Raw genomic sequence first — 568,250 nt, 5'->3', positions numbered from 1 at the left:
CTCCAGCCTGAACAGCCCCAACCGTCCTGGGCTGTCTCTAGAGCAGAGGTGCTCCAGCCCTCTGAACTTTTTCATGGCCCTCCTCTAGACCCACCTCAAGAATTCCATGTCTGTCTTGTACCTGGATTGATAACAGGCATTGCCCTGACCCAGGTGCAGCACCAGCACTTGGCTTTGTTGAACCTCATGAGATGCCATGGCCAACTTCCCAAGCTTTTCCAGGTCCCTCTGGATGGCACCGTGTCCCTCAGGCACATCCTTCAGGGTGGAGAGCACAGCTCAGCCCATTTTTGTGCCAGTGATTCTCTGTCCTCCATCCTTCCAAGCACAGGGAGGGGCCCCTCAGTGCCACAATCCCAAGGGCAGGGACTGCTTTTCCCCTACAAATCTGGAGGGAACAAAATCTCCTTGAGGGCTCTTCTACTCAGCATCATTTGGGTTGAAACTGCCTGGATTACTCACATAAATCTTGCTTCTTTAGGAAAACAAGGAAAAAAAGCTGGGCTGTGGTGTCAAAGTACTTTGCTGTGCCAAGAGCATCCCTGCTGGGTTTGCAAAGCCTTCCCTGGGGTCTTGCAAGCCCTCTCTGTCACTGGCACTTTGGGGAGACCATCAACCATCACTGGCCTGCCATGGTTTTGGGGACTGCCAGCCCCAGGGGTGATGGAGAACAATGTCCTCACTGCAGACCTACACAAACTGCTCTGAGCCCAGCCCTGCTGCTGTGCAGGGTGGACAAGCTGTGGATTGTTCCCCTTCTGAGGGAAAAAAGGGCTCATGACCATTTCTCAGCTCTGACCCCTGAAAAGAAAGGGGGCACCTCATTGTGGAGTCTCTGCACAGCCTTGTACAGTTGGGCTTTGGTTTATGGTGCATTTTCCATCACACCTTTATGGTGCATTTTCCTTCACACCAGACTTGTCTGCAATAAAAAGTGAGAGATGATGTAGGAAGATGAAAGCCTCAGATTTGGGGTTAAGTCAGGGTGGGATACATGCCAGATTGGGAAGGAGGAGCTGCAGGATGGGGCTTCATGATGATGCTCAGTTCCATTTGGGAGCACCTATTTCCTTCTGGAGGCATCTCAGACCCTGCCACCAGCCTGGGGAGGAAAACACCGCTGTGGGTTGGAGGATGAGGCAGCAGATGAGGGCATGGATGCAGAGGTGCAGCCTCAAACAGGCACTGATCTGCTGGTAGATCAATTCTCCTCCTTTGGAGCAGCCTGACCCATTTTTGGAGCACAGTTTCACTTGTCGGTGGCGGGCAGTGAACAGTGGGGTTGGCTGGCACATGTGGCTGGGGTGGGAGAGCTGCAGGCCCAGCTGCTCTCAGCCCAGCCCAGTGCTGGCCCAGCCATGTGTGAGGTATCAATGGCCTCTCCAGAGCCCTGCAGCACCAGGGAAGGGTCCTAAGGCAAACTCCGTGGTCTTAGAGGAGAGAAGGGGACAGAAGGGATGTAATTCATGACAAGGCCAACTCACTTCTCCTTCTTTCCTCCCCACTAAGCTCCCTGGAGAAAACAGCAGGGGGAAATAAAAGGCTAAATAGAATAAAACAGACTAAATAGAACAAAAGAGAACACCTGGGAGCAGGTCTTTGTAACTCCAGCTGGAGTGGACTGCTCCCAGAGCCAAGCCTAAAACACTTGAACAAGGCCAAGCTTGCCATCCCCCAGGCAGGCCATGTGAATGACAAACCCATCAGCCATGCTGGCAGCTCTCTTTCATGAGTTTCTTTATAAAGAAATATTATATAATTAACTGCAGGCCAATTAAACGCATCAAACAATCATTGTTGATAACCTCCACCACCCTGTGCTGTCAGGAAATGTGAGAGTGGTTAAACAGGTCTGGGAATAACAACTCTGGTGGCTTGAGGGTGTCAGGGATGGGCCGTGGCTGGTCACCTGGACACTGGAATGTCACAAGGCTCCTCCACATGTCCTGCCTTCCTGGCTCAGGTGGATGCCCCCAGTGTGGCTAACCAAACCTCCTGGCACCACAGCTCTGGGGCACAAGAGAAGGAAGACAAATCTGAAAATGAAACCAAGAGCCCTCCACAGGCTCCCGTTGGGATGGCCAAGGCCTTTTCCAGCCCCTGACACTCCAGAGCTCTCAGCTTTCTGCTGTAGCACCCACAGCAGGTTTGCAGTGAGTTTTCTTCAGTGTTTCTGCCCTGCTGCTCCAGGTTCTGGGAAAACTGCAGCCACTCACAGCAAACTGGTGATGGAAAACCAAGCAGCGTCATAAAAACAGCCCCAGGATTGTTCCAGCCAGTGCCATGCACGAGGGTAGAAAGCTTCTGTGGGCTCTGCTCTGCAGAAGGGTCTTCTGCAGCCTGAGGGGAGCAGAAGCTTCCCTGGGGCTGGTGGGCAGAGCCTGTGCACAGCAAGGGATGTTTCTGTCACAATCCTTACGGGAGATTGTTCATGAAATAACTTCACTGCTTGGAGCAGCTGGACCCAACCCTTCTTGAATGAACTCTCTCAGGTCCAGCCCAAGAAATTGCTCCTGGATCTTGGCTTTTCAGGAGCCCAGCAGTCTCCAGAGCAGTGGTGCTAGCAGGGTGCACCAGGGAGAGTGCTCTTCCACAGGTTTTCCAAAAGGAGAACCCCAGCATCTTGAGAATCCTTTTACTAAACAACAGACCTCACCTTGGACATTCAGTGTTCCCAGCTAAACGTTCCTCAGGAGTGCAGGAGGTAGGAGCTGTCTCCTGGTGGGCATTTCTCAGTAGTTATGTACAGAAAGAGACTTCCCCAGCCTGGGATCAGACAGCATAGGCTGGGTGCACCCCAAATTCAGCAAAATATCTAAGCACCCTTTCAGCTGATCTCTTCAGTCTAGATCTTCATGGTGCCTAGATCAAACTGGGTAAGGGGAGCTGAAAGCCCTGAGATCCCTGGTGAGTGTTGGCTCAGGTTTTTTGCTCCTTTAGGTCATTTGTACTCATTACTATTGTGTCATTATTTGGGGAGCTGACACTGTAAAAATGGTCCCATCACACGGTGAGGCAGATAGATGTGAGAAAAGGCCTTTGATTTTTTGGGGGGCTTTATCTTAATTACACAGTTTAAATGCTTTGGAGATAATTTTTTTTTTTTTTTGCTTTTTTTCCAGTGCAAATGGAATGGGCAATAATACCTTGTGCTTACAGGTAACTATATGATGTGCTTGTTTATTGGGCTAATAATTACTGGGAAAAGATTAATGAAGGGCAGATATTTGAATAGTTAAGTACTATTTTTTTTCTGGTTTTGTTAAATGAGAGAAAGGGTCGAGCGCCTTGACTGCTACACCAGCCACTCGCTGGAGCTGTAAGATTTGTGTTCCCTGTGCTCTTGGGCTAAGTTAACAAATATTTACAGGCTGGGGCTGTGGTTCAGCAGAGCACCCTCAGCTGTGTGCTCAAATCTCCTTGGCCTCAGTGGCATTTAAATGCAACCTTGTGCAACGTGCTAGATGTGAGGACCTTGGATTTTTTGGATAACAAAGACAACATTTGTCATTGCCAAACCAAGGGTCACCGAGTCACATTGCTGGCTAGCACAAAGCCCTTCATCCCCTTTGTTCTCTCTGAAATGGTGAAATAGTAGCTGACTAGGTGATTTTCACAAGTTTCTGCTTTTTTCTCTGTGTGTTTGTGTGTGAATGTTGTTGATTTCTAAATTACTTGGATGAAAATCATTTAACCGGGATCATAAGTTCACACTTACTTGATTTGCTTTTTTCTGCTGCTGCTGTAATCAGGAGATTTTCTCATATCCACAAGGAGAAGAAAGATTACTGAGAATGTCTGATGTCCTTTTATTGTGTGAAAATGCAGAAGGACTCACTCAGCAGGTGGCCAGAAGGGTCTCCTCCCCAGAGAGCTCATTCATCCCTGGCCAGGCTCATGGAGCACTCAGATCACACATTCAGTGTGCTCATTTCCCTTTTCCTTGCTCTTGCACTCCCTCTGCTGATCCCGGGGATCTGTTAGAAGAAAAATGCTTGTGCCAGAGATAAACAAAGGAGAGGAGGAAAACAGCTCTATAGCAAAAAGTGAACCAACTCATCGCAGATGGAGAATACCCAAAGTTCAGAGAGCAGAAAAGAGAAAAAACAGAGTGATAAATGAAGATGTAGCAAATATAGTTCCTCCTATCAGCTGATTCCTTCCTTCTGGTAACCAGTGACACGACCTGAGGGAATGGCTGGACCTGTGTCAGGGGAGGTTTAGATTGGATATTAGGAAAAGGAACAGATGGAATTTACCCTCCTACCCCCTTTCCAAACCATGACCATGGTCGCCTGTCTGGCCCTCACTCACCCTCCTCTGTAGATTCCTCTTCATCCTTTGGGCTGAACTTGAGCTCTACTTGCATGTTGAGTGCCTACCCTACCTTTAGAAAAACCAAACCCAAAATTAGAAGACTCCTTGCTCAGAAAAGCTGGGGCTGTCCCATCCCTGGAAGTGTTCAAGGCCCGGCTGGATGTAGCTTGGAGCAATCTGGAATAGTGGAAGGTGTCCCTGCCCATGGCAGGAAACCAGATGGTCTCTAAGATCCCTTCCAACCCAAACCTTTCTGTGATTCTGTGATTTTTATGATTCTGCTTTGAGGGCCTGAAGAAACACAACCCACAGGGGCTCACTTAACCTTTCCCCAGGCCTTGTCTTTCATAAACCAAAGAGATAAAAACTGATGGGACTGCTGGGAAGCAGGGAAGAAGCACAGGATTGCTCTGTGTGTCCTTTGGAAGGTCCCAAAAGGAAAAGGTCCTTGACAAGGAGTTTATTTTCATTAAAAATTACAGGCCCAGTTCAACCAGTCAAATAAACAAAGAAAGTCTGTAAAACAGCAAGTGCAAAAGGTCCTGGGTTATTTATAAAGGGCTTTTAAGTATATTAGGCCTAACACCAAGATAAATCAACCCTGCTAGGATTCCAGAGGCATATCACATGTGGCCCTAGCTGTTGTCAGCTTTGTGCTGGAATATATTTAGTGGCCTGTTTCACTACAAACCTTCACAGCTTTTTCCCTAGTGATTCCCCCTTGAAAATTAATACTTTGGGACCAGACACAGGTTTTTGTCTTCAGTCACGTATTGATTTGATCAAATCCTTCATGGAATCATGGAATATTTTGGCTTGGGAAACGTGAAAGATCATCTTGTTGCAACCCCAGCCATGGGCAGGGACACCTCCCACTAGACCAAGTTGCTCCAAGCCTCATCCAGCCTGGCCTTGAACATTTCCAGGGATGGGGAATCCATAGTTTCTCTGGACAACCAATTCCAGGGCCTCACCACCCTCACATGGGAGAATTTCTCCATCATACCTTGTCTAAATCTACCCTCCTTCTGCCTAAAGCCACTCCCCCTGTACTCTCTCGATGTGCTCTTGTCAAAAATCCCTCTTCACAACCATTCAAATCCATGCCACTGCATTCAACAGACATTTTGCCACCCAGTGTGTCACAGAATGGTGAAGGACCCTGTTCAAGACCAGGTTATTGGATCCAACAGGACTGGGAATTTTTTTCCCTGAAACAGGACGTTCAGTACAGAGAGTCACCAACATCTGCCACTGTGAACTTCAGTTCAAATAAATCTCAGTGTGTGTGATTGCTTCTCAGCTGATCAGAAGGAAGATGAGGATGTTTGGGATCTTGTAGGATTTGTTCACATGGTCCTTTGAAGACCCTGGGCAAAGTCATGTGCTGGGAAGCAGCCATGTGCTTCTCTGCTGCTCCAGCTCAAACTTCTTGCATTTCAGATCACTCCTTACAGTGATCTGGCACAAACCCAGAATTTCTTTTTGGATGTTTTCTTCTCCAGTCCCACCAGAACAACTCTGTACCTTCCCCAGGGTCAGACCAAGGCCAGCACAACATGAGGTGTCCAGGAGTGCACAGAGCTGAGGAGGGTTTGACTGGGAATTCATGGTGTGATTGTTGGGACTGTCCTGGGAAGGGCCAGGAGCTGGATGTGAGGATCCTTGTGGGTCCCTTCCAACTCAGGATATCCTAGGACTGCCTATGGAATTGTCTACAAGGGGTTTATTTCATGCTAAGGGTGCAGTTTAGTGTCCTAACACAGGTGTTCCAGACCAAATGGGTGCTCCCATCAACCTCCAGCTGCCACAAGAGGATATGGGTGTCTGAAGGATTCAGTGGCCTTCCATAAATATCTGTAGGGTATTTTGAACAGTACCAGATGTTTAGGCAACTTCTTAATTCTTTGTAAACCCCCAGAAACTTGGACAGAAACTTTTGTCATTTAGTGCCTTGCACTGTAAAGTTAGGGATAGCCCCATTTCCAAGCCTCATTTTTGCTTTTTATTGCTGTTTGGAAAGAATGCCACATGAGGGAAGGGAACGCTTTAGAGGGAAAATATTCTTAGAGCAATGCCCAGATGGGTGCCCATCACTGGGATCCCAGTCTGCTCCCCAAATAATCTGGCTGGCTTTGCACCCTGCAGGAGCAATCTGAACAGCTGATCCACCCTTCCAGAGAGGATTCAGGACAGGCTTTTCTGCCCCATTCTGTGATGAATTCAGACACCTCTGGGATCCCCTGCCTAGGAAGATGATGATTTTCTTTCACTGCCACAAGGCCAAGGGCAACATCACAGGTAAGTTTCCTGAAAGGGAATGCAGAGAGGGAAGAACCTGGTTTGGGAAATCCTTTGGATTTGCTTATTTGATGCCAAATTCCTCAGCTGTTTCCAATTTGTTGAAATGAACTCCAGTTTAGTAACACCCAATAATTGCCTAATTGGTTTGAACTAATTGACTACATACAGCTCAGAAGATGCCAGCTGGTGATCCCCTGCCTTTCTGAGAGGGCTGTAGGAATTGTCTGCAGGAACAATTGCTCAGCAGGAAAGGCAAGTTATGCAAAATCAAGTTTTGCTGTGAGAAAAGCTGTGGTTTTGCTCAAATAATTCAAATTTTTTTTGTTTGTTTTTCTTCCCGGAAAACTCAAATTTAAAAAAAAAATCTTCATTTGAACAAGGTTAGTGCCAAACATTTGCTTTTAACTTTGTGCCATGACACACACAGAGCCCCAGATCCTTATTTCAGCTGAGCTGTGTTGGTGGTGCCTGTGAACACAGTTTTGCTTTCTCCTTAGACAGAAAAGAAGCAGATTAAAACATTGAGACTGAGAAAAATAAAAATTTGGCTATTTGGCTGATGAGTTATATTATATAGCAACTTCTGTAGTTATTTGCTCCCATGACTAGAAAATAAAACTTTTTTTTTTCCCTGGTGTGATCTCAGCTCTCCATCTTAAATAGAAAAGATTAATTATCTTAAAAATAAGTTAGAAAACTTTTAGCAACCCCAGAGACTCAGATGCTCCCTATGAAAAACAGAGGTCCAGCCTCCACTGCCCATTACTTTTCTTTCTTTCTTTCTTTCCTCTATCCCAGCACTCATCACCTTGCTCCCCGAATATTTCTGAGGGGAGAATCAGGCTGAAGATGCTGAGGATGAAGGTCATCTCTCCTTGAGCCGCTCAGTGCAGCAGAGCTGGTGCGGGACCAGCCACACCCCCCTTGTTCTGGTCAGGTTTTCACTCCCAGGCAGGTATTTCCCTGCTGGAGCTGCTCGGTTAATTCTGGGAACTTGCACCAGAGGGCGATGCCAGCCCATTTCCAGCTTCATCCCTGAAAAGGCAAACTCTGGATTGCATTCCTGGATTGTTTGGGGTTTTTTTGTGTGTTGGTGGCTGATGCCTGCTGATATCCCTGAGCCAGGCAGGTGTCCCACTGCAGTGTTTCCTGCTAAGCTGTGCTCCCATAGGAATTCACCGCTGTACTTTGCCATTATCCTGTGGGGAGCAGACAGGTAGGAGAGAAAACAGCCTTCACTGGGTCCAGAACAAGGAAACATTCACAGGGATCACAGCATGGCTGGAAATAAGGGCTCAGAGCAGAGGGGGATGGAAGCTGCCAAGAGCAAGGTCAGGGCTGAGCAGCCAAAGAGGAAACTGCCCTGTCCACTGGCCCAGCAGAATCAGAATCATGGAATATCCTGAGTTGGAAGTGACACACAAGGATCATCAAGTCCAGCTCCTGGCCCTGCATGGGACAGTCCCAAGAATCCCACCATGAGCCTGAGAGCACTGAAATGCTCCTTGAGTTCTTGTCAGGCCATGACCACCCTGACCTGAAATAGACAGGTAGGTATTCCCACCTCAGAAGGTTAAAAGAAGCTTGCACAGAGCCCTGATAAATCTCTGATCACTGATCCCCCACATGCTGCAGAACTGACTTTGCAGTGATGTTAAGCAGATTTTGTAGTCTCTGAGTTTTTTGGGGCTCCCCTCCAGCATCTCCCAAGGGCCCACTGTCAGAGGCAGATTGCAGCCATCCCAGTCTGCCTGGCCACCAGCATTTTCACCACCCTGATGTATGCTCCCAGAATCTGTCAGGGAGCTGCTCAGTAAAGAGAAATTTGGTTTATAAAGCTTGCTCTTGGATGGGAAGTGCTGGCAGGGTGACAGGACAGACCCTGCAGGTGCCATCTGATCTCTGTCCAGGTGGGATCCCAGCCCTGCAGCCCAGAGGGTGGGAGGCAGAGCTCATGCCACGAGCTCTGTGCCTCATCTCCTGCCAATCCCTTGCCTTGGTTTGGGGTGCAGCACGAGCAGGGCTGTGGGCTGCACACAGAAACACCTGCATGGACAAAAACCAGCATGATGAGCAGAGCTGGACACAAAACAGACCTGTCAAGACATTCCCTGGGAAAACTGAGCTGTTTCTGCACAGATCTCTGATGTGCTGGTCTGAAAAGCAGCAGCCAGTGAGAAGGGACTGGCTCCATTATCACACTGAGGATGCAGAGGGTGAAAGTTGGTTGAAAGATGCAACTTCCCAGCCTGGCCCATCTCTGTCCAGCATTTTTTAGGAATTATTTCCACCTGAACAAGACTGTGAATGTGATTTACCTGTTCGGATGTGTTGGAACTCAGCACATCCCTCCAGGTGTCCAGAGTTGCCGAGGACCCCGCCAGGGGGCTTGGAGACCCTGGCATGCTGCCCTGAACACCTGGGGATTTGATTTTGACCCTTGCAGCAAGTTGCCAACTTTGTATGAGGATGTGAAAGTCACACAGGTTTGAATAGTGTAATAACAAAATGATCACAGGGTGAAAATGTAGATTTTAGGATTTTTGGAATGGAGGTTATGGGGACAAGATGGAGGAATCTGGGCGTGTCTAGCCTTTCTTTCTTCTTCTTGTTCTCCATTTGCTGCAGTGATGTTGGCACTTTGGGATTGGTTTAGAGTAGAAGTGCACTGTCTAACATTGGGAATTAAGTGTAAATATGTTATATGTAGTTTGTAGTAGAAAAGGACGACACCGCCTCGGGGGCGGTCAGAGTGCCTGTGGCTGCCCTGCAGAGCGGATCTCCACTGGGCAGAAAGAAAATTTTATAGATAAGAATGAATAAACAACCTCAAGACCAAAAAGTGAAGAGTCCAGACTCGTTCTTCAGTTGTGCAGGCCGAAGCAGAGACATCCTGCACATCTCAGGGCAGCAAAAATCAACAGCAACCCGAGACAGATGGGAGCCTGGGCACCCTCCTGTGCAGAGGCGAAGGAAGGCTCTGGCGGGAAGCAGGGAGAAGGTGGCAGGGCTGAGGAAACAGTCTGGCCTCACTGGGACATGACATCTGCCATTGCTACTGCAATTTTAACTACCTGCTCTACGCTACCATGGTTTAAAAGCCCAGGTCGCAGCCAGTGAAAATTCCCATCCGCCACTTGCTCCTGCAAACACAGCCTGATCCCAGGGGAATTCTGCATCAGAACCAAAATATGTCCTAACATTAACATGTGCAAAGGTTTAGACCAGAGCTGTCAAACAAACCCTGATCAGTCATTGTTTAGCAGCTATGGATCCAAGCTACATAAATTGGTGACAGAGCTCACTGGGAATTCATCCACCTTTCTCTTCTGGAAGTTCTCAAGGAATTCAGCCATGACCCAGCTGATCTCTCCAGTCAGGCAGATGTGTTTGCAGGTGGTGTCAATCCCCTACATGACAGGATAAACAACATCTGAACACAGGAAGATGTTGCTTATCACATCTCTCAGGGAAGAGAGATGAAGGGAACAGAGAGCAGGATGAAGGCAGCTGGGAGGTAAATACTGCACAGAGTTGTCTCTCCCCTCTATTCCATGGAATGGGTAATACCATGATTTCCATATTCTCAGAGCTGAGAAAAAAAATTAAACCATCATTTTTATCCCCAGAAAATCAGAGGGAATGGGACAGATGTGGTTATTTTGTCTCACCCAGCCCACAGACTGGTCACGTACCAGAGTTCACATCTCTGTTCCACCCTCATCCAACCCAGATACCCAACTTCCAAAGACTGCCACAAGTGAAACCATATTTACCCCTGTTATTCCAGAATCCCACAGTCTGGAAGGCTACCAACCTTTCCCAAACTGGACTCAGAGTCAAGATAACAGAGCCCAGTACATGGTTAATCATCACTGCCAAGAATCTCTACTGCCATCCACTTTCTAACAGCTGATATTCACAGCAGCAGGGATTTCAATCACTGTGATCCCTGTGCTGTGGGATTTTCACATCCTCCAGGCTCAGATAAAATGGCACAAACACTCCCTGCCCCTCTGGTTTTGGCCTCAAATTCAGATGGGGACCTGAGAAATTTTTCTCAACTGATGTTTCATTGAAATGGGTATGTTCCCATGGAAAGTTTCAGTTTCAATTATATCAGCACTTTTTATGGGGAAAAAAAAATTAATCAGAAAACATTCCAGTCAGATCTAGACAAATTTGCTAATATTTACCCAAAAAAGACACTCATGGCAGACTTGTGTCTCATTATCAAGATATTTGGGCTTTCAGGTTATACCCAGAAATCTTTCTGATGTAGAAACAAGGCCTGAAAGGCTTTGGATTGATGACTTTAATATGTCTGTCTTTCCTTGATTGGAAGTGTTAGTGTTGGCCTGCCTTTGTTCTGCTGAAAAGCCTTTTCTGGATTCAAAGGCATATTTATTGCAATCTCCAAATTCTTCATCTGAACAGGGAAAGGAGGCTGAATCCCTAATAAAGACTTCCTTCCTCCCAGTGTTATTTATTCATTGGATAAAGATAGGCTAAAATAAACACAAATTACTCGTAGACTTAAAAACTTCAGTGATTAAAACATCATTCTCCTGGGCACACTCCACATAAATTTCTTGATTTCTAGGACACCATTTCTCAGTTTTCCCATTCAGCCTAAATTATCTCAGATGGCAAACAAAGCCAGTCTTTATCATGAATGAAGGTTACAGATTTTTGGAAATAAAGCCCTTTGTGCTTTCTGAGGTGGAATTCCTTAAATGGGAACCAGTTAGGGCCAAATAGGGCCAAAAATAAAATGTTTTCTGACAGCTGATCATGCAAGAACTCAACCAGTATCCAGAGTCAGGCAGGCAAAGGGTTTGATAGCAGCAAATGGAAAGGGCTTTCCTTCTACACAATGCACGTAATTAATTTGTGGGACTCATTACCAAAGGAGGCCATGAAAGCCAACATTATGCATGAGATTACAAAGGATTTATAAAAAATTGTGGAGGATTTCATTGTGATAACTTAAGACAGTGGTCTGACTGTGACTTCTACATCAGGAAATCCCTAAAATACTGAAAAACAAAGGCAGAGTCTGCCTTGGTTTGGGCATCTATGTTTCAGACCCACTCAAGGGGCAGCAGACAGAGGTGCCCTGGCAGAGTTTAGCAGTTATTTATTGACCAGGGTGACAAGGAAAGATTGGGGATTAAGGACATCATTCTATATTTAATAGGATGTGAAGAACAGCTTTTCAACTGCTGTAAATCAGTTTGTGTTCCTGGTTTTCCATGAGCCTCTGGAGATTTTCCTTTCCCAGGGATGAAGTTCTTTTTGTCCTTTCCTGCCTGTGAGGACATCCATTTCCATCAAGCCCAGGGCATTGCTAAGGGTCCTGGCAAAGCTCTTGAGGCTTGCTGGAGTTTTCCTTGTGTCCCTTCAACCTCTGGATGTTCACAGGACCCTGAATCAGTGCTGTGCCCACACAGCCCATGCAGGTGTCTGATGGAGCTCAGGCACTTCAGCACCTTCCAAATGCAGGGGAGGAGCCTTTCTCCAATGCCAAGCCCTGCATCTTCCTCTCTTCTCCCTTGATCTTAAGCCTTTTTCTCTCCCTTCAGAACTGCCTTCAGCAGGGAGGGGAGAATTTCTTAGAAGTGCCCCAAGAGCAGCTAAGAGCTGGTTTGGGAGGGTTTTGATAGTGTGAGCTTCACTTAGCAATGAGAAACATGAACCTCTTGGGATCCACCAACCACCTGGACTTTGAGAGGCTGGAGAAAGGTATAAATCAATCCTCCAAACTAACCATGATAAGAAAAGCCAGTCCTCAGAAATAAAGGCAGAAACCCTCTCTTGACAGCAGAAGGATACTGTGCATACTAAGCACAGAGTGGGCACCTGCTTGGCAGCCCCCAACCCTTCCCAGAGGACAGATTTATCTCTTCCTACAGCATTTGCCACCATCTTAAAACATCTTGAGGTTTCTTTCCCTGTCATTCCCTAAATAAACTTTTCTAATATCCATAATATGAACTGGTCCCAGGTTCTCCAGGGACAGATGGCTCTATCACAGATCAGGATCAGATACTGATGTAGCACTCCAGAACTTTGCCTTCCTCACTTCCCACCCCTTGTGATACCCCATTTCACTAAAACAATTCCCAGCCCAGCAGCCCAGCAGCTGAAAATGCTGCATGGAGAGGAGCTCTGTTCCTGCTCTGAAGGATTTATGCCAGCTGACTCAGTTTCTGGAGGCAGCTGGGGAGAAAGGTTGCCTCCAAACAAGAACAATTTATCTGGCAAGTTCTGTGGTTCCTCCTGATTGACACAGACTTGGCCTGGGATGGTGGTAGCCCATGGAAAACAGGACATTTCAGACCTTTCTCTGCTGGTTTGATTAGCATAGATCCCCCACAGAACTGACATCATATTCCAAACTATTTGGGATGAGAGGCAACATCTCCCTCTGAGCCAGTGGCTTTCCCTGTGTGAGTCAGGGGGTTCAGGGCAGGGACCAGCCTCACCCAGAGAGCAGAGCTGTGGCCCAGGGGCAGGCTCAGAGGTGCTCCTGGTGCATGCCCAGAACCCATCACACTTGTTTTTCCCAGGAGTTTGATGTCTAGGAGGTCTTCTGGGTGTCTTGCCTGGCCCATCCACACCACAGAGCAATGGCTGCAGGAGGGTGCCCTAAAGCACCACAGCTACACGAGGCAAAGTGGGAAGCATCAGCCTCAGAGGCATGATCCTTCCTGTGCTGCATTCCAGCTTTCCTTCCGCCTCCAGACCAGTGAATCCCACCCCCCTGGCCACTTGCACCAGCCTGCAAGGCCCAAATTCTGACAGAAATGCCACAGGCGGCTCCTGTCCCCTGTATGATCCCATCACCCAGCCAAGGCTACTCCATGTGAGTGTAACAGAGACATATTTCAGAGTTAAACATCCTGCAGTTCAGTAGGGGCTGCCAAAGGGAAAAAAAAATTAGTTTCCTTCCTTTCTTTACATTTTTCTGGCTGGATACACCTCAGGGTCTTCTCTGGTGTTCATTAGTCTTCTCTCCCCTGTCCTCAGTGGATGGATGCATCTCCAATCCAGCACAGGCCAGGAGCACAAGTCTAAACACTGAAAATCCCCTGCTTGATACCAGGAATCACTCTCATTTTGCCCAGTGCCAGCTCTAATGTCCAATGCTGTGTGATAATGGAAGCTCTCACTCCCATTTTGACATCTCAAGACAGCACCACTGTGCCCTCTGAGACCACCTCCTTTCCTAGGCATGCTTTGGAGCCCCCTCCCATCTCTGAAATAGAAAAGTAGGGTACTGGGTCAAGCCTGGAGAGAGATTTGAGGTGTCCTCACACTCAGTTTTGTTTTCAGTATCAATTTCCAAGGAATTGTACCAAAAGAAACCTCACCAGGAGGTTGTTGTCTAATGCCACCCAGTTTGGTGTATGTGAAAAACCACTTCACCTCCCTTTGGGCTGGTTTCTGCTCCTTCTGCTGCCAGCTCTTGATCCCTTCCTTTTCCCCAAGCAGAACTGGAGAGAGCAGCAGCTTCTCCTGAGCCTTGCACCCTGCAAAGGGCTCAGAGTAACCCCAAAAAGCTGAGCCAGTTTAACAACACACTTGTTTTACCCCTTTAACTAACTCAGCTTTTTCTTCCTGATTTGCTTTTGCTGACCCTGCAGCACAGTTTTCTGCCCTGCTCTGCAGCCCAGACCTTCCCAATCCCAAATCCCTGCAGCAATCCTGCTTATCATCAGAGGAAGGAGCCTTTGCAGCAGACAGACAGCAGCAGAGGGGTTTGCTGACTCTGCCTATGCCCCTGGGAGGCTCCAAGCCCATTTTTTCACCCCATGGCATCCTGTCATCCCTGTGGGTTCAACCACTGTCCCATGGTGGACACTGGCATGGATGAGCTCCCTTGAGGAAAAGGAGAAAAAGCTGCCAATGGATATTATAGCCCAGACAGCTGGATTTACACTCTGCTCCTCTGGCTTCACAACTTGTTGCTCTGCTTTGTGTCCAGCCCTGCTTGAATCTCCCCCCTCCCTCCTCTCCCTTTATGTATAGATATTTTATTGCAAACACTCTGCCTTTTACGACCGGATTTTTCACGCTCCGGACCACTTCCCCCATCAATTTTTTTGTCACTTTTACTGTCAGCAGCTCCTGGATAAAAATAACAAGAAGAGCCAGGTTTTGTGAGCTGGACTGTTCTCTGGGGAGAACCTACCAGAATAACCTGCCAGGAGAAGCAGTTGCTAATAATAATATGCCCTGTAAAGAGTGAAGAGCCCAGTGCATTGTAAGTCACTGTTTAATTGAAATTATGACCTCCTTTGAGACCTTCATCTGACCAGAGTGTTCATAAATCAGCCTCTCACAGCTGATCCCAGCCAGAAGCACACAGATGCTGCTGGAACTCCCCAATGAGACCCTGTTGCCATCAGAGCTGAGCTTTGTCCTGCTCCCACCCACCCATGGGAACCACCAGCCCCTCTCCCAGGCAATCCTTAGTGACTGATTTAAAAAGAACCATGCATGAAGTTAATTCCAGAGGAAAACTCATCCATTTCCAGACCCCTGCACCTTGCCTCATACCAGCAGTGTCACATTAGGAATGGGAAAAGCCCCAGAGCCAGGGAAGGCTGCTGGCTCTCCTTGCTTGCACCCTGTGAGTTTTGCAGCTAAGAAAGCAGAATAATCCCTATTTGCACACCTGATGTAACTAATGCTGGTTTTCTACCACCTTTGAGTAACTAGAAAGGGACTCTGTTAGAGAGGGATCTTCATAAAACCCACAAGAGCTCAGCCAAGCAGAGTTGATCCTGCTTCTGTTCTTAACCCAAGCCAAACAGTCCCTATTTCTGTGTCAGCAGGAAAACACTCCTGGGATCACACTGGAATGTCATTTTTCATACTGTCAAACCACTGGCACAGCCAGCACTCTCCTACATGATTCCCTAACACAAAACTCAGGAGTTAAAGCCAGGCTTTCCCACCAGACAATTTGCACACAGCCACCTCGTCCTGGATGTAAGGAGTGTTCAGCTGTGCCCTGGTCACTCCCACAGAGCTCAGGGGAGTGGGAAATTCCCTGACTCAGGACAATTTACTGTCACAGGCATCAGTGGCCTGTGCAGAGGAGCTGGCCTTGGATCTGCTGCCCTTCTTGCCCGAGCATGGCTCAGCCTGTAGAGCTTTGTAGGACTGTTCCTGACGGGACCAGGAGTCAGTGTGGCAGCCAGGGACTTTGCTCCATGGTTGCCTACAAAACCAACAACTGGAACCCATCCTTCACAGCAGTTCCCAGCGGCTGTGACCAGCAGACCTATTCTCTGTGATCAGAGAAGTTCCATCTCTCTGCTTGTCCTCCTCCACAGCCTTCAACACCCAGCCCTGGTTTTAGAAACTCCAAGACACCTCTCAGCCTGAGCCTTTCTTACCACCACCTTTTGCTCCTTGTGCTGTTTGTATTCCCCAAATTATCTTCCTTTTAATCTTTGCAAAACAGACCTTCCTTGGCTGCTTCTGAGGCAGGAAAGAGAGGACACAGTCAGGCATTTTTCTTCTCCACAGCAGAAATCTGTGGGCTGCAGTTTTACCTCTTTCCCTTCCCTTCCCAAGATAGTGTTGACTGTGCTTCTCGTGGCAGCTCAAAAGAGCTTCCCAAATTTTCATAGAATGCTTAAATGGATTTTAAATGCTTAAAATGCAGCCAGTTTTGAACCTCCTGCCATGATAGGGGCACCTTCCACTATCCCAGGTTGCTTCAAGCCCTGTCCAACCTGGCCTTGAACACTTCCAGGGATGGGGCAGCCACAGCTTCTCTGGGCAGTCCGTGCCAGGCCATCAAAGTAAAAAATGTTTTGCTAATATCTAATCTAAACCTGCTCTCCTTCAGTTTACCCCTTCTTCCATCTCCCCATGCCCTTCTCTTTCAGTAGGTTGCCATTTTCTGGTAGAATAAAAGCCAAGTCTGAAAAGCCAAGTCTGAAAAGCCAACTCTGAAAAACAAAGCAGGCACTTTGTTTTTCAGAGTTTCAAAAAGAGAGAGCAAAATTAATTTCACTTTACAACAGGCCTCCAACAGTTAAGCATTAAAGATGAGTCCATCATTTAAATTTTTCTCTTATTAGCATCTGAACAGACCATCCCATGTGTATTGTAGCTGAGTCTTTTCAGATGTTAATTATTTCTGATAAAAATACCTTCCTTAAAGATGGAAGTTTCTCCTTTAAGTGTTTGCATATCTGCCATACAACAAGGGTTACAGTAAACAAGGGCTGGCTTTGGCATAGAATTCAATTCCTTGCAGGGAAAGAAAAACTTGACTTAGATTCTAATAATTTTCTTTGAAATGATGCTGAAAAAATAATTTCTCTGGGTTTTTTCACAAGCATGGAAGGGAATGTGGTACAGCAGCTCATAAACACCTGGAAAATTAAGCAGCTCATCTCCAGAGATATGAATTTCATTTGTATTACAAACTAAACAGAGATACTAAAGTCGCACAGGTTTTTTCATTTGCATTCGTGAGACTGAGGGTTTCACAGACAAAATGACACAATTGTGACTGTAATTGGCAGGAGAGTGCAGTTCCCAAGTTGACAGGAAAAAAATTTCCTGTCCAAATTGGATTCGTATCAGTAAATGCCTCATTTTTAGTTCCTACAAACTGGAAAAACTCCAACTAAGGTGCACGCCCACCAGAGTTGGCATTTTATCAGTTCCATATCAGAAATTGATACCAACTGTGCTGCAGTGCCACAGGCAGCACCCATGTTCCCCTGCTCTTGGGTTTAATCCCTCTGAGAATTCACCCAGGGCTCCAAATCTGGCAGGTTCCAGAGTTCCTGGCCCATAATCCTGGCCAGCTTCCAATGATGTCTAACCTTGGACTGAGTAAAATCACTTTTAACCCAGGTTTTTTTTTTTCCAAATGAAGAATTTTGTGCTTGCTGAATTGATTTTTTCCCATGACTCTTTAGCACAAAAAAAAAAAAAAAAAAGAAAAGAAGAATTTATATTTCCAGTTGCTACACAGGTCTTTTATGTGCCTGTCCTTGATTTTACACGGATATCTGTGCAACCTCTCCTACCCAACCAAGGGCCAAGCATGTATAACATAACCACATAGCTAATAAAAGTGGTTATTTCAGACAGCCTGGAAACAGGAGATAAAACCACAGATTAAAAATAACTTCAACCCAGATGAAGTCAAGGTTGAAAACTTATCAACAGCTTTCAGGTAAGCAAGTTTTGGAGTGCAAGTGCCAAAAAAAAAGAAAAATAAAGTATTGCAAACACTGGGAAGTTACTTTAAGCTTAAAGAAATCTAATCACTTTGATGTAAAGAAATACAAAGGATAGGCAAAAAATTAATTCTAACTGTATGAAGTCCACATTTTACTGTGATGTAATTCTGTTTTAAGTCATCACATAGATTGAGGTGCCCAAGGTCACGTTCGATACTCTCACTTTTCTCTTTTGTGATGAGATTTGGACAAAATTAACAAAAAAGACGTCAAGAACCTTAAAAAAGTGGTTTCGCAGAAGGCCATGTGGGCAGTGGAATTTTCTTGCAATAACAGTCTTCCTGCTGGAGCAGTTTAAATCTGGATGAGGCGCTTGAGAACGAAGAGAAGAGAGAATCTCGTCCTGCTCCTGCCAGGGCATGTGGACAGGGTGACCTAACAAGTCTTTCCCATCTGCCATCCCTGTGGTTCTCTGAGAAATGAAATCCCACAGGACCCAGGGCCTGATCCTGAGAGGTGAACCCAGAGGACCAGACTTCACCCTGCTTAAGCTTTGCTATAAATAAATTTGTCTCGGGGCCAATTACTGGCATTTGCCTCTTTCTCAATCCTTTCAGTCAGAACCTCTTGGCATTTAATGATGTGATTTTTTCCAGCAATATGTGAATTGCTTTCACTTCTGTGTTTTTCCCAGCTGTCTGACTCAGAAATGTGGGCTGGCTTGGTTAAATCAAGGGTGCCAATGCTAGAGAGATGGGCAAAGATGTAAAAAAAAAAAAACCAACAACAAAACAAAACAAAACAAACATACCCCACACCCTTATTTTGCAAATATTTGTGCAAAGGAAGAAGTGAATGTGCCTCTCGTATGTCTCACCTTTGCTGAGATCATAGTGATCTCAGCAAAGCCAGTGGATGGCTTTTCTGGCAGGAAAATTGGTGTATAAAGCACACATTAAGTGAGCATTCAAAAGCAGTTCAAGAGGGTTAATTTTCACAGTGCAGCCTCATCCTAAGTGTCATTAATCTCAACAAAGATCAAATATTTTGCTGATTAACCTGTGTACCCTGCAAAAAGTTAACCAGACATGAAGCTGTCACTAACTGAGAAATGTTTACCACCACAAGATGAAAAATATTGTCTTATAATATGTACAATCAAGAAAACCTTCATCCCCTAGAGGGCAAATTAAAAACAGAAAAGGAGGGTAAATTTCTGGTCTGTGTTATTTAACTGAATGATGTTCTCAGCCTTCATTTCAATTTTTTCATATGTGCCTTCCAGTCTGGGGAAGGCATTTGACAACATTTTAGAACTGTTGAATTTTTCTTTTTGTTTTTGTGAGAAATCACTTATGTGCATTAAATCCACTATTTTCTGTCCAACTGGTAATTTACACAAGAAGTTTCTAATTTTTCTGCAATAATTTTGGCCTTCAAAAATGCCCTGGGACAGACATCTCAGTCCATCTAATGGATGTTATCAATTTAGTCACAGAATCACAGAATGGCTGAGTTTGGAAGGAACTGGTGGGGTTATGTGGTTCAACCTTCTCCCTCCAGACTAAGTTGCCAAGAACCTGAAAATTATTTTCACTCAGCTTTCAAATATGGAAAAACTGGAACTTTAAACATGCTAAAAATCATATGAAAGTACAGAAAATGTCCTTTTTTTCACAAGCCCATCTGGGGGCAGAAGGTGGCCTTCTGGCACATCCCAAGTTCTTCCCCACCTGCTGGCCCCACTAGAAGATCAGCAGCACTGTTGATGCCAACCTGCTGTGTCCTGTGCCTGGCAGCTCCAAGAATTTGTCATCACCAGGGTTGCCCCTCAGTTCTTCATGGAGACTTTCTTCCCCTTCATGTCCCACTGGGCCAGAGGCCCAGGAATCAATGGTGGAAAAATGCTGATGAAAAAAAAATAGCATCTGATAAAGATAAAAGCTTCCAAGTTATGTTAAGTAGCGCGCACACATATTATAATTTCTGCAGCAAGAGTGGCCAGAGAGTTTTTCCAGGCCTTTTCTCACCCACAGAGGGTCCTGAATCCTGGACAGAACATCTGTTCCATAATAGTTCTCCATGATTCAATAATGAAACCTCCATCCAGCCCAACTTCAGACCAGAAAACTGTTCCTTGACATCCCAGAATGAGATATAAAGGAGTCTTTTGGGGTACAAATAGGGGATTTTCTCCTTCTGATTCATCCCCTGGTTTTCATTTGCTATTTCCTGTCCACCCTTCACAGAATTACTGTCCACGGTGAAGGTGAGGGGTGGATCCAGTGTGAGGCTGCCTCAAGAGGCCACTGAGCAACAAGATCAGAGGTGAAAAAATCCAAGTTGAATGAAGAAAATGTCTTGGTAGACATTGGTACCTTGAGATGTGGTAAGATGGACAGATCTGGGGATGGGCAGAGGGATTTTTAAGGTCCCTTCCACCCCTTCCAGTCCCATTCTGTGACTCTGGGGCACTCCTGGCTCTCTGTACCTTTTTCAGCACAGATTGGTCTGTGTCCATCTTGGACAGAACCACATCATGCACCTGAAAAAAAGGCAACAAAGAGAATGTCCTCCATGCCCTGCTGTGTTTATATTCATTGTCCCCATCCTTCCACCCAAGGCCTGTGTCTGGAAGGTGCTGGGTCCTTCCTGGTGGAAAAACCAAAAAAAGGCATTTTCTTCCCATATCCACACAGTCTCAGCACTGGACAGCTGGACTGTGTCCTGAGCTTCCACCCAGCCTGAGTGTGTGGAAACCCAGGGCACTGGGAATATTTCTCTGTCTGCTCTGGGATGCCCTGACCCCCAGGGGAGCACTGACTTTGACCCTCATTCATGGAGAAAGTTTCCTAGATTTCAAGATAGACTAGAATCCACAAAAGTGTGAAATAAATTATAGAGAGTAGTGTAGGTGTATCACTTGGTGAGAAATTTAGGTTTTGGGATTTTCAGTATGTTGTGGATGGAAACAAGATGGAGGGCACAGGGCGTCATCCTGGGTTCCTTCTTCATGCTGCTTCTTCCTTCTTCTTCTTGGGTTTGGGTGGCATTTTGTAATTGGGCAGAAAAGTCCACATTGTGGGCTCTTTGGGATCAGGTATTGGGTTAAAAGGGAAAATAATCTAGGTGTCAGCTCTTAATTGGATAGTTTCGTTTTAAAAGACCATGTAACAAGAGATTGTTAGCCATTTTGTGCCTTGCTAATGAAAGCCTGCAGAACTCACAGTAATGAGACTGTTTTACTGATAAGAAATAATAAACACTTGAGTCCAAACATGAAATACCGTTTCAGATGTCTTCAATCCAGACCCAGAGAAACCAACAACTGGGACCCCCACAAGAGAGGGCTTTGGAAGTTGACAACCCTTCAGCAACACAGTTATTCTGTAATAATCAGATCAGTTATCAGTCATAATGTGAAATGCATTTTTGGGGAAGGCTGGGGCCACACTGAAGAATGACTCCACCTAAGGAAAAGACAACTGCATGCTCCTTCTCCCAGGATTTTCCCTACACTGAGCTAAAAACAGGCTGACCAGCAGGTTACCAGGCAGGCAGTGAGCTCAGGGAGGTGGAGATGACCATGCTGTACCTCTCCAAAGGACCTGGCTGGCTGTAGGATGCTCCCACCAGCATAGATTTCTCAACACAGTCCCAGGAAAGCAATCCCAGCAGTGCACAGTGCTGCCTGGTCTGCCCAAGCCAAAAGGCAAAAACCTTCCGTCCACAGCAGTCAAGTCTTCAGTTCAGTCTATGCAATGCCTTGCCCTCACCAAAAGGACTGGTTCCAAGGGGCAGAAATGGAGACCTGTTAATCTGAGCCCTGAGGAAAACAGAGGCAGCAAAGGTAGCAGGAATTAGGGCTGCTCTGTGCCTGGTAGGTTTGTGCTTTTGTACCTCTAGCCAGGAATGAAAGCTACTCCTCTTCAAAGGAAGATCATGTTCCTATCTCAGCTGACAACAAAACATCCAGTGCTTTCAGTGGCAGCAGGAAACAGCCTTGGGGGAAAAAAGGGCAAAGAAAGGCAGCAAATTCACTGTTGCCATAAATGTAGCTGCACATCAGCTTTCTATCTGCAGAGGCTTCGTGTGAGCCAAGCTCCCACCATCACCACGAGCCCTCAGCTGGTCAGGGCAGGTTTATGGCAGGGTGGACGTACACCAAGGAGCTGCTGAGCATCAGAACCCTGCTCTGCCCAGAGTGAACTCCCCACAGGCTGACATGGCCCATATTAGGAGGTGATCAGGAGAAAAGTGGCTTTTTCTAACCCATCATGCCAGGCCAAGGAGGCAGAGGAGGGAAATCAGGTGTGGGGCTGGGAGCATCCCAGCATTGCCACAAGGCACCATCATCCAGTGGCTGCTCATTCCCTGCTGATTTCAGAGGCTGTCCTCATCTCCCCATGCTGCTGACACTCTGCAGATGAAGGTGATAGAACTGGGAGGGGTCTTTGGGGTGCTGTTTCAAAATACAGATTTCTTCAGGATTCTTTTTTTTTCCCCAGGAAACAGAACAGAGGCCAGGTTCCAAGGCAGATTGGCAGGCAAGCATCCTGGAATCTCCAGCTCTGGGCATTTCACCTGAAGGTCCACAGAAAGCCCAGGCTGCCCAGGAGCCCCCACATTAAGCAGCAGATAAACATGGCAGTAACCAGGCAGATGTGCACTACAGTCCATTTTGCTTGGAGCTTTACCAGCCCAACTGGATTTGCTGGCACGTCAGTGCCATGCAATGCTCCAAGGCATGGGAGGGTCTGGACTATACTCCCACCCTAAGGATAATTATTCTTTATTTTTCAAGTGCATCACCTGGGCAGTTTGTCTGGTGGGACAGAAATTACTTCTCATTTTATCTATTCACAACACCTCCTTCCTGAAAGTCCTGCAGAGAAAATTAGAACATGATAGACTCGGAGATGCAGCTTTTCTCTTGGAGACACCATTTTCTTGGCAATATACCAATTTCTGTTTCTTTTCTCTTCCTTTTTTTTTTTTTAAGGGAGGGAAGTGTTGACAACCTTTATGGAGGAAGGATGAATAAATATTTTATAAGATGAAAGAAGGAGGCAGGTGTGACATTAGCTCTCATCTTACAGAACTGTGGCTGGAAGGAGAAGGATGAGGGCATGGGTTTTTCAGGCATTCGTCTCCAGCTCTTGTATAAACAAAACTCTTATCCATCAAGTGAAGACTTTATGTCCCAGGGAATGTAACATTTTTTTCCTGAGAGCTCTTCAAAGGAAAAAAGGAAATGTAGTTCCAGAGCTGCACAACTTTCTGTAAGCCATTGTCATGGTTGATGTCACCATAAATAAACAAAGGAATGCTGGGGCCAACCATGACAAAAATGTCAAATTCTTCCTAGAACAGTCACCTTGCCTGCTCTGAGAGCAAAGCAAGCTCTTGTCCTGCTGGACAGAGAGGTCTTTGGAAAATGGAACAGAGCCTGGAAAGGCCACAGAGATCTAATTGCTGACCCACATTGTCACAAGTACCACCATTTTTGTCAGTGGACAGAAAAGCCCCAAGAAAACTGTGCTCCAGGCCAGTCCTTCCTCATCATCCCTCATTTGTGTGGCCAGGGGTTTACATGTGGAGGATGGGGGCATTATCCTGCAACAAAACAAATGTTTGTTCTCTCCTCCCAAGTTTGCCTGAGAGGAATGAAAACAGGATGAAATGGTTTGCATGAATGGCACCTAGGAGGCAGAGCAGAGCAGAGCAGAGCAAATTTGAGACTCCCAAATTTGGTGTCTGAATTTCCACTATAGGCACTGAAGTTACAGTCAGCAACCCTAGGACTCAATCCAGCCCAAACTCAGCTTGGGGTGGATTTACTTGCCTGAAAGGAGAAATCCACAGAGGTGTTCAAGGGTATCCAAGTCATCCACATGAGGCTCTTTCGAAAAGACACAGGATCTACTTTAAATAAAGAGTGTTTCAGCAACTGAATCCTATCCAGAACTGCTCCATGGGGGTCAATGACATTGACAAATCAGGTACAGATCTGTCCCCCTGGGAAACACAAATGCAGTGTTTGCCTTGTGTTCACCTAAATGATTCCACAAAGTTTGGAGATAGTGTTAGGCAACTGTGCCATCTTTCCTGTGAGGTCTGAGGAAAACAAAGCTTTCAGCTCCCAAGGGTGCCAGAGCAGCATTTCCCCTGAAAGCTCTGAGGAGACACCTCAAAATAATCACCATTCTCCAGCTCAATGTCATGCTGTTTTAATGCAACTTCTTGATTTTCAGAAACATTCATTATATTTTGGGCTTCCTACTATTTATGCACCATTTCCCACCTAGTCTTTGCAGTGGCTTCACCAGTGATGATGGAACCTCTGTACAAATTATGATCACCCTGTTTGAAGGGTTTGAAGAGTTTCTTCATCCTACAGAGCTACATTTGAATGTCAGTCATGTCAGCCTGTTTCCACTAGCTCAAAAATAAGGATTCAGAAGAAAACCCTGAGCCACCAGGCTGTGTCTGAACCCAAGGTCTGTATCCTCTGGGCTATTTCAATGTCTCCATTTGGTGTAAATGTCTCCACACTGTCAGTTCCTTCAGCATGGAGGCTGAGACAGCAACAGGACGTAACTGCATCCATTTTCCCACTAAAATAAGGATTTCTTTGACCCCATCCTAGACGTTTTCATTCTCTGGCTCTGGTGCACCAAGCTGTACATACATCACTTCTCCTGGACCCTTCAGCCATCCCCTGGGACCAGCAGGAGAACAACTTGTGTGAGTCAGCATCCTGCCTCCAACAGTGGACGCCCAAGAAAGAACATAGGCTTAGAACAAATGTGTAACAATATTTCCTTGAAACACTTCCCAGCATTCAGCAGCTTGTGGGTTGGGAATTTCCCAGGTAAGAAAAGGGATCTTTGCATTTTGTAGTCATCAGTGAACGTTTCTGCCAAACTTTTCCAGTCTCTTTTGGAGTGTACACAAACTTTGCATATCCACAGCCTCAGGTTTTATAACACAGAGTGTGAACAACCACCTCTTTTTTTCTCAGACATGGCTCTCAGTAATTTCTCTTGGTGTCCTCTAGTTCTTGAATTGGCAGGGACTCTGGAGAGTCATCCCTGAGTCCCCACCTTTGCGCTGCAGGAGTCATATTGCCCAATGTCCTTTCAATCCTCAATTTTCCTGAAACCCCAAAATTTGGCTGCACTGCTTCTCCTCACTGCAGGTCAGCAGAGGGAGCTGATGGTCTGAGCCCTTCCAGCAGCTGCTGTTGCTTTTTCTGTTCCAGGTTTTAACATTCAGTCTGAATACAAAACAATGCCCGTTGTTTCTCCCGGCTGCACAGCTGAAAGCTTCAGAGGAATGAAATCAAATAGCCAAGAAAGGCAATGCACTCAAAAGGAAGAATACTGGTAAATAAGATAATGTTTTATTGCAAACTAAGACAAATTTCAGGGCTTGTGCTAAGACAGCAGCCAAGAGAAAAAGAGAAGTAAGAAAAAACAATCCTGATTCAGACTCCTCAGCAAGGTTGACAACTCCACTTTGGTTTGTTTTTAACTAGTTTCTCTCTTATGCATTATCAGAATATGAAAGATCTTGCCTTGAATGCCCCATACAGTGGGGTCTGCAGGAGGAAAGCTTGACTTTTGTAGGAAACCCACTTTAATTCTCAGAGATGTCATCTGAAGTGTCTGTGCCTCAGTTTCTCCACTCCTCTATGCTTTATCTATTTTATTATAGCTGCATCAGGACAAGGAGCATGCCCTAGAGTCACAGAGGATGGAATTATGTGGGTTGGAAAGCAACCTAAAGATCAACCAGTTCCAACCCCCTGCCATGGGCACAGACACCTTTCACTAGACCAGGCTGGTGAGAGTCCCACCCAGGCCAGTCTTGAAACTTCCAGGGATGGGGGAGCCACAGATTCACTGGGAAACCTGAGCCAGGGCCTCACCACTCCCATCACCCTTGTCACATGTTCAGCTTGGAGGAACTGATTATCTGCAATTGTCTGAAAAAGCTCTATTTCCAGAGTCTTTCCCCAAATTCTTGAGCATGTTTCCCCTAAATACTTTCTGCACTGTAAAAGGACTTTGCCTGAGCTTAGGGGAAACCAGGAGCTGGGGGGATGTTGCCCAAGAGGAGGTGAGGTCTGCCATGAGATTTAGGGTGTGGGAAGCCCTGTCTGCAAACCCTGATCTCCCCACATGTCCCTAGCCCAAGGCCTGGACCCACCACCTGAAATGTGCTCCCTGGGGAGCCAGCTGCATCAGGACAACCAGGAGCCTGATTCCTTCCAGTCTTCCAGAAGCTTCAAGGGGAAACAAATCTGGTTTTGGTCTGATTTGGACACAAACGAGCTCATTAAAAAAAAAATTACAACCCAACACTTGATGAGATTTCCTGCCAAGAGGAAAGCCAGTGAGCTCGCACTCCCTCCATCACCCCTGGTTTTGGCATCCTCCAGGGCCCACCTGCTTTGGCCAAGTTTTGTTTGATCCACAGTGCAAAAGAGCCCTGTGTCTCCTCTTCTGGCAGCTGGATTGCACCACTGGGTAATTCTGTGGCTAAACTGTTTAAATAACAGTTAATGTCTTTACAAATTCACTTTCAAAACAGCCTGAAGTGTTAAGCCAGTGGAGCTGAAGCAGCTTGCTGGGGCTTAGGCATGTTTAGATAAGAGTGGGTGCAGAGTAAGCTTTCCACATGAGCTACAGGAACCAGAGATTGCTGCCTCTCAGCCACCTCTCCTGCACTGCAGAGGGGTAGATGTTTGCTGCAGCAGGTCAAGGATGGAAAGCCAGCACAGCTAGAGGCTTTGGGAGCAGTATTTTTGTTCTTCTTGGCAGCCAACTCCCTCTGTGGCAGGTGCTGTTGGAGAAAACCACAGCAAAGCCATGGGCAGTCTCAGGTTTTCAAAACAGCAATTAAAAAAAATAAATAAAAATTAAAATTAAAAAAAAAAGGTTAGCTGACAGTGCTGAATGCACAATGAAAAATCAAGATTTGACGCAGGGCAAATCTGGCTCACACCCACCTACTTGAGGCAAAATTGCAATTCTCTGGCAGGTGTCCTGCTCTCTAGCTTTTATTCACGATGCTCCCTGGCTCCTCAGTTGATAAAGAGGAGCTTGAGGAATGCAACACAGCTTTCTGGAGGGCAAAACTGAGCTACATGAACCTGGGGAGAGTGCAAGGTACAAGGACACAAGTCCAAAAGCAGAGGCACAAACGTGGCAATGGGGACAGTGACTCTATTTCTCCATCCAGACCTTTTCTGTGCTCAGCACAGAAAGCTGGGAATACCAGAGCTGCCTGTGCTTGTGTGTATTTGCACACTGGCCCTGCCTGGTACCTGCACTGGCTTTGTGCCCACCACAGGTCATGCTGTGATGGTGAGAGAGTCATAACAGCATCATGCAGGATTATCTGAGCCTCTCAGCAGCCCAGATTTCACACAGGTCACCCATTGCACTCCTGTAATCACAGTTGTACTCCATAATCTCTCTTGGCCAAATAAAAATAGGTTGGGGCAATGTTTGTGCTTTGATTTACATCAGGATAAATCAGCTGTTCTGCCCCAGTGGTCAGCTGTCTACAGGCAAAGGAAGAGTGAGGTGAGGTCAGCACAGACCTCTGGAGTGTCTGCAGAAGAGATTTAGTGTCTGACAGCATGGCTCAAACTTGTGTTTAGGAAACCAAACAAGTTCAAAAGAAAAATTAAGCACATGCTTAAACAATACAGATAATAAAACGCTAAAACAAGTCAGTAATGGGAAGGGATGGATTTGCCAGTTCTTTTTCCTTCAAATCAAAACCAAAAACTTTTCCAGTGAAACATAATTTATGGCAAGTGAGATGCTCTCTGAAACACCCTTTGCCACAAACTCTGAAAGACTTGGGGGTTTTACCAAACAGGAAATATGGGTTTGCAGCCAGTGCAGAACCATCCTCACACTGGTCCTGTCACCAGCTAAGAGGAAAACCTGATATGACCAAGTAAAACCCAAACACCCCCAAAGCTGCATTCATCCTGTGTCCAACACAAACCAGCATCTGCTCCTTCCCTCTGGATCCACCCCCTTGTTTGTGCAGTGCCCCTGCCAAGAGCATCCACACTTTTTCCAAGTGCAAACCCAAAATCTCAGGAGAAGAGGAGGCTCAGGGGGGACCTCATCACTCTGTGCAACTCTCTGAAAAGAGACCAGAGCCAGGTGACAAGTGACAGAATGAAAGGAAATGGCCTCAAGTTGTGCCAGGGCAGGTTTAGATTGGATATAGGAAAAATTTCTTCACTGAAAGGTTGCTCAGGCACTGGAAGAAGCTGCCCTGAGAAGTGGTAGAATCACCATTCCTGGAAGTGCTAAAAAACCATGGATGTGGCATTTAAGAACACAGTTCAGTGGTGGACTTGGCAGTGCTGGGTTAATGGACTTGATGATCTTAGAGATCTTCCCCACCCTTAATGATTCTATGATTTATTAAACCACTGGCTCCAAACATGCTCTGCACAGAGCTGTTGGTGGCACAGAGCTTGTGCAGTCCCAGGGCTGGGTCTGGTGGCACAGTCTCATGCTCAGAGTTGGGTTTAGGTACTGTGTGGGACATAGTCCATGCTGCCATCCCATTCCCATGTCCCACAGGGCTGGCACACCTTCCATTGCACTGGATGGGGACTGCCAAGAGCTCCTGCTCTCTCATGAGCTTCTGCCCTGGAAGTGGTGAGAGGGATTTTTCCAGTCAGGAATAGAAAAAAAAATGCTAATACACATCATTTCATCAAGCTGCCCCATCTCCTCCCCTCCAACTGCAATCCCACAGGTTCTGCTACAAAGGAGCAGAAAGATGGGAACAAATCATTTAAAATGGGAAGTCTGGGGGAAATTATTTCACTTTGTCAGGTCAGTAGATGCTCCCCAAATATATTTTTCAATCTGTGCACATCTGGAGTTAATAGAGATGGTGAATAAGAGAATTCAGAGACTCATATGTGATGGCTGGCCACTGGTCATCTACAGGATCCTTTTTCTTAATACTTCCTCCCAAAATTGTTCTGGGCAAATTACCCAGCAATGACGCAAAATCCTGAGGCTGCTGAAGTCAGGAGGAGATCTGCCAGTGACTCTGAAGATTTGCAGTCTGGTTTTAGCCCTGATAGGAAGAGAGAGATCAAACCATGGAATCATTGAATATCCTGAGTTGGAAGCAACCCACAAGGGTCATCAAGTTCAGCCCCTGGCCCTGCACAGGACAATCACAAGAATCCCACCAAGTTCCTGAGATCATTGTTCAAACTCTTCTTGAACTCTGTCAGGCTTGGTGCTGTGGCCACTTTCCTGGAGTTCCTGTTCCAAATGTCCTTGTACCTGTTCATCCCTCACCTGGGCTGGGGTCAGGTCCCCTGCAGGCTCAGGTGTGTCAGAGTAACCCTGCTCAAAGCACCCACAAAGAAAACAGCACAGGAGGAGGCACAATTCCATGTTTGCTGAGGCTGGACACAGCCCAGGAGCCTTCCTTCATCCCTCCCCAGGAGAAGAACAGTCTGTGGTCCCACCCAAGGGACTCAAGGGACTTTTCTCTTCCCGCACCCTCAGTCCCCATGTCCTCAGGGCTCTCCCAGGTTGCATGAGGACAAAGGCATCTCATGCTGCTCCAGGTTTGCTGTGGATCCTCCCAGCTCAACCTCTCCAGCACGTGTGTCCTGCAGTCCTTCCCCAGCTCATGCCCTGCCATGATTCATGGCTCCTCCTCTTCCTTATAAGGGGACTTGGAACTCCACATTTCCTGCACCAGGAAAGCCAATGCCAAAAATTGCTTTTTTCTCTGCTCTGCCACCAGCCCTGTCTGCTCCCCTGGTCCCCTGCCCATGCTGGGCAGAGACCCAGCCTGCTCCACAGTGCTCCCCACAAGGGTTCCTTGGGGTGCCCCTGTCCCACACCATCCCCTACCCCAGAGATGCCATCCACAGGCACGGGTCCCTTCTCCATATGGCAACCCCTGGTCATTCCCATGTCCCCAAATTATGGAGCATGTGCAGAAGGGCAGACTGTCCAGGGAACACATCCCTGCTGACCCAGACATGGGAAGTGGCTGTGGTGCAGCAACCTCTCTCTGTTTTATCCCGACTAAGATGTTCATTTTCATCTAATTGCAGCCAAATCAGAATTTTTGCTTTTATGCTTCGAGGTGAGATTTTTTTCTATTTGGAAATAAATTAAAAAAAAAAAGGGGTGAGGATTCTTTTAGAGAGCAAAAATGTAATAAAATTAAAGTAAGTAATAAAATAAAGTAATAAAATAAGTATATTATAATAAAGTGAAATAAAGCAAAGTAAAATAAAATAAAATAAAATAAAATAAAATAAAATAAAATAAAATAAAATAAAATAAAATAAAATAAAATAAAATAAAATAAGATAAGCACAGGAGTGCAGTAACTAACTCTTAGAGCCATTAAACTACATGTTTTTAACTGCCGAAGTCCTCAGTGGGAATATTTTGATCTGTAAATACAATCTGCCTTCTCAGCAGAACTTTCTTGTCCAGCAATTTCCTGACAAGGGTTTGTCAATCCTGACTGTGGCAAGCAGTTTGAAAATTCTGTTTTTGCAGCCAGGGAATACAGCAGATATGGCAAAAAGGGATTGGGCGATTCAGGAAGGCAAGTCACGAAAATTCAGGAAAACAGTTCAGGAAAACTCTCTTTTTGCAGCCAGGGAATACAGCAGATATGGAAAAAAGGGATTGGCAGATTCAGGAAAGCGATTCCCAGAAAAAGAATCTGGCTGGTGAGAAAAGGATGGAAAAGAAGAGGATGGAAAGGAAAACTCTCCTGAGACAGAAAATCCTTTGGAGGTGAGATGAGATGAGATGATGCAGCACTTCAGACCCACCAGCTCTCTCTCCAAACATCTACTTCTCCAGAATATGAAAATAAAAGAAGGGTACACAAAGGGACAAGTGTGGAGTGGGAATGAGTTGGTCAGGAATTCTGGAAAAGGAAAAACTGTTTTTTTCCAAACATGTTGGATGGGAGAAGAGCATCCAGCAGGTGGGTACCCAAGCCCAGCAGGATGGAGGATCATTGAACATTGATCATTGCTTCTCATTGAACATTTGCTTCTCATCCATTCCCTCCCACCTCGTGACAAGCACAGCACCCACAGTGACAACCCCTCCAGAACCATCTCAAAGAGAAGTCTGAGGAACAGGAAAAATTGATCCTGCTGGGTCTTATCCAAAGGGTAGAATGAGTTTTCTGCAATTTCCTCCTCCAATGTTTTCCGCTGCTGTGTCTCAGGGTAGTTTAGATCTGTGATCATTCCAGCTGCTTTCCAGTAGGATAAGCCTTCTTCCCTTTCCAGGCAAAGCCAGCTTGTCCAGTTCTCCAAAGGACTTCAGAGGGATGGAAGACACTGCAGAAATCCCCAGGGCCCTGGCTGCAGTTGTGGTGTTCCTGGAAGGAGTGGGGATGTGTGGCCAGGGTGATTCCTGTTTGCAGCTCTCACACACTCAGTTGGAGTTTGCAGTCACAGAGATTTGGCTCCAAAGCCCAGGGTGTGATTTCAAATCCCACAGTCTGTGCCACCTCCCTGAATTGCAGCTGCTTTTCCATGTCCCTGGCAGGTGAACAAGGAGGAGGTGACACGTATTCTCACAGGCCTTGGGCAAATTTTGCTTTTGCTGCTCACATTTAACAGCCACATGTTGCCATTGACATTTATCTCTGCCGCCTTCTGTCTCTCCATGAAATGATCACAGCTCTCTGGATGGAAAATTTAGCTGCTCTGAGAATCAAGCTGTGCTGCTAGTTCCATGTGGGAAGGATGGGAAGTGGATTAAGAGGGGTTTCAAAACACAGATTGAAATGATGGGCTGGAACAGGATCTTGGTTTGGAAGCACCATGAAAACATCATCTCGGATTTTGGCATGCTGAAAGTCAGGAGTGAAGTGCACGCCAGGATTTTTCAGGCTGGGAAAAAAAAAAGAGAGAGCAATAGGAAGGATGCAGAGATTTACAAAACCATGAAAGGAACAGAAAGGGTAGTGATTTTTTCACTGTCTCTTTTAATGCAAAATCTAGGGGAATCTGATGAAACTAAAATAAGGAATCTTCAAGGCAAAATGCAAGTCAGTTGTTCATGTGAGATGTGGTCACACTGTGAAAATCCTCATCACGAGACTTTGTAGTGCTAAAAGAAGTTAGGCTGACAGGTCAGTCATTCCCAGAGTCCTCCTAGTCACTCTTTTTATTCTCATTAAAAATAAGTTCAATGGGTTCCTTTTCTCAGTCCCTGGGGACTTCACCAGCTGCCATGACTATTTAAATACCTTAGAGAGTGGCTTGGCAACTGCCTCAACCAATTCCCCCAGGACTTTGGGATGCTTCTTGTCAGGTCTCACAGACTTATGTGTGCTCAGAATCCTCAGGTCATCACAAACCTGATCTCCTACAGTGGGAGGGACTTTGCTCAGCCAGTCCCTGCCTTGTAGCCCATCCAGTTTAGCTGTACAGATGATGTTTATGCCCCTGGGATGCTCCTGAGTGATCTGCTGCTGTAGACACAGCCTGTGCATCCCCTCAGCTCCAGGTATGATGGGACACATGAAGACAAAACAGCACAAAGTCTGAGCTGCAGTGACATTGAGGTGTTGGACGAGGTGAGTTCAGCTGTGACTTATATTCCCAATGTTCTTCATGGCTTGCAGCTGTCTGGGCATCTGTGGAGAACACTGTTCACCTGATCCAAAACTGGTGCTGATGCTCCCAAGAATCCACAATCACTCAGCATTGATTAAACACTCAGTCTCCCCCCAAGCTTGTCTCTCTCCTGCTCTCTGCTCTCAAGTTCAGTCTTCCCTCAGGGGAATTGCTGCACAACTTGGCTTTAACCAAAATAAACTGTCCTGGCACGAGTTCCTGTTTTTCAAGATATAGCTTTAAAATAACAAGGAGCAGATTTTCCCCTTCCTTGCTCTTACAGGCTCCATTGTGAAAGCTTCAAAGATAGTCACCTACAACACCATGGTGACCCCAGAGCACCCATATATTTATTCTCTCACGAGAGGCATTTCTGTAGCTGATGGAGATTTATAGGTTGAAAGCAGACAAGATTTTCCATTACTTGTAAAATTATGGACAAATCAGAGGGACAAAGATAGCTTGGGGCTTCCAAGTCATAAAACAACACTCAGCCCATCTGATTTTAAGTGTTTTAGACTTTATGTCAATATTGTTCTTCCATGGGGGGGTATGAAGAGGGACTCAGTGGGAAGAGGGACTCATCTACCCCAACAGCAGGAGAAATCTTTTGGAAACAACAACAAAACCACAGGCCTGGTAATCCCTGTTAACAAAACAAAGCTGCAGTTTGGATTGTGTGTACAAACTCAAATCAGGCAGATTTATTCCTGTGGTGCTATGGGACCAAAGAGATATCAAAATGGTCACACAAGTATTTTTGGAAACTTACCAAGTGCATCCTTTTGTCATCTTCTCTTTTCTACTTCAATTGGAAGGAATCGAGCCCCAAGCACTCTAATCCAGCTTGGATCTCCCACTCTGTTCCTCCTGTTATTTTAACTTTAGGCACAGCAGTCCTTTGAAAAAGTGCCCTGTTCCCACTGCCTGGGAGCTATGGGAAAAAGCTATCTTGGTCCTATCAGGAATGTGCCTCGCCTCTGCCCTGCGGTTGTGTTGCCTTCAGAGGAACTGGTGTCACGAAGCACTGCAGAAGGACAGGCCAGAGCGTTCCCTTGGAAAAGCTGGGGAAAGGAGGGGGACAAGTGGCTCAGGCTGTGCTGTTCCTTTGCTTCTGAGAAGCTGGAGGAAAGTTGGAGATACCTGGGTTGTTTTTCCTGGCTCCTTGGGGTTGTTTAGAGGGTGGAAAGTTCAGGACAAGAAGAAGGATTTGAAAAACCCAATCGCTGTGAGCAGCTGGAGGCTGAGCTGGATTTGATAATCTTAAAAGGTCTTTTCCAACCTTAATGATTCTTCCATTCCAGGATGCTAAGGGAGATCCTGGGAAACATCTCACACAATGTTAGGAACCCACACATTTGCAAGTGAATCAAGACTTTTTTGTCTGATGTCTCTCCACAAGGTATAATGGGAGTTCAGAGCTTGTATACATGGATACACAGACATGGAGACTCCCACACATCTGGGTCTCCAGCCAGAGCTGAATCCCACCCTGGAGACAGTGAGATGAATTTCCAACCACCTAGCCAAAGGGTTTTATGGGTGTGGGTACCATAAGAATTACACAGCAAGTGTTGAGCGGGGAAGAACACGTTTTGTAGCTTGGGTTTGCTGCATGTCCTACCTGACACAGCTCCTGGAAATTCATCTTTCAACCCAAAGGTTCAGCACCTTTGAAGGTGGAAGAGCTTAAGAGAGAAAAATGATTCCAGTGAGTACATACAGACCCTCCATGTGAGCACCTGTACTTGCCTTCCAGCCAGGAGGGGTGTGAAGCTGGAATACATCACATGCTGAAGAGATACATCTGCTATTTCCCAAATAGAAGCATTATCCGTGTAAAGTTAGACTATCCTGCCCAAAATTCCTTAACAGAGCTACAAGGAGTAACCAGAAGTGGCAAGCTGAGAAATTGGGACATCCAGGCTCAGAAGGATGAGGGCCACTGTTCTCCATCTCACAGCCTGAGAGCTCCAAAAGTGTCTCATGCCAGTGTCTGAAAGTCCACCTGGGGATGGAAGATTTGTCCTCTCAGGAACTACAGGAGATCCATGACCTTCTGAACCAACTGATCAGACAGTATTTCTAAGGGTATCTCAAATACCACTAAAAGCACCTATTGAGGTAACTGGAGCCTGACCATTCCTGACCATCTGACTCCAACAGTTTGATTTCAAGGAGCATTTGGACAACACTCCCAGGACCATGGTGTGGTCTTTGGGGTGACCTGTGCAGGGCCTTCCAAATTAGCATATTCTGTGATCTTCTTATACACCCAAACCCAGCATCTCTACCAGATTTGGAGGTTTAGCTTGTGACTCTTGGTTGCTCAAAGTCCTAAAATGGGCAGGTATTTCTTCCCTTTATGTCCATAGCAAAATTCTCACTGAACTCAGGGAGAAGAACCAGAAATCACAGCCCTCAGTGGCGGGAAATGCATCACAGACAAGTGATGAGGAGGAAAATCACAGAAAACAGCTCAGCTAAAGCTCCTCCAGACCACTGTCATTGCCCCCTTCACCTCAGCCTACTCCTCAAGCACATGGACCCCATCTGTGTCCCCAGGTACCAGGAACATTGTACTTGGTACCTGATGTGCCTTCCCCAAAAACCCTCAGCTGTGCAGAGCATGGAGAGCTCCAGTCTGGAAACACAAGCCACTCTGAGAAGAGCTCTTCCCCCACTTGCTGGGATGGGACAGAACAGGTTAATCCTTTTTCAAGGGTGCTAGGCCAGCTGCCAAGCCTGCCTGTGGGGAATCCATCCAAACTTGACTCATCCTCAAGTGACTCAGATTGTTCCCTTTGGTCCTTTGAAAAAGGTTATCAGTCTTCTTGCATCAGGCCAGAGCAGGGTTGATGGATGAGGGAGAAGGCAACATGCACCACACTTGGCCTCCTTCAGAGTGATTTGACACTGGCTATTCACTCGTCCTCCACAGAAATCCACTTTCCATATGTGAAATGAAGGGGTTTGCACTTCTCTGTAGCTCTGAGTACCTCAAGAGATGACCTTGGGCTAGCCAAGCATCCTGGCTTTACTGGACTGGGAGCCCATAAAAAGCAAAGCAGGGGCTGAGTCAAGCCCTAGGTATGCTGCCCTTGCAGCAGCACTCTGCAATAAATGCACTGGCCAGAGCACAAAGGCCAGTCAAAGAAACAGCATGTCCAGTGCCAGCACTTCCTAGAACTGGGAACATCTCACTCTCCACAGACATCCCCAAGACCACACTGTTTTCCAGGCTCTGGAGAAACCTGGGAGAAAATGCCTTACCTTTGCTGAGCCACCAAAGCCAGGAGAGGAGATGATCAGCATCAAGCCACAGGTGGTCACTGCTTCTTTCTTCCTCCCTTGGAGCAAACAAGCTCCTCATCCTCACTCTCACAGATGGGTAGGATCTCCCTCACTGGGCATGTCAGAGAGTTTTCTGGTAAATAACTATTATGAACCTGTAGGAGAAGGACAGGAAGAGCAGGTGGGAAATGGGAAGAGCAGTAAGGATACCTGGAAAGGATTAGGGTGAGCTGGTTCTGCACAACACACTCAGCACCACCAGGTTCTACACTTGGTCTTGGAAACTGTCTCCTCTTCTCCTGAGCCCACATCTGCCCTTGCAGGCACACCAGGGAACTTTTAAGACCCAGGATAACTTAGGAGGAGATTTAGGAATCCTTTTGACTCTATAATGCTGAAAGTGAAACAGAACTGAAACTAAGAACAAAGATCAAAATGTCACTTACAAATAGACTCTTTACAAATAATGGGTTATCACAATAGCCCTAATTAGATCAAAGACACAAAAGACAGGTCATAACAAATATCATCTAGATGGGAGGTCATGCTTATGTCATTGTGTCCCACCCAAAGCAGTCAGAAGTGACCTTGGAAGACCTCAGAACCAGAGGCTGATTCTGGTAACAGCACAGACCAGCTGCACAGCCCCCATTTATTTCTCAGTGCTTGATATGGGTTTGCCTCAGAGCTGTGCTGGCAGACAAAGATAAATAACATCAGTTTCCCATTAATCTATGCCACGTGGTCATTGGGTGCATGGAATCAAAACAATATTGCTGAGATTGACTTCCTTCCCCTGTTTTATACTCGTGGTCTTTTGCCAAAAGCTCCCAAAACCATCAATACAAACAAATCAATAACAGGACTGAAATCATTTCCAGGAATGAAATGTGTACTTTTTTCTAGTAAACACCTAAAGGAAAGAGTTTCGATTCCTTGCTCAAGCCCACAAAAAGGCTGTGTATAGTGCAAATTAAAAAAATATAAAATATACCAATGGACTAGCTATTCCTTAAATATTTTACTGCTGCTTTTTATGTCAATGCATCTTCTTGACAGGCTTTTGGCTGATGGCAGGTTGGTGGCTACCACCAGTTGTGTAAGTAGATGGAGGGAGCTCAATGCTTCAGTTTGCACAGCACATCCCCTCCAACAGGCTGGTACAGCAGCACAGGGGGTGATGTCAGAGGCCAAGTGCACATCAGAAAAGAAGCATTTTCTGAGCTCAGAAGGGTAATGACCCACGGCACTGTGTCCTTACCACATCTGCCCAAGTGTGGCCTCGCAGTCATCTCCAAACTGCTGCAGCAAAGGCCAGTCCTGCTTCACCCACCATGACCTCCCAAGCACACATGAGCTCCCACGCTCCTATTCTGCAGAAAGGCTGGTTGAGGAACTGCTCCAGCGTGGGATTAAGCAATTTTTCATTTTTCCAAGACCCTTTCACTTCCAATTCTCTTCAGTCAGTTCCTAGGAATCAACTCTAGCATTTTCCCAGTGCAATTGGGGCAGGAGAAACATTCAGTTGGATGGGAGGGGAGGGTGAAAAGACTGCAGAGCTCTGACTGAAGCAGAGGAAACAAACAGAACCCCAGGCATGACTCAGGCATGACTCCTGTCCACCCACAGACAGAGACACAACTTCAGAATGTGGCCTTCAGCTCTAGAGAACAGTTCCCTGAGATCAGTAACTTTGTCACTACCACCAGACCCTTTTCACCTTCTCTGTTACTATCTTTTACTTCCTCCATGCCAGAGCAGACATCAAAAAAAAAAAAAAAAGTACTACATTTTCATCCTTTTAGGGCTCCTTTGCATCATCAGAGGAAATTTTTCATGTTTCAGACTCAGGCTCACAAGTGAATTTGTCTATGGAACATATTCCTGCACATACCACAGAGCATGTTGATGGTTTGCCATGTTCATGCAAGCAGTTGACCACCTTAAATTGTAGTTCAGGGACAGCCCAGAGAGCTTCCTCTCCAAGGCAGGTTGCTGTCACCCCCTGCTCTGGGTGTAGACAAGGCTACTCAGTAGATACACACAGGAAGAGGAGCACTCAGCCATAAGCAACCTGGAATTTAAACAAAAGAGGAATTAAAATAATTTCAGGTTTCATTTGGTTGGTTTTTAACAAATTGTTTTGGGAAACTCTTTTATCCAAAATGACCATTCTGGAGAAGACCAGGAACAGCTAATGCATCTCAAGTAAAGACACATAAAGTCCTATGACAGCTCTTGCATGCCTATCCCAGTGCATGACACATGCTTATCATAATTTGTGTGGAAGATCCTGCCTAGAAGCCAAAGGACAGAAAAGAAAATTCCCATTGATTTCATAGAATCATAGAATCATGGAATGGTCTGGGTTGGAGGGCACCTTAAAGATCATCTCGTTCCAACCCCTGCCATGGACAGGGACACCTCCCATTAGACCAGGTCACTCAGAGCCCCTTTCAGCCTGGCCTTGAACACTTCCAGGGATGGGACAGCCACAGCTTCTCTGGGCAACCTGTGCCAAGGTCTCACCACCCTCACAGGAAAGAATTTCATCCTAATATCCAGTCTGTCAGTTTAAAGCCATTCCCTCTTGGTCTATCACTACATGCCCTTGTCAAAAGTCCCTCTCCACCTTTTTCTACAGGAGATTTAGCTGCAAAACATTAACCCACAGGACTGCATCAGTAATGTTCAGATTCTTGACACTTACTCATCAACATGACAGGATTGCCAAGAAGTCCACCTAATTCCAGTCAGCTGATTTTGACCCAATAAAGTCCTGGCAATTCCTCCATTGGGTGTGCTGATCTACATAAAATAAATGTGTTGTTTCTTTTCCAAACATCTCACCTCATCCCAGCCACAGACCTTTGAGTTTGGTACACTTACAGCAAACTGGCTGAGAGAGAGCAAGGACACACTTAACACGAGTAGGGCAGGAAGAACATGAGTCCATGAAGCTGGAAATTAAAGGGAATAGATTTTTCCCTCCCTTTTTCTGCTCTAGGATAGATAAATCCCTCTAACGTCCAAGCTTATGTATTATCAGAGATGGTCACTGATTACATACCCACATATGAAATGAAACCACAGAATTACAGAATAATTGAAATAGGAAAAGACCACCAAGATCATTGAGTGCAACCTTTGACCAAACACCACCATGTCAAGTAAAAGACAGCACTAAGTGCCACCTCCAGCTGTTTCTTGAATTTCCAGGGGTAGTGACTCCACCACTTCCATGGGCAGCCCATTCCAACACTTAATATTCCTTGCAGTGAAGAATTGCATGTTACCTGTCAAAAGTCACTTTAAACAGCCAAGGTGCAAGTGCAAAAAGGGGCATTTCTGCCCTGAACTGGCATTTTTCTGATACACAGCTTGTGGTAGCCCTTGTCAAGGTTGGGAACCAGCCCAGCTGGCGTTGGCATTGCTGCTATGCTGCTGGGCACCCATCCCATTGCACAGCAGGGATGGGAGCAGGTGGTTCCACCCAACCTCCTCCATCAAAAGTTAAACTATGGAAAATTCCCAAGTGCCAGATGATCTGCCATTAACCAATCAGTCATGTGTGCCCTTCTCTGACCAGTTGAACTAGGACCCACATGAGTTGTGCTGTTGACTAATGGAAAGTTAAGCCTTAAGGGCTCTGAAGGTTGGGCTGATGACCCTCAAAATCTCTCTGCTTTGCCAGTTTGTTTGAGATATTTTGGCCTGTACAGAACATTGCTGTTGGGCTTTTATTTTTATTTTTAATCTTAATTTTAGCCAGAATGGCAGAGCAAGAGGATGGAAGAAATGTAGTAAGTGTATTTGAAATGGGCATGGAATTTTACACAGGGCACAGCTCCCAAAAATAGCTACAAAACAGACTGCTTTAAAAATTTTGAAATGACAGATTTTATTGGTGTTAGAAGAATGATTTCTCAGGGCTGTATTTACTGTGGCAAGCCTAGAAGGATGGGAACATGTGTTCCTACACAACAGAAATGAGGAGATGTGCCATCACACAGCCACACAGCTCATGGCACCAGGCTGCTCCACCATGCTTATCACAGTGGCACTGCAGTACTGCATGTTCAAATGCCTTTGTAGATATTGACTAAAGACTCTTGAAAATTTGCCCACATCACAGGAGAGGAAGAGGAAAAGTGAAGACACAGATTGGTCACAAACTGCTTCTTCAGTCGGTCACTGTGGGAAAAAATATCCCCATGTTCATGTGTTGAGGAAAATCCTCGGATACAGTTTTGTGTATGAGTCTGGCCTCATACCTAAGTTTCTGTAATATGGGAAAGGAATAAGAGGAAAAGTTCGTAGCAAAATGAGCTCAGCCAAGTTCCCAGTATCATCACAGTAAAGCTCCTTTCACAGAGGTGCAAAGCAAGGAAACTGCAGGCTCTGAATGCAACCTCCAGCTCAGGCAAAAGCTCACTGGGAGAAACAATAACCCCTGGCAGGTCTCCAAACAAATCATTACATCTTTATGAGCCATTGTTTCCCATTGATGGACCTGCTCTCATTCACAAAAAGCTGCTTTTGTGAGGGAAGAGGAAAAAACACATTTGGAAACACATAAGTGAATCCCTGAGTGGTCAAGGTAGCATAGGAGCACTGTGAGAATCCAGCTGTTATTTACCCCAGACAGCTGTGTGGACAGTGTGGAAATGTCTTCATGGACAAATCCTCTTGCTGTATTCTTCTGTCCTTTATTCCTGCAAACTTTGCTGTGGAGTTTTCCCTTTGGAGCTAAAGTTTGGCTATAGCACCTCTAGCAGTTCCTCTTGCTTTCCATCCCACCAACACAGCCCACGTTGATCACAGGGCTCAAGCACTACTCAAGGGTTTAAATGAGGACAAAAGAGGCTGAAATCTGCTCTGTTTCATCCCTCCATTGATTAGTTGGCCAAGTGACAAGACCACTGCTCACCCAGCTTGGGAGAGGGTGCTGGGGCTCAATTTGGTTGTGCACCTGGTGGCACCTTGAGCCATTGGAGCTGTCCCTTGGCACTCAGTCATGGCATGTGGAAGCCCATGCAAATAAAGAAGAGCAAACAGAAGTGATCACTTCTGAAATGGCATCTACATGTGGGCAACAGACTGGAGATGCTCCTGGCTTGTGCATGAGTCTCTGTGTAGGCTACTCAGCTGTGTTGACAGGATGTCCAGTGGCTGGAGCAGGAATCTGGACACCCAGTGAACAGGAAAACACCAACACTTAGGATTCTTCACACCAGACTGAATCTGTGCTCTGATGTCTAGTGATGCCTGAGATGTTTTACTAAAACCTGCACTCCTCACAGGGCTGGGAGATGAGGGACAAGTCCTGCTGAAGACTTGTGAGCTCAGTGGCTTTTCAGCATCTCAGGTGGGACCAGGCACACCCATACAGACAGACAGACAGACAGAGTCGAGCCCCAAGCTTGTCTTCTCTGCTTTCTCCTCCCAGCCCAGCCATGCTGGGCCATGCCATGAAATGCACTGACATGCAGAGCTCAGGATGCCAGGCTGGGCTGGGGACCAGCCATGGGGACATGGCCACACGGTTCTGTGTGCCACTGCCAGCTGTGATGCCTCTCACAGCCCAGCCTGGCTCTGAAGAAGGACACAGCAGGATGGCTGGGAAAGGGATGCAAATGCTACTAAAGCAAAGAGCTCCCACTGTGCTCACAGGGATTCCAAGAGCGGTGTGCCCCCCTCTGCTGGGTGAGAGGCATTTCTTTGGCAGCATGAAGGGCTGAACTCTTGTTTGACTCTACCTCTGCATGTTCACTTTTGGAGAGGCCTCTGCTCTTTCTGGAATGATGCAGACTTCCCTGCCCGCAGAAGTTTGGAAGCAGCTGTTGGAGCAGAGAGAGCCCATTCTGCTCTCCCTCCCCAGGATACCTTGGATGTTCATGTCTTCAAAGTACAGAGCCAAGCTCCTGCAGACTCCAAGAGCCACCTTTGCTCCCAGCACTAGGAACTGTAGGAAATATTTTCTCGCATCCTCAAAAACTCCTCAGATATGTGCCAGGCTAAATCTACACTCTCCCAGCTGCTCTATGTTCCTCTACACAGCATGGGATTGGAAAGCTCATCAGCTCATCTAAGTACCTAAAATATTTGGATGTTTGAAGCCTTAGGAGTCTGACACTGCCTGGGGCCCCTGTCCTGGAGGAAGAGGGAAGATGGGGAAAGGAGCATCTTGCTTGGAGCCATGAGCAGCTGAATATGTACCAGGGCATCCTAAAGGCAAGGAGCAGCCAAATCCTCCCTGCAGGGCCTGGAGAGCTGCTGTTCAGCTTTGAAGAAAAAACATCCCACAGACTGCAGCCCCCCAGAAGAGGATCTGTGGGACATCATCCTCCTGAAAGATTTGGGAGCCTACAGCCTCCCTAGCTCCCAGCTCAGGCTCAAAAACTGTGGTCCTAAACCTCTCTTTCACCAGCTGCTCTGAAACCTGAAGTCTCCAGTGTACCTAGGGGAGGCTTGACAATATTTTTCACTGTGAAGCTGAAGACACCTTCTTGAGCCTAGAGGTACCTGTATTTTCAGATCTGGTCTGCTTATCAGACCCACCTCAACACTGAGTCTTGCTGAGATCAGTGGCAGCTCAGACCAGGAGGCACCTCAGCACAAGCAGCCCTGCAGAAGAGCACCAAAAGATGAAGAACCTGCTTATTCAAATATTTTTTTATTCAATAGCTTGGAAACTCACTCAAAATAGGGAGAGAACTCTTTTTCTCACTGCAAAGTCCCTCCTGTACACATCAGGATTCAAATCCACATGACCTGACCCTCAGTTACCAAGATAAAATATCCAGGGATGAGAGCCTCATACTCACTGCTGTAGAAAATTCCTGTTTTCCACTAGGACTCCCTGCACAGACAGGGCACATTATTGTGCAGCTCCATAGCCAAGGTCATGGAAGAGTCTCCACTCTAATGAACATTAAGATATTTTAAAAAAAGCAGACCCTGAATATATTCCTCCAGAGTTAACAGAGCAAGGACTGCAGGTCTCCAGCAAAGTTTTCTTATCTCTGAGGCATGACAGAGAAAAGCCCCCAAATCTCTGCCATCCTTGAGTGTTATCAAGGACTATGTAATGAGAAGTGTCCACTTTTTATTCAAGTTGAGAGTTCTGAATCATGGCTTTCAAGTTCCTGCAGCCAGGTGCAATCTGTGTAGTGGCAGTAGATCTCATTTCCTGGATGTCCCTGAGAGCTCTAGCCAGGATATGGCACTTTGCTTTCAAACTAACACCTACATGACCATAAGATCTCCCTGAACAATCCTTCACACTTGTTAAAAGCTGTGAAATATTCTAAAAATGCCTGTCAGGTAAAGGAAGAGTTAATATTCCTGGGAGGTTATCACTAAAATGGGATTCCTGCCCAGGAGTGATGGCTTTATGGGCACAGCTCCACCGTGATGCTTTCTTCAGATCTAGCTGATCTGCCTTCCTCTGTTCAGGAGGTCCATTTGTAGTAAAAATCTATAAATAGTCTGATAGGTTGGGAGAAGAGATGAAAAAGGGCCAGTGCTCAGTCATTTAATGTATAGACAAAGACATGTTCACTTCATCTGTCATGTAAACCTCAACTACTCAAGTTTATCATTCACTGCCAAAAATGCTATTACAGCAGCTTGAGATTAGAAAGACAGTTTTATTCCTGTTCCTGACTGACCTTTGGATGGATTTTTCAACTCGGAAAAAGAAAAAAACACTTTATATGATCTGAACTGAAGCTTAGAAAAGTCTAACACATTTCTAAGTATAGATGTGGTGATTTACAAGGAACTCTTTTTCTGGTTTTTATAAGACTCTGTCTTTCTTCAGCCATGAACAGTGTATTGCTTCTGACAAGGACACCGGGAACCTTTGAGATAGAATTATTTATGACTGGGAGCGTGTGATCCAATGGATAAGAAACTGGACTTATTACTTGGCTCTGCCACAGATGTGCTGAACAACAAGAGCTTTCCCTTTCTGTGTCTCTTCTTCTCTGCAGTGATGGTACATCAGAGTGAAAAATCTATTTTCTCACTTCTGTTTTCCAAACAAACCAGTACAGCCCAATCATCCTGGCAGCACCAGATGATGCCTCCTTGTCTCTAACCCTGCTCCCGGCAGGGTTTTTTTGGCACAGTCAAGTGTCCTCCAAACCAAATACATCAATGTCATCAGGTCATTGGTGCTCTTTATGAGTCTGTACCTGGATTCACACAGAGCAATCTCAGTGTCTGCTCTTGAAAGTTCACAATAAATTATTTGTATCAAGGTAGAGATTGTCTAATAATGGATGATACACCAGTTGTGTTAAGAGCTGGAAAAGTGATCCATGATCCAAAACCAGCACAGGTTTAATTGTTTAGATTACAGTTGGTGCAGCAGCACTGGGGCAAATTTTGTATTTGCCTTACCTGAGGCTCTGAGATCCAAGTGCTAAATGGTTTGCAGCACACTACTCAACAAAAACCTAAAAAAACCCCATCAGCTTTTAGGGCATGAAAGCCTGAGTCTGGAATTCCTGGAAGTTATGTGGTCATGCAAAGGCATCTGGCTTTGCTCGTGGCCAAAAGAAACCTTAAACATAGGTGTGATTGATATGCTGTGCACAATTTGGCATTAGTGATCTCACTTTCAGGCTCTGTTTCCTGATGGTGCTCTCCAAATCCCTTACAAATATCAGCCCTTTCCACACCCCCTAAAAATGTCCATGCACACTTTAGCTGCACAGTAAGTGTACAGGGCTGGGGGAGGGAAATTCTCTATGTAGAAGGTAGTGAGGTACTGGGACAGGCTTCCCAGAGAGGCTGTGGATGTCCCATCCCTGGAAGTGTTCAAGACCAGGTTGGATGGGACTCTGAGCCACCTGGTCTTGTGGAAGGTGTCCCTGCCCATGGTAGGGGATTAAAACTAGATGGTCTTTAAGGTTCCTTCCGACCCAAACCACTCTAAGATTTCTATAATTTCTGTGTGAGGGTCAGGTCTCCAGTGTACCCATCTTCAGGCGATGAGCTACACCCAGGATTACCTGGTCTTCTTTCAGCATGAGCCCCTAAAACCTCCCATCGCTGCCTGCACACATCACAAAACTTCAGCTCATCCTCACTGCTCTCCCTTCCCGACCCCTCCCCTCTCCCTTGAAGACATCCTTTTTACCAAAACGAGCCGTGGAGGCTCCAAAAGACACTGACGTCAACGTAAAAGTAAACCAAGGAGGTCTGGTTCCTGTATCATCCATCCCGCGCCGAGCGCCGGGAGCGAGCCCACGGCCACTCGCTCCGGGAATCCGCAGCGGGCTCCGGGCTCGGCAGCTGAGCTTTCTCATCTCGGCGGGGTGAGTCCTGCCTGAGGCGTGATCCGGGCTGGGAGAGAGCGGGGAGAGGGAGGGACATTCACCGGCTGCAGCTTGGGAAGGCAGCGTGCTCTGATCCGGGCTGGGCTGAGAGTTTGGAGAGATCCAGATGGGGATGGGAGTCCTGGCAAGCTGGGTCGGGAGCGGAGCACGTGGGTTTGGATGCGAGATGGCTCCACGTGGGTGGGAATAGCGCTGGAGAGGAAGGAGAGTGTTCCTCACCAGGTGCTGGAGGGCTGGGGAGGTCAGAGCTGGTGCAAAGGAAAAGAGCATCTCATCGAGGGAAATGTTGGGTTTTCTATAAACTGAATTATGTGTTTGGATGGTAAAGAGCCCTGCGAGGGATTCTGCATAAAAACTTGAGTATTTCTGGTAAACTTCTATATACAGATTACTTGTGTCAAGTCCAGCTGCACACACACCTGTGCATCCCACAAGTGTCCCTATATAAAGATGCAGAATTAGACACAGGATTTTTAGATTCAGGCCATGAAAAAATGATCTGAGAAGGCCCAAAATGAACTTTATAGTTTAAGTTCAGGAAACAAAAAACTTTCCCTAGGGAAATGATATGGAAATGTCCTTACTCTGATTGCTGTGGGGGGGGGGGGGGAAGTGGCTTGGCCAGAGCTGGGATGGCTGAAAGGGATGAATGGCCTCACTAGGTCTGTTGGCAAGTCTCTGCCAACTGGGACATGTCTGGCCACAGTACAGCACAGAGAGAGCATCTCCCAGTGTTTACACAACCCACACTCAGTGGCAGTGTGATGAATTGGCAACGTGGCTCTTCGGAATCATTTCAGCTGTGTTTTGGTGACAGGAGGCGCCTTTTTCTCTAACATTTCTCACATGCCAGGGCCAATTGCTCTTCTTCAGCAAAAAGCCAGCCCTTTTCCTGAAATGACAGCTCCTTCTGCTAAGCTAGAACTCCCCCATTCAGAAATAAAACAGTGGACATACAAGTTTAATCCCCATTACTTGCGCGTGACGGTCCCAGTTGAAAACCACCAGGGCGAAAACCTCTGTCGCCCACGATTAGATGCAATGCTGCATCTCAGCTCATTCTATAAATCTCTCCCTGAGCAGGAGAAAGCTGGGCAGCCGTGGAAAAAGGAGGCAGAAATGCCCACCATCCTCCTATGTAGCATCTGCCAGCAAAAGTGAGGGCAGAAGCCTCCCTTTGGCAGAAAGCTCTTTACTACGACATTTTCCATCTCCTTTGTGCACAGATATCTCTGCCAACCCACAGTTAGAAGGAAAATCCCTATCGTCTTTCTTACAAGAACACATGGCAACTTAGCTATGCAATTGAGCAGCTATTTTATTCATCTATTTCAGAGCATTTTCCCTCACCCTGCTCAAGCCTCCTACCCCATGTCCCCAGTGCACTGAGATAAAACACAGACATGGAGCCATTTCTCCCCTCTCCACAGAGCCTAAAGGTGCCAAAAGCACCCTAAAAGTCTTTCTTCCCCGGTTTTGAAGCAGAAGGCAAAGGCCAAGGAAGGATTTGCGCATGAAACATCTCTCACAGCACGTTCTCTCCGAGGCAGAGCAAGCAGAACGGAGGAGGCTGCTGAACACAGCAATAAATCCCACCAGGCGCACGTACAGCACCACCACAGCTCTGCTCCCCCTCAAGTGCATCATGCCCTTGGGATGACGTGGTTCTCACAGGGATGCAGGCTGTCCTAGCCCTATATCCCCCCTCAGAGGGAGAAGACCAAATCCTGCACTCCAAATTGTCAGAAGGGCTGCAGGATTTTGGCAGTCCATGTTTTAAGGGGCTGGAGACAAGTAAAGGGGGATGTTTAGCAGGCAAGTGCTCATCACCTCAGGGTTCAAAGAAACCTCACCCATTAAGAACATGTGAATCTTGATGCCTAAAATCAGAAATCCAAATTCCTGAGCCCTTTTTAAAATGGGAGACAAAAATTCCCCATGGGAGTAACTTTCTAAGTTCAGATTTTTTGGACTTCAAGTCCAGGTTGGATGGAGCTTTGTCTAGTGGAAGATATCCCTGCCATGGCAGGGGGCTTGGAACTAGATGATCTCTAAGTTTTCTTGCAACCCAAGCCATGCTGTGGTTCAATGATTCTGTGATTTCTCTTTCCACCTGGGCTGTTATAGCAGGTTTGTATAAATGTCCAGTCACCATGTTTAGGAGGAGATGAAACTACTTATTACCTAAAGGTACATGTTAGTGAACATCCCATGACACCTGGTAAAATCTACAGCCCCTTCTGAGGAATGTCTGCTACTTCTTAGCCAACTCATCTGTAAATACTCAAAGGACCCTTCCTGCTCTCTCTTTTGCCTCTCATCCATTTTTCATCCTTGCATTTTAATGTGTTGCTTTTAGCTGTACATTTTTGCATTTGTTGCTTTTAGCTGTACATTTTTGCAGATCACAAATAGCTGAGCAAATCCTACTGATGGCTTAGCAGGGAAACACTTCCCATCCAGTAAATCCCAGAGAGGCACAGCAGAGTCCAGCCAAGCATGACAAAGTCCAGAGACAGAAGTAGTTGTGCTGAGGTGAAGGATCAATCAGGGGATTAGAAAAGTGAAGCCCAGAGCCAGAGTGAAGTATCAGTAAAGCTGTGAGGGTCAGATGGGATTAGGCTGAGCTGGCTGTGACAACTAAAGAAATGATGTCACCCATCAGGATGACACTAAGCAGGGATGCTGCTGTTCAGTCTCAGCATGATATTTACTGGGATCGATACACCATTAGTGTATAGACACAGAAGAACTGAATTCTTCATTACCTCTTACACATAATCTATAAAAGATGTACATCTCATCTATCACAGCCTGAAAAGCACCACTACAGTCATTACCACACAACAGAAAGGATGGCTTCTTCCACATTGATGCAAAAAAGATTTACTGTCAAATGTCCCTTCCTCTTCATGGCTCCAGCCTCCTTCTCTACAAATATCTGCCAAAAAGATGAGGCTCTGGGAAATGTCCCTAAGGCTGAAAATGTAGTGAATGGCTTCCAGTGTGCTGGTCCAGCAGACAGCTTCCCATCCTTGAATGTACTGAATTTGTCACCCTGTCTATGGGACACCTAGAGAGATGAATTTGGGCCACTCTGGGGAGCTGCCCCATATTGAAGCTATCACAAGTAGTCTTTAGCCTTATAGATGAGGGCAGGGATGCCTGTGGAGGTTTGCCAAAATTTTGTTTCATTCAGAGCTACCAACAAATGCAAAGACCTACACATCAGTGTAGGTTGATTGCTGCAGGTAGGCATTAGCAAGGAGAAACAGCACTGAGCTCTGAGCACACTGACCCACACAGAGACCAGCACTGGCATTTGTAACCCACCAGGGTCCTCTCAAAATGGTGAACTCAGAAGGATGCAGCAAAGTGGGTGCCTGGGCACAGCAGGAGAGGGCACTGAGACAGCCTCAGCAGGAAAACAAACTTCTTGCATGACATGAAGGAGGTTTCTAGCACTCAAGTGCAGAGGGCATGAGATTGCTGGAGGTCACACACCTCCATCAAACAGAGCCACTAGTGTGCAACCAGCTTCTCCTCTCAGTGGGATCTATGGTCACCCTCTTGCTGGTCTGGCCATGTTCCAGCAGCTGATCCTGAGCAGAGCAAAGTGAACAGGCAGAGCGCACCTATTCCTGCACCCACCACAGTCTAACTGGTCATTATCCATCTCAACAGAGAGCTAGTGCATTATTAGGCATATCAGAATCAGAAACACAGAATAGTCTGGGTTGAAAAGGACCTTAAAGGTTGGACCTTACTTCCAACTCTGCTGCCATGGCAGGGACACCTCCCACCATCCCAGGTTGCTCCAAGCCCCATCCAGCCTGGCCTTGAACACTTCCAGGGATGGGGCAGCCACAGCTTCTCTGGGCAACCCAGTCCAGATCCTCCTCACCTTCACAGTGAAGAATTTTTTGCTCATATCTAATCTAAATCTATCCTAGTTTAAAATCATTCCCCCTCGTCCTATCAGTAACTCCTTGTTCAAAAAGTATAGAATTGTAGAGCAGCTTAGGCTGGAAGAGACCTTAAGCAAGACATTCAGCCAGGTGCAATTTCACCTTTATTCCCAAAGTCTTTTTCTGGCAGAACAGAGAGAGAAAGCTGAGTCGTCATGCTTGGTTTCACCTGCTTGGCACTCACAGAGCTGCAGTTCCCCGGCAGCCAGGCTGGCTCCTTTTGCCTGAGTAGAATATGCCAAGCAATACATCTCTGAGAAAAATCCAGGCTGCCAAGCTGTGTTACGCTGTCTCCAGCTACCAATTATGTGGATAAATTGATTCTCGTAAGAGTGATGAAGTAGCACAACAAATACACTTTCAGGAACCAGGCATTTTTCACACACCAACTTTGAGGCTTCCCACTGCTTTGATCAAACACACAGAAAATTGTCTGCAGGCTGAAGTGGTGTCAGAGACACAGACTTGTGGAGGCTGAGGAAAACCACCAAGAGGCTTAAAATACACCAACTGGTCCACATTTGTGCACTATTTTGCAAGGCAGGTTGATCAGATGCTTTTTGAAGAGGCCACCATAAAGCTCACTCTGACCAGCAGCCGCCTCAGAGGATACCCAGGACTGAAATAGCAAGGGGCAGACGTCAGGAATCAGAGTCACTGGCAGGAGAGGGAAAGGAAGAGGAGTCGTGCTGCCTCTGTCCCCTGCCTAGATTAGATCTGTCTCATACCAGGGCTGCTCTTCTCCCACTCACAACAGTATCAAGTTCACCCAGAGAATCAGAGCTCCTAAGATGCTGACATTAATAATTCCCAAGTGTATTTTTCTTTGTGAGCGGCTTACCTAAGGAAGTGTAAGATTATTTTAAACACTCGGATTTATTAATACACCCAGGATGGCTCAAGCCACTGGTTCTTGCCCAAGGGAGTTCAGCAGTGGAGCCCAGCATCTTGACTCACAGTATTGGGACTGATATATGACTAGCTATGATCAGATGGCATATCTAAAAATACTGAGCCTGCAGTTTATTTTTCTTGGAAAATGGAAAGACACCCAAAGAAGCAGAGCCTAGTTTAGCAATCACAGCAGGCTGGATTTTTGCTTTAAAGAAGCCAGCAGAAGTTGCCCAAAAGGTCCCATCTTAGGTTGTGTTACAGCCATGGGATTAACCTGTGGCTCCAGCACCGTGGGGGAACCTCTGGCTGCTGCTGTGGCTCTAACTCTGAATTAGAGAGGACAGGGATGCTGATTGCACATCCCTGCCCTAGGAGACACAAGCAATAGGATTCCTCTTACCCAAAGGAAGCCTCTACACTGAGACCATCACAAACTGGGCTGGTCATCTGGTCCAGACTAGTGTTAATGAACTAAACTAAACATGATGAACCCACCTTGCACCATTCCCAGGGAAGCTGCCTGGACATCTCCACAGCTGTTATCAGGTTTGCCTTCTGTTGTCTTTTCTGTAGATTAAACAAGCCCAATTCTGCTGGTTTGCCCTCATGGGTCACGTTTGCCGGCCCTCAGGTCATTCCAGCTGGTTTGGTTTGGATGTTTTCCAAGGCAGAAACACATCCTCTTTCATTAGTCAATTTAACACTATTTATTACATGTAATAGTGCTTTTGTAGAGAATAATCCCTCCAGGTGACATGAAAGGCAAATCAAACAGCACCTTGCAGCACTCCAAACATAAAAAAGACTGAAGCTGTCAGTACCAAGATGAAGGTATGGAAAGGAATGATTCAGCAGTGACAGGTGGAGCTTTTGCTCCTGATAAAAAATTTGCTTTGAGATCTTAAGCACAAACTAGAGTAGGGGCTTGGTCTTCCCTCCATCATGCCATCCACTGACCACCCCTCAGTGAGTTCAAGACCTCACCAGCAGGGACAACCTGGTGCTGTCTATAATCACATCCCAGACAGAGAAAATATCCCCTTGGATTTCTGAACCATCATGTTTCCACCTGACTCAGGTCTCAGCAGGTTTTCTCTGCTCCAGGTGGGAGACAAAAGAGTCCATGACCCCATACCAAAACACACCACCACCACCACCACCAAAAATAGTACCAGCTGGGTTCTGCTGCCCAGCACCCTGTTCCAATTTTTTTTAGGAGAAAATTTATTATTTTGGCATTGCAGTTTCCAGTAAATCACATATGTGATTCTCTCCTTTCCTTCCTGAATATTTCCCAGAGCACTTCTGCACATTGTGCTTAGAGGAATAGTTTCAACCATAAGGAAACTGAAGCACCTCCCTAGAAAATGGGGTTTTTTTGTCCCCAGTGAGGCCCCTCACACAGAACTTGCTTCAAGGACATGATCTGTAATTCTAAGCAGCTGAGAACACAAAGGAACACATCCCCTCCAAAATAAAAGGAAAAAAAAGATCAGCAAATGTACCAGCTTCTTCCAGAGGCAGCAATTTTAGGAATCACTTGTAAGCAAGCAGCAGGGTGGTGGTTGGGATTTTTTTTCTCCCAAATGGGGCCCTTTCTTTTCTTCCCATTCCTACAGGGCTTTTCATCACTGTGGCATTTCCTATGATAATCCCCCAGATTTATGCTGCCCTGTTCCAGATCAGAGCATTGCTGAGCTCTGTGCACGTCTAACAAAAGACAGCCCTGCCCTGACCCCTTCCAAATCTCTCCAAACCAGGCAAACAAAGGGAATGGGAGAGGAGGATTAACATGTTTGCAGAGAGTGAACAGGGAGAGGATGTCTTTCTCTAAAGCCTTTTTTGAGGTTTGTGGGTCCAAGTACCAGATTTTCCAAGTTGCAGGTGTCCTTCCTCCTGGGCTAGGTTACTAATACAGCAAAAAAACCCAAAAGTTGAACAGATGGCCCTGGGAGCCTCCTGCTGCCCCTTTCCAAATCTGTGGTCACTGCTAAATCAGAGCAGGTGGAGATACCAGACTGGGTCCTTAAATTCCCCACAACTTCCTTTCCATGGGTTTTCAAATGTTCCTCTGGACTCTACATCCTTGCAGGACACAGCACATCTTGAGTTCAAGGTTTTCTAGCTCAGCCCTGCCACGCTGCACTTCCCACTGCCACAAACACAGGAGCAGAGCACAGAGAGCTCTCTGGGGGCTCTTCAACCATCCAGGACCAACAATCCTGCCAATTCCTGCTCTGCAGCCTTCAAACCACAGCTGGGCAAGAGCCACTCCACCCAGCATTGACCTCCCAGGGCATGGTGCCCAAGTAATGCCAAAGCCCAAAGCTTGTGTAGCTTTCCCCTTCAAGCATTAGTGTCCCTGTGCGCCCAGTGACAAACAAAACCAACAGGAAATACTTTGCTGGGAATGGGGAGAGTTCTGCAGTGAGGTTATGACACTGGACATTGAGTTCTTGGCAATTAGCTTCTGAATCTTTGAAAATAACAAAAAAAGAAAGAGTACAAGAGGTGACTGGCCAGACCTGGATTGGGGGGCCAGAAAGGTCACAGTGGGACCCTGCAAAGGATCCCCAAGAGGTTTGGATCAGTAGGGGCAGGTGAGACATGATATGCTTTGTTGGGTGGCCAAAGAGTCCTGGTGGCTCACTTTGCTGGTGCCTTGAACTGAGGAACCTTGTCAGAACCCTCACAGCTGTGAGACCTGTGGTAAACTGGGCAGACTGGGATGGAGAGAGGGATCCTGGCTCACCCTCACAGGGCGCATTTATAACAGGTAAGGGACTTCACACCCCTTGTCATGAAAGAACTGGAGACAGGCAGGACCAATGTGCTCCAAACCACTCAGGAAAGACCTCAGGGCTGCCCAGAGGAGCAGCTCTTTGTGCACTGCAGACATCTTCATTTTTCTTTCAGCTCAACAGGTCCATCAGCAAAAATGCCACAGCCTGGGGAGAAAACGGAGGGGGAACCAGTGGTCAGCAAAGCCAATTCCCAAATATGCAGCAGGCAGGCAGGAAACTGGCTCCTACACTCCTCCTCCCCCGTGCCTGACTCACCCAACAGGAGCCATGGCCATCATTTTAGGGCACCGCTTGTCTTTCCCTGTCCCTCATCAAGCAGATGAATCACAGCTGGATCCCAGCAGAGGCCTCATATGGTGAGAGTCTGATCTCCCTCCTTGCACAAACACACAGATGGGGATCCTGTTCAGAGGCAAGGATACAAAATTATGGCGGTTTCCAGCCCTTGCAGTCCTCTGAGGACAGCAAGTGACAGTCCAGCAAGTGCCTGTGATCCTGAGCAGTTGGCAGAGGACACAGACTGTGTCCTGCAGAGCTGCTGACGTCAGGAAGGTACAGCTGCCTCTGGACCCTGCTGAGATGCCATCAAGAGAGCCAGCTCTTGATGAGGACCATATTTTGTAGCTCTCCACAGCCTCTGTTGCCCATGCTGACAGTCAGGTAAAAAGCCCTGGGGTACTGAATATCACTGGGGGAGCAATCTAAGCCCTCCTTCTCCAGGGATAAGTCGTTCGCATTTCTTTGTCTATTTGGTGTTTCTATCCCAGCATTGCAGGAAAGAGACAAAAGTCATCCCTTGAAACAGATTCTGTCTAAGAATTAAGAGAGGGAGCTCTGATCTTTTCCTCCAGTCCTTCCAGCTGCACCTTAGGCATAACCAGCATGAATGTCTCAGGGCTCAGATCCCAAAGCAGTCCCAGGATCTCCCAGATGTCCCAGCATGACACACCTGGATCACCAAAAGAACAGAGAAGAATGACCTCTCAACAGCCCAGCAGGTGAAGCCACATGTTGCTCTCTTTGGCTCCAAACAAGCAAGGGCCACAAGCTAAAAGCCAGGCTGGAGACAGATGCCAGCCTCAATCTTCAAGGTTCTTTCAACTGGACTTCCCTTGGATTCTACCAAAAGCACCAGAAAAACCCTGGATCTGCTTTCAGGGTCTGCCCATTTGCCATGATATTACTTCCATAAAGTACCAGCTCAGGAGCCACCAAAGAGGAGTGTTCCCACACACTTCTTTATGATAAGGAAGTGTGGTGGGGTTGAAGAACACCTGGCCTAAGTGGAAAATTCCTATATATTTGGGAAGAGCACTGTTGCCCACATATTCCCCCTCAATCAAAGGTGACTCCTGGAGGGAGGTCCAGTGCAAAAATTTCTCCACACCTGGTCCACCTGTGACAGCCTACATGCTTCTCTGGGTCAGTTCTGATTCACAGCATCCCATAATAGCCTTGGAGACCGTGGACAATCAAGATTTTAGGGCTCCTGGGCAGTGCATATCATAGAGACATACATGAATGTTTTCCAGCACTTTTTAAGGCCTGGGGATATTCTAGGGTAGATTTACCAGAAGAAGGAGTAGTTGGAAAGGGTAAAATTAATGTAAACTCTCCTCAGTGCCATTCACTTTATCTGCCATGGCAAAAGGTTACTCCCTGGCAAACTCACATTGTGGCCTCTCCATCAAGCCTGCTGCTAAAAAGAGGTTTTCCAGATAGGACAATGAAGATCCCACCCTTCAGTGTCTTCCATGCAGTGAGGATCCCACTCTTTGGTGACCTGCACACAGTCATGGTCATGGGTAAAGGCTCCTCAGTTTTCTGAACTGTTATTTCTATGTCCAACACTTTCTTGAGTAAGAGTTCTCCTTCACTGCTGAAGAAAATAATTCATTTGTGAGGATCTGTTCAGTATAACAGAACCAAAATCAGCTTTCTAAAAAAACACAGGCATGTTTGGACACTGGACTTGGGTCCTTGCAGAGCTGGTCAACAGAGACACTTTGAAAGCTGATCTGGCCATGTGCCTTGAGCCCATCTCAGCTCTGTTAAAGTTCATTATGCAGTGCCCAATCTCAATCTCTTCTCCCACAGCAGGGGATCAAAGGATGCTCAGTTCCCCTTTTTGAATAGGACTGGAAGAGTACACCCTTCTCCTGACAAAAACAGGACACATCTCCCCAGAGGGATGTGTGGTATCAACTTTCTCTCCACCTCCCTCCAGAGCTGTCTGGCCTCCTGCTTTTCTGCACTGTGTCACAGAAGATTTTAACCAGAGCCCTGTTCTATATGGCAAGGTTAAGGGATTGCTAGGAATTACCATGGGCTAGTACCATCCTTCCCTGATGTCATTATTAGTCCTTCTACGTGCTGATTTTGACTGAGCCAATACCTTCTTCCACCTACAATCTCACTCCAATATTTAATACTGTTGTATATTCAATGAACAAGCTTGAAAATTTTCCACTTACTAAAGCTTTACTTTTTTTTTCTGCCTTTCTCGCTCCCTCTGGGAGGGTGATAAATGACTGAAAATCAAGAGATGATAGAAGCTCTTCATTTATCAGCTATGGTTGCAACTCCTCCTGAGGTTGAGTGTGGGAACCGGGTCTGGGACAAAGCGTGGCCCTGAGCCCGGATGTGCCTTCTCCACCTTAACAACAGCATCTGCTTCCCAATATGGCATGTTCTACACTATCTCAGGCACAACTTGAAACTTTGCAGCTGTTGCCACTCAGAGCCTAGCTCTAAATCCAGCAAGGAGGGAGAGGCTGGGATAGTGGGGGAGTGCAGGGCACTGATTATCCCATGCACAGGGATGGGAACGCAGCTCTCATGCATTACGTGGAAGCAAAAAACCAAACCAGTCCTTACAAAGGAAGAACCAGACATTCCCAGAGAAGGTGGACAGAGTGCAGGTACCAATAGCTCATCCTGGAGAAAAGTCATCTCTTTCTTACAGTCTCGCATTTGTAACTTCAGAGAGTCATTCCCTAAACATAAAAATTTTGTTGACAGGCTGGGGGAAACTTAAGCATTTGCCACCATAGGCATTGAGAATGATAGAATCATAGAATTCTGGAAAGGTCTGGGTTGCAAAAGACATTAAAGACCATCTAGTTCCAACCCCCTGCCATGGCAGAGACACTTTCCACTACACCAGGTTGCTCCAAGTCCCATCCAGCCTGGCCTTGAAGACTTCCAGGGATGGGGCAGGCACAGCTTCTCTGGGAAACCTGTCCTGGTGCCTCTATAGGGTCCAAGTTCACCCACCCTTGCCCAAATTAGACCATGAGTTGGTTTCTTCTCTTTGTTTTTACCCCTGTTGAACTTCCACGATGGAGGGAACTGAAGGTAAGATGATCAGCCAGACAGGGCTCATCAAGACTTTCCAATCACACTTGCTTCCCAAGCCTAAGGAAGTGAGAAACAAATGAAAGTTCAGGCATATGCCTGAGCTAGAGGTCTGTGGTGGAATGCCTGGATCAGGTCTCCTGGATCAGGGGCTCATAAAGCTAAGGAGGATGTTCCTGAAACTGGGGGAACAGTCTGCTCCTCAATGTGCAGAAACTCAAAATAGAAAATCAATAAAATAACCAGACAAAAAGGATCAGCTCAGTCTTGCTGGGAAAGATCCAAGGGTGAAAAAGTAATTCCAGAAAATGAGGTCAACCTTCTCTAATAACCATAGCTACTGTTTGTGCTCCAGTGAGACATGCATGTGTGGAGTTTACCTCTCCTCTATTTATGGATTTGGCCTCTTGACCTGGAATTCAATGCCTCTCAGTTGATCCTGTCGTGTTGTGACAGGCCATATCCTGCATGTTTATTGCATTGGCACCAGTGTTGTCTTTATCTAAAGTGTGATGCAGGCCAGGGCTGATACTAAAATCCAGCATCCATCCTCTCTGTATTTCTAAACAACCAATCTCGATGTAAGCTCTTGCTTTTTTTCTGCCTTTTCTCCCAGAGGAAATCTCTAATGCTACTGAAAAGCCCCTGGGGAGAGCATCTGTGCAAACCCCCCAAAAATATTGGGTTTTGGTACCAGTTTAGAGCAAGAAGTGGAACTTGAGATGGAACTTGGGGGATTTTGAGTCCTTAGTGCATCAACTATCAGAGATATCTTAAAAGCTGTTCTAGGGTGTGATTTGAACCCATCTCAAAAATGGGTTTTTTCATTAAGCTTTGCACAATGTCAGTCTCTTCTCATATAGCCAAGGGTGTAGAGATACTTAAATTCCCACTCTGAGAGACACCCGACACCCACAATGACTCTACCACAAGTAGGGAAGGATTGTATGAGGATGGAGGAACATGTTGGAGGGCTCCTTGGTGGAGCCTCAGACTCTCTATTGCCACCCATGCTCAGCCATTTCAGGCCTGGATAGATCTCATTATCTCCTCTCCCAAATGACTGCAGCAGCCCTACCAAAGTGTGCAGGGTCACCCTTTGGTTCCCTCTGCCAGGGGTTTTCTCAGGGTCTGGACAGCTGGGTTGGTTCAAAGCACATCACAGGTTTTGCTGAATTTGGTTCAGCACCTTCCTGCAGCTGCCAGGGATGCTTCTCTCTAATAACAGTTCACATCAGGAAGAGGAAAAGAGGGATATTTTCCTCATGTCACGCATGGTGGTGGGATTGAAGTGTCCTTGAGCTGGCAAGTTCCCAGCAAAGAGATTTTGTTCCCACAGAGACACAAGAAAATTGACCTGGGGGCAGTTTTAGTTTACTAGAGATGTTCAGGCATTAGCACCGTGAGTACGGCTGGAGCCCTCTTCAGCATTTACAGCACTTCATAAATTTCAGAGAGATTTAGGGCAAGGAGCCAGATGTTTGGGGAGAAATTCTGAACACTACAGACAAGTGGAAATATTTTTTTTTTGGTAGTGTATATTTTTTCCCATTAGTTGCAAGGCTATATTTAGAAGGGGGGTGGGGAGGGGGAAGAGAGGGAGAGAACGCAAGAGACAGATTAGGCATTTCTTCATATTCTGTAGTCACTCCAGTTGTTCTGCTTGTAGGAACAGATGTCTCTTTCCTGGGCTGATAGCATTCAGGTCCACAAGGAAATTTTCTTACCAGCAGCTCCTCTAACATAGAAGGGAGATCGGGCCAGAGGTAAGTCAGTCCTTCATGCAGGAATACATTGCAGGGACCATTGCAGGGAATGCTTTGGGATATTGGTCAGAGACAAAGAGGGGGGCCTGGGATGGGAGACAGTGGGGGGCCAGGAAGGATTTGCTGGATATTGGACTCCAAGTCCTGGCTATTGCAACAGGAAACCCTGGAAGGGGTGGGAGCAGAAAGGGTCCTGCACTGAACACGTGGATGAGCAGCTCAGGAAGTCTCTGGCTCTGTCCATGCAGCAGGTGTGGAAATCCCTTGGGAAGTGCCTGACCCAAAAAGCCAGGCTGTGCCAGCAGCTGGCAGGGGCTACAAGGAGCTTCTCCCTTGTGACTTTCTTTGCTCTTGGGATTTGGGCGGTGTAAGGATATTTGGTTGTTCTTCAAGGAGATGGAGGGTAATGGAAGCGTGCAAAGTTTCAGGCTTTCCCTCCTTGAAAAGTACTGTGACAGCTCTTGTGAGGAGGGGGGTGATGTCGTTTGTATATGTGTAATTCCAGGTGTAATTAAATTCTGGTGAAATGCATTCAGGAAGGTTTTGGAAGCCATGAGAAGAGATGGTGCACTGCCTGGAATGGGGTCAGCTTCAAGTGGGGATGTTTTACCTGTTTGGCTATGCAGCAGGGTGCAAGCTCAGCTCTAGGAGAGGTGCTGTCTTCCCTCTCTGAGCCCAGTTACGGGGTTAGTAGAAGGAGAAAGCAGATCCTTTCCAAGGTCCTTAGCAGACCCCTGCAGAAATGCTCCCTGCTTTCACAGCAGCACACTCACCAACAACGTGGAGAGTGTTAACAAATGCCTGAGTGTTTCCAGGTTAACCTGGTGAATCCAAAATTTGCAGAACTCTGAAGGCACTGTGGGGTCTGCACAGCACTGTCATATGTGCCTCGCTAAGGAAACCACAGAAACCAGCCTCCCAAAGGGTTAAGACATGGTTGTTCATCCTGGGATGCCTCAAAAACTCTCTGCTCCCTAACTGGGTCTCCCACGCTGCATTCCCCAGGCCAAGACCACACATGGCTCTGTGCCTCAGTTTCTCCATGCAGCCAAGAGATCAGCACAGCTTGGAGTGAGTGCTGCGAGGCAGAGCTGGTACACCTGACCCCTCTGCATCACCCCTGCATCCCTACCTGCACTGGTGCCCCGTGCTCCCTGGGCTGTGAGCATTGTTTCACCAGTCCTGCGTTCCCTGGCTATGCAGGAGCCCAGGTATTTCCCCAATAATTAGAACTCTGCTGTTGTTCTTCTCTTACTGCCCTTCTCAGTTTCCAATCAAAGGACAGAGCAAGCAGGCAGCTGAAGGCAGAAAAAGGAGAAAGTGCTCAAAGAGTGCTAAATTTGCAATTTAAAATTTCCTTCTTAAAAGCAAGCAGCAGCACACAGGTCAGTTATTGTTTTTGCACTTGCCTGTGAAGTTCCTGCATGTGCCTAAATGGTAATTTTCACTGCACAGCTCTCCTTGCACACAGCCACAATAGCTGTTATTCCAAACTGACATTTCCAGCACTTTGTCTCAGGCACCCTGGAAACGCTCGATGGATTATTGTAATCCCTATAAAATCAAATGCATTTCTCTTTTATTGTTACAACCTCCCAAGAAGACAGGCTCAAATCCATCCTACTGGCTGAACCCATAAGAGTCCAAATCTATATGTTTTAAAATGTAACTTTAAAAAAAAAATGTTAATCATCTTGGAAAAAAATTCTCTCAAAAATATTTGTTTTCCCCTCACATATAATGGTCCACAAGGGACAGAGAGGGATACACTCAGGAAGTCATGCTCTGATTTCTCTGAAAGTAACAGAGCTGGAAACACACAGCACCTACTGCAGAGATGTCACTCCATGCTCCCTTGTGACAGATGGCACTTGGTACGAGCCCTGACAGGGTATGAGATATTGGTCTTTTAAATGCTAGCAGCATGATTGATGGAGCATTCATCAAGACACTTGGCATTTCTGTCACTGCAAGGCCAAGATCTGATAACACAGAAAAGAGGGACATGAAAAATACAGTGGAATAGATAAGACATCGTAGACATCCAAGTATTTCAGGATGGATTTTTCTACATAGTGTGGTATAAACAAGCAAAAAGAGGCAAACCCCCTTTATCATTACCTTTCTTATAGGTGACCAGTACTAGCAAGTCTCATCAGAGATGTGCTGGGGGACCTCTAGGTGCCCACCACTGCTGGGTGGATATTTGTAGGTCTGGAGGGGCAAAGTATGTACAATCCCACTTCTCTTTTTGCTTGCACATGCACATCTAGGCTCTTTCTTTCAAAGACTGAGGCATTGCTGCTGCAAATGGCCATAGAGGAGGTATAAACTCATAAGAAATCTGCCAGTATGTGAATTTCTTCCTCTGTGTATCTCTGGGAGCTTCATTTCAGTGTTTTCATGCATGCTCAGGACAAGGGCTGAGGGAGAACCATGCAGACCTTTCCAAGTTTTAAATAGATTGTCTCTGGGGTGTCCAGGACTGTGATCTGTCACCTGGTTTTAAGCAGCAGGTTCAAGCCTGGATGCAGAGAGTTGGCATTTGGTCCAAGCCAAGTGGCATCAGTCCCATCTGGGTCACTTTGCCCCGTGGAGAAGAGGAATGCACTTTGGAGAGCTGTGCTCTCCTTCATCTAACTGGCAGTGATCCCTCATGGCCTAGGGTGACCTGCTGGACTAAATCATTGCTTGGACACCCACAGGCTATTTCTTGTCACAAAATGAGCTAGGGATGAGGGTGCCTCACCTTCAAAGGATGTGATTTTGGCCTTGGGCCCATGGAGAGCACAGGATCCACCCGTGTGTACACACAGCGTTAAACTGGGTGTGGTGGGTGGAGCTCAGATCACAGCACGGAGCAATATCCATTGCCCATCCACAGCAGGGCCTTGGAGATGGAGGAGCACACAGAGGCAAACTGGGCATCTCAGGCAGGAGGCAAACAGCTCAACAGCACATCAACAACACCAACTCAACAACCAGCACTGCATCAGCCTCCACACATCCTCAATCTGTGATTGCTTACAGGTTTTGAAGGATTACCCCTTTGCCTGAGACTGGACATACAAGTTTTCCCCCTTGCCAGATGGGAAATCTGATTTTCATGGCCAACATTAGAGATTCAAAAGTGAGTTTGGGGGGAGTTAATCTCTCTTGGCCTTGAGAGGAAGCTGTATGTATGAGCTGATTTGGTCTATTCAGCCTAGAGGAGACTGAGGGGAGACCTCATTGAAGTTAAATCTTCTTTGTGAAAGGAGGGGCAGGCACTGATCTCTGTAGTGAGCAGTGACAGGACCTGAGGTAATGGCCTGAACTGGTGTCCAGGTAAGCTTAGATTGGATATTGGGAAAAAGTTCTTCACCCAGAGGGTGGTTGGGCACTGCAACAGGCTCCCCAAGGAACTGGTCACACCACCAAGCCTGACAGAGCTCAAGAGCTTTTGGACAACTCTCTTGGGCTCATGGTGTGACCATGACCATCTTGGTGATGGTCCTGTGCAGGGGCAGGAGTTGGACTCTGCGATCTTTGTGGGTCCCCTCCAACTGAGGATATTCTGTGTTTCTGTGATTCCAGACAAAAGCTGTAATTCAGCACACGACCATTCAAACCACCAGACAAAGTAGGACTTGCTGGCCATCATATGGGCACATGGGCAAGCAGACCATGGCTGAATAGTGCCAACACCCAGCAATTAGCCATCATCTGTCCCAGTCAGGCTGGTTCTCCCATGTTTTGGCATAAATCTGAAATTATTTCTCTTCAGGAAAACAATGAGAAGCGGGCAATATTCTCTTTGTTTCACAGAAACCATCCAGCCCTGTTTGCTGTGTTTCAATGCCAAAGCAATTGTGAATTTGCAGGGAATAAGACCTAAAAGAAAGGATGTGTGTAGCAGAGAATGTTAACAAATGACTTGCAGGTTCACATTAGAGGAAACAAGGATCACTCTTAGTGCCTGTTTGTGTGGTTGTCAGCTCCTATTTCCTCCGTCCTCCTAATGTTTTTCAATCTGCTGCCTAATTTCAACTAGAATTTGGCAGAAGGGAAAGATCACCTCAATTTTCAGGAAATTAGGCAGCAAAGAAGGGAGAAAGTCAAACAAGTGTTGGAGCCAAGGGAAGAGCTGGAATGTGAGTGCTCATTAAGGCAGCCAAGTGTCCACATGGGAAAAAGTTATAATAAGTATCTCAAGCAGGGCAAAGCATTCCCCCAGCCCTGCGAGCCACTGTGAGACATGAGACTGCAAGAAATCAGGTGTCATTTAATCTGACACTCAGAAAACTATGTGTTTTGTGTCTCCAAAGTCCCTTTTATGTCCATGGCATTGGAGGGGAAGGAATAATCCAGCTCTGCTCTGGATTTGGCAATTTCTAACTGTAACTCCCCAAAAGGTGGGTGTTTCACCCACTTGTTCCAGCCACCCTCAGACCTGGAGGTTTAAAGGAGACATCAGTGCCCAGGAATCAAGTGAGAGCAGAGATCTGATGCCTACAAAAATGGGATCTTACCTGCCCTGAGAATAGCCCCATTTCTGCTTCAGAGTAGAATCTGCCTCCCCCAGAATTATCTCTCTTCTCACAGCCCAAGGGTCAGATGGGCACCAGCTTTTTCCTTTCAGCAGCTGGATTCATTCCCTTTCTCTCCCTTTTTTTCTCTGTTCCCCCTGTCAGCAAACCCACCCTCCCCAGACTGAGCACAAGACACATAGAGCAAGCTCTACCACATATAGAGCAAGGTCGACATGCACAAAAACACCATATTTGGCCAGTTTGATCCAGAGTTGAGTGAGAGCTTGCCAGAAAGAGAATCATACAATTTAAATTGAAAGAGAGTGAGTTTAACCCTTCATTTATAAATATGATGATAAATCACCCAGGGAACTTTAAACACAGGAAGGCTGAAAAGCTAAACACACACTGCTGCCACCCCAGGCAGCAGAATAACACCAGCAGGCAGGACAGGGTGAGGGGAACAGGGAGGATGATAGAGGAGCCAGGTTGCCATATCAGATGTTCCAGTTCAGGACAGGGAGAGGAGAAAAGCTGAAGCTGTTTATACTAAATTACACTCGTGCTTGTTAACGTCCTTTTCAGCTTTCTGATCCCAGTGTGTGGCTCTGGTGTTCTCCGGGTCTGCACATAGAGATCCTTTCTGCACACCAATAAATAATCCTTTTGGCATGCAGTTAGGACAAAACTCAGTTGTCTGACCTGCCTTTTCTTTTGTAACCTATTATTTGAATTGCTGAGCCAGATCCAAAAGTCCCCTGGGCTAAGGAAGTGAACCCCATTAATTTCAGCAAGGTCAGGGTGAGCCTTAAGGCTGTCACCAGGCACAAGGCTGGGTGAAGTGGATATGGGATGGTCAAGGATCTCCTCCTGGAGCAGACATAGCACTGAGCTGCCCATGCTAAGTTAACAAGTGTGATGCCAAGCAGTGAGTGAGTGGGGGAAGAGGCTGCAGGACCTGTTTTCAGCACAGTGACCATCTGTTTCCTATTTGGCCCAAGAATGATGGAACTGGTTGTGTCACACAACAATGAGAAAGTATTTCAGAGCAAGTCCCCCTCTCCCAGTGCTGAGCAGGGACCTTTATCAGAACGAGGGAAAGCAGGTCAACCTACATTCTCTGTCCCTCCCTTTATCCCATTTCTACCCAGATTCCTGCTGTACTTTTAAGGAAATGCTACCCACAGTTTCCCAGACAGACAGAATCCAGCCTGAGAGGTATAATATAACAGCCTCAGCCAACTGGCACGGTCAGACAGCACTCAAAAGGATGCATGTTTACCTATCTTGGGCTTTGCAGACTGCCAGCTCCAAGAAACAGGGATTGCATGGAAATCTGGGGGGCTGAGAGCTCAGGAAGGTATGAAGCAGACTAAGCTCCAAGCTCTTTGAGGATTTTAGTAAGGGGGTTAACCCAAAATCTATTTGCTCTGTAAGTAAAGGTGGTTTTTGCAGCTCTGCATGAGCTCATGCCATAGTCACGAGTAATAAATAGTGCAAAACACAGCAAAATAAAGGTTTGCAGAGGCTGAAAAGCTTCTCATTAATTTAACCATGCCCCTCACTGACTTTCATATGCCACCACATCATAGTGATGAGTAGCTGAAATTACTCACTTTAACACCTGCATGTGTATGTCTGATGGTAGAGAAAGAGACCTGGTTGAGATAATATTTGAACTCAGTGAGAGGAAGAATTCAAAATCTTTGGAAATGTTTAGCTTTGCTCAGGCACAAGGTCAAAATGCCTTTCTGTGTTGCAAAAAGGGGCAAAGTACCTTTCTCACAGGCTTGGAGTCCCACAATGGAAAAATCCTTAGCAGCTGTAAACTGGGGGTTTGGTCCAGCTCCATCTCATTAAAACACTCAGAGGAATTCTGTTGCTTTGCTAGTCCAGTTCTCCATCCTTTCTGCTTGTGAGCCATGAGATGAGAGCAGTCCCACAAAGAAAGGAAGAGGCCATTCACCCAAACATCCATCAGTAACAATTTGATTAGATGAAGATTTTTCCCACCACAGCCCAAGAGGCAGCTTTTCCACAGACTGTCAGGGAGGAAATCTTCAGGATTAATTAAATTTACTGGGACTTCTTTCATGTAGTTGTTTGGATTTTGAGTTCAGATAGGGCAGCAATGGACTGGGAAAGCTCTAATGAAGCACTTCTTTGCATATTTAATTTGGCAAACACAATGTTACCTGCTGTTTTTCAGCAGTTTACAATATCTGGAGTTTATTTCCTTGCACATGGGGCTCAGTAGAAAAGGTGGCTATGTAAGCCAAGAAATTGTGTATGCTGATTATTTTAATTTTCTATTTGTCTGTAACACATCCTACATCCCTCAAAGGTATTGTGAGGATGAGGAATATTTGAATGTATTTGGAATTGCTGATTTCATTGAGACAAGAAAGGCAAAATAAGATGAATATCAGGTATTTGTGATAAGGGATCTCAGACTGAACAAAAATCTCCCAGAGGAGGCAAGCTACTAACAAGAGGCAAAATCAGAGCAACCAGCCAGTGCCACGGAATTACAATGAGAAGACAAATGCATGTGCAATTCAATAGAGTTTACTGCAAGTTCAGGGATGGTTGATTTTGTCTTCTCCCCTTGCTCAGGTATGTGTCAACACAGATATACACTCTCACACTGCAGTCCAGGGGCATCAAAGTCTTTATTCCTTGGCTTCCACAGTGCTCCTCCTGATAGCATCTGCAAGGAGAAAGCTGGGAGCAGATCCAGGCATCTGCTCACTTCAGTTTGTTTTCATAATTAAAGAGTGAAACAAACAAACAGAGAAGATGGTGAGAATTTTAGGAAATCAGTAGAAAACAGGCCAGGATTCTGCATCATCCCCATGAATCTTTCTCAGGTGCCAGACTTTGCAGTTCTACCACCTTCAGCCTATTTTGGGGGCAGTTTTTCCTGTTTTTCTCTGACAGTGTGCTTGGCACAAAATGTGAAGAGACAAGACTCTCCCTCAGGAGTCTGCAGGCTCAGTCAGAGCCAGACAAAATGCCATGAACATGTGTGCCACTTTGGCTGCCACCAGAGCTCAGTGCAGGGTGAAGTAATCTGGTCATTCCCAAAACACATGATGTTCCAGTGTCTGGTTTCTGCTGGGGATGGCCTAGAGAGAAAAGGGGACAGAAACTAGCATTGTTCCTCTTTGCCCAGTAGTTCTTTGGGGCATTACAGGTGGTCTGACCCCAGGTTTCAGGATTTCAGTCCTGCAGTGTATTCTGGCACTAAGTTGGATCTCAGGAGGGCTTTATGTTTGAGCATCAGCCATTCCAATGGACAATTCAACTCCTTGGGCTTCAGTGTCTATCTAAATTTAAAAAATTGACATTTGGTTAGAAATATCCTTCTGAGCTCAAGGACATTAAAAACCAACTTTTTCCTTCAAACCAGTTCCACAGACTGAGAGGCAAGAAGAAACTAGAGCAATCCCCAGATTCCAGGCCAACAAACCCATGATCCATCATGATGACAAAGTCACTTCTCCAAGAATTTTCACACCTGGTCTTCTAAATTCTCAGTCCTAATCTCTGCTTTCTCTCAACAAATGTTCTGCTTCACTCTCACCCAGCTTGAATGAACCAAGCAGAGTAATCACAACAAGGCTGTAGCATCCCATGAGGACTATTGATTTTGAACGTTGACTATTGGCCAAACACTGGTGAGACACATTAGGAGTGTTGTATGCAGGAAATGCAGAGAGACATGGTGACCAGGCAGAAGAAGGCTTTGGCACTCAAACAGAGCTGCTGTGGTGTTCTCTGGACTCAGTACTGTCCCTGCAGAACATTTTCTTTTGGCCAGCAGGGACTCTCCTCAGGACCTATTTTTCACTTTTGTTCTAAGTAGCTTCCTCCACCACTTTGTACACAGCCACCAACAGCTTGAAGTACCTCACAGGTGATACAGCACCTTTGGTCCATCCTCCTGATCCCCATAAGCAGCAAAAAAGATTGGAGGAGGGGAAAAAAATCTGCCAGAGGATGGGGTATGCTTGGGGGAACTGGACATTCAGACTCCCTCAGCAATTCCAGACTTCCACACTGAGACACCCGCCCAGGCACACTGCAGTTCTGTGAGCACTGGGAGATGTGTTTGCAGCTCCTTGTCTCCCAGTCCTTCAGCATTTGGCTCATTAGCAGGGATTTCAAACCCTCATAAATCAACTCTTTCAGCATCATTCTCTGCTGATCCAAGCTGATTTTTTTAACCTCAAAGCCCTGCCCAGCCACTTTGAGATATTCCAGACATTTTTCAACCATTTATTTTTATTGAAACCAGCCAAGTCTCTGTATATATTTGGTCTTTTTTTTTTTTGTCTTTTAATATACAAATCAGTTTAAAATAGTGTATAAGTCAGGAATGATTTGCAAATTAAACTGTCAAACCCTGGCAGGACCAGTGGCTTACACCCTTAGCTTGAAATCTTCTGGCTGCTGTTGCTGTGAACACAGATCTGTAGAAGATGCCACACAACCTGCTTCTGCTTTCTCAGACAATTCAGCCTTTCTCTGATTTCAGAGAAATCGTACAGCTCCTGAAAACACTGCTGCATGTAACTCTCTAATGGGATCACCTGCCCAAGGCAAGGGATATGATATTTTAGGAATCAAATGCTAGGGTTATGGTTATGCAAAGGTCTTCCAGCCTTAAAATCATTTTTGTACAAGGAAGAGGAAGAGAAACTTGAAGTGGAGTGTGTGTCTTTTCCCTAAAACATGCATCTGGAACCACTGCAAGGCACTAATTATAAGCTCAGGTATTTCCTTGCAATTATTGGTAATCCCATATTGGTAGATGGGGATCTACTACTCAGGATGTGTAAATATGTTGGTTATAATGTTTTTAAGTGACAAGATTTTTGAGCCTAAGCAATGCTGACATATTTATCACTATACCTCTATTTATTTTCTTCCAGATTGCTGGAAGTCAGTGACCATGCCGACCTCCTCCACCCAAATGCCACCCCTTGACTCTATCAACTCCACCGAGGAACCTAACTCCAACATCAACTTGTTCTCCAAGTTCATCAACTCAGACAAACAACTGTTCACAGATTTTTATAACGTGTGGATTGTCCTGATGGTAGTCAATGCCATCATTTTCCTGGTGGGTGTTGTGCTGAACAGCTTGGCGCTGTATGTCTTCTGCTTCCGTACCAAGACAAAAACCACCTCTGTTATTTACACCATCAACTTGATTGTAACTGATCTCCTGGTGGGCTTTTCCCTGCCTGTCCGGATCATCATGTTCTACAGTGCAGGGGATTGCAAGAATTGTTCCTTGGTTCACATCTTTGGCTACTTTGTCAACATGTACTGCAGCATCCTCTTCTTGACGTGCATCTGCGTTGACCGCTACCTGGCAATAGTGCAGGTGGAAGCCTCACGTAAATGGAGGAACCCCACCTGTGCCAAGGGGATCTGCATCTTCATTTGGATCTTTGCCACCGTGGTGACTTTCTCCATCCTGACCATGGCAATACGGTTTGCCAAGTGCTGCCTCTCCAAGATCCTGGTCCTGATGGTCTGTGAGTACTTCTTCCCCCTCATCATAATCATCTTCTTCACCACCAGGATTATGTGTGCCCTGTCCAAGCCCAGCCTCATGCACCAGAGTCGAGAGAGGAGAATGAGGGCTGTGCAGCTCCTTATCACCGTCCTCATCATCTTCATGATCTGCTTCACTCCTTTCCACGTGCTACAGGTCGCAATCTCCATCAACCCAGACATGCCCCACAACGTCAGCCTCCTCGTCTACCATGTGACAGTGACTCTGAGTAGCCTCAATAGCTGCATGGACCCCATTGTCTATTGCTTTGTCACCAATAACTTCCAGTCAACCATGAAAAACATCTTCAGGAAAACCGAGCCAGAGCAAACTAATGCAGACATCCTGGGTATGAACAAGAACTCCAAGGGCTCCAACGCAAACATCGCCTTCTCAAACACAATAGGAAGCCCTCTGAGCTTGCCATCACCAAGTAGTGTTCAGATATAACCCACATGTGATGGGACACGTTGCAGTAAACCAGTGCCATGATGCTGGAATATTGATAGGATGCACAATACAATAGTTTTTGAACTCTTTGTGTTTTAGGCTGAGGTTCAGACCAACAGTGGTGGAATTTATTCCTCAAGAACATTGTAGTCTGTTTGGAAATGGAACCTACAATGCTGTTAGTACCATACAAAAGAGAGTCCATTAATTACTGTTCCCAGCAGGGAAGTTTTCTTTGTATTTTAATACAGACGTTTTGCTAGCAACAATCTCTTTATTGTGGTTTTCTTTGCATGTTTGTCATCATAATGCAACACTTCTAGGATGACTTAGAAAGCAGGATAGCTCTGGTTTGTAATGAAAGATTTTGTGCTTATATACTTAAGAATAAAGGTCAAGAAGGATGTTTCCAGAGCTATCCACTACAAAGGTTTTAGATGCCAATGAAATGGGAAAGAAAGTATTCTAGCCCACATGTCACTAGTGACTACTCATTCCTTCCTGAAAAAGTCTGAACCTTCTCAGGGAAGAGATTAAGTCAAGCAGTGAAATCTCTTGGCTATAAGAAAAAATACATCTCAATGTATTTTTTCCCCAACACACATTGTCTGTGTTGAGGAGAGGTTAAGGATATGTTCCACCTGTATTTGGATCACTAAATCCCCTGAACTGCAGATGAGTATACAAAAATCTGTGAAAATGAACATGAATCCCAGCAAGCTCTGCTGTTCTGCTCTGTCTCCCTGAGGAATAGCCAAGATGAAAACCAGAACCAGACTATGAAGCTATACTATTCTGGTTTGGTTTTTCTTCCTGGCATGTTGTAACATCAGGGCTTGATGTCCTAATTCCCCCAGCAGCCCATCCACTCAGTCACTCAAAAGCCAATACTTCCAAGCACAGAAAAAGAATGTATCTCAGGCACCTATGTTGAAATCATTCACCCCAGGACAAACTCAGTAGGATGTTTTAAAGAGCCATATTTAAAGTCTCTTAAATGCCTAAAGAGGCTAAGGATGCTGCAAAATTCTAGCCCCAACAGTGGGGGAATGTTTTGGATGAGATTATATCAATGAAACCATGCAAATGCAAAAAAAAAAAAAAATTATCCTAGGAAAACTGCAAAATCTGTGGCATGAACAGCAATAACTGCTGTTGTTTCTCCACATTTCCTCACTCTATGACCACTCCATCTGGAAGGCTACTATGATTTCATCAAGTCTAGTGATCAGCTTTTCCTAGTACTCACTGGTGTTACCTGTCAGAAGAGCAGGCATTGGTCCAAGTTAAAGCATCCTGGAGTAGTACTCTGCTTCCCTGAGATCTGACTGTGGTACAGCCATCTCCATTCCACAGGAACACAACATAAACAATGCCTCAAACTGCCTCTTGCAACAGGGTTTGCAAGAGTTTGCTTCTTGCAACACATATATGTTTAACCTAACCTATTTCCCTGACCAACCCAATGGGTATAAAATTTGAACCATCAATATCACTGCAATACAGAGAACTGGGTGTTCCAGTACCTGTTCCAGTGGAGTCAGTAATTGGTAGAACCTGCAATGTGAGCTCTTTCCCAAGCAATGCAGCTGAGTCAGTGCCCTTCTGCTGGGACCTCTATTCCGTTGAAGAGGATTTTCCCTCCAGGGGTGGTGATGAGAGCCACCAACATTATGGCACTATCCCATGGGAAGTAAGACTGTAGTTCTGCTCATGGTTTCACTTCCCAGGGCCCAATTGTACCATGGCTTCCTTCTGCCTCATATATTTCCATATTCCTGTAAACCACTGATACAGGCACCTCACAGCCATCATCTTTCAAATGATGCATCAGCACACATGGATCAGGCTGTGACTTCTCAGCCAGGCTGACCATTTCACATTTCTGACACCATTTTCCACCAGTCCCTCTCTTGGAGAAAGCAATTTTTTGCCTCAGAGGTCTGCACTTCCCTTCAAACTCCCAAAAACTCAAGCCTACCAACCCACCACACATCCTCAGATCTTTCCATGCCTCCCAAGCTGCTTGTAATGAAAATGTGTGTCACATATACAGAGTTGTTAACAGCACTGTTTTGCCAAGGCTACTCAGAAAAACAGTAGAAAATGTGCAGGCCCTGTGCATAGCTTGTTTTAGCTTCTTTGTTCCAACAACCCACAGATTCACACCTCCCATTCTCTTGCTATCAACAGTATTTTTGCCATATACAGAAATGTCTTAACATCTTTCTCAGTTCAGTTGTTCATTTGAGGTCAGTATAAAATCTCTAAGATGATTTGCTTAGATTTTTTTAAAGTTCCTAAACAATGTCTCAGTCAAAGCTCTGTCTGTCTGCTGTAAACTTCACTTGTGGTAGTCTGAATTCTCCTTACTGTCAGTGTATTATTCACTCCCCATAAAAGCCTTCTGAGACTGGATAATTCTCTTGATCTTTAATGCCTATTGCCTTATCCAGAGCTTTCAGCAGTTCTTCATTTTATAGCAGCTCCAAAACAGGGTCTGGTTCCTTATCAAAGACACAGTCTCTGAAAATTGGAAAGAGATCAATTTTTTCACAAACTAACCTATTTTCTGGTGACCTTTTGAGCTTTCTATTTAATCTATACTGCTTAACATTGTGCTTTTCCTCAGGATGCTGTACTTGCTAAACTTCTTCCCTGTTTAAAATCACCCATTTGTGCTCGGGGCACAAAGTTGAAAACCAGAACCAAAACCACAGCTATCATTTTATTTCTATTATATTTCCTAGATATTCCTCCAAATGGCACAGTTTTGGGGGGCACCTTCCACCTGCCAGTTCCTATTGCTGCTGAAGCATCCATCTGTGTTTCTGGAGACTGGGGCAAGGTCTCTCACCCCCTGTTCTGCACCATCCCTCTACTCAGGAGATCTCCTTGGGTTGCCTCTTATTAATCACCAACAGGGATTAGAATTGTCCTGTTCCTACTCCAACCTGCCTTTTCTCTAATGAAAACAGCCAGACACGACAAAATAGGGACACCTTCAAGGACAATGTGAGTGATTCCATGCATCACTGAATACATGCAGAGACTGCCAAGGTAAAGCACACACACACAAGTCAGCGTTTGCAGGGCAGTCCTTTATGCAGAGTATTTAAAGATTTAGATGCCAAATTCTCGATGATTTCAAATTCAATCCAGTACTTAGCAGTCTTTGAGGATCTGGACCATTCCCTAGAGGCTGAAATAGTAATCAGGATGGATGGGCATTGCATGTCAAACTACCACCACCCGAGTCTGTGGTAGACAGAATGCGTTCCCTAAAGAGCTTAACAGCAATAAAGAGCTCTGTAAAAAGCCCCGAACTTTCAGGGAATTACAGCATTCATTCCTCTTTGATGTGCTGTGCTTCTCTTGTGCATCTAAAATCCTATAAAGTGAATTAGAAATATCCTCTTCTACCAGCTGCCCAGAGGCCAGCAAAGAAAGATGGTGAAAAATCTCTCACGTATTTCTTGGGAAACCTCGATCATTCCTGGGACACAAAATCTCTGACCATGAGCCTGAGTCACAGCACACAGATATCTGCAGTCTGTTGACATGCTAGGGGAAGGGAATCCAGAAATGGTTGAGTATCTTTCTCTCCCTGTTGTATGTCTCACCTGCATTGTATCCAGCACAGTCCATGATTCAAAGCACTTCTGTCTTTGCAAGGTTTTTCCTGTTCAAAAACCTGTAGCAAGGCAAAGCTGTACAACAGCCAACCCTCAGTCATACTGCAAATATATCAGGGCCCAGCAAAGCTGAAGATCTCCAATTCTGCACCAGAAAATGGGCCCCTGACCCCACATGTGGGGTTATCTGCCAGCCTAGCTTCCTCCTGGGCTCTGAGCAAGCTGTGCCCTCCCTCCACAACCTCTTGGTAACTGCCAAGAGGAAACAACACAGCCACGTGCAAGGGCAATTTCTTCCTTCTTTGTCCCTCTGGGGTTCGGCATCTCTGAGATGTGTGCACAAGAGTCTCATTAGTCAGGCTAATCAATATTACTAAGCACTGCTAGCAGGTGTGGGCTCTGTGGGCAGAAAGGCTGAGGAAAATGGAATTGCCATGTTAGGAATATGAGCACAGGTCACTGCTCTTCTGTACCTGTCTTCCAGGTGTAAGGGCAGGAGTTGCTCTAGGCCAGGATTTGGGAGAAGACAGGTCTGATCTCCACAGCTATTCTGGGACAGAGGAGAATGAGGAAGACACTGCAGAGGAACCCAAGCCACAAAGTAATAAAGGAGGAAGGAAAGGAGAAGGACCCAACAAGTTAAACAACAAGCTGAGTTCCATGAAGGGCAGGGCTAGTAAGAACAAGGATGAGGAAAGTAGGACAAGGGAAAACAGGGAATGCAGGGACATGATACCCTGCAAAGGATGACATAGGAAAACAAATGTGGGTTGGCTTGCTTTTCCCCTTCTGGACACAATTAGTCCCAAAACAGGAGCTCTGGGGAGGGTGCCAGTGCTTGGATCAGAGCTGAAAGACTCCCATTTTAGGAAGAAAAAGCTTTTAAAGCAGGGCACTTTATCGCCTTCCCATGGTGAGGCCCCGGAAAGGGACAAGTGTGATCTCCCCCCATTTGTCTGAGCTTTTGTGGTCATGCAGTAGAAAACAGGAAGGCCTCCAGTGTGCTGAGAAAGAGGAAGAGGGTGTCTATTCCTACACCCTTGGGAAGAGGGTGCTAGGGATGCAGGAGGGGATCTGGTGTGGTGTGGGTGCTCATGGACTCGTATCAGCATCCATTGTAAATGCTGGCTACATGATGAGCGGGACTGTCATGGGAAGTTCTGAGTGAGGCTTATGATAGGTGGTGCCACCTGTAATGTCACATCACAGCACATGTCCCCTGCTCTGCAAGGCACCCTAGGCAGGGCAGACTGGGATTGCAGCATGTGCCCTAACACAAGAAATAATCAATCACTTCACTGTAGTATTTCAGTGCTTTGTGGTGGGCCCTGTTCGGCTATTGGAGCTTAATGGGGATGCCAGGGAAAATATCCACTGCAACCATAGAACTGTAGGATCATTTGATTGGAAATGATATATAATGATAAGATCATCAAGTCCAAACCTTCCCCAGCTATATCAAGGCCACCACTATGTCTCTAAGTGTCACATCTACATACCTTTCAAATATGTCATGGGATGATGACTCACAAACTTCCCGTCTTTCTGATTCCTTCTTCTTCAAATGCATCAAAAAGCACCAAAACTTCCATGGCAGAGATGTTTCTCTAAGTGTTCTTCTAAGCAGCCAGTGCTGGCAGGATATCAAGGTCTTAGTTCCTGAAACTGTCCTTCTTCATGATTCTTGTCAGTAGTGTCAGAGATCAGATTAATTTAGGTACAGAGATATGGATCTGAGTTCTAACACAAGGGATTTTGCTTTTCCTTCATAGCTTATGCAGAGCTAACAGCCCAGCTCAGGACTGAGGTTCTTCTTTCCAGCTGCTATGCAACAAGAAAGAGCCTGTCAGATGAAATAAAGCCGAGTTTACATGCAGGAGAAAGTCCTTGTTCACCTCACAGCAATCTCAGGGAAAGCTCACAGAGAGGAGCTTCTGCCATCCCAATGAGAAGGTAATGGAATCATAAAATACCCTGATTTGGAAGTGACCCACAAGGATCATTGAACACAACTCCTGGCCCGGCACAGGACCATCCCCAAGAGTCACACACCATGTGCTGTGAACTCTGATCCAAACCTATCTCCTCCAAGCTCATCACCTGTGATCTTTTCAGTAGGAAAAGCCAAAGAGCAAGGACTAGTCTGAACTCCAGTCCCAAAAGAAGCATTCTTGAGGATGTCTTGAAGGCCTTTGTGGGAGACCCCTTGGCTTCTCTTTGATCCCTCTGTAGACCTTAATATGACCTCACTAACATGACTTTAAAGCAACCAAATTTCCCTCTAGGGGGTTCAAGTACCCAGGACCAAAATAGTGGAGAAGGTTTTGTTTAGAGCAGTTTTACTTCCGTCTCCTCCAAAAGAGGATTCTAAAAAAGGTCTAGAAGTGCTTGTTTGTCTCTACAGATGGAGAAAAATGGAAATTGCTGCAGATCAGTTAAACAGATTCCCCCAAGAGACTTGGCTAGGGGAAGTCCACATGGGAGTAGGGCATGGCATGAAAGCCTTGGGCCAGAGCCAGCTGTTGGCTCATCCGTCCTTTGAACCCACAGTCAGCATCTCTCCAGAGAAGGATCCTTATAAATTCATTCCTGAAGGAGCTTAGCTTTCATTAGACAGGAGCTTAGACCAAAGCCCAGTATGCAACCCCTTGATGTTTTGGATAGCTTGGAGACTGCCCAAATCCTGTCTTCCCAGGGAAGGCCTCTCTTGATTGATAGTATTTAGAGCTGGAAATGCCACCCTGCCCACATTGCTTGGAAAACACGGTGTGCTCAAGACGCCGGTTCAGACGGACTCCCCTGCACAGCTGTCCATTTGCACAGCATGTGGTGGGAATCTGTTGATAGGTTCTTGACAGAAGTTATGGCTTGTTTATCTGGAAGCTTTACTTTGTGCCTCCTACCCAACCTAGAAACCCTTCCTCTTCTAACCTCTTGGCCTGCTATTATACACAGAATTGTCTACATTATAATTTTGGTAACCATGATTCATCTTACGACAAACACTGCGTAAAGCAAGCAGATTTGTATTGTAATAATTAAAGCAAATGATTGCATGGTTTATCCATACAATCGTAACAGTTCTGCCACTGCTAGTACTGTACCTGACCTGCAGAGGTTTCAGTAAGTCACTGCAGGGTGTATTAACCCATGGAATATTAAAACAGGCTCGACCCTCCTGTTTCTCAAGGCTGGAAGGACTTGGAAGCCAGCAGAACTTCTTTCTAAGGTTATTGATTGCCTAATGGAGGTGAGAAAGTCTCTCCCAGTCATCCCAGGATCTACCCATTTAAACTAGAGCCCCTTTTTCAGAAAGCCTCCAGTTCTGCTCTAATTTTTCTGAGGTTTAGAGAAGATACATCTCCTTCTTTGTCTTTGCAGTGTTACATTCCAAAGCCACAGATATTTGCTCTTTGTCTAAGAGATAACTACACCCTGAGATGCCAGACCTTTTTTCCCCAGCAAAGGTATTTGTAAACAACCCTCTATTCCTGCATTCCAAAAAAATTAAATTACTCTGTCTCTTCCTATGAGGCATGTTTCCAGGGTCAGTCTTTCTGGTGGTTATTTGCTGAGCTTCTTCAGATGTTTCAGCTGCCTTTTCCAGGTTGAGGCATGAGAGAACGATGGGAATGGGGAACAGAGGGGAGTTAATCCACCAGTTGATTTAAAATAGGTTAAACCCCTTCTTTACACTGTGGCAGAAGCAGGCTGATACAATTGGTTTAAGGAACACACTTGATGTTCTGGGACACAGGAGCACGGTGCTTCCATACCCACCACCCAGAACTCCAGATCTGCCAGCCTCAAAGAGCATCCTTAACATTTTTTGCTTCCTTTCAGCCACCACGCTATCTGTCTAGACCTGCCCAGCAAAGCTCACATACTCTGCACTTGGCAGCCACATGTGAAGCCCTCCCAAGCCCAGATGGATTGGAGGAGTGGATGGGAGGGTGTTCTCTGTATGTTTTCTCTACAGCTGCCATGTCTAATACCAACAGCAGCAGCTGCCAGTGCAAGGGATGTGGATGTGCCATTTGTAACTTAACTTTCATGAACAATAGCGCAGCTGTTTGTGCTGCAAGATGCTGGGAGGCAAGAAAAATCAATTGGTTCTGCCATGAGCCTCCTGGAGGGTTATTTGTCAGCAATGCTGAGCAAGACAGCAGCAGAATCCCAAGGAAGGGATGCACCGAGGAGGGTAGGACACCTGCACAGAACACAGCTGTGCAGGTAAGGGTGGCAAATATGGAGTGCGTGTTTGCAGTAGTACCTGTGTGATAGACAAACAGGGCAAGGAGATGGCAGAGGCAGCTGCAGGCAGGGAAGCTCTCTCCTCTGTGGCAGGCAACAGGAGCCTGCAGGTTGTTTAATATACCCTCAAATTCTTGCTATGTGATGCAGATAAGACATCACCCAGATCCCAACCCAGCACTCACGAGCAGCCATGGAGGATTTCAGAGGAGTGTCTGGTGTCTGTTCTGGCCTATTCCTGGAAGCCCTTCTCCCCTGCAGTTCCAGTGGCATTGTGCAGTTGGGGACTTTGCAATATCTCCTGCCCAAGGACCCCAGCATGTGGCTGAACACCTGCAAATCAGGTGAAACACCTAAAAATCAGGGGAAAAAATGCATCATAAATCCAAATGGAAAAGTTTGTGCAACAATGTGCTTGTGTGTACATGTGATGAGAGAAAGAAATGCTTCAATGTGACTGGGGAGAGGATTCACAGATATGAATGAATTCACCATGAAAGCACAAAGAGACCAGAGAGATGAGAGGCAGGACACAGGTACAGTGAGGAGGTGTGGGGTGAAAGCAAGAAGGAAATTAAGGCACAGTGTCTGCATTCAGGTTCTAGTGAAACATGTCAGGAGTTTATCTACACCACATCAAAGTGTGTCCCTAAGGGGTCTGGGGAGTTTCCTCCTTGCCAGGAGTGTTTGTGGTGGGAGAGCAGACAGCAGCATGGGCACCAGCAGATGACATGAGCAGATCAAAACCACAAGATAACTTTTGTGGGGGAGGAAGCTTTTTAATGCAGCTTCAGTGGGGAAGGAGAGCCCTTCATTCTCCCTCCAGTTCCCCTCAAGGACAAAATTTCTTTCCGTACATGGCAAGGTACAATTTTTTTCCCTGCCATCAGCAAAAATCTTTCACAGATTAAATATGTTCAAACAGCTCTCCAGGGGATCCTCTTTGTCCAGCTGTCAGTGCATAAAATCACAAGAAACAGCCTGCCTTAGGGCTTTGCTCAGCAACTGGAGAAAAGATAAAGCTGCTGGGACACAGGTGTAAATATCCCATCAGTTCTTTTTAGACTTGGGCTTCATGCTGTGAGGTCTCATCCCTTTTGCCTGCAGCAGGACCAGAGGACACTCAGCACCAGGCAGAATTGGTGTTACAACTGTCCTGGGTATTGTAGATGCTCCATTTGGCCCAGGTCCTTTTATCTTTCAGTGTTTTCACAGCCCTTCCTATATGGAACCTATAGAATATATTGATTTTGATTAACATGTACTGTTAATTTTTCCTGAACAAGATTTTTACTTAGGTTTCAGTTTTAAAAGCCCCATACACCTGCGTGGGGAGGAGCACAGACCTATGGCAGGCACACAGAGGGATAAAAGGCTCCAGGTGGGCAGGCAAATCACGACCAAGTGCTTGATTTATTTTTGAACTTCACTTCCAGTGCTTCCAGTCTCCAATTCCTCACAAGCTCTGTTCTGCACTTATATCCCTGTTACAGTCGTTCTCCCTCTCTTCTCACCCATCCTCACTCACACCAGTACATCCAGGAACCCAGCTCTTCCTGCACAGAGGTGGGATCCTAAAACTGGGCTACTCCAGCAACCCCAAGGCTGCTCTGCACCACTAAGTTCAATGTCATGTCAGCTGCCACCAGCCCTGGACACAGCAACTGGCCAGGAATCCCCAGCCTTGGCTGCCCTCCCACAGCAGCATCTGCCATGCCAGCATCCACAGGGAGACCATCACAGGACTTGTTCTCCAGCATCCCCTTCCCCAGCTTTCTGGAGCAGCTCAGAACACCTCCACACCAATTTTGCTGTGTTTAAGTAGCTTTCCCAGGACCACTTAGGACACATCGCTTGGTCCAGGTGTCTGGTATCCCTGTGCTGAAGGAGTCTTTCCTTTTTTTTTCACATCTCTTCCCTTCCCACGGGAACAGGATGCCCTAATGACAAGACACTGTATTGTATCCTTCACTCATATGAGCATTACTGGTTACAATTACTGTCTAGGGAAATTTTATAAACACATACAACAGGTTTAAGCTTTCTTTTTATTTATTTTCATTAAGTACTTGTGGATAACAAAATGCCAAACTTTTAAAAAAAGCAGCAGTAAATCTGAAGATCTAAACAAGGTCAAGGAATCATCATCTTTTTCCTTGGAAAGTCTATATTTGTAAACTCATACAGGATGGGAAGAGGGAAGTTTGCTGAATTTCCCCCAGAGACTTCAGTGACCCACCATTACCTCTGCATTACACTGATGCAAGGCAGTGAGGATTTGCTTGCACCATCCTTTTCTACAGCTTTTTGGGATATTCTGCAGCAGAATGATTTCAGCAAATAGCATGGGAGTGTTTTAAGAGGCCTGACCTGCCAGCCAAGCAATGACCAAACCAACCACTGCCCTCTGCTGAACACAGCCCAGAATCCCCACAGAGCTCCCAGTGGTCCAGAAAATTATGGTCAAAATACTATTTTGCTGTCAGGATGGAAAAACTCAAACTATTCCCATAGATCATGAATCTTCCCTTCAGGTCAGCTGCCAAAATCCTATATGTCATGGCTTCCATGTTGTATTCCTGCTGCAATGGTGCACACAGCTCATTTAAGTACCTCCTTCAACCTCAGAATATTAATCACTCTGTTAACTAATGCAGTTTGGGTTCAGTTTCCCTCAATACAAGAGCTCAAGGAGCCTTGGATGTTTTCTCATGCACACCTTGGTGTGCTGGACCCTGCAGAAATCCCTGGTAGGGTCCCCAGCTCACTGCTGACAATAGACAGCATTGTTTATTCATGGGCCTGGACAGTAAGCACTGGGGAGAGTGTACCCCAAATTCTGTGCTCAGTTTTGTGCCCCTTATGACATGAAAGACATTGAGATGCTGGAGCAAGTCCAAAGAAGGACAATGGAGCTGAGGAAGGGGCTGGAGCACAAGTCCTGTGAGGAGCGGCTGTGGGAGCTGTGGGGCTCAGCCTGGAGAAAAGGAGATTCAGAGGGGACCTTATCTCTCTCTACAACTCCCTAACAGAAGGTTGTAGCCAGGTAGGGGTCAACATCTTCTCCCAAGTAACAAGAAACTGAACAAGAAGTTGTGCCAGCATAGGTTTAGGTTGGCTATTTGGAAAAATGTTTTCACAAAAAGCATTGTCAAACATTGGAACAAACTGCCCAGGGAGGTGAAGGATTCACAAACTTGGAGGCATTTAAAAGACATGCAAATGTAGCACTTAGCTACATGGTTTAATGGGGGACTTGGCAGTGCTGGGTTAATGGTTGAACTTAATGATCTTAAAGGTCCACCTAAATGATTCTATGATTCTGTGGTTTCTTGTCCCACTCAGAGCTTGTCCCCAAATACCCAAGGGTCATCACTACTACTCCAGGGCAGTCCCTGCTTCAGGACCTCTGGCATGGCTGGAAATGGTCACCAGAGCTGCATTTAGGCAAAGACAGAGGGTGGGGAGGCCCTGGCACAGATTGCCCAGAGAATCTGTGGCTGCCCCATCCATGGAAGTGTTCCAGGCCAGGCTGGACTGGGCTTGGGGCAGCCTGGTGTTGGACAAAGCGTCCTCCGGGCACAGCAGTGGGAGGAGGTTGAGGCTCAGCCTTGTCATGGAGGGGCAGCTACAGGTCACATCCCCCCTGGGGCCCCTCAGGAGATCCCCTGCAGGGGCTGGGCCGTGCCTGCCCCTCGCTCTCCTCCGCCCCAGCCCCAGCCGGAGCTCGACGCTGGCTCCTGGGGCCTGGCAGGGCTGAGGGGAGCGGAGCGGGACCGGGCCCCTCATCAGGTTCCCCACAGGGACAGGGCCGTGCCTGCTCCTCGTTCCCCTCAGACTCAGCCGGAGCTCGGCGCTGATTCCTGGGGCCTGGCCGGGCTGAGGGGAGCGGAGCGGGACCGGCACCTCAGCAGGTCCCCCACAACGGCTGGGCCATGCCCGCTGCTCGCTCCCCTCAGCCCCAGCCCCAGCCGGAGCCCGGCCCTGGTTGCCGGGGCCTGGCCGGGCCGAGGGGAGCGGAGCGGGACGGGCAGCGCGGCCGCCGCGAGATGGCGCTGAGGGAGAGGCCGAGGCGGGAGTGCAGCGGCCCCTCAGGGAGGGGACCGTGGCCCCTCCAGGGCGGGCTCAGACCTTGTCCTCCACAGACAGCATCTCCTCTATCCTGTCCCCTCTCCAGCAGGACCGTCGGTCCCTTGATGTGGGGCACAGCGTCCCCTCAGTGACCGGATCTTCATTCCCTCAGTGGTCGGGCTCAGACCTCGTCCCCTCAATGATTGGACGCCCATCCCCTCAATGCAGGACTCCCTTTCCCTGCAGTAGGGGCTCTCACTACTCTGAGTTCTGCCTCCTCTAAGGCAGAACCCTCACTCTGTCCCTTGGATGGAAGGGGACTCAGATCATGTCCCCTCAGAGACAGGATAGCCCTGCCCTGCTGTGGGGCTCAAGACACACATGAGGCAGGACCTCTATGGTGGGGATCAGACCTTGACCCCTCAAAGCCAGAACCTGCAGACCCTCCATGGAGTGCTCAGACTGTGTCCCCTAGAGGCAGGAGCACCCTGCCCTGTGGTGGAGTTCAGATCACGTCTCCTCAGGGGCAGGACTTCTGCTCCATCCCTCAGTGGGGTGCTCAGACCTCTTCCCCCAGGAGGCAGGGCCCCAACTCTGTCCCCTCTATGACCAGACCCTGTGTTTTGGAGCTCTCTGGACACTCCTCCAGCTGCCTGTGGTCAGAAGCAGGATCCAGACCAGATGTTGACAGATGTGGCCAAGGCAAAACCACTGTGATCATGGCCACAGTAAGAAGCAAGGGTTCAGCAATAGAGGGAATCCACAGATGTGCTGGGCAGCCCTACTTCCCTCAGCCTGTGACACAGGAAAGAGGACACTCTTTGCCCACCTCCACACATAACATAGCTGTGCTGTGGCTCCATCGCTCAGCTGCTCTGGGCATTGAACAGTCTACGTGCTCCCAAAACCAGCAGCAGTCAGGCATGGGACATGGTCAGGGCTGGGAATTGTCTTTGGGCATGGTCACAGCTGGGAGTTGGCTTTGGGTGATGCTGTGTAGGGGTAACTCCTCTAGCCAAGCACTGGAAGGGATGTCAGCCTGCTACAGGCCCTTCTCCTGTATGGCGACTGTACAAGAAGGGTTGCTCTGTTCTTACCTTCACACATGCTCATGTAAATGCCATGGGATAGCCCTGGGATAACCTCTCCCACTACAAATCCTTCCTCTGTATTTGATGAAGGCCTGGTTTGGTCTAAATGACCCCTTCCATCCTGTAGTCACACGAGGAGGTCACTATCTATGTCTTGACTTGTTTGCTGAGCCATGTTCAGTGTCCCAGAAACACCTGGCTTGAGCTGCTGTCATGGTCTGGAACACATCCACTCCAGGACAACTGGTCCCAGCCCAGGCCTCCATGAGAACTGTGGTTATCCAGCATGGGTGCACTGACTGAGAAATGCTCTGGGTCAGTCCAGTCACTGGAGCAGGTATGGGAATATTTTTTCATCTCCAATACAAACCTGCACAGTTACACACCACACTAGACCCTGACAGTTTCCTGTCTGAAACTGTTTCATTTGTCATCTTCTTGAGTTGCCAGCAAATCAGAGGGGGAAAAAATGCTATGACTTATCCCTTCCACCCTGACACACAAAGCGCTCCTGGTTAGATAATGCCTGCATCAGGAATTTCCCTTGCGTTACCAAGTCACTACAGAAGGAAAAGGTTCTCATAAGTCACCACACACCAGTCCTGGGAACCACTTACCTTGGAGCACAGAACTCCAAAACAGATCACCATGCTTTATGCATTGTCCCCAGGCAGTAACTGCATGTCTGAAAAAGCTTCCCAAAAGCTCTGTTTAGGGTCTTGCTCAACTACTGCCCTTCATGGGTATCCCCAGCAGTTCACAGTAAAGACTTGAAATGTAAAGAACTTAAAAGCCTCCAAGTACGATGTGCCATTTCAGAAAGGCAAGAGACAGCAAGTATGTTGCCAAGGTTATGGATCCATGTCAAATGATGTCACCCACCCTCTGCATTACAGAGAAGGAAGGACCCAGCCCAGTTCCTCTCTGACGTTAGGTCTGACTCTGGGACAATTTTTGGGTGTGAGAATGAGCTCGGCACTTGAAACATTTCTTTCTTCTTCTAAAAGCACAAGTGGAGTGCTCAACCTTGCCTCAAGCTAACTTTGATGTGGGTCCATCGAATGCTAACTGATAATGGAGAGAAAAAAATCCCAGGAACAAACTGAACCTGAAGCAAAGTTCTGCATTCCTCCTGGCAGAAACCCTGAAACATGGGAATAATTAAACCCAGCCAAAATGGCACGTAACAAACTGAGAACGGCAATGATCATCTCCTTCCAGTGCCTTCCTCAGAATATTGATGAATTCCACACCCTCACTCCCTGTGCAGTTCTTTCCTCAACTTTACCTCTTGCACACTGAAAGAGGCTTGATGCCTTTCTTTGGAAAGGTTTCCTAAAAAGTCTCAGAGGCTTAGAAACACTATTCTCCTTCTCAAGCTGAAGATGTCCATGTCCAATTTACTCCCACTTGATCCTCCACTGGTTCTACCTTTTAACAGAAATACTTCTTTTGCCACAATATATTTAATATAAATACTTCTTTTCACCCAGACTTCTTTTGCTTTGCTTACAAAGCATCTTTCAGCTTTGGCTGATTAAGTGATATGGATGTTTGTAGCAAAAAATATATCTTGCTTTCTCTCATCCAAGGATAGTCTGAATTTCCTGAGACTGTGCTGCACTCTGTGGACATGCTTGTAACCCTCAGTGATTAATTCCTCCTTGTTTTTCCTTAGGAGCAGAAATTTCTATGGTTCAAAATGCATCAAGAGAGACAATATTTTCCTTATCCCACTTCTGTCCCTCATTGCACAAAGCTGTGCCAGTGACACAGCCTTGCTGCAAAGCCATGAGGCATCCATATCCTGAGAATATTTTTTGACGTTCCTTTCCTAATCCATTTGAACCCCTTACAATTTGACAGGTCAGGCAGACCTAACAGGTTTTTCTCCCAGCTGGCAGAGCAGAACAGAAGAGTTCATCCCGCTTAAAGCAGGACCCAAACGACCACAGGTGGCCACAACAGCCTCCAGCCCTGTAAAATTCGTGATTCGGTGAGGTGCTCAGGGAGACAATCACCAGTAATCCCGGAGCCTTTCCCTCTAATTCACACTCACGAGGACAGGGCATGTAACCTGCCTGTGACTCATCTCGTTCTCAGGCAAAGTGCCACAAAGGAAGAACACTCAAAATGGTTCAGGACAACGCTGGGCTGCTTCGCTCCAAGTTAAACAGGAGAAGGAGAGGCAGCTGCAGAGTTGTTTCCAAACAGATCCACCGTGAAATGGTGACACAGCAATTCATACAAGACCAAAACAGAGGACAGATCTGACATAAGCAACCTCTTTTACAACCCAGCCTAAGGAGGGGGGCAGCTTACCTGGCTGGGGATTTGATCTATTTCTGAGTGACAAGTCAATGCAGAAAAACCTGTGTGCATCAGTTAGAAAGAGTTGTGTGCAGCAGCCAGACAACTCCAAAACCTGCCCCTTCCCCTCTTCTCTGCAGAGTTTTGTCCCATGGGTGAACATAGGCTGTTATTTCAGAGGCAGAGGTGTCCCCATCCTTGCAGATGAAATGTAGACTCCATGGAGGAAGTGCAGTGAGTGGATACATCTGGCTAAATATCCATGTGGAGAAATGGCATCATTACCACCTCAGCACTGATGTCCATCAGAGCTCTGGGATCTCCTATACCCTCTACCCTAAAACATTAACCTACCCTGGTAGATATTATGGTTTTCTCAGTATACTGACACCTTGCTTAGACCACATTAAGTTTCTATTTCTGCACTGTGAAAACTAAAGTAACTTTATTTCTAAGCAGTTTCATTCACTTTGTCCTGATTTAATGCACGCTCTTTCAATTCACCCCTTGGGTAGTCAATTTAAAATGCAAAGGTATCTCTGCAGAGATGAGCTCCCACCTAACTTCTCTGTGCTACTGCCTTGGCACACACAAGTTTATTTCTCTGTGCTTTATTTTAGCCTGGTTCTGGAAGTGGAAGCTCTGGAAACTCCAGCAGGAAGGACTAACCTGGCTAGTATTTGTAGGATGCTATCTACATCCTAGCTGAGACAATTTCAACATAAATGTTGACTGTACTTATTCTCCCCTGCATTTGCTCACACAAGACCCACCTAATCCTCTTCCCACTCGCATCCATCTGGTGAGCTGAGCCCAACCCTTCAGATCTGAGTTGATACCAAAGCTGTAGTGTGAGAAGGCAGAGAGTCCCAGGGAGAAGGGCAAATACAGCTACAGCCATTCAGGGAGAGGAGCTGGTATAGGCCAGCAGGAGCAGAAATGAATGGGGCAGGGGTGCTGGGTACAGCAGGTGTCCCTCTTAGACTATGGGGTTGCTGTCAAGTCTGGGGCCATGGTGGTTGAAGGGAAGAGGAGAGAGCTAACAGCTCAGAGAGCAATAGATAGAGTGCTCTGGTCTGACTCACTCAAAACTCTGAGTCCATCCTTTGCATGTAGGGAAATGTGGTGGGAGAGCTCCTCCTTCTGTCCCTGAGGAGACAACACACAAGTCAACCTCATCAGTAGAGGGTGGTCCCAGCCAAAGACAAGGAAGAAGAAAAAGCGTTAGTGACTTTCCTGAAGGGGCCCTGCTGCATCCCAAATAATCTTCCTTGCTGAGTACAGGAGCCAGCAAAGCTTAGAATCACAGAATCATAGAATATCCTGAGTTGGCTTTGTGTAATTCCCTTAGGTCCTGTAACTGGTCACCAGAAGAAAGACACTGATGCTGTCCCTCTGCTTCCCCTCTTGAGAAAGCTGTAGTTTGTCATAAGGACTATCCTCAATTTCCTCTTCTCCAAGCTGAATAAGCCAAGTGACTTCAACTAGTCCTAGCAGGATTTCTCCTACAGATGCTTCACCATCCTTTGGATGCTAACAGCTTAATATCTTTCTTGAATTGTGGTGCCCAAAAAAAGTGCACACAATATTCAAGGTGGGACGACCCCAGTGCAGAGCAGAGTAGAACAATCCCCTCCCTTGCCCAGCTGGTGATGCTGTACCTGATGGCCCCAGGACAGGGTTGACCCTCTTGGCTGCCAGGGCACTGCTGACCCACATTCAGCTTTCCACCGACCAGGACCCACAGGTCCCTTTCTGGAGCACTGATCCCAGGCTGTCCATATATCCAAGGTTCTCCCATCCCATGTGCAGAGCCCATCAGTTGCCATTGTTGAACTCCATATGGTTGGTGTTTGTCCAGGCCTCTATTTCATCAAAATCTCTCTGTCTTTGAGGGACTCAACAGCTCCTCCCAGTTTAGTTACCAGGGTAAATCCTCTTGCTTTTCTTAAAAACTGGGACAACATTTGCCAGGTTCCAGCCTGTGTTGCATGTAGATCCTACCAAGACAGAGAACATGATGAATGTCTTCAGGAGTGCTATTAAGCATGCAGAGGGAAGCTCACAGTGAGATGAAATGAGGTACTGTATATTTAAAAGTGTAAATAATGCCTCTGCTTGTACATCATATTTCCCACAGACTGGAAACTGCATTCTCAGGAATGTCCAAGCTGATCTGTATCTCTGTAAAAGCTTAGTCTTCATTAATCCAAGGAAATGCATCATTTGAAGGAAGCCTTTGTGCACTCCAGACACAAGCTTCTCCAAAATCACCCCCAGCTGAGGCAAACTGCTCCAAGACTTTACCATTCTGCTGCAGTACAGGCAGCCACAGTGTTTCAGCTGACATTCTGGTTCTGGGAGAAGGTTCAAGTCTGCCCAGGGTTATAACCAATAAGTGAAATTAGCAGTGGCTTCATCTCAGTTAACCTCAAATTGCCTCTGTCTACACAGACGTGCCTTGAAGCAATTGAACTCAAGCTTTCCCTTGGCACTGGATCAAGCACCATGGATTTGCATTTGAGTTTTAGCTCATACTTCACATAACATTTATGCAGACAACAGGCATATATGAGCACTTACCATCAGCTTCTCTTCCTTCTTCCTATTTCCACAGCAAATTGGCAAGGAGTGTTTCTGACAGGCTTCTAAAGCCCAAATGGTCAAAATAAATAGGTATGGTATTTATAGTCTGAGGCTATAGGAATAAAAATAAGAGCCTGCTACTGAGCTGTAAAGCTCAGATTCAGCCTACATTAAAGCATGACCTTCAGAGGTCCCTTCTGACCCACACTATTCTGATTTTCTGCAAGCCCCTCCACACACAGCACAAGATTTTACTGTGCACAGCGATTGTATTTACATGTGACACATGGTTACTATAGGTGAAGAATTAGAATGCTTGCAAATTGTTCCCTTCAACCCCATAATTCCCAGCATTCTATGGCACAGAGGTCACAGGGACTGCCTTCAAAGATGCAGTTTCACCCACTGAGTGCCATTGCCTTCCCCACTGAGAGACACAGGCAGTTGGAAAAGTCAGTGGTGCTCTGGAGAGCCTGGGAATTTGGTTCATTGCAACCAGGTTCAGGAGCTGGTGATGCAGTTTGTTTATAGCAATGCCAACAACTCTTCATTCCTGCAAAATAAAGCTATGTGTGTATCATGACCACATCTCTATGGCTGCCCTAAAGCTGGCAGCAATACCTTACTCAGATGTGCAGATGTAAGAAAATTACTTGATGCAGACAAGGACAGAGTTGTGCCCTGTGCTTTCCCAGATCTCCAGGATGTTGTTCAGCACAACACTCTGAGTTTCACCACACCAAGCTCTGCAGAAGAACATCCTTGCTGTCACCAGTGATGTGCTACAAAACTTTAGCAAGTGACAAGGCTCTTTGGGATCTGGCTAAAGAAATTCAGACACAGGCCAAAAGTGGAAGGTGGCCTACATGGAAAACAAGTTCTGCTGAGACACACCAGCCTTCATTCTCCTCTTTTGGGGATAACACCCACTCGGAAAATTTAAGCAGTCCATAAAAGTGAAGCAAACTGAATGATGGCTGGAAGAGGTGGCAGAAATCTGTCTCAGAGGTGAGCACAGTCTGAGCTACAGCAGATGTCTGCTTAGACACCAGTTAGACAAAATTCTCTTTTGCCTCTTTCCTTACAAAACCACAGTCAGATAAACATCAAAATCTTTTGATGTTCCTGAAATATTGTGGGGTCTTGGCAAAAGACACAGTGAGATGTCTGGGACTTGTTTACCTGGTACATGCATGTGATAGTTCAACAGCATTTCTCAGATCAAAAGGAGAGGCTAGGCCTTTTTTATTCCAAGTGCACAAGGTCTGAAACCCCCAGATCCCTTCATTTCTGTTTATTTAGCACTTCCTTTGTGCTGATGTTTCATTTCCATCTGAAAACCTTCACTTTTGGATTCAGGTGCTGTGATGTGAATCAGATGCTGTCAAGGAATAACAATCTGTCCTCTTAAAATGACAATGTATCCCTTGCTTTTAAAACAAGAATCGCTGGCATTGATATACTTCACAGTTACAATATTACTGCCTGCTGATCCCATTCCCCTTCAAACTGTCCCCCTTCCCACTGTCCTTCTGGACAAATGAACACTTGCAGATTATAACTCTGTTTTCCTATCTTTTGATTAATCCTCCCAGAGTCAGCCAGGTAGCCACATGTATCATTGCAAGGAATGTTTTCTACCTCTTCTTTCCTTTCAAACCATTATGCCCTGGAAAAATATCTCCATCCATCACTGCTGATAAATTTCAGACCATCTTTCTCAGTTCTCTCTAGAGACTGCAGGTTCCCACCAGCCCTTAGCCTGTCCTATGGCTCCACAGCCATAAGAGTGGCAGCTCCTGTTGTTTCAAAGAGGCTTTTACAGCAGAGGCAAAACAGGAGGAAGGAGGATGCTCACAGAAACTTCCAGAGACTCCTTTCCCTAACAGCTTCCAAGCCCTTAGGATCAAGCAGAGGCATCTGGAAGACACCTGTGCCTCCAAGCCCTTCAGAAACCCTGTGGAACATCTCTGGCTGAGCATTCTCACCCCACCATGGGCACTGAGGGGCTGAATGGACGTACTGCTTCTCTAGCAGACATAAAGCACACGTTGCACAGCTCCAGATCTTTTTGCCTTGGCCTGTTTATAAGAAAGGATGTCAGTGTCAGGCACTGCTCACTCAGCTGTGCTGTTCAGCACAGGGAAGGTGCTGGATCAGAGGCTGCTTGGTTTTCCCCTCTTAAACCCCTGGTACTACCCCTCATGGAAAATTCAGCCCAGACTCTGAGCTGTTACAAATGGCTATAGCAATATCAAAGGTGTTTAAGCTGCTGTAAATCAGGAAGGATCTGGATCCTTTACCTCTGGTCCATCCCTGCATGTGTCATGACTTTATAAGCAATAACTAAGAATAACATTTAGCCTCCCAGCCTGAATGCTGTGCAGAATATCAAAGTAATTCACCAGGAGTGCAACAACACGACTTTCTTCTGTCCTTCACGATCATAAAAATGTCCTCACCTCCCACATCCAGGGAAACAGTGAAATCATTTATCCCCTAAATTATACAGAAATCAACAGAAGCAGCAGAGTCCTTGTTTTACCTGATGTTCCACTTGAGAAGGAGCAGCGTGAGAGGCTCTGTCATGGCAACTGCTCGTCCCTTGCAGACGAGCTGTCTCCAGGCCTCTCCGATTACATCTTTGCCGTTATAATTCACATCCTGCACTTATTAGTGATAAGGTCAATGGGAGCAATTACAATGGGAGCCGCTGAAAACTCTGTTGTTGCACATGCTCCCAACAACACTCACTGTGCTACAGAAACCAAAAATAACTTCCTGGTCTCCCAGAGTGGCATGGAAAATATTTCCCTGTATTTTCTAGGTTATGGATAGCTTCCCTTCTTTAGGTTTGCAGTGGCTATTTCTCCAGGAGAGCCAAATACAAATCTCCCTTGGGGCATGTACCATTTTCCTCTGCCTTCACCCTGGAGATCTCCATGTCCTCCTTATGAGGGCAAGAAGTCACTCTCTCTCACTTCTCTGACTCCTATTTACATGTACACAGCTTTAGCTCAGTATTTTTCCCTTTCTTTTTTCCAGCATCCTCAGAGTTATCTCAGAGTTATCCTCTTACTTTAAGGCTTTTAATGCTTGTATGAAGGTGTGAGCTCTCAGTGCACACCCATGGCAGAGAGCAGTGACATCGCTTGTGTCCTCTGTTGTTCCTCTAAATAAAACACATGAAACCCCTGCAAGTCCCAGAGGCTCTTTTTGACTTCCCTTGTAAAGAGAAGGAAGTGTTCCAGGAGCTGCATTTCTTCCCTAAGAGAAAACACATCTGCACTGCCTAGACAGCGTGACAGCAATGGACCAGAAAAATTACTTCTGCTCAAGAGATCTAAAATTTCTGCTTCTTTCTACCACTTTCCCATTTCTTCCAATGCTGTCTGTCACTGCCTTCACCTGGGTCTGGCTGTAAGTGGCAAATGAAGAGACTGCCTCTCTGCACTGGCTTAAAAGCTCATGAATTATTTCTGATGGTCTATAAATGTTATTTGTTTTTGAGAAACAGTTGTAAATTACAGAACCACAGTGAATATTAGAGGAGACAGGAATGGAATATGAGAATCCAGCTGTGTTGAGAGTGAGAAAGAGGTGTATCCAGGGACCTTTGTGAAGGTCAGGTCCTGCAGATAAGTCACTGTGCCATAAAAGCCATTAGCACAAATTGTTTTCTAGGAAGAATCCAAGTCCCTTTTCCCCATGTGTTTGAAAATACAACTCACACACACATGGGGTGACCCTAGAACTGCCATTGCAGTGATACCTGAAAACCTTAGAGGCTATCAAGGCCCTGCTGTACTGTCCTATGGAGATGAGGTGAATCCCTGATCAAAGTAGGATAAACTGACAGGGCAGAGAGGGCAGAGCAGGCACAGGCAGTGCTGGGCAGGGGAAGAAGGGATTCAAAGCCCCTTCACTCTAAATTTATTCTTGCACTAGTCACAGAGAAAGATCTTGCTGGGACTGATCTGTCTGGCTGATTCCAGTCTCCCAAAAAAGCACATGAAGTTCTGCAGTTTGAAGTATGCTAAAAGCTGTGACTTTCCCTGATCCAGATGCAAAAACCAGCTTTCTTGACAGCTACAGCTGTGGTAATGACTTGTTGTCAGAGCAAACATCTGTGTCTCATCTAACACACGGGGCAGCACAAAAAGGGACCAAGTTATTCTATAAAGAAACCTGATGGTCAGGCCAAGACAGGGAAGGCTTTAAGCTGGTCTGCACTGGTCTGCAGTCTCTAGAACACTATTAAATGTATGAGGATGTGCAAGGCCTGGAACAGGGTCCCATGCCCTTTCCTGACCTCACATGCTGCATCCAGTTAAGATACTGAGCATCACCCTGTGTAAGCAGGCAGCTGCTCAGGAAGACAGCCTGGATTATGTAAGAAGGGTCAAATCCTGTAGGAGTAGGGTCTCCTCTGAATGGTAAAATTCCTAACAACCATTCAGATCCCCTCCAAGCCTATGGCTCTCACCTTCTTCTTCTTGATCACCTGAAACCAAGATCAAAAAACTTGGACTCTACTCTCCAGCTCCTTGACCCTGTTCTCCCTGATTCCTGGTCCTTTTCAAGAGCAGACTTCCCTCCATCCATCCCACAAACCTCACCAGTCTTCTTTTTCTTTCATGCCTTCTACATCTTCCATGGCCCAAACCTTGGGTGTTTTAGAGCCAGCCCATGCCAACATAGGGAACAATTTGGTTTACTCCTGTGTCTTATGGGATCAGATGTGACAGCAGTGAACACAACAGAAAAGCTCTTCACTGGAGGAAATACAGGGAGACTGGAGTTCAGATCTGATGACTGGGAACCATTTCAAGTGTTAATCATTCTTTGTTGTTCTTTATCCAAGTTGAAGCTAAATCTTAATCTCCTTAATCCCACTATTTCCATGTGAAAGGTCTGCAGGCAATGTGGGAGATAAACTCATTTATTTCTCTTAGAAATTATGTCAAGGATGGGAAGATCCGCATAGGCAGGAATTTTTAGGTACAGTCCCCCAGGGTGTGAGAGCAGTGTTCTTTTTTCAAACCTGATTAATTCTGCATCAGCTGGGCACATTACAGACACCATTTTCCTGAAGTCTTCAGTGTATTCCCTGGGCCACAGCTGCTGCTTCTGCCACTACTTGCTATTTGTGGAGTGATTGCATCTGACAAATAGCAATGGGGAGACATTCAGCAATGACTCAGAGGCAAAGGCAATTTCACATCCAATTTTATATCCAAGGACAGCTCTTCACTGGTTACAGAAATATGAATGGATGAGGCTTACTCCCACTGCAGCACACTCTTGGGATCTTGTCACATCCTAAGCCATGAGTATCCATCACCCTTCAGCATTTCTCTGCTCCAGGCACTGGGGGCAATGACTATCAAGCCCTCAGCACATTTCTTGGGTTTCTCTTAGGTTGGTGACAGTGTGCTGAGTTTGGATGTACCTATTTATCCCTGAAGGAGCTGCCAGTGATTGATCTCTCCAACCTGAACTACCTTTGCAAGTTATCAGGATTCACTAACTGACTTTTCTTTCCCAGTCTGGGTGTCCTGAGACATTGCAGATAGCTGTGCTGGGATCTTGCTGATTTTCTCATCTAGTGGCCATCTACACCTGCCATTTTTGCAGCCCTCTGCTGTTTGTCCCTTCTGGTGCTCCTACACCAATCTTCATCCAATTTCCATTCTTGCCAGTCCAAGCATTTCTATTATAATTCCCCAACACACACAAAATCCCTTCTCCTGCTAACAGCATAACAGTACCTTCAAGATGGGACAAGATGCTGCCACACAGGAATCTGCCCACACAGACCTCATCATCTGAGGCATTTCAAACACAGCTCCAAGTTCCTGTGGGAAATACTGCACGATCAACAAATTCAGGCTACTGCTCTTCAAATCCCTTTGCTAGAAACAACTGTAAACTTTTAGCCACTCTGGTGTAATCAGTCAAGAAATACCCTGAGCCAAGGGTTGCATGCTCACACTGAGTTGTCCCTAGGGGAACATTTATCTTTGGTGGCAGAGATTGGTGTGACTTTATCCCAGAGAGGGGTAAAACAACAGTAACCCTGCCTTCCTCCCTTTCAGCACCATTCCACAGAGCAGAAGCTCTCTCTGCTCCATCCTGGGGAGGCCTGTAACATGCTCCATGTCCACCAGTTTCACAGCACATGGCTGGGCAATTTGTGGAGTGGGAGCATGGTTAAGGGCAGCCTTATGCTGTAGTGATGAATTATCCATAGGGAACAACCAGCCTGACAGTACTGAGTGCTCAAGCTCCATCAGGGCAATGTCAATTGAGGCTATTTCCCTTCACATCCAGTCCTTTCTGCAGCACTGTCAAAAGCCCATTCAGGAAACCAAGCAGCAAGTGGCAGATGTCAGCAGTGCAGCTTGCAAGCTGCAACATTGTTGAGCTTCAGATACAATCCCAGAGCTGGCATAATCCCCCAACAATTAAAAATTGATCTGCAGTGCTCAGTTTCCAAAGCACCCATGATGGTGACAGAACATCAGTCAGGATGGGATATGGCCACAGTGGTGGCTGTCCTGCACCTGCAGGACCCACCCGAGAGAAACCTTGTCCCCCCTGTGGGTAAAGCTACCCCTGTTACCACATCCCTGCTACCCTGCACAGAGAATCATCGAATCACAGAATCATTTAGGTTGAATATTACATCTAAGATCATTTACAGGCATTAACCCAGCACTGCCAAGCCCATCACTAAACCATGCCCCTAAGTACCACATCTACACATCTTTTAAATACTTCCAGGTATGATGACTCCATGACTTCCATGGGCAGCCTGTTTTGATGTCTGACCACCCTTGTCAGACCACACTGTTCAAAACCCCATCCAGCCTGGCCTTGAACACTTCCAGGAATGGGACAGCCACAGCTTCTCTGGGCAACCTGTGCCAGGGCCTCACCACCCTCACAGTAAAGAATTTCTACCTAAGATATAATCTTTCATCTTAAAGCCATTCCCTCTTGTCCTATCACTGCCTTTGTCAAAAGTCCCTCTCCAGCTCTCTTGTAGCCCCTTCAGGTACAGGCAGGCTGCTGTAAGGTCACCCTGGAGCCTTCTCCAGGCTGAAAAACCCCAATTATCTCAGCCTGTCTTCATATGAGAGGTACTCCAGTCCTCTGAGCATCTTCATGGCCTCCTCTGGACTCACCACAACAGGTCCATATATTTCTAACATTGGGGACACCAGGGCATCACTCCAGGTGGAATCTCACCAGAGCAGAGCACAGGACAGAATCCCCTCCCTCACCTGCTGCCCTCGCTGCTTTTGTAGCTGCCTAGGACACAGTTGGATTTCTGGGCTGCCAGTGTACACTGATAGCTCATATCCAGCCTCTCATCCCCCAGCACCATCACTGAGGCTGCTCTCAATCCATCCTATGCCCAGCTTGTTTGGGAATGCCCCAATGGAAGTGCAGAACTGTATACTTGGCCTTGTTGAACTTCATGGATTCTGACAGTAATGGTAATTTACAGTCGATATTAACACCTAATTTTACTCCCATTGTTATTAATATTAATTATAGCAATTTTTGTTATTCCTCTGTCAATTAGAAGAATAATAGACTTATTGCAGGTATTATGTGCTGTTGTCATTGACCTCTAACCCTGAAGCACATCAGAGTGCTCATCATGGATGAGGACACCCTGTTCCAGGCTTTCTCTGAGCCAGCCATGGTGGCCTGAGCCTCAAAGCACAAGAGGCTGCTTGGGGAGATGCTGGAGGGAGGTGAAGAAGTGGGGACATGAGACATGTCAGCACCCTGGCATGGTGAAAGTGTGCGAGTCGAGGAGTTGAGAGATCCAGAAGCATTCCCCATCTCCATCACAACCTTCCTGCCTGACCTCCAAGGAGGTATTTGAAAAGCCACTGGAGACAGGAGGCAGATGCAGCTTACAATGCTTAATTGCAGGTGTCTCCCTGTGTGTTAATGCCTGGTCTCACATTACAGCCACCAAGGAGCTCATCAGCACTCTCAGTGCAGACTAATTAGCAATTTAACTGAGTGAATGTACAGCTAACCCATTTGCCTAAACATAAGCACCACACATTATTTGAGATGCTGGAATGGATCCCTGACTAAACCTGCTGAATCTCTTCGTGGTGCAACTCCCCACCAGTTACATGGAGATATTACAGCTCACTCCTCTTCAGCTGAGTGTTCTGACATCCTACTCCCCATGATAAGAGGAGCACAGAGCTCTGTTCTCAACTGAGAGACATCAGTTATATTAGTAACAACACAAGAGTTTTGCTTTGTGGCAATGCCACAATGCTCAGCACCTGATTAACTCAGTTTTGGGCTTCTATATGAATCTCACATCTGCATGGAAATCTCAAGCCAAACACTACATCTATATTTTGAATATATTTACATATTTCAACCCATCCTGGAAGCTTATAACATCTGTGAATGAGAAGACAAGCCCAGCTACATAAGCTGACCACATCATTAACAGTGATTCACTGTTCCAGTCAGGAACATTGCAGAAACCAGCATTGGTCCTGCTAGCCACCCTCTTCTCCTCAGGAGTGACACATGACAAACAAGATTCCTTGTCCTTCCCCCAGGTGTACCACAGGTTGTACCAGAGACCTTCCCATGTCCACTCCAACCTGAATTATCCTGCAATCACAGACTCCTGCAACAAAGCATGGATGCATGATGTGAATGTTGTGCCCACCAGTGTGGTCTCATGTCAGGAAGGGTTCTTTAAGGGGCAGGTTTTTATTGATTTTGGAATAACATCAGTTGCGCCATTTGTCCTTCTCTCATATCTCCTCTGTGCCAGGAGGCCTGGGGGGCTCTGCCTTGACAGCAGACCTCAGGTTACCCTGGACAGACCTGGCTGTGGAAAGCCTGCCAAGGCAGCATGGCTGGGGCACACCTCTGCCTCCATCCATCTCTGAGCAACAGCACAGCAGGGCCAGAGCGTTGGTTTTGGCCCCCCTCCAGCAGGTCATTGACCTTCCTGCTTCTGAGCAGGGGTTTTGGCAACAAGACCCATGATCAGTATTTATTTGTGAGTCAGACAGATAAATAGCAGTTAAGCCATGTCCAGAAAAGGGCAACAGAACCGGGGAAGGGTGTGGAGCATAAGTCTGGTGAGGAAAAGCTGAGGGAGCTGGGGGGCTCAGTCTGGAGAAAAGGAGCTTCAGGGACGATCTTCTAGGTCTCTACAACTCACTGAAAGGAGGATGTAGCCAGGTGGGAGTGGGCCTCTTGTCCCACATAACATGTGACAGGACTATAGGAAATGGCCTCAAGGTGCACCAGGGCAGATTTCAGTTGGATATTATGCAAAATTTCTTCATGGAAGCAGTAGTCAGGCATTGGAACAGGCCACTCAGGGAAGTGGTGGAGTCACCATCCCTGAAGGGATTCAAAGGAGGTGTAGATGTGGCACTTGGGGAGGTGGTTTAATGGTGGAGTTGGCAGTGCTGGGTTAATGGTTGGACTCAGTGATTTTAGAGGTATTTTCCAACCTATATGACTCTATGGATTCTATTTCAGCTGCCTCTCCCTATGTGCTCCTTAGGATTGTGACTTGGAGCCTTGGGCTATGGCTAGACAGCCAGCCTGGATCCCCATCCCAGGAATTACCATTGGTGATGGTTGTTGGATGGAGCTTGTGATTTCTTCCTCCTGTCCCAGGGCCATGGGAAGGACTCTCTGTTACTCAGCACCCTGTTTAATCATTTACAGCAGGGCAAAGGTGGGGCAGGCACGGTGTTCCTGTGCTCTCAGTGCCTTGGGAGGAGTCACACTGGAGAGCCTCCCAGCCTGCCCATCCTGCTCCTGCAACCCCACACCAGGGTGACCCAGGGACTCCTCCCCTGCTGTGGCACAGCTCTCTGGGAAGGCTGAGCTATTTCAAAGGGGTTTCAAAACACTGTTTACTCCACATCCAGCCACAGATCTCCCAGGTAATGCCTTTCTTTTGCTTCACACTATGTACCTACTTGACCCACACCCAGTTCTTTGCCCTCCCCACCCAAGAAGAAATTAACTCCTTCCCACCCGTGGCAAGATTCCCTTTCACACCCAGGAAGCCCTGGCCATTTCTGGTGACACAATCTCTGTCCACAATGCTGACACTCTCTCTGAGCCTCAAAATGTTCCAATGGGCATCCCAGTACCTCCCTTGGGGTCAGGAGCACCTCTGCAGTTCCCCTCCCCACTGCCTTGCATTGGGGGTACTCACATTCCTGGATGAGTGCCTTGCTCAAGGATCTGTGTGTGTGTCAATTCCAGAATCCTCCACTCATGGCCCCAGAGCCCCAGGTCCTGAAAACACTGTGGGAACAAGAACATTGGTAAGACATAAACAAGCAGACTGTAAGAACCTGTGTGTCACTGACGGGAGGGCCTTGTTTCCAGAGAAACTGGGTGGATCTTCAAACCACTGAGAGCGGGATTGGGAAGGACATGAGGAGGTGACCTTGTCCTTCCCTCTGCCCCAAGGCAAGATCAAGCGTGCCTGAACCAGTCCTGAGAGCTCTCACTTTAACCTGCCTTTGGAACATCCAGGCCCACAACATTTGTTGCCTCCAGCTCTGACAAGTTCCTGCCTCAGTTTCCCTACCTGTAAAAGGAGGAATGGTCAGAACTAGTGGATCAATTGCTAGAGAGGAAAGAAGTGGGGAGGGAAACTTTTGGCTGGTGACTGATGATTCACAAACATCTGGTGAAAAGCAGTAAATAAGCCTGGACTTGTGTACTTATGGGCAGGATCTGTGACCCGATTTCCAGAGGATAACAGGTATCTCCTTTTAACTTGTAGCAAGCCTTGTTTTTTTGTTTTTTGGGTTTTTTTTTGGCGTGGAGAAGTGTGGGAATCACAGAGCTGGACTTCCTAAGAAAGGTCAACATTTGCTAGATTAGGCCAGCATTCAACTGCAGTCAGCAGAGTGGCAAGAGGATCATTATTTGTGTCCTGTCCACTGCATGTATCTGACACTTGTGTCAGCACATGATTCCAAGTACACCCAAAAGGGTGTTTTTAAAAGGGTAGCATTTTTATGGCACTTACAACCTCAAGATTTGAACTTTACTGCCTTGAAAGACGTCTTGAGCCTCCAAAACTTATTGGTTATTGTGGGTCCATGTGTCTGGTCAAGAAGAGTCTGAAGACAGGAGATGACAAAGGCTCCAACATGGGCTGTTGGGTATCAAAGTAATTTGGGGCTCATGAAGAGGCACAAACCTATTTCAGCTGTCTGAAACCATGGATAGGCTGCACCTCTGCTGGAAAACATGAAGAGCCATGAAGAAAAGGAGGCTGAAAACCAGGCTTTTAACTGCAGATTTCTTTCCTGCACTATAAGCCCATACAATGCATTATAACAGCATTACAACATACATCCCAGAAACCTCCAATATGACAAAGGAGCAGGAAGAAAAAAATAAAACCAAAAAGGATTTTTTTTCTCAAATTTGAACAATAGTTTTGGCACATGCCAGAGCAAACTTAGCTGAAGTTGATTTGGTGTCCTATATCTTATTATGTTCCTAATTTAGCTCTGAAGTCACTGCTTCAGCCAGTGACTTGATACCCTAAACCTGTGTCATTAAATCATCTCACAGCTCTCTGGGGAGCAGATAAGATTCAGGATGGCCTCTCAGCATTACCGTGCAATTTAGGTCTCTATAATTCCCTTTAGCCAAGAAATATGATGAAAATGTATCTAGGAGACCAGTAATCAGCCATACAGCTTCTATTCTTGACAGATGCACAAGCCCAGCTTTCCACTGATAGTAATTGCTGAAAACCAGGACCTCATGATTTATCCAAGGCTCCTAAGAGCTTGATATCTGCTGTTCTACCAGCAAGGAAATGCAAAGTTTAAATATAAAACCTGCCTTGAAAAGTTCTGTGCAATCCAATCAGCCAGTATATTTCTTGCAGATGATAGCACACTGATCCTGGCGTAATCCAATGTTTCATAAATGTCTTAGAAGATTAAGGCATCATTTTCTGCCCAAATGACAGAGGAGATTCACATGTCTGCAGAGTAAACACTGGCAACACTCTTGCATAAGAGCCAGCAATATTGTTAAAATTCTCCTTTGTGCTTCCTTACAAGGGCAATTACATAACCAGAAGCCTTCCATCTATCAAAATAAATCCTTTTCATTAAACAAGATGCTGTAGTGTAAGTGCACAAACACACATCCATGGGAAGGAAGGCAAGGTGGCTGGATTGAATTGCATGACTGACCTGGAAAGAGGATTTTAACCCTGCAGTGACTCACCCCTGCTGGCTATTCTCTTTGGTTGATTTCTAGCTCTGACTCATGAATCATAGACCCCAACACTGTGCTTACAATCACACATGTCCCATTCTTTTTAACAGACAAGGCTTGTGCCTGCAAAGGAGAATGAGTCTGGCTGAAAGACCTGCAGGTGCAGAACTGCCAAAGAAACCTCACCAGCTGCTTGCCTAAATGGATCCTGCTCAGCCAGGCTCCCTTAGGGACTAGGAGTTCTGCTGCTCCCTCTGCCAGAGGCTCTCTTAGTTCCCAGTTTATCCTAAACTGCAACAAGATCTGCAAGTTACAACAATTCCTGTCTGAATCCTAAGGTGACAACAGACAGGAGCAGGTGTCTGCATGTGGCCTTTCATCCAGATTCCATAGCATTCATGAAGAGAGACATTCCCTAGGATGAGATGTCCTAGTCAAGCCTGTTTCCCTCTGACTGTGGAGGGTGAATCTGTCACAATCTGCAGCACCGCTGCATCAGTTCTACAAACAGATACAGCAATGGGCAGCTTTGTCACCACCTCCTCTGGTAGTACACATAGCAGCTGGCCCAGGAAAAATCACATCAAGAGCCACATACATGTCATAAAGAACCATGTCCAGTTATAGAACCAGCAAATGCGCCAACTAACCTGGAATAAAAGATCCTGCTGTCTGATTCCCAACAAGAGACCCTGGGAGATCCTGGGCTTGCTCCCTCACAGGAAAGCTGTGGGATCTCTTGCCCTCACTGGGGCTTTCTCTTGAGTTGGCAGCTCAGATTAGGATGGATATATTCTCCTCAAGGGAGAAAAGGCCAAGTTGTGCAGGGACTCTGAGGATGCCCCTCAGGAACTGAGATGAGCCTCATGTCTCTGTTCTTCTTATTGCCATCCATGGTGCAGCTACAAGGGGAAAATTAGGGACACAAAGGACTGGATTTAATACACATTATCTCCTCTGAGTCAGCTGAGGAGGGATGTAATTCACTGAAGTGCCTTCCCTCAGCGGGAGAAACTTTCCTGACTGCTGATAATGAAATAGCAGGAAACTGTATTTTCCTGCTCAGACCTGGCAAGCACACAGCACAGAGGGAGGATTTTTGAAAGAGGTCCTGTCAGAGAGCAGATAGTAACATGATAATTGGATGAAGGCAAATGGGAAGCAAGGAGAAGGAGGCCATGATGACAAGGTCAGAGTCTGCAAGACAGGAGTCTTCCTTCCCTGGAAAGGGAAGGAAAACAAGCACAAGGAAAAAGAGATGGACCAAGAAATAACTGGGATAGAGAGCTAGGGGCAGGACATGGGTGTCCCCAGAGAGTCCCCACCAGGAGCAGACATACAACATACAGCACAGCTGTGACCTGCTGGTGTGTATGAGCCTCCTAAAGGCTTTTCCCTACAGAGCAAAAACAGGAAACCAGATGAGTTTATTGCTAAGATCCCACATCATATTTAGGCTCATCCACTTGTGATCTAAAAGTCACACATTATCTTTCACTGCCATTTCTCTGGCTTCAATTCTGGCCTCTTGGGTTTCAAGTCAAAAACAATGAAGTGTCATAAACTACAGAATGGTTCAGTTGAAAAGGAAAATGAATCCCTGCTTCTGAGGCTGTAGGTGGATCACATGAGTGGCAAAAGGAGTTGATTTAATGAGCACAGAGATCAAGACTGGAGGATTCTGCTGTGGTCCTCCTTCCCATCACCAGCATGACCCAGGCTACAAAGCCATCCTCCTGCAGTGGCAGTTTTTGTAGTCTCTCAGATCAAGTCCAGGTCCCAGACTGGGAAACTACAAGGGCAACAAGGTAAGGGAGATGACCTAACAAACCCCTGCAAATCATTCACTGCAATGAACAAGCTGTCCTTGGAGAAGTGGATCAATGAAACCTGCTTTAAAAAGATTGGAAGGGTTTTTACAGAGACATTTTGGGGATTTTTAGAAACTTCTCTGGGGTAATATGTAAAGTCCTCATAGCATTGTATTTCCATTAGTGGAGGCACTGAAAGAGACTTTTCCTTTGTCCAGCAATTAATATATGCAAAAGTGATAGGAATTTTGATATCTACCATCATTGGCACTTCACCAGACTTGGCTGAAATGGGAAAGGATTCAAAGGTATGGAAGATGAAGCAGGAAAGGCACATCAAGAGAAAGCAAGGCAGTATTAGTTTCCTATCTCCAGTATATCAGAAATCAACATCCTTAGCTACTTATTGCAGGAACTGGACCCTGAAAGGTATGAAAAGATGGCTCAGTAATTTCAGAGGTTCAGGATGATTTTGCCACTTCCCATTAGCATTTTCAGGAAAAGCTGGGCACCCAGTGGGAGGAGGAGAGCAAACACAAGGCGATTGTCTGAGTAACTTTCACATACGTGCACACAGGCGGCTGTGCACTGAATGCTCCCATTGAAAGTGTTTCAAAGCCAGGCACGAGATTGGTCATAGAAAAAAAAGTTTTTGTTGGAAAGTATTAGCACTGGAACTAAATACCTGTTGTGCTCTGCCCCTGGCAAGGTTGTAGCTTATCTCTGCAGCAGCAAGAAAGCAACACAAGCCCTCCAGCAAAACAGCAAACAGCAGCAGGATTAATTAATAACACCCAAAAATGAGACAGTGCAGGAACAAGCTACTACTACTGTACTCAGAGGCCAGACCTGCTCTAGGGAGCCACTTTCAAGCATTTGAGGATGAGACAACAAAAGGCTTATAAGATGAATTACTCTTTGCAAAAGACCCCCTGTGATGCAGTTTCCATGGGTCCAGACAAGGTAACACACAGGTTGTGGTGAGAACCAGGGCCACCATTCGTCCTCTGAGTCCTAGCAAGGTAAACACAATGCTTGGGACAGTAGAAATGTCAGAGCCTGCACCAGACAGAAGAAAAAAATACAAGGAAAACTGCTGATACTGCAGCTAGGGGGATTGAAAAGCTGAACTGACTTAGAGCAGGTCACTTCCACAGTGCTTGGAACTGCCTTCGAATTATCCGGTCAAATGAGCGTTAGATAAGCAGAGTCCTTCTGGGCCTGCAGGGGAATTCAGACAAGAGGGTTATTCAGCAGCTGGGTGATGACTAAAACTTTCTGAGGCAGGTGGGGGATAAATCCCTTCTGTGACCAGAGACTCAGCTGGTGCTGGAGGGCAGGCTGGGAGGGTGCCCAAGGTAACCGGGGTGACTGAGCTGGGCCAAGGTCAGGGTCCTTGTCTGTGTCTGTCCTGCCCAGTTACCACATCCCTGAGCTCTTTGAGGAACCTTATTTCAAGAAGGGATTTTTTTTCTCTGATTTGTATTTCTGTCAGGTTTCCTAAGTTGCCAGGAAATCCCCTTATGCAATTGCTGTGCATGACTGTAACTTTGCTCCTGACCAACAGTTGTTTACCTCACCAGTGCAGGGCTCTCAGAAGCCCAAAGAAAGGTTTTTTCAACACGTGATGTGCAAATGGTGAATGAGGAGAGCAAGGTGTTTGGGATCAAAGGGTTTAAGCAAAGCATGTGATCTCTGTTCCCTCCATAACATCAGAGGCGAGGACAAATCCCTGTAGAAAAGCCAGAGGATGCCCACCCTCAGACACACCTCCAGTTGTAGAGATGGACAGGAGATGGAGAGCATTCCCATCTGGTGGGGATCATCTCTGCCTGCCTGCAGCCAGGGCTGGGCCTGCTCTGGGACCCTGGTGAGCACTCTGAGGCTTTGTGCAGAGGAGGGACCTGGAGAAAACCATATCTGCAGTCTGGCACAGGGCTATCCTTGGAGATAGCCTGGCTGGAGATGGAGAGGGCTGAGAGATTGGAGTCTGGCTGCTGCCAGTGCGTCACTGCAGAGCTGGGCAAGCTGCCTGTTCCCTAATGCCTCCACTCCTGGCAGAGCCTGGGATACAGCTCTGTCCCCACACTGGACTCTGAAATCAGCTGAAGGAGGCAGGGATTGTTCATTAGCCATCCCAGGCCTGTCCCTGTGAGCCTTGTGAAGGGAAAAGGCACAGTTTCTCCTGCAGCCAGCAGGGTCACATACACAGCTGATGATTCAAAGTGTATCAGTAAGGTCAATGAAGGACACTGAAGTTATTGCTCCTCCTTCTCTTTCCTCTCCTCTTGTCTAAACAAAGATCTTCTCTTTTGTATGCTATCAGAGGAGAATGGAATAATTTTGGTCAGAAAGGTCCTCTGGGTGTCTCCAGTCCAATCTCCTGCTCTGAGAAGGGTCATCTTCAAACTTTGGTCAGGATCTTACCCAGGTGACTTCTGGTAATTTCCAGGTGTGGAGATAGCACAGTGTCCTGTGTACCTGACCCCTCTCCAAGTGAAAAAGATTTCCTTTGCCATGCAGGGCTCCATAACAGAAATGTTCAGACTGGAGGGAATGTGGATGTTCAGTGTGGATGCACCAGAAGGAACAAATGGCAGGGAAGGGCTGCACAAGCAGCACATTCTGGTGGCACCTGGCAGAACAAGCCAGCAACATCCCAGCACATCTCCATACACCATCTCAGGACATTCAGGATCGGACACAAAGGCCAGTGAGTAGATCCTGGTGACTTTCAGACATGGGACAGGATGGAGAGGCTCAGCTGCTGATATCCCTTGTCCTCCATGGCTTTGCAGGGAACCCTGGACAGATGACTTGGCCTCAAGTGTTTTGGTGCCAGACTGGTGGGTACACACAGCTGCTGTGGGCATGAAAGTCTGGATGCAGTAAGTGACAACTTTTGTTTTAATTTGGGTTTAAAATGTAATCAACTCCCAAGAAATTCCTCCTGTTATTTGTCAAATATCTGCATGAGCAGCAAGAACAAGCTCCTGCACCTTTGGCAGCAAGTCTTTAAGTATTTGCTGATAACTAACTTTCTCCACTCCATTTCATGTGTCTCCTCTGCTCTGCCTGATAAATTGGCACCCACATTTCCATCTCTGCTGAGCAAAAACTGATTAGGAGCAAACATAAGAGAAACAAACAATAGAAGGTTCCTGTCAGTTTGGAGATGAAAGGGTGCTTTTAAATCATTAAGAAAATAATTGAGGGGAGTTTTCTTCCTCCAAAGCAGGAGCCTAGATCAGCTTTTAATTATTTCTTCACCACTACAGCCCCCTTGGGAAGTTATTTCTCTGGCTGGTTGAGCTCATTGAGGCCCAGAAGCAAGAGCAGGAGCTGCAAGACAGGCTGTCTGGGCTCCCCCCTGGTTCTGTCCCTGTCCCTGTCCCCTGCTGTGGGGAAACACAGCTCAGCCCTGCTCCTGATGGGCTGAGCCTGCCTGAGGGGTGGGTTTATGCAGCATATGTCACTGCAGCTGTGCTTTCACTGACTGACCACTATGGTGCTCTAGTGCTTCCTTGTCTTCTGCAAGTGTCAGGAAGATTAGGTGGTGTTTGCTCAGCACTGGACAGATGCAAGGGGAGGGGGAAGGTTCTCTGCCAGCTCTTCCTTCTCACTGAGCACATGCAATTCTCTCTCATGTTTTAAAGGCCTGCCAGGATCCTTGTTCTTGCCTTTGCCTCCTCCTCTCCTGTGGCCCTTGCAGACCACGGTCCCAGAGCAGAGCATCTCCACCCAGCATGACAGGAGCCTTCTATGGGAATAAATCAAGGCTCTTAAAAAGTCCTTCTCTTTCCCATCTGGTTTTTGTGTCATCATAGAATCATAGAATGGTTTGGGTTGGAAGAGACCTTCAAGATCATCTTGCTCTAAACCCCCTGCTATAGGCAGTGGTACCTTCCACTAGACCAGGTTGCTCAGGGCTCCATCCCTTGAACACCTCCAGGGATGGGGAAGTCACAGCTTCTCTGGGCAACCTCTGCTAGTGCCTCACCACCCTCACAGTAAAGAATTTTTCTCCTAACATCTAATCTAAATCTGCCCTCTGTCAGTTTGAAGCCATTGCCCCTTGTCCTATCACTTGAGGGCCCTTGTCAGAACTCCCTCTCCAGCTCTGCTGTAGCTCTTTTAGGTCCTGGCACGGGTCTGGGGAAACCTTAGAGCCCCAGTTTATCTTCTCCAGGTGGAACAACCCCAGAGGTTCTCCATCCCTCAGAGCATGGCCCAAGTTCCACTCTGGACAAGCTGAGAAATATCTACAAGGCTGACTTGGCCATTAGCTCTGGGGTATAAAAAGTTCCCCTGCCAGCTCTCTGTGCCTTCCTCAGCTCTCTATGCTAATGCACAATTCCCTCTGTCTGAGACACTGTCAGGAGGAACTGAAAGTGGTGACACAGCACCACAGGTGACACACACCCCAGTGCCACCACACCAGGGTGCAGAGCAGCCTGGCTGCCTTGCTCTGAGCACACTCTGCAATGCAGGTGCCTTTCTCCCAAGAGTGACCAGCCAAGAGCTGCACCAGCTCAACAGCACAAAGCCAAGGCACAACCTGCCTCTGGCAGGGACATCCCATTTGTCTCATCTATGGTCCTGCTGGCTTGTCATTCCCCATGCTGAGCACTGCCTGCAGTCATTGGGCATCTCCTGATGCCTCCAGGTCTGGTCTGAGCTGGCAGAGTCTGCAGCAGGGCTGCTGTGTCCCACAGATCCCTTCTGCTGTGTGGGCACAGGTCAGGGTGTAGGAAGCACAGACAGAGCATGTGTAGCCAGGCTGGTCAATCCCACAGCCCCTGGGGTATGTCAGGAGCTCTGGTTTCATGGCCATGGCCCATTCTTGGCAGACCTTCCCCTCCCAGCACCTCCTGATCCCCCCAGCTGATGCCCTTCCATGTTTCCTTTTCTCCACCCTTTCTCCAGCTCCAGAACTGAAGTGAGCACATGTGCTCTGCTCCACTCTGCAGAGAGCTGTGGCCATTTCTCCAAGCCAGCAGTGCCATGGGGACAAACCCTCTGCTTTTAATGAGCCCCATGGGGAATAACCACGGAGAGTGCAGAAAAACAGCAGCCAAACAGCACTGCAGCTCTGCACACTGAACTACTCTTTGAGGAATGAAGAAATCCCATTTTCTGTGACCCTGCATTTGCCCTGCTCCACTCCCTCTTTGCTGCCTGAAGCTTAGACACTGCCATGATTCATCCCCAGGAATAAGAGGCAGGTTAGCTCTGAGTTACTTCCAATCCCTCACACAGCCTGGTGCCTGCAAAATTCCACATTGCCACCAGCTGAACCAGCTGCTGCCGAGTGCTGAGCCAGACTCTGAGGCTCCTCTGTGTTGCAGATCAGAAGGGCTGTGGGGCAGGGATACAAAACCAGCAGCATTGCTTCAGGAGAGCAACACATATCTGGCTGCAGTGGGGAAAAGGGGAAGAATAACTGGACTTGCTTCCAGCTAAAGGCTGACTTCACTGAAGAGCATTTGACTCCATGCCAACCCCAGAGCTAGTGGATCTTGATGGGAAAAAAAGCAATCCAACAACAAAAGTTCAAAGTGATGCATTCCTGTACTTGGAGGGAGGTTTCATGAGGCCTTGACTTAAAGGATTTTTTTAAACCTTATCCTTAGCATAACCAAAAGGAGGGCAGGAATCTCAGCAGTTGAGGGGAGCTTCATCTGGCCAAACAGTTCTGAAAGCTTTCTGTCAAGGAGGATTCTCAGGTGACCGAGCTGTGAGCAATCTCTTCCCATGCTGGAGCCTCTGCTGGGGCAAGGCTCCTGCTGCTGCCAAACTTCCCAGCTTCAACAGAGGACAGCAGTTTGAGGCATCAAGGAGAATTTATGCATCCATCTCCTTGCCCTCCACCTTCTGGTCATGCTTCTGCTTAAGCATTGTCTCCTTCAAGCCCAGGTTTCCCTCACCAAGCACCTCTCTGGTGCTCCACTCTGCTCTTCATGTGCACATCCCAGTGCCATGGGAGCAGCTTGGGAGGGGGGCCAGCAAACACAGGGGTGGGCAGGACCCCTGCATGCTTTTCTTGCAGGGAAACAGGTGTGTTGCAGGCAGAGACATTGCACATCCACATGTCTCACTCATTTCAGGCACCTCTTTCACTCAGCTGTGTGAGGTCAGTGCAAAGACAAGGCATGAGGATGGCTCCCTCAAAGTCAAAGTCTCCCCAAATTTGTGTGCACACGCAGCAGAGATTTTGTAAGCAATTCTGCAGAGCACCTCCTGGCCATGTAACACGCTCACAAAGCTTCTCATGACTCTGGCTAAGAGGGACCAGTGACCAGCATCTGGTTCAGAGTCACAGGGTTTAAGGCACATGGAATGAACAGTACTCAGCAATCTGCCCTCTTGCAAAACCCAGCACTGACCACTTCTGCCAAGCCCGCAATTTCCTTTTGAGCAATAATTTTGCTGTGTTGATTTGGAGATTTCCAGCAATGGAGAACCTACTGTGCACCAGCTACCACAGGTGGCTGTTCACAGTGGTCTGCAGCCTCCACCAGTAAAAGCCAGGAGGGGATCAGACTGACTGGACACATCTGGCCTCTGCTCCACATCACTGGATGTGGTTTGGTTTTCCCAGTGGGGCTGAAGTGTTGTTCACCCCTTGTAAAGTCTTTGCATCCACCTCATCCAGGTCAGCTCCTTCTTTTTTGAACTTCATTGCTGCTTGGGGCACAGCTGTGTCTCATTATCCACAGTGGCCAAGAGCAGCTGTGCTCTGTTCCCTGCTCTGATGCCCCTGATTCCCCTCAAGGCCATGTTACACAAGATCTTCTCAGATGTTCAAAAACCAAGAGCCACATCAGGGCAAGGAAAGGCTGAATCAACATCTGCTGGACAAGTTTCTCTCAAAGAAATCACAGAGAGGGTGCAGGACAGACACACAGGACCTGTGGATGTTATTATCTGGTTGTACTTTTATTAAGACTCCACATCATGTGCTCTTATAGTCTCCACTGACCCCCAGCACATTTTTGGTGACCCTGGTAGTGCCAGCAGCCTGGGATCTCAGTTCCAGTCATCCTGCCTTCTTGCAGGCCTATGGGTAGAGGCAGGTAATCTGTCCCCAGATCAGCTCATCCTTTCACCCAGGGACTGCTGCTTTAAGCCTGGGGACAGCCACTTTCATGGCATTTGTGTCCAGTGTGCAACTTGTTCTCCCCAGGAGCATCAGATCCCTGGAGACACTCTGGGCAACAGAGGTGCCCCATGGTGGAGATGTGGGGGATGTGGAAAGCCAGGATATGCCTTGTCCTCAAGTCCAACCCCAGACAAGCAGGTGTTGAATCCCTGTGAAAACTCACCACAAGCACTGATAAACACAACCCCTTTGTATAATTTCAGTGACCAACAAACTGCTGATTTCACCCCCATTCCCATCTCGGACATCCCTGTGGCCACTCCATCTCTGCTCTGGTTATCTCCCCAGGCTTTTCTGACTGAAGTCAAACCTCCTCCCCAGCATTCTGTGCCAGCAGAGAAGCCACTGTGCCTTTCAGCTGCCGATTTCACACGAATCTTTGATTTGCCAGCACCTGCCAGGTGGGACACGGCAGGATCCCGGAGCAGCACGAGAGCCGCAGGGATGATCGGCGCAATGCCTGAGCTGCAGCCGGATCTGGAGGGAGAGCACTCGCCTGTGAGATCTGACACGCTCATAACAATCCCAGCTGGCTGGCACACACACCGAGCCCAAAACACCCCAGGCCACCCCCCTCCCATCCTTCTGATACCATCACACCCCTCAGCAGTTAATTAAAAAAGGATTAAAGCAAGGCTGTAAGGACGTGGGCGATGCTGAGGTCAAGGGGTGCCTTGCAAAGCTACGCCAAGCCCCGCAGCTGGTGCTGGGACAGGGGGCTGCCTGCTGGTGACTTCAGCTTCTCCAAGAATAAGGCAGGTCTAATCCAAGACCCAGGCAACCTATCTGGGCTGCTTGCCTGTGGCAGTGCTGCTCTGTACAGAGAGCTGCAGGGCAAGGATTGGGATCAGGGATGTGGTAGCCTGCAGGGTAAGACAGCAAGCAGTTATGGCTTGTTTGCCAATGCTTCCATGCTGCCCTGCTGGCCCTTCCAGAGCTCATACCTTTATCCCACATGAGCCACATGCACCCATCCCAACCCTGGCAGTGAGGTTCATCTCGTGCAAGCAGCTCTGTTACAACAGTACAGGCTGTTCCTACCCGCTCCCTGTTTCCGAAAATATTAATGTTTCACCAGGGCAGCGCTCAGAGGCTTTTTCCAGCCAGAGTGATGCCAGGTACATAGGTCCTTCCCACATCCAGCCTCATTGAAAGCCCTGGGAATATGTGTGTGGATGAGGCACAGTGCCAAAGAGTCCCTCATCTTACCTGGCTGAGATGCCATAGTCATGGATGGCTGGAAGTCACCTGTGCACAGGGATTAACCCAGGGATTAAAGCTTCAGTATCAGTGAGTTACACCTTCAAGGGGGGACCTTTTTTCACAAGGAGGTGGAAAACACCCTGCCTGAGTCTGAGGATGCTCCTACCCTGTTCAAAGGTCTTTGGGAGCAGACTCCATGACATACCTGGGAAGCTCCCACATGGAGAGAAGCAGAGGGCAAAGCTCAGCAAATAGAGAGACTGTGGAAGATGCAATTTGCTGGCACAGAAACAAGACAACAGGTCCAGGTCTGAAACTCACCCCTGAGTGACAGGACATGTTGTATTGTGGCAGCAGAAGAGATGTCTCAGGCTGGTGATGGACTGCACCAACATTCCTGATGGGAACCCTCACAGCTTGTAATCCCTGCATGGAGAACTGTCCCTGCAGGACACAAATTGGGCCCTCAGCAGCAGATCCATGTCCCACCCAAGCCTATAACATGGGGCCAGTCCCTGCAGGGAAGTCAGGTGAGTCCATGGCATATTTAGTGCTCCCCACTTCACCCAAACCACTCTCACATCCCCCAATGCATTTTGGTTCAGCCCCAAACCCACCTCTTTCAGAGTAACTTGGCCAAAACAAGCCTGAAGAGCTCCACAAAGTTCTTCATGGTCTTTTTACCTCTTTCTTCTATGAAACCATTGCCTTTCCTTCCATCACCTAAGGGACTCCTGCTCCTTAGACCCAGATGCTCCATGCAGAACCTGACCTTTTTTTACATCCTAAGCATTCCCAGTCACAGAATCACAGAATGGTTTGGGTTGGAAGGGACCATCAAGATCATCTCATTCCAACCCCCTGCCATGTGCAGGGGCACCTTCCACCACAGCAGTTGCTCATGGCTCCATCCAGTCAGGCCTGGAACACTTCCAGGGATGGGGCAGCCACAGCTTCTCTGGACAACCTGTGTGAGTCCCAGTGACCTCAGTAATTGCTGCTGTCCCCTAACCAACCCATCCTACTGTCACCCAGGCTTGAAAATTTCCTCCCTCATTACCTTGCACTTGCCAGAGAAGGCTGATTCATCCACTCTCTGCCTCAGGCATCCCACTCAGCCACTGATGATTGAGTTACTCAACAATTAAGCAGAGCCTTAAATCTTTGCAGCACTTAACATGTATTGACTAATTAATCCAAGCCTTATCTGAGGTAGGTTAGTTCAGTCTTGTGTGTAGCTTCCAAACATGCCCACGGCCGCCTCACTGGTCAAAGGCAGAAGCTGCTCTGCAGAGAGGATGGGAGGTCCATCATCCCCACTGCCCACCCTGCAAAGAGGGGCCCATGTAGCACTGCCCTTCTGTGCTGTGACTTCAGAGACCACTGGGCCCAGGGGAGCACGTTCCCAGCCCAGGACTCTTGCCAAGCTTGCCCTCAAATGACCTTTTCTCCTGCATCTTCTCTGGCCCTCCATGATTGCTTCATTGCCTGCTGTCCCACCCAGTGGGGCTCTGGGCACATCCACCAGCTGAAGCCAACTTGCTTGGACAAGCACCAAGTTGCCTGAGGCTCTGCCAGACCTGGAGTGCAGGTGGGATAAACCTTCCCCTGGGGTCTGGCTGGCAGCCATCCATGAGTTCTGCTGATGCAGGAGACCAAACCTGGCCTTGCGAGGTTACAGGTGAGCACAGCACACTGCCCTGCTGCATCCTGCTGAAGTGACCCCAGGGGAGCCAGGCTTCCCCCTCAGCCTATTCACAGGGACTGTCTCAGCCACATCAAACCCCACATTCCAGTCCTGCTGGCAGCAGGGAACAAGGCCAGGTGTGGGAGACAGGGAACCCATTCCCTGCATGGATGAGCTGCACAGGAACTTTGTGCAGATGAGTGGGATGGGAGGTGCAGGGACACACCCAGGGTTATGCAGAGAGTCCGTGGCAGAGGTCAGTGCCTCAGTGGCTCCTGGCCCTGGGCTTTGGGAGAGAGAAAGGGAGGGGGTTGGCAGTAGCTAAAGCCAGGGAGTTGGGGACATGAGTGGGTTCCCAGCACACAAGCCTTGGGGCCTGATCCTGAGTAAATCATCTCATTTTCCTCAAGTGCAGTCACTCGAGTTCCAAGACTAAAGGAAAATGCCATGTTCCTTGTGCCCACAGATTCCCAACCATTAGCTAAGACCAAGGCAGACATCAAAACTCTTGCCATGCCATGAGCCTCTTGCACTGGAGCACGGGATCCCCCCAGCACAACAATAGAGACCCAGAGATACAAGATTCTCATTGATATAACACTGACACCAAAATGTTTCAGCCCACCTGAGTCCTTTGAGCACCTCTTGCCCTTTTTCTGCCTCTCTGTCAACCCCAGGGTTTCAGCTCAGTGATATCCCCAGCCTGACAGGCAGGTGATGAGCCTTGAGAGATGCATGATGTGAAGGACATGGCAGAAGAAAGGGACTTTGTCAACCTGGGGAGTCATGGAGCAGCCAGGTGGAAGAGATTTTAATCCAAACAACCTCACTCAGGAAAGCCAGGACCAGTGGAGTCTGGATCTGCACAGCTCATCTGGAGCTGTAACAGCAAGGTGCTGGTTTGAGTCAAAAGGCATTAGCCTGCAGGTTATAAAGGAATCTCTAGTGCTTGTACGGGTGTCTTTCACATGTCCTCTACCTCATGTGGCTAAGAATGGGTTCCTGCCTACCCCATGGATATCACCACCATTTGCTTGCTTTTTAATACATCTAACACCAAATGCAGAGTGTGCAGAATTCCCTATGAAATTCACCCCAGAAAATCCTGAGTAGTAAAGCAGAGCAACTTGTGGACCGACACTTTTCCTCTGGGTCTCAAACCATCACATATATTTATTTTTTTTTCCTTGACTGAATATGTGCTGATCTCATTCATCCTGGGAAAAGCACGGGGTGTTCTCATCCCGGCTATACCTGGCAAGCTGCACACACTGTGACAGAGGGAGAGAACTTCTGATCAGGCTCTGCAGTGGCTGCTGCCCAGCTTCTTGTGGCTCTTTCCTGGAGCGAGAGGCCGGCTTCTTCACCTGGCATTCCTGGGAGAGATGAAGGGTAAGTCAGCAAATCAGCTTCATGCACTGCACACATCCTCTGCTTTCAGCCATAGCAGAATTAGCTCAGGTCGGGATTTGCTGGTAGCTGGGCAGAAAAACATCAACAGGGCTTTTTTTACCCCCTCTCCACCTTCTTTGGAGGGAAAAAGCAAGAAAATGTTTTTAACGTGCTGCGTGCAGGCAGGCTGCGGGAGCCGTGGTCCCCGGCATAGCTCAGCAAGCACTGCCAGGGAAATCAACAGGGAACGTTCCTGATGCTATTTTAGACACCGGCAGAAAACGCCAGATAGCAACACCGAGTTCGACGGGGCTGCGCGAACCCGGAGCGGCGGCGGCGGCACGGAGCGCAGGGACCCGCTCCCGCCGCCGTGTGGGTTGTCAGTCGATTTGTCGATGAGCTCGCTAACCACGACGTTGCTTTGACATGTCAGCTGGCGAGCCGGCGTCTGGATGCCTCGGTGTCATGCAGGCAGCTCCGTCTGAGCCCTGCGGAGAGCAGCTTAGATCCGCTGGCCGGGGTTAGAAATGAGCCGCAGTTAAGCTGCTGAAAGGGATCCGCGCTGCCGCCAACGTGAGTGCTCCGCGCCTGCCCGAGCAGGTGGAAGATGCATGCCGGTCTCCAAGGGGGGATGCAGCTCTGGCCGGGTGACTGCCGGCTCCATCGGGAGCCTCCTGGCTTGCTTGCCTGGGAGAGGATGGAAAGAGGGCATCTTAAGGGATTGCTGCAGCCAGAGGTGCCGCTGAAGGCAGAGTGTGCGATTAAAGGCAGTATCCGAGCATAAAGATACCGCAACCTGATTTAGGAATAACGAATATAGCAAGGCTGGCTGCTGCAGGGAATGTCCCCTTTGTAAGTCGGGCTGTTTGGAGCAAAAAAAGAGCAATTATGCGGATTCTGCTGCAGCTCATTGTGGTTGGGTTAATTTGGGAAAAGGATGCTTGCTGGCAGCTGAAGGAGGCAGCCTGGCAGAGGGGTTAAAATGCACAATTACCAGACCAGGCTGCTGTTTTGAAATGGTACAATAATGCCAAGGCAGGGGAACATTGTTTGGTATGATTTATCTTCTGAGATAGTCAGGAGCAGGAAGACCTTAGCTTAGAGGGCTACTCTTAATAAAATTTTAAAAAAGAAAGATTTTCAAAGACAGACCCTATTTTGCAAAGCCCTGACACCACAATGACAGGCACTGCTGATACCAGCTGTCCTGCCTGCCATCTGAATGCCAGGCCTTCCCAGAAATGCTGCTTGTGAAAGATCCATCACAGGGAAGTTTTTACCACCCCCGTTTTGTGTGGGGGTGCGAAAGCACATCAGTGTTTGGGGAGAAGAGACATGAACTGCTCCTTGTACCCCAAACCTGGCTGTGCAGCCAAGGAATTTCTGTAGCTCTGATGATGAGTGTTAGGCAGGGCTGTGCTTTTAAAGGACAGCCTGGCTGGGTTTAACATGGCGATCCCTCCTGGAGCTTTCAGCACTCATGGTCTTGGGCATCTCATGGATAAAACTGGTGCCTGTTCTTCAAAAGCTGGTGTCAAATGCCTGGTGCTCCCATAGGACCTCCTGCATGGACACAGCAAGGACACAAGGTCCAAGCTGATTCACAGCTCCAGCTGGGGTGGCATAGTGAAAATGCCATGGAGGGCGACTTGGCAGGGTTGATTTGGACAGGATGGGGATTGGAAAGGCAGGCAAATAGCAGTGAATCTTCCTGGAGAGGTGACCAGGGATCAAAAGGGAGAGATGGCATTGGTGTGTGCTGGGACAGGTCTGGGATGTGAAGGGGACAAGGGTTTGTGATGGCAGGGAGTGCTCCCAGTGCTAACCCATCACTGTCTGTACTTGTCAGCAATACACAAAGCCACAATTGAGAGATATTGTGTGTTTGCAAGAAAAGGGGAATTTGGTCCTTCCTCATTTCTCTATTAAACTTTGCACTGCAAACTGTGCCTCAGCTCTCCTTCCAGAGGGAAAAGAGCAGTTGCTGTGAAGGCTTATTTTTTAAAAGCAGTAGCACAAGGAACCTAAAGCACAACCTTCCTCTGACATAACCTTACTCTGGTCTCATTCCCAGTGGCTGCTTCAGGACTGACCAGAACCAAACCATTCAGCAGTGTAAGAGCACATTCTTTGCAGAAGCAGCAGCCTATCCTCGAGGGCTAGTTCATTTTCATTCATTAAATTTACTATTTGTATTATTTTGTTTAATGCTGTTGAGGGAAAAGGGCCCTCTCTACTGAGCATTCCTATTAAAACATGCCTGTTAAACCTCACTCCATGAAATCACAGGGGCTGGCTGGTGCTAGTGGCAGTCCTGCTGATGGTTCCAGTCCTGAAGGGTACGGAACCAAGCACATACCAATGTTGCTGTTGTCAAAGGCCAGGGGTCTGCTGGTATGAGAGCAAGAACAATGAGGGAGGGAGGTTTTACAGCTCTCTAGCTGGCAGGAGATCTTCAGGATTTTTTTTTCCTTCCCCCTTCATCTAATGTGAAAAAGGAGATACAGTGAAGGCTGTCCCTTCATGCCTTGTTGACAGCTTGTCAGGAGAGGATGGGAGGAACCAGTTAACACCTGGGCATTCCTGTAATTTAGTTCTTCTAGCAACTAATGCTGGTTCATGATCTGTGTTTTCAGAAACCTCTCCATCCACTTCTGAAGCACAGTCACTGTTTTGCTCAGCAGGGATCAGAATCCTGGCTATCACTTGCCATTGACATGGGCATAGCATTTTATCCTTCACACCTTCCCACCATGAAAAGATGAAGCCCCACCAGCAAACTGATCCAGACTGCTCTATGGGGTGACATCACAGGGTGCCTTTCTCTGCCATGGAGCCCTGTGCCAGTGCAAGCTGCTCTGAGAACATGGACCCAGACCCAAAACTGGGTGAGGGCAAGGGCCTCCAACACCCCAGAGCAAGGGGAATTGTATCACATGCACAGCAAACACTCTGCCAGCGGCTGCACCATACACTGAAGCAACCACACAGCCTGCAGCCCTGATACAAAACCACTGACCTGAACAGCAGCCAGATCATTTTTCTTATGAGGATGCACCATTCTTGAGCAATTTTTCCAGCACATCCCACGCAAACAGGTTTTCTGTGAACACTGCATGGCAGCATTTACCATCTCATGCCAGCTCTTGTTTTTCCCTAATGGCAGGGGCTGGGAGGGCTCTCACGTAGCACTGGTGTGTCTGTGCCGGTGGGCACGGAGTCTGAGGGGTATCCTCATGGAAAACCAAGCACTAAATCATTTCATGTCACCAGTTCTGCTGAGGACAGAATTATAGGATGGTTTCGGTTGGAAGGGATCTTAAAGATCATCTATTTCCAAACTTAAGTTAGACAAGGTCACACCTTTCTGCAGAAATCTGAGATCCTGAACCTTGCATATACACACTAGTCTAAGAACACATCCTTCATCTTCTTATCACTGCAACAGCTTTCCCAGGAAGGGCACATTGACTCTTCCCAGCTGGCATGCAGGGGGTTGCAGAAGCAGTGTTGATACTTCAACACTGACACTAACTCCTGTTGTTTGGGATGTTATGCTAAATTAGTTGAATTCTTGGTGGTAAAAAGGAAATGTAGAGGGAAATGGATAGTGTCTGTAGAGTCTCACTTATGGCCCAGTGTATTTTGAGCCCACTCTGACCTGGAGTTTAAGCTACTGTGGAAGCAAGGAGATTTTAAGGCATTTTTTTGGCCCAATTTATCGACTTCCATTGCACAACAGCACCTCAGGGCAGCCAGGGTGTATCACCAGATACATTAACTGGGCTTCTTAGTGGTGAGTGATGGCCATGTGCTATTTGTTCATAACTAAGAGAAAGAAATGGCCAAAATCCCTCTCTTCCCACATGGCAGAGATGGAGGGTTGTTTCTACAGGAGCAGCCCTGCTCCTTGGCAGTGACTAGTTTTTGATCCAAGCTTGCAATCTTCTCATGTCCCTCATTTCTGTATGCAGGAGGAAGGAGGAAGCAAAAGCAGCTGTGCTTCTGCTTGTCTGGCCCTGGTACTCCATACACTGATCTGATGGGAAGAGCAGGGAAAAAAAGTATTTATTCAAGATGATCTAATTAACTTTTCCCATGTTGTCTCATTTGGTAAGAGACTGATACCCTATTTCTCCCTTGATCACCCTGAAAGGTCCATTAATTTTAACCTGCCAAAAAAGGATTGGTGGATATAAAATTTGACCCTCAAGCAAACAAAAAAAGAGCAGAAATTAAGTATTTTCCTTTATTTGTAATGCAATGCACTAAATAATGTTCAGAAGTGGTGAATGCCCAGGGAAAAGCATTTCATCAAATAATTTTACAAGGGAGAGAAGAAGCAAACCCAAAAGTTATGGATTCAGTGGATAAAGTGGATTGAGCCCTGTCCCTGTGCAGTACTGCAGTCAGTCTGATCAACCTCCCATGTCTTTTGCACTTGTCCTGTCAGACCTATCTGAGGGTATTTGAGGTAATTCTTACCTCAGGGACAGAAGCAACTTCTGTCGGGATCACAACTATGCTGTGAGTTGGGAACTTCTGGATTTGATTCCTGTGTTCACAAACTTCAAGCAATTCTCTCCCTCTCCTGTTGGGAGAGGAAGAGAATGAGCTGGGTGGTAAGCCAGGTTCTTCTTGCCATTGTCAGAGGATTCAGTGTGCTTTGGAAGAGAGGCAAGAGACTTTAGGAAAACAATTCTCATATACACAAGTCTACAGAGAAAGCAATGATCAGCACATAAAGAAGAACACAGCTTAACTTTAGCAACCTACAAAATTCACAGCAGGGGTGCTGCACAGGGGGGGCTTGGCATGATATGTGAAAAATTTAAGTGTCCCCAAGAGTGAAAATACAGCTGCCAGTGTATTATGCAGTTCTCATCTGAGCATCTGAATTCCCCCTCAGTGAGCTGCGCTAGGCTGCAGAGCAGTCTGTAATTGGGAAGTTTGGCAGTGATGACAGAGATGTTCCTGGCATCCATTTTGACCAGTCTGTTGTGCAGCCAGGTCTGCAGAGCCTCTCTGGGTACCAAAGAGAACAGAGGCCTCTCCTGCAACTGGACAAGAGCTGTGGCTCTCCACACATTGGACAGGATCCACTTCAGCCTCCGGCACAAAGCCCCGGGAGCAACGGAGCCGGGGCCACGTTGCCTCTTTGTACCGAGTCTGGGCAGACACATCCAGGTCACTCACTCCAGACAGCATTCATGACCTGTGTCTTTGCTGTTTTTCAGTTGCCCAGAGGGGAGCTCAGAGCCTTGGCAGCAGCCCTGTCACAGTCCCCAGAGTCCCTGGGCTGTCCTGCCTGCTGAAGCACGGCTGGAGCGTGTGGCAGCTCAGGAACTTGGGAAGAGGCCACCACGTCCAGCTTGGATGTGATGTGCCTCACCCCACGGTGCCTTTTGGGTTCATTTAGGCACTCAGTTCATTCTTCAATAGCTGAAGGGAGATCCAAGAACAGGATTTAGCTGTGGCTCACCCTCCCTTTCTACTCCTCAATCCTCTAGAAAGAATAAATGCTAAAGAGAATGAAGGTCATCCACGGTCAAGGCAAGTCCACGCTAATCCCTCTCTGGAGTCTTGGCCGAGTCCAGCTTTTAAGTCCTGGGAAGTATTAGGAAATGGATAATAGAACAGGAAATGCCAGATTTTGGTAGCTGTGAAAAGGAGAGACACACATTGCCCATGCCATAGAGACAAAGGAGAGGATTTCCCTCTCCTCCCAGGCTATGGATGATAGAACTGAATGGACACGGTGTCCAAAGTGGGTGAAAAAAGACTGTGCCACTCTTCTTGTGGGGCTTACAGGGAGGGCCCACACTGGGAAAAAGCCAATGGCTTGAGGATGACTTTCATACTTGGTGCCTAACCCCTTCTGTGCTTGCCCATATGGAATTTTCAGTAGGCACCCTTGCATGCATTTCAGAGGGAAAGAAAACCTGTCTGACAGCCCATTGCTCTAGCAGATCTTTCCTTTCATTTCTGAGCCCAGCTCAAAAAGGACTTTTCTCTGCCATCCTGGAGAAAGAACTGAAAGTGCATGATCAGCTGAAAAAGCAAGCTCAAGCAGCTGCAAGCAAACCTGACACCTTCTGCAACATCCAAGAGATCAGAAACTTTATTTGCTTTGTTTCTACACAAGTGATCAATTGAAACCAATCGATGAAACACTGGGGGCTGGCACATTCCTGCCTCCACCCCGTGGGCTCTGCCTGATCCCAACAGCAGCCCAGAGCTGGCTCCCATGCTAATGCATGCTCAAGCACAGATCCTCCAGTGACATCTGATCCTCCAGGATATCCCATGGGTATCTAATTATTATCTAAAGCCCAGCCTGGGTAAAACAGAGTTTTTGATATCCCTTTTCTCCCACACCTTCTCCCTACATCTTCTCAAAACACAGTGGGCAGCATGATGTTTATCTGATGGTTTGTCTGTCATGCAGGCAACTGATTCTGATGCCACTTCATACCTCTCCTTCAAAGCCCATGAATTTAGGCTGCAGTTAAACCTTGCAGAATTTTTCAAGCCCAGCTTCTCCAGCCCTGCAGGTAAATCTCTTGCATATCTTTTCCTTCATCTGTTACTGAAGGACTTCTTGTGGGCCCTGATCACATTTCACTCTTACCCATTCACGATACCACCACTGAGATTTTTCTCCTAACCCTTCTCTTTTGTTCTGTTTCTCAGGCTGCATCCCTTCACTGGTTCATCCCTTCCCATAACACCAAACTCAGGTCTTTGCTCTCAGTGCCTTCTGACTTCTCTGTCCATAGCTCTTCCAACCAACAACCGGCCCACAATGGTGGCCAACCTCCTTTCTATCATGTCTTTGGAAGTGCTCCTCAAAAAACCTCCAAAAATCACTCTATGGTAGAAACCCATCTTTGCTCCCAGTATCTGCATACTGGTCGTGTTGCCACACAACACATTGGCAAATATCACTTTCCTTCTCCATGTTCCCATTTTCTGAGCCACCCATTTTCCTATGTCTTAATCTTGGAATAGCAGTCATGAGGATTTGTTGCGTAGCACAGCTCAGCCCAGCTGCAGCTTCTTGTCCTATGGCAACAGGAACCAGGAATAATAACAGCAAGGTGATGACTCATTAAAACCAATAACCTCAATAATTAGACTTACTTAACTTTTCCAATTGTATAAACAGCTGAGAAAAAAAATAGAATCTTATGCTTTTCCAATATTTTTCCTTCTTCCAGTTTCTCACACAGAAATTGTCAGTATTGGGCACTTGTCATAGTCAAATTTCCTCTCTCTCCACACAACAGTAAATTCATGGAGTGAACTGAAATGTTTGCTTTGTCCATATTCTGTGAGTGCTGAAGACTCTCCAGCATCTCTTTGCTCCGAGCAGGAGGAGAACAGCTGCAGCTCTGCCTTGGTGCCAACATTGTTCCAGCTGCTGTTGCTATAGGAAAAAGGCAGAACTGTCCAAGTTTCGAGTTCCTGAAAAAATCTGTTTAAGTCAGCAGGGATAGAATCTGGATGCAAATTTCTCTCCAGATCTGATGATCAGTGGGTGCCATCTACCACTTCATTCAGCTGCTGCTGGTTGAAGCTGCATCCTGGTACAGCCTCTTTGCTCCCCCTGTGACCTGCCCCTCTTAACACTTCCCTGCCCATTGCCTCTTGTCAGAGGCAGAGAAAGAGGCTTGGACCAAGGAAAAAGCTGCCCATGAGATTAACTATGAGACAAGGAGCCATCACAAGTAGGACAGAACTCAGAGAGCACTGGAGGGAAAGGTAGCCTGGGGGCAAAATACTGGGACAAGCTAGCTGGTGAGATAAGGAGCAATCAGGCTGGCAGGGAGTGGGAGAGAGGAGGCAAGGAACCAGGGAAGAAGACCTGAGAGGACTGAGATGAAAAGGCAATGAAGTGACCAAACTGCTAAGAGAGGTGTGTATCATCCCTGAGCAGAGCCTCACACTCCACTCTTCTTTCTCAGTCCTTGTCCTTGCATTTTGGGCCCACCAGGACCTTGTGTTTAACTTTGTCCTTCTTTAATTTCAAAGGATCTCAGTCCCCTGTAGCTGAAATGGCTGCTCTGGCCCCAGCAGGGCAACTGCCCTGCTGCCAGCATTGAGGGAACCTTAGTATGGATCAGACCTAAGGAACCTGGCTGCCAAACCTGCCCTACAGACCTCACCCCCGTCCCAAAAGAAGCACACCAGTGAGTACAATAATACGGAGTTAAAAATGGAAAGTGCTTTTGGAGAGAGATCAGCTGCTTTGTGAGGCAGCTGTATGTTCTGGAGCTCCTTTTGATGTAAATGTGTGAAATTACACATTTATTGCAGGATTCAAATGTAGCCATGGCAACATGATTATCAAACAGTTTCATATGGAAGTGTAAATCCATACAGGTTTCTGGCTGGCGAGATTAAACTGCCCAGAGACAGAGCTCAATGTATTCCAAGCCCAGACCCTCCATGCCCAAAAGGATTCATCTCCGGCTTCTGTGCCTGGGAAAAATTCCATTTCTTTGCAAGCAAATTGGCTCCACTCAAGTGGGCCAACCACCAAACAGATGGAGAAGAGCACTAAACAGGCCAGTACCCTCAGCAGAGAGAATTCACTGCTGCACAGGGTGACCCTTTCCTGAAGGCTGGTTTGGACAAACTCCTCTGCTCAGCTTGCAAGGGGCAGGGACAGTTCAGGCAGGAGCTGTGTCTGCAGAGCAGGTTTCAGTTACACCTCGAGCATCATCAGGCTAAATTCATAGAGTCCCTGGGCATGAAAACAGGCTGGGCAGCCAAAGTCACCCCCTCACCCACAGTGTCCTCATGTGACAGCAATCTGGTGACATGGTGACATCTGAAGAGGGGACAGCAAAGCTGGCATGTGTACTGGCTGCAAGTAGGAAAGGGCTGTGCCCTTATAGCCTGGAAACCATGACCTTGACGGTCATTCCTTGGAAACAGGGCCCATCCATTAATTTTCCACAGCTGTCAGTTCCAGGCTGAGCCACAGTGTCACAGCCAAGGAAAGTCAGGCACAGTCTCCTCCCCTGGATATGCAGCAGGCTCTGACACTTCATGTAACAGTGTCTGCACATAGACTGGGCTCAGCCCAGGGACCTTGTGTGTCTGGAGTGATAAGTGATGTGTATCATCAGGTGGACTGTGAAACAACAAGGGAAAAAAAAGAGGAAAGAGAAAAAGAAAAAGAAAAAGAAAAAGAAAAAGAAAAAGAAAAAGAAAAAGAAAAAGAAAAAGAAAAAGAAAAAGAAAAAGAAAAAGAAAAAGAAAAAGAAAAAGAAAAAGAGAAAAAAGGAACCTGCACCCCAGTACGGAAACAGACTGGTGGGAAGGAAATAGAGGTTTTAAATAGGCACTAAAAGATTGGCAGAATTTGGCTGTAAATGAAAACAGAGTAGTGGAAGGGCAGAACTTTGTCCTTGTTTTGCTTTTTTTTTTTTTTCCTGAGCCTTGATGAGGCTCTTTCACTGAGAAACACAAAAGTAGGGCACAGTCCTGCAGCAGGCACCCGGGGTATCCACAGTCCTGAGGTTTGGGGATCTGCAGCATCCATCTGGAACCAGGGGAAAAGCAGGTTTTCTCCACAACAACGTGGTGAGCAGCTTCCTGGGACACCTGAAGCATTTGATGGCAATGCCCCGGAGCCATCACCTAGGAATTCACAGGATGGCTTCTCAGTAGGATGTTCCTATAGTTAATTAACCTCTGGTCCTGATTTTCAGCGGGAACATCTCTTGTTTTCATCTCCAGCAAATGGCTCTAATAGATTTGACAGCCTGCTTTTAACTGGCACCCTCTTCTGCTGCAGGTATTTCTGGGCAAAATCCCTTCTCACCTTCCCTGCTGCAGTGTAAACATCCTGGAGCTCCACCTCACTCCTGTTTCCAAAGCTGTGAAGTCCCAGATGGTCCATCAACCATCTTCCTCAGTTTCTTTCACTGCATCGTGAGATTTTCTAGCAGAACCTCTTTACCTTTTCTCGGGGACTTTTTTAATAGTGCTGTTTCACAGAAGATTTTTGGGTTGGGGAAAAATATAGGCTCTTGGCACTAAACATAGATCCTTCTCAGTAAACATGAGGGCCCTTGATTTTAAAAGTGACAAACCTTGCTTCTTAATTTAAAAAAGATTAATTTTCCCAAGCGTATTTAGAAAATAAAGAGAAACTGTTGCTGTGCTAATTGCTATTACCAAAAGATTTTCACATCATCTCCCACCTGTGGCCACACAAATACAGGTCAGAAAAATGGACTTGGAATTCCAGGCTGTAGCAGATCAAGTATCCGGTTTCTGGCTAACCATGAATTATCACTAAAATTTAAAGGCACCCAGCCCTGTCATTAATGCTGCCTGAATACCATGACTTGGGAGTGCTGCTGTGCTGTGCTGCCATGGCATCTGCTCCCCAAATTTGGCCTCTGCTCCTTGAGAGAATGAACCAAACCTCCCTAACAGGGGAGGTGAAGCTGTTACCCACATCTCCTAATTCCCCTCGCTGCAGTCCTTTCATCTCTATGCTATATTAGCATTCTGGAGAGCACTAATGGGTGTGAAGTGGCTTAAAGCCATTTTCTTTATTGCTGGATTAGTGCTGGAAGGGTATGAAACTGCCGGCGCTCGGCTCGAGCACGTCGAGAGCTTTCTGCTCCAAGCAGACACGAGAGCTCAGAGCCCCAGCCCGCTCGCACAGCCCAGCTCACTGCTTTTATGAATGGAGTTAAAAACAACACACGCCGTGAAGCTGCTGCTTAGAAGCTTTTTTTTTTTTTTCCTGATGTCCTGACTGCTCCGGCCAATACAAGCCCCAGTGCTCCGGAGCAGTGCACAGCCATGAAAACAAGGAAGTGGGCAGAAAAAGCAAAGCACAGGTTCCCTATCTGTTCCCTGCCTGCCTTTAGTTGAGCAATTATACAACTCCAGATCTGTGATTATTCCTGGCAAGGTTTGTTCATCTCATGGGAGACTTTTGGAACAACGCAGTGCTTTTGTAGGGAGTGTCAACCACCAGGCGAACGTGTCTTCCAGATCAGATTTTTTTTTTTTTTAAATATGTAAGTAATTGTTTCTTTACAGATTGGTCTTTGCCTTTTAATGACTCACATTTCTACCTTGTCAGCTTTCAGCACGGGCCCTGCCCTCCCTCCCAGTGCTACAATCCTCCCAGATCTCACCCACAGTGCCAGGTCACACCAGGTGAAATCCTGAAGGAGGAGAATCCATTTTGTTGGCGCCCTGTCCAGATGTTCTGCTTACAGGGGCTGCTTTTTGGGGGGCTGCAGAAACTACAGGCACAGCGATCAGAAGGCATAAAACCGAGGTACAAACCTGCCTCTAAACCACTGAAATAGGGGTTTGTCTGTGGTTTATTTCTTGGACAAACCCAGATACATTTTCATGGCAATGGTGACAGATTCTCATTCTCAGCACTGCTGCTGTGCCAGGAGTCTCACTCCCACTCTGGCCTCCTGAGGTGCAAACATGCTCTTGAAAATAAGGAGGGAGAATGCTTAAACACCCATAAAACTAATAATTAGGTTTAAGCTCAGTGCAATATAACTGCATCTTTTAAGAGGGTTGGTTTTTGGTTTGGGTTTTTTTTTTTTTTTTAAGCTTTTCCCCCTTCATTGCTCTCTGAAAATCTATTCAACATGAGGCAGGGAGCAATTATGGAAAATTTCAGGCTGGATGGTTAAAGCATGGCCAGCTTGTAAAGTAATTGGAAAGGCAGAAAGAAAATGTTTGGCAACAGGGGATAAAAGGTGGTGTGTAAGTGGAGGATTTTTTCTTACTGCAAACTGTCCTCTCTGATATGTCAATTGTGTTTGGCCTGATCCCTTGACAGTCCATTAATTTTTTGTCCAATTGCAGGCTGCTGAGGGCAGATAAATTTCAGGCTATTATGGGAACACCCTAGAAGTTTGTATAGAAAGGAAACTCTCTGTTTCCTGTATCATCCTTCTGGGGATCTTGAAAGAGTTCACAAAAGCCACTTAAGCAAACTTTCTTTGCTGGATAACGGAAGGAAAGGAAGCTGTGAACAAGCAAACAACACTCAATTCCATGAGACAAGAGATACTCATAGGTCATTTGAGAGAAAGTAAAGTCTGTGAATGAAATACACACACACACACACACACACGCAGAAGATATTTTGTACTCTGAAAATAATGGGTATTTTTTGCACCTCTGCTCTCTTTCTGATTAAAAACAATGTAAATCCTGCAAACCACCAGTGAGATAGGTGGTGGAACATCCATCCCTGCAAGGCATGAAATGTGTGGAGGGTTTTTGTGGTTCAAATAATACATCTCAGGATGAGCTGGAGATGGTCATGGATCAGCTGAACAGCTCTTTTCTTTTCCTTTCCTTTTCCTTTCCTTTCCTTCCTTCCTTCCTTCCTTCCTTCCTTCCTTCCTTCCTTCCTTCCTTCCTTCCTTCCTTCCTTCCTTCCTTCCTTCCTTCCTTCCTTCCTTCCTTCCTTCCTTCCTTCCTTCCTTCCTTCCTTCCTTCCTTCCTTCCTTCCTTCCTTCCTTCCTTCCTTCCTTCCTTCCCTCCTTCCTTTAACAGTGCAGCTGCCACAGTTCTGCTACAAGCAGCTCTGTGTTTTTTGTCACCCAGACAAAAAGCAAAGGTGTGAAGAGCTCTAAGTTTCCCCAGGGCTGGCTTCAAGCGCAAAATTCAGACAGAGCTCAGGGAGCTGGGGCAAAACTCAGGATTCAAGTGTTCAAAACTCAGCCTTCGAGCCCTGGAAATATTGGGGGGTTCCTCTTTATAGATTTGTCCCTGTCTCTGAATTTTACTCCAGTAATCTAAGGAGGTGACATTGGTCAAACAGTGCATCCCTTTTCCTGAGAAGTTTTAAATATCTTGGTTTCAGCTGCATTTCAGAGGGAGAACAAAACCACAGAGAGGATGAAATGCTGTAAGTTTGTTAAAATAAGCTCTTAGAGGAGAAGATTTGTAGCTCATCTGAAATATGGGGGTTGTGGTTTTTGATGTGAGTAAATCCAAGTGGTAGAGAGACCTTGTATCTATTCAAACCACAAGAAAACAGGTTCAAGTTTGCAGTCAACAACAATGCATGGTCATTTTAGAAGAAGAAATGGTTTGGGAGAATACTTGGTTAGCAGGAAACTACCTGGGCACTGACTGAAAAAATTTTTAAGGCATTTAGGAAATCAGTTCATCAATTGTGAAAACATTTTTTTCTAGCAGATTCTGCAACATATGCCTATGGTCTGACCAAAACCACTAATGCTGGGGGGGGGGGGGGGGAGGGGAGAGAGAAAGAGCAAGGAAAAGATATTGAATATTGAATATATTAAATATTTGCCAGCTGGAATAAAGAAAAAGGTTTTGTTGAAATTTTGGGCAATCCACTCAGGCCAGTTCTTGTTTCATTGGGACTGGGGAAGGCCTTTTCTGACAGAAATATAGCTGATTACTTGACAGGAAAAATCTAAATTCCTCAAAAACATTTCTCCTGGTCTCTTCTCAAAGTTATCCACAGGAACAGTGCTTCCCTGGGGAGCTCGTTAAACCTCCCAAATAACCTCATTGCTAGGAACTTTCTCTCAGTTTTACAAACTTCCTTACCTTCAGCTGTAAGCTCTTGAGTCTGCTCTCCAGGTTGCAAATGATCTCCATTCAAATCATCTGTTGTCCTTCTGTGCTCTGGCCCAGGTGAGGGCCAACACATCCCTGTGGAGAGCGTCCATCTGCCCAGCGTAACTGCATCACCAGTCCAAAGAAATGGGCTGGAAACCTGTTCAAGGAGAAAAGTTCTTTATTCCTATTCTGACAGTAATACAAAACTTTTGGTCCCACCAAAGCAGCCTTGAGTCTTTGAGGTGCTTAAGTCTGGAGCTTAGTTGCCAGGCTCCTGATATAAATAAGGAAAGAAGCTGCTGAACTGATAGGATTGTCTAAGGAAGAAGAGCAGCAGGAAAGCACAATTCCATCCTAATCTTCCTGGTCTTTGCTGTTGGCACAGTGTTCATGTACACAGGACACCTTCAGGTCCCCCCTTCAGCAGGTTGTGTTCTAGCCCTTGGAAGGTCTGGGAAGTGTTTGAGGGAAAATTATGAAATTGCTTGAGGAGAAACTGGAAAATGAAGCTGTTTTTATAGGGGTCAAAAGTGAGAACTGGAGGCTGATTTGTTCTGTGAAAGGGCCTGACCATGACCTGCCAGCCTTGGCAGGCTCACACAAGGTGTAGGACCGTGGCATGAGTCAATGTGTGCGGTTTCTTCAACAGAAAATTACACTTCTTTTTTTTTAGGGTTTCCTACCAAATCAACTAGATGAATTGATTCATCCCAAGACTAAACTCTTACAATTCCATAGGCCGAGTTCTGGGGTTCCACAGTGTACTGCCATGTATTTATTCCCACAAAAATGTCTGCAAATTGCATTACCTATCCCACATTCCAAAAGGCTTCTGTCCAGTGCAGACACTTGAGGAGAGCACTGTATTTGTGGGGGTCTTTGTAAGGGCCCCTACAGGGTTCAAGCAGTGCCTGGATAATGTCATAAGGTTTAGTTTTAGGTTCTGCAAGGAGCATTGAGCTGGAGTAAAACACCCTTATGGGTGCCTTTCCAAATTGAAGTATCCTATGATTCTATAGAGTACAAGGAGATAAAAAGGAAAGGAAAAGTTACTCCTTTTGGGAGTAAGTGGTTTTAAAATCATTTAGGTTGAAAAGCGAAACTAGAGCCCAAGAAAGGTGGTGTGAAGTATCCACATTGTACTTCAGGTAGAGGGACTTTCACAAGTCCAACACTCCATGAAAATCAATGACTGGGGTGACATTCAGGTCTAGGAAAAGGGGAAAATTGCTGAACACATAAGTAACTCAAAACAATTGTTTTGAAATAATTCAAAAAACTGTGAATGTTTCAGTTTACACTCAGTTTTTAGGAGCAGCAGGTTGGGGGGGAATGATTAAAAGAATCCTGAAAAAATCCCAGTATTTTGTAGGGGATTTCCACTCCAATCAACTTTGGCATTTCATTTTTTTCCTCAAAGTTTAAAATTACTTTCATAACAAACACTTTAGGGTCTGCAGCTGCTTGGTTCTCTAGTTGTGTTTGGAAATTCAAGCAATTAGAATAAAAAGTATTCACCCAATTTGGTTTCTCAGTCACAAGTAAAACAGCCTGCTTGGGGTTATTCTTGAAACTTGGGTTGCTTAAGTAATTTAAATAGATTTCTATTTCAGAAACAACACAAGAGCCAACAATTTCACAACTAAAAGCTCGAGGGCTACAAAACTTGGCTTCACCTAAGACTCTTAACATTGTTTTTCATTATCTTAATCACTAGGTTCTTTACATACTAATTTTCCATCCCGTTGCCAACCAGTGCCAATCCAACTCGCTTTTCCATCACCCAGGTGAGTGTTACTCATGTTTTCATGGAAATGTGAAAACACTCTGAATACAGTCAGCACAACAGTGTCCATTTCTGTGACTGCTCATTGGCTTCTGCCAACACTGAGTCATATCTGCAGAAGTCACTAACACAGGTGTAGCTTCTGAGTTCTTTCCTAGGATTTTCCAAAAATATGGATAAGGCTGATGGTTGTCCAGATGCAGTTTTGATGACACAGGGCTAAACAATTTGTTTATGCTGGGACCCAAAATATTGCAAACACCAATTAGGTATGTGACTGATTAAGCAAGGGGAGAGATGAGATAAATCACAGCACGTGGTTCTAACAGGCCTTAGCAGAGCAGAGAATAAAGTGAATCCTCCAAGAAGGCTACAGAGGATTCAGGTCCCACCTGGTGATCAAAACAGTGGGCCCAGTAACACCTGCACAGTTTGAATCCAGCTGGAGCCACAAGGCTGCAAAACAAGCAGGCAGTGTGAACAGGGATAAATGCTCAGTTAACTAAAGGTCATCACTCAGTGTCTAGAGCTACAAACTAAGCATTTGTGTGGTGTTCAGGTAAGAAATAGTATTTTCTTCTCTCTGGGTTAGTTCAACTGCCTAGCATCTATTAATTAATCCATGAAAAATTGTGTTATTATGAGAAAGCATTAAGTAACCAAGAACTATAGAATGGTTTGTGTTGAAAGGGACCTTGAAGCCCATCTCATTCCAATCCCCCTGCCACAGGCAGGGACACTTTCCACAATCCCAGGTTGTTCCAATCCCCATCCAACCCGGTCTTGAACATTTCCAGGGATGGGGCATCCACAGCTTCTCTGGGTAACTCATGCCAGTGCTTCACTACCCTCTGAGTAAAGACTTTCTTCTTAATATCTAATCTTTACTCTCCCCTCTTTTAGCTTAAAACTGTTCCCCTTTGTTTTATCACTTTCTGGCTGTGTAAAAAGTCCCTCTCCATCTTTTTTTACAAGCTTCCATTAAGTGCTGAAAGGCCACAAGATCTCTGAGGTGAAACTTCAGAAAATTTGGCTTTATGGGAGGCAGCAGGAGTCTGTGCAAGCAGAAGACTAACTGATCTTTTTTTAGACATTCACCAGTGTAAGCTGAAAATATTACCAGTCAGCTTTCACCAAGGTAAAGCTAAAGTGAATTAAGTCACTTGAAAATCATCTCAGACTTAAACAGTCTCCTGTACTTGAGGCTTTGGTTCAGAATTTTGGTTCTCTGCACACACAATATGATGAAAATATATCCATTTTTCAATAAAAATAGAGCACCCAAAATACAAATATCCCTGTGCAGCAATGGAAACCTCATAAACATCACAGTCATGGTTTCATAAGAGGCAGCTCAGAAGGAAAAGTGACTAATCTCAGCTCATTGCCCAAGTGCAGAGAAACAGAAAAGTTTCAGAAAAGTAAACAGAATTAAAGAAAAATTAAAAAGAGAGGTTCTGATGTCTCCAAGACAAGGGAAGCAGTGACTGAACTGAACAAGCCCTGCAGTTCTTAAGTGCTGTCTGGCAGCATCTTAACTGTTCTTGGCACTTGAGGACTGAAAGCCACAGTTCTTGAAGGACTGTCACATCACCCCTTGACACCTATAAACTATTCTGAAACTTAATTCCTCACAGTTTTATTGTGAAGATAATTATAGACCACATAAACTCAAGAGGCAGGATAATTTCTGCAGCCATTAATATCAGGTTTCAGCTGTGCAAACCAGGAAAATAATGACAGAGAACTCTCATTCTTCAAGGCATGAACTCATGATGAGACCTCACAAGTGGCAGAAGCAGCAAACCCAACCTTACAGCCTGTATGAGCACCTTGTAACAGAGCTGCTATCATGAGCTGTTATTTTCCATATGAGGTTGATGTGAGAGAAGTTATAGCTACTGCTTTTAGAGTCATACAATCATTTCAGTTGGAAAAGACCTTTAGGAACATAAAATCCAACCATTAACCCAGCACTGCCAAGTCCACCACTGAACTATCTCCCCAAGAGTGACAGAGATCACCTCGATCATCTCTCTTGTAGACAGTGATAAGGTCACCTCTCAGCCTCCTTTCCTCCAGGCTGAACACCCCCTGTACCCTCAGCCACTCATCATCCAGACTCTTCCCTAGCTCCTTCTTTGGACACACTCCAGGACCTCAATGTCCTTGTTGTTATGGGTCTAAAACTGAACAAAGGATTTGAGGTGTGACCTCACCAATGCCCAGCACAGGGGGATTCCAGGTTTCAGTGTAGGACGAGGGCAAAGGGAACCTACACCTTCACCACCACCCTGTTTGCTCAGGACTGTTGACATTGCTCTGGGGTGGCATGAACCAACTGGCTCCACATGGGTGGACTTTGGGCTGGTGACAGGGCAAAGGGCTGAGTCACACTCTACACCTTGAGTTCTGTTGGAAGCCCTTTGGCTCTCAGAATTAGAAGTCAATTTTGGCTAACATGGGCAACCTGAATGGACCTGAAAATCTGCCTGTCTGGGTGCCAGTCACAAATTCATACAATCTCCTGCTCTTCTTCATAAAACCTTCTTGAATCTTGTCTGTGTCCAGATAAAATATCTTTGGTTGACTAGCCACAAGTTCATATCTGAAAAAAAACAGAAGCATCCCAATGCTTTTAGGGAAAAAAAAATAGGCATCAAGGGACATGGGCCATTTTTTGTACAGCCATTAAAGTTCCATTGTAATGACAGCATGTGTTGGGGGAGGGTGGGAAGGATAAACAGCAGTTTCAAGTCCAGAGTCTGGGTCTCCCATCAGATATATCACCCTGGGGCTGAGTTACAGGCCGAATGTGTAGAAGTTGAGACTCATTTTTTATGTCCTGTTTATAAATCTCCTGGCTGGGAGACCTCACCTGGGTTTCTGGGTGCTCAGATTTGCTCCAAGCACAGCCTCAGGCTTCCCAAACCCACGGCCACTCCCAATCAGGAGACACCTCAGAGAGCTGGCTGTGTCAAATATCATTAAGTCTGAAAGCAAGTCAAAACAATCCCAAGGGCTTCTGTCCATCCAGAGGGAGAATTACCTTTTTTTTTTTTTTATATCACAGCTTTGAAAGGATTTAGGAGCAGCAGCGTTCTTGGGAGGTTTGTATAATCTAGGAATCCCCTTGTTTCATATAAGGCAATTCACACTAGATCTGAACACTGGCAAACAGTCAGCTAAATCCATTATCACATGATAATGCTCAAACATTTCATTAATTCCTAACCAGCTGTCCTCTGCTCCCTTACCCCTTTCATCATGCAAACATTTCTTTAACTGTCTAAGGGAGGGGAGAAGGGAGGATCAGCCGCAGCCTCATAAAATTCCTTCACCCGCTTGGCCTGCGGCAAGTTATTTCTTTTGACACGCGTGTAAAATAATATTGGGGGTGGTGTTTGTTTGGCTTGGCTGGATGGTGAGTTTTCATAACAATTTGGTAAGCCAAGTACCTGTGAAATGGAGTACAGAGAACTCATGGCAGCTTGTTGATGAGCCTGCCGTCTGGTTGATTAACATCTCATTAAATAGGGAAGACCCCTTGCTCCAGCATCTATGCCAAGACACAAGGCAAGGTGTTTGGAGCAGGATGCTGGTCTCCAGTGGTTTGAGGTCCTGTAGGTTATTTCTCTTTTAAAGTCCTCGGGTACTCCACGCCAAACAAACCAGGGGAAGTGAGGGTAAGCAAGGGATCAGTACCTTGGAGGGTTCTCCAGCTACGTGACTCACTGAAGTGGATACGTGCATGCCAAGAGCCAGAGAGAGATTTTAAGGGTATTTCTGAACGCTTTTTTAAAAAAAAGCTTTCCCTGAAGTGCCTCAAATCCCTCCATGTCGCTTAGGGACTCTCCAAAGACCAGGATTCGCCACTCTGCTGAGGGGAGGGCTCAGGGGGTGTCTCCAATCCTGCTCTCAGCCTCAGTCCAGGGGCTTTTCTCCCAGCCCCTCTCCCAGGCAAACGTAGCACACGTCTGGACAGCACATCAGGCTCCTGACTGACACTCGTTCCTCCCCTGCCAAGACATGAGAGTGCGTTTATTTATTATGGGTTAAATATTTGGAGTTGAGTAAGAACCTCAGAGGGAAAAGGTGGGTCTGTTTCCTTGGATTTTTTCCTACCCCCTCACTCAGTATGAAAAATCACATTCTTTTAAACTAAAATGTTAGGTTTATGGAAAAATTCCCCTTTCTGACTTTAGGCTCAGCTAAAAGCTGAGAATTAACAACTACTGAGTGAAAATAACATGAGGAAATACAGTGGAGTAATATCTGGACACGTCTGGACATGTCTGGACATTGCCAGAACGGGTCTAAAATGTCAGGCTGAGGTAAGGATCACACTTCACCACAACAGCAGGCAACAAAAGGACTGAAAAAGAAGTACTTTTAATTTTTTTTCAGTTATTTAAAAATGAGGTGTCAAAACATGAGGTAGCTGGGGCTGCCACAAACTCGTGGGTAACAGCAAGCACATCTTAGAAGCTGTAATGATATCTTGAGATCCTTTCTTGGTGTTTTTAGGTGTGTTAGGGTCTCAGAATTTCTAATAAAGTCATTCAAGACTTTTTTTCTTACCACAGAACCATTAGACATTTCTATAAGTATAGGTATATGTTGTTTCTTCTGTGGAAGAACCTTTAATGTTTTATTAATGTGTATTGCAGTTTTGATACAATGGATGTTGTTTTAGCTGTCAAGAGAAGGTGTTACACTGGTCTGTTATGGGTGTGTATCCTTTATCTTCACCATTTGACTACTTAAGATAATTATTTGGCCACTTTTTGTGTTTATAAACATCTGTAGTATGTCTTAAAAACCATCACTCTTTGAATGGACTTTGGACATCCTCACCAGAGGATGTTTAATTTAGTGAGTTGTGCATGACTGGTCATGCATGCTTTTCAGCCCTCAGTCTGAATTAGCCTAAAACCAAAAACATATTGATAACAGCATCATAGAACAAAATATTGCTCACTTTTTTTTTCTTTAGGACTTGTAATAGAGTCTCTCTGTTAGACTCAAGATTCATCTTGCTTTTTAATAGATGTGTACAGTTCTTCCATTTTGCCTTCTGTGGTTTTCCTTTTCTGAAGTCTGGTATGCTTTGCGGTTTATTTATTCATGAGCTGTAGAAAAAGAAGTTCACCATTAAAAAAACTTGTTTTGGAATATCTACTTAATGGTGTGTCAAGAAACAGAAAACAATTACACTTACGCAACGTAACGTGCATTTTTACATGCCACTTGCAGGCTGCTTTACGTATCCCCAGTTTATGTAAGTAATGAAAATTAAATATCATGCTAGCCTGCACAATGCAGTCAGCACAATTAAAGCTAGGAGACCTTAATTGGGAATAAAAAAAACACACACCAGTGCTAAAAAAACAGTCTTTTATGGCAAGTTTGCAGAGAGTTCTTCCAATTTGGCAGGGCTATGGCTGTCATGGGGAATGAAGTGTTTTCATGTCCTGAGAGTCACTGGGCACTGTGTGTTGAGGGTTGTGTTCTGCAGATGTGACAAATCCATAATAAATGCCACATGTCACCCTCTCCATGGTGGCCTGGCACATACCCTGTCATAGGGCTGGACATGAGGAGAGGCAGCTCATAGCCTGTGGCAGGCAGAGCAGCAGGGGAAAGTGGGAGGCAGGATGGGACCTTGACTGCAGCCAAACATGAGGAAAAGGTATTATCCTCCTTCATGGTGAAGGCCAGTTTCAGCAACTTGGGGCCAGCATGTTTGCAGTGTCTCAGGTAGAGAACAGCACCCACTCCTGCACTTCCAAGTTGCTGGCTTGCAGCTGTACTTGGCACAACTTTGCCCTGAGTGGGGCAAGGGCTCTGTTTCTGTGCAAATACCCACTACCTTGGCAGAGGCAGTGCAGGTAGAGCCTCCATCAGCCCTCAGGTTGCCACTCGTGCTCCCTTTCCAACCAAGAGCCCCCCTTCAACCAGGAGCGGTGTCAACACACTCGTCCTTCAACCCTGGGCAGAGGGAAAAACTCCTGCTACACAAACTGGGGAACAAGATGCTGGAAAGAAGCATTTCAGAAAGGGATCTGAGGGGTCCTGGTTGCTGGCAAGATGAATGCAAGTCAGCAGTGCCCTGGCACCCAGGACGACCAACCCTGTCCTGGTGCCATCAAGCACAACATCACCAGCTGGGCAAAGGAGGGGATTGTTCTGCTCTGCTCTGCTCTGCTCTGCACTGGGGTGGCCTCACCTTGAATATTGTGTGGGGTTTGGGTACCACAATATAAAATAGAAAGCTGTCAGAGAGCAACCAAAGGAGGGTAATGAAGATGCTGAAGGGCTTTGAGGAGACAAGGAATAGGAGGAACGGCTGAGGACACTTGGTCTGTTCACCCTGGAGGAGATTGAGGGGAGACTTCATTGCAGTCACAATTTCCTTGTAAGGGGAAGAGGGGCAGACACTGATCTCTTCTCTGTGGTGACCAGTGACAAGGGAATGCCCTGATGTAGTGTCCGGGAGATTTGAGTTGGATATTACAAAAAGGATCTTCACCCAGAGGGTAGTTGGGCACTGCAACAGTTTCCCAGGCAAGTGGTCACAGCACCAAGCATAGCAGAGCTCAGGGTGTGTTTGGACAGCTCTCGCAGGCACGAGAGTTTGTTTGGATTGTTGGGGATTGTCGGGGCTGTCCTGTGCAGGGCCAGGAGTTGGACTGGACTCCTGAATACTCTGTGTCACTCTGTGACGCTGCCATCCTCCCACACCGGCCCCACCATCGCCCGCCTCGGCTCCCCTCACGTGGTCACCCCTGCGGCGGACGCCTGAGCGCCCCCGTAGCCCGCCCGCCGCCACCCAGCAACGCCCCCCGCCCGTCCCCACCCTGCCCGAGGCCACGCCCTCGTTACATATTCATGAAACACGCCCACAGCCCGAGGGACGCCGCGCCTCTTGATACATATTCATAACCCACACCTCACGTACCCCCGGGAGGCCACGCCTCTCTCGCTGCATATTCATGACCCCGGGGGCGGGAGGGGGCGGAAGCGGAAGCGGAAGCGGGTGCCGGTTCCCGAGGACCCGGTATAAAGCGGCCGCCGCTGCCCGGTGCTGCCGCGTTCGCGCCGTCGTCAGTGACCTCGTCCCTTCCCTCCTTCCCTCCCTCATCCCCCCCGCCCTCCCCGGCGCCGCCGCCTCCCCCCTCCGCCGCACGGAGCAGGTCCCGGGTGCTGGGGGAGACCCGGGGGCAGGTAAGGGGGGCGGCGGGAGCTTGGGCTGTGAGGGGTGTCTGGAGTGAGGACGGCGTGTGGAGGCGAGGGGCGGCTGAGGAGCTGTGGGGTGACGGGGGTGAGGGGCTGGTGAAGGTGAGGAAGAGTCTGGGGTGAGGGGCTGGTGAAGGTGAGGAAGGGTTTGGGGTGAGGGGCTGGTGAAGGTGAGGAAGAGTCTGGGGTGAGGGGCTGGTGAAGGTGAGGAAGGCTTTGGGGTGAGGGGCTGGTGAAGGTGAGGAAGGCTTTGGGGTGAGGAAGATGAGGGGCTGGTGAAGGTGAGGAAGGGTTTGGGGTGAGGAAGATGAGGGGCTGGTGAAGGTGAGGAAGGGTTTGGGGTGAGGAAGATGAGGGGCTGGTGAGGATGAGGAAGGGTTTGGGGTGAGGAAGATGAGGGGCTGGTGAAGGTGAGGAAGGGTTTGGGGTGAGGAAGATGAGGGGCTGGTGAAGGTGAGGAAGGGTTTGGGGTGAGGAAGATGAGGGGCTGGTGAAGGTGAGGAAGGGTTTGGGATGAAGGAGGTGAGAGGCTAGTGAAGGTGAGGAATGTGAGGGGTTGGTGAAGTTGAGGAAGGGTTTAGGGTGAGGGAGGTGAGGGGCTAATCAGGATGAGAGATTTGGGGTTAGGAGCTGATAAGCTTTTTAGGTGAAGGAGTTATGGGACTGGAAAGGTGAGAGGGTTGGGGAGCTTTGGGATGTGGGTATGTAAAATCGTGGAGAAGACAATGAGGATCTTGGGAGTGAGGGACATGTTAGGCTGCAGAGGTGGAAATTGGAAATGCTGTGTGCTGTGGCGAGAAATCAGGTCAAAGGAACCTACAGAGGTTGGGAAGGGATGAAGAATGAGTAAGGTGATGTTGGAGAGACTTGTTTGGAGTGTCTGAGATAGCCACCCCTTTCTCGTCAGAATTTGTTAAGCGCCCCTTTAGGGTTGTGTTGGGTGGAGACTGCGCTGGAAGCTGACTTGACAAAGGGACCAAAGATGGAAATTAGCGTGCCTTTTCAGACTGTTAAACTTCAGTAGTCTGCCATTTGAATAATTCCACACTTAATCTGTCACCTGATCTCAAAGCTTTATCACAAAACAATTGAGTCTCTCCTTGCCTGATATGATGGTGGGAGGGTACTGGGGAAAGAAATTACTTCCAACTTTGCTCTTAAAACTCCATGAATGCAGCAGTTTTCCTTAAGATCATGTTATCAGTGATCTGCAACTCTTGAGGTGCCTCAATTTAGCAGCTTTAGCAGGTGCAGAAACTCTGCTTGACCTTGAAAAATATTCTCTCCATGGGGCAGTTTTCTGTTGGAGTGCTTTGCCTTCAGTATTTTCTAGGTATAGAGAGGAAAAAGGAGGGGAGGCAAAGATTTTGCCGAGGCTCTGACTTGGCACTGGGTGCGGTGAGTTGAATCAATGTTTCTGGAGCCTGGCTAATTCAGGGACTTACAAATGGAAAAGCATAGGAAAGATATTGCAGGATATTGAATGTTAGACAGAGGAGATGTTTTCTCCTTCAGGAAAAGAGATGATACAAGAATTGGATCTACAAGGAGAGGCAGCACTAGGTACAGACACAGCCAAATAACTGCATCATTATGAGGATCCGTGGGAAGGAATTGCACTGTTACAGCATGTATCCTCTGTGCTCTGCAAAAACTGCTCCAGTGTGAGCTGCATCATGTTCCACTGCTGTGATCAGACAGTGCTACTAAAATATTTAATGAAATATGGCTTGAGCAGGTGCTTGAGCTCAAAGAGTGAGCTTGTGAATACTTTCTGCTTCCCTCCCCAAGTCAGGCTTTTTTGAAAATATCTGGCAGAGGGGGGGTTGCTGATGTGATTGCACTGCTTGTGTGGCTTGTGTGACTTCTTCCCTCCTACCAGTACTGTGAAAGATAAGGTCTTCCTTGCTTGGTTTGTTTAGTGATTATACTGGATTGATGAAATGTTCAACATGCCTAGTTTTCCCCTTCCTAAATAAGGGAAGAGGTTTCAGACAAGAGATTAAACTATTTACTTGACACTTTGGCTATAAATGCTTACAGAAGTGTTTTTTACTGTAAGTTTGAAAAGCTGACACTACCTTAAACTCCTAAAGATGCATCCAAAAAACATCTGTGAGTTCCTGTTTATGTCAAAGGTAGTGGCAGCTGCTGTCTTGGAAGTGAGAGCTTCATTCCTCTATTAATGAGATTAAATTGGATACTTAAGGGAGTTTTCATGACAAAATAACAATTTCCATGATCTAATGGGTGGGATCAGTGGAACAACTTCTATTTTAGTTTGCTATTTGGAGTGTCAGAGGCTGGTTTACATGGGTTGGCTTGTGCCTCTGCAAGCAAGTAAATGATAGCAGTTCTTGTGTTCAATTATGTATGACTGAGGCATCTTCAGCAAAAGGAAAATGTGTGGTTCTACAGATAAACCCTCCTGTGTAGCTGTGGGTTAACTCCTGCAGGATCCTGCTGTTCTCTGCGAGTCTGTTGCTAAGAAAGGAATGAGCAGTATCTGCTGACGTGATCTTGCTTGGATGCTGTGGGGACTGCCTGCAATCGAGGGCAATCCTCTCCTTCCAAGATGAAATGTGCCTTGAAAATTCAGTCTGTTTTAAGTACAGTTGTATTGTGCTGCCTTGGGAGGTTGTTTTCTGCTGGAGATGTCCTTATTAGTCATGAGAAGGTGGCAGGAACACTGACTAACAGCTGATGAACCTGCTGCTCCTTCTGTGTTGTGTTACAGCAAAACTCAAGAAGTGCAACTTTGTTCATTTGCCTTTTCAGTGGGGTGGCACAAGTGGAATATTTTTGTGGCTTCCAGTGAAGCGTGGTGTAACTCTGACTGAAACAATGCACATGCTTGTATATCTAAGTGCATGTGACCTTAAGTTTTCCCACTGAAGCAAGTGTTCAGCCTGTTTGAGGAGCTCTCTGAGGTAACTGCCTTGATTCTCCAGGTGGAAATCCAGGCTCTGAGAGAGCAGACTGAAGTTGGACCTGTCTCACAGGGCTGTGACCTCCAAGGTTAATTACCTTTAAACTCACTCCAGTCCTGGATTCTCTGGCAGCTAGAAAGTTAAGACTTGGTAATATAATGTTGCTCTGCTTGTATGCTGAGGCAGGAATGCATGGACTCTGCCTCTATCCCTGTATAAACTTAAATGGATCATTTATAAAAGCAAGGAGAATATTAACATTGGATGGTACCTGCAGAGTAATTCACTAGGGAACCTGCATCTAACATTTGAAAAACTTTTCATGCAGTCAAAATATGTTGCCAGCTTCAAAAAGATGTTGAAGCTTTAGGGGTCATGAATTCCTGGGTAGGAAGGTGATGGCTGGCATGACCTGCCAGGTGATGCCTGCAGTTGTGAACACAGCTGCATGTAACACTTCAGCAGACACTGATTTAAGCTATAAACAGTTCCTTTACACAAGAGCATTTGATCTTGTCTAGCCTGTAAACTCTGCTTGTGATGCACCATTTATTTGAGCACCTTATGACTTCCAGCAGCAATTCCTAGAGTAGAAAGCCAGTTCCACTGGTAGAATGTGGGCACTGCTACTTGCATATTGGGCAAAAGTAGTGAAATCCCTCACATTGCTCGTCACAAGAAGTTGGAGCTGGCAGCTGCTTTTGAGCTTAACTTGTGGTCTGTAACTCCTCTGCCCCTCTAAGAACATAAGCCATCCTAAAATAATTTCATCAAATGATCAAGCAGTATCTGTTGAGCAACAGTGTATGTATGCTGGTGTCATGTTTGACATAAAAACAAGCTTCACTTGCCCTTCAAGCTGACTGCAATGCTATAGGCTACTTTTAATAGTGTAAAAGCATGCTGAACAGAGGCAAAGCTATTGGAGTTGAAATGGAGCTTTCCAGCTGATCTGCCAGGCGAGCCCTGTGGAAGTGACAAGGCTGTCGTGACGGAGGAGGAAGCTTTAGCAGCTTGCAGAGGAATGAGTAATATGAAGAACTGTTTGTGCTGTGTTTTAGTTTTGCAAGGGTCACTCCCATGACCTTTATATCTGTAATACTTGTAAGATCCCAGGCTGTGACCTATTCCAACTCTAGGCATAAGATTCACCAAAACTGCCAACAGAACAGCCTTGTGTGCAGTTGTTTCCTTTAGGATGGATTAACTGATCTGATACCTGTTCTGTTGGAGCTCGTGGTCCTTCGGCTTAGTGTCAGCCTTACTGAACACTTTGATTCAGCAGTAGTCCCTTGACTTGGGGATTACAGAGTGCAGAGAGCATTGCTTAGCTTAATATACCAGCATTAAACATGACATGAGTGAAACAATACTTTTCCTAAGCAGAGCATTACACCTGCCCATAATGGCTGTATCAAGTCCAATAAACTTTCTAGCTGTTGTGTGTTTAATGCTCCATGCAAAACCAGAAAACAATCCAGTTGTCAAAGTTGGAGCAGAATGCTGTCAGGATGAGTGACACCATGTGTGTAGCTTGACAGCTGATGTTTTAACCTGAGAGTCACCTTTCAGACAGGAGATCTGGGTAGCCCAGAAACCAAGCATGGCAGCAGACACATTAAGCTGTGGGGTGTTGTGAACCAGGGACTGCGTGCTTTCAGCGAGCTGCTGCTGTCAGGTGACTTCTACGATCAGCAGCTTATCAGTTACCCACACATCTTGCAGTTGGGTCACAGCCCTGCCCAGAGAAACTACCCAAAGCTTCCACTGGTAAACAGATATAATATCCTGCTTCTGGGACTGTGAGGGGCTCTTGTATCCAAGCACTGAGTAATTACTGCTCTTCTAAATAAAATGATTACTCTTTAGTGTGGTAAAGAAGCATAATATTCCTCCAAGTGAAACAAGGTACCCTGCATGAAAAAGAGCTGATTTCCTGCTATTAAATCTAGACCTCCAATAGAGTTGCCCAAGACTGAATTTGCCTTAAGTTAAAAGCTGGGCTTTGGACACTCAGTGATGGGTTCAGAGCACTCAGTGTCTGAGCCATGGAGTGGTTTGTGCTGTGACCTAACTGGCACACGGTGGCTATTAACTAAAGCCCCTTCTTGCTGGTACTTCCAACAAGTGCTGTGCAGTCATTTGGACTGCAGCTGGCATACGGCTTTGTAACAACTCGGGACAAGCAGCCAGGTTTCCTCATCAAACTTGCTCTTGGCAAGTGACTCTGGCAAGCATCAGGACACAAGGCTTTTGTTGGGTAATGATTGGGTTTGGCTTAAGAGCTGCTCCTGACCTTGGTTTGGCTCTTGCTGGCATGGATTCTGCTCAAAACATGAATCTCAGTCTATAGATGGTGGGAAGTTGGTCTCTACAATGTGGACAACTACCAAAACTTAAGACCCAGTTAAAGATGGAGAAGACTTGATTTCCAGGACTCCCATTTATGGAGGATAAAGACTATTAAACTTTAGCTTTAGGAGGCCTGGCTGGCCTGACACTTCAGGCTTGACTCAATCTCTTTTGCAGTGTTACATGAAGACTGACTAATCTGGTGGCCTGAGGTGTTCTGGGAGGGGACTGAGACATACTTTCCTTGCACGACTGAAATTGTCAGTCAATAGCTGCTGCTCATGCAGCAAGGCACAAAAGGGTAGGAGATAAGATTTAGTCTTAAGAGTAAGCCAAAGATACTTTAAAGAAAATTCTAGTGTGTTAATGGCAGCAGAAAGGTGTTACCCTGAATTGTTTTGCTAAACTCTGTTTGAAGTGGATTTTGTCAGTATTCTGGGGAGAGAAGGTTGGTTCTCTCAGCAGAGTGGGGAGAGGACCTAGTTTCCTCATCTTGTTTTAAATGAGAGCTCTAATGTTTTTGTAACTGAAATTGAAACCAGTGTTATGCTGACCCTGCATATTTTCTATCCTCTGCTGGCTGGCCTGGACTACTTCTGCATGCAGTGTAGTTCATTTATTTTGGAGACTTGAAAACAAGCCATTATCACCCTTCAGTGCCAGATAAATAAATGATCTAACTGGGGGCCGAACCCAGTGTTCTTTTACAAAAGCACAACGGCATGTCACTCTTATCTTCTGCATTCTGCCCTTGAATATGTGATCAATCTTTCTGGACCACATCCAGAAACCAGTGGCTTAACCCAGCAAGCGATGACTGCAGAGCAGTCAGATTTCTGTGCCACTTCATTTCCTATCATCACTTACACACAGCAAACAGTCTTCCAGCACTGTTTAACCTACAACTTTCTTATCAATCACATGGAGATACAAATAACAGAAACAGGAGTCAACTCTTAAATAGTCTTGATGCTGGATCTGTGCCTCCAGGTAACTTGAGGGGGTGTTGATTTTTTTGTTTGGTCTTTTTTTTGGGGGGGGGGAGTGGGGGGCAGGGTAAAAAATCCTCCGATTTCGTGAGGGGAATATCTGAGCGAGTGCACTGGCCTGAGCAGTCTGGCTCTGGGTACTCCCAGAGGAGTGATCTGACAGTCTGAACTATTGCTCCTTAGAGTAGTGTGGCTGGCCAGCTAACTCCCAAGAGTTCAAAAAATAACCCAAAACAAATGCACAGCTTGCTTTAACACCAGCCCTTCCAGTGCATGTCCCATTTGCTGTCTGATTCGTAGCTGGAGGAATCAGCCTGTGATGTAGGCTTGTTCTTTTCCTTGGCTCTTGTTCTGCTTCTAACTTTGGTGTAGAGGGAAAAGGCTCCCACCTCTCAGTGCACAGGTACCCTAATTGTTTCCAACATCATAGCACTTCCACTTCCCTAAAAGTCAAATTCCTTTCAATGAACTGAAAAAAGAGAGTGAATGGGCAGTTACCTGTTCCCTTCACGTTCCTACAGTCATTTCTGACCTTACAGTTGGAGCTTTTTCTGCTGCTTTGTTTTCAAATCACCTTTCCAATTTGTCATCTTCCAGGTACAGTCTGTTCAAAGCTCTCATTATGCAGCTGCATAGCAGATCTTTCAGTCTACTGAAGAAATGGAATTGAATCAGATAAGGTGTGTCCCCTTCCAGACAATTGCTCTGGGATAGTTTGCGTGACAGCTCAGGGTGCCAGTTGAAAACAAGCCTTTTGACCCTATAGCACTAGTGGGATCTCTAATCTTCTTTGTATGCAAATGACACATGGACACTACCATGGCTGTTCAATTGTGTAGTAGCCCCCAATTAAGCTGTATATAAAAGGGTTTGGGTTCCCATACAGTGAATTTTGTGCTAACATCAGATGCCTGTGTGTCTAGTGAGTTTGGTATTACATTGTTAGTAAGTCTTTTACTGGTTAGGAGCAGCAGGATATATTTGTGGACAAGTTATAGCCTTGGTGTGATGACTTAAGATAAAGCCTCACTACTCTGTCCCAGGGTATTCTTAGCCTGGTCATGGCTAGATGTCTGTAACATCACTTTGTCAATGTAAAACCTAATGAGTTCTCAGGGATGTACAGTATAAACTTGACTCTGCTCTTTGAACAATTTCACTGCATCACCCCTACCTCTTTGTGGTAAAGATACACATAAAAAAACCCCAGTGCTCAATTACTGCAAACTATGAAACATGTACATTCATCAGACTACAAACTTCCAGCTCATTCCAGCAGCCCAACACTGCATGGCATTTCCCTCAACTGCACTTAGTAGTTTTCTCTTCCTCATTAACTATGCTCCTAAATTAACACATTCTAAGAGATCAGTTCCAGTTCTTTGTTAGGGCTGGTTACTGAATAACTGGCTGTAATTAATGCCTGAATTTATCACTGCTACAATACTGGCTACACTGTTCCCTGTGCTTCAGCCTCTTTAAGAAGCTCTTTGTCAACAGACTCCCTGTCTGGGTGGCTCTGTGAGGAGTCTGTGTATTGCTGAGTATCTCACTTGCAGGATCCTTCAATGAACCTGGTGAGTTGCCCTGATTGTGGATCACAGCCTCATTCTGTCTGTTGGGAACTTAGTAACTGATGTGTCCCTGATGGCCTTTTTGAAGTTTTAGGGGCTACCTAGTGACAAAGCCATGCTGCTAAGTGGCCCATGGTGACACATCAGTGACAGAGAAAGCTTTAAATCCCTATGTGAAATTATTGTATTGACTGGATATATATACACACACACACACACACACCATAGCTTACAAAAGACAAATTCTTTAAGTAGGGAATAAGGTTTCAGCTTTACATGCAGAAATTGCTGCTGTCCAAATGATTTGGAGATCTTGGCCTAGAAGATGGGATAAGAAAGTTGCTGCAGTTCTGTGCTTCAGGCATTCACAGTAAAATTGCTTTCTCTGTGAAAAAAAAGTTTGAAATAAAGAGGTGTTGGTAGTGGTTCTCCAAGCTTTAATGCTAAAGGTATATTTTCTAATAAGGGCATGTGTTTGAATACTTCAGCTCTGTATTTATAACACCTTCACTGTGCACCATCCTCTCCTTCTTGCATGTAAATGAATGTGGTCAGGGTGAAAGTACTGTGCAAATGAAAGCAACACTTGGTTTATCTCCAGTAGCAGCATTCAGTTCATTAATATTGCATTTCCCTGTAACTTAGTGGAAGCCTGCCTGTGTCAAAATATTAAATAAAAATGGGTTCTGTATTTTTGCATTAATGACTGTCCAGCATAATTTTAATTCTTACCCAATGTAGTTATGCTTATACCATTATAATACTTCATTTTCTTACTCACTGTTGATGTAGGGTTTAAATAACTTCCTTTCTCATTGTCTGGATAATAGTCATATCTTTTCAAAGAATGAGAAAAACAAGAACACTGGCCAATTCTTGGCTTTCACCAGAGAAATTTTTAAAATATTGGACTGGACTGAGAGGAAAGCAGGAAGCCAAGGCTGGAAATTTCTCTACTCCATCCTATCTGAAAAAGCAAGCAAGAGCCCAGAATTTTCCTTCATTAATTTGTTGGCCTCATAGGACAATCTGGAGCTCTAAGTTGCTTGATGTGAGCAGCTAAGACTAAAGCTACACAAGTCTGTCTTTTTGCATCTGAAAGGGCTTAGGCTTGTAATAATGCTGTGACCCTTCCAGCCTTGCAGGGAATAATGAAAATACAGCAGGCTTACATGAGCAATGAATACATCCTGCATTGTTTATATCTGGGCCCCATAATTTCATGTTAGATCTTCACTCCCTTCTGAGACTAAGTAGTTTAGGTGCAGAATTAAACTGTAGATTGTGCAGCAAAAGCCTGAAAGTCTGGGAAGCTTTTTTTCATCAGGTAGGTGGGGGGTTTCACTCCCAGCCTGTGTGGGGAGGATGTATCCAAAGTGACAGACAGGTGTCACTGCTCACAGACTGGTGGGATTCAGCTGTGGCTGCAACATTGAACTGCCAGTGCTTCTGAAATAGTTTAATCTCAGCAAATGGTTGTCCAGCCTGCCCCTCATGGTAGGGAGTGTTTAACAAAAAGCATATGAGAAGGCACATACTTGAGTGCAGTTTATTTGCTGTTCAGCAAAGAAATCTGGGATCAAGCCTCTGAAGATCCTACCCAGATGGCTGATTTAGCCCATGTGTCCTAAAGTAAACTGGAGTCTGTTTTGATTACTCTGTTCTTCAGAAGGAATTCACGTTTCATACCTGGGAAATTTGTCTATGTAAATTTCAGTTCCACGTTTTGAAGGCTGAGTTTTGCTCTGCTTGCCAGTGAAGGTTTAAAACGCCTGGTTGATGCTCATTCTAACATGACAAGTATTCTTTCATTGGGTAGAATACAGAATACAGTTGCACATTTTATATTCATTGTGTTTTTCCAGACTTCATGTGTGAGTGGTGAGCAAGGGCACACAAAGTCCTCAGAGGAAGATGAAAAAGCTTTCATAGCAAAAACTTGTTTGAGTTATGCACACTGCTGTTCACATTACTAGAGATAAATAGGAAGAATTTTACAGGCACCATGTGAACTCTTTTCCTGCAGGTTTTATTTTTTCCTGATAAACTAAGACATTTTTATCCCCTAACTCTCTACCCCAATTAAGTTAACATAAACTGACTGCAGCTTGATTGAAAACCAGAATACAAGTTAAGGAGAGTAATGTGTCACATTATGGCTGTTTTAATGTAGAATTGAAACTTAAATTTAAATGTCTTTTGGCTTAAAAGGAAAGGTTTAAAACAAAATGGAAGTGACCTTTTGAATTATGCCTGTTCTACTATATGATCATATGTACTTCTCCAAAGAAGTCTATGGGTCAAAAGTCTCCCCATGTGTTTTGCAAAAGTCTTTATATAGAGGCAATACATTGAACTTTGAAATTTGTTACTGGAAGAATAAAAGCTTAACAGGATGATAAATGGTTTTCACTTAAATGAGATAACAAGGATGTGGTGTCCCTGTTTCATCTGTTAAATCTTGACTGCTGTACAAAGCAACATTAAATTATTTTAAATCTATTTAGGCTCTTAAAACCTAAAACAGTTAAGGGTATATTATGGTTAACTGCTGATTGCTTTAATCAAATCTTATTCCTCTTGAAAATCTGTCAGGTGATTACTCAAATGATAAAAGCATTAGTTTATTGCATGTGCTGGTCCTATGCTGTTCATAATTGAAAAAGTAAAATGACTAAGCACAATGCTCTCAGTAAAGCTGCCAAAATAAAATACACCCCAGAAGGGCAAGCCATGCATTTCATTAAAATAAGGTTCAGTAAGCATGAAATTTATCACCCTAAGGGCTTCCTCACTCTGACAAGTGACTAAAGTGTAAAATGTCAAATACCTCTGAACTGACCAGTAACTTGCATTAAGATTTTGTTAGGTGTACTTTCCTGTTCACAAGCTACAAGAAATGAATAGTTTTCTTCCTCAGCTTCCTGTGTTACTGCTGAAGACTCACACCTACACACGCAGCACATGCAAATGTCTGTGCCTTTGTGGGCTCAGGGACATGGGAAACTCTGTGTGCTCACAAGGAGGATGAAAGAATGGCAGGGAGCAACCTCAGCTTGTAGAACCATGAGAAGTTGATCCATGAGTGGGGCAAGGAAGGAGTGAACCTGCTGGTTGTCCTCCCCCTGATGGATAATAGCACTTCTGTTACCCATTGCATCTAGAAAATATTCTCTAATTCTCTAATTTGGCCTAATCATTACCTTCCTCATGGAGAGATCACATTATGTTGTTCTTTCAACAGCTTCTACATTTGAAGCCCTCTGTTAAGACTTTGTTTAAAAATAATCTCATGCCTTTCAGACTTTGTAGTCATGTCTTCTGGTTCCTGTCCTTTTGATTATTTCCTCTCTCAGTTTTTTCTGCTTGGCTCAATTTGATGTACAGCATGCTTTGCTCACTGAAGTGTTTGGCTTGAATGTTGTTGTGCTTGATGAGGAATCATTTGTCATATAAGGTGATCCTCCCCTCTAAAAGAACAATAGGACAAAAGTGAGAATATCTCCTTTCAACAGGATGTACTGACTTGGGTCATGTTTCTCTGCTGGAATCCACAGGTCTTCCTAAAAAACGTGCAACCCCTTCTCTAAACCACTATCAGGAAGCATTGTTTGAATAAATATTTGTTAGGTTTTTGGTTTTATTTCACACTATGGTTTTGAATCCTTGCAGAGAGATCCCTGATCAGTAAACCTGCTTGCAGTGCATGGGCTGATATTTCTGGACCAACACCAGAAATCTTCTGAAACCCTTCTTGGGAATACTGTTTTGGAATACTCCAGCTACTTGGGAGTACTCCAGCTACTCTTCATAGCAAAATTTGTGGGAGCTGTTGTAATGTCCTTTAAGTCTGAGTGTCCCACCCACTTCAGTGATGGTTTCATCAAGTTTGACAGAGCCTGAATATATTCAGGAATGTATGGCACATCCTACTGCTTATTAAGACTTGTGAAATCCTATGTGATTGCTAATTTATTAAAACCTTCAAGTGTTTCAGAGTAGGATTTCCTTGGAAGATTTCTTGAGTGACCCAATTCAGGCAATTCTACTTGTCTAGAATCAATTCTAAAATCTCTTCCTTGAATCAGAGGCCTATAACAAGCTATCCATTATGCCAAAGTGCTTACACAAGGCTTTTAGAAATTCTAGGCAAAGTTAATGTCACCAGGATAACTGCCAGTTGCTCAAAGCCTCATGCACTTCATATTTTTGGTTTGCCTGCTCTTAACAGCTGTACACTTCAAGCAGGTGTAGCACTTGAATACTTAGGACTATATGTATCACCATATGAAGGTAACAACTTTTTGTCTGCTTTTCAAGGACTTGGGGTGGTAAAGTTGAATGACAAGTCAGTTAATTTCAACAAACTCTTATTTATAAATGCCTTGCAGACAATGAGACAGCAAAATAATTCAGGAATGAATGTTGTATCCCTTATCAATTCCACGTGTGATAAATGGATGTAGCTGGTTGTAATGTTAGAGAAAGGAATCTGTAAGTGTTAACTATCTTCATGGGAATTGGGGTGGAAGCCAAGCCACTATCTTGTACCAGAATAAACTGATAAGAGAAAGTGTTCAGTTAAAAGTAGAGCATTTGTTTAAAGAAATAGTCTGAAGATGTAAAACTCTTTGAAAATTTGAGATTAGGTAATATGTGCAGTATTCATTCAAGTACCTGACTTTAGTTAGTTTTGTAACTTTAACTCACCCCCTGGGAGATATGACAGCTGTCCTCCTGGTCTCCCCCATTTCTTTCCATAGATGCAAGCCTTTCATTTCTTCTGCAGCACAGAAAGAGAACATCCATTTGAAATTTATCTAGTCAGAAACACCAAACAGCTTCAGCCAGGTGTATGTGTGCTCCCATCATCCTTTGTCTGACTTCTGCCATTTGTGATACTCCTTGCTTGGGATGCTGCTGTGGGCAATCTCCTGGAAGACAAACAAGACAGTTTTGAAATTTGAGAAATTTAATATCTTATTGCAAGTAGAATCTTGCAATAATAAGTTGCAAGTTGATTAGGAGCTGACAGATCAGGCAGCTGCAAATGTAACATCTGGAATACTGTGAGGTCAGGCTCAGCTTTCCAGAGGAGCAGTGAGAAGACTCTGCATCCATTATACTTTTAGGATCAGAGAACAGAAAGCTCTGAGAGCTTAGAGAGCTGAGTCCCTGTCTTGTGCTGTGCCTGTTCCCAACAGCTGCTGCCAAACCATAAAGGTGATTAAACCACAGAAAAGAGTAGAAACTAAAACTCTTGTTCTGGTATTTCTTCTGCCATCTGAGCAGAGCAGCAGAGATAAATCCAGACTGAATGTGAGTGGAGCAAGATGAGGAAAAGTCAGTGATGGAACCACAAGTTTTAAGCACTATAATAAAAGGTGTGTGGGATGACAGACAGTGAATGAGAGCTATTTAACTGAACTCTCTTCATAAAGCCCATGCTCTTGCTAGATGCTATTACTCAAGTTTAGAGAATGCTCCTGTCAGTCTGGTGAGATGCATGAGCAGGTAGCCTCAGAGCACTGAAGGCAGCATTCACTGATCAGCTCACAGTTTGGTGAGTTCTTCCTCTGTTCTGTGAATAGCCCTACAGTTCCTGAGCTGAGGTCCTTTAATGCTAGGTGCCTGTTAGACTAATTCCAAAAATTTATCTGAGCAAGATGTTGCTGTTCCTGTTTATCCTTCAAATCAGCACCCACTCTCCAAGCTCTAGTTGGTGTGCCTTTTAGAATTATTAGGAGACACTCAGTCCTGAATTGAAGCTGTAGCTGTTATTTACACTCATTCTGTGGAGTCCCTTTTATATTCCTCCCTCTGAAGATAGCTTACACTAACTGCACGTGTATTTTGGTGTCTCTTTAAACAATAAAGGCACAAAGCCAAATTTATCTTGTTGGCAGTTCAGGTTTCTACTTCTTTCTCTGGATTTCCCCCTTGGCTTGAGATTTCAGGATCTATCCAGGGTAATAGAATAAGGAAAAGAGATTGCTTGTTTTCTGAGTGCGCTTTGCAGAGAGGATCCCATCCCTTTCTGAGGATATTAGATGTCTAGTAGGATAACCTGCCAGCTCAGCTGTTACACTTCAGTATCAAACTACTTTGTGCACTTCAGTTCTGGTGTTTCCTTCATTGTTTTGCTCTTCACATATGCTGCTTTCAGTGCCTGCACACATTAAAGCAGCTCTGCCTACTTAGAGAAATACCTGTGATATTATCTGACCACAAATTCATTCTGCCTCTGAGAATGATCTGGAAAGGCACTACAGCTGGTATGCAATTAGCCTTGCATAAAGAAACAACCACTAGATTAGCTTTGTTTTCTAAACAATCAATCGTGCTCTCACTGCCCTGTTCTCTATGTCAGCAGCCCTGTATCTGCAGAATGACTCAAGTGCAATCACTTTGAATCTTACAGCTAAATTAACATTGGCTATGACTTGTTGATTTTAAATAACAATGCAGAGAAATCTCCTCTTCCTAGAAGAAGCCTGCCTAGTCCAGTAGACACTATTGCAACAATGTTTTTGTTCTTATGGATATTCAAGAAAAGCAGTTTTAGCATGTGAAAGGTTAATTCACTGAGGATGTTTTAGGTAATCCATCTGTGTTATCTGATAGTAACCTCCAACAAAATGCTTTCAGGAGGCGAGATGCCTTTCAAACAGCATTTGCTTGTTGTTTTGGGTGGGTTGGTTTTGGTTTTGTTTGGCAGAAGGTGGGAATAATAGCTCACAAGGGGAACCAATGTTCAAGGTATTTAAATGTACATTAGCATCTCTACTGCCTTTACAACCTGCTTGTGGTAGTCCCAGCTGCCTTGTAACAAATAGTTATAGAGCAGCTGCTGAAACCATTGATTCCTCTTAACCACTCTGCCTTGGAAACTTGCCTCTGTGGGGACTTGGAGAGATGCAAGACCCGTGATCTGGATGAAATGAGGATGCTTAGAGTCCCATGGATGAGATCTGCCACCATCTCACAGTGCAGCTTTGTCCCTTGGGTTATATGTTGAGTTTCCCTTGGAGGATGGCAGCTGTCTGTTTTGCTGGAAGCATGCAGGAAAAGTTGTTGGGACTGACAGAGCATGACTGAATTGTCTGACTGTGACAGGGCTAAACCTAGACTGGGAGTTGGGTTTGCTTTCAAATATTTTCACCTGCAAGAATTTCTATAGTGATTGCACTGATGTGACAGCAGGGTACAAACACTTCTGTGGTGCAGGAGTGCTGCAGGTCTCATCCCAGAGTGTCCAAATGTCTGCTTGTTGAAGTGGCATTGGAGGCTGGAGCTTGTGCATCCTCTAAGAGGAGAACAGCTGACAGTCATTCCCAAATTAGGTAAAAATGCCAAATTCTGGCAAGCCTTTGCCAAGTATTTCATAGTTCTCCAGAGTCACAAATGCAAGAGGTTTGTGTCCTCTAAATATTGCCCTGCTAGCTGGTCTTCATGTATCAAGTCCAGCTGCCAAGCACTTGTAACCTCTTATTATTTTAGTGTACATGTCAGTAAATATCTTATCCTGACAGTTCTAACAGGGTTAGAGCTTGGCAAAACACATTCTAAAATAGCATTTGTTCATCGTCCAAAATCAAAATGTCCTGATCAAGCTGCTCTTAAATGTGACCATCAGCTTTCTATGGGGCTGCTTATAAACCAGCTATCTAAAGCATTTTATTTGCACTAAAATGAATGGTTTGTACCTTGGCCTAAATACAGTCTGTTTATTATCTGTATTTGTCTCCTATAAGGCATAACTCTTATGTGGTGTGGGTTCCCTACTTTGTTAAAAGTACTGGTTGTGGAAGTTCTTACTGTATTGATCCTAAATGCTGTAAATAAGGTCTGAAATCAGTGCTGATTTATCCATATTATTGACCAAACAGTAATTCTCTGATTTTAAGGTTTAGTAATTACTGGGGTTAAGAGGGAATTCTTAATTTTGTTTGTCTTGTTTTGTAATCTTACACCTTACTTAAAATACCCAGGCTGTGCATCACTGCTAGGTCAGTTCAAATGTTTATTTAAATAATTGAGAAACTAAATCAAATAGCTCCACTTCATGGCAGTGTACATAAACACGTCTGTCACGCTGGTATTTGGGACAGCCTCAAAAACTGGAGCAGGGATCTGCTCAAGTGCTCCAGCAATACTTTTTATGGAGTGTGCTTTCTCAACGTTTGTTTGTAATTATTTGTGCGGCTAAAGGGAGGCGCTGCAGATGTTTACCGAAGGTGCTGCACCCTAAACCTGCAGTTTCCTCTGTTAGCACCACCTCGTTCATCGCAGGTGTGGGGCCAGAGGGGTGGAAAGCAGCTCTTTTACCACACCCTTTGTAGCAGATTTAGGAGGAGGTGGTATTCTTTCGGTGCCAGGAAGTAAGAAAGAAATAAATGTTATCTCTAAACACCTTTTATTCCTTTCTTTCAGTACTGAAGTGATGAGTTCTATTTAATACTTCATCAGGGGATGTTTGAGTATTTTCCTTGGCTCAGATGGAGGGAAGCTCGGCAAAGCTTGTGTGGGGAAGGGAAGGAATCTCTCTCCCTTGTGCTGACAGGAGACAATTTCCAGCAATCCTGATGAGTCGGTGTTCAAGCTGCAGGTTAGGCTGTAAATGTTGGTTTCTTTACCAAGCAATCACGGTGATGAGGTTCCCCTTTGATCTGTGAGTCCACTCAAACAAGGCAAAATGAGAGCACTTAGTGCAAGATGATATAACCAGTTATATATACTTGTTTACAAACCCTTTGGAGAATCTGAAATGTGAGAAACCCTCTTCTGAGATGTTTTGGTTTTTCTCTGAGGGAGTAATTATTTCCTCAGAGTTAGTAAAATCTGGTCAAAACCTGACTTCTCCCTCTTTGTTGGAGGGTGAACAGAATTCTAGGGATGTTTTCAAAAGCTTCCTTTAACAGAGTTTTCTGAGATTGAATGATGGTAATGCGTTTAGGGACTGGTAATTGAAGATAATTCCAATGAATTAGACTTTGCAGACATTAATGATATGCTAGAGGAAGTCGGCTTATGAAGATCTATGCTGTGCTCTTTTTTTGTCTTGATCTATTGAATAGCTTCTGTAATTGTCTAATACATATTCTGTCAGTATTTGGGTTTCTTAAGTATTTGCAGCCTAAAGAAACCAGCCTGTGAATTTTCAGGCAGTGAATATGATTAGTTTAAATGCCAGTATGTGAAAATAATGTGCTTTTCACAGTAGTATCTGAAAGGGATGTCTAACTTTGCAGATACAGTCTAAGTAATCAGTCCTGGCTTGACTTTTTTTATGGATGAATATTCATGCAAAAACTCTAGTCTCAACCTATTATAGATAGTATTTCTTATTCTGGAAAACCATCAAAGGTTGCTCTGGTGTATTCCATTTTCCCCACTGCAGTTGGGAGGACAGCCTTGGTGTGAAAGAACTTGCTAAACAAATGCTACTGGCAACAATGTCCCAGTAGGATTATTCTTACACCACCAGCCCAGCTGGGTTAGACATTGCCCTTCCTTCTGCAGGAAGGTGGGATTGGTGCAGTTAATCCACTTGGTTATGTATTAAGAAGTTTGCTGATGATAGCCTTAATTTTGTTTTCCTCTGTTGTTCTACTTCACAGAGACAGAGGGAACAAATCTGTTTAATTCTGATGGGAGATAACATTTGGGGTCAACATGGTTTAAAAACTTGAGGATCTTTTAATAGGACATTCCAAGCTGGACCATAGCTTTAGCTCAGGCAGAGTGAAGTTTGTGCCTATCTGACCAAATCAGTGAGTTTTCTTAGTGGCTTGCAGCAGTGTCAGCCCATAACACCATGTTTGCACACCGGCCTGAGTGATCTCTGTCCCCATGAGGTTTTGAGTTCTGTGCCTTTGTGGTGACTTGGTTGTTGGGTTTTGGTTTTGAAAGCTGTTAGTGCTTGCTGTCTTGCCCTTTACCTAATTTTGGGTGTAGAACCTGCTAACTGGACGTGCAGTTATCACAAATCAAGCATGCCTATGTGTTTGCTGTGCTGTGACACTGCTTCTTAGTGCTTGTTTTCTTCCCAGCATCCCTGGTCTCAGCTGTTACGTTTTCCATTAGCTCTGAAGGCTTCTCTACTGCTATTTATGCATGTACTCCCTTAGCTGTTTACTTGTTTAATGTATCTGTATTAATAAACATGAAGGTAATGTGAGTATATATGACTTTTTTATATCAGTAAATCAAAATATAAGTTAAATCAGATAATGCCACCTCTCCAGTTTAACAAAATGAAGTATTTCCTACTAAAAACAGCAGCAGCTGTGATTTAACAATGTAATCTGATCTAATATTAGTAACAGGCTGTGCCTTTAGGGAGCAGTATAATATCCAATCCACTGAATAAAGTCTCACATTAAATTCTGGATCCCTCTTAAAAAGATGGCTTCCCAGAATTGTTTCAGTAATTGCATAAAGACCCATGATTTCCTACTTATTTTTCCCAGTAATGAATGGAGAAATTATGTTGGCCCCCAAAATACAAATAATGATGAAATAGTGCTGTCTTACAAAGCTGTTCTCCCTGGTGCCACAAGTATCTTCACCTCTCCACCTTACCTCTTGAGCTTTCTATTCTTCCTCATGTGTCCAGGCAGGAAAATTCCAACTGGGGAGTTTGTCATGCCCAGATTGCCATCTGTGACTGCATCACCACCTCTTCCAGCAGGAGCCAAAATCTTACTCTTGGTTATTTTCTGAGTAAGCTGTGAGGGGGTGGAAAGAGGGTCCCAAGAAAGCCAAGGGGGTTCTAGTCAAGGCCATGCTTTATGGAAAGAAGGAAGCAGGAAAACCTATGGAAGATTTAACTTAGGCAGGGCTGGAGTTTGTAAGCCTGTCAGGGTTTAATAATTTCTGGAATTTTGTATACATACCAAGGAGAGGGTGCAACAAGTCTTCATTAACCCTTCCAAAATCAAGCTGTTCACACCCTCCCTTTTATGTTTTGGATTGTGGTTTGGATATTTATTTGTTGGGGGAGTAGAGGATGTCAGATGTTCAGCGTTAAGAGTAGAAAAGCTGCCAGCATCATCTGCTTCTCTTAGATGAATTTGTATTAGAAACATCGTGTTTTGGCTTAAACAGCAAGGTTGTAAAAGACATCAACTGACTTAGAGTGTGTGAGGAGTCCTGAAGTCAGGCAAAAGTTTGTGTTGGAAGAAGTGGGAAAAATGCTGTTTCTCCATGTGAGGTGGATTGCTTCATATTGTTTTAATTCACAACGTGCTGCAGAATGACTTACCCCTGTCCAGACCTTGCTTCTGTGGCCTAAATTGTGTGGTAGCTTCAAAAGTAGGTCATGATGCAAAAGCACTGTGCTGTTTCCAGTGGCTCTTTTCTCTCTTTTTTTTTTTTTTTTTTTTTTTTTTTCAAATCTCAGGTTTCAAGATAAACTTGCTAAGAATCTGACCTGCAGTCGGTATTTGTCATAGGGTTGTTTGGGCAAGATGTCCTTGTAGAAGAAGCTGGTTTATGCTGTTGTGTTTCAATGCCTTTGATTACCTAAATGATGAATTAGATGTTAGGACATGTCAAATGTGGTTCTTTATTGCACCCAGTTAGCCTTAACCTTTTTCCATTGGCAGGGTTTTAGTGATTCACAACAGGCCAGTCCAGGGTAATGTAAGACTGTTTTAAAGTGAGAGATTGACTTTCAGGAGCTGGAGGTAACATAGCTCATATATGGAAATATTGTTAAGTCATACATGATATAATTGATTTTTTTAAAAAGTATTTCTGAACAAGTGTAGTCTTCCCCCTCTGATAGGGTTAATACAGTTCTTTTTTAGAAAGTAGTAGCTACAAAGCTTTTAATGTTTGCATTTAGCTGTCAGAAGTCTTAAAGAGAGTTGAAACAACTGCCTGCCTGTAATTGCTGCCCTTTTGAACCAAAGGCCTTATGACTCACCTATATAGCAAGTCACAGAGTTTGTCTACACTTTTATGATGGAACAACTTCATTAGATCACAGAAGGATACAGCCCTTCCTCTGAACTTCGAGTAGGGCAGTTGAGCACATTTATCCAGCTGGGCCAAGACTTCCAGGTATGTGTTCTAGATGCTTTTCTTCCTAGTGCAGTGACTGAACACTTCAGTATTGACATGGGCCAAAAAAACATCCCTTGTCACCAGTTCTGTTACTATAAACAGCAGCTAATTATTAGCAACAGAGCCACAAAACTGCCAGGGAGAAAATAGCTGCCTGTTGGCCAAGCAAGTGGTGTTCTGCCTTGCATCTGGCCAGTACAAGGAGAATACAGGAGAACTCTCCCAGCATGCCTGAGGATCCTTCTGCACAGCAGGTGTCTGGAGCTGAGCATATGAGTTTGCTTTTTGACCTTGTAGCTTCAGGGACCCACCAACAGCGCCTTTGTGAGCTGCAATTTCACCCTGGCTTTAGGTATTGCTGCCCAAAGGGACACTTCCCCCCCGTTACTGTGGTATTGATCCCTGCAGCCAACAGGATTTTAGAAAGGATTTCTTTAGCTGCTTGGACCTGGTTTTGTCAGCTTCGTTTTCAGCCTGGATCAGTTACAGTGTCTGGTTCACTGCTGTGCTGCTCGTGTGGCTGCGCAGGAAGCAGTGGGAGTAAGGAACAAGGGGCAAAGAAAAGGAAGAACAGAATGGTGCTCTTAGAGGAAGTACTGGTTTATACCAGCTTCAAGTGAATGAGAAACCTAGAGTGTAAGCCGTGGAATAAGCTGGTAATGTATTTTATGTGATATTTCTTTACAAAATCAGTTGCCTGATCTTACAGAGTAGTTTTTAATGTATTTTGAGAATGGACAAGGCTTTGTAAGCTGGTGCAGCCATGCTTGCAGAAGGGATTGAAGGTCAGTCTTGCCTTTAAGAACTTCTCTTTTACAGCAGCATTCTCTTTGTCTGTTGGTGTGGTGGAGCACAGAGCATTTGAACTCAAAACACCAATTTTGTCCAATTATGCTTGGACAAAATCCATTTTACTCTTGAAAAGGCACAAGCCCAAACGATGTGTCCTTTCAGAAGCCAGTCAGATGCCAAAGCAGAACCCATTGTCCACTTTGCATTGAATTGTGGAAGGAATAATAAGTAATGTTTGTCTGAAACATGGTGGTGGAAGTGCTCAGCCAAACATTTATTCAGCCTGAAGAAAAGACAGATAAACTCAGAATACCTTTCTTTCTAATGCTAATATTAAAGTTAAACTTAAATCAATCTAGATAACTCTTCAAGATATGGCCAGATTACTTGAAAACCTGAACATAAACCAACTTGGCAGAAAAGTCTTTGACAAATAAATGGAATGACTGGGCACTTACAGGCTTGTCAATCTGACATGATTCACAGGTGAAATATTGTGGTTGCTAGCATGGATGTCTGTGGGATGCACTCATTGAAGCATTGGAGGAGGGTGAGTTGTAAGGCTCTGCAGAGGAATGAAAATCCTCTCCTATTAGACTGGCAGCTTCTGCAGTCTTACACTTTTTTCCCAAGTAAATATTTGAAACTTTCATGAGGAAGTTCACCTACTTGGGTTTTTTGTGGTTTGGGGCTTTTTGATGTGTTGAGGAGAATGGATCACTGACAGGTCCTAATGTGACGATGACAACTGTGACTAGACTTATTAAAGCCTATTTAAATTCTGTAATAACTGATTAATTGATCCTTAGCTATTTTCCCTTGTCAACCTTCACAGTAATAAACAATGAAAAGTCATTGTATGCAATGATAGCTCAAGGTGTCTCTTCATCCTTCCTCTCCATCAAGGTACCATCCTTTTACCATCAAGAAGGTAAAATTCATTTAAACTCTAGAATCATAGAGTATTTCCAACATCATTAGAAAATAATTCCTATGAGTAAAACTGAGTGCAGCTCTTCATTATTTAAGACAGCTTTGGTCACTCTGTACCCTTGCATGTAAAAGAGAGTCATGATAACGGAAGGGGCAGATCTTGAAGGCAGGAGATAACTACATGAATGACTGGAAGTTAATGCAATAAACTTCAAAGAAGAGGATGAGATAAGGGGTAGTTTATCTCTGTTCAATCCTCTCCTTTTTTCCTTAGATATTCAGTAGTGCTTGGGCAGAAGTATTTCCATTGTTTTCAGTTTGCTCATTCCAGTTTTTCATAGGCTGTGCTTATTTTTGTCGTTGTCTTGAGTTTTTATAATTAGTGCATACCACCTCTTCTGAGATTGTTTCCTACACCAGTAAATGCCTGAAGGAAGTGCTCAATGGCTTTATAGGAAGAAAACCATCTGAAAGATTTGAAATCTTCTCATGGTATGCAGTTGGGCCTATTTAACTGTTTTCTACTTGCTGGCTTTTTTACAGCTCAGAAAAATACATTTGTGATTACCTGAAACGTGCTGTGTACTCCACAGCTTACAGTCATATGCTTTGGCACTGGTTCAGAAATTCTAGTTACTTGTCAAACAGTGCATTCCAATTCCTTGTTAGCAAGAGAGATCTGGAAACAGGCATCAAAAATAGTTCAGTCTTAAACAATTTGGGCAGGATCACTGTTAACCTCATTTTATTTTGGTATTGATGGATGTACTACCAGTCTGCTGGCCTCCAGATGGTGGCATCACAAGTGCAGGAACACTGTTTGTCAAACCCCCAAGTCCTGAACTTAAAAACACACTGTGATGTGTGATAGAAGTCATTTGCCCGAGGCATCGTGTTGGATAATTATGCAGCATGAGCTCTTTGTGCATCCTAAGCATCATAGTGCTCCCTAGGGAAAAGAAAACCATGAAATTTTGTGGGCTACAGATATGACCTATATAACACTTGCTCTTCTTTGGCAAACCCTGAGGAAAGGCAGTGATTTTCCTTTGGTTCTTTGATGGTTCACAGACTCTGTCTGTGAAGAGTACCTATTTGAGGATTACTGATTTGTCAAGCCTGTAACATGTTTTGTGTTTGACACAGTCATATTATGCCTCAGTGGAAGGTAGGTAGTAAAAGTATAACAAAGATAAGATTGCAAGCAATTTGAGAAGCTTTATAAAATTTTGCTTACAGAGTAGGTTTTGGACTATATTACTCACCTGTTTTGTTGGAATATTAACTATTGCTTTATATGTTTTTGTCATTGCTAAAACATGGCCAAAGGTCAGAGTAAAATATGTGCAATTAAGCTGACAAAGAGCCAGTGTCATCAGTCCCCTCCTCCCATAAACCCTCGGCAAGATCAGAAATATTTCTGTATCTGAAGTTCTCTTCCCACCCAACCTGTGTACAATGCCCAACAGGAATCTTTTCCCATGGATGAAATTCTTCATTTTTCTGCTTTATTTGTTGTTAGTTATGAAAATACCCTTGAAAACCAGCCATGAAAAACAATTAGTGCTGGATGCAGACATCAGAGAATTCTGCATTGGTATTTTAATCCAGCTTCTCTACAGGTGCCATTTACTTTGGAGTTCTTTGCTGCATAAAAGCCTCTGTTATATTTACTTCCATCAAGTAAATTAATTTCTCTCCCTCTTTGAGAAGAAAGAACGCCAGTATTCAATCTTGCCAAATTCAAAATGAACTTGGAAAAAAAGAAGCAGAATATATATCAGTCTAAAATGAACATCAACACAACTGGGCAGGGCTTAGGAAAGAACTGAAGACCTTTCTGAGAGGCTCTTGTTATTCTCTGGCTCTTGTATTAGACCTGCACTTGGAGTCAGATGAAAGTGCTGCAGGAAGTCTAGCGTTATGCTTACCACAAAATTGACATAATGGAACAGTAATTCTCTGTTCTTTTAGATAAAACCTGTCCATTGTGCCTCCTCCTATTGCACTTGAACACTGTAACTGCTTTTTCTGGCATGTTTAAAATGTGCTGTTCTTATCTGTGTCAATTACAGCTTCAAAGTCTACCTCCATCTACCACCCATTATTCCTGGCTCTTAAATTATCTGATCACTCCCCATCATCTTCCACTTCAGAAATAACTTTTTCAGTCATCCCTTAAGAGCCTTGCTCAAATGGGCTAAATCTCAGATATCTGCTTTTGTCCTGCCTCTTTATCCTTTCCCAGAACAAATGCTCCTGGCTTGGTGTCATCCTCCTTGCCATGTGCAGGCTGCCCCAGTGCATCACAGAATATTCTGGAGTGGTGAACTGCCTTCCTCAGTGCCTCACCCTGGAACTGCATATGGAAGGAGGTGTTTAGGCAAAGGCAATTAAATCCTTCACAGGAGGGGAAATCAGGCATGAAAAAACAGTAGAAACTTTAAACCAGACTGTGCAGGAGAGTAATCCATGACCCTTAGTCTGTAATGCAACATAGATGTTCTGCTGAGGTTTGGATAATAAGGGCTCACATGTATACTTTCAAATTCTACTGAATGTCATGATGCCTGAGTCTGCCAGCAGTTAAACATTTTATGACTAGTCTGTAATTAAAATAATTGCTCCTACTCCAGAACATGTATTTTGTAGGCTTTACTCTCTCAGAACTCGTGTTATGTAAGGTGGATGTGTTTTTTTTAATGCACAGAGTACTTTACATTTATTATAAACTACTTACATCTTAATTTCTGTTAATTCTGAGTGGGTAGAGAAATGCTTTCCAAGTCCTTTTTGTTCTGAGCTATTTAATGCTTATAGATAAAACCTTGAACTTAAAACTTGGTTTATACTCTAGTTCAGTGAGTTATTTTAACTTTGTCATGTAATTTAAAGGTTTGTCCAGCTCAAAATAAAGTTTTAGCATTAGTTTGTTGTTGAGGTGGTCAAATGTGAGAGTTCCAGTAATCTTGGGGAGCATGGAAGAAGAAGACATGTACCAAAAAAGATGCTTTTGAATGGAAGAATAAAATATGTGCAATAAACAACTCTTAGGAGGGTGTCAGCAGGAGGGAGTGCTCAAGGTGGTGTTCTCATGATGCACTTTTAGTAGAACAGTGTCTCAGTCCCACTGAAACAGAGCTGCTCTTGTGACTGAACACCAACCATGGCATCTGTTTCCTAAGGCTCAGTTTTAGGCTCACCACTTAATGATCTGGTGTGTGCTCAGGCCCACAAAGAGTTTTTGTGGCCACAACTGAAGAGATGGGGAATTGCAGCATGGGGACTTCTACTGAGGCCAGCTTTGCTGCCAGAGCCAGCATTTCATGGAACCGTATCCCTGAGGGGTTTGGTCCTGGGGTCACAGCTCAGTCACCCTGTGTGCAGAGATGTAAACATGCATCCTTCTAATACAAACTTGATGTAATCTGACTTTCTTATAAGAAGCTTTGTTTTCTTCTCCTAAGTGCTTAAACACATTTTGATTGGCATGGTGCAGTATTTGTACATCTGCTTAGATTTTGTCTATGGCACAAAGGAGGGGAAGGTACAGAAGAAGCTTGTCTTACCTGTTTAGAATATATTTTAATAATTTTAATGTGGAAGATACTGTACCATTCTGCTTTCACAAATTTCAGCAGCCTCACAGGAAGTGGGAGTAAGATGGTCTGGTCTTGTGTGCAGAAAGAAGATGAATTCATATGCTGTGTATATCTTCATTAAAGTTTAAATATTTAAATATCAATCCTTAGTTATATTCATCATGGCTTATTTTGCTCATGCTTCCTTGAGAAATATCTTCAGCATAAAATGGTGTGATAGTTACTGCAAAGTAACTTGCAAGTTCCAAAAATCTAAATGGAGATATGTGTGTGTGACCATGGTAATTGATGAATCATCTTCCTGGCATAGAACTGGAATATCCTATGCTGTTTCTGAAATGCAACGTGCTTTAAATTTCCCAGAATTTTAGTCTTGTGCTCGGTGTTCTGAGGATCTTGGACAAGTACCCTGACATTCTTCTGTGGCTTTGTGTAGGACCACAAACCAGAGGAACTGGAGTACAGTAAAGCATCATTTAAATACAAGGCACAACTGCTTTTCAATGGAAAGTGCAGAGGTAGGAGGGAACGTGGAATAAAGGACCCTACTCTAGGCAAGGACAATGGAAAGCATGAAGCAGGAAATAGGTTATATGGTTAAGGGGGGGACACAATATCCTGAAAAAGCCTATTGAAATTTTTAAATGCTTGCTCTTTGTTGCAGATTAATCAGCCACTCGATGGGGATTAACAGTGGAGCACCTCTTTGTGTCGCCTTTCCACCTCTGTGTAGCACAAATAACAACTTCAGCACTTCTTCAATAATAATTATGAAACTGGTATTAACTGAATGGCAATTATGGATTTTTAACTCTAACTCACAGTAAACCAGCAAGCCATATGTTGAAATTCTTACCAAATAGCTTTTCATTCTTAATGTCTCGTATCTCTACAAGAAGTTGCAAGATACCTGTTTGTACAAGAGGAATATAAGCATTACTTGCCTGAGGAACAGAAGCTGAAAGAGAAGACACCCTAACTTGTTCGTGGAGTTATGGTAGTATTATTTATATAGATATAACAAATACATATATTTTTTATGGTAATGAAAATGGCTCCTCAGAATGCTGACTCGGAATCTATGCAAGTTCAAGATCTACCTGTGGCACAGCTTCAGAAACCAGAAACCAAGGAGAATGAAAGTAGGGAGGAGACCATTAGTGAAGGATCCATAGACCGGATACCAATACGCCTGTGGGTGATGCATGGTGCAGTAATGTTTGGCAGGGAATTTTGTTATGCCATGGAGACAGCTTTGGTAACACCTGTATTGTTACAAATTGGTAAGTAATTCTCATTTCTGTGAGTCAAAGCTTTCTATATATTTTTGCATTGATTGAAGCCAGGCAAAGAGGGAAGATGTGTCTGCCAGCTAAAGGTACACAAGGTAAAAAGAATTTTAGTTTTTTTCCTTAGTGCCTGTAGCACAGACTCAACTGTGTGATCATGTTTAAGTGGGAAGGATTCCTACATGCATTCATCTTCTGTCTAATATTGCTTCCCTCTGTAAAAAATGTAGCCTGATTTAATTCTAAAATTCTCTACTACAAGGTAAGTGTCCTAGAAACTAGAAACAATCTTAGGCTATAAAGGCTTGCAGTGAAGCATTTTTTTAACTTATGGCAAAATGCTTCAGGTTACAGTACTTTACAATATCTAAACAGTTAGATAAATTGTTTTTTCCAGTTAACTACTGCATTTATTTCTAACCCCTAGAGAGTCTTGTTTTGTGTGATTAATCTGCAGTTTACAGCATGTGAATGCACATGAATAAACTATGAATACCAATAGCCTTAGATGATAATGAGGGGAGTGGTGTGGTTAAAATAGGGATAGTCAGTGTTGAATTTCATGGTGAGTATTGTCATTAGGTTTCAAATAAACTGTTTACATTATTAAGAGTATCTGATATTGCCTTTATCAAATACAGAAACTGGTCAATCATATATCAGAAAATATGACACGACACAGAATGGAAATGCCAGATTGAGTGGGGAGTAAACCAACCATGTGTGTGCACTGTATAATTGTCTATATATTTGTATATTATATGTTTGCTTTGGCTTACCTGTGCAGGTGTACCTTACAGCTTGCTCAGCTGTGGCCAACCAGAAACACTCCACCAACTAAATAATAATGTTCAATGAATACTATTTACAACATTGATTAAAAATTTCCAGATTAGCATATTGAATTAATCACATGGGGGGTTTTTGTTTGTTTGACATGAGAAAATGGCATTTTAGATTCAACTTGTGAGCATGTGATGTACAAGTCCTTTCATGCAGTCTTGCTGCAGTTAAAAATGTGTTTCATATTAAATTGCAAGTTGATTTATTTTGGGTGAATGGAGTGAATAATCATTGCAGTTAGTGCCATGGGAGATGCTGAGGAGTTAAGCCTCTATGTTTTCCTGAAAATGTTAATTTTCAGAGCTCATCAGATGATCTTCATGGATCTGTTGTTTGCATAGTTAAAACAGATTCTAAAAAGCTCCAAAAAAAAGAGCTTTTCTGATCAGCCTACTTGCTAAATAAAACACATGCAGCTTCATCTAGGAATGTTTGTAATGTTCATAAATTGTTCTGTGAGGTTTTACCTTTTGGATAAGTTGAGATTTAGAGACTTCAGTCCCTTTTACTGGCAGCATTGATTCAATAACTGTCTACCATAAACTCAAAAACTTTCATCCTCCTTTGCATGGAGAAGATCCCTGGTTTTGTAAGTGACCTGTACGTTTTTGTTTGCTTTGTTTGTGCTGGCATTTGGATGATTAAAATGTATGGCTGGCTAAGCTGACTTTACTTTACCATAGGGTAAGGTCAGACAGTGTAAATAAACCATCCTCCTAATTACTGATCCATCTCCCAGTTTACATTTCTTTTGTGAGCTTTTCTAGCTGTTTCCTCCAGATAATTGAAAAATATCTCTTCCCTTCCTTCCCTAACTCCAGTGATCAAAATAACATTGGGATTTGGGGGAAGGGAAGAAGAGGGCTCCCAGTTCTAGAAAAGCTGCAAATTGACAAAGAGATGTCAAAGTCTGTGGGGATGCAGCAATGATGTTCCAAGCCACAGAGATCAGAAATGGAGGTAGCAGTTACATATGTCAGTGCTTTGGGAGCTAATTGAAATCTTTCTGCTTGGCTTCTGTGCCATCAGCGTGGCTAAAAACAATGTTGGATTCACTGAAGGGTTAAGTTATTCACGGGTGACTTATCTGGCCTCTTTGTTAATTACCTCTTACATGGTTCTGTTTACCTTTATCAACCTCAACATCTGTCTGCCTCAGCATGAACTATATTTATTCCTCACTGGAGGGGGTTGCAATATAGCTGTCGAACTGATGTAATATTCCCTTTGCTTCTTGTTTTGGTAAAAGCAAAGATCAGTTTCTGTGAGATTAAATTGGTTTGAGAAACTATATTTGAGAATTGGCACCTGGGGAAGTGGGGTGACTCAACCAATTTTGCTTATAATACACTGAAGAACAAGAAGCCTTTTGGGTATCTGAAAAAAGATGACTCTTTACAGGCTGTGTTGAATATTAACAATTAAACCTTACAATGTGTGCTTGTGCTTTTCTGCACCTGGGAAAACTTTGATCACTGAAATAATCTGAGATTCTTATCAGATATTACCATGAAAACCTTAGCCACATTAGTATGGTGTTACACTTTCTGCTTGCAGTATTTGACTTTCTTTGCAGTTTGAGTACCCTGGATCAGAGGTATAGTTATGATTTGGCAGATGACCAACCTGTCCTACTTGGTCTGTAGCCCATAAGATTTTATCAGCTGAAGGAGATGGTCACTCAGATGGTCCCTTTCCAGTTTAGTGGTGGTTGAACTCATTGTGTTTAAGTTTCCTGAAGTTCTGAAATTTTAACAAGATAACTTGAAAGCATCAGTGAAAACTGCTTGACTCAATGCATACTGTGAATTGGAAAGGTGCTGAAGCACCCAAGTTACTGCACCCCTCTGAAAGAAACTCTAATTTCTGACTTTAATCATTGTCTTTATTGCTATAATTGATGTTACATTGCTGTGTCAGAAATGCAACTACAAATCTATAACAGCCTTGTAGTCATAACTGGGCTTTAGTAGCCTGGCAACAAGTGCAAACCAAATATATATTACATGGTTTTTTTAATTACAGCTTGCTCTCTGGTTTCTTAGTATTTGCAGCTTAAGAATTCAAAATGAAGCGGTGAACTTGTTGAGAATTCAAACAATGTAAAAAAATGCCAAATATGAGAATTCTAGTCAGAGTCCAGATGAAATTATATTAGTTGACACTTGCAGAAATTATAACCTCTAAAAATCTCCATTAAACTTTTTGGGACCTGTTCAGTAAGCACTTTCTACCACCCAATGTTAAATTTTACTAGAAAATAAGCTTTCAGCACCTTCAGAACTTAAGTTTTACTTGTTCATGAGTCCAAGGATTGTGAGAAACTGAGTGATTCATGTTTTGCTTGACTATTAACACTGCTGTTTGCTTCCCCTGCACAGAAACTACAAATTCCATAGGAGCAGGATGAGGCCTTTGTCTTCTGAAACATCTGGTATTTAATGCTGCTTATCTGTGAGAGGGAATTAAAATCCCTGCTATTGTTTATAAATGACAGTGTATTTTCTTCCATCATTAAACTTGGCTTCTAAGGATTAAGTCTCTAAAATCATCCCAGTTCATAAGTTCATGGAAGATTTGGATACATGATGAATTTATTTTGCACAGGATTTTGCATGAATAAAAGTAAAAGGAGGAGAAACCAAAGACTGGTGTGATGTAAACTTGGAGAAACTGCTTTTTGAAGAGACTTGTTCAGTGAAATCACAATACATTATTCTGTTAAAAACACTCTAAACCATTAATAAATACATAACTTGGTAATTTCAGATTATTTCTACTTTATTTCAAACAAAATTTTTGTTTTAATACAAGATGTAAATCCATTTTAGTTCTTCTGAAAAGTGGGATGCCTGTACCTTTTTCATTAGGACTATGGAAGGAAAAAAAAAATCTGTATTTTGTGACTTGGAGTGGCTGCTGCTTTCAGCATGAAAAACTCACTGTCTGAGTAATGAGTAGTGGTAGCTGTAAACATGAATTTCACATTTTATATTTAATATGATAAAAGCTTTGTCAAGCCTTCACTGTTGCTTCAAAGGCTCTTTCAATGCTATTGAGATTTTTATGAATAGTTAATAGACCCAGAAGTGACTGTCAGCACCAGAGCTGTTCCTCTTTCCCCTGCATCAATTAAATATATTACACTGGTGCTCTTTAAAAGTATCTATGTACATTTACATAGTTTCATAAGGAAACATAAGGAAAATAAGTTTACATGTGCTGCTTACCTTTATAATGTCACTTAAATTTAGGGATGTTTGTCTGGTATGCTGCAGGAATAGCTGAGTTTTTTATGCATTTCATAACTGAGTGCCTCTCTGTGATAGCATCACTTTGTTTTACTGTGAGAGTTAATGGGTTCTTCTAGTAAACATTGGCTAGTCTACCATTAATTATTGAAGTTGGTCATTTTTAGCTTACCCCTGATCATCAGTGTTGTTTTTAGGCCACAACACTGAAAAACAGAATTTCTGGAAATTGTATATGTCACTGCTAATTATTAGATTTTATTAAAAAGAAAGGCTGAGCTACAGAGAGCAGAATATCATAGATTACTTTTGTTTGGAAATTATTTCTCTCATTAGATTCTTTCAAATCAGCAAAATGCTGTAGTTGCTCTAGTTTCATATACATAGAAAGCTGTTCAGGGGTTTGGGCTGTTATTTTACAGCTAAAGCAGTTATATATAATATCTCATTAAAAAAGAAATTGTCTAACATTCAAAATTCATCCAGCCTAAAGCTTAGCAGACTGTGCATAAAGGGTCTTGAAATCTAGTTCATGTGAAATTGCCAGGATGGAAAAAGTGTGTTAAGCAATAATCCAAACTGCTGATTTTGAGAAATCTCTGTGGTAGCTGAGAACTCATTATGCAGAAGAGATTCAATAGTCCAGAGTGAATTCTTTTAGTTTGCTGTAGTGACTCTCTCCATTGAAATGTAGTGTTGATACCTGCCTGAGAAGAATGCTTGTAGGTAAAGGGAGATTATGGAGATGTATTTAGAAACCAAGCATGAGATGTTACAGCTGAATTGGCTTCTAGGTCTGTTTCTTCAAAGGAATTAAGGTATCAATTGCTGACTCAATTCCTGTGGAAGCGGATAGCCTTCCTAAGGCTAAGCCTGAGATCAAAGGACATCTAAAAACCTGAAACATTTCTTGGGGAAGAAGGGAGCAAAGGGTTGCATGGGCTGTTAGAGGCTGCCTGTAATTTAAATGAAAAAGAGCTGAGTGGCTGGAAAGCCTCTTGCAGATGGAGGAAGCTCTTCAACACAAAGCAACACCAAGTCTATTTCAGCTCAGCTCCAGTAGTTGAGTTTATTCCTCATCTCTGCCAGAGGTTACATTAAGGTTATGTATTTTTAACTGCCTTTCTGCAAAGCTTCATCTTCCATTTCAGCTGTGTCCTACCTTACCTTGTTTTACCAGGAAGAAACTGATTTGCTATAACCTGGCCTTTTACTCCCAAAGTTAAATTCCTGTTCAATCCAGCTGCATCCGTGCTCCCAGACCTGGCTACATTTGATGCTGAGAGTGAATTGCAGGATCTCAATTTCTCTTTGGAAGAATTAATGGCTTGAGAGCTGACCTGTCCCAAGAGAGGGCTGTAACACAGCTAACCTGAGGGCAAGAATTGAATATACAGTGGATCCAGAAAACCAGGAATAATAAACAATTAAATCCTTTTTTCAGCCTTGTAAGCTTTAGTTAGTCTGTAAGATCCTGTAAAGTTTGTATTCACATCTCATGTGGTGGATTGTATAAGACTACAAATACTGTGCCTGAGGCACATGTTAATTGCTCTATAAAACCTCCCCACCCATCTTTTTTTACTTATTGACTAATTTTATGTTCACTAAGGGTTTGTGTAAGACTAATTTTACTGTACTTCTTTTTAAACTAACAAGCAAGCAGGCTTTCATATCATGTATCACTCTTACATAAAATATCTTTTGACCTCAAAGCAATAGCAGCACAGATTTTGAACACAGATAGCCTTAGTGGAAGGTTGGGTTGAAGATATTTTTAAAGCCCTTTTAAAAGCAAGATGCTATGGAACTGTTAAGATTTTTAATCCTGGGGCAGTTAGGAGCATGTGCTTTATTTCCATATGAAGGCAAATGCCATGCAGTTTGGCAGTTGTGCAAGAGCTGTTCTTTACAGCATTTTTTATATCAATGTTCTGTTTTTCTTTAAGTAACACTGAATCTGGCATTCAGAGGCACCACTGATAACACATGGCAGATTTTCAGCTGGGTAATGTGAGGATTCCTGCTGGCTCTAGGGTCCTACAGACTGTGAGTTTGGATGAAAAGCCTTTCTAGGAGCGAGAAGTTAAGTGCAAATGGCTTCATAGGCTTCTCCCATAGCATGGAATATGGTTCCTATTGCTACTTACCAGTAGATAACTTTTTGTTCCCTTTTTTTTGGCTGAATAAGGCTCACTGGAGAAGCTACTTCTAAAATAAGGTTCATATTTATTATGGTGCTGCTTTTTCCCATTCTAAATCTTTAACAGAATTCCTTGAGCTTTTAATTGTGTGCTGTGGGAATGTTAATGTGGTTTGGGTTTTCTCCCCCCTAGCACAAAGAGTGTTCACAGTACAAACTGTTGTGTGAACACTCTTTGAATCCTCAGAAGTTTTCATTTTTAGAGTTTGTGTGGTCTGAGGATAGAGCAAGTGACCAGTATATGACACAAGAAATATGAGCAGGTCTGAAAACTGTGGGCTGATAGAAGCAGCACAGTGCAGGGTAAAGCAAACTGTGTGAAAATACAGGCTGTCAACAAAGGATAGAGGTTTAAAAGCAGTTTTTTATTTCATTGTCACCTCTGTTCTTCAAATCCTTTTTTTTCCTGCAGTCTATGATTTGTCAGAAGAGCTTGAAGCGTCCAAAAATAATCACTCTCTAAGAAGGAAATGTACGTCTCTATCGTTATGTAGCTGCTTCTTCCTACCTGTAGATATTTCCAGCATGCTTCCTACCTTTTATTTGGAGTAGCCAAGGGTTAAGAGAGGCTAAACTCTTTGTTATGACTTATGTGTACTTTGAGATCTCTGTTCCCTTTCTTTTCCAAGTTCCTTTTCTCCTGCTCAAAGATCTAGTAAAGCACAGAAATAAGAACAATTCACTTACTAACTAACTGGAAGTTTAGGGGTGAACTAGATAGGGGACCTTATTAAATTAAAGAATTTTTTTATAAAATTTTCATATCAGCTAATAGCATTAAATTCTTTTTTCAGTGTATTGTAAACAGGGTTTTATATATCTCTTATCACTGGGTCACCAAGTTGACTTGAAATTCTTTCCTCTCACACATACCAGACTCACCTTGTTGTGAGGCTCAAGGCAAGCCTTTCTGCTGCTTTCAAGGGCAGTTCTAGAGTAGAAATGGGCACAGATGGGAATAAAGGAACTTCAGGATCCCTGGATTTTTACTAAGATTTCCTGTGAGTAGTGGGGAAAAGATGAGAGAAGAAGGGACAGACTTTGGCCTCCTGGAAATGCACTAAAATTTGAGTGGTTTTAAACACACATTTATGCAATGCCTTTCTTAGCCTAAACCCTTCCTCTTAATCTGCTTTCCACTACATGCCCAACATCTCTTTGTACTTCTGTCTAAACACCCTCCTCTGGGAGAAGATGTCAGGAGAAGCCTTGACTGTACATACGTGAGTTTTTCTGCTCAGGATTTGAGTTTGACCCTCAGCTCTGACCCAGAGGTAACTTTGCCATAGCAATAACAGGTGAAACATGATAGTGCTTCCATGCTCCTTTATTACAAAGTAATTGCCACCAGGGCAATTTTCCAGCAGGCAATTGCCTGTTCTTTACTGTAAGAAGAAACCTTTTAGCTCTTGGATGGGGTTCTGGTGGCAGAGACTTGCAGATGCAGAACTGAGATTTGGATGCCCAGCATTGGAACTGGCAATCCCAGCTTACTTCAGTGGGTTTCTGTTCAATGTGGACTGAGACAGGTTATAAAAAGAGAATGACTGGGAACTTTTTAGTGAACAGGAGTCTTACTTTTCAAGGAAATAGGATTAAAGCCACTTTGGAAATGAAAATACTGTTAGCAGGCCAACTCTTGTAATGTTTTAATATAGGATTGTCAGAGCTGCAGCCCCTTGAGCTCTGTTCCCCTCAGTCTCCTGTGTGCTTGTTGCAAGAGTCTTTCTGTTGTGATGCCCCTCTGGGACCCCATTTAATCATCCTCTTTTCACCAAACAACAGCTGAAGAGGTTTCAAATACACTTCCTGCAGGCTGTTTTGCAAGAAATTATTGGAAATGTTTTGTGCTACTGATTCAGTTTGATAATATTTAATACAAGTCCATTTAACTAAATAGGGAAAATCCATGTTATAGATTATGTCTGCATTGGTTTGGATAAATCTCCTATAGCTCATGTAACTCCATAAACATCTTCCTTTCCCTGAAGTCTTGAATAGCTGGGTACAGATGGAGATTTTTCCAAAAACAGATGAACCCAACTCTGTTAACATTTGGTGATCTTCAGTTGGAGCCTCCAGGTGAATTTTTTCCAGGGTAGTAGATACAGAGCATGTAAACTGAAGAATTTGAATCTGAGCTTCTATTTTTAGGGAATGGTGACTTCTGGGCTACAGTTTTCTACATCAAAGTTAGGTGCCATCTTTCCAGGCTTTTGGTACTGCTTCATGTGAGGAGAGAGCTTCCACACTTGGCTCAAAAATGTCTTAAAACACTTCCAGAGCAAGAATGCTTTTCCCCGTGGAGGTGCTGATATGGGGAAGGGTATCAGAACAGAAAGGCTCAGTCCCTACAGTGGCCTGGTTCTGTCCTTGGTATAAGCTTTGTCTCTGGCAAGTTTCCCATCATGAGGTAGTGCAATTGCTTTTATTATGCCCATAAATTTTGTATAACTTCTGCTTAGATTATCTTCACCTTGAATGTCTATCCTCCCCTGAATCCCAGTGTCTGTTCTTTCTGGCTCAAGTGATAAACAAAGCTTGATAATTTTCTATGTGTTCTCTGTATTGGCTGATTGGCTGTAGAAAAACATGAATTTCCTGCTTTTATCAGTTGTGCTGCTCTGTAAACAATAGTCTTTCAATAATTCAGTCTATCAGAATTGAGCTTACCCGCCCCCCCCCTCCCCCCCCCCCCCCCCACCCCCCAGGATAATCTGCAAATTCCAAAAATATCCTGCTTTAAATGAGCTCTTGATCTGGAAGTGTTTTAATACCTCTTACAAATGTTATATCTGGACACTTCTGGAAAGTAAAGTATTTCTTTGGAGAGTAGAGATCAAGTTCATGCCCTTAAGAGTTCATATAGGTGGCAGGAAAATAAATATTAAATTACATATTCTAAAATTAGTATTAAACTTGGGCACTCTGGGAAGAATCTCCATGAATTTAAACTAAAGTGTCTCAGGTATTCAGATAAATGATTGTTTACTGGGGTTAATTAGTTGTAGTGGAGACAGTTGTGGTATTCATTATGTTTTCTTTGCCTGATTTGGAAAGTCAGAGTCAGTGTCCTACCAAGCCAGACATTTTCTGGCAAGGAAGAGTCATTACAGGCATACCTGCTGTCTTACATGGACTGCATCAGGTGACTTCAAAATGATTGTTTATCATACTCAGCTGCAATTTAAACAATTTGTGCAGCGATTGGATGTCACTGAAGTATCTGATCTGCTGTTTTCTTCCAAGCTGCAGCAGAAAAGAAGAGCAGATGCAGTGTGCTTTGCTCTTTTTTCCCCCTTTAAGTCATTATTCTGCAAAACTTTAAAGGAATAAATTTCTGGTTGCTAGACTTTGGTGTCAGTTTATCACCTCTGTAGTGGTTCTGCACTACATGTGGTGTTTTAGAAAAAAGGGTTTGGGTATTCCTGATATTAATCCCTTTGTAAAATAGAATCATAGAATGGCTTGGGCTGCAAGGAACCTTCAAGACCATCCAGTTCCATCCCCCTGCCATGGGCAGGGAACTTTCCACTAGACCAGGGTGCTCAGAGCTCTGTCCAAGCTGCCCTTGGACATTTCCAGGGATGGGGCAGCCACAGCTTCTCTGGGCAGCCTGTGCCGGGGCCTCACAGGGTAGAATTTTTTCCTACTATCCAATCTAAACCTATCCTCCAACACAAAGCAACAAAGCTTACTTAATACTGACCTTAAATAAGAGCAGAAGGAAACTGTCATCTGTATGAAATTAAAAGAGAACTTAAATTATTTCCTTTCCTTTCTGTTACAAGCAACAGAGTTATGCCAGAAACAGAGTTTTCAAGCCCAAACTGGCTGACATCTCAGAGCTCATGGCTGGGTCTGTGGTGAGCAGCAGTGTTGACACCCCTTCCTCAATGACTTCCTGGATCCCCCCAGTACAGTCTCACTGCATACTTTTGAGAAGCTCAGGAAATGCATGGGGGAGCCTTCACAATACTTGAGGTTGGCATGAGAAAATAAAATTTTGTAATCAGTTAAAAGGCTGAGGGTGGTTCTTTCTCTGTAATTTAATTAAGCAATAGTGCACCAAGTGCTCCCCCTTCTCTGAGGTAGTCAAAGTCATGCGTCATAAATTTTGTGCCAGGGACTCCATTGGTCTGGAGAGAGTCAGTGTGTGCCAGAGGTTATTTTTCTGCACTGTGTATTCCTACCCTATTGATGTGGCAAATATGTTTAAAATAAGTTTTCAAATGTTTTTAAGCTGTAACATTCAGGAGAAGAGTTTGGTACAATTTTGTCAGATATGACAGGATTGCCAAATCTTTCAAATTATTTAGGTTTGAATCTTAAAAATTATTCAGGGTCTTTGTTGGATGGCTGAATGATGCTGTGTTGCTACATCTGTAACTTATGTATAACTTGTATATATGTATAAAGAACATATATTTATATAACATATAATATATACATGTATATATAATATATCAATAACTTGTTCCATTCTTTTGTAAGATTAAATAGCAAGAAAAAAATCACACACAGAGTGATAGAAAAGAAAACTGGTTTTCATAATATATAAAGACACTTGTCTAATTGTTGGAATAGAGTTCTGTTTTGCTTCCTCCCCAGTAGGGTCTCTCATAATTTGCACATTTGGAAAGGAAAAGTTTGCTGTCATTTGTGCTAGTGTGCTCTGCTTGTTTAACTTCAGGTTTTATTGGTAAATTTATCTTTCCACATGTAGCTTCACTGATTGGGCAACATAATACATGTGAGTAAAGATCACATTTAAGGGTCTGCAGTAAGAAGTAATATTCATCTTGTATTATTACATTTTATTCCAGACTATCAATTCCTGTTATTTGGTGCAAAGGGACTCCATGGATCTCATTATCCTTCACGTACAAATGCAGTTGTATAATTTTTAAACAGCTGAGTGAGGGTGGGGAGCCACTTCTCTGGGCCACAGTGAGTGAGTTATTTGGAGTGATGCCTGAGACTCTGCTCTAGTTACTAAAATTTCCTATAAGAGCAACCCTGTAGTATGACCCTGCAAGCTCAAAATACTAAGATCAAGGGGTTTATTAACTAGAATTTAGAAAACTTCAATGTGAAAGCAGCTCTGCTCTTAAATTTCCCCTGTACATGTATAGAACGTGTTTCACGTAAGTTAATGTTCAAGCCAAAACATGCAAGTTAGGAAAGTTTGAAAGTTTGAGGCAGGTTCCATAAACACCAGCAGTGTCTTTAATCAGCCCCAGAATTACATCTGAGAGGATGGTTTTCTATAATGCTTTACCACAAGGCAGGTGGTTGGTGGCATGAATAGCTACAGAGAAAACCCACATTTTTTGGCAGGGAAAATCCTCAGTTGATTAAAACTCTCTGTCTGATAGTCCTCATGCTTATATCTAGAGATTGTTCAGCCTGTGGTGAACTGCACTGTTTTTCCTGGAGCAGTGTACATGGAAAACTGTGCCTGCAAACTCCAACATGCTGTTCATTTGTTGCAGCAAATGGGGAAAGCACTAATAGGATTTCTGTTCTGCTTGATGTAGCCACATGAGGAATTAACCTCAATAAAGGCAACTGCATAGAGGAATGCAGTTTCTCTTTAGGGGCTTAGGATAGGTTGTTTGCAAAATTCGCCTGTTTGGGTTTGTTTTTTTAAAGCAAACAATGAATAATGAGCTAGGAGAATCAGCATGTTTCTTTATATATTCATTCATATAATTCAGCAACACTTTTGAAACAGCAAATAATTTAAAAGCAGATGCTGTGTTACCACTCTGCTGACTTTCTGGTAGAGCTTCCCAGTAGCACAGTTTTGACCAAAATGATCCCAGACAGAGTGTTTATTCCTGTCATAAACAAACCTGTGGTCCAAAAGCTTTTAGAAAGTCCAGAAGGTTGATTTTTCAGCATGGTAACAATTAACAATGCACTTTTTGTAAGCTTGTCATAAGAATGGTGCTTTTTTGTGAGGCTTTGAGTATTGAAAAGGGAAGTAAAGCACTTTGAGAGACTGCATTATGTCAATGGGCTAAGGAGTGTGGGTAGGATCAATTCAGCTTTTTTCTTTTCTGGCAGTTTGGGGTGAAAATGGCTTTTGGATATGAAGTGTATATTGGGTAGCTATAACATTTATTAGGTATTATATTTTTTTCTGTTGGGTCAACCAGGGTAATTGTAGAAGGAGCTGCCTGCACCACCTTCTGACCCTTAAAAGGACTATGAAAATGTGATCCCAGCTGAAATGTAAAGATCAACTGTCTGGTCACTAATCCCCAGGAAGAAAAAGGTTCTCAGATGGTGTTTGCAGGGCTACACAGGCCAAAAAACACCTCCTTAAGTCAATGTTTTCATGTGACTTCCAAGCATGTAGTCAAGTATTAAAACTGGGGAAGGAAAGAATGATTTTTATCAATGTGCAGAGACAAGCTCCTTGCATTTTACTCTTGAGGCTGGAAATGAACTGTTTTCTTTGCTGCTTGCAATTCAAGGGCACAAATATTGCACTGACTGGACTCTGTCTGGCTGCCCACTCAACAAAAAAAAAATACTTTTTTGGCTACCCTCAAGTCTGCTTGCCTTCCTTTTTCAAGTTCTGTTCCTGGATACACTGAGCAGATGCCATGCTGGACTATGTATATGCCAGTCATTTGTTTGGCAGGGTGAACCAGATCCTTTATGATTCCCTAGGGCTTGGGACTTGGTGGAGTGGAACAGACACATTGGGGGAAACTTCTGCTGCAGTGGATAGGAATTAATATCTTGGTGATGCCTTCCAGCCCTGTGTTTGCTACAATGGTGGTTTAAAAGTCTTGGCCATGAGCAAATCCCAGAACATTTGAGATCTCCTAGCCCTGCTGTTCATCTTGTCCTTGCTTAGTTATGTCAATCAGGCTTTCACCTACCCTTGAGGTCTGGGTAGAGCAGTGTGGAATGGTACTCAAAGCTTCCTTTGGGCACAAACTCTTTGCCCTGTGGAGCAGAACAGCACCAGAGCAAGGAGGGCACAGGCTGCACCTACTGCTGCCTCATGGTGCTGCTGGGCAGCCCCAGATTGAATAGGTCTCTCTTAAGCCAGTGTGATTTAATTAAAAACTTGTTCTTAAGGTGAAAAGTTGTTTGTTGACCAGACTTTTTAGGAGGTTGTTTCAGTCTGGGTCAAATACCCAGAGTTAACAGTTGAGGTTTGACTCCACTTGGAGTTACAGCTAGGGGTTAACACGAGTTTTTGGTTGGGATTTGATTCAGCCATGTAAGTACATGGTCATATTCTAGGGTATTAATGTGTTAATCACTGCAACAAAAGCTCCACTGTTGATTATAGAACAGGTTGCTGAAGGATTTTCTGTGTGTGTCTAGGAACCTTTTGAGTTTGGGAATTTTTGAGGAATTCAAGCCAAAGTGTCCTGTGTTTATACATTTGTCGATATTCTAGAAACAGTGACGAAAAACCCTATTGAGCTTTGGATAAACTGGGATGCTGCATCTCTTCAGGCCACACATGTCACAGTAATTGATGTGTAATCTTGCAGCGGGAAGTGCTGCAGCGTTACGTAATGCCCCAGCCCAAGTGGGTCAGCACGGACGCTGCTGCCTTTCAATTACATCCCATAAGGGCGAGGGAAGGATCAGTGTGCTGAAACAGCTTATTGACTGCTGCAGTCATACATGGGCCTGCATACATTTAGACACTTAGTAGTGAAGGGAAATGGATGCTGATGTTGTGTGTGTGACCTTCGAGTCCTGTGTCTGCAGCTTGCTTAACCAGGCTGGGGATAAATACCCTGACATTGTGAAGTCAGCCTTGGATGATTCTATGATACAGAACACCACCTGTGTTTTTCTGGAACACTGAAGAAAGTTTTCAGTTTTTTACTTGATGTAAACACCTCTGCTATACCCTTAAAACTGCTCAACAGTGGTGGTTAAAAGAAATTTTTTTATTAGTGCTGGTTCAGCACACTGGAAGTTGCATTAGATTTAATCTATATTCCATTTCAGCTTGTTAAACTCTGTGATGCAAATTTCTTATTACTGTCAAAGTGATATATTTCTAAATATTGGTTAATAAGTGAGAGAGCAAGAAAACTTAAAAACAAGTTTCCCAAGAGCCAAAAAGGACAGCACAGATAATCTGGCAGACTTGAGTGAATCAGCTTCAGCAGTAGGTGGGAGCCCTTGGCAATGTAGTCTTTCCTTGCTCTCTCTGCAGCTTATTTTCCTGCTGCAGCATGGGGAGAGCTTGTTTGGCGTTCTCAGTATTTGAGCATAAAAGGTTCAGCTTCTGTCTTAAGTAAAGCTGTCACTTTACACTGTACCCTGGCAAAAATAAATACTGTGGGTTTGATAAGGATATAATTCAGTGGAACCTGTAGGAATTGCTCATTAGCTACAGTAAAAAAAAAAATCTACAACAGCAGTTGATTCTGTGGCCTTTCCTTGAGCAGGGCAGGTTATATGCATTGCTTTTGATTCCTCCTCCTCTGCAGCAGCAGGAGTACCAAGTAAATCAAGTAATAGACATATGTGTCAATATTGGATAAGGAAGTAAGAAACTGGCTTGTTATAAAGGCAGTAAGCTAGAAACAGCCTTCTACCTGAATTACCATAGGTTACCCCTGTGGAAGTAGGTTAGTAGGAGGATTAGAAACTTTAAAATAAACAATGGAAGCTTTAAAACCTATGCTTGACAGCATTTGTGATTATGCTAAAAAGAAAATCACATTTGCCTGCCTGCAGATCAGCCCATGTGTTCTCTCTCTGATTCCTCAAACCTCAGCTGTTCCCAGGCTTTTGCTTCCCCTCTCCCCCTTCCACACATACCTTTGGCTCACTTCTCTTAACATACGCTTCTCTTTCCTGACACAGCACCATAAAACTGGGTTATAAACCAGAAATTGTCAGGAAAGCCACATAAACCTTTCTACAACTTTGGCAGAGCAGCCGTGCAGCAGCAGAGCTTAATGAAACACTGACGACTCCCACAGCTGCCAAATATGAGAAGGGGAGGACAGTTGTAGGAGGGTGAGAAGCAATAATTGAGCAGAGACAGAAAATGGGAGAGCTGGATGATGAAATCCTTTAAGAGGCCTGTCACTTATTTCCTTAATTCCATTTTCCAGAAGTGTTATTTAACCCACCGAGGTTGCTGCTGGCATGCTATTGCATAGGGAGTTTCAAAAGGCAGAACAGCTTTGCCAGAAGGAGATATGACTCTTCTGCAGCTTAAAAACACCTCCAGAGCATTCTGTGTGAAACACCACACTAATATTTCTGTACTGAAGCTGTTGAAGGGCAAGGGCTTTGTTTTATTACCAGTTTAGCTGGTCTTTCAAAATGGATGGCTCTAGTCTAGGTGCAGACATGGCATGAAATAGTTTCCAGATTTTTGGGAGTTAATTCTGCTGTAACAGTGTTGACTTGTTTGCATCCAACTCCTAAGGAAATCAGAAATTTGAAATACAAGTTTTAAGAAAATGTCAGACAGTTTTCCTACATCTCTAACCTAATATCATCATTTTAATTTTCCTATTCATTATTTGTTCCTGTGTCTGTAACGTAGATGAAGATTTTGTCTTGAATCCTGTCCTTATGATAGGGAGTGACTAAAGCAGAAATGTGGGTGCATTTTAAAAGTCTGAATGTGTTGTAGAAGGTGTGAATATCACACCAATGTAGGCAGCAGGTTCCTGTCCTAGAAGACAGGCAGTGCCCCAGCCCTCTCCCCTACAGTGTCTCTTTCGTCCTCCGGGTTTTTCCTGACTATTCCAGACTTCTGCTGGTAGTTTTGGAAAGAATTTTCTGCTTTTTGCCCTTGGATGTCAGGTTTTTGCAGTGCCATGTTTTTATGTCTCTGTAATATTCCTATTAATTATTTGTTCTCTTGATTATCACTCTCCTCAGTGCCCATAACCCAATCCAATGGAGAAATTGTGCTTTATCCCTCTGGTCTTGTGCCCCATAAAAATTCCTTGTTTGCACAGAGGAGGCAGCCCTGTACATCCTCCAGGGCAGTAACAGAGCAGCTGAGTGAGCTGAGAGCTCAGCATCCCAGCCCTTGTGCAGCCATCCCTGCTGACAAGACCTTACAGGAGGGGGATGAGGGACAGGAGGGACTTCTTGCAAGTGGCTGATGTTTGTGTTCCCGCAGTGCAGGGCACGCGTGCTCCTGCCTGTGAGATGGGATAATGTGCTGACAGCTCCTGAATGTTGCAGGCTAAGCACAAGAGCTCTGATTCCACAGGCACAAGAGGAATTTCAGGATGTAAATTTTACCAGTGGGAAGACTGAAGGCACAGTTTTGAGATGCTGTTTATGCAGTAGGTTGTTCCTGAGACACTGAGCGAATCAAGATGCCTGACAGCGTGCTGGGCAATCATTTTAATGTAGGAAGCAAAGCAACAGTGAAAAACCTCACAGTTTTGTTCTGAGTTCTTCCACCTGCTCTCTTGCAACTGAACTGAGCCCCATGATCACAAGTATTGGTCAGTTTTTCACCAGTGTTGTGCTGTTTGCTGCTTCTTCCAAGCAGATTCTGAACAAGCACTTGGCTTGAGCAAGTGCCTTATGCAGGCTGGGCAGGAGTCATTGAATGAAAAGCAAATTTTTAGTCTAAAAATCAAATCCTGTATAAGCTTCATTTCTTCTCACTCCAGCAGCTGTAAGATACTGTCACATTAGGGCAAATTAGAGTCTGTCTCATCTCATGTGCTGCCAGACTCTGATTTCAAGAAGTACTTTAAATTATTTCCTTCTTAAAAGCTTGTACTCTCGCTGCTCAGATCATAGTAATGGGCACCAGGACCAATTACTGTGCTTTCTGTGCTTTTTTTTTTAGCCCTTCTCTGTTGGTCAGAGTTCCTGTTTCAATCCAGAAGTTAGAATGTGGTTTCTCATGGGTGCAAAAAACTCTATGTACAAGTGCTGACTGTACCTCAGTAGTGCTGAGACCACCAGTCAGGCCTATTGCAGTGCATTGGTTCAACATATGTTGTCTCAGGTATGGTTTCTCTGGCAGCTCAGTGTCCCACTCTTAAGCCATTAAACTCCTAAAATCTGAAGGGAGATAGCAAGAAGCAAAGAATATATGGTCAGTTTCATGTTGTCAGAACAGGCATTGCAGCTTGTTTGCAGTTTCTCTGGGAGACACAAATGTGTGATAAGTCTATATTTTCATTTTAAATATAAGGGAATGCATATTTAGCTGAATTTATGAAATTGTTCTGAAACCCCTACTCCTCATATAGATCCCCCGAAGCTAAACTGCTTCAGTTTGCAGTGGTTCCTATAATTTTGATGTATAAGATGAAAAACAGATAGCAGAGTTTGAACTTTTCCACAGTTTTTTGACAAGGATTGGTTCTGCTTGGTGCACTCCTTAAAATAGTCTAAACAAAGCAGATTGTATAAGCAATGTAGTTTTAAACAGATCAATGTGAAATATTTTTAGCAGCATGCAGTATTTTATACAAGGATGAAATTGTGGAATAGAAAGCATTTGCAGGGCACGACAGCTTCTTGTGTTCATTCAGAAATTTGTATGGTGTTTATTTAAAGTGTATAAACAAGTCTCTAGGTGATGATTTCTAACAAATGAAAATAGGACCATAGCATCCTATTCCCATATCAGATCTTATTGTTAAGCTTATAAAGAACTATTTTTCCCCCAATAGAACTTATCAAAAAGAGATTTTGAATAGAAACTGCTGCATGGGACTTAATCTTTCTTCCATGTAACTCGTGACCTCACGCAGCCCTTAGACTGATGGTGACACAGTGAGCATTTCCTGTGAACCGTGAGCAGTGCTGGTCCCACTATTGTTGGGCACTTTTTTTGTCTGGGAAAAAACAAACCCTTATTTACTAGAAGCCAGTGTCCTGTTTGTTTGTAGCTGGCTGGGAAATGCCATATTACAAGGGTCTCAGTGGCAGTCATCACTCCTAACAGAAGCTGTTGTTGTGTTTTGCTCTTTTTCTCACTGATTTGTATGAGACTTCTGAGTCTGCCTTGTGACCTGCTCCACATTCAGTTCACATTCAGCCACAAATACTAACCTTGTTTATCCAATATGTTTTTTCCCTCCTCGGTGTTTCCTCAGATTAGCTGTCAGTAAAAGGCTAAATAATAATCCTCCAGTTATTATTCCTCCCCCGTGAGGCCACCAGGCTGCTTTTCCAAGTTGGTGGATGGCAGTTTGCTCTAAGAGCTGCTACCTGGCAAGGCAAGTGTGGAGGTGGAAAGTTACAGACAAAATAAAGGAACAGCATTAAATTGGTAATGGGATGCAGCTGCTTTGGCCTTTGAGTCTGCATGTCTGTCTGAGCAGCCTTTGGTAAAGGCATGTGCTGCATGAAACCACTCTTGGCCTTACAAAATCAGTCCCAGCTGAGCTGTGGCCTGTTCTGTGGGGACACAGCAGCTCTCAGCAGTTGGGACATTTCACTTCTGGCTGCATGAGGTTGTGGACAGGCTGTCAAATGGATGACAATCTCATGGCTGTGCTGCCTTGAAATCCAGTCCAAGCCAGCATCTGTGCATCTGTTGTGCACATCAGAGACTGGATGCTGTAGGGCTGCTGGCCCAGCACGTAACCAAAGCCAAGTTTATTTAAAATACACCCCCCAGCTGAGTCCTTGCCACTGAATGGGGGCGTCAGAAGGAACTTCTTGGTGTCAAAACATTCCCTCTGTCTCTACATTTCTGCTTATTGTTTTCTTTCCTGCCTCAGCTGCCTTCTGAACTGTCTTCCCATTTTAAAATATTGCATAAAATGGTGACATTCTGTACGTTTAGCAGCATGCATATACAGAAAAAGGAACCATTAGGATATGCAATTACCTTCCTCAACTTTCTAACGCCCTTGCAGACAGAACTTCTATAAAGTTTCATATTTGGAGCTCATTCTTGTGAGGCAGAAAACTTCTGGAAGACTTAGGGTGGTTTCTGTTGTTTTAACACAGACACACACAAACACATACATATACACACACAATTTCTTGAAGTATTTCAATTTTCAGACTTTTTTTTTCTTCTCCTGCCAAATCACACAAGCCAACCTAAATATGCATATCATGTATGCAGACATTCAAGATACTAAAACCAGAACAGCCTCTTTTAAGGGAAGAATAGTATTTTGGGGTTGGAGTTCTCCTTGTCTGTCTGGAATGTCCTCATTTATATAAAAATGTCTAGCACTAAAGCAAGCTACTGTTGAAATGATGAAGGTCCTGCAGACTCTGCCAGCATGAAGGGTGAATTTTAGGAAAAGCATCTGCGAGGTCCCTTTTGAAGTCTCACTTCATGGGACAGTGGAGGTCGTGCTCAGTGCCTCAGAAGGCTCTTTCCTGGAAAACTCCTGGTAGAACATGGCTGTGAGCTTTACAAAAGTCTGATTTCCCAGCAACAATGCTGAGCACAGACATCAGAGGTGACACCTAAATCTGTACAGAGAAAGAAGACACTTCTGGGCGCTAGAGCTCTTCAGAGTTTTGGTTCACTGGGCAGACTGAGTTTATCAATTACACATCTCAACTTTCACATCTAGAAAGCAAACACAAAGGGAAACTCTGGATAATTCACTTTCCTGCCCACTGATACAATGATTGCTCTGTCTGCCTGTGCATTGCTCAGCTGAGGAGTCTCTCAGGTTGCGAAGGGAATTCTCCCAACAGCAGATTAATTTTTTCCTGTACTGCTTTTAGTTTTCATGTGTGCCTGCTTCCCACCAGGAGTCTTGTCTTACCCCACTCAGTTGTTTTCCACTTGAGTAACCAACTACATTCTGATATGACAAACTCACAGTTTACATACTTACAGTAAAGCCATACACATCACTTAATAAATGGTAACAGTTTGGAATTCTGCATAACTGTATGTAAAACATACATGATGACTTTATAAACTGCTGGCTTACTCTTGGAATGCAATTTATCAGGGCCCTGCCATTTAGCTTATGGAAGCAGTCCCATGGCATGGCTTCTCCAGCAAGAGAGAAAGCAGGTTGTGCTCATGTCAGTGATTCCTGCCATTACCCAATCTATGGGAATGGCTCGTGTTTCACTTGAAAGTTATCCCTTTCCTGTTTACTTGGGGGAGCACTCAAAGCTTTTTAGAAATTCTTCCATTTTTCTTGGCATGGGGCTGTTAATTCTTGTATAGATTTTTATCGTGGCCTTTTTTTCTAAAGATAGATATTTTGGCCGCTAATGAGTAGTTCAATAAAAAAAAAAAAATCAAAGTGGTTTTTCTAAAAAAGAATCTTGAAACATAATGTTCTTGGGGTTTCAAGTGTCCTTTTTACCCTTCCATAAAAGCTACATCCATGGCTCTGTTCTGAAATCATTGAGATTCATGTCTTCTGCAAAGTAAGCCATTTTCACTGTAAATATTTAGATTTAGGCTTTTATTTATAATACTTAGATGTTAGGAAGATCACCCTTTGCAATAAGTAAAAATAAATTCTTCCCAAGAAAGCATTTCAGTCTCTCTCCTCTGACTCACACATGGAAAGATAAAACTCATTAGTTTTAGTCATGCATCAAAGGTTAGGTAAAAAACCTTTTTTCTTCCTTTTTACTGACCTGTAAAATCAAACCAGACCTTAATCTGATTTTGAGCTATTACATGCAAAGTTGATCTTGAAAGTACTTGAAGTCAAGTACTGAATGTTTTTAAAATAATTTTAGGACATTTTTATGACAGTTAGCTGTGGCTCTAAAGCATAAAAAATACCTATCCGTCCAGTTCAGAAATGTGCAGGTTTTACACTTGAAGGAGAAATATTTGTAAACAGTTTTTAGTTCTTTGCCAAAGTAATTTCAAATCATCATTTCAAATGGTTTGTGAGTTTCCAGAACTGTTTTTTTTGTTAACACACCACAGAGAAGTGTCATTGCAGACTGCAGACAAGGTGGTGGCCTCAAGGACAGAGGGACAGTGAGCTGTGCCAACCCCTGGTGTCCCTGATTTGCACTTCTTTTGCTTGTCTCTGATCTACCAGTGTTTCCTTGTTGTTTCTGCTCACAGTCTCCATTAAAACAAATTGTTTGTCTCAATGGATTATTAAAGAGAATCCTTGTGTCCATTTTACTTAAATATGTCTATTTGATTGTTTATTCACATAAGATGTGATGAGGCTTGTTAGGCTGATGACAGAGCTCTTGCCAGCTTCACCCCTGTGTTTATTTAAAGTCTCTGTGTGATTTACTGCAAACCATCCCAGCGTCTCACAAGTGTTTACTGATGGATGAGCTCGATTGAGACGTCCCAGCTCATAACTCACAAGTCACAACATAATTCAGAAAAGAAATGTCTGCTTTCAACACACAGCCCTTGTGCAGTGAAACACCATCAGGTTATTCCAGATGTTGGTGATCACTGCAATAAAGATCCATGACATTGGTTAAGCTGCAGCTTCTCACTGTGTTTGAAACAGGCTCTGCAGGGACTTGGCCTCACACAGTAGCAACCTTGGGTGCTGAACCACTGCTCCCAGGATGGCTCTGTGCAGGCTAAATGGGATGAGTGTTTACATGTTGCCATTTCTTCTGTGTCCTGCAGAAAAATCATTCACCCTAAATGAATCATGCCCAGCCTTTAGTTTTACTTGCCTTGAACTAAATGTTTCCTCTTCCCCATCGTTAAACCAGTTCAGGCACTGGTGTCAACATCTTGGAGCAGGTGAGGTGCTAGTTAAACATGAGGTGCCTGAACCTGCTTGTGTGCTTGGGAAGCTGTTGAACCTGGTGAAGTTAAAGGGATGGAAGGGGGGGGATGGAAGTTTTCCTTGCACTTCTGCTTGAATTGCTGGCTTCCTGACTTGCATCTTTGATGAAGATAGTGTTCACGAAGAGAAGCTGGATGGTGCAAATAAATACTGCAGTCTGCAGGCACTGTGGCTTCTTGAACAAGAGCTTTAGGTCTAATATGCAAACACACACAGAGTTATGTCTCAGCTAATACTTCCATGTCAGCCAAGACATCACCAAACAGCAGGAAAAGCTAAGCAGGAGATAGTGATTTGAATCATGATGTGAACACGGTGCCACCTGTACAAACACAGCCCTTTCCTAAAGATCTAAATCCTGTGCAAAAGGAATCAACAGTTCCATGGTAAGTACTGATAGGGAATATTGGCCTCAGTGCAGGCCTGCAGCTGCCTGTAACAAGGAAAGGTGGCTGAACCACGATGCCCCTCCCTGGGGCACAAGGTTCATGGCAAACACAGGTTGGGAACTTCCAGCAGGAGCAGGTCCCTTCCAATAACTCTGGACTCATAGGGCAGCTGTCACTGTTAGCTTGTTCATTAGCCAAAGTTGAGTCAAATCACACAGACCTTGGCCTCAGACCTGGATTTTGAATCCTGATGATGAAATTGATTATTTATGCCAAGAAATATCTTGTTTTCCATGATATAATCTCTGTATCACCACAGAGTGTACAACACTCTTGGGAAAATCTGATCTGTCTCGTGGAAGAAGTCAGTGTTGCTAGTCAAGATTTGGTGCTACTTTTAAACAGCAGCAGATTAGACTTCCAAATTTGCATCAGAGGTTATTTTGGGCAGGGATTGGTATAATCCTGCTTGGTAATGGATGCCTCAATGTGCTGAACAGGGAGCACAAGGTACAGGTTGATCTCGCCAGCAAAGGTCAAATGCTGCTTGCACTCACCAAATATGGGTTTGGATAATAAATGGTTTTCCTTCCTGGGATAAAGACACTGAGTTTTTCTGTCTTGGCATCAGTTGGACTGCAAGAAATAGATTGTTTTGTTTTTAACGTTATTCTAAGAACCGTGCTGGAGTGTTACCTGCCCTGTGCTGATAAACGAGCGGGAGGAAGGTCCCAGAGGAGCCAGCATGGCTGCTGCTGTGGCCAGTCTGCCATCTGCAGGCCACTGCTCCGTGCTGGGGATGTGCAGAGCAGGGCTTGGGAACTCTTTCTTCTCCAGAAATTATTAATTCTAGCAAGTTGTTGCTTTCTAGTAAGTGCTATGTAGTAGATTTTAACTTTTTTCCATCTGATCCTATGAATAGTCACCTCTGTTCTTAAAGAAAGCAAAGACAGTGGGGACAAGGAAACCTTGGATTTATCTAAGTTGCTGAATAATTGCTAATTGTTGTTTTTATTGTCTATCTTTCATTTTTGTAAGTAAACATTTTTGTGCTTAGAAATGGGACGTTTCATAAGACATTCAAATTCTGTCCTTCATTCTCAGTCCATAAATCTTTAATAACCCTTTTGTGGGGCTGGTCTTAGATGAAAGCAGCACCACTAATAATGTTCATTTTTGAATCTTAAAGGCTTTGTTGAGCAGGGGATCTGTGTATATGGCAGCCAGGCAGCTTCCCCAAAATCTTTGGTTTTATTTTCCAATAAACAATATACAAATCAATAGAGGACTCAGTAGCAGAAATACTCCAATTGTTACTTTCTTATTGCCCAGGTATTTGAAAGGCAAACAATCTGTGCTTTCCTTAGCTGTTTTTTAACCATCACTGAAGGATCTTAAATGACTTTTTAAGTTGGGAGAGAATTCACTGTAAATCAATTTACCCTTTTCAATGCTGTAACAAAACTCAGTGTATAGAGTGAGATGTTTGGTGTGTACCACATGACCTTTCCATCATTTTTGTTTTGTTTTAGGTCTTCCTGAACAATACTACAGCCTCACTTGGTTCCTCAGCCCAATCCTGGGCTTGATCTTCACTCCACTCATAGGTTCGGCCAGTGACCGCTGCACGCTGAGCTGGGGCCGCCGGCGGCCTTTCATCCTTGCTCTCTGCATTGGTGTCCTCTTTGGAGTTGCACTTTTCCTTAATGGCTCTGTGATAGGTAAATAACAAGGAAATGCCCTACGTGCATCCCCTGCTAATGTACCTGCTTTGAGATTGTAGTGCAGGAAGTAATGATAATGTTCTGCAGTTGGTTTACCTCATATTTAACCTTAAAATCATTAGAAATCTCCACAACCCTGCACTTGAGCTCTGTCCATCTTGCCTGTTATTATTTGAACTCAGAGTTACAGCACTGTGCTGAGCATTGTGCAATCCTAGCTGTAACTGGTATTAATAACAATGTTATTAATACAATGGTTGCCAGAATAATGTTTGCAGTCGCTGAGACGAATTTGGTCGATCCTTGACATGGGAAAATTGTAGCAACCTGTTCACAGGGAAATGTTTCCTGTTGTGATCCATTTTCCCTTTAATGCATATCTGGCAACACATCCTGTTTCCAGCATTATTTCAAAAATTATCTTTTCACTTTTTCTTGTGCTTTTCTTAGACCCAGTATTGAAAAAGTCCAGAACACAGTTAATATTTGTTTATCAAAAACTATGTGGGAAAATAATTTTTCCTGAGCCCCCATCAAAGCTGGTAAAAATAGTTTCCCTTGAACATAGTTTACTACGAATTTAATCTACAATCTCTTTGTAAATTTATTGTAGGAGAGGTGACAGCAAGTACTTTTCGGAAAATGTTTACAAAATGATTGGACTGATGCAAACAAAAGGAACTTAGCACCTAATAACATCCTCTTGGCTCTCTTTTTTTGGGGTTAGATGCAGCTCTATTGTGAAACAGGTCTACTAATTGAGGGAAATGAGTGGAATGTTACCTTGGCTTAGCCTGTTAAAGCCAGACTGGAATGCCATATGATTGGCTTCAATTCTTTGCAAACTGCAGTGGACAAATTATTCAAATAGATGACATTCAGTTTATGCTTTTTTAATTTATCCCAACAATAAATATTATTTATTTGAATTGTTACCATATGGCATGGTCCTGGGTTGACTGTACGGTTTGATATCAATTGTATTTAGTTGTCATCAATTATATTTAGTTGTTGTGTCTCCAAGATTTATTCCTCTTCCTTCAGATGTTTGCAGGATGTTAGGCTGCAAGCCCCTTACAAGATTTTAAGTGATAAGAGCTCTCAGTTCCACACAGTAGTTTAGATCAGGAGCCATTGTTACTGTCAGGTAAACCTCAGGCTCTGTTTATAGGCTTATTTTGAAGCCTTTTAATAAATCAGCACAAAATATTGACAACTTTTCTGCTTTGCTTGCCTATCCTCAGTCTCCAGTTACTTGCAATCCTAATTGCAATTTGGGACAACAGGAGATGCTGCAAAGACTGTATCAGACCCTCTTTCATAATGTGGCCTCTGGCAGTAGAAGTCATAGGGAGAGGAACCAAAAGCACAGAGGTTGGCTAATCCCAATCATGATACAGCCATGTCCCAGGAGAACACCTTACCCAACTCCTCTTCTCTCCTGCCCTGTTCAGATTTCCAGCATATCTACAGCAGTGTTGGTGTTTTCTGCTGTAGGGTTCAGCTGAATGTGGAACATTTATAAATTTCTTTAGCCTTCAAAGAGCTTGGTATAAATGAGGATTCAATATGCAGGAATCAGCGCTTGAGATTTAGATGATTTTTGGTGGCTTAGCCAGTTCATCTCCTTCCACAGACATTTTAATCAGTTACACTAATGGTTTTATCAGCCTCACATGTGTAACTTCTAAATCTCTGTGATTCAAGTAATTCGTGCTTTTGTCACTGGTTCATCTCATGACAAATTATCCAGCTCTGCACTAATGCTGCCTTTCTACTCTGTAGACAAAAAGCATTTCATCTTATGCTGTCAACAGAAGCTGACTGATGCTTTTTGCAATGCAAAATACATCCGTGTTGCTTCATCCTTAAAAGTTTTGCTTATAAAAAGCAATCTAGAAAATAGGAGTGTTTAAGAAAAGCAAAGAGAGCAATGAAGGGGTTAAATTTCACTTTACCCTGGTGTGACATTAAGCATTGTGTGAGGAATGCTGCCAGCAGTGCAGTTACCTGTGCATGTGTCTGACAGGTGAAATATGTCATTTTGGATGCTCCCCTCTCCCACCATGGCTGTCTTTTATAAAAATAGCCTTCAGCACCCAAAGGAAAATACATGGGATGAATATGAAATAATATTCAGTGCTCCCAGATGTTTAAGAGATGCTTTATAAAATAACATTTTGATAAATGTCAGTCTTAAGAACATAAAACCCGTCTGTGTCCCAGGCCTTCCATGATTCTGTGCCAAAGAGCTGAAATTGCCATTTTGCTCCATAAAGAAGTTTTTGCAGTGAACATGTTGGCCACCTCTCTCTTAAGGTGTTAAGCTTGTTCTTAGGAGTTTGCCCTTTTTAAGTGAGATGCTCAGACAGCTCTCCCATTTCTCCCTAGGTCTGGCTATTGGTGATGTCCCGGACAAGCAGCCCATTGGAATCGTTCTCACTGTGCTTGGGGTGGTGGTGTTGGACTTCTGCGCCGATGCAACCGAAGGGCCAATTCGGGCCTACTTGTTGGATGTGGTGGACAGTGAAGAACAAGACATGGCCCTGAACATCCATGCATTTTCAGCTGGTATGGAGTTAGCTGAGATGTTTTTGGCAGCTGTTCAGTCTTCCTGAAGACCAGGTCATGGCTGAATTGATCATTCCTGAACTCACTTCTCACTTTTTTCTGTTCTACAGGTCTTGGAGGAGCAATTGGTTATATGTTAGGAGGGCTGGACTGGACACAGACCTTCTTGGGTAGCATTTTTAAATCTCAAGAGCAAGTCCTTTTTTTCTTTGCAGCCATTATTTTCTCTGTCTCCGTTGCTCTCCACCTTTTCAGCATTGAAGAAGAGCAATATAACCCTCAGCAGGACAGGATTGATGATGAAGGAGACACACTTTCCAGTGCCAAATTCAGTGGCAGTCTCCCCCCACTGAATCGGCTGAATGTAATTAGTGAGGAAGAGCCCTATGGAGCTTCCATGTTCCATGATGAGGTTCAGTCAGAGCACGACCTCAATATGGAGTTCCTTGAGGTGAACATTGTGAGAAGCAAGAGTGACTCAGTTCTGCACATGCCTGATGCCACATTGGAAATTGAATCGGAGCTGCTTTTCCTGCATGACATTGAACCCTCCATTTTTCAGGATGCTTCATATCCAAACACTCCCCACAACACGAGCCAGGAGATCATGAAGTCCAAGCTCAACCACCTGTCTGCTTTCCTCAGGGAGAACGAGAAGGAGGAGGAAATGTTGCTTGATAATCGTTTAAATGAAGATAAAGTCCCAAACATCAACGGCTCCCTACCAAAGGAGTTCCTCAACGGCCACGCCAGAATAGGCATGAAGCAATCCAGCACTTCCAACTCCATGCGGCGGCGCCGGCACATGTTCTACCGGCAGCCGTCCTACACCTTCTCGTACTACGGCAAGATCGGCTCCCACCGGTACCGCTTCCGCCGCGCCAACGCCATCGTGCTCATCAAATCCTCGCGCAGCATGAACGACATCTATGACATGCAGAAACGGCAGCGGCAGCGCTGCCGGCACCGCAACCAGAGCGGCACCACCAACTCCAGCGGGGACACGGAGAGCGAAGAGGGCGAGACCGAAACCACCGTCAGGCTCTTGTGGCTCTCCATGCTGAAGATGCCCAAGGAGCTGCTGAGGCTGTGCGTCTGCCACCTCCTGACCTGGTTTTCCATCATTGCTGAAGCTGTGTTCTATACGGATTTCATGGGACAGGTCATCTTCCAGGGCGATCCAAAGGTAGGAGAGCCGTTCCCATGGGCAGACCTGCTCAGAGTCCCTCGTTTCTGAGATGTGCTCAGTACAATAAAGTGGTGTTTGGTGTCTGTGTCTGTTGCAGGCCCCTTCAAACTCGACTGAGCTGCATGCCTACAATGCTGGGGTTCAGATGGGATGCTGGGGGCTGGTGATTTACGCTGCTACTGCTGCTGTTTGTTCAGGTAAGAGACTGTGCAGTCACACAGTGGAATACACCTCATGCATGTATTTCTAAGGTAAAAGTGAATCATGGAATATCCTGAGTTAAAAGGGACCCACAAAGATCATCCAACTCCTTGCCCTCCTGAAATGGTGTTGCTTCAGTTGGTATCCACCTCCTTGTTTAAGGTAAAGGATATTTTGGAAAAGCATTTCTTGTGGCCATGAGGGGAAGGGCTTCTTTAAGAATCAATATTAAAAAGTTCCTCCCAATGTAGAGGTGGAAATATGAACAGATGGTTAAGTGGCATAAAGCACAAAATGAAATCAAAGATATTCAGTGGCATTTAACAAGCCTTCAGGAAACTAAACTCATGCTTGGTAGATATAAGCATATGCAAGAGGGTTCTTGCAAAGACTGTTTTTAAATCAAAATTATAAATATGTATTTCTGAAAGTCATTCTGCAGATAATTTGCACTTGCAATAGACTCTGAAATTCAGAGTTTTTGCCAAAGTTAAATTCTGCCTTTTGCAGCACACAGCAGGCATGTCTGCTCAGCTCAGTACTGTGGGGACGGGCTCTTTCTGAAGCAGGAACACATCCTGTTCCCAGCGAGGCCTGGGCTGTGCTGGTCAAACAGCCCAAATATGAGCATCCACCTCCTAAACAGGGTATAGGGCTGCCATGACCACATCAATCCCCTAAAATTTTAGTGAGTAAACTGATATTTAAGGGGAAATGGCTTCAAACAAAAAAAAAAAAAAAGTAGGTTTAGAGTGGATACTGGGAAAAAATTCTTCCCTGTGAGGGTAGTGAGGTTCTGGCACAGGTTGCCCAGAGAAGCTGTGGTTGCCCCATCCCTGAAAGTGTTCTGGGCCAGGTTGGATGGGGCTTGGAGCAACCTGAGATAGTAGTAGGTGTCCCTGCCCATGGCAAGGTTGGTTGCAACTGGATGGTCTTAAAGGCCCCTTCCAACTCAAACCATTCTATGATTCCTGTTTTATTCTTTATCTCTGCAGCCTTGTTGCAGAAATACTTGGACAACTACGACCTTAGCATAAAAGTGATCTACATCCTGGGCACGCTGGGCTTTTCCCTTGGCACTGCAGTGATGGCCATGTTCCCCAACGTGTACGTCACCATGATAATGATCAGCACGATGGGAATTGTCTCCATGAGCATCTCCTACTGCCCCTACGCGCTTTTGGGACAATACCATGAGATAAAACAGGTATGTGGAATATTTGGAGTATGTATGTGAATCAAGGCAGAACATCCATGTTTCTCTTAAGATCACAGTGGCAAAATAGGTTTGTTAAATGCCATTATTGAAGATACCTGCTTGGTTGGGATGTGTGCCAAAGCTTGAATGGATAGTAAATAGCAGGAGCTGGTGCTGAAATCAGATAGTCTTCACACTGAGTTGGCTCAGAGGGGGTCACAATTGCTTTTTCCTATGCTGAGGTAAAATAATCTGGGGGCATATGGCAGATGAAGAGAAATTAAATCATTATTGGAGTGAATATTTACTATCTATCTAGTTGTTACTCCTGCCTTGATGTGGTATGGTAGTGTTACTCATGTTTTTCACAGTCTTAGATTTTGAAGTGAGTCTGGAAATGCAGCTGTAATTTTGGGGATGCATAAAGCAAAACAATTCTGCTGGAAACAAGGGCAATTTTACTTCCCAACAGTGTCATTCCACTGTTCCATTTGGATCACAAACTACAGGAGGAACTTTTGTTACAAGTTCCTGAATTGCGACTGGGAGGGGGATTCCTTGTTATCATAGGATTAATGTTTTCATGTAGTACCAAATGTTTCATGTAAAGCTGTTTTTACAAAACCTAATCTTGGAGCTGATGTGGGCTGGAAGTGACCCTGTCAATACCTGCCTTGCACTGCAGGGTCCTGAGGAGGCTGTTGAGGAGCAGATAAAGAGGCTCTGGAGTTGTGTCATGGTGCTGCACAAAGATGATGTGAAGTTGACCATGGGGCTGAGAAATTTGAGGGAAGTTCTGATGTTTAAGTATTGCTTTCATCCATTGTTTTACCTCCTACCGCCTTTCTTATCTTCTTGCAGTACATTCACCACAGCCCTGGGAACTCGAAGCGAGGGTTTGGCATCGACTGCGCCATCCTGTCGTGTCAGGTTTACATCTCTCAGATCCTGGTGGCCTCCGCGCTCGGCGGCGTGGTGGACATGGTGGGCACGGTCAGAGTCATCCCCATGGTGGCTTCTGTGGGATCCTTCCTGGGCTTTTTGACAGCGACTTTCTTGGTGATTTACCCCGAAGTCAACGAAGAGCCAAAGGAAGAGCCCAAGGGCCTGGGTTCTCCAGAGACAGCCGAAGGCAGCGGCGCAGGCACGGAGAAGCCGACGGTGCTGAAGCTGACGCGCAAAGGAGCCGCGGCGGCGGAGCCGGAGGGCGAGTCAGCCGTGTGAGGCCACTGACTCTTGTTCACCCACATTCCAAGGAGTGCAGGTGCAGGATCAAGAACTTTTGTTGTGGTTTTTTTTTTTCCAGGAAAGCGAATTAGGACCTTCACTACTTGTGGCTAAAATTTGCAGAAGAAAAGGCAGTTTCATGCAAAATTGTAAATGAAATTCTGTAGTCCTTCCTCTAGGTTTGAGCAGGTCGCTCTGATGCTAATTGCTTTCTCTACAACTTAGAAATGTCATTTCTGAACACTTTTTTATTAAGAATACATTTAGATTTCAAATAAGTTTTATTAATCTGCATGAGACTCACAGTGTATACAATTAGCAGTTAGAAAAATTAAGTTTTCAGCTGTTTTTAAACTAACAGAAAATGGAAGCTATCTCGACCTATAGTCTCTTGCCATTTTTTTGTCTGAACATTTCAGATTTCACTATGCTTAGACATCAATCGATTTTTTTCACGAGCATGATATTACTGGTCTGACAGCTACGTTAATTTTAGACTTCATGTTTTTGTTAGTGCAATTACTGCAGACTCCTTTTATTTGCAATTATTTTCAAGGAAAAAAAAAAAGCAATTACTGCAGTTTCTAAGAAATTGCCGTGAATTCTTTTAGTCATACTATTCACAACCACTCCCAAATCTGCTGCTTCTCAGGAGAGGGTGACACTTGGTGCTGGATGTCAGCTGTAGATGGAAGGAGCAGCAGCTGGGAGAGGTGACCAGCACTCACAGGTTTCTTTATCACAAGTGCTGCATTTTATGAATGTTGTTGGAATACGCTGTGACAATTTTTAGCTGAGAGTTTCACGTGCTGGTGAACTCGGGGGTTTTCTCAGCATTTAAACCTGATCATCTCTGGATGAAGCTGCCGTGGAGAAAGGGCATCTCTGGGGTCAGCTTTGTGGAAGGGTGCATGTGGATTCTCTTCCGTAGGGAAAGGAAGTCATTGATTAATTGCACTTTTTACGATCCTTTAACCTCCTGGCTGGGAATGCAGCAGCCGAGGTAAAGGCACGGGGTCAGTACAACAAGGAGAACCCAAGGCCTACCTCTGTCACTTTATGGCATAGTCTGGGTGTATAAAAATCTGTGTCAGAAACAGTTTTTAGGCCTTAAAATTCAAATGTTGCTGTTCCAGTCCCTGTGTTGGAGGAATTGTGGGCCAGAGCTCTTCTGAGCTGCCATACCAATGTTGTCAGCACATCCTCCATGTCCCCTTCTGTGATTCAGGACACAGCTGCAGTGCAAAGATACTTTTCTGGAAAGAAGTTCAAAGAGTTGTGCTACTTGATTTAAAATAGGTTTGGATCATTATCCAGCAGCCATTTAAAGCAACTTTTGAAACTTGTACTTCACAAACTTCCGATTGTCATTTGTAAGATATGTTTGTGATGCTGTTGACTCATTTTGGCTTGGGCCCCCCAGGCTGCCTCAATCCGTGTGCTGGACAGGCAAACACAGCACGGTGTGAGATTCCTGCTGCCTCAAACTCCTCCTCCTCCAAGACTTGCAAATGCCTGTGTCAATCATGCTGCAATCCAGGCATTCAGACAAAGAAGCTATATTTCAATATGAAAAGCAGTTTTTAATGAATTACTTGAATTGTCAATGTTTTTGAGAAATGGATGTTTGGGTGTGTTTGTAGGTGGCATCTGTGGGTTTCTCTGAAGGCTTCCAGTCAATGCCTATGGCCTTTGCTATCAAGGGTGATGATGTTTTTAGGCTGGTGACATCACAGAGCACTGAAGTACATGTAATCACACAGGACTTGAGGTTGTATTTGTTTTTCCAAGTGTCTCGAGGAAGTCTTTCTTTTTCTATGGTGAATATTTTTTCTGTAGAACATGTACTGTGAACTGTGTTCAGCCAGGGGAGCAATACTACTGAAGAGTGTGAGACCTTACTGAAGAAAGCAGTTGTGAGAAATTCTGCCGTGAATTTTATCATCTCAGTTACATTTAATATATTCTGGTGATGTTCATGTGTGAGAGACAAGTGTTGTGTTTCACCCTAGAACTGGCATTTATGTAAGTTACATGCTGAGTTACACATTTTAAAGTGGCTTTAATATTTTAGTTTTGAAGCTCCTTGAAGATTCTGCTTTTGGTTAAATAACCGCTGTCAAGTACTCCTTATTTTAATCTCTACTGCTGGAAAGGTTCTTCAACAGTTTAAAAACCTGCATCTTCTGAGTGGTGCCAGCCTTACCTTTTTCCCAAGGGTTCCATGGACCAGCATGGATCAAATCTCCATTACTCCACACTGCACTTTCTAAGCCAAGATCTCTTTCACTGCACCGTCACACTGACCAAGTAGCTGCAGAGAGGGTGGAGAGGCTGCAGCTCCCTCTGACTTCAGATCCCACAGAGGGAACATGAAACCATTTTAGGAGTGAGCTCACCCATGTTTATGGAGCTCTCTCAGCCAGGGAAGGGCAAGGACAGAGGAAAGACCTTTCATTTGAAACCCAGAGGCTTCAAGCAAAGGCAGGGCAGGGCCAGTTTTGTCACAGACTGCATTTGGCATGGCTTCATTTCTAAGAACTGGATGTTAAAATCTGTGTTTGGAGTTGTTTATGGGGCTCATAACGCAGGAATACGCACACTGCCACAGCAGGAAGCTGATTTCACTCCCTGGTAAAGGCAAAGGAAATAATTATTCATTGTAAATGTGCTGAAGTTTTTGTAGTGTTGCCAGAAAAGAATTAACTTGGGGAGTCCCAGCCATCTCCTCCTGTCCTTGGGCCAGCCTGGGAAACCCCCACACTGGCTTCACCTGCTGAGGTGTCCCAAGGGCTTTTCCTTGGATGTGAAAGTCATCTTTTAGCCCCAGCACTGCTCAGTGTAGAGTGGGCCATGATTTATTTCTTCATCTGTCCCTTACTTTATCTTTTCATACAGAAATGATATTTTTTGGCCATAATTAAAGTAGTACAGTTTTATGTGTTTGTTGCAGATCTTGTGGAAAGAAAAGTTTTAGGTGGCTTTTCTCATTATTCCTGGTGACAATTAACATCTTTTGTTTTGTTTGTATTCCTGTCCAGTTGAAGTCATCCCATTGGACCATCAGTGTAGTAGGATAAGGTTTAGGGGTTCAGTTCTGTGTTGTTCAGTACTATAAACAATTTGAACATGTTCTGCTGCAGTGATGTGTGACACAAGGCACTGCTGGGGTCGATCAGCTGCACATCTCGAGATGTTTCATGTGACAGCAGAGGAGCTTTAACTTTCACCCCTCAGAAAGGTGCAGTGTGGCTTTGGCCCTGTTGGGTTACTCCAGTCCAGTGAGATCTGTGCTGTTTGTCGACAGCAATTTCAGACTCCAGAAGCAATAATTTCTTAGTTTCTCTTCTTGCTCGTTTGATGACTTTCATAGAGATTTATTGCCTAAATAGCCTTTTAATAACACAAATATGGTGTTTTGCTGGTGCTGGCTGTGAGTAGTTGTGGAAAGATAGGGATTGTTCATCATCAGGAGGGAGGAGGCCAGTAAATCCAGTGGAGGTTTGTGCTCTTGAAACACACAGTGTCCTTTTCCCCTTTCATTTGGAGCCTTTTTCTAGGCTCTGAAATATTCCCAGCACATCAATGCCAATGCTGGCACTCAGACCCCAGGATGGAACAGGCTGCGTGAGGTTTTCCTCATAGGCAAGGACTGAGTCCTTCTCATCCCTCTCCCACCTCATCTGAACCCCCCAGCACTTGGAATGACAGCAGCAACCACGGTGCTTTTTGCCAGGTACCTCATTAAAACCTCGTTTGCATCATTAAGAACATGTCCCCTGCCCTTGGTCTGGGATGAGCGTGGCTTCCTCCAGCATCCACCATGAAAAGCAGGATTTTCCTGGCTGCCAGATCTCACAGCCATGCAGGTTGGGGTCACATCTATGAGTAAAGGCAGAGAGGGTCACACTGTTCCTGGGAGAGCTGGGACATCTGGGCAGAGGGAAGCACAGGAGGCAGGTGCTGAGATCTGGGGGTTTTTAGGGATGTGTGTGTGTCTGTACCTCTGTGTTTGTACATTTCCAGACACACTGCTTGGGCCAAAATACCTTTGGGGGTTGTGTGTTGCTGTCACTGTACTCCACAATGTTTTCAACTGAGTTCTTCCAGGTTTCCCTCATCCTAGTCCAATGCAAGACAAGCTCAGCTATAAATATGTATCCTGTTAAAATGAACAAATGAACTCCTGCATGATATTCCAAGCACATGTAGCAGCTTCAGCATCTGAAGTGTCTGTGGTGAAAGAGAAGTTGGTTTTCTTTGCAGCTGTTTTGTCCTCGTTTCCTTTGAATAGGCCAAATAAATGTAATGGACACCAAATATTGCACAGAAATGTTATGGATGACTGTGTGAAAGAAATACCAAATTTTATTTTTCTTTGCAGAAACTTTATGGTTCCAGAGAGTCTTTTAGCTGTTTTCCTTCCTTAAATGACAAAGCTGAACGTTTGTAAAGCACGTCACAAAATGGTCATTTGGAAAAAGTGGAGCTACCCAAAGTTTTCTCTTTGTCATGTTGCATCCAAAGGAGCTGCAGCAGCTCAAACACCAACTGGGGTTTGAATTTGAGGCTCAGCATTTCAGAAACTACCTTAGAAAACAAAAAAAGGCTCAATTCCTTCTCCTGGCATGGCACTCGCACCCAGTGATCTGCTCATTAAGGTGTTCCAGGCTTTCCTGTTGTTTAAATTAAAATTACCTCCTGGAAAACCGATTTGGTTTGGTTCCTCAACCCAAGCAGCTTCACCTGAATTTTCACCTCAGCTTCCCTCACCCTTGGGAGTACCAGGGCTGCCCAGGAGGGACAAATACATCCCCCACCAAAAGAGAGCATCTGCTGTAATTAAAGGGCTTTTGATGCCCTTGCAACCTGCTAAAATTTTAAGGAAAATGCAGAGCATGGTTCAATTTGACCTGCTCTGGCACATTTATTCTTAAATTTGGAAGTCTGGGGTGAAGCTCTGGGAGCATTTAATCAAACTTAATGATGTCACCTTATTTACTGTGCACCTACTCAGTCCTTAACAACAGCCAAATTGTAATAAATTACCCAAAAATCCAGACTTTTCTCTCAACAAATTGGCAGTTCCCAATGTGAATTTGTTTTGCCTGATGTAACATGAACACTAAGCCCTTTAAGTAGCCAAATGACCAGCTTATTTTAAATGCCTCGTATTACTAGAAAGCTGCATATAGGCATCTCATAGTGGGGAAAAAATTAAAAAAAAAAAAAAAAAGAAAAAAAGAGAATATTTAGTTCCTTTGTGAACTGGCCATATGACAACTACTTTTTTATCAACTTATTAAGTTGGGGCACTATAATAGCTCTTGCTGAGTTTAGCAATGTTTATAAGCATGTGTTAAACACATAATGTTGTTTTATGAGGAAAAAGGGATAAAGAAAAGTGATGTCACAGATGAATGTTTGAGTGCGTAGATGGCATAATGTATGTATGATTTTTATTTCTACACTGTTGAGCTTATTTTCTGTTTAAAGGTTAAAAAAAATGTTGCATGAGAACTGTTTTATTGTGTTCTGCACTTTCTGTTCTTTTTTGTATAATCTTGATTTTTTTTTCATTTATGCATAGAAAAGAAAAAAATCAGTTTAGAAATATTCTACTCCACGAGACATTGTGTTCCAATCTGTTGTTCCGAAGTTCGATCTTAATAAACATTTCAGTAAGAGTTGGTGGCTCGTGTCCCTGTGCTGTTTGTAGGGAAGGTGAGCAGAGGGACACCTGGTCCCTGAGCTGTGCAAGACAAGTAACACTCACCTGCACCCCAGAGCTTTGTGAGTATTTCCAAAAATGCTACTGCCAAACAGTGCCTGGCAAGAATGCAGGTGTTGCAATTCAGAGATGGTTCTAAGCTCACCTGACACTTGCAGGGTTCAGGTGTAACCCAGGAGACAGCACAGGTGGAGCAAAATGGGGATACCTGGGGCAGGTGTGTGTCCCCAGCTCCAGGCTCTGCTCTGACAAAGGGTGGTGGCTGTCACACAGAATCTGTCACCACTCATGCCATTGCTAGGGCTGAAGAGCTGAGGGTCTCCCCAGTCACCTCTGAGTCTATGATTTAATAGACACAAGCAGCTCCCAAAGAAATCATTTCACATCCAAACTCATCAACCTCTGGGACCATTGACAACAAGAGGGGAAAGCTGGAGCCAGATCACAAACACCAGCTGATGGGTAAACTTGCAGTGAAGAGCTCACTTGTCCCATTTGGTTTCTAATTTCCTTGACAGATTTCATCTGTGATTCTCCCTAAAGGAAATTCCTCAGAACAAGTATCAGCAGCTCTTGATTCATTTTTCATAGAATCATCCAGAATTAATTACACTGGAAAATACCTCCAAGACTGACTCCAGCATATGACCAATCACCACCTTTGTTAAGTAGACCAGAGCACTGAGTGTCACATCCAGTCTTTCCTTAAACAACTTGAGGAAAGGTGACTCCACCATCTCCCTGGGCAGCCCCTCTCAGTGCTTGGCAACCCTTTCCATGGAGAAATTCTTCCTAATACTCAAACTAAACTTCCCCTGGTGCTAATTGAGGCTATTTCAGCTTGTCCTGTTCATAGGATGGACTTGATTAATCCCAAGGTCTTTTCCAACCCTAGCTGATTCTGTGATTCAATGCTTGTGACTTAGAAGGAGGCTGATGCCCACCTGGCTACAGCCTCCTCTCAGGGAGTTGTAGAGAGTGACAGAGTCTTGCCTGAGCCTCTTTCCTCCAGACTGAGAGCCCACAGATCCCTCAGCTACTCCTCACCAGGCTCATGCTCCAGAGCTTTCCAGGTGCCGCAGTCTATCCTGGACACGCCTCCGCAGTTCAAACAATAGAAACACCATCAAGGTGTGGCCTCCCCACTGCCCAGCACGGAGGGACAGTCACCCCCTGATCCTGCTGGCCACACTGGTGCTGACACAGAAGCTCAGGATGCCACCCTCCCCCTTGCCCACTTAGGCACACACCAGCTCAGATTGGACACTGTCAAGCAGCAGCCCAGGGCCCTTTCCGGCTGGGAACATTTCCAGCCAATCTGCCCCAGGCTGGGTCACTGCAGGAGCTCCTAGGGACACAAGGGCAGGACCCAGGCCTTGCTCTTCTTGAACCTCACCCCACTGGCCTCACAGCACCCAGCCAGCCTCTAGAGCCTTGTCACCCTCCAGCACATTGACTCTCCCACCCAACTTGGTCTCATCACAATTTTACTGCTGAGGGTACCCTCTATGGCCTTGTCCACATCCACAGGACAGACACTGAACAGAACTGGGCCCAGGGGACACTGCTAGTGACCAGGCAACACTGGATGTGACAGCATTCCCCATCACTCTCTGGACACGGCCATCCTGACAGTTCTTAACCCAGCAAACAGTGCCCCTGCACAAGGCCTGGGCTTTTCCAGGACTCTGCTGTGGGAGATGGAGTCAAAGGTTTTGCTCAAGTCCAGGGAGACTCCATGCCCCGCTTTTCCCTCAGGCCTGAGGTGGCTCATCCAGGGCCCAAGGGATATCAGGTTGCTCAGGCAGGACCTGCCTTTCCTAAACCCAAACTCCCTGGGCCTGAACCCTCAGCTGCGCTCTCTGGGCCCTGTGATGCCCCTCACCATGATCTATCTGCTCCAGAACCTTGCTGGGCCCCGAGGTCAGGCTGACAGGCCTGCAGTTCCCCACAGCCTCCCTGTGGCCCTTCTGGGCCTGGATGTCACACTGCCACCTCCAGGCATCTGGGACCTCCCCAGCTGGCAGGGAATGATGACAATGAAGGATGGCAGAGTGGCTTAGGGAGCTCTTCCATGGGCTCCCTCAGCATCCCTGGAGGACTCTGGGCCAGGCTCACACACTTGCCAGTGTCCAAGTGGCTGCACAGGTCACTGACGACTTCCTCTGGGATTGCAGGGGGGCTGCTCTGCTCCCTGCCCCTGTGTGCCAGCTCAGGGGACTGCTTGTCCTCAGGATAACCCATCTGACTCTTGAAGGCTGAGGCAAAGAAGGCATTCCATGCCTGAGCCTTTCCTCGTCCCTTGTGACCATATTCCCCTCATCCCCACATCAATTAAGGAAGGGTGATGTTCCTTGATGCTTCTGTTTTCCTAATCTTTTTTAACAAAGACCTTTTGTTATCTTTGAAGGTAATGGCCAGATGAAATTCAGACAGGTTTTTGCCATTCTGATGACCTTTCTACCTGGGATCAGGGCAGGGACACGTGGGGGGCTGGGTGGGAATCACACTTTGGCACAGCACAGGGCTTCCTTGGGCATGTTTGGGGAAGAACACACAAGGTGGGACAGGAGAGAGCTGCAGGTCTATGAGAGAAGAACAAGTGTAGGCAAATTGAGGGACAAAGGCCTAAACAAGGCCTCTGTGACCAGGGACCTGTTCTGTCCTCCATTTTTCTGCATGGAAACCACCAGGCCCTGGGACCATGGGCGGCCATGCCCACCAGGCCTTTGTGACCCGCGCTGACATCGTGCCCAGAGACCATTGTGATGCAGGTCCATGTCATGGCCCTCGGGGCTATAAATACCCTGCAGTGGCCACTCCCAGGAGAGCAGCTCTCTGAGGAGGCAGCAGCTTCTCTGGAGGCAGCAGCTTCTCAGGACACAGCAGCTCACCTTGGTGATTCTGGCCAGAGTCTGGCACAGCAGCCTGAAGATGTGGAAGCAGCAGGAGGCGAATGCCCATGGCCAGCCCTGGCAGGGGCAGCCACTGCTGTACAAAGGCCTTGGGCCAGCTTGGAAGCACCTGGGGCACTCTGAGACAGATGTGTTCATCAAGGTGCAGGCAGGGCATGGGGACAACACCTGTAGGGAACTGTTCACGGGCCTGGGCCCGTATATGTGGGGGAAGAGGTCCACCCTGAGAGCCTCCAGGTGGGTAAATGCCCACCAGGAGGCACAGGGAATTTGGTGGCCAGCCAAGCAAAGAGCGTGGCACAAGCGGCTGTGCCCAAAGGATGAGGCGACTTTGGTGGATCGTTTGCATAAAAAGAGGGAGGAGCTGGGCAGGTTGGAAGACAAAGTCCATGCAGAGATGTTTAGAGCCACCTTCTCCTCCCTGTACAACAAAGAAAGTCCCATGACGTCCAGGAGCATTCTCAGGGATCCACCAAGCCCCATCCTGGAGCCACCTGCAGGCCATTGCGAGAGGCACAGCACATCCTGTGTGACAAAAGATGCCACAGGAGAGACACCGAAGTACTCAGAGCTTGTGTCTCTTGACCAGTTGTTGGCAGAGCTGTGCCCTGTCTCTGATGACTCTCTGTCCTGTGATGCTCCTGTCAAGGAGCTCCCCAAAAACTGGGAGCAAGAAGAGCTCCTGGACACAGAAGCAGAAGGACAGAGGGACAGAGAGCCAGAGAGTGCCTTGTTTCTCCCACCACTGCAAGACAAAGATGGATGTGTCCTCAGGGACACATCAAGTGTCAGCCCGGGACTTGCTGCAGGCTCCCAGGGGCTGTGCAGCACTTCGGGAGTGACCAAAGACTCAGCAGGAGAGACAGAAAACAACACAGAGACGGCACCTCCTGACCGCTTGGTGCACCTGCACTCTGCCTCTGACACTGAGCCATCCTGTGATGCTCTTCTAAACGAGCTCCTGGAAAAGCAGCAGAGAGGAAAGCTCCTTGGCAGAGCTGGGCCAGGAGAGTGGGACAGCGAGGCAGAGAGCTCGTTGTCTCTCACACCGGGAGATGACGAAGAGCCAGAACATTCTACATTGGACAGCGATCCCGACAGCAAGGGGCACAGCGAGCCTCTCCCCAGGGCACCGCCCGAAGAGCCAAAGGGGTTTGCGGGCTGCCCCTCGCCTGCCAATGGTGCTGACAGGGCCGAGGCAGCAGGCATGGAGGCTGGCTGTGCCCAGGCCGCCCCTCCCCAGGAAAAGCCCTGCAGGGATGAGCCGCCGGCAGGAGCTTGCCCGGTGCCTGGCCAGCCCCTGGCACACAGCGTTCCTGCTTGCCCCGCTGGCAGCGCAGCCGTCCCGCAGCCCCCGGCCCCACGGCCATGGCGCTCCATGGCCAAGAGGGCCCGGCGGGCTCTGCGCCGCCTTTTCTCCTTCAGCTGCCTCAGGGGGCAGCCAGAGGAGTGAGCCCGGGGCAGCAGCAGGACGATGGCCAAAGATGCCGGGGCTCCCCCTGGGGACACCCAGCTCCCAGGGGCAGCGGCAGGTCCCAGAGGGAACAGCTCCAGGGAGATGAAGACTCGGGATGCATGGATGGATGGGTGGATGGTGGCCAAGGCAAGCACTTGCCAAAGGCAGGTCCTGCTGCTGGCCACAGCGCCTTCACCCCAAGCCACCAGCAAGGCAGCCTGGTCAGGGAGATCCAGCTGAGGAAGGATGACAGCACTGCCTTGTAGAATCCCTGAGGAGCTGAATTTAGGCCTGGGCTGCATTTTCAGGGGGCATCCCAACCCTGCCCCAAGCTAGGCTTAGGAGTTGAGAAATGCTCCTTGGGCCTCAGCATTGCAGATAAATAAGGCAAACCTGTTCTCTCTTCACATGAGAAATAGCACAGTGCCTCCCTGGATACCAACAACAACAACTGGAGAAAGGTGTTAACTCCGGTTGAACGATTCGGGCATCCTCACCTCTAGAGGAACCACTGTGAATCCAGTGCAGAGAAACACAGGGTGAGGGAAGACCAACAAGTTGCTACTGGAGCCCAGCCCCTTGCACTGCTGCTTGTTTAATCTCTTCCTCACCTCACCCCAGCCCGGCTCTTCCCCATGCCTCAACACTCCAACTCTTCCCCACCCCCCTCCCAGAACTTCCCAAGCACAACCCCTCCTTTCTCCCACCCCAACCACCCTGCATTCCCCCTCTTACCTTCTCACCCTCCTCATTCCCATCCCCACATTTACAGTGAACTAAATCTCTGTTGTTGATTTTGATAGATGGTCCTGTTGGCAACTTAGTTCAGGCAGAGGCATCTCTCACTAATCTCATCTCAACAGGGCCACACATCTGCTCACAACACCCAAGGTGTGGCCTCCCCAGTGCCCAGCACAGAGGGACAGTCACTGCCCTGGTCCTGCTGGCCACACCAGTGCTGACACAGAAGGCCAGGAGACCATGGGCCTCCCTACCCAGCTGGGCACACACTGGCTCAGGTTTGGCTTCTGTCAGCCAGCACCCCAAGTCCTTTTCTACTGGGCAGATTTCCAGCCACTCTGCCCCCAGCCTGGGCCACTGCAGGGGCTTCTTGGGACACAAGGGCAGGACCCAGGCCTTGCTCTTCTTGAACCTCACCCTGCTGACCTTGCACCATCCACTGAGCCTGTCCACATCCCAACTACCCTCCAGCACAGTGGCACCCTAACCCAAGCTGGTGTTTTCACCCTTGGCCTTAAAAACACTGGGGAATGAAGTCACCCATGCTACTACCTCTCACATGCTAAGTGAGCACTCTGGCAACTGCACTAATTCCCCTTTTGGCCAAACAAAGCTCATCCATACACTTTTCCCTGGCCATGAGTTTAAGGAAGATGTGAAAACTTTAAACAAAATAGACTGTACATCAGGCCCAGCCTATGCAGTTGCTTTTTCAGCAGTACAGAGAGGAGAATGGGGACCTTCCTCACTGGTGCAGGAGCCTCTCCAGATACCTGCAGGACACCCAGAGAGGGGCTGTGCTGGGTTTGGGTGGGATAGAGCTGAGTTACTTCCTAGTAGCTACTTCCCTCCCCTCCTGGTCCTACTTTGCCTCACCTTGAGGGACACCTGTACCTGGAGAGCCCAAAGTGAGGGAGGGATTAAGTGCAAGGGAATTTCCTGCATCCCTGTCTTCTGGCACACTGACAAGTGAAGGGGCCCTGTGCCATGTGTAGGAGGAGGGGAAACCTTCTTGATCCCTTCCAGCACCATGGCAGGATGAGGCCTGGAAAGAGGGACAAGAAGCAGAAACTCTTGCAATCTGTTGTTCCTTTAGGGTGATCCCCCTGCTCTGCTCAGGGGATGTGACTCATCCCTGGCCCTGGGACTCTGTGATCCTTGTCCAAGAGAAGGAGGTCCCTGCTTAGGCTGGAGCAGAGTGCTGGGTCTGGGCTGGCTGGACTGTGCTGTGGTGGGGGTGAGGACAGTGGATCTGGGTCAGCCCCTGAGCTGTTGCTCATTACAGAATAACCCACAGTGGCCTTGCAGTGGTTCAGAACAGCCTGGAGAGGAGCTGCTCCAGCACTGCCTCAACTTCCCAGTCTGGACCAAGACCAACCAAAAACCAGTATTGTACCTCCCCCAGCCCAGTCTGCCCCAGTGGGACCAGTCCCTGCATTCTCCAGGCTCTGCAGCAGCTGGGGTATCTCCCATCCTGGGGGGCAGGGGTGGCACATGGTCCCCATGTCCATCCCCAGGTGAAACCTCGTGCATTTGCAGACCCTGCAGCAGTGGCAGCCTGGCTGTGGAACACTCCCTGCACACAGAGCTCACTGGGGACACGGGCTGAGCCTGTGGGATGTTACCATCTCACAGGTGACATCCTACACCCCCCACACTGGGGTCCCATGTGCTGGGCAACCCTTCATATCTCAAAAAGGGGCTTGGGGCAGCCACCCTGCAGGGCCAGAGATGAGTTTCAGCAGAACAATGGCCCAAATCCTGGGGACAAGGGTGGCTGGTGGTAGCATTCTGTGCATTTGTGCAGCAGTGTCCCTGTCCTGAGAGCTGGGGTGGCACCCACTGCCTCTGAGAGCAGGGGACCTGTGCCAAGACACCAGAGAACTCACCATGGAGAGGGAAGCAAGATGCCAGGAGGAATCCTGCAGGTTACAGTGGCAGATGAAATGGATGCAGACAGGTAAGGAATGCACATCAGGGGGTGAAGATGGGGCTTAGTTCCATTTGCCCCCAAAAGGACTCAGCTGGCACTGAAGGAGAATGGGGCCTGGTCCCTTTAAACCCCCCAGCAGCCTGTAAGCACAGGCTGGGAGGCAGAGGAAGGGGCTGTTTCCTCCCTCCCTGCATGGCCCTTTTAGGGAGATCACAGCCAGCACACAACAGCCTGGATTTCCAAGCAGCTCCCATCTCCACAGCTGGGTTATTTCTGGAAGCAGACACTGCCATCCCTTGGTTTAACCAAAGAATCACAGAACAGCTCAGTTTGGAAGTGACTTATATGGATCATTGAATCCAACTCCCTGCTCTACACAGTGCCTCCAAAAACTGGACCATAGGACCAAGAGCACTGTGGGCTCCTGGCAGGTCTCTCTGCTCCTCTCAGGTTTCTCAGGTTGGGAGACCAGGCAAAAAAAAAAGCAAAAAGGAACTGAACAAACATTAACCTTGAGGTTTCCAAGAAACAGGCAGCATTTCCCTGAGAGAGATGGGAAGGGGATGGGGGCACCAGCTGGACTCAGAGTCTCAGATAGAGGCTGACCAAGCCCAACAGCAGCACAGCCTTAGAGCCAGGGAGGGATGGGGGAGTGCTGAGCCCAGTCACTCACAGCCTCCCTTCTCCTGCCAGGGGCAGCTCCTGCTCCCTTTGTCCCTTCTCTGGGAGACAGTGACTCACAGAGACAACCACACCTGGCCAAGCTCTCACTGGCAGAGGGGAAAAATGCAGCTCTGAGGAGCTCAGAGCATCCTTCACCTGTGCCTTCCCACCACCAAGGACCCACGGGAAGTACCTGAAACTACTGAAAACAGAACAGAACCCCACAGTGCTGTGACCGCAGGTCCATTCCCACAGCTGAAATCCTGGAGCAAAGTTGAGATGGTCAGTGAGCACCTAAAAAACAGCTAAGAAGACAAAAGCAGGTCTAAAGAGTATGCCAGGAATGAAAATCAATAAAGAGAGCTACAGGTGGGCAGCAGGTTGGTACAGCTGGTTCATTTCTGCAGCCAGGGAAAGTTCATTAACAGCCCTTGTGTGTTCAGTAAATTCCATATTTAATTCCTGTAATTACCCCAAGCAGCCTGACCATGCCAGGGAAGGAAAGAAGGAACCTGGAAATCACACATATGGGGCTCAAAAGGGGACATGTTACAGCAGAAGCTGTTTCAGAAAGGAGAACAAGCAGAGAAAAAACCCCAGGTAATTATTTGTTACAGCACACAGAGAGGAGCAAGTCAGTGCTAAAATCATCATTCTCGAGTATCAACAGGAAAACAAACAAAGTACAGAGGCCAGAGTATCAATATAGTGTTTAATATTCTTAAATTGATATAAAAGCTAAAAAAAGTAAAATTTCTGTTGCCATGATATGATAAAAACTTTTATCAGCAAAAATATTATACAGAGTCATAAAATTTCTAGTCATAATATTTTCCAGTTGTTTATATCCTTCTATTTAGCCCTACACTGGTTTATATTTATTAAGAAAAGTAGCAGCCCATTTTGTCCTTTTATTTACAGTCTTTTAGACACTGTTTTCCACTCTGCACTGATGCAGATAAAGTTATTCTGCACAGATTTATCTGCAGATAAATGTCACCAGTGAAAAAACCACTGTGCATCAGGCACCAAGCAGGGAATGCTCCTCTGGAGACTCTTCCAGGCTGCAGCTCCTGGTGCTTGCTCCAGGGTTTGAGGAGAGGTTTTAGGACTGTGCAGGACTTAAAAATAAAGCAGGTTCTACCCAAAATAACAGCAGTTCCTCTGATTGCAGGAACAAGAACTGAAGGGAGGAGGGGCAGAGGTTGGTCTGCACAGAGACTGAGAGGTACTTCCAAAAGCAAATATAATATATACAGGAATTAAATAAATTAATGCTTCAGTTAAAAAAAATCAGTTTCACAAACTGTTCCAAATGCCAAGTGCTGTGCATTGCTTTCAAAGAAAAAATACATTAAAAAATATTCATTGGAAATACATTGTTTCAGCTGGAGGAGCTTTCAGTGCTGTGGGGAGAGCCTGCCTGTGCCTGCATTTTAAACACAACAGCCCCAGAAATCCCCCCAGGGGTAAGGGACACTGCCCACCTACAGCTCTGAGCTCAGGAAGATGATCACAGTGACAACCCTGCATGTCCAAGTGCACTTGGTTTTTTCCTTTCAGTGCCCTTTTCCACCTATAACAGGCTGTAAAGACATCATGAAATCCTTTTTTTAATCAACCTTGCACTGCTGAGAGAGAGCTCCCATGGAATTACTGAGCTGGCTCTGGTGTTCCCAATGTAACCTGCCCCAGCAGGTAACCCCAACCCTCCACACCACCTCATGTCCAGTTGGAGGACAGTGTCCTGTCTTCTCCCATTTCTGTTCCTTTACCAAATGTGCAGGAGCAGGACAAGGTGTGAGGGAAGATTTGCTTCCATTTCCATTTTCTACAACGCAGGGATGGAAACCCAATAAATACAAGACAATAACACTGGCAGGTGGTTGAAGTAGATGCAAAATGCTGAAGTAAACACAGTCCCAGGTCCTTGCCTCTCCCCAGAGGAGGCAGACACATCTGGAATAGTGTGGCTATCCAGCCTTCCAGATGGCAATCTTCCCTTCTTCCTTCCCCGAGCCGCTGAGGACGTACCTGTCCTCGGCCGAGCACAGCGCCTTCACCGCGTCACCGTGGCCGAGCAGCTCCTTCTCCACACTCTTCCTCTCAGCACTGACCACGTAGATCCTCCCTTTGTTCTTGCCCTGCAGCTTCCCACTGCTGCCAACCCACAGCTGGGGGAACAAAACAAACCCACATTTTTACTCTTTCACATTTCAGTCCAGGACACAGTCAAGGAGGTTTATGTGGCACATTGGTACAGTGAAGGTTCCCTCATGCTTGGCTGGAAAAGGGGAACACTGAAAATTTCCTTCTCAGTATAAATAAGGGCTTGGCCACTATTGCTTCTGGCCACCTCCAAGTCTCCTCAACTGTTGTGGCATGAGTTGAGGGCTCCTGGAGGTTGTCTCTGTTCCCCTCAGTTCAGGAAATCCCCTGTGCCCCACACTGGAATGTTCAGCTGCTGATTGTGCCTGCACTGGGGCTGCTCTCCCTCACCCCTGTCTAAGGCACAGTGTGCCCAAACTACAAGAGCAGAGGAAATCCAGGGAAGAGCAACTAAAACTGCCAAGAGAAAGGAGTAGCTGTGTCCTGGGGTCATATGAGCAAAGATCAGAAAGTAGCTTGGGTTGAAGGGGACTTTAAAGATCTCATTTCAATCCCCTGCCACAGTCAGGAACAGCTTCCATGAGACCAGGATGCTCAGGGCTCCATCCATGAATGGGATGGGGGCAGCCACAGCTTCTCTGGGCAATCTGTGCCAGGGCCTCACCACCCTCACAGGGAAGATGGAAAAGCCAAGACTCCTTAGGTTGGAGAGAAGGCAGCTAAGAAGCCTTTACAAAAGGTTTTTGAACTAACAGAAGAGCAGATAAGCTGAATGTAGAACCACTGTTCCACCTGAAATTAAGGAAGTCAGGGACATGTGGGAACTAGAAATTGTTCTGTTTCACTGAGAAGAAAGTACTTCCCTGTACAGGGCTGGCAGTGAAATTCATGAACCTGCTGCTCTCCAGGGAACTGTGGCACCAGCAAGTTCAAAATGAAAACACAGCCACAGAGATTGGGTCAAATAATAGGTAATAAAAGACATAGGCCAAGGTGCCAGACAGAACACATCCTATTTCAGACAGACACAGCATGCAGCTGGGTTTCTCTCCAGTTTCTTACAGAAAACAATGGCTTGTTTTTAATTAAAGCCTGTGACTGACAGCCCCACCAATGTTGTTGTGAGCCTTTACCAGGCTGCAAGTTCCCTCTCCATAACTCATTGCTGTGTAGAGGGAACAGGAGTGTGAGTGGTGGCACAGGGTCTGCTTGGAGCCTGTCACTAGAGGTGTCCCCCAAGGGTCAGTACTGGGCCCAGTACTGTTTAACTTATTCATAAATTACTTAAAGAAGAAAAGAAAAAGGAACAAAGTTCTTCAGTAGAACAAAAGAGAGCTTAATGCCTTGGGGGGTTCCAAACAATCCTTTCACTCCCTTGAAACAGAGGTTAAATATATCAATCTCTGCTTTGGGAAAGAATATCCTAAAATGATTTTCCATTTTAGTACAAAAGTTCAACCAGAGGCTGAATACAGAGAAAATCTCCCTATTCCATTTAAAAAAAATAATTTTTGAGGAAGGAAGGAGGGAAAATCTGAGGATTCCAAAAGTTGTTTTCCCAGTAGATATACATTAGCTATTTATTTGCAAAGTAACCTTGAATGGGCCCCTGTGGTAGCACAACTACAATCATTTGCACAGCTCTTGATCCCACATAAAGCAGGTACACAGAGGCCAATAGTGACATGGACACAAGATGCCAAGGCAGGAATCCACTGGCTCCTTTGGTCTGTCCTGAGTTAGAAATGTGGTAACTAATCAAGGAAAAGGTCATCTACAAAAACAGGCCAATTAATTGGCATTTGTTGTTTGTCTGGTAACCTTTTTTCAAGGCTTAGTCTGAGGAGCCCTGAGATAAAATATCAAAGGACCTAAACTTTCCATTTCTACAGTTTCCTGGAAATGTCAATGGCTAATAAATGTCATCAGACATTTAACTTCTGATGAGGGCTTTTGCTTGCCATGCATTTTGGGGTACACCTGCAACAGCCATTTGTGTTAGGCAGTCTTTAGCTTCTCTGATTTCAAAGAGGAATCAACATTCCAAACCTCATGTACATATGCACCCACCCAGTGAGGAAGCAATGACAACCCATGACAGCTGCAAACAAACAAAACTTCAGTACAGAAATCCACAAGAGGCAAAAAACAGCCCAGATGTCTCTCACCTGATTTTTAACTCTTATCATACAAGTAATCTCAGAGCAATCCTGAAGATGAATCTTTTGAGGTGTACTTGAAAGGTCTTTAGTGTTCCAAATGTACAGGTCACTACTCCCCGAGTAAGAGGCCCACACTTCATCTCTCTAAAGTAAAGAAAGATACATTTAAGCACTGCTGACAGAAAATGTATCCAAATTACCAGGGTTTGTAATGCCACATGGCCCTGCCTCCATTAAACTGCATCACCAGAGTAAGTGCAATACCTCTGGAAAGAGCTGGAAGCCAAGGAAAGAGGAACAGACATCCTTCAGGTGGTGCTCGATTTTCATCTGCGCTCGAAACTCCTGAGTTGACACTACAAGAATGCAACTTCTGGTACCTTCAATATTAAACATACAAAGTTAGTAACATGTGCCCACTTCTTCCCTCTCTACAAAACATGGGTGAAAAAACAGCAAAATAAAATGGAATATCCAACAACTGTCTTGTTTCTTTAGGTGAAGATGATTTTTGTAATTATTACAGTTTGAGGAAGGCACTTACAGCACCACAGTTGGTCATTATGAAGCTTCATAGAGGTGAGATTTTGGCAGGGCAGCTGACAGACACGGTTCACTTTGAGAGTGCTGATGTTCCAAGCAATCACCATTCCATCTAAACTGCTGGAATATGCTTCACTGCTGGCACAGATTAAAAACATTAAGAAGTATAGTGTGCATTCATGTTCAGAAAAGAGTGCACACACAAAAGAGACTTACTTGCAAAATAACCAATTTTACAGTAATCCAAATTAATGTTCATTTTTAAGTTATCTTCAGTATTATCCTTTACAAACTCTGTATCAACTAGAAACACTGCAGGCTAACTCAGAGCTCACAGAATGAGAGCACATTACATTATGCATGAGGAGTAGAGCACCACAAAACATTCCTATAATTCCTCTGAACAATGTCGCCTGATGGATTTTCTCTTGAGTTAGAACAAAAATATCTCAAACTGTTCTTATTTGCTACTGCACCTGAGAAAACAAATTATACTATCTCTTTTCTTTTTACCTTTAACATTTGTTGTTTTAGAATGAGCAAACCTTTTTCAGAAGGTTCCAACAAGACTTAAATTCTTCCTGAAACCCAGTCACATCTGCTGCACCACTGGCAGACCTATTGACCCTGGAGCTGCTTTTCCCATGGGAAAACAGCAGCTTAAGACCTTCAGCCAACACTCTTTTCAGTGCTACCAAAAGATCAAAAGCATTTTGCCTGAACAGAACAATAATTGTATTATTTTTTTTATAAACAGGCAGGAAAAATCCAGAAGCTTGCTGTAAACATGTAGTCAATGATGTGCTCAAAGCAAAAGTGAAGTGGTCTTTAAACTGCATCTGTATCAGCTCTTCACTGGAAGCTGCCAGTTCCTGGCTGTTCTCATCTTCATCCAGAAGAGCATTCACTCCTTTATCCTCTTTGTTCCAAACTACACAGTGTTCTTTATTTAAAAAGGAAATTCTTAGTTGACATACACAATCTGGGAACTACAAAAATGAGCTAAATGAAGACTTTATCAGCAGGATAAACCCCCCCATTTAAAGCAAGAAATTCTTTCAACATCTAGGAAAATCAAATTAGATCTACCTGGGTGTTCCATTCTTCTCCACAATGATGTCTGTAACGTCAGAGCGATGATCATTCAGTTGTTTATTACAAGACATACTGTGGGTGTTGATGATGTAAATAATGGAGTCCTGAGAACCAATCCACACTTGACTCTGTTCCACCATGACCATGCAAGTCTGGGGAGAAAAAGCTCAGGGTTAAATAAAGCCTAGGAGAGAAATGTAACATGGAAAAGGCTGTATTCAGATGATCACTCTAGGAGATGCAGACTTGGCTCTCCAGTGTTTTATCCTTTGCTCTACTCTATAAATAGTGAGAGGACAGATCTCTTTGCAAAGTTTATCCTTCAGTAAATAGGATTTATAATTTATCTTAGGGACTGGCTAAAGGTGTGCTTCCTGCCCAAACAAAGTAGAAGTTACAGAGGGCATCAGGGGAACTAGGGAGGTTTGTGTGCTCCTTTCCTCTGGATTGGAAGCCAATCAAACTGTCCAATGTAGCCACACTTCCTAGTTCATCCAAAAGTAGTGTTCAAGAAAATACTGTCTCCTCTGCTGTCTCTTGAATGTCCTTCCCCTCCATCACACATCTTCATTTACCTCCCTCCAGCCATCACTTGCAACTTTTTTTATCTTCTTTTAGGTATCTTACTCTTCTGGAATTCCATCTTTCCTCCACCCAGCTCTTCACCATCAGCTTTACCCCTCCCTTTCTGACTCTCTCTCACACTCATCCACAGCAATCTCTTTTATCTTTCACAAAAGTGACATGTCCAATTCCTTTTCCCAGGTTGCATGCCTAGTTCAGATTCCCTTTTCACAGAATTACTCTTTCAGGTTGTCTTTCACAAACCACTCCCTTTCACCTGCTAGTTCAGACACTTTCTTTCAGAGCTCTCTCTCTTTCAATAGCCTCTACCTGGTTTCCTTACACTTCTTCCCAATCTCCAGTTCTTCAGTATGGGTGAATTTTTATCTGTTCCTAGGATTCCCCTTCTCTTTTGGTTAATTGTCTTTTATTCTTTCTCTTCAACCATTTCAACCCTGCTTTCCTGCCCCAGGAACCCATCAGGCCCCTCCTAAATCCAATCCATCACTTCTCACCACATTGACTTGTTTTACTATTCATCCATTTAGCCTCCTTCCTGCTTTTCTCAAAAATGTTCACTTTTCCAGGTTAACTGAAGCCCGAACAACCCAACAACTTTTAAGGAATGATGTTATTTGGGGTTACAGCAACAAAAGCACACCCAGCTGCAGCAGGAGCTGTGATCCTGTGCCAGTCTCACCAGTTTAGAGCGGCCCATTTTGAAGCAGTGTTGCTGGATAGACCAGGTAGAGGCATCAAAGACCACAACCTTCCCCTCATTTAAAGCACACCAGAGTTTTGGATGAGCATTGTCCAGTCTTTCTGAAGGGTCAAGATGCCCTAGAAATAAAGCAGAGAAGATGAGAGAAGTCAAAGAAAACATAATATTTTTGGAGACCAGTGGGAAAGGCATTATTAGGCAGAGCAGGTTTGTAATGAAATGTATCTTCTGGAATTTGCATCATCAGTTATTGACTGACACAGTTCTCACAATGCATTGTGCTTGTTATCATCTGTTTGCTGAGTTCACCCAATGATTTAATCTTACACTCCAAAGATACTCAGAGCAGAGATAACCTCTTTCATTGATGACTAAGAGCTGAGCTCACTGAGACTGCAGTAAGGCTTTTAAGCCCTATAAATACAACTAATAAATTCACTCACTCTTGTCTACTCCACCAAAGCCTCTCATAGTATGAAGAAAGAAAGAAAAGCATCACTGAAACCAACACCCTCTACAATGTTCTTTGCACTGTGGTTCAAACTAACTCACCCCCAGGCCTCTACTGAAAAATAAAAACCTAACAATGAATATTGATCAATGGGGGAGCATCATCCATCCATCCACCTGGCTCAGTAAGTGAGCCAGAAATCCTAATGAGAAATCAGCCCATTAACACAGAATTGAAGTCTGTGATAAGGCACATGTGCAGAGAAAGGCAAATTAAGACAGTGAAAACTATGCCTTGGAGTATCTTAATGTGCAACATTACTGTTCTTTTTAAATTATTTTTTCTGGTTTAGTATTCAACACACAACCAATCCATGTCAGAATGTGAACACATCAGGCAGGCATAATACCAGGTGTTCTAAGATAATGTGCTTTATAGGCTAATTAAAGCTGGGCCAATCTAGAGAGAGCAACACATCACCTTACCTGGAGTATAAAGCAAGACATCTATTGCCTGTGGAAATGTCTCACCAGCTGAGGGGTTGATCTTGTGCTTTAGTGTCTCTGAAGTTGTTTTGGGGACCATCATAGGCACTAAAATATATTTTTAGAAGGTAATGAAGCACACATTTAAGCCTGAACTCCAATTCTTATGAGATATCAATTCTACACCATTCATTCACATTTCTCACTTTTCTTTCCCTCTAGCTTTAGCTGAGAGCCCAAACACCATTTGTATGAATTCTGGTAGCAGAGACATCCACCACCCAAGGAGGCTAAAAAACCAAGACAAAACCACAGCTTCCAAGATGGAGACAGAAGCAAAACCCAAAACCTAACCAAACAAAAAGAAAAAAAAAAGTGGGGGAGAATAAAAAGAAAAAAAAAATCCCTAAAACCCCTAAACTTTCTACTTACTATTAAATAAATTGCATTTGTCAAAGTGCAATCAGGCTAATGTCTTTTTCTATTTCTAAACATAACCAGTTTGAAAACATACACACTGAAGAGCAGAAGGAGATGATGCAACACCAACAGGCTTTGCAGCATTGCGGTGACTGACCTTCATTTTTCATCCTGTCAAAATAAGACAGTTTAGAGGCTGCATAGATGCTTTTGGAGGACTGCAGGGCACCAACCACAGCATCCATCAGGAGAACATTTGTCAGTGCTTGCTGGATATACTGAGGATCCTAAAAACAGAAGTCTTGTTGTAGTTTATCTATTGCTCATTATTCTTACAAGACACCATGCTCAAAATCACAACACTTGTCATGCTTAGCCAAGCACCAGGCAGGATTGCAGCACAATTCCTGCCACTTGCTGGCAGACCCCACTCCCACATCCCATGTTCCAAGCCAGGTCCTGTAGCCGGGAGTCAGAAGCCAGTGTTATTACAGGAATACTTCAGATCTGACACAACCTTGATACAGGATGTGCAAACAAAAACAAAAAGCAGACATAGGATGAATACCCATTTCCAAGCTGGATTTTTCTTCATGGGAGAGAAGCACCATAAAATTCTAAGACTAGTGCATGAATTATTTAGAATAGAGACAGACAGCATATTCTTCGTATTACTTGGTTATAAATTCCCATATTTATACCTTGTGATCATATGCCATTTTCTTTCCAGCCCACATTTCTTTCACTATCAGGTACCAGAGATCACACTCAGTTTTAAGGTTGGCTTCAAAGACTTCTTTTTTAGATAATGTTTTAATCCTCAGAGTAGGTATTCTCAAAAGAAGGAAAGCTACAGTTGTGCTCTTAACTTCCTGGAAAGTTACAGGAAAGAGAAAACAAAGAGAATGTACCCAAATAACAGATGATTCAGCACTCAGCCCACAGGGCAGCTTTGTCTAATTACAGCTAATTATTTCAGTTGTCCATACACCCAGTTAAGCAGAGCTGGATTTATGAAAATAAGTTTAATCATCATACAGCCTTAGCTCCACAGTGGCTATAAGGTGACCCACTGATACCTCAGCCACATGGGCACATTTAATGCTCATGTTATTAAACTTATCTACTCCTTAGCCATTTCTCTGAAGGTATAACCTCTTGATTTTCAGTCATGAAATTTTTGGTCCAAACCCCCAGGATTTTACCTAATCACTCTCATAGTGACTTCAGCACTGTTTCCTACTCTCCTTACTGAATCCTTATGTTGAGAGCCAGCTCACTCTGCAGAATGGGACATAACCTATATCCCAGGCATGCCAGAGGAGAGGAAGTTGATGCTCACCTCTATATCCCTGAAAGCAGCAATTGGGACATAGCCAGGACGGCCTCCCTCAGTCAGCAGGAACAGGCGCTTCTGGGTCAGAGCTATTTTCCCCACACCATAGTTGGTTTTAACTGAGCAGGATAACTTGTACACACATTCATTTTTATCTAGATGCTCAATTACTGCTGGTGGCAGATTCACCTCTTGAGCTTCTGCTTCAGTTTCTTTCCAGTAGTTGTAGAAATCTCGGAATGTTTCAGGATCAATTTGTTTCTGCTGTCCTAAAAGAATTTTAAAACCCCTTTAGTGTGAGAAACTATTACACAGATTTGTACAGGAAGATGGGTTTAGAAAGACAGTAACTGTCAAATTGTGTCTCTTTATTGTGCATATAAGTATAGACATTCTAGGCACATGTCCCTATCCCAAGGTTATCTCAGGCACTATCCTGATATATCCCCCACCAAGGTACAACCATCCCTCACTGAGTAAAATGTGTGACTAAAGTCACTCCAGCTCCGCCTAAACATAAAGGAATAGTATAAAAGTGAGTTAAGAATGGGGAGAAGTTAGAGAAGACTCCATATAAATTCTGGGATCAGTCAACAGGGCTGAACCTGTCTTCTCCCTATAGGATCACCTACTGGGTAACAATCATACTCTAGGCACACTGAATCATTATTTCCACCTGGCTCTTACTGGAGATTAGAGCTTGTCCATATAAAGCTTTGAATTAATATATTGCTTTAAATGCATTTTTGCAGTCAAATATTACAACCAGCAATTCTCAGACTTTAACCTCTGATAATTTTACTAATAGACAATGTTCTTTTTTAAGCTGTTAATGTGAGTCCTGCAAGGATGCTGGCAGTGGGTAAAGGACACCCAGGAGGGGTCTCTCTGTTTGGCAGGGGACCCTCCTCCCTGCAGCAGCTGCTCAGTGAAGGGTTTCCACAATGGAACACTGACAGACTGGTCAGGCACAAGGGGCTCAGCTCCCAGGGCACTGACAGACCAACCAACACTAAGAGCTTGAGTAAATCTCCCTTTTTCAAGTGACAATGCTAAAAAATAACAACCAAAAAAACCCTCAGCAAACTCATACTCACCTACTGTCAGGGCATCAAATAACCGGTGGATAGTGTCTATATCCCTGACAATCCCAGACTCCTGAATTCTCTTCACAAAGTCATCCAGCTGCATGTGTGTTTTTGGCAATTCAAAATTTTTTACATGGTCATCCATTTTCAGAACTTCCCTTTGTTTTTCCATCACTCGACTTATCAGCCTCTTGAGCTCAGGTTTGCGGTCTGCCTGCAAGCGCTCCGAGCGAGGCAGGGTCTCCACTATTTTTCTTACAAGATCAGTAGGGAAAATTCTTAAGTCTGTTTTTTCTAGGTTCTGAAAGTCAGAAAGTGCATTTAGTAGTTTTCCTTGCATCAAGCTAACAAGGCCCCGGAGGTAGAAGTACCTTGCCAGCAAGGCAGAGTTCTCGGGGGGTAAGGCACTGATAGCTTTGCTGAGGTGGTTGAAGAAGTCTGTGTAATAGGAGTGAACACACTGGAACAGCAGAGGAAAATGAATTTCAGGGATTTTGAATGTGGTGATGGATTTGGAGGGTGTTCTCATGGCTAGAAATAAACACCAAGAGAGTACATTGATCAGGGAAAGGAGCAGAAGTGTAAATATCTTCACAATCAGCAATACTACAAACAACAAACAGAATCCTCATCACAGCAATTACAAGAAACAGGAAGGATTAAGCTGTGCTAGGGACACAAATACATTTCTGTATCTATTGCCCCTATTATGAGAATATTCCCTAATCAGATAAAATCAACTCTGGAAAAGTTAAAGAAAAAGGAAAAAAAAACCCCATGGAGTTCTTTCTAAACTGTGTTAAGTTTAAGTTTGTGTTTAAATTAAAGGTAGTAGAGAACTGGACATAAGGTGGGTGAGGACTCAGAAATCAATTCTCCAATATCAATCCCACTGGGACCAATCACTCTTCTGTGGTCCAGCAAAACTTCCAGCAGGATACAGACTGACTTCACAAGCCAGGGGAAGCACAGACAGGCCCCAGCTCAAAGTGACTCAGCCCATCATTTCTTCCCAGTGGCTGACAGTGTTTCTGTGACAATTACAGAATCACAGAATAATGAGGTTGGAAGAGTCCTCTAAGATCATCAAGTCCAACCTATGCCCGAACACCTCAACTAGACTAGAGCACCAAGTGCCAGGTCCAGTCTTTCTTTAAACACCTCCAGAGATGGTCATTCTACCATCTCCCTGGGAAGAGCATTCCAGGTACTTTATTAATTCTTTTGGTGAAAAATTTGTTCCTAATATCCAACCTAGACCTTCCCTGACGTAGCTTGAGACTCTGTCCTCTTTTTCTGTCAGTGCTGCCTGGTGGAAGAGACCAACCCCACCTGTGCACAACCTCCCTTCAGGAAGTTGTAGAGAGCAATAAGGACACCTCTGAGCCTCCTCTTCTCCAGGCTAAACAGCCGCAGCTCCTTCAAACATTCCTCAAATCACTGAGTGATGTCACCCCAAAAGACAACAGCAGAGTCTTTGTCCATCCCAGCGTTCCCTTACCAACACCTCTTTCCACTTTTCGCAGTGAGGAGTTCCTGGAGGGGCCCTCTGGCAGTTTGATGTCCTGCAGGTTGGGCATGCTGATCACCATGCGCCGGCTGGCCTTGCGTGCGGCGCTCACGCGCTTGGAGGCCATTTTCTCTATCGTCAGCCTTCTGGGGGTGGGAAACATCAAATCTAACCTGAGGGAAATAAAAACAACACATCACTGGGTTCAGAGCTCACACATAGACACTAAATTACTGCCTGTTTTTTTTTTTTCTTTTTTGTATAATAGTATTAAATCTACAATTTCAACAGCTGTTCATGTAACCCTTTAACAATAATCATAATTAAATGAGTTAGCAATGAATCATAATCTTATTTATAGATGACCTAAACTCATCCCAATAGAGACAAAAGGACTTTTATCACTGATAACATCAAAAGATTCAAAACCAGAATAAGAAGTGAGAAAACTCTACCTGTCCTCTTCAGACTGGGTACTCAAGTCAAGCCGAGCAAAAGCATCCATCTTTCTGTTCAGACGAGCTTTAAGGAAAGAGTGAAACATGTAGGTCTCTAAAACCTGTGAGACACAAAGGAGTTAACTGTGGATCATTTATAAATTTACACTTTTAGTAGCATGTCTTGCTCATTTTTATTACCCTTACTCATGCAAAACTGAGACATTTCAATTTAGCAATCACAAAAATAAAAAGATTGGAAACTTCAAGAGAAAACTAGTTAAGTTTCCATTCACCTTCTGGACTTGGATGATACTTGCTTAGTGGCAAACAGTAATCTCAAACTGCCCTCCAAGAGGTGAAACCAAACAAAAATGAGAAATACTGAGCAAAACAGAGCTACAAGTTTAGTATTATCTTTTCTACTTAAGCCAAGTGCTGATAGTACTGGCTATGGTTTGGAATAAGAATTTGGGAGTACTCTAAATTAACATTATGTCATCATACTGAAAAGACAAGTGAATCATCTTTTCTTCTGATAACCCCAAAAATTTTTCCCTGCTCAGGTAATTATCGTGGTGTCATCCAGAAATAACTTTCTAAAAAGGTCAAATTGCTACTTTTAGGATAGAGGACACAACAAAAACTTCCAGGTGTGAATTAAAAAGAGGGAAAGCCACCACCTCTCATCACTGCACAGTTTAACAAGGTGAAATCTGGCATTTGAGGCAATACAACATGTCTATTATACAAATGTTCAAATGCCTCTTACTAATCCACTTGCAATGCACAGTGTAAAACAGCATCTCCAAAAGCATTAGCATTCCCAATTTCCAGTATTCCTCCAGTAGGTGGCACAGTTTGCCAGCAATTGTATGCCCAGGAGCTTCCAAATCTTAGTCCGTTCTAGTGGATTTTTTGAGGTTTTTTAATATAATTCCAGACACTACTAGTAACTACTCCATAGTGTGTTATTTTCTAAGGTTTACTTGAAAGCAAACCTGCTACTTTGCTATTTGGTATTTAAGTGAGTCAGCTGCTCAAAGTTCTTCTTAAATATGTACATCTGAGTTTTTAACTAATATTAAATTTCAATTCATAAAATTGTCACCATTTCATTTATAGCATTAGAAATTGCTGCTGAAAATATTTTAATTATTTCTATTAATCTGAAATCCTGGTCAAAAGATTTCCAATCAATTTCTCTCCTGAGGATATATTAAGATTTTCCTTTTAGTCTGTTTGTTTTTAAGAATGTTTGCACATAGCAACAATATTCAATTGGAAGCTTTATCCAACAAATACTGTTTCTCATGTAGGATTTATTACTTTGTTACCTTCAAATTTCCAGATATTGGCGTTAATCCTAAAATACAAATTTATTAATAGCAGATATTCACAGCACTTAATTTACCTTTTTGTAGAATGGCTGGTCTCCTATTGCCCTTGTTTTCAGAAATTCTTCACTGTTAAACACTCTGTGTTCATAATTTAGATGGTCTTTTACCTCCCTGGAGACACAAATAAATAAATAGATAAATCTGCTTGGAGATTTGTAAGCAAGTCATACTTTTGAAATAGCAGCAGCCCACTGGTACTACTAGAAATATGCTGTGGCATCAGAAGACAAAATAGAAATGTGCTGCAGGATTAGAAGGCAAAATCAGTTTTAATGAACAAGTCTGTGTTACTGAATCATAGAAAAAAGAATTCAAATTCTTACAAGTAAGGTAGTCTATCTGCTACCAAACTCACATACACTCTGTAAGACTTAGTAAGCCATGAAGGAGCATCTGTGTAAATCATGATTTAGGCTCCAATCCTGGAATTCCATTTACATACACAGTTCCTGAATCACACACAACCCACTGGAACACAAAAGACAAGTGCACCTATCATGGGCAATTTGAAAGACATGACCTGACCTCACATTGTCCCATCACACTGCATCTGTAACAGGCACCTGAAAAACAGGGCTCTTAGTACATCTTGTTAAAGTTTATCCAACCCTATGGGGTCAGGAAAAGGTATGGTCAATGAAAGTATATAGTTCTATGTAATTCTGTATAATTTAGCACTGTCTGCTTTAAACAGGGAACCTTCACACACACACAAAATTACTACAATGCTTTGCTGAAGATAGAACAAGTGCATCAGAAAGTTACTTTCCTTCACTCTTGGATGCTGGTAGAATTAGGAGATAGAAGAAACAAGGCTGAAAAAAAGAACAAAGAAAAAGTTTGAAGGAAAGAAGAAAATAAGTAAAAGAATCAACCACTTTGTGATACATATTATCTCTTAGAGAGCAAAGCATGTGTTCAATTTATTCAGCCAAATGTTTAGTGCATTAAAGAGTTCAAGCTGTTATGAGCAAAAATGCATTTCTCCTCATCTTTGTCTGGAATTACTGTTGCCAAACACTGAAATCCACAAAATCCACTGTGGAAATAAATGCATTTCAGTTTCCATAATCAGCTATCTGTAAAGGCTGTTTTATTCCTCACACCCAGCAGCTACTGTCCTTCTTGGAGGGTCCAGACACCTGCAGGAACTCTCCTTAAGCTGATCCAATAACAGATACCTGGTATTTGAACTCTAACCCAGTTCCTTCTGACCTAAAGTGTCAAGGAGAATTCCCATGAGCAATTCAGCTGCTGATCCAAAGGGAAGAACCACATCCAGCAAGCGGCCACATCATTGTTAAAATGCCAGTCCCAAACACAGCTAGTACCCCACATTTCTTACCATAGAATTATGGAATACCCTGAGCAGGAAGGGACCTACAAGGACCATTGAGTCCAGCTCTAGGCCAATTGTCCCTTCTTGTGCCAAAACTTTGCCCTTGAGCTTAAACAGCTCCTCCTTCATTCTCAGGAGTTGCATTCTTCAGGTATCTCATCCATTCTCAGCCCAAACACACCCAGGTGTTCTGAACTCTTGTTCCTGCTTTCAGCTCTTCTACCCTGTCCTGGTTTGCATTCATGTGCCTCTAACAAGAGGGACCAAAACTTACTGATATCCCTGCTGGGCCCTAAGCTTCTCCAAGGACTGCACTTCTCTTCCTGAAATCTTCCTACAAAAGACAAGCTTAAAATCATAAGAGCTTCTTATCTAAGATATTTGAGCAATGTATATATACATCAAAACATCAATGACTTTTATTCCATCAGGCTACAGGACTGCCTTCTCATATTCCCTAACAAAACCTAAGCTCTACAAAATATCTATAAAGTATAAGACAAAATGAGAATATTTTCACTGATGTGCCTTAACCAGTACCACATGCTCTCACAACAGAAAATATTACACTCACTTACCTGAAGATATTAACAATTAACTGCAACATGGTTTGCTGCACATCCATGTTCAGTTTCTGCTGCCAAACCCTCCTGCGGGTTTGGAGCTCACCAAGGTCTGTGCTGGCTCGGAGATGGCAGAGCTCCAGATCAAAGTGCAGCTGCAGACCCTCCACTCTACACACAGAAGAAAACTATTAACTTACATCCTAACATCAACAATTTTTTCATACCTTTAAAAAAAAAATAATTTAGGCCCATGCATCTTACAGCTAGAGAAGTGCAAGATTGATTTACAAGTGCTGACAGGCTAACAAGATTGGGGAGCCTCACTCAATTAAATCACAGTGCACTCAGTCATCTTTGTAAAGTTCAGAGTATAATCTGTATCAATAATAAAAAGAAACAAGCATTCCAGTTGTTGCAAAATAATTTGGTGATTATGACTGCTTAAAGCCACTTCTGTGCTAATTATTTAAATTTTCAATTTGCCCTTTTATAAAATACAGTGGGGTATGAATGAAATAATATGAATGAAATAATATTATAATAATAAAGAATACAAAATAAAAAAACTTGGAGCATCAAGCATGGTTAATGCACTAAGACAGACACATCTTCAAGATCTTGTCACCTTTTTATGAAAGTTTCTGCTGCTTGTGCTGGAACATCTGGAATCTCAAGTTCCTCTTCAACCATTTTTGAATGTGAAATATCTCCATTATCTATATTAATTAGAATTAAATCTTCACCTTCCTTTTAACAAAAAAAAAATAGAATGACTGTACATTTATTGCAAAAATATTTACTTCTTATTTACATACTTCTCAGGCAATTAATTTAATCAAGGAAGTAAGTCAGAAAAGGACTGAAATTTTTTCCACAAGTAGAAAATTGTATGGATAAATAAACAACTACATTCAAGAAAAATAAATGCAATTGCCTTAACAGATGCTAATCCCAGTACATAAAACTCCTAGTAATCTAATATTCCCTAATATGGAAGGGGACAAATGCACTGCAAGTAAAAATCAGGAGTGGTAATGGTGTGAAACATACCATGCTCACTTCATCAAAATGGTCAATATGACATCCCATGAGGAAAGATGTTGGAGCCATCACAAAATCCAGCATTTGCCTGGACAGGATGGGCACAAAAGTGTGCTGCCACTGAAGGGGGTGAAGGTACAGCATAAAGCATTCAGCAATGAGTGTCAGCAGAGCCCAGTCAGAAGAGAAGAAAACGATTCTCTGCTCAGTCAAAATACAGGTCATGATCTGGAAACAAAGCCAGAATGTTAAATGTTTGCAAAGAGGTACCTAGAACACATTAGAAATGCAAATATTTCATCTGTTTGTGAGAGTCAACATCAAAATTCTCATTCTTAGTAGCTAACTTACAGTTATAAAATGAAATAATGTCCATTTCAAGATCCATCAGCAGCACCATTTAGGATTTGAGATACTTTTATTCACATCATGCATGTTTGGGCAAAACCCCCCCAAAAATAAGGCCGAACTGCCAACTCTCATGACTGAGGAGGTTTCTTAGAGAAAGTGGCTTAGATAAAACTGATGACCTTAACTTAACTTCACAGGTGGCCTTTGAGCAGGGAATTGGATCAGGAAACCTACAAAGAACACTCCAGCTAATATTATTGTAAGATTCTGTGAAGCAATGAAAAAAATTCTTTGCAAATAGCTTTTTGTATTTTGTATTTCCACACCATTTACACCTTATTTGTATGAGAGTGCCAATTGTCATCAATCCTTTCCACAGGCCACTTTTTTAAACATGAAAAAAATTATTATAAATCTTGTAGAAATGCATGTAGTGAAAATTCAAAACAAAATCTGTCAATTGGCTTGGGTAGTTATATTTTAAAATATATTCATAAGAAATTTAGCACCTATCTCTAGACCACAGGCAAAGAAATGTAATATCCTTTAATCTAATCAGGTCCATCAATAACAAAATATCTTATGAAGAAGTAGAGTTTATTTTGCCATAGCTCTAATATTCAGAACTAAGACTATTCTGAATTCCTGAGTTTAATAAAGTTTTTTGAGTAAATAAACATCTTGATTTTTTTCCCTAAACTACAAATTACCAATATTGTCAATCTCTAAAACATTTAGAAGTATGAATTAATTTTACCTGCAGCACCTGCTCTGGCTTGAAACACAGCAATGGAAGATGGAGATCCAAGTCAATAATTGGACTGTCTGGATCCTCTCGCGAAGGAATTATTATTTGAAGTGGTTTCATGTGAAATACCTGTATTATAACAGGTAACATAGAAACAGAAATAACAGATGGTTTCTGCTTAGTCCTTAATGAAAATGTTCCCACAGCACATTTAATTCAGGATTTTAATTCCAACTACAAAATATGAACTCTAATTGAGAGCAAAAAGACAGGTATTTGCATACTGCAGAAAAGTAAAATAAAAAGAGAGGGAAATATTAAAAGACATAATGAGTAGTTTGAAAGATTAATATGTACTTGTCTCCTCTCATTCTCACAAAGTGATTGGCCAGTACATTTTTTTAAAAAATGTCTTTTAACAGAATTAAACTTGCTTTATTATAAGCGTAACAAAATAATTGATTTTATATTTGTAGATACAACTGGGAAACCAAAACTGTTCATAAAATTCATACAGGAAACAGCAAAAAAATATGAACAAAATAAGTGAGCATAAGTTGTCATGTTAAGAAAATAAAACAAGCCAAAAGGAATGAGGTCTCTCAGAGTTTCAGATACTTCAGCTCAAATCTCTGGGGGTCGGGTCCTGCACGTGCTGCACATTTCAGCACTCACAGCTGGTTTAGCCAATCACTCAGATATTTTCCAGCTATGCTATTTTTCCTCCCCTCCTAACCCCTCATCCCAGGGTCAAGGAAAGCAGCTAAGGAAGAGCCCTTGGCTGAAGTTCTGCTTCCCTAGAAGCCACTGCAGTAGATAACAGAGTGTGTGCTGAAATCTCTGACCCAGCTGACATCTGGCTGGACTTGGGAAGGGTCAGAAAGGAACAAATACACAGCACTGAATACAAATGTTGATGTGAGTTTCCCCTCTCAGCTTGCTCTTATCCAGGCAGCAGCCAACTCAACATTTCATCCACTGCACACTGTTCTGCTGCTCCCAGACCTGCCCAGGCATCATCTCACACCGCAAATAGCTGGCATGAGCCAAAACCTTCCTAGAGGAGTGTTGAAAACTAAAGAACATGGCTGGTATGCCAGCACTCCAGCCTGAACCTGGTCACACTGTTATTTTCTCTACTAATAATGCATAGCCTGATTTTTAAAGCACAGGTATTGACATCAGTTTCACATCACCAAGTTATCTCTGACCTGACACTCATGAATGTCACCCAGTTCATTGAAAACAGCATCTTAGTATGTTAGAAGACATAATGTTAAAATCATGATGAAATTTAGGAGGAATAATTACCAAGTGGAGTGATCCTGGTGGGGGGCTGGGGATTAAAAACAGCTTTGCTGCAAATTCTTTTATGTGCTCCTCGACATCTAAATCCCTCAAAGGTCGTAGCTGCACTAGTAAGCTGTAATTAAATGATAGGAAATTACTTATCAATAGTAACATGCAAACACAAAAAACTCTTTCTGCTGATAATCTAAAAAAAATTATTAGGAGTAATGAAGCTATTATTTCAGCTAATTAATTTCTAATTTATTAGATACTTCAGCAGCTTCATTAAATTTTAATGATGCTTCTGTGTCAGAAGCAGAGATTTTTGTACTCCCATGCATAAAATACTGCTGCATTATATCCAGCAGGGGACACAGCACAGTGGTTTGATGGCCAAAGGAAACCATGTGTGAGGTGTAGCTACAGCAAGTGTCTTCCAGAGACTGCTTGAGGAACCAACACCCACAGCTGCAACACCTGGTGCTCCTCCATCCCCAGCATCAGACACCAGCTCAGAGATGGAAAACAGCACCAGAGGAAAAGAGAGGTTGTAGATCTGAGCTTGACTGCAGAGGAATGTGAAGCAAGAGCCATATTTAGCATAAGGCTTAGGCCTGTACGGACACTGCTCTTTGCTGTCATTCCTGCCCACACAAAGAATAAGAACATTTGTGCAAACCTGCTAAATGTTTTTAAACTGCATTATCCTAACAAAGGTCACACGGTTTATATATTACACTAAATAAATTCTGTTACATTTAAACATACACACAATCAAGACTGAAGACTACTAAGTCCTACAGCATTTCTGAAATGTAACAATTAGCAAGTTAGGTATTTGTGGTCACAAAGGGTGTTTTGTTCAATAGAAGATTCCCTTGCACGTTTATAGGAAAAACCCCAAATATTTAAAAAATCAGAAATCTAGGCCTGCAAATCTATATATAGAGAAACCAGGAACTGAATACAGTTATCTTCTCCCTGGAGGTTTTTACTTCAGTTTGCAGCTTTACTGGTTTCCTGCAGAAGAACAATTGCTCTTCAGGAAGGAAGCAACTGAATAGGTTAAGAGATATATAAGGATCCAAGCCCCCTTTTTGTGTACAGCATTTAGATTTCAGAAAAAACTAAATACATTCTGTCATATATTACTGGCCTTTCAAATGAAATATTTAAATTCACTATTTTCCTATTTGAAGAAAGCCCTGGGCTGTTACCTAAATATTCCTAAAAAGTCCATCAGCTCTTCAGGGGTGCAGAGAAAGGGGAATTTAAGAATTATCAAGGAAAACCAGACAGTTGAACCAATCATTTAAATAAATACTCTGTCACAATTAGTGATGCCACAGATTTGGCCAAACAAAGTAAGCAAACCTGCCTTTTTTTTCCTTTCCTTTGGGACAAAAAGCTCTTATCAAGACAGTAAATGTGACAAGAGACACAAGACAGAGAAAGCAGCAGATGTAGAGAGAGGACAGAGCTCCCTGTTCAGGACATGGTGCCCCATCAGTGCAGCCTAACAGCAGCTGACAGCTCTGCACTGCAAACGTCTGCAGAAATATATGAAGTAATCTCTGAAACACTCAAGTGGAGAGCTAAGGAGTTTATGAACCTTTCATTACTGCTATTAACTGTCCACAGACAGGTGTTTCAGAAAGCAAGAGCAGCTCAGAATAGGCCCTTTGTACTGCCTCAGTGCTGGCAGCTATTTGCACACTCCCACCTTTTCTCAAGGCAGCTGAAAGGATGAATACACAGGTTGGAAGATTTACTGTTTGAATGGAGCCTATTCATCCATCCAAGACAGGAGTTCATCCAGGAGATTACTGCCAGGAATATTTCACTTTTCATGCAGTGTAACAGATTGAAGTAATACCACATGTGCAAAGTGCCAAAACCTCTGAAGTTAAACTGAACCTTTTAAAAAAATGTAGAATAATCCAACAGCCACTGTGCTGTGAAACCATTTAGGTGCACATCTGCTTGCTCTGGAGAAAGGCAGACACACCCCACACAAAATGTTCTGGATTTGGAAGCACTGAGTGCTAGAATTATGGAAATTAGTTATAAAATTAATGTCACAGAATACCCAGACCTTCATTACTATGATGACAGCTTGCAGATTCCCTTGCAGTTCAAAGCAGCTACCTGAATTTATAGTTTGATGTTGCCTGTGCATCTCAGCTTGGTTCGGTTTTCAGTCATGATTTCTACTCTGCCACTTGAAAAGGTTTAGGAACCTGAATTTCATCTAAGAATATTTACATTAAAAATACTTTTGATGATTGTTCTGACTGAAAACAAATACCACCTCACCTATAAGCAATTCTGTGCACTTAGGTACTGAAGAAAATAATCTGTGCACAGAATTCTGGAGGAAAAAGAAACCTTTTGCTGCAAAAAATCATCCTGGATGGAAGCAGAACCCCTTTAGATGCTACTTGAACATCAGATCTTCAGGAGCAACAGCATTCTTGCACTAGGTATCACAATGAAAGGGCTACACACTAGAAATAGGTGGTTTGAGGTCCACCAGCAAGAGCTTTGAGAACTCCTGCCTGGAGAATGATGAATCAGTTGAAGCATCCTGCAGAACAGCTCTGCAGCATACCAAGGATACAAGTATGCTGTTGAAGGTGTTATTATCTGTAAAGTATAAGAGGCACTGCTACCTGAGTAGCATTCAAGCAACAAAAACACTTAATTAGATATTAACCCATTGGTCACCTGATGACACACAGTAACTCCCCTCTGGTTTACAGAAACACAATGTCAGTGCTTTGTAATGTCCCAAAAAGTCAAGAATATCTGCAGCTGTACAGGGCACTACACTCAAAATATCTCATAGAGGTCTTGGCTGCAATTGTTTATGTTGCATTCAGAACAGCCACACACCCCAGCAGCTGCTTCATGCCACATGGAAACATTTCAGTAGTACAAGCAAAATAAGATTAACCTGTACCTCTCCACCCCTTCCCCCCCCCTCCACCCTAGTGTACTCTGGCACAGTGAAACACTTTTTCTAAAAAAAAAAAAACAACCCAAAGCACCAAAATCAGAAGGGCAGACATTCTGAAATGAGCCATTACATACTATCAAGAAAAAGGAAATTAAAAACAGAATAAAATTTAATGGAAACCTAATGAGTTGAGTTTCCAGCACCATGGGAAATGCCAACACCAAATTCAGCTCTCTCACTGGCATTCACCCCCCCTCCAGTTACACACACTCCCATCTCACAGATGCAACAGCAAAAAGGGGAAGAGCTGTGCAGCTGTGTGAAAAATTCCCCAGTTAAAAGACCAAGACAACACACAAGACTAACGTGGAAGGTTACTGTCCTGTTGAACTTCCCTATAATTATTCACATATTTACAAATCACTTGAAGCTCAGATTGTACAGTACTGATCAACTGAACTCCTCTCAGAAACCAGTACAGACTCAAAAGAGATGGGACATTAATGCTTTAAATAGGTGCCAAACCCTACTATATATGATCAAGGCAGAGGTGTTTAATTATAATGTTTAAATAGTTATTAAGTTTAAAATACCCACCCAGAGGCAGGATCAGATCTAGGGGTTAATTCTATCTGATTACTGTCTCCTCTAAACAGATACAAGGACTAGAAACACTTTTACAACATCTGAAATTTTCCATGGCTGTCCTGAAGATTTTCCCACTTCTTCCTCAGTGGGCTCTTTTAAAATCCATTTGCTAATTGAATGCTTCTCCCAGCTCAGAGATGTCTCACTTCAGAGAAGAAATTACTCATTTATGAATATTCTACATAAACCACTGATGAGCAATGTAACTGTCAAACTGAATCCATTTCCCACACAGTGCAAAGCTGGTGTGAGGTGAGCCCTCTCACAGGCTGAGCTGACAGTAGAAAAGCAGCAGGAATCCACTATAAAAGCTGGATGGAAACAGTAGCCACAGCTGTAGTCACAGCTGGAAGAGTTCCATATGCAGATTAGCAGCAACTTGAGATTTGAGACTTCTAAAAGGCAGCACTGAATCAGTTCCTGCAATACCAAGGGCTGATGTAATCCACTTAAATTGTTATCCACTTAAATATAAAGGGAGGGGGGAGTGATCTGGGCAGGAAAGGAGAAAGGAAAACAAACATTTCCTTTTTATTTCACTGAACATTTCTTTTGATTTCCCACTGACCCATGCACACCCTGTTTCCATTAGGTTGAAGTGCCTTTTCCACGTTAAACAGACAGAGCAGAGGTACATGTCCTTAAAAGGGCTGCCAGAGTGACTCATTGCTGATCTCACAGCCTTTTTGAGCCAATGTCTAAGATGCCCAGGAGGAAGGCACTGCTTTGCTCCTCCAGGGCTCTCTTCATGCAGCCCAGGGAAAGCCAGACAGTGCTCCAAGAAGATCCAAATGCACAGCACAGGGATAAAGAGGTGCATGGGCTGGGAAATGAGTGCTCAGCTCTCATTTGGGCTGGAGCCAGGTCAGGGGCTGGGGATGCACCTCAGCTGGCTCAGCTGGCACCCAGGGAGTGCTCCCCTGCTCATCTGCTTGGGATATGAGCATCATCAGAGCACAGGGGAACACTCAAGCTCCAGCCTAGAACCCCAACATCTTTCAACTTATCTACAAGAAGCAAATACCTGCAACTGAATTCAGATCTGAGTCTAGAAAGCTTGACTGCAATTTAGTGAAGAAAACCTCTTCTACCTTTGGACAACAGGTCTGCAAGTGAAGACACACTGTAATGGCCAATGTACCCAGGCAGATTCCCTGATCTGAGAAGGTTTTAATCCAAAATAGATGCAAATAGATCTTAACAATTTAACAATAAAGTAACCTCAAAATAAGAGAAATTACTTTATAACAAGACAGATCCATATTCACTTACCTTTTACATAATCTACACTGCAGAGTATTTGACTGTTTCTAACCAGTGTATCCTAAGAATTTCTCTCCTAGTTCTACAACATCCAAGTAACCACTCTACTTCCTCAAGTGACTTAGATTATTTCCCTAATGTGTCATTAATTGCTTATTAATACATATATTCACGTTCTTATGACATTTATTTGGTGCATTACAAAAAGGTTTTTGTGCTTTGAAAGCAATTTTCATAAGAGTGGAAAAAACCACTCCAAAAAAAGCCAATAATATCTGTAAAATATCCATTCCCTACACATTAGCAAAAAATCCCCAAAGAAAATGAAGATAACATCATAATACCCTTAGTATTCAGAATTTGCACTTACTGTCTGGGCAACACTGACATAGCATTTCTTCTTTTCCTCTCCCACAAAACCTTGACATAAAACCAACCACTGCATCACACAGCTCTCCTGGCCACATCAAGCAAATTCAGGTATTAAAAAACTGCAGTCATTTCCAGCAGAAACACACAGGGGAGCAAATCTTACCAAGAGAGGCAATCCTTGAGGGCACTAAAATATGGGTATCTGGATATAACACAAACAGCACAGGGTACAAAGCAGGCAGGCACTTTCCCAGTCTGTGCAGATTCCCAAGGGCCCTGCCCATTGGAGGAGGAGGAGCCATCCTGCAAGAAAACTGCACATTAATGACTTTATGTTAATCATGAATTTATGGCTGATATTTTCTTGAGAACCTTAGAGATGTGATATCCTATTCCCTCTATATTTCAAAGGGATTTTGATGTCTATCTCCCTTTCGGTCTTCAGAAAAATGTCAGCCTACAAGACTTAAATAACATGTATTAAAAAGAATTTCAGCACAAAATCTATTTAGAAAGAACATCTTTCATTGCTTGGAAAGAACAATCTTTACCAAAAACATCAAACATCTTACCAAAAAACAGGGGACAAAGTCTGCTCCTCAATATCCAAATCTCCTAAATGAAATCCATAGCTGTTTTTCCTAATGAAATTTGTTCCAAAGTATTTCATTTAAAATGGCACCATAAAAGTATGATTTGTCCTGTGCTCCCCCTAACGTAAAAACACACCTGTTAACTAATTTGATAAATTAAACCTCACATTATTTTCAAAGTGTTTTGCTTTTATATCTTTTAATAAGTTTTAACAGAAGAATGAGTTAAATCACATACTTGCATAGACTGGTAGTACTGTGCAACAACTCCATATGTTCTGTTACCACAGACATCAGTGAAGACCAGGAAATGGATGTGGTCCTCTTTTAACTCAGAAGTTACATAAAGTCCTCCTGAAATGAAGGCAGCAACCATATTTTTAATTATATATTTAACTACAGTAGTGTGAAAGACAATTCATGACAAATACTGCACATTGCCACTTCATTTCAAGAGAAGTGCTTCATTTTAAGGGATTAAAATGTAATATACAGTCCATTTGAACTAAGGGTTGTTACAGAGGTTGTAAGCTGCACATTACTGAAGAAGCAAAAATGAAATTATTCTACATTTTCAGAGGCAAAATACAAGAAATGGGTTTAAATCACTTTTTTCCCCAAGATATTAAAAAGGTCTGCAATAATGACACACATATTAAAATTTCTCCAATTAAACCTGGAGGAAATATTCACTACTTCAGGCATATCAAAATGAAAAGTGAGAAAGTACTCAGCCATTTTGGGGTGAAAAATAATTTTTCAAGTGTGTGCATGTTTGCACTTCACTCAAACCAAGATTTACCAACAAGGGCTAAAAAATAAGGGCTGAACTATGGGTCAAGAAATATTTACATTAAAACAATTCTCCACAAGAAGTGTGAACCCTCATGTACCTGGGAAGCAGAGCTGTGGCAAAGCAATGAGATCAATGTCCTTTGGAACTGTCACATCTTCTGTGTCAGGTGCTTTCTGCTCCCCGTTGAGGCTCTTGACATTTTCAACCTTGGGTCTGTCTTTTTTCTTTCGGAAGGAGCGGCGTTTGCTTTTATTCAAGTTATTGCCAGCATGAATCATCTGAACATCATCTCTGCTGATAAATGGAGGCACAAATACTGAAAGAACTTCTGGATCAAGGGGAGGAGGATTTCTGAGTTTTCTTTGAGTGCCCTATAGAAAAAAAATAACAAACAAAACAAATTCTAAGATGACACTCATCCTGATAGGTGGGTTTTTTTTTTTCATAATTTTTAATCTTGGTTTTCTTTTACCCTTAAAATTGTGGGTTTCAAATATATTTTTCTGCTCCCTAAATAATTGATTTTTTCTTTTAAGTTGTTGTTTTATGCATGTTAATGCGAGGAATCCTTCATCATTCAAAATGTCCCATATCAGTATTACGCCTTTGGCCAAAGAAACTAACAGATATCACATACCATATTTCCTCCTTTTCAGTGTTAAGATATAATCAAACTATATTTAAAATAAACACTGGCAACAGAAAAAAACAACAGGCAGTAAATAAATGAAAAGAAACAGAAACAGCTGAGCCTCTTAGATAAGTCTTTGTTCGACTTCAGGAAAAGCTTCTTTTCAACTCAGAACAAATAACATGCACCAAAAACAAAAGCAAATGCACTCCCCAAAAAAAACCCCAACAAACTCTAAACAACACAAACACAGACTTTCACAAGACAAGGCTTAATTTTATAAGGCAATTAACAAAGCACAATTAAAAACTACAATCATTGCTGCAATAAATACAACTTTGAGACACTGAAGCCATGAGAATCCCTCCATATACTGATCACTCAGTGGAACAGGCACCCCAAGAGCACCTATGAAATTACAACATTTTGCACAGGCAGCTTTGCAAAGTGTGACTGGCCTGAAAGCCCTCACTGCCCTGCAATGAAAAGCTGTGCAGGAAGTGATCAGAGAGATTTCCTCATACTGGGGAGCACTTTTTGTATTCTTGACCATACAGTTGAGCCAAGTAGCTGCATTTCCAATTACTTCATTGCAATTTTAATTCTTCCTGCAAGGTTAAAAATACAAGCAAAAGCTTTGTTTAACCAATGGATATTTGGAAACAGGAAAGGCGAGCCCCACTGTGGTAAAATGTTGTTTTGTTTTTAACTTTTTGTAAACATCTTCAAAGTCAGAGGAGGTGAAGCATACATGCTGTTTTTATCACCAGATATGATGCAAGATGCTCCTTGAGAACCAGAGCTGGCCTCACCCATCATTTCCCCATTTCAAAAAAAAAAAAAAAAAAGCTACAACATAGAAAGCTCTGTTGCCAATGTTCCACTGTCCAGGTTTTGAGACAGAAGTCTCAGCTCTTACATCCCAGCATGTATGTCCACTAATAGTTTTCTTTTCCACATCTGAGCATCATAGGAAAAATGTGAAGGAATGCTTCATCACATGTTAGTTATGGTCTCTTAAATTCCATAAACTAAACTGTAATTATAATAGGATATTCCAAAGAAACTACTTCACTTAAAGGAAGAAGTGAAAAACACACTTTTAATGAACAAAGAGCCTGAACTAAAAGTAAACTGGTGTGAAAAAGAAAAGTTCAGGTAAGTGTCCAGTAGGATAGTCAAAAGATAGGAGTGACTTTAAAAAGCACATCATGAATTGGGGTACTGAGTGCCACATCCTTTCATGCTAGTGTGACACTTCAAGTGTCATTTCCTTAGTTGGCAGCTGACAAAGGCAGTGAAGAAACTGGAAACACGGATAAATTCACCATGATCACCCTCAAACTAATGCAGCTAAACATTTCAGGAGGAAATTAAGAATTAAGGCTCAGCCCTGAGGCAGTTGTGCAAGAAAAACACAGACAGTACTCCAGCAGCAGCATTTTCAACTTGGCAGATTTGCCCTGCTGAGGTTTTCACACAGAGTTGCTTTGACAGGGCAATCCCTGACTTACACTGAGGCATCTCTGTGCTCCAAAGTGCTGGATGGCAGCCAGCAGTTTAATGGCCTCACAGCCTAACAGCTCCTGAAATGGCAGATCCTTGATGTCTTGAACTACTACAGAGACATGAAACACCATTTTCCCCCACAGAACAGCTCTGTCAGCACTGTCACTGACCCACAGACTCAGTCTGCAGCATTTGAGTCAGCTCGTATTAATGTCTTGGCCAAAGTCACATTTTTACTCCTTGAGTTCAGGGATAGTGAATAGGCAGCAACAGAACAATATTCACTTGTTTCTGCTATTCTTTGAACATTTTATCTTTTCTGCTGCTAGTGTTACTTCTTCACTTTGAAATACTTCCCTTTTGTAGCTTCTTGCTACCAAATCTCCTTGCATCATACATAGATTCTTACCAACAGCAGTGGGGGATTTTACTCCATCCCCATTTGAGGGTGTTCCTGTAACAGCACTGCTGTAAAGGACACTGATACAAGACAGACTTTTACAATGACTGCACTATTTAGACACAGACAGCAGTGTGTTGAAACCACAAATCAGAGCATGACTTCAGCTATCTGGTGTTTCCTTGACCTCATTCTCCTCTTCCCATCGTTGAAGAAGTTAATTTCACTTTGATTGCCATGAAAGAACTGGTTTCTTTACCAAATAATTAGGCAGGGAAAGTATGAAGCCTCAGAAAAATTAGATTGGGCAGGACAATTAGGTTGTAGCAATAGGACAAAAGGGAATGGTTTTAAACCAACAGAGGGCATATTTAGATTAGATATTAGGAAGAAATTCTTTATTGTGAGGGTGGTGAGGCACTGGAACAGGTTGCCCAGAGAAGCTGTGGATGCTCCATCTCTGAAGTGTCCAAAGTCAGGCTGGATGGAGCTCTGAGCAAGCTGGTTTAGTGGAAGGTGTTCCTGCCCCATGGCAGGGGCGTCAGAACTGGGTGATCTTTAAGGTCCCTTCCAACCCGAACAATTGTAGGATGATCCCTGCACATTCTTCTGGCAACACTCTGCTCAAACTAATGATAAAGCTGACATTAGGTCTGGTTGCATTGGGTTTCATCCAGTCAAGCTTCAGAAGTCCATTGGGAAGGAGATTCTCCCTCCCTTACGCCCCAGCCCTCAGTGCAGCTTCTTCTGGTCTCACTCTTGTTTGCCAGCAGCTCTCCAATATAAAGGTATCCAAATGTGGGACAATATTCCAGATGTGAACTCAAGGGTTTTGAGTAATAAAAATAATAACAATAATCCCTTCCCCTTGCCTGTGAGCCACAGTCCTGATGATGCAGGCCATTACACAGTTACTTATCAGACAATCACACAACAGATTGGGTTGGGAGGGACCTTAAATTATCATCTCATTTGAATCCTCCTGCCATGGGCAGGGGCATCTTCCACTAAACAGAGCCACCCAAAGCCCCACCCAATTTGACCTTGAACACTTCCAGGGATGGTGAATCCACAGCTTCCCTGAGCAACCTGCGCCAGTCCCTCACTACCCTCACAGTAAAATTCTCCCTAATGTCTAATCTAACCCTGCCCTCTGTCAGTTGCAGCTGTTCCTCCCATTCTATCACTCCATGCCCTCGTCAGAAGTCCCTCTCCAGCTCTCTTGGAGACCCTTCAGGTACTGAAAATCCACAATAAGGTGACCCCAGAGCCTTTTCTTCTCCAGGCCAAACAGCCTCAAGTCTCTCAGCCTTTCCTCATATGAGAAGTGCTCCTCTAATAATCCTTCTGGCCCTCTGGACCCAATCCCAAGAGTTCCATGTCTTTCCTGTGCTAAGGACCCCAGAGCTGGATTAGCACTCCAGGTAGAGCAGAGGGGTTGAATCTCCTCCCTCACCTGCTGCCCACTCTGCTTTGGATGCAGCCCAGGACATGTTTGGCTTTCTGGGCTGCAAATGCACATGGCCAGGGCATATCCAGCCTCTCATCCACCAGCACTCCCAAGTCCTCCTTGGCAGGGCTCCCTGCATCACCCAGTCTGTACCAATAGCAGGGACTGCCTTGACTTAGGGGCAGCACCTTGCACTTGGCTCTGGTGATTCCCAGGGTTCCCATGGTTTCACTTCTAGAGCTTTTCCAGTTGCTTTTCACTGCAACAAGCACACACTGCTGACTGATGCTCAATCTGATCACACCTCATTTCTTTCAGGCACCTTGACAGCCAGGGAGGCATTACAGAAGCAGAAAAAAATTGTTTTAGTGAGCAATTGTCTGCATCAGCAGGGCCAGAGAGCACGAGACAGCTCTGTACCACTGACTGTGTTGGGCAGATACAGAACCCACTGATGGAACCTGTCAAAGATCTGAGACATGTCACAGACAGCTTGCATACACTTGCCAAAACCCAGCTTTATAGCTGTAGACAACTTAGGGAAAAGAAGCACCACTTCTGCTCATTTCATTCTTACAAAATACACACTTCCAGTGCTAAGAAAGAAATCTCTAGCTGAAAATAGCAGCCTTTGATCTTTTCAAACTGAAATCTCAGAGTGACAATTTTCTTGGCAATAAGGATAAGCAATGGATGACAGCCCAGAAATTTCTGTTTCAGGAGCTTCAGTGGAAAACTACTTTTTTTTTCCTGGAGTCCCCATTGACAACAGGCCAGTCATACAAAACTCTTCTTACTTTGGGGGTGGGTTATATCATTGTCCCACTGACTTCATTTGCTTTATCACTCCATGTTTAAATACAGCTAAGAATGCACCAACACACTGTGAAGACCACGATTTGAAGGACTATCAGGATTTTTACCCACTGTAAATCTGTAAATATCATCAGAGATTCACTACTTTCATTTGGAATGTCATCTTCACTCAGTGAAGCCTTTTCTTTCTACAATTACTAAAATCAGCCATAAAAACATATTCCCCTCTCCTCATATAGATAGTGCTGCAGAAAGAAAAGGAAGTGGAGTAAATCTGTAAGCTTTCCCTAAGACAGTGACTGGAAACCCTGTGATGCAACAGTTTGCAGGGACTTTACTGAAGTTCATATTGACAAAAGAAGGGACTACTTTGTTTTCTGATACCTTTTTGTATCTTGAGCAAAGAAACAATTCAGAACCTGCAGTATGATCAGAATATCAGAATGGCTTCTGCTTTCTGTAGCAAATTTCTTATTTGTTGTTCCACAGGGTTTTTTTTCAGAAACCAGTGAGAACTAAGCAAACTGGAAAGAATAAGAAATTCTCTTTCCTTTGGGTTCACTTCTCATGCTTCTGATAAAACACCATGTACACACATATTTCAAAAGTCTGGTGCTGACATTTAGGAACTATTTTCCCCTTCTGAAGTACACATGAATGAGATCCTGGAGTGTGAACCTCTGCTTGGCTGTTATCACTTAAGAAGCTGACATCAGCAAAAGCCGTCTCCTGAGCGTCTCCTGAGCGAGTGAACAAGCCCAACAAAGACTTCTTTATCTAATGCTATTAGAGCACAATCAAATTCAAGTTCAAGCAGAGCAACTGAGATCCCTGGGAGCTGTCTGGCCTTTTTTTCCACGTGCTGGCACAACTGCTCTTCCCACAGTGGGGCAGCTCGTAGGTACAGAACAAACCCATCAGCACACTTGAACAGAGCAGATCCAGGAGGAGAGGGCTGTCATTGTGAGGCCACATGCAAAAATTATAAACAAATTATAAACCACATATTCAAAGCAGTAACCGACCCACCAGTTCCTGCCGTATCCAAGTGGTTCAGGTTACGCCAAACTCAGAGCATTTGAGCTCACGGGGATTTAGCTCTGGTGTTTTCCTGAGGATAAGAGTGACCAGTCTTTATTCTTTTGCTTTTCTCTCCAGCGGAGACAGGTCGTGCAGTAACACCCAGTAAAGAACGCATCGTTAAGCGTTTTGCTGTCCCTGCTTAAATAAACCTACAGTGAGTTGTCCATCTAAACTCAGACCTTTGGGAAAGTGCAGCTACCTCACACCGCTACCAAATTCTCTCTGTTTTGCTGACCTTTGCCTGTCAAAACAACTTTCTGTGGGGACATTTCAGCTCCACGCGCTGACAAACTCAGCCTCACGCACTGGCATCGCCCGCCCGAACCCCGCTCACCTGGAGCAGCGCCCGCACCCGCTCTGTGGGCGCCCCGACCAGCAGACAGATCTCCAGCAGGCCCGAGGGCAGCACGTCCTCCATGGCACAGCCGGGACAGGGCGGCTCCTTCCCTGAGGGCAGCGGCTCCTTCCCTCGGGACAGCGGCGCCTTCCCGCCCTCAGCACCGCCCGGGCCCGCCCCGCGGGGTGGGGAGGAGCGCCAACGCCGCACACAGGAACCCTCCCCGCCGGTCGCTACTCTGCGCACGTTGATTGGCTGTTTCCCTGTCACTCTAAGTAGCTGTGACCAATCAGAATGCTAGGACGTGCGGTGGGCCGGGAGGGGGCGGGGCTTCGGGGTGAGCGCGCTGAGGGGGCGGAGGGCCGGGAGCTGCGGTGCTCCGGTCTGAGGTGTTGAGGGTTTAGGATTGAGGGATTGAAGATAAGAGGTGGGAGCTTAGGGGCTGGGAGTTGAGAGTTGGAAGGATGAAGTGTTAGAGGATGATGGGCTCTGGGCTGAAGGGCTCAGAGTTGAGGGACTGAGAGCTGAGGGGTTGAGGGGCTCAGGGCTGAAGGACTGAGATACCACTGACCCCGTTAAAAACTAGTGATGGGGTTTGTGATTTACAGTCACGCGATTTCCACGTTGACATGACCAAGGACTATAATATTTGCTAGTTTTAAGCAATAAGGTGAGGACCTAACTCAAACAAGTCCCCAGTTGTTGCTCCATCCCTTGGAAGTGCTCAAGACCAGGCTGGATGGAGTTCTGAGCAGCCTGCCCTAGTGGAAGCTGCTCCCTGCCCATGGCAGGGACTTATAACTGGATGATCTTTAAGTTCTCTTCCAACCCAAACCATTCCGTGATTCTTTCCTAACCTCGTTTCACTGTCTCACCGGGACAGCCCCTGGGAAAGACACTTCCCGACTCAAGGTCGAGTTAATTTTTCTCCACGGGCTGTTTTCCTCGTGGGGCTGTTGGCCAGCAGGGGCTGAGGTGCCTCGGGGCTGCCTGTCACCCTGTCAGCCGTGGGTGATGTCACGGTCTGCCTCCTTGTCGAGCGCAGCCATTCCCTGCTGTTTGCTGCAGGTGACTCAGCAGGACTGTGTCACTTCATCAGGGCTATCACTGCCACTACACGGGAGTTTTCTCTTTACTTTACCACGGGTCACAGTTTCCACGGGCTGTAAGCACAGAGCCGGTGCAGGCTTCGCCGGGTTTCCCCTCTGGAGCAGCAGAGGCACAGCACAGGGAACTCCGGGGTTTCTTCTTGAGCTGCTTAATCTAAATACACCATGAGTCACTCCGTATGTATTGGCTCTGTGCAGATCTGCACTGAGAGAATGTAATTCCTCCAGGACCGGAGCATAAAGTACCCGAAACCAGAGATCAGTTTCTCTGAAACTGGAGGTACGAGATAAAGTTTCATCACAACCACAAACATTTTTTTTGTGGACTAGTGTTCCGGTATTTTAAATGCAAAAACATTCCCTGTCTAAATGGTTCCAGGACTTCATGAACTTCTTGTCAGTTCAGGGGTCAAATCAGGTCTCTTCAAAAAGTATAAAAAATGAGGTGATTTTATTATTTCATGGGAGTTTTATAATCTGAATTTTTGTGGTGTTAAAACTCAGGATTATAGGGCCTCTGGCTGTCTCAAATTTTGAGGAAGGCACACATTCAGAATATAGGAAACTGTTCATATAGTAGTGATTAAAAAAAGAAAATTCTTGAAAACCTGAAAGTCTCAGGGATCACTTCTCCAAAGTGGTAGAAGAAGATCCAAGGCTCAAAGATTTGTATTCATGAACTCTGAGGTCATAAGGGATTGTTAAAACAATCTTGTTTAGCCTGTGTAGCCCAGGTCACAGAATCAGAGTGAATCCTGTATTAATGCTGTAACTTCTGGCAGAGGCCATGACATAGGAATTGTTAAGTCACTGTTAAATGCTGGACATCTCATTTTTAGTTTCACTTTTTAGCTCAGCTCTTTGGCACTGGATCATGCTACATTGGCTGTTGCTTGAACAGACTTTTTACTATTAAAAGATTTCTCTCAGCAGAGTTCAAGATTATTAATCTCTATTTCTAAAATATTACACAACTCGTATTTTTAAAACCTTTGGGCATCTTTTCTCAAAAATTTCAAAATTTTCCAGTATTATTTTCGAATTAGGAACACCAAAACCAAAGCTGTATTATTGCTGAATGCTCAGTGGTAAATCACATTGCTGTTTCTGACTGATATCCCCACCTAATTAAAACAGAGACAGACAGACACATGAATCATTCAGAAAGGGTGTAGTGTTTAATTGGTTATCCACTGCAACATGATACAGTTTCTTAGGGCTGTTACTTCCAACATGACAATCCTACATATTACAGTGCTTGACCTATGACTATGACCAAGCATTTGACCACATTATAAGAAAATTACAAATGAACCAAGGCTATTAAGCAATTCAGGTCACCCATAGTTAATTAATCTGTATCATGATCATCTTCTGATTTCTCTGCTATCTGCAATGATAAATACTGGATGATTCTTGTTCATAATTAATGTAGCACTCAAAGCAAAGATATAGTGAGGTTATTATCAAAACAGAACTCCAAGATGAAAGGTACTAATGTGAATCTGGTAAAATCTCAAGAACCCTGGAAGCAGGAAACCTGCTCTATGGGGTCACTGGTGAGAGACAGAATCATTCACATAGAGAAGAATTCCTCTGTGCTAAAAGAAATTCATGTAGTTGAGTAATTTTCTTCCTAAAAAATATTGTCAACTGAGGAAGAAATGCCAGCTTTTAATATGTGGGGCTTTTTTTGTAAGATGACAAATACTGTAAATGTTTGCTTGCTAACTCTCTAGGTGTACTGGCTGCTGAATGAAGAAAAAACTGCAGTTCTTGGTATGTATTCAACATGAGAAAGGCTTTATCAGACCTACAGAACCATATCTGAATAATTAAAGATTCTCTTGGCATAGAATTTAATTTACCTTCCAAATACAGTGTTTCTGTTTTAGCCAGACTGTTATGGGGAGAAAATAATTCCACCAGTTGTGTTTCTTTGATGTGATCTTGCTTATAAAATAACTGAGTGACTTGTTGAGTCATAGACACCTCAGTCCTGAGGGATGTGGGCCAGATGAAGAGTCTGGACTCTGAATTTCAGGAGAGCAAATTTTCAGCTCTGTAAAGAATTAGTGAATGGCACCTCCTGGGAAACTGCTCTCAAGGAACTGAAAAGAGCTGGCAGCTCTCTGAGGACAAAATTCTTTGAGTGCAAGAGCATTTAATTCCCATGTGTAAGAAATGAAGCGAGGAAGGCGGGAGAATGGCACGGGTCAGTCAGGACCTCCTGGTCCTGAAGCGTAGGAAGGAAATGCACAAGCAGTAGAACCAGAGACAGGTGTCCTGGGGAGAATATAGGGACACTGCCCAGATGTGTAGAGATGGGATCAGAAAAGCCAAAAGCACAACTGAAGCTGAATTTTTCAAGGGATTTTACAGGTATATTAATCAAAACTGGAAGATTAAAGAGAGTCCACCTCCCCCCCCCCACCCTGAGACACACAAATAAGACAGGATAACTGCAGAAAACCAACATGGAAAAATCTGATTTTCACTCATGCTTGTGCCCCTTTCCAGACAGTGCTGAAAACCACACAGTGACTAACTGAGGGCTTGTGCATCCTGCAGAGTTCCACCAAGATGCGTGTAAGGTCTGCAGGAATTTTCATTTTGAAACTGAATAGAGATATCACTCATGTTCTGCAGGTTTATTGATAGTTAAATCCTTTTCTTGGGCTTATGATCAAACTTGTGGCACAGCAGTATCTGGAGGTGAGAACTGAAACTCAGACCACTGCTGCCTTCCACTGCCTGGCTCACAGGCATTGTCCAGAGAGGTGATGGGTGCCCCATCCATGGAAACATTCAGGTCAGGCTGAACAGGGCTCTGAGCAACCTGATCTGGTTGAAGATGTCCCTGATCATTGCAGGGGGATTGCCCTTGGTGACCTTTAAAGGTCACTTCCAACCCAGACTATTCCACAGCTGTGATTTCTGTGTCTATGCTAAGCACGACTGCATAAATAAGAAATCTTTATTCTGTCCAGTAAGAACTGTGTGTTCTAGCCAAAGAGAAGACAGGACACACAGCTTGACCTATGCTGCTCTAATACATATCAGACAACTCTTTGCAGTCTGGAAGTCCATTTAAAAACATCACCTCTCAGGATTTTAAACTCCTTATCTCTAAATACAGTTCTTAGGTTCTTATCATCAAGGTCATTCATAGGGCGAGGGATTTATTTTGAACAAAACTCAGGGAGTCAGGTTGACATATTCTCTCTAATGTTAGCATTTCTCATTTTGTATTCCTTCTTCCAGAATAATGAAGCAGGAGACTTCTGGGAATCTGCAGTGAAAGATCTTTACTGACAGACCTAACATTTCTTTCATTCAGGACAGTTCACTTTCTAAATTTACACTGAAATTAGCAACCAAGCAACTACTGACTATGCAAATCAAATCAGGATTTTCAAATTAGAGCTCTGCACAGACTTAAAATTCCTCTCTCAGTGCCTCAGAGACTTATTGCCATTCTTAATAATGCTACAAAAACCTACCATGAGAATTCTTTATTGTTTCAGGTGTTGTCTGAGTGCAATGACTTGGGCCTCAAAATTACTCTGTAAGAGATCATCAGGTTGAGCATAGACATGTCAGAGAGGGGAAGGAGGCCAGTTCAGAGATCTCTGCACCTATTCAGAGTTCTATTTGCATCTTCTTTCTATTTTACTTGGCATGTCTGGTTTGTGCTGTCGCCATTTATGGTATTACAGGATACAAATTTTCTGCAACATTGCCTGTCATTTGTCATGCATCTCTTTAAGAATACATGGATGTGTTTCACTGGTATTGCAGAGAAATGCCAGTATGGAGCAGGTTTTACAAGGTGTCAATGTGGGATTTGTGTTCTCAGCTTGAACCTGCCCATGTGCTGGAGAAGTCACCTACTGCCTCCTGTTTCCTCAGCTCCTGACCTATGGAAATGTACCCCCAGTTCAACCTTTTGTAGGGAAATGCCCCTTTAAGCTCAGATCTCTGTGATTTATCCCCATGTGCTGAAGGATTTTGCTGTGTTTCTCTGTCACCTCTGAGAAAGGCAGAGCATGTACTAAAACCAGGCAGCAGAGGCCTGGAGCTGTGCTGTCTCCATCCTCAGAGGTTTTCAAGAAGAGGCTGAAGAAAACTCTGAGCAAACTGGGCTGCCTCAACAGCTGACCCTGCTTCGTGCAGGAGGTTGGACCACAGATCTCCTGAGGTTCTCTCTGACATGGATGATTCTGCCATTCTCAGGGGCTCTGTGTACTAACACAGCAGGAGGGTTAAAAATTTGTGTATGAAGGAAACAAGATGTTAGAATTATAGCAAATAAAACAGGGAAAATCCTCAGCCAGTTGTACAGTCAATGACCTTTCAAATGGACACAATTTTTCTGTGATGGAATAACTGAGTCCCAAGGAAATAGCTTTGGGTGTCAATGCAGCACTTATTTCTCATCACCTCTATATTTCTGATAAGGAAGCTGTCTGTAATTTTATTTTTTAAAGAAAAAAATAATGGTGAAAGTCCTAGGAGGGAATAAAAGATTAGCTTTATCACAGCCCCCGCATCTAGAGAGATGTAGCAACACAGAGCTGTCAGGCCTTGGCAAAGAACCAGATTAATGTGAGTGCTCTGAATATTAGACACACTTTGCATTGTAGATGCTGTGAGATATTCCCGAGGCTACAGAAGAGCTTATTCCTGAATCTCATCACTCCAGGGGCAGTTTTAGCGGTGTTTTATTTATGTGGGGTGCATAATGTGTCCCTCAAATCTGACTGGATTAATATGACATTTATTATACTTCCAGTTCTTTACCATCTGGCACAATCTCGGGCAGCCAAGGAGATTTTGCAGCTGCTTTTTATAGTAGCATTAAGATTTCATAACATTTGTTCTTTTACAGCATTGCTGGAAGAGAAATGCAGACTCAGAATTCCTGAAGTGGTGGGACAAGAGAGACAAGAGGTCAATTAGTGCACAAAGATTGTCAGTCAGGTAAAGAAAATTAAATTTCAGATAGACCAGGTTTTGTGTTATAGCTTCTTGAATGCATCACTGTAAGAAACTTTAAAATACATCAGCATAGATATCATCATTCATAACTATGAACTGCTTTTTGCTTTTTTAAATTTAATATAGTATGTTTGCTTTTTCTCCCTGGAATCTGGGGAATCTCTTGAGGTTCTCCACTGTGTTCAGAAAAGGTCTTTTAGCAGTTTCATAACTGAATAAAAGCACCATATAGTAAACTTCAGCCTTAATTAGTTTTAGCTTAGTTCAGTGCATGTTAAAAGCCAAACACTTTCCCTCTTGGTATTTTGTAGCAGCCCTTACATCACTCTTGTTATGAAAAAACAACATGTGTAAACAAAATTATCTTTGTTACATAAGAAACAATCTTCTCTAAGCTGGTGAACTCTTTATATATGAAAAGGTTTTTCATTTTAAAATATTCACATAACAAGGCTGTTGAAGAAGATTAATCCAAGCTTGATCCAACCACAATAGCCATCTTATTTTCCATGTAAAATAACCAGCTTCCAAGTGACCTCAGCTTATCTCCAGATCAAAAATGCTTTAAGAAGAACCACAGAAAGGCAGCACAGACCAAGTGTCCTTTAGAGCAGCCTACTACAGAGAATTCACAGGTATTGGGGAGTCTGGCTGTGGGTAATATGAGACCATCCCAACTTGTCAGCATTCCATGCTGCCACTCCTCATTCCTAGCAGACAGTGCTACCTTATGGAGCAAAGCCTCATGGAAATCTTTTGTAAGCACAGAAGGGGCAAAACAATCTCACATTGTTGTATCCAAAGCTGGGAAGATGTGGACCAGACAGATGGACCACAAGGTGGTTGAAAAGTGGCTGGACCATCAGTTTGAAGGGTTGGGGTGAACAGCTTGAAAATCTGAGTGAATGGCATTCCTCAGTGTTTGATACAGGGCTAGAAATACTTGGCATCTCCCCCATGGATGTGGAGCATGGGGTGAAAGATGTCCTCAGCAAGCTGTGGGTGTCACAATGGGTGAAGGCTGAAGGGAAGAGTAGCTGTAAGAGAAGGTTAAGAAGAATCCAAGTGCAATTCTCCTAAAGAGAGGTCATAAAGAGCAACACAGACTCAGAGGCACCCAGTGGGAGCACAGGAGACTACAGCTGAAAGTTGCAGCAAGGGATTTTTGATTGAATACAAGGAAAAATGTTTTCACCATGAGAATGATTAAGCACTTCAGCAGGTTCTCCAAGGAGCCCATGTGACCTCTGTGGTGTTTGTGAGGTCCCCAGGACAAGGTGAGAGATGAGAATTTGACTCCATGTTCTCACATGTTCTCAGAAGGCTGATATATGATATGATATGATATGATATATGATATGGTATGATATTATGCTATAATAAAACTATACTAAAGAAAGAGAAAGGATACATCAGAAGGCTTCACAAGAATGAAAAACCCTCAGAACCTCGACACAGCTGGACCATGATTGGTCATTAAATTAAAACAATTCACTTGGTGGATAAACAATCTCCAAATCACATTCCAAAGCAGCAAAACAGGGAGAAGCTGAAGCTTCCCAGGAGAAGAAATCCTGGTGAAGGGATTTTTCAGAAAATATCATGGTGACATGACCTCCTTCCTTAGAGATTTTTGAAACTTGGCTGGAAGAGAAGCAGAGCAACTTGATCTAACTTTGAAGTTGTTGCTGCTTTGAGCAAAGAGTTGGACTAGAGAGCTCCAAAGGTCCCTTCTAAACAACATTTGTCTTTGATTCTATAATTAAGCCCATATTGCTTGATTTGCATCTCAGGTTCCTTAGAGATTTAACAGTGCAGCAGACAGAAAACGAAGTTCAACTATTTGCATGACTAAGCCTAATTTTAGGTGTACAGATATAGCACTATAAAGGAAGTGTATTTAAATATTGCCTGACATATCAAATATAGGAATTAGGCACGTGTTGCTGTGTCATGTATGACTGAAACTGGGCAGAACATTACCTCATAATTAACTCCTAGTTAATCATGTGTCAACTTCTGCAGTGAGAACAAGGAGGATTCTGCATAACTGACTTTATAGAGAAAAGGGCATTCATACAAACAGTACCCAATAGTCTGTGCTTGTTTTCCATGTTGCACTTTTAATGTTAAAAAAAAAAGAAAAACAAATTTTGGGTTGTAAACCTTAACTGACAGTGTGTCCTCACTGTCTTGTTTTCTGTGGTTCTTGTTTATTCCTTTGTAGTGGCTATTTCCAGTTTTGTAGGGGCATCCACTTAGTTGCAGAGCAGTGAGAATATTTCACCTATCAGGGTGAATTATTTATCAAAAATATTTTAAATAATTTTTAGAGCAATTTAGGCTTCCTTTTCTGGCACAGTTGAATCTAATGTTGTTTGCCTTGTTTCAATTTATTGTTCTCTGGTAGTTGGAAAAATTTTCAGAGTTAATTCACCTGTAGTCTATAAGAGAAACCCACCAAAATATAACATTTTACACGAGGAAATAACATAAACTGACATAAATGGAAATGACTGAAAATTATAAAAGTGGGTTCATAGTCCACAAAGATTAACCTTATGTCCAATTTTCAAGTGTCAGAAAGAGCAAACTGTTAATGAAATCTGGCCTTCCTAGTGCAGGATGGTTCTCCTGAAGGGTGGCTCTTAGTTTTCTGTGTTTGCAGAGCACACACAACACCAGGAGCCCAGCTTGTTTCCCTGCCAAGTTATAATATGTTACAGGAGTGTTCATGGTGACTGTGGAAAAAAAAAAAAGAGTTCTTTTATTTTATTAAGAGTTGTTGTGAGGACAAAGATAGTTACTGGGGTGGAAAAGGAGTTTCTCATATGATTTGGGAAAGCTTCCTCCTAAGAGAAGCAGTGACTCAGAAAACGCTGCTCATAGCTCCTGTAATATTGTCACCAATACTGTTCACCTACTGAGAGTAAAAGTGATGTAATATAAAAACATATGGAATTATAGTTTGTATTAAGAAAGTTTGTATGAAAAACTAAAACCAGGTATAGCCCAAGCTAGATTTAGAAATAAATTTATTAGTACTTTTATAGAGAATGGTAATTACTTTTATGTCCTGTCTTAAAAAACAGATTGTTTAGAGTTTTCACATCATGCTGACTGAACACATAAACAACAACGTTTTCTTATTCATTCTGTTCCCAACTACATTTTTTGTATTGGCAACTTCACTTTTGCATCTTTCCTAAAATTAAGCGTTCACCTCTCTTTATTTTTTTATTCCTCAGGATAAGTCCCACACAACTCATTATCGCATTGCAACCTGAGACTGGAAATGCCTGAGGGCGGGAGGCGTTTCTCGGATGGAGCTCAGTCATCCTGCAGAGCAGGGCACGGCTCCAAGGCTGCGGAAACAGCGCAACAATAACCGACTGCCTTCTGCTATCTCTGGTAATGTTCTCCATTGTTTTCAAGGAAAGCTGGTTTACGTCTCTCAGCAGATTGCCTCGTTTGGCCCCTTCACCGAACATGGCTGGAAGGAATATCAATATAAATTGTGAAGTACATCATTCTGCATTGTCCCTGTTGCACCAAAGGAGAGGTGATTTTTAGAGCGTGTTAGGAATGTGAAGTTTGGCACAGCTGTGTGAGGCATTCTCTTTCAGACCTTTTTCAGGCACTGCAAGTTGCTCATAGGTCAAAAAGCCAATCATACATTGATAGAATCCATGTGTCTTTGATGACCACAGTACATGCTGCTCATAAAAGCTGGTTCAACAAAATTTCTGGTTCCTTTCCTGGCTGTAATTGAAAAAAAGCAGCATTGTTTAATTGAGAAAGCACATTAGTGGAGTTCATAAATGAATCTACAAACTGATTTTCCTGAAAAGTCTCTTCTTTAATTCATATTTCTCTGGGTTTTCTCCCACATTTAACAAGATTTTTCATGGAAGCTTTCTTACAGACATTTGCTGCCAATATATTGCAGCACCAGTAGAGAGCTGACTGACATGAACAAGATACAATCACCTCTTTATAATGACATACATGATTACCACTGCAAATCATGCAATTATGATAAAGATTTCAAAGGAAAGAAGGTAATTTATTTATGCTCTGTCCAGAAACATTCAGTCTCTTGTGGAGCAAAACCTGAATCTCAATATGGAGGACTTTAGAGTAACTGTAACAAGACCAATCAGCTAACCAGGAAGAATCAAAGACTTTGTTATTAAAGCAGTGCCAAGAGAAGTGCTACAAGGCACTGTGCTGCAGTATAGAGTTACAATATGCTATAAAGGCTGCATTTATTTCAATATTAACATCTTTAAAAAGCAGCAAATTTTGTTTGTGAGACTGCAACCCTCGAGTTTCCAAGTGATCTGGACCTTTCTAATTCTTGTCAAATAACAACAGCCAAGCCTTCTGTTTTTCAGCACAGCCAAAAAGCAAGCTTTAAACATAAACAGCATTAAAGCTTTGGCATTGAGTGGAATTTGTAATTCAGCACTAAGCCAACTATTGAATTTATTTTTCCTAGCACCTAAATACCCCATGGGGCTTATAACACCACTGATGCTCGGTGCACCACAGCCCCATGGCACAGAAGAGCTTAGAGAACCCACAGCCAAGAAACATGGGCTTGTTTTGTCCTTATTCTCTGAGTACAGATGGCATTCAGTTCTGCTTAGTTAAAATAAATATCAGAATTTAAATATAACAGCCACATCCTCTAGACAAGTGATTGCATAAATATGCAAAGTCTGTGGCCTAGCTTTCATATTAATTTTAACTGCATCTCACTCACATCATCAGGCAAGGTTTTCTCCTTATTATCTTTCACTGCCTGTCTCATTTCAGACAGCAAAGCCAACTCCAACACATTCCCACTCTATGATAACACAACATCCATGGCTACCTCTCTAGTCAATGGCAGAGCTCTAGCATGGTGTCCTTACCCCTCCAGCTGCCAGCAAGGAAAAGGAGAAGGTGAATGAGATGAAGATTCAAAGGTTGCCAGTGCATAAGCAACAGATACTGATTTCTGCTTTCCCTTTCTGTTCAAAGTAGAAAGAGCATGCCCAGTTCTTCACAGCTCTCCCATGAGATTTCTAGCTCAGGACATCTCATTCATCCTGTTTCCTGTGCCAGGGAGTGCTGAGTCTCAGCCAGGCATCTGTTCTCACTCCCTTGGATGACAGGGGTCGGATTGCCTGTGATCACAGTAACCCTGAACTATGCACACTAGAAAAATAGGGGCTTTTAAAGTATCCTCTGGTTTCAGTGCTCAACATTTGTTAAGGTTGGTAGCTAAAGCACCACTGAAAAGCAGGATGGAAATGCCCAGTGAATAATTTTGTCCTTTGTCATGTACAAGACCTTTTCTGATTTGCCACAGGGAAACATGCAAGGTTTCTGTGAAAGCAAAGGGTCAGGATGGAGGCTGAGATCATCAGGTTTTTCAGTTGTACAGAGTTTACAGACTGCCTGACCCTCACCTTTGGAAATGGAGCACTCAACTGTTCCTACAGAAGTCATCAGAATTTGTACTCCAGTGGTGCCTAAAGCCATCAGGATCCACATTTTGTTAAATGCAGTATAAACTTGAAGTCTTCCCCTTAGGGAATGTTTTCTCTCCATCTTTCCTCACCCTCATTGCATATTCTGCCCCAAGGCAGAATGGAAGCAGTTAGTGATAGCTGGAACATGACTGCTGCCATGTGAACACATCTCACTGCAAACTGTGGGGATGCCAATACTGATTTCACATTTACAATTTCATGGCATTCAGCCACCCTCAGTAATGGTTAAGTCTGAATTGCAAATTAGTTTCTGGTCTCCCCTCCTGCAAATCATCTACCCATCCAGTTTTAATTCCTTCCAATTGATAGAGAGGTGAAATTTCCATTCCTGAGCACCCTAATTTTGTTGTTAGCCTTGCTTAAAGCAGGGGGATTAAGCTAGACACTTCCAGAGTTCCCTTCCAACTTGAGTTTTTCTCTGCTCCTACATTTTATAAGAGATGCTGTATTGAGTGACCATGTCCAGGTGTTGTCAGTCAAGGAGCTTCAGAGGTGGTGTCTGTGAGAAGAGGCCAAGGGCTCCCCTGTGTCAGAGCTAGCACCAGCCAGCTCCAAAATGGACCCACCACAGGACACAACTGGGACAATCAGCTACACTGGTGGCACCTCTGGGAAAACAGTTTAGAAAGGACAAAAAATCTGCACAGCAGCTGAGAGTGAGAAAAATATGACAGAAGCAACACTGTAGACAGCAAGTTCAGTGAAGAAGGAGGGGAGGAGGTGTCCCAGGCACCAGGGCAGATTCCCTTGTAGCTCATGGAGAAGACTGTGCAGGTTGTCTTGCTAGAGCCCATGGAAGACCCCTCTGGAGCAGGTGGATGTACCCTGAAGGAAGCTGCAGCCTGTGAAGAATCCACACCAGAGAACTCTGCAGCCTGTGGAGAGGAGCCCATTCAGGAGCAGTTTCCTGGCAGGACCTGTGGCCTGTGGGGGGCCTGTGTTGGAACAGTCTGTTCCTTAAGGTCTGTATCCCATGAAAAGGACACACACTGGAGCAGTTCTTGAAGAGCTTCAGCCCATGGGAAGGACCCACCCTGGAGAAGTACAGGGGACTCCACACTGCAGCAGGGGAAGAGTGTGAGGAGGAAGGAGCAGCAGAGAGGAAGTGCCATGGGCTGACCACAGCCTCTATTCTGCATCCCCCTGCCTTGAACAGAGAGAGGCAGGGATGTAGAAGAGTTCAGAAGAAAGAAGTGAAGTTGAGCCTACAAAATAGAAGAGAGTGGGAGCAAGGTGTTTTCAGCTGTATCTTTTCCTCTCACTATCCTGCTTTATCTTTAATTGGCAATATATTAAAATAGTTTCCCCAAGTCTGTTTTGCCATTATGGTAACTGGTAAGGGATCTGTCTTTATCTTGACCTGTGAGCTTTTCCATCTCATTCCTGCCCCCATCCTGTTGAGGAGGGAGAGGGAGAGCAACTGGGTGGTGTTTGTCAGCCAGCCAAGGTCAAATTCACCACTGCAGAGACTGAAACAATAAAACTTTCAGTTGTCAATTTAAATTCTTTCAATTGTCAGTTTAAGTTCTTTACTTTCATTGCTGTTTTTTTGGGAAAATAAATACAAGCTTGATACATGAAACACAGATGATTTCTCAGCAGGTTAAGAAAAACAAGAAGTCAATAGCAAGGCACTACTGAAGGCTGGCAAACCAGAGCTACTGCAAACTGAAGGACTGATTGGTTTCACATCCAAAGGTGAGCAGGAGTCATTGCTATCTACCTTCCTCCACTGCAGCTATTTTCTTTTTAAGTTTTAATCCTCTGCTCTCACTAGTGTACACTTTTTTTCCAGAAGCAGGAAAAAAATTACTTCTGGTAGCACTGAAAGGAATAAGCAAAGTACAAGCTTGGAAAAAGGCTGCACATATTTACCGGTGAGTACTGTGCAGTGCTTATCTTGCATGTGTTGATGAAACCTGCTTTGAATGTTTCAAACTGGGTTCTTGCAGACCAAACAGAAACAAAGCTCCCAAACCTCAGGAGCTGCAGAACAGTTACAGGCCCAATGACAGCTAAGGAATTAGCAATGCCAAGTGAAGAATGTCACAGTGGATTTGCAATTAGATATTAGGAAGAAATTCTTTACTGTGAGGGTGGTGATGAGGTGTGCACTGGCACAGGTTGCCCAGAGAAGCTGTGGATGTCCCCATCCCTGAAAGTTTTCCAGACTATGTTGGATGGAGCTCTGAGCACCCTGGTCTAGTGGAAGGTGTCCCTGTCAATGGCAGGGGTTGGAATGAGATGATCTTTACAGTCCCTTCCAACCCAAACTCTTCTGTGATTCTCTGATAATGCTTTTCCAGGGAAAGAAAGGGGAAATGCTGTATGCTATTGATACATTTATATGACAGATATGGCAGCTGTTTGTAGCACCCTGGAAACATGCATGCTCTTCCTGGAATGAGCCTGCCTTTTTAAGGGTGTGCAAATATCCTGGATGCAAATCATGGGACTGTAAACAAAGGTCCACTTTTGATTGGTGGTGTGGGCCAATGTGGTGTAAGAAAAGAGTTGTTACTCTGTAACCAGATAATGCCTATCTTCCAAGATTACCCACAACTATGCAAAAGCTGGTGACAGGTAAGGGTGTTCCACTGCATTTGAATTTCTGAGCTTCACTGCCAAGTAGTTTTTTTATGTTAGCAGGCCAAAGCAAGTGTTCTCTCTAGCCTGTCATGCTTCAGGCCTGTAGATACTGCTTACACTCAGCAGGATATAAAGATGATTGCTAAGTTTTGAAAGTGTACTGCCTGCTTGTAACAACTGTGGAGCAACTTAGAGCAGCATTCAAACTGACATTGAGTTGAGACCACTGAGAACAGAAGGAGCTTAGACTGGATTTCAGCTTGGATACTTCAGATGGTACCTAAAGATTGATGTGATAAATCTCAGCTTAGTTGTTCTAATAAAGTTCAAAGATGCAAGAATAAATAATACATACCTATGGAAAAATTACAAATTTCTTAAGAAACATTCATGTGTCTGCATCTTTCCAGCTACAAATGATGAGGGAAAAATCCCACGCTGGAAGTCATCTGGCATTCAGTGCCTAGTCTGTCATTGGAATGACTAAGCAGATGATCATGGAGGGTTTTTGCACCTTTTTGTTTTGACTGCTAACAATTACTAAGACTGGCAAATGACTCTGCCTGAGAGGTTAGCTCAAAGTTTATAGTTCAGATGAACAAAAACTAACAAAGTGGATTTGCCTTCCCTGACAGCCCACTCCTGTTGAGTAGTACCAGCAGCATTTTCTCTATGATGCACAGTAATGCTGCTATTTGTGTCCTATGGTTTAGAAATAAAATAATTCTGTCTGCACCTCTCTTCACCATGTCTCCTGTCTGCAATATCACAAGAGAAAAATCAGTGAGCAGCTTTCTTCTCTGTCAGGCAAACAGTATTGGTTGCCATCATGCCTTGACACTCAGGACCTGAGCTGCCTTCTTTGTTTCACATTTGTGCAGATAAAACAGATACAGTAGCTCCACAGGATTTATTTTATCCAGCTTATTTACCTTACTCCATCTGTTCAAGGCAAAGAACACTGGGAACAGGGAAGGTAGAAGGCTGAACTGGATATACAGAGGTAATTACCTCTGTTATATTTTATTCAGCTAGTGCTCTTCAAATTTAATAAACAAGGAGATCTTTCAGGTACAGATGAATAGTATACTTTCTTCTTCTATTCTTTCTTTGTAAACACATCCTAAAGGGAGGCAAGGAATTTCAAAAGTACCTATTGGTTTGACTGTGTTTTTATATCTAGAGTTTGGAGTAGCTTAATAGAAATTTTCAGAAAGGCTGCCTCTGTGACTGTGGTTTCAGCCAATATAAATTAGACATGTATGGCCATGTGGCTTCTTGGCAGCTGAGGACACCTCTGAGGAAACTTCAGGGAAAATGATTTGCCCTTTCTCTAAAAAACAGAAATCAGATAAGATGCAGTTGAACTGTGGACTTCCCTTACCTTCTCTTCTGCTGCTGATAATAGAGGAGAAAAAGCTACAATTATTCATTCCTGCCAGTGTGTAAAATCAAAGTCCTGTTTTCTCTGAAGGATCTACTTGGAATGAACTGTTTCCTGTAACTGAGGGGTTTTCCCCACCACAAAGTACTCCTTTTATCTTCCTTTTTATGTGCAGTGTCTTCCAGCTGAGAAAATCCCAGGTCCTTTTGTCTACAGCCACTTAACTCTTGGTAGGCCTAGTCTTAGATAGCCCTGAAAAACTGCCTATTTGATTTTCACTGAGACTCAGCAATCCTGTTTCAGGTTTCACAGAGACTTAAAAAAAATTTACTTGATAAAATACCCCAGCATATGTGTCCACAGCCACAGAGTGAGCTCCTGTCTGAGCTTGCTTGAAACCAGAGCTCAGGACTTGTTAAATTAATTTAACATCAGCCTACACAGATCATCTAACCCACCACCTCCCTTCAAGGACAGGGAAATACTTCCCATGTCATAAACTTCCTTTTTGGTGTAGGGTCATCAGACACATAATTGTCTGGAAGAGGAAGAATGCTGTTCTTCTATGGGCTCCAGCTCTGAAGGTCATGAGGAGAAGGCAGGAGTCATTTCAATTGGTAATGACAGCAAATATTCATTCAAATACATTTAGTGTGTCAAGTGGCACTTTAACAATCCTTTGAGGGCAAGATGGACACAGCTGCAGGCAACTGCTTCTGTCTAGGCAGGAATAGGGCACAGAGGGGTCACATTTGCTCAGGCCCGAATTATCTTGCACAAATCACATTAGAAAGATTTTTCTAAAGGCTTTTTGAAAGAGATAAGATTTGACAACCTCAAATTCGACTCTTTAAACTAGGACACAGAAAATCTCATAAGTTTAAGGAATAGTAGTAGACAAATCTTTGCAGAAATTCAAAAGTATGCAAAACCTGGAGGGTCTGTTTTCTAGGAAATGTATTCAAGATGCTGTTACGTGTCACAAATAACTGTAACTTCATACAAAGCCTTTTTCAGAGTGGTGCTCCCAGTTGTCTTCACTACAGCAGATGAAGAGTGTTCAGGGTCAGTGGGCTGTGTCAGGAATTGCCTCTGAGGAGTTTTATGAGATTAAAAGTCCAAGTTCTTTGACAGTTATTTTCTGTTCCAAATAATAGTTTCAAACCCAAATTTTATGTAGGTTTAGCTATGATGCTTCCTTCATTACAGTTCCTCACTTGTGCTGAGATGGGCTTACTGCTTTGACAGGAAAGTGCTGGCTCTAAGTCTTGCCATGTATTTTTTTTCTTCCATGCCAACACACATAAATAGTTCTGTCACCCCCAGTGAGATGTCTTTTATTTCTTGAAATCAACACATACTGTATACTGAAGACAGAGCAGCCACCAGTATTTTAGCCACTGAAAATGAAAATAAAACCCAATCTGATACAGCAGAGGCTGCAATTGCTAAAAAATCCCTTTGGCAATTTTCATCTTAATGATTTCCTTTGCTGATATCAAAAGGTTATGGCCTAGCAGTTTCCAATTTCTGCACTCATTGCCTGGCTAAAATCATGCTGCCTTTTTTAAAAATTATTCTAAGACTTCTCCCTGGCCTGATTCATTTAACAATACTCTTCAATGGTATTTAAACAACTTAGACATGGTCATGAATTAACCTTCATAACCTCTATTACGAATTCATGGGTATCATACTTACTACACAAATTAGTTACTGTTAGATGTTCAAACAATCAATTTCACGCTTTCTCTCATGCTTTGGGCTTACAAAAATATTTACAGAGCTCTCTCATTAGCTTTTCTCAAATCCTTCATTAAAATTTCTTTTGCAACAATAGAGAAGCCTTGGCAACAGCTCATACCCTGTGCTGGATGCCTATCACACTCATCAGGATTGCTTCACCGTTGCCTTAAATTCCCCTCCATGACTGTACCCATCTGTTGTTTCATGTCTTACACCTCAAAAGCAATTTGGGGCAGGATTAGCTTTTCATTTCAGATTTTTATTGCTTCAGTCACAATGGGATCATTTTCTGTGACAGAAATTCCAAAATGCAACATGCACAGCAGTGAACAAATGGGGAAGACAGATAGGGAAAGGCAAAACGAGTTGCTTAAAATACCCTGTGAAAGCTGGGAATCAGGGCACTATTCATCGTTCTATGTTTGCATCCTTTTTCTCACAGCTGTCATCCTTCTCATTACAGAGGAAGTCCAGGCATTCTAGCAAGGATTAAAATCAAATTAAAAAAAAAAAAAGATGGAAAAAAAAAAAAAAGAAGATTACAATGGGTAATTCTAGGGAAAGGGAAGAGTTACTCATCCAATTTCCCAAGAGCTCATAAATATGAGCGGAGCTCATATAAAACGTGTCATGGGTGTCTTTAACCACTAGGAGCCGTATTCAGACCATCTCCCGCCTGTAACAGATCTGGCAAATTTTATCATTTAGGTCAGGGGAATAGAATCAGAGAATCAGAGGATCGTTTAGATTGGAAAAGACCTCCAAGATCACTGAGCCCAACCAGTTAATGTCTAGAGCTTATGTTCTACTTCCAGTCTGGCTTTCCTCACTGTCCCAGTGCAATCCCATCACACCCAGCACAGACAGCCAGTAGTGGCAGAGCTGGAGGGAGGAGAAGTGGTTCTGCTGAATCTTAACACAAAAACTTTAGGCAATATTTTTCAAGAGGGTTGTAGGCATTTCTGGTTCTGGAGGGGTTTGTACCCATAACTCTTTTCAGGATGTCACTTCAGCTAAAGAGCCAGTTTCATTTTCATCCATCCTCTTTTCACGATGCTCTGGGGTGGTGGCAAACATGGCTTGGCAGAGATTGTTATTTGCTGTGGATTAATATACAAGTTTTTCTTTCTGTTTGCCTGAAAAGCTGATGACATTTGGCATTTGATTATTTTCAATTCTTGTTCTTGCAAAGCTGGAATGTTCCCCCTTAGGGAATTTTGCACTCCTGTGATATTCATCATTTCAAAGCTCAGATATCCCAAATTACTTTTGAAAAATATGCCAGGTCACCTGCAGAATGACTGGAATCTCTCTATCCACTGCCTGGTTACCAAACAGGCTTGAAAATATGAGAAGCTACTGAAAAAAATCCTGATCTCTGCCACTTTCCTCAATCAAGTTCTGTCTAGTGTGACCAATTTACGCCCACACAAGTCTGCAGGACAATTCACAAGCAGATACAGAATTCAAAATCTCAGAACATTATTTAGATAGCTGAAACTTATGTTGTATTTTTTGCTATCTGAGGAAGTCAATAACACACAAATTTTTATATATTATGGGCATGATTTATCACAGCAGCTTCCACAGCCTCAGCTATACTGGCCACCTCCCTGGGACCCGAAACCCATCATCTCATATTTCCCAGACTACTACAAATGTGAACAGGGAAGATTAATTGACACTTCAAGAGATATTTAATTTCTGTGTAATGCAACAGAATTGCAGAGCTGTGCAGTACTCACATAAAGAAGCAGAACTCAGTGAACACCTGAATGACCTACAGATAAAATTTGGTCCCACGAGGTTTAGAGTTCAACAGGTATGAGCCAAACACCACTTGCTACAATCACAGGTATGAGAAGCAGCAGCACTGAAGGAATCTTTAGTGAAGGGTGTGGAAGAGAGTGACCATTGTGTGCTGTTTGCATGTGGGTTTGAATCAAAGTGTTTTGCAAACCTCTGATTAGAGGGGTAAATTTGGATGTTTTGTTAAGTAGCACATGAATTATTTCAAAGATCAGACTGCATTTGCAGCATGGGGTGTGGACACACTGATGGCCTTTTCTGAGAGGAAGCAGTGATGTATGTGCACCAAATTTTGCTAAGCCAGCAACAAAGAGAAGTCTTCGTAGCAGCCTGCAAAACCTGTAATGTACCTGCACAAGTAATTTTTGAGCACCAGCACCAGTAAATCCTGGTTTCCTGAAGATTTGTGCCCTGATTGACTGACTTCCAAGCAAAATCACCAAGTGAAGGTTTCCCATAATAGCAGCACCTACCTGATGTCCTTCCCACCTGGATTCTCTAATGGTGCATGGGTTTGCATCCTTAACTTTACTAGCTATGCTTACAGGTGCTTTGTTTTTCTACCCTGGTTTTTCTGCCTGTATCACAAAGGTGGCATGAACTTCTGTTCAGCATTTTGCCCTTTTGTCTTATTTGACTGAAAACAGATGTAAATATTATTAGCAAGAAGAGGAAGGATGGGAAAATCCATCAGGTGCCATGGTTCTGCAAGTCTCCACAGAAAATCAATCAGAAAATAAGGAATTTAGCTCCAGCCAGCATTGGAGAAAGACAGGAAGACACAGCTGTCATTAGACAGAATGAAAATGCTCTGATGGTACAAAATAACAACTGTTTCACTCTCTGTGCAGGTTTTTTTCTAGGCAGCACAGAATATCCAAACCTTCTCCTCTGGAATCCAGCACTGAATAGATTTTTTGCTCAGCTTGCACTTGCTGTTGTTTGGGAAGCACCAACATCTTTATCTGATCTTCATGTCAAAAAGCAAGGATAGGTAAATTAGCAAAATCTGCTTTTTATTTCCCTGTTTAAAGAAAATAAGTTCTGTTAAGGGGGGATGGAGAGAAGGACTGACAACTTTGTGGAGACACACAAAAGCCTCCTTTGGCTGCATTCCCAGTAGAAAAACACTCACTGTCATGATATTAATTGCATCACACACATCCACACCTTTTGTGCTTTTGCAGGAGTTCATACTGGCTGTTGCAGATCCAGCTCTGGTGGAACAAGCCTCCCTGCTCTGCAGGGTTAATGTCTGCAGACAAGTGCACAATCATTTGTTTCTGCTCAGCTGCAGGGACAATGCAGACACAGTTATGTGCACACAACTCCTCCCCTTGTAGGCAGCAAGTCACATGTCTGACATTAAGTGTAAATCATGTGCAATCTCATCTCTGGCCCTTGTCCAAATCCCTGCCTACCCTCCCAGTTCTGAATGTACAGCATTAGGTGGCACAGAACACCTCAGCTGAAACTCTCCTTGGTTTTACTGGAGTTACAGACCACAGTTCCTTTGGTCTGTATAGCCCCACTGGTAGGAACAGCCTTGTGAATCCCACGCAGAATACACACAGAAGGAAGTGCACTTAAAAACATTTTACTACATTACTACACCATCTTTATTTCTAACAACAGTTCAGAAACTTCCTCCACAGCCTTAGCAGAGCCTGGCCCCCATGGCCTGGTAGTTGTGGGTAGCAGGTGGCCTGAACTGCTCTCCTGAACTCAGGGTGCCCTGTTATTCCATCTGTCACTGACACCATAAAATGTGTCCACACTATATATCACACCTGCCATGCAGGGGGAGCTGCCCAGCTGGGGCAGCCCTTGTGGGTTCCTCCAGCCCTCTCTTCTCTGTCCCCAGGATCCCTGAGCAGAGCTGAGCACAGGGTTCAGCTGAAGCAGAGGAAGCAGCAGCTGAAGAGCAATCAGGAACAGTTCAGTGCCATTCCAGCCCACCCCACTCCTCCAAGTTCTAACCCCAAGGTCTCCTAAAGCCTTTGATCCTTGGCTAAAAGGCTCTGGGACCTGGGGATAGAGGTTTTATGGTGTGATCAACAGGGCCAGGTTTAATCTGTAACATGAACACAGCCAGAGCAAGCAGGTGGGTGAAGTCTTTGAAGTTATATATTATAATGAAGTTCTAATTAAATATACACAATTATAGCTATTTAGACACATCCTAGGAGGTTGCTGAGATCTGGCTTTGGGATGTTCTGTGCTTGACAGTCCAAGTGCTGTTTGTGCACAGCCCACATAGTGCCAGGGGCCAGCACAGCACTTCACCTGGGAAGAATTCCCTACAGGCTCCAGTGGGAGCAGAGGTTGCTTGTACCCATGGCTCAGCAGAGCATGAGGGCAGCTGAGTGCCATCCCCTCACTTGACAGGCTCTGAGATGTGGATACTCACTAATTTAAATCTTCTGGCTGGAGGTTGTAGCACTTCAGATATGCTTTTTAACTTCAAAAAAGGCACACCTGACAGCACAAATTAGTCACAGCTAAGGAAAACCTAAGAAAATGCATTAAAATTAGAGCAAAGACTTGGCTCCCAGGAGAGACTAGTGTTTTCATTAGCTGCAAAGTACAGATAAGATTTTGTGGCTGTTTCCTATTTACATTTTGAAAGTCAGAGTTGCTGGATATTCCCTTCAACTGGGAGCTCTTGAGTTGTTTTCCATGATTTCTGCACTAATCATTTCTGTTCTGGAAAATTCACTTCAAACCCATGTCTACCTCTAATGCAGGGAATCTTCAAGGATCCAAAGGAATTCTTTTTGCACCCATCTATTTTTGTATCACTAAAACATTTTCCTGCTGTGGGGGCCTGCAACAAAGTCCTTGCTGTGAAATTCTTACCATCCAAGGTACAATAGAGAAGGAAAACTGGAGGGAAATATCCCTTTTGCAGGTCGTGGGGGCCCTTGTGAGCCAAGCCAAACCACAGAGGCACAAATGCCAGATGTGACCACCTCTCAGCACTCATGCTGCCCTGCTGCAGCTGGAGCAGGATATTTTGCCAAGAAGGAAATCACCTCCCCACCCCTGATGGGATTTCAACTGGTATGCAGATGGCTCTGGTGTGATGAGAAAGCCCCACCATTTCCTGAGCAATTCCTCATCCCCCTCCTGTACCAGCAGGAGCTGCTACCTCACTGACACCACGTTTTACAGGGAGCAGGAGGCTGCTGGGCAGCTCTCTCAGCCCTGCCCAGGCAGCAGGATCTGTGGGATGAGCAAGGATCTGGCTACAATCAGGAGATCATAGGGCCTTTGGTTTATGGTCCAGCTCTAGCACTCTGCCAAGAAAGGATTTTGCTGAGTTATGTTCAGGACCACTAATTAGACTGTTTCCAGATGTTGCCCAGAGAGAGATGGTGAAAGAGGAAAGGAGGTGGTGGATTTGGTATTTTTATAAAAGGGAGAAGTTTGTTTTCTGACAGCTGGATTGCATTTAAACAGCTTGGCAAAACCTTACCTTAGCTTCAAAAAACTCATTTGACATAAAAAGTGATTTCTGCTATAAAAAAAAAAAAACCAAAAAAAAACCTCTACTGGGGAAATAGGTTGGGTTTTATACAAATATTTCAAATTATCATTTTAGCAGAGAAAGTGAGAAAAAAGGCCAGCTCAAAATTTCACATTGTCTTTCCCATGAATAATCCATCACTGTCTATCACAAGCCATGCAGATGGATGGGAAGGGAAGAGATGAGCTCCTGCTGGACCAAGACATGAGAGTTCAGGCTCAGAAGGAATTTCTTTGGTGTTATAGTACATGGAGGCAATGTTTAGCCAGCAGTAATATCCCAAGAGCACAGAAAACCACAAGACTTTCATAACAAAGACAGAATTGTATTTGTGAAGGAACAACTGGTTTAAAGGACAGATAAATTAAAGTTTGGCCATTTACCTGAAGCCTCATATCAACACATTAATCAGGTGGGAAGAAAAGATCCCAGCATGAAGGAAACAGACAGTGCCAAACCCAGGTCTATGAAGATAAATCATCACAGAGGCAGAACATGAACATTAATTTAGTAATTAATATTAATTTGTGTAAATGTGCTTTTTAGGGGCTTGAGACAAATCCTGTTTGAGATGTATTTACCAAAGTCCTGTGCAGTGCTGGGGAATTTGCTCCTGAAATACAGGGCTGAAATCAGAAACACTGTGTTCACACATATGAGAGCCTTCAGAGATAGATAGATAGATAGATAGATAGATAGATAGATAGATAGATAGATAGATAGATAATTTTGCACTTTGGAGAGATGGCAAGCATGGTCTATAATAGCTTTAAATTGCTTAAATTTTATAGTGGACTGAAAATATGAGGTGAGGGAAATGGGCTGGTCAAGGATGAATGACTCTGGACCAAAGGGTTTGAGTAAGGTAACTGAAAGTAAGGATTTGACTAAGAGCTCCTGAGAAGACACTGGATCATGGCAAGAGGTCAGGACCAGGGAGATTCTGAGCATGGCTGTCTGTCCTTCCCACTGCAGCTGAGATGGCAGTCTCCTACTTGAGCTGCTGCTGAAAGCATGGGGGCTCTTTCCTGGTGACAAATGTGTTTCTTTCTGCCCACCATGAACAATTTCCTGCTGGTAGCATCCTGCATCACCTCTCACTTGGCTTTTGGAAAAGATGCAGCACTTGACTTCTGGTTGTGAACTGCCATATGACTGCAGGAGCACCTTGTATGGATTGTGTTGAGGCACCCACCAGACCACCTGTGCCCACCTCCATCCTTCTCTAGGCAGCACCAGACCTTGCCTTTTGTGTGTGTGTCCTTTGGCACGTGGCCTCTTCCCTGCTTCCTGCACTGTGGGGAGAGGTGATTTTTTTCCTCTCCTTGGGTCCCTTCTCTTCCTCCCTGTGCATGGGCGTTGCTGCCCGTTCGCAGCAGCAGTGCTGGATACCAGCACCGTGAGTAAAAACTGGGAGGCTACCAGCAGAGGAAATGCTTTGAAAATGAGATCTCCTACTTCTGTGCAGAGGAACAGGCTATTTTAGGAGCAGATTGTGTTGGAGATATGGGCTGGGAAGGGATAACTGCAGCTGCTGAGGGAAGTGCTGCTGTATCCAGAGCTTCCCAGTAAGCAAGGCGATAGACATCACATAAAGAAACCCTCCAGTGCATCAGTTCATCTCCTCTCTCTTTGGCTTGGCCTCTGGACTCAGACATGTGGTTTTCCCAACCACAGAGACCATTGCCAGTGTACAGCAATGTAAGAGACTGATCCCACTATTTGCACCTTCCCAAAAGAATAGAATTTCCACACAGGTTCCAAATTACAGCAGAAGGAAAGAGTTATCTGGCTGTCAGTCTTAGGGCAGCACAAAGGAGCATGGTAACACAAAACTTCAGCAGTCCTGGGTACGTTTAACAACATTATTAAGAACAATTCAGTCCTGAGCAACTCTGAAGGAAATAACATCCCACTGTCTGCCTGAGATTCCCCAATTCCCTCTCTAACTGCAGCTCCCCAGCCATTTAAATTACATCTGATAATTAAACATGCTGGGAAAGCAGCTTCAGTGCTTGTCAAAGCTCTGTTGAGTTTCACCAGAGATGGTTCAGCTGAAGCCTTCAGTTCTTAAATTTCTGGTATGTGGTCTGTTGGGACTGGCAGGGCACATATCTTTGCCAACACCTATATCTCAGTACACAGGTCTTACCTCCTGAGGCAGTGCCCTCCAGCCTGCAGTACCCAAAGGGAATCCCAGTAGCCTGACCTGGTACATGACTCTCCAAGCTAAATCTACGAGCAGGAGGAGCTGCAAGCCAGGCTGCAGAGCCCTGCAGACCTTTGTCCATCATTGTGCTGAACGGTCACCCAGAGAATTACCTGCAGATTTACTGCCCTTCACTGTAACTTGAGACGAACGTTCCTGTCTCTATTCTCACATAGATTTACAGCTCATTCCGCCTAGAAATGGGGCTTTTTTCCTTTTTTAATTGAGTGATCTGTCTTTTGGGGAAATATTTTATTTTGTGCTGCATGCTTCAAGGTCTTTCATTGTGTCACTTCCACTTTATTTAGCCACCCTGTCACACCAGCCTTGCGCACTCCCTGCTCCACTATCCATGGCAACATTCATGGCTTGTACATTTCTTTTTCCTTTACGCAGCTCTGTGATTCTTCCCAAACTGACTCTAGAGACTGAAATGTGGCCTTAAATTAGGACTTATCTGCATGGGAGTCCATTCCAGAGATTTTGGGATAGCTCCTCTCTGTGGTAAGCCTTGCTGTGGCATACATGTGCACAGCTGGGAGTTATACCATGGAGCTGTCACAGTTCAGTGTGCCTTTGTGCCACGATAAATTAGGATAAGCACTGACTCAGGAAAAGTCCTTGGCTATTACTGGAGAAAGGTCAGTTGAGAATTGCGTTCGCTGTGTGGCCACATCCAAAAAGCAAACATAGATGAATCTATATAAAGGATGGAATGCAGGGTTATATAATTCAGTTACACAATGTATGTGATTGCTGTCATCAGAAGACAGTCTTCAGTGCTTGTTAGTCTGTTTCAAAAATAAATAATGGGATTGGGGAGTTCAGGGACAAGCAGTGTTCTCACAGCAGTGAACAAAAACCTAAAGGATTGGAGCTATTTATCTGGGAAGGAAGGATAAGATGTAATAAATCAAACTATGAACAGTCTAGGACACATGGATTAAGAGTGCCTGTTTTCCCTTTCATATAATAAAAGAGCAAAGTGTCATTCAAAGAGATGAGAAATAGCAAATTATGATTTTACAGCACGACTTGCTTGACATAGTTACAAATGCAAGAGCACTTGAATTTGCTGAAAACCCAGAACATGAGAAATCTTGATGTGGTAACAGGAACATATACAGTTACAACACTGAAAACTAAAAACTTAACCCCCAAAAGCCAGAAGGGAGACAAATACTTTGGTATCTATTTTATATAGGGAATTATATTACACCATCAGGAAAAAAGAGATATTAGGGCTTGTTTCCACCCTCTTCTGATGTCTCCATTACTAAACACTCTCAGAAACAAGTGATCCCACCAAATGTCCATGGATCCAACAGTACAGTGATGTCTGTGTTCCCAAGGAACAATAACACTACTGAAGGCAAAGGAGCTGCCTCTCATTTCCAGAAATGTGTAACGTCTGCCTATTGTGCCCTTGCTGATGCTTGACATGGCCATGCACACTAGAGCCACTGTTCAGAAACAACTTCCAAAGATGCTAGTTCAGCCAGTGAAAAATATTATGTCTGAAAAAGCTGGGATTTGGTGAACTTTCAGCAGAACTGAATTCCAGCTCTGGTTGCCCTGGAAACACTGGGATGCTGAAGACACCTCATCTCAGGGCAGCTTTGTGCAAGGGGTTTGCTCAGTGCCAGGTTTCTCTCAGCCTCTGCAGCACTTTCCAGGACATCGACTTCAGTTTGACTCAGCAGCTTCAGGGTGGGTCAGATTGCTCCTCTCTGGAATTAACACTGGTTCATATCCAGCTCAGACTTTTTGAGCTGAGTTTTCTTAGTTCCAATGCACATCTGTGCCATATGGCAGCTGTACCTGACTTTGGATTCCTCATTCCCGAAGGTGGGTGTCCCTTATTTGCCCTGACAAAGCAGCAGAGGGAGCTCAGGTAGTTCAAGCCCATCCCACAAGAAAGTGAACAGTGAATGTACATCTGACCACCGTATCATAGTCTGCTACCAAACACACAGATGTTCTCCAGTTGCACTGTGAGATGGAGCCAGACTGACTCTGCTCAGCTCCATTACCAGTTTCTCCTGATCTTCCCAGCCCCCTGACCTCTGCTACATGAGGCTGAGAAACTGCAGCATTCATAGATTTCACTAGGAGTTATGTGTTCTCAGTGCCTCTTGGACCAGGACCCTCTTTTATCCTGCTCTGGAAGATATTTTGTGGCCAAGGTTTTATAAGGCTTCCCAAGGTTTCACAAAATTCTAATGACAAACTGATGCAGCCAGAATCTATTTCCTTAGTTTGTGTCCCTCTACCCAACCACACTCCCACAGGGATGTCCACTGGTCAAGGTGGCAAAGTCACAGCACCCTGCCACGTGACCACCTTAATTCATCATGAATTAGATTCCCACCTTAATTCATCATGAATTCATCATGAATTAGTAGAAGGCCCTCTCTCTGGAGGGCCTTCTACTCCAGAATTTCCAAAAGGTTTTTCTGCTGGTTTAAGTGATGGCCCTGCTCTGTGAGGTACTTGATACCTGTGACCATGGTGAGTCACTTTAACTTGCACGCTGATAGAATGAGGTTAATAAGAGCATCCTGTTTCACTGGCAGGAGGATTCAAGATTTTGGAATATTCAGCTTAGAAGAAGCTGTAGACTATATCAGTATCTAATTAAAGAGAATCATGGAGGAAATAGAGGTAGAGGAAAGCACCAGCGTGAGAAGCTTGTCTGTCCTCCTCATTTGCTGTCAGGCCACTCTGGTGGCACACCAGCCTGAGGCCTCCCAGAGGCAAAGTGGAATTGGAGACTGTCTGTGGGCAAGGTTTCCACTGAGGTGTTTCTGGTAAATGCATTCAAACCAAGCAGTCATTAGGACTAAACACAAGCTTTGGTTTAGATTTTTGCTTTCTCAACCCATCCAACCCAACATGAGCTTCCCAGTTGTTCCCTAAGTAACCAGTTCACATGTCAGGATAGTTAAGATTATTATGTATGAGGTAAAAAACTAGAGATCCAAACAGTAGCCCATATCTACCTCATTTAGTCAAGAAAGTCACAGAATTTTCTGTTTCTATTAATTCTTTTACATATATGGGAGGAAGTATCTGTGGACTAAATATCACGAAACTGTCATCTCTGCTGTGGATTTCTTGTCTGGCTAGAGAAAGAGGCAATTAGAGTTAAGGGAATGGTATGAAAACTAACTGCTTCTGAATGTTTCTTTCCAATTTTAATCAATGTTAGATATAACAGTGGAAAAGTCAGTGTTTATATTTAATGTCTAAGTTCATAACTCTGCAAATTATAAAGTTATTTTCAGGTAAAAGCATTGATAGGGAGCACATTCCACATTCAGGATGAATGACTAAGATCAGATAGATATTCATGCTTGATCTTTCATGCCCTTGAATATGCAGGGAATGAAAACAGCATCACAGTACTTCTCCAACTAGGTGGAAATAACACAGCCCTAATGTTGAATCAATTCACAGAATAAACCCTGTGAATAGCTGCTGAGGAAATCAATAAGAGGAAACAGTGAACTGAACAGCTATTCTGCAAATGGTCAGAAAAAGAAAAAATAGATTGTGGCTGTCCTGGTTTGGGTACCCCTGGATATCTGGTCCTAAAACCCCCATCTACATGAACAAACTGATTAAGAACCAAGTGGGGAGATGGTGAAGAAAAAAAAAACAAAGGAAAAAATTGAAAAGAAAATAAAATAAAATTGAAAGAAAATAAATTGAAATAAGAGAAGAAGGATGATGGAGGGAAGGTGGGCAGTTACAGATAAGCAATAGAAGTAGAGATGAGGGAAGGAGCTGTTCAAAAGAAGAGGGTTCAAGGCAGCAGGTGGAGAATAAATTCAACATTTTTCTTTCTGATACAATATGGGAGTGCCAGCAGGAAGTACTCTGTAAGAGAAAAAATTGTGAGATGAAGAGGACAAGACCTCTGAGAAGGTGAAGGGACAAAAGTGCCAGAAATAGAGCCAAATGTGGCTGACCACTAGATTTTATGTCTTATGTAGCACAACCCTTAAATTTCACCTGCTGCCCTCCCCCTGTTTGAAAAACGGAAGATTTCCCTGAGGTGATACAGCCTTAAAGACCCAAAGAGCTGGAAAAATACCTTGGGTAGCTGTGATCTTGTCTGTGACAGAGGAAGGATTCCAGGGACAGCATGACTGAAAGAGGAGGACAGGATGAAGGTGGTTGAAAGGAGTGAGAGTATTCAGAGGTAATGGAAGGGGAGGGTTAGAAAAGAGAAAAATATCACAGATGAGTCAAAAAACGAGTGTAAATAAAGGTTTGTGCTGGTGAGAGGAGAGGAGGAATGTGGCTGAGAAGGAGAGAAGGAATAGATAAATGTTCTAATGAGAATTAAGATGATGTCAGAAAGACTGTGTGTGCATTGGTGCTTACACAGCAACCAGTTTGTCCATGCTTGAGGCAGATAATTGATACCATCCTTTGGGAGCTGCCATTCATCAAAGCCCTTTAGTGTAACCCCAGAAACCACCAATCTCTCCTTCCCTTAATTTGTTTTAATGGAACACTTTTCATGCCTCTTGCTGTGTTTTTTAGCAACTCCTTGCAACCTTTCTTTATCCTCAGCACTTGAAGCAAGTGATAAGCTGCTGGTAACCTTGTTTGTAATTTGCAGTTCATTAGAAGTTCAGCCTGCAAGGGCAGCATTTGTGCGCAGGGTGAATTGTTGAGCAGATTGTTTGGTCTGAGCTTTGTCTCTGCCAGCCACTTAGAGATGCCACCTAATCCTGATCAGTCAGCAGTCACTGGGCTTTCCTGCTCTGCAATTCTGGTGTCAGTGGTGATAACCATTAAAACGGGGGGGAAACCCCAAGTATTACCTGCACAAAACCCACAAAGTTCAACACAACGAGAAAAACAAGGGGCAGCATAAGATGAGCAATAAGGTTAAGAGATTTTTATATGAAAACACAGAGAAGCCCATCTCCACCGGGTACAGTGCCCTAATCATAGATACAGTGTCCCGATTGTAAATATATATTATCATATATACAGTGCCCTGATTGTATATACATTGTATCATATATACAGCGACCCAATCACATACACAGTGGCTTAATTGTATCCAGGCAGAAACCTAACATCCCTCTCAGCCGTTCTGTTTCCTCTGTTACTCCCCAAACAACAGCTTTAAGCACTGAAAAAAAGGTGCCAGAAGGAGCAGAGGCAGCTCCCTCATACCCTGAAAGAGACGCAGGATTGGAGCCTGTCACATGGGAAATGTGTCCTCCAACACAGAATTTCTAGAAAAGCTGTGGCTCAGCAGGACAACTCCTTATCCATACTCTGTGCAACAGATGCACCAAGCAAAGCATCTCCTATATTGTCAGCTGTTGCTTTAGAGTCTTCCATCTCCAGTTTGCTCTTTTTTCTTTAATCTGCTGGATAGAGGTAATGAATATTTAAGTACTCGGTGTAAAGCTGTCTGTGCTGGCAGAGTGGCTGGGGCTGCAGAGAGCTGCAGAGCTGAGGATCACTGTAATCTGCTCGATGGGTGGTTCTGCCTGTGGCCAAATGGATTCCATATGTGAGATCATCTGTTATGCAGAAGGCACCATCATTAGTTCCCTTTCTAGGAAGTCTTTCTGCTCTTCTAGGTGAAATACAGTGTCACTGACCCAAACCTGTTGCTTTGCCATGATGGTGCCATTATGGGATGAGCTCTTTGGTGACTTTCAAAATTCAAGTGCTCCTAGTCATTTTTCTGGACTTCAGGTAGAGAATGTTGCTATTTTATTAATTTTATTTTTGATGCAATTTTAAGCCTCTGCATGGAGATCATTGCAGTGTCCAGATATCTTTGAAAAACATCATGTTGGGTGAGGAGAGTAGGCTGGTTTAAAGATATGCCATACCTGTGCTTTTAATTTTAGGCTTACATCACTACCAAAGAGCAAGAAGCCGATATTCTGCAGATCTTTGTAGCATGCTGGACAGTATATAGAAGGCAACATTTTCATTCTTATTTCTCTTTTTGTAAGGAAGACAAGTTCTCCCGCCTAAAGCTGCTCAGACAATTGTACATGAGAGTGGGCAAGGTGGCTGTGGAAAGGGAGATTGTAAACTGCTCTTCATGTTCCCTGGGAGTGGGTCAGGAGTGATGAGTTTAAACTGAAACCAAAGGGTTAAGTTAGAGATGGCAGAACCTAGTTTGCTAGAGAGGACAGTGGATATGTGTTTGGGAAGACTGAAAGCTCTGGCACTGGCAGTTTTTCCAATCTGTCTGTCATCTCCCAGGGATTAATCTGGGGCTACTTTGCCTGGATATTTTAACAGCCAGGTTTTCAACTCTGCTTTTCACTGTTATTTAGCAGCAGATGTTCAGATTCTGATTTTCCAAAGCTACCCAGTTGTTATTAGGTATAATTAACACCAACATCCTTAATCCATAAGCCTCTTTTAGGTTGGACTCAGTCCTATTCTGTTTACAAAATAAAACCTTCATGAAGATCACCTCTTCAAAAAGCAATTAGCAATCCCAGCTCTTAGGCTCTCCCTCTGAGAAATACTTGCAGAATATGGAAAGCAAGGAATATTACTAGGACATGTAGCTGTTTCTCTAACAGCAGCACAACCTAGCTCTCACAAGCTCTCCAAATTTATAGTGCTGAATTAATAAATTATTTATCCATGTATCTAAACTCAAGTATTCAGGAAAGTGATTAACATTACTCAGAACTAGCAGTTTATGGATCATTGTCTGTAATCAGGTTGTGGTAGTTGAAGATCCCCATTTCCTGTGGTTGACAATGGATTATTCATGTAGGATGTGCAGCATAACTGAGTTGAGGTTATGGCAGCAAACACACCTTCTGGAATTCACCCAGCTGAGTCACATCATTTGGTAAAGATGAAATTGCATAATTCAGGGGTATTTTTAAACCCTTGCACTAAACAAACACCGTGGTCATGCATTCTGCAGAACAACAATGTGATAGGAGTAGTCAGTTCACTCTGGGCTCTGGTTAAATAAATTGGAAGTGCATTGCAGTGTTTGGGAGGTTTCAGTTCTAAAGCTATTTCAAGAAACCCATGAGGATTTCACTAAAAATCTGCAGCTGCAGTATGTCCAGGCAAACAGGATGCTGTTCTATCACCAAAGGAATAACAAACAATTCCAGAAGAGGGGATAATTTAGTTAAATATAGCACTTGAAATAATATACCAAGAATTCATATATTTTGTGATCATTGTACCTTTTTTATGCAGTGGATAGGAGGAAAATCCTCAATTTTTTAATGACTGCAAATGATGTTCCCATAAGAGAAATGAAAATTTGGAAATAATAGACCAAAGGATGGAATGGTGAGCACAGGCTGATGGAAATGAGCTGAAAGGAAAATAGCACCTGAATGTCTGAGATCATTGCTTTGTCTGCTTCCCAGGCCATGTCCTTGAGGTTTGTGCTGGTTTTGCCTGGGCAATTTTCTTCATAATAGCAATTCTGGAGCTGTGTTTTTGGATTTGTGATGAAAACAGTGCTGACAATCCAGAGATGTTTTCATTATTGCTGAGTTTATGCAGAGTCAAAGCCTTTTCTGCTCCTTACTTCACCCCACCAGTGAGTGGGCTGGGAGTGCACAGGGCTGGGAGGGGACATAGGTGGGACAGCTGGCCCTGAGTGACCCAAGGGACATCCCATACCATGGAACATCATTCTCAGGAGGCTGGGAGAAGAAGGAGCAGGGGGACATTCAGGGCAGTAGTGTTTAACTTCCCAAGTCAGTGTTACATGTGCTGGAGCCCAGCTTTCCTGGGCATGGCCAAACACCTGCCCCATGGGAAATGGAGAATTAATTCTCTTTTTTTTTTTTTTTTTGCTTTGCTTGCATGCACAGCTTTTGTTTCCCCTATTAAACTGTCTCTGTCTCAACACACAAGTTTTCTTACTTTTCCAATTCTCGATCCCACCAGGGAGGAGTGAGTGAGAGGTTGTGCAGGGCAGAGTTGGTGGCTGGGATTAAACCATGACGAGATTTAAATGCGCGGCCACACTGAGAAAAATGTGCAACACTCTGACCACTGTGAAGGTGCTGATGCTCAGTGCATTCCCTGATTTCATGCAGCCCAAGAACCAGTTGTCTCTAAGACTCCTTCTCTGATATCAGCCAAAGCAGACGCTTTGGGAAGAGAGTAAAAAGCAGACTCCCATTTTGCAACCATGTGCAGTTCAGGGACTTCCTGAAAAGGTGGACTTGGTATATTAATAACCCTCAATCTCTCTCCTCCTCGAAGAGCCTGCTTGAAGGGGTGTTTTTAAAGCCACATCAGTTTTTAGTTCCCACAAAACACTGTGGCAGGAAGTTCCAAAGTTTAACTACAGGCATGAGGAATCATTTCCTTCCTTTTCCTTTGAGCTTGTCCTCTCTCACTGTAAAATCACTGCTTCCTTCTTCTTTTATTGGAAAGTGCAATGAAAAATCAATCTCTTCACCTTCTCCCTGATGTTCATGATGTTATAGATTTATCCTGGTCATCTCTTAAATTGAAGAGATAACTTATTTAGCTTTCCCTTACATTGAGTAGTTATGTACTTCTTATCAGCCTTTTAATCCTCTGAATCCTTTTTCACCTATGGTTTTCTTTTCAAGTCAGAGGACCAGAGCTGCACACAAGATACAAGCTAGAAGAGCCATAGATTTATGTATTTATATAATACTACTAATAATTTATAATATAATTTTTAAAAATGTATTTATTTAGCAACATTTTCTGGTTTTATCTCTGTCCTATTTCCTGGCAATTCCCAACATTTTATTTGCTTTATTGACTGCTACAATATGCTTAGCTGATATTTTCATGGAGCTATCTGTTACAGCCCCAGCTTTTCCAGCTTGGGCAGCTCAGAGCCATGTGTGAGCTGAGAGCTGCTTTTCCCCTCTGGCATCATTTCTCTGTCCAGTCACTGAGATTCTGTAATTCTTCACAATTTTTAATCACCTTTATTACCCAGAGGACTTTTGTATCATGACTAACCCTTGTCACTTCACTGTTTACTCCTTTCCAGTTCATGAATGAGTTTGTAAGCAAACAGCACACACCTCCAGGGGACACCACTGCTGCTCAGCCTCTACCACAAGACCTAACCATGAGCTCCCACTCTCTGTTTCCTGTTTTTTTAATTCATTCCTTTTTTATTCATCCAGGGACCTTTCCATTTACACCTTGACTTTCCTTAAAAGCCTTTGGTGAGAGATGCTGTCTGCAGCTCTCAGGAAGTACAGGCTGGTTATATCAACAGGATATCCTTTATCCAAAGGCTTGTTGACACCTTCAGAGAGCTCCAGGGACTGTGGCAGGACTTCCCTTTACAAAAGCCATTCTGACTTCCACAGCACATCACAATTACCTCTGCATCCAATGATTCCTTTTTTTTTTTTTTTGCTGCTTCCTACAGAAGCAGCAGCACAATACAAACCTATTCTTCAGCTTCTTATGCTGTTGAAGAGCTGACAGCTCATGTTAAGCTGAAGGGCTGGGACTAAGGTGCTCCCACTGGATCTGTATTTTCCAGACCACAATTTTCAGGTGCTGGAAGTGAAGGAGTTGGGATATTTTTTCCAGAGTTTCCTCTTAGTGTTTACTGTTGGTTTTGGTCAGGTGTAGAAGTGAGTGCATGAGCAGCATGGTTTCCCCATGTCAGGATTCCTCTACCTACCCCAAAATCTTATATGCAAAATTCCCTGCTGTAGTCAGTCCTTTCCACATTGTCAGAACTGAAAGATGAGCACTCATTCCCTTCCTTTGCACCTCTGAGGGGCGGGAAATGCCTCTTTCTCACCATGTCCCCTAAAAACCTGCGGGTGGCAAGTCCTGCAACCGAGAGGAGGAAACACCAGACAAGTTGGTTGCTGGCAGCTGCTGGTTGCAGTCAGTCCCCAGGGAATGAGGTTATTTAGAGTGTGCTGGAATGAGTCTGTGCAGTGAATCAGGAGCATGGTCACAGTTCCCAGACAGACAAACCTCTCCCTCCCTTTTTAAAGGGAATTTCATGCAGGTTATAGTCTGGTTTCATCAAATAAGCCAACGTGAATTATTTCCTGATCATAGCTATGATGATTTTTGGTTTTGAGGGTGCAAATTCATCAATCAATTTATCTGCACTGATTGCCTGGCTAAACCATCTTAGTAGTCTCATACCGTCCTCTTTGGGGTGGTGTGGTTATGACTTCTCTAAATTTTGGAAAATATTGAAAGCAAAATAAATGATGGAGAAAGAGCAGCTGCTAAACAGCTCGGAAAGGTCATTTCCTCAAAAATAAACCAGAGAAAGGCAAACAAGCATGCTCCCTTCCCATGAGGAGTACATCTCATCCCTCTTTAAGTTTGAACAATTTTTGAATGAAGGGAAATACCAGCACTTTTGAGATTTGCATTGACTGCAGATACCTTTCTGGACCCTGAGCTGCTGAAAGAATGTATTGCTTTGAGTCTTTTCCCAAACTCCATTCCCATATATTGCACTGAGTTTCCATCACAAAGCTGACCTGCAAGGGAAGCTTGAAAAGGTGTAAAGATTTTAGCAGACACCAGCAGGAACCAGCTGCCCCACTGCAGAGTGACTCATGAGCTCTGCTGGCAGGAACACAGATGTGCAGGAAGCAAACCTTGGTCAGGCTGAGTAATCCAGGTGAGCACAAACACAGCACCTGAAGGCACCTACGTGCTGGGTGTGATGCACAGGGCTGTGCAACCCCTGTGACCTTGGAGAGAGGATCTCAAGGGTCTGTGTTATGGCTGCCCAGTCCTGTGACTGTGAACCACTGTCTGCTGCCATGGAGAAGAGCTTCCACCTGCCTGCACCAAGGGAATCACGTTCTCCATGCCTGCCACTCCTTCTTTCTTTCTCCCAGCCTGGGGATGCTGTGACTACCATTTCAAGAATCCTCTGGTTTGTCCCAAAGGTTCAAGAGATCAGGGCAGACATGGGAGATGGGATATGAAGGCTGGCAAACCTCAGGACTCACTTGGTTGTTTATCTCATTCCTTTAAGAAGGGCAGAGGTAGCCTGAATACCATCTGATGTACCATCTCCTGAAGAAGAAAAGAGACTGCATTTGTCGAAACAAATTATTTTTGAAACAAATTTCAATACCTTACTTCTCACACTGAAACTGAAGGGCAGCTGCTACAGGATGCACAGCTCCATAGGGGTCTGGGTAACTGTGATTTTATTAAACACTGGAGCCAACCTACTTTTATGTCCTGCCAGAAGGATGTCCGGCTCTGTGATGCTGTCCCTGACCCCAACATGCATCCCACAACTTCCCTTTCACCTCACTGCTGTGTCCCTGACCCACACTGTGCCAGTCCAAGCAGCTAAACCAGCACAGAGCCCTCCAGGTTCTGTGCCACAGAAGGTTTTTTGCTGGTGCAGTTCCCAGCACCAGCGTGCAGCAGGATCAACACATAGGACTTACTGGAAATATGCAGTCTGGTGAGCCTGACCATCCTTTCCAACAACACCTACCTGCTAATTAGGATCACAAATATGATTAAATCTCACTCTCAGCCTCCTAATACCACTGTGCCATGCAGAGAACAGTAGGGGATGCCAGGGGAGAAGCAAAGGGTTGTAAAGGGAAGGAACATGCACTCATGAATGACTGTAAGAATTAATTTCCACCATAAAATACGGCTCATAATATGAAATGTCTGTGAACCATCTCGCAACCTTGTCCTCTAGCAGTTAATTTTAAAAGTATTAGTTATGGCTTGACATCACCTGAAAGCAGGCAAATGCCTCATTGCACAGCCTGACAGGCAGGGCTGCAAGCAGGGGAACCTGCAATCCCATTAAGGCATGGGGGCACGAGGACCATCAGGGAGAAAAGAGAAAATGAAGGGCTCCAGGTGAAGCTCCTGATGGCAACAAGTACCAGCATGTGGCTTAGTCATGGGCACAGTGTAGCACTTTGCTAGACAGGAAGGAGGGAGAACCTGCCATGTCTGGAAGGGAAGGGACAAGGGGAATATCTGCTTGCAAGCTTTCTGGAAGCTTTTCCTACTGCTTCAGCCCATGGAGACAAGTGGAGAAGGGCAGTTGTTAGGGAGGAATCTGAAGGAGAAGGGTCTGCAGTGCTCTCCTGGCTCCCAGCAAGGCCTTGTGCTGCTGCAGGCGTTGATGCAGAAAGCAAAGCGTGCCAAATCAGCGCACAAACTAGGGGGTGACAGGGACACATCTGCTGCCTGAAAAACTGACCTGGAGGAACAGGGAGGGATGTGAGCAGCTGGATGTGTGAGCACGTTTCATATCGATTAGTGAACGGGCTCCTGGAACCGTCACAGCTACAGCACAAATTACTGAGAGTCACTTCAAGGAAGAGAAAACCCAGTAACAAAAAGACCTTTGGAAATACCATCAGAAGATGGTTATTTCTGAATCACTGCCGAAACCAAGTCATATTGTTTGCATAAATTACCTTGGCCTGAAGCAGAAAGTTCAGAAGCTGCCAAGGGCAAAGCCAGACACAGGTGTGAGCTCACAAGAGCTTGCCAGTCCCAAACTGATCCCATCATGGACAGGAAAGATCCAAAGAGAAGCCAGGGTGGGGGAAGAAGGTGCGCCAGGTGACCTGCTTCCCTTGAGCATGATGCTGAGCCAGGGTCTTTGTGTGGTGACAAGAAACACCTCCAGGGGAGCAACATGGCCTAATCTTGTGTGTAAGAGCCATTGTGCATCCTTTACATGCAGCCCAATGGATCAATGGTGTTATTCTGCTCCAAGCAGTACAGCAGGAGACCACTCGATGCAGAAACACTTTGACATTCAAATCATCCCACAAAATAGGAGGCTTGCTGTCATTTTCAGACATGCCACTAAAATCCCACTCAAACCCCTAACCCATGTTTAAAGATAAATTATTCGGGTATCTCCTATTTACCATTAGATTTAGGAATTATCTCTGCTGCACACTTGCATCATCCCCTAGGTGTATGTGCTTTTCATAGTCACCCAGTTCTGGCTCTTAAATAAGCTGTTATGTACTGACATCCTCTAAACTGAACCCAGAAGTGTTTACTGGACTGAAAAAGACATCACCAGATGGCTCCAATATCAGCCTAGAAGGATTTCTGTTCCTCAACAGGGGCTACATGTGTCTGAAAAACCAGCAGGCTGCAGAGTGTCTGCATAGTCAAATCACCTCTAAGAGGCTTTGTAATTGCATTCAGTTCTGCTGTGCTGGAAAATGAGGATAATAAGCTCAATGTATTACACTTACACTGGGGCTAGACTCCATATAGAGTGGTAATAGGAAACACAGGCTGAGGTTTTAACTGCAGTTAGTGGGGCTCAGCACTTTGCTTAGTGCAAAAGGAGATGCCAAGTCACCTTAGCTCCCTTGACAGTTACAACCATGAGCTCCTAGGCTCCCAAAAGTCCCCAGAGATGGAGGATCTCCAATTTCAGATAGCATCATAGGCTCATAGAATGGTTTGGGTTGATACTCAGTTTTTTTAATCATTAATGTTTTTGTCTTGATTTGCCTCACTTTCACTTCTAGCTTTCATTTTGCAGCTCTGTGCTGACAGACTGCACTGAGGAGTTTACTAAGAGTTTTCCATGCTATCTACCAAGAAGTCTTGAACACATTTTCATGAACATCTCTGTGCATCAAGTTCTTTTCAACAAAACCTAAAAAATACCCAGTCTTCTACTATTTTTAGTCTGTTTTTACTGCACTGGGGATGGAGATCTGGTTGTAGGAGATAAGTCAGTGAGTAGATAAGTGAGTGAATAGGTAAGTCACTCCAGTGAGTTTCACTTTAAAGGAGTCCTTTCCCTTCATGCCGTAGGCTGGCAAACACTTCCACTGCTATGTCAATTTGAGCAATCCCAACATCTCCTCCTGCTGCCCACTCAGTTGTGTCAGTACAACATTCCATGGGCTGCCCAATAAATCCTGCAGGGATCGATCTGGGATAATAATAACCTGACCAAACATGACTCTCTTTTTTTTCTTAAGCCCTTTTAACCCTCATTGACTCTACTTAGCTCGGTGCTGTCACTGAAAAATTGCACACCAGGCTGCACCAAGAGCAGAAGGGAATAAATCTGAAAGTTGGTTTCAAATTACCTTACTGAGTCAAAAAGCCACATAGTGGTATGGAAATTCAGTTCAGTCTCCTGTTTTCATTTACCACCAATCTAGGGTCAGAGAATCTACAGCCCCACGGACTTTCACTCTGGTTGTAGATCTGTTCCAGAAACAGCCTATTTTTATGTGCTACAAAACCATCAGCAAAATTGGTCCCACCATGGAAGCAAAAGCCCAGTGAGACATGCTTTTTTTACTGAAATCCTTCTGCAGCCCCTGGGGAGAGCAAGGCATTTTATACAGACAACATGACCCCACAAACACCAGCCCAGGGGTTGTGTGGAATGAACCAACAGGAAACACAAAACCCATGGCTGCACCAGAACATCATTAATGTCCCTTCCAACCCAACCCGTTTATGAGTCTAAGACCTCACTTCTGGGCAGCACATGGGCTACAAAATGGGCTCCTCCTGTCAGCCTGGCTTTCAAAAATGCTTTCTGGGCCCCAGCACTGTGGGGAAGAGTGCAGTGTTCACCAAAGCCATCCTCAGCTGATTTGTCACCCTAAGTGCCCTCTTTGCTTTTGGTTAGGTACATTCAGAGGAATTTTGCAGAAGACGTTTTGGATCAGGCAATGACACTTGGGATATGATTCATCTCACCTCACTTTAGCAGCTCATGAAATGCAAAGCTTGGATAAAATTTGCCATCTGGCTACCAGACACCCAGTGCCACATGGGCTACTCTTTGTCACCCCAGACTTCTATCCAGGGCTGGCAGGTGTGACACTGAACACACAGAACACCTGCACATTCTGCAGTGACAGCCAGCAGAGCTTTTGTCACCTTGCTGAGGCACTTAATGTCATTCAAGACATCCACCTCTAAATTAAGCTAATGCTCTGGGTGCTTATCAAAGATAGAACGGGGCCAGTCATTGGCATTGAGTACAGGGTGTTGTTCACCCAAACCATGCAGGTATCTTCTTCAGGACAGTAATTACACCCTGTGTTCAACTGGCAGGTGCCTCTCACCCTACTGATTGCAAAAGTGGCCAGGATTGGGATCTCAGGACCCACCCTGTAGATCCACATTTAGTCAGATGGATCCTGGCACTGAACAGGCCCTCCAGGGCAGTGGCCACAGCATCAAGTCTGCCAGAGCTCAGGCAGTGTTTGGACAATGCTTTCAAGCACAAGGTGTGATTTTTGGGGCTGTTCTGTGCAGAGACAGGACTTGGAGTTCAATGATCCTTGTGGATCCCTTCCAGTCCAGGATATTGTATAATTCTATGATTTTATGATCTCATGTCCAGGAGTTTTCAGGATGTGGTAGCGGCTTAGGCAGGGTTGGCTGGACTGCAACTCCACCAGGATCACTGCCTTAACCAAGAAGAATTTGCTGACTTAATCCTTTGAACTTCTCAGGACACAGATTGTCACCAGCTGTGATGGCAATACAATGGATGTGTCTTGTAGGGGGGTCTTCAAAGCACTTGGCAAAGTTCATACAAAGACAGTGTCTTGTTCTAAACAGTTGATTGAGCTGGTTTGCAAGTTACTGGTTCCAGTAAGGCCTTTGCTCCTTGGATGTCAGAGGAGAAGGTCATCTTCTTTGTTTAAGTCTGTTGGTGGCTGTTACCTGACCACTGCCAGTCCAGTGCTCCCAGATTGTTATGATGTGGCCACAAGAGATCAGGGTTCCTTCACACAGCCTTGGCTGGGAACTTCAGCAAAACCTGCAGAGAAAGTCAGCCTGTGTTGCAGGAGCCACTTCTGACTCGAACTCAGAGTTCTATCCAAGTTTATCAGTTGTACTCTCTGGGATTTTCACTTCTTCACATCTCCTTCTAGGCTCATTTTCTCATCTGCATGGTGTAAAACCCCATGGGATCTCCCAGTGCTCAGAACTGGGATGATCTTTCCATCACAGTCACCTGGAGTTGCATTCCAGCCACCAGCTTGTCTCTGGAAAGTTTCATGCCATGCTGCTCTCTGATGCCCCACATTTCCTGCAGGCTTGTGGGATGTTTCTGTACAGCCCAGGCTGTAAGTCCCTGCCCAGCATGGACTATTATTACACTGCTTGCATCATTCATTTACGTGGCTCGTTCAAGACAAATCAAATAACCGGGTACTGCCTCATACTGCAGCTTAAATTAGAAAGAATAGACCACAAAAACAACTGCAGCGGTAGCAGAAGTGGCTATAAATAAATCAAAATGTTTCTCTTAGAAACCTTTGTGCCGCAGAGGGAAATTGTAAAAGTGGTCCAGGATATTTTTGTTGCTGCTGTTTAATTTGAAATTTCATCGTTGGAAGCACTTGCAGACGTCGAGGGCTGTGCAATGTTTTCGCTGCAGTACAGCAATTGCTAAGATTAGCACAGTAACAGATCTTTTCAGAGTAAATTGAATATAATTAATAGGAAGCAGGAGGAAAAAAGGAATAATTGTATTTAATCCAAATGCAAGTTCAGTTCTCCCAGAAGGTGGAATCAGCACTAAGGCCATGCTGAAGATATGCCTGTTCCTTCCATTTCGTTCAGCTGAGTAGTGGGCAGCAATTACGTGCCCCTATTACAAAATTCTCATTTCCGATTTGTTTCAGGAAAGTGCAGGGATGTTCAAGCTGGAATTTCTTTTAGGCTTTTCCTAGCAACGGTGGAGATTATTGGTTTGTGCTTCTGGCTTGTCTCCCATCCAATGTCAAAACAAGTTAAAGCATTAAAACAGCATTTCCCTGTGAAAGAGCTATAAAAAAATCTGTGCAACGCAGCTTACATTTTGGCCAAACCCTTTTGGAGCTCATGGTTAATAGGGGACCTAGGTGTCCAGCAGGCTGAGGGAGGTGATTCTTCCCCTTTCCTCTGCCCTTGTGAGAGCCCACCTGGAGCACTGCATTCAGGAGATATTGACCTGTTGGAGCGAGTCCAGAGGGGGCCACAAATATGATCAGAGGGCTGCAGCCTCTCTGCTCTGGAGACTGGCTGAGAGACAGGGGATTGTTCAGCCTGGAGAGAGATGGCTCTGGGTAGACCTTAGACCCTTCCAGTACCTAAAGGGAGCTTATAAAAGAGAGGGGGAGAGACTTTTCTTACAGAGGCAGATAGTGATAGGACAATGGGGAAGGCCTTTAACTGAAAAGTGGAGATATTTAGATTGGATGTTGGGAAGAAATTCTTTACTGACGCTGGCACAGGTCGCCCAGAGAAGATGTGGATGTCCCATTCCTGGAAGTGTTCCAGGCCAGGTTGGATGGGGTTTGGAGCAACCTGGGATAATGGAAGGTGTCCCTGCTCATGGCAGTGGGGTTGGAAGAAGATGATCTATAAGTTCCCTTCCAACCCAAATGACGATGATCCTATGCTGAAGCTTCATGATACAATGCATGATGAGCTTCCATCTTCCCTCCCATTAAAGCACCCAAATTTCCCAGTGGATCATTGTGTGCAGCAATATTGAGGGACAAGTCCACACACCTGCTTCACTCAACACATTTCTCAGCTCTTCACATCCCCACACTGACATTCTTCCCTGAAGCTGCTGCAGCATCCCAATATTGCCAGATGCACAGCTCAATAGAAGTACTAAAATAAATCATTGCAGCCAAGGTTTCACTTAGCTGCTGTTATTAATCATTAGCAATTGCTATTGCTAATTAATGTCATTACACATCATGACTATTAATCACAATCTGCTGATGCAAGACATATTGTCTCTCGTAGATAAGGAAGAAGAAGAAAGCAAGTGAGCAGTAAGCAAACTTGAAAATGATGATGGGCAGCGTTGGCAAATTCCCACTGCACACTTCATGCTAAAAGACATGAGACAATGTCCCTGCCCTGGTTGCTGCCTCTCAGCTGTGCTTGGGCAATGCCATTTGCCAGGAATTCATGACAACTGGGCATACAGATTTAATATATTACTTAGTATATGATATTTTTTATGATACAAGGTCTTAAACCATGAGAGAATGAGACTTCCATTAAACTGTCTCATCCATAGCACGACACTGCTCCCCTCTCCCTCCCTAAGAAAACCCCAATGTTATCTTTACATCAAAGCCTTTCAAAAAGGGTTAAACTCTTCAGTTCTAATACAAGTTGTTGGACTCTGTGCAGAAATCACTGAGGAAGCGCCCATGACCTTTGCCAGGTAGAAGGTGTGATTAGCTGACCCTACAGATTGTTTGATGCATGAAGTCTCCAAAATGCTATGGTGCAGCAAATCATGAAGTGCTGGGTCATTAGGATGTGTTTGCCATTAGGATTTAAACACTCATTAATCACTTTCTTTTTTTCATTATAAGGAAGGAAAGGGAGATTTCCTTCATTTTATAGTTTAATCTCAAGTGAAAATTTAAATGCAAGAGTGGAATCAATTCTGTAACTCACAAGATTGATTTGTCCCAGACCTGAATTTGCAATATTTCCCCTTAAGCAGGAGTCAGAGCTGCAAGCACTCCAGCACTCCTGGTTTCCCTGCAGCACAGGAGAAAGCTCACACAGAGCCTTCAGCTACCTGCCTTCACTCTGATGGACTTGGACATTGCCTCTAAGCAGGAAAATCTTGGCTGTATGTATACAGCAATTCCCTGCAGTAGGAACCTCACAAAAGCTCAGGGCAAAGGGCAGGACATATCTGCTGGCTTTGGGCACACAGACTGGGGTAATGGGGTGCTGAGGATGGTCATGGGGAGGAGGAGTCAGCCCCCTGGAATGAGGAATTTCTGCTGCATGTTTGGATGGCCACGTCTCCATCTGCCACAGGAGAAAGGGCTGTTGGTCACAGTGGTGAGCTCATTAAAATGAGATCAATAGAGATTTAATCTAATGCTGAGGATTACTCGAAGTGGAATGCTCAATTAAGTGTGGAGAAAAAAAAATGTAACACATCAAATGAATTGCCAGCTGATTTCCCTGCTTTATTTGGAATTTAGCCCAATATCAAGGAGGGCTGATGAGCTAAAGCAGAGCTGTGAAAAACAGCTGATGCTGGTGGTAGCGGTCACCAAACACCAGTTAAATGTGCCACATCATTACTCACACATTTTGCAGTGAACTCCACAGGTACATAGAGTTTTGCTGGGATTATATACTTCCAATTTCCACTTCTGTTCACACCAGTGGCTCTAAAAATATTTGAAAGCTGCTAAGGTGAGGATTTGCATAAACAGGATTTGCCACAGCTTTTGGAAAATTGGAAGAGTTAAGTGCAGTGAGTGCTACAAAATTTGTCTTTCTTTGCTGTTCTTCTGTAATCCAGCCCATTTCTCCCTCTCTGCTTCTCCACCCCCAGAACTGAAACCACTGCCACCTCCCCAGCTCCTTCACCTCTCTGAGCAGCAGCCACACAGGGACAAAGAAGATTCTGTTTTGAATGAAACATTTTATTCTCAAGGCATGAAAACGCGGGACCAGGCAGAAAGCCAAGAAGCAAGAAAAGAGAAACATATTCATTAATTAAAACAAGCATTGCTTGCTTTGAACTACAAAAATCATGTTATAAAAAAATGGAGCAATGAGTTCCTGGCTTCTGGAAGAGAAGAACGCACTCCAGCCCCACCAGGCTGCATTGCTGCAGGAGCAGGGAGGAGCGCGGGATGCATTCCCCAAACCCCATAACTGGCAGGCACGGGGCCCCCGTGCTGCTCACAGAGAGAATTCATCCCAACACGAACAGCTCTGCAGCCTGTTGGCACAATATCACAGCAGTTTTTCCTTCCAGCAAGTCACATTTAATCTTTGCCCAGACATTTCAAGGCAGAGCTGTCTTATTTCTCCCATTAGGGCAGGACACCTTCCCACGCCATTCCCTGAAGTTATAGTTTTGGGAGATAGCAGGATGAGGTCCAGCCAGTCACAATGTCCCTTGTGAGTCTTCTTCTCCTCTTCCTTTAAGAGTCTCACCATCCCTAAGGCTTATGATTGCCTCTGAGAAGCTCAGTAATTTGCCATCCTGAATATTCTGCCCAAGTTCCCACACTCTGCCCCCCTCCTCCTGACCAGGGAGGTTAAAAACACCCCAAGGCTGCCCATTGTGAGCAGCAGATGAAGCAATGCTGCCTCTGAGGTTCTCAACGTTCCTTTGTGTCCTGGGTGGGAAAGGCCAAGCACAAGCTGTCTTCTGCTGCTGGTTGCCACACAGCCCTGTTTCTTTTCTATTTATCACTGTTGTTATCACCAGTTATCACTATTATTGTCATCTCTATTTATCTGTGGTCTGGGGTGTGCAGCAGGAGTTTTTCTCCTGTTCCCCCCATGCTGTTCCACATACTAAAGAGGGAGTTTGATTTTCTAGAGTGGATCATGATGGGCTCAAGGGTGGGAAAGCCCAAGCAGCACCTGTGGCTATAGATTCCTTAAAACAGCTGACTTTGGTATGTTTTGTTGCAATTCCCCACCAACTGGGAACAATAGTTTTGCAGACCCCCAGCAGCACTCCCTCCTGTCCTTCTGCTTCTGCAAAGTTTTTCTAATTCTTTTGACAAAGCTTTTTTTGAACTCAGAAGGACAAGAGCCACACTGGCACTGGAGGGTTGCTTTACCCCAAACTGGTCAAAATGCCTGTGGTATTTGTAGGCTCTCCTGACATTGCCCACAGGAGCCTCTCAGCTGATCCTGTGGAGAAGGAACTGTATTCATCTAGGATTATAATGCAGAAGGTGCTCAGATTGTCACTCCACAGCAATGTCTCTATAGCAAACTGGCAAACCAGCACAAAAAACCCAAACCAGCTGTTCTAGGGTGAAACAGAGAGATTTGATAGAAATTTCTTCCAAAGTCTTCTCATGTGTTTATATGGAGGAAGAGCATCCTGGACCTGTGGGGTACAGCATCCTGCTTTGTCCTGGCACTGCTGATGTCATGGGACCTTCTGAGACTTGGGAGTACCCAGCAGGGACAGTGAACCTGCACAAGAGTTTCACTGGCAAAAATGCCCCCACCAATGCTTCTGGTGTCAGCACATGGTCAACAGCTTGTAAAGTCTGAGCTAAAAGCTCCAAAATAAGAGTGACATTCCAAACACAAAAAAAAAAAAAATCCTACTTTTCTAAGCTGCTTAACCCCACGATGAACACACTTCACATGCCAACAGGTGTGATACTTTCTGTGGCATGAATAGACATGCAAATGGAATTTAGCAGGACCTACTACAGGGTGCAAGGCAGAAAAGCTTGAGGGACTCACTAGTTGAGTGATGGTGACTACAAAACCCAGAAGGCTTTAACTCTGTACAAATAAAACAGATAAATTCAAAGCAAACAGTACTCCCTGGAAAATGGGTAAATTATGAGGAAAAAAGCCACAGTGTGATTTATATATAGCATAGATCTGTATGCTTGGGCTTTTTACAGTCATAAATTCAAGACTTCCTGTAATATTCTGGCAATATTTTGTCTCAGGGTTATTTTGAGGCTGTTAGGGACAGGGAATGCCCAGCTTTGATGAAGTGGAGGGTTGCTGGTGCAATTCCACCCTGACCATGCTGTCTCCTTGCAGTGGCCAAAGAGAATCAGCACCAGCCCCAATGCCTGTCCGATATCTGTCAAGTGCCAGCATCAATATCTTCATACAGAAATACCACTGTAGCTCAACACTCCTTTGGGCAGCTGAGAAGTAGCTGATGCTTCCATTCTAGTCCAGCACCAGGGGAAGCTTTGGGAAATGAAGAAAAATGCCCAGGTCAGGGTGTTTTCAAGGAGAAGAACAATCTGGAACTGGTGCAGAATCTGGCACAGCCCCGAGCACCCTGCATTGTCCCTAGTCATGCAACTCTTTGAAAACAAGCGACTTTTTGCAATTATTTGCTGGCACTCCATGAAAAGCAATGCCTCCTCCAATTCTTTCTTTTTGGGTTTTTTTTATTAAAACCAGGCACTCAAAAAAATCCATTTCTATTGGAAACAGGACATGAGGACAGTTTTTGCCTGTGTGGCAATTTTCTTGTCATTTGCTCCTAGGGACAGCCTATTCTTCTCCAGGACCTGAACAATGAAGGTCTCAAACAAAGGCAGCTCCCACAGCTGGGGAAGGATGCTGGAGGTCAGGGCTCCTCCCTTAACCCCTGGTGAGGTCAGAGGGATGGGCTGTGCTGGTGCTGCTTTCCTGGGTGAGACTTCACAGGGAGCTGCTTCACCAAGCCCCAGGGTGGAATTCCAAGGTCTCCAGCAAGATGGGGCTCATGGTGCTCTCAGACCTGTGGGGTTCAGCCCCTTGTGATGCAGAGAGGTCACTTCCACCAAGGTCAGCCCTGGGCTGAGGGGCTCCCTCCATCACTCTAATTTGACTCCTCTGTAAAAGTAATTTTTAAGCCACAGTTTAGACTTCCTGGTTCTGATGGGATTTTTTAACATTTTCTAAGACAAATCCACCCATTTAGGAAAACACACACATACAGGAATGCACAAATATGTATTTTGCATGCAGCTCTGGAACACTTAATAACAATTTTTTTCCCCCCCTTTGGACTCCATGCCCCTCTTTAACATGGAAAACCCATTTGTCTACCTCACTGGATACTGAGTGGATAAATACATTAACTACTTAGAAGCAGGTTGGCCTCTTTTTTTCCCAGTCAGAGCAGCAGTCTATCTGCACCTCAGCCAGACTCTGGAAAATCAGTGAACCACATAACCCACAGCACCATGGAGAGACTGGAGTGAGCTAATGCTCAGTTCATACAAACCATGTGGTTATTGAAACTCAGGATGAAAAAGAAATCAATGACAGAGCCAGGTAAAACTGGCACATTTCAGTGTATTTGTGTAGTTAAACTCCTATTTTCTCTGGCTAGGCAAGACACAAATGGCAGACACTGTCACTGCTGTCATTGCTCTCTCTATTTTTATTTCCTCCCTGTCACTTAGGGCCAAAATGCCCTTTTTTTTGGTTGGAAACATTGTCTCTTCCATCCAAATGGTTGTACCTGGTGCCTCCTCTGCTGCTTTGGAGCCTTCCTGCCTCAATTTCACAGATGCAGACATTTCCATAAAATAGTAGTGAGCAAAATCCCCAAAACAGCCACCACAAGCAGACACATTTCCTTCTGCCATGTAACTTGGGAAGGACCTTACAGTTTCAGGACAATCGTTTCAGCCCCTGGAATCCTCCACAGTGGGAATTCAGCAGGAGCTAAAGAGAATTCTGTCATTTTCTAAGATCATGGGATTCAAGTGTGCAACAGAGCAGATTCTTGTGGCTTCAACTGGCATCAGCTTACTCTGAAATCTGGATGTTGATGCCCTACAGGGGAGTTTTGGACTAAAGGAATGTCCCAACATTAGGTATCACTTAGCTGGGGGTGGCTGTGCCATTATTTATAGATAAAACCCTGGATGCTTTCAGCTTGCACTTAAAGGGCCTCATGACAGATAACAGTAGTCCAAAATAGTAGAAAAATTAAGGATTTTAAGCCTTTAATGAGAGAAGAATTTTTACCCCAGTCTCCAAGTACAAACCTGCAGGTATGCATTCATGCTATTGAAGTTGAGGGGAAAATTCCCCAGTGATGGTAGAAAGCTCATACACCAAGAAATCTCAGTGCTCTTGATTTAAAAAGAGTGTGTCTGGAGCATGATCCTGCAGTTCAGGATGGAGGAACATGGAGATGCCCTGTCTTTGCCCTTGGTAAAGAGTTTGAGCTTTTCACCTGCAGCCCTATTTGATACAAATATCCATTTTGTGGCAGCAGGAATAACCTACAAGCACTGAAGCAGCTCCATCCCAGATTGGAACTCCCTCCTCACCTCTCACATTTGTGGACAGCTGAAAGCCATAGTGGAAGAATCCCATTCCCAGCGAGCTGCTATCACAAAACAACGTTTATTTTTCATCCACTGTGTTTGCAAGTGGGACATTTTGGTTCTTTTCTTCAGTATATTTAACATATTTTTACTGCTGTGGCAGAAAGGAGCTCACTATCACCAATGCATCAAAAATCAAGTCAGCACTGGTGGGTTGGTTACCTTCTGGTAATGTCTGTGTGAAGAATGCAAGAGAAATACTGAGTCCCTGAGCAAAAAAAAAACCCCACCCCTGTCTGCAAGGACAGCTCCCCCAGTGCCTCTTTTTGATGGTGACAGCCCCAAAGCAGGGGTGACAGCTGAGCAGACAAGCACAGGGCTTCATTTCCCTCTTCAGAACAGAATGTGAAATGCAGTCACTTCTGCTGGTCAGAGGCCTCCTGTTACTCCTAAACTTTTTAATCATCTTTACTGGAGCCAGCTTTCCCTTTGATGTGGTGCTGCTTTCATTAGTACTCATTCAAGGTGAATACCTGATTAGCCATGGGGAGCTGGAGGGGTTTATTCTCCCCCTTTTTCTTTCAACTTTCATAACACTGCAAAGAGCCCCTGTGCCCTCCTCGTGTTAGAAATAAAAGAAGTGATGTTAGGCCAGAGTAAGTGAGTTTGTCCATGTCTGGCAACTAAAATGAATTTAATCTCACACACACAGCTGAACTTTTTTGTGCAAGTTTTTTCCATGCTGGACTTTGTGATGTTTTCAGTCTTTAAGGGCTCTTCTCTCTCTCAAATCCAGGGCAGAATGGCTGGGGACAAGCATCTCAGTGCCCTTCAGCACAGTGACTCTTCTGCATGAGGACCATGAGGGATTTGGGAGCACACAAGGTCTTACTGCAGGTCTGAATTCTATACCTGTAGGAACTGAGCTCTGCAGATGGATGAGTTTCAGCAAGGTCAAGACTCTTCTTCCCAGTCTCTGAAACAGACCTATTGACCCACTGGGAAATAGCCCTTCTGAAATGCCAGACAGATCCTAAATGTCTTTTTATCCCTCTTTTCCCTGGGAAAGCACTGTAATAAGAGACAGATTATCCAATATTTATATGTGAGTTTTCAAGTGAAAAGGGCTGTAATTTGGGGGAAAAATATAAGAAAGCTTTGTTTACCAGAGAACTCCTAAGAAAGAGTCATTAGACCCCTTGCAAAAACTTCACAGATTTCTCTCTTTGATTTCCTTCATGATTTTGAAGACAGAAGACACAGTAACAAGTACTCAGAGGCTCATGGAGATGCTACAAGCTGTTGACTGAATTTCAGGCCAGTTTAGACATCGCTCCTTCTGCTTTTCCAGAGCCCATCAATGTCTCATTCTGGGTAAGTTCAATTACTGGTGCAAAGGGAAAGAAACTTTCTCCTGCTTTGAAATCATAATGTAACCACAACAGCAAGCACTTAAAGAGCCATTGTGCACAGGAAATGCCAATTTGCTCTTTAAAATACCACATTACAGCCAGGCAGTGGACACAGGGGAAGGTAGTGACTCGCCTGTTGCCATTCAGCAGAGCTGAGATGAGGATACAGGTTCCCTGAGGGGGAATGTAGTGGCTTAGCTAAAGGCAGCTTTTCATAAAACCTCCAGCCTTTTCCACAATATTTTTCCATTTCACAGTATTTCTGATTTTGAACCCATTTTTCCCATTTCCTAGTAACATGCCAGGACTCCAGGGCTCAACATTCTCATCTACTGGCTCTAACATAGGGTTTGACAGCTCATGAGACTCCATACAAAAGCAGAGTGCTTGTTCCTCAAGTGTATCTTGCTGGAACCAGCCTCACCCAGCAGCCTGCTGAGTCTGCTCCCTGTGGCAGACAATGCTGCATCATTCAGGAAACACTGAATAAACTTTGTATAATCAAGTATCACCAGTGTTCTTACCAGCATCTCACAGATTCAGAGATTTCTCAAAGGCAGGAAGAACCACCAGCTCAATTCCAGGAATGCACAGGAGAATCTCCTCCTCTAGCCCTGTTCCCAACCCAGTTACCTGGTGCTTCCCCACAAAGCACACAGGCACCGATAGGATGTCACCCCTTGGCTTCTTTTGGATAAACTAAACACACAAAGCTCCTACATCTGGCTACAAAGCATTTCTGGTGATCCTTGGGGTTGTATCCAGCTTCTCCTTTCTACCTACACCAGCTCATCCCTGTCTTCAACCTTTTCTAAACCTGAACATACAAATGGGACACAGCATTTCAGCTGTCAAAGGCCAAAATTCCCCTGAGCTGCCCCCCAGCTTTCCCTGGAAGTGTGGGGATAGTGTAGCTTTGCACCAGTCCACTTTAATATAAATTTTATTTGTCCCAATCAGTTTATTAAGTCATTTATCTCACACTGAGTGACATCCTGCCTTTTTAGCAGGATGCGATTTTAATCAAAATTGCCCTCTCACATCACTGTGAAAGCAAGGTGGCTGGTCAGCTGGTAAAATCCTCTTATAGAAAGCCCAACTTTCATTCTTTTTATACTGCTTAAATCCCAGGAAATTATCCCTTTGGAGCTACCCAATATATTCATGACTGTGCAGGTCCATTGAAACAGAGTCCCAGCCATATGTTCCTCAGATACTGTCAGCTTCCAACCAATCTGTCAGAATGGAATCTGAAATACTGTTATCTCATGTTGGGTGCAATATCTCCTGGGCTAGAAAATGATCACACATCATTTGAGGAACTTCAAATAGATTTATTTCCGGTTATATGAGACTTCCAGCATACATCTTTGTGATTGAAATCTCCCATTACCTGGTATTTCTTTCCATTTATTAAGGATAAAAGCTCCGGGAGCAGCTCACCTCTTAATGTGAAGCCATGGTCTGTAATCCCCTTTACAGGCACCACACACTCACCTCTCACTGTAAATCCCCCCCAACTTTGATAGTTACAGCTTTAGTATCTCTGCATTCTACACTAAACAGGTCACAGTCTCTTTTCCTTTCTCTTTCCACCTTTTCTCTTGGACACACACTGCTATTCACACACAGGTTGTAGTCAGCAGTTTTAATGCTCCAGTCATACAAATCAGCCTCCTCTCATTCCATTTTGGCAATTATCTCCAATTTCTTTTAATTAACAAGCACTTGCAATTGCCGTCATTGTCAGAAAAACAAAGAATAAAGAAGCAAAGTGTTCATACAGCCACCGGAAATTAAACGATTTGCTTGGGCATGTGAATTGCCTCAATGGATGAAACAAATCTGCCAGGGGCATTTTGGAAGTTGCTTTTAGGCAAACCACTGCCTCTGCCCTGCTGCACCAGGCAGTGTGATTGAGGAGTGCTATTAAACATTGTCAGTCAGACATCTAGGGAGTAATAAATAAAATTCATAGAAGAAATAGGATAAAAGTAGAGAGCTGCAGAGGACTCTACAGCATCTGCAGAAGACATTCAGAGCCAACCTTCTGAGCATCCTGCTCAGAGGAAAACCCTTTGCCTTTGTTTGGGCCTCAGCAGGAAAGGATGTTTATAGGCTGTGTCTTTTAAAGTACACCACGACTGAGTCAGAGCACGTGTTTACATTTGGTTGTTGGGTGTTTTAAATATCAGCACAAAGTCCAAAGAACAAATTACTACAATGGGAAAATAAAGCATTGCAACTTGGTACTGATGCAACAAATTTTAGTGCTGCAAAGCTGATGGGCAGCAGGAAAAGCCTGTGGTTGGTGATACACCTGGTGCAGTGCATCAGCAGTGGTTTTGTTCACAAAGCTGAGCCCTGGCAGGTCCATGGGATTTAAGGGTAGAAAAACACACATGGTGGTATCAAACACCACATTATCAATGGCAGCTTTTTGGTCCAGGGAGATGTAAACAGGCCAGAGAGGAGGTGTAGCAATAATTGCTCCAGGCATAGGAGGCAGCCATTCCTGAAATAACCTAAAGTTCCTCAAAGTCTCTGAAAATACTCTTCATAAGTAGAGCAAGAAGGCAATGGGACCAGTTCAAACAAACACTACAGCAGATACTGGTATCCCTCTCCCTGGAGGGGAGTAGTTCTCTCTTGGCAGAGCAAAGCATCTTTGAAATCCTCAACCAGACCAGAAGGAGTTAGACATCAGGAAAACATTATTCACTGAGAGAGTGATTGGGCACTGGAATCGTCTGCCCAGGGAGGTGGTGGAGTCACCATCCCTGGATGTGTTTAATAAAAGACTGGATGTGGCACTCAGTGCCATGGTTCAGTTGATGAGTAGGTGTCTGGTCATGGGTTGGACTTGATGATCTCAAAGGTCTTTTTCAACCTTGTTCATTCTGTGATTCTGTAAAATCTCACTGTAATTAATAGATCATAAAACAGTTTGGGTTGGAATGTCTTGTATTTGCAGGGTGCCCTGTGGCAGGAAGGAATGATCAATCTCACTCCATGTTCTTAGAAGGCTAATTTACTATTTTAAGATACTATATTATATGAAAGAATACTATACTAAACTATACTAAAGAATAGAGAAAAGATACTTACAGAAGGCTAGAGAGATAATAATAAAATCTTGTGACTCTTTCCAGAGCTCCAACACAGCTTGGCACTGATTGGCCAATGAGTGAAAACACTCACACCAGAAACCAATGAAACAATCACCTGTTGGATAAACAATCTCCAAACACATTCCAAAGCAGCAAAACATAGGAGAAGCAAATCAGATGATTACTGTTTTCCTTTTTCTCTGAGGCTTCTCAGCTTCCCAGGAGACAAATCCTGGGCAAGGGGATTTTTCCAGAAAATATGAAGGTCACAGGAATGGACTTCTAAAGTTCATCCACGCCAACCTACCTGCAATGAGCAGGGACATCAACTAGATGAGGTTCCTCAGAGCCCTGCCGAACCCAGCCTTCAATGTTTCCATGGATGAGGGATCCACCACCTCTCTGGGAAACATTTCCCTGTGTTTCATCTCCCTCTGAGCAAAGAATTTCTTCCTCATAACTAATATCTCCATTTTTTCTAACCAGCTTCTAAGAGCCTGGGCCTATCTCAAAAGAAATTGGTTTCAACTTAGTGGTGAGGCTTGGACATTGTGAAGCCCAAATGAATGGGCAGCAGAAACAGGTCAGAGTATTGGAGGTGAAATCTTTAAATAAGCTGGCCCAGTGTTTGCATCAGGAGGGCCTTGTGTGCTGTTCACAACTACTTTCTTCTGTTATGTTTGTTTTATTCTGTATTTTTATACATTGCTGCTATGGTGGAGCCCTGCCAAAATTTGATGTTAAAATGCCAAAAGGAGGAGAGGCTCTGCTGGAACCTTTCTAAATCAGTAGGAGCCAGGAAGCAGGGAAGCCACAGGCACTTCTGTTCATGTACAAGTTCCAGCCCCAGAGTGCTGGGTCCAGAGCTGCATTTTAGCTAATCATGGAATTAAACCCATAATAGTTCATCACAGCTTTAAGCAGGTGCACTTCTAGCAAGGCTACTAATTGCCCTGAGAGAGCTGCAGCCCAAAAAACCTAAGAGAGTCTAAATCCCTCTGAGAGGTACTAACACTCAGTACTAACTCACAGAAGACCTTTTTTTGTTTGTTTTTATCATGAATGCTGTCCTTGGCATCCTATAAGACATGCTACATTCCCATGGGGATAAATGGAGGTTTGTTGCAGCTTTGACTGGTCTCTTGTCAGACACACAACATCTAATTCACTGCAGTATTTCTACTTGTCCTGCTCTGGTTGGATGCACATTCTCCCACCATTACACTGCTCCTTCTTGCTGGGAGGGTTCAGATTTTCTTTGATTGCTTTATCTCCTGAAAAGCAAATGAAAGGGGGATGGAGCTGGAGATTGGTGTGTGGCTCAGCCCCAAGGCTGACTCAACATGTCTTAAGGGACCTTTCTGTTTGTACAGAATGGTATTGTGGGGTTTCCTCACAGGGAGCACCCAGTCTCTCTCCCTGGGTGCTCCTCTCATCCCAGCCTGCAACTCTCCTCTAAGCGTCTACATCTGGATTTGGTTTATGATTTAATCACAGAAAGAAGCAGGTTCAGGAAGGATGTGGTTCATCTCAGCTTAAATTTGGCACTGAACCTGCCTGGGTGAACTGTCCCTGGGATGAATCTTTGCCACCATGAGTGAAAAGCTGCTCAGATGGGGCTGTTCTTCTTGTAGGCCTCACTTTTAGGTTAGGTCTGAGGAAAAATGTAGAGACCTGGCCTCTGATTTTCCTTGCTGAGCTGGGAAAGAAAGACTGTCAGACATAGCACATAAAACACTTCCCTTCCCACAGGCTTTTCCTCTCTTATCAGTGAGAAGATGACATTTATATTCACACAGCATTCAGTACAAGGCACCCTCACCCCATTTCATCCTTGGGCGCCGCTCTAGTAAAAATAATAAACAGCTGAGTGTGGCAGTGGGGTTTGGGAAGGATTCCAGCTCACAGTTAAAGGACAGACCCAGTTATTCCTTGATGAATAACAGCATTTACAGAAGGCCTTTCACCCTGAGGTGCTCCACAAATTATAAACATACATTGCCACATCACAGAACTGGTGAAACAGCCAACTTCGAAGTGTCAGCTGGGAAAATCCCACAGCCAGCCCAGTGAAGGGAGACAGCCACCTGCCAGATAGCAAAGGGCAAGGCAGTGCTACTCACAGGACTGCTGCTACACTGGAGGTATGTCCAAGCTGCAAAGTAGACCACAGCATCACCTTTCTCCTCTCTAGAAATTATCTGTATGGTCTTTAAATGCCTGTGTTTAAACAATTCCACTCCCTCCGTGCCAAAGTTGAAACCATCTGTGTTTTATTGTGTTTCAACATGTCTGTAAGGTCCATCTGATTGTTCACCTTTATTTCCTCTCCAAACAAATGTTCCTCTCCATTTCCCTCACACGTGCTTGTGTCAGCCACAAATGATTGCTGGTTGCTGCAACTCTAACCAGTGCAAAGACCCAAAGGAGAAACTAAAAACATGCAGAAAAGATGTATAAAACTGACAGCTAAAGAATCTTAAAAAAGGTGACTCAGGAGTTTAGCTGAGAGTGTGTCAGGAAAATTCAAGTGCCACAACTTGCTGTTGCACCTTGGAAAACCTGAGAGTGAGAGCCTGAACCTGAACATGGAAGTGAAGAGTGACCCCAAGGGGGGTTATGGTAAGGAAGGTCTTCAAGCTGCCTGTGTCCTGAGGATCCAGCACCTGGGTCCTGAAATGTGGGACTGAAATGGGCTCATTTCTCAGCATCACTGGCCACCCATGTGTTTATCCATCTGTCTTCAGGAGCCTGGAGAGGGATCAGCAAAAGGAACCTCATGCTCCTATTAAATGACATTTTTACAGAGGAACCACAGGATAGAAAGTTTGTAAAAAGCCAATGATCCAGAAAGAAACTTCAGCGTCCAACTGGTATCCTTTAGTTTGTATCCACCAGTTTATATTGGGACTTTCTGCTTTTCAGACAGCTCCTTGTCTGTCCTAGTGAAGATCAAGAGGCTTCAGAGCTGCTGGTGAGCACAGTGGCTTTGCACTTGGGATTTTTCCCCTGTTTCAGGTAGCACAACACAGGTTCATTCATTCTCAACTGGAACAGACTGAATCAGCAGATAGATGAGAGAGTAGCAGGACACCATTATTATTTCTTTATTATTCCCCACTCAGAAGTGAATGGGAAATAATAAATTTAAATATTTGGATGTAACTATCCAAAGAAAAATGCAGGTCATGCAAAAATAAATGCTTCTCAAGGCATGTAGTTTATGAGACTACAAAATAATCACAGAAATGAAATATGGGAACCCCCAAATTTGAGACATCTAGAAACCATCTGACTACTTTCTTCCCCCTCCTAGATTTCCCAGTGCTCTGACTGCACAGTTAGTTCTGCAAGGCCAGGTTTGCTTTCAGAGTGATTAATGATTACCAGCAACAACAATTTTTTTCAATCCCTTCTGGAGATCAGGGGAGGAGAAAAAAAAATGCAGCTCTGCCTCATGATTCCTGCTCTCAGGAGGGCTGGACTCTTGGAACACCACTGGGAGCTGCAGGTGTAGCAAGATCATCAGGAGAGGATTTGCTCCATCTCCCAACTCACCAGCTCATCCCTTCCAAGCTGACCTTCCTTTTCTTTTCTGTTATTTATGTGAATGAACTCCTCCCCAAAGAGTTGCTGAGTGATAAGAACTCAGATCATCCATTACCCACCTTGTGTTGGGTGGCTGCTGTGGTTGGAATGAGATTTGCATGTGGTCAGACACAGTCCTGCAATCACAGCCTCCCTGAATTGCATATTAGCATCAATCAAAGCCTGGCTGCAGAGATGTTGCCTTCCTATTTTGTCCCTGTAATGGTTTCTGTTCTGTCTGCTGCTGCTGAAAAATCCTTGCTTTGGAATCAAACTGAACCTGAAAGTGTTATTGGGCTTCACCACAACCAAACCAGTTTCAGGCAGCAGATCCAGTTCCCAGTGGAGCAGCCTTGCCCTTGCTGAGTTAAGCTCCCTGTGCCAGTGGTCTTTGGAACTATATAAAGGCATATACAAGCATTAAATCAGAATTTAGGTACACTAAGAAACATTGAAATTATAAATTACCTATTCCTAATAAATGCATAGAAATAAATAGGCATGGAATACTGAAAAGGTATCTCTAGAGTGTATCCTCAGAGTAGCACAGACAGTGTAGAAGACATGATTATACATTCTTGTGCCAAGAAGTGAGACCATGTGATGCCTAGACATTATCTCATTAGCATCCTGTTCATTCTCAAATCTAAATCCAGATAACAATTGTTTAATTTTAATTTTGTGTGTGTATATATAATTTGTTCATTATCCACCTTTATGTGAAGTCAAGACATTCAAGGCTGCTGCAAACACATGAATTTCATTCCTGCAGCAGATGAGCGAAGTTCTACAGGTCCTTTCTGTGGGTTCAAAAAGTGTCTTTGAAAAGGACAATTATTTAAATTACTCTCTTTGCACCCAAGGAAATGAATTAATTTGTGCTGACCATACCACTTACAGGCCACTAAAATATGTACCATGACCTAAACCCCATTGGTTCCTTCTCTGTCAGGGCAAATACATTAGGAGCATTTCATGTGAGATCCTGCTATAGTTGGAGAAAGGAAAGACAATCTGATAAATCTAATTCCCTGATAAAAATCACACCAGATACCCTGGGGAAGAGGAAAAACATCCTGTCTTAAATTTTCATTCCACCCATGTTGCCCTCCAAATGCTGGAGAAGTCACTGAGCGGCTGCACTTTGTTCATATCTGAATGGAAGGCTGAGGTTACCTCCAACATGTCAGATTTTTTTTTTAATGTCTTCAGCTTACAAATGAATTACAAATAAGAGGTTCTGTGGTTACAAAGGGGTGGCATTAGCCCTGGAAAATCAGACTCTCTCCCAGGACATTGCTCAGTGGATCATGTAACCAGCTTTCAAAGGGAGAGCCTGAAACACCAGCACTGTCTGCAGCAGCTTTTTACCTTGCCAAGAGCAAGGCTGTGAGGGCAAAGACAACTTTTATAGCACTATCCTGGTGTTCCCACCTTGCTGCTGATACCCAAATGTGGCATTTTAATACTGTATCTCCCGTTGCCCCAGTTTTAATGCAGCTCAGGGGAGTTTTGTGCTAGATTTCAAGTCTGACTGATGAGGGAATTGATGTTGGGCTTCTGTAAGAAATTTGTCTGGTAATAGTACAAAATGTTGATGAAGTAACTAAAACAATACAAAACCACTGTGAAACACATTAAATAGATTAAGAATTGGCTAACTTCAGGTCTTAAATATTATTATAACCAGAGAAATTTTCCTAGAGTGGGTGTGTGTTTGGACAGATCCTGTAGGGACTACTTCTTGGCTCTATACTATTGTATTTTATCAACAACTTAGGGAAAAACCCTTTAAATCATTATTTACAATTTTTTCAGATGAAAAAGGCTGGGAAAATGGTCAAAAGAAGGAACCCAGGTCACTGATACCAATGGGTAATTGGCAATCTGAAGGTAAGCAAGTAGAACCAAGTTAAGTCACAACATTGGAGAAAGAAGATATTTGCCTGGTGGGGGCTGCAGTGTTTCTACACTAGAAAGTCATGACCAAAAAAGGGTTGCAAGTCATGGTGAGTAATCAGCTGTCCATGAACTGACCTAATCTTTGTACGTATAAGCAGAGGAAATCCAGGGAGAAGAGGGTGATAATGTTGTCTGGGTATTCCCCATCTCCTGAAACTGCTGCCAACCCATTGTGCCCTGCTCTTGCATCCACAAAGCAAGTGGGAGGCTGAGAAGCTGGAGACAATTCAAGAAAGAGGCACAAGAATGTACACAAGTCTGTGAAAGATGACTTGCAGGAAGAGATTTAAGGAGCTTGGTCCATTTAGCTCATCAAAAGAAAGCTAAAGGGTGGCTGGACACTGATCCAAGAACCTCCGGGAGAAATTCAGAATCAGTTGTCTTTAGTCTTGCTAACAGGAGTGTCCATGCCACCAGCCTTGCTCTGAGTTCCCACACCCAATGCACACCTTGGCCATGTCCCGCCGCCTTAGCAGGGGGACACACTGACCTTTCTGTCCAAGAGGAGTCGAGGTGCCTGCTCCAACCAGAGCTTGGCACACTCTGACAGGTCCCCAGCTGGTTCAGCCAGGGACCAGGAGCCTGTTGCACACCAGATTTTCAGTGTGAATGTGGCCAAAGAATTTGGGGCCGGGATCCTCCAGCTCTGTTTTCATTCTGTGGTTTTTGTCTCTGTTCTGATCCTGGTGCCAAAGAAATGTTGCATTGTTTGAGAGATGTGAATCTGGTGGCATAGCCTGGTCTCTGGACAAGCACTCCCAAGGCTCTCATCTGATCTCTCAAGAGAGAAGCTAAACCAGAAGACAGAGATCACAGGCTCAGGCAGAGAACTGCTGTGCCTTTCCCCCCAAAATCCAGGAAGGATTATTGCACTGATCATCTTGAGCAAGAGAAAAGGGAAAAGGCTGGAGAGCAGCAACACTTTGGATCACTGTACATGACAAAGACATTAAAAATAAGTTATTTACTGAGCCCATATCTCAACAGCATTTATTTCCTTCATCCTACCTGCCCCTTTTGGAGACCTCTTATCCCATCACTTCAAAGGCCAATAGCCAAACACGACAGTTACACAAAGGTCAGACGGGTGGTTCACATCAGGATGACTCCATCTGGCTGCAGATCCTGCCTGCACTGCAGTCCCTCCCTTTGTGTGGGGGTTTTCTTCTCAACTCTGCTGGGAGATGGCTGGAAGCACAATGAGGGGAAAATAACAAAAACGGTGAATACGTAACAGGAACAATTTGTTCTTGGATTTAGGGCTGTCCTCGGACAATATGTAAGGCAGTGTTTAAGTGAAATATTTGACTAATGAACCCTACAAGGATTGGCATAGTTAATTAATGCCTGGAAGTGATATGCAGGGTTATGGAGAAGTTGGAAGTGGGTGTAACAGAGTGGGATTACAACAGTAGCTGAGAAAAGCCCACACCGTTGGAGGTAGCTTTTCATAGGAGAACAAACTGTGAAGAAAGTACGTGCTGAAGAACAAGCTGGATGCTTTAGCACACTTTAAAAGTGTCTTTAACACATTATAAGAATGTGCTAAAAACAGTGTTCCTGTATTTTGCAAGCTGCGTATTTTTAATTGCAGCAAATTACTGACTTGCACTAGCTTTACCAGCTCTGCTGAAACTCAGGCTGTTATACTTAAGAATAATTGCATGAACTACTTAAATATTCAAACACTGGTGAATAAACAATTATTATTCTTGAGAAGTACAATTTCTCAAGAAATTGCTGCTTTTTCTAGCTGAACCTTGTGCTGACTGTAAAGACAACTTTCTTATGGCACTGCTAAAAACTTCTGTGCAAGTGCAAGATATAATTTGAGGACTTTTTCCTCAATTGCCCACTCAGCTGAATCCTACACAACTGCTACATTCCAAAAGGGCAAAATTGGAGCTATTTGTTTATTTTGTCTTCAGTGGGAAAACGAAGCTTTCCAGGGAGGAGCAACTGCAGCTGAAATGAATTCAGCATCACAATGGCAAAACAAGAAGTGCATTCATGTAGCAGCACGTTCGAGTGTGTGCGCTCAAGCCCCTCCGCAGTGTGGTTGCTATGGTGTCTGTGGGTGGTGGTGGAGATGACAGGAGATTCTCAGCAGAAATGCCAAACCACACTCTAATATATCTCATACTGACCTGCTATTAATTCAGTGGCTGCTCTTTTATCATAAAAGAGAACAAAAAAAAAAAAAAAAAATCAGCTCAACTTTCACTTCCAGAATAGATGTGAAATTTTAACCAGCAGTGGCTGTAGGGGTGTAAATCACATGACAGAAACTTTAGAGGTTGGGTTTTTTGTTGCTGGGGCTTTCTGAAACCATAGAAGGATTGTAAGGAAATGGGAATAAGCTGATAGTCACATTAAAAAGTGTGACTGTGCAGTTGCCCATGGATTTTGCTGTAAAATGTAATGATTGTCAGAAATGTACATTAACTGAAATATGAGGTTTTAATTCCCAGTGGGTTTTTCCTAGGCTGATGTCAAACCTGTAGCAGAGCTGGGTATTTCTTTGGTTTTATTCTCTTTACTTACAAAACCTTAGGAGGTTTCTTTTCCTTGATCTGGAGAAGAATCAATAAAAAAAATTAATTCTCTGTCCTTTTCATTGGGACTGTGTTTACCATCTTTGTGCCAGAGGCTGGGACATCTTTTTCAGCTCCATGGAAGCTGTTTTCCATCCATGTGTCCTGCACATGCCTTTGTTTGGGCAGGGACAGACACAGTTTTGTGTAATTTCAATTATCTGTGTCTTTGTCGAAAATGACTGGCTATTTAACACTTCTATTAACTCTAACACAGCTCCACACCAGTCTTGTGTATTGAAACACAATTATATAGGAAGCAGAAGGAATGGATTTGTGTTTTCTACTCCAGGGTAGGCCCCCGTGAGCATCCTGTCTGGACCATTCTGGTGGCTGATGGCTTCGTGCTCTCAGGGAGGTGACACCCTTCCTGCAGGCACACACTTCTGGAACTGCTCTGGAGGCTGACAGCAACAGGAATTCAGGCTCTGCTGCCACTGAGATCTTCCCAGAAGAGCAGCTGCCTCAAACCTGGGCTTCTCTGATGGCTCTCAGAGGTTGTTGTGTGGTGAAAGGTGGGAGTAGAACACTGGTGCTGTTTGCCCTGGGGAGTAAAACCACACCACAAACCAGCTCAGCAGAGGATGTGAAACCAGCTCAGAGGTGCCAAGGTTTGTCCTGTCTTTCCCTGCATTGTTTCCTGCCCAGGAGATCCTGACCAAGGTCACAGGCAGGGATTTGCCCATTTCCATCAGCCCCCAATCCCAAAGCCAGCCTGAGCAGGGAATACTGGGGCCATTGACAGAGAGCACACAGGCTCACTGCACAGAGGCAGCCAGGGATTCCTGTTCTGTACAAGCATTTCATCTGCCTTTCAGTTCATCTGCCTTTTTCATTCAGGAGCATTAACCTACAGTCTAATACAATTATGTACTATATGCTCTTAAATTTTTAATTAGTTACATGCACTCGAGAGCAAATGGTCCCTTTTCCCCCTGATACACACAGAGAACTCCTCTCAGCCTTAATGGGGTTTACATGGGTTTATCAAGTGATAATAAAAGCCTAAACATTGGCTTCTGCTGACATTCACTGGGTAGTTCCTGCTCTCAGCACATGGGAAATGTAACTGGGCACTATTAAGGGCAATGTAATGAGGAGAAAAAACATTTAAGGTTAATGCTCAGCTTTACCCGTGTTACATACACGGTTCTTTTGGAAGTGTTATGACAAATCCCCCAGAAGGAAGCAAATCAAAGGAAAAATTGATTTAAAAGTCATGGGTGGGTGTTTTCTCCCCTGCAAAGGGCACATCTGTACCTTGAAACATCTGGGTGAGTGTCTGTAGGAGGCTGCAGGAGCAGAGCTGCGTGCAGCACCTCACTCTTGCTCTGGGGGATTCTTGAAGGTGATAACAGCAGCTGGGCTGCTTTGAGCTATTTTCATGTGCCTCCAGTCTCTTGTCAGGCAGGCATGAAGCAACAAGTCCTTCAGTGCTACCTCAGCATTCCTTGGGGCTGGAAATGGGGTTTACTTCCAAAGGGTGGGATTTATCCCTCCCAGCTTCAGCTCTTTGCACCACAGGTGACTCCCATGCCCCTAAAGACTTCTTGTCCCCAAAACATCTAAAATCCTTCCCCCAAAACTAAGAAATAAAACTATTGCACCTAAAGTTCAGTGACAGCAATTCCACCTGAACTGTCCTTGGCTTCACCATGATTTCTGGCTACAAAGCCATGGCCTGTTTCCCCCCTGGAAGTGCCTTGCTCTTTAATGGTGAAAAGAAACTGCTACAAATGAGTGTGCACAAGGTGTGTCCCACCCCTGTTCTGTCCAGGCAGCTTTGGGACAAGAAGGGCCACCTCATAAACTGGATTACTGAGATACAGCCATTGCCACAGTTGCTCAAAACATTTTAAAATGTTTTCATAATACCTATATTTTATAATGCTTTGAGGGCTGAATTTTGCATTAAAGTTTCTCATCCAACACAGAGAAACACACAGCCTGGATGTATTTTCTATGCAGGTTCAGTGTAGAGTCTCAACATTGTTCTCCCAGCCATTTCTGATGTGCCATAGCAGAGGTGACTTCTAGCATCATCAAATGGTTTGGGTTGGAAGGGACCTTCAAGATCATCCAGTTCCAACCCTCTGCCATGGACAAGGGAACCTTCTACTAGACCAGGACTTTCAAAAAGGCAGCAGGATGGGAAGGGAGCATGGAAACACAAGCAAATTTATTCGTTGTTCATACAAATTCTAGCCACATGCTTAACCACCTCCCAGAGAAGATCAGATTGGTGTTAGCAGCACCATGGTTTTATTGGAAAAATTGAACAGGAAAACCTCTGCAGTGCATGACTGCTCCAGGCTGAACTGCTATTGGACAGATGCTGAAAACTGATCTCCCTAAGCACCCCACAGCCTAGAGGGACATGCATTTACTGTGCCACCATAACACAGCTCCATGGAAGAGCCATGTGATCTGCTGCCTTTTATCCAGGGGCTGAAATAAAATAGGAGAGGACTGGGGGAGGTTTAAACTTTTATATTGGAAAACTTGCCTGTTCCAAGGGGAATGTAGTGCAGGCTCAGCTGCAGGCAAATCCAGCCAGAGGGATCCCACACACATACCAGCACATACACAGAGAGCCATACACAATATGCAAACACCCTGAAATCCCAAACAAATAGCTCAAAAATCACTTGTGCTCCAGAGGGAACAAAGGGGCCTGCCCACACACAGAATTAACAAGTTAATTAGTGTTTCAATATTTCCTTGCAAGCTCTGGCACTATTACTGCTTCAGTGAGTGTAAAACTAGAAAGAACAAGTGACTGGTGGAAGAAGAATGACTCTGGTTTTCAATATGCTCTGATAAACGATAAAAATCATGCAGGTAAACTGTGCATGGTTTTTATTACAGCTTTACTGCGGCATGATTGGGAACTGAGGGAAATGCTTCTTTTTAAAAGCATATTCATTTTGATCTAGCAGTGACCTTTTAATATGTTCAGGTCCCTGCAGGGGAGACAAAGGTACTTGTGGTCTTCTGTAAGAAAGAAAAGGCACTTCAAGATGACATAAAAGCCAGGATCAGCCAAGGGGAAATAAATTTTCACCCTCTGAAGTATTCACCAGACTTGATGATTTATTAATTTTGATACATTCCCCTATGTGACCTCATGGGTTTGTTGGCTCTGCCACGAAGACTCACCTGGAGCTAGAGGAGATTGGGGTATCTCTGCTTTAGCTGTGGGCAGTGAATTACTGCTCACCCCTTCCTGCAGTTGTTTTAATATTTACCCACCTGGGAAGGAAAGCTGTGATTTTTTTTTTTATCTCCTTTGAATGCCACCAGCTGAGGTAGTGCTGGGAGAATCAGAGATGTGCACAGCACCTTGCTGAGGTTTTTACTCTCCCTTTACTGCTACTGTACAACTCCAGTGGGAATAGATGGATGGTGGAAAAGAGTATGGATTTATTCTATATCTATAATATTATATATTCTATATATTCTATATACTTATTCATTAATATCTATAATGTTCTATATTCTATATATTCTATGTATTTAGTCTATAATGTATATAGTATTCTATATTCTATAATATTCTATAGTCTATAGTATATCCACACCTTGGGCTTTTTTTTTTTAATTTTTAATAGAATACGATAGGATACTTCAGTTGGAGGGGACCTACAATGAACAACCACCTGATCAATACAGGGTTGTTCAAATGTTAAAGCATATCTTAAGAACATTGTCTGAAGTTTTTTAACTCAGTGGTTTTTAGTTTATCCTTAGTTTGCCAAGTTTGTAAGTTGCCTCTGAAGCAACCTTTTGCACCACTTGTGCTGTGAGAATTGAAGCTGTGCATGTCTTTTCAGGCCTTTGGGGACTGAGTTATAATTTAGGTGCTTCTGCTTCCAGAAACATGACTAGCAAGTCAAAATGCAAAGTCCTTGAATGCTGCATTTTAAAAGAGCATGAGCAATGAAGGGTTTGCAGGCTGAAGCACTCTGTGACCAGAATATGTGCTTGCTGAGCTAAGAGTCTGGTAAACAGTTTTTCCACAGGACTTTATGGAAACATGCATCAAGGAGGGAGAGGGAAAACATGACCACTTTAGTGCCTAGCAATTGCTGCCTGCATTACAGAGGTGACGGCCCAACACTTCACAGTTTGCTCCTCTGGAGAGCTGATAAATGGTTTGATTTTATGTGAGATCCTTTGTCTAGAGAAGTTCCCTTGTATCCACAAGAATCAGATCAATGTTCTGAGCACAGCTGCAGCAAGGCAGCTGGCTGCCATCAGGACATATTAATTCACCTCTCAGTGTTCTCCAGTTTTGCCACCAACTCTTTGTCTGACCTTGAGCAAGGCATTTAATCCATTCAGGTACCTCCTGATGTGCCTGCAGATGGGAATCCTTCCTTCCTTCTGTGACTGCTACCCATTAGCTAAACCTGAACCTCTAATGTGCTCTGAGCTCTTCAGATGACACATCACAGTGGTGCAGGTGTTATTGAAACATGCAGGTAGAAGCACTGAAAAAATCTTTCTGGAAATGACTCTCACAGCCTCAATTGCCTGTGTGCAATTGTCCTTGGTGCATTCTGGACACAAAGGTCTGAGTGTGGTTTTTTCTTTTAGTCATGAAGAAAGAGATCAGGAATGTGAATATGGCCCAGAAATCAAATAATGTCCTGGGCTGCATCCAAAGCAGCATGGCCTGAGTGAGGGTGGGGATTCTGCCCCTCTGCTCTGCTCCAGTGAAACCTCACCTGCAGAGCTGCCCCAGCCCTGGGGCCCAGCACAGGAGGGACATGGAACTGCTGGAGCCAGTCCAGAGGAGGCATCAGGATGATCAGAGGGATGGAGCAGCTCTGCTGTGAGGAAAGGCTTGAGAGAATTGGGATTGCTCAGCCTGGAGAAGACTTTGAGATGGCCTAATTCTGGCCTTCCAGCACATGAAGGAGCCTGCTGGATTGTTTAGAAGAGATTATTTAAAAGTGCATAGAGTGGCAGGACAAGGAGGAATGGCTTCAGACTGAAAGAGGGCAGTTTAGATTGGATATTAGGAAGAAATTCTTTACTGTGAGAGTATTGAGATGCCAGAACAGGTTGCACAGAGAAGCTGTGGCTGCCCCAGCCCTGGAAGTGTTCAAGGCCAGGTTGGATGGGATTTAGAGCAACCTGGTTTAATGCAGGCTGTCCTTGTCCCTGGCATTTGGATTGGATCTGGATGATCTTGAAGGTCCCTTCTAAAACAAGGCATTCCATGAATCTGTGATTCTGTGTGAATTCCTTAATTTTGTTAGAAAACAGTTCATCCCTTTAACCATGAGTAAGATAAGAACTAAATAAATGGAATTAAACCTGAAGGATTTTCTCCTCCCTTCTGGTTTACACAACTGATATGCACACTTGTGGGTACTTACCTTGCAAGTTTTAATTATATTTAACAATCATATAAGGTCAAGAAACCAATATGGTTTTTTTTGCCAGACAGGCTCCATAGCCCAGTTCCCAACCCAGTCCCTCAAGCATCTTTACTGACACACTTGCAGTGCACAGGGCTAGAATAAAAAGCCAAAAGGAGATAATTTTTATTGATTATTGCTTTTGGGGATTTAACATTCCAAACTCTGTCCCAAAGGACTCTGCCATTAAGAAACTGCAGCCTGAGAACCCCAAGGGGGCAAAATGTATCTGCCACAGAGAATGACCCTGGCCCTATCCAAGGGAGGCAGGAACAGGAGAAAAGAAGGGAAGGGGAAGAAAAGAACTGTTTAACCTGAGGGAAAAGGCAAACACAGCACCACAGACAGACTGGTTTATGGGTGAATTCCAGTTCAGGATCAGGTTCATGCCTGAGGTGATTGGTGGCAGCAGGGCACTGCGCTGATGATTTAAGAGCTTCCCTTTAGTCCCAACATTCAGGATGACCCAATCTATGTGCTGCCAAACTTTTAACAGGATACATCCCCAATCCTGAGTACTTCCTTGCATAAAAATAATAAAGGATGCTAAATTGTAGCATTTATTGTAAAATAAATAACAAATATCAATAAAAGCAGAAGATTAAAGGTTTGTTCCTCAGTTGGGATGAACGCTGCTCCTTTCTGTGGCCACACTACAGCAACAAAGGATTTGGTTCAGATAAAATTAAGCACCAAAAAAAGGATTTGATCTTCTTTTCCTCTAGGAGTATCATTAGCTCCTTCCTTAGTATTTTCTTCCAAAATTCTGCTGGAGAAGAGAGAAAAATGGATGAGTCATTGCAAGGCTGCAAATATTTGGCCAGTCTAAGGGAGTAAAAGCCATTCTCCTATAGAATCTCTTCCTCTGTGGGCTCACTGCAGTTTATTTTAGCTCATGCATGAATGTATCAAGTTGTCTCTTGAAATTCAAGACAAATACTTTAATTCAGAGTGAAAAGGCAAAATAATGAAGGATTGTTGCTCGATGTGCTTAAAAATAAACATCATCAAGCCTGTATTTAAGGATGTCAGATATTCCACAGGTGACTTTCCGGTGATTCTAATAATTCATACTACAGCTGCAGCATAAGAAAGGCAACAGAAGCCTAAATTCCTCATTTATTGTGGTCAATAGTCATGCATTTGTCTTGTTTTTTCTGAGGGGACATTGTTCAGCACAGTAGCTTAAAAATAACACTCCTATTGCTATTGAATTTGTTCTTTTTCATTTTTGTTTCCTGTGAAGTATTTCTCAGGCAGAGACTGCCTGAAGTGTGGCAGGGACTGGATCTATCCACAGAAGAACAAGTGCTGAGGACTTTCTCCTCACTCCTACTGGATGTAAATAAAACTCCTGCAACTCTTCTCCAGCCCTAGAGAAAGGGTGTAGTCTGCACTGCAGGGAAATTACAGATAAACTTGAAATTCCAGAAGCTCCACGGCCAAACTTCATGTCTGTAAAATTCACTTTTTTACTTTTCCACAACCATACTGCTTTCAAATAGCTCAGTGGTTAAATCTCTCAAGTAGCACATTAAAGGAGCTTGTGTAAGAGAGCAACCCTGTGCACAAAATTAGTTAGACTTCTTTTGGGATACAATTACCTAAGAAAAACATAAATTATTGCTTTAAAACTTTTCAACTCACAAAGAAAAATCCAATAGTAAGAGTGAATACATGCATTTGTGATCAAAATAACAACTGGAAAATTAGTATCTATTTTTATTAACAAATTTTTGTAAAAGAGGAGTACTAATTTATACCATGAATAGTTTTAAATTGAAAGAGAGCAGGTTTAGATTGGACTATTGGAAGAAATTCTTCACTCAGAGAGTAGTGAGGCCCTGGCAGAGGTTTCCTGTGGATGCCCCATCCCTGGAAGTGTTCAAGGCCAGGTTGGATGGGGTTTGGAGCAGCCTGGGATAGTGGAAGGTGTCCCTGCCCATGGGAGAGCAGTTGGAACTGGATCATCTCGAAGGTCCTTCCTCCCCAAACCATTCCAGGATTCCATGGTTCTATGAGTGTGTACATCTAGGGACAAGAATTTGCATTTAAAACATGAAATCTTCCAAATGTCTTAACAGGATTTTTATTACATATTTATGCATATTTTTTAACATATTTACTGCTTCTCTTTGTTACATTTTGGTCACATTAATCTGATTTAAATCATAGTGTAAAACAACACTTAACAGGAGCATGAAAAAATCTCCACACTTGCTGCACCTGCTTGGTAAATAAACAAAGCAGCTCAGCCTGTAACTAACTCAACATAAACAGATTTTAAAAACAGTCTGACGCAGGAGCTGATGTAGCAACATCAAAACAAAACAGTAAGGAAATCTTTGCTTCTCTGTTACACACAGCTCCAGTCCTCACTGAAACTGTAGGAGGGTTTTTATTAAGATACAGATAAGAGGCTTGGGAAAACAACAACTGTAGGAAGAAAGAGAAAAAAATCTGGCTTGTACACTTTGTTTTCAGTGTTCAGCAACTTCAACCTCTTTTCTGAACCTCTCCTAATTGTAAGCCCTGGTATCTTCCCTTAGGATCACATTGCCATGCCAGTTTTATGGACTAGAACCAGAGGCATCAAAACACTGACATTAAAAACTACATGAAGTTCAGAGCAAATAAAAAGACCTAACACTGCACTGTTGGTTCTGACTTGTAAACAAGTTAAAATCTTGTATACATGTTATGCTGAGAAGTAATACTCTTACAAAGTTAATATTGTGATGTGTAAAAAAGAAAAAGTTAATATTGTAATGTTTCTAAAGAAAGAGGGTAACATTTCAATAGCAGAGGGAGAGAAATTTCAAGAACAAATTCTGATTAAAAGCTGTATTATAGAAGATACACCTGCTATCAATTCACTTTTCTATGCGTAATGGTGACGTTGATGCAAGAATGTTAGATTGCCCCAAAGAGCAAAATTTCAGTGCAAACTGAAATGCACCTGGCAGGATGAGATGATCTTTCAGGTCCCTTCCAATCATAAATATTCTATGAGTCTGTGATTTTAAGTGAAACCACAGGTCTTCTTCTCTCTCACCTTTTTTTGGTGTGCAATATTCTTCCTACAAATTAAATAAACTCAGGTGAGGTGTTGAGGCTGTCAGACACAAAGGCACCTGACAGAACACCTCAGGAAATTGTTGTGCCTGTACTGAGAGACCCAGGGCAGAACTGTGTGTAACATGGAGAAGAAATATCTTCTAAACACACCTGATATGGTTTTTAGTTCCATACCTTACCTGGTCCTGAGACTCTATTGAAAAACTTTGTTTTACTGCAAGAGCAGTATCCTTTTTCTACAGAATCCTAAATGAGAATAAATTATCAATTTTTAATTAGGCAACTGAAGAGTTCAAGAAAATTACAATCTTCTTTTATTCCATTTTTATTCCAGCTGTCAAAGCAGCACAGGATGAACAAATCAGAGGAATGAGAGGAATCTTTCTATGTCCTGGCTGACTTAAATTTATGAGGTCACTGTTTCAGTGGTTCCCAAGAAACGATTTCATGTGGACAGCAGGGACTCTATGCAGCCATTGGGAAATGGACTCACACAGGTCAGCAGCATCTCACCTATAACTTAGGGAACTCTTTTTACCAAGAGAGAAGTGTAATGCAGGAGGATTTTCTCTGAAACAGGATAGAGGACAGGGGCACTCACTACTGAGAGCTGGAGAGGGGCTTTTTCCAAGGGCATGTGCTAAGAGGAACAAGGGGGATTGGCTTCAAACTGACAAAGAAATTTGTAGGTAGCACAGATGAACAGACAGAGACTGGAAAATAAAGAAAACAATGTAAGGATCAATATTCATATACCTTCCAAATCATTCAGTAAATGTGAGGTTGATCTGCAATGACCACTAATTCCCACAGAAAACAGTCTCTTTACTTGATGTACCTGGGTCTGTGTTTGAAAACACATTTTCAGAAAATGATTCTCTGGTATCTAAAATGTCATTTGAAGTGTCCAAAAGAATTGCAGAAAGGAGATCTTTCATTATGTTGCTTGCTCAGATGTCAGAAAAAATGTGAGAGAAAAAAAGACAAGTTTTCTCAGATGTGGTCTTTGTAACCTTTTAGCTGATGGGCATTCAGAATATTAGCTAAAATTATCATATATGGAGCAAGCTTAACATAGACTTAAAAATGAAGAAGTAGGAATGTTCAGCACCAGCCATCCCTGCTCTCCTTGCTGGATTGATGTCCTGGGGGCCCAGTGGAGATGGAAGGATTGGATCCACACACTCACATCCAACTGCTGTATGTGTGCTGAAATTTGCATTAAGTACAAGAACCCCTTTGATCAAAACATCTCACACATTTTACACATCAAGGGGCTCTAGGAAAACTATAAGCTTCCAGAGCAGCTGGACGGATTTGGGGAGGATTTGACAGAGAACAGAGTATGATGCAACTGTCACAGCCCCTGCAAAAAACTGACTCCATGTTTTAATGACAAAGAACCAGGACTACATAAGGACAAAATACATTTTTTAAAAAAGAGATTTTTTTTATAGCAGTTTGAGTAAGTAAAAATAAAAGGATCTGGGGTTGGCTCAGAAGTGAGCGAGCTGAAAGGCTGTGTCTTAACTGGGAAAGCCACCAAGTGCAATCCTGGAATGTAAGCCCTGGGGCTCCAATCCTGGCTGTCCCAGGAGTGTGCTCCACTGACTGGGCACAATCCTGAACACCCCTCCTTCCCTCCTGAGCCTTCCTGGGAACAGTGGACACCACAGCTCAAGGCAGCAAAATGATAGAAAACAGCAGAATATGAGTCAAAGAATTCACTTGTTTCTAAATATCCTTAAGACCTCCATTCCTTCATGCTTCTGGGTCTCAAGAGAATGCAATTTTAAAATACATGGTTTGATTTGGCTCAGCACCAAGTTTGCCTGAGGTTTGGTAGGGAGAGGAAAAAAACCCCAAGAAGTTGACTTCAGTCTTGGAAGCCAAAATAAAATGCAAAGACAAGACTCTGTGATGAGAAGTTCAGCCCTCCAGGACAGATCATGAATTTTATTTCCCTTGTTATTGCACCAGGGCTCCACCTGAGAGGGTCCTGACTTCATTCCTTCCTTGGAACCAGCCTCATTAAGCCAATGTGCAATCTTTTCTTTCCTTCTAGAAATCAAAGGATTTTATTTTTTTTTTTCTCCTATCAGTCAGAAGAGGGATTTTGTTTGATTTTCTAGAAAGATAAATGACCTCCTGTGTCCCAGGACTGCACCTGATGCAGGGTCAGGTAGGTGTTGTATGGTACCACTGGGGCAGTGATGCTGCAAACCCACATCAGAAAATGCAGACTCAGTACTGGGAGAGTTCCCTTCATGCCATGTTTGGTTTCAGCCAGTTAAATCCAGAACAGAAATTGTCTTGTTTTTGTTTTGTTTTGTTTCCCACTGGGAAATCTAGGAGGTTATTACCCTGCCTCTAATTAACACATTAACATTTGCTTTGGAGGTCTTCGTTAATAACAGCAACTCATCAAGTGCGTCCCCCAGCTGCTGATTTGTTTTTTTTCACACCGGATTTTTTACCTGAAATTTCCTTCCTGATCTTTTGTGGGTTTGCCAGTTTCCCTTGGAGCTTTTCTTAAGAATTTCTTTGTGTTTTGTTTTGTTTAATAAATTAGAAAAACTCCACTGGTGACTTTCCATGCAGCTCCCACTCCAGGCACTGCCCAGAAATGCTGATATAATGTTTTATCTTTCTTTATTAATACAAAAAGAAGCAGAGGACATGTATAAACATTCACATTTTGGTGCCTTTAATGGTATTTACTATGTACTTTTCATTCACCAGAGTATTATGTAGACTCCTTAGTATTTCAATGCCAGAGTATTATGTAGACTCCTTACATATGCAGTTGACTTCTTCATCTGAGGTTGATTCAGGTGATTAAAAAAAAATCCTCTTACAATAAAGGATGTTACTGTGTATTACGTCAAATATTTAGCATCTTGCCATTTTCTCTTTTCTTTTTTCCCCAAATCCCTATTTGATCAGCACAACCTGAAATACCCTGTAGTTCAGAGCTACCTGCTTGCTCTGGTGCCTTTAATGAATATTTACCATCCTGCAGAAAAGTGGAGGATGCCTGGCTGCAGCTGTGCTCCCAAACACCGGAAAGAACTCGCTCTCTTCAGAGCCATTACCCCCAGCTCTGTCACTTAATAGAAGGAAAGACAATACATGCTACAGTATAATGAAATTTCCTACCTTTTTGTTTATACCAGGTTTAATAAGCCCTGTAAATTAAATGAGGTAATGGCATGGACTGCTCCAATAATACCAGTAGTATTAAACTAAATGTCTTCCCTCCATATTAATCATTCCATAATAAATTATAGGGGACAGCTGCCTTTTCCACCTACCAACAACCTCTGTGTAGACAGAGCAGACAAGAAAATAATTTTACATTTCTACACAAGTTCTCAAGAATCAGAAGAATCTTAGAAGGAGGAAGTCACAACTTATAAAAGTTAAGCTGAGTAAAGATTTGGGCTTATTACCACGGCTCTCCCACACTTAATTGAGAAAAAAGGGAGGGAGGAAGGGAGGGAGGGAGGGAGGGAGGGAGGGAGGGAGGGAGGGAGGAAGGAAGGAAGGAAGGAAGGAAGGAAGGAAGGAAGGAAGGAAGGAAGGAAGGAAGGAAGGAAGGAAGGAAGGAAGGAAGGAAGGAAGGAAGGAAGGAAGGAAGGAAGGAAGGAAGGAAGGAAGGAAGGAAGGAAGGAAGGAAGGAAGGAAGGAAGGAAGGAAGGAAGGAAGGAAGGAAGGAAGGAAGGAAGGAAGGAAGGAAGGAAGGAAGGAAGGAAGGAAGGAAGGAAGGAAGGAAGGAAGGAAGGAAGGAAGGAAGGAAGGAAGGAAGGAAGGAAGGAAGGAAGGAAGGAAGGAAGGGATTTGTTTGTGGGTGCCTTGTAGCGCTGACAGAAACCCTGACCGTCACCCTGCTCGTGCCTCACGAGTTTCTGCTGAGATTATCGATTTCACTGGACATCACCACAACTCCCCTCTCCTAGCTGAGAGCTCAAATCATCAGCTTTTATGGAGCTTTCTCTACATTTGACTAAAACCTGGATTCTGTAACACAAGGGAGATTCCCTCACATTTTTATCAAATCAGTATGTTGCTGAAGCCTTCTGCTTTTACAAGCAATTTTCTGATGAAGGAAAGCAACAAGAAACCAACAGAAACCATGTCACCAGGACCTGAAACAGAATGTTCAGGATTTACTACAAACCATCAATTTGATAGATTATTTTGGGCTTGCCTTCATCCCAATAGAACCAATGGGAAATCTCCCAGGGACTTCAGACAACATCCTTTTTTTTTTTTCCATATGAAAAAGTGAAACTATTAGAAGATAGAACAGAATGTAAGAATCAGATTCACAGCTCTACCACTGCTCTGGATTTATTCTCTTTCCTCCATAAATCACCTAAATAACTCTTTAATAGTTTTTCCACCTGTAAATTGGAGAGAATTGGTACACTGATGTTGTTCAGAGAATCTGCAGAGCATAAAGTTCCAAAAATAGAGAAATAATAACTATTTATTAAAGCAAGGACATTTGAAAAAATGTCTAAATGAACAATGTTTATTAAACCTTTCTATGAAATCAATTGGACATCCAGTGCATGACAGAAAGTAGGTATTGCTGCTGTCCTGAATGCACAGGATACAGCCCTGAAGAGGAGCTGTTTGCTTTTTAGGCCTGTTCATCCAGTGAATTACCTGTGGTTTTGGCAACTCAAATACTGTTTCAGCTTTCCAATGTGAAAAATGGGGATAACTATCTTCTTCACAAGTTTGCTCAGAGGCTTCAGAACTCTGACATCTTTGGGTGAAAGCAGGGACAGAGGAGAAATGATCAGTAATTGGGATTAAATTCTGGGAAGGGTCATTTAGTGCAATTCCCTGCTGTTGGTAATAACTGTATCATAAAAATTTATGAAGCTCCATTTTCCCTTTCATTTTCTGTTTCCAGTATTTATACCACCCCTTCTCTGTATATTAATCAGAACACATGCTCCTATTTCTCTCAGTCATTTCCTTCCATTTTTACCATTCCAACCCTCAAGAGCATCTGACTTTTCCTGCGTGTTACCATGGACATCATCTTTATTGATGTCTCCCAACTTTCTGGCACCAGTTATTTTAATTACCACATTTCTACCCTTTCTGGTAAGAGCACCAATAGTGATCCCAAGACCAATAATTATAAAATAACTGAAATCATTCTTCCCTTCCTTCCTTCATTTCTGCATAGTGATCCAGATTCAGTAGAAAGTGGTTGTGGTATCCTGTCTCCAGGATATTCAACAGCCTGCTGGTTATGTCCCAGCTTTCTGCAAAAGATGGATGGGAATACTGCATTGCTCCCTAAAAGAGAGTTTCTAGGAATCATTTTTATGGTTCTCAGTGCATTTGTATCATGCTCAGAGCTTACCTAATGGATTGGCTCCTGGAGGGGCTTGGGACATTTCAGGTGGGATTCACCTGGCAAACTGCATTTACAATCTAGGTCTTTACTTGTTCCATGTCCCCTTTGGGTTTCCTTATGGTGTCTGGTAAACTAATAAATGTGGGTAGGTTTAGGAGTGGGACTTGTCTTACCATGAAGTAAACTGCTCAGATTTTATCAGTGAAACTCACATTCCATTGATTATATTGAGTAGTTCTCTATCAACCCTTGTTAGCTGCAGTCCAGGAGCTGGATTCAATGGTCCTTGTGAATCCCATCCAGCTCAGGATATTTGATGATTCTGTGCCCCTGCCTGCAGTTTCCAGACACACAGTAACTTCCAGAGATGGAAATCTGGGATCTGCTCAAGCTCCAGCTGCCTGGGAGGAGCAGGAGAGCAAAAACTGAGTTCAGATGCCACAGGAGATAAGAGAAAGACTAACAGAGACATTTTAAATGGCTCTTTCCCAGAATCACAGACTCATTAATGCTGGAAGAGACCTCCAAAATCATCAAGCCCAACCTTTGAGCAAACACAACCACATCAACTAAATCACAGCACGGAGTCCCATGTCCAGTTATTTCTTGACCACCTCCAGGGATGGTGACTCCACCACCTCCCTGGGCAGCCTGTTCCAATGCTTGACAGCCCTTCCCATGAAAAAATTCTTCCTGGTGTCCATCATGAAACTCTCTTGGTGCAGCTTGAGGCCGTTTCCTCTTGTCCTGTCATTGGTTGCCTGGGTGAAGACGCCAATTCCCACATTTCATCTGGAATGTCCACCTCTGGGTGGCTCAGTACAAGACATGGAGTTCCTGGAGAGGGTTCAGCAGAGATGATGGACTGGAACATCTCTCTTTTATGAGGAAAAGCTGAGGGAGCTGGGGCTATTCAGCCTCGAGAAGATATGACTGAAAAGGGACCTCATCCCTGTCTGCCAGTGTCTGCAGGGAGGGGTCAGAGCATGGACCAGGCTCTGCTCAGTGTGCCCAGCAATGGGACAAGAGGAACAGGCAGGAACTGATGCCCAGGAAGTTGCAGCAGAGGATGTGGAGTCTCTTTCACTGGAGATATTCCAGAACTGTCTGGACACAATCCTGTGCCTGTGCCCTGGGATGAGCCTGCTTGAGCAGGGAGGTTGGACCAGGTGACCCCACTTTGACGCCTTCCAACCTTTCCCATGCCATAATCCCATGTGATTTAAGACTTATGTTTAATTAAATACACACAATGACTAATGGGCATTCAAACACTGTGGCCATTTTAAATTTTCCAATTATTTCCTTGAAGAGATTATCACAGACTCACATAACCACAGACTGAGTAAGGTTGGAAGGGACCAGTGGGTCACAGAACACAGAATATTCTGACTTGGAAGGAACCCACAAGGATCACCGAGTTCAACTTGGCCCACACGGGGACCGAACCCACAACCTTGGTGTTATCAGCCAAGGCTCTGCCCAGAGCCAACTGGTGCCCAAGCAGGGTCACCCCAGAGCACGGGCACAGGGACAGCTCCAGGGAGGGAGGCTCCACAGCCGGAATATCCCAGTGTTAGTGCAGGAGAACAGCTGTGTCAGCCGGTGCCACTGTGCCAGGACAAGGGCTTAAACTTCGCCTCTTCCCCAGCAAATTCGCCAGATCCCGTCAGGATCCGCGCTGCCTCGGGGAAGGAGGGAAGCAGGGACGGAGGGAGGAAGGGGAAAGCCCTCGAGGCGGGCGCGGGGACGGGACGCGCCTTCCCCACCGCCCCCGCCTCACTCACTGAGGGGCGGCACCGTGACCCCCCCCCCCCCCACAGCCATGTTGGGGGGGGCAGCGCCGCATCCCATGGTGCAGCGCGCCGGGAGGGCGGGGAGAGAGGGACGGAGGGAGGGAGGGACGCAGGGGAGGAGGAGGAGGGAGGCGGTACTGCCCGCGCAGACCCTCCGGAGCCTTCTCCTCCTTTTCGTCCTCCTACCGCCTCCTCCACCGCGGCTTCTCTTCGCCTCGGCGCCGGAGGCGGCCGTGCCCGCAGCGCGGTGAGTGCCGGCGGCGAGCGCTGCCCGGGGAGGGGGCGGGCGAAGCGGCCCCGATTTACATCACGGGGAGGGGGTGTAGGGGGGCAGCGGCGTCTCCTTCCGTGTCCCCCGCCCCAGCCCCCGGCTCGGGGAGCGGCGGCGGCTCCGCAGGGAAGAGAAGATTGTCCCTGGTGCCGCCCGTTTCTGTGTGCCCGGGGAGGGGCTGCCGCGGACACCGGGGCGCAGGAGGCACCGTGCGGTGGGCTCGGGGTCTCTCCGGGCAGAGCCGCTTCCCTCCGCGGGAAGGCAGGATGGGAAGGGGATGGCAGAGGAGGAGGCTGCGGGGAGAGGGCATCTGGTGCCCCGCCTGCCCCGTCCTCCACCCTGGGGGATCCGGCCGCCCCCTGCGCCCTGCCCGCCCCGCAGCCCCGGCCGGTCCCACCGGATGTGTCGGGAGGCGGCGAGGTGGAGCGGGACGGTCCGTAAAGTAAACAAAGGGAAAGGGAAGGGAGGAGGAGGAGGTGTCCCCTCGCTGCCGGAGCCGGGCCGCCTGGCTTTGCCCCTTCCCCTCCTCAGGCGAGCGCGTAAACCAAACCCGTGGCTGCCTCTTGGAGCCGGAGCGGTAGCGCAGGGGAAGTGGTTGAGGTTTCTTCTCTTTAGGGTTTGGGGGTTTTTTTGAGGTGTGTGGGCTTTGGGGGTTTATTTTTGGTTTGTTCTGGTACTGCGCTCGCTGGGACCGTGTGATCCGAAGAGAACCGGGGCAGAGCTCCGCTCCCTTGACCCGGGGACAGCCCCCGGCGGGGAAGGGCAGCGAGCGGCGTCCCCTCAGCGCGGCTCGTGTCGGCCCGGGGGTGCCGCAGAAGTTGGATCACACAGAGCAGCCTTTGCACTTCTTGGAGAAATGTGATATTTTTTTCTTTTTTCCGGCTGTAAACCTGATTTCGGAGTACAGTGAGAATTGCAGCTGTAACAGAGAATCGTTCTCCTGAAATCCCCGCGACTAATTGTGAAGCATATGCTGTACGTGTGCAGTTCTCACATCTATTCTCTTCCCAGACCTCTTGTGCTCTTAGGATGCTTTTTTAGGACGGGGGTAGACTTTACTCTTTGCTTTCCCGTGTTTTTTTGTTGTTGTTTTCTGTCTGAAACAGCGTTGGCTGTGTTGTTTCTGTGTTAGTCCTATTCCAGTGCTCTGGGAGCAGTGTATCCTGCAGGCCCTGGCACTGGAGCAGCGTTAGCCTGGAGCCCAGTTTTTGGCAGTTTCACTGGAATAGGACCAGTGCTCTAGTAAAGGCATTAAACAAAAAGTTCACTTGTAAAGAGAAGCATTTGGGAATTCATATTGAAATATTTAATGCAAATGTTAGTGTAAGAGTGAAGTGGTATTGCAGTGTCCCTTTAAAATTCACACTCTTTTGGCATTAGGTTGTTTGATATATTTTTTTCCCCCTCCTGGATTAATTGGAAAAGTCCCACATTCCTCGAAGCTAATCTGCCTTTAGCCTCTGTGGTTCTGTTAAACCTGGGTAAGGTCAGGAGTGCAACTGGATTGGGGCCAGAAAATATTAAATGTTACACAGTTATTTGGAACAGTTTGTTGTCTCACCGATGTTGTCCACATCCAAAATTCCACCACTTCCTTTCTCCACCTGTCCCTTTTTTTGTTACTCCTGAAATCAGGCTGTTACCTTGCCCCCTTTGTGGGAACACCTTTGCCTGCCTGGTGTGATGTATGGATGGAGAACACAACCCTTGGATTTCTTAAAGCAGGGTTTGTGGCTGAGATTCTGTACAGAATGTGTGTGTGTATCTTTGAGATCAATCCACGCAGGAAATTTAATGGACCTAAAATCTGGGTTCCTGTTAACAGAGCAAAAAGGGAAGAGACACTGGTTGCTGGACAAATTGTCTCTCACAGTACTGCAAAACTCTACAGGCAACTCAACAAGAGAAAAACAGTTCTGAAATTAATTTGTCTTTTGTGCTATTATGTCTTAAATGCAGTTTTCATGGAACGTGGCTGGGATTGATGTTTGTGTTGGTTGACCTTTTGTTTTGCAGGAAGGTTAAAATATATACATGAAAGGAATGTGACATAGTGCTTATTTGTCAAAAGCTCTATGCTGTTCTTGGCCTCAGCCTTGGGTTTTAAAGGTACTAAACATGTGCAGGGACACAGCAATCAACTAGTAGCTTATTGGAATACTTCATCCAGAAAGGAATATTCTTAGAATAACACTTATGTCTTGAATGTGTAATTTGTTGAACTAGATTTAAAAATTCTTTCAAGATATCTAGTGATGTGACTTTGCTTCAGAGTGTGTTACCTGTTGTGGAAAGGACTTTATTTTTTTTTTTTTTTGTAATATAATGGTTTGCCATCTGAGTAATAATTGAATGGGAACTCTCAGTATTATGAGCTCCACCAAGCTAATAGATATTTTGGGGAGGATGTGAGGAGGAGAGAAGCAGGAGCGTTTTCTAGAGATGAAGTAGTACAAGAGGTGGCTTTGATGGTTTAGGAGATTGTGTTCTGTTTTTTGAATGCATTCATGAATGTGATGGGTTGGTTTTTTCTCCACTAGGAGGGTAACTAAAGAATTAATAATTTATTTCTTGCCATTTGTATAACAAAATGATTTTTCCCCCCTGGTAGGCACTGCTGTGTGTAGTAGTATGGTCTTTATTTTGATATAATATTCATAATAACAATACAGGCTTTTCCTGTTCATTTTACATCTTTTAGGATTTATGTAAAAATGCTTTTCCCTAAGAAAAAGAACTTTGTCTTCTCAAAGTGTACTTTTGAAGAATATTGGTAGCTATAAATAGGTTGTAATTTTGGTGTTAAATCTCTATAAAAAACGCACAAGATTTGAATAGTCTCATGTGGTTTTATTTGTCTTAAAATTGGACCTTTGTACCTCTACATTTTATGTAGATTACTGCCTAAAGTGTATTTTCACATTCTGGATAAATGTCAGTAACTGGGTAGAAGGTGCTTAAAAAGCAATTTGTACTGGAATTCATATTCCAGATCTGTTTCCTGGTGTGACTGATATTTAGCTCCATCAGATGTGCTTTCCAGACTAAGTGTGTGTTTCCTCTCATCTCATGTTAGTATAATTCTAAAGTTTCAATACCACAGACAACGTGGACATATTGACTTAATTTCTTCAAAAGGTTTTAATTACAGGTCAGGATTTTAAAAACTGCAACAAGGAAATCCTTACTGCATCAGTTTAAGTTCCTGTATGGAATAAGAGCAGAAATGATGCAAAAACACTCTAAAAGTCAATTTAGAATACATTTATTTAGCACCTGAACTACAGTGATCCTTGTCTCCCTGAGTGGTAACTGCTGCAGGATACATATGTGCTAAAGGCTTTTTTATTCGAAGTGTTTGGGGGAAAAAACCCAAACAAACCTAGAACCTTGATGCAGATTAATGCAAGAGCAGAGTTTATAAATTGTTAGCAATTTCAAGTGAGTCTCTTGGTTTGTATATAATGCCACTTAAAAGCCTTGTAAGTTGTGTGTTCTACCAGTGTTCAATGAATGTGGTTTATTGTGTCTGTCACAAAGACAGGAAGCTGCAAGAATGGGAAATTAAGTTGAAAACGTGGTGTCCAGAGAGATATGTGGGTTTAAATAGGGGATTTTTTGGGTGTAGGAGAGGAAGGACTTCTATGGAGATAATTGTGTAGATCTTTCTGAAAACTTTCATTCCTGCTCTCCATATTCAGGTAGAGGTTGATGCGTAATAAGAAAAACTATCAAAAAAAAAAAAAGTGGTTATTTAGGGGTTGAACAGTTTAAAAACCTGTGTGTTTGGGGTTGTAGGCGTAATTTTTTATGTTCCCTGTCCCATTCCTGTATGAATTCTGTGTTTTTTCCTCTGTGTAAGCTTCCCTCATATGGGAGTTTATTGCTTGTCCAGCACTGTGCTCCTGATGCTGGGATAAAAAATCTTGTATTTGGGCAGACTTGTGAGTGTTAGGGCTTTTATTTAAAAAAAAAACCCACAGAAATATAATCAAACAACCAAAAACACAAAAACCTTTGTGAGGCTTGATCTGGTTTTCTGGATTTGTATTAAAGAGAGACAGCTGTGATTGCCCAGGTGTGTGGTAGCTTTCCAAGCATCTCCATGCAAATTTCAGCAGTTCAAACACCTTTCAGCACATCAGAGGGATCCGGTGGTGGAGGGAGTTGTCTCAGGGAATCGTGTGTGGAAGAAAAAGTTTCTGAGGTGGCAGGAGAGCCACAGAAACTGAGTTTTCTCTGGCTGGAAAGGTGGAGATGCAGCTCAGTGGTGCTGTCAGTGGCTCATGGATTAGGAAGAAAATGGAAGACAGTTTCTGAAATCTGATGTACAGGGTTTGAATGCAACTTCTGTCAAGTGAAAATCCGAATGGAAGAGGCAATTAACAAGTGCTGAAGGCAGCAGGCTTTGTTAGAGAGCCTCTGATTCACTTGCATTGCTCTGAATTCTGGGTGTATTTAAATGTTCTTCAGCTCTGCAGCAGTCCTTGGCTGAACTGGCAAAACTCTCCTGGGTTGGATTTCTTTTTTTTGCCCATAACTTCAGGACTTTTTTCCTCCCCTCTGTTTTTCTGCATTACTCCTCTGCCCCTTTTTGTCATGTTCAGTGCAGAATGGGCATATGAAAGGAGTTTTAAGTAGTTTTTGTTAGATCCCTGTTGCATGGAAGCATTGCTTTTTGTTTTTCTTCTGGGAAGGCAACCTGACAAGCACCCAACTCTGTTTCATTGTCCTGCAGAGTTCCATCTGGGTGACAGTGTAGGATAGGTCAGTTTAGAGTTAATCCCTCTAATGTTGGCTCTTTCCCTGCTCATGGAACTGTAATTTAACTCAAGACCCCAGAATAATTTGTTTCCTTTTGCCCAGAAATGTATAAGCAAAACCTCTGCCTCCATGTCCTGCAGCCACTGCTGTCAATCCAGCTATGTTGAACAATAAATTTGGAATATTTAGCCTGTGTATGTGTGAAGAGTCCTTAAATGAGGCACTTTTTGGCTTTGCAGGGATAGAAATGACTGAGCTGAAGCTGTTCCAGTGCTTGGGACAGTGAGAAAGGGGTCAGAGGGCTCTGCTGACTCTGAACTGCTCCTGCTTCCTGCTGCCATGCTCAGGCCTTGCATTGTTTACCCACACATAGAAATTCACAATTCCTGCTTTTGTTTTATTTTGGTTTGGAGGAGGAGAGAGGGAGCAGACTATCTGAGCCTCTGAAGTGTCTTTGGAAGGCAGAGATAATTTTTCCTGTAGTCCCATTCAAGTTTGTAGGAAGGATTTGAAACAGCAGATGACTTTTTTCCCCTTTTTTTAATCTTGTTTCCTGTTGTCTTGCTGCAAATAATTAGGTTTCAGGGCAAAACCAGAAGTTTAGTTTAGCAGAGGCTCAGAATGAGTTAAATGATATGTTTTGCAGCTATGAATGCACCTTTTTAACCAGGTATCCACTTCTTTGCCCAGGCCTTAAGCACTGCCTGGAGTTGTCAGTGATCTAATCCATGAGATGTACAGCAGCCAGCAAAGTCTCTGCTCCATCAGCATTTAATAGGTAATTTCCTAGCAGTGCCTCCAAGATTACTCTGTTGAAGGTACTAGTGAGAGACTTAGAAATCCCAATGTCTGGGTTACACCCAGTGGTGGAGATTTACATCAATCAATACCTGTTCATCCTGTCTGTTGGAGGTTTTATGTTCAGCATGAATGCTGAGGCAAGTTTGTTCTCAGTAATACTCTGCAGCTTTGAGATTCAGAAATTCTGTGATCTTCAAAAGAGAATTTCCTCTTACCGATTTCAGGCAATCTTTTAAATTCTTTTCCTATGAAAGGTAGTAGGAAAACATAAAATCTGCCACCATTTTCTTACTTGCACATAGGTATCCGCTCTTGATTTCCTTTTTTTTTTTTAAGCTGGGCAGTTCCAGTCTTTCTGTCTTCACAGGGGCAAATAGTCTGTGTTCTAGGTTAGTATGCTGGCATTTTTATTGCCTGCTTTTTTCAAGAAAAGGTTAATACAGAGAGAAGAAAAATAAAAAAGTTAGTGTTTAAAACAGTACAGTTCCTTTTTATTTTTGGTTAACCAACCAAGTTGTTTACCAGTTTTTCCCCCTGCTGTTTCTAATACACTTTTCAAGCAGAAATTCCTTTTGCTGGTGGCTGAATGCTCTTGTGGTTCTTTTATGCCTGGGTGTACCTCAGGTTTTAGCAGTCTCCTCCTCCATCCCCTCTGCTGCTTTACTGATGCCCTTGTAGTGGAAGCTCTTTACAGGCAGAGTCAATTCATAGTGGATTTCCCAGTGTAGGCACAAAAGGGATGTATAACAGGTACCTTTGTCATTCATTTGTTGAAACTAACTTTTTGTGAAGAGATGAACTTCATACTTCAGTTTGATATAAGTCCTTACCCCTGTTTCTTCACCTTTTCCCCTCCCAAGTTGCAGAACTTGGAGGTGGTGTTGTATTTTTGCCACTGTCTAGGACCCCTCATGCCTGATGGTGTTGGTTTTGTCATCCAGTGCTGCAGGCAGCTGGGAACCACTAACACAGCCACAGTATCACAAGCTGGCATTCATTTTATTTCTCCTCTTGTGGCTTCTTCTTTTCCTTTCTATGGCAGATGAATTCAGCTGCTGTGTTGTTGTTTATTTCCCTTTAATACAAGGACAGTGAGCCCTGGCACAGAACTGCCTCAGTTCTGAGGTGCTTCCTGTGGAGGCTTTGGAGTGCCCATCACCAGGAGAAGCACAAACTGTGATGTTGGATCCAAGCTGTAAATTTAAGGTGCCATCTTAGAGCTTGGAATGAGCCTTGGCATGGCCACAGCAGTTGATTAATGTTTGTCAGTGTGCTCCTTACCCCTCATCGTGCCTGTTTCAGACCTGTTTGCTAAATAAAATCCATCTCATTTTACAAATATGGCAGAAAAAGGGCTGATAGTTAATATGTATATAGAATTGTACCTCCCAATTAATGAGCCACAAGTTGTCAAGTTTTAAAAATCGCTCGAGTTCCATTTTTAATTGTATCAAAAACTGTTGAATATTGTTTCATTTTTAACTTGTTTTCCATTGCCAGCTTTCACCCAGGAAACCTTCCCAGACTGCTGACATGTGTTGGTCTCTCGCTCTCAGTGAAGCTCTTTGCAAATGTTACAAATTACAGTTTCAGTTCTTGCTCTGGTGTTAACAGCTCCATTATGGGAACGCTGTTAATTAATGGCTAAAGAAGTAATTCTGAATTTTTATCAGCTCTCATTTTCTATTTCAGGCTCAAGCACTATATCCTAGAGGCTTCTAGATTTCAGTTAGTTTATTAATTATCTTGTCATTTCCACTTCGGTTTGTATAAATCACAAAGCCGGCTGTTTTCTGCACTTGTTCAGCTCTACAGCCTCTGTTACTACTCCGTGTTTAGTGCATTTTGAATTTTGTTGTTCAAATGTTCTGCTCAAAATATGCTTTTAAAATCCTGCAAGAGCTGAGTGAACTGAGGTGTGCAGGTTATTGATTGATGGGTGCTCAGTTTGTGATTAACCTCTGCTGTGCAGGTAAAGAAATGTTCTGCTCTGGTGTAGCACGGGGGTAAATAATAATTTTTCTGCTGAATTCAGCACTGGTAGGATTTAATTAGAATTCTGTTCAGTTTTGGGCACTGGACTTCAAGAAGGGGTTTTCTTTTTTTGGATGCTTTTAGTAGCAGATGCCTGAGAATGACATCCAAGAACTGAACAAATTAAGATGCTAAGACTTAACAAGAGATAAGAAGTTAAGTTATTCCCATGCATTATGCTACTACAAGGATAAAGATGATAAAGGATTACAGGGACTAAAGTGAGAATTAGTTGATTTAAATAATGGGACCAAAGACTTGGGTTGCTGCTTGGGAGCAAGACTTCTAATTCCAAGAATAACAAACCAATGGAATAGATTAAGGAAGGGACTCATCCCTGACAGTCTTCAAGAGCAAATTAGGCATCTGTCAGAAAGGAGATGCTGTTCATTCCTACCTGAGGAGTGGCAGCCTGACAAGGTGACCTCTTGAATCCTGCCCAGCACTGATTTTGGTGATGAGAGCAGGTAAAGAATGTGGGGTTGTTATTTGCAGAATTATGGTGATAATCAAAAGGTAGCTGACAGTAACCCCAGCAGCTGAGGATCCCCTGTGAGCTCCTGTGATCTCTGCAGTTGTCTGAGACTGTGCAGCTCTGATGTGAATCTGTCCCAGGCAAAGCAGGTTGTGCTTCCTTTGTGGAAGGGTGGAAAGGTCATGGGGAGAAGAACTTTTCTGCAAATGAAACTGTCATGTTCTTCAGTAAGTGTTACCTACGCAGGGCTTGGAAAAGAGCATTATAAACTGGCTACTGATATTAGAACAATTAGTTTAGCTGCTGGTTTATCTAATTTCAAGGAGGTAAACATGCAAGACTTTTAAACTCTACAAACAAGTTGATTAAGTGGTCTTGAGATCACTTTTCTTATTTCTTTTACTATTGGCCTTTAATTAGTTACAATTTATATACTAATAAGATGAGCTTTGTTTTCAGAATAATAGGAATTTCTGTTGACTCTTTGTTTTTCTGTCAATCTTTCACTCTTCACCATGATAGTTTGTATTTGATGTTTTACCACTAGGCTTTGTCTTAATCATAACTCAAATGAATCTGTTTTAAAGCAAGTCAGAATGTTTCTCTGCATTTTGCCATGGAAGGAGCAAGTTGCTACTGAGATTGGGAAGCAAAATTAAGTAATCTTTAGTGAAAATATGTGTGTAATCCTGGCTGGCTGTACCTGGTACAGCTGCTGCTGAAATTTGGGATTCACAGAGCAGCCTGCATTTGAGATGATCCTTGGGGTAGAGTAAATGCATGAGTCTGGTAGCTTTTTAATTCTAGGTTAAAAATTAAAGGCAGAAGCTGTTGAAATTAACATTTCAGTGCTGCATGTGAGTTTTCATGGTGCCTTTAGGCTAAAAGGTGAAGCTAAGAGTGTGGATCTGTGCAATATGTGGGAATTTGTGTAAACTGCTGTGGTCTGGGGAAATAAATGTCATTTAAGAACCCCTCAGTTGGTGTGGAAGTAAAGGGAAGCCTTTTTCTTGTCATCTGCATTAAAACCTGTTTAATCTGTTCTAAAAACTGGTTTTCTTGTTTAGGACTGTCTTTGTAAATGATGGGATTTTGACTGGTGGCTGAGGGGAATCTCCACCAAGCACTTACCATACTCCCTAGTGGATATGTACAGACATTGTTTTATACCTATTAATCAATGGTTATCAGGAAAAATCAATCCATTTCCATAGGTGAAAAATACTTTTTTTTATTTTGCCCACGTATTTTGAACATACAATAAGAGAAATAGTGGATAAAAGTGTATGGGATGTGGTTTTTTGGGGGAATAGTCTTACTTGATCTCTTCTCAAATGCTTTGTGAATATTAGATTGAGTTTAGTTCCTCTATTTCTTGGGTTGTGGATAGAAAAAAAATATCAGTCAGAACCTCTGTAAAACTTAGTCAAAGAGTGGAGTCAAAAGGAGGAGTGGGATGTAACACTGAATTCACTTCTGTTCCATTTCCTGCCTGGAGTTCCTGACAGTATTTCATTTGTATAAGAAACTGAGCTTTGGTACTCTGGGAATTTGCTACCTACATGAATTTATTAAATAACCAAGTGATTTTTGGGAAGATTAGGCCCCTTTAGAGGAAGCTGGTGTGCAGCACACGATTAATCCTCAGATGGGGATTTGAATAAAGCCAGAGTTGAGTTGTGTCACAGGCTCCCAGCCCCTGCTGATTCAGCTCAGTGAAGGGAGGGTTTCTTTGTGCTCCTCTCACAGTTCCAGGGCTTCCAGCAGCCAATGTTGGGCCTTGCTCTCCTTTCATCAGAAGAGGAGAGGGAATTCTTCAAGTCAGGAGTGTGTAACATTGGCTTCATTTTACAACTGAATCAGCTTTTTCTTCTCTTAAAGGCAAACAAAACCTTTAAACTGTTTTCACAATCTGAAGAGAGTATTGAACAGAGCTTCCCTTCCTCGGAAACAGATTTTGGAGTTCTAAAATGTATTTATCTGTGTGGCTTTTTGGTGTTAAATGGGGATTGCATTGAAGTTCCCTCTTTCAAAAGCCATTGGTACCTCTGTGGAAATAGATACTGAGCACCAGTATTGTGAAGTGGGAGTAAGAACATTGGTCATATTATACTGAGGAAGAGATCATAGAGTGAAAGTACAAAAAGGGTGAGGACTGCACAAGTTGTGAAAATAAATGTGCATAAAACACATTTCTGTGAATACCTTACTTTTGAACTTGATAGAAGTAAAAAAACAAGGCAAGACCTTGTGGGTAGCTGGGTTGAGATTAGTTTTGGAAAGGCAAGATGAAAGTGGTGAGTTTGAGAAAGGATTTGGAGCCCAGTCAAAATGAAGTGGGGAGGGGGAGAGTGGTGCCCATGTGCATATAATGTGAGTCCTTAATGCACAGCTGTTGCTTGAAATATGATAGTTTTTTGGACTGAGTCTGTGTTACAGCAGTTTGAAGTGTTATGTTGAACTCGTGTTCTGTGTTCTTAAAGCTCTGTCTTTTTAGCTGATTTTATCTGATGGCTCATGTGAATAGGAGGTGATAGTAAGTATGGACTCCATTTTTGTGTGTGTGTGTTTTTAGTATGATATGGAATTGAGATCTTACTGATGTTTGTACTTCTTTCCCCAATTAAGTTATAACAACCTGGTTAAAAATTTCTGCAGAAGCCCTGGTGGTGCAGCTGACAGTGTCATAGGGGGGGTGTGTTTTGGGGTGATGTGCTTAGGTTCTATGTTTGGGTCCAGTCAGGTGTCCAGATTCTGCTTTATGGACTAGATTCTTCTGATGGCCAAACCACTATGCAATGGAGAGATGAAATTAGTGCTTGTATGTTAATTATTCTGAAACAAAACTATTAAATCCTCACAGCCTTGTCTGTGAGGTGCTTTTGAGTTGGTCTAGAATTCAGTAACTGCCCTGACTGTTCTGGGGCTTCTCCTGAGGTCATTTGTTAATAGATTATACTCAGGGCTGTGTTGTTGTTATCCTTTTGCATGGGGGTGTTTTTTGGTGCTGCTCCTGCAAGTGTTCCAGACAGGTCTGCTGCCAGTTCACTGCTTGAGGTGTGGGGCAGTGGTGGGATAATCTAGGGTTGCATGGATGTACAAGCTGGAAGGGACCCAAAAGGAGCAAAGGACTAAGGCTTGGTGCCCTGCCTGCTTCCTTGGGGAGTTCCAGTGACTGAGCCCCTTTCCTGTGAAGAACCTTTCTTCATGTCCAATCTGAATTCCCCCTGATGCAGCTTCATCCCCCTTTTTTGTGTCCTAAATATATATGTTCATACAGACTACATTTTTTTAAAAGACATATGGAATGCTTCACTTTCTATCTTGTTAAAACATTAAATCTTAAATCCTTAAGTGGCTGGAGAATAATTCCCTATGAACAGTGTACAGTTCACTGATGAAAATTTGTTTGTGGTTGCTCAGTGACTGAGCCAAAGTTCACTTGATTCAGTTGTTTGTGCAAGATACAGGAGAGTACAGCTACAGGAACTGCAGATAACTTGGCTACAACTGCCTCATCTCTGCTAAAGAAGATATTACTTGTGCCCAGCAGTTGCTGTTCCTGTTCTTTCCCTGCACTGACAGAGCTCCTGAAGCCTTTCCTGTCTGCTCTGATCTTTGTGGAGTTTTCCTTTGACTCACTCTAGAGCCAAAGGGCCATCAGCAGAGACCAGATTAAGTGTTCTGTAAGGGTAAAAAAGTTGCAGTGCATAAAATTGTTTATTTGCTTTGTTGCTGTGAATCAGTTTGTGGAACCACTACACAGGGTTAGGAGAGGGAAGTGAAACAAATCATGTTGGTCTTTAGTGGTCCATCTTTGGCTTTGTGGAGATTGAAGTCATTGAGGTCACTGCTGTTGAAATGTGGAGAATCTGGGAAGGGGGTGGAAGGAGAGGCATTCGTGTGTGAAAAGAGTGAAGAGGACAAATTTTCTTGAAGAGAACAATCAAAGAGCTTTAAAGGTAGCTGGAAACATAAGGAAGCTGAGAAAGGAGCTCCATGCCTAGAAGATAAATTAAGATTTTTACTCCTGGATACTGGTAATTGTCTAATGGCTCAATGGTGTCCTTGGGGAAGGAGTCAAATTAGAGAGGGAATAGAATGATACTGGAAGACAAAACTTAAACTGTCAGGCCTTTTATGTGGACATTAGATCTACAAATAAGTTATCTTTTAATTACAAATAGGTAAAATTCTGTGTTGATTTTAGGAGGGGAGTAAGGTATTACAGGGTAGATAAAACAGAATAAGGAAAAATAAGGAAGCAAAACTGGACCAAGTGGGTGACTTGCAGCTGGTTGGGAAAAGTCTAAAAGGGAATCATTTTCCACCACAAAAAGTGTTAAATTTCAAATTGAAATATTATCACTTTACTGAAAACCTTTCCCATGTGGAAAAAGGTATAGAAATTCAAAAGCTATGAAAAATCCTCCTCCCTTCTAATTTTTCCTCCGAGCAGATATGCTTGTTTGGGTTTATTTTATTTAAAGAAACCATTTTATAAGATCCACAGATTTTTAGGTTGGTGGGTTTTTTTTTGTTTTGTTTGGTGTGTTTTTTTTTTACCAAAAGTCAAAATAAAAGCACAGATCTTCAATCCAAGCATTTTTTTTTTTTTAATGTTTAATCTCCTTTTGACCACTCTAGAAGCTTTCAGCATTTTATCCCTATTAGAAGGAGACTAATTGGTCTTTTAAGAAGTGTTACAACTGCTTGGACTTGAGTTTAGCATAGGGAGAGTTCTTGTCACCACTTGCTTCCTAAGGAATTGTTGAATGAAGTAAATCAGTAAGTAACCTGTGAAAACAAATATTGGGAAGGTGTGCCTGGCAAAGGCTCTTGGTGTGAGGGAGAAGAAATGATGCCATGTTTGGATTGTCCTGACTGCATTGCTTGTAGGAGCTAATGAGCAAATGAGAGGCCCTTTATCTGTCCTCTGGGATTGCCTTCCAACATCAAATCCAGTCACAGGGCCATGCATTTGTACACTGAATTTTACACACGTGGCTGCTTCCATTGAAAATCAGTGAGAGAACTTGTGTGGAAAATTTAACATGTCTGCAAGTGTTTGCATTATTGATGCCTCAGCAATTAAAATAATATTTTTCTAGCATTTGGTGCTTTTTTGATGCTGTATGTAAGTCCCATGGTATTACACACACAATTATTTTAACAAGTATTTTAAGGGTGCTACTGATGTACTTTCCCAGAGTAAGGAAAGGTCATTACTACTGGCCTTGGAAATTAAAAGTAGCTTTTGCCTTATCAGAAAACATCTTCAGTTAAATCAATCAATGCACGGGTTTCTCAGTCTGAGAAACAGTCTAATGAGCAATTTGCCTTTTCATAAAAGATTTGCCATTATATCATTGCCATTGTGTTAATTATCAGTGTTTTTACAAATTGTCCCAAATCATGACTAATTCCATAAAAACGTTCAGAGCAGGCATGATTCTGGGCAAAGCTGTTGTTTGCCACTCAGTCTGGCAGGGATGGGGGGACAGCCTGACTTAGCAGATTCTGTGTTAACCATAAAATCAGGGTTTGGAGGCACTGCCATTCATCTTATGGAGCACCATAAAAGCAGTTCAAGTTCTTGATGATTTTTTTTTTCTCCATGGCGTGGATGCTATGACTCTTTTTTTCTGGTTTTTATGTTAAAATTAAAGTATTTTATTTTTCTCTCCCCCACACTCAGTTTATTACAGCTTAGATGAAAGCTTAAACTGCAGAGATTATTTGAACTTTTTGTTACTTTATCTCATGAGATTTTTTTGTGGAAATCTTTTGGTGGCCTTTATGTGTGTGGAAAATGAAGTATCTAAGGTGAAATAGTTTGGGAAACAAGCTTGATTCTTAGAAATCCAGTTTTAAGAGGATAATATATAAGCTTGGGCTTTCTGCTGGTACTATCTTTGTCCCTATGATATATATTTGTTTGAAAGGGAAAGAAGAAAAACAACTGGCAAAGTAAGACACTCAACTCTCTACATTACTTGGCTCTGGAATTCTTATAGATCAATTCTTTTCTTTAAGAAACAAACCCACAACTCTCTGTGCATTGTGTGTGTATTGAGCAATATCTATATATTTGTTGCCTCAGCTGAGAGCTGGCTTGGCTGCCCTGTGGTGCACATACCCTGAGGAGATAAATGCTTTTCACTGTTCCTCCCACACATTTTGCATTTTCCAGGGAAGCACTTTCTAATTCTAGATCTGGATGCTGCTAATGTTTTGAATCACTCATCATAGTTTTCAGCACTCACTTGTTTTTGCTATTAAATGTACATTATCAGTAGTAAAGGTTCATTTTTGTGATGCTTTAGCCCTCCTCCTTCTTCAAAAGAACAAATTCATATAACTTGGGAAATTTTTAGTTGGCTTTCATGGGAACAACAGAACTTCAGGCAACTTGTCTGTTTTGAGTTCAAATATAAGTCTCTGGCTTCTACAAACTTCTTCTGTGTTTTGTTGTAGGGTGGGTTTTTTTTTCTTTTCCTAAGGATTTCCAGCTAAATAATCTGCACTCGTAAAATAGGATATGTACTGCAGGTGGTTATCTTGTCTTCATAACATGAATATCAGTTAATTTATTCTTAAGTTTTTTGGATGTTTGACTACTTTAAAATTAGTTAAGAAAATACCCTAATGAATTCTAAATATTTGTTTCAGATTTCATGTTTCATCCTGTTTTGAGCACCTGCTGCTGAGAGCTGGAAAGTCTACTTAGGGTATGTACAACAGTTAATGATTTCCATTTCACACTGAGTTTTATTCTGGGTAAAGCAGGTCAAGATGAGATTTTGTTGTTGTTTCCTTGTGATTATTGTTGAAAATCCTGATTGTTAAACAGTGGGTGTTAAACCAGAATTTCTTGGTTTGTTTTTTTCCCTGAGTGTCCTGGAACTGGTTTTTCTCTGACAACCTGTTCATGGTCCTTCCATTCAGCCCAAGGGTACAGAGGTGGGCAGACCGGTGCAACAATTAATTGATTGTACATGGGAGGAGTTTGCAAGGTGTTTTCTCACCTGCCAAAACCACTTGGCTGAAAATTGTCTGACCAGTCCCATGTGCTGCCTTTTGGAGCTAAATACTACAAATAATTCTCTATTCTCATGTTCTTCATTTCTGTAATACAGAAGAAATGGGTCTTAATAAAACAAAATCTTTGCTGTAGGGGTGCATGGCCTAATCTGAAGAAGTTTAGTTGAAAGCAGGAGTAGAGAAGTTACAGCCACAAAATTCTTTGTATTATAGGAATTTATTTCTGGTCTGCATATTTTTGATTCCTTATGACACCCCTGTCTCCAGGGTGAATGGTTATATTTGAAAATTTCAGTTTTACTCCTCAGTGTAATTGGTATTTCTGACTTCTGCCTTTACTGCTGCTCATATATATGGATGTTTGGAATGTTCTTATATTTGAGTGTGGCTAGAACAACTTGTTGGATCCTTCTTTTTTCTTTGTGGTTTGGTTTCCTCCCCTTTCTACAGCTTTCCCTGTGGTTGGTGGTTTGAGAGCCTGTATTAAATCTAATTTTTTTTTCTATTGCTTGGGCTTTGGCAGGTAACAAAATTCATCTCCTGCTACTTCAGGAGCACTTTTGAATCTAACTTGTGGATGTGGTTAGCTTTATTTACAACTTTGATATCACCTGATTTAGAGTCATTGATGTTCTTGCCTGGACTGTGATGCAATTGAGAGCAAAGGAGATGTGGCTGCTTGTATTTCACAGGTCCCTAATGGGGCTTCAGGCTGTGATCTTGTATCCATAATATTTCTGTATTTTCATCTTCAGCAATCAGCAGAGGGTCAGTTAATATCTCCTGACCATCTAAATTTGCAGGGACAGATCTCTTTATTCTTCAGTAGCTTACTTCTAAGGATGTCATCACCGTTTCTTAAACTTCAGTTTTCAAGCTTATGATCAATATTTGCTTCTCCTCTACAATTTTTCCCTTCCCTTTTCTTGTATGGGATGATGTTTGTTTATATTATGCAGTTAGTTTTTCCCAAGGAATTCCATCTACTCTTACTACTCCAAAGAAAAGGTTTGAAAGGCTTAAAAAATAGTAGCCTTCACTTAAGTTGGAAAAAACCCAAAGTATTTCAGTTGGAACCAGTACTGATATTTTTATCAGTTAAAATCAAAATTTGTAGCCTTGTGTCTCATGTTAATTCTGACTTATGATTCAGAAGGAAACCCAGACACTTGAAAAATATTTCCTGGACCTGGAAAACTCATAGTGTGGGAAATCCAGAAAACAAGGGCAGGGGGGTGAGAGCAAAAAATGTTATCATATATAAAGGCCTTCAAATCAAATCTGTGATTCCAGGGAGTTTATAATGCTTCCTTTAATTTTGTTTGACCTTTTTGAAAGGAACAGCTCTTACTATCGTGATGTCACAAAGAAAAAAGTGCACTTGTATGTTTTGTGAACTGAAGCCAGTTGCTCCCTGGAATACATGGTTCCAATGAGTCATATCCTGGTAAAACCATGACAACAAAGTATTTATTAGTTTGTTAGGTAAATATCTTGCAGTACCTGCCTAGATAAGACTTCATAGAAAACCAGCCCAGTGAATAACAAGGCTTGAAATAAAATGTAGAGTAAGAGGAAACAGTGAAAAATCTTAAATGTAGATTGCAAGTACTTCTGATTTGTCAGGTTTATATTGAACTTTGATTTTTTTTTTTTTAATTTCTTTCTGGCTGGGGATTTGATAAGAGGAAGTGATTAGTGCTACTTGCTCTTTGAAAGTGGTATTCTATATGCAAATACTGCCAAGACATTTCCAGTGGAAGTGGCAAAAAATGTGCTGCATCTCTTACTTATCCAGCTGCTTGATAAACTGTTACTTTTTGTATTCATATTGCAAAAAGTCAAGCTGTTACTTGTACCATGATAGTCTTTTCATCATGTGATCACACAGGTTGTGATTCTGTGGAACAAAGTGTTTGCTCCCAGTCCCTTTGTCTGTTCAGGACAGCATTCAAGCCCTCCTCTTGCAGGATGGAGTTTTCAAGTGTGCTGTGGTAGTGCTGCCTTCACCTCTTCATCCTATGGTTTTATTGGTATTTGTACTGGATGGAGTCACAGAACTTAGGATGAAAGGTTTCACTTTTGGGTCTGGGCTCTGACATGGCTGTTTTTGTTGTAACATTTAAAATTTGCACTCAGAGCAGATCTCTCTCTGATTTGACCAGCACTGGAATCACTTGGCAGTTCTGTATTTAACTTGCCATGAAAGAAAAGCAGGAAACTTGACAAAAGGACTCTGCTAACATCATCCCTGAATGCCTGGAGGACAGGGGGCTTGGGGGGGACCTTATTGCTCTCTACACCTCCCTGACAGGAGGTTGTAGACAGGTGGGGATTGGGCTCTTTTTCCAGGAAACAAGGGACAGGACGAGAGGAAATAGCCTCCAGTTGCTCCAGGGCAGACTTAGATTGAATATTAGGAAAAAAATGCCTTCACCAAAAGGATGGTTAAGCATTGGAACAGGCTGCCCAAGGAACTGTTTGAGTCCCCATCCCTGGAAATAGTCAAAAGATGTGTAGATGTGACACTTGGTGACGTGGTTTAATGGTGGCTTTGGCAGTGCTGGGTTGATGCTTGGACTCAATGGTCTTAGAGGTCTTTTCCCACCAAAATAATACTATGATTCTCAGATAATGAGTGCAGAAGACACAAATAATAAAATAGAAAGGGATGATGAGCATCAGTTCTGTTTAGCTTTAAAATTCTGACTTTCTCCTCAGGCCGGTGTTTGAGCACAATATTGGTGCAGGCATTGTGTTGATAAAAATGTGTAATTTTACATGTACTTATTGTGTGATTTCAAACATGCTGCTCAGCCATTGACAGGAGGTGCTGCCAGCCCTTCCACCTAAGGATCAGCTTCCCAAGGATGTTCTCTATATTGTATCTCTACTGCAAGTGACTTCAGGTGCTTTCCAACTTTATGGTTTTATTCCAGGTGGAACTAAACTAGTATTGCATGAGAAACCTTGTTGTATCCAGCATAACACTTGCAAATGGAGAAATTAATGTCCCTTTTTAGATCTTATGGTTAGAAATGCTTCCCTAGTGAAATCTCAGAGATCTGGGTTATTATGTGTTTTGGATGTTATGCATTTAATTTTGTTTTAATACATTCAGGGCTTTTCTCTTGACATAAAATTTGTTTCAAAAGATTTCAGTTGGCACTTGAAGGTGTAAAGAAACCACTCTGTTCTCAAGTGTAAAGATAATTAATGGATGTTGCTCCTTGCCAGGAAGACCTACATGCTTATAGCTCCTCCTGGCTTCTGCAAGTGGAATTTTGCTGGGCTTCCTGACTGGTTTCTTATTCTGCACTTCTGGGTCATTGCAGAAAGATTTACTTTGCCACCAAGGTTAGGATAAACTTCAGCTTCTTCCAGGGAAGCTGGGCTTGCACGTGTGTGAGTTCAGTACAGAACATCCTCTTCTCCCAGCCTGGGCCCTTCCAAGGGCTCTGTGCTCTGTCTGTGCTGACAGGCACCTCCAGGCTTTTCAGAGCTTGGATGGAAGGAACACAAACCTCCCTGGGTGGTGCCTGATGCCTTTCTGAGCTCTGTCCTGGCCTTTGCTTGGCATAGCTGATCCTCCTCCTCCTGTCCCTAGAGCAACTGTTGCCTCTTACAGGGGACTAAGTGGGCTTGAGGGAATAAATATCAGTGTTTGGGGTATTGTCCTGCATTGTCTCATCCCTCCATGGAGTTCAATAAAACTTCAGCCTGTCTGGATTATCCTGGAATATGTTGTGAGATAGAATGAAGCAGAGCTTCAGTTTCCCCTCTGGAGGTGCCAAAGGTCTTCTGTATCCCAAACAAAATATTTGTTTTGGTTATCAGCCCTCTTGTAAATGTGAACAGGGAAGCATCAAGCAGAAAACAGTCTGACTCTGTAAATAGTACTGCTTTGTACTGCAGCTTGGATGGGGCTGGAGCAGCACATTCTGATGATGCCAGGGATAGCCATGCAGTGCTGCTGCTCCCTTCCAGGCTGTTTAAATGGCAGCTTTAAGTAATGATATTCTGGTTATTATTTCAGGTAAAGTTTGTAGCTCTGCTTCTTTGAGAACACAGCTTGCTCAGTGGTAATGTAAAATTGGCCTTGGATCCTTTGTCTTGGTTAATGGGTTAAGGTCTGCTCTGGCTGTTGTTTATTGTAGGAAATGCACAAAAATGTTTAATGCTGGCCTAGGAAAGTTTCTAAAAGCAGCAGAATATTCTGAATCTTTGAACAAGACCATTCTTGTACAAAATAATCAGTGATAATGTGCTCCTCACTGCTAGGGGTCGATACCTTAACTTTCCAGTATGTCCAGGTTTCAGATACTTAGTGAATCAACTCCCTGTCAACCTTGCAAGTCCAAATATACCTTGGTGTTGTAAGAAGAAAACCTGAAGAGAATTTTCTGAAAACATAAGAAGACCAAGATTCAAACCAGATGGATTCAAGTCTTTTCAGGGCTTGAAAATTTCCATTTTTACCTTAAAAACTGAGTGAAGGTTTCCAGGCTTCCTGTTCTCTTTTATGGCAGTGTTTGTTACTGGTGTAGCATCTTGAGTTGTAGTGTGGGGCAGGTTGTAATGAGTGTCCTTACAAGAGAAGGAACATTAGGGGATGCAAATGTACTGACATGTCATAAAATATTTGGGGGGGGAGAAAAAGGGCCAGCAAGTGCCAGCCCAGGGGTTGCCAAGGTTGGTTTGTGTGTGCTGTGCTAAGGGAAGGATCTGGGCTATTTCCTGGCAGACATTCATGGAGAACTTCCTCTGAAGGGAAGTGGGCTCAAGTGCACTTCCTGACACGTGTTTTAATTAGCACTGCCTGGGAGGCAGGGAATTTCACTGTGCCTGGTGTTTAGCCTGGCCCTTATCAGCACTGTACAAAGTGAAACCATTACTTGTCTCCCTCATTTTTGGCACCCCCTGTTCACAAGTACCAACAAAATACTGCTTTTTTATTTATTTTCTCAGTAGTCTTGATAGAATCACAAAACATTCTGAGTTTGAAGAAACTCACAAGGATCATTGAGTCCAACTCTAAAGTAAATGTCCCATACAGGGATCAAACCCACAACCTTGGTTTTATCAGCATCAAACACTGACAAACTGAGCCAACAGTCCTTGTTCACTTTTCATTTACTAAACCCTCCCTGTTTTCTCTGGTATTACTGTCCTGCTTGTAATCTCATTTTGTTTATGCAGGGTTGGTTATTCTTTCTAGTTGTAAAGCTGGTGGGAAGTCATGGGATGATGTTGGAAGCCTCTGATGTGACTCCTTTCCTTCTCTTGTTTCTAAGACGCATCAGTTACATGTGAACACCCTGGGTAAAACCTTTTACATCAGCCTGGACTCCCCTTTGTGCCTAGATGCCTGTAGATAATTTGGTTTGGTTATTATTCTCTGTTCCTTTGAGATGTTGCATCAGTCTTCCTGATGCATCACAATTCCTTAGATGCCAGTTTCTTTTGCAACTGCTGAGTTTTTGAAATAATGCAGTGTTTTCATGCAATCCATTTTCAATAACAAGAATTAGGAAAAATAGTGGCTTATTTTTAATGCTTTTGCGTACTACCCACACAGCAGTGAGTATAGATGAGGTGACTATGAGAAGTGATATGGTTTATTTTATTTCTTTCTGACCAGTAGCTGTGTATCAGTACTCTTTTTCCCTGGCAAGAAATAAAGCAGACAACTTGAATTCCCTGTCAAGAGTCCAGACAAATGCAACTTGGGCAGCATTTTTTTAGTAAGGAGGATGAAGAGTACACAAAGAGGCAATAAGAGTCTGTAACTGCACCTGAAAATAAACGCATTAAAGGAGATGAAATCTGTACCAAGAGGGAGCCTTGATCACCTGGCAGGAGTTAATAGCTGTTCCAGGTGCCACTGAAATGCTGCCCTTTAACTACAAGTGGAAGGTTTATTGTTAGCAGTCCACTCCCAGCTGTGTTGTAGAAGGTGCAGTCTAAATTGCTAACCAGGTTTCCATTAAAAAAATAAAAAGGTCATTTCTTATTTTAGGGTTTAGATTGTACAGAGCAAAAGGGCACAGAAAAAGTCACGGTTGTCAACAGGACTCCGAGTTTGGCATTCCAGGTTATTTTTGTATGTATTGTAAGCAGGTGGCTGTGTTGTCATTTCCCTCTTTCAGGATCAGTCTACTCAGCTGAACTTTTAGGAGAGGATGGTAAAAGCTTGGCAGAATTGTAGAGAGTTTTAAGGTCCAAAGGAATTGGGACAGCTGTAATCATGGAGTTCTTGCTTCAGCCCATTCCTTTATTCTACATGATCTCTCTTAAAAGCAATATCCAAAAGGAGTGGTAGGCTTTTTCTAGTAGTAAATAAATGAGTGTTAGACTTCCTTCCATTTCTGAAAGCCTTTTTGTGTTTTTTTGCTAGTAGTAATATTCCTGGTAGTCTAAACTGTATTGTGTCATAGTTATTTTGAACAAAACAATTCAGCTGTAATCCTGTGCCTTTAATGTGACTGATGATGACTCTTCTAAATCCCTCTCCATGTAAATTTGCATTGGACTCTTAATATGGTGAATAATTTACCTTAGAAGCCTCTGCATAATTATTTTTGGTTTGGAAAAAATCCCAAGCAAGCAGGATATTAATTTGCACTTCCTTTTTGTGTGGTGTTAGGGGCTCTGTATGAATCCTTCTTTGATACCTTAAAAAAAATTTCCTAGGCATAGGATGTATTTGAATCCAGTTTGAGCCTTGTGCTTCTACTCTATGCTAAATCCTAAACAGGAGGGGCCCTAAATGAAGGTGATAAATGAACAGTGACTTCTGCATCCTTTTGGAACAGTTTTTTTGGTGACTTTGCTTTTAATTCAAGGCCCACTTTTTCCAGGAGATCTTGTAGTCATGTAAGTATTCAATGAAGAATAGAACATTTGCTGTTGGTGGTGAAATCTGGGCTTCAGTTCAGAGTGTTGCCCTTGATAAGGTCTGAAGAGAAGCCAAGCCAAAGCTACCTGGAAGATTTTCTTTGGGGTGTGTGTGTATAAACATATGTGGTGTGAAACTTCCACCAGCTACTCCTCAGCTTTTTGAAGGGTTGAGTAAAAACTCCCCAGTAAATCCAGAGTTAGAGGGACATAAAATCACTGAATCTTGATATTAATATAATGAATTAGTGGTTTTGATGTTATTTTTGATAATAAACACTTAGCTTTGAAGACATAACCTAATGCAGCTCTCTCCCCATAAAGGAGAAAGAAGGACATGAGTGAAGCAGTAATTTACATTGCTTAATATCCTGGTGGTCTCTGTATTCATATATCCATATGGCCAGAGAATGCTGCTGCCATCCCTACATTATCTCTGTGCCAAGAGTGTGAGAAATAGAGGTCAGAAGATGCCAGTTTAGCTTTTCTGACTAAAACTCCCACTAAAGAATCAAAGAAAATTTGTGATTGTAGCATCATAGATTGAAAAAGTAGCTGAAATATTAATAGAGAATTAATTTTTTGTTGGTATCTAATGTTTTTCTGATGTAAGTTCTGCATTTCCTAATTTTTAGTGGGCAAGGTGTGGAAGTACTGAGGTGGGGAAGGAGTGTTGCACTCAACTGGTTGGCTCTACCAAGTTGCTTCATTCAAATTCCTCACCTGGTTTATATTTTTAAAGAAAATACTTAATTCCTCAATTTGCATCTGAACTGTGAAATATTGTCAGAAAAAAAACCCCCAATTTCTGTATAATTTTAGTGAGCTAGATGGAGTTTAAATTTGTTGCTTTAGTATGTACCTATTTTTTATTTATTTTTTAATAATTTTTCAAGATAAATGACTGTGAACCTGTGGACATTTGAAAAGCAATTTGTAGGAAGGACACAAAGTTTGGCCTCAGGGCTAAAATTTTTCTAGTTAATTCTAGGAGATTACAGAAACTGAACAAAAGGCTGGTTGCTTTTGGGGTGGCAGAGTTATTGTTTTTCTCAGGCCTGTAAAGTGGCAGCAATGTAGAATTTCTGCACATGGGCCCAATTCAGTTAATCCTGGTTTTCCTGTCTGAAAGCATCCGTGTTTTCAGTGTAGCTGATCCGAGGGCTAACTGACATCATAGCCAGTCTGTTCAGGAAATCCTGGTAACTTTGCATTTTCTTATTTTACAGTTCTCTCATATCATTAAAATAGCCTCAAATGTGTTTTGAAGCAAGGACATGTTTTGATCTGCCCACTGGATCTCAGATTTCTGAGAATACAGAAATTTGAAGGAGGGATGGAGCCAGGGATGTGAACAGCCCAAGGAGAAGAAAATCTCTCCAGTACTACAAAATTCTTTTTGGTAGAAAGAGAAATAAGCAGAAAAAATATGGTCTTGGATGATGCAAATAATGCTACACAGGAGCCATTTGTAACTTAAATGGGCTGGTTGTTCACAAATTTTTGTTAAATTCAGGAGGCATGAATAGAAATTACATTGAAATATTCATCTCTAATTGCTGAGGCTGTTGGTGTAGTGCATGTAAGAATTTATTTCATTTTGTGGTTGATAATATATACTTTGTACTTAGCTTCTGATACATTTTTAACTCCTACACAGACTGCAGATTAAATATTGATTTGTGCATTGCTGGGTTTTGAGCTTCAAAACACTTATGAGTTGTGGTTAATTGATCTCCAACTCCAAACTAACACATGGAGGTTCTGAGACCAAGGCATCTGAATTATAAATTACTGTATGTTCTACACACATGGTTCATATATTTAACCAGTTTCACAAACTTAAAATTAACCAGGTTTTTTGTGCAATTTGCTCTTCAAAATGCCTGTAAATGTGAAAGGAAAATAAGGATAGAACAAAATAAGAAACAAGCTACTGCTGGCAAGTTTTCTAATGCAAAAATAATTTTAATTGCATGTAAAATATTTGAAAATTCTGCACTCTTACCCTCTTGTGTCATTCAGTTTCCCAAAGACCCCAAAAGACCTAGATTTTTCTGGAGCTTTCAGTCACAAATATCAGTATTTAGGCATCAACCAGGGCTGCAAATCCAGCCCAGGAGTGTTCCCCAAGTAGTCTGCTCACTTAGTCTCACAACTTAATACGCAGGAATTAAATAAATTTCATCATCTGTCATGTTTTTCTTGAATGAGAGGATTTTGTCCCTAAAAATAAATTTTTGTGGCTGCTGTCTGAGGCCATATGAGTTGCTTTTAATATTTTATGCTACTTAAAAGTGTTTGGATTTGTGTCCATTTGGTTCTTAATAATGTTAGAGTTGGCCAGAGGACCACAGATGTAGCTCCATCCACCAGCAGTTTATAAGGGGACAAATGTATCCATTCATGATCTGTATGAAAGGGAGCATCATTGAAATTGTCTTGTGGAAAAAAGTGTGTATTTCCTTATCCCCACTGCAAAACCCAACATATTTGCATTTTGAATGACTGTAGTTTTAGGGTTTGGAATAGAGGCCAAGGAGACAACAGGGAATCAAATCCTCTGGAACTACCAGAGAAAGTGGACAGACCTGAAGAATAAAGTCAGTCCTTTGTTTCTCAGTATATCTTGGTATTTTTGTACTTTGAGGAAGATATGGAGGAGTTGGAATTTTATGATATTAGTATTAAATTCTACAAAAGCCAGACTTTTCAGAAATAGACATTCTGGACATAGGGCACTTCAGGAAGGTGAAACTGAGCAGCCTTTGCATTCAAGTGCTTTGGCAAGAGCTTTTGAGTTGAGTCATAGCAAAGTCACTGCCCAACCTCAAAGCTGCACTTTGTGATTTTTGGAACAGTATCTAATTAATTTGTAGACTTTAAATTTTAGAGCTGTAGGTAATTACCAACCTGTTGGCATTGTCTAATGTCTACAGACAGATGTGACAATGTCTTCATTAGAAAAATCTGTGTGGGAAATACTCAAAATCCCTTTTGGTTTTTGCTTTTTGTGAGATGAACTAAATGAGAGTTAGCTGGTTCATTGTAATCATACATCAGTGGGTTAAGCCTTTTAGTGTCTGTGCTCTGTCCCAGGTGGTTTGGACCAGAAGGTGCCCTTGTTCCAGGACAGAAACTCCCTTGGACAGAATGAAACCACTGCCAGTCACCACTCCTGCCATCTCTCTGTGGTTGTGTTATTGATGACAATATTGTCTGCTCTTACCTCAGTTTCCTAAATAACAAAGCTTGTGCTGTTTGCCATCTCTGTTATCCTCTCCCCCATCTATTTTTGGCCATGAACTGGTTCCTACCAAACTGCAAGAGGCAGAAGCTTCAAACCGCAGCTGAATGGAGCTGCTGATTTCAGGCTGCCAGCAGCAGCATTCACCCCCAGGATCATGGAATCATTTAGGTTGGAAAACACCTCTGACTGAGATCATCAGCTGCAGAGGTCTTTTCCAGCCTGAATGGTTCTGTGAGTTCCCCTTGGGTGTCCCCCAGACCTGGGACATTTGGGACGTTGAACTATCTGCACTGTGAAGGAGGGCGTTGGGGGTCAGGTGAGTTTCAGACCTGTGCTGGCTTTGGATAAAGGAGCCTCAGTGATGCTGGTGCTGCCTTCTCCTTGCTCAGGGGTGTTCTGAACACTGCCATGGTGTTGAATATGAAAGTGTGTGGTAAATAATGCTTTCTTAAGCTACTCAGAAATGTTTCTCAAATTTAAGTTTGGTGTTTCTTAATAATATTTTAAGAAGGTAAAATTATGTTGTTGGTAAGGCACTGGCAGAAGTTGCTCAGAGAAGCTGTGGCTGCCCCATCCCTGCAAGTCTTCAAGGCCACGTTGGATGTGGCTTGGAGCAACCTGGTCTAGGGGAAGGTGTCCCTACCTGTGGTGGACAGGCTGGAATTTAGGTGACCTTTAAAGGTCCCTTCCAGCCCAATCCACTGTGATTCCAGCCTTGCTGGGTTACTGGGGAATGCTTTAGGAACCTGACAGACCTAATCCTGCCAGATCTGTTCCAGGGACCTGAGGAGTTCACAGGTCAGAGTTGCCCAGTTTACCCCAAATTCTTCTAGAGGTTTTCTGTGGTTTTTCTCTTGGCTATGGAGACACACTTTATAGGTTTCCTTAGGGCCTCATGACTTTTGTTACTCTGTGATTCAGGAATTGGGGAAAAGGGAGATAAATGGATTTAGTTAAATTGCATTGAGGTGGCAGCAGAGTTAACATCCCTGTCACTTTGGTGAAAAAAATTCTTTTTGGTCCTTTGAGCTTCCTGTGGTTTGCTCTGAGCTTTCAGTGTCCTGTTACTAAGAACTTGTGCATTTTTTCTTTTGTGGGACTGCAGCAGACAAATACAAGTAGAAGTTATTAGAAGTTATTCCAGCTTCAATTCTGTGACAACTTGTTTGCATATGCAGCCTGAAATTCCTTTGTACTGTCACAAATGCTTAGTTTGCAGGATGAAAAATAAATATTAACTGTACCAGAGCTGACATTGGTGTAAGTACATGCTGCAGTTCTTTAATTTGATCTCTTTCTTCATATCAGTGAAAAAGATGTGTTCAGAAGTTCCTGAAATACAGACATCCTTGTGCAGTACCTGCCTGACTTTGTGCTAGAATTATTTTAATGTATTCAAGCAAATTTAGGTTCATGTCCATTCTGAACCTGATTAGATCTTGAAGGGATTGAAAATGAGTCTCTTTAATAATTACTGGAAATTTGGATAAGGTTTTTAATTTGGACCATTTTCTTTCTCATTTGTGCCTCAAGCTTGAACTCACAGGGTGAGTCTTAAGATACGTTCAGGAGCAATTTGGAGAGGGAAGACTGGGGAACTGGAGACCTTGATCAACTAAATGCTTTTTCAATATTTTAATTTAAGATTTTTAATAATCACTGCATATGTATTCTGCACATTATGAGAGGCAGAAGATACAGTTACAATGTATGCTAAATAATTTAGTGTGCTGGGGTACCTGACACTTCATACATGATAAATTGAAAACTAGATTATAGAGTAATTAAAAAAATGTTCACCTTCTTCCTGTTACTGAGGTTAGAAGTGCATGAAACAACTGTCAGGTCTGCTCTGGATCATCATTGTGACCAAGTTCAGTTCTTTGTTCTCACTCTGGTGGAATTCAGTGGCATCTGACTCTGTCCAAGTTAGATCAGAAGCAGAGAAAGCTGGATAGGCTTCTTTTTGCTCATCTTCCCTGTTTTCATGCCTAATGAATGATCAGAAATGGAAAAGCTTTTTAGAGAATAAGTCTCAGATAATATATCCTTGTTTATAATAACAAAAGAGGTGAGCTGTTGTATTTTCATTCTTGTGAAATGGAGGGGCAAGGAATAAACTGCAGTATCAGTGAAGAATTTTAAAAGCTTAACAATGTTTTTCTTGGTTTAGGCTTTATTATTCTTGCTGTCCTTTCTTATGGATTATATTGTGGTACAAAAGATTTACGTTTTTCTGCCTCCCAGCACTCATTGCTGAGGCAAAAGCCACATTTATACTGTACACTTCTTTGTAGTCTTGAATTCTTATCTTTGTGCAGAAAATATTTGTTCACTGAGTCCAGCCTACACAGGACTGTACCAAATACTCTTATATAATTAGGATATTTGTGCCTCTTTTCTGTTTATTCTTAAAGGACTGCATCATGATTTCCTTTATGCTCCAGCTAGCCTGGTTTGCTGATCAGGAATTGTTACACATCAGCAGGGTAGGTATTCACCATTAGTATTACATTTGATATATCAACAGAGCAAGTTGAAGCAAGATATGATTGTACAAGTGTATACACTATGTAATCCCTTGACATAAATGGAAAAAGCTGTTACTGAAATATTTTCAAGTGAAGCAGCACTGTTTCTTAACATCAGCAGGAATAATACATTTCAGACTGTTTTAACAGTAGATGCATTTTGCATTTGATTTTTCTTTTCTAAGAAGTCATGTCTAGGTACAAAATCATAGCTTTAAAATCCATTTCAAATAAACTTGTAATACTCTACTTAAATACTTACAAGGCAAGTCAGAGTTTCTAAGGGACTTAGTGATTCTTAGCTGAGAAAGTAATGAGTGTGCTTTGTGAGCAGCACACCGTCAGGATTGCTCTCCCCGCCACTGCCCGGAAAATTGGCTTGTTAGTTATTTATGAGGAAAATTGGTTTGACAGCCCTGAAGGCAGAAGTGTTCCTTTCACAGTACAAGTTGTGCCATGGTGCTGTAGCCCTGGCCATGGGATGAGAGCAGCTGTTTCTTGGAGAATCAGCTCCAACCCTGGGACCATTTGGGTATCTCCAGCTCTGGGACGGAACTGTGGATGTGTCTCCTGTAACTTGAGTTATCTTGGAGCTTCAGGCTGTCTGTAGAGACCTCCAAACATACTTATGTGGTAGTTTTCTGTCACTTGTCTTTTTACCTCCTGTAGATAATCTAAGTAGATGAAATTGAATTTTGGGTAGGGATGTAAGCTGTTTGTTATTTCATCCTGGACCTAGAACATGTTCTGTTCTAACCTGTGCCTTTATCCAGCCTGGATTTGGCCAGAAGCCTACACAGGAGAAGTTGTGTTTGCTGTCCTTGTTCCTTCTGCCCTGCTGTCTGTGGAGTTTGTCAGCATGGTACAAAATAGCATTTTAGGAGATCTGCCTTCAAAAATCACAGTCACGCCTTGTGTAGGAAGCGTGACTCGGGTTAGCTGCTGGGGGGTAATTGTGGCATTAACTAAAACCCACTGCTTTTAGACTTAGAGTTTATAGCATATCTAATATTTATCTGCCACCCAATATGTAATGAATCTTAAATCTTTCTGCAAGTATTTCTGGTGGTCTTAATCTGTTTCATGCCAGAGGCAGGGAGAAATAATGCTTTCAATTTTGTCAAATTAAGTTTTTACTGTGCATTAAATTGATTAAATAGAGCAGCAGATTAAGGCGAAAAATGCTATCTTAAATTGCAATTCAGGGCTGATAGAATCTTAATGATGCCAAGCTGAACTTTTTCAGTGTGTTTGTGGAAATGAGAATCCATTAATCACACACGCTTGACTTCGCACCGGGCTGAGTTGGAAACAAACTCTTTACTCATCTGGGCAAAGGCAACAAGGCAATGGCTGAGCTGGGAAGGTGCAGCCAAGGGGATGTGGGAGCTGCATTTGTGTTGTGTTCTGTCAAACCAGCTGGGTCCCCTTTTGATCAGGTCCTTGCAGAGCACAGATGTGTTGGGGGTTTCCCGGTACGCCAGCACCGCTGTCTCTGAGCCGCTCTCCGACGGCGACACGACAGAACCAATGAAGAGAAGAAAGCCTGTCCCATGTTGTGTGCTGCAGTTCTTCTGTCTGCACTCTTGTTCCCCCCCTGCCCCCTCTTAACCTTCATAATCTAGTGTTGGCAGTCTTCTCTTTCTTTGTCCTGATGGATGTGTGTATTTTTGTTTTCCTGATTTTATTTTTTTTTTAATTCTGCCCATGGTTCCTCCCTGTCTCACTTGTCATTGTTTTTTGCTGTCTTAATTAATTCTCTGTCTATTTTCCATCTGGAAAACTTTATAAAAGGGGACAGAGAAAACTTTCCCCTAGCTTCTCCTTTGCTTTTTCTCTATTTCTGCTAGTGCATCAACGTTGTGGTGTGAGGAACCAGCCTAACACAATTACTGCTAACATGCAGCATATTAAGAAAAGGGAATTTGGTCAGTTTAGAAGAATACATAATATATTGCTCTGTAATGTCTCTTCTGCTCTTGTCTGATTTGTTGTCTTCTGTTGCCTCTAAATTCCTGTTTACCCTCTGAGGTGGGCTCTTTGTCTTTTTGGCTTATGAAGAACTGTTTATTCTTATGAAATGACAGAAATAACATTTGGTTGTATCTCCTGGCTAATTCTCATTGCCTCGTGTGTGCTCTGGTGTTTGACAAATAATTTACTTGACCTAGATCAAGGTCTAGGTCAGGTAAATTATTTGTCAGTAATTCTTGAAGCATTGTTCCTTTGTAATCCAAAGGTTTTGGAAATATTTTTTGACTTTTTATTAAAACCTCTCCTCAGCAGAATGACACCTGGCAGCATGTTGTGTCTCCAAACTCTACAGTAGTTGGAAGTGGTGTAATCTGTGTCCCTGGGAGGATGTGTAACACCCAGGTGACATTAAAGAAGTTGTTCCCATGCATATGGTGGTGAATTTATTGGACTTTTCCTATCACAGTGAGTGTCCCTAATTCTGTTATTTCTTATATGGTTAAGATCCAAAACTGTCATGCCTTCACTGCAGAACTGATTCCAGCCTCTGTAGCTCTGGCTGCAAATGCCCATTTGTTGTGGAGGGATGTTGTGCTTCACTTTGAGAACAAGCTCCAGCTGAAGCCAATTCTTTCTCCATCCAGGGTGTCACAGTTGGGCTAAGAAAACCCTGGTATTCTCATTACAAACAAATTTCATCTTATTTCTTGAGGCAGGTTTGTGTACAGAGCAAAACTTTACAGCTGCTGTCAAGCTTGCTGTGAATACTTTGGAGTAATCCCATTGTGAGCAATAAAACACGTTATTTCTTAGGCACTATGTCAGTGCCTAAGAAGTGTTGGAAGTGTTAACACCCTCCCCCCTCCTTGTTTTTTTGTGATTTTGGTTTTGGTTTGGTTGTTGTTGTTGTTGTTTTGGGTTTTGTTTTGGTAACAATGTGTGTGCAAAGATGATAATCTTCTGTTACACTTCTGACAAACTACTTTGTGTGTGTTCTTTACTGGAAAACTCTTAAATATTTTCTTCCCACTCTGTGCTGGTTGCATTGATTATCTTCAACCTTCTTTCACCCATCTGTAACTTCAAATAAGAAAAATTTAAAACTTTAATTCCAGCTCCTGAAAAACTGCTGTAACAATGGAATCCATGTGTAGGCCAGAACCATGGAAACAGCATAATTTGACAGTGGTGAAACATGAAAGGAAGTGACTCGCCCAACTTTCTAAGAATTTGTGTTTTAACAAAAAAAACACCCAAAACTTGCAAAATACTGTTCTAATATTCTGGAAAAGAAGCTTTGGGTGGTTTTTTTTTTGTTACATCATTAATCTGTTAGTCTAAATTCTTCCAACTAGTTACTGTTTTAAAACCAAAACCAAGCTCCCACTTGACCCCCCTCTAAAAAAACACTCAAGAAAACAGTTTTCTCTTACATAGTGGTCTGGGATGTACAGCTCTGTTTTGAGCTTTTGAATATTTTTCCTGAAGTAATTCCTCCTCATTCTTTCCCCTTCTGGTTGTGCCCTTGGCACAGCTCATTTCTGTACCTGGAATCACATTTATTTTACATTCTGGAACACCTCCATGCTCTGTGCTAAGTTCCTATCATACCAAAGCACAAACCAGCCTTCACTGACATGTAGAGCTAATTTGTATTTCAGTGCAGGAACTACACAATCCTGTCACCTTTTGAAGACGTGGGTGACTTGTGGTGGCACATTGTGTGTCACAAGTCCTTCATGGAAAATGACAAGGGAGCTTCAATCATAGCAAGCAATGTCAAGACAATGTTTCTTGAAAGGAAAACATCCACTAAAGCTATCACTTGGAAGAACAAGCACTCTGTAGTACAAATAGGGGGTAGCTACACACGTATAGAATACATGTCTACTGCTTTCCCTAAGCCTGCCTGAGGGCCTGAATTGTTAGGTTGATAAAATGTCACAATATTTCCATCAGGATTATGTGATCACAGATCACAGTGCTGGAGATATTCCTGATAAATCTGAACTACTGCCAGCACACACATGTCCCTCCTTAAACATCTTAAATGCTTTTAAAGTTTCCTGGGCTTGCTTAAACACGTCTCCTTTTGTGATAAACCATTAAAAGATAAGAATATTCCTGTAGTGTGGCTGACATTCTTAGAACAGTACTTTTGATTGAGTAGGTGTTCTTATAGGTGATGTTTAAACTCATGACTTCACACAGCCATGACAGGGAGTTTAAGACCATGAGAATCACAAAATCATTTTACTGTGAAAAGACCTTTAAAATGGGTAGTTCCAGCTGTTAACCCAGCAGTGCCAAGGCCACCATTCAACCATGTCCCAGCAGCCTCTTCCAGTGTTTAACCGCCCTTTTTGTAAAAGAGTTTTTCCTAACCAGGCTAAACCTCCCCTGACACAGCTTGAGGCCATTTCCCCTTGTCCTATTGTTTGTTACTGGGAGAGACTGACCCCCACCTGCCTCCAACCTTCTGTCTGGGAGTTGTAGGGAGAGAGAAGATCCCCTCTGAGCCTCCTTTTCTCCAGGCTGAGCCCCACAGCTCCCTCAGCTGCTCCTTATCAGACTTGTGCTCAAGCTCACTCCCTTCTCTGGACATGCTCCAGCCCCTCAGTGTCTGTCTTGTCATGAAAGGCCCAAGTCTGAGCACAGGATTTGAGGTGTGGCCTCCCCAGTGCCCAGCACAGGGGGACAATCACTGGCCACAGTGCTGCTGATGGAGGAGGTGCTGCTAAATGAGACCCAGGGCTGCCCAGCCCAGCACTGGCCCTCGATGGCAGCAGAAAATGCTGTTTACATGGAGTTTGCATACCTGGCCCAGTGGCTGGTGGCACCTCTCTGCACACTTTCCTATTGCAGGAATTGCAGGGAGCTCAGTGCCTGCTGTGGGGAAGGCACTCTTACTGGTTTGAACCTAATCTCCAGTAATTTCCTCAAATGCTCCCTAATGCTCAGACTGGCAGGATTTGTTGAATTGTGGTGCTGCATTGATTTGCTTTTTGTTCTTCTGGTTTTTTCCTCACTTCTTCCCCCACCCCCTCCACTTGTTGTGTGATCACGTTCACCCTGAGCCTCACGTCCTCCCTGCTGAAGGGGGCCCAGATTTGGTAATTTGGCCTTCCTTGGCAGCTGCTCCATCCCTCAATCCCTTCAGCTGCCCAGCTCTAGACATCTCTGCCTCCTGGTGCAGACACCGGAACTGGACGCAACATGTTGATGCTTTTTTATTTTGCACAGTAATAGGTTTAAATGCCATGTTTTCAGTGCCCTTCCTAATGAGACACAATGTTTTATTGCCTTTGGCCAGCTACTCCAGTTGGAGCTGATGATTTCAGAGAAAACAGTGACTCAGCCTTCCTCCCACAGTTGGAACTGGAGAAAGTGCAAGTGTTACTTGGTTAAGGAGGTCTTGCTCAGAAGTTTTTCCCCAGATGCATTACATCACAGCCCTGTGTTCAAGTGCAGCTGCTGTCTTAGCAACTTGCTTAATTTTGTGAAATCCTTGTTGGTTTTTTTCCCCCCATTGCTATGACTTTTGCTGACCCATGAGAGCTTAATATGACCTGCAGACTTGCAGAGTTCACTTACCCATTTTGTGATGCTGAATAAAACCAATTATTGGGGAACTACTCCATCCTCTTCTTTATCCAAATATCTCTTCCCCATAGGCAAAAGGTGCATATAGTACTTGTGTAGATACTGAGACTAAATTCTTTATCTGAGTTGCTTAGATACTGCATGTTCTGTAACTCAGTATGTAATGAGATTGATCCCACCTGCCCTGAGTAATGACTGAATGATTTCTCTTGCTCTTCTTAATCTCCTTAAATGTAACTTCCACCAGAACCTTTTCATTTAATATCTCACTGTTCAGTGTGCCTGGTTGAAAATTTGGCTCCTGGTGGCTGCATCGATAACTCGGTGGTCATGCTCAGTGATGTGGTGTAAATGAATTTGAAGTGTCTAGGTGCATACAGAGTTCAGGGTAGAGTTCAGCTGAGATGGAGGAAAACACAGGTGGATTATTCTGATGGTCTTAATCAGGGTTTGTATTTTTTCAATTTCAAAAACTAGTATTTAAGAAGCATAAGCAGAGTGATTTTGGAGAAGTATCAGTAGGAGAGGGGAAATTGAGATTTGAAACTGTTTAATGATTTTTTGGTGTAGATGCTGTAAGCTAAGGAGACTCAATACCGATTTGGTTTTCAAATAGGAAGAGGAAAGCAGGTGTAGAAGAATGGGGTAGTGAGAGGAATGTGACAGTAAACTGACAAGAAATGGAGAAATTATGGAAGCAGATATGAACTGAAGGTGTTCTCGAGGTATGGGATCAATCAGCTGCTGCTTGTACTGGTGTAACACCACAAGGCTTTTGCACATTTAAAGGCACTTGAGGTATGTGAGATGTGGTGATCATCACACCATAGATTGCCTTGTACCTGTTTTATCAACCAAACACTTAATTTGAGAAAACCCTTCATGTTCTGTGCAGTATTTCAGTTGGTTCTCTCATTTTCCTTGCTAAATTTTGTGTGGCTTTTGTGTTTCAGAGGCAGCAGCTTGCCTTGGAACTAGCGAGTGGTTCAAGAGAACTTCTCAAAGGCACAGCACAGGCTGTGCACGTTGCAGGGTGTCACAGCGGTTCATTGTCGGCTGCTTGCTCGTTAACCTTTTCAGCAGACAGAAATGAGAGCATTAAATCATTACTGCTGGTACTCACAGCTGAAGCAAAGATTTAAACCAAGATAATAAGGGACTCCAGTGCAACGTGGATCTCCTGTGAAGTAGGGCTGTAAACACAAGATGTGTGGTTTTGTATGCTGAATTTCTTCTGATCTGGCTAAAGCACAAAAGAATTGCTGCCACGTTTAGTGGGTGGAGGTGCCTGTCCTGTAGCTGTGCCCCCTCCATCTCTCCCCAGGGTAACAGATGAAGATTTGCAGCTAAGCTGGATATTCAGCTGCTGCTGTGCCTAAGGCAAATGCAACAAATATGTCAATAGGGGGAAAAATTCTAATCTGAGTAAGCAAATGGTGGTTTTAATGCTGTTAGGATTGACATTTGAATACTGTGTCAGGTATTGGTGTTTGCAAAACGGGGCTGTACTGAAAACCAAAACAGTTGGAGCATTTAAAGACTTGCAAGTATAATAAAATGTTTAGTAAAAATGGTCCTTTACAGTGAGGCTCTTCTGCCTCTTATTCTACATAGCTAATAAATGAAAAGATTTTATTGAGTTGCATTGTAAATTGCCCTAAAAAACTGCCTTAATGTGAAATGATATAATAAAAGGTTGTTAGCATTCAGCCCTGCACATTGCTAAATTAGAAGTAGGTTAGATGTAGGTTACAAATGAGATGCACTTTTAATCATGAAGGGGAAAAAATACATATGTGGAACATTGCAACTGGTGGTTTATTCAATCTTTTAATCATACCGTAAAACTTTTTAATAGCTTTTCCTTAATAGGTGTGCTGTCAGGATGAATTCATTGTGCCTTCAAGGTCTTTGTTCAGTAGATCAGATGGTCATGGATAAATCCTTGAGTTTCTCAACAAATGTAATTTTACAAAGCTTTGGTTTTTTTCTTGAACAATGACTTGTGTTTTGTGTTTACTTATTTGCTCTTAAAAAAAAAAGAAAACTATTTTTATATCGATTACGAGATCTCGATTTCATTAAAGACCCGAGGAACATCCTTTTAAACCTGCCAGAGAATATAGGAAAGGAGACTTCCAGGTGGTTGGATCCAACTTCTAAGACAGCATCCTTCAGGACCAGCCACACAAAGGCTAAAAGCTGAATATGCATCTGGATTCCTAAATTATTTTGGTACCGGGGCTTAATAGGAAAATGGCATTTTATGTTGAGTCTGTGATATTCCTCCTCTAGTTGCAAGGATTGTTATCCAGTGACATGTGCTGCTTGGCTTCTTGGAGACTGTGGTCTGTGGTTCCTTGTGTGCTGCAAGCCTTCACTTTTCCCTGGAAAGAGAGATTGGTTTGTGAATTGAAGATCTGAATTAATTTCAAGGGAATGCTGTTAGGCTGGAGTCAGCCAGCTCCTGCTGCAGGAGAACAGGACTAAATTTCTTGTGGTCTGCTGCTTACCACAGCTCTGGAAAGAGATGAGTGCTGCAGATGGGGCAGAGTCTGAGCCTCTGGAGTTGTGCACTGAGCCATATTCTGGTTTTACCTTGAGGCAGGAATAGGAAGCTCACAGAACATTCCTGTTTTTGATGATTAGATGTTACTCTTGGAAGGAAGATTTAAAGTTGCAGCTCCATTTTTAAGAAAGCATTCATCCAAACTCTGCAATGTAAAATGCAGTTTTATAAAAGCAAATACAGTGGTAGAGAGATCTGGTCCTCAGGGCATCCATAAATCAGAAAAAACTATTGGTGCTGGGATCCACAAAGCCTGTTTGGGGACTGTAGTGCCCAAAGCCATCTCAGTGCATACAGAAGCAATAATACTATTTTTTCTTTAAAATCCTTTCCTTTCTGTTCCTTAATGAATTAAAGTACATAACTGGTTTATTTGGCAAGTTTTCTTTGGCTGAGGAACTTTCTTATTTTGTAGCACCTCTAATGTAATTTCATCTTCTTCCTGATCTGCTACAATCATCTGTGTCCAATATTACAAAAACCTTGCTTGGAAAGGAGCTCTTGAGGCCATCTGCTCCATCCTCCCAATATCTACATGGGATAAAATCAGTTTTCTCTGAGAACTGATTAGCTTTTACAAAGTATGTACAAGTTTAGGTATGATAAAGAATATGATGTGAAAGTAATTTTTCTTTCTGCCTGTTCAAGCTGGCAGTTTGCTCCCTGCCAAGGAGCACAGAGAGATACTTAAGAATATAAATGCAGAACATGAATGATCCCTTGAAAGGATCAGTAGGAGCAGCAGCACTTGAAATATGATTCATTTTAGATTTCACTTTGAAGAACTACTTTGGAGCAGATAAAAAAGTAAGATTGGTTCCTGTTGTACAGCTGCTGTAACTGTGGTTTGTGTGACAGCACGCCAAGCACTCAGGAACTGAGTTGTAGGAGAAAAGTCAGTCCAGGCCTCCCTGATGTGAGGGAATCCTTCCCAACAGGACAGCTCTCCAAAATGCTCTCAAGCCTCTCATTTTAGTCCCAAACCAGATTAAAACCCTAACTTTGGGGTTTTTCCTCTTCAAATCTCAGGACTGGTTGAATTTCTCCTCTCTAGAGATTGAAATGCTGTAGCGCCCTTCAGAAAGGGGAGGCAAGTTTGTAAAAACTACCTGGAATGAGTGGCTGCCTGTTTACCTCTGTGTACTCTGTTTACCTCTCTGTGAATGAACTTTGTAAAGTGTGGCCAAAATCCACTCATCTTTTTTCAGGGTTAGATTTTAAATGAAAAACTGTATTTGCAAATAAAACTTAAGAGGTTTCAAGCCAGAAAATATGAGAGTGAGCTGGAGAGATGGGGCAAACTCAATGATGAGAAAGTTCCTAAAGTGACTCCACACTTACAGGAACACCTGAAGGTAATGAGCATTTATTTCACTTATTGTTTTGGTGTCTGGATACACAAAGGAGTGGAATTGTTACTGTTATCTTTGGAATTGTGAAATATTTATTTCATTTATGAGTTGACATTTCTGTAGTGGCTGGTGTTTGCTAAAATTAAGATACATCAGCCTGTAGAGACTTTGTGCTTAATGGAAATAATTAGATAATGCCGCACAAGTAACCTGCTAAGTGCACATATGCACTTTTGAGTACACTGATAGAACCCTCAGGCTTCAATTTCTTCTGTCCAGCTTGTTTTTAGATCTAATGTATGTCAGTTAATGGCAGAAATCAGTCTCTGGCACTACATTGTAACAGAAGAAGGTGCAGTTGCAGGAAGCTGTTCAGTAAACTTGTCCCAGGGGTGCAGCATCTCTTCAGTTAATGCACTTGTGGGACTAATTTGCAGTGGAACATGGAAGTAAGAAATCTTCAGAGGGTTTGACTTAAATATAGCAGCAGTGCTGATGGTGTCAGTGCCCATTTGGGAAGGCCCTGGTGCAGTAACAGGATCTGTGTGAGTGCTGGCAGGAGAGGTGACAGTGAAAACAGCAGCTCAGGTGTTAGGGACAAACACTGGGATATGATCAGGTCTTCTTGAAGTTGAAAATCTGTGTGTGTGTCTTAGCTGCAGCTTTTCCCTGTTTAAATTCTGAGATGTAAGTGATTGTTTTCTGCCTGTGTGTATATAATAACAGTAATAACATATTTTTCTGGGGGTTATGTTTGTCATTATTTTCATGACATCTGTTGTGTAGGCACATTTAACCAAAGAGTCTGCTTCAGAAGTAATAAATGCTGTGATAAAACATCCCCACTACACAAAAATTAAAAGGTTTTAATGCATTTTAAAGTGTTTGTAGTACTTAAATATTTCAATAGTTGTTAATTAAAAATGGAATTTAAACATATGTTTCTGTCACTGTAGAAAAATTTAAATCAAAACTGGTATTTTCTAATCCACAGTTTAAAATGCTTTACTCATGTGGCTGCAGTTGTATTGTATAGCCTGGTGGCAAGGAACTTGTCTGTGACTTCATAAAAAGAAAAGCATGGAAACAATTAAGCATACACAAACAAAAAATGATGCAACATTTATCTTCATGTAACTTTCCAAATTAATTGTCCCTGCAAATCTCTTTCTGCTGGATGAAAGCTCCATTCCATATGTGCTGATGTGGATTCTGTGCAGGAGCTGTTGGGTTTTTTGCTTCCTGCAGTTCCTGTGTCTCCTTGGCTGCATCACCTGTCTCAAGGCACATCTTACATGTAAGATGCTTTTGTTCCTGAGCAGCCAGCATGATGAGCATCTTTTAAATGCTATTTACTATCTTTATAAAAATTGTATAAAATTATAATTGTATAAATTCTACCAGACTAAGGCATTCAGTATTTCCTCTGGGGTTTTTTGTGGTGTCCTGTTTGCTTTGATTTCCCACTTTAGGTGCGTTTCAACTTTCTGTGTTGCTGTTTCATCATCTCCTCAGAGTAGTGCAGTTAATTTTTAAAATTTTTTGTGGGCTGCCTTTAAATTTTAGGTGTAATTCTCTTTGTTAGTCAAGTTTCATCATGTTTTCTGGCCACAGACATGAATTATAACAATCTGTTGGTGAAAGCAGGGCTAATAAATTTATTAAGCCTCATTATTTCTTCTAATAGGTAGCAGAGCAGTGACCATCTGCCCCTATAATCTCTGCATCTGTTTCAGCTGCTACACCTGTGGTTAAAGTTCAGTTTCCATGTGGATTTTGTACCTAGTGTGACAATTTATTATTCAGCTTTGCTGTTTCCTTTAACCAAATACGTGTGCAGACCTTTTCCTTCGGTTCAGTTCAGTTTTTCTCTCATTTATTTTACTGTTTGCCCTTTCTCACCGCCCCTCCTTGTATTTATTTCAGTTTTCATTAACCCTGTGATGTGTGTCCCCAGTCCATGTCCTTACAGACTTGAGGAATTCTTTCTTTCTAGTTCTTTGTGGGTTCTAGTTTCTGTTCTGAGCTCTGATGGGCACCTCAGGTCCCAGTCATGATGATGTGTACTGAGATGACAATAGAAAAGCAGGCAGGAGCAATATAATGACTTACAGTTTAATATAATGGCTATTTTTTTAGTGTATAATTTTTATATGTTCTATTTAGACTCTGAGACACTGGTCATTGTTTGCAGCTCAAGACAGCCTTAGCATTTACTATAAAAAGGTTCAGCAACTGTGTCTAATGTGCCTTGGTGACAAAAATCAGTGTCCTTTCTTTTATTATTATTTCTTGTGTTCTGTGCTTATCTGCTTGGAAACTTGACTACTTCTTCTCTAAAGATTTAAGAATAAAGAAAACATTCTGTAGAATCCTCTTCATTTGCAAAGACTATCCCTGACACTTTGAGCTCTGAAGTTCTGTAGGTGATGGTGAATTTTGTATGTAACACTTCATTTGTGTGTAGTGACCTGTATTCTGCTGCAGTAATTACACTCATTGCCTTCAGTATAATCTTTGTCCTTCAGTTAGGTGAGCAAAGCAAAATCCTGTTAATGAACAGGGTGAGACAAGGAAAATGCTTTTGATTTGCATGTGGCATTCATAGCAGCCAGCAAATTGCTTCAGATAATGTGCTTTATTAAACAAGTATGGCCTTGCAGAAGAATTATGAGGTCATTGCAGTTGTAGAGCTATTTTCTCTTCTGTTTCTAAATGTCTTTCTTTATTCTTACAGATATTTCAAGACTTCCCTTGCCAGCAGGTAAGTTCTCTTTTTTTTCAGTTATGTCTTGATATGACAGCAGGCAGCTTTTAAGGGCTTGCTTACAATACAGTCATGCTTTTTTTTAATCAGCATATTGGTTCTTAGTGGCACTGTCATGGTACTTAGTCATGTAGGGATCTGGGGTCAAAACAAAACCTGTTGAGATAGAGATTTTTTTCCATTTAAATGGTGTATTTTGACAAGGGGAGGAGGTAGCTGAGGTGTATTTATAGGCAGTTGTTAAATATGTGTGTGAGATAGTTAATGCTTAAAGCAACTCAGCAGAACGTGGGATCCAGCTGGCAGGGGAGCAGATTAGGAGCAGCCACAAATGGTTTTAGTGGTGGTTCAGAGGGGCACAGTGCAGGGAAATGGGCTTGGGGGGTTTATGGGGGGAAGGAATTTCCCCAGGTCATAGTGGGGAAGGTGACACAGTGGTCACTTGGTGACACAGGTGACTTGTGGCTGAGCTGCTCTATTGGACTCTTCTGTCCGTGGTGTTTGAAAATTAAAAAAAATACAAAACAAAACCCTAAACCTAAAAATAGACAACAAAACCCCCCAAAAACATGGACCCCACCAAAAACCCAACCCCACTGATCTGATTTTTTTTAAATAGCATTTTTTGTTTATTGTTTGTTACATTTGGCCTTTAACAAACTTTTAAAATTCATGCGTTCATTTGTGCTGGGGGCTGGAGTGGTGATGCAGAGCTCAGAGTGAGGATTTCTCCTGATCCATGGCAGGTGGAATTTGTCCATCTATTCCCTGTTTGTAATGTGAATTCTGGAATCCTGACTGAAGTGCACTTTTACTCCTGATTGATCAAGGGATTGGATATTTGCTGTTTAGGCCTGCTGCTTTTTATCCTTGCCCTCTGCCTTGATGATTCTGGTTATGTATTCATTCTTTCTTTTGTTCTTGCTGATATTAACACCTGCTGTGAAGGTAGCTGTGCTTTCCTGTTGGAATCAAATGGTAATTTCAGTTAAAAGCTTGATAGCTGATATTTTCTAGTCTTTTCCACAAGAACTTCAGAGCAGCTCTTCTGCAAAAAAAAAATCATGTTTTCTTGAAGCAGTGAAGAGAAGTTTAAATGTGGAAGTCTTCTTTTAAGGATGACATCTTTAAAATTATTTTGAATGCTGAGAGTGGTTGTTAACCAGGCAGTTATGGAAAATATTGGAAAAATAAATACCTGGTGTTTAGGTCAGGCTGACAGGAAAATAAAGGATTATTAGGACTTTTTTACTGCAGCTTCAAGGACAAGGATGTGTGATAGAACTTTTTCTGAGTTTATATTTGGTACTTGAAGAGTTTGGCTGGTGTGAACCTGAGTCACAATGAGATGATTCTTTTCAATTTGAGTCTGTGTGTGGGAGTGTCCTAATTGTACTCCTTAACTGTGTCTTGCAAGTACTGATAGAGGGCAGAAGTTTTCCCAGGATTTTCAAAGGATGAGCTTTTCCCATGGCATGGCAAGAGGACTTTAGAGAGGATGTAAAAACTACACACCATGGCTTACCTGTAGCAGAGATTTGGCAGCACCTCCTGGTAAGGGAACTAAGGAAACTTGTTTTTAAAACATGCTTAAAATATTGTCAGAAGGGGAGGCTGGAGTCTCACAGAGGTCTGTATTGTCCTGTGGTATTACAGTAATTTTATTAATGACCATGAAAATGGACTTGATTTGTCTTTATTTGCCAGTAACACCAACACAAAAAGAGTTACGAGCACACTGGATGATGTGATTAAAATTCAAAAGAAATTTGATAAATTGGAAAAGCAGCCTGGATAAGAGGTATAATATAATTGAATAAAGATAAGGTTCTGCATTCATATGGGAAGTTTAAATAATCAAAACTCATCTTTGCAATAAATAATGGTATGTTCTTATTTAGAGTTTTAAAAAACTTTTTTCTCCTGAGTGCCACTTTCAGCAGTGGACAATAGATGTCACTAGAAATGTTCTCACTTTTGCCACCTGGTTTTAGTGCTCTAAATTTTCATCCTAATATGCTGAGGGGGGTGGGACTTTGCAGTGTTTGAAGATTTTGCAGTAAGGAGACTACTTCAGGTGGTGCCTTTATTGTAGTGTCTTGTTTGAGGTTGGATTAACCATAAATTTGATATAGGCAGTGGTATATCAAGGTCATCCAGAACACTTATTTCATAGTGAAATCTGTAAGGAAGGATTGTTTCTGTGCAGGAGAATGCATTAGTTGATGAGGTCGTTGGTTAAATCATTACTCAGGAGAGTTATCCTGAATTAATCTCTCTCACTGCTTTGAAGTTCATGGGTAACTTGGGTTTTTACTGCCTTGTAATTGAGGCTATGGAGATGAGCATAGAGAATTTCTGGAATGTCAACCAGGAGGGGTTTGGAGAACAATTTGTTAAAATACTGTAATTTTGAAGGTGGGTAGAGCACACAGTTCTTCTGTCTATAAATGAAGTTCTCTTGCAACACAAGTGTGTTCACAGCATGCCTGGGGGCATGAAAGTCTGGTTTCCTCTGGTAAATGCAGTTAAACTTTCTCTGTTGACACTCTGTTGGGATTAAAAGCAATCCCTCCTGGATTTTGTCTCACTCTGAATTTAAAACAGCTCTAGCATCTGTGTGATGTAGGTGACTTTTCCTAGGAGCTGGTCCTTTGTTCCTGATCCTGCAGTGCAAATATGTCTTTATTACCAGAATGAAGAAATAGTAAGGAAGCAAGAAACTGTATCAAAGAACTAGAGGAAAATAAAGACAAATATAAGAAACAAACATATACTGCATTTTTGGTTTAAAAGTCAATAAAATATTATGCCAAAATTGAATCTCAGGTACAGTTGTTTATTCTCAAAGACTCCTCCAGATAATATCTGGTGAGTCAAATAAAATCCTGCTGGCTCTGAACATAAAGTATCAAAAAATTAATAGGAAATACACATCTTTTGCTTAGGTCTTATTTCAGATATGCAGCACATTTTAAGTCTGATGGGTTTGTGTTCACTTTTTGCTGTATAATGTACAATTTAGGTAAGCACCGTTTGCACACTGTCATTGTTATCTTGAAATATTAAATGGTTTCATAACTATTTTTACTTCCAAGTCCTCATTTAGGACCAAAAAAAAAGAAAAAGTTACACAATTTCAGCTCAACCTAAAGATGTTTCTGAATTAAAGCATGTCCTCATTCAGTCTCTTGGTGTGTTTGGCCTTGCTGCTTACACAGGGCCTGCTCATGATCCACTTAAGGAAATCAGATTCATCTCCTGGCACTTTCCACAGCCTTGAACAACCTCCTGCTTCCCCCTCCTCTTACCCACTGGGCAGGGGATGGGGTGTTTAATGTTGTGCTGTGCAAAAGATCCTCCTTACCCTAAACCTACACCTGCCTGGGCGATGAACTTAAATACAGCAACCAGAATTTCCAAAGCCCCAAAGGGTTGGGTTCTTCCTATGATGTTAAAAGACAGAAAATTAAAAATCAGTTGAGGTATTGCCAGAGTTGCAGTAGGCAAGAATTGACAGAATTGAGGTTATGCAGAATTCTTAAAATAAATGTTCACATGTATTACAGAGGGTAATAAATTATGCAACGATTATTCATGCAGCTGAGAATAAACTCAGTAGCATGAGCAGAGAACTGTTGTTAATATCCCTGCCTAAAGGGGGGGAAAAGGTAACCAACTGTGTAGGCAGAAGTAAAAAAAGTACAAAATAGTGGCTTTTTGATTTGTCACTTCAGTTTTAAGTAAGAATTAAATACAAGCTGCACTAAGACCAAACAGTTCCTCTCATTTTAGAATCCGTAGCATGGTGCTGAAGGGATTGCACAAGGAAACCTGTACTTCTTCTCTAAAAGCTGTACTTTCAGTAATGCCTTTGAAAATCAGGATTTTTTTCTTTTTTCTAGGAATCTTTGCAAATTTTTTTTGCAAATCTTTACTAAAATTTCTGGTTTTAAGCAACAGTAAACTTAGTTTTCATAGATTTGTAATGGCTTGGGCTGTAATGATTTTGTGTGATGAGTATGGAACTGAAAACAGTTTATGAAATATTAGTGCTGTCAAGTTAGAATATCTGCCTGCATGCCCTGTACAGCTCTGAAAATGTGAGAGGACTTTTCTTTTGATGCAGGTATAGCCTGTAGCTTGAATTCTTTTCACTACCAGCAAGGCAGGAGTTATTGCTAGATTTCCAAATTCCCTGCTATTACTGCTGGATGAGGTTATTGCTGACAAAGCTTAAATGTCACTTGCAAGAAGTTTCTCTTCCAAATCTTCATATTTTAGAATTTTGTTGAGTAGTTTTAAAAGGTTAATCATCTATACCTCCTAAAATGCATTTTCCCATTGTTATATACCTCTGATACTAGGAAAAGCAATGTATTTATCCTTTGTAAACTGCCACTGTCAATTGTCTCATGTTTTTGTGTTGAAGGCTTGGGGAGGTGACAGCTTAGACCTTGACATGAATCTGTGTATTTTCCAACCTTTCCAGTGAAACTTTCTTGGCTTATTCTGACTGTGCTTTTGACACTGCCCTCTTTCCTGCATTCCCATCTGTATTTTATAGCTAGTTGTCCACACAGGGCAAGAGCAACAGCAAGATTGATATAGGAAGGAAGACATTTTTATTAGTGAGGCTGACCTGTGTATTAATACTGAGGTGATGAGATATATTAAACACATGTAGAAACTGCAAGTTAGCTAAATTGTAGTGTTTTTCCTTTAGAAATTGGAACCTGACAGTCCAGACAGTTTTCAGGCCATCTCTCTGTCCATTTATTCAGTCCATAACTTCATCAGTTTGTGTATTATGGTGCTGTCATGGGAGACAGTGTTGAAAGTGTTGCTGAACTTAAGAGAAATGACAATTCAACATCTTCTTCAAGCTTGTATTTTAATCAAAGAAGTTCATTAGGTTGATCAGGCATGTTTTCCCTTTCATAAATCCTTGGTGGCTATTTCTAATCACCTCATTGTCCTCATTTGTTTAGAAGTGGCTTCCAGTGTTGTTACTTCCTTCACTTTGTCAGTGATGGAGGTAAGGGTGACCAGCCTTAGTCATCCAGACCCTCCCCTCTTCAAGTTCCATTTGCTTTCTTCCAGCTGTCAGGATCCTCCCCCATTTGCCAGGGCAGTCTGTGAAATGATTTATAGTTAAGAAACTTGCCCTGGCTGCAGAACATTGTTTTTCTGGGGTTGTGTAAAGGGATAGAGGAAAAAGGAGGAGAGGGGGTAAAAGAAAAGAAGTTTCAATATAGAGAATTGAGAGTATGTATTAAAAATCAGGACATAAACCACGTTTATTGGGAGTGATGTGGCAACCCTGGTACCTGCTCTAGACTGATTTTATGCTCAAAGAAAGTGAAATTTGATATATTGGGCACTTAATGGGACTGTGACATGATTGCATAAGGAGGCAGGGAGGGAGTAAGATTTGATGACATGAAAGGTCCTTCAGATCCTCTGTCCTGTGTCCCTATGAATCTTAACAAGCTGGATCAATAAAGTCTGACACTTTAAAATAAACAAAAAATCAGCAGTTCAGCACATTCCCCAATCATTTCCTGTAGTTCTGGCTCCCATGGTTTTGGAGACATCCACACTGCTGTGAGGATTGTTCTTGCCTTATTCCTGGGCAGTCACCTCAAAGTAGAAGAATTCAGCAATCAAGGGTGCATCATAGGCAAATGTACCACTTGAATGTGGAATATCTAAGATATTTTTCTTTGTTTTAATTAATTTCTCATTTAGAACATATTGGAATTTTTTATCTGCTTCCTTAGAAGTTGATATTTCAAATGACATCTTTAGGAATTATGCTGTTTGGAGGGATATGGATGGTTTTCCTAGGGAAAATTGTTCTTTTGCAAGTGGTAGAAAATGGCGTGACTGCTCCACCCTGGATAACCTGAAATATCCTGAATAACAGTTATGCAGTTCAGCTTTGAATGAAGTCAGCTGCAAATACTCTTCATTTTTAAGATGGTGAATGTGATTTTATTCCTAGTTTGGCAAGTTTGTTTTAGAAATAATAAGATAATATTTATTTTCTCGCTGAGGATGGACAAGAAACTTGAGCCTCATTGTCATGTGGGCACCTGGTGACAGTCCTCAGCCAGGTTTACCAGGGAGAGATTTGTCAATCTTCCATCTGAGAGGTGGTGAATTTCTGAATTTGTCCTGTGTAGTTAAGGGTGCAAGGAGTGGGGATCATTCAGTGCTTTATTTTAAACATACTAACAGTTGGCATTCTTCTTAAAAAAAAAAAAGAAGAGAAAAAAAAGGCAAGTTACAGAGCTTTTGGACAAAATATAAAAGAAGAAAACATTGAAAATTCTCAGGGGTTTATTTTTTTGTGGGGAGGAAGGGACACCTTGGACAGAAACTATCGAATGTGAACTACAGATTTTTGTTGGTACAATATCAGAGGAATTGCAGAGGAACTTCGAGCTCTGTACTACATGCTGTCAAAAAATAAATAACTTGTAGTAATGTTTTGCTTGGAACGGGATGCTTATGTACTCTGAGAAGATGTTTACCTGTTTTGGTGGCAAAGGAATACAGAGCAAAAGTGGTTCCTTGTGGGTCCTGTGCCATTAAAGCAGATATGCAGGACCTGGCAGTTCACAGTAAGAAGAGTTCTTTGCACTCTGTGCAGCCACATGGATGTTCCTGCTGGCAAACTGGCTGCTGGTGGTTGTGCAGAAACAGCTGGGGGGATGTTGGCAAAGGTTATTCTAATGATGCACTTGGACAGCTGAATTAAAATTTTGTCTAGACTCTTTCAAAGTTACAGAAATGGGACATTGAATAGTTGCAGATTTAAAAAAGATTTTTTAAGGGTTTTTGGTAAGTGGTTAGGGGTTTCAGGATTGTTTTTTACTTTTGTCATAGCAGGTTTTTTTGGTTTGTAAAAGTTTTTGTATAGGCAAGGTGGAGAATGTGTATCTGCTAAGAGTAATCGGAGAATTCATCAACCTTTTTTACAGGAGAAAAAACAAATCCAAGAACAGAGCCAGCCTGGCACATGGAGAGTAGTTATAATCAGGGCATCAGGATATTGGGAATGAGCTTCTGCTGCTCCTTTACAGCACAGAACCTTCAGTGACAGTCACTCAAACTGTCTTGTTCTGGTGCAGAATTACTTAAGGAGAAGATGAAATGTGGCAAACTGAAGAGTCCAAAAATCATGGTTCCTAACTATGTGTTCTTCAGTCTGTTCTGCTGATGCTCACAATGCATTGACTGTTTTTATACAACTGTTCCACAGAAAGTGCAGCTTCTGTGAATTTCTGTAACCCCTTGCTGCAGTGTTGGAGTGTGTTACTACCCAGGGTCTTCACAGCAACAGCTATGGAGTAAAGGAAGGGTGGGGATAACAGTGTGACTGAAAGAAAGAATCTCAGTATCAAGCTGGATCTTGTGTAGTTGGCTTATACAAAATGTTAGTTATTAGTGTGTGTTTTGTTCTGCAAGACCTGGGCTGGGAGTGGCTTGGGATCTTCTCCCAAAATACACACGAGCTTGTTTGAAGAGGAACATCACTGACTACAGTGAACCAAGAGGAAAAACATTGCATGGTGAACTTTAATCAAGTGTTTTGTTGTAAGTTACGCCTAAAATGACCATAAATAAAGGATTATATGATCTTTCCTTTCGTTTATTTTTACATCCTTAATGTATAGTTTGAACCCTCTCCTTGTGCCCTTAGCCCATAACTTGTTTGTGCTGGCTTTGTTTGTACAGCGAACTCTGGGAAAAGGAAGTAAGAACAAAAATCGATACCTATGGCTTCCCCCCCTTCCCTGTTTTATTTTCAGAAGAAAATATTAAATTTAATTTTTAAAAAAGAACATATTTAAGAAAATATCCCATCACCTTATGATAGCTGTGGTGTGTCATGCAGGCCTTTTCTCTGGGGATCACTAATTTGAGTATGAAAAACTACAAAAATTCTTTTGTCAGGTATAAAGCTGATGTTCTTCAGGTTTTCATACAGAAGGGTCAAACTTAACAACAACAAAGTCTGTTCTTGTAGCAAGTACATTTTTCCTCAGGACTCTGAGGAAGGGTCAGGATAACAGAAGAGGGCTGTTAAATGCCTGTGCTTCCATTAGTGGGCTGGAATTACACTTGAGATAGATGGGAAACTTCTTAAGAAATTCTTACATTGTTTAACTCGGGCGCAAAGATGTTTTCCAGATTATATCTTTGTGCACTAATTATTCCTTTAAGAAGATCTTTGAAGTTTCTAGTTATTGTCCATTCAGATGACTTGCTGGAATGGTTTCACATGGTTTGATTTTTTTCTTCCATGACAATCGGGGAGAATTATCTTTGATAACTCTTTTTGTGAAAGCTCAATACAGAGAAATACTGGAACTGTATTTCCAGGATTAATAGACTATGTTGTGATTCACATTGTCTTCAGATGTCTCAGTGAAGCAATTTTCATGGATTTGAAGAGCAGCTGAATTAGTATCTCTGATCTCTACTACAGATCTCTTCTCTGTGGTGACCAGGACCTGAGGGAATGGCCAGAAACGGTGTCAGGGGAGGTTTAAGTTGGATATTAGGAAAAGGTTCTTCACCCAGAGGGTGGCTGGGGACTGGAACAGATTTCCCAGGGAAATGGTCACAGCACCATTCCTGACAGTCCAGGAGTGTTTGGACAACTCTCTCAGGCACATGGGGGGATTGTCTGGGTTCCTGTCCTGGGCCAGGAGTTGGATTTGATGAAAATTGTGGGTCCCTTCCAACTTAGGGAGTTTTATGGTACTAAGGAAAGGTTAGACTGCTACTAAGGCTTTTAGTCCTAGTAAAAAATTAATGATTAGCACTGAAATTCCTGCTGACTGTTCCCTGGTCATCTACGTGCCCTCCAAGAGGTGGAGTAAAAGGTATTATTGAAATTTGAGGCTTTGCAATAGAGAAGGGTGAGGGAGGCAAATGATCCAGTGAGGTGTTAGAGGTAGTGACTACCACTGAGCTGCTGGAAACATCAATAACATAATTACTGAGATTTTTATATAGAACTTCTAAAAGTAGAGTATTAAGTAAAAATTTTAAGGACAGTGATCAGGCTTTGTCTAATGATCTCAAAACTTGAGGGGTGAAACAATTCTGTCCTACCCCAAGGCAAACATGACTTAAGTCATTCCTTGAAGATAAGATATTTAACCTGTTAAGATGACAGTTTCACATCTTTTTCTGCAATTTAAAAAATCTTATTAGGCATTTATTTCAGGGTCCTTGAACTCTCCTACTCCCAGTTTAAGTTTATGACATTTCTTCTTCGTGTCTGTGTGGCAGGACAAGGTTTATATTCTTCCTCTGTTTATGCAGGCACTGATATTTCTTTGTCCTGGACTCATGTTCACTTAAAAGCTTGAGTGCTGAGTCTTGAAATGCATCAAATGGGATTGTGGAGAGCAGTACCAGAGGTTTTTTGGAAGCTGTGCTCTGCAGCTCAGAACTGTGCAAGAGATGAGCTCTTGGCCCTGTCAGATGCTGTTACATGCTGACAGTGCTGGCCCTGTGATGTTTGGTATAAAGTAGGTCATTCAGGCTGCCATCAGAAAGGAGTTTTTTTGGCTTTTTGATCTTTTGTTTATCATCTGAAGACATAGGATACTTATTTAACATCCCTTCTTCAGATCTGAAGAAGGGCTGTGCCCAGACATCTTTCCCAGCTGTATCAGTTGGTTTTGTACATCTTGGCCTTGCCTATTTTCATTTTTATATCAGCATTCTTGCACATCTGTTTCCATCTTCATCAAAGCCTTTTCTGCTGAAGTTGTCAAGTCCCTGGGTAAAGCTCACTGCACTTAAAGCTCAGCTGAGTTTGGAGCTACAGAGCAGAGGTTGCATTGGTCTACTCATCAATTTCCAGCTCTGAAAGGATGCAGAGAGGGGATATGTGGCTATGTGCTGCCTTTGACACTCTGAATGCTGCTCCATCCTGTAACTGCTCCATAACTTGAGCTGCATTTGGTGCTGAGCTCCTGGATGCCTTTCTTAAGATGAAGCAACAAGTTCTTGTGTTTCTGAGCTCTTTGACACCACTCTGCAGGCATTTTCCTAGGTAAACAGAACTTGTTCAGCAGAACTGTGCAGTCTTGTGTAATTGGAGGAGCAAATGAGGCTATTTAAGGTGGTGGATTTTGCATTGAATAAAAGATTTTGTGTTAGCTGAGGATGACCTTTTATTCCCTGTAGCAGCATAAAATGACTGCCTGAGGAGCTGATCCTTGGAAGTTTATTGCTGGTCTCATGAAGCAGCAATGTAACTGAAAGTTCCTGAAAAGTGAATATCCCTTCTTGGTACAAAATAGGAAGATTCACTTGATTAAAGTGAATAGGAATTGAATTTTGTGTGGCTTAGAAGCTCAGTTACACCTGGCCTCTACTAGAGGTTCTCCTAAACAAAGCATCAAACTATTTTTTGGAATTTTTCAATCCAGATTTTGCTAGTTACAGAGAGGAAGGGGGATTTGTGCCTGTTTAACAATATTTTCTTATTTTTTTAAATATGCTTTTCTTTGCTTGATAGCTCAGGCACTGAATTTGCTTGGTAATATAGTAAGTACATTAATGTTTGTGTTACAAGACTTTTAAAAGATGTTCTGTAAGAATTAAAAATTAATTTTTAATTTTCTGCTTTCTTAGACTTGAAGGGTATCAGCACTGGCTTGTTGCTTTGTTCTGTGACTCTGGAATTTTAAACTTAAATAGCTCTTTGTTTTAGCCTATAAGAGTTTGTTTATATATAAGGGATTTTTGCTATGCTCATCCTTCACTAAGAAATACAATATGAACTGTTCCACCAGTGTGTTTTCATACATAAATGGAAAAATACTGCATTATTGTGAGGTCATGGATTACTGTTTTATTCAGTTTGTAATTGCATTTAATAGCTTGGGAGTCTGAGGAGTTGCTGATGTTATATCTGTGGTTTATGTAACACTGGGAGTCAGATTCAACTAAAAAGATGCTTGCAACTGAAAGAGTTTTGATGAGCTGTTGTTTTAGCTTTGTATTTGGCATCTGGAGGAGAAGCAGGACAGGAAAGACACATCCAGGTGACACCATTTCTGGTAAATAACCATGTGGCCCTACATGGCTGCTCAGCTTTCTTACTTTTTTGTTTAATTTCTTCTTAGATAGATGAGAGAGAAAGCAGCAGACACAAGAAGACACTGAAGAGATTTGCTGACCCAGAAGCAACTTTATTTTCCTAGATCCCTCTTAGAAGATGTGGCTAATTATTTCTAGGTTACCCTTGAATTGATAAAGGTGGATTTTAAGAATCTGTAAGGTCAACTGATCCACTCCTGAATCTCCTCCACTGAGCAAAAGTAATCCTCACAAAATGCAATTCCTTTAAACAGCATCAAAGGGCTGGGCTCCATCCCCTTCAGATACCTTCTACTGTGTTTACCTCATAAATGGAAGGTTTTTGCCATAAAAATGGGAAGTTTTGTTAGGTCAAGGAAAGTTCTGGTGACCATTTGGAGAGTGCCTCTGGACTCCTCTAGTCACCCCACATTGGAGGCTGAAGATACACAATGCAAACTGATAAGCACAGTGAATCTGTCACAGACCAAATTATATTTTGCAGTAAAATAAAGAATAGCATGTATAGGATTCACTTTTTCTCTTTTTTTTCACCTCTTCTCTCCAGGTGTCCATGAAGTAGATTTAGCTTTAAGCAATGGAATAGTGAATGAACTTCTCAAAGACGTCCTGAGGGTAGAAATGGTTTTGTTGGGTGGATTTTTTTGTAAATAGCCTAGAACAAGAAGAAACAGAGATTTTGAATCAGTGTCCTAAGGAAGGAGTAATTTTAAACCTTTTTCATCTTTCATGGCATTGACTTTATCCTTCTCTACAGCAGTCTTCAAAAAATAAATGGAAGGAAGTGGGAGAAGATGAGCAGCTTAGTCCACCCACAGGGAAATCTGCTACAACTTTTATGCCTGAAAACTAATACAACCATATGGGTTTAAAAAATGGCTAGCCTTTATTTATGGAATAATAAAATTAAAGTTAACTTAGTGTCCCTTTTAACATCTGTTGTCTTAACAGCAGAGGCTGGGAGGCTGCACTGCTGCCTGCTCTGTTGCACAGCATCACAGGATCCCTTGGGAAGGGGAGGTGTGGGAAACCTCATTAACAATGAATTCCTCCTGCCCTCTCCCAACACCCTGATCTGTCTTGCTCCCCACCTCACTACTAAATAGGTTAAGATTTGAAAATAAAACCAATGAATTCTGACAACTACTGTTATAAAATGTAGCTCAGAAGATCATAAAGCTAAACAGGTGACCATGGTTCAGAGGGTCACAAAGTGTTGTTTTAAAACAACTCTGAACTTTTTGGGAATACCCAAGATTATCCTACTATTAAGCTCACCAAATGGAGAACTGTAACAATAAATTCAGTATTGGACTGACTTTTTGCCAAAAGAATGTCTTAAGCAGAGATCCTCAGCAGTTTATATTCTTGAATGAGTTTATCTAAGTGCTCTCTATCTTTCTTCTTCAGGAGAAAAATGGCCTAATGTAGTCTGGAGCATGGAATTAGGGTTTGCTCATATTGCAAAGTCTAAAATGAATTCATGGAGGTGATGCTGCCTCTCAGATGTGCTGAATCATTTCTGTTGAAAAACTGGGCTTGGATTTTGACACTTAAAGTAAAATATCATTTTTCTTTCAGTTCTGCTGTCAGAATGCTCAGAGTTAAATAAGAAAGACCATCTCTGGTGGCAGGAGAATGATGACAGAGGTTCTCAGTCTGCAGAGACCTTTGGAGGTCCTGGAGCCCATCACCCTGTTGTCCTCTGTGCCCTTTGGCAAAGGGTGTTCAGGAGGAAACTGAGCTAGAGGAGGTGTGGGTGGAGCAGAAAGAGTTCCTTGGGGGCAAGGGTGATAGATTTAGAGACCAGGTAATCCAAGGCAGATTTCCAAAACAGCCTTAGCAAACCTGAGTTTAGAGTAAGGCAGAGGTCAGGAGTTGTCATTTTGGATTTGTTATAATTACAATGCACCATTTTTCAGTAGTTCCTGTGAACAAAGATGATGTTTGTTTGACTTTGGCTAAGAGGAAACTTAGGGTAGATTATATTTTGTGTAAAATATTATGCATATACTCAAAGAATAATTAGAATATTTAGAAAAAACTCACACAAAGAACTAACTTGAGGGAATGAAAATGAATGAAGATTACAGTGCAGTTACAGTGTCTGTTCAGCATGTTTGAGGAATTCTGGATACTAACTAGGAAAAGTAAATTAATTCAGATGCAGAAGACTGTCACTTGATCAATAAACATGTTTTAATTTTTAGAACATTCATCAGCCACTCTCAGCTTTGTGGGCTGCAGTTGTCATGGTAGAGAGGATTTGTGGCTTTACCAAAAAAATCCTGCACTTGTTCTGAGGGTAAACTTTGTTTGAAAACTTTCTTTATCACCTAGATGAATGCAATGAACTCTTCTTCCATCTCCTACAAGAATTTGCAGATCTCCTTCAAAACATTGCCCTTGTTCTTCAGCTTCTAGAAATTACTAGAGTGATAAACAGTAGCCCATGAAGTGGCTAAGACTATGAATTATTGAATCCAGAATCATAATAAGCATCACAGAACAGTTTAGGTTGGAAGGGACCTTCAAGATCATCTACTTCCCACCCCCTGTTATGGACACAGTCACCTTAGACCAGACCAGGTTGCTCAAAGCTCCATCCGACCTGGCCCTGAACACTTCCAGGGATGGGGCATCCATGATTTCTCTGGATGTGTCTCACCATCCTCATAGTGAAGAATAGCTTCCTAATACTTAATTTAAACACATATTCTTTCAGTTCAAAGCCATTCCTCCTTGTCCTGTCACCATGTGCCCTTGTCAGAAGTCCCTCTCCAGGCACTGGAAGGGGCTCCAAGGTCTCCCTGGGGCGTTCTCCAGGCTGAACATTCCTCACTCTGTCCTGTCTCCAGAGCAGAGGTGCCTCCAGCCCTAATGCTGATGTCATGGCTGTGCTCTGGGCTCTAGCTCTTCGTTTTTGTTCTAACAAGTGAATGGGCTGCTCTTTTCTCCCTTGGAGATCTCTGTTGCTGTTCATCTGGTGGCTGAGGTGTTGCTGGAGAGGAGCTGAAAAGCAAATTTCTGTTCTGCTCTGCAGCACTACCCTGGTACCAATCTGTCTGTTTTCTTCACAGTTTCCAAATCCTGAGTTCAGTTTGATTTCTCAGCACAGTGGAACTTGGACAAGTATTCCCTGTTTGGTTCTGTCCTGGTCTCCTTCCTAACAATGCTCCAACTTGCCAACTATTGCTATTGTTGAATAGAGATATTAACTGTTGTGAAAAAAAAAAAAACTAGTTGAATAGCAGAGAGTTCCTAATGATGGCATTTACTGAGGGAGAAACTGGGGTCAGCTCTGTGCTGATGAGGTCTCTGGGACACCCCCAGGAGCTCCAGCTCTGGACATGACCATGGAGAAAGCCAGGGTTTGCCAGTTTGTGTGATGGGCCTGATCTTTGTTTTTGTTTGGATAAGCTTGAGTGGAAAAAATCAGACAGCCTTTTATATGTGTCACAATTGTAAAAAACAAAACCCTGCTGTTTAACCCTTTGCTCCCCAGAGCTTCTTGATTTTTGAAGGCGACATCAATAGGAGACAGGCTCAGCACCACAAAGAAAATTTAAAAACTTAATGCCTTGATACAATTAAAAAAATACTTCTCACTTTTTTCCCCCCCTCTTGCTTTCCAAAAGCTGATGCTGATAATCAGTAGTCTTTAAAAGCAAGCTGAAATTGAGCAACCAAAATCATAGTCATAGCAGAAAAGTCTTAACTTGAATTTTCTTGGGGCAGAATTCCATTTCTTAGCTGACCTTGGCCTGTCTGTTGTTATTGGGGTAGTCTGAGCTTTTTTTCTGGTTAGAATGTGTGCTAAGGAAAATGGCCAGTGCTTCTGCATATTCTTAGTAAAAACTTATGAATTCTTCTTTTTCTATTAAATACTTTTTCAGGTTTTTCTTTGATAGCTGTTATCATCATTGCTTACACAGAGACTGCTGCACACATACTATCAGAGTGTGTCAGCAAATGCATCTTGCACAACAAGAACCAACGCTCCTGTTCCACAGCCCTAATTTCTGACAGATGTTTCTTACCTCAGTAAATGGTATAATCTGATTGGCATTACTTAAAACAGATTACTTGCATAAATGCTGCTCAGATACCTACTTGAGGAGCAGTATTTATAAAATGTTGTAAATACTCAGTATACTCTGTATACTGGAGATGTATTTAACTTCTGAAGTTTGGTTTTTTTTTTTTTTACTCTGTGCCTTGTCTGCTGCTGCTTCATCCCTGCCTGCCTTCTTCCCTGCAACTTGGAATTTTGGGGTTTCTGAACATCTTCAGAACATAAATTTTATGCTTTTGGCCTTTTTTTTTTGGTGCAGAAAAAGATTATCATGTTATTTTAAAGAAGAAGATGAGCATATGTCCACTGTGTACTTCTTATAATAACAAATAGATATTAAGTATTTTTTTTAAAGCATCAAGGAAGCACTTGGTTTAAGTGAAAAATACATACTCGGGGTGTAAAATGTTGAACAGCTTCTAAAATTGAATTTAAAAAATTCTCATGTTATGAAGTACTTAGTTTTCACCTTCATTTTGTAGTCTAATACAAAAACAAGAAGATATGTCCTTGAGAAGAATGAATATAATACTGCTATTATATGAGCAGGCAGTATCTCTTGACACTTGGATTGATAATCTGTATTAGCCTCATCTGTTAAAAGTGTAAAGAATACAGAGTCCACACATTCTGTTTATTAAAACTGTCCTTGGTAATGCACTTACCAGTTGATATTTAAAGTGTTTTGTTTTTATAAATAAAATTTAATTTAAACCTTCCCCCCCCCCTTTTTACTTCTTGATATTTTTTTATCTGCTTTTCTGGAAAGCATTTTTGTTTCATAGAAGAAACACATTTTTAAAAATATATTTTACACCCTAGAGCACAGATCAAACCAATGGAAGGAAAACTGAAGTATCTGCAGTTTCCTTTTTTGAAGGAAACAAGTCTGACTTGCTCAAGGTCACCAAGGAAGCCAGTGGCAGAGCTTGATGTGTTAAAGCAGATTTCCTGCCCTGCCAGCTGCAGCATGAACCAGAGGGGCACTGAGCCTGTCTGTGCCCCTTCTGTACCCACACAACTACAATAATTGGGGGATTTAAATATTTACTGTAGCATGTTCTGCTTTATTATTGAAGGTAAATATAATCGACCTTGTCACTAGAAGTGTTTGTCTGTCTGTTAACACTGAGGGGCTTGGAAAACTTTGTGGTGGGGGGAGGAAGGCACCCAGGCATGTCTTCAGTTCCCTTTGGCTTTCTTCAGCCCCAGAAAGAGCTTTGTGCCTGAGCAGTGATGCAGAACATCTGATGGGCCTGGTTGTGGCCTAATCTCTCTCTCTCTTTTTCTTTTTTTTTTCCAGTGAATATTTTTTCTCGTTTAAATAGAAAAGCAGACAATAGTTAAATGCAGTTGCTAAAAATTCTTTTTTTTTTTTTAATAAAGAATTTTGACATACACCACTAATTCTGCAAGGCCAGTCAGTATATTGAGAAATGGCAGTAAAGAGTGGTAATTAAACATATGCTGTAGACGAGTGCATGCTGCTACAAGTAGGCAGATAGGTTAAGTTGAAGGCTGCTGGCTTTAGATTAATTCCCTTTTGGTTCTAGTCTTGGATAAGCCTCACGCCTTACTGCTGAGGGCTGGGAGTGAGAAGAGATTACTGTGGAATATATAAAGAGCTTTAATGATAAGTGTGAATCTCGTTCCTGTTGATTTTAATACGTGTTCTGGCTGAAACAGTTATTTATAATTTTTGTGAAATACTTTGCTGTAAAATGGATATTTGCTTTATTTCCATACACACATTCTGCCTGGTTGTGTGATTATTATAAACATTGGCTTTTGCAGTATTTATTCTCATCATTTTAAAAGAAAACTATTTTAAGCAGTTTTGGTGTTAGGTGCTACAAAGTTAAGAAGAAACAAAGGCCCTTCACCATCTGGGGTGAATGTTTGAGGTGACCTTTGCCTTGTGATGAGAAGTCAATAAAGAAGCCCCGGCTTTAGAGGGGGCTGGATGTGGCACTAAGGACTGGCGTGGGCTGCGATATTCATTCTTAGGGCCAAGCAGCACTGCCGGGCTTCTTCCATCCTTAATCTCGTGGAGTGAGGCAAGTGCTGATGGAGCGTGTGACCCCAATTCCTGCTGAACTTCGGGGAAGTTCTCCAGCGCTTTTAGGGAAGTTCCCGTGCGCTTAAAGCCAAGTTTTGCTTTTAGGATGCCTGGCGCTTGTGTCGGTAAGCGGACACAGCAAATGTGTAAAAGCGATGGCAAAACGCGGGTGCGGCAGGGGAGGGGCGGTGCGGGACCAGGAACATCAGCGGCGGCGAAGCGAGGCCGGTCCGCGGCCGGCCGGCCGGGCGGCGTTTCCAGCGCATTTCCCCCGCTCTGCCTCTGCGCCCAGGGTGAACCGGAGCCGGCCGGGCGCGGGCAGCAGACGGGGATTAGCATATTAATGGCAGCCGGGTAATCGCCTCCCGCCCCTGCCCGCCCTCCTCCGCAGGGCTCACTCCGCCTCGGCACCGCTCCCGGGGAGGAGGAGGAGGAGGAGGAGGTGGACGAGGAGGACGAGGACGAGGATGATGCTCCGGGGCGGGGGGAGATGAGGCAGCGGCGCGGCTTCCCCGCAGCGGAGCGCGCTGGAGCCCCGGGCGGGCCGGGGGACCGCGCTCCCCCCGCAGCCAGGTGAAGGCGCACCGCCCCGGGGAGGGCCGGGGCTCCCTCCTCTCGCCGGGATCCGGCACGTCCAGGCGGCTCCAGCCTCCCCCCGCAGGAGCCCGGAGCGCTGAATCGGGACATTGTGTGCCGGAGCTGGCCGGCATCGAGCACGCTCCGTGTATGTGGCTGCTGGAGGTGGCCGGGCAGCAGCCCCCGAGGCGGGCAGGTGCGGGCTGCATGGAGAAAAGCGGCTGCAGCCCTTTCCCCATGTGCTGGGCTAAAGGTACTCCGACCTTTTATTTATATATAAGAGTGTGTATATGTATATATTTGTATGCATTTCTCTCTCCCTCTTAATTTAACGTTTTACCACCTGTGGTTCCATGGTTTTTTTCCTCTCAAAGCCAAGCTAGAAAATAAATATTCTGGTCATGCGCTTGCAGTGCGGAGCTGCCCCTCCGCAGGAGCTGCTTCACCTGACAGCTGGGATGCTTCGGGTTTTGTGTTTTGTTTTTTTTTTTTTTTTTTTTCCCTCCCTCAGCCTTTAAGAATTATTTGAAATGAAAAGAGCGCTTGAGCTGTTTGGTTTGTACTTGCACTGATGTGAGGATCTGACGGCTTTGTTTGTGATCTTTGTATGTTTGAAGCCGCTGCGAGGGTGATCCTGCTTTCACTCACCTTTTAGAAGAAGTAGTTTTTAAGTGTCTGATCCTGATCGTAGGGAGCGGAAGACTCACATGTTTTTACTTGATGTCTCTGAATTTGTCCCCCCTATTACCCACCCTCAAACGGAGACAGTAAGTAGACACAGAGCGTGAATTTATTACTATTAGACGGTTGGACTTGAAATTGAGGCTTAACAATAGTTAGATGGACATGGAAAAGTAATTCACGTGATAATCTTAATTTGCACCCCAAGACTTAAATATTTACCGTATTATCATCTGGATGTTACTTGTATATTGGAGTTGTGGATGTGACTTTACAGGGATTAAGGTCGAAATTCTCTTAGTAGCTAAAGAATCAAATCTTCCTTAGATGGAAAACAACTGTAAAAAGTTGAATGTTGCTGGTTGTAAGCATAACCTTCCTCGTGCTTGCTTTCATTTCAATGTACTTTCTTTTTTGGAAGAGAAACTGGCAGTGAAGTATTGCGTCACCGTAATCTTGGATCACGGACAGCCAGTTACTTCAGAAGTACAGGGTAAACGTATCTGAACTAAGGATTCGATAGGCATAGCTGCTGATTAATTGTTTGAAAAAAAAATTGAATTTATTTACAGTTTTTATTGTCTAGTAATTAGGAGGGCACACGAAGAAGCATTTAACACTTTGTCCTGCCTGCTTTCTGCACCTTTCAGAAATACTTTAGTCCTTGCCACACACTGACATATTATACCACACAGAGTAGAATCGACTTAGAAATGGGAAAAGTGGAACGCCACACCCTGGTTTCATGAAGTACAGAACCTGTCAGCTCACAAGGGAATAATATTTAGTAAACAATGACTAACGGTAGCTGGAAACAAAGCTAATACAGAGTGTCCTTTGCTTTTAGTAAAACTTGTTTACCGTGAAGGGGGTAACAACAATGCCAGATCTGTGTGTCATAAATTGGGTAACAGAAGTATTAGATGAAATTTGGATTCATCTCCTTGGACTATTGTGAGGGTCAGGATGAAAGTACCTCCAAGAAAGTAACTTTTAAAAGTAGGGAAGAAGAATCTTCTGAAAGCAAAAGCAAGCTTTTGCCATCTGCTGTTCAGGCTGCTTAGTATTGAAGTATCAATTTCTCCCCCCTACTCCAGTCCCAGAGGATGCCCCAGCAGGGCTGGGGATGGCTGCATTGGGCCATGATAAAAGCTATTGATTCCCCCCACCCATTCCAGCTACTGAAATGAATGAAAAATGATCCCACCTCTTCCTCTGGTCGCCTGTGTTCTCAGAACATGACTTCAGGGAAGATTGCTTGTCCGTCCCCTCTGCCCCAAAATCCAGAGAGCAGCCCTGTAATCTCTTGTTATTCCTGTTGGGGGGAGAAGGGGAACACCAGGGGTTGCGTAAGAGGACAAAGGCACCAGGATCTTCACAGCTGTCAGTTGTGATGATTTCTAGAAAAAGCTTCATCACAGGCTCCCAAAAAAATAGGACAGATGAGAAATAGCTTGAGCTATATTTGTCATTGAATGGTGGCCATGCCTTAGTGGATGATTACTTTGTGTACTGTTCACCGGCTTAACCTTAGGGAAATGAGACGGATCTGGCCTACTTTGATAAGGGCTGTGAGATATCTGCAGTCCAAGAAAGGTAATATATTAATGAGAGAACCATTTAGTTCTGATGTCTTTATTCTGCCTCTGGTTTTTCTGGTAAAGTGTCAGGTTACCTGTAGTAAAAACTGATAAAACTTTTGAAGTATTTTGTAATGTCTTAAAATGGGATCTTGATGTGTATATTTTATTATCCATAACTTACTTTCTAAGTGCTCTGTTCTCTTTTGAATGGGACAGATTGAGCTTTCATTGCACCAGGTGTGATCTCAGCAATGTTTGTTCTTTGAAACGGCTTTGAAATATTTCAGTGAGTCTGTGTTCATACAGAGGTTCCACTTTTTTTTAGCGTTCTTAAATCTGAAATCATCAAATCTTCTTAGCGATAGCGTGGGATGACCTAATTGCAGCCAATTCTGTGCCCTGTCTGTAGGACTGCTACAGAGAAGAAGATATTTGCTTGCTTTAGAAAGTACTTGTGTGAATCTGTGTTGTTGGTTTTTTTTGCCTCCTCTCCAAATCTAAATCTAATTTAAGTAGCGTTACTGAATTGAATAATTTAGTCTGGATCTGCACACTCCAGATTTTTGAGGGTATTCTGATGGGTGAATGAAGAGAAAGTGTGTACTTCGTTGCTGGCATATTTCTTCTCAGTAAGCCTGTATTTCTTTATCAGGATAGGAATAAGACATTTTTGGCTGCTTCCTCCCTCTCATTAAGTAATTTGGAAATTAAAATGTCAGGTCTTGTGGACTAATCATCCTGAAGCTCAGTTGCAGCTTTGGGGGATGCTGAAGTGCCTGTCTTGATCCCTGAGCAGTCACCACTCCTTTGCCAGCTAAGTGCTGAAACTTTGTGCTGGTATGATACAGGGGTGTTTCCTTTCTGCATGTAACAGCAGACTAGAAAGTGGTCATGGATCATTAAAGACTTTTCACTAACATCTCTGAAATTTGTTAAAATCATTACTAGTGTAATGTATTACACTTCGACCTAGATACTTGTGCTGGTGAACTTTTTTCTTGTGTTTCCTGTGAATTCCTGCCATTTTAACCTTACACAATAACTGGGTGAAAGCAGTGTAAACGTGACAGCCAAGGGTAGCTGGGCAGCTCTGCTATAGGTCTGTGAATTATCCACCCCAAGGAGGAGGAAGTTTCTTGAATATCTTCCAGAAATGCTCTGTTTAGTCATTTATGAACAATTAATTGATGTAATTCAGTGTGTGCCATGTGAGTTGTTACTGCAGGGTGATCACAGTCCTTAAACTCAGCTATTCAAAGTAACATGGAAAATCTATACTGGCTTAATTGAGCCAAATTCAGTCAAAAACCTACTCTTGACTAAAAGAAATATTAAAAATTTTAACCTGTGTTGTGAAATGTATTTAATCTGCCGGGAGAGAGTTTTGCCCTATTGCAGATGTTGCAATCTTTCTTTAAAGAGAGAAGCAGTTCCAAGTGAAATGTTGTGGGTTTGTTTTTTGGTGAGCCCTGCTGATTGAGGGGGTGTGCTCAGATGGGACCTGCTGGTCATGAGTTGAATATAAGCAAGACAGTTGGATGCATAAGAGAGGAGGTCAGAGCTGTTTCTCCTTCATCTCCATGTCATAAATCTCTGCTGTTTTGCTGACAGAGTGATAACATTCAGTCCAACAGACCCTTAGGTTTTTATGTGATAGGTGATCACTAAGAGGGACACAGTAATAGAAAATAGAGTAAGGGAAGTTGCTATGAAGGTTGTAGGAGGTAAATAATCTCTAAAGCAAGATATCCTGCTTCTTTGACATAGACATTGTATATGTAACATGGAAATATAATTGTTCTTGTGTATAGAAAGGAAAAAAAGCCATTCTGTTTGTATGAGTTCTGCTGCATCTTCTCAGTGAGCTTCAGTTGAAGTGACTGGAGGGAAGCACCTGCTCTTGCATTTTTTTTCTTTGCTCTATAGGTGTAGTTTAGGAGTGGCATTTGGTGTTTTTCCCTTGGTGTCTGAGGGGAAAACAACTGGGAAAAGTCTGGTCTGTCATTTGATAGTCTGTTGTTGGCTAACCATGTGGGCTACATTGGCCATTTCCTTCTGAATGGTAATGTTACCTAAACTTTTCTTCAACTTAGTGATAACTTTGTAGCTTCTTGAGCTATGAGACTTGCAAACCATGAAAAGCATCTCTTCAGTTCCTGGGTTTTTTGTGATGTTTTTGTAGAAAGAAGAAAAATAACATTAATCTCATCAAACCACTAATTTTTAAAGGGAAAAAGTTCATAGAATCACAGTATGGTTTGTGCTGGAAGGGACCTTACATATCTGTCTAGTTCCAGCTTCCCTGCCGTGGGCAGGGGCACTTTCCACTAGACTGGATTGCTCAGAGTATCATATTCCTGATATGCCTGTATATATTTAAAGGTGGAAAATAATCTGGAAAAGCAAGAGGGGTTCCCTTTCAGTGTTACAGCACAGCGTGTGGTAGCTCAATATTCTTCAAAATACAGGAACTCTGCAGCTAAGGGAGTCTGCTGCATTCCCACTGGGGTGATTGTTCGTATTCAAAGACGACTGGAATGGAAGATGGAGCTTGAGATATTCTTACAAGAAAGGAAAGAGATTGTTTTAAGGGCTGGGGGAGCATTTGGTGTTCCCTGGGTAATGGAGATGTGTGATCTTATCAATTGTAGCACCTGGTAACGAGCCAGTGAAGCAGCTTGGAATTAAATTCTGAGCTGCCTGGAAAAAACCGAAAACTTCAGCAAGGAAAACAAAATGTTTGAAATAGCCTTTTAAAGAAGCATTGGAAAACAAGTCTAACAGCAAAGTGTGGAAGTTGGAACCCAAGTGAATGTTTCATTGTTGGAAATGATGCATTAAGCAGAAAAGGTAACCAGGAGTTTATAGCCCTAATTGCTTTCTTACTCAGTTTATATTTGAAATTTCTTTATCACAAGTCCCATTGCGTGTTTGTGTATATTTATTTTCTGTATGTAAAATACATCTACAGACGTGCATAATTTTACTTGCCCAGTTACCCTGGCAAGACTTGCAGTATTTCAGCATTAGATACCAAAGATGATCTCTTACATGTTTTTATGTTTTTATCAAATGCAATTCATGGACAATGTCTCTTTTGGAAGCTTTTATTGGTAGGACTATGATACTGAAATGAGCTTTTGTAACTGGTGTTGTATTTGTAAGAAATGTATTAGGTTGTCTCAACCCTTCAGTTGCTGTAGTGTTGCTGAGATTGAATAGTTGCAAATTCATGTCTTGTAAAAATACTGATGTGCCAGCAAAGAGTATGTACTTTTCATTAATTGTCTGGGAAAAAAAAAACCCTCGCTAATATTCCTAAATTCATGACCTGATATGCATTTGTTCATGGAATTACTAAAACCTGGAGATATTATAGATTAATATACACTATAACAATATAGTAGAGAAATCTGTACAAGCTGCTGAATTCTATAACTCAGCAAAACAAACAAAAGCCAGACATAAATATCTTTGTAAATACTATATTAAAAAAAGCTTAAGTACAGGACATCATAAATGTATTTGATCAGAGGAGTTACAGAAATATTGTATCATTCATGAAGATGTCATCATCATGCAAGAGCAATGAGATCCCTGCAGTATCTCCTGTTGAATCCATGTTGAGAAGTGCCAGTGCCAGTTTTCCCTGCTGGGTTTTCAAGGACAGGGGTTGCTGAGGTATGGAGGTGATTGAGGTGTGGAGGTCACTGGTGGTTGCCCAGCATGGATTTATTGGCATATGGAAAGAGGGTAGGATTGTCCTCTTCTGATATTTAATGTAGCTTAGCATAGATATTAAGAAAAGCATTTCTGTGTGTATTCAATCCTGCTGAGTCATTTTATTGAAAATAACCTGTAAACAAATTCCCTTTTTCCATTTATTGATTTGATAACTGAGGTTTGTTACTTTGCCAGAAGGGAGATTGGTTAATCCTCTCCCCAAGCACTGTCACTGCTTTCTGAAATAGTGTTTCTCCTGCCAGTGATTTCAGATCCATAACAGCAAGCATTAGGGCTTTGTACTTCCTATTTAAATTGGAATCTGCAAATGAAGTGTTGTCCCTTGCTTTACCATGGAAATGTATAAGAAAAAACAGCTTTTTCCATGGGCTAAGTCTCCTCATCTTGAGTAAATACAGGAGTAAAATCAGTGTGTGCTTCAGTTCTGCTGTGCCTTGGGACAGCAGCTCACAGCAACTGAGCTCTTCAGTGATGTCTTGTGCAGCATCACATCAGCAGGGGATGAGGGTAATGAACTGAACAGTGGCATTTTGAGACTCAAACTGACCTTTTTACTTCAGTTGGCTGTGCTGTAGAACTAAAAGTAAAACCAGACTTTCTTCACTTGAACAATACCACTGGATGAAGCAAAATTAATCACTGAATTGCCAGTATTTGGTCATGGATTCCCATACCATTTGAGTTTTCTCCTTTAACATCTATGTAGAGGTCATTGAAGCAAGGAACATTTTCATCATAAGTGATTGCAGGGTGAGTAATGGTCTGCAGTCCTGTTACATCTTTATTTCTGGGAAGGAGAGTGGGAAGGAACTGGGTGTGGTCTGTAGTTTAGTTGATTTTGGAAGATAAGGGGCAATAGGGTTGAAACTCTTCTCACAACTTTTCTGCTAATATGTTTGCAACTCAGCAATGATCTGTTCTTGCTGGTATGGGGAGATAGTAGGAATCATGTTCCCGAAATCTCAGTGTGTTCAGCTCAACGGGGGTTTTGTCTTGGCTGTGTCATGATGGTTGGTCAAGATAATCTGAAGAATTGCAACAAAGATGCTTTGGAGTAGAGCAGCCTTTTCAATTTGATCCTAACAAATGATTCCCATGCAACAAATTGCATTGCCAGGTACTTGAACAGCAGCTTTTTGTCCATTCAGGTGTTTGATTGCAGCAGTCTTGACTCATGCTGGCAGAATTAAAAGGTCTCTGATTTATGGTTCTGTATAGCTGTACCTGTCAAATAGGAGCATGTGGGTGCTGCAGATATCCACCCCATCCCCTCCCCAGAGGGAAAAGGCACTGCTCAGGTGACAGGAGCTGTGTATCTGTTCCCAGCTCAGGGCTGATTCCTGTGTCATGTTTATCACAAGAGCAGCAAAGAAATTAAGATTTACACCCTGAGCTGTTCCAATCAGTGTCCTTCCTCTGCATGGAAGTGGGATGGGCACGTAGGGATGGTGCCTGTCAGGTCAGTGAGTCAATGTTTTATCAGCTAACCAGGTTTAGCAGAAGGTGGGCTTTTCTGCATGTGTTTCTGAACATAAAATTAAGAGGATTTTGTTCTGGTTATAATTGTGAGGACTTAGTGCCTGTTGTTTTCTTACACAGAATTGGGAGGATGTTGTAGAACCCCAGAATGGTTTGGGTTGGAAGGAATCTCCCAAGATCATTTCACTCCAGCCCCCTCAGCCATGGACAGGGACACCTTCCCCTATCCCAGGTTGCTCCAAGCCCCATCCAACCTGGCCTTGAACACTTCCAGGGATGGGGCAGCCACAGCTTCTCTGGGAAATCTGTGCCAGGGCCTCACCATCCTCACACTGGAGAATTTCTTCCTTGTTCCTGTCCTTGAAATGAAAGATTTGCCCCTTCAATCTTTTGCTTTTACTTTTATATTTTTTAAATACATACACATAGTATTTCATAGAGTATCTAATATAACATAAAAAGTATATTATGTACTGGTTTACAGATACAGGATATATAAACTGAATATGTGAATAAAAGGCATCATCAAGCCTTTGGCAGGAAAACATCCATTACTTTTCTTCTTTCCAGAGTGATTTTGGTGTTAGTATAGGTTCTGGTTTTATGTGATACTGAATAAACTTTTTGCTGGTTGTGGTTGCATTAATTTAGTTTTCCTGGAACAAACTGTGTGACCTGTATTAACCAGTAGTGTTGGACTTCATGTTTGAAGTACCAAACTTGCACATCTAAATATAATTTAAATATTTTTTGTCAGTCTAGAGGTGCAATAAAAATGCTTTTGGAATAATGCTCTTATCTGCCACATCTCACTTCTCTTCCCAGCTCTGGCTGTGATACATTTGGGCAGTTTAAGTAATCTCCCACACTGATGAAAACTAAGGTGTTGCAGTAGGAACAGGAGCACTTGCTGTGGCTGCCAAATAATTTCTGTGATAAACCCTCCTTCAGGTGGTCTTCTACTCAGAATTATCCTAGTCCTTAATTGCTTTTGCTAAAATCAGTCTGAAATCTCTGAAATTGTAAATTCCTAAAATTTGAAGGGATGATAGTTGTGCTTTTTCTATGTCTGGTCTGTTGTGGGAGGGAGCAGTGACTGTTGGGGATGGGAGTGGGAATGAGCTGGAAATGGGAATTATCTGAAATCAGGAACAAGCACACCCTGGATACTCCTGGATACACAGCAAGGTCATGTTCACAATTCCTGTTCCATCCTGTAGGAAAAGCCAGGCAAGTTAAAACACACTTAATGTTTATCCAGCAGAGAAAAGCAATGGCAACCAGTCACTTCTGTTTAATCCAGATTTATCTCTAGTTTGTTTTTTTTAGTGTTAAAATCACAGTCAAGCCAAAGTAAAATAAACCACAGTAGGAGGGTTTGGGTGTAAATATAACAGGAACAAGGAAAAAACCCATCAAAATGGGGGAAAAACTCTCATACTTGAAACAGGCTATAAGATGGGATCATACTTGGGTCTGTATTTATGAGTTCACAGAGGTCAGAAACACTGGCTGAAGGATTTTTACATCCAGGTGTCTCAGGTTACTTGTGTGGTTGCAAAGGCTGGTGCATCTTCAGAAGAATGAGAAATGAGGACAGGTTTGAAACTTGCAGTCACAAATCTTGTGTCTTTTTCCAGCATGGTATTGGGAAATTCAGGAAAGATTAGTATGAGCACAGTATTTGAAGACATAAAATTAAGAGGGAGAACACCAAACCTCAACTTAAAATAGTTTTTTATGTCTGCCAAGAATAATAATTTTATTTTATGAATCAGTCACTGATGTCTCAATCCAGTGAGTATTTTCCTGTTCAGTGGTAGGAACATAAACAAGAGGGTGTGATTTTTTGGAATAATGCTACATTTTGGGATGTGAGAGTCATTCCCTTTCCCTAATGTGAGAATTATCATGAATTTCAGTTTTGTTGCTGTCTGTGGTACACGTGATGCCTCAGCCCTACAATAATTGTACAAAACAATAGTTAAATTATAACTTTTTGTAGGTTATTTCCACAAAATTCTTGAATATTTTCCCTTCTCTTTTTAGGACTTTCCTTGCTCTGCATACCCAGTCTGCACTCACGTTGTTCATGTTGCTCCAGTTTTGTTGTAAATGGGAATAAAAATGTGCTGCTTTATTTCTTTTCTCTGCTAGGAAATGTATCTCAGATCAGACAGTAGGCAGGACCTGAGCTGTGCCCTTCTGTTCTCCCAAGGACAACTTCCTGCACTGCAATAAAGTTGCTCATAAAATGTGTCCTTTGTGACTGACTGGGCAGATTTTATTGGGCTGGGTCCTTTCACGTGCTGAATTCTTCCTCCTTCCTCATCCAGGTGCACTCAGCTATTCCAGCACTCACCACCACCACCACATTTGTGTATTCCAGTCTGCTGGAAATGCACAGAGGTGGGTGTTGCTTTGCAGAATTAAGGCCCTGCTGAAGAAGAAAAGTGGATCTGGAACACTTTAGGTTGTGGATTTGTTAATTCTGGCCCGTATTTTCTTTGACATTGATGGTACAGTGTAATTTGGCACTAAATTTTTAGATGGACTATTATTTTTTGCTTTAATTATTACTTTGTGGGGTTTTTTTCTTTTTTCTCTTTCATTTCAGACCAGAGAGGTGCTATTTGTTTTATCACTGTGAACTGTTTTGTTTAGCATGTAAGAGAAGATGATATAAATGTTATAATAACTTGATTTATAAGTTCAGAGCTCTCTGTCAAAACAACATGTTTATAGTAATACTCCCAGCCTAATTTGTTATCTCCCTTTAATCTTAATTTTCGTGCATTGAAACAAACAAACATGGAATTTAAGCCTTTCCTGCAAAATATCCTATAAGAATTGATAAAGTCTATCCAAAATAATTTCTTTGTAAATACCTTATATTGGTATACATCTTTGCTAAGTGCCTTTTAAAACATTGAGATCAATCTGTATGTTTAATATATGCTATACAGCAATATATTGTCTTCTTTAAATTAGACTCTGAAAGAACAAATCTAATTTAAAATTTATGTCTTACATCTGAAAAATGAGGGAAAAGTATTTAGCATTTTTTTTCTGGACATTTGTCCAGTTTCTTAAAGCAACAAGTCTTGATTTTAGGTTGGTTTTTTTAATATCAGATACTGCAGGTGACAAAACTTAACAATGACAGCAGACACACCAGGGAAATAATTTAACGTTTTTCAAGTCCTGTCCTGTTAAATGCTGTGACTGAATTGTGATTCAAGGGAAGATGGATAATAGATGTTTTTAATAAATTACCTATAAATTACCTTGCATATCATAAAAGTGAAGTAAATAGAAACTGAACCAGGGTTGTGTTTAGTTTTGGTATTAGTTGTCTATGTCTCCAGAATCTTTATGCTGTGAGTTTCTTTTGATTCATTAGAACAATGAAGAATCTTGAGTTGTCTAGTTTTCAAAAAAAAAAAGAGCATGCATTGGTGTTTAGAAAAGCTTCCACAGTTCGAGTTGGCCCCAGAAACTTCAAATCTGATGAAGAAGTCCTGAAATAAATTGAGTTTTCTGACCTTGAGCATGGCAGGGGATCATGACAGTGAGTGGGGAAATGGGGCTGGGCTGTGCTGCCACTTCTGCACTGGAGAACCCGCCGGGATCTGTTCCTGGAGGGATTTTTCTTACAGCTTCACCCTCTCTGTGCCTATCTCACTTCTGCTCTAAGTGTCACAGTCTGTGCAGCTCAAGTTCTTGCTGTGAAAAATGCATTTTCCACAAATAAGGGTGGAACAGGGATATTTTCAGTCCCTGTTAAGTGACATCTTAAATAAGGAATTAGTGTTGCCCATTAATGAATCAGAATTTGGTCTTTCTTAAAACTTTCTTCTTAAAACTTTTTAAATGTGTAGGATTGCAGTAAGGGGAAAATAGTGGCTTGGGGCTCTTTGTTTAGGGGCTTGATCTTTATTTATTTATTTTAAAAAATTTATTTATTTTGCCTAAAGGGGTAGAGTAAACCATGAAGTCTCATCAAGTATGCTGCTCTGTACTCTTCTTTGTATTAGCAAAGTATTTTTCTGTTCACCTCTTAAAGTGGGAAAACTAATTTCCTTCTGGAGTGTGAAAATCATTTGCAGCTCATTTCTTCAGAGCAAATCGTATTAACTCTTGATGTCTCAGATTTCCCTCTGAGTGGTGTTGTCTTTGACAGAAGAACATAACTGCGTTTTAAGTGAGTTTTTCTTGTCGAATTCCTGTCAGCCATGAAACTCACTTGCTAAGTGAAATATTCTGCAGCTGATTAAAATGTAATGAAATCATGTTTCTGACAAATGCTGAGCATCTTTAAAGACCATACTTTGACATTTGCAAAATAATGGGAAATAATTAGAGGTTAGTTGTGCTTATGCTGCTGTTGACTGTGCCAGGCATATCTCAAATTAACCTTTTCCTTTACAGTTCGATGTAGTTACTTGTTCTGTCATTTGTTCAGTTGCTCTCTGGTGGAAAAGAAACTCCTCATTACCTGTTAAAATTCCTATCACCTCTTTAAAATTCCAGTGCCTGGCTGGAGACCTGTGGAAGGTGCCATGATAGTCAGTGATCAGCTGTTTTGTTTATTTTGGTGCATATTACAGGTGCTCATCAGCTTTCTTGTATCAGATGCAAACAAACCTTACTTGTCTATCCTGATCTGGGAGAATTCCATCAACTTCTGCCCCTGTTAAAGATTCTTGGTCTTTTTATTCACATCTGTCCATTTAGTTGGTCAAACTTGGCCGGGTATGAGCTAAGAGTTGATAAATGACTTTAAAGAAAGAGGAAAAAGAGATGGTTGAAGTTGGAAATTACACTTGAATTTGTAATACTGGTATTTTCACCAATTTTTGCCTTCTTTAACCATTGCAATGGAATAGTTCTTCTTCATCTCCTACCTGTTCTCTGCCCCCCTTTGTCTTTCCTCTTCACCTCTCTCTTGACCAGGTACTGAAAATCAGTAAATGTTATTGAATAGATTAGTGGCAGAGGCTTAGAAGTGTCAGTTGTAGACTGTGAACCCCAAGAAAAAACTAACCCCTCACCAAAACCAGAAAAAAATAAGGCCAGACTGATTTATTCTGTCTTTATGTGTAAAAGCAACTCAAAAATTATTTAAGCAGCAGTAGCAGGAGGGCTCAGAGGGAAGCAAGGGCTCCATGGTTGGGAAGAGTGGATGAGGAAATGCTTGGCAGGTAGGAAAGGAGTAGAAAGTTCTGCAGCTTTGGCAGCAGCAAGGATAAATTATTAAGTTGGTGAAGCAGCCTCTGGTGACAACTTACTTGCCTTTGAAAAACTTACTCAAACTTCTGTACAAATACACTCTTCAGAAATGATCATATATCAATTTTGTAGCTGCTAACACAGGCATGTCTGAGAAACCAGACAAATTCCTTTAATGATCTTTGGATGTTAAACTGTACAAGAGAACTTAAACTGTGTGCAAGAAAATATTTTTCAAAAAAACTTGAAAAATAAGGCCTGAGTGATGGGACATCTTTAATTTTCTTAGTTTTTGTTGTTGGGGTTTTTTTTAAACATACTTATATGAACACTCTAAAGGATCAGAATATATACAGTGTAGGCTTTTTGGGTGTGTTCATAGATGGGCTTTTTTTCATAGGGTTGTTTATTTTTCTGATTTGTTCTATAATAAAAATATTGTTTGACTTCTTTTAGTTTTCTGACTTTATTTCAGTCTTTTCTGAGCATGGAAATCATCATCTTGCACTGTCATCTATTGACTTGATAAATGTAGTCTATGCAAAAGCTGCCAAAGCTGCGTATCTGTACTTTCATCTGAACTTTTTGGAAGCCCCAAGGGTTATATTTGGCCTTTGGAACAAGTCCAGGGGAAGCCACCAAGTTGATCATGGGGCTGGAGCACCTTGGCTGTGGAGACAAACCAGGAGAGCCAGGGCTGTTCAACCTGGAGAAGAAAAGGCTCCAGGGAGACCTTGGAGCCCCTTCAGTGCCTGAAGGGGGTACAAGAGAGTTGGAGAGGGATTTGGGACAAGGGCCTGGAGTGACAGGATGAGGGGGAGCCACCCTAAGATGAAGGACAAGAGGTTTAGATTAGATATTAGGAAGAAATTCTCCCCTTTGAGGGTGGTGAGGCCCTGGCACAGGTTGTGCAGAGAGGTTGTGAATGTCCCATCCCTGGAAGTGTCCAAGGTCAGGTTGGATGGGGCTTGGAGCAACCTGGGATAGGGGAAGGTGTCCCTGCCCATGGCAGGAGTTGAAATGAGATGAACTTGAAGGTCTCTTCCAATGCAAACCATTCCATAATTCTGTATTTGACCTTCAATAGCAGAAGCAAAAAGTGAAAATTTATGGATGTTCTTAATGTAAAAAAAATTAACCCATCAGTGTTTCAGTCTCTTTGGACAGCATCTCCTATTTATGACTCTCTCAGGAGAATGTGTGAGCATGACTGTTGTCTACAGCCTGTCCTTAGGTTTCTTCTGTATCCACTGCATTAGAAACTTCTAGAGAATCTTTTAATATCAGTTTATCCATCCTCATGGATCTTGAAAATATTGATCAAGCTCCCATCTGGAGTTCTGCCTTTTTTAGGTTCCCTTCACAAGGCTCCTGCTCTGCCCTTTCATTCTTTCAGTTGTGCTTCTCTGGACTTTTGGACAGTGCAGAAGATGTTCTGGAAATTCCATTGACTTTTCTGTGGAACCTGGGGTAAAATAGAAAAATCTTGATCCATAATTCTCTGCTGGCAAGGGATTGTGTGATGCTGAAGACACCCACCCCTTGCCTTTAGTAAGCATTGACAGAACCTTTTCCAAGTCACAAAGATCCCAAAGACCCAATTTCAGACTAAAATTGGTAATCTGATTAAATACTGTAGTCTTTGGAATATTTAATAATTTTATCCATTTGTACAGTTTTTCCTAATGCTAGCTCCTGTTCAGTTTAGGTAGGGTTTTAAGTGTTTCCAGGTACTTCTGACCCAGGTACCTCTGACTTGCTGATGTTTGTGGTGTGGAAGGTGTATTGTCACAACAATATTCAGGTTTTGTGTAGAAATATTTTCTGCATATTAAAGCACACACATTCCTTGCTGAAGGAGATTGTTCTTCTATTTTCTCTCTAGCTACTATGAAGTATTTATTTTAAAATTAATTCAAGCATATTAAGAGCACAGATTGCAAATATGTAAGAACTCTGCTTCTTGAAGCTCATGTGCAAAGGTGTTTTAATTGCCCAATCCGTTTGGATTGTGTTCTCAGGCCAAGTCAATTCAGCATTTAAAAACTGCACATGTTCAAGTGCATCCCCCCTCTCCAATTAATATTCCTGTATGTTCTAGTAGAGACTTGAAGGGGATGGATTGATACCTCTCTGTGTGGGGTGTTAGCTTATGGAGGTGTCTTGTTTGTGTAACACCAACTTAATTTATTACCACCTGCTGTTTCTGCAAATGGTGAGATTGTCACACACAAATTGCATATTTCATCACTGTGATGGTGGGAATTGATTTATTGTTTCCAGGGAAATAATTGAATAGAAGAAAAATGCACTGTAAAGTAAGTTGCATCTTTATGAGCTTCTTACTTAATACCTGTCCATTATCAAATATATTGTAAAAAGGTGCAGTAAATTCTTGTGGGGCTAGTGAAACCTGCTGACTTGATACCTTCAGGTGTGCCTGAATTTCTCCACCATGAAGATGTTAAACCATGAAGATGTTAAACCAGTCACCCCTGTCTCCTTTGCTCCCCTGCCATGATGAGGATATGCTCACACTGGTGGTTTGGGACCTCAGTGCTGCTGGGTCTGTGCTGATCCACCATGGATGGGCTGTCACAGAACATGCAAAGACTCAATTTTACTTCTGGGTTTGAAATGTGTAGCAGTTGAATTAGATATTTCTGATATTTCTGACCCCATTCCCTGTTGGTTGAAATTAGATAACAAATAAATATCTGGGTTATCTCAGGTGGGATGAGATGGATTAGATGGAGCAACCCAAACAGTTGCTTTAGTGGAAGAGGCTGATGTGGGTTTTGGCACAAGCTGTGTTGTATTTATGGCTCATGTGTTGCAAAGCATAATGAGGTTTTGACCCAGGGTGTCTCCTGTCAGGGGAGCTTGGAGAGGAGATGAAAATAGTGCCATGTGTACGGTGATTGATTATTCCTGTGGTGTTCCTGCATGATTCCTTCCACAATTGGAAATGACAAAACTGAGGAAACTTAATTGTACTGAAGTTTGTCTTGCTTTGGGGGATTGAACCCACCTCTTCCAGGTTCCAATTAATTTTTCTACCACAGACCCAATATTTTATCCTTTTAAGTACTAAATTCCACTTTCAGAGAAGTTTCTTGAAGGAAGCCCTAAATTAAATGTGTTTGAACTGGTTAATACCAATTGGAATGGCTTCCTTCCCCTAGCTTACAAACTTCAGGAAGTAGTGACTCAGTTGGAAGTAGAATGGTTTAATTGCAGCTGTTACCTTCTTCAGCTCTTCTAGAAGTTTTAACCCTTTTGGTCATTTGTGTCTCATGCAAAGCCAAATTTTTAGCTGATCTTTCATACATAGTGGAGATGGTTCTAGGAAAAATGAATAAGTTTTTCTAACATCAATTCTTTGGTAAGCTGTTGCCTTACTTCTCTCTGTTTGCTTCAGGTTGAGGAAACCTCCAAAACGCACATTCTGAACCCACTTTATACTGTAATCCTGTTATTTAGGTGAGAGCTTTCCCTTAAAATTGTGAATTCCTTATTTCTCAGTGCAGCGTAAATGTCCAAGTTCAGGATCTGTGGTATATTAGATTTGCTTTAATTAATTAAGAAAGGTTCAGTAGCCCTGTGTTACTAGTTTAAGGTAAAAGACTAAAAAATGCTTTGGATGGACACCAAGGGTGTTTCCTTGGATGATTCCAATTTTCAGAGCTTTTCAGTGTTGATGGTTCCATTCAGAGATTTAATGATGCATTCACTGGAAAACCTCACCAGAAACCTCAGAGCTTCATGGGGATTGAAAGGAGCAAAAGCCCTGAATGCCCTTCCCTTAGCTGGGCAGTGCACTGTCTCTATTTTTCTGGAGATAGTGTGGGAGCAAGGGGCCCTGTCCAAGGGAGAATTCCAGCTGCAGTGAGGTGGTGAGTTCTGGCTTTGGATTCTGCCCTACACAGCACATCAGGAGCATCCACCTGGGATGAGAGCACTGGTGGGGAATCCATAAATTTTGTTCTGATCCAAAGCAGTATGGAATCATTGATGCTGACTCCAGAAGTCTGAAGAGGGCCCTGATGGTCTGTTTGGAGTGGATGAGGTGTTTTAAATTGCTTTTTTAAATTGCCTTTTTAGGCTTTATTATGTTTTGTTGGTTTTTGTTTTATTTTTAATAAAATTCTTGAAGTGGTCCATACAGTGTATAACTGCTTCTAGGCTTGCCTTAGCCAGAGTACAGAGTAAAGAATCACGTTTTTCTTCATTTCTGCCCATATACCAGAGGCTATTGTTATTGGCTTTGAAAAACACCTGAGCCAGAATAGACCTGAGGAAAACTTTTTACAGGTCATTGAATTTTGTAAGAGGCCATTGCCTTGCCAGCAACAGAGAGGCTGTTGTCATGCTGTTCCTCCTGAGCACTTAAGTGCCTTTTATCTGACATTAAAATTATTAAAGGGGGTTAAACATTAAAAGATAGTTGGAACATTTTGAATTATAGGCTGGGATGGTCTCATTCAGTAATATAAAACCAGGAAATCCCAGGTAAAATCGAATGGTAGCCAAAGCCAAATGTGTTAAGCCTTGACAGTGTGGAGCTGGGATACCTCATTGCTCTCCTCTGCTGCCTCTAGTTTCAGGGAGTTCTGGTTTTTAATTTTGGAAGCACACTTGCATCATCACCAATTCTCATTAGTTTTTACCATTCAAGAAGGACAGTAAACTCTCTCTGCTTGTATTTGCTTCTAAAGCTGTTTGGAAGAAGAGCTGGGCTATATGGGTCCTCCTTGGAGCAGTGTTTCAGACAGGAGTATTAGAAAAGATTATTTGAATTCATTCCTTCAGTCTCTTATTTCAATATTTGTAGGAAGGGCTGCTGCCAACAAGCAGTGCAGCTTCAAAATACACAGAAATTAATTTAAATCTTCATTTTAAAATTGCACAGTTGTTACTTGCTCATTTCTCTGGTGCCTTTTGAAATAAAAGTGCACCCCTCTAATTCTCTAGAGCTTGCTAGAAGCAAGCAACAGAAAATTTAAGGGGAGATTAGTGTTTATTTGAATTTCAGTGGTGCCAAGGGACCACAGTGAAAGTTCAGAGTGCTGTTGAGAAATTAGGCAAGTATCTAACTGGATACTGTGTTCTAATTAAAGCTTGTACAGACATTGATTTTCTTGTATTCCCAACACAACTGATGTTTCCTCACTATTTAATTTTTTAATATTAAAGATAGAAAACGGTGCTAACTCCAAAGGGAATAGCTGATAGCACAGATTATGTAATGTTACAATAAAATTGGGTTAAACTGAGTATTTAAAGGTACATTGGGACTTAATCCTGTGGGATTTTTAGTGAGAAGGATGGGTGGTGTTTTGAATGCAGGGTGGATGAGCACAAGACTTTTTGGGACATTTGGAAAATTGCTGCTTGTCAGGACAAATGTTTAACCATTGGTCTGTCCCCTGAAGCTTTCTCAGTCCCTTCATCCCAAGGTGCAGCTACCCCAGTAACAGCACTCAGCAAAATGCACTCAGAGTTCAGAATTCTTTGGCCCTCAGCAAAATCCACTCTGAGTTTTTCAGCAGCCTTTGACCATAGCAGCTGTACAGGCAATATGCCATGGTTTAATTTAATTTAGGCAATACATTAATTTATTTATACTTTGTTTATTATTGATTTTTAGTGAGTTATACTTGTCTTACATTTACAGGCCCAGGATTGTCATATTGCTTCACTTCATGTGGGTCTTGTAGTTCATGCTGTGTCTGTATTCCTCCTTCATGCTTCCTTGAATGTTTAATCTCCTAAAACATTATTATAATTGAAATAAATGTTCCCATATTGGCAATTTGTATTGCTAAACTTGTTTTGACTTTGGTCTGTATTATCTTTCAACTGTATTGAGACATAGATTTAGTAACTGTTCAGGCAATATTCCCTGAGGGGAAAAAAATGGAATTGCCAGTACTGGTTTTTTATTTCATACTGATACAGTGAAGTACTTTGTGAGATGATGTAGGCCAAAGTAGGTGCTAAGAACTTGATTTTAAAATTGTTTTAATGTGTCTGGCTTTATACTTTGATCTGAGAGCCTTGGTAAATGCTTTTGGCTAAAAATACTACACTTAAAAATACATCTATTTAGAGGAGTAGGGAGAAAGCAGTGACCAGGAAGGGATTAAAAAGAGACTGGAAGAGAAAAAAAAAAAAAAAAAGAAAAAAAGAAAAAAAAAAGTCTTTTTGGATGTAGTCATAGCAAATATTACCAAAACCAGTGAACGTAGCTGAAAGGCAGGGTGAAGTGGAACAAAGGATTGCTCCATTTTTCTTCTGCTTTTGAACATCAGCATTAGCTGAAAGAAGAAGTACAAGAAAAATAAACTCAGCAGGGAACAAACAGGGACATTCCAACGTGACTTATGGAAATAGCTGAAATTACTGAATGTCTTTGAAGGCTAAAGTGATGATAAAAGGAAAAAATAGCCCTTCTTCTTTCTTTCTGCATCCATCCCTAATTTGAAATCACAAACCTAATGGTTTTCTCCAGGTTTCATCCTTAAATGTGTAACAAGATGTTGGCATCAAGGAAATGCAAAAAGAACTTGTCACACACCTGGCACCTTTGCTGCTTCTCTGCTGTGGATGTGTTTGTATCAGGTGATGGAATACCAAAAGTCAGCAATGTGCTGACTCTTAAAACAGGCCCCAAAAATACAGGCTTTGACCTGGGGATCCTAGTTAAAATTGTACTTTACACTTTTCCTGTCTGTGAGGTTGAGATAGTCAAGTTAATATTTGCAAGGTGATTTCCAGCAGGATTTAATACAAGCTGTGAAAATGGATTGAGCTTGAAATGCACGAGATGTTTACTCTCTGATGTGAGATGTATTCTGGATAATTTATAATTTTAGAGTGTGAAATAAGTCCTTAATTTGGTTTTTATTGCCAAACAACAAAATTTCAGATGTTGCAAGGCACCTGTGGAGATTTATCCTCCTCTGCCTCTGCTCAGAGCAGGATCAGCCTACAGCAGGTTGCTCAGGACTGTGTCCAGCTGTGATTTGAATACACACAGATGGAGATTCCACAACCTCTGGGCAACCTGTTGCAGTGTTCAGCCCCTGTGTAGTGCAAAAACCTTCTCCTAATACTTAAAATGGCAATTCCTGTTTTGTCCCTTCATGCCCATTGCTTCATGTCCTCACTTGGCACCATAGGGAGCAGTCTGGCTCCATCTTTACTGTATTTATACACATTTGGAAAATCCCCCTGAGCTTTTCTTCCCCAGGCCAAACCATCCCATTTCTTTAAGCCCTTCCTTGTGTGACAGACCCTCAAATTCCTGACCTGTTTTTGTGGTCCTTCATTGCACTGTCTCCATAATGTCCATGTCTCTCTTGTCAGGATGGTAACAAAGCCCAGGAGCCTGGTGGTTGCAAGGACATTTTGCTGGCTTGTGGTTGGCTTATTGTCCACCAAGACATCCAGGTTCTCTGGAAAGCTGATTTCCAGTCAGTCTGTCCAGTAAAGCAGTGTTTTTTATCAAAGGTGCAAGCAATCTAAATCTAATCTTTTATTTACTTTAATAATTAAGTAATATTTGAAAGTATTTTAAGTCTTGCAGAAGCATTATTACACCAGCACCAGAGAACAAAATGAACTCTGAATCCTTACTGAACTTCTTTAGATTCTTAACTTTTCTAATACATTTTATAGATTCTTTCAGATTTGTATAGGTTTGAATTTAGATGGGCCAAGTTATTTTGCAGAAATGCCACCTGGAAAGGGCTTCAGCTCGTAGATGTCAATGCCTTCAAGCCTAAGATGGGGATCAGAATGTGAAGGTTAAAGAATAATATGATTTCATGGTATCTACAAAGGACAACGTGGAGTCACAGTGTGAATAATGTGAATAATTACAGCTTGGTTCCTTGTAACATGAACTTGTTAGCTCTGTTGGCCATCAGCCAACACTAATAAGAGAAAGTGTTGTTTATTTTTTTTAATTATTTTTTATTATCAAACTGCTGATGTTGAAGACATTATTTGCATTGAAACCATTTTCCTTATGAGATGACTCTACTATCACTTTATTAACCAATTTGCAGTTAATTGATTTAAATATTTTTTAATGACTTTTGACTGTCTCATTAGTGGAAATGATTTAATTTCTGAGTACTCAAAGCTCATAGTGAAACGTGACTTAGAACTTTGATTGTGCTACTGGAAGTCATAACACTGACTTTGTTTCTGATATAATCAGTAAATGTGGGAATGTGTCAGGAGTCACATTGAGAGGAAATGACTTCTAGACAGATTCAACTTGCCTAAATCTCAGCTACTCCCACGACAGTAAAGAAAACCATCTCAGCAATAATACATCTTGTGTTGGGTACAACAGCAGCATCTCAGCAGAGCCACTCAGTATCACCAGGGCTGGTTTGCTTTGCTCCTCCCCCAGTCTTGGAATAGTCCTTGACATTACTGAGAAGTCACAGGGATTTCTCTGAAGTGCAAGCCCTAGGAGAACAATAGTCTTTCCTCTTGGAAGCTCTAAGGGATGCTGGCACAGAGCCTTGCATACAAAGAAATTTGACCATGCTTGACTTTACACCATTAGCTTTTTACACCACAAGATCTAATAAAATACAGTAGAATTAAGTACTAGAATCATGGAATGGTTTTGGTTTGGAAAGATCTTGAAGATCATCTAGTTCCACCTTCCCTGCCATGATCAAGGGCTCCTTCCACTAGACCAGGTTGCTCTGTCCAAAATTTCTGATTTATATGCAATCTAAATCTGCCTTCCTGTAGTTGACTGTAGCTTGTTTCTGGCCCATGGTAGCACACACTACCTGTCTATTTAATACCAAGAGGATTAAAGCTGCTCATTTAAACTGAGATGTGTAATTGCAGCATTACTCACCAGTCTGGTTTGAATTTAGAACAGCCCAAATAAGCATCGTGGTGTTGGTATCTGAGCTTTCTTTGTATCGTAAAACAACCGGCAGCTCTTGTAAAATAGTTGTTTAACAGCAGCTGTGTTTTACAAAGTTCTGGCCTGGGGCAGAGTTTTACAGTCACATTACAAGCTTAAACCCAGGGGCTGGTTTTAATGGGAATGTTAATAGGTCCATAACCAGAGATATGGCATGTGTTTCTATACCTGGAGCTATCAGATTTATTGCTGCTTTGGTGCTTCATAAAGTAAATGTTGGGCTTTTTAAAAGAAGTGATGATCAAATTCTGAAGGAAAACTGCTATTCTAATTTTGTGGAGGGGGTTGTTTTACTTAGAAAAACCTCTGTGAAATATAACCTTGTGAAAACTGACCCCATACCCAGTACTGTCAGTCTGATGTCTAATTCCACATTTTGATGAATATGGAAACATTATAATAGTGTTTTGCCTGTCCATTGAAATGACACCTTGTAAAGCACTTTAGTGTGTAGGTACTGGAGTCTTGCATTGCTTTCCTGTTTGCTGCTCCCAAGGGGTGAAGATTGTCCATATTTAAGCCTATGGCTAGACATCTAAATGCTTGGTTTGGTGTTTCCCCAATAGCTTTCCTCCCTTGATAGCTGTTCTTCAGCCACATAAAACCTGATGAATATATGTATTAAGTGGCTGGAGTGTGGTGAATTAATAAAGTAAAGCAGGCATTCTGTTGGTTCTCTGTGAAGAAATGACTCATTTTTGCTTTGTGTTGTAGCAATTCTCACTGCTGTCTGCTTATGTAAACTTTAAATAAAGCTCAGCAGTTTCACCAGTGACCTTGAGGTAGGGTGGGTTCTTCTGAAGGATGCAGAGCATCCTGCACAAGGTCAGTGGCCTTTGTCTGAGCCTGAAAACTGCAATTTCACTCTAAACAGTTGGATAATTTCATTCCAAACAGTTGGAAGTTGGGCTTCATCTGCCTGAATTTGTCCTGGTGAAACTCCCTACCCTGAGGACCTTTGGGGTTTAGCAATGGCTATTTTAACCCTACAGGAAAGGAGTCCTGCAATTTGGAGCTTGTACAGTCTTGTCTTGGTGTTAGTGTGCCAGAGGGGAGATTTTGGTGCCTGTTTCAGCTTTAAAGTCAATGTTTGTGTGAAAACAGCTCATGGACTCCTTTGGTGAGAAGACAAAGAGTTGCTATGGGGCTGCTGTCATTTTCAGATCTGTGTCTGTTCATGAGAAGTGGAGGAGAGGCTTTAATGTGAGTCTAAGGTTGGCTTAATTCCTTTGTATTGATGGCCAGAAAAGAGGAACAATGAAGCTGTAGTGGTTTCTTGAGTTTTCACAGAGATGGGAAGCTCTGGCAGGTGGGAGAAGTCCCTCAAGGGTCAGACACTGGGGGAGTGTTGGGAGAAGCTTCTCCTTGGCTTCTCTTACCATCTTCCCTGAGGGCAGGACATTAGAGGCCTTTTGTCTGTCCAGTGTAAGTTCCTACCTTTCCCTTGGATGAATGCAATTCAACCATTTATTCAAGAAGTAAAGACATCCTGCCCAGATGGGCTGTCGTTGCTTCTTTATCTGGTGGGTCTGAATTTCATTGATGCTTAAGACTTCCAGTCAGGTTTTAGCCTCACAAATGTTATCTGCAATCTGAAGATTTCAAGCACTGATATTGCTGGTGCTAATTCCTGTTAGCTGAGCTCATGGTGTGTTTTGACCGTGGCTGGTGTTGTCACAGCTGCTGCTGGAGGGGAGATGCTCTCCCTCACCCTGGCTGCTTCTCTTTTCTCTCTTCTCTCTTCTCTCTTCCTCTTCCTCTTCCTCTTCCTCTTCCTCTTCCTCTTCCTCTTCCTCTTCCTCTTCCTCTTCCTCTTCCTCTTCCTCTTCCTCTTCCTCTTCCTCTTCCTCTTCCTCTTCCTCTTCCTCTTCCTCTTCCTCTTCCTCTTCTCTTCCTCTTCCTCTTCCTCTTCCTCTTCTCTTCCTCTTCTCTTCCTCTTCCTCTTCTCTTCTCTTGTCTTCCAGCAGCTCCAGGCATGGAATTAAGCCAGTTCTGAAAACCAAATCACCTGGGTTTTGGTTTTGATTTTTTTTCCCCCCTGATAGTTTTCTGAGCCAGTTTTTGGGCAGGTCACAGAGCACCATGGCAGGTGACAGGGTGATGATGGCTGAAGCTCTGAGGGGCAGCCAGGCATTACAGGAGCTCAGCTGGGAGCAGGGGGGTCTCTCTTGTGCCTCTCAGTGAGGTGAACCAGGGCTCAGACATTCAGTTTACTACCAGCAAGGCGTTCAGAGCACTTTGCCAAAAAGATCAAGTTTAGTTTATTTTTAACTTCACATTTTCAAAACTGCCTCCCTGTGAGGAGGAGGGGGTAGGGAAAGCTCTGTGCACTTGTCCAAGGCCTGGAGCAGAGCCCTGCAGTCCTTTGCTCTCTGCAGCCAGCAGACTGGAATGATGCTCTGGGCTGGCAGGCACGGAGGAGGTGCTCTTTGCTCTTTTTCTCTTGGACTGCATTGATTTCTCAGACACCATCTGCTTGTGGCTGACTAATTAGGAGCAGTAGCCAAGAGGCAATTTTCTTCTTTCTCCTTTGACATGCAGACTCATACCACTGTGCTTTTTGCCATCAGATTTTGAAATCAGGCTGGTGGAAGATAAAACTTAGCCACTTGTTCAGGAATTGCTGAGAGGGGGATAGCTGTGATCTAAATGGTTCCTCACTAAATAATGAACTTAGATCTGGATGGTTTTGTGTGCCACTGGTTCCCAAACTGGCACAAAAGGAGTGAAGATTTCATTGTTTTAGCCTTGAAACAGGAGAGCCTGGTGTTGGTGTGTGGCTTCTTAGTGGAGAGCCTCCAGTTCAGTGCTGGGGTTTCCTCATCCCTCTTTAGAAGCTTGTTGTAGGACCAGACTTGGCAGATTCTAAGGATGAAAACTTTGAACTGAAAGCTGGTATTTGGTGTTGAAGACTTTGTCAGGGACCTGGGTTAAGTCACTGAGAAACAAATGGAAGAGGTTTTGCTAAAGATACCACTTCTGTAAATAATTGTGGTGTTCAAGATCACTTGCTCCAAGGGGCTTTCAGTTTATCTGGTGGTCGTCTGGGTAGGTTTTTATGTTTGTAGATACAAACATAAATATTTTAGTTGCTTTCCAAAAAGGAAGTGAATTTTCATGATTTTCTGGTAAATGCTTTGTATGAAGAAGTATAAGATTCATGCATAACTAAAATGAATTCCTTTCTTTTTTCCCCTTTCCCTAGAATATGACAGATACCTAGCATCTAGCAAAACCATGGCAGCAGCTTACCTTGACCCAAACTTGAATCACACCCCAAGTTCAGGTGCAAAGACTCACCTCAGTACTGGCATGGAACGTTCCCCAGGGGCCATGGAACGAGTCCTGAAGGTTTTCCACTACTTTGAAATCAACAGTGAGCCGACCACGTGGGCCAGCAATATCCGGCATGGAGACGCCACTGATGTCCGAGTGAGTCCCTTTTCAGCATTCCTATGCCATCCTTAGGTGAAGTGTTGTCTTCAAAAATGGGAGGTAAAAATGGGAAGCAAACAAACACAAAAGTTTCATGGTTTGTTTTAAAATAATCTTGACCTGTTGTATATTTTGAGTAAATTCAGGAATTTTAAGTGGTACCAACCTGTGTGGTACCACATCAAGGCAGGAATGAGGGCAGGGATGAAAGTGACTTTAAATGACATTTTGCGTGATTTAAAAGAAATTATAAGAAATGAATGTGTTTAATTGTAAGATGTGTGTATTTACATGCTTAAAATGTTTAAATATAATGTGTACATCACTTAGGGAAAGAAATACTGTTTGGACACTTATTCTCCTGTAGTGGGGGGAAAATGGAGCTCTGAAGAGTCCCTGTTTTTCCCCCCAGACAGTCTGTCCATCCTCTCCCCCTGCTAGTCACCTGCTGCTTGTATTTTTAAAATATTGTCCTTCAGTTTATCTATGGAAAAACCCCCAAAGATGTGACTTTTTCAAGAATAAGTATCTGTAATCTTAAGAGTTCTGTGGAAATGTTATTATATGCATGAGAACACTTTATTGTGAACTTACATCTTCTCTAATGCTGAGATCTTACCTTTTCTGCATTTATCCTTTAAATTTTTGAGGTTTTGTGGTATCTAAACTGTAACTAAGCCTAGTTTAGCATGTCAAATGCTTTTGTGGTTTGCTTGTTTTTTAGTCATCCTCCAAGAGCAGAATCTTGCAGGGGTGGTAGGTGGTGTGTGGGGTTGTTTTCTGCTGTGAGGTACTTGCTGTGGAAGCAGGTCCCCATCTGCTCCTTCCTTCCAACAGTTCTTCAAATTCCACTGCAAAGATTTTGCTGGAGAGAGGGAGTTGTCATGGAGTGAAGGAGACTTATTTTCTCCTCCTGTCCTCTATTAATTTTCCTTTGTGCAAAAGAAAATGAAATTAATAAAAAAATGAAGAGTTTTGAATGTTTATCTCCCTTTCCCACTGTTTATTTCCTAGCATGGCTGCATGTGCAAAGGCCCAAGAGCATTCCTCAGTGGGGGAGGTCTTGGGATCTTGAGCACAGACCTGTGAAATCCAGGGATTTTCATTGGTGATGCTGTCTCTTGTCAATTCAATAAGCTCCTGTCTGTGTTTGGGGATAATGTAGTGAGTGGACAGATCAGAGGTTCAGCAATAGAAACTATTATCATCAGCTGCATACTTTTTTTCATGTGGAGTTAAGTTTTTTTGGGTGCCACTTGAAATGTTTTTGCTCCCTGACTTAAGTATTAATGGTTTGCTATCTCTAATCTGATTGATTTGTTTCATAAAGTGCATTACTAGGTACAAGAGGAGGAAAACTATGTCTCAGTACATTTTTAACCTTGCAAACCTCTCCTGTGGATAAATGTCCAGGGCTCTTAATGTGGTACTTGAAATGGAGGCTGTCTTTCCAGAGAAGTATGTAAAACCCTGGAAAACAAAAGCAGATATTAAATCTGTTTTTTTCCAGCTCAGGAATACCTGTGGTTATGGACTTTAAGGATACAAAACTTGGAGTTGCTAAGAAATTTAGTGCTGAGTTCAGTTGGCAGTTATATATTGTTTTTAAAAGCAAGAATGTGCCATTTTTAATAAAAACAGGATCAAAAGAACAGGCATGCAGCAGTTACTTGATGCTTGCCTTAATTTTTAATTTTTACATATACTTTTAATTGGATGGATGTTTCCAAAAAGAATGGGATTTTTGTATTGTTCTGATGGGTGGCTGTTAAACTTCCTTCTTTTAGCAAATGTCCTTCTTTTGTTATTTTGTTCAACTGGGACAGTGACTGTTGAATGTGAATGTGCAGGTAGTAAAGGTCTAGCACTGATGTATTACCATGACATTTATTTTAGAAACAGTAAACCCTTGTTGGAGTACAAGCCTACATTCCATTGGAATGACTGCTGGTCGACCAAGCTGAATAATTTAAGATTAAAATAGCCTGTAAGGTTTTTATGCCTCCTTTTGTGGAGGAGACTCTGCCATTTCTTCTGAATTACAGCCTGAGGGAGGAGACTGGAGCTGGGTTTGTTTCCAAGGAGCTCTGAAGGAATATTCAAAGGTGAATGTCTTTGGGACAGCTCTGCAATTAAAAGGAAAAGAAATAAGGTCTTCCAAGGCTGCTCCCTGGTCAGCACAGCTGCTGGGAAACATTTCCAGTATTTGGGGTACATTTCCATTGTTAGGAGTCAGACTTGGTCGGAAATCTCCAGGTGAGCCAATTAAAGGTGTTTCTGCTGCTAAAGCCAGAGGACTTTATGGAATGTACCCAGGAAAAGTTGGAATTTTCTTTCCTGATTTGTGGTTCCTAACATCTTCTGTTTCTAACAAAGTGCAGTTTGCCTTTGTGAATGAAGGATGTGTTTGACAGTCAAAGCAGCAATAAAAAGGTCTTTTCCTCCCAAAAAAAAAGGACATAAAAAAGATAGAATATCCTAGAGTATAGAGTAGAAACAGTGATTTAGCTGTATACCTTCTACAAAATTCCTTGGTCATGAAGGGAAACACTTTTCATTAAAACTCAGGTGGTTAAGCTCATATGAACAGAGATCAGCTTTCTGTAGGAGTCCTTTAAAAGGCTGGGCTGTGATTTCCTTGCTGTTTGTTTAAAATATCTTTCACCAAGACAGCAGTACGGCTGCTGCACGTAGGCTTTGCTTTGAGCAGAACTTTGGCCTGTGGACCTCTGCTTATTCTGGATGGATTTAGTCCCTCAAAGACTGCTGTTTCCTCAGAGGGATGAAGGCTGTGCTCTGCAGTGGATGCAAGAGCAGCTTCTCAATTCTGGGAACTGCTTTCTTGGATTTCAAAGAACTGGCATGCTCTCATTACCCTCTTTTTCTTTGGTGTTATACTAAAGACATGCTTCATTTCCAAAAGAAAGAAAAGGCTTTTATGAATGTGCAAACAGTGGTCTCCTCCTGTGAATGTGTATGCAGACTCAGCCAAACATTTGCCAGGGGAAGAAAAGTTGTTTATCTTCCTTGTTTATCTTGGTATGGCTTGTTTGGATGTGGTGTCTGGGTGCTTGTGCACAAAGGGATTTCCAGGCTTCAGGCTTGGAGGGAATGCAGGGCATTCTCTGCCCTGCTCACAGCCTCAGGTGTGGCATGTGAGGAGGTGGGTGTTGCTGAGATGGAACTTTTTGGTCTCAAGTGCACCCTGAAAGTTAGCACTGCCACTGGGTCTTGATCAGCACTTAGGAGAAAATCACCTCGGTTTTCAGATGTGGTTGAAGCAGAATTGTAACCATAATTAAGGAAAAAGAAAAAAAAAAGACTGCACTGCATGTAGCAGATTGAAGATTGAAGGGGTGGAGAAGGTCTGGGATTTTTAGAAAATGATCATTGGGAAACCTTGTGAGAGTCCTTACAGGTGACTTTTGATGAGGTGCAGATCTTCTGTACAGTCTCCTTTTCCACCTCAAAGGTGCCCAGCTTGCATCAATTACACCTTTTTAAAAACTCCTAGCCTTTGAAGCTTGTCTGTGATTTTTACTACTAGTTGTGAGAAGTAAAGACATTATTTATGTGGAAATAACAAACACAAATCTCAAACCAGGTTGTTGCTAGACATGTGTTGTACCTTGATTATCAGAAAGGTTTTTTTTCTTTAAATTTTGTTATGCTGTCTAAAACCTAAGCTGGATAGAGATAGAATTAAAACTTTTCACCTGTCAGATTAGTCCTTATTTTTGTAGTTGAAGAGAAGCATGGTTAGAGCTCTTGAACAAATAAAAGTAATGTTTGGGGTTCTCTTAACCTGTTCACAATTCAAATGTCCTTTTCTTCCTTTTCTATGCAGTACCACCTTGAAATGTCAGCTTCCTTAATGTTGACAGAATAAGAACTCAAAAAGCTGAATTTAAAAAGTACATTAGCTAAGGGGAAGGATATTATCTAACTTTAAAAAACCCTAAATGCAAGGAGCATTGGCTACATCCCATCCCCACCCATTTGCAAAAAGACCAGAGCAAATTCATCAGCTTCCCTGCCCACCTACAAAACCCTGCTCCTCCCAGGTAGAAGGCACACATGCAGGTTGGAAGGTTGTGTATTCTGGGCTGTTCTTTAAGCTGAGTGCTTTAGGGGAAGGGCTGAAGCACTTTCAGTTGGGTCTTCACTAAGCAGTTAATTCAGCTGTTACTGTGTTCCTGTGTGTTGCATCTTCTTTCCTGTTTGCCTCTCCCATTCCATCCATGCTGCACTTTCACCTATTGGTGCAAGAGAGCAGAATGTTTGAGTGGAGATCCAGTTTGTGGTGGAGGAATGGAAAGATCCTGTAGTGCAAAGGTCTGCAATTCAAATGTCATCCTGGTTAAGACACGAGTTTCATTGGCAGCTGGGCCAGCTCCTTCTTGCTGTTTGTTTTGTCATGCTGCCACCCTAGCTGTGCTGGCACAGGTGGTGTGACTGTTTTGGCAAATTCAATCCAAGTTTAAATGAGTGATTGTTTTGCTGTTGTTTTAAATCCAGATCAGTTCTGTAATCTTGTTAGCTGCATTGTCTTGCAGACTGACACAGCTGAGAAGGCTGGGGGAGAAAGGAAATGCCTGTTTATGCTGGCACCGAGGGGACAGAGTATTAAAGCCTTATTGATGAACATCCCTTGTCATCCTCAGCAGCATTCCTGGTTTCCAAACATTTCCCAAGAAGGATATTGCCTGTTCTGAAAAAGGGCAAGAGGCTTGTCAGTCCAACCTCAGTTCCAGATGTGATTCCACCCACTCACCTCCAAGTCTCCCTCTTTTTCAAACCCGTGTTATTTAGAGCCAATATCTGGACAAAAGGTGCCAGACATCTACTGTAGCTACTCTGGAGCAGATCTGGGCTACACAATACTGATCCTGAACTCACTGCTACCCAACTGGGGAATGGTGCTTTATTGCTGTTCAGTTCCTCCCAAGCCAGAAGCTTGAAGAGTTGTAAGAGAATGGGCATGGGGTGGAGCTGCTCTGGTGTTTCTACTGCAGTCTGTAGAGGAGATGCAAATATATTAATTGGATGAGTTTTTATCTACTGGGTTTCTTTTCTAAAATAGATTTCTACTAGATTTAGTATTGGGGAGCAGCTTGGTCACACAAAGCTCTGTGGAAAGAGACTGTTAGTGCTGGCAGGAGTCAAAGCTGGATTAGTATTTTTGGTGAAGTCAGCTCTTTACAGCAATGGTTGCATATTCAAATCTCATTTCTGTGTGTGCACAGTGATATATGTGCTTTGAGGCAGTGGAATTATTTGATGTATAGAAGCAGACTGGAGTGCAGTGATTCAAACATCAAATAGATGTGTGTAAAAAATGTATAAAATCATTTCTGGTCTAGTATAAGAGCTAGAAAATGGGTGTGATTTACCTTTTTTCTTTACTTTTCGCTGCTGTGTGCCTGCATGAATTGTACCAGATAACAAGGCATGGTTGAATTGTTATTTTGTAGGTGCCTCCCTTCTGAGAACCTGAGAAAAGTGGCAAGAATTCAAAATTACAAATCTTGAAATGTAAACAAAAAGGTGTATGGTGTAGTGATAATCAGCCTACTAAGACAAAAGTACCCTTGGGCTTTGGAATGCCTGTTTTACTTGTGCAAAATACCCTTGATACCCTCAGATAAGACACACATGCAAAATAACATTTTAAATCTAATCTCAATAGCCCTTTGACATTTTTCTGAAAACATCTAGATCTGTAGATGGCTTCAAGTCAACGTCCTGCATCAGTGTTTAACTGTACAGAAACTGGATCCAAGGGGGCTCTTTGACTTTGCCAGAGCATCTGAGGATAGGGAGTAGTGAAATATAGAATCACAGAAAAATCTGGGTTAGAAAGGACAGTTCAAGGTTGCCTATTCCAGCCCTGCTGCAATGAGCAGGGACATTCTCAACTAGATCAGGTTGCTCAGAGCCCAGTCTAATCTGGCCTTGAGTGTTTCTGGGGATGGGGCATCCACCACATCCCTGGGCAGCCTGGTCCAGTGTTTTACCCCCTCATTGTAAAAAAAACTTCTTCATGATATCTAACCTGAACCTACTCTCTTTCTATTTAAAGCCATTTGCCTGTATCCTGTCACTTCATACCCTTGCAAAAAGTCCCCCTCCAGCTCTCTTGGAGCCCCTTTGGGCACTGGAAGGGGCTCCAAGTCCTCCCTGGAGCTTCTCTTCTCCAGGCTTAGCAGCCCCAGCTCTCTCAGCCTGGCTCCATGGGGGAGCTGCTCCATCTCTCTGATGGTCTTGGTGGCCTCCTCTGGACCTGCTCCAAGAGCTCCATGTCCTTCTTGTGTTGGGCCCCCAGGGTTGGATGCAGCTCTGCAGGTGGGGGCTCACCAGAGGGGACAGAGGGGCAGAATCCCCTCCCTCACCCTGCTGCCCACACACCTTTGAATGTTAAGCTTCTGGAAAACTAAATTTATTGTCAGCTTTTAAAACAGCATTGCATTAATTTGGGAAGTGTGCAGTAGGATCAGAAAAGTGCTGATTAATCCAAGAAGACTGGAAAGCAGGGCTGTACCAGCTCTGCTCTGTCAGTGCTGTCAGTGTGTGCTTGGAAGGTTCCTTGTGGAATTCTGTGTGGGTGTGCAGAGGTATCTGGGATGACAGATGTGAGCATGGTTGAATGTGAAAGGCTCTGAGGCATTTGGGTGGATGTGTTGCTTGGGCTGAGGTGTCTCTGTGCTGGAATGGTGACAGGATCCTGGCCAGCAGGGCAGGCTGTGCTTTCAGTATGAACTTGTTGGGCTTCAGGGGCAGAGTTCTTGTGCAGCCTCATCAGTTTCCAGTCTTGTTTATCATATGATACACAAATCTGCTTGCTGGATAAGCACAGGAATGAGAAATAGAGGAACGTGGGCTTTGTGCTTTGACTGTCAGACACAGTGTTATCAGAGGACAGCCCAGATTTTGGTGTAGTGGGCACATTCTATAGTTCTCTTGTATGGAAATGATAAGTTAATTTTCATCAGACCTTTGCCATTTACTTTTGTTCAGCTTTTCATTTAAGCCCCCCATATAAATCTGTCATCAGGAGTTACAATACTTGATATATAAATAGTGTTTGACATATTTGAAGTGCTGCACAAACATTACCACGCTGTGCCTATGTCAGAGTTGCTACTTAAAGACCTTTTCTGGTGCAAGAAACTTTGTCCTTCCAACTAAATAAGGAAATTAGGTTTGTAGTCACACTGGGAGTATATGATTCTGTCTTCAATTTATTCATAGTAGCACATCAGTCTTGTTAAATTACAAGCAATCAATTCATTTTGACTCATTTACAGAAGCAAAGTATTATTGATATATACTGGGAGAGCCAAGGGTACTGTGTGCCCTTCGGCCTTTCTCTGGTCTGTCTTGATTTTTCAACATTCTCCTAAATATGCTGTACTGTAAATTCTAATTTTGGGCACATTCTCCTAATTTAGGGCAAATATTAATCTGTTTTTTTAATTAGCTGTGATGCATATCTGTTTCTTTAGACAAATGAGTAAAAATGAGTGCTATCCTGGTTTCTACCTGTAGGAAAACCTGCTATCCAGGTTTCTACCTTTTTCTTCTTCTCTCTGGGGTAAAGGGAATGAAAGGTCACCTATCCCTTGCCTGTTATTGATAAGACATTCCTCTGAAGGCTTCTCACTGTCTCTTGCTCAGCTGTACTAGTCTATTTTATGTTCAGAATGTAAATGTCAGCTTCAGAAACTTAATTAAAATCAATGTGATTACAGTAAACCACATTCAAGTGGCAGATGATTGTGTGACTGCCTTGCAGTTGTAGGGAGCTGCTCCCAGACACATGAGAACTCCTCATAGGAATTTATATTCATGTAGGGATGGATCCCCTGTACCCAAAGTGAAATCTCATTCTGGAGTAGGTTTTTGTTGGAGTCAAGCCCTCTAACAAGTATTAATTTGAGGTCAGGAGTTTGAGGTCCAGGATGAAACTGATGGTCCTTACCTGGTTTTTTCCACTCAACCATCCATCTGAGGAGTTTCCTGAGCTGCTGGTTGCAGTAGAGTCTGGAGAGATTTCAGATTTCCTTGGCTGTGCTTCCAGCTGAAGGATTGTGGTGACATGTCTCAGCAGGATGCTGTAGTTGCTATTGTGCAGTGGTTAAGCAGTTAAGTTGTTTGTCTGGAAACTTCTGATTAAACATTCTCATCAGTGCCACACAGAACATCAGGCTGCTTTGGCAGGGCTCCTCACAGAGGCTGTCACCCATCCTGGAGTGATGGCAGTGGCTTTGTTGGACACTCCAGGAGTCTCCACTGGCTCTGTGGAGCTTGCCCAGGACCTGGGAGAGTGAACATGTTATTTACTACTGATGGGAGTTAAATGCACTGATCTGATGCTGGCTGCAGTGCCAGTGCAAGCCTTGGGGATTAATCTTGGAATGTTTATAAAGAGCAGCCAGGGCTGGGCAAGTCCCTGGGGCTGGATGAGACTCCCTGTTCTGTGCTGGGTTCTCCTGATGGGACTAAATGTGTGGCTCTGAATGATTTAGAATTCAGTTCCTCTGGTTTATTAATAAAAAATTATATAAGCAAATAAATGTTTTACTAGAGACTGCAAACCAGCCATTTTGGGTGTCTAAATCACCACATTTCCTTATTTCTCCAGTGTTTGGTTCTCACTGTGAGTTGATAGCACCTGGAATGAGCTTTGCAGCTTTCCTAAACCACAGCAAAGAGAAGCACTCGATGTGTTTGTTTCATATAAAGCACCACTTCTTCCTTCCTGACAATACATGGCTTGTTGGAATATATTTTCCAACACTTGCACTTGACCTCCTGTGCACCTGTTCTGCTGTCTCCCTAGTGTTTGTGCTTTTTCTTGAGTTGCAGCATGTACTAATTGTTGCTAATTATTTTCTTGGGCTGACAACAACTGCCTCACTACATACCTCACCCTTCTTACATAAATCAGAAAATATGTCTATTTTTGATTTTACATTCTGGGATGGCTTTAGATTTGATTGATGATAGAAAAAAGGCTTAAAATCTTGCTTGATTTTGCTGGGAACTAGGCCACCTGACTTCTTCAGTCCTTTTGAAATCCCAGCCTGAAGACTAGAGAGGCTCTGAGATGTCCATCTTGATTCTTTCCTGAGTAAGCACTAATGCTTTCAGCTGAGCCTTATGCAGCAGTTGTCTCAGTAGTTCATGGTCATAGATAATTTTACCATAATTTTTTCCTTTCCAAAGCCATTTCTTATCACAGCAGGCATAACTATCATCTGAGAACACGGACCTCCATTTTCATTATCAACTGGCAGTGTCAGAGATGGGGGGAGGGATGGATTTCAAAAATGTAATGCTGTTTGCTGCATGCTCTGTGCAGGGTGCAGGAAGGGATGAAAATGAGTGAGTCTCTTCTGTTTGCATAGAGAAAAACTGGCACCATTCCCTTTGGATGAGAGCTTGCCTGCTAAAATGTTAGGCTTTACTAACTAAGCAGAGCTTGTCCTTTGGGTGAAGAAGAGGTTAAATATGCCTCTGTCACTTCTGAGAGTACTTGGTGGTGGTGAGTGTTTCCAGGGATACAGGCAACTGCTCTCCTTTGTAGTTTCTGATACAAAGAGCCTCAAATGCAGGCAAGAAACAAACTTAAACAATTTACATTAAATGCAGATTTAAAACCTGTTCACTGACCTGATAATAGACCTTTGGAATTGCTGGGGAAGGCTGCAAAAAGTGAATTGCTTTAAGAGGAGACAGGATGAGTAATTGGAAGAGTTTCACTGTAGGCTGATGAATGACAGAAACAATGCTTGGCTTGGGAAATCCACTGGGATAAAAATAGGCTGAGGTTAGGAGAGCACTTGGGGGAAGTGTTCCCTTGTGCTTGCCTGGCGTTGCCTCATCCCTGGCACCCATCTGTGGCCTCTCTGCTTCCTCCTTGAGTTGTTTTCCCGAGGTGCCTGCGGGGAGCTGCTCCTTTGCATCAGACCTTTGTTCGCAGCAGCTCAGGCACCTTCTGGCTGTCGAGACAGGCTGTGGCTGGTGAGTCTGTGGTGCTGCCAGCTGCTTGAAAGCTTGGATTTGCCCACAGTGTTGTGAAGTTTCCCTCCCACACAGTACCAGCCTCTGCAAGCCTCCTGTTTGCTTTGCTGCTGTCCATCGTCCTTCAGGTCTGGGCTCGCCATCCACTTTGCCCTGTGTCCAACCCCAGGGCATGGGAGACAAGGGAAATTTGGGGCACTGTAGGCTCTGAACTAAAAAGATGCTTCTGAGGGTGCTCACATTGCTGCTCTTGGACACAGGGTCCTACTGGGCTTGATGGAACCTCTTCTTTCTCAGTCTCCATGAGCTTACTAAACATGGCTTGTGTTTCCTTCCTGTAGGCTTGAAAGAATTTTGTTTTACATTTCTCTGTGCACTGTGTTGCTTCTGAGAGATTATTTAAAGGTTGCAGTTTGAAGAGATGTGTGAGCTGATTTAACAGCTTGATATCACCTCACCAACAGCATGATTCCACTCCTACATGTGTAATCTTCCCCCTCTATTCAGATTTAGTGCTTTCTTAGTTCTTTTTTTGCAGTTAGTTTTCTGCTTGCATAATTTGCAGAATCAGGGTTTTAAACATTTTCTTTGGGGTATAAAACAATAAATTTTGGGAAGCAATCACAGAGTCATTTAGTTTGGGAAAGACTGCTTAGGTCATCAGATCCAGCTATGAGCCCAGCACCTCGACCAAGTTCACCACTAAACAATGTCCTCAAGTGCCACATCCACATGGTTTTTGAACACTTCAAGGCATGATGACTCCACTACTTCCACAGGCCAGCCAGTTCCAAGGCTTTTACCCTTTCAGTGAAGAAATTGTTCCTAATATCCAATCTAAACCTCCCTTGGTGCAGCTTGGGGCCATTTCCTCTCATCCTGTCCCTTCTTCCCTGGGAAAAGAGTCTGACCCCCACCTGGCTTCACCTTCCTGTCAGGGACTTGAGGAGAGCAGTAATGCTCCCCTGATCCTCCTTTTCTCCAGGCTGCCAGCACCATCCTATAGAAAACCCTCTCACCTAACTCACTCCAGAAGGTCACCTCTGGCTCCTGTAGAACTTCCACTGGTTATGTGCTGAGGTTTTGTTGGAATTCTGAGCAAGAATCACTTGTGCATCTCTGCATTCATCTGTGTGTGTGTGTGTGTACCAGTATGAGTGTTTTCAGTAAGAAATTTTCAGACCATTCCAGGCACAGAAGCAGAGGCTTGTGAATGCCTGAGAGAAGAGTCTGGGAGCAGCCACAGCCCTGGCTCCTGCTGAGCTCTGAGCTCCTGCAGCAGGGATCTGCTGCCTTCCCTTGGACGGGATTGTGAGGAGGCAGCAGAGCTCCTGCTGGCTCCCTGATCAGGATGAGAGCAGGACAGCCTGGCGTGCTGCACCTGAAAGGTTGCTCATCCCTGCTCCACTAACACTTTTGATTTTTAGTTACTGCATGCCAGACCTTTCTGATGGCTGACATGGCAATCTGCTACAGGTTTATGTAAAAGGTTCCTTTCTTGGGCAAGAGATCTTCAAATCTGAAATTTACCTCGGGGCAAGCAACATTTGTTGTGTTTGAGAATGTTCCTAAATAATTGTCTCTTGCTTGGTTTTATAAGAGATCTCTGCTGAATCTCAAATAAGTCAGGGGAGGAGGGGGAAGGAAACCAAGGGGCTGTGGTGTGACCTATGAAATCCTGGCTGTTGGGGCATTGAAGAGGATGAAAGTGCAAGATGATTTTCTGGTTCTTGATGGAGAGTGACTTTTAAAGACTGCTGGTGGGCTTTTTGAACTAATGCATCTTGCTTTCATCCACAAACCTGCTTTTGAAATTTTGGCTTTTATGTTATTCTGTTTTACATAGAGGAAATACTGGCCTGAATCTGATAAAATGCATGGAACATATTTACTGATGTTTTCTGAAGTTGTGCTGGTAAAGCTTCAGCAATTATAAAGTCGCTACCTATGTGCTGCTTAGTATTTTTTGTAGGGTATTACATGGTAATATTTAAAATTAAAATATATGTATTAAAATTATTGTATTTTACAGCTTGTAAGGAGTGTGTATTTCTCTGTTTTAGGGCATTATTCAGAAGATTGTGGACAGTCAGAAAGTGAAGAATGTGGCCTGCTATGGGTTACGGCTCAGTCACCTGCAGTCTGAGGAAGTTCACTGGCTGCACCTGGACATGGGGGTGTCCAGTGTGAGAGAGAAATTTGAACTAGCCCACCCTCCAGAAGAATGGAAGTAAGAATATAACTCTGTTAAATGTCAGTCATATAAGTCTTCCTGTCTTGTTGTAAAAAATACTCTGTGATTTAGTTTACTAAGATCTTGTAGTGGAATAGAGCTGGTAGAATGGGGGGAAATAAACTCACCAAATTCCTCACTAAAAGCTGTGAGCAATGTTTTGTTTGCTTTAAGGGGTTTTTATTGTTATAGGGGGTTTCCTGCAAACTGAAGAGAAACCTGGGATTTAGAGGAAGCATTAAATAGGAACAGAGATCTCCTAGTCATATGTGCTGAAATCTGAAAGTTTTGTCATACTTAAAAGTTTTAGGACAAGAATGGTATTCCTAGTTGTGGTATAAGCACATGGCTGTAGTTTTAAAGGATGAATCTTGTTATTTAAATAAAGCCAAAAGGATATTGTTAAGTACTGGTTGTACTTATTTATAGACTGAGCAGGAGAAATGTGATTTGAAAAGAGTGAAATGCAGTCAGAAATAATTTTATCCCTCTGTTTTTAAAAACCTCTCAGTTGTTAAACTTTCCTTTATTGAGACCCATAGCAGCAAGTGGCATCTGCCTTCCTTCTGACTGTGATCTTCTCAAGTTAAACCAGGAGCAATGAACAGTAGAAAGATAACTGCAGAAATTTGGGGGTTTTTCATAGCCTGGGCACATTTCCTGAGGTTTTTCATGCTGCTGGTTAGTTGATTAAAAGAAGTGGCATAACCTAAGTTTCTTTAGCTTTTTAGGAGGGTAAGCTGGTGATACCCACTCAGGACAGGAAGGAAGGAAACTCTGTCCACTTTCCTGGTAGAAAGACAAGAGGAAGCTTAAATTTATTTGCAGAAAGACACAATAGTCTACTAGAGAAAATGGGGAGCTCAGAGTTGTAAAATACCAATAAACCAAATAGAGATTAAACCAAAGGATAGATTAATGTGGTTACTTGTTCACTACAGGGGTGTTCTGCATCTCTTTCTGTGGTTTATGCTCATAACCACAATTGTGATGAAGTTGCTGGTTGTTTTAAAGGATGCACATACCTTCTGCAGAAGTATTGTAAATAATTTCTCACGAGTGGAGTTATTATATTCTAGCAGATGTCTCATTTGGCAATATTCAGTTTGTAAATTCTCTTTAGGGTCCCGATTTTAACAAATTCCACAAATTCAAAGAATTTAGGAATATCTAAAACCTGTGTTTCAAGAATGTTGCATATTCTCTTTTATGCATGTTATATTTTATTGTTTCTGTGAAAACTACACAGGTATTTTCCCTCACGAGAAGTTTTTCATTGATAATATTGGGAAATCACACTTTAGAAAGGAGGAGATTCTTGAATCCTTTCTGTGATTAGTGGTGTTATCAAGTGGTTGGTGAGATGTGAATAATGTATGCTGTGGAAATTTGTTAGCTTGTGTACCAGTGTCAATTCCATTTTTATAAGGCAATGCGACTTGCATGGTACACATTGCAGAACACATTTAATTGGTTTTAAAACCAAAGTTAGATATTGTTTTGAAGCTTGTGGAAAGGAATTGTGTAAAATGCTCATGAAAGAGCTATGATAAGGTGTAAATTATTCAATACCTTTCCAAGTGTCATTTAGTATGTTATCAAATACATGCAGCCTGACATACCTTTTAAACCCAGAGAGATTTGCTGTGCATAATCAAAATGCTGCTGTCATATTTGTAATGCCAAAACACAAAGTGTCTAAGATCATATGACAGTACTTGTAGAAATATTTAGATTGCTAAAGGGGAGGTAGTCTTGGAATTGTTCTTAAATTAAAAGCTTCCTATAGTGTTAGCAAACCACCAAATACCTCACGTGATTATTTTGTCGTTATCATCGAAATTAAAGGTTTGTGTATTCAGTGTTCAGAAATTACATCTTGGAATTCTTCTGGACTAATCCAGGTACTAGAAGTTACAGGAATTGTCAGTAGGTTGCACACAAAAGTTACTAGGGTAAAATCCATCACCCAGCTGGGTGAGCCAGGGCTAGCAGGATGTGGGCTCTTAAATCATAGATACACAAAATGATGAGGGTTGGTGTTAATACTGAGCCTTGAGCAGCAGGCACAGCCGCTCTCCTTCATGCCTCTGACAAAACCCTCTGTGCCAGAGCCCTGTTCCTTTTGCTGGTGTTTGTGTCACACAAAAGAAATACCAGGAAGTTCACATAACAAGTTGTGTGTGTTGGAGCACTCTGTTCCCCGCAGGGCAGACACCTCCTAGCTCTGTAGTTGGGTTGAGCAGGTCCCTGTAACCAGGTGACATCCATGCTGTGGCTCTGACAGGTAGGAGCCACCCCAGTGCTCAGCAGTCCTGGACTGTGAGTTTTGGTAGCTGTGATACAAAAGCCCTGGCACAGATACAGGGCCAGATCACCTGTGGGATGGTTTAATGAGTTGACCAAGTTGATATAACAGACCTGTCCCTCTCCTTGCTGCACTCTGTCTTATCTCTTCTCTGCTTTCCAGTTATCCAGTCCTTTTCCTGTCCTTCTGTGAGCCCTAATACTTCTATAAGCCTGCAGCGAGCTGGTTGAGTTCATTAAACTCACTCAAGACTTCCCCTTTGCCTTCCCTTTTGGTTCTCATCTTCTCTGTTCTGGTTACTCTCCTGTTGATGTGAACTGAATCAGAACCTGTTGGAGGCAGGATTGGGACTGGCAAGATTATTTTTTTCAGTGGCACAAGTTGTTAAGGGTTGGATCAACCTTTTTCTTTTGGCTCCACCAGCTGCCCTGGTAGTGTTACTGACAGGGAAGCTCCCAGAACTGCTCAGTGGTGTTCACTCTGCTGTGGATGGGTCACTCACTGCACAACTTGTGAGCTCTACTGATGCCCACCTTTGTGAGGTGTGTCTGTGCTTCTGAGCCCCAGTGGAGGGCCAGAGCAGAAGCACAGTGGTGATCTTCCAGGAATAACTTATCACACATAAGGGGAGTGATCATCAGCTGAGATGTTTGCTCTGAGAGCAGACCTGGTTTGTGAGAAAGGAACATGTCATCCTTGTCAGTTGGCTGCATTTCAAAGCCAGTCAGTGTAGAGGATATTGAAAATTGAGCCCATCCTTGTGTTGGCCTTTGGAAGTCAGCTCCTTCATTCCCACAGGCAGAGATGAGGTTATAAATAGCTAATGAAGGTCACTCACAGTCACTGTCCCAGCTGAACTGCTTTGCCTTACCTGATTTTCTCATGAGATCCTGTTGCAAGAAGCAGCACTTTCATGGCTGATCAGTTAAGAAGATATGTCCCTGTAAAGGAGAGAGGTTGAGTCTCCTCTGTTTGTTGGCTTCCTTTTTTTGTTTCTTGGGGTTTTTTTAATCCCAGAGAGTAATGGTGTTCTTCATCCTAGAATGACAGAATCATTTGGGCTGGAAGACACCTCTAAGGTCATCAAGCCCTACAGTTAACCCAGCTCTGCCAAGGCCACTACAAACCATGTCCCCAAGTGCCACACCTACCTTTAAATCCCTCCAGGGATGTGATGCCACCACTTTCCTAAGCAGCCTCTTCCAATCTCTGACAGCCCAGGAAGAAATTTGTTCTGATATTGAATGTCCAATTTTCTGATCTATAATTCAGTCTAAACCTCTCCTGGTGCAACTTGAAATGGTTTCCTCTCATCCTATCACTTGTTACTTAGGAGAAGAGCCTGATCCCTCCCTAGCTACACTCTCCTGTCAGGGAGTTGTAGAGAGTGATAAGGTCTCCCCTGAGCCTTCCTTTGCTTCCTCATCTGTTTCTCACCATATTTGTGCTCCAGAAGAGATTTAGGTTGGATATTAGAAAAAAATTCTCAATATAAGGGATTGTCAAACACTGGAACAGGCTGCCCAGGGAAGCAATGGAGTAACCATCTTGAAAGTGTTCCAGAGCAAGTGTGGATTTGGCACTTGAGGACCCTGTTTAGTGGGGGAGCATGGTGGTGGTGCTGGGTTGATGGTTGGACTTAAAGATCTTTAAGGTCTTTTCCAACCTTAATGATTCTGTCATTCTAAAATGCACTGGATTATAGAGCCCTTCAAAAAGGAAGGAAGTCTTTTATACAAACTTGTTTTATTCCATGTCAATCTCTGCAGTTGTGTTCAGCAGTAGATTTTAGTGGATATGGCAGAATAAAAAACAGGAGAGGCTCTGCTTTTCTGGACAGTGTGCTTGTGCTGCCTTCTCTCCCTGACACATAAACACCTCCAGGTACAATTTGGCTGACACCTAAATTTTAGTGAGTAACCAGTTACCTGCTGGGGATCATGAAATGTAAAGGCTGATCAGCAATTGAAGGTGATTCTATGTTCCCTTACATATGAGAGTAACCTGTGAGAGTTTGTCTTAACTGTGACTTGGAGTCTTTTCTTGTTTATCTGTGTCTGTGTCCTCGTGTCACAGAATGGTTTGGATTGAGAAGGACATTTAAGGATCACTGAGTCCAACCCAGTGACAGGGCAGGGACACCTTCCACTATCCCAGGTTGCTCCAAGCCCCATCCAACCTGGCCTTGAACACTTCCAGGGGTGGGGCAGCCACAGCTTCTCTGTCCCAGGGCCTCACCACATTTAGAGTAAAATATTTCTCCCTTGTATCCACTGTAAATCTACTCTGTCAGGTGTCCTCAGCCTCCTGCATTTCATTCTTTAATTTAACAACATGTTTTCTGTCTACAGGACTTATGAAATATTTTGTCATACTACAAGACATCATTCTAGTATTCTTTGTTTGTATACAATGTATTTACAATTTCCAAATCTTTTCTTATTTTAATGGTTTCTAACAGGACAGTGTATTTTCAATGTAAATAAGGATATTGCAAGTTCTGCTTGCAGTGGAAACCTAGGCAGCACTTACCTCTAGTAAATTTTTACCAAATCCTCACTTAAATCTTGATTGCAGCCAAATCACTTGCTGAAAAGAAGTTCTTGTCCTGCTGAAACCAACTGATTGAAATGTTGTAATATTTGCTCTTATCATGAGCAGATTGTTAAATATACTTACTTTGGGAAGTACTGTTAAGAGTGTGTGTTAGGATATGCTGTGTTGGCACAGCCCAGGGAATGGAGACATTCATTATCAGACTTTCATTGAAGGAATGTGTCAGAGGAGGAAGCAAACAGTCTGAGTCAAACACCATAGGCTGTTACCACAGGACAAGCAATAATACTAAACTTAGGGATTGGAAGCAGAAGTTTATGACAAGAAATATTACTAAATTTAGGGGCTGAAAGCAGAAGTTAAGGTTTGAGAAGTGATACAGATTTGGTGTAGGTCGTGGGTCAAGGCTCATTCTCAATTTCCCTCACTTCCAGTGTAGAATTACCTTTAAAAATATGACTGTCAGGTTCAAAACTGTTTAGCTTTTGCATGTGTCTTGATAAGGGAGCAGAGAACCTTTTTACAGAGAAATCCCTTCAAAACCTATGGAAAATCCGGGGGTGAATATTGGAGCATAGATGAGAGAAGGAGCAGAGCCCTGTTCCTTTGGCTCCCTGGTGAGTGACACTGTTTGTCACTCCTGGAGCAGCAGGATCAGTGTTTTAAGTCCCTGCTTGTGAGAAGCAGAGATAAAAGCTGTTGCCAGGGGTCATGTCAGGGCTTCTGGCAGCTCATCTGTTCTCACCTAGCTGGGGCCTCCCTTCCCATGGATCTGGAGCTGATCTGCTCCAAGTCTTGGTGCTTGGTCCTCTCTGAAGCTCTGAGAAGGCAGCAAGGCTCTAAGTTTGCTTCTGTTACAAAGGTCCTTTGTAAATATCTCTGTGAAATGTCTTTTACAGAGAAATTCCAGTTTAGTACTCTTGAGTAATCAAAAAGGAAGTTGTCCATTAGTTTTCTAAGTTTATTTTGAGTTTATTTGTATTTTTAAGAATGTTGTGAGGAAATCTTAATTTTAATTCTGCTCAACAGTCTCTTTTTCTTGCTTTTCAGATATGAATTGAGAATTCGGTATTTGCCAAAAGGGTTTCTAAACCAGTTCACTGAGGACAAACCAACTCTAAATTTTTTCTATCAGCAGGTATGTTCTGTTCTTCTGCTCTGTCTTTTGCTGATTTTGCTGAATTTAGAAAACTCTGGATTTGTTTATGTGGGTAGCATATTACTGCAGAAGCAGAAAAATGGAAAAAACTTAGGGTTGCATATATAAGGCAGAAAGGGCACAAAGCCCATGGCATCTTTCTGCTTGAGAAGTGGTGAGGAATATGTTCTAAAACCAAAGTGATTCTGCAGGTAATAATTGTCCTAACTCAGATAAAATTGACTGTTGTTCCACTGGCTTCTTACAGTTCATTCACACTTGATTAAACTGATGAATTTCTTTATTTTTATTTTTAAGTGTAAGTAAGTGACAATTTCACTACAAACCATCAAATGCTTTTCCCACTCACATTCTTAGGTTATTTTCTTGGGTTTAAAATCTCTTCTGAATTACTAAAACTGTGTAATAGTCAAAGTTTCTATCAATTAAACACTAAATTCTAATTTTATTCAGGTAAATGATTTTAATCTGCTTTTACATCAACAAGCTCACAATAAAACCACTTGAGGGTATTTTTAGGGGAGTTAGGACTAAAATGGTTACCCTAACTCCAGCAAGCACAATTGTGCACACAACATTCTTGTTTTAGGTAAATGTCTTTTAATTATTTTTTTTTTACTGTGTGATGCAATTTTTGTGTTGATCTATGATGAAGTTGACTTCTGAAAAGACACTTCTCCTGCAGTGCTTCCTTGGACTTCACATTCTAGTTTAAGTGATTTGTGTGATATGCTGGATTCAGCCTAAAATGTCTGAATTTTGGTGAGTTTTTTAGTGTAGTACTGCCAGGAGTTCTTGTACAACAAAATCATGTTCGTTTTTCCTTTAGCAGCAAGGAACTTCCTTCATACTGGTTTTAAACACAGGAGATTTGTGTTTCCCATGATGCAAAAGTGGGTGATGAGCTCCAAAATAATTCCTTGAACTTCATCCCTTTCCTGTTCAACACCTGGCAAGCCTGCAGTGTCCTCTCATTTCTGCCTCAGGGAACTGTTTCTGTAAAGCAAGGAGTTTGAAATGCCAGAGGAATATTTGTTAACTTCTAACTAAATTTGGAGAAATCATTACAGATGGGTACAAATGGCTCAGAATAGAAGGTTTTGGAAGGTCATTGGGACTGATAGGCAAAGCTGACAGCTCCCTGTATCTGACAGTGCCCTGAATCCCAGTGCTGTTATAAAATAAAAATCAGAGTTTCTTGTCTCCTTGCTCTTCACACAATCCCATTTATTTTCTCTTCCCCTTTCTTTTTCACCTTATTGTGAGGTATTTCTGAATCCAGTTCTTTAAAAGTCACTGCTCTTTGTTTTGGGGTGCTCTAAGGTATTTGGGTCTCCGTTGTCATGGAAATCAGGTGCAGAACTTTCCAGAGCTGTCATTCTGTATCCATGATTCTACTTTGCTCCATAAATTTCACTTGTCCTCTTGGATAAACTAGGACAATAACTTCTATGTGGTAAAGTGTCAAGGCAGCAGCAGTGACGTATGAAAAGAAGGCAAGAGAAGAATTTAAGCAGTAACACTGCATCATAAACCAGGCCTACAGCAGAGGGGGGGATAAAAAACCAGGGAAAGATGATTTTTTACATTCTGTTCCTATCTCAGTGTCATCCCTGCAACGTTTTAACATCTTTTGCTTAACCACTGCTCTCAGTCAGATGCATCGTGTTGTGTGTAGGCAAGAACAACAGAATGTACAGAATTCATACATGCATACATAGATATCCTGAGCTTTCTGCACAGAAGCAACTGTCAGAGATGAGTTTAGAACCCAGTTAAAAATTTTTAAAATCTGACAGAAACAGCGCCTCTGTTGTCAAATGGGCTTTTCTCAATGTAAAACTCAAAGACATTGCTGTCTTGTATGTTACAAATGAGTAAAAAAGATTTTTGTGAGGACCAGATGCCTGTGATTTTCTTGTCAGAATGAGACTGGGAACCTTTTTGCTAACTTGGTAATATCCAAACACATTGTTTATCTTACTAAAAATGTATAGCAACAAATTCAATTAAATTTCAACTGAAAATGTATAGCAACAAAGGTTCATGGAGAAGGAGAAGAAACATGGTTACCTCTGTCACGCATGGAATTTGAAATTTTAATGATTTTCTTGAATCTGAATTGGAAGCCACAGTATTGTTGAAAAAGAAAGTTTAAATCCTCAAGTGATCTTCTGGAAAAGTACAGAGCATTTTGTAAAGATAACAAAATGTTACTTTAATCACTGTCAACAGGCAGGGTTTATTCATGCAGCTCACCCAAAGCACAATTACCAGGCTGTTAAACCCAAAGCTGGCACACGTTTGTGGTGCACATGCATGACTGCTCCCATTCACTGCAGCGAGTGCTCTGTCCTCTGCAAATCACTGCATTTCAGGCTTCTCAGCTTGGGCTTGATATGTGAAATCACTATTTTCTCCTTGATTCTTGACTGTTTTAAGGATGCTGTGACCTTTCTTTGGTTTTGAATATTCTTCACCTTCAAGAGTCTTGAACAGATCAAGAACCTGTGCCCAGAAGTGTTTGTGGCTGGAGGTGCCGCGGCCGCGGCGCTCGTTCTGCCATCTGCGGTGGGCGTGAGCTGCTCTTAATTGGGAGTGTAAAGCAGGGCACTTAATGAGACCTTTCATTCTGCAAGCTGTACAGCAAGGGATTAAAATTACTGTGTGGGAGCAGGGGGAAACCACACAACTCGTTAATAACATCAGAATCAGTCCCACTAACGATGCCTCTTGTGTCAGGCTGTGCCTCAGCTTTGAGGCCAGAGATGGGGAGAGGCTGATCTTTAGGTCATTCCCCTTCACTGGAGGAGCTCTGTGTTCCAGTCATGTCATTTCACATCCCATTTGAGAGCTCTGATCAACAAACTCATGCTGGAACTGTGCCTTTTTGTTTTGTTGCTGCTCTCTTTGGCAGGTGTCAGAGGTAGTGGGTGACAGGACTTCAGGGGTGTCCTCTCTTTTTTCAGTCTCTGGAGCATTTAGGTGGTGATTCTGCATGGACTGCATTATGCCCCTTGGGCCCAACTGCTTACAGTTTCAGCCAAATTAGGCAAATTGGATCCCACCCAGTGCTGTTGGAACTGTGAGGCTGAAATATTCAAAAATCAGGAAAAGCCAGATTTATGGTTGTCTCCACAGTTGGCAGATGCTCACTGCACAGGTTTTATGTGCCAGCCTTCAGTTGTGTTCTATGGTATTGAATACCCAAATCTGAATCAAAAGTGAGCTCTAATCCCACCCACAGAACCTTGAAAGTGTAGTACAGTGAATCAAAATACTGTAAGTTAAGATTTATCAGGAAGTGGCATCTGTGTGTGTTCTGTTGACTGTTTTGTAAATCTCTAGTGAAGATATCTAGGTTTTTGTATGATTTATTAACATTTTTCAGAGAAAACGAACATTAAGGTACAAAAGGAGAATTAAAAATCTCACGTTTTTAGTAGTGAAATAAGATTTCACCGTTTTCCTGTCCTTTTTGGGAGTATTTCCAGTTGCTTTAAATAAGTGTTGGTGAAATTCCTAGTGAGTGCCTTCCTTTCCCTGTGTTCCAGTGACATGGCTGTTGGGAAGTGGAAATAAAGAGGACAGGCTCCTCTATTTTGCCTTAGTAGCTGAGTGAGCAACGAAAGCCATATCTCAAATGAAGATAGAATACAGCTTTTAAAAACATCCATGTAATGAGAATCAGACGTAAGCTGCTTGAATTGCCTTCCTTTTATTGTGGGACAAGAGCCTGCACACATTTATCCTTGAATAACATGTTAGCCTGCAGTAATTGGAGATGGTTTATCCCTTGATGAAAAGGGAGTAAGCATCTGTATGGGGGTGGGGGCAGCTCTTGGGCATCAGCTGTTCCATTGTTGCTGTCCTTGTGCTTCAAACAGAAGACTTTTAAAGAAACTTTTTGGAGGGTTTTTTTTAGATCCCAGTGAACAAGAAAAGGTTGTTTTTATCAGTGTTGAATTTTCCTCTGTTGCCTTGTTTAGCCTGCAGTGTGGAGCTAGCCTGGAAATGTTAATATAATAAAAGAGACCACAGGACTGAACTGTGTTTTGAATTTACTTTTTAAAATTAACCAAAGTTTGTGTGAGAAGAAATTGCAAGCAGGGGAATATCTCGAAGTTAGAGCAGGTCAGTGATGCCCTGAAAAAAATAAGCTGAATTCTGTGCTATGAGGGCTCTGTGCCTCACCAGACAAGTACACTGCAAGGTTCATTTTCATAAGAAAACTCTTTTTGAAAAGTAAAGATCAAAAAAAAACCCCTTTTTCTTAGTAGAAAAATAAAGGCAAAAAACATCCTCTGAAAAAGTGGAGAAAAAGTTTCTTGTGACCAGTTGGCACTTTTTTTCTCTGTCTCTGTAGTGTCTGTAAAGATTATGTTAGCACTCAAAAGGTATTTCATTAAATGAAATATCTCTTTATATTGTGGCAGATAAATACATCATGCAAATTAAATTATTTTTATAACTCTGTCCCTGACATGTAGGAAATTTTAAGTCCATGCAATTATTGTAATAACTTAATGATTAAAGTTTTATAAGGCTTAGGTGCATGAGATGTAATTTGAAATGCAGGCTGGGAATTAGACTCTTTAACCTAATTAAATAACAACATCTCTTACACCCTAATAAAAATAGGAGACCTAAAGCAAATGACTTTGACAGGAAAAGCTTTGAAGGAAATGAAGGACATTGGGAGAAAAGCTGGCCTTGTTCCTGATGTTGGCAGCCTATTTAAAACAAAAAAAAACCCTCAACAAAACAAAAAAAACACACCCCAAACCCAACAAATCTTTCATGAAGGCTGAGGCATAAACTGTGCCCTGCAGGAAGGTGGCAATAGAAGAACTGCAGCTGATTAAAAAGATACTAAAAATATATTTTTGGATAAAACTATAAATGAATCTGAACCTCTCCTGTCTGCTCTTTACAGCTTGAAAAGACAATTAAAAGTGAGATTTCCTTGACAGGGGTAGGTTTCTGAAGTTGCTGAAGTTTACAGTATCCTATAAAGTATTCATTTTCTCCTGTAAAAGTTGATTAACACCCTCCAAACTATGCTGGCATTCTTGTTTTAGGCTCTGCTTTTGTGTAGTTGTGGAGCTGCTTTGGCTACACATGTTGTGTGCCCAATGTCTGTTTTCCCTTATGCTCTGTGGTAGGAATGTGAAACTTCCTCTTATTCCTGAACACCTCCTAACTGCTCAGCCAAGCCCAGGCCAAAGGGAAGGGGTTGCTTTGATTTAGAATTTCCACCTGTCAGCCAGAACAGTGAAAAATCTTCCTTGTGGGCTTTTCTCAAATAGCTCATAATTCAGCCTGATAGATTTCAACTTCTAGAGCCAGGTTTCTATGGACTGATGTGTGGAAATGTCTCTTTAGTAGTCTGGAACAAAACGTGACTGCAATTAGCAGGTTAAATTGTGAATAACAACAAAAAGCAACCCACAGAAAAGTTGATTTACCTTGATGCTAGGACTCTCTTGATCTGGAAACTCTCTGTTGGAAAGGAGAAGTATAACATGAGGTGGGAGCAAGGCTTGTTCAGTGGGTTGAGTTCTGCATGGCTCCCAAGAGTCCAGCCCTACTTTGTGCTGCGAGGCAGCCGCGTCTCTGCGGTGACATCTGGAGCTCAGCCTGCCCGGACAGACGGCACCATTTTTAGCTGCTCTGCCCATAACAATGCCTTGTCACAAGTTGGTTTCCCTCCAGCCCATCTCTAATGCCCTTATTATTAACAGAGGAGCTTCCAAAATTAGTTAGAGATGTCAAAGATCAGCCCTAGATAATATAGAGACTGTGACCTTGGGACACGAAGAGGAGGAGCAGCTGAGGGCAGATGGCAGATGAATGTTATCCTGATACTGGATCTGGGCTTTTAACTCCCCTAGATCAGGCCAAAGCCCTAATTTTCCCTAATATTGACTTATCTCCTATAGCAAATTTAATACTATCAGATGGGTAAATAGGGGTGGGAACACATATGTGTTTCCCTCCTGTGTGTTTTAAAAACTACCATTATGATCATTAAGGTGGCTCCTAAAAATACTGATGACATTAAAAGCAGACATTGGGCTTTTGTGCATATGGAGCTTCACTCACAGCAGATGAGGCACAAATCTTTCAGGGTTAATGCTGCATCAGATTTCTGAAGCTGTAGTAGTGAGGGTTGGGACCCTGCTCTTCCAAGCTGATTTTGTAGTGATGAAAATTTGGTGTCCTACATAAACCTGGAAAACCAGGATGGAGAAGCAGTTTGGTCCTTACAGATACCAGAATTTATATTGGGTGGCTGTTCCACATTAACCCAATCATGTGTCTGTCCTACAGTGATGCTGTGGTGTGTTTAACAATACAAGGAGCAATACAGCTGAAAGCAGAGAATTATGCATTTCCCAAATTATGCATTTCATAGCAGTAGCAGAGAATATCTGAGATCATTCTTTTTGTGGATGGGATGCACAGAAGAGTTGTGTCATGGACTGAGGTGGAATTGTGTGTTGTAGGTGCAGAGCAGAGCAATGTTCTTCATTTTCAATGGGAAATTTGGGGAAAATAAATGAGCTGTATGCTTGGATTTTTGTCCTGGTCACAAAAGTGGTTGCTGAAGATCAGCTTTTCTCATGGATATATTGAGATATTCTGGTCTTTCATTAGAGAAGCTGGAACTAGTAAATGGCAGGAATAATTTCTGTGGATTTTGGTGGGATGGGTGTCACCAGAAGTGCTGTGTGTTGGTTTAAAACAGAGGTCCTGATTGATCCTGATTGAATTCTGTGGTGGCTGAGGGTGAACTATAACATACAAAACCTAACACCAAATTACCTTCCAGAGTTAGAAACTTGAATGTTTAAAAGTAGGTGCTAGAACACACATGAGCTGTTAAAAATAAATCCAAAGAAATTACTGAGAATAAATAAATTATTGCATATACAGGACAATTAAGAGACAGGTTGTATTTTTTTAATATAAATTTCACCAACTAAGTGGAAGTACATAATTTCCCAATATATAAAAGCACCAGCTAAAAATAAATGTGTAGAACAAATGGATAAGAAAAAATGATGTATTATAAATCTTTGTTTTCATGCTTCATTAAACGATTGTAATTACTGTTTGTGTTCTATGTACTGAATGGAGAACAGAAGACATTTGCTTTGTTTGGTTGCTTATGTAAATATCTCCTATGTTGGGATGATTCTTTTTGGGTATGGTCTTAACTCTTCATTGGGAACTTAGTCACTGAAGGGTTGTTTAAATGCAGTGTTCAAAGAAGTGCAAATTTGGGAAAAAAATAGAAATTAAAAAGAACTAAGTTGTGTAAGTAGGTCATAGAGATTGAAAGAAAAGCAAGTGAAATAGATTGCTTATTTTTAAACTGTCCTCCTAAAAAATTGGAGTTTATCCTGTGGGAAATTTCTTGGTAACATTAAGCTGGGAAAGCCAGTAGTGGCTAATTATTGGTATTTGCCCTTTATGAGACACCATTTGATAGTACTGTTGCTAAAGAATTTCCACAGCATTTATGCTTGAAAATTCAATGTCAAGTTTGATAATTTTATGTAATAATTTATAAGGCTATAAACAAGTTTAAACCTAAAATATCTTTTTAAGACACAGTATCTAATAGCTTTTTTTAAAAAAAATCCCTAAACTGGAAAGCATTTGCCAAGTTCAGAATTATTTTACTGTTGTTCTTAATAAAGAAATCTAAATCCAGCATGGTGTTTTTATGAACTGCTTGTCAGCCTGGGTGAACCTTCTTCTGAAATACTGCAGCTGCATAAAAAACTCGTGTGCAGGAAAATGAAGCAGATGGCTTTTGAAAGTAGCAGCTGGTATAGAAAACACAAGGCCAGTGATAGATTTCTCCTTAAATCATAGCATAGGGCTGTTCTCTAATTTCTCCATCTTCACAAACATGGGCTTTCCTCTGTTTTCAATTTTTATTTTAAATTGTTCCATCTGGAATTGGCTGTCCATTTCTGTAGCTGGGAAACTGGCCATTATTTTCTAGTAAATTTTGAGAAGTTAGAAGTGACACCATCAGTAATTTCCCCATTCAAGTAAAAGAAATATTTTATAAGTCTTGACATCATAAATAAAACTGGGCTTGTGTTTATGTGCCCATCTTCCATGTAGGAGAAGTCTTTTAGTTCACATTGTGTTCACCTCCTTTTGTTGTGATTTAGGAGTATCTTTGAACTTTTAATGCCCAAAATACTGGAGACGGAAAAGAGATTTCTGTTCTGGCTAAAAAAAAAAGAGTTCTTAAAAAATTAAAATATTGTTAAGAATAAAAAGTATTTTAGATAAAGTGAATTGTTGCTGAATTATCAGGGCAGTAATAAATCAGGAAATATGGCGTAGGATTGTGTTGGATTTCAAAATCCTTTTTTCTTTGGATAATACTGCCCTTTCTAAGCATTTATTCAGTGATGCTGGGTGATGTGTATTCTGTATGTGGGGGCAATGACAATTTTGTTTCTTTTTTAATTTTATCAGAACATGTGAATGACTTCTTTTTCCTACCTCTGAGAGATGCTTTTATGCTTGGCATTCCTGTTTTCCCCACTGCAGCCCTTTTTTGTACCAGACTCTTCGTAGCTGTTGTGGCCAAGAAGTCAACTCCAAATGTGAAGTTTAGGTCACACTTTAATTCTGATTTGCCACCCTGTGAATGAACAAATTTCAGTAGAGTTGCTTCCTCTGACACTGGCACTGCAGTAGCACTTGCCTGGAAGCCTGAAGCAGTTTTTATTTCCATTATTCCATCTTTAATGGAACTTAAGTAGGCTAATCCTTTTCCCCCAAAGCATGCACCTGCTTGACTGTAAATCTGACTTCAACTTGTTAGAACATACTAAAAAAAATCCAAGGGAAAAGGTTCTTGAAATCAGCACAGCAGTTTGCAGCAATAAATTACTTTTGTCTCTTGTCCTCCTTTAAACTGTTCTCCAATGTATTTTTCTCAGGGAGTTGAGATAAGCACATTATGTGGGAATACAAAATGAGTAACTCAGTGGAAGCAAATATGTTACAAGCAACATACACCGAAGTGACTTGCTTCAGTTAGCATATTTTGGGTTTGGATTGTTACCAAATAAAAAGTATACAGGATTTTAGCAGTGTTGACACTTGAATTCTTAATCCTGGTGTCAGTCCAAGTGTTTGCCTTGTTGATCTTTCTGCATTTTTATTGCTGTGACATTGTGACCATAAAGTATTGGAGATAAATACAGATTTCATGTGATTTTATCATTGCCAGAGCATCTGGTCTCCAGCATGGGGTGTAAATGATGTAGTGGCACACAGGTTTAGCAGGAGCACCTTAAAGGCTTTGTTGAGCTTGAGAAAGAGATCAAGAGTTGCTGCTCTGATTTCTTGTTTGGACACTTGGGCTTTTGGGGTGGCTTTTTTGAAATCAGATTTGTGTGACAAGTTTATATTAATTAGTTTTGTCTTACAAACTAGGTGAAATTAAGTTGTATTAAATAGCACCCTACAGGTTTTTTTACTGGTTTGGCCTTTGGAGAGATCCCATTCTGAGCAATTAAATTGTAGAGAAGATTATGGCAGTGGTGCTTGATCTGCTTGAAAAGGATGTGTGTGTTTATATATCTGTGTACATATGGACAGATGTGTTCTTCAGCTTCTCCAGGTATTGCACAATTACTCAAATTTCCAAGCCACAGGAGGTGCAGCCAAAGGTCTGCACACACTGCCAGGGAGTGTGACAAGCTCACAGATAACAGGATCTCCAAACCCCACAGGGAAGGATTCATCCTCTCTCTTAACATACTTCTGAATTTGTAGTCAGAAAAAACCTGATGGGTTTTGTTAAGATTTCTAAGAGTTCAGTTTTTGTGCCTTTGTATGTATATAGGCTTTGTGCTCTTGAAGATGGGGGCTTTGTTTGTCTAACCCAGAAAATATTCTCATTTCTCTCGTTTAATTATATTAACAATAATAATAATAATAATAAAAGTTATAATTGAGCAAACACAAAAGGCTTCTTGGAAAACTATTCAATTGCCTTGTGACAGTGCATTTAACTACCATTAAATTATCTCTTATGTCTCTTCCACTTAATATTTGCTCAGGCTTTTTCCTTAGGAGGTTGTGCTGAACCTCCTGTGAAATTCTTATCTCATCTCTGCACAGGCATTAGTTCATACATTGATCTGATGCCATCTCAAAGAGAATAGTCAAGCAAAATTAAAGGTGATAAGAGAAGTTCTCATTGGTATTCTAGGAGTAGAAATTGAATCTGCTTTTTTTTTTTTCCTTGCTGGAATTGAAAGAAGAATGTGTGCAGGCAGGTTTATGAAAAAAGGGAAGATCCAAGCACCTTTGGCTATCCATAGTAAGGCACTGTTAAATCCAGACCACTGGATTCTCACCACAGGTTTCCTGAAGCTTATAATCTTTTATAACTCACAAAGTTTAAACACTAAAATAAGTAGGTGTACATAATATAAAATACTTCTTTTTCCCCTTCATTCTGTTGGAATGGGGGATGGTCTTGTACATTTTCTTAGTCAATATCTGATTTCTGTAGTTGCAGAGTCAAACTGGGAACATGACTGGAATTTGTTAAAGCTCACAAGCTGCAGGGCAAGAGGAGATAAACCCCAAACTTTAAATATTTGGGTAATGTTGCTTATTTATTTATGGAATAGGAGGCTAGCAGCGTTTTAAAATCGTGTTTGCAGGAGACTGGAGATGCTCTTAAAGTATTTAGTTTAACAAATCAAGCACTGGGACTCACAAGGCAAAGAGCTGTGAAGATAAATGAATCCACATTTGATCATAATACACTGGGCCTTAAATTAGCATCATCCTGTGAGTGGAGGTTTTGTGTGTCAGGACTGAAAAATCACTTTGCTACAGCCAGTTCTTCTTGGGGTCTGAATACCTCAAGTAATAGGAGGATAACGGCTTTGAAATTTCCTGGTGATGCAAAATTGTTGAAATGGTTGAAAAAATTGAATTTGTGGTTTAAAAAAAAAAAGAAAAGAACAGTTTAATGAAATAGAAGTGATCAGTCAATGGGTATTTGATTTGGGTGGGTGTAGGGCAGGTCAGCCAAGGGATTTGGTGAACAGCTTCACTTGGTAGGTGCAGTAGTTTGGGCTGTACATGAAGGTAAATTCTCAGAAAAAGGACATGGGAATTTCTGGAATTTGGGTATCCATGTATGATCTGACCCCATGTTCAACACTTTTTTTTCATTTTGAGGTATCCCACATAGACCTGAGGGTGAGGAGGGCTGTGCTGTTGTCAACCACCCACGTGTGTTTGCAGAGGTCATTTATAACAGTTTGTGCAGCCTGAAACTCCATTCTGATTTACCTGCCCTGAGCTCCTGTCTGACAGTTTTAGTGCAGGAGCAGTTCACAGTCCTTTCTCATGAATTGAGATCCTGGTGTAATTTATTGCATTTTGCTGCTTATAGGATCACAGAACCGTTTAGGTTGTAAAAGACTTGGAATATCAACCACTAACCCAGCACTGCCACATCCACAGCTGAACCATGTCCCCAAGAGCTGCAGCCACACTTTGAATGGCTCCAGAAATGGTGATGCCACCACTTTTCCTGCACAGTCTGTTTCCAATCCCTGACCACCCTTTCAGTGGAGAAATCATCCTAATATCCAATCTAAATCCAATTATTTAAAGTTGTGAGCATAATGAAGAGGAGAATTATGGATTCATATTGTGTATACTATTACTATGGGGAATACAGAATTATTATTTCCATATGTGTGTACAAATAGCACACTACATGATGCTGAAGGGCAATTATTCTCCTGTCTCATTAGTATTTGTAGGAATTGAATTGAGAAGAATTAAAGCTCATTATTTTGTCATATTGAGTGCCTGTATGAATTCAAATGTAAGAAGCTTTTTTCTCATGTTTCAGCTATTGTAATAATTCATTTCTTATTCTTGCACAGTTTATCGTATTTCTTCTTTCATATCTTTCAATACCAAATTAAAACTTTTCATGCAATTCAGTTCCAGGATGTTTTTAGGGCTTTGTCTGTAGTTTGGAGCAGGAGCAGCTGCCACAGTGGTGCTGAGGGAATGCTGAGGTGGATGCTCACATGTTGCAAGGAGAATGCAGAGTGGAGAACACCTCCAGCTGTTGGATCCACTGCTGTACTTCCTTACCTCCCAATTTATGCATTTCCTTGCAGTAGTAGTTTGAACTAGTTCTTCTTACAACTTGTCATCACTCACCAAACCCACTTGGTGAAATGTGCTGCATCATCTCCTCTTTGATCCACAAAGTCTCGTGGATTTTTTGTGGGATTTCAGGACTCGCTGCAACTTCAGGATCTCAATAGCAATTTGAGGTTTCATAAGAGGATAGCAGGAACTGTTAGGGAAAAGCTGCTGATATTTGTTACTGGTGCAAGATTTGCAAAGTGAAGTTCTTGGTAACTGGTTCTGTTCTCTCTTACTGCCTGAATTTTTTGATGTTAGTACTGTATAAATTTCTTACTCCAGTGTGGTGAAATATTACCTAAAAATAGGATTCTGCCCACATCCATGCTGGTAAATAAAACAAGATGAAGATTTGAAGTGTTTCCTACTGTAGATGATCACCACCCAGTTTCACTCTTGGTTCTTCTTGCTAGTTCAGCATTATTTTATGCCAGTGTGCACTACAGTTTGTACATCGTTTTCTCTTCTGTTTTTATTTTCACTGTAATTCCTGGGCATTTATCACTTTACTTGCATGATTAGATCTGCCTAGACAATTAAATCCTGTTGACCAGGGTGGTTCAAGAACACAGCCTGCCTTCTCCCAGCTGGAATGCAGGTGTAACCATCTGCTTAGTCCCTCTGAATTTTGATTATATTTAATAAAAAATAGGCAATATTGACATACACAAGAAATTTTTCAATCAAGTTCTTTGTGGTCAAAATGTGTTTCTTCCCAAAGAAATTTCTGGAGAATTGTGTCTGCTCATTTGTGGAGAATATGAGCACAAATTCTTTTTTCTCTTCCTGGACTTTGAATTGTCATTCCAGAAAATTAAGATGTATTCATTTGAAAGTTGTTGGGGAGTATTTTAGTCTGTGTTGGCACTGAACTGATCTTTCTGTGATGCCTACCTGCTTCTTTTGCTGTAGGTGAAAAATGACTATATGTTAGAAATAGCAGATCAAGTGGACCAGGAAATTGCTTTGAAACTAGGTTGCCTTGAAATCCGGTAAGCTGATAATTTAATTTATTATTCAACATCTTTCTGACAGAATATATACATTAATTTTGAAACTGCTTAAAGTTCATCAATTTCTGACCAGTAGAGTTGAATAAAACATCATAAGACCTTTTTTGCTACGAAGCAGTCAGAAGAAAAACTGAATAGACTGTATTGTAACTCATTTCTAGTGATTTTTAAATTAACATTATTTTAAAATTTTAATTAATTACATCTTGATACTGCCTTTTGGGTGAGTTCTTCATCTGAATAATTCAAAGGCCTGTAGAGTACATTGAAGTATGTTTAAAAAAAAATGCATCTGTGGTGTTATTTAGTAAATAGTCTTGTGATTCTGCATGTATAAATCCTGCAGCTAAAGAATGTAATTATAGATAAATGTTGCTACCTTTCCTCTCTGTATTTACTCGGTTTTTAACGTGCTGTTTTGAAATGATTAAATCTTAAGGATCCTTTTGGGTGTTTTTGGTGTTCTTGTCAACTGTATAGACAGCTGGAAAATAAAGATAAATATATCAGATTAACAGATCCTTGAGAGAGTTCCCAGCTTTGAAATGCATGTGTTGGGTTTTTGCTAATTTATGGAGAATTTCCAGCCTGAAACATTTGCTTCAGTTGAACTGATGTCTCACACAGGGAGATTAGAGAAGAAGTAAAATTGATAAGAAATTAATGACAAATGTAAACTTGTTAGGAGAGAATAAAAGTGTCCTTTGAACAGTACTTTTCCAAATTAAAACAAAATTTAGGTTTATGAAATTTCCCAGGTATCACAGGAGTACCTGATGCCTTTGTTGTAAGTTTTGCTGGTAGCCCCAGAGAAAACAAAAATTCTTTGTGTAACTGCAAACTCCTTATGCACTTACAAAATCATTGTGCCTTTTTTCAAAACATGTGATGAATGTAATAATCTGTGATTATGTTGTCAGCCAGGTCCTGCCTTCCTACCTCTCCCTGCCTCTCAAGCTGTGGCTCTTCAGAGCATTTTGATGAGCTATTTCTCATAGATGAACTTGTGAAACTCTTAGAATGAACATTTCTGGTCCATTTTTTTCTGACAACGATGATCTCAGCCCTCTCCTAACAAAGCTTTCCTGTTTATTAATTTACTTGTTAATGTGAGCATTGCTGGATTGGAGCAGTTTTCATCATTCCCTGCTTCCCCTGCTTCTCCCTGTTCCATGCACAGGGGGCTCTCAGGAGGAAGTGCAGTGTGAGGTGGAAAGGAGCTGCTCAAGGCCAGGTTAGGTCACTTTTGGTAGCAGCAGTGGTTTAAAGTGGTTCTGAAAATGCAGTTAATTTGTAAAATAAAATCTGATCTGTTGAGGTAGAATAATAATGTACTTCATACTTACCTTTGAATTCATTCTGCCAATGTTATCTGATGCTGAGTGGAAGTTTTGATTATGTTGATGTTGTAGTTTTAGGCTGAATTATCCAATAATTGTTGCTTTCAAATATTTTTCCTGACTTCAGGAGATCCTACGGAGAGATGAGAGGCAATGCATTAGAAAAGAAGTCCAACTATGAAGTGTTAGAGTAAGTATTGTGCTCTAGCTTGAGGTTTGAAGTGTCCCTTCTCTGCAGCAGGAACAATAAATTCAGTTCAATGACAGAACATCTCTGTTGAAAGTTTTCTATTCCATCAAGGTGGTTAAAATGCTTTAATGTAAGAAATGGATGATGAAGCCCATTGAGATGTAGAAGTAGGAAAAATGCCTTTAACTCTCCAGAGAAACAGGTTTGGAGTAGTTGAAACTTGATCAGGAGGCTCACTTTGGTTTTCAGCACTTTTGCAAATGTTTATGGGATTCACCAGCTCTGATAGTGAGGTGATTTTATTGCTCAGTGTTTTTCTGTGCCCAGTTGCATTCTTCAGCTGTGACTCATTTGTGGTAAAGTTTGAGTTACTTGAAAATGTTTGTGATATTGTTTTTGTTTCTGTTTGCTCACTGTGGGCATTTTCTGAGATGTGACCTTGCAATTAGCAAGGTTATTGTTTATCTATCCCAAATTTTAAGAAGCACAAGGATCATTCTCGTAATGAAATATTTTGTTTATTTATTCATGTTGTACAGGAGATGGCTTCAGTGCAAACAAGCCAAAGTCCTTCAGCTTTTTAGCAAAAACCTGAAAACTGGTTTTATTTGTATTTGTATAATGGATAAAGTTTCAGACACACATGCAACAATGATGTGCTCATCTCTGCTAATTACCCTTGTGAAAAGATCCTGTACAGTTTAACACAAAATTGGGATAAAAGGTTCTTGCAGCAGTGATGTCTCCATTTTTTTCATCTTGTTTTTAATGACAAATTAGTGCTAACTTTTAGAGATGTGAAATTAGAGCATTTGGAGGAGGAATGTAAGATTTTATACAGCAATGAATAAGTTTACAAGGATTTTTGAGGGATCTATGATATTACTAGGTAAAGATAACTTTGATGGATAGCCTGCTTATTTAGTATTTCTGTAGTGCTCCTTTGTTTATTCATATTTTTAAAACTGATTTTGTTTGAATTAGAGACTTTTAATTTTTTTAAGGACTTCAGGTTTTTGTCTATCAAAATATTCTATAGAATACTATAGTGTAATTTCTATAGAAATATTAGTAGAAATATTCTGGTTGAGGAAACACATCACAAAATGAGAAAAGACTAATAAAAATAAAGGGGATGAGCAGATAGGGCTAAAAGGGGATATAAAAAAGATTTGAAAGTATGTGAGTTATGGTTGGTGTAGTTTACATACATAGGTTCAAGTAAGAACTTGAGTAAAGTATTTTTAAGTCCATTTTTTAGCAAATCAGAAACTACAAGCGTGAGTAATTAGGTTAATGACTTTGGAAACAATGAGACAAAGGAAAGCAGGGTCATAACAGGTCACACAAAGTGTAAATTAATAATGTAACAGGTGAGAGTTCCAGAAGGATTCAGTGTGGTGCTGCTTTCAGTTTAACAGTGATTTCTTTCCTTCAGTCTGTGTTTTCCAAACAGTGACTGCCTTGGTAGGAAATAATAAATTGCTGCTGTGAAAGGCATAGTGAAACAAAGCCCTGATATGCAAAATGTAACAGCTTAATGCCATGTGGAATTGAATGTGGAGAATTGTGCATTTCAAAAGTTTTTTTTCTTTTTTGAGGACCAAGATGTAATTTGTATGGGATTTAGCTGGGAGAGATGAAGGATAAAACCACCTTAAACTGACTATACTACAGATAATTACAAGCTGGAAAGGGTCTGCAAAAAGTGCCAGTGATCCCCAAAATGCATTAATTTGATCTTATCACCTTAATAGCCCATAAATGTTTAACTGCACAAGTAATATTTATTGCTCAAGTGATGCTTTTTGGTGTTTTTTTGTGGGGGGATTGCTGGTTTTAGTACATCATGAGGCACTTAACCAGCTGAGAGCAATTTTTAAATGGCCCTTTTTTGCATTGGGGGTGATTGCTCCTTGGCTGCCTTTGTCAGATGTGTATTTCATGTATATTTGTCTTTGATCAGATTGTCATATGAGAACAGATCTGGATGGGGAATGGTAGATGGGATCAAATTGTTAAGTAGCCTTTAATAGTTGGGCCTTCATGGAGTGAAAGAAGAATTTTTTCATGATAAATGTGAGGCCCGTTAGTGAGAACAGGGATAATTACAAGTACAGAAATGGGAGCTGTAGGAAGGAACAGGTGCAGCCACAATTTGGTAAAAGGCATGTTAAAGTCTATTACGTTAATCTAATGTTACTTTTTTTTTTGTTATAACTTGAATTGAGGTGAAAAATACATGATATATGCTGCCTAAAGCTGCTTATCATTGTAAGACAAGCAGTATCACCTACCTGTAGTTGGTGTTTTATTAATCCAATTGAGGTTTGTACATTAAAAAATTGAACTCAGATTTAAGCCCACAAGTAGGCTGGAGTAGATGAGGTTAAGTACAAAGCTGTAGTAGAACTGCATGAACAGGCTCTCAGTGCTGCTTATCTCTAGTTGGCAATCAGAAACCAGATGGCTGAATCCTTCATGCAGAGCCCTGAGCTGGTGTCTCCCTTGTTGGCCATCCCACCCCCACACGGCACAGCTGGGAAGGAGCTTGTAGGGCTGTGTGTGTAAAGCTGTTTGTATGTATTGTATTCCAATTTCCAGTGTTTATTATCTTATTTATAGGTATCCATCAGTTGTTGCTGTCCAGGGCATTACATCTGTGTGGTTCTTTTTGTTAAATTCTCCTCTAGTAAATAAATTTGCTGTCTCAGCTAAATACAGGAAATGCTTCATTAACAAGTTTTGTTAAGAGTTGTGCTCTGTTGTACTCTGCATAAGAATTTCTTCTCAGTTTGTTGCTCCCAGATCTGTACAAAAGGCTGCTCAGCTTGTCCTGGTAATGAATCAAATGAGGCTGTGGCAGCCTCCCTGTGCTGCAGGACTGTTAAAATCAAGGATACCAGGGTGATGGGAGGTGCTTCATTTCAGAAGCACCGACTCTCTCTGAAATGCTTAATGTTAAACTAATATATCCCTGTCAAAATGTCTTTGCATATTTTTTAGATGGTAATAGTGTGTTAGATTCATTGAACTGTGTGGGATAATAAACCAAGTATCATTTGCATTTGAGAAGAAATGCATGGAAGGAATTAACATTTATGAAGTTTTATAATCCTGCAGCTTACTGTCATTGCACAGATGCCAGTGCTGCACATGAACATTCTGCTCCTCCTGCTTGAGGATGTTTTTAGTATGAAACTGTATGCTACTCATCTTCAGAGAGCTTTAAAAATACCGTGGTTTATTCCTCTGAGTGAGCTTTTTATATTGACTTTAGTGTTGGCTTTGTTCTTGGGCTGTTAGGTAGCAGTAAATAAATCCTGAATATCTCTGCCTGCTAACAGCTTCTCCTTGCTTTGCCAAGTGTAAGAATTCCAGATGTATTTCTGTGGATGTTCAAAGCATACACTCATGGAAAGCTCACTTTCATACTTGTTCCAGAAGCAGATAAGAATGTTTGAAAGAGATGGTAACATCCTAAATTTAAAGGAAAAAAGTCAGTAACACCTTTGAGCTATAAATCCTTTTCCTATTTATATTTTTCTCTTATTTTTCCTTTTTTACACTTGGTTGTTCAGTGGTGTCTTCTGCACTAATGTCATTGGCAACTTCTCAAGCACCTTTGTTTGAAGCTGATGTTCAGTAGTAGTGACACAAACACATGTCAGACATAAGCTTGTGCAGCACATCAGAGCATAGAATTATTTACTGGCTCTGGTTTTCAAACCAGGACTGCAACCCAATTTATAGGTGTGAACGTGAGCTTGATAAATTCAGTTTGTAAATTTTGAGCTCACAGTCACCTGATTTACAGTGGCAAAAAGTGAGAGTGCTTGCAAGAAAAAGTTGGTAATTTTAATTTGCTCAATATGGGTATAAAATAATAGCAGAAATTTAAACAACCCCTTAATTACAGTGCTTCAAAGGGTAAAACAGTAGTGGAATTGCACTCAGCATTCTCAGAGAGGTGATACCATGAGTATTTCTTTATGGATTCCTGGATTCCTTAGGCCAAGTTGGGGCTCTGAGCAACCTGGTCTAGTGAAATGTGAAACCTGGTCTAGTGAAAATGTCCCTGTCAACTGGATGGTCATTAGGGTCCCTTCAAACCAAACCATTCTAGAATTCTTTTTCTATTTTCTGCTCCATTCTAATAGAGGTTTATCAGGGTATTCTACTTCCATGGTGTTCCCTTCTCACCTGACTACGTGTTCTAAGAATATTTATTTCTGTATGCTTGAAATTATATGCTATTTCTATGTTTCATATTTCTATATGCTTGAAAGTATTAAAACATGTACAAATAACAGTTTTTATTCTCAAAACTCCTCTGTGCCCAAGCCACCATTTCAAATAACAGACTTTCCACACAGGTACCTGGTTGAATAATAGTAAGAATATAACAATATTTCTACAATTTCAACAATATCTTCAGTATCTGTGGGCTTTAAACTAGAAGATGCTGCTGTGCCACATTTGATGTTGGAGTGGCTCTAGTTAGAATTTTAGTGGTAGTCTGTTTGTTACTCTGAAGTTTCCAAGGACCTTGTTAGGAAAATGGTTTAGTAATCATATATGCTAGTTAAAAACAAAACAAAAAATAGACCCAAAGCACCACCTTGAAAAGAGAAATGTGACACTGCACAATGTTTTTGGTATTAATGCTGTGTGTATTTTTTCTTTCAGGAAAGATGTTGGTTTGAGACGGTTTTTCCCGAAGAGTTTACTAGATTCAGTGAAGGTAATTACAGTCCCAATCAATCCTGTACTGCTGTAAAGTGTCAGAAATCTAGAAATTGCATTATAGTTTTCACTGTACAGTCCTAAGGGAGTTGCTGTGCAGTTTTGCTTTGTGAAGAAACATCCAAGCTGTCTGTGGGATTGGTGGGATGTGAATCCCAGTCATGCAGCTGGCAGGACAAGGATAAAGTGATTCACACAGCCTTGCTGAGCTGCTGTGAGAAGGGCACAGCTCTGCCTCTCAAACCTTGGGGGTAAAAGTGCAGAACAAATCCTTGGAGCCTCTTGGATCAAATAACTTTTTTTTTTCTCTTCCTTCCCTAAAATAAAAATGAGACTTGTGGAGAAAGATGAAGGGAACATGTAAAAAAAAAGAATATTTTACTGGGAACTTGATAAACTTGATGCCTTCCTTCCTCAAGACTGTATCCAACTTATTCAAGGAAGATTTCCAGTAATTTCTGTTTAGGTTAATCCTAGCTAAGACTATAAACGTTCCTTGAATCTCACTGCCATTGAAGTCCATATGTTCTCAGAGTAAAAAATGCAAATTTGTCTCAAGTGTGTTGAAAAGGGGGATTAAGAATGGTCACTAAGTATTTTACATTTATAGCCACCTCAATATGAATGTCCTGGTAAAATGTCTCTTACAATTCATACATGAAAGTATAAATCATAAATTGCTATTTTGGAGCTGGTTTTGGTGAGCAGTGGAGCTTTATAGAAATAATAGAATTCAACTTGAGATTTGGAAAGAATCTGCATTGTAATTTAAATGGGTAAACACAAAAGGTCTGTCATGACAAGGTTTTGTTTCAAAAGACTTTTGAAAATCAGAAGCTAATGAAGTCAAGTGGATTTAAGTAATCCCCTCTGCATTTTAATTTAAGCAATTATCTGAAACTGTATTTTCTGCTAACGGGAAGAATTGTGGTGAAAGGCTCCAGACGTACAAGTATGAATAACTGTCTCAAAAATAATATTATGGAGCCAGAAAACTGACTGACCAAGAAAACTGCACTTTGGAAATCCTGAAGTGGGGAGAATAGCAGAAAGAAGTAGCAAGAGTTGCCAGAAGGTGAAGCTGAGTGGGAACCTTGTAAAGACGTGAAGAAAAATGTTGGACATATGAAGAAGAAAAACAAGGGAAGAAATGTGTCTGCTTTTCAGTGAAAATGAAATCCCTATTCAGAGTAGTACAGGATCAGTCCAAAACCTTAAATTGCTCTTCCACTTGGTGAAAGGCAGGGAATTTGAACTGGCTGGAAAAGGAGGGTTCCCAGTAGCCATGAAATACAAAATTAATTATTTCTCTCAATTCTCTCTGCTTTGAACAAACACAGAGGGGGAACAAAACAATGGTTCTTAGAAATACTTTTAAGAGCAGGTTTTCTGTGCATTTTGCTTGAAGTTGCTCTTTGCAGATATTTCTGATAGATGCTTCTGTTATGGAAGAGGTGTGGTTTTGGGGGCTGTTCAACCTGGAAAAGAGAAAAATCATGGGGAAACCTGAGAGCTCCTTCCAGTGCCTAAAGGGGCTGGAAGAGAGCTGGGAGGGACTTTGGACAAGAAATGGAGTGACAGGACACAGGGAGTGCTCACACTGACAGAGGGTGGGGCTGGATGCGATATTGGGAGGAAATTCTTCCCTGGGGGGGTGGTGAGGACCTGGCACAGGCTGCCCAGAGAAGCTGGGGCTGCCCCATCCCTGGAAGTGTCCAAGGCCAGGCTGGATGGGGCTTGGAGCACCCTGGGACAGTGGAAAGTGTCCCTGCCCATGGTAGGGGGCTGGAACATGATGGAATTTCTAAAGTCCCTTCCAACCCAAAGAAGCCTGTGACTCTAATGGACTTTCTATCTTTACACCTTGCTCATGATCTTAAAATTTAAACTGACCCATTCTTCTTGGTGGACTGAAAAGAGCCAGATAACATATGCCAGTGTTCCTGGCAGGAAATGTGATACTGGAGTTGGTCAGGAAGACAACCCATGGGCAGAACCTTTAATCAGCTGAGTAGCTGAAATACTTGGGACACCTTGAGCTGGCAAATGCTTTTTTATTTTGTTGTGTCTTGCTCCTGGTATTTGCCAGTGATAAGCTAAGGCTGAGGTTTGCACTTGCCTTGAAGTTGGTTTTCTCTGTAAAAATAAAGATACCAGGGAGCTCCAGTGTGGAGTGTCTGAGTCCTTACAAAGCCTGAGGCAGCTCTGGGTGCCCGAGGGAAGTTTCCTGACTGCCAAAGGCTCTGCAGCCTCCATAATGGTCCATCTGAGAGTTGGGTCTGCTAAAGTGACAAAAGCATTTGAAATTACACCAAAGTTACAGATTTCTTTGTTAATTTGACAGTATAGTATGTGCTGAGAGGGCTTTTTTTCCCAGCCTGTGTATGCATCATTGCAAAACTGATCATTTTGTGAATCTGCAACAGCCTTGGATTACTGCTACTGGAGTAACTCCTAAACATTCCACAGAAACATTTCTGGCTATTTTGACTTCTGAATGTTCTGTAAAGGCTTTCTAAAAATGAGTGTCTAATCTGCCTGGAAGTGCTAACGACAAAAGGAAGTTGGTATTTGTGTAGTGCCTGGGGCTGGTAACAGGCAGTGTGGGAGAATAAAGAGTTTTACTGCTGTTAAAACGGGACATTCAGATATGTTTGCATGGAGGAACAGTGGTAATTCCTGTCTTAACCTTGACATATTGCAAAGATAAGGATGGTTTTGCTTTCTGTCATTGTTGGTAGTTGGAAGATGACTTAGAACTGGATTTTTTTTAGGCCATTCAGTCACTTTAGACATGTTTTTATTCACAATTCTTGATGGTTTGTTCAGATTGGGGGCATCTTAGAGATGCTGCTTCTCAGGCCCTGTTTTTATTTTTATTTTCATATGAGTGGCTGCCTTTCAGGGATTATACATTATGTACAGACAATAATTCAGTTTTTTAAAGTGTTAGTTTAGCTATCCTTTGTGCTGCTATAAGTGATTATTTGTACCCTGAAAACAGGTAATAAAGTGGTAGACAACATAGTTAATATAGTTCAGTTTAAAATTTTGCTTTACTTCTTACATTCAGTCTACTATTTAAATTTTAGCTATTTATATTGAAAGAGGTTTTTTGCTTATTATCAGACTGAAAGAATCCACTTTATTATGGATAGTCTAGGTTATTGTGTGTAGAGGTTAAGATACAGCTACAGCTGGCTTTTTATTGCCAGGTAAGAGAGAGAATGGTGGTTTAGGTTTAGAAGCTCATATGAAGATATAAATTGGTTTGGGTTTTTTTGTGTTGGGACACAGTTCAGAAGTTGAGAGAAATGAGGAACTCTAGAGCAAATATTCCTGGAAGGGTTAACATGTGGTCTCCTATTATAACTTATTTAAAATGTTATTAGATACCATCTCTGTGATACAGCAGAACTAATGTTGATCCTAAGCAAAAGTTAAAAGGCAGAACTGCTGCTTACGTTCTGAAGCTTTTTTTATTCCTTGAGAATTGTCTGCATTTCATTGATAAAGACACTGTTAGTACTACTAAGTGACCAAAACTCTTCAAATATCCCTCAGCTAGTAGATTTTAAATAATTATTCTCCAAATGTTTTAATACACAGGCCAAAACACTACGGAAATTAATCCAACAAACATTTCGACAATTTGCCAACCTCAATAGAGAAGAAAGTATTTTGAAGTTCTTTGAGATCCTCTCTCCAGTGTACAGATTTGACAAGGAATGCTTCAAATGTGCTCTTGGTGTAAGTAGAGGAATGTGACAGTCATTAGAATCCATTCTGGAGTTTTCAGTCCAATTGCTTTTGCTTGGTTCTGCAATAATTTTTTGCTTATTATTGCTCCTTTTTTCATGTAGAGACAATTGGATTTCATTACCAACAAATGGTATTTATTTATTTTATTTAGAACTTTCTGCATTGACTGTTTAAAAGAAATCATAATTCATTACTTGGGTAAGAATTGTATGTAAAATAAAATATTTTTATAGGTGCTTTTTTGTGAAACTCAAGCACTTTTTCAGTTGTTAATCTCTACCTATTTCAAGTGAAAATTTTGAAGAAGGGTCCCAAGTTTGGAAGGTTTGTGAAAATGGAGACTCCAGCAGAAATTAGAACTTGAATATCAATGTTCATAAGAAGAGGAAATACAGGAAATCCATAATTCTCATGTAGACCTAAGATAAAATGTATGGAAATGCAGTTTGAGTAGCAGAGATCCCCAGGAAACCTGTCATGAGGGGTTTTGCCACTTACAGAATTACTTGATTTTAGTATAATTTTGTTTGAAGAGTTGAAAAGCTTCTAGATATTAATTACTAAAACCTGTAATTACCACATTGGATTATAGTATTCAATAGCAAGGCCTTGTCTTATTACTGAAATTCTGCCCTTTCTCCTTTGACTCCCAAGTCAAGCTGGATTATTTCAGTGGAACTGGCAATTGGCCCAGAAGAAGGAATCAGTTACCTGACAGACAAGGGTGCAAATGTAAGTCTGCTTCTGTTTTGTGGGTTTTTTTTCTCAGTCACTGTGTTAACAACCATGACCTGTTGTGAACTGGATGTCACAGAAAGGGGAGTGACCAGGCTGATCTCTGGGTTAACCACAGCAGAGCTGGGAGCTCTCAGCATGTACAGCTCTTGTCAGATATTAATTTGTGATTTGGATCAGAGGAAAGGCTCTGGTGTTAGGTACAAAGACTGTGTCAGCTTTAGCACTGAATTTTTTGGCTTTTCTACCCAGTGAAGTGCTCAATTGCAGAATTTGATGCATTGGTGGGGACTTTTTACCAATGAAATGTGAATTATTCTGAGTTGTTCTCTTTCTTAGGAATGTGTAAATGCAGAGCTTGTTTAACCAGTTGGTGAGCACATCTGTGCAGGCACTGCTTATTTACTTTCTTCATATCCTTCACAGCCTTTTCCTTACTTGATTCCAGCTGTATTTCAGTGTTTCCTGTGCACCTCCATGGTGCAAGGAAGCTCTGTCCAGACAGATCCTTGAGCAAAATGTTTGGGAACTTTACAATCACAACTTAAGCTAAGCCCATGTCCACCCTTCTATTGAAATGAATTCAAAAGCAGTGAAAAGATGGGGAAATCAGGAGCACAGAGCTAAGAACAAACCTTTTCCAGCAGTCTGGAGGGATGCTGGGAATGTGTCAGTGCAGGATCTATGTGGTTTTAACCTGTTGAGTTTTCTCTGTTGACACCCAAGAGGTTGTTCCCACTTCAGAGCGTGCCTGGCACTGCTCAACAGTGACCTCTGTGGGCACAGTGGAGCTGGGTTCCTTTTCCAGCCACTCTGGATGTCTGTGTGTGTTGGGAGTGAGTGGCAATGAAACTCTAGAAAGAAACAGAGAACAGATTTCTGCACCTGTAATTTGAGGATCAAAGTCTCCCTGTGCTTTTGCAACACCAGGGATTAAGGCAGGCTATTTTACTGTAATTTTGGGGTTTTTTCCCTTATTTTTTGGTGTTGTCTTTCTGCAGCCAACCCATCTAGCAGATTTCAATCAAGTGCAAACCATTCAGTATTCAAACAGTGAAGACAAGGACAGAAAAGGGATGTTGCAACTCAAGATAGCAGGTGCACCTGAGGTATGTTATTGATATTGTATGTGGTGATAAACTTGCTATTTTGTTTTTCCTTGCAAGTAGTGAGATGTAGCATACTCCTAATGTGGATATTCTCTATATTGGACTTTTGTTCTGGGTTTGGTTTTAAAATAAATTTAAAGTTCATTCATGTTTTATGTTTTGCATCTGGTGCTTGTAGACTTTGATGTTCACAGAAGAAGCTTAATATGAACACAGTAGCTCTTAAATGCAATTTAATAGCAGCCGGTGCATATGTACTGTATCCTAGAGAGGAAACAGGGCAATTCCACTTTTATGTAAGGACAAAATATAAAAGAAGGAAAATTTGTTCCCTTGTATTACATGGAAGCAGTGCTGAAGTGAAATCAAATCTTTTCCTTGGTCCAGTGCACCAGAAAACAGTGGAAGAGCAGGATTGAGGGAGGGTGGCAGATCTGTGCAGGGAATGATGAATGATGGTGCTATTGAACTTTATAGCTTGCCTGTATGTCTCTCATCTCTTTTTCACTGTACATATTTTATTTTTTGAAAAATCTTTCTTGAAATTGGGAAGGGCTGTTTTTAGACAAAGAACAAATTGCTGCAGAGGGTGGGGAAAAAAGATTCCACCTGTGAGAGCTTCAAGGAATAAGCAAGTTCTTCAGAATTGTCTTAATTACAACCCTGAAAGTCATAGCAGTTGTATTCAACAGTGGTTTACACTTCAGAAGCCCAAATTAACACTACATTAGGTGGAGGGTTTTACCAGCTGTGCTTTCTGAACCTCCTGTTTGAAATTTGCTGCACAAAAGCTCAAGCAGGAATCTCCCTGCTCCCCCACATTGTTCTGTTTAAGCTTTGCAGGCGTGTGTAAAGTTCTGATGCAATGACACAGCTGTTCCACTCAGTGGCTGCAACTGCAATAATTCCTCTTTGTTGGTGCCTTGTTTTTTTCCCTTCTGTAGCCTCTGACAGTGACAGCACCATCCTTAACCATTGCAGAGAACATGGCAGACCTGATCGACGGCTACTGCCGCCTGGTCAACGGCGCCACGCAGTCCTTCATCATCAGGCCTCAGAAAGGTAAGGACACCTCCAGAGCTGCTCCCAGCTCATTCTGCCTTGAACACAAGACAGAGGCAGCAGAAAAACCCTCACTTGGAGGCTCTTTTCTTTCAGGGAGCAGCCGTGAGAAACGCTGATAGTAAATTTGTCACTGCATCAAAAATTGCTGAGTGACTGAGGATTTAGGCTGATTCAACAATCACTGCTTTACACTAATTGCAAACTTTAATGGCAGAAGTGAATTGTAATTATTAAAGGCACTTCCTTACAAGGGTGTGTTATCCTATAACATGAATCCCAAAATACAAGGGGAAATTCAGTGAAGTTGGTTAAAATGCATTTGGATAAGTGGTAATTTTTTAGTTTCTGCCTTTCTGCTAGATACTCAAATATCTCCATTTAAAAAATAAAAACCTTGAGAGGTCTCATGAGTTTCTCTCATAAAATAGACCTAAAGCAGAGATACATTTTACAGTGACTATCAGTTGTTTTTGTAGCATCTTTCAAGAAGTGAGATGAGGTTGCAGGTACCCCTTGTTTTAGAAAGAATTTGATTACATTTCATTAGAATTGTTTCCAGTTTCAGACAGCTTTAATTATTGAAAAACATGCAAGCGAAGCTGCTTAAGAATGAAGTTTTCTTCTTTCATGTTGTTCTCATCTTTACCCATGGGATTCATCCAACTTTGCTGCTTTCTAAAACAATAAATTATTTCCTTCTTCCATGTTTGTAGTACAGGAAAATACACAAACTATCCCAGCATCTCTCTGATGTGAAACTGAATCTCTTTTAGCCACATTCTTGCTTTTTTCTGCCACAGGTTTTCCCTGGGGTGATGTTATTAACATAATTCAGGTCCATCTATAGCATCCTCCTTGTATGTGGCTCAGAAAATCCCCAAACTTAAACTTGAGCATTCACTAATAAAGAAATGTGATCTTAGGGTCTTAGGTGTTTTGACAGCACGTGGTAATTGTTCAGATTATTCTTAAATTTGCATGGTTTTTGTTATTTCTGACCCTTAGTGTATGTGAATGACCTTTAGCTCCAACACAAGCAGTTTTGTTAGAAGCTGTGTGAGTTGTGCAGCCTTATCTCCACACAAATTAAAATCTTCCCTCAAGACAAACTCAGCTCTCCAAGCCACCCTGGTGCACAACTTGGTGATGATGAACCATTGGCCCCAAAATCAGACACTAAAAGGATAAACTAGCATCTGAGATAATAATAGTTTATTTTCTAAAAATAAAATAGGCATCACAATCCAAGAATTCCGTGTCACTAGAATGATGTGTCCCTGTGAGTGGAGGTCTTTTGTGCCTCTTCTTCTCTGAGAAATCACGATTGGGGTCTGCTAGAATCCTTATTATTCACTCCCAAAACTTTCCTTCTAATGCCAGTGGATTGGCTGTTTCCCAGCCTGAACTGTTGTAGCCACAGTTGATCTTTTGAAACTTTTCATGTCTATACATGACCTCTTCCCTAAATTAATGGATGGCTCTGACTCTGTCTCTGCTTTTGCTTTAGGGGCACATGTGGGCTTCATCCAGTTCTTGCCACTTCCACACTGGTGGTGGTGTCCATCAAAACTGATCTGTTCTATTGGCAATTTTTCTTTCTAATTCCTGTCTTGCTCCTACCTGACTTCCTTAGCAGTATCTGCTACATCTTCTAGGCTGACTGAGCTCTCTGAGGGGCAATATCTCTGATTTTCCTGTGCCCTGCACAGAAAACTGAGGTTTTAACTGAGGTTTCTGGTAGGTGTGAATGCAGGATAAATCAATGCTTCTGATGCAGGGTGTTTATTTGTGTACTATTCTTATAACACAGAATTTTAACTCAGAGCAAATGAGCAGTGATTGAATAGGAACATCAGGTAGCACTTTGGGAACACTCCTCTTAATGCATACATGAAGAAAACCCCTCTAGTTAGAATAAATTCTGGGTTTCTTTTGTCTGAGGTTTCTTTTTTTGAAGTTCATAGCAATACCCAACATATTCATTAAACATTTCATAGGAGAGCTGTCCCCATCATGATCTGCATTCCCAAGTCCCTCCACAGTGAGCTTTGATTGTGTAAAACACATCAGAAAAAAATCATGGAGCAACTCTTGATCCCTCAGATGTGTTTGATCCCCCTTTTGAGCTTTCCCATCCTTCGTTGTTGTAAATTTACATTTATTGCAAGTGTCCTCATAAATTGTCCTTCTTGATTACTAACTGAGCCTGGTTTTGTGATATCTGTCATGGTATCCATTAATGATCCAGTTCTTAATTTGGGGAGAGCACTTGGTGATGTTTAAGACCTGGACAGTATTTGGCATTTTTCCATTCAGTTTATTTTTCATAAATATCTAGATCTACAGTAGATGGAACCATGTGGAAATGTTACACTTAATATGTGTATTTCCATTATCACACTTACCTCTTACAGGCCAAGAGCACAAATGAAAAATTTCATTAAAAGTTGAACTGATTATCAGCTTTTAGATTGTGGGGTGTTTATCACTCTCTACAACCACTTGAAAGGAAGTTGTGGCCAGATGAGGGTTGGTCTCTTCTCCCAAGTAACAAGTTACAGACATGAGCAAACAGTCCCAAGTTGCTCCAGGGAAGGTTTAAATTGGATGTTGGGAAAATTTCTTCCCCAAAAAGGTGGTTAGGCACTGGGACAAGCTGCCCAGGGAAGTGTTCAAAAACACCAGATCTAAATAGTTGGTGAAGTTCTCCACTTAAGTGCTTTTTGTTTTCACCCAGATTTACCCTGGGCATGATTTTCATTTTAATGGCTTGGTAATGTGTTCCCATTTTTAGGATACTGTTACCTCTGTAGTTTGGCCCCTCACTGATTTTGCTTTCGCAATAATTTCAGGCAGGTGAGGACAATTTCCATTCCCCCAGGCTGGGAGCACTGGAGCTGCCTGGGTTCTGCTGTGTCCAGCATGGAGCTCTGCTCAGACCAGGACAGTCCAGTGGAAAGCCCAGCAGAGCCATGCATATCCCATTTCTTAAAAAATATAGAATTGGGCAAAAATGTTGTGGGTTTCAACTTGTGAAAAACAACATATGCCTTAACTGGGATGCTGTTAGTAAGAAATTTTGACTTCAGACCTGCAGGGGTACTAATGAATATTTTCTATTTTATTTGGGATATAAACTGTAAAAGGATGAGCCTGAAGTGAGCAGTTTGTATCCAGAGCCTGTGGGCGTCTGCAGGATCAGGAGTTCCATGCTGATTAGTTTTTTCTTTAATTATATCCAGTGATGGAGGAGGCCTAGAATCATGGAAAAATCACAGAATAATTCAGGTTTGCTGATACCTTTAAAAATCATCTGTTCCAACTTCCTAGTACTACAACCCCTGTGCACCTCTGGTACTACTTAATAGTGTATGAGGGTTTTTTGATGCTTGGATTCCTTTGTGTATTTTTTTTTTAACATCTACTGGCTTTTCCAGCTTCCCCTGTCCATTTACAGCCCTGCACTTGACACATGTCTCCAGCACACAAGTGGGGTGTGTTGTCCCTGTAACCAGTCCCTGCAGGCACCAGGCTGTGGCTTCCAGGCAGTTCTGGGTGCTCCTTCCTTCTTCCCAGGGCTGAGCCTGCCTTGTCCACATCTCCCAGCTCCAGAGGGTCCAGATCTCTTGCTCTGATGCAAATGAGCACAAAGCCACTTATGTCCTGTGGAATGCAGCAGGGGCCAGTGAGAAGGAGGATGATCAGGTGGAACAGTTTTGGGTATGGTGGACCCATGTGTGCTGCTTTATTTCCCAGTGGATCTGGAAGCAAATTCTTATTTCACTTAGGTCAGTCTCTGCTTTTCTCTGTCTATCCCCATCTTTTCCTCACAGTTTTCCAGACTGCTTCAATTCTCACTTTTCCTTCACTTTCCCTTCAATTCTTTCACCTTTCCTTCACTTCTTTTCTTGTTTTTCAAACTCATTGACTACATCATACTGCTACTCACTGTGTAAGACCACTTCTATTCACATTCTGCTTATCTCACAAAGGGCTGAGAAAAGATTTGCTATTAAAATGGAAACAAGGTTTTGTTTTGTTATGATTTATTACATTTTATTATGACCCTTGCTTTGCACTTTGCACTGATAGGAAACTGTTCAGAAGGTGGAATGGAGCCTTGTGGGAACAGAATGAGATTCTCTTCTTTAAGGAAATTTAATACCACAGTGGAAAGTCAGATTCTCTCTTTATCTCCTTTAGATCCTCTTTGATAGGTAGTGTTTGACTTCAGCACACACTAGCAGTTGCCACCTGTGGTATTTCTCACTTTCTTAGGAGGCTGGAGGAGGGAAAAAGTCAGATCTGATCTGATCTCAGCATCTTGAACATACGAAGCCTTGTGGCCCTGCCAATGTTATGAAATCATTCCTATCCAGTCTAATGAAATCATTCACTGATCTTTCTGAAGTCCCCAAATATGATACTCTACCAAAAAGAAGCCTTAGGGGAAATTAAAATTCCATCTTTAGAATGCAGTTTGAATAGGATGCAGTTAACATTCAATGGAGCTACATATTAAAGAGCAAGGAGAATTATTTTGAGTAGCTGCTTATTAGTTGTGCATCCATTACCTTGATTTAAAAATACAGAATAATAAGGTTAACTGTACAATTGAGTGAAGTTCTTTTAAAGCAGAGGAAGACTGTGTGTTCCACCAGTAACATGTGTGATTAATCAGCAGCATCTAAGCCTTAAATCTATTGCCAAGTGTAAGAGCAGCATTGGAACAACCAGCAGCAGCAGCATAAATTGGTGTAAAGCAGAACCCAGGATGATTTCACAACTAATGCTGACAGCTGTAGGTGTCATGTAAAAATTAAGGCTCTTTTGAGTGTTCTTGACAGCCCTGGGGAGGCCTGCATAGCAGTGAGCAGAACTTTTGTGCCTTTTCCTTCCAGCTTGGTATCTTTAGCCCAGTTCCATCCAGGTTGAACTTCTTGTGCCCATTGCATTCTCTTTTTTGGGTACCTGTGCCCCAGTCTTTTACTGCCAGGCTGCATCTCCACACCATTGGTCTCATATTTGTTCCTCCACACTATCTCTGAGGATCTGTGCCTTTTGTTTCCTTCCCAAAAGGTATCACTTACCCTAACATATCACAGTACCTTTATCTCCCACCTGCTCATATAATCTTACTGTCCTCCCTCTGCCCCCCAGTTGCAGGTGCTTGTTCTTGTCACCTTGCTGAGCTGCTCCAGGGCTTTGAAATTGCAGCTTCTGGTTTCCCTTCTTTTCTGCAACTTCTTTTTCAACACCCTCCAACAGACAGATCAAAAGAGACTGATGTTGCTGAGCCAAATGATGCTTTTCTACCTGTAGACAGCAGAAAAAATGAACCAAAATAGTGTATTTTGCTATGTTGAGTGTGGTTCTGGGGTACCAGGCATTTCACCAGTCCCTTAATACATAAAGGCAAGACTGTTGTTTACACCTGTAATTCCTGGAAATTATAACATGGGAGAAAATCAAATCAGAATTTACATTATTTTGTTGAAAAGTGTACATCACCATTTTTTGCAAGTGTGGCTGTTCTCTCAGGTCACTTTATCAGAGCTACATTGATTTAGAGAGTAAAACACACTTTATTACCCCTCTTCTCTCATCCCCTGCATACTCCAATCTACTGAAAAGGTGTTTTGCTAAAGGATTAGTAACTTCCCCACAAGAATGCCAAGGGTTTCATCAAATCCTAAAGCAAAAAAACCCTTTGAATAGGTACATCCAAGGTCTCACACACATTACCATTTTCAAAGAAAGACTGGCAAGGATTTGAATGTAATGTACAAAAAGCTGACTTACTCTCTGGCACAAAACATTATTATTGTATATATAGTCTCAAGCCAGTGTGAAATCAATATGATAATATGTGCTTTAATGATTTATTTCAGTTGTCTTACTTGGAAATCCAAGTTGGATTGAATTGTTTTATTTATGTTAGAACTTAGGACATCTTGGAGATAAAAGAAAAGCATTTCTTACCAGAGAGATGAGATAATGTCACACCTTCTGCAAGTGATTTATTGGAGTTATTTGTTAAGAATAAAACCAGCTTTTATATTCTGTGTACGTTGTTTCCTCAGATGAGAGTTTGCCTAAAGGTCTGTGTGAGTGGGTAGAAGGAGTTGTTGATAATGCTGCTGTTTGTATATGTATAGAACATTCTTTGAGCTCTCTCAGTTTCCCTGAGAGATTCTGATGATTATTGTTTCAGGCATGTATATATTTCACTTTGAGAGAGGTTATTTGAAAACGTGCAAAAGCTCTAATCCTGTTTTCTTCTTGTTTATACAGAAGGTGAAAGAGCTTTACCATCCATACCAAAGTAAGTTTTGTGCTTTCTTTTCTCATATATTTTTAAAAATGTTTTGAAAAATAGTGATGCTTTTAGAACTTCTTTCTAACAATAATTTTTATTGTTGCTCTTGGATTCCAGGACAAATAGCAGGTAGGGCATAAAAAGCTCACAGTAGTATTTAACTACAAAGATACCAGAAAGAAAATCAGAGAACAAAAGTACCTAATGCATCCCATATTTGACAATAACAAAAGCAGGATGTTTTGGAAAAAACTTGACTGGGGTTCAGGCTGTTTCTTTTGAATCCATCAGTAAATTTAATTATAGGAATGATGCTAAACAGTTTGCACTGTTTACTTATAAATAAGTGCATTTAAATGCAATTGGTTTTCTATGTTTGACATGTAAATTAATTCCAAATAGTACAGGATAAGTCTTTTTACAGACAGAAACTCAATTCATACTCCATTTCCCACAGATCACACAGAAAGTATAAGCACAGTCAGGTTACACACATCTTAGAAGTGTGCACAGTTTGGCTTTTGTGGTTTCCTCCCAACTCCCCAGGTTTCTGTGACTCGTTGTGCTGATGAAAAGCCACTCTCACTCCCCCAGACAGGATGAAGTGGTAGATTCCTCTCTGCCTTCTCCCCCTGCTCATCCTGTGCCTGGGGAGGTGGCTCAGCCCTGCTAATTACAGTAGGTGCCTGTTGGGATGAGCTCCCAGTGCTTGTGAAGCATGTCCAGCATTCAGCACTTCCAACTTCTGTTTTCCAGGCTGGCCAACAATGAGAAGCAAGGAGTGAGGTCTCACACAGTCTCTGTGTCAGGTAAGGCTAATCCAAAGCCAGCAGCTGAATTTATTTCTGGAGCTGGCAGAGGTGCAGGGAGCTTTTGCAGGGCTGCTGACTGCCCCAGACTGGAGCTCTGCTCTAAAGAGAAACTTTTATGCAACAGCCACATCTGTGCAGTTACTTCAAAGCTTGTCAGAATTTCCACTTAACTTTGGGATGAAGTAGAATGTCTTGGCTAGAACTGAAATTACCTGAGTATGTGCTAATTGTGAGGGAGCAGCTTTGAAAAGGGAAAATAGGCAATTAAATATTAATCATTGCTTTACAGAAAGGAGAAACCTAATAGCTGTTTTTCTGTAGCTGTTTAGATAAAAGCATTTAATTTTTCTTGTTGAAAATGACAAGTTAATTGAAGGATGGGTATGTGAGGTAATACATGTTATTTCTGTTCTTTATAGGTTTCTAAGAATTCTCTAAGTTAACATGGAGGTTTTATGCTTCAGAGAAAATATGTTCCTGTTACAGAATCTTAAATAATTTTGAAGGATTGAGTCTTAGTAGTGTCTTAGTAGAAAATGTATTTCTAAATCAGTATGCATAATATTTATTAAGGGGATTGTAATGCAAAAAAAGTATTTATAGTATGATAATTATTAAGATTTACATTATGATTATATTATGGTTCAGTAGGTTTCTGGTATTTGGTCACAAACTTGAAGAACCAATACTGTGACTCAGTGGATTTCCCTCCCCTTAGAGGGAGGCTGCAGCCCCACTTTTACATTTATGTGAGCTCTTAGTGGCAAATACTCAAAACCCCAGCAGATTTCATACAAAAAGGTGGAAAGATATATAGGCATTTAATTAATTTCCTACTTCTCAGATTCCTTTCCCCACCCTTACCCACTTGTAAAAGAGATTTAAGATTCACTGCTTGGCATAGGAAACCCAAATAGACACTGCAAGAAAACAGGGGAGAGGATGTGAGTTAAAATGAGGATAAAGCTGCAGAAATAGAGCTTCACCAGTTACTGTGGCCTCCCAGAGTCAAATAGCAGCTCTTTTTCCTTCAGTGCCTGGCAAGCAAGCATGAAGCAAGGTCAGCATATTCTCTTTGGATTCTTACCTGTATGGCTCATTTTAGCTGTTAAAAAAAGTTGAGATTGCTCAAGTGATTACTGTGTTCTTTTGTAATTATTCCACTGCCCCTCAAAAAGGCTAATCTTCAGGACAAAAAAGGCTGTCTGCAGCCTCAGACGTTCACTCCTTCAGTTTTTCTGAGCATGCTAGTTATACTTTTAATAAAAAAACAATAATAAATGCTGACTTCATGATCTTTTCTTGCTGTCACTCTGGCTTTGCAATTTGAAGTGTCTTCTGCTGAAGTTCTTAGGTGTTTCAGAGCACAAACACTCCTTTTTAAAGTAGCATTTTGAAATTAGTGTAGGAAGTGACTTGTACTACCCCCAGCTCTGGCATTGAGGGCATCACATGAAGGTGAATGAGAGGGAAATGAGAGCAGTGCTGGGGGTGAGCTGCTTGTTCAGGTGAATGTCAGGGGCACTGCAAAGTGGCTCCTGTGAGCAGTGGAATCAAATTAAACCAGCAAATATCATCCTCACTCTTGCCAATACCAAAAACACCAATTAGGTATTATTTTTGTATTGTAGGAATGTTTCATATCTTTCCACAATAAAATTATTGTGCTTGATGCTTGTTTTTATACCATGTTAATGGTTTTTATACCATTTTAAACCACTGGAAATGCTGGAATGGTTCAAGCCATTTAATATTTAATCTCAAGGGTTTGTTCTTCTTGTAATATAATGACACAGAACACATGAATACTTTTTTTTTGTTGTGTTTTTCCCCCCAAAGTTAGTTAAAATGCACTGAGTGTGTCATCATATTAAATGTAAAGCAGAGGCAGATTGCTGAGATGACCCCACATGACAGGGGTTATTCTCAGAAGCTGCTTTCTGTAAGAATCCCTTGAATCCCCCGAGGAATCAGGTTGCTATAAATGAAGTGGTGCTTGGTGTGGATGTGGAGAAGTGTCACTGCTGTTGTCAGATGGAGCCCATCCATCAGTGGGACAAGGGAGGCACCAGCTCTGCACGAGGCCCAGCCCAGGGCAGAGGCAGCTGAGGGGCTGCTGCTCTGGGGTGCAGAACAGGAGCTTTTCTCTGCTGACTCTGCAGGGGCTCAGAGACAGAGGTTTCAGATGAGTTTTTGTAGCTCAGTGACAGCTGTACCTCCTCCACACCTTTGATGGTTTGAATCATGAATTAACTCTGCTGTTTGATTTCACTGACACTGCTCCCATTTGTTTAGAGCTCTCCCAATGCTAAAGATAAATAGCAAAAATGTAAAACAGAGATTCATCAAAAAAATAAAAAGTCATATACTGTGATGGTGTTCACAGGGGTCTTAGGATGAGGGAAGAGATGAGGATTTGACTCCATGTTTCAGAAGGTTTGATTTATTATTTTATGATATATATTACATTAAAACTATACTAAAAGAATAGAAGAAAGGATTTCATCAGAAGGCTGGCTAAGAATAGAAAAGGAAAGAAAGATAACAAAAGCTTGTGTCTCAGACAGAGTCTGAGCCAGCTGGACTGTGATTGGCCATTAATTAGAAACAACCACATGAGACCAATCCAAGATGCACCTGTTGCATTCCACAGCAGCAGATAATCATTGTTTACATTTTGTTCCTGAGGCCTCTTGGCTTCTCAGGAGAAAAAATCCTAAGGAAAGGATTTTTCACCAAATGTGTCTGTGACAATATACATTTATAGTATTAACACACTTAGTTCAAAAGGGAAGTTTCACAGTGAGTTCCACACCACAACTGGGATAGACCAGCAATATCCAAACCCAGTGTGAAACATGATTTGGTGGTTTGAAAGTTCAGGTATTTGTCTAAAGTTTTGCAGGTTTAAAAAGGAACCAGTTAGTGAAAGATACCTTGTGTTTTTTAGGTACTTACTAACATACTTTGGAATATTTCTTGTCTAGTGAAGTGAAAACTTGGTCTTTTCCAAGTGCTCCAACACTCCAAAGCACACAAAGATAGAAGGTTTGTAAATCCTCTTGATTTTTTTTCCTCTTCTAAATAAAGGTCCTTTCAAACTAGTGAGGGATGAAGTTGGTTTCAGGAATCCAAAGCAGCAAATTGCTGGATCTGGGAGTCACTGAACCAGGTTTCACCACAAGCTTCTTTCCTCTTGCTGCTTCTCTTTCTTCTGGTGTTGTCTACCTTGATTCCTCAAATTCTCTGTTCCTTGCAGTGGGCACTGTCTTTGTGTGTAACCAAGATGCCTGCCAGATTCCCCTCCTTTTAAAAAGTATAGTGATTTTATGCCTCAACACATTTGTGTGTGTGTAAGATTATAAACTCCTGTAAATAAGCTAAACCAAATCAGTTGGATTTTAGATTTCTTTGGTAGTGATCTGATGTTTTGGCTGAAGTTGCTGTGATTCATCAGAAACAATGACTGTTTTAGCGAATAGGGAATTGCAGCTTTTACTTCCTTCTCCCTCTGCTTCTGCATTAAATAAAGAGTTTTTTGTCCTTAGCCAAGGGTGTACACTCAGGAAATGGTAAGGTTAAACTATTTGGTCTGTGCAAATAATATATCAAATGTGTAAGAAGCAGCACACCAGTTAACTCTAATTTTATTGACTGTATTTCCACTGTTTGGCTTGGAGACACCTTATTAAAATGCTCTGCTGTAGTCCAAAGGAACTTATTTTGGCCAGCAGTTTGTTTTTAAATAGCAAACATTAGCCTTGGTAAGGTGATCATCTTGTATTTCCAGATGTACATATTTCCAAAAATAATAACTTATCTGGTCCAGTCTATATTACAAAAAGTTTTTCATAAAATGAAATCAGTACAGCAGTAGCTGCTTGCTCCCTTTTTACATAAATTCCTCCTGACACAGAGTTCTTTGGTTTCTTCTGCCCCTTCCTTACATATGTAAATATGACTAAGAAGAATAAATATGCTTTTGCATCCCTTGGCTAATCACTGTTCTTCTTTTACCCTGGAGAATTCATGAATTTTTTTAATCCTAGCTCAAATGCTGCTTTCCATGCAGTGCCACAGAATATGACAATTCAAGCCCATGTGTTTCACTGAACAGGCAGAGAATTGACCAAGCCTTGGCAAGTTCTTGGCACTGCTGGGTTAATGGTTGGATTAGATGATTTTAAGGGTCTTTTTCAACCTAAAGGCTCCTGTGATTCCAAGCAGTCCCTCCTGGCATTTGGATATTCAGGTACTGTTGTAAAATGAGGTTTTTGTGGGGAGGGAGCTGTGAGTGAGAAGATGACAGGAAGGGAGAGGTGAGCTGTCCTGCAGTAGCCAGCACAAGGGATGAGTCTGAAGGGGATTTTAGGATGTCCCACAGGGTTGGTCTTGCTTAAAGCAGGTGCTGGCTTTGCAGCTTTAGTATGAGCTTATTTGGTGAAGGTAATTAAAAGGTCTCTGAAAATACAGTCCCTGTTTCAGCTGATAAAGCAAAATGTTCAAGGCGCCTGAGTAGCAAACCCTAGGACACAAACCTTTAAGAGGGAAATAAATATATTAAAGAGAAACTGGTTTGTTATCCTGTTCCCCAGCTGGTGCAGCTGCTGTCAGTAACACAGGCAGCATTTTAAACTCAAAGGGGTGCAGCTCTAAGTGCATCATGAAATGATGGCAGGAGTTTCTAATAATTCTGGTTGTGCCATTGCCTCTCTATCCCATGGTTTAGATATATTCAGTAGCATGCCCCATGAAGGATTTGATCTCTTGGAGCAAATATCTGTATAGGAGCTGAAGGATTTTAGGATCCTGAAAGAGGAGCTTCTCAGCATCTTTCCAGGTTCTGCTTTAAAAATCACAAATTTGTAACATAACAATGTTAAATTTAAATCACTGTGATTAACTCCTGATCATGGCAGTGAAATGAGAGCTGCTGCTTAGGAGCAGATCCTGTTTGAGGGAGCTGCCAGTCTAGTCCTGGCATTCAGCTGAAATTTCAGTTTGAATGGAAAAAACACCCCTGTTTTGAAGGAGGTGAGCCTGATTTAAGTGAGATTTTATCGTGAAGGAAAAAAAACCACCTCTATGGTATAGTTTGTGAGTAAAAGAGACTTTCAGGAGGTTTCCTATAGAGGAGAAGCCAAATGTGAAAACAAAACAAACAGGAGAGGGGGAAAAAACCCCTGATGTCAGTGTTACAGAACTTCAGAGTGCTCTAAATGAAGGAGGTGCTGGCTTGTGAAAGGACCTGTGTGCCCTGGGTTGAGGCTGATCAGCAGCAAAGCTGTGGGCAGGATGGAAAAACAAATTCAATGTTATTGAATCACTGCTGCTTGCAGAGCACAGAGCAGGCTCTGTGACACAATTCCTGTGCTCCACATGAAGGTCTGCCCTGTGCCCAGGTCTGAAAGAGTTTCTTGTGCAGGACTTGTATTTCTTTGCTCCTTTTGAGTTAGTTGGTGGGGAAAAAGGTGGCCTTTGCTTGAGATTGAAAAATTATTGGCAGTTTTTTAATGTCCATTTTGTCAAGACGCTCCAAAAGGACAAAGCTGGGAAGTGTAAGTAAATTTTTAGATGAAAAATTGTATCTTGAGCACTTAGGACTGTATCACAGCTCAGCTTTGTTGCACTGCACAGCTCACTTCTGAAAAGAAAGAGTAAGTGTCTTGCTATAAATGACATAGTTATAAATTCAAATCAAGTAATTATTAAGTAATTTGAGGAATATAAAGACTTTGTTAGAGCTTTAGCTCTGCCATATGGTCACAGCACTGGGAGACATTCAAGCTTAAAGTTTACTGCAGATTAATTTTACAAACCTTGAGCAAGTCATTAGTCTCCAGGTTCCTGGAGGAGGGAGTTGCTTCTTAACTTACCCAGCTATTTCACTGATTAATAAGATAATATAGTTGAAAATGCCCTCAATGCTAATAAATTACAGTATTTCAGATTCCCATCACAGTTGAATAGGCTGGTGCTGTTATCTTTTCCTATTTTAGCCTGACTGACTGAAAGGCTTCTTTTCATGCACAAAAAGACCAGAATGAATTGTGGTGACAATCTGAAGAGATTTCTTCCATATCAGTGTCCAGGAAGTTCCTGCAATGATTCCATCAGCCTGTGGTGCTGGTTAAGGTTTTAATGAGTTTTTATTCTCCTGTGCTCCTCCTCTGTGGGCCTCTCATTGGATTTGAGCAGACACTTCTGCTGTGCAAATAGTACCTGACTGGAGAAATATTCCATGCAGGTTTGGGGGTTTGTTGTTCATGTAGAAACATATTTGATGTGCCAACCCCACCGTGCTCATTTGAGTTCAAAAGCTCAAAAATCAATTGATTTATTCTTTTTCCAGGTTTTTGTTGCATGGTTTTTCCTCAGACTGGTTCAAGAATGTACAGTGAAATAGAATGGGATATTTTCACGTTCAGCCTTCCAGTATTTGCTCTCTGCCCATACAAGGAGCTCCAGTAGTAACTGCCCTGTAAAAAAAGAGCAGTAAAAGCCTGGCCTCTTTCTTTCTAACATAGTTATTGCACAGCAAGTGATTTTTTTTTCCTTATTTTAGCCTTTTAAATTTTTTTTCACAGTAATTTTAGTGAATACTGCATAGAGGAACTAAATAAATAAAGAAGTCCTGTGCAGTTCTCAGCAGCATTCTTGAGCACCAGTGATATCCTGGCTGGAAGCTGCTGTGGAATGCTGGAAATCCTTCTAAGTTGTATTCATTTCATTATGGTATTCTCTGGACTCCTGGGAAAGTGTTAGAACTTCTATTTTTTAAAATTTTAAATCAACTCATTAGAATCAACTTCCTTTTGTAGCTAGACTTGCAGATGTGGTAAGTTTAACACAAAGCATCTTCCATTTATTGTGGCAGAACAGCTGAACAAACACAAATTGTTGACAGCAAATCATAAAGGCAGAGTTTGAAATGCAAGGGCAGAATTGGACCATCACAGGGCATCAGGGCATGCACATGAATTAAAACCACTTTTACCTTTGCAATGTGCCCTCATTTGAAATAGGCTTGCTCAGGTTTCAGCAGCTTGTGCCTCCCACCTCTCAGTGTTAGGGTGAGCAGCATTTCAGCACTTAAGGCTTAAATTAGCTCTGGAGCCTGAGCAGGCAGGTCAGGAGTTGAAGCCTCTCCTCCCTTTGGAGCTTGCATTGCCTGCAGTGACTCTATACCTGCTCTTCTCTTTCAGCACAGAGTGTTGGGTTCCCTCATTCTCATGTCAACACCCTTTCAGTGGTTGCCTAAACCAGCTGCAGTGTTTTTTCCTTTTCTTTCCTAGTGTCTGAAGCTTTTTATGAGTGTTACCTGAGGTTTGGGCTAGAATGACACTGCTGAAAATTGTCTGCCATGTGATGTTAGGAAGAGAAGTCCCTTAGGAGTATCAAGGGGGAGAACTCAGAGTGTTCCCCTTTAAATTAGCTTAACCCAAGACAATTGGAAATTTTGATACACTGATTTAGTCAAGAATTTTCCCCTCTCCTTGCACCTCTTTTAGTTTTTAGCATTGAATCTGATTAATGTTCTGTCTTTCTCTCTGATATGTGCATTTTCCCACTAGATTAATGATTCCTGTTTGCTCAGTCACCCAGCAGTTTTTATGATGGTGGTTTTTGTTGATTGTAGAAGTTACTTTTATTAAAATATAATTTTCCTTTTCTGTCCTTCCTGCACTCCTCCCACCTCTGACTGGTTCACTGTCCCAGTAGCTGCTGCTGTGGGACTGGGCTTCTCTTTTAACACCTCCATCCCCAGCCTGTGTAACTCCAGGTGGCTGCACCTCACTCCTGAGTTTTGGCTGTGAAGAGCTACCAGCCCCAAGATGCAGGTTTTTTATTTAATTGGCTTTTTAAACCACTTCTCATAATTCCTTAGAGAGAGGAAAAAGGGGAAAGCAGAGATGAGCAAGCAGGTAACAAGAGAAATGAAAGGAGCAGGTATCCTCAGGTGCTGTGTGTCATCTTGTGTCCTTCCTTCTCACCTTGTGTGACTTCTTTGTATTTTTTCCTACTCCAAAATTTCCCTTGTCCTGATAAGCACTTTGCTAAAACGTGCAGAGGGGTGACTGGGAAAGGAGGTAGTGAGGGTGCCATGGGCTGTTCACCCAGAGCTGGAATATCAATTGGCAGGGCAGGTCTGCACTGGGAATGAGACTCTGGTGGCAGATTTGAGATCATGAAATCTGTCAGTGCTGTATTTCAGGAGACAAGGAAACATGTTTTCCCTTGTTCTGTGTAACCCTGGTGTGTTAAACACTCCTTCTGTGTTGTTTTAAGGGTTCAGAGAGTCAATACATACATGTTTGAGTCTGGTGGCTGCCACTTTAGCTGGAATATAGCTGTCACACAAGTCTGACAGAACTTAGATGGCAAACTTGGAAAAGCAGGTTGCACTTCTGGGATAAATGTTCTTTGTATTGCTAATGAATGGTGTACATAGCTGGCATAATCTGACTTTTTAATGGGTTCTAGTCTTACTTCTAAAAACTAAAATACGAATTACTGTAGAAAGGAATTTGAAGGAAAACACTAAAAATGCTTTAGAGTTTCAGAGACATTTGTATTTTCATTTGGGTACACAGAATTTTAATGTAAACCTTTACTTTTATGTTCATTCGTTGTAGATGTTCTCTCCAGTCTCTTTTCTTTTATTTCCAAATAATTTGTTTCTGTTTTTTTTTCTCTTTCCTTTTCTTGCCTCTTTGTAAAGGAGTCAATCACTGTCAGCATAAAGTAAAGAAAGCTAGACGCTTTCTGCCTTTCGTCTTCTGTGCCCATGAGTCGCCGCCCAAGGGTACTGCTCTGCTCTTTGTCTAGGCTGCCTTATTAACCCAAAAGCTGAATTTACTAACTCAGTTACTGTTTGTAAACTACTTTAGCCTCAGGTAAACAGAGTTCCAAGAATAATTTAGTTACCTTTTCCTGCTGTTGAATTGGATTTTCGTGCAGCTTGCTGGTCCCCGTTTTTATGGGGAACGTGTTTTCGAGCATCATATGCTACAATGACAAACATATTAAATTATTTTATTTATACAGTCATGCAGCCCTTGACTGCCATCTTTTTTTTTGGTAAATATATTTTGACTTCATTCTTGGACCCCTGACACAGCATGCTTATGGATGAAACAGAATAGCAACAATAAGCATCAGCTGAGATCACTTTGAATTAAACACAGACTACAGCGATGCTTTTGGCTGCGTACTGGTCCAGCACTGATCTAGACCAGTTTGGCTTTATTAGGGGTAAGAAGAATTTCCTATTATCTATAGAAACTGTCTAAAATATTTGCCTTAGCTTGTGCTGTGGGGTTTGGTGTGCAGTAGGGCTGCTGCAGTACACGTGGAATCTGGTGTTTGTTTGAAATCTTCCCTGTAGAGTTGCTCTCTTTGCCACTCGTTCAAATTTCAGCCTTGTACAAGTGCACAATGCTCTGTGTCATTGAAACTTAGATGGTTCCATTTCTCACTCATGTCTTGGTGATAGCTCAGGAGTGCATTTCTCCTGGAAGGGTCAACACCAGCTCTGCTTTTCCAAAGTCCTCAATGTATGTGCAGAGTCAAATTGAGCCGACTCATCTGGCTATAGGAGAACTGCTTTAAAGTATTGAATAAACCCAGAAATTGACTATTTTTAACAATGCATTAAAAGAACTACTTCCACTTCCAAATTTATTTTTTGTGTACCTTTGTGTTTGAAAGTCATTAACTCTGTTTCATCATGAAAGCTTCTTAGAGCTTATCTCTGTCCCTTGGGTTTTAGGTGAGAAGTCTTAAATTCTGCTGCTTTTCTGGTTTCTCTTGGGTCAGGTATATAAGATAACTACAGTCTGAATACTTTTGGATTACTCATGAATTTAATAGTATATTTTCCCCTCCCCCTTCTCTGTCCCCTCTCTCTCCCCCTCTTTTTTCTCTCTCCTTGCATGCCACCTGGATCTGCAGATGAAATTAGTGGGGACGGTAATATGTTTTCTAGTCTGTGTGTTACTAACGTGCAATATGCAACTCTTATCTCCATATACCACTTAATGCACATTTCAGTAATACATTTTATACAGCTTTTAGTGTTCAAAAGTGGTCTGCTTTGGGTATTAGCTGATAAATACTGTACTTTACAGGCTGTACAACTAATGCTTCTTGCTAAACTGGAATTGGAAAAGGAAAAATTCTGTTTCAAACACTTAGAGATGTGGTGGTGCATGTGTTTGCAATGAGACTTGTGGCATGATGCAAAGAAGGTTTAGAGGTTTGTAAGTGTCCAGTTTGATTGAATGGTTACATTATCATTAATTTGGTCAGTGGGTGAGATCAGTGGATGTAACACCTGAGAAATGAGTCGACTGAGTAATGCTTTAAAGGCATCAAAGTGCTCCTTGCATTAAAAGAAGCTGTACAAGATAGATTAATGCAGATTGAATACATGAATATTAACCAGGTTTCAGCTATTCAAACTTACAATTTTAGAGACAGATTTTAATGTTTGGGGTTTCCTTTTAAAAATTTTGAAACTTACTACAAAATATTTAACTTTTGCAGACTTTTAAAATCTTTTTTCTTCTGAAAAGAAGTTGAGGTTTGGTTTTTTAAAAAGAGAATTTTGGCTATTTTTCTAAAGGATTCCAGCTGATGTTGGGAAAGAATCAAACTGCTGCTACTGATAGTGTGTGTACCTTTATTCTTCTAAGTAGGAGGCACTAAAAGGGCATAAAAGCAATATGCAAAGGAGGGTGATAAGAGGAAATAGAGATCACATCTTGTGACCTTCCTTTCAGTAAAATGTGAAGGGGGTGTATTAACTTTTCATCTCCTTCCCTTCAGCTATAAGCTAAAGATAATACCACACAATTTTCTTCCTTTTCTTAAACATCAAATGGACATTTTTTCTGTCATAAATTTAAAAATAATATTTCATATACTACCCCTACATAGCTTTTATTGAAACTTATCTTCTTTTATAAATTACAGGCTCTGATAAATGGGAAAAGTTATGAAAATGGGAAGTTCAAACGTGTGCCTAAGGTCATGGATTAACTATTATGGATTTAATACCCTGGGATGTTTCTCCCTACATTTAATAAATGAATTCAGATTTAGTGAAGCTCAGATTGGCTCATTCATGTGAGTGACCACCACTACCTTTACCTGGAAGCAACTTGTTCATTTTGCCATCTCCAAGAATCATAACAAGGGATGCTGCTGTGTTTAAAAAGTGCAGGAAGGCAGCATGATGAGCCCTCATATTAAATCTGAGTTTTTTTGGACTTACCAAGGACATCTGGAATCCCTGAATGTGTTCAGCTCTTGAGGGTGCTGTAACACATCCTCCTTTGTGGAGCAGCCTGGAGAGCCCTGCCCAGCTCAGCTTTGCTTTAGGCTCAGTGTAGGTTCTGGAATATCTCTTAACAGACACAGTTCTGGCAGATTTGGGGACAATCTCAGTCTATCATTAATACTGGGCCCAAGCCCCTCTGTGAGGAGGTCAGTTCTCTTTGTTCCAGACCACTTAGAGCACATCAGTGTTGATGCCTGGACTGAATTTTCCTCTAATTCCCAAAACCAATGCCAGACATACATAGGAATTATTTTTTTATATATTTCTCTCCAGATTATTAAATGTGGAACAAGAAATATTTGTGTAGTTAATTGTGTACATTTAATTTATTTGGATTGATTATGAAGACTTCTGGTTTCATGATGGTTTTGGGCAATGTATCAAAAGCATGTAAAGTGCTCTGTGCTGCTCTGAGAATGCTTTTAGTATGAATTAACTCATTAGTTTAAATTAGAGAGATGAACAAGCCCTGCCATTGATCACATTCTGAAAGCACTATTCTGTAACCTAGTGTGAAAGGTGTTTGGGGTCCTTTAAGTGGTACCAGTAAAGTGGCACCAGTTTGGTTTCCAGGCTTCAAAAATTTTTCTTAGATGTGTTTACAATATTTTTCATCCAGTCAATTTTCTAACATAAAGAACTTTCTGATATCTTCAACAAAATCCTATCACAATATTGGAGGGAAACAGAGTGATTTATCTCCATCATGTTGGTGATTGGTTTTTTTTAAGCTGCCTTTTTTTTTTTTTTTTAATGAAACTGAGGCTTATTTTTACAAAAACATTAGCTTATAATGTAGGGAAGAAAATAAAATACCAAGAAATAGATAAGTGCTTCTGGAGTGTCCTGCCTGTTCAGAATTGTGCAGGGTCATTAGAATTTATTGCATTTTCATTAGGTGACTGTGTTTTGCTATGTCCCAAATAGAAATTGCCTGACAAAATTTAAAATTACATGGAATTTCCTAAATCTGCTTTTACCTGGTGTATTCCTGCAGGAGTTCAAAAGAAAAAACAGCTTTCATTTTATTTAAATAGTAAGAAACTAGGATCACAAGTTACACTTACTCCCTGAAGTGTGTTGAACTTCAAAGGTTATAGGCAACCTGTACTTTCCTAATTGTTGAATATTCAGTTTGCCTGAAAACTGAGCCTCTTGCTTGTCTGTGTGTGAACTATTGATGAGCCTTGCTCTGGTTTCAGGGCTGGTTTCAGCTCAGGGTCCATCCCATCCTTCTTCCCACTCACTGTGGCTTTGTCCCAGTCCAAGCCATGGCTCTGGAAATGATGCCAGGGAGCTGTAGGGATGTATCCATGTGCTCCAGGGCAGGTGGGGGAAAAGGGGGAGGAAATCACCACTTCCAGAGGCTTTCCAGTGTGTGTGATCACCTGAAATCAACCACAAAAACTGCACAGTGGGTTTGGAAATTACTCAGTTTTGAGAACCTCTCTTTGTGTTTAAAGTTGGTGAATAAAATTTGACAGCCTTGAAGTAAAAAAATGAGCCCACTGTAGTGGACTGGCTTTAAAACCCCTGGAAGAATTGATCTGACCCTGGAGGAAATGACCTCCACACACTGGAAGTTCTTTAGGGCAAGGGAAGGACCTTCTGATATAACTTGACACCATTTAAACTATTTTGAGAACAGATGATATAAAAGTTGCAAGTTTTTAACAGAGGAAGAAGTGCACTGTCATTTTTCTGAAAATTTTGGGAAGTTGTTTCCAAAACCTGTCCATGAAATCTTGAATCTTGACAGCAAAACTAGTGGTAAATTTCTACTAAACAAGGAAAATTGTAAGAAAAATGAGGAAGAGAGTGTGGTTTAAAAAGGTCTTTGTGCTCTAGAAGATTCTGTGGTAAATAACTCAGCTGGCCACACTGACAGTAGGGGGAAGCTGCCCTGGAACATCATTGGTGTCTTCTGCCTGTTTGTCATAAAACATAGCAAACTGTTATTCACACTTTATTGAAGGTAAAGCAATTTAACTCATTCATAATTTTTTCCCTTTACTGCAATGGAATTTGCTGTTAAAAAGATTTTAAATCAACAGTTGAAATGGGTCCCAATTGCAAAACTTGAACTTTTTTGAGTACAAACGAATCTTCCTTTTCTTCTTTGTTGAGTGCATCTCTGTGATGTAATGCAGTTGGCACTGAGGTCATTATCATATCATGAATTATGCATGAGCAAGTTTTAGTCATGCTGTATTAAGTGTGACCCAGCAATGCTGAGCTTGGGGTTTGGGACATACCAGCCTTGATACATTGGAATTGTTGTTCTGGAATTGTTTTCATCTGCTTTTCCCGAAACTCTTCAATTCCTCCCTTTGCAGAGACTGATGACTATGCAGAGATTATAGATGAAGAAGACACTTACACAATGCCCTCAAGTAAGTGCCATGGTTAACTTGGGAAATTTCCTATCCAAAAGCTTCCTTGAGTTTAGCAGGAACTAAAATATTTCAGCCTTATTTATTAAATGTGCAAAGAAAATGTTCTGCTTTCCTGCTATCTGTGATTTCACAGTGAAATTCTTTCTTTTGTCTCAAAATGGGGATTATTTTTTTTTTGATTGTGATGCTGAACATAACACTTAAGATTGGATAAGGTCTCTGTGATGAGATCAAACAGTGTGGCAAGCTCTGTGGATTGCTGGCTGTCAGTATCTCACCTTGCTATGTGACAGATTTGCTGCTCTCCAGTTCCATGAGACAGGAACACTCAACCGTAGCACATGCAATTTTGTTAAAGATGAAAGACTGCAAGAACAAAAATAGAAATTCAAAGTTCTGCTGATCTTCATCTTTGAAGTAAAAACAGTGGTGCTGCAGCCACCACAAGGATTTTGTGTTACAGCCTGTTTGAATTGTGATATAATCCTAAACTGTCAAGGCCAATTCATTTAACACGAAAGTTCAATATTCTGACTTTAAAAGCTGCATCTGGGAAATTCCAGTTGCATTTGGGCAACCAAGGATTTCTCTGGAAACAGACAATCCATTGATGCAGAATCCTGCCAAAAACATCAGGTTTGGTCAGTGTGAGAGGAGAGATGGTGCTGAGCTGGGGCCACATTCTGCTGAAGGACCATGAACTTGGGGAAATTTCTGAACTCACCATGGGGCAGAATGTTTCATGATCACTTCAGTGTTCACAGCATTGTTTCCATAGCTGTGGAAAACCTTTGAAAAGCAAGAATATATGTTTTTGCAAAACATATATATATATATATGAACATTAGTATTTGAAAAGCAAGAATATATGTTTTCCAGAAATAAACTGAGCATTTTTAATGTCTTGCAGTTAAGTGACAACATATTGTATTAACATAGTTTCAGGATCAAAACATACTGATAAATGATATCCTTTATTTTTGTTAACAGATTAACTTTGTGTAATTTATTCCCCCTCCCCCCCCAACGTTTTTATTTAAATTCTCATGGCAGTAATTACTTGTGGGCCCAGCCCTGGATGTGCTGAACACTTGAAGATGGCTTCAATGCAAAACCCATGAGATGGGCTGTGGAGGGAAATTCATTAAGTGCTTTGCTGGATTGAAGGGGACTCAAGTGTTCAGCTCCCAAAGGACTGAGTCAGTAAAGATCACAAGAATAGGCCTGTGACTTCTGCTAATGTAAACTTCAAATTGCATCAGTATATTTCTTCTTTTTTTATGTTGAAAAATGTTTGTCCTGTTTTGATTTTAAGAAGCTCTCTCTAAGTAAGCATTTGATTTTTCTCTTAATTGCACTGCAGAAAGCTATGGAATAGATGAAGGTAACAGGAGACCCTTTACCCATCCCTGTATGCTTGCAGTTTGGAATGATGTGGAATTTTAAAGCTTCCTCTTCACTTTCATTTAATAAACATTATTTATTTATAGTTAAACCAGTTAGCTTTGGGATTTTAAAGAGGAAAACGCAGTACTTAAAAAAAGAGATGAAAAAGGCATTTGTCACCTTGTTAGCCAGCTCTACATGACATTACTTCTGTAGTGTTAATTATGTCAAAGTCAAGGTTATGAAGTTCTAAGCTGGTTGGTTGTAATTTTTTCTCTGAATAATACGAGTAGAGGTGAAAACATATACTATGCATGCTTTTCTGCTATTCCTGAAATATTTTTCCATGTCTGCTAGAAATTAAATTGCAAATGAAATCATTCAATTGCAATTGATTACATGTTTTGCTGAAGTGCTGAGCCATTTTTATCAGTAATATTCTCAGCCTATTAAACTGTGACATTAACAAAATTGCATAAGGCCACCAAACATCTCAATTTTACTTCAGTTACATACTGGCAGAGGTGTAGTGCTCTCAAAATTTCACTCTTTCATTTTGTCTTTATTTGCCATGCTCTTGTTCCTGTATTTTTTCTTGCAGTTACCTCTTTAAAAGTTCTCTGGGCTTTTTTGATGGTTCCAAAATCTAAACCAGCACATGGTGGAGTCCTCTTAAACAGCCAAAGGGATGTGTGCTGAGTTTAACATCATTGGTGTTGCCTTAAACTGTTTGTGTGCTTTGTCTTTCACCAGCTGTAATTAAAAAGGATTTAATTATGTTTATTGCACTGAAATAAGTGCATTGTAATTAATTTAACAATCTCACAGTTCTTTTCCTGTTGCTTTGGTTCAAACTGAGAGGTTTGAGAGGTCTCCACTGTGTGTGTGCAGCATCTCTATAGGTTGGTGTGCAGCAAGTGTTAATCTTAGTTTTTCATATGTGAGACATTTGAGTGACTTACTTTGAGTTTTGTGTCTTGTGGATTATTTCCTTGCCCTTCAGCAGAAACTTAATATTTCAAGTGCATTATATTCTTGTAGCCAGAGATTATGAAATTCAAAGGGAGAGGATTGAGCTGGGGCGCTGCATTGGGGAAGGACAGTTTGGAGATGTGCACCAAGGAGTTTACATGAGCCCGGTAAGCCTCACTTCTCAAACCAAAATTAACAATACAACTCTGCTAGGTAAAATAAAAATAAGAGTATTCCTTAGAGGTCTTGGTCTGAGTCTTCCAGAACAAATAAAAATTTGGTCCAGTGACAATCTCGCTGTCTCTCTCATGACAAAGCCTAATAAAGTTCCTATGTTTTCCTGAAATAAAATACAAACTACTTGGACACTGATCCAGCAAAATCCCAATGCACAAGAGTCACCTCAGTGAAACCAGGGAGGTTGGCAGGACTTGTGTGATTTAGGCTGGTGCTCCTGAGTTTTTCTAGAAAGACTTAAGATTTCAGTTCAAATAGATCAAAAAATTTGTGTAAAATAGCGAGAGAAAGCTGCAAAAAATAGTTAATTTCAACAAAGGCCCCTAATAAAATAAATATTTCACATTAGAAGAAATTGTTGGAATTTTGATAGATTATAGAAGAATTCTTGAGGACAGTAATCTTGTTCTAACTTCAGCAACAGCTGGTTATGATCCTGGGCTCAGTGGGTTAAATAATCTTCAGTGCAATATTTAAGTAAATAAGGATAAATTTTCTGTTTCAGGCAAGTTTAAAGTCTGGTCTGATACCCTTATTTAGAAAGCACATCTGATATAATTTGCATTGAGAGTTTCATATTTTTCATTTAATTCTGTCCAAGTTAACAGGAGTACCAAGGATTAATGGTTCACTCACTTGATGAAAGCTGGATAAGTCTAGAGCTCTGTAAAACTAATTAAAGACCCTTTTCTTATGGGCTGTTGTTTTGAAAATGTTGGCTGTCTCCATTCTTTTGTGTGAATTGGAAAATGGATTTTACTCAGGCATTCTGTGCTGAGATTTTTAAACAACCACCTGTGGATTTATTTTTTTAATAAGAATGTACTTCATTTAGGACACTGCGATATGTGAAGGTGAAACAGAACAGTGATGTCATTAAATTTTAATGTTCTGGTCACAGAGTGTAACTTACACTCTGGGAAGAAATCTTAAAATCAATGTAAGATTAGTTCTAATAACATGGTAGTGTAGCCTTTATATGTTCAGCTTGAGTGCAAAAATAATAGGGGATATTCCTTGCCTTTTGTTCTGCTAGCTCAGAGCTGAATCTCAAAAATTCCATTTATCCCTGTTCATTGCACTTGTAAAGTCCTGATTCAGCATTCACCTCTCCCAGGTATTCCTAAAGGGTCACAGCCAGCCTCAGGTGTAGGGTACTGAGTGGAAAATGGGTTTATAGATACAGCATCCTATTGCTCAGCTGTAACAATCCCAGGAATCCCAGATTGTCTTTAAAGGCTGATTAACTGTGGAATTAATCCCAAAGTGTCATTTAAAAAAAACATTTCCTGCTCAGTACAGAAAATATGTCCAGTCTGATACATTCTCACTGGTTTGTCTCCTTATCCAAAACCAAAAGATTGACAAGACCCCAATATCAGACCTTTTCCAACATTTATTCTTCCAAATCTCTTTGCTGGTTGCAGACACTGAGGTTCTTCCCTTTGATGCCCCTGTTGGTTAAAGGATATTTCAAAACCTTGATGTTTAACACAGGAGAGGGATGGGTCTGGCAGGCATCCAGAGGTCTCATCCCCAGGCTGATTATTCAGTCCTGATTTCATAAGGGAATAATAAAATCATGATTTACCATCACCTTTTTCAGTTAGTTTATGGGCATTTGATGTGTGAGAAAAGGATTAGATCAATATTTTCCTGCAAAGTCAACTTGAAGATCTTTTTTGTGAGCAACTTTGAAAATAAGGCACTTCATCCTGCAAAATAGAAATACTATTCTAATTCTGGTAATTTTTGTCTGTAAATAGATTTAAAATAGACCAAGCATGAGCAGAGATGGAACATAATTCTGAATCTTCATTTCCTACTGGCCTTAAAAATTGGATGAGGACATTCATCAGTGCTGTAGCATTTTGAGGAAAGGTTCATTTGTAAACTGCTAATTAAACCATGGACAATTCCCAGTTTCCCACTTGGAAGGAGGACATGCAGGTCCTTGGACAAGCCCATTCCTAATGTAGAAATTTGATTTTAAAACACTTCAGCTGCTCTCAAGCCTTCAAGAACTTCTCATTTTTGGATATTCAGAGGATGAGAAATCAGATGGGAAAATCCATTTGATTTTCAATACATGTGGGTCTGTTGAACCTGCTGTTAAAGCCTTGATCTGGCTCACTGTGAAGATAATGTGTAAAAATCTTTGTTTTACTTTTCTTTTTAGTCTGGGTTCACAATTACAGCCAGTCTTTCCTCTGAAAAAGCCACAAAAGTCTTTAATTTGGGTTTCTGGATTGCTTGCTTGTATAAGCCAAGTGTGGTTTTTAGGCACATATCTCTTTCTTTTCTCTATTTTTGCTAAATATTGTCAAGATACATTCCTCAATAGCTCAAAAAGTTTACAGTACTATTCAGTTAAACTTACCATCTCTTGTCATAATTTTTCCACAATTTAACATGGTTCAAAACAGATTAAATATTTCCAAGACACATTAGATGTAAATGTTGTGTGCAAGGTGTCTTGATTATAATGATATTTCAACACTAAAGCTTTCAGCATGTAATTTCTCAACTAAAGGTATTTTATTTAATGGTAATTTTTTCCAAAGTAGTTTTGCCAGAATTCTAAGGGCCAGCTTTTGGTGGGCTGTTTTTGGTGGTTTGTATTTCAGCTATTTCTCAATAATATTTTTCAGGAAAATCCAGCTATGGCTGTTGCAATCAAAACGTGTAAAAACTGTACTTCAGACAGTGTTAGAGAAAAATTCTTACAAGAAGCCTGTGAGTATTAAGCAACTTCTTTTGGGATCATTTCTGTAACTTCTCCTTGCAAAGACTGTGGCCACCTGTGCCAGAAAACTCTCACACTGCTGTAAATATTTTATTAATATGTAGCCTGTTGTTTTCCCCTCCTACAACATGTGCCAGGGAACTGCTCTACATCCTTGCATGGCCCATGTGTGTGATTGGAAGTGGATTCTTTGATTTTCCAAATTGAGTGGTGATGTCTGGCTCCTGTAGGGCTTTAGAATCAATTTTGGAACATCTGACCCTCTACTTCATTCTTTTTTCTTAATGAATTAAAAAAAAAACAAAACACATCACTTTCTCCAGTTTTTTGCTTTGGAAGGTCAGGTAGTTGCCCTTGCTAGAAATGTTGTGTCTAAGAGAGATCTGTTTGAAAATTCAGAATTAAAATCTCTGCTAGAATAGGCCATTTTTCTGAATAATTGCCCACAAATGTTGCATTCCCCAAGTAGCACATTTCATGTGTGGAGGAAGCTTTTTGTTGGGGTGAATAGGAACAGAAGCTTTTAAAAGAATTTTAAAGTTACTGATTCCTCTGTTGTTTGGTTTTGCAAGCAAATTAGGATATGGCACTTGAGCCTTAATTTTTGCATATTATCCCCTGCTGTTGTATACCTCTAAATGTTGTAAAGATATTGTATTTTATCAGTAAAGTAATTGGTTGTGGTCAGATGTTACAGTATATTTTATTCACTAGTCCTTTATTCAAGGAGTTTTTTCAACCCCTTCAGAAGACCTGTGTTAATAGCTAATGGATTCTCATTTTTGAATGTCTGATTTTTTGTAAATTACTGTAATTTTTTCCATTGCATTTCTGTCTGTTGGAACAGTAAATACCATTGCTTACAGTAATAACTCAACAGTCACAAGGTAGGCTGCTGTCTCCTGGCAGTGTAGAAAATAATTGCTCATTGAATGCTCCTTATTATGCTTCAAGTTTGACAGATTAGGAAATGCTGCTGTAGTCGACACATAAATAATACTTTTCAATTTTGATTTAATAGTTTTGCCATTTCTTCTTCCTCTTTTTCATTCTAATTCCCATCTGTTGCCTTTGTCTTGTGTTCAGACTGCAAATTTGCTCAGAACAGTTGCTTACTTCACTGAATTTAGACATTTATTTCCTAATATTTTAATATTAGGAATATTAAGATATTTTGAGGTTTGCCTATGGTGGAGTTTTCAATGCTCAAAAGATTTAGCAGCTGTTATTGCCTGTATGACATTTCATGTTATTTATTCCCTAAGCTATGTCAATGATAGGGGTTTTTGCTTTATTGCAATTTTCCCTGTATTATTCATAACAGTAATATTTTAAAGAATATATTATCTCCCATAAAGTTTCTTGTCAGGAAGATATGTTACTAAACTATTACAATTTTTGTTCTTATAAATACGATTGTCCAAGGACTTTTTGGGGGTTGCTGTGTATCCATGTGCAGAAGTAGAGAACTCAGAGCTCATCAGAATATAAATCCAAAACACCTCCTGGTTTTAGCTTGTGGTTTGTGTAAAGCAGGAAGAAATGGTTTTTATTTTTGCCTAACTTGAGGCAGGACTCTTTATCAGGGAAGGCAGGGATAGGACCAAGGGTGATGGGTTTACCTTGAAAGAGGGCAGGTTCAATTTGATTTTAGGATAAATTCTGTGATGAGGATGTTGAGGCCCTGGCACAGGTTGCCCAGAGAAGCTGTGGCTGTCCCATCCTTGGAGGTGTTCAACACCAGGATGGATGGGGGCTTGGGGCCTGCAAGCTGGAAAGTGTCCAAGGCAGGGGGATTGGAACTGCTTGGTCTTGATGGTCCCTTCCAACCCAAACCATTCTGTGATTCTGTGATTCCTATGTCATACTGCATAAAGCACACTGTGGCTGTGCTGCCAGGACTGAAATTTACTCCATGGGAAATAAAATGATGTAATGATTAGATAAGTTTTTTGTCCATGTCATAATCTGGCAAACATGTTTTTTCCAGTAATTGAATGATACAGACTGTTTCTACCTCCTCTTCCAGTAGAAAGGCACAGATTAACTGGTTGTGCACTGGTTTGACAGGTTATTTTATTAACTTAGGTTATGTCCATAACCAGATCTGGGGCTGAGAGGCAGAGCCTGACCTGACTGGCACCTTCCACAGCAGTTTGCATTTTTGTGGGTGCAGACCAGCAGAGCTCAAGCAATCAGTGTTTGTTTCTACCTGCCCTCAGCACATGGAATGACCAGAAATTACTGCTTGCAACAGTTGTTTAAAGTCTATGATTATCTCCTCTGCTCATGGGCTAAATGCTTAACCAACAGGGGGTTTTTATTTTGAAGAAAGCTTTTATGTAATGCGCTGAATTCTTTGCTTTCCTTTCAGTAACAATGCGTCAGTTTGATCACCCCCACATTGTGAAGCTCATTGGGGTTATTACAGAAAACCCAGTCTGGATAATCATGGAGCTCTGTACACTTGGAGAGGTATGAGAAATCCTCGTGCAGCTCTGCTCTCCTCTCTTTTAGCTCATAGAAAAGGCTGAAAAACCACTTCACAATAGTAGCTCATGCTATCAAGCATGATATCATACTCCTCTGCAGAGTTATGGACTCAGAAACAGGAGTGGCAGCTTTTGACCTTCTCCTCCACCGGGGGAACTGCATCACCTCATTCCAGAGTGATTTAGTCAGAGTTTTCAGAGCATTCAATTGCAGTTCCAGAGTGAGAGCATGACCTCTGTCAAGATGATGATAATGTGATAATCAGTTAAACAGCATTTGCTAACATACCTTCCAGAAGTAAACTGTACATCTTTTATTCTTCCTGAGTAATGCTGCATTTTCCCTTGAAACACTGAATTTCTTATGTTGGGTTTTTTTTTTCCTGTAGAATATCTGCAGCAGGGGATCTAGATAAGATGACTTCCCTCATTATTATGTTTTTTGGATGAATGCTTTAAAGAAACGAGATCTCAGTTTTTATAATTGATTAGTTTTCTTTGAGCCATGTTTCTGAAAATGTGAGCTGCAGTGATATTTCATACAACATTATATGATTGTCATTGCAATTATCAAACTGCAGTGCATTTTCCAAAATACAATAGGAGGGATGGATAGAAAAACCTGGAGTGGAGAACTCATTTTCTGTCAATAGATTTCCTTTTCAGTGACCAAATCACTTTTCAAAGCCTTGTTTTGATCGATAAGGACACTCTAATGCCACCTTCCAGTAGGTTCTGCCTGCCTTATACTGGGAATAGAGCTGACAAATATTCTGTGCTCATATTGGCCACTCTGAGCTAAATACAGTTGTTTTAGCACATGTAGGTTAAAACTAATTATTAACATGAATGCTTCTAAAACAATACTGATCAGTCTATGTTTGGGCTGGCCAGGTCCTGTTCAGTTCTGAAGTGATTTAGGCCATAAATGGAGGCTGCACTCAAGGATAGAAAAAACCAAAAAGTCCAAGCGTGCTTCACTCTGCAACAGCAACAGCAGATGCTTTTCGAAAGGAGACTGAAAGGAATGCACAAAATTACAGTTATTTTTTTAGTTTAACAGTTTTCATGTGGAAATTAAATTCTAAGGCAGACACAATTCATCATGGGAAGTGATTTTCTTTTCCTCATTCAGCCTTTAAGGCAAGGAAGTCATGCTTTGATAGTCATGTAAACTTCACAGTTTGAAATATGCCTTTTTCAGCTTTGTTATTTTCTTGTCCTAATTTCTTTCTCTTTTTTCCTCCTTGGTGCAAAAAGCTGAGGTCGTTTTTGCAAGTAAGGAAGTACAGCTTGGACCTGGCCTCTCTGATACTCTATGCTTACCAGCTTAGCACAGCTCTTGCCTACTTAGAGAGCAAAAGATTTGTACATAGGTAAGATTTCATACTTATTTATCTGTACCTGTCTCTTTTTATATGTCACTGCTCATACATTTTAGGGAGTGTCATTTTTGCAGAGGTTTCCACTAAAATGACACCCTTTTCAAGGGTGACACCTGCTGGTTCACTCCTGGATTGACTTGGAGCTGGTGCCAGATTTCAATCGGAATCATTTTCAGTTGTTGCTTTGTGGTTACAGTATTTTTTCAAGCTGTGAGTCAACTGTAATCATTCAAATACAGAAAAGCAAAACAAGGGCAGATGGCTTCTTAAGTAAAGCGGAGGGGAAATAAAATATTTATAAACTGCAAGTACTTGCTTAACCAGAAAATGAACCTAAATTTCCTTCATGGTGTGTTTTGAATTTTACTTCCTTGAATGTGAACATGAGTTTTTAATGAGAAGAGACTGGCTTCAACCTCTTATTGTGTGCAACTAAGAGTTCATAAAACTCCAGTTATGAAGTAGAATTAATTCTAAACTTAAGCAATTCACTCATGTTTAAATACTGACTATATAATTCTATATATGTTGTGGTAACGTATAAGCAAACACTTGCATGTAAAGTAATAGCTATGCATAGATATGTAGATATTTATGTTAAAACATGTAAATAACAATGGGTGAGAAAACGAGGCTCAGGGCGGATCTTGTTGTTTTCTGCAATGAGAACTTGAGCTCCTTACTAGGAAACCTCCTACAGGACTGCAATCCTAAACCAATTCCTTACCTTTGCAGGGCAGGAGATAAATTTTCTTCAAGTGATGATACTTCACAACTTCATGTTTTGAAATTACTAGAAATACTGTTTCTTCTGTTTGACAGGGATATTGCTGCTAGAAATGTGCTGGTGTCTACCACTGACTGTGTGAAATTGGGTGACTTTGGTTTGTCCCGATACATGGAAGACAGTACTTACTACAAAGGTGAGGGCACCTCTGGATCCTTCTTGCAGTGAAAACACAGTTGCTTCTCACATTGCTGAGGAATTAACCAGATTTCCTTGGTCTAGCTGGTGCATTTGTATAAAAAGGCAAGTTATTCAACACTTAATTAATGGCAGTAAATTCCTATGTGTGCTTAAGAAGAAGGATTACAAGGTGTGGTTTAAGGTGCAAAAAGGGTCAAATTCACATGTAGGTTCAGATGAATGCTGAGTTTGTGTTGTCATTGCATGCTGCATACTTCAGATGCCATTGCACTAGAGAGATTCAGTACAAAACTGCTTTTGAATGCTACTTTTGCCCTATTTTGGATGGAATACTGAGCTTTGATATCCGCAGCAGCTGAGAGATGTCCTGCAGTGCCTGAGAGATGGGAAATGGGAAATGCAGCAGGAAAGTAAAAATTGCATGTTGGGTCCCAAACAGTAGCATTCCAAAGCTGGTGTATGTTATTAAACCATGACTACATAAATCTCATCTTTAATATTTTTCTGGTTTCATGTATTTTAAATTATCCATTATCTGTCCCCTTACACTCTGTTGTGTTTCATCATTTTATTTGTCTCACTTTGCTGAGCTACTTTTTATCTTTTTAATTGCTAAGAGGGGAAATAATTTTGACATGATCATTTCTTGGTGTGTTTTGGGGTTTGTTATTGGGGTCTTTAATGGAGGTTTGGGAGATTATTATTATTATTATTTTGGGTTTTGTTGGTTCATTTTCCATTTCACGTAAAGCTAAACAGCTTATATATTGATATTTAAAGTACTTCACTGGAGATTGGTTTTGCCTGTGAATTATTTCACTGGGAACAGAATCTATTTTTGAGCTCTGTAGTGGGGATAACAGCCTGCCCTCTCTTGCCTTCCCTGTAGCTTCCAAAGGAAAATTACCCATCAAATGGATGGCTCCAGAGTCCATCAATTTCCGACGGTTTACCTCAGCTAGCGATGTGTGGATGTTTGGTAAGTGAAAATCAAATTGGGAGGGTTCTTTGTGTCCTCTTGGATAAGCCCAGTGTTGATGTTGACTGCTATAAATGAATAATTTCCAAATATTTGTCACAGTTTTTACTGTGCATTCTGAAAATGCAGTTTCTTCCAGCGTGTTTTCCACCTCTTTATTTTTCTTTCCTTCTCTTGCTCAATAAGCCTGAATTTTCATGAATTTTTTACTTCTGGTAAGAAGCTGAGAGAAATGAAAGTGCAAGGAGATTAGCTTATAGTTATGACAGAGATTATTTTTGTCTGTTGGTTTTGGTTTGGTTTTTTTGTGTAATACCATTGTCATTTGCTATTTCTCTGTTGCATTTTGACTTTTTCTTTATGTTGATATACATTTCCTTGCTTAATGTGCAGTCATCCTATGAGATACCCAATTTCCAGATCCTTAATGCTGGATTCTTTAATGTGAAATTAAAATAATTAATTTGTCTTTTATAGCTCCTGGCCTCTTAAAAAATACAACCAGAAACTCATTAAATACAAGGGTAAATAGACATGTCCTGAAACCTTTATCTTTTTTCCCAAATATACAACATTTTATAATAATCTGATGTTCTGTGCTCCAGCTGGTGCTGACTGCTGGCCTGTACAGACAGAATACAAAAGTGATGAGACTTGAAATAAGAGCAGGGTAATGAAGTAAGAGTTAAATTTAAAATTTGAATGTTTTAAGTGAAGGGTTTATAATATTTGAAGAAAACTCTAGTAATGTCATAGTTGGAAAAATGAAGCCTATGGAACATTTTGGCCAATTCTAGAGTGATAGACCACGTTCTTCTAATGCAGTTTCAATAGAAACTGGTTAGTTACACATTTTCAGCACAAAAAATGTGGATCAATGCCAACCTTAAAAACCCTCAAAGTGAAAATACACTCTACATGTCGGAACAAGCCGGTTGGAAGGAGTCAGAGGGAAAAGCAAACACATTCTACCTCATCAGAGAGGAGATTTGAATATGAGCAAGCAGTGGTTTAGGTCAGGTAAAAGACTGTGTGAGCCAGCTGTGGGTCACTGTGCCTTGTCAGTAGGTGAGGCTGGTGCTGTGTGTGTGATCCTGCTGCAGGTAAGTCCAAACCAAGTCCCTGGTTATATATTTTAGAAGTAATTGCATTATTAGTACAAAACTGGGGTTTGTTTCTCTTTGGACAGCTCTCATTGTTTGCTCACAGTGAAGAAGATGTGGTTTTGTGTGTGTTCCTCAGGTGTGTGTATGTGGGAGATCCTCATGCACGGGGTAAAGCCCTTCCAGGGAGTGAAGAACAATGATGTGATTGGGCGGATCGAGAACGGTGAGCGGCTCCCAATGCCTCCAAACTGCCCTCCCACCCTCTACAGCCTTATGACCAAGTGCTGGGCCTACGACCCCAGCAGGAGACCCAGGTTTACTGAACTTAAAGCACAACTCAGGTAGGGTTTGACTTCTGAGAGGTCATTTCCTTTGTTCAGAAATATTTCTTTGCGCTTTATCTTCTGTTACGGTGTTTTGGTTCTGTGGAAAATGCGAGGCGCAGCGTTCGGAGGTTTTATCTTCAAATGGCCAGGTTGTTGCTGGTCTTTGGGAAAACTGGGCTTTATCTGGTAGAGAAAATGAGATTAGGCAGTAAATTCAAATAACTGGAAATATGAATCACCTCCTTTCTCTCCCAAGAAAAACTCCACGTTTTACTAGCAATTTGTTTATAATTTTAGCTACAATCCTTGGGGAAGGAGCTAAAAAGAATTTAGAGGGGTTATCTAAACAAATATGCTGTGGGCTTCTGGGGTAGAGATGTATTTTGAATAAATAAAGCATCAGATTAGTGCTGTTGGAAGTTACTTTCATGACATGTAGCACCGTAGTTGCAGAGTCACAGCTGTCACAGGGCAATTGCAGAGCCTGCAGTAAATGCAGCATCAGACAGAATTCCTTTGCCCTTTGTAAACCAGGATATAAATTATCTTTGTGTTTATCTTGGAATGAGTGTGAGCACACACCTTGCAGACCAGTCTAAATTCACACCTTAGTTTATTCTGCAGTAATATATTCCACTGTCTGTATCACCATTTCACCGGCCCCAAAGTGGGAGGGATATTTAGGCTGTGAAACATCACTGAGATAATGTGCAGGCACATTTGATATTTGTGACCAAATTGGGTCACAGATGTTGTGACTTTTGGATTTCATGACTGCTCAGGATGTATTTTGCATAAGTCAGTACAAGCTTTGAGTAACACTTAGGTTTTGCTCACTGGCAATCCACACTGGGAATTCTTGTAATTCACTGTTGAATTCTTTGGTTTTACTTCAGGTTTTGTTTCAAAGCTGTGCTTTGTGGCATGTTTTATTTTCATAGTACTATGTTTTTGCTGTCACTGAATGTTCATGGTTTGAGATAATTCACTGGTGGTTAAAATGAGAGACAATTTGAATGTAATTATGATGTTATCTCAGAGCTGCTGCATGGAGAGCTGGAAGACCTTAAAGTTTTTTCCCTAATTCTTAACATTTCATACAGTTCCACAATCTGTTACTCTGGGAATTCCTGTGTAGACTAATAATTTGCAGAGCTAAGGAAAGACTTGACCCTTCTCACAGATAACTTCCTATCCTCTTGACTGTGTGGAGGTAACACAAAGGGAGGAATGTCAGGGCTGGCTAGGGATTGCAAGAAAAAGATGTGACACTGTTGTGTGACTTGGGTAATAGGTGGAAATTGGCAATTCAGTTGCTTTTTTGTGTCTTTTTGGCTCTGAAAGTACAGGATGATTGATAAATTGCAGCCAGGTTGTACTGTTAAAGCTGGTTGGCACAGATGAGAATGAAGCCCTTAAAAGAGTGGAAGATGACTGTGGTGTGTAAAGCCAAGCAGGGAGAGTATCTCACCAGGAAGGAAAGAGGATGAGTAAATCCAGAGTGTGCCCAAGAGCCTGGCTCTCCTCAGAACCAGCACTCAGGGCATGCAGCAAGGCAGGGTCTCGTTGGTTACACATCAAAATGTTTCCAGTGTGCTTGGGTGAGCTCTGAAACAGGTCACCCAGAAAGACTCTGGAATTTCCATGCTGGCAGACACTGAGATTTTGATTGGAAAAGGCTCAGAGCACCTGGCCCTTGCTGTGCAGGGAGCCCAGCTTCAGCAGGAGATCAGACTTGAGACCTCCAGGCACCCCTTCCATCTCATTCTGCATGAAAAGTGCACCCACTGTGGAGGGGTGTTTGCTCCTCTGGTCATGCTGGGAGATTTGAAGCATTGTTTGCAGGGCAGCCTCTCTGCTGGGGCAACCCTAAAATCCAGTTTTCACTCTGTTCCCACCAAAACTGGGAACTTTCTGCCACACCAAACTGGTGACCTTTATCTCCCAAATTTAGGCAGCATGGTTGTCCTTAGGGCTGCTTTTTGCTGCTGCAGACAGAGCCAGCCTCTCACTGGAAAGGTTGCCAATTCCCTGATGATGAGGCAGTCTCAGGCAGCTAGGCAGGATTGGGTTTCAGAACTCAAATTCCCATGAACTTGCAAAAACAGTCTATTTCCCTGGTGGCCTTTCCTGTGGTGTTGCTGCTGCTCGTTCTGGATGCTGTCCAGAGCAGTCTCTTCAAGCTGAGAGCAGACTGGATGTTTGCTTGGAGCCAGATACAGCACTGCAGCATTCATTCCTCTCTGGTTTAATGAAAAAAACTTCATGGCTTTGGGAAAAATCTTCTGCATCTGGAATAGCATAGATGGGAGTATAAACATTTCACATGCTCTCTGTTATTTGGTGCTTTTTCTGTTTCATAGTAACAGCTGCTTTACCCAAACTGAATTTGCAGCTGATTGTGCAAGGCAAAGGTGCTGATTTCTGCACAATTTATGCACTGTTATTTGTTGCTACATATGAGTTTAAGTACTGTTATTAGAGTAGTAATTTTATAGCATTTGATCTGTCTGAAGTGGATGTGGTTGAGTCAGTCTTTCCAGCAAACACAGAAACAAATGGGTGGATTGTGGATTTCCAAATGTAATTTATCATTGCATTCCAAGTCTCCTTTTCAAATGGTGGGGGGGTTAAAAGTCAGATTAGGTCAGGGCAGTGAGGTAGTGAGGTGCTACCCTGCTACTCCTGCAATTCTGACTTGGTCAGAACTAGAATATAGGATTCTTTTTAATTGGGAAGTGTGTGTTGCCTTGCTGGTTTTGTGTTGAAGAGATTTTTTGTCTTGAAAAATAATATAAATAATATAAATGGTAAACAATATGTAAATGGTAAATAATATAAAAGGATTTTAACTTTAAACTTTCAAATTAATGTCATTTCATGACTTTTTTCACTGTGTCTTGGAACAAATTTTGTTTAAAGTACTTTCATGAACCCGCTCTGCTACAAATAGCAAAACAAGGAGCAGTTATGTCATTACAGAGGTGACAGTGTCACTGAGGCCCATTGGTGGTCACAGGTTTTACAGAGTGCTTCACCCCACTGGTGTCCTGGGGCTGCAGGTCACATTGAAACATCTCTAAAAAGAATGGGGGGAAAAAGAGACAGATGCTATGCTTTTAAAGTCTGATTTTATGACAACAATGAGATAATTAACTGATGAGAGCTGGACTTGAGTCTTTTTGTCACTGCATTTGATGTAGATCCTGAAATGTTGCTTATAAATGAAAATTGGTAGGGGTGAGGGCAGTTTGAGTCTTCTTTTATGGCATTCTGATAAAAAAAAGACTGTAACACATACTTCAGATACATGATGGAGGCTGCAAAATGCTTTGCTGTTCTTCTGTTCTTTGCCTGTGACCATTAAGAATAGTCCATAATCCATATAAAAAGTGCTTTCATATTAGAACAATATTGCAAGTATGTTTCCTCTGCATCCAACTTTGTATTTCTGGTGGCAGAGGGAAATAAAGAAGCTGCATTTTGGGGGTCAGCACTTGATGTAGGTTCCCACACCACTGTAGCAGGAGACACTGGTGCTGCTGTGCCTTTTTGGAATATGAGGATATAGTTTAGTATTTTAAATATTCCTACACTGAAGGTCCCCATAAATGTTTCCTTTTTGCTGTCACAGGCCAATTTCAGTAAGAAGTTCTTTGTAAATTATGTAAGTGTATCAATTATGAAAACTTTTAATAGTTGAAATTTTCCTTGAGCCTTCACCTCACAGAGAAGTTGAGTTAAATTTGCCTGTGCTACCTCAAGGTTTGATAGGGGAACCACAGGGATAGAATTCTCTGCTTGCTCCTCTTTGCTGCTAAAAATATGTGCAGTTTGGGAAAATATGCCTAGATCTGACTTCTCCTGACCTTCTGCAAATTCTAATAAACTGTTCAGAGAACTTGAGCAGCTGCACTGAGGAAACGTCAAAAATATCTCTTGGCACACTCTTCCTTCATCCACAGACCGGTCTTCCCTTTGTAAAAACAAAGACCTTTCTGTGAGTCATTTCTATTCCTTGTGGTTTTTTCTAGTAGTGCTTCTCTGAGGCATTTCTATTTTATATTCTTGTCAGCAGAATCAAGGGCATACAAGTACAGATGCTGCTGCAGCCCATCAGCCTCTGGCCAGGCTGCTCTGGGCTGCTGGGAAAGAACCTCCTGATGGCACGAGCAGGGAAGATGAACTGCAGTTGTAAGGCAAAAAGCTGAGCCTGTGTTAAGAAAAAGAAGTAATTTCAAAAGAAATTTGTCATTTCTGGTGATACATGATGATGGTGTTGCACACTGGGGCACCACAGATAAAATGGCTTTGATAGCAAAGCAGAGGTATTGGGGTTTCATTCCTTTTTATGGAAAACCAGGACTGTGCTGTGACAAATTCCACACATGGCCCCAAATTGTCAGTAAGCCATCTCTAAATTTAGCCAGCTACTACCAGCCAACTCCATTCTATTCTTTTGTTCAGATTAGAGCAACTGCTGTACCAACAGCTTGGTTAAAAACCTACATTTTATTCATTTCTCTTTCATTAATCTGGGCACACTTTTTTTTTTTGTCTTATTTTGTTCAGGGGTTTTTTAATCCTTCTCTTGAAAGATGATAATCATGGTTCATGGCTGTTGGCTGCTTTCTCATGCTGCATAAAAATCCAGGATACCTGAAGTGTGAGATTGCTTTGAAGCAGGGGTTTTGTGCCGGTTCTTCATGGGTTCAAGTAGAAAATCTTGCATTTTCCTTATTCTGAAGGAAGAGAGAGGTAAAATAGAATGAGTCTCTCTTCATTCCCTCTGCTAGGCTGTAGCTGTGTTTCCATGGTAGTTCTAGCAGGGTGACTTTTACAAATAACTTGTCTGATTTTGCTTTTGTTCCACATTCTTGTGTTGCTTCAGCAATGATGGATTGAAATTGCAGCAATAGTTATAAACTTGATTTAGCTGCAGCGAGACAAGCTTCTCTGCTTTTTACAAGTGGCATGGTTTGGGGTTTTTTTGGCTGAGTAAGGAAAACCAAAGTTCTTGTCTCCAGCGGGAATTTATCCTTCAAATAAGCAGTGAAGTTTCACGATGAGAATAGATTGCTGGAGTTGATCTCATCCCCTGAATGAGTAATTCTGGGTGGTTGTTTAGCAGACTGAACAGGAGATTATAAACTCAGAACTTAGCTTTGTTTCTGGAAACTCCTGAGTGATAAAGAAACTGGAGTAGCTCCTCCACAGGATTGTCTTTACCCTGGGGACAGTGATATGGAAATAATCTGCCCTGCTCACATCTCCAGAGCGTCCGCGTAGCGTGCGGCTCCAAGGAATTGGCAGCTCCCTCTTTCAAAGCTTCTCTCTGAGTCTTTTTCAAATGGCAAATATCCAACATTAATAAGCCACATAGCAGAGCTGGGAGGAGGCTGGCTGTGGGGGCAGCAGAAGCACGTTCAGCTTCAAACAGGCTTTTTAATAGTCAGAACAGTGGTAAGTAGCAAACTGGTTTTACTACTGTCTTGTACTTTGTGAAAATGCAGCCTTTTGACCTGAATGCTTAGAAGCTGAGTGAATAGTGTCAGATCTTTCTGTTTTGCTAAATTGCTTTGCTGAATGTGTTCCTGGTTAGGCAAAAACGTAAGAGCTGAAGAAGTATTTTTGACTGCTTTCTTTTAAAAAAAGGAAAAAAAAAATCCCAGTGATCTGAAGCTCTTGAGTTTCAGTAAAGAACATTTTCGGTTTGTTTTGAACCTTTGCAGCAGTTCAGTAGAATATTTTCTTGTGAAGATTAAGCTTTCATGCAAGTAAGTGCTTGATTGATTGTCTTTGAGGACTTCTCTGTGTAATTGCACATAAAAAGAACTGTTATGGAAAAAAAATTGTGTGTGAGATCAACCACAGCTTTCTGAAAATTGATGCTGTTTTCATTGTTAAAAGCACCCTGGTAATCCTACAGAATTATTTCTTCCTGATACTGGTTTTCAGGCACAAAACCAGTGTATGTAAAATAAATTTGGCTCTCAGTAGTTTTATAGCATTTCAAGTTAAGTACTGTTTATTAGTCTGAAAAATGCAAGAGCTGTGGGGAGAGGTTTATTAGTCACTGAAATTGGAGTTTTGCTTGATTGCAATGTGTTTTCCTTAGTACAATACTGGAGGAAGAGAAGCTGCAGCAAGAAGAACGAATGAGAATGGAATCCAGGCGACAAGTCACGGTGTCCTGGGACTCAGGAGGATCAGATGAAGCTCCTCCCAAGGTAGCTAAGACTGCAAATTACGTGTGTTTTACAAAAAACAAACAAAAACTTGCTTTTTATTCCGTTTATTTCTTCAGAGCCTGCCCTGATGGGTTGGTTCAAACCACGGCATTTTGGCCACTTCTGTCCCCATCTGGGAATCTTTGCCTGAAATGACCCAGCTCTGTTTGAACTGTGCTTAGAACTGATCTGTGCTGTGATACTGCTTTAAAGATTTTCTGTTTCTACTTGAAATTGTAAAAAAAACCCCGGAGCTGCCACAAAACTGTCTCCTGGCTTTTCCTTTTCCTTCTTGCTTGTAGCACTCCTGTAAATTGTTGGCTAATGAGCTCTCAGGCCAGCATGAAGTTTATTTATAACACATTAGTGACAGGACAGGAGTCAGCTAATTGCATTTTCCTTCTTCTGGACAGAAATGAGGGGTTTGTTTCCAAGGAACATACGTGGTTTAGTTTCCACTTCATTTTCATTTCTGTCCTGTTTGGATGTCACTGATGGCTTCTGCAGCTGTGGGAGTCCAACCCCACCAGTTCCCTCTCACTCTGCTTCCCCTCAGAGTTATTCTTGCAAGCTGTTGCTTGAAAGTTCGAGCCTGTATTTTGAAGAATTTCAATTTTGTGCAGTAACCAGCGTATTGTCTGCGTCCTGATAGTTTGTGGTGAATTCCTGGAACTCCCAGGTTCTGGAATAATAATTTATTAATAATAATTCTGATAATAATTCCAGGAGTACTTGTGTGGCACCTTGTGCTGCACACATTCCCCAGCACTCATAGAAAGGCAAATTTTGTTTTGGTTTGAGGGGAGAGGGAAGGTTTTTGTTTGTTTGGGGATTTTGGGGTGTTTTTCTTTCCATTTCCAGGTGGTTGCCTGATAGATCAGATTTCTGAGCTTAGTTCTGCATTTTGGTACCTTGATGGCAAATAGAAAATGTGGGCAGTGGAATTGCTGCTTTCATTTCAGAGTTAGAAACAGCAAACAATCTATCAAGCTGTTCAGTCATCTGAGATGAATTAGCAGGATTTGGTGTTTATCTAAACAATGTTCCAAGTTACAGAAGCAGATCAACTGCATAAATTGGACCAGTAGAATGCTTAATTTGAAATGAGCACCTTTGTGTGTGATGTATGAACTGAAACACTTGACCAAAGGTGTGTTAAAAATGCAGTTAATTCTTCCACTGGAGAGAATCTGTTTTGAGGGGCTTGCTATGTCCTTGTAGAAATACACTGTATTTCTGATGCTGTTGTTGGTTAGGTTTTTTTATACATTTCTTTTGTGTAAAATATGGATGTGTTTAATAATGTCATTGGAACAAGTGGAATCTTGTAGTTATAAGGTTTTAAGTGTCTCTTTAATTATTATCTAATTTTCTAATGTGACAACTGATTTTTTTTTATTCTTCTGCTGATTCATTGTAAGTGTTGCAGATTGTTGCAGGTCTTAAAACTCCTACACATACTCAAACAATTCCCAGGTCTCACAATCCATGCTCTGAGATCACTTGTATCTCACAGTGATATTTCTGATAGAGCCCTGAGACAGAAAACATCCTAGTCCAGAGTGAGAGTGAATGTATTCATCAAGCAATGATAAATTCTGCAGTCTCCAATTGATCTGGTTGCCTTGAACTGCCAGAAGGACTGAGAGCCCTTTGCAGAATGATGAAGTTTGGGGTTTTTTCCCTCTTTTTGGTTAATTTTTCTCCTCCTGAAATACCCAGCAATGCTGTTCCTTATTCAAAAAGAAACCCTCAGCTATACCTTTGGAGATTCAGAGTATGATCAAAAGCACTTTCCATGTTGAGGTAATTAGTGACCCAGAAATTAATAATCAGAACTAACTTTATACCTCAGAACACCGCATGGAAATAGCCATGCAAATAAATCCATTTGGTTTGTGTTATTCTTACTGAAAAAAAGAATTTACTTCTGAGAACAGTCACAAAAGCAGCAAAGTAACAGCAAAAATTGGAAACAAGGCTGTATTGCACCTGGAATTTTGATTTAAGACTTAGGTTCTTAGATGATGTTCTCTCTAGAGTTGAACAGAACAGAGCAGGTCATTGAGTGCAAGCAATTAAATAAATACAAAGGATTCATAGAGCAAGAATTATTTATTGACATACTGAGCAAACAATTCAGCTGCATCCGCTGCCAAGCAAAAATGGAGGAAAACTTATAACTTGATTTTAGTTGTTTAAAAAAAGTATTTGTAATTATAGAAAATCTGTTTTGGGGTTATTTTGAAGTTTGCCAAACCTGTAAATGTTCGTTTCACTGAAACATAATTTTCTGTGTTTAGTTGTGTGTGTTTAATGATTCTAAAAATTCCGTTTTCTTTACAGCCCAGTAGACCTGGTTACCCCAGCCCCAGATCCAGTGAAGGGTTTTATCCAAGCCCACAGCATATGGTACAGCCAAATCATTACCAGGTATTACATTTAATACCATGAGTGTCTGGTTTTTTTACAAATGTGGCTTTAGATGCAGCCGGTGGGATTGATGCACTTCTTTCATGGTTTATTTTAATTCAGTTCAGTTCTGAGTTTTGTTTTACATAGGAAAAAAAAAAAATCCAAACTGAGCCTGGTAGTTTTACTCCAGATGGTAAATATTTCCACATCTGATGTGGTGCTCAGATTCCTGAAACTGCAATGAAACACTTCAGACATTTCCAGATTTATTGAGGGAATGTGGTGTTCATGTTGACATTTGTGCTGAGCTGTGAAATCACTGGCTTCATAAAATGGCATTAACTGGGGGCCTTTCCTTGGGGTCATTGGTATTTTATTTTCTGTGTCCTGGTAGCTGCTGCCTTTAGCTCCACCACGTTGTATACTCACAGGTTTTGCTTTTCTTCTAAAACTGCTGAAGAAATTCAGAACAAAAGTTTGTCTTTAAAGGACTTTGAGCGATTTTAGGTTTGTCCAAGGCTACAGCCACATTACAGCTGTCTCAGTCAAGGGGATTTTTTTCCATGAAGAGAGGGAGGTTTTCATTGATTTAATAAGTACTTCAGGCTCATTAAAACTACTTGGATTTTCCTGTGGAGAAGTTCCCAGGCCACTCAGCTCAGCACACTAATTACATGCTGCCACTCAAGCCTTAAGCCTGTAAGATACAGCAGGGGGTACATTTTTATGGGGCTCTGTAGGGTGATGTTTGCAGGCTCCTATTAACTGGAACATGAGCTCTGCATGTAGAACTCTTACATATGTATCTATAGATTGAGTTTTGTCCTCAGAGGAGTTTGATCTCCTTGCCTGCAGAGGTTAGAGCATGCTGTGATGCTGCTGGTTTGATAGGCACCATAAAATACTTATCCTCAAAAGCTGTATTTGTGTCCTGTTGCAGTTATTCTAAAATACTTCTGTTATCATGAGCATCCTCAAAGACTTAAAACAGAGGTGTCATATTTTGGCTCAGCTTCCTTCTTCTGATGTTGCTTCTCCTTCTTCCTCTCAGTGTCTGCTTGAATTGAGTCATTTCTGTGCTTTCATGTCTTGGAGGGGATGTTTCCATCATGGGGAAGCACAGGTCTTACTAATATCTCTGTTTTTCTCTTTGTTTTTGCCCCTGTGGGGTTTTTTGCCCCCTTAAGGTGTCTGGCTACCCTGGTTCTCATGGGATACCAGCCATGGCAGGCAGCATTTATCCTGGGCAGGCTTCTCTCCTGGATCAAACAGATTCCTGGAACCATCGCCCTCAGGAAATATCAGTGTGGCAACCAAACATGGAGGTAGGAGATCTGACACATCTGCTACTGTGTTCTGTACACTTCAGTGCACTTTTTATTATTATAAATTGTATTACTTCTGTTATTTAGGTAGATCTGTTACAGGAGAACTGAGTTTTGCTGGTGCTTTTAAAATTGTCTCACTGCAGTGGACTGGGAGTCAGGACTGAATTGTTTTTTAAACAAATCCTTCTGTGTGAGGCTGGGTCTTGTATTTTCTGAGACCTCCGTTGAAGGGAGGAATGATGAATATGACTCCATGTTCTTAGAAGGCTAATTTATTATTTTATGATCTATATTATATTAAAGAATACTATACTAAACTATACTAAAGAAAAGAGAGAGGATACAGACAGAAGGCTAAAAGATACTAAAGAAAAACTCGTGACTCCTTTCAGAGTCCCAACACAGCCTGACTGTGATTGGTCATTAAGTCAAAAACAATTCACATTCCAAAGCAGCAAAACACAGGAGAAGCAAATGAGATCATATTGTTTTCCTTTTTCTCTGAGGCTTCTCAGCTTCCCAGGAGAAGAGTCCTGGGCAAAGAGATTTTTCAGAAAATATGACGGTGACAGCTGGGCATGAAGTGTCACTTCACATGAATTCTTGATGAGGTTGTTACTACTTACCTAACTGAGTGATAGCAAATATTTGTTCTTTGTTAAGAGAAGGCTTTACTGGAACTTACTGCTGTTCACAGAGATGGGAACACTCATAAAAAAAAAAACCTCTTGGGAGATACCCAGCACAGCTGAAGGATTGAGGCTTCTTTGTGACTTACCCAGAAGAGAAAATGAGAGGGTCTGAGAGACTGTTCCTGAGCTGAATTCCTTCTGGGTGCTCTCCAGCCTGTCATGATTGCACTGAGCTGCTCAGGAACATCAAATTAATTCCCCCTTTAACCTTCTGTCTTTTTTTTTTTCTGTTCTCCACTGTTGTACACTTTTTTATTCCATTTTCTCCTTCCACAAAGATTCAGTTTGTGCAGCTTCTGTCTTAATTTTTTTTCTTCTCTAACCAGCTCTATTCCCTGTGTTCCTGATAAACATTTAAGTGGTCTCTGAAATACAGAGAAGTTTGTTACCAAATTTCCCTTGACTTTTAAAAAAATACTAATTTATACACTATTTCTTAATGATTTCCAGGCAGCATTGGGGTATGGTATGTGGAGTATTTATAAGCTTAAGACAGGCATAAATATTTGGTCAGAAATTCGTTAAAAAATGTTTTTGTGACATGGTTTGTAAGCTTAAGGCAGCCATAAATATTTGGACAAAAATTCATTAAAAAAATGCTTTTGTGACATGCTTTGCCGCTGTTGGCTAACACTGAATAGCGTATTTGTTTTGATTTTTAAAAATGTATCTTGTAGCTTTTAACGACTGGATGGTTACATTATTGCTCAAGACCAAGAAAACAAGATTGATAAATCTGGTTTTGTTGTCCAGCTTAAGTGAAGTGCAACACAGGAAGTGACAATGTTGCTGAAAAACAGAACAGATTCTTTCAAATCTTTTTTGGTTGCAGTGACTAAGAGCAAGGCAGATAAAAAATTCAGGGTTGGAGGGAGTTTCTTCCAGTGCTCTCCTTCAGCTTTTGAGGAGCTGAAGAAACTCTACTTGACTGCTGCCAAGAATTGACTTCTAAAAACTTTTCCTTTTATCATCTCTAAGTTCTTGCACCTGTTGATAGGAATTTTCACTTGTGAGACTGAGTAAATTTCCTGTGGATTGCAGGATTCAGGCACTTTGGACATCCGTGGGATGAGCCAGGTTCTGCCCACACACCTCATGGAGGAGAGGTTGATACGGCAGCAGCAGGAGATGGAGGAGGATCAGCGCTGGCTCGAAAAAGAAGAACGATTCCTGGTAATTCTTTGTTTCACAGAGCTTCTTAATTCCTTCTGATTCTTGGGGTTTGTATTGCAGCTGCTTAAAAACTGGTCACTTCTGTGAAATGAGAAAATTTACAGGACACAGGACCCCCAAAATGTGGGTTTGGAAACAGGTTTTAAAATAGGTGTTGGGCTAGTGAGAACTGTATTTCAGATCTCTTGAACAGCTGTGGCTTTTGGTGAATCTCATTTTATCCAGTTGAGTGTTTGTGTGGGGGAAGTTGTGGGTACAATTCTGTGCCCATTTGGAGGTTGCCTGTTTGTTCTTACACAGAAGGATCTGTGTGTACTCTACCCCTAAAAAAGGTGTAACCATCTAAGAGTTGTGGCTGTGCTAAGAGTTGTACCCAGCCTTGCCCTGGAGGAATAATGGCACATGTTAGTGGGAAGAAATAATAGAAGAGAGAGCTCTGTGAGTAGGGAAAAGCTCTGAACCTCACCACGAGCAGGAAGAAGAGATCATTGGTAATGGGATGTTCTGATGGTGTTTCTCTGCACTTCCACAGAGAATTGTTGTCAGTGCCACTGGTGGATGTTTTTTTGGTTCAGCTCTGGCTTCCCAGTTGTCAAAATTCAAGTTGAGTGTTACATTTCTCCTGCTTGAGGCTGATGGCTACAGATGGAGTAGAAGGTGGGAGTAGAATGTCACCAGGAGCCTGTGGGTGCCTGATGCTCACAGGACAAGGGATAATTTACAGTGCTGTGTGTGGGTTGTGGCACACAGCAGCCCTGTGCTTGACCTTAGGCATATTTCAGGGAATGTTTCAGTTTGGAAATCTCCTGTGTTGGAGCTGCTGGTAGATGCTCCCATGTCCAGGACATGTTCTAGCTGAGATCCACATTGTGCCTGAGCTAAGAAGTGACTTTTGATTAATGGGTGTTGAAACTGGTTTCCTTCTAAGTCCATTTTGGGAATTTGCAGTTTCCCATTGGGATGACAGCAAACAAACCCCTGTGCCCAGATTGCTTGCTCTGAAGAGAGGGAGGGGAAAGGAAAATTTCTTCCCTAATTTAGGCATTAGCTTTTCCAGTCTTGTGTGGCACCACTTGCTGGTGACCTACACAACCCAGGAGGTCAAACTCATCCCTGACAGTTAAAACTTTAAAGATGGTAAAGAACTATTTGTGGAATCAGCTTTCTGGGAATGGGGCATTGACATTGCAGGGGTGGCAGTAGGTTGTGTGGGAACTTTCTGCAGAAAACTTTCTGGTTTTTTGTGTAGAATAAAGGATGATCATTTGTATTATTTGTTGATTCAGTCTCTGGACCATTAGGGTGTTTATCATCCCCCATATTGACACTGAGAAGGAACTTGCTGATTTTCCTTTTTATCTGTAATACACTCATAGCATCTGTTTGGGAGAGATTTGCTGTTTCCATTTTGTGTTGGGTTTATTGTGGAGAAACACCATCTCTCTTGCATCTATTCTGTTAAGGAATTGGAATCCATAAGAGATTTCAATTCTTTTTTTTTTTCCACATTAACATTTTGACTGTACAGACTTTGAGGTTCACCCTTGGATGCCTATTACAAATTTATACCCCATGTTAGGAGCTAAATGAGTTGCTGGTAGCCACAGGGTGCCTTTGAGCCCATAGCAGGATGTGTGTAAGGAGGATATTTAGTTTATAGGTGGGTGTTTCTTGGAAAAGGAATGTGGGTGAATTTCTAAATTTAGCCCTGAGGAAGTGAAGATGTGGAAAAGTCATAGTGGGGAGTCATTCTTGGAAGCCTTGCAGGTCTCCTGAAGATATCACCACAATTCAGACATGAGGGTCCAAACATGTGAAAATAAGTCATTTATTGAGGCATTAAGGCCATAAAATGGTGTCCAACATAGAAATAAGCCAGGTGTTACACACACATGCTCCTTGGCCAGTGTCCTCTAGTGAGTGACAACATTTCTGCCCTGGGAAGAAGGTCCTCCCCTATTTTCATTCCATGTGATTTAGGGAGAAGAAATCTGGCCCTCCCTTGCCTGCTTTAGACAGCTTTCAAATAATATTTGTCCTTTTCAGCACAGAGAACAACAGAGTAGAGTCAGATTTTAATATTTAACTTACTTAACTATAATATTTAACTTTTGTAACCATGTGTAGTGTTCTCAGTGTAAACTGTCTGCTTCCAAAAACAGCTCTATTTACCCAATCCTCAGGCTCTACAGCACATCCCACTTGTACTACTGAGAGTTGGACTCACAGGGGAGCAACTGCAAATGATTTATTGTAAGACACTGCAACAAGATGGAAGATCCTCTCTGGGTTTCTGTTGGTACAATTTTTGTTTCCCCAGAGTAACACCAACTTGCTCATGACTTGAAATTTATTGCTGCTTCTGCAGGGAGAAAATACAACTCACAGCACATTGGTACAGGGATAAACAGCACTGATGCTGCTGGAGGGGACTCCCCAGATGGGGAATTCAGTGCAGTGGCATTGAAATGGAAATGTGCTGGTCTTTGGGGAGCTTGTTATCAGTGTAAGCAGTTTGCCTGAAACTGGTCCTTGGAGAACATGGGACTAGTTAGTACTTGAAAGGATAAAAATGTTGTTTTCAAGCTGCAGCCTTAACAGAATGCAGAATTTTGGAAATTCTGCTGTAAAAAGGGAAAACAAACAGGTCTCTCCTCATGGGAAGCTCCCAAATGAAAATAAATCCGTTGTGTAAAAACTGAAAAGTAAAGAAGTCTTTGGTTTTAAATTGTACCAAATATATCCATTGGAGAGTGAGAAGAGAATTGGTGGAGGGGTTGATTTTGGGGGATCCAGGACTGACGCCCCAGCCCCTGACAGGGAGGGAAGGCAGCACTTCAGCTCTGCCAGCTTTATGGACACTGATTAAAACTTTTGATCATTAAATTTTCATGCTCTATTGATAAAAGTGCTGTGGAGAGAATCATCTCCAGGAAGGACAGAAATAGGTGAATTATTTTTGAGAAAGCTGAACAGGAGACACAAAGCATTACTGCACCTAAAGCTTGATGCAGATCACTACAGGACACAGTCTCTGTCCAGGGCACCTTCAGGTAGAAGAGGAAATGGCTGCAGTACAAACAATCTAAAACCATCAAAAATTATCTCTGAACATTTTACACATCTCCTCTTTTAGACCTATTTAATGTCTGCTCCTTCCTTTATTTGGAGTTCCCGCTTTGAACCTTTCTTTCTGGCTGGGCTGATGTTATGTACATGATTTTTAATCAGATAAATAAAGATATATATGTGCATGCCTGTTAGTAACTCCTCAGCAGACAGAACAGTTTTATTCTAAGAAATTTATAGTCTCTTCTGGGATAGCTTAAGAAGAAATAACTCACATATTTTCCTTATCATGCTTGGGTTCGTTGTTTTTTTTTCTGAAATTCCCACATAGTTGTGGTTTTTGTCCTATTTTGACACTGAGAACTGCAATTCAAGTCTAATTGATGTGAACTGTTGCTAAAATAAGATTCTAATTTTAAGCCTGAGAAAATCCCACCAAGACATTACAATTCAGCATGTCCTGAGAACTCCAAGGCTTACATATTCTTTTATTAGCAAGGAACCAGAAATACTGGAAATAAAGTGGATTATGTCCCACTTTGTCAACATATACATCCTGTCTGAAAATTCCTCTTGACATTTCCAAAGATTTCAGATAGTAGGCTTATTTATTAAAAAGAAAAATCCATTTACTTTTGAAGGACTTTGGTTTCTGCAAGATTTTAACAACATACAGTTCTTTATCTCTGTGGTTTTTGGGAGGTCCAGAGCCATGGTGGGGACTGGGAAGATGGCAGGGTGTTCTTTGGGGCTGTGAAATGGTGTGTGAAGTACAGAACAGGTTTGGTGTGAGGCTGAGTGTTGACCTAGAGAATGTTGCATTAAACAGCTGAAAGATCTCAGAATTAAAAATTCAGCAATGCTTTGCTGTTGTGGCAGCATAAGGGACTCAAAACTCTTGCAACTGCAGAAGTGGAAGAATTGCTGCTGAATAATAACTTTAAAATACAATGGGAGTTTGATCATCAAAATCACCTTTACTGTAAAATAATTTGCCTTCTGACATTTCCACATCTACACAAGAGAATAAACCAGAAAATCATTTAGTCAAATGGGAGTAGTTAGAATTTCTTAGAACATTAAAATCAGTAAATATATAATTGGGACTTTTCTCAGTCATTGGACACAAAAGTTGAACATTTCTCTTTTGTTCCATGTGTTCTTGACTACCCAGGTTTTGAAGGAGCAGAGGAGAATGCTTGTGGAAGTTGAAAGAAGTTGATGTCCTGCTAAAGGATTTTTTCCTTATTTCTGAGGTGTAGCTGCTCAGGGTCCCTCAGCTTTGCCATCACCCCCTGGCACTTGGGATCTGCAGGTTGGGATCAGGTTCTTGGAGGTGCCAGGGCAGCACCCCTGCCCTCACAGCCTTGTTTGGGTGGGGGCCAAGTTAATAATCACCATTTTTGTGATATTTGCTGAGCATTTGCAGCTTTTCTGTGCAGCACTTCCTGGGCTGTGGGCTGTCCAAGATGGGGTGTCCTGGGGGGAACTCAACATTCTGCACGTTGGCTGCTGGTGGAGACTTGGGGAATGGAATTGTTGCTGTGACTCGGAGCCTTTGGATGCTGGAAGGAGGGACCTTCTTAGCAAGACAAGCAGAGGAGATGGGTTTTGTGTCTGCTAATTTCAGTTTTTGCTTATATTACTAGGGAAAAAAGTCCTGTTACTTGGACTAGTGGGCATTTTTATGCTTCTGACTCTTCTAAAATGCTCAATATTTCATTGTCTCTGGAGTCTGGTCTGAGGGATGTGTTCTGGATGGTCCAGGGGAAGGTGTCCCTGCCCATGGAAGGCATTGGAATGAGAAGATCTTTAAGGTCCCTTCCAGCCCAAACCATTCTATGGTTTAAGGTGCATTTTTTGAGTAATAAATTGCTATAAGTGCAAAGAGCATTAAAGACCCCTGTGATAAAACAGTCTTTGGTTATTTCCAAAGAGTTTGGGCACTTCCCTGGCTAGAAATGAACATGAAATGATGGCAAATTGTGAGCATCAGTGTAATAGAAATGTAGTTTGTCATATGCTTTATATGGATATTTAACAAGGATAGCTGTTTGATTTAGCTGAAGAATACTATGAGAATCATGACTTTACCTGTCTAGGGAGGTTTCAGACATACTCATATCAAATGAGACTTTAATCAGAAAAAAATTCCTTTATCGTAATAAGGAAATAAACTGGAGATGAATCATGGTAGGTTTCATCTTGAAATTTGTCACAAATTCCTGGAAAAATATGAGGAGACCACTTGTGTCTGTTTCAGTTCTTCACATTTAGGAGGGGGTTAAATGTTTCCCTGTCTGATATGATTTTCTATTTTTAATCTGCATGTTCTTTCAGGCAGTGACTGTCTCTGCCTGTGCCCCACTCAGTCTGCAGAAGACTGAATGAAAATCCCAAAGACAGACTGGCAGCACAACTGGACTATTTTTAATGACAGAAGATCAATATTAGTGAGTTTTTGCAGGTTCCTTCTGCCCTGCTGGTTTTTAGGGTCATTTAGTAGGATTTGTGAGTTGGAATTATTCTTTAGTATTCTTACAAGAGGAAGGAATCTCAAATAGCCTTAAAACAAGAAAAGGATGTATTTGTCCCCTGAAATTAACCCTGAAAGAACATGTGGTCAGTTTAGTGGCACTGTGTTTAGTTACACCTACATTTCTCTAAATTAAAAAAATGTTATTTCCATATTATGTGTGACCATTTTATCCCTTGAGTTATCAGTGACTCCTCATCCAGTCTTGTAGGAGAGTCAGATAAATCCTGTTTTTAAGTGTCAGAATTGGTGCACAAGAAGCACACTGTAATTTTGCTGAGTTTGTGTCTTCAGATCAGTGTTAACTTTGGCTTCACATCCACTATTCCTTTGTCTTCCCATGTAATCAATGTTGTCCTTGAAGAATAAATAAAACATACCTGGATTTCCTGGGGACATAAGTGGGGTTTTCCTGTGAAGGGCCAGAAGTTGGACTTAGTGGTTGTTGTGAGTCCCTTCCAACTTAGGATATTCTGTGAGAAAAATGACTGGTTTATGTGTGGAAAAAAAAAAAAGAAAAATTGTTGTGGTTTTATTTTTGCTTTTAGAAACAACCAAGCCCCAGATTCCTGTATTGTGCTGAAAACACATGAAATATAAATTTGTTTGTTGCTTGTATGGGAAGAAAAGGGCATCTGGATGGCTTTGTTGGCTGGCTGTATCCACATGGAGTGTTTAGAGAGCTCCAGTAATTGGCCCCATTTGCTTGCAGAGGGAGCCAAGTACATTTAAGCCATCCTGGGGCAGGAAGCGGGAATTAATGCGCAGCGTTTCTCATCCTGTGGTTGGAATTTTGCTGTTGGGAAGCAAGCTTTTTTTTCTTTTTTTTTTTTCAGAAAAAAACACAACTTTTGCTGCCTTTGAGAAAACTAAAATGCAGATTTTCCAGTGTTGTGTCAGCTCAGTGGTACTTTGGATATTTATTAGAGCATTTTGACTCCTGTGCTGGGGGCGGCTGCAGGAGGAGCAGCCGAGGCTCCGGTGGCGGCAGCGGGGGCGCAGGGGCTGGAGTGAAATGACATCTGGATTTGCCAGTGTGCATTTTGAACAGCATTTCCCTGTCTTTACACTGCCTCTAAGCCACGGGCACATCACTGGGTAAGCAGAGCACAAAGTGAATCCTTGGATTTCTGTTTCAGAAACCCGACATGAGGCACTCCAGGGGCAGCATTGACCGCGAGGACGGAGCTCTCCAGGGCCCTGTAAGTGTGGGGGATCTTTTCCTCTCCCAGCTCTTCCTCCAGTTTCCTGCTAGAACATGCTGTACACTGCCTTGGGGGTGGGAGATGATTTAAAGGTTTTGCTAAATGTTTCCACTGTTATTACATGGTAGTACAGCTTTCCAAGAGGCTCAGCTTCTGTGGGAACTGCAGCCACAGCAAAGTGGTTCATGCAGCAGTTTGGGGGATTTGGGGTCTGTTGGTTGTTTTTGGTTTTTTTTCCCCTTGAAGCTGTTCCTGAAACAAATATTAAAATGTTTCCACAAATACGTTACAATAATTTCCAAGTGTTCATGTGCTGTAGAATTGGGCCTTTTATTTAAAAATGGGGATTGTTTTCTGCAAGTTCTGTCAACAGGAAGCAGGATTAAAGTAACTTTTGCAGTTGTTTAAATATCTGAAGGGTTTTCTCACAAGGAATGTAAATGTTGCTGTTGTATTATCCAGAATTCTGTTTGGGGTAAATGATCCACTATGAAACAATTGGAATAAACCCCACAGCCATTCCTTTATTCCCAGACAGCAGCTGCAGCTCGGGTGTTATTTCTTAGTGGCTTAATTCCTGTCTGTTTAATTTAATTAAAACCATTTTTTCAATTGTTGAATTGCCATTGGAATCTCTGGATCAAACTGTTGGAAAAGGGGGATTAGGCTAGGCACTGTTAATGGCAGAAAAACCTGGTGCTTCATCCACCAGAAAACAGTGGATATTTTAAATCCACCCTCCTGTTTCATTTGGGATGCAATTGTAAACTTCTGCTTTGGCTTCAGCTTCACTTTTTAAGAATTTAGGGATTCTTCCTGCATTTGCAGCCAAGATAGTCATGAATGAGTGTATCAGTGACACACTGCAGCACAGTCTCTGGAGACATGCATGTCTGGAAGCTCCTAAGATTTTTTTCCATGAATTTGGAGAAGATTCTTAGTTAATGTTAGGCCTTGGCTGTTGTTACATCTTTATATAAGAGCAAGAAAAGTGTTGGTGCATTTTGTGCTGCTCGTGAAGATACTTTGAGATGCCCAGGAGATTTTCAGGTCATGCCACAGGTCACAGATTCCAAACTGTTTCCAGGGGAAGTCCTGTCTGCCCAGATGAGGTGGTCCAATATCATTCCCCATCTGAAAGGGTTTGAAGAAAACGCTTCATGGTCATGGACAAAATGGGTTTTAAAAGAGATTCTAATTCATGGTAACTGCATTTCTAGTCACAGAATTTGATCTTGTAGATTCAGAACATAACTCTGACTTCATTTGCAGTGGGAAATGCTTAATGCTGCTGTGAGTCAATTTGAGTTTCTGACTGAGGATGAGAAACTGGGCAGTGATAAAAATGAGAAGTCACCACCCACATTTTGGCAGTTCCTGTCTGATCACATTTTTTTGACCTGTACTTTCAATACCCAATTTTATGGAAGTAAGATTGCAAGAATTGTTTTAGTGGGATGCCATTCTTCTGCTTCTCTCTTGGTCTCTTTCTTTGCCCCTGGGGTTATCAGATTTGAAATATTTAGGTTAACAGCACAAATAAAAGGTAATGATGTGACTGAATGCCTCTATTTCATGTCCCTATTTTTGAGGTGACCAACTTCAAAGAGCAACAGACCAGTGTCATTTCTGGTTCTCCTCTTGTTGTTGACATTTTTAAAAAGCCCTTCTTGTGGTGCTGTCCCGCTGAAACTGCAGTCAAGCTTTGTCAGCACCACTTCTCTCCCTGCAGTGGCACAAACAGCATCTCTGTAGAGATGCCACCTGTCCCTGTTTCCAAAGTCTGACATTTCCTTTGTCCACCTGAGATCTAGAAGATCCCTGCCCTGCCAGGCCCTTTTCTGCCCTGCTTGCTTGATTTCCAGCACTGTGGAATTGTCTGCCTCTGTGCTCTTTAAAGATTGCTCTTTAAAACCACCTGACATCCATGGACTCCAGTTCTTTCAAAAGCAGATTCCCAGGGGACCTCACTATTTCCTGGAAAGCACCCAAAGTCCACTCCCTCCATGGCCAAGGTTTTGCTGGAATTTTTTCTCCTATCTCCAACAATTTGAAGCTCAACTCCTTTGTGGTGGCCATGACTAAGGCAGCCACTGCTCAGCACTTGGCCCATGAGTCCCTCTCTGTTTACAAACAGCAATTCCCGGAATCACCTTTCCCAGTGTTCCTTAATACCTGCACCAAGAAGTTACTTTCACAGGAATTTCTTGGACCTCTTTGTGTCCACTGTATGATATTCCCAGTTGAATTTTGAGAAGTTAAAATCACCCCTGAGGGCCAGGGCAGTTGACAGAGATATTCCTTAATACTGTGCTGACTCTTGGGCTGCTCACAGTGGTGATGAGGTTGGTGTGAAGGATGGATGAATGCCATTACCAGGGAAAGTCACTTCAGTCTGTTACTAAATTCTTCCAAGTGGATGAGCAAATGGGCCTTGAGTAAGAGCTTTGCAACAAAACCAAAAAGCAAACCAGTTTTAAAGTGTGCTCCCATTACAGAACCATTCAGCAGGAAGTTCTGCAGTTTCTCTGTTGTGTTGTCATTTCTTCTTCACCACCATGACCTCTAAGTTGGATCTGTGGACAGACTGAAAACGCCTGTGACTCTCTCACCACCTTTGAGTAATAAGGATGAACTGCCATGTGGAGGCCAGGGCTGTTGTGAGCAGTACAAAATACATGCAAATTCTTTTATTGCTCTGTAAGAGACTTGTAGTGAGGGACTGATGATGGTGAATTGGGATGTATTTTCAGCTGGTGGGAAATGTGCTGAGAGCTGGCTGCTCTTGGTGTTTGAGATTGAGAGAGTGCTGATGAGAGCTGCAAGCACTGCAATAACTATTTAATATGTTTATTTTATTTTATTTATTCTATTCTATTTTTTAGGCTGGTAACCAGCACATATATCAGCCTGTGGGAAAACCAGGTAAGCAGTAAATGCAGATGGTGACATTTTGAGTATTTTATTACAAGTCTTGTAGCAGCAGTAGTGAACCAAAGTTCATGGCAGTATTTCCATAGAGTGGGTTCACTTCCAGGTGCTACACATAGATCTTTGTGTGCTGTGTGTTCAGGTTCCCCATACAGGCCCCAGACATGCAATCAGCAAAGCCAAGGAAGTGTTTAGATCAACAAGCAGGAAATGTCTAGAGCAAGCTGAGTCAGAGTGGGAATTCACCCAGGGTGGAGTTCAGACATGTAAAACAGCAGTAGACACCTAAAATTGGGTTTCTCAGTCTCAAAAGTGAATCACCCAGTTTGCTGCTGGGAAGAAATCCAGATTCACACAGCATATGGGACCAGGGATGACACCATCTCAGGGCTGGGGTAGCTGTTCCCAGAGCAGCAGCAGTTACCCCACAAAAGGAGTTTCAGGTATTTAACTAAAACAATCCTGCTCTCATAAAGTGCAGCTCCCACAAACAGTGCATTTACTTCAGGACACCTAAAGATCTCCCATCTGTGGCAGAGAAGAGCACATGCAGCCTGTGCAGGGCAGAGCAGGAGGGTGAAAGGTGCCTCTGACACCTTGCTGCTCTAAAATCACCATTTTTTTGTTGAGCAGATCACGCGGCTCCGCCAAAGAAGCCCCCGCGCCCCGGAGCCCCCGGGCACCTGGGCAGCCTGGCCAGCCTCAACAGCCCCGTGGACAGCTACAACGAGGGTGTGAAGGTAGGGGAACCCCCAGAAAATGGAACAATACCAGGGCTACTTTATTCATGACCAGTGAAATAGCCCCAGCAAATCAAATGTGACAGCTCTGAGGTAGTGTGGTGTTCCTGAAGTAGAGAGCGTGAAAAGCAAAGGGGGCCAAACTTCATGAGTAAATAATGTCATGGGGCAAACACACCCTGGCAGCTCTCAGGGGGGTGAGGGGGAACTCAGGTTCTCCCTGGCTGTGATTTAGTGTGCTCCTCAGCTAGACCCTTTCCAGCTGAGCTTATTTCTAGTTTGGAATGATGAGGTGTCCCAAATGGGCCCAGCTCCCTGTTGAGCAGGATGGAGCGTGCCCAGGGATCCCAGCTACTCAGAGGGTACCAAAGTCTCCTGTCCTTGGTTACAGGAGGTGAGACCTCTCCTGCAGTGCTCAAAAAGCTCTTTCTGCAGCACCAGGGCTCCTCAAACCCTACCAGCACTGGGGAACAAGGGAAGAGGGGAAATGGGCTGGCTGACCTGGGAGTGAGATACTTCCTGATGTGTTGTTTCATTTCCCATAAATAGCAATAAAGCCAAAACTGAAACTTGACAGTGGTTTTGTAGCAGAGATGCTGCTGCAGGGTGCAGTGTCCTGCCCCTGCTGCAACTGGTGTCCACAGAACAGCTCCTAAGGATGTCAGGCACTCCCAAAATCATCCCTTTGTGTGCTGTTTCCTGCCTGTGGGACTCTGCCACCTTTGTAATCTCCAGGAAACAGCCCTGCCAGGCCTGTAGTAAAGAACAGGAATCCATGGTGTGGTGGCCACAGCAGTTGGGATGAGTGACACTTATTTTAGGTGATTTAAGGAAATACAGAAAAAGCCCAGTTCATCTGAACATGAAATTCAGAACTGCCATCAGAGCAGTGTGTTTAGCCACTGCCAGCCTGTCTCACTCCTGCTCGTGTTCTGGGATTATTGGAATGTTTAAGAATCAGTGTAAATAGCCAGCAGTGGTGAATTTGAGCAGGATTATTTATCATAAACTGATGCCAGTGCTTTACGAGCTGCCAAGCCTCAGTAAACATCAAAAAGCAGTAACAGATGTGTTCCTAAACTCAGCTTCTCTAAAATTTCCTTTCTAAATGCTGATGCTGAAACATGAAAAAATGTTTTTGAAATACAGACTTCTGACAACAAACAAACTTGAGCAGTCAGAGACATCAGTAGTGACAAGTGAACAGGATTTGTGTACTAAATAGCTCTTTGAGTAGGAAAGAAGGGCTGATTTTTATTCTTCTGTCAAAATTTTCTTGGAATTGGATTGTTTTATGCCCCTTGAAGAAAACAGCCCATTACTTTTTGGCATAGCTTTGTTAATGGTTGCAGTCCTAAACTGAAGATGCTTCTGGGGTTCATTTTGGACTCCTTTTTCTCTACACCCAGTTCAGACTCCCTTTTCAGGGAGAGCACAGATGAAGAGGATTGGAATTTCCTGCCCTTGGGAGCCCTCAGGGCAGGCTCCAGAGACCTCCTGGGTGAGGCGGAGTCAGCCAGTTCCACAAAGAAACTCAAAATTCTGCAAAATAGTGGTGTTGATATTGGGGATAAACAAAGAGAAACCAAGGGCTGAGAAACACAATGTCCATAGTCTTGAAAGGTTTGGGTCTGGAGTTCCAAGGGTTGGGAATCATCTGGAATGGGTTCTTGGTAGTTCCTGGCCATAGCTGTGATGAGTTCTTGTGAACAAGTCCTGCACAGTTAAATCACCATGTATTTCCCATCATGACTTACCTAAACAAAACATTCCAGAAAGATGAATATAAAATTTTCCTGAATGCATTGAGTCCTGGACTGTTTGTGCAGAGGGACCAGCAGTGTTCCCAGGACAGGTTTCCCAGGCCCTTGCTCCACTCAGCACTCTGCTGCTGGCCACACTGGCTTGCTCCTGTCCAGCTTTGCATGATCTGCTGCCCGTGTGTTGAGTCAGGAGGAAGCATGGGGTGCATGGCAAACCCTTCCACTGCCCACAGGGGTGCACAGCAGCTCTTCTGTCACACAGGGCCCAGAGCTAACACGGGTGGCTGCCAGTTCTGGTGAGGATGCGTTTTCGTTGCAGGCTTTTTAACTGATCTCTGATTGCTACACATGTTTTGGGTTTGTTTGGTTTGTTTTTTTTTTCCTGCTGAGTTTTATTAATATTGTTTTTCTTTTTTTCCCTTCTTTTGGTAAATTTCTTTAACCTCCCCCCACATTCTGCTCAACCATAGCCATGGAGGGTAAGCAGTGCGTGAGCGTGTGTGTACGTGCCCTATTCCAAAATGTCTTTGCATGTGACTTTGCCAAATGACTGTTTTAACTTCTTGATTGCTGAAACTGATTCGAATCACAGCCTTTCCCTGCTGATTGAAGCAATTAGAGTGTTCTTTTTCCTAAGGTGTTTTCTGATCAATGCACGAGATTGAATCTCTGTGGTAGCTGTTGGTATCCACTTAATGAAATGCTATAAAATGGAATCACCTTGTACTGAATCCTGCACTCCTTCCTTAGAGAAAGTCTCATCAAAGCATTCCACGGTTTCCTCAGGGCAGTGGATCAGGGGCTTGCAGTGAAACTTTTCTGGAGCTGGGACCAGTCCTGAGAGCCAGCAGTAACCCAGTGTAGGGAGCTCTCCAGTGTAGGGAGCTGAAGTGCCATGAGCCATCTCAGATCCAGGAGGAAATCAGGAATTTTTTAACTTTCTACTTGCATTGAGTTGTTGCTTGGGCATCCTGTTGTAGGGAATAGCTGCAGGAAACTGGGATGCTTGGTAGTTTTACAGTTCTGAGATACTGAGAACCTTACAAAGGATGTTTGCAAAGTTTGTTTAATTTCAGACCTGAGATTATTTCAGTCTGTTTTGGATTTAACTCCAGACATACTGGACTTGTTGGAAGTTTTACCTGAATAAAGACCAGAGGATTTTTAACTTAGGAGGTTTTTTCTGATCTCTTGGAAATCAACTGTCTAAAAGCATTCCATGTTTCCCAGCTGTACTGGTGACACCATTTTTGTTAACCTGCTGTTAGATTTTCACTAACAAAAGAATAATGGTCATAGAATCGTGGAGTAGTTTGGCTTGGAAGGATGATCTCGTTCCAGCTCTCTTTTTAACATATCAGTTCTCTCTTTAACATATCAGTATGTTACTGTGTGCTCTGAGATTATTTTGGAGCACAAAAATCCCTTCTGGAATGAGGGACCTGATACCGGTTGCCCTGGCAGTGGAACTTGAACCACTGAGACATGTACTCAGTACTCTCATGCCTCAAATTATTCCCTTCTCTGTTGAGTGTTACACTGGAAGCTCTTCAGGGAAAGCCTGGTAAAAGTTGCCCAGTGTCATTTCAGAGATCAGGTTCAGTCGAAGAACTAAAAGAAACCTCCTTCATCCCGGAGCCAGCTCAGGGCAGCAGCGGGGCCGGGCGGGGCTGTGGGAACGCGGGGAACCCGAGCCCTTCCCGGCTGGGAGGTGGCCGAGCCCCATCTGCTGGGGACGGGAGGTCCAGCAGCCGCTCTCTGCTTGCAGATTCAGCCGCAGGAGATCAGCCCTCCCCCCACGGCCAACCTGGACCGCTCCAATGACAAAGTCTACGAGAACGTCACGGGGCTGGTGAAGGCGGTGATAGAAATGTCCAGTAAGATCCAGCCGGCCCCGCCCGAGGAGTACGTGCCCATGGTGAAGGTATGGGGGCAGTGCCTAAACTTGGGGTGTATTCCTACCCTGAATGAAGTCTTCAAGTGCTGTAGGAGAAATCTTCTGGAAAGCTGGAAGTAGAAAAGCTGTTTGTGTTCATGTGTTCAGAGGCTGGAGCTTTGGATTCCATGCCCAGTATTGTGGACAGCACTGCTTCATGCCCAGCTTGTTTGTGCTTATCCAGGGTCCTGAGTAGTGTGCTGTCTCCTCCACATTTTCACTTTTTTTGAGAAAAACTTGTTCTTAAGCCTTTGGCATCTTGTTTGATGGTGATAGACACAATTGCAGGTGGGATTGTGAAGTGCCTTAGGCATGTTCCAACTCTTCCTTATCCAGATGAGCAATTAAATTTATCCACTGCCTCCTGCACTCCTAAAATTCTCTTATCCATTTTTTCCAAGTCTTTGAAGTTCATTTCTTTAATCTTTTTTTCTTAGGAGGTTGGTCTGGCACTAAGAACTTTACTGGCAACAGTAGATGAGACCCTCCCAATGCTCCCTGCAAGCACCCACAGAGAGGTACGTGGAGCTCTGCTTACCTGCTGCTCAGCCACTGCCTTCCCAGTCTGGGACAGGTTTTGGTGCTCCCTTCATGGCACAGGCACACCTTTTGGTTCCCTGAGCAGTCTGAACTCCTGGGTTATAATTCTGCATTAACTGAATTTCATTAAAATTGCCTGCATGAACTTAGGCTTGGTATTAGTGAGGATTCTTAAACTGGATATAGGTGTCACCTGTAGGAAGGTGACATAAACCCCAGTATTCCACAGCAGGGAATCAGCTCAGGGTTAGTTCTTAGTGCAGAAGTCACCTGTCATTTGCTTGCACACCAAATCATTGAACAGGTAATTGAGCAGAGCTTGGTACCGCTGGAAGGTTGGCTGTAGTTCTGGATGAGGAGTGACTGAGAGCTTTCAATGAAGTTCATAATTACAACAGTTTTCCTCCAAAACCTTGAATGAGTGTGGTACTGAGAAAGCCAAGGAATGGTTCTGTATGTGCCATCTCAGAGGTTCATGCTGACTTAGCTGTGTGCTTAAGTAACTGTATCTGCCTTCTTGTTTCATTTTTTAGAGCTGCTTCTATGCTTTAGAGCTGCTTCAGTAGTAAAAAGAGTAAAGCTACAAGAACCTGAAAACCCATTACAAGCTGTTAATGCCAAGTTGTGGTTTAAAATCCACTGCTTGGGCCTTGGTACTGTTTAGCAGTGGGTGGCTCAGCAGGTGCCAAATTCCATCAGCTGCTCCCCGTGGTGTTTCAGAAACAGCCCAGCTTCAGTCAGGGATCAGCAGGGGCTGTAGCTCTGTGGAATTGCTGGGAGTGCAGGGTTTCAAACCCCCAGGGCTGACGGGGTTGTCTTGTTGCAGATTGAGATGGCGCAGAAGCTGCTGAACTCGGACCTGGCCGAGCTCATCAACAAGATGAAGCTGGCCCAGCAGTACGTCATGACCAGCCTGCAGCAGGAGTACAAGAAGCAAATGCTGACGGCTGCTCACGCCCTGGCTGTGGATGCCAAGAACCTGCTGGATGTTATTGATCAAGCCAGACTGAAAATCAGCCAGTCCAGACCGCACTAAGCACTGAGGGAAGAGCATCATCAGCCTCGGAATTCTGCTCGCCACAGGATGTTCCTTCACCTTCCACCAGCAGTGAGGATTCACCCAGCGCAGTCCTGGCCGCCCCCTGGGGTTCTCTCATTGCAACAGTTGAACCGAGTGGCTCTGGTGGGGCCGGGCTGGGGTTCGGGCCGTGGCGTTATCAGCAGCTGAGGTTTGTACAGCAGCCCTCGGGGCACGGGGCAGGTCACTCCATCGCATGGGCCGCGCTTCGCACCGAGCTGCCACCATTGAGCTGCCACCGGGCCACGGCCTCGGAGCCAAAACTGTTGGAGCAGCAGATGGGAGAAAGATATTGTGAAGTGAAGAATTCGGGGAAACCTCAGGGCTGAGAATTCTTGCCCACAGTATATGAACTATCCAGACTGGAATTTTTTTTATTAGAACACTTATGTCGCAATATGCTAATCACGATTTACAGAGAAAGAATAAAAAGCTATATTTTCAAGACTTCAGTCATTTCAAGACAAACTAAAGCCCTCTTCATCTTCCTGCCTTTTACTTTTACGTGACTGTGTGAAGCATTTGTTTGGAACTAGCTGTAGGACACAACTGAACACTCGTCTTTTTCACCAGGATAACGTGCCAGTTCTTTTGTAGCAATGTTGTTTTCCTTGGAAGTGAAAATGCTGCTTTGTACCAGAGCAATTCAGAGCTGCATTTAGAGGAGATCTGTAACCATTCATGTTCCCCATTTTTATATAATTTATAAAGACAGATTAAAGCCATGATGACTATTTTAAACCCACTGTAGTTAACTAACCCATCCTTTTGTCTATCTTGCCTGGGAGGAGTTACAGTAGAGCAGTGTAATTAGATTTTCCTTGGTTTTCCAGTTATGCCATCTGTTCTGTTAAAATAAAAACCACACTCCCTTTTTGCTGTTGAGGGATATAAATTATTCTCAGGAAGAATATAATGAACTGTACAGTTACTTTGACCTATTAAAAAGGTGTTACCAGTGAAACTCTGACTCTTTATTTCATGTGTGCACTGCAAAAGAGTTCTTCTCTGGGTACCTGTGTCTTTTTAAAAATGAGTTGATGAGAGTCCATCAGTGTTTGTGGAACAACTTTGGGATACCCTCTCATACACCTGAAATTTTTTAATGCCCACTTGGAACACAGCCCTTACCTTGTTTAACTGCTCTGGAAAAATCCTGTTCAGAAGTTATTTATGAAATTCGTGCCTTTTAAGTAGCTCTTTTCCAGTGCAGTGTGGCATCACCTCCCACACCTACCCTCCACACGTTTTCTGGCCAGGTAAATACATTCTGTACCTTCCACAACCTCAGCCCTTCACCTGAGCTTTGCAGCCTTTTCCCCACTGTGAAAAGCCTCTGGCTTGCTGTGCCACAGCTGCCCCTGCACAGGTGCCACAGGAGCTGCACCACTGCTGTAACCAGAGGTGTCACAGCAGCAGAGGCTGCAGCAGCAGCCCAGCCTCAGCCTTTCTGCTGAGCAGGTCCCCAGCCTGCAGCTCCAGGCTGTTACCACACCCCTGCTCACTGTGATTTCATTCCCTGCTCTGTCCAGAAGCCATGGGTACCTTTTAGAGCTTTAACTGTTCTTGTGAAACACCAAAAAACTGACAGGGGAAGTTGTAAAGCCCCAGCTGAGCACTCATGACAGCAGTTAAAGGGAGTTGGAGGTAACCTGGCCACCCTCCACAAACATCCACCTGAGAGACATGAGTACAAGCAGATGTTCTTTATTACAGGCTGGTACAAAACTAATTAGTCAAAAAGACCAAAGCCCATGTCATCATCAGATTCCTCTGATTCTTCCTTCTTTTCCTCTTCTTTCTTCTCTTCAGCTGGAAAAAAGACAGGATTTATTTTCCAATTTATCAGCTCATAGAAGTCAGTTGTCACAAAAAGTGTCACATGCAGTGACATCAAGCATGAATCCCTAGCAGTCCTAATAACCTAAGCCAGCAGCCCAAGAATAGTGTTTGTACTATTGGCAAAGTGGTTTTGTACATTCAGAATTCATTTCTATCAAACCTGAAAAACTTTACGAGGAGATGCTGATGCTCTGCACGATGCTGATGACACACAGGAAGAGCAGTCTAAATTCTGAGGGAACACTAATCCTGTACACTGACTTCATGTGCAATGCCTCCTTTCTCAAGGGGAGGGCGTGCTTTGCTCCAGAACACTCACACACATGGCGGAAACCACATGCGAACAGCTTCGGCAACACACGCTGCATGGCAGAAACCACATGCCAACAGCTCCTGAAGCGGTGCTTGCTAAGCTGTGGCTGCCCCATCCCTGAAGTGCTGGATGGGGCTCTGAACAGCTCAATCTAGAGGACCGTGTCCCTGCCCACGGCAGAAGGTTGCAAAGAGATGGCCTTAAAGCTCTTCCTAACTCAAGCCATTCCATGGATCCACGGATCTACGTTCCCGCGCCTCGGTCGGACGCGGCCGCCACTTACCGGGGGCGGCTCCGCCGGCGGGCGCGGCACCACCCGCGGGAGCGGCGGCAGCCGGAGCCCCTCCGCCACCCGCTCCCACGTTACAGATCAGGCTCCCGATGTCAATGTTCGCCAGCGCCTGCGGAAAACGACAAGCGGCAGCGAAGCCCGGTTAACACGGGCGGGAGGTGCGCTGGGGAGCCCCACACGCCGGCCCCCGCCCGGCCCGCGGCCCCTCTCGCCCACCTTGGCGAAGAGCCCCGGCCAGAAAGGCTCCACGTTCACTCCGGCTGCCTTGATGAGCGCGTTGATCTTGTCCTCCTGCAACGAGACAGCGGCGCTCAGAGCCTGCCCGGCCCGGCCCGGCGCGGCCCCTCAGGCGGCCATGCCGCGCGGCCGCCGCCATCTTGTGCGGCCGCACTCACCGTCACGGTGACCTCGTCGTCGTGCAGGATGAGGGCGGAGTAGATGCAGGCGAGCTCGGAGACGGAGGCCATGGCGGGGCGCGGTGCTGGTCGCCGGGTGGTTCGGCCTTAGCTTCGTACGAAGGACTCAGCACCTTGGGCCGCCGCGGAGCGAAAGGGGCCGGGCGCCGCGGCGCGGATTTATAATGGCGGTGCGCGTTGCGTCATCGGTGACGTCACCCCGTGACCCTCCGCGCATGGCAGGTGCCCGCGCGGGCTCCCTCCATCGTCCCTCAGGGCCCTCACGGGGAATAATGCACTCTTAAACCGGGAACAGCGCCGGGTCCGGCCGCTCCCCCAGCACTGCCAGCCCCAGCCGTGCCCCAAGTGCCACATCCCCACGGCTTTTGTATTCCTGCAGGGATGCGGACCCCTCCACTGCCCTGCGGGAAAACTGCTGAGGCCGTTTTCCCAGGATCCAAGCTAAAGCTCCCTGGCACAGCTTGAGGGGCCCAAGCCTTCCTCCCCCACAGCTACCTCAGGTGTCACTGCCTCGCTAAAACACTCCTTTTTCTGTACGTAATAAAACGGGAAGAAAAGGTGCAGAATGAGCCCTTGGTACAGAATTGTGTATTGTGATTTTTTTCCACCCAAACATGAGCAAGAACTTCTTTCCCGTGCAGTGACCAAGCACTGCACAGATTGGCCAGAGAGGGTGTGGGGTCTCCCTCACTGGAAATATTCCAGAGCTGTCTGCACACAATCCTGAGCCTGTGCTGGAGCAGGAGGTGGCACCAGGTGACCCCACTGTGGTCCCTTCCAACCTCATCATTCTGTGGTTCTGGAATTCTGGGATTCTGATGAGCTTGAGCAAATTCCAGAGTTTTGCTCCTACGGCATCATCTGTTTGTGAAAAATGAATGTTCTCTGGGTTTTATTTTGTGTCTTCTTGACAGATGTGTGTTTGATGAGCCTCAGCTCAGTGGCTGGGCAGATTTCCAAGCTGTGCTGGGGCACTCCTGGAGGACATGGAGGGGATTTGGGAAAGCCAGGGCTCCATCAAGGTCAAGTCCTGCTTGATCAACTGAGGGGCCTTCTATGATGGAGTGACTGTGAAAAACACTAATCACTTGTTTTTAAAAATTTTCAATGTTTGATAGTAATAAAATGGTTATAAAAATAGCAATATAATTAGAGTAATAATAATTTGGACAATTTGGATTAGGACAATACAAGACAATAGAAACAAAGAGTTACAGACGTCCGGGTACCTTTTTCTGAGCAGCACAAGCCCGAAAAAGGACACACGTTACCAGAGGATTAACCCTTAAAAACAACAGCCTGTTGCATACTCATACACCTCATACATGATGCATAAATTCCATTCAAGCACAGGATTCTGTCTGGTCAGTGTCAACTTCTTCCTCTTAATCCTGACAGCGTTGTCATGGCTGAGCAAGACAGGAAGAAGTTCATTTCTTCTGATAATGGGGCAATAAATTCTCTTTCTCTGAGAGATTTAGGTGTCCTGTAGCTGCTATCTGGTGTGAGTACCTCATTCCTTTTTTAAAAAAATATCTCACATACATAGTTTCTATTTTAACGTTATGTTATAACCTAAACTATATTTAACACACTACTTAAAACAATTAAAACAGCATAACTTTCTAACATAACACATAAAATATTCATTTTAATATTTGCAAAATGCCAATCATAAAATATGCATTTATCACGTGGTTCTGATGAGCCTGAGCAAATTCCAGAGTTTTGCTCCAACGGCATCATCTGTTTGTGAAAAATGAATGTTCTCTGGGTTTTATTTTGTGTCTTCTTGACAGATGTGCATTTGATGAGCCTCACCTTGGTGGCTGAGGGGATCATGGAACAGATTTCCTAGAAGCTGTGCTGGAGGACATGGAGGGGATCTGGGACAGCCACAGCTCCATCAAGGTCTAGTCCTGCTTGATCAGCCAAGGGGCCTTCTATGATGGAGTGACCACATGGAGTGGATATGGGAAGGTCTATGGATGTCACCTGTCTGGACTTCTATAAAGCCTTTAACACAGTCCCACACAGCATCCTTCTAATTGGAAAGGGATGGGTTTTATGGATGGACTGTTTGGTGGATGAGGAATTGGCTGGATGGTCACAATCACAGTGCAGTGATTGGCTCAGTGTCCAGAAGGAGACCAGTGATGTGTCCCTCAGCTCTGTTTGGCCCATTATGATTTAAAGTCGTCATCAAAGACATGAACAGGGGGATCAGGTGCACCCTCAGCAGATTTGCAGATAACTCCAAGCTGAGTGGTGTGGCTGACATGCCTGAGGGACAGGATTCCATCCAGGCTGGTCAGAGCTCTGAACAACCTGATCCAGGTGAAGTTATTCCTGTGCACTGCAGTGGGGCTGGGCTATCTCACCTTCAAAGGTCCCTTCCAACCCGAACCAAATAAGTAAAATTATAAAAAATGCAAAAAGCTTGAAATTTTAGAATCCTAAAATGACAACTTTCTATTACCAGCAAAGTGTATCCAGCCTGCTTTTATAGTGCTCCTTTATAGAAATCTCAGGATTTATTAGACCATTACAAGTGAAAACTGAGGTAGGCAAGAGGGACTTCACCTCTTGTATCCATCCCTTCCTAAGGATCACAAACAACTGAGAATTTCACTAAAGAAAGATCTAACACTACTCACTGCTGGAGATGATAAATGCACAGTGATGCAGTGCCTAATTTGTGGGTGTTTATCCCTATTAGTGGAGTCAACAGCTCTGAATTTAAGCATTCACTTAAACTTCCTATTCAAGGCACAGGACAATTTCTACATTTTTATACCTAACTCAAAGCAGCAAATAAATGCACCTTTCCAGTGGGATTAAATATCCAGGAACCTCTGTCATTGCTGGGTGCTTGAGGATGGCTTTTCACAGGGACTTCACAGTGTGAGCCTCACTCCAGGGCTGCCAAGGTCTCCTGTGCAAAAGCCCTCAGAGCTGTCCCAGTGGTCCATGAGATGATGATCTGACTGAAAAGTAGCAGCAGAGAAATAAGATTCCTTTTCAATCAAATAAATTTGCAAATGTTGCTGGCCTGGGAGATGAGTACTGGAAGTGTGCAGGCAGTCAACAAAATTACATGTTTAATAAGACATGGTTTGTAACAGTTCTGATATAACAGTCCTTAAGCTATAAGTTATTAGAAATGCTGATGGGTTGTTAAAAAATAAAATATGAAGACCTAAAATTTAAATGTGACATTCACATAAGCTTAGGCTTTGGTTGGCAAAGATGTTAATTGAAAGAGATTTGCCTGCATCCTTGCTTCATGGCTGTCTTGCTGCATCTATTGAGTGACACTGATAAAGCTGCTCTGTAGGAGCCCAGAAGAAAGTTCTGAAGCAAACAAATCACTGTGTAAAAGAAAGCAAAAAAACAAAAGAAACCTCAGTTTTGCTGCTTCCTAAAGCTTTAGGAAACCTAGGTATGTAATGAGGATTGCTGATTAATAAAACTTAATTAATAAAGCTGGTTAATAAAGCAGATCAAGGGTCTAGAAATTTGCAGTGGAAATTTTTCACCTCTGATGCTGTAATTGTCTGTACCTTTTGGAGAAGAAGTCTGTTCTAGATGAATCTATAGCAAATAGATGGAGGTAAAAAAAAAAAAAACAAAAACCAAAAAAACCCAAAACCCCAAAAAAACCAAAACCACCAAAAATAACCCAAACCACCAAAAAAAACCCCCTTACATTCTTAAAGCCCCTTACATTCTTCTGTGTATTCTGCTATTCCAGGGTAGTGAGTTATTCCCAGGCTGGTGAGCTTTAGGAGGCTGATACAGGCTGGTGCAGGATCACTCAGGGCTGTATTCATGATAAACAAAACAAGTGGCTTGGCTAGGAAACTTCCCTGAGGTGGATATTTGACACTTGGAGGATGGATGGTGAGGAGCAGAAGCAGAGATCTGGCTGGCTGTGCCTGTGCATTGCCAAGGAAGATGAAAACATCAGCAAGAACTCTCATTATCATACACAGAGCAGTCAGCCCTTAGCACCTCGCCCTGAATTCGCTGTGTGATGTTCACACAGAGCTGATGCTGACTGTTAGAACACGACCAAGGCCACTGGTGGTTACCAAAGTGGTCAAACTCAAGAGGTCTTTACCAAGGAGACTTGAAGTTCTCTTTTCTTATCCTTGCTTAACTATTTTTTTTGCTGCTTTTAACCTTCCTGAGGTGATTCTTCTCTCCTTAATCCACCTCTCTCCAGCTCTCCAGGCTGCAGTTGCTCAGTGACCAAAGGCAGAGTGTGGCCAGCAGGACCAGGGCAGTGACTGCCCCCCTGTACTCAGCACTGGTGAGGCCACACCTCGAGTACTGTGTTCAGATTTGGGTTCTTTGCTACAAGAAGGACATTGGAGCCTTTCTGAAGAAAAGGAACAAAGCTGGGGAGGGAAGGAGCTGCCTGACAGGAGGCTGAAACCAGCTGGGGGTTGTTCTCTTCTAATACTAGGAGGAGAGAAAATTACCTTAAGTTGTGCTCAGGGAAGTTTAGATTCACTATTAAGAAAAATTTCTGCATGGAAAGGATGGTCAAGCATTGGAACAGGCTGCCCAGGGAAGGGATTGAGCCAAGAGCCTTGGAGGTATTTAAAAGACATCTAAATGTGGCACTTAGGACATGTTTTTCTTGGTGGATGGTCTCAGGTACAGTATTTACTTCGTTTATCTTCTTTTTGGAAAGTCCTTTGTTTCCTAGTTGGGGTTTGTCTTTTCTGTTTGTTTGGTTGGTTTGTTTTTTTTTTTTTTTTTTTTTTTTGGTCATTGTTGTTGTTTGGGGGTTTTTTTTTGGTTTTTTTGGTTTTTTTTTTTTTTTTGTGGGTTTTTGTTTTGTTTTGTTTTTGTTTCTGTTTTGTTTTTTTGGGGTTTTTCCCCCCTTGTAACAAGGTTATTACACTAAAGAACAAAACTCTGGTACTTCTTGAAACTGTAACAACCAGTGTGTGTAACACATCCCCAATAGGTGGTGCTGCATCTTTTCCATCCAGTTGAATTGTTGCATTGTTGATCCTGATCACCTGGAAAAATTGTCTTTTTGAATGAACTGAAGTTAGTAATCTAATGATAATTAGTTGTTTTGTTTTGTTCTGGTTTTTTTTAGAAATTATTATTGCAATTCATTTGACAAAATAAGTCAAATGCAGCTTTGTAGCTTGGTAGTTGGGACAGTTATCTGATTATAGAAACTCAAAAATCATGTCTTGGCTCCTCCACTGTGATTAATTGTGGTTAAATATTTAATTGTTAACATAACAAACAGTTCCTGAGCAGGGACCAGAACCCTCAAAGTCTTTGTAAAATGTGAACACTTTAGGGCACAGAGCCATGGACTTCACTTTGGTTCTGATTTTAAATTCTTTTGTAAAGCAGAATGCAGAATATGTGACAGGTCTAATGTATGTTCTCCAGGATAACATCTTAAAAGCTAGGCCAGTTGAGAGATGGCAAATATAAGCCTAAATCCCCTCCAAGTCAAGAATAAAATTTACATCTTCCAGCTCTGAGTGAAATTTTTTGCTACTGTATCACTGTAAGCAATGACTGTCAGACATTTATAAACTCTGGGGGGGTTTTAAAATTAATTCCATTTAAAATGGGAGTGGCTGTTACTTAGGGAGATCAAGGTATGTTTTCTCATGAAAAGAAAAGCTCTATCATTTGTCATTGGCCTATTTGTATATAAAATATTTTTCCCAGATTGCTGCTGCTGCTATAGAGGATTTTTAAATGCTGCTCCTAAATACCGTCTGTGCTTCCAGAATTATTAGAATGTGCTTTTTTCCAAAATTAATAATTTCTTCTGTGACAGATATCAGTTCTGGGAAATGTCATCTTGAAATACAGCAGTTAAGACAGGTATTGTGCCCCACAGTCACTCTTTTTTTTCTTTAGAAAAACCTAATTTTAAGCATTTAAGCAGCTGTTCTTACACTACCATATAATTGTTAATACAGCATATAAAGACCATGCTTAAAAGAATGCTGTTACAGAGCTTTCAAACCTCTCTTTCAGAACAAACCTTTTCAAGAACTGAAGTCTTTTTTGGGTGAAATGGCCCAGTAAGGCATAATTAGGTTTCACTGTGCTCCAAAACAGCAGTTGTGAGTGACAGAAGCATTGGAAATGAAGCAAGTGACATGGCCCAAAATGAGTGTGTGAACAGAGGCAGAAGAGAGCTGGAACTCTTTTTCCTCAGCTGCACAGAAATGCTGCTGGAAGTGCTCAGCACCATGAAAATATACCTGAGGAACAGCAGCACTTCCACATGGGAAAACTGTGCTTAAATAAAACAATTTAATTTATTATTTAGCTGACTGTGCAGTTCTACAGTCTTGTATGAACAGTGACAAATGCTTTTGCTTATTAAGTGCTAAATCCAGAGAAATCAGCTTTAAATCAGTACAAGACTGTTGCACTCTAGGATGTTTGAGGCATTAATTGCCATTTTCATGATCTCTGTTTTTCAGGGAATTTCTGAAATCAATTGCAGAGGATTCTGTGGAGCCAGAAGAAGTGTGGGATATATGTTTAGTGTTTTGTAAAATCTCCCCTTATATTTCACCTGTCTTGTGATGCTTGTTAGCTTATAATTTTCAAACTGCTACCACAGTACCAGAGTGGACTTGTAGGTTCAGCATAAGTCAGTGCTGATAGCCAGGGTGACCAAATTAGTCCAGTGAACATTTCCAGAAAGTTGTCAGTGTGTTTTATCCTTTTCTTTCTTAAATGCAGGTCTAACAGGCACAATAGTATGTCTAATCTTAGAGAAGGTTATATTCCTAATCAGGTTGAAGAGATTGGTTTAAATATAGCATCAAAAATTAGATGTTGATGCAGAAACTGCATGTTTTTCTCCTGCCACCTCAGCAGAAAGGCCAAATGTGCCTCAGATAATTCTCTTCTGTCTCTTGTTTTTGGGGATTTTTCCCCATCCACCCTCTTTTTCAGCCTCTAGTATGGTTATATATACCAGAAATTATTGGTGGTTGTGAAAAAAATGTTACCCAGCTCCTCACAGGGAGGAAAACAGCAATCCCTTTGCCAGGTCCTTTGTTTATCTTTTTGCTAGAGCTGCTTGGCTTTGCTTTAAAACTAAAGTTGACCCATAATTTTGTCCTTTATTTGTTTATAGTTAGGGGTAAATCTTTACTTTCCAGCAATTTGAGAAGCCTGGAATGGAGACAGATCCAAAATCACTCCAGTGGAAACTGCAGTGGTGACAATGGTTTCAGGAACAGTTCACTTGAAGTGAAAGCTGAGCTGTTAATAGCAGCCCTGGAATATCTGCAAGTATGACCCAAAGGGGAGAGTAAATACTTGGGAACAGTGAGATGCTTCTGTATCACTTGAGATGTGAACTGATGAAGAAGGATATTAATTGGCTTGAGGAACACTGCAAGCTGTGTTTGCCTTGCTCTTCAGCAGATAATACTTGGTGAAGGAATTCAGTTGACCTTGATGGGGCTTGACTGTTCTGGGTTAAAAACTGCATGAATTTTTTAAAGGCTTCCTCATCAACATGGAGGAGGTGATTGAAAGTATAGATCATGGCTGTGCTGGAACTCTGTAGGTAACTCCAGTGGAAGTGAGCATCATTAACTTGCTTTTTGCCTCCTTAGCAAGTTTAACTTTATTTTTCCTACTTTCTTCTGAAAGGAAGAGGTACTAATTAGGTGACTACAAAAGGATGACAGTTCCTGCAGAAATTATCATGTCTGATGTGGAATCACAGAATTGTTTAAGTTGGAAAATACGTTTAAGATCATCAAGTCCAACCACTAACCCAGCATTGCCAAGCCCACCACTAACCCATGTCCCCACATGCCACATCCATGTCTTTTAAATTCCTCCAGGAATATCTCCAGGGTCTCAGTGCATCATACTGATCAGTACTCTGCCTCTTTCACATCCTTTTTACTTTGTTTTCCCCAGTACATTATCTGGTTCTACTAAACTTATATGTGTACAGTACCAGACATTATCTGGTTGATGAGGACAATAAGGCAACCCCACCACAGCTGGGTTTCACAGATATGACTAAAAGTGGATATGGGAATCCATGAGGTAACTGAGCTGAGGTTTTCAGAGCAACAGGAGGAATAAAAGAATATAAACAAACAAATCAAAATTTAACTCGAGATCCAGCAGTATGTGAAATGCTGATGTAATTCCAGCATACCTTTCAAACACGTAACAGGGAGAGGTAGTGGAGAGAGTGCTAGAGGCACAAAGTCATTTTCCAAGGTCTCGCTGAAAGCCACAGGATGACAGAACATAGTCTTAAACTGCGCCAGGGGAGGTTTAGGCTGGACATTAAGTGGAGTTTCTTCACAGCAAGGATGATTAAACATTGGAATGGGCTGCCCAGGGTGGTGGTGGAGTCACCAGCCCTGGATGTGTTTAAAGACTGGACATGGCGCTCTATGCTCTGGTCCGGTTGACGCGGTGATGTCCGCTCATAGGCTGGACTCGGTGACCTCCGAGGACTTTTCCAACCTGGCTGATTCTATGACTCCGCAGGCAGAGCCCAGGCGGGGGCTGCAGGCAGGGAGCGGGGACTGCAGGCTGGGATCGGGGGCTGCGGGCTGGGATCGGGGGCCTGCGGGCTGGGATCGGGGCTGCAGGGCTGGGATCGGGGGCTGCGGGCTGGGATCGGGGGCTGCAGGCTGGGATCGGGGGCTGCAGGCTGGGATCGGGGCTGCAGGCTGGCATCGGGGGCTGCAGGCTGGGATCGGGGGCTGCGGGCTGGGATCGGGGGCTGCGGGCTGGGATCGGGGCTGCGGGCTGGGATCGGGGGCTGCGGGCTGGGATCGGGGCTGCGGGCTGGGATCGGGGGCTGCAGGCAGGGAGCGGGGACTGCAGGCTGGGATCGGGGGCTGCGGGCTGGGATCGGGGCTGCAGGCTGGCATCGGGGGCTGCGGGCTGGGATCGGGGGCTGCGGGCTGGGAACGGGAACTGCGGGCTGGGATCGGGGCTGCAGGCTGGGATCGGGGGCCGCGGGCTGGGATCGGGAACTGCGGGCTGGGAACAGGGGCTGCGGGCTGGGAACGGGGGCTGCGGGCTGGGAACGGGGGCTGCAGGCTCAGGCTGGGATCGGGGGCTGCAGGCTGGGATCGGGAACTGCGGGCTGGGATCGGGAACTGCGGGCTGGGATCGGGGCTGCAGGCTGGGAACAGGGGCTGCAGGCTGGGATCGGGGGCTGCAGGCTCAGGCTGGGATCAGGGGCTGCAGGCTCAGGCTGGGATCGGGGGCTGCAGGCTGGGAACGGGGGCTGCAGGCTGGGAACGGGGGCTGCAGGCTCAGGCAGGGAACGGGGGCTGCAGACTCAGACAGGGAACGGGGGCTGCAGACTCAGGGAACGGGGGGTGCAGGCTCAGGCAGGGATCGGGGCCCCTCGGCTCGGCAGCGCTCGAATCCCCGTCCCGCTGCCGCGGCCGCTTCCCGCCCGCCCGGCCGGAGGGCGGGGCGCCCCTTCCCCGTGACCCCGCGGCTCCTCCTCCTCCCCTCCCCGCTCCTCAGTGCCGACGAGTAACCTGGATTCCCGGCCCTCCTCCTCCCTCTTTCTTTTTTTTTTTTTTTTTTTTTTTTTTTTTTTTTTTTTCTCCTCTCCCCTTTTCTTTTCCTTCCCCCTCCCCTTTCCTTCCTCCTCCTCCTCCCCTTCCCCCGACAGCGTAGCCGGGGCTCGGGCTCGCTCCCTCCCCCGTGCCCTCCCCTGGAGCCGCCGCCGCCTCCGCCGCCGCACACACGGAGACATGTACCCGGGAACCCCCTCCGCCGGACCCGGTGAGCTTTGCCCGGGTTTGTTTCCCTCCTCCGCTCCCCCCGGAGCGGCTTTCCCGGTCCGTGTCCATGAGGAGCCTCGGGAGCGCCTCGTCCCCCCCCGGCTCGGGCCTGGCTGGAGCGGCGGCCGCGCTGGCCGGGGGAGGAAGGAGGGTCAGGGCGCCGCCGCCACCTCGGGCAGGGCCGCGTGTCCGGAGGCCCCTCTGAGGGGAGGGTCGCCTTCCCTGCCCCGCTCCCCCCTCCCTCTGCCGAGCCCTGAGGCCGGCGCGGCTCCCGCTGCGGACCGGGGTCTCCATTTCCTCTCTCCCGGCTCCATCCTGGGATTCCCGGCTGGCCGCGTGTTCGCCCGCGGCCGCGCCGCGATAGTTGAGCTGGGGAGGTGCGGGGGAAGCGCCCGCATGTCGGGAGGGCTGCGAGAGGTGAGGGCTGCCTTAGGTGTCCTCATGCTCGCTCTGTGTGGGAGCGAAGGAAAGGTGGATGTGCAAAGAAGGGTTAGCAACTCTCTAAGGAAGGTTTAGTATCACTTTGGGGAAATACAGATTAGTACTGTGCGAATTTGGGCAGTTAGTATGACACGATGTTTTCTCCTTTTTAGCGTTAAGCTGTTTCTGCGGTGAGAATTCTTATGTAGAAACAACAGTGTTTGGATGACTGGCACCTAGTTTTCTTGTAGAAAAGTTTCAAAATAAATGGAACTTTATTTTGTGCTATCGTTCTCAATTGTTTTGCATAAAATTTCTTTCCTTAGAGGGATAATCTAGCAAGGACTGGTGTAGGGAAATACAGGACCTGTGACTGAAATGTCTTTTAGTGCTCCTCTTACAGATGCTTCTGTAAAAACATTCATATCTTGGGGTCTACAATTAGGTGTTGGCTTTTTTTGTTTTTTGCCTTTTTTTTCCCTCTGACTTGGTTCTCCTGAAGGGGCAATAATCAGGAAAGACAATCAGGATGATTATTTTCCTCTTGAAGTACAGCTCCTCTGTTTTTACTTTCTCACCGGGCTCTTGCTGGCACAGCAGGCAGACAGGTCTCTACAGCTCTGTGTCCCCACGCTGACGTTCGAGGTCTTGCTTTCATGTGTAGTAACACCATTTGCACATTTCAGCACCAATAACTGTAGAGCTGTCGGTGTAATCCTGTGCTGGTTTCTGGTCGGGTTCCCTTGCTCAGGCACAGCTACGCTTTCAGTTTACAGGTGCTCACGGTGTTGCTGCGTTCACCTCCTGGCGATAGATCTTGTTCAAAATTGTGCTTAAGGAGACAGATAATTAAAAATATTACCAGCATATGGGCTGAGAGTAGTTTCATGTGTGGGAGTCTCTTTATCTTTATTTGCTCTCTATCTGATCCTACCAGTTTCCCTTTCACTTGGAATGATCTCCCAGCTGGTGGCTGCTGTTTGCCATCAGGGACCCACGTCTGGTGTGTAGGAATGCTTTCCCCTTCCTGGAACAACAACCTCTTCACCTCGGGCTCCTGCCACTGCTGTACTTTCACCAAGTTCTGGGTGGTTGTTGTTGTCACCCTGTGTGTCTCCGGCCGAGCTCATCCTGTGCCTTGTTTACTTCCGAGTTTATCGGGGTGGCTCAGCCCTTTCCCCGGGCAGCGGCCGCGTCTGTGCCGGGCTGGGAGCTGCGAGTTGTTCTGCACATGGGGAGCGAGGCTCCGCTTCCTTCCTGTGAAATCACCCACGGGCAGCCTCGGCAGCTCAGTGGCTTCTGGCAGTCCCGGCAGCTTCCTGCTCCACACACGAGGCAGGGCATCGTGGAGATTTTTATTAGAGCGTGGCTGTTCTGTTTTATTAGAGCGAGCCAGCCTGGAAGCAGGGACTGTGAAGTCGCCTGCCACATGTTAATCTGAAAACTACAAACCCACTGTGTGTGAAATCCTGCTCGGAGGAGAGAGCACAAGTGTGGTTTCCAACCCCTCACCGGGCCGGAGCTGCTGTGAACACAGCAGAGAGCTGCAGCCTCTCCAGGTCTGTCAGCACATCCTTGACACCAGGGAAAGGCTCCATTCATCTCTGCTCTGTCCGGACACTGCTGATGCTCAGGAGCTGCTTTGCTCTCCCAGTTCGTGTCCAAACTGGGCTCTGCAGCCAAGCCCATCCGAGGGTGCCCCTGGTGCTGGCCTCCTGCCAGAGGAGCCGCTCAATTTGCCACAGGGTTTGCTATTTTAGTCTTAATTCTTTTTCTGGAAACAGTATCAAGCAAGTTAGGAGGCCATATCTGACTGATTTCAAAACATTGCTGCTGAACGTGCAAAGTTTGTTCAAACACGCTGTTATGTCGGGAGGAAGGTGGAGTTTTGTACATGAAGGGGTTGTCACGAAATCACTGTTTCCATAATTAGGGAATTAATGATCCCTTTTTGCTTTTTCCCAGATACTGTCTGAGTTCTTGACGTGGTGTTGAATTTGCTGTTGACCTTGTGTCCATACCCTTTTTTTAGCTTCAAGAAAGTGTGAAAAGTGAAGAATCTGAAAATCTGAGAGGGAATTCTTTTTTTGCAGAAAAAGCTTGACACTGCTACTTTTTGGTGTACTTTTTTTAGAAGGACAGAAAAATGTCATAATAAAAGTACTGTCATTCAGTTAAAAGATTTGATTAAAAGCTGCATAAACTTCTGGAACTTGCACTTCTAGGTCTTAATGTATTTATTAATTCTAAACTTTACACACCACAGATTTCTCTTTTATTTTTTGAAAGGATATTTGGTTTTGCCTTATGCTGAGGGTCCTAATTTATTTTTGAAGCAGCAATTGTCTGAAAAAGAGTGTGAAGTTGATTATAGCTTTGCATGTGAAATACCAACTTTTTTTCCCTAGCACAAAAAACACCTTTATTAAATTAGTGGAACTAAAGTTATTTTCTTGTAATTTAGTTTTAAGTTACCCTTTGAAAGTTGTGAATAGACTGTAGAAACTTATAAGTCTGTTTTGAATTTCAGTGCAGGTACTTGTTTTTGCCTTCCATATATTTTCTTGAAGATTTTGGATGTTAGATGTTGATTCTCTTTGGGAGTCTTCAGTCTTAAATTGTAGTGCAGGGAAGGAAGAATGTGCTCATGCCTTAACTGGGGTAGTAGAAATGGCAATATCTTCATCTGCTTGAATTTAATCCACCAGTGTCCTCTTACCTTGTGTTTCACTGGCAGTGCATATTTCCCCTGTACATTCTGTTAAAGGTGTGTTTTTCTCTTCTTAAAAAATCTCTTTCTGTTCTCTTGGGGGTGAATGTGGACCTGCTCTTACCCTGCTGCTGGTATCACAGAGTCATCCAGTTTCTTTGGCTTAATTTTAGACCATGAATTAATGCTGAAACTCCTTGTAGGCTGCCATACACAGAGGAGGGAATGAAAGCTTCATATGCAGCCTCAGCTCTTTTCATTTTTGCTAAAATTGAAATTGCTTTTGACAAAGTTACAGCCTAGAAAACACAGCATGACTTTTTTCAAATGTGTTGCTGTCATGACCAATATATTTTCCTAAGGAAAGAAAAATTCTATATCATTATGTTGCCTCAGATAACTGTTGTCTTCAGGTGGCTTAAAGATGAGGTGGTTTGATGGAAAGATAATTGGTGGTGTCAGATGTGACACCAAACTTTCTCCTTTCCTCGGTGAACTGAGCTGTGCTATTTGCTATTGAAAAGTGCAACATCTTTTTCAGCAGTGATTCTCATGCTGACTTTGCAGTTACATGGGATTTTGTGGACTTATTTTTACTTCATCTTGAAGTTTCTCACTTTTGCAGAACTGTTGTGTGCTCGTACATATTTAGTGGTGCACTGGAATGTACAGAAGCAGTGCAGAGAACAGCAAACCTTGCTGACTTCCAGGAAAGTTCTTTTTTCACAATTTGTAGCCCTTCCTTCACTGCTATCACCACCAGTCTGCCTCTTTTGCACAGAAGGGTGGAAAAGGGATATAAATGCTTTAATTCAGTGAGAAAAAAATGCCTTAGATGATAATCTGATGTTCTTGTACCCCTTAGAACTGTATAGGAGGGAGAGATTTTTCGTTTTCAGAAACCAGCCCTTCTAAACACTTCTGGCCTTCCAGAAATCTCAGGGATCAGCCAATGCACACAGTAAACTTCTGCTAAATTGGCTTTGCAAGCACAGATAGTTTTAACTAATTAGGAACTTTACATGCCTGCTGAAAGTCCTGTTCATGTTGGCTAAGCCTGTCCTGACAACAGCTTCACAGAACTTGTAAGGGCCGTCAGAATTTTGGTGTTTTGCTTCCCTTACTTGATATTTATGCAAAATACTTGGTCCTGTTTTTAGTGATGAAGTTTCTAATATTCAGCTTACCAGAAATTATATCTAAATCTCTAAATGAAGAAAAGTCAGCCTCCAGTATCTTATTTTTGGTAAGTTATGAACTAGAGAAAAAAAAAAAAGCTGGTGGAAAATATTACGTAGTTTTGACTGTAGTGGCTGTGGGATTGACTGTAGGGATCTGTTCCATGCATTGTCCAATTAATTTGTTTTAGTATCTTGCTTCCTCTCTGATGTACTCACAAAGCTGCCCACTAGAATGTAAAATGTCTCTTATCCTATTGACTGGAGAAGCACAGCCCTTTGAGTTCAGTGCAAAGGGATTTTTGGTTGGGGTTTTTTTTTTTCCCCCACATATATTGTAATACACAAATTTGAACTTAAAAATTTCATGATACCTTTTATACTGCAGAAATTAGGAAAAGACAGACCTGGATAGTACCAGCCCCAGGTAAACTGAATTTGTGTAGTGTCTGTCGTGTTTTACACAGGAGCTGTAATTTGTGAGTCCCTGTGGTAGCCATTTCTAAGAAGTTGTGCTTTGAAGAGACTTTCTAGTACTGTCCAGGAAGTGGAGTTTTTTTAACTCCTCGAGACTGAGGGGATGCTTGTATTTTTATATACTCAGGACTGTTTTAATCAGTGGTGTCTTTTAGTCTGTTTAGTGAGCACCACACATCAGTGCAATTCATTTTAACCTCTCTATATTAATTGTTTTGCTTTTATTGTTCTCTTTTCAGAACAATATTTGGTGCTTTCAAATAAAAAGTTTTTGTGTGAGCATGATTTCATCTGTTTCTGTACTCTGTCTTTGCATTTCATATTAAGCAAAATTGCTTCTCCTAAATACCCTGCTTTGTAGCCTTGCTGCAGCTGTGAAGCCACGTGGCACCTGGTGTCCAGGCTTTCTAGGAAGGAAAGTTTAGTTTGGCTATTTTTTTTTTACTTTATGACTTCACAAAACTGGACCCAGCCATGGTGGAAGCAAACCACTGATTTAGATGGGAAAGTACTGTGGATCCTGGCATAATCAAGTCAGTCCAAAGCTTGCTTTGAGGTTTTTCTTTTGAATTGGGTGCTCATTGAGCTGTCCACAGTGCTACCAAATTTTGTTACTGTTTGGGTTGTGAAAAGGATTTATTTATTTTTTTAATCACAGGTGTGGTGAGAGTGATTTGTTCTCTCCTGTTGTAATTTGTTTGTCCTGTTCTATTTTTTCAGTTCTGTTCTGTCTTGTATGGGACTTTATTGTCCTCTGTAGTGAAGTTGTTGGGGACCGGGTCCCAGCATTAATAAGTCTGGAGTCATGCAAGTCTCTGTCTTTGGGAGAAGCATTAAAATATTTAACTTTTCAGAGATGCAGAATAACTCCAGTTATGGGCTTTTCATCTGCAGTTTTGAGCCCTGCAGTTTTTCCCAAAAGCTCTCCTGGCACAACCTGATTGAATTCCCTTGTACAAGCTGCTTTATAATCAGAAGGTGGAGAATATTCTTAATAAAATATGTGTGAGTCTGAAGACTGTGTTTAAACAGTACATGAATTTACTGTGTCCTTGTGTCACTTCCAGCCTGTGTTGGGTGTAACATGAGCAGATGCAGAGCAAAACTGAAATTTTCTTTTTTTTGAGAAGTAAACTAATCTCAGTATGTTATCTTGGGAAGCTTGAAAATACACTTCTGAAATTTATCAAGTGTATCAAGTTCTCAAGTGATATTTATGATTTTGTATATAGTCTAGGAAAAAAGTAACTCTTGTGTGCCTTGGCAGTGTTGGACACCATGGGTGGCTCTGTTCGAGCTGCTCATGTCAGAAAATTTTGCAACTTTTTGTCTCAGCAATGCTTTTTTATGTTCCTAGTTTAGTCTTCAAATTTACACAGGAGCTTATTAATGTGAGAAAATAATGAAATTTTAATTTTAATTTAGTAGTAGGAAGTGTGTGTGGATGTGCTAATTTAGATTTATTTTAAATAAGCCAATTTTAGGAGAATTCCCAAGAGTGGAGGTTTCACTGGCTTAGCTAGATCAATCAAAAAATTGTTTGAAGTTAAACCTGTCATGTAGATGAATAAAACTTTAAAACATAATTATTACTGGGGCCTCATTATATACCTTCTGAAACTTGTTTAGCAAGTGTTTGCTATTAAAGGACAGGCATCTGTTCATAGAGAGGGTGAATTCCTGTCTAAATGTTGCTGTGTTCTTGACTTTGGTAATGAACTTCTTTGTCCTTTCATACAGCTTGTGGTTTGCACTGAATGCTCCTTTTCTGCTGGTTTTTGTGGGCTTTTTTTATTAATTTCTCTGTTGGTTTTACACTCTTGCCCCATCATACTCCTCCATCATATCTGAAATCCTCATGGAGGACAAGGCTTTGGGAGAGCAGGGCATTTCTCTTGTTTGTGGTTTTTTACTGCCAGTGAAACAGAAACTTTCTCAAATAATATTACTTGTCAACTTCAGCTCTGCTGGATATTTCTGTTGTGAAACATAACTCTCTACTGAGAGACACAGGTTTAAATAGAAAACCCCAAAAACCACCAACCCTCCAAACCATAAGCAAAACAAAAAATAAAATAGAGCAGAAATCCAGGTTCATGTAGAAATGACAATGCAGAAGAATTAATTTCTCGGTGAACCAGTGCATTTCATTTTCAGAAGAGCTTCAGTGTTTAATGAGGGAATTTTTAGGAATATCTCACAGGGATTCAGAATATTTGCATAAGGGTGTGTTGTTTAAAAGTCAGAGCTTCTTTCAGAAGGGGGAAACTTCCTGCCAGGGCAGGGAAATGAAGCTTTGTTGTCTGGGTCTCGTTATGTGATAAGAACACAGTAGTGGTGGTTTTTTCCTAATTGTTTGACTTGCAAATTCCCATTAATGTCAAATTTCAGGGAGGCCTCTCTGTATCAAACTTTTATGTGACTTTTTTTATGTTTCATAGCTGTTTTAGTTTGTATCAGGTAATATGAGAACATCAGTTGCTTACAAGAAGCAGGTGGAGGAAAAAACCCTGCGGTGTAATGGAAAAAAAAAAAATTCTGAAAGGGAACTTCTGCTGCCAGCCTACACCCTGTAATAGCTCAGTTATTCCACTATTAGGAACCTGCATTTTGCCCTCTTTGCAATGATGCTGAAAACCACAACCCTATCTCTGGAAACCACAGGAGATACTGCTGCATGTTGAGGATGCTGCTACAGCTGCTTTCACTATCTAAAATGATAAAATAAAGCATAACCTCGGATCTCAGCTGGGAATTTTCTGTTCTGAACCTAAACCACGAGAGTGTTCATGTGTTTGTAGATTAATCCAGTGTGGGTATGGGAAAAGATTGGTTTTTTTTCCCAAGGAAGACATGACTATTTCTGAATTACAGCTCTACAGTTGAGTTTTGTATATAAAAAACTGTTAAGGAATGAAGACAACTTAATTTTTATTTTTACATTTTGCACAAAACCACTGCCAGCCAAAGTCTGTGTGAGTATGAAATGTGCTTGCAAAGGTACAACTCAAAGCAGAACCATCCTAACTTCTTTCTTTAGTTAGCTGAGGATGAATCACTTCTGTGTTTCATTAAGTTGTGCACAATGCAGATCCCACAGGGAACGTGGATCTGGGGCCTCTGTGGCACCAGCTCCCAGCTGGTGAGGCCCAGCACATGGAAAACCATGCCAGTGGCCATGGAATAGAGCCTGAGCCATTAAACTCATGAATTCAGTGGAGCTGGTGTGCATGTGGGCACTGGTGGCTCTGGAAATGCAGGAGGAGAGGATGGGGTGTGATGGTGGGGGAGCAGCACTGCTGAGAACTCTGACTCTGCTTCAGGGGATTTAATTTCTCCAGCATCCTCTCATGGGCTGTAGTGCAGAGACCACTTCTTAGTGTCTCTGAGGAGGCAAAAACCATTGAAAGCCTGAGGTGTGGAGGTGCTGGAGCTCAGGGTGAGCTGTGCAGCTCTGGAGGTGCTGTGTGGGGGCAGCTGGGTGTGCAGGTGTGGAAGTACCTAAGGATGGGGCAGTGAGCTCAGCTCTGCACCTGGCAGCAGCTGGGTTCACTGTGGCTCCTGGGGACTGAATGGAATTGCTTGTCTGTCTGTCTCATGTTCACACCAAGCAGGGATGGAAACTTCAGGCTGTGTGATAAATTTTTTGGGAGGGTCAATCCTGATGGATGAAGAAGTTCATGCTTTACCAGCCTCATAGTGACCCAAAACCAAACCAAGGAAGCCCAGTGAAGGGTGGGTTAGGCTGTTTCCTACACACCTGTGCAGTTCCAAGTGTCTGCTAGTACAGAAGGAGGGGGAGCAACATTTCTTTTCTTAACCTAAATGCAAACAAGGGGTAAGGGAAGCATGATGTGGGATGATGAATATGGAATTTCTGGTCTTACCTTCTTTGGAGGAGAAGCAGCCTGAAGGGAGCAATAGGTGCTGGTAGGTGGGTTGGGGTTTTTTTGTTCCCTCTTAAAATATGTGTTTATTCACTTTGGGTCTTTTGAAATGGCAAAGAACAGAGATTGTATGGAATGGAGGCATTGCTTTTCATGAATGTAGAAAATACCATTATATTCTGTATTTCAAATGGTTAGGAAAGACATCTGGAGTTAGTTCAGCATCATTTTCTAAGGCATGGAAAAGGGAATGAATCACGATGGTCAAATGTGATAAAAAGCACTAAGAATGTTCTCCATTTCCCCCTTCATTGAGTAGAAGCTTGTCTGAAGATGGAGTTATTTTGTACTTTGAATTCACATTTAACTTCAAACTGGGCTGCTGACTTGTGGGTAAGCCATAAGCATCCCTCCATTGTTTGGCTGAGGCTCTCTGTTTGGATGACTTAATTCAAGCTGCAGCTTGTAATTAAAAGCATTTCTCTGTGGCCCTTCAGAAGGGTTCTGGTAGGACTTGGTCAGATTCCACGTGCAGGGATTGGTTAAGGTACCTGGTTTGTGAGCAGTGAGGATGGAAGTTCTGCACTTTGGGTGCTCTGGGGGTGCTCTACCACTGCTCACCCCATTTGCAGGTGGTGAGAAGCAGCTTGTTGGTATTCAGAAATTTGGAGGCTGACTTGGAAGGTCAAGGCTACAAGGAGAATGTGGGAGGAAAGCAAAGTACTAACACTTGGTGTCTTTTGCTAGCTGACATTGTCCAGAAGCAGCTTTTGGGCTGAAAAGAACCATTCTGCTTTCTGCTGGAGCCTTGATCTCCTCCTCTTCAGTTCTTTTGTTCTTGCATATTCTTCTTCGAAATGTGGTCCTGACTTTAGAGCAGGCTGGATTGATGTCTGGCTTCTCCCTTTGATCTGTGACTGCAGCTCACACCTGTGGTGTCTGGAGTGATTCTGCTCTCAGTGATCACATCACTTCTGGCACTGTGAAAAGGTCCTGTCTGTGTCCTTCAGAGGTCAAAAAGGCATCAGGGTAACCAAGGGAGCTGCAGATCTGTAACTGGGTACTTATTCCAGACAAAATCATCATAGAATGGGTTGGGCTGGACCTCTGAAGATCATCCTGTCCAACCTGCCTGCCATGGGCAGGGACATTTTTCAGTAGGTAAAAGGGTTGACTTGAAAGTTAATCTTGCATGAATTCTTTCACAGGAAGTGCCCATTATTCAATAAAATTATGTCTGGAGTAATCTGCTGAACATAATGAGATTGCAGTTATGAAGGTAGTGCTGTTTATCCAACACTTTCACTCTTTGTTAAGGTATTTAATTTCATACTACAGCACTAAGAAGCTGGAAGCAATCTGGCAGAGTAGCATCAAACATCTCAGTGGTCATGCAAGGGCCTTAAAATATCACCAAATGTGAGGACAGCTCCTTCATTTTTGCTCATCAATATTAAGCCAGCCCTTTTCCTTGTAGCCCACTTTGGCACATGCAATATGCTGTGCTTAGAAAGTGTGGTAGCTGCTCACTGAGAGACCAGAAGGACCTTTTGAGTGGGGTTTTGACAAAAATGACAACTGAAAATCTGATTACATCATTCCTCTGCTCTCCTTGTGGCTGGTTGAGTTCTTGGAGATTAATAGGTACCTCTGTAACATTTTTTTGTTGTGCATTATCTAATCAAGAATGTTACAGCTTGACTGAAGAGCTTCTGGTTTCCAGGCTCTAAAACATCCTCAATGAGCAGCAGACAGACTTACAGGTCCCATAGAGATTCCTCTGCCCCTAAAATATCAAGGGACTGTGAGCTGCAGCTTTGGGTTTCCCTTATCTCACAGAAAACACTGCCAGCCTCTCTCCTATCGTTCCCTAACGGTTCTTAACAGAAAGCCAGAAGTTAAACTTCTTTATAAAACCCAGGCAGTCAGAAAACTTGAAGAGAGCCCCAAGTTCTTCTTTAGTTGGGTCCTAAGAAGAAAAGGCTGAACTCCCTGTATTTTTTTTCTTGCTCTATTTACGTGTGACTAGAATACATAAGAACTCTGCACAGATCCTGTCACAGATCTGTACTGGGTGTTTGCCACATTCTTTCTGGATTCCTTCTGTTACTGGTAGTTGAATAACTATTTGTGGAAATCCTGTTTCCCCTGGTGTGGGGTGTCCCCTTTCCAAGTCTCCCTTCCTCCCACTCCAAAGAGCACTTCCAGGAGGGGACATGACCCTTGGGCACTGGGGGAAGGAGCATGTGGCACACCAGGAGAGGTGCAGGGAATCAGGTGGGTTCAGCCTTAGGAAGAGGAGGAGAAGGCATGATCTTGGTGATCTTCAGCTTCTCCAAGGGGCTGAGGGGAGCCTTTGGAGCAGATGGAGCCAGTCCTGTGGCAGGTGCACCAGAGCAGGGCAGAAGCTGGAGCACAGGAAACTCCAGTTGAGTAGAAGGCAAGTTTATTTTACCATGGGGGTGGAACAGATTGTAGAGGTGTTGTGGAAACTCTGTTCTTTGAGATATTCAAAACTTGACAAGTCAGCCTGGTCTCTTCCCACCTGTGTTGCTCTGTGTTCAGGATCCTCTGCTCCTCTGCAGCAGCTGCTGGAGGGTGTTCCTTTGCCAGTATTGGTTCTTTTTAACCTGGTCATGATGAACACATTTGTCATTTTATTTATTTCTTGCAGTTCTGGAGGCAAAATAGCTGCTCAGTAGTTGAGGACAAGTTATTAAATCCCTTTTTTTGCCCAAGGAGTGATGCATCCTCTCTGGGTCTGTGTGATGGCATCAGACACTGACCTGGAGGCAGCAGTGAATGTGCACAGTGGTTGTACCTGAAACACCTTCAGTAATGATCTGGAAGAGCAGCCCCATTATCTGATATTGGAAACCTTAACCCAAAGTGATGCTTTCAAATAAAGCTCCCTTCACCTTAGTTTCATTTGGAGATTTTAGAAAAATGGTTTTAGAGAGTCTTCCCCTTGGCAAATGTAGATTGCATGAGCCCAGTGCTAAAACCTACTGAGAGTTGTGAAAACATCACCTGGTTATTAAATATGAGTTAGGACTTGCCACACAAGGAAACTTATTGATATAATTGCACTGGTGTAATTATGTTCAGGTGATTTACTGTGTTGACAAGCCCTTCCATGCAACTTGTTTGGCCCCTTCTTATTTAGCAACTCATTAGGCCTCTGACTGCACATTAAAATTGCATAATTCTTTGCTAAAAAATCTCCAATGTGCAAATTTCATGCTGACTGGCAGCACTTCCAGCATGCTGAGCAGGCCAACAGTTAAGCTTTAAAAATGGTGAAAGACAAAAGAAATGAATGCTCCAAGTCTGAGAAATGGTTAATGGAGCACATGGTGCTGGAAAACCATCATTGCATAATCGTGTGGATTTTAGAGTGGAAGCTTGTCAAAGTGTGTGGCTCATTCACACCTTTTATAGACTAGGAGTGTCTTGGCCTGCTCACTCCCTGAGTCACTTTTATCTCTGATTTTGATCCTCAGTAGTGTGCAGGAGTAAGAGCAGCCAGCCTTGTGTTCACAATAGTTTTCAATTTGCAAAAGTTATTTTTACTAACACAGCATTTCTGTGATTATCCAAGTTTCCTCTACTGCCACCTTCCCCCCCCCCCCCCCCCGTCTTTTGACAGAGTAATTTTGCTTGATTGCTAATTTTATTTCATAAAACTGCCACAAGACTGTTATTTTTCGATATCTGTCTTTTCCAGATTTTTTTGGTGGAAATTGCTGCTTTTATGATTGATAGCTATGAACATTTTGTTTATGTAAATGGGATGAATTATAATAGGAAGTCTGGTTTCTTTCCTGATAAAAGTAAGCCTAAAGACAGCATGTGGGAACCTCATTATTCCACACCCAGCTCACCTTAATTCACACCTTGAAAATGGGGCTCTTGATGGTCTCAATCATCATATCAAGGTTGAAATGCTCTCATTATTCATTTTATCATCTGGCAAATGAGTGAGGAGCTTCCAATTCTTACCCCATGGATGCTCCAGTTTATTAGGCTTTCATCTTTTTCCTAGTCCCTTCTTTCCTTGACAGAACTTGAAAACTGAAATCCAGGGATGCAGGTAGATTTTCCAGTGGTTTGAAAACTGTCTCCAGAAGCAGCATCTGTGTTCATGAAGGTATCTCTGCATGAATTTTGGCAGGTTTCCCTGGGCAGGGCATCACTTCCAGCTCAGATGTCCAGTGCTGTCCTCTGTAGCACCCCCTCACCTGGTGCAAAAGCTTCCTAATAGGAACCTTGGCACTCAGGGAAATATTCCTGTATTGATACAGCTTCTGTCACATTTCAGAGTGAGTGAGTGATGGGAATTCTGCAGGGGTGTTTGAACAGGAAGATGGGGCAGCTGAATCACTTTGAATGCAGCAGTTGTGCCTCCTGCTCAAGGCTGAAAGCTTCTATCATGCTTTGATGGGGGTCAAGCCTTGTTTCTCTGTTCTGTCAGCACCAAATCCAGCATTTTGTGATGCTACCCTTTACAGCTGCTTGCTGCAGTAAGTTCTACACCAGATAGTTTGATTTTGCTCTCTTAATTGGAGGCAGTAGAGAAGTGAATGCAGCTGGGTGCTTGCAATATTTGGTGTTTGTCCCCTGGAGCTCAGTTCCCATCCCTGACACATCGGTGTCTGTTTCAGGCGGCACAAACGTGGGCTGAGCGCTTATCGGGTCCCTGCTGCTGTTTAATAAACACTGCTTATCTCCTTGAAGCAACACCCTGCCCTCAATAAGTTTTGCCTTGGGAGTTGAGCCAGAAATAACTTTCCCCCACTCCCCCCCCCCCTTTTTTTTTTTTTTTTTTTCCCCTTTAATTGGGTCGTAAAACACAAATAATTGAAAAAACTGTTCAGGATGGAAATAGAGGGTGGCAGTGGTCCTGCTTCCTGGGCAGCTTGGTGCTTTTTTATCTCTGTGAGTCATGCAGGTTATAAAAATGCCTTCACAACTTTTCCCAGGAATCTGTGCTTCTCTTAGCATTTCATCTTAGTCTCAAAAATGGGGCTGAACCCTCACTTTTATTCACTGTTTGTCACTGAAACTCCAGTGGAGGAATGCAGTGGGGTTGTTGAGCAACATGTGTCCATGTTGGTCCCTGAACATTTACAGATATGGCTTTGTAATGCCCCTGTGAAGCATTAAACAATCCCATTTTAAGACAGAGGGAGGATGTATTGCTTAATTACAAAATTTCTTAATTTGGCATAAATAGTTTTTGGGGATGTGTGTCCCCTTCCACCATGCTTCTCTTTGTACTTCCAATATCTAAGTGTAATTTTTTAATCATTTTGAAAATTAGTCATGATGTACAAAATATGGCACAGAAAAGGAAGAACAGTGGAATTAGGATGTGGCAGTAGATACAGAAATGTTAGAAGGCATAAAAATCATTGGGAAAGAGAAGGGAAATCAATATATTGTTAACAGTTGGCCAGGTGATAGTGGAAGGCAATGTGGAAAGCAGAGTGTGGATAACAAGAAATGGAACTGTTAAAATACAGGATCCTGGACAGAAAATTAAAATATTTTATAATGGGTGGTGTTATGGGAATCATGGAAATACACAAAAATCACAGAATACAGTTGATGACTAGGACATAATTTTCAAATGGGAATGTTCTGTTACAGAAGGATGAAAATAGAAATGTGTGCAGTGGTGATCTGTGAAGGGTTCAGCAGCATAGTGACTGAAAATGCCTGTGGGAGACAGATTCTTTTAAAATTTTAGAGAGGGGGGTGGAAGTGATGGCAAACAGGATTCTGGAGGAGGAGAGGTGGCTGCTTTGTGCACATCCTATTGATCAGATTTGGAGGTAGATCACAGAAACCTTTGGTGTATTGCAAGTACAAATATTTGTGGGAGTTTTTTTTCTGCCACTTCCCAGCTGTAGTGGCAATGCTGTCAGTAACTCTGTCAGGTGTCCTGTCCACAGCAGAGGATTCTTTCCACTGAGTGACACAGCCAGTGGGAATTTGTCACACCAAACAGGGGCTATGGTGACAGCAGGGCCACCTGAGTGAGTTAATCACCATCAGAAAAATGGGAAGTCACCAGAGGGCCTGGAAGTGTTGGGAAAAAAAGAAAATTGATGTCTTAGGAATCAGGATGTGTAGGAATTTAGAGAAAATAAAGAGCCAAGGGTTGAGCAGAGTCAGTGAGCTGTGTTTTGTCCTGCCTTGAGGGATGGAGGTGGGTAAGGTCACAGGCAGATGGGCTGCTCATGGCAAGGCTGCCTTACAGATGAGAGCTGAGGTGATGTTTGGCTCCATTTCTCAGGGCAGTTGTGGACACTGCAAGAGCAATGTGGATGAATAATACTAAAATTAAAGTTGCTATATTGCCATTGAAGGCAAAACTGAAGTACTGAAACATGAAGTTTTAGGTTATGGAAATGCAGATCTTCAGCAAGAAGTGACTTTAATGTGTTGATTGTGTTAGTGTAGGAGAACCACAGTGTTTAATGGCAATGTTTATAAAAGGGAGGGAAAATAAGGAAATTGGATTTCAGTAGCCTGAATTAAAAGAGTGGAGACTGGATGCATACAATGTGTTTGGGAGACAAGATCAGAAACAAGATTTTCAAAAAATAATAACAAACCCCTCTATCATTTTCCCAGTGCCAAATCTTATTAAGTATTTGGTGCTTGGGGAAGTCAGTGCTGACTGTTAGGAGGATGGTAAAAATAGGGAGATACACATGAGTGGGAAACTGGCCATGGGAAGTGTTGAGGGGTAGAGTGGGGAATTGATGTCACTAATGCTGGGAATGGGAATGGTCTTATCTCATTAGCATTAAAATGAAGGGTTCATTTTGAAATGTTCATTAGCAAACCTTGCATAAATGTTAGGAATAAGTATGTGAAATTTCATCAGGGGTATAGGAGGCATTGTCAGGAAAAGGAGAATCTGAGCATCATTCAGAAAGCAGCACGTTAATAGATATGGATTAGAAAAGTTGATTTATTAAAGACAATGTAGCTAGGAGTTCATAGGGAATTGGGAGATGATCATAAGCAACTGAAATGGGTGCACATGCCCTGAGTGGTCACTTTACAAGGCAGTGGTGCAGCAGGCAAAAGCAGTTTAGGGCTCATTAATCTGCCTTTCCAGTTGAGAGGTGGAAGTACCAGTGTGGTTATCACTTTAGTCTTCTCCAGGAAAAGTCACTGGAAGGATGAGAATGATGAAGTCTGATTTTTGAGCAGAAGGAGTGTAGCCTAAAATTTAGTATTAAATGTGTATTTGGTTTAAATCTAGAAGTACAGTCAGGAGTACTCAGAATGAAGGCCACTGACTATAACCTGCCATGAATAAATAAAAATGGAAGATGTTTTCTGAGCATTAGAGAAAGTGTGGAAAAGTGGTGACAGATTTGTTAATGAAGGGATGTGAATTGTTTCTGGTGCTAGCAGAGAACTGAATTTGATAATCTTGAGAAACCACACCTGGATTCTTACATAAGTAATGAGAAAGCTCCTGGGTTGTTTGACATGTGAAGATTTTGCTGCAAGTTGTTGCAGCTGCTCCAGAGCACAGAACACCTGAGCACTGAGGCTGCAGAAGTTTTGAATACTCAAGTTGGTACCTTGCACACTTCTCTGAGGATTTTTTAATGGACTTTCTTGGAATGAAACCACAGCAAATTGCTTTCCTGTTTCTGCTTCATGTAGTCTGAGCAACAGCTGATGTTTGAGCTCAAGAATTGAGCACAGCAGCAGTAGAGTATTTGCTCTGTTTTCTGTATGAAGGAAGGAGTAGGATATGGTTCAGTTCTTATACAGGATTTTTCAGAGCGCTGCAGCATGGAGGAAAGTGGTGGAAACTCCATTTTATAGATATTTGCACAAATAAATGTGGGTAGATGTGTTTTAAAATGAAGATTCTTCCATGCAAGGAGGAGCTTGGTTCTTGCTTTTCTGCTTGGTCAGTGAAATTCCTACCCTGAGGACTTGTTGTATAGGAAAATACAACTGATTTTAAGAGGTTTTTTTTCAGTAATTGGGGCTATGAAATACAACAAATTGTGAACCAGCATGAGAAAGAAAGAGAAAACAGAATTCATGGTCTCCTAAAAGCAGGGTTTGGGTTTTTTTTTATTTTTTAGGTTGTTTAAAAGGAGTAATGGTTTAAATGTGGTGGGCTTCACTGATCCAATAGCCTGTACATTTGCTGAAATGTCAATTTGAGACAGCTGATGGCTAAGTTGTGCTTTCTCTCTTTTGCAGTGCTCACACCTCCTCCCCCACTGCCACCACCAATACAGGGATATGCCTTTAAACCTCCTCCTCGACCAGATTTTGGCACTTCTGGGAGAACAATCAAACTGCAGGCCAACTTCTTTGAAATGGACATTCCTAAAATAGATATCTACCATTATGAATTGGATATAAAGCCAGAAAAATGTCCTAGAAGAGTTAACAGGTAACACTGTCTTTTGCCTTTCCTCAATTTATTTGCAGTCTTGTTTTTCTTTGAAAAAGCTGGAGCCAGGTGCCCTCACTGGTGTCTGAAAAGATGTCTGGCTTTAATCAGTGATTGTACTGATCACTTCAATTAGTAGGATATGTATATACTTTTTTTTTTCCTTCCAAATCTTTACTGGGATTGATTTTTGTCAGAATATTAAGATGCTGCTGATTGAAGCCACTGGTGGCAGATGGATAAGCTGTATTAGCTCTATTGAAGCTGGGTCACTATAAGCCAACTTGATAAAAATGATTTCTTATTACCTAAATAAGGTTAAATATTGGGGTGTAATTGGCTGAAGTCCTTCAGCAGGGAGCTGGTGGTCCCAGCTTGTTTTCCCACCTTTCCCTGCTCACAAGAGGAGGCAAAACCCATTTGTTTGTGGGAGAGGATTATGGAGTTACCAAAGCAGCTAAGAAATTATCCTTCATCAGCAGATTCTGTGTAAGGGAAAAGCATGCTCCTGAAAGAGAGAGCAAGGTGGAAACAGGGCTCAGCTGTCCAGGGAAACAAGCAGCCAGGTCTTGCATTTGGCACCTGTGCCCTGTTGGAGTGTGCAGCTTCATTGACTTGAAAAAGGAGCAGCCTTGCCAGAAGTGAAACTTGAGAATGAGACTTGGCACCAGCTTGAAACCACAAGTGTCATCAGCATAACTACACCTTGTCTGTAGAGGATTGGAATGGCCTGTTTATATATTCAAGAGCAAAGCCTTTCCTTGTTAAAAAGGTGCCATGGGTGGAACCAGCTGTCATGAGAATAAACAGTGTGGAGTCAAAAAAGCCACCTGAAAGCCACGGTTTTCCTACTGTGAGTTAATAAACCTGAGGGCATTCTCCATTGTTACACTGAGGAGTTGGTAATGATAGTGTTCTCACAAAGCAGCATCACTATGCTTTGCTGCCCTGTTTTTTTTTTTTTTTTTACTTCCTGTGGTGATCTATTATTAGTTTAATTTTTCAGCTAGAGCTGAGGTTAATTTTAAAAGCAAGCACCTTTGTTAAGTGCATGAAGCTGAACTCTCTTCTTGCCTAAGGGCAGCTGCTGATTTCACTGAGATGCTCTTCCTGCATTGGAGCACTGCAAAACACTTGGAGCAGTCACTTCTTTCATAAGGGGAGCTGTGAGAAATTTGCTTTCCTGACCTGCTGTCCCTGCCACCACTCCAGCTGTGCCAGCTGCTGCTGGCTGATCCAGATCTCCTCTGCAGCTCCTCTGGGGGCCAAGTGCTGCACTGCTTGTGTGTTTTCTGTGTGAGCACCTCCCTTACATCCAGTGTGGGGGTGCTTGCCACAAAACCTAAAGCAGTTGTTCTCACTGGAAAGGCAGATTCTGTTCAGTGACAAGTTCTTCCTCCAGTGCCTGCTGATGGCCTGCTCTGCTTGGGCAGGTTAGTCCCTGCTCTTCTGTGGTGACAGGAGCAGGTTCAGGTGTACACAGGTGAAATGCCTTTTGCAGTAAGCAGAGATGCATTCAGCAGTGGTGTGCTGGATGTTTCTCAGGGCACTGTGGTAAGAATACAATTTGGATTCACATATTAAAGTGTGTTTTATTTCTTTTGAGTACTTACTGCTCTATTCTGTAGATGTACCTGTACTCACCTGCACCCAGGGTTTTTGTGAGCTGTGACCTATGTCTATACATGTATTTCTGTGTGCAAATATTTATTCATATATATATATATATATATTCAAATATATATATATAATTATGCAGGATGCACATGTAATCCAATTCTGAATGATGTTTTTTTACAGCTGCCTTACATGTTTCTAGTATTTTGGTTATATAATTCACATGTATATAGTCAGTAGCTTTTATCATTGCTTTATGTGATACAGCCTCTAGAAAGGAGAAAGGGAGGTTTTATTTTTTGCTCTGCTCCCTCATGTGTGTCAGCTTTGTTCTTCAGTTTTACTCCCCTTGCACTGTGACCCTGCAGACCCCACTGCAGGGTGTATCCACTGTAGATGCAAGTTCCACACTGAGACATGAGCTGGAGCAGGACTGGAAGAACACAGCTGAGACAACGTGCTCCTGAATTAATACAGTCTGGCTACCATTCTGTGCATAAGGCAGATCAGTTTGGGTAGTTGGGCAGGCAGAGTGGGCAATGTGAGTTTAGTTCTGCACTCTGGGTGCTCTCAGTTTAATTTTTGAGGATTTGTGGAAGATGAACGCTGCCTGCAGTTGCCAGCCCAGGGTTCTTGGTGAGCTTGCATGAGCTGGGTAGAACAGTTGTCCCAAGGAGCTGAAGTTAATGAAGTGGTAAATAACTCTTCTCTTAACTCTGCATGGGGAAAATAACTTATTTTTCTTAAAAATATCTCCACCCACAGCTGAGAAACACCATTGCTAATTGTGGATGTGGTTTGAAGCTTGAAAACATATATCAAGTGGAAGTGTTCATTTTTTATGTAAAACAGTTTACAAATGGAAGAACTTGCTCAGGAAGAGAGTGGGGTTTCCATGCCTAATCTTAAGGTTGAAAAATACCTCCTTCCTCCCAGTTTTGTATTTATTCAGTCACACTCTGCAGATCTGAGGCAGGTATTACTGGGTCAGGTTTGATTCATGCTTTGCAGGAGATCAGAGTTCCTTTCAGTGGCCACATTTTAAGATAAACCTTGGGACACAGCAAAGAAATTGCCAATTAAAACAATCTCAGTTCTTTCCTTGAGTGAGTTCAGTTTTGTCTCAGATTTTGCAGCACTGTAATCCCTACCTGAGTGCTGGGTTAATTCCCTTGCCAAGTCAGGGTGCATGAGCAGTCACCTGCAGCCTCTGTGAGCTGGTGTTGTCAGCAGTGCTGGGGCAGCAGTGGTTTCCTTTCTGTGCCACTTTAACCTCCCTTTTACCCCTGATTGTGTGTTGAGATTGCAGCCTGCAGATGGATTTTGGGTAGTACAGGTACACTGAGGGATGTCTCTCTGGGACATTGGGGCCAAAAGACCTTTGGCATCAGAAAATGTTATTGTTCCAGCTGACCTCTCACTGACTGCTGAGCTGCTTTGGATGACCAGTGTGTAAACACTGTGGTTTGACAGGAGCTGTGTGAGTGGTTTCCCTGTTCATACAAAAATGGAACCTAATTCCAGCTACTTTTAAGTGAATGTGTACTGTTAGTATTCACAGCTTCACTGAATGCATATACCCAGTTTTGTTGGATGGATCCCGGTTTTGTTTGGATGAAAAAAAATGCATTTCAAAATTATTTTTCTCAGGGAGCTGCAAAACATTTTGCTATCATTGTTGGCATAAACTGCTGTCCTGCCAATGGGGGCTCTAAGCTGGGATAATGATATTTTTGAAAGCTTCTCAGGCTGCTGAGCTTTTGGTCCAGGGTCCTCTGCAGGAAGGGCTCTAGGACAGGAGAGCTGAAGCCTCAGATCTATCAGGCACTTCTTGTTTTGAGCTTGAGAGAGCACGAGCTTTCACTTCACCACTTCCAGTAGGTCACACAAAAGAGGAAGGAAAGTTTAAATCTGAAAAAACCCTAAAAATAGCAATTTTAAGAAAACAGTTTAGTCTGTGGAAAGGTTGCTTTCAGTTCAGATCAGTCAAACAAATCTTGCCTTTAATGGTCAGGAGTGGACAACCCTTTCATTTACCTAATGCCTCTGTTGGTAAGTATAGTACTTGTCTGCCTCTTAACATTCAAAGTAAAAAGTTGGATTAACTTAATCTTTTTGCATTTTCAGAGAAATAGTGGAGCATATGGTTCAGCACTTTAAAACCCAGATTTTTGGGGATCGCAAACCAGTGTTTGATGGAAGAAAAAACCTTTATACAGCTATGCCACTTCCCATTGGGAGAGATAAAGTAAGTTTTAAATAGAAAAAAATCTAGAGATTTCAATGTGGTATTTTCAGAATATTTTTAATAACTAATAGAAACTGATTTTCAGTTTCTGCAATAAATGTCTCTATTGTTGCCAGTCTGTTTTGCCTGGACACAATTGTGAGCTTGCTGCTATCCCAGTGGTCACCCCCTGTTCTATATCCCTTCATTCCTCCCTCTCTTTCTCCCCACTGGTGTGGTGTCTGCTGCTTTAGGGAGCTGGATCAGCTGCCCCAGACAGCAGAGTGTCTCCAGAGTGGCACTAGGGAAAAAGGGAGAGCACAGCTGAGTGTGGGAGAGAGTAGGGAAAATACTGCTCTGGGCAGCAAGAAGCTGTTGTGTCACCTCACTAATCTCATCAAGGCCCACTCTAAGCTTATTCTCACTATCAGTAGCTGAAAGAAGCTCTTCCATCTCTCTGTTGCCTGTATTGGAACTTCTCCTCCCTAATCCTTGATGACTGAGAGCCAAATTAATTTACACTGAACAGGTTAAGACCTGCAATCTTTGCCCTGGGGCAGCTGGAGAGGACTGGGGTTGTGTTTGCCAGCTCCTGGTGGGGCAGTGACCTCTTTGGGCTCTGGTGGTGGCTGCTCCTGTGCCCAGTGACTGCTGGAGTGGAAGGGACTCTGTTGGAACATGCAAACACACAAGCCCTAGTAAATAATTGAGCCTATGCATCTGTGATCTCATAGCAGATTGAATTTTCTGTGCCTTGTTTTCATTCAGGGAGGGCACAGTTGTTCTCTTTGGTACTGCAGTAGTTCCCTTCTGCTGGGGGTGCACAGTTACAGGGAGGACTGTTCTGTCTCCAGCTTTAGACAAAAATAAAACATAAGGAGGAAGAGAAATACAGAGAAATGGCCCTCTGAAATTCAGCAGCTACGGAATAGTTCAGGCTGTTGTTTGCTGTCTCATGCTGGGTGCCTGTGCAGTGCTTGTAGTTAATAGTTCTGCCTGAATCAAGCTCTTAATCTCATATGTGTAATTTTTATTTCCTCCCAGTCTGTTTAAGTGAATGCCATGCAGTAAAGGTCAGACTCTACTCCGGTGTTAATTACTTTTCATCAACTGATAAAGGAATATCTGGGAAACTATAAAGGAATCACTAAAAGTCTTAGTGGTTTTTTCCCCTTGCTTTCACATACAATATTCCAGTTCCTACAGGTTTGACACACAAGACTGCAAAGTATTTGCAAAGGTGGAAGGATGCTTGATGAGTCTCTTAGGGGTTTGAACAACTCTGGTTGTATGCAGAGTTGCCTTATAATACTTCACAAATTATGAGTGAATAACAGTTTACCTTATGACAAGTATGAAGTTCCTCATTTGATAAGTAAAGTTAAATGAGAAATGGTTTATTTATACATGATAAACAGAGATCAAATTAATCCTCAGATCTAATGAGACTTCATGAGATGCAAGTTGGCCCTCCTTGCTCTGATAACCATTTTGGATGGGACAGAGTTAACAAAACCTTCCAAGTCAGCCTTTTCCCAGCTGTAGGTTACACTGTTGGTTTGCAGGGACACAAAGGAACTGGGGCATTAGGAACATTTCCTGCTGCCACACTGTCCTAGATTTCAGTTTTACCACATCTATTTCAGTGTGTGTGGGGTTTAAAATCCAAAGCATCAGGAATAGAGTCCTGTCTGGTCAGCACAGGCACAGAAGGAACATCTCACCCAAGAAATCATCTCATCCATTCCCAGTCTGGCCAGAGCAGTCATCATTTGGAGTGGGGGTCACTGGAGAGGGTGTTTATGGTGGAGTTTAGCACAAGGTACTTTCAGGGGGGTTGATTTGTGGCTCACATCTAGGCTCACTTTCAATAAACTCCCTTTTTTCCCCTGTTTGCCATGATTATAGGGCTTTGTCACTTGTTCTCCTCCACATATATTAACATTACCCTGGAGGAAAGAGCTAACAGAGATAAATCTTGAGCTGTTTTAAATGAGATGTGGGGAAATTTAGCTTAATGAAGGAAATTTTTACATGGTGCTAAATTGGTTTAAGCATGATTTAAACCACTATAGAGCTTGTAGGTATTAGCACTTTCCTCCAGCATAATTAGATTAGCTTTCTTTGGTGTGTTTTTTTTTCTTACTGTTCTGTACATAGCAAATATAGCAAGTTTACTGCACATCTGATTGCATTTAGGATCATATTGAAAAGATTAATGAACATACACTGATTAATCTATGTGGAAGATCTTAATTGACTTGCAGTATGCACTGGTAAAGGAAAAGCTGATGCTAAACAGAGGGCTGACACAAAATTGCCAAGGTTTTTCTCCTCCTGTTGCTCTTTTAAGTTAATTACTGCACTCTGTCCTCATCTCTTGTTGTAGTGGTTGTTTTGGGCTTGGTTTTTTTTGTGCTTGATTTGCTTTGCTTCTTTTATAACTTTTTTTCTCTATACTTTTCTGCTTGGCTTTCATGGTTATCAAATCTGTTTTCATTCCTCCCTTAGTGTACCTTATTTTCACTCTTTAATTTCTTAATTTTTTAGACCTTTTAGAACAAATATGGAATATGTAAATATTAACATGATATTTTCATAGTTTTTACTTTTACATATTGAGAAGAAAGAAGTGTTTAGGACACTGTCAAGGTAGGAAGATATTAAAAGTCTCCTCTTTCCCTGTAGGTTCTACACAGCAAACGCAAGTCACCTCTAACAGCACCTTTTTATTCAATTCCTGCTTTACTTGTGTATTTCTCTAAAATATCCTTCTGCAGTTAAAAGCTGGAATTTAATTTTACCTGAACCTGGAAGTTTTCTCACCTAGCAAACTTCAGTTGCAATTCATGTATCTTAACCAACATCTTCATTACTTTTTTATTAGAAAAACAGTAATTAGGAATGAACAGAGCAGCAGTTTGGTACAGAAATCCTGCTGCTATTCCCTTTTTTAGAAGGAAAATGTTAATCCTGTCTGTGGCCACAGACTTGCCTCTCTGACTTTGTCTTTCTGGAGTATTGCTAAATACTCTGCACATGACAGAGGCAGAGCTTTGCCTACATCCATAGCTTGTTGTTAATCTGTTTTCCTTTCCTCTGAATGCCTGGGAAGGAAAAGCTCTTGGATTAATGGAGAAAAGGTACATTGTATGCTCAGAGCATGATAAATAATCATGTGATGTTGCATTTATTTTATGGAGAAGAAGAAATCCTAAGAATTCCTCAAAGACATGGTCAGGTGTAATTTTTTTAATTAACAGTGAATGCTGATTTGTGTGAGTCATTCAGACCACATCAGCTTCAAGACCTATTCTTTTTAAGAATAGCTTTGAAATTTTCCTACAGGCTTAATGATTTTCCACATCCTGACAGTGAAACCCCTTTAATTTAGCTCCCTTAGCTGCAAAATTGTCACCTCTGTTGCAATTTAGCAGTGGGTCAACCAGGTAGCATCCTGACATTTATTTGGGGATAGAGAAGAAAAAAAATCTTGTATTTTGCTTTAGGATCTATCCCTAATAATAAAGGACATAGTAAAATTCCCATCTAAAACTACTTTGTCCTAATTTTTTCATATTTTGCTTACTTTGCCAAACAGGAGTGTATTAATTTGTCCTCAAAAGTACAGAGTGGGATAAATAAAATATTGCTGAGAGAGGAAGAATTCTGATTAGCAGTGCCTAAAAGTATATGTGAACATTTGGATGTGGGGTGTGGATTAGGGACATTTTTTTAATATCTTCATGATTTTTTTAATAGTGTGAGATATTTAATTTAAAAATAATAAAAAAAAAAAAACCACAGGAAAGTTTTATTTAAACCTTACTTATTTTAGCAGTGACTCCTAATTCAACTCATTTGGAGTTAGACCCAGCAGCAAAAATTGTTTTGGGCCAAATTCAGCAGTCACAGCTGTGCTAAGTTTTATTGGTATTTGTAGCTGGGCACCTGGAATAGAAATTCTTCAATCCTGGGCCTTTTATTTCCACCAGGAACAAGGTACTGCAGCACAGGTTGCTCTTCATCTCCCATTCCATTATGGTGAAGGAGTTTTGTAAATTGATACCAGGAGAGGGAAAAAAAGTAAAATTAAATATTTTTTTTTTAGATTAAAAGCACCAAAGCATTCAATAATCAGATGAGTTGTGTATTACCAGTATTGGGAATAAATATAGAGTGGTTGGGGTGGGAAGGGACCTTTGAGGCCACCCTGCTCCAAGCCCTGCCATGGGCTGGGACACCTTCCACTGGACCAGGTTGCTCAAGCAGGAATGATGAAACTTGATTTGAAGGAGAGGTTTAAAGGAAAATGCAGGTCAGGTGTGACAGACATCTTCCATCTGCTGCAAATGAGATGCAAAGTTGAGAACTTTTTGATGGTGTGGTGGAAAAAAGACCTCATGGAAAGCTTCCAGCCTGTGTGAGCTGAAGACCACAGCAAAGTTTCTTTGCACAGCTTTCAGCAGGGCTGACCTGGGCCAGACTCACAGCAGTGACCTCAGGATGAGACTCAGTTCCCATTGCCCTCCCACAGCTGTGCAGCTCCTTCCTCTGCTCCAGTCTCCCTGGGGAGTGATGTTTGTGCTGGAAGAGAGATTCAGCTGTAATATTAACTCTGTGTGCCTGCTGTAGATGGTCAACTCATTTATGGGGGCACATGGGAAGATTTCTTATTTTATATATAAACTTATATATTAATAAGTATTTTATATATAAAAAGTATATTATATATAAAAATAAGTATTTTATATATAAAATAAGTGTTTTATAGTTCCTTCTTATGTTTGGACCAAAGAAGCAAATTGTTGCAAGAGACCAAATGCTGGCAGATATTAGTTTGCTGTTAGCCACCCATTATTTTTGCTAATTACACCTTGCCTTTTAAGTGAATGGCTTTTATATTTAAATTACAAGCTCCCTAGCAGGGAAAATGCAACGTTTTTGTTTGTATCCAGCACAAAGGATACTCTGATCTTGTTATTCCTTGTAGTCACTCCCAGACCTCCTGATCATTTCAGACAAGCCCTAATTTTAGTCGGCTTAAAAACCTTGGTGCTCAGACTTCCTTTGTTTTAAGAAAGAGGAGAAATCAGCATTACAAATAACTACAAATAATTGGCTGAAGTAATTTACCACAATGAAGTTTGCCACTGCTTTTTAGACAAAAAATTCAAAGTAGGGCATACCATGGCAAAGAAGTGCCCCTGTTTCCTACCTGAAACCATCACTGGCACTGGGGGTTGTAGTTTATTCTTTCTTTTCTTACTTTAAAAGTAACAGTTTTGACTTGGTGGCTTTTGTGGCTTTTCTCTTTTCTTTGCGTGATCGATAATTTTTTTTCTTTCTCTTTTAAAGCTCCTTTCTTCTCTTATTTGAACTGTGTCTGCAGTAAGAGTATGTAAAGCACTCTGGTGCTCTGGAGAGCAAATACCAGAAATTCATGAATCTTGGCAGGTGGTGACACCCCATGCTTTATTTTAGGCATGCGGGAGCTGACGCGAGCAGCGACGCGCTGGGGCGTATTAGGGATCTGAAATCAGGTTATGGGATCTTCACCGACACCTCCCCGTTGATATGAGCGCCTCCAAGTTCCAGTGTTGCCTCACAGAGGAGATGGGTGCCAGCTGGGAGGCCCTCCAGGCTTCTGAAATACCCCTTGGGGAAGATGGAGCTGTTAAAAGAGGCTGTACCTCATGCATGGTGTTGCTTCATCCTCGCTTTTTGTCTCCTCCCCTGCTTTGTGACGTTGTTCAGAGGAATCCATTGTCCCTTCTGATTTCCCCCCTTCCAATGGAAAGAATCATCTTGGTTTGTTGTTTGGCATTGTTGCAGGTGGAGCTGGAGGTCACTCTGCCAGGAGAAGGAAAGGACAGAATATTTAAGGTGGCCATCAAGTGGATGTCCTGCGTGAGCTTGCAGGCTTTGCACGATGCTCTCTCTGGCCGGCTGCCGAGCGTCCCCTTCGAGACCATCCAGGCCCTGGATGTGGTCATGAGGCACTTGCCTTCCATGAGGTGAGGGGAGACCCTGGAGGTGCTTTAGGTGTGACTTGGGTGTTTGACAGAATCACAGAATAATGAGGTTGGAAGAGACCTCTACGATCATCAAGTCCAACCTATGCCCTGAACACCTCAACTAGACTAGAGCACCAAGTGCCACGTCCAGTCTTTCTTTAAACACATCCAGAGATGGTGATTCAACCACCTCCATGGGAAGAGCATTCCAGTAGTTTATTTTGGTGGCTCTTTGGGCAGTCTGTGTGGCAGTTGTGGCTATGTGGCAATGGCAGGCTCAGGAAGGGCCATTGGTGCTTCACTGGTTGCCTCCACCCTGGACATGGGAGCCTTTCTTCAGAGGTGTCAGACTGGCCCCGTGGTTGTGTGTCTCAGGTCAGGGGGGCTCTGCCATCTCCTCTTCTCTCTCTGGCCTTGGAGAAGGAGGCTCTCCCCAAGTGGGAAGTGCTTGGAGGTTGGTAGATTATTGTATTTTTTGGGAAATGAAGGCAGGAATAAATAACCTGACTCCATGTTCTCAGAAGGCTAATTTATTACTTTATAATACTATATTATATTAAAGAAAACTATACTAAACAATACAGAAAGGATTCTTACTAAATGCTAAAAAGATAATAATGAAAACTCATGACTCCTTTTCAGAGTCTCAACACAGCTTGGCCCCAATTGGCCAGAGAGTCAAAACAACTCACACCAGAATCCAGTAAAACAATCACCCTTGAGTAAACTATCTCCAGCACATTCCACATGAGCAAAACAGAGGAGAAGCAAATGAGATAAGAATTGTTTTCCTTTTCTCTGAGGCTTCTCAGCTTCCCAAGAGAAAAATCTTGGGCAAAGGGTTTTTTTTCAGAGAATGTGAATGCTACAGTAGATGTGGAAAGGTGGATTTTAACAACTTCTTACCCCGTTCCTGTGTGTCCTTGGATGTTTATTGCCAGTTTTGTATAAAGATTGCAGTGCTAGGGGGATGCTAATGTCACCCTGTGTGGCTATTTTGATAGGAAAGAAAGACTTGGAAATTATTTGTTTGTTTTTCAAGTAGGACCTACAGCATTTTCAGTCTCACCCAAGAGATACTGGGCTTAATTCTGCTGCTGTGACACAAGTCACTTAAGACCAATGTGCAAATTATATTTAATTAGAAAGCAAAGAACAAAGTTTAGTAGGGCTGAACTTGCCCACATCATAGTTCTAAACAGGTAATATGAGTTTAATATATGTAAGTGTCTTTAAATAGCCTTATAATATGTTGACTTTATCTTCAAATTTAGGATAAAAAAATATAAAATTACTTTCATCAGGTTTTACAGCACAGAAAACAGCCCAGAATGTCAGATACCTTTGTTCAGTGGAGCATGTTGGCTCTGGATATAATTTGTTTGTTATTAAGTTTGCAGTACTTAATTATCAAGCTGAAAGATAGATCAGAAATATTTGTTAGATCACTTATTTACCCTCACATCATGTCTATAATTCAGAGTATGGGAAGAGATTGTTACCTTGGTGTTTTAATAGCAGAGACTTTGAATTCTTTTCTCTTGGAGGTACAGCTGAAGTTTTAAAAGAATACAAATAAAAGTTATTGATGCTTTTTTGTTGGAATTAGTAGATATATTATTAAATTTAAACCTGAGTAGTAGCCAGTTTCTTACTGCAACAAGCCTGGCTTTGAGAGGTGTAACCTGAGTCTGGCCAGGGATCTCAGATTATTGATCATTTTAAACACTGACATTTCTGTGCTTTTGTGTAAAGGAATTTGCATTAATTATGGATTTATTGCAATTTTTGCTTTAGTTTTCTGATGTGAATTTATTTGTTGTCTTGCAGGTATACTCCTGTGGGGAGATCTTTCTTTACAGCATCAGAAGGGTGCTCAAATCCTTTGGGTGGTGGCAGAGAAGTTTGGTTTGGCTTCCATCAGTCAGTCAGACCTTCATTATGGAAAATGATGCTCAATATTGATGGTGGGTACTGGGAAGTAGTTTCTTGTTTCTTCTTGCTCTTTAATGGAACAGCAAAATTTTAGTTCCATTTGTTGGATTTCCTAAGCATTTCCTCTGTATTGTTGTAACACACCATTCATGTTTTTGTCTGCAGTGTCTGCAACTGCATTTTACAAAGCACAGCCAGTTATTGAGTTTGTCTGTGAAGTTCTGGACTTCAAAAGTATTGAAGAACAACAAAAACCTCTGACAGATTCCCAAAGGGTAAAGTTTACCAAAGAAATAAAAGGTAATGAGGAAATGATGTACAGCTGCTTTACTCTGTCTGATATGTTACCACTACGTGTTCTAAATATTTTCTACAGCAGTTGCCTTATGGGGAGACAAAAATTTCATATTTTTTGCTTTTGAAAACTATCAGTAGCACCAATCCCAGTTTCATGACAAAAATATTCCAGTTCCTGATCTGATGATGTCTCAATCTTTACAAAAGATTTGGATTTCATGTTTTTTTAATTACCCAATCTTAATTTTTTCTAATTACTGATACCAGGTTTTTCGTATTTCAGATTTTACTAATAATTTAGCAGTATGTTTTTGCATACTTAGGCAGCTGTTCTGCTTATAGCTCTCTTGGAAGTAAATAACAAATTTATTCTAGTGTGTAGTGACTGAATCAAAGAGAACAGAGGAAGAAATCTTACTGGTTGTGTTCACTGAAGGCTTCCTCTGCAAAATGGAGATTCTTCCTTCCTGATACTCTTGGCAGAAAGCAAGCAGCTTTAAAAAGAATAAATCCATCCTGCATCTTCCTTTCTTATTTCTAAAAAAATCAACAAAATTTGTCGCAGACATCTTTTTGTGAAAATCTTTCTTAAGATTTTTCCTGCTGAAGCTGAGAAGTTTCAGCAACAAATGTAAACAATGGTTATCTGCTGCTGTGGAATGCAACAGGTCCATCTGTGATTGGGTCATCTTGAATATTTGCAATTAATAGCCAACCACAGATCAGATAGCTTAGACTCTCTGTCCAAAACACAGATCTTTGTTATTCATTCTTTTCTACTCTTAGCTTAACTAACTTCTGAAAAAACCTTTCCTTTCCATTTCTTTTTAGTATAGTCATAATGTAATATATATGTAGCATAAAAGAATAAATCAAGCCTTCTGAACATAGACTCAACATTCTCGTCTCTTCCTTCACCTGAAAACCCCTGTGACCACGGTCACAAAAATTATCTCTGCCCAACTAGAAGTTAGCAGGGAAAGTACAAATAAATCCTGGGTTTGCATTGGTTGTGTTTTGAAAGGATAATCTGGCAGCAACTTGCTTCACTGTGGCCTCATTCCCATGAGCTCCTGGAGAGGCTGTTTGGGGATTCCCCTCCACCCACCCCCAGTTCATTGCCAGAGTTAGAGGTCTGTCTTACAGACCCCATGTGTTTAGACAGAAAGTATAAATAAGGGGTTTTGTTTCAAGGAGCTTGTGTACCCTTTTTGTCCTTTTCCCATCCTGGGCTTCCTTAGAGGCACAGCTCTGGAATTTGCAGAATGTGCTCAGCACCATCTGTGTCCTCTGGGGCCTTTGGGATTTCATCTTATCTCTGAAATTCTGTGTTGAACTTTAGCTGAAGCTCAGGAGTTCTGAATTTTAAGACTATAAATTGCTTTTTGAGTTCTGTCTGGGCTCTACCCTTTGGGGCTAATTAGAATGGCTTTATTACTCTGTTTAATTGGTCTTGTGTAGCAGTTTAGGGCTGACACATTGATTTTGGAGAAATGGTGACTTGTGCTTTCCAATTTTTAGGTCTGAAGGTGGAGATAACACACTGTGGACAAATGAAAAGGAAGTACAGAGTGTGCAATGTCACCAGACGACCAGCAAGCCACCAAACGTAAAGTATATTTCTGCTTTTTTAGCATATGCTTGGTCTCAGGCTGGAAAAATACCTTGCCTGACTTACTGAGGTGGGAAAAGTTACCTTGAAAAATGATGCTTTCTTTGGTTAATACCCTTCAATATAGCTCCAAGTATTTTCCCAGTTTTGCTGGTTTTTTGTTCTATTTTTATACTATAATGAGTATCATGGCATTTGATTTAACAAACCATTTGCTCTGTTTTAGATCTGGGAGGTTTTTTTGGTTGGGTGGGTTTTTTTCTGTCATTTATGGATTTCTTTGAATGAGGACAGGGGTGTCCTATTTGTAGCCTGATGTTTCCCACAACTGGAATAGAAAAGTGATGCCAGTTGGGATCAGCCTCCTGATGTTGCTTATTTGCAATCTCTTTCTCCTCTGGAAAAAAAGTTTAACTACCAGCTAGAAATTTACAGATAACTTGAATATGGAGACAGTGATTCCCATTTTTAAGGAAGCAATATAAGGAACAAAACTGATAGGAGCTTTTTTACAAGAAGATAACTGATCAGTATCTGAATCTGGTTTTTAATTGTTTGGGCTCTGTTTCATCCTCCTTCAATAAGCTTAACTTGTGCCAAGAAATGTACTGAGGAGCTGTGGGGGAAGCATTTTGCATGAAGTAATAGCTGCTTTCCATGTTTGCATTCCAACAGATTCCCACTTCAGCAGGAGAATGGACAAACAGTTGAATGCACTGTAGCTCAGTATTTTAAGGACAGGCATAAATTAGTTTTACGCTACCCTCACCTTCCATGTTTACAAGTTGGACAGGAGCAGAAACACACATACCTTCCTCTAGAGGCAAGTAAACTCATAGAGAATTCTGTAATTTGGGGCTGGGGGAAGGGGTCAGAGGGAAAAAGGGTTAAAATATTGGCAGGCTGATTTTTGAGCAGCCAAATGTTGAGAAATTCAGTGGTGCATCAGTGAAAGAAAGGCCACGAGCCAAAAAAAGAATTGGACTGTGTTTAATTTTCTTTCTTTGGGGAAATTTCAGGTGTGCAACATAGTGGCAGGACAAAGATGCATCAAGAAACTCACTGACAATCAAACTTCCACTATGATTCGAGCCACTGCCAGATCAGCCCCGGACCGGCAGGAAGAGATCAGCAAATTGGTGAGTGCTGTGCCAGACAGGAGGCCTGTGTAGGAATGGGTTTAATTTTGCTCACCTTTAGCAGGTACTGATGTGTTTGTGCCCTGCACACAGGCTATGGATGAGCTTGGTTTTGTGCATTTTGATCATTTCAGATGCGGAGCGCCAGTTTCAACACGGACCCTTACGTGCGGGAGTTTGGGATCATGGTCAAGGATGAAATGACAGATGTGACTGGCAGAGTCCTTCAGCCTCCCTCCATCCTCTATGGAGGCAGGGTATGTCCAGTGGCCTCTGTACAGACCGTGCTGGCCTCTGTAATGTGGTTATTTGAAATTAATTGTGTTGTGTGCAATCAGAGGGCTGGCACAGGTGCATTGTTCAGAATTTGAATTTAGGTTCTCCAAGTCCTTAAATGTATTGGCTGATTTGCATCTCTTTCGATTGCTGTTTTATTTTGGAAAGTAAAGCTGGGTTCAAAATGCCTTTTTTGCCTCAAACACTCTTACAGTTAAACACTCTGCTGCTGTGACACAAGTCACTTAAGACCACTGTGCAAATTATATTTAATTAGAAAGCAAAGAACAAAGTTTAGTAGCGCTCAACTTGCCCATATCGAAGCTCTAAACAGGTAATATGAGTTAAATATATGTGTCTTTAAATAGCCTTATGTTGACTTTATCCTCAAATTTAGGATAAAAGAAAATAAAATTACTTTCATCAGGTTTTACAGCACAGTCTTTCATTGTGTGTTGTAAGAAGCAGCCTGCAAACAGTGGTTCAAATCAATGTGTATGGAGAAGAACAAAGACTATTTCAATTGTCATTGTATATATTTGAAAATATGCTGAAATATTCCTGAACTTCTGGCTGGTTTTGAATATTTTGGGTGGAGCAACTGTGCTTATGGCAGCTGTCTTGAGGTATCATCTCTGTCAGTCTTTCCCCAGAGCTGTCTCTTCCTGTATGGAATATTTACCCTCAGGTTTTTATTTTACAATGGCTTTTCAGATGACCTTTTGACATAATCTTTCTCCTGTGATATCTGTTTAAAAAAAAGCTTGAGAAATAGGATTTTCCTTCAGTTATATACTGGGACTTTTTGCAATTTGAAAGCTGTAATAACTAGGATAATTTCATTTGTGGAGGCTTTTGATGAATCTCTTCAGATCGTGCATTGCCAGCTGAATATAATTCTGTCCCTGTGCACAGCAGACTGGTCCCTCCAAACCCATAATGGAAGAGGATCTTGAGTTTCCTGCCTAAAATTCTTCAGGTGACTCAGGCAAATGAGTTCAAACCTCCCTTCCCTGGCAGGTTAAGGTACCCCAGGCCTGACCCTGATGAGGGAACTGCTTTCATGAGCTATTCTGGCACCAGCAGAACTGGTGGGAACTTACTGGCAGATGAATGTTGAAAAGTCATAGTGGGGGAGGCACTGCCTTCAGCACACACAACTCTTTGAAAAATCCATTATCAGATTCATGTGTGTGTCCTGAAAAATGCCCAGAAGCTTTAGTTGTTGTTGCTAGGTGAGAAGGAAGGCATCATGGTAACTTGTCTAAAGCATCTATCAGTATTTATTAAGGTAATTAACATCACCAGAATTACTTTAGCTGCTTTATTACATCCCTTGTCCTCTAGATAATCCATCCCAGTAATATCTGCTTGGTGGGAGAAATAAAAGTGTTGAGCAGGTCCAAGTTGAATAACTGATCACCTTTCTCAGCTTGTTCACATTTTTTCTGGAGTTGTGTGGGTGACATTGAACCACTATTTGCCTCTACTTAGTGATGTGTAAAATATTCATAGTACTTAAATTAACTTTCCCTTGGAAAGCTCACTGAGCAGTTGTAAAGTCACTGTAGAAATGCAGATTCTTGTTAACTTTCCATACCAAGCATGAATCTTACTTCCCATACATAATTTCTATTTGCTGCTGATAAATACAACCAAAGGCAATGATTAGCAATAAAAATGAACAGTGTGAGTTTTATTTTTCACCTGGCTAAGAGGCTGTCTTGCTACAGTGATAGAATGATTATTGTGAGATGGATGGGTGTTTGTAGAGGGGAGAGAGCAACCTGAGAGTACAAATCACCTCCACTTGGAGGGAAGTAGAAGCAAAGCTAATTTTTGTTTAGCATCAATCAAGTTTTGCATTAATGTTTAATTTTTACCTTCCACTTCCAGAATAAAGCAATTGCTACACCAGTGCAAGGTGTCTGGGACATGAGGAATAAACAATTTCACACTGGAATTGAAATAAAGGTTTGGGCAATTGCCTGCTTTGCTCCCCAGCGCCAGTGCACTGAAGTTCATCTTAAGTAAGTGTGTTTGTTGTGTAAGGTGGTGATTTTATCATTTATTAAGGATGCAAATGTCATGATTTCACTTTTATTAAGAGCATCTTTTTGGTTAAATTGTTAAGCACACAGCAATACATCTTCTGTTTCTTTGTGTTTTGAATGATGCCAGTCTGATTTCAATGCCAGCATCAGGAAATCCTCCAAATCAGACTTAACAAAAGCCATTTCTGCTTTATGGCAGATTTCTGACCTGTGAGGCAATAGGGTTTAAGATACAGAAGTGATGTAATGATGGGTGTTTATCACTTGAGTGTTTCTCAAGAGTGCCAGCTAACATGTGTGTTCTCTTGGGCTCCTTTCCTGCGTAGAATTATTCATGTAGAATTTCTTTAAAAGGAATTTTTTTGTCCAAAACCTTTTCCTCTTCAGAGTTTCTGGAATGTGCAAGTTGCTGTATTTGTCAGATGAGTAGGACTGGTTGTTCTATTGCCTTTAGGTGTTTGAATGAAACTTCCAGATTTGGTTTCTTTATCTTAGGATGGGACAGGATTGTTCAAAGACTCTTGTTACAGTGACATCTGCATTGGCTCAGGGAAGGTGTGCAGGCCCAGATCCATGTCTGATCCCTCTTTCCACGTGCAGCTGCTCTCCTTTCATACATGGACAAGTGGAGCAGCCCTGGCAGTGACTCAGCTGCTCTCTGGGAGGTGAAGGCAAGGCAGGGATTGCTCACACCAGTGGCATTGCCATGGCCCTGTTCCTTCACATGGTTTGCTAAACGACTTGGGAATTTTTCCCTAACAAGTGATGAGCAGACAGTGGGAGTCATTTTACTGCCCATTGTGTGAGGAAGGGAGGGACTTGTTCTCTCCAGGCACATGTCAAGAACTGGGCTGCCAGAGAACTTTCCCTTCCATGATGTTGCTTCTAGTGGAAATGCTGTGTAAGCCAAGTTACTCAGTTTTGAGAGATAGACAGAAGTCTTCAACATAATGAGCCAAAATAAAATTATTTGGATGGCTTAGAATGAGTTTGTATTTACCATGAAGGGACATTGCTTCAAGCCAGGAAAATGTCTGCATCCTTTTCCATCTTGTGGTCTCTTGTTACATCTTGTTGATCAAGTTGGAACTCGAATGCTGCTGATTCATCAGAGGAAACACCTTCAAATGCTCTAAAAGTCTTCAAAATCATCCTGCTCTACCTCTTGGGAACAGAGAGAGAACCTTTCCTTGTAGGCACTGTACTTCCACATGGACTTTAAAAGGCTCAAACCCTGACTTGTTTGAGACTTGAATGTTGAAATCACAGAATGGTTTGGGTTGGAAGGGACCTTAAAGTTCATTTTGTTCCAACCCCTCTGCCATGGGCAGGGACACCTTCCCCTAGACCAGGTTGCTCCAAGCCTCATCCAGCCTGGCCTTGAACACTCCCAGGGATGGGGAGATATTCTGCCACTGGCTCTGCTGTAGTGAGTGCTTCTTTTTCCAGAGGACAAACCCATTTTCTGCAAGGAGCCTCAGGCTGCAGGGCTGGAGCTCCCAGCTGTTCTGATTCATGCAAGTTAACAACAGGTTTGGAAGAAGCTGAATCTTCCCACCCTCTCAGTCAGTGATACCCTGGCACCCTGTGGTGGAGATGAGCAATGTTTTAGACAACTGTGGGGGGGTACCCACTCCAAGTTAATAAAAAGGGCTTTTATCAGTCAGCTAAAAAGGCTCTCAGGTGGAAGCCTCTGAGGAAATTTGGTTGTCTCCATATCTGACCAGTTCCATCAAAGGGTGATTTTTTTTCACCAGCCTAGGGGAAGGTTTGCCTTCACCTCTGGACACACATTTTCTCTGGTATCTGTGAAATTGTGCATTATTATGGATGCTAAAGCAATTCACTGAGACAATTGCTGGTAATTTTTGTGGATTGTTTTCATCATGAGGAAAAAAAGGAATAGCTCCAGCCCTTTCTCTGGTGGTAACATGGAATTATGTTAGAGCAGGCTGTACCAGATTGTCATTATTGCAAAAAGTATTTTATCCTATTTCCCATAGACATAAGGTAGAATTTGCTTTGGAAATGAGTTTTTTTTCATTAATGGTGTTATTTATACAGCATATTTCCTGTCTTGCCTTCAATGACTACACAGGCATTTGTCAGTTAAAGATGCACATGGAGTTAAATTCCCAAGTTTTTGGACAACACAACTCTGCAAGTTTAACAGGATTGTTCCATTAAAAATAAGCTCAAAAATCAAGATGGGTTTTGACTGACTGATAATTTCATGTATTTCTGTGCCTTGCCCAGGTCCTTCACAGAGCAGCTGAGGAAGATTTCCAGGGATGCTGGGATGCCAATCCAGGGGCAGCCCTGCTTCTGTAAATACGCCCAGGGAGCCGATAGCGTGGAGCCCATGTTCAGACACCTCAAGAACACTTACACTGGGCTGCAGCTGGTCGTGGTCATTTTGCCAGGAAAAACACCAGTCTATGGTCAGTGAGTGGAAATGGTGCATCTCAGTCACAGTTTTGTGTGGTTTTTGTCAGCTGTCCAAAGGAGAGAGGTTTCATGCTGGTTTATCTCTATAAATTCCAGTTAGGGACTGGGCTGTAAATTAATTTTACTATTTTTCTTGTGCTGTGTGATGTTTTATATTAAGACCTAAGTATTTTCAGTATGTTCTCTGTGCTTTTAATTTGTTTTTGCCATTTTCCCTGCTGATTGCATTTGAGAAAGCCAGCACAAGTTTGGTGAGATTGGCATTGATAGGCAGTGGATTATAATATGCTTAATAAAACTTGTGTGCTGAAAATTCCAATGACTTCAAGGACTTCAAGAACTCTTTTAGCTTTTAGAACACATTGGTCACTCAAACAATCTCCTTTGGCAAAAAATGTTGAGTGAAGGAGATTTCTGTCTATTTTTCTTTTAATTTCAATTTTTAACTCCGGTTGCAAGGATACAGGTGCACAGAAAGTGAAAATTCAGCAAACTAAACGGTTTTTTTGAAACAGTGACAATTGGTGCATAAACCCCATGGGTTTTAGTATGTTTTACATAAACCATGCATTTTCCAGCTCTTCCTATAGGCAGGACTGCTTTTTTCCAGTCCTGCCTCCCTCCTTTTTCACTAACCTTGCCCAGCTGGAGCAGCAGCCATTATTTTCCTCCCACAGGTATGTGGACTCTTCTCTGGTGGATCAGATCTACCAAGCAGCTGCAGATTTGTTTTATCCCAGCCCTCACCATGTTAATATAGCACAAAATAATTTTCCAACTTTAATATTAAATCTCTTACAAGATGAAAAGAGATTAAGCAAGGAACCTTAAGGAAATAGTACTTTTTCCCCCCTTGAATTCAGCTGCAAAGGAAGTGGCTCATCTCTAATTTGTACAATAGAAATTTGGTGCAAAATGACATTTTTACTATTCCTGTTTGGCTTTAAAAGGGAATTCTTTTCCTCTACTTAACCACTGAGAGGATGTGGTAACACTCTGATCTTCTTTCTTTGTCATTATCTTTAATTATAGTTATTTCTGCTCCCTCTAATCATCTCTCCTTATTTTCTCCCTATGCTCTTCCATACCCTGCACCTTCCTATACCCACAGTCTTGTCTTTTCTTCCCACCCTTCTCTTTCCCTCTCCTGTTGCCAAAAAGGGGGGTTCATTTTCTCTGTTCATCAGTCCTGGAGCCTAAATTTCTTCCCTGAGTGTAAGAGTATGTGGGTCTCTGAAAGCCTTGAAGTCTCAATTTTGTTGTTAACAATAGGATTTGATTTAACTATTGGAATTGTACAGTACTTCATGAGTTTCTTGGAGTTTTTATGCACCATTGTCTGCTGAGCTGGCCACTTTGCTATGCAAGTGATGAACTTGCATCTTCCTATCAGTGAAGAACTGATAAACTGCTTGGCTGAATATTGCTGAGCACTTTATTGCTAGGTTTGTTTTACTATTCCAGTGTTTAATAATGCACCAAGTGCTAAATATCCTAATATTATCCACATTGCCCACATCATTAGCCAAAGCTGATGATATAATGCTACAATTGAAAAATAAGAATGAATTTTAAAAATTCTTAGTTAATATAAGCCAGCAGTGCCTTTAATGATTGCATTTAGGACTGGTTAGGTGGAGCAGAGCAGAACTGGGGGAGGTTCTGGAGGCTGGGTAGGTTTGGGGTGAAGTTTCATTGTATTCCTTTAAGCTTGAGCCCCACTTTGCTGAAACTCTAAGTGTAGTTAACTGTAGTTAAATTCAAGTCTCCTCCATGGTTTGATTTGCAATTTGCAAATCTTTTTTGTTTTTCTCCTCCTGCAGCGGAGGTGAAGCGCGTTGGGGACACAGTGCTGGGAATGGCCACTCAGTGTGTGCAGATGAAAAACGTCCAAAGAACAACACCACAAACTCTGTCCAACCTCTGCTTAAAAATAAATGTCAAATTAGGAGGTGTAAATAACATTCTACTGCCACAGGGAAGGTAAGTTCTTTCAAAGGGGAAGAGGTTTTTGTATTGCAAAGAGAAAGTGAGACATGCTGAGATAACTGGGAGCTTTTATCTGCAGCCATAGCACTGCAGCTTAAGTGACTCTTCAGACAAACTCTTCTGGCTTCTAATAAATAGTCCTGCAGAAGTTAGGTTATGAAGACAAGAGAGGAATACTTGTTTCTGTTGAAATTTGTAATAAAAGTATTGTTTTATGATCTGGCCATTGAAGTACACAACTGCCATTAGAATGAAAAATCTCTAATATTCCATTTGCCCTGAGTTTTCTAAAACAAATAGAGACCACCTGGAACAGTAATGCCTTTTCTTTTGGTCAACATTCTTCTCTTTGAGACTCTTACCCATGGAGACATAAGCTTGCATTGTGCCATGGACTGTGCTCTCAAAATTCCTGATTTTGCTGGCTGTGGAACCCACTGTCTCTCCACATTCAGTGTTGCCATGAAGGTGGAGTACTGGGGTGGCCCTGGATGTGCCAGGCTCACAACATTTGCCCTGTGCACCTGACCTTGTCATGGCTGTTACTGTGCTGTCCATCCCTCCCAAAAAGTACCTCCAGTACTGGCACTTCTCTGTTGGATCCCATCCTCAGTGGTCTGCAGTGCATTCTGTGATGTGATCCTGCTTTGTCTCTGAACAATCTCTCTCTTACACTCATTAAAAGCTGTTTCCAGAGAAGGAAGGGCTGGTGCTTCCTTACAAACACCTGATCAATGCCTGGGTCAGGGATGGTTCAGCTGGATCCTGGACAGCTGGAGTGTCTCTGGTTTCCACAGCTGCACTATCAGACTTTCCCTCTTTGAGGCAGGGAGAGAGAGGGCTTCCCATCAGCTGGGGAACAGAATTCCCTCAGCACCCAGCCTATGTCCTCCCAGACCCCATCCAGTGTGGGTGCTTCATTCCTGAGATGGGCAGTGGGGCAGGGCCAGGCTGTGGGGCAGAGCTCCCTGCTCCTGGGCACCATCCCTGCTCTCTGGGATGGATATCAGGGAGGTTATCTCTAAATCCTACATAGATTAGGCCTATCAGCAACAGCAGCCATTGTATGATATCAGCATCTAGAAAAAAAAAAATCTGAACCCTTTGAAAGGTGCTGGGGTACATGCAAAGAAATGGGTGAAGGATTGAGGAAAAACTCGCCCCTGTAGTGCTTCCTCACAATGGGCACCATTATTGATGAAAGCCCCCAGACATGAACTCAGCCTGTGATAGTTGTACAGCCACGTGTCCACATTCCAGAGGAAGTTTAAATTCAGGAATTGCTCCCCTCATTGACCTGCTGTGCAAACTGGGTAACAGCCACAGTAGCCTAAGTCATAGGATCCATGTTGAAATAAGGAGCTGCAAATGGCAGCACAAAATGTAGCCACAACCATGTGCCAGCCAAACCAGGGTCAGTTAGACCACGTGGTGCCTAAGGAGGTTTCTGTGTTCAGCACACAAAATTAGGTTACCCAGAAAATATTATTCCTTTTTCACCATTTCCTCTCAATGCCTTGAAGCCCAACATTGGGCACCAAAAACTGTGCTGGGTTAGGAGACAGGTGTCTGCCAAGGAAGGTGGGAATCTTCCTGGAGTGGAAAAGATGACTCCCTCCCTCCAAATTATTGTAACTTTGGGGGCTTTCAAGCAGAGATGTGGGTAAAGGAATAACCGTTTTTTACTAGGAAAAAAAAAAAAATATTTATATGTATGTAAACAAAAAAGCAACAATAGCAGCAATAACAAAACCCAGACAACAAAAAATTAACAGAATTCCAGGACACCCAGCTATTTTACTCTTAAGTAGAGTCCATTCATCATCTCTTAGGCAGTAAATGGGAAGAAAATTCTCTGAGAGGGAAAAAAAACAACTCAAGAAAAAAACAAAAAAAGTCTAACCCCCAACATCACCATCCCATTTCTTTTAAAGAAGGTCTGCAAACAGTTTAATTAATCTTCTTAACCATTAAATCATTCCCCCACAAAGAAATTATGGCCCAAGATTTGTTTGAAATGGTTTTATTAAGGAATAGAGTTGAAGTTTAAAACCTATGTTGTAGTGCTCTGGTGTTCCTCTCTTGGGGCAGTGGTTTAATATCTTAACCTAACAATTTGTGTAAAACTTTCAAGCTCAATTAAAAACAATACACTTTGCAAGTAATAACTTTGATATCTACTATTTTTGGACTTCCTTACTAAGACTGTTTTTTATTAGGAAAAATATATTTTTTCATGGCATCTGCATATGTGCATGCTTATTTATGTTTCTCAGATGCCATTTGTTACTAAGGGTTTAACTTTTACTCCTTTCTGTGGTCCAGTTGATTAAAACTGCAATTCTTCAAGTTATAAAAAGCTAGATATATATTAAAACTAATTTTTAATTAAAAGCAACAATTACCTCTGCTTTAAAAATCTGCCAAAGTATTTAGCATGAGAACCTTAATCAGGATTTTTAATTCCTGCCACAGAACAAGTGACCAACTCTGATCAAGTGCCAGTTGTTGATGAATTCACTGCAGGAGTACAGAGTGCTGTTTATTTGAGTTTTAATATGCTTTATTAAGCATAAATCTTGCTGCTTTTACAAATTTGCCTTCTCTTTGCCAGACCCCCAGTATTCCAGCAGCCTGTCATATTCCTTGGTGCAGATGTAACTCACCCTCCAGCTGGGGATGGGAAGAAGCCTTCCATTGCTGCAGTGAGTAAATTGTGTCCTGCTCTTTCCCCCCAGCTCCCTCCTGCTGCTCAGCTCCAATGCATTTTATTGCTTTCAATCCTTTTGTGGTCCATTGCTTCTGATTGCCTAATTATAGCATTATAAATTATTTTTCTGCAGGAATTTATTGAAACTTCAGAAAGCTTGCTCTGATGCTAATTACTTAAATGTGTGTATTAGCTTGTAAAATGCCTGAGTTGCTGATACACAGAGGAGCTTTTCTGGGAGCTGATATTTATTAGCAGCCTGATAATGAGCTAGTGCATGCTTAAATCTGCTTCTTCAGCACTTAGAAATGTTCAGAATTTCTTCATTACTGATAGGGAACTAGGCTTGCTCAGCTGTGGTTTCTGGGGACTCAGGCTTCCAGAAAACACAAAATGTGCAGTAATCTCTTGGAAATGTACTTCTGAAATACAGGGAGTGATCTTTAGCTTGTATTATGTCAGACACATGTAGTGGCTGCTCAGAATTGTTTAATAATGAAGTTCTTTGGTGATGTTATGTATCTGTTTTAAAAAGTTACACCTGTGTGTCCAGGGAAAACCAGGTGGAGATGTTTGGTATTTTCTGGGACCCTTGTCAAGGGGAGGAAGGATGAATCTGACTCCATGTTCTTAGAAGGCTAATTTATTATGTTACTATATTATATTAAAGAATACTATACTAAAACCATACTAAAGAATAGAGGATACTTACAGAAGGCTAAAAAAGAAAAACTAAGAAAAACTCGTGACTCTCTCCTCCAGAGTCCAACACAGTTTGGCTGTCATTGGCCAATAAGTACAAACAATTCACCTGTTGGATAAACAATCTCCAGCCACATTCCAAAGCAGCAAAACACAGGAGGAGCAAATGAGATCATATTGTTTTCCTTTTTCTCTGAGGCTTCTCAGTTTCCCAGGAGAGAATCCTGGGCAAGGGGATTTTTCAGAAGATATGATGGTGACAGAGATGTGTTTGCTTCTTTGGGTTTTTTGTTTGTTTGTTTTTAAGTCTCATACCACTTCTACAGCATATAGATGTTAATGTTTCATTAACAGAAGAATCCCTTCCCTCTGTAAAGGGTGTGGATATTTCTGTGGTCCATCACCATTTCAGTTTGATGGATCCAAAAAACAGGCTTGGTGTCCCACAGTTCCAACTCCCATGCAGCAGTCTGAACCATCATAATGGCTTCATGGTGTCACTGTGCTCCAAAGTGCTCCAAACTGTATTTGAGTTTTTAAGTGCCTGTAAGTGCAAGCAGGAAATGAGTCTTTTAGATTTCAAACAAGTTTTCTCTTTCAGCAGGGTGTGCTGCCACAGGTGGACTAAACCCAGAGCTGTTTCCAAGCACATTTGAATTTCAAATACATCTTTGCCAGGCCAACCACTCAGTGTTCAAGACAGTGCAGTTATCCCATGAAATAACCTTTATTTAAGTGCTTCCTGGTTTGATGCCAAGCATTTTTTCCAGGTTGTAGGAAGCATGGATGCTCATCCCAACCGTTACTGTGCCACGGTGCGGGTGCAGCAGCACCGCCAGGAAATCATCCAGGACCTGGCTGCCATGGTCAGGGAGCTGCTGATCCAGTTCTACAAATCAACCAGGTTCAAACCAACTCGAATCATCTTCTACAGGGATGGTGTTTCTGAGGGGCAGTTCCAACAGGTGATCTTTGTCTTCTTGAAATTCTCATTGTGTAGTTTCATGGTAGTAATGGAATTTTAAAATTCCACCTCTGTGTGGTTGGAGTTACAAGAAGTATAACCTCAACCAATCTTCCCTTAACAAATTTGTTGGGTTCTAACCCAGCAAGCAGAAGTGTTTGCATACTTTTCATGTGCTTTTGAAAGTACTTTTTCCCCTTTAAAATATTTTCCCTGACAGAATTATAAGTGAAAAGTGTAGTTTTAGCACTCAAGTTATGTTCCACATCTGTTTCCTATTTAGGATATATTAGTCAGACTGTATCCCATAGAAACTGGGCAGTAAAAAATAATTATATATTTTTTTAATACAGGATTAATAAATACTGGATTGTCACAGTCATTTTTATTCTGATAAAACTCATCCTCTCATATTTATTTTGTTTGCTTGTTAGTGCCATATTTTATGAAATATTTTTCTATATATTTTAAAGACATTTATATACACTTTTCTTTCCAGTATTTATGTATGTAAATAAAAGATTCAGAATTGAGTCGGCTTCTCAAAATCTAGAGGGAAAAGAGGAAAGGTCATTTGCTAAACTTGAATTGATAAAATAATCTTTGTATGAACTTTTGATATATTCTCTTTTCAATTGTTACTGGTTTTCACTGAAGTTTTCATGTACAATTAACCCACAGACTAAATAGTTGTTTTTTGGTTTGTTCCACTTTCTTTATTATCGATGTCTGTAGCCCTGCATGGAACTGTACAAAGCTGGGAAAGAGCAGCTGAGCACTTGTGGATTTTATCCCTTGTTCTAGTCTGAAAAATAATTAGTCTGTTGTATTCAGCAGCCTAATTAAATGTTCATTTGTATTTGATAGTTAAAGAGATTTTGACATGCAGGTTGTTAGTCCGAGCCTCATGCTTGGAGCTGAACAAATCTGGAAGCAGCTCTCTCCTGGCTCAGGAAACTGCTGATGTAATTTGCCCTCATCAGGGGAAGAAATTAAGATTTGGTCCTGAAAGCTTTGACATCTCACTACTCTGAGTGACAGTGCAAGAAGGAACATGATAAATTATCTGTGGATAGATAAAAGACATCTGTAGATAAAGAAGAGGAATTTGTATGATGGCAATGGTTCATGTTGATCCCACCTCTCTCTGTGTGTGGCTCAGGTTCTCCACCACGAGCTGCTGGCTATCAGGGAGGCTTGCATTAAACTGGAGAAGGATTATCAGCCTGGCATCACATTTATAGTGGTGCAGAAAAGGCACCACACCAGACTCTTCTGCACGGATAAAAACGAACGGGTACGTTCTGCTTGGGACCCCAAAGCTCCACTGGGCAGCCAAGTCACCAATTCCTGTTCATTTGTGGTACTCTCTGGGTGGAGATCAGACTCTCCAATTTGATTTTTGGTATTTTCTGTGTCAAGAGGAAACTCTTCAAGAGCTGTTGATGAGAATGGAGAGTTCCTCATGGCAAAGACTGGGCTTTCCATGTTCTTTTTCCCTCTGTCAGGCTTCTCTGTGAGAGCACTTGGACCCCACCAGGCTTCAAGGCAATAATTATTAACTCCCAAAGCTGACATGAAGGTGGTTGTTATGTTAATAAATGCTGTGGTAACAGATGTTAAATTCTTTGAAAGTAAAGAGTATTTTGACATTCTGCTTTGAAGAGATTTTGAGGGAAGAGGTGGCCTGTCTGACAAGGAAGGATTGTCCCCTTGCAGGTGTAAGCAGGAAAAGTTACTCCTGTCCTGGAGTGGGAAGGTGAAAAGAATTTCACAACACAGTTGCAGGACCCTCTTTTTACATTCTTCAGAAAACCAAATCTTTTTAGGTAATTTCTAAGATGATTTTGCAGCTTGTCTCTTTTTTTCTTTCTCCATAGTAGAGACACTGCAGATTTTCAGTTGGAACAAAATTTCAGTTTTGCACATTCTTCTTCACTTTCTGCTTTTATAGATCTTTTTCTTGTGCTTGTTTTCCTGGCTACACAGTTGAAAATAAAAAAAAACCCTTTGTGTTGTGCCTCAGTGTCTTTGCATTTCCTGTTTACACAGGTCGGAAAAAGTGGAAACATTCCAGCTGGTACCACAGTGGACACAAAAATCACCCACCCCTCAGAGTTTGACTTCTACCTGTGCAGTCATGCTGGGATTCAGGTAAGACATTTTGTGTGGCATGCTAACTCTTTAACTGTTAATGTTTGTACTGAGGTTACTTTATCAGATGGCTTTTTGTCAGATCTGAGGTTTTCAAGATGAAAGTACATTTCAGAGGTGAAATTTTGAGAAACACAGCCCTATCAAAAAAGGGAAAGGATGAGTTTGATAGGCAGCAAGGAAGGAGGTTGTTTACCTTCTAAAGGAAAAACCAGCTGCAATGTGCAGAGCTGCTGCCTGTGGTTTTTGAGGAAGCAGCCATTTGGCTGCAGTTCCCAGCAGAGGCTGGAAGCTCAGGAGATGTTTGGGAGTGCTGATGAGCTGTGTGCTCTGGCTCCAGGGAACAAGCAGACCCTCTCACTACCACGTGCTGTGGGATGACAATCGCTTCTCGTCGGACGAGCTGCAGATCCTCACCTACCAGCTGTGCCACACCTACGTGCGCTGCACGCGCTCCGTCTCCATCCCTGCCCCCGCCTACTACGCTCACCTGGTGGCCTTCAGAGCCAGGTACCATCTGGTGGATAAGGAGCACGATAGGTGAGTTCAGAGTTTTGCACTTTTGCAGAATTGGAAGGCAGTGGGGCTTGTTAATTCTGGGATCAGTGGTGTCCTCAGCAGTTGGAGGGTGGATTCGCTCTCACTGCTGAATTTTGCTGTTGAAACAAAGCAGAAGATGTTCCTGTACGTGCTGTTTCAGAACCTCAGTGGTGCTTTGGTCAAACATTAATTACCCTTATTCTGTTCAGAAGAAGGTAATGATACAGAAACAAGTTCCAGGAGAGGCAGATTAAATAGGGTGTCACTGTAGGACACAAAACAACACGACACGCACACACCGCTGCTCTCAAGGTGAAAAAAGTGGAGTTTATTTTCTGACTCCCAACATTTATAGATTTCCAAAAGTGACAGTGGATTGGAGGGTGAAAGTGCCACCTCTCCAATGACCCTGGACAAACCAACAGTCCATCAAATTTCTCCTCCTCCATAAAAGAATGCAAAACAATGAGTTATTTACAGAAAGTGTGTGAGAAACTTTGTTACAAGAATGTAAACATCAGAAGGCTTAGAAAATCTTAAAAAAACACGACGACAGTAGGGTTTCTCTTCCCCCCCAACCTGTTGGTTTTTCTTTTCCCCCCTCCCTTCTCTTTCAGTGCTGAAGGAAGCCACACTTCTGGCCAGAGCAACGGCAGAGACCACCAAGCACTTGCTAAGGCAGTCCAGGTGCACCAGGACACGCTGCGCACGATGTACTTTGCTTGACGTCTTTTAATGCTCAGCGGCTCCGGACAAGGCAGAGTTGGATTCACACCAGACCAGCTGCACTTAGACCAACAGATGCCCCAGCCCAGGGATGGCCAGCAATGAGTGATGCATCTTTATTCCTTTCTTTCCCATTTGCAAGGAAGCCTTCCGTCCAGAATTTCAGACTTGATCACAAACTGCGTTCTTGTACCAAACCCCACTGTTGTCGGAAATGTGGTTTGCCAAAAATCTCTGAGCTGCTTGGTATAAAACAGACCCAGATTTTATAATTAAATCAAGAGCTGCAATCTCAGGGCTTAGGGAAGAAAAGCAAAAAAACCAAACCAACAACCCAACCCACAAAACTCCTCATTCAGTTTGCTGTTCATTGAGTTGCTTTTGATAATTTGGAAAGATCTAGTTCTTACTAAGGTTTGATGAGCTAAAACGCTGTGAATCAGCTTTTAGTACAAAGGAAAGGAAAGCAAAGCATTTTTTGAGTATTTATGAAGCCTTGATTATTCTAGATGCATTTACAAAATTTTTATTTTCAAAATAAGAGTGTGACAAAATTCTGGTTTCTACTTGTCTTATAAAGATTATTCTCAGATTATTCTCTGTGTGTCTAAGGACAAATGTATTTTCTGAAGCTTGTTCTTGAATGTTTTTTATTGTGCTGCATTTTAAAATGTTTTTCGTAGACTAAAGATAAACTTAAAAAAAAAGAGTAAACCTGTACCTAAGCTTTTAATAGCTCCAGTTAGATTGGCAGAAGAAAATGTGCCATTTAAAAAAATTTCTAAAGATTTTTTTAAAATCATACTGACAGCTAACTTTAGGATTTGTCATACAGGACTGTGACACTTACTTTCCAAAGTCTCTAAAGAATACGGGTCTGTGGTGATAAATACAGTACAATCCTTTTTCACTGTTGTTTGAGTTAATGTAAATTTTATATATGTTTCACAGTATTAATGTGATAGACTAGATGCTATTATTTATTTTTATTTACTAAGGAGTGCTCATTATACTTCTGTTAACATATCAAAAATGCTTTGAACTTAGAAAGTAAGATCCTTTTTGTGGGGACATTACTCTTCAAATGCAAAAAAAAAAAATATGCAATTGATGTGGTGAGAGGAGCGAGATGCAGCCAGTGTCTGTTGTAGCTTGGGATTTGCAGAAAGGCTTTTTCAACGTGCACACAACACAGCAGGTTTTACCTCTGTGGTTCAGACGCACACAGACCAACATCCTACATTCATTCAAGCACAAAACAATTGTATTTTATTTATATGTTGAGTAGTGGTGAAGCAGGAGCTCTGCTAGAGGAGAGTGGCTTACTGGAAGTTAGGCACAAGTCAGAGAATCTATGCAGTAAAGATAAAAATTAGGAAACTGAAGTTTACTTAGGGAGGGAGGTGAAGCTCTCTTCATTATGCATAAGATCCGTAGGAAAGGTGAGAGTTTTGCCATTCTCTTAGGAGAAGCATTAATTAAAACTGATAATTATGAGACAGATGCTTCTGTTAGTTTGCACACTGGATTCATAGAAACCATTACACACATGTAAACCATTGCACTAATGACAATGCCACGAGCAGGTTTAGGAGAAAATGGAAAAAGCCCAGGAAAGTTGTTTATGCTGACTTGGTCTTGTTTGTTTTTCCATGGGATAAGTGAAATAAGATGCTGAGAGGCAGGTTGGAAAACCTTCATTCTCCTCCACTGATGGATTTTGCTTTGTCTTTTCCCTTTTCTTCGAGCAGCTGCTCAGTCTCTGTTTGGACACTTTTACCTCTGGCCATTGGGATGGGCGAGTAGCTTTAAGCCATGCAGAGCTCTGGGCCTCAGAGCAGGTCAGCTGCCACCAGGTGGTGTTGGATAAGCTAGAAAATGCCCAACCTTTGCTGCATAAAGACTTTTTTAGGTACATAATTCCAGTTCAGATCTTCACCTTGTAGCAGTGTGTCAGTTGTCAGTGTTTTGTAGGTGAAATGTAAAACCTGTTAATGGAATAATCATATTTGTACTATTCTAATTGGGTGATTAGGCTGCTGGCTCAGAGTGTCTTCCTGGTCATAGTTCTATAAATTCAGATTTGTGTAAATTTGAGGCAAACCCTAGGTAGCATTGTCTGTCTTGCTGTGTGCCAGCGAGGTTGTACCTACCTCCCCTCAAGCTGCAGATCCTCCCCATGGTGGGTGTGTTGCACTTCTCTGTGTTTCCTTCAGAGCTTTCCTATTTCAGTGAAGATATTCATTTGGCAGAGTTTTATATAAGAATTATTTTTATATGAATTCTTCTAATCAAATAGGATAAAGATCATCCATTTTAAGACATCATTTAACTTATTTGCTGTCTGTTATGCAGAGACCTCTTGGATGTGAAATTCATCCCCCTCTTTCCATGCAGATCTGGGACAGTGGAATTGTACAGGTGGTCAGATGGGGTGAGGAGGGCAGGATCTGTCTTGACCTCAGATCTCATTTCTGAAGCAGCCTGGGACTGCACTGCATCCTATTTAAGATGTTTCCTTTGTGAGAAAAGGAGTTTCAGGCAGGCCCTTCATCTGAGAGTAGCTGTTGTTTGTGCATCCTCTTGCAATGAGCAGAAATTATGTAGCTTTCCTTCCCTAAGTATGAAGAACTTGGGATGTTTATGTGCATTTCAGGACATTTTTACCTTTTACAGACCTTTCTAAGCCTCTAATACTGCTAATTCTTTATGCCTTGTGAGTCACAGAAAGACTCCACAACTGGTAAAGTTGTAAAGTAGGTCTGTATTTATTTGGTGATGGGCAAATTAATTTCTAGCCCTCATATTTCACTTGTGTCTCCCTCCTTTTCCCTCCCACCAGTGGTGAATTAGGGAACAATTTAAAGCATTCAAAAAAAAGAAAACTAATTGGGTAAATACTTTGTAAAGTACAGCATGCTGGCAGTCCAGCACCTCTCTTTCTGGGAATATTTTTAACACAAATTACATATTCAAGAATGTCTCCAGTCCACAAAAACCTGCCACAAACACATAAAATCCTAGAATTATTTTTTATTCTGTACCTCCCACATGTCTGGTGTAGAACAGCAACATCTCAGGTCAGCACAAAGCTCAAGAAGTCTCAGTCTGCCCCAGGCTGCTGGTGGAGAATGGCAGCTGAGGTCACAGCTCTGAGTCTGGCTCACTGTGCAGGTCAGCTCAGCAATACCCAAATTTGTGCCACCCTTGGGCACTTGGGGCATTTTCCAGCCCATGCAGAGGAGCCCCATTGCACAGCCCCCCAGACAGCATCAGCAAGTGTGAAATGCTCCTCTTGGGAGGTGACAAGTACTATCAGAAGACACAAAACACCTAAGTTTGTCATTTTTTCCCTGATGTGCAAAATGTAATGCAATAATGAGGTTTGCTTGGGGGTGGAGGTTTCTGCTGCAGTGGCTGAACAGAGTGACCAGTCCACTCCATCTGTTCCAGCCCCCAGGAGACACCTGAGCTGCTCCTGAGCAGCAAATGTCCTGTTGGGAAATGCTGGAAGGAGGTGGATTTGTCTCTGCCTCTATGTGGCATTGAAGACAGCCCTATGCAATTTAACACATGTTGTGTATGCACTGATGTACAGAGTGAGGTCACTTGTTTTATTAGAGCTCCTTTTTTTTGGCTTGGCTTGCTTTAGAATATTTGACTTTGTGAATTACAATCAATGATCTTCCATGTTCCAGAGGCTTTGGCACAGGAATTCCCTTGTTTCTTGATCTGTCAGGTAACAAATCCCTTTGATCTCCATCCAGGCCCCCAGGCAGGGTTCCCTGATTGTAAAAGCAAAAAGGTTGTGAAGGTTTGGCTTTAATTCTGCCTCTCTCAATAACTCCTGCAGCCTTTGTTTTAACAGTCTTGTTCTTGTTGGATTGTTTTTATAACATCAGACAAGAGGTTTTTCCACAAGGATTATCAAATTAAAACTTCTGGAGAGGAGGTGTGAGGAGTTCAGGGCTTTTTTCTGAAAAGATTGAAGTTTCTAAGATGCTTTTAAGTTTTTCTTCCTGACTAAAGGCTTTTGATTAAATAGCAGACTCAGTCAAGTAAGCACCTCTGGTGGCATAAATAACCCATAAGGGACTTTTTTTTTTTTTTAATATATCTTTTACTCATTAACTGAATGAATGTAAGAAGAGTTCTCAGTATTTTTCACACTTGAGACCAGTGTAATTAAACTCACTTGTTTTCCTGGTTTTTTAATACTCTTCTACTATCATAGTATCTCTCTTTGTGTGGCTTTCCCCATTCCTAATGCAGGGCAGTCCTTTGTTTTTTACTTTTATATTCCATTTGGTCACATGCTTCTTCATGCACACATGCCATCTTTCTTAAGGAAAACTTCAAGTAGAAGGCAATTGCACTGATTGTTGGGTTTTTTAAACTCCCTTTTTACTGTAAGAATTTTTTTTTTTGCATCTGCTGTAGCTGTTTGAAAATACTGTAAATATTTGTCTGCACAGCAAGTACTGAAATGCTGGGGGTACCATTCCTTGTTCCATTTTCCAGAATACTGCCATGTTTTCCAGTGTTGAGGTAGGAGCTTTGGTGTTAAATGTTCTTATACTTTGTGTGCATTATGACATCAGTCCAAGAAGGGCACAGTTGCTGTATCACAGTGGAAATAATTAGGCTTTGTGTGAATTTATAAAACATTTCTTCCTTCTCTCCTCTGTGCACATTTCTCCCAGACCACAGAGATGCAGTTTTTCAGCTCTCACTGTGCTCATTGTCTGTGCAAGGTTCAAATGCCAGTTTTGGTATCAGTTTGATGACTGATGGCATTAATGTAATATTTGGATTATCAGATTATCAGCTCTCCCAGGTTTTCCTTGCTTGTCTGATTCTTGTGTTGTAGAAGCAGAATCCTTGGATGTGGCAGAATTGGTGGAATGACAGGGATTTGGGATCCAGTTATGATGTCTTGCTGTCTGTTCCTGCATGGGTGGGACTGGGCAGTGCAGAGGATGTTTCAGTGCTCTGAGCTGCCCATGGATCTCCCATCCATCCATCAGCAATTGCCTTTTGCTTCCAGAACCCTTGGGGACAGGACAGACCCCAGTTCCAGCCCCACTGGCTGATGTTAGGGTGCAAACCAGCAAGTTCTGCCTTCTGTTTCTGAGGGTTAATGACTGGAAAGATGCATTTCTGAGAGGGTTTAATCCAAATTGTATGGGAAGGGGGTGCTGTGTGTGCTTGGTGTGGCACAGAACCTGTGTGATCCCATTTAGAGTTTCAGTTGCTTTGTCAGTCATTTCTTTGGAGTGTTAATTTGAATGTAATTGCTTGGCCAAATCACTACAAAAGTGGGTTTGTGGGAATCTTTAGTTTCAAAGCAGATGCAGTTCAAGGCTACCTCCTGTATTCCTTCATGGAAGAATTAATTGAAGTGAACCTCCCACTAAGCAGCCAAAATGCTCCCAGAGGGACTGGGTTTGTGCTGGTCTGTTCCTTACTGGGCAGTGCCAAACTGTGATCCTGGGTGGCTGCTCAGCCTTCTTCCCTCTGGCTTCCAGAGGCCTCCCT

The 568,250-nt window shown here is 42.7% G+C and overlaps 6 protein-coding genes across 16 annotated transcripts; 4 read left to right on the top strand and 2 right to left on the bottom strand.

The window, feature by feature from the left end:
• Positions 1-45,092: 45,092 nt before the first annotated feature.
• GPR20 (G protein-coupled receptor 20) lies at positions 45,093-68,516 on the top strand. 2 transcript variants are annotated; one of them, XM_036378616.1, is made up of 2 exons: positions 45,093-45,146; positions 67,405-68,516. In XM_036378616.1, exon 2 carries the CDS (start codon positions 67,425-67,427, stop codon positions 68,484-68,486), a length of 1,062 nt encoding a protein of 353 aa, XP_036234509.1. In that variant the 5' UTR covers positions 45,093-45,146; positions 67,405-67,424; the 3' UTR covers positions 68,487-68,516. The 2 variants fall into 2 exon arrangements, with proteins under 2 accessions (XP_036234509.1, XP_036234510.1); XM_036378617.1 differs by lacking the exon at positions 45,093-45,146 and adding an exon at positions 57,905-57,956.
• A 43,357-nt stretch (positions 68,517-111,873) lies between these two features.
• On the top strand, positions 111,874-197,344 carry SLC45A4 (solute carrier family 45 member 4). 3 transcript variants are annotated; one of them, XM_036398612.2, is made up of 8 exons: positions 111,874-111,976; positions 160,518-161,136; positions 185,080-185,268; positions 187,663-187,842; positions 187,953-189,028; positions 189,129-189,228; positions 190,228-190,439; positions 191,292-197,344. In XM_036398612.2, exons 2-8 carry the CDS (start codon positions 160,893-160,895, stop codon positions 191,652-191,654), a joined length of 2,364 nt encoding a protein of 787 aa, XP_036254505.1. In that variant the 5' UTR covers positions 111,874-111,976; positions 160,518-160,892; the 3' UTR covers positions 191,655-197,344. The 3 variants fall into 3 exon arrangements, with proteins under 3 accessions (XP_036254505.1, XP_036254489.1, XP_036254498.1); XM_036398596.2 differs by lacking the exon at positions 111,874-111,976 and adding an exon at positions 112,074-112,549; XM_036398605.2 differs by lacking the exon at positions 111,874-111,976 and adding an exon at positions 134,469-134,597.
• An 8,445-nt stretch (positions 197,345-205,789) lies between these two features.
• DENND3 (DENN domain containing 3) lies at positions 205,790-237,706 on the bottom strand. Of its 2 annotated transcripts, none has more exons than XM_036378857.1 (23): positions 237,607-237,706; positions 231,481-231,754; positions 230,826-230,941; positions 230,158-230,297; positions 224,774-224,885; positions 223,472-223,591; positions 222,373-222,591; positions 221,948-222,069; positions 221,335-221,490; positions 219,432-219,528; positions 218,036-218,139; positions 217,572-217,753; positions 216,080-216,601; positions 214,989-215,251; positions 214,348-214,518; positions 213,804-213,933; positions 213,227-213,334; positions 212,270-212,409; positions 211,000-211,157; positions 209,912-210,048; positions 209,632-209,747; positions 209,374-209,511; positions 205,790-207,270 (listed from the first exon to the last, which is right to left on the bottom strand). In XM_036378857.1, the coding sequence occupies exons 1-23, from the start codon at positions 237,688-237,690 to the stop codon at positions 207,070-207,072; spliced, it is 3,810 nt and encodes a 1,269-aa protein (XP_036234750.1). In that variant the 5' UTR covers positions 237,691-237,706; the 3' UTR covers positions 205,790-207,069. The 2 variants fall into 2 exon arrangements, with proteins under 2 accessions (XP_036234750.1, XP_036234751.1); XM_036378858.1 differs by having other exon boundaries at positions 209,912-210,045.
• A 77,123-nt stretch (positions 237,707-314,829) lies between these two features.
• Positions 314,830-504,488, top strand: PTK2 (protein tyrosine kinase 2). Of its 7 annotated transcripts, XM_054516825.1 has the most exons (36): positions 314,830-314,931; positions 329,702-329,760; positions 354,987-355,013; positions 397,752-397,978; positions 410,071-410,237; positions 416,155-416,242; positions 429,413-429,492; positions 430,981-431,043; positions 435,733-435,787; positions 439,399-439,539; positions 440,206-440,283; positions 441,288-441,395; positions 442,340-442,457; positions 448,755-448,785; positions 449,536-449,588; positions 458,314-458,397; positions 459,546-459,563; positions 463,272-463,328; positions 464,695-464,715; positions 465,759-465,856; positions 468,578-468,662; positions 471,047-471,147; positions 472,425-472,540; positions 473,372-473,472; positions 474,367-474,456; positions 475,699-475,903; positions 482,007-482,118; positions 484,465-484,551; positions 485,721-485,858; positions 487,595-487,726; positions 494,471-494,533; positions 497,422-497,461; positions 498,101-498,207; positions 501,739-501,894; positions 502,344-502,424; positions 503,273-504,488. In XM_054516825.1, the coding sequence occupies exons 4-36, from the start codon at positions 397,784-397,786 to the stop codon at positions 503,480-503,482; spliced, it is 3,279 nt and encodes a 1,092-aa protein (XP_054372800.1). In that variant the 5' UTR covers positions 314,830-314,931; positions 329,702-329,760; positions 354,987-355,013; positions 397,752-397,783; the 3' UTR covers positions 503,483-504,488. The 7 variants fall into 7 exon arrangements, with proteins under 7 accessions (XP_054372800.1, XP_036234725.1, XP_036234723.1 ...); XM_036378830.2 differs by lacking the exons at positions 314,830-314,931; positions 329,702-329,760; positions 354,987-355,013 and adding an exon at positions 372,737-373,115; XM_036378832.2 differs by lacking the exons at positions 314,830-314,931; positions 329,702-329,760; positions 354,987-355,013; positions 464,695-464,715 and adding an exon at positions 372,601-373,115.
• Positions 504,489-505,215: 727 nt separating this feature from the next.
• Positions 505,216-506,542, bottom strand: RPLP1 (ribosomal protein lateral stalk subunit P1). The gene is made up of 4 exons (XM_036379204.2): positions 506,367-506,542; positions 506,188-506,262; positions 505,963-506,080; positions 505,216-505,336 (listed from the first exon to the last, which is right to left on the bottom strand). Exons 1-4 carry the CDS (start codon positions 506,436-506,438, stop codon positions 505,257-505,259), a joined length of 345 nt encoding a protein of 114 aa, XP_036235097.1. The 5' UTR covers positions 506,439-506,542; the 3' UTR covers positions 505,216-505,256.
• Positions 506,543-516,072: 9,530 nt separating this feature from the next.
• AGO2 (argonaute RISC catalytic component 2) lies at positions 516,073-564,974 on the top strand. The gene is made up of 19 exons (XM_036406525.1): positions 516,073-516,188; positions 533,110-533,305; positions 537,050-537,170; positions 542,985-543,166; positions 544,997-545,133; positions 545,267-545,401; positions 546,920-547,007; positions 547,686-547,833; positions 548,030-548,149; positions 548,284-548,406; positions 550,322-550,455; positions 552,736-552,920; positions 554,751-554,910; positions 557,531-557,621; positions 559,099-559,293; positions 560,455-560,589; positions 561,345-561,446; positions 561,787-561,986; positions 562,604-564,974. Exons 1-19 carry the CDS (start codon positions 516,158-516,160, stop codon positions 562,710-562,712), a joined length of 2,592 nt encoding a protein of 863 aa, XP_036262418.1. The 5' UTR covers positions 516,073-516,157; the 3' UTR covers positions 562,713-564,974.
• Positions 564,975-568,250: the final 3,276 nt, after the last annotated feature.

Source organism: Molothrus ater, chromosome 1 (assembly GCF_012460135.2).
Source record: "Molothrus ater isolate BHLD 08-10-18 breed brown headed cowbird chromosome 1, BPBGC_Mater_1.1, whole genome shotgun sequence".
NCBI classification, from domain to species: domain Eukaryota; kingdom Metazoa; phylum Chordata; class Aves; order Passeriformes; family Icteridae; genus Molothrus; species Molothrus ater.
The sequence above is the reverse complement of the archived record's forward strand: the minus strand, read 5'-3'. Positions and strand labels throughout refer to the sequence as shown.

Bases quoted from the DNA above. Each gene is read 5' to 3' on its own strand.
- GPR20 (XM_036378616.1), top strand. From the start codon at position 67,425: ATGCCGACCTCCTCCACCCAAATGCCACCCCTTGACTCTATCAACTCC.
- PTK2 (XM_036378830.2), top strand. From the start codon at position 373,013: ATGTGGCTGCTGGAGGTGGCCGGGCAGCAGCCCCCGAGGCGGGCAGGT. The intron at 482,119-484,464 runs GTAGCTAAGACT...TTTTCTTTACAG, and splicing joins CAGATGAAGCTCCTCCCAAG to CCCAGTAGACCTGGTTACCC. The intron at 484,552-485,720 runs GTATTACATTTA...TGCCCCCTTAAG, and splicing joins TACAGCCAAATCATTACCAG to GTGTCTGGCTACCCTGGTTC.
- RPLP1 (XM_036379204.2), bottom strand. From the start codon at position 506,438: ATGGCCTCCGTCTCCGAGCTCGCCTGCATCTACTCCGCCCTCATCCTG. The intron at 506,081-506,187 runs GTGGGCGAGAGG...CGTTTTCCGCAG, and splicing joins GGCCGGGGCTCTTCGCCAAG to GCGCTGGCGAACATTGACAT. The intron at 505,337-505,962 runs GTAAGTGGCGGC...TCTTTTTTCCAG, and splicing joins CGCCGGCGGAGCCGCCCCCG to CTGAAGAGAAGAAAGAAGAG.
- SLC45A4 (XM_036398612.2), top strand. From the start codon at position 160,893: ATGGTAATGAAAATGGCTCCTCAGAATGCTGACTCGGAATCTATGCAA. The intron at 161,137-185,079 runs GTAAGTAATTCT...GTTTTGTTTTAG, and splicing joins ACCTGTATTGTTACAAATTG to GTCTTCCTGAACAATACTAC. The intron at 189,029-189,128 runs GTAGGAGAGCCG...TGTCTGTTGCAG, and splicing joins TCTTCCAGGGCGATCCAAAG to GCCCCTTCAAACTCGACTGA.
- AGO2 (XM_036406525.1), top strand. From the start codon at position 516,158: ATGTACCCGGGAACCCCCTCCGCCGGACCCG. The intron at 545,134-545,266 runs GTGGGTACTGGG...TTTTGTCTGCAG, and splicing joins AATGATGCTCAATATTGATG to TGTCTGCAACTGCATTTTAC. The intron at 550,456-552,735 runs GTAAGTGTGTTT...TGCCTTGCCCAG, and splicing joins TGCACTGAAGTTCATCTTAA to GTCCTTCACAGAGCAGCTGA.
- DENND3 (XM_036378857.1), bottom strand. From the start codon at position 237,690: ATGGAGGACGTGCTGCCCTCGGGCCTGCTGGAGATCTGTCTGCTGGTC. The intron at 212,410-213,226 runs GTAAGGTGATGT...CTTTATTTCTAG, and splicing joins TGTCTTGCTTTATACTCCAG to GGCATCTTGACCCTTCAGAA. The intron at 210,049-210,999 runs GTAGATCTAATT...AATCTGTGCCAG, and splicing joins GAGAAGAATGGAACACCCAG to CAGTGAAGCATATTCCAGCA.